Source organism: Canis lupus, chromosome 14, assembly GCF_048164855.1.
Source record: "Canis lupus baileyi chromosome 14, mCanLup2.hap1, whole genome shotgun sequence".
Taxonomy (NCBI): Eukaryota; Metazoa; Chordata; class Mammalia; order Carnivora; family Canidae; genus Canis; species Canis lupus.
The window spans coordinates 45958187-46423727 of NC_132851.1; the positions used below are offsets into that span (position 1 = coordinate 45958187).

At 40.6% G+C, this 465541-nt stretch overlaps 6 protein-coding genes, 4 long non-coding RNA genes and 2 pseudogenes across 17 annotated transcripts; 6 read left to right on the forward strand and 6 right to left on the reverse strand.

Moving 5' to 3' along the window:
* Positions 1 to 2190: 2190 nt before the first annotated feature.
* CNGA1 (cyclic nucleotide gated channel subunit alpha 1) lies at positions 2191 to 14831 on the reverse strand. The gene is made up of 8 exons (XM_072773898.1): positions 14595 to 14831; positions 13162 to 13284; positions 12152 to 12214; positions 7563 to 7604; positions 7363 to 7473; positions 6330 to 6437; positions 5488 to 5594; positions 2191 to 4016 (listed from the first exon to the last, which is right to left on the reverse strand). Exons 1-8 carry the CDS (start codon positions 14735 to 14737, stop codon positions 2602 to 2604), a joined length of 2112 nt encoding a protein of 703 aa, XP_072629999.1. The 5' UTR covers positions 14738 to 14831; the 3' UTR covers positions 2191 to 2601.
* Positions 14832 to 42458: 27627 nt separating this feature from the next.
* Positions 42459 to 44005, reverse strand: LOC140603542 (tubulin alpha-1A chain-like; annotated as a pseudogene).
* A 1179-nt stretch (positions 44006 to 45184) lies between these two features.
* Positions 45185 to 48962, reverse strand: LOC140604057 (uncharacterized). Its single transcript, XR_012007103.1, has 3 exons — positions 48866 to 48962; positions 48503 to 48659; positions 45185 to 47318 (listed from the first exon to the last, which is right to left on the reverse strand). It is a non-coding gene; the product is annotated as an uncharacterized lncRNA (long non-coding RNA).
* Positions 48292 to 69852, forward strand: NIPAL1 (NIPA like domain containing 1). The gene is made up of 6 exons (XM_072774969.1): positions 48292 to 48422; positions 58236 to 58502; positions 63058 to 63114; positions 65289 to 65379; positions 66900 to 67060; positions 67815 to 69852. Exons 1-6 carry the CDS (start codon positions 48377 to 48379, stop codon positions 68432 to 68434), a joined length of 1242 nt encoding a protein of 413 aa, XP_072631070.1. The 5' UTR covers positions 48292 to 48376; the 3' UTR covers positions 68435 to 69852.
* Positions 69853 to 72497: 2645 nt separating this feature from the next.
* Positions 72498 to 78138, forward strand: LOC140604058 (uncharacterized). The gene is made up of 2 exons (XR_012007104.1): positions 72498 to 72890; positions 74093 to 78138. It is a non-coding gene; the product is annotated as an uncharacterized lncRNA (long non-coding RNA).
* Positions 78139 to 83992: 5854 nt separating this feature from the next.
* TXK (TXK tyrosine kinase) lies at positions 83993 to 147897 on the reverse strand. 4 transcript variants are annotated; one of them, XM_072774972.1, is made up of 15 exons: positions 147793 to 147897; positions 129788 to 129842; positions 128633 to 128735; positions 127577 to 127782; positions 124524 to 124589; positions 118229 to 118283; positions 110153 to 110232; positions 109118 to 109245; positions 101474 to 101548; positions 98382 to 98553; positions 95008 to 95224; positions 92759 to 92823; positions 90266 to 90384; positions 88620 to 88777; positions 83993 to 85580 (listed from the first exon to the last, which is right to left on the reverse strand). In XM_072774972.1, the coding sequence occupies exons 1-15, from the start codon at positions 147878 to 147880 to the stop codon at positions 85512 to 85514; spliced, it is 1656 nt and encodes a 551-aa protein (XP_072631073.1). In that variant the 5' UTR covers positions 147881 to 147897; the 3' UTR covers positions 83993 to 85511. The 4 variants fall into 4 exon arrangements, with proteins under 4 accessions (XP_072631073.1, XP_072631071.1, XP_072631072.1 ...); XM_072774970.1 differs by lacking the exon at positions 147793 to 147897 and adding an exon at positions 144884 to 145127; XM_072774971.1 differs by lacking the exons at positions 124524 to 124589; positions 147793 to 147897 and adding an exon at positions 144884 to 145127.
* On the forward strand, positions 140572 to 143516 carry LOC140604329 (uncharacterized). The gene is made up of 3 exons (XM_072775687.1): positions 140572 to 140644; positions 141651 to 141837; positions 142059 to 143516. The coding sequence occupies exons 1-3, from the start codon at positions 140572 to 140574 to the stop codon at positions 142945 to 142947; spliced, it is 1149 nt and encodes a 382-aa protein (XP_072631788.1). The 3' UTR covers positions 142948 to 143516.
* A 2291-nt stretch (positions 147898 to 150188) lies between the features above and the next one.
* Positions 150189 to 282763, reverse strand: TEC (tec protein tyrosine kinase). 4 transcript variants are annotated; one of them, XM_072774977.1, is made up of 19 exons: positions 282674 to 282718; positions 253565 to 253681; positions 233879 to 234064; positions 184512 to 184616; positions 182920 to 183001; positions 182123 to 182251; positions 179999 to 180039; positions 178684 to 178859; positions 175119 to 175184; positions 169833 to 169887; positions 167220 to 167299; positions 165500 to 165633; positions 161440 to 161514; positions 160516 to 160687; positions 160176 to 160392; positions 155067 to 155131; positions 152295 to 152413; positions 152056 to 152213; positions 150189 to 150880 (listed from the first exon to the last, which is right to left on the reverse strand). In XM_072774977.1, exons 3-19 carry the CDS (start codon positions 234014 to 234016, stop codon positions 150797 to 150799), a joined length of 1896 nt encoding a protein of 631 aa, XP_072631078.1. In that variant the 5' UTR covers positions 234017 to 234064; positions 253565 to 253681; positions 282674 to 282718; the 3' UTR covers positions 150189 to 150796. The 4 variants fall into 4 exon arrangements, with proteins under 4 accessions (XP_072631078.1, XP_072631077.1, XP_072631076.1 ...); XM_072774976.1 differs by lacking the exon at positions 253565 to 253681 and having other exon boundaries at positions 282674 to 282763; XM_072774975.1 differs by lacking the exon at positions 253565 to 253681 and having other exon boundaries at positions 282506 to 282763.
* LOC140604330 (eukaryotic translation initiation factor 1 pseudogene) lies at positions 216495 to 216848 on the reverse strand (annotated as a pseudogene).
* Positions 282764 to 283072: 309 nt separating the features above from the next.
* On the forward strand, positions 283073 to 300489 carry LOC140603465 (uncharacterized). Its single transcript, XR_012006445.1, has 3 exons — positions 283073 to 283143; positions 287366 to 287521; positions 300193 to 300489. It is a non-coding gene; the product is annotated as an uncharacterized lncRNA (long non-coding RNA).
* A 44002-nt stretch (positions 300490 to 344491) lies between these two features.
* SLAIN2 (SLAIN motif family member 2) lies at positions 344492 to 421166 on the forward strand. Of its 2 annotated transcripts, XM_072774979.1 has the most exons (9): positions 344492 to 344961; positions 371027 to 371175; positions 375913 to 376077; positions 378282 to 378443; positions 380798 to 381157; positions 381586 to 381723; positions 390866 to 390943; positions 416194 to 416512; positions 418160 to 421166. In XM_072774979.1, the coding sequence occupies exons 1-9, from the start codon at positions 344573 to 344575 to the stop codon at positions 418224 to 418226; spliced, it is 1827 nt and encodes a 608-aa protein (XP_072631080.1). In that variant the 5' UTR covers positions 344492 to 344572; the 3' UTR covers positions 418227 to 421166. The 2 variants fall into 2 exon arrangements, with proteins under 2 accessions (XP_072631080.1, XP_072631081.1); XM_072774980.1 differs by lacking the exon at positions 390866 to 390943 and having other exon boundaries at positions 344496 to 344961.
* A 26065-nt stretch (positions 421167 to 447231) lies between these two features.
* LOC140604062 (uncharacterized) lies at positions 447232 to 462815 on the forward strand. The gene is made up of 5 exons (XR_012007105.1): positions 447232 to 447675; positions 449136 to 449260; positions 461329 to 461472; positions 462061 to 462237; positions 462329 to 462815. It is a non-coding gene; the product is annotated as an uncharacterized lncRNA (long non-coding RNA).
* The last annotated feature ends 2726 nt before the right edge of the window (positions 462816 to 465541 follow it).

Here is a 465541-nt window from a genome sequence, read left to right on the forward strand (position 1 = left end):
GTTTTTGGACTACCAAAAGGTGGGATTCGCCTTTGGCACTCACTTGTACCCAGCTCGGCATCCTTACCATGAGTCTCTCGAAAGCCCCATATTTCCTGTTTGTTTGTTTGTTTGCTTAAAAAAGATTTCGGTATGAAGCCAGAAGCATTGCATTCCAGGGCTCTGAACTGGAACCTCGCCACCTCCTGTCTGAGCCTCCACCTGGAGGAGTCACGGAAAAGGAATTGGCTGAGCCTTCCTGACCCCAAGTCTTTGAATCAAGAATCTGCCACCTGTCCAATATAAGTATCGGAGAGACTCCCAGAGCTCTGGGTCAGAGTTCATCAAGTCGAAACCCTGGGATGTCTCTAGTTGAAATCAGACTCAAAGTACCCACCCTCCTGGATGCTGTGACCAGGGCTGCTTCTCCTTGGGAGCGAGGCCCTGAGCCAAGGGCCATTCCTACCTTACCAAATCAAGCCTCTTTACAGTGTCGTAGAGGTTTTTATAACAGGCAACAAAGAGCACAAAGAATAGTCTGCGTGTGAAGAAGGAATAAAAAGTAAAAACAAAAACAAACAAAAAAAGATAGGAAAAAGAGTACTTGTGTCAGGCAGAAACATTGTTATATATTAATTACGACCCACCCACTCCAGTACTAGTCACTTCCTCTGTAGTGAAGAAATACTTGCCAGCTGATATTGAAGAGATAAAATGTAAAATGTCAACATGAGACTGCAAATACCATGTACGGTTCAATGAATATTCTATTGGTAGAATAGAATATACCATAGACGTGCACTGATCAAGGTCCATATAAATATCTGAAATGTAAAATTAACAGAATGTCACGTTAAGTCATATCATTACAGGAAGAGAGAGAAATTTTCTATCAATTCCAGTGATCTCTGGTAAGAAGACTTTTTTTTTAAACTCATCTGAGTTAACTAGTAGAGAGGTTTATGATGGATTAGCAATGTCTTCCACAACCACACACTTGTCATACAGAGCCCTTTTCTGAAATTCCTAGAACAAATCCCATTAACTCCTTCCTGGTTCTCCAGTTAGGTGCTTCTCAAGCTTTAATGTATGAATCACCCAAGGGTCCTGCTAAAAAGCATTTTCTAATCCAGTAGCTCCACAGTAGGGCCTGAGATTCTGAATTTCTAAGAAGTTGCCTGATGATGCCATGCTGGTCCACAGAACCTACACATCTCCTTTTCTAACATCACAATTTCCTTTATTAATCATTCAGCAATGGAATTATTTTTATACCTTTTTTTGTTGCTGGCCGGTCAGGTAAGGAAGATAATAGCTATTGCTGTCAGGTCTTAAGAATCAGAGACTTTTAAAAATTTATTATAAAAGGGGGATCCCTGGGTGGCGCAGCGGTTTGGCGCCTGCCTTTGGCCCAGGGCGCTATCCGATCCTGGAGACCCGGGATCGAATCCCATGTCGGGCTCCCGGTGCATGGAGTCTGCTTCTCCCTCTGCCTATGTCTCTGCCTCTCTCTCTCTCTCTCTCTCTCTCTCTCTCTCTGTGACTATCATGAATAAATAAACAAAAATTTTTAAAAAATTTATTATAAAAGTATAAACTGAGGGTTGCTGGAGGGGAGGTGGGAGAGGGAATGGGGTAAATGGTGATGGGCATTAAGGAAGGCACTTGATGTAATGAGCACTGGGTGCTGTATGCAACTGATGAGTCACTAAATTTTACCCCAGAAACTAATGTTATACTATGTGTTAACTCACTTGAATTTATTTTTTTAAAAAATATTTTATTTATTTATTCATGAAAGACACAGAGAGGGGCAGAGACACAGGCAGAGGGAGAAACAGGCTGCCTGCAGGGAGCCCGATGTGGGACTCGATCCCAGGATCCCGGGATCACGCCCTGAGCCAAAGGCAGATGCTCAACCGCTGAGCCATCCAGGCTTCCCACTAACTTGAATTTAAATAAAATCTTGAAAGGAAAAAATATATTATAAAATATTCCTACATTTTATGATTTTTAATGTTATGTATTTCTATATTAGTGTAGATATGTGGAGTTTGATTTGTCACACTTTTCTCATAAGAAGTTTCTCTTCACCACCCTTCCTAAGTCCTAGACTACAATGACTAATATCTTTAAAATGACCCTGAAGCTCTAAAAGATCCTAAACTCCCTATTAAGTTATCAAATAAATAATATTCACCATAGTTTTAGGATTTATTTTACTTTATTGCATTCTAATCCTTTTTAAAATGGTATCCTGAACATGACATACATGGTAATTCCCAGCTGCTCCTCCACAATGTAAAATGCCTGAAAGTGAGGGATACTTGTTCGCTTTTATAGAGTATTACATAAAAGGAGCATATATGAAAAAAATCAGGAAATGTAGATACTGACAACTTAATCATTCTATATCTTTGCACATTATCCACTCTGAAAAATCCTAAGGACGATGATTGTTAATCACAGTACCTCCCAAGTGGGTGCGCGGGCCTTGTATACTGCACCAAAGCCCATTTTCCTTATGGAAACACTCCCCCAGCTGAATCTCCCTCTTCTTCCAATTTAGAGTTGCCTAAACCAAAAGGATCATGAGGCACGTCCTTGTTAATGACCAGCTTCTCAGTCCTGTGTGGAGTCCAGGGGCCTACTTTCATCTCCCGTTCCTTCAAGAGCTGAAAATTCTGTGTCAATAATTGGTTTCAGAAATCTCTCAACTTTGGTTAGTCTTTGCTTCAGTTTCTGCTGCATTGACTCATACTCAGCCAGGATCCGAGCAAACCTTGTCTGCAAGAGGTCTACTGATCCCTCCATTCGGGTGACCTTCTCTTCCAGGTCTTTAGGATCACTTCCAGCATTTGCAATATTTATATCCAGTAGACCATCTTTCATCAAGATTTGCTTTCCCTTCTCTTCTAGCATAGTTTTGGCATCTGGGTACTCAGTTAGAGCTTCCATGAGGTCATCTTTTGAGAGACAGAACAGATCTGAGTAGCCAATACTTTTAATATTGGCTGTTCTTCGATTGCCAGCTTTGCTACCTTTAATGTTAAGGATACTGATCTCGCCGAAGTAGCTGCCATCACTCAAGACCACGAACTGAGTGATTCCATCATCTGCCACCACAGCAAGTTTGCCTTCCTTGATGATGTACATCTCTCGTCCGATATCCCCTTTCTTGCAAATGTAATCTCCAGGACTGTAGACTTGGGGTTGTAATTTCAAGACCAATTCCACCAACAGCCCAGCTTCACAGTCCGCAAAAATGCGCACCTTTTTTAAAGTGTCTAAGTGAACGTTGATGGCGATCTCTGCTCTCAGCTTATCAGGTAGATACTTGAGGACTTCTTTCTCATCAACTGTTTTTTTGTTGGTCCACAGATAGTCGAACCATTTGATAACTCTCTTTTCCATATCTTTGCTTACATTTCGGAAATGCATATATTGCTTGATTGCATCAATTCTTGCTTGAAATTCTGCCCTGGCAGCATTCATGTTGGAAATCATAGAACCTATGTTACCAACGATGGTAGCAAAAATTAACACTCCGATTAGGAAATCAACCACCACAAAGACATACTCAGAATCCCTCACGGGAGGTGGTGTTTCACCAATTGTGGTCAAAGTCAGTGTAGACCAGTACAAGCTGTATACATATTTTCTAGCCAAACGGCCAAATTCAGGATCGTTGACGTCAGGATACACCCACGTATCATTTCCAAATCCAATAGCTTTGGAAATAGAGAAGTAAACACATGCATTCCAGTGGATAATGATGACGATATACATAACAAGGTTGGAAATCCTGAAGATATTTGGGTAGTTTGTTCTTGTTTCTGTTCTCTGGAAGAACTCAAACATTCGAGAGATCCTTAATAGTCTGTTTAATCTAATTTCTGGATAGTTCCACCCCAGCTTAAAATACAGCAGATCAGTTGGTATTACTGATAGAAAATCAAGTTTAAATTGCAAGTTTGATTTATATTTCTCTATGAGCTTAGCCTCCTCCCTCACCAGCAGTCCTTGTTCTAAGTAACCTAAAATAGAAAAAAACAAAAAACAAAAAAACAATTTCATGTTTTTGTTTTTATGCCATTATGAATTTTCCTAAAATAACCCTCAAGGAACTTCATCCAGTTCAAAACAAGAGTTCATTTTCAGTAGGGGCCCCTGGGTGACTCATTCTGCTAAGCATCCGACTCTTGGTTTCGGCCCAGGTTGAACCCCGCATCAGGCTCTAGGTGCAGTGAAGAGTCTGCTAGAAGATTCTCTCCCACTGCTCCTTACCCCACTTGCTCTCTCGCTCTAAAATAAATTTTAAAAATTTTAAGAAAAGAGTTCATTTCTAATAAACATGCTTTTAACAATGTTATAAGATATGAATACTGATTAAAATATGGTTTAGAAGATAAGATATTCTTTTGAAGAAATAAAAAACAAAACACTTTAAGTGCAAAAGTGAGAGATTATAGGCAATGAATATATACTTTGTATATATTCAGACCTCTGTAGATCCAGCATCTCTACCCAGGTAAAGCCATTCTTTTTATGAACAACGTTCTTAGAAATTTTTCTAAATGCCCTAGTGTTGTGCCTAATGCCTCATGCTAGTCTATTGTCAGAATCCCAGCCCTACCTCTGAAGCTTGGGTACCAGCCTTATTGTCTGTTATGTGTATTCCTTCCTTGTCCCTTCAATGTGAAGAATAAATGTCCTTTGAAGGTTCATTTTCTCTCTCCTTCTTGTTCCCCAGGCTTCCTTAGACATCTGGGATCCTACTTTCTCCTGCATTTTCAAAGTGGGCTTTGAATTTTAACATTCTGATACATTTCACCAAGGAAAGAATCTGTTCCCCTTCCTAGACTGGCTACCAGAGGTGTGAGTAGAGCATGGCTCCAGCCCACTGATATTTGGAGCATGTCCCTATTTTAAATAATGATTCTTAAGTGCTACTCTCTGTACGGTGGTTACCTTTGCACACAGAGAGCAGTGTAAAAATGATAAGCTTATACCTACTTGTCAAGAATACTTAAGGGGAAGCAATCAGATCCTGCTCCCTGGTCAGTAATGCCTCGCCATGACCACAAAGTTGAATTAAGGATTTGTACCATGTTACAAAATCTCTAGTACAGCTCTGCTGGGTATACTGGTTTTACCCCATGCCTCTTCCTGGCTCTCTGTCTGTTAGGTAGCAATTACCCTTTCTCCACAGAACTAGCAGAATCTTTCTGTTGTCTTTATTCCTCTCACATGGCACTAACCCCATGAGCAAGTTAATGGTAGGAAAGCCACCAATCCACACTCAAAGGTTGCCTAGTAAAGTGAATCAGTTGTAGTGACCTAAGCTTGTGGGGTAGGTATATGGCACTCTTGCTTTCAAACAGCTTTTTCCTCTAAAATAGATTTTTAGGAGTTTATTTTGAGGAACGCTTCAATGACAGAATTTCAAATTATACTGTAGAGGTAAAAGTGCAAAATTACAAAACATCCAAAGTTGAACACATTTACCTGTCCTTGTTCGTACAAACATATCAAGAAGATAGACTATATCTGATAGGTAATCAAAAATGATCCAATATTCTAGGTAATCAGACTGAAGTTCATCAAAACATGCTCTGTAAGAGAAAAACTTGCATAAATAAAATGAAACAGGGGCAAATGCAAATGAAAGTCTTCTCTGCGTAATTTTTAGCACGTTAAGAGATATAACACACTAAGGCTGATCAGGTCCTTAGGGTCAATTTAAACAACCATGGCTTTTCTGAATCTGAGTGGTTGGATGTAGTTTTCTCATGTTTTTGAATTCCAACATTCTTTCCATTACACTAGTTCACTTCATGAAGACATCAAATAAGAATAAATGGTCTCAAGCTAATGTCAAAATACAGATAACCAGGTTCTTTTTGACTATTTGTACCCAAAATGCTTCAAGGAATGTTCTTGGTTCTGGATGGCTGAGATGCTTACTGTCTAAAGGACAGAGAACCAGAGAAATCACTTGGGAAACACATCTTGTTCTAAAACAACCCAGATCTTTTTTTTTTCCCCACTCTTGACATTTTTTTTTCTTATGGACCTAAATAAATAAATAACAAAGTTTCTCCCCAAATTCTAATTAAGTGACTCAGCAATCAAAAGTTAAAAAATATCCTTCTACTCTGCATCTAAGTATATTGGGAACCAAAGCACCCACTCCTGATTTTAGGAAAACACATTGAGAATAATGCAACCTCTCTTTACAGCCTGTGGTATAGAAAAGAGGTATGTCCCAAAGAGCCCTGGACCACACTGTTAAGTCAGGTAACTTAGAAATTAGAATCAGGTCAAGATCCACAAAAATATATAGATACCTTGCAATAACCATAGTCCAGTTGTACATAACAGGTAAAGTGATGCAAAACAGCCAGTTATAGTACATGTTTCCTGCAGGATCAATAACCATGACCTCTTTCTTCTCCCTAACAGCAATTAGAAATAAAGTAGAAGGTTACCAAGGAACTAGGACATTTTATTTCACGTATCCAATATGGTTATGTCCATCACCTGTAATGAACGAAACAGAAGTAAGCTGGAGAAGCTCACTCTACAGGGAGAAGACTAGCTTGGCATGAGTGTGCCAGACATAAGAAATTGCTTAGTGAGCACTGGATAGATAAATTACTAGTCTTACATTAAACCTTACATTAGGCTTTTTTAAAGCCCTTGTTTTATTGTGGTGCTACAGCCATTTCTATCAATCCAGCCACTGAGAAGGAACAGTGCACAGATCATGCTAAACTCTGGATATTCCATAGACCTCTTTGGTAGGTTATGGGTGATGAGAGGATGGAGTGTTGCCACTCCCCGTAGCAGGTAACAAAACAATCAGGAACTACAGGAACTAAACAATCAGGAAAGGGAACTCGTGGCTTCTTTCTCACCTGTATGGAAAGAAGAATGTAACACAACCTAATAAAAAGTATTTGTTCATAAGCATCTATGAAGAATGAAGAGGCAATAGAGAGCAGAGGAAGGAAGGAAGGAAGGAAGGAAGGAAGGAAGGAAGGAAGGAAGGAAGGAAGGAAGGAAGGAAGGAAGGAAATATTTGCTCAAATGGAAAATTTTTTAAATTTTCTAGTATCAAGACTACTTTGGGGGGGTGCTGTTGGTAGTGGGGGAGCTAAAGCTAAAGATTTTATTTTTAAGTAATCTCTACACCCAGCATGGGGCTTGAACTTACAACCCCAAGATCAATAGTCACATGGTCTACCGATTGAGCTAGCCAGATGCCTCAAGCCCATATTATTAAGGATTTTTCCCTTTATAAAAACCTCAACAGGTTTCAGGAAACTCCCTGCATCCAAAATCCATTATAAATTCATTCCTAATTTCAGTGCCACTTACTCTTCTTTCTTATCTTTGCCTTTCTCCTCTTTATTTTTCTTCTCTTTTTCCTTTTCTTTCTTCTTTTTCTTCTCTGAGTCCTTTTTATTTTCATTTTTATCTCCTGATTTGCTGAAAAGAGAGAGCTGTGGTTAGCAATAAAGCACAGAAATATTCTGGGCCAAAAAATCTGGGATCACTCATGCCAAAGTCTAACTTACCTCTTCTTTTCTTTTTTCTTTTTCTTTTTTTCTTTTGGTTCTCTAAAGAAGAAATAATATTTAAGTCACATAATCAAATTACATTCTGACTTCCATTCTTGTTTACTTTCCTCTCTATTGAGCAAGAATTCTGAGCCTTGCACTCAGGGACTTGCCCCCATGCTCAGAGACCAAAAATCTGGTCTACTAATGGAGAGTTCTACAAAAAATGGACCTGTACCCAGATGATAAAACAAATAAACAAAAATTCCTGGGTTAGTGCATGTGGAAAATTGAAGGCAATGGTAGTAGATAAAGGCATAAACTCAAAGAGGGAAATCCAGGAAACAATAGCCCCCCAAGAGTGCACTTTCAGGCTCCATGTATCCCCCAAAAAATCATTTAAGATTTAAGCTTCTTGATATAACTTATATTTATTACTGAGTAAGAGCTTTGAGAATTTCAAGAAAATGCCATCAATTTTCTTTAGGGAGGGTAATCCCAAATGAAGCAATTTTTTATGAGTAGTCAAAAAACTTCACACAGTAGAATCCTAATTCTTAGATTCATTCACTGGATTTGAAATCATCCTTTTCTATATGCAATTTCTTCTGGAGTGGAGATTATGTGATTGGAGGCCTCTTTCTACAGTTGGCTCTCTTTCTATCAGCTGAAGAATGGATTCTAGAATCAGGCAGACCTCAGGTCAAAATAGGCTCAGATGCCTTGGGAAATTTTATTATTCAGACATGAATAAACAGGCAGCTCACTACCAGGAGCATCATCAGAGAGGATATTAAGGGGAGACAGGTCTAGGCCTCAACGTATAGGTAAGAGCTGGAGAATTTTAGAAGAGTGAGGATGTTAACAGGAAGGAAATTTTCAAATGGGAACGTACACATGAATTTAGTCTGTACATGAATAACCCGAGCAGAAGTGGAATGCTGCTATTGAGGAGAAACAGGAAATAGAATGGACGAGGAAGTGGGGCTTGGCACCTAAGGTTGTCACGTACAAAGGGGAACAGAACATAAAACTGGATAAGGGAGAACTGATTGCTCTAAGAGCACATTCTTGTGATACAGGTTTTAACATCGGACCACAGATCCTAGGAAATGGTGCTAACACACTGCTTAGATGTCTCCCAGAAGCTCAGAAAAGGTGATGGCTCATGCTAAGTGGAGTAAATTACAACGTGCTGTGGTGGATAGTGGAGAAAGGTATCAGGAAGACTCAGAGAAGTAATATGCTATAGTGGACATGCCAAGTAAGGAAGAGAGCCCACCAACTGACTACAGTCCCTCACACGGTTTAGAGGACAAAAATGATAAGGAATGTGCTCGTAGGAGGGGCACCAGCATCGCTGAGAAAACCCAGTGGTGCAGCCCTCTGTCAGCCAGGGCTGATAGTGATAGATGCCAAACTGGGTACAGAACTGGGTTCCCTGAGAGCAATAGGGGTAACAGAATCTGGGAATGAGAGGTCAGTGGCAGTGCTTACTCATCAGAAGAGGGATGGGTCCAATAAATATAATTAGCATTAAGGTGAGCATGGGTAGACAGAGGACTTAACCCATGAGAGCTATGGAAGAGGTTAATAGATCACTATATTCTACTACAGGTAGATGCACCTCCTTTCGGCTTGTCAGGACACTGTTTAACATATACATAATCAAAACAGATCAGGAATGGATGATCAGGAGGTTGAGAGCAAGTTAACCCAATAAAAAGTCACAACCTCATGGATAGTTTCTAAACCTGAGCCAATTCTCAGAAATGAAACCACTGACTTAAGCAGAAGCTAAGCCCTCACGAAGGACCCTGCAAGACCTCCACAAGTGTATTCAGTAATGATTTCCCCAGTCTTTCCCCCAAAGAAAACCTGTTGGTGGGTTATTTAGGTGGCTGCACCTGGGGGAAAAGGGAGTCTCTAGATACATTAAAAACTATTTGGCATGAGACCCAAGCTGATATTGAGACCCAGGGATTGAAATATCATGCCTCCCATTAAAGTCGGGCGGGGGGAAGCAGCATATGGTAACCTAGTAATAACATAATCCACGATATATGACTTACGGATCTTCCACTGGGTCTAAAGCCCCCCACTATGACCATTTCTCCAGTTCCTCAATGTAAAAGCAGGAAGTATATATTTGGTCATGAAGCAGAAGCTTCAGCCCTACTAGTTCCTTGGCTTATAGAGTAAGAGCTACATAATGGAGAGGGCCAAGTAAAAGCCCTCACATTGCCTCCTGTCTGCTAGCTGAAAACAACATCCTGGACAGAAAAGAAAATGCAGTCCTTACAGACCTACTGCATGTAGTGGTGGTGGTTCCCTCCCATTGCCATTTAATACAATGTCTGGTCCCTACACAAAGCCCATGGATACTTGTGGGTGACAGTAGACTGCAGAGAGTAAAGAGTAGTCCCAATTGCAGCTACTGTGGCAAATGTGAAAAGCAATGCATTCATGCAGTTCTACATCATATACCTAATGCTCCGGGTCAGTCATGGTGAGTGTGTTATATTTTTTATCACTATCAGGGAAGACGATCAGAAATAGTTATGAGATGCAAAATAGAACACATTTATAGTCTTTTCCAGAGCTATGTTCTCTCTCCTTCTTAATGTCACAACACAGCCTAGAGGGACTTGGACCATCTGGATATTCCTGAGAACATCACATTTCTCCACTATATAGGGCTTTGAAAGAGGATGAACTGACCATGGGACACAGAGTGACTACTGACCATGACCTGAATTCTATCACAATTAACAAGTTATAAGGTTGTACAGCAAGCCACCATATGATGAAATGGTTTATTTGGGATCGAGCAGGTGGCTCGGTACCTTCCCTCCATGTCATCTACCACTGTTGTATCAGCACCCATCCCTCAATTGTCCACCATGGCCATATGTGGGGGTCTTACAGGAGCAGCTGATGGAGCATGGTCTAGGCATGGGTCAGCCTGACATCGAGATGCAAGCCAAAATGGGCTGTGTCTACCCTATGGCCCTACTTTAAAGGTGACTCTAAAAGATCATGATAAAGTTAATCTTCCCAATGGCACAGCTTCAAGCAGTGCACAATCATCCACTTTGTATGGAAAAGGAAATGGCCAGGTATGGATCAAAGAACCAAGGAGTTTAAGTGGGAGCGACTCACATAGGGAGTATGTCCTTCTCATCCTCACAACTTTATGCTCTGTGGATCTAGAGGTTTCCAGGTTTCCAGGTGGATCATGTGCCTTACAGGCAACACAGTGTCCCATTAAACATTAAGCTGTGGCTACTCCCCAGTCACTTTGGGTCCCTCGTGTCAAAAAACCAGTAGGCACGAAAGGAAGTCACCATATTGGCAAAAGTAACTGACTTCTTTCATCACATCTAGATGGTCTTGCTGTTATATGATGGGTTGGGGAGATGGTATATTTGGCACACAGGTGATCCGTTCTGGTGTCTTTGGTGTGCTCCAGCCCAGTTTTAGTGGTAAATGGACAAATAAAGTAGCTATAACTCAAGAATGGCACGTGGCCAGGGGCTCACATCGTTCAGGGATAAGGGTCTGCATCATTCATTCCACCAAGAAAGTCATCTAAACCAGGAGAAGTGCTGGCCAGGGGGTGATAGGAGTCTTGAAAGGAGGAAGGAGAGCAGGAAAGGAGAGCATAAGGAATTTCAGATAAAGCCTCAAGACCAGCTGCAGCTGTCAGGGACCTCAGTTTATCCCATTAACCTTCCTCTTATAAGCTTCCTCATGGAAAATAAGAAGAAGACTACTAGAGGAGGTGTTCCCAAATAGGGTGAATTTTCTGTAAGAAGAAAGCGGAGCTGAACAGCACAAGCAGCATGGGGTATGGATGCAATAGTGCACAGAACTGTGGCACTCATTCCCCCCACCTGCCAAGAGTATTGGTTGCTGACAGGTCACAGTCTCCCTCTCCTTTGGCTGGCTTTGGCTGAAGGAAGCCACCATGCTCCAAGTTATGCCCCCCATCCTAGGCACTGCCCTTGATCAACGACTGCGTGAGGGCAAAGGCCCAGTCCCACTACCCGACTATGACACCACTCTGAAGGGCCATCCCTGCTCTAGAGCTCCCCATATCAACTCTGTTCCTGAAGTTCAGCTTCTCCCTCAGCCTGGTCCTGATCACCTAACTCCCTCCTAGGTATCGTTCCCAAGAGTGCTCCCAATAAACCTTTGTGCACACACCTCCCACTCAGAGATCGTCTCCTAAGAAATTTGACCTAAGACGCGTTGGCTTAGAATAGAAGGGATTACTGATATTTCATTTATTTTTGTACACAAGGAGAGGCAATTGCGTTTACACTATAGACAATGGTTTTCTGTAGGTATTCAAACACATACATACACATACATACATACATACATACATACATACATTCATACATACAGGCTGCTTTCAATCTGGGTAGTCACATTTTTCAGATATAAATAACCAAATGACAAAATAATAGAATACCACTGCCATTGTAGTAGATAGAGTTTTTCTAAAAAAGATCTCCTCTATAGCAGATTCGAATATATTCCTACCTTTTTCCTGGTATTCCTTAAAAGCAAAGCTTTGGTTCTATTGTAAATGTACTTACTGCTCCTTATTGCTGCTATTGTTAACATTGAAAAGCGCGATGGCACCAGGCAGGTACTGCTCCCTGAAAAATGAAGATGTACAGTGAAATCATAATCGTCACCATCTGTATAATGTTCATGGCAAGCAACAGTCTTAAAGAACAAACTCTTTGTTCTAACTACTGCCTAGACAATTTTTGAAAATATAGAGCCTCCATGAGTTGCTGAGTATCAGTGCTATGAACCAAAGTAATTAGTAAAAACCTATTAATCAATGCTAACACCCAAGCTTAGCATCCTCCGTGGCCTCAAGTGAGCCACCTTGGATGCTGCAACTGCCAGCAAGAGACCTAAGACTTAGATTGTCAGGGAAGATGGGAAGAGAAGAAAAGATAAATAAAAACAGTGGGAAAACTGAAGGTGGTCAGTGGGAAAAGGATTAAGAGAGGGGAAAAAGGGAGGGAGCAAAAGCAAAGTAAAAGTAAATATGTTCCACAGGATGGGAGCCCCTGATCCACACCGACAACCATATTCCCCTCACACCCTCAGAGTCACGGGTAGGAAGTTTTCATGAGTGTTTCATTTCCTATGAAGGACTTCTAGCTTTTCTTTTCTAGCTGCTCACACTAGTGCTCGACTTCCCTAAAAGTAGGGTCAAATGGGACACAGCTTTTTAGAGGAGCACAGTCAACCCCTCCCACGTACAATTGCTTCAGGACCCTGAAAGAAGGGTCAGAAAGAAGTCACAGGGGACTGGGGCATGAGGTTCTTCAGGGACAAAGAAAGACAGGCCTCTGAAAATGACCAGCAAGGGTGTTTGTGACTTGAGGCCCCATGGACATGAATAGTCACCAGGCTGTGGCAGTTTTCCAAGAGAGGAAAAGGTGAGTAGCAAGTGACTCCCAAGATCCTCTGAAGTGGGGGTAGCAGGAGCATTTGTCAAGCCCACTAAATAGAGGAGTAGAATACCTATATTTCATCTAAATAAGAGTTTATAAAGAGCTATGGAGGAGTAGCTCATACTGCTCACCTCTGTGATGGATCCCTTCTCTGTGAGTTATTTCTACAGGAATCCCTTGCATGGGGGGTTTCATTCTCTGATTCTTCAAACATGGAGGCACTGTCATCATCACCATCATCATCAGAAAAGGAGCTATGGTCCAAAAGGTGGCAGAGATGAATCAGATCAATTACGAAACCATTACGAACAAATAACATTTCTCATTAGGAGGACCATTGCCTCATCTTTTCTCCTTCCCTCTCAAATTAACATATAGCCTTTTTTAATTAGAGTGAAATGAGAACTTTCAGAATACACGGAATTAGGGTATATGTGTTATTCAGTAAAATTCGTATAATAAGACACTACTTTCTAGGCCCTCCATATTTCTATTATCGGCTGCATTGATTAATGTTAATATTTATCAGATAGAAAGCGTGGTATCTCTGCTTTAGGTCACATTATACATTTGTATGAACTAACCTGTAATAACATTTCTTTCCACAAAAAAATAAATTCAACCACATTTCTACCCATTCAATTCATCTGTGGGGTAACCATTTTATTTATTTTTTAAAATCAATTAATTGGGGATCCCTGGGTGGCGCAGAGGTTTGGCACCTTCCTTTGGCCCAGGGCGCGATCCTGGAAACCCGGGATCGAATCCCACATCGGGCTCCGGGTGTATGGAGCCTGCTTCTCCCTCTGCCTATGTCTCTGCCTCTCTCTCTGCGACTATCATAAATAAATAAAAATTGAAAAAAAATTAAAATCAATTAATTAACATATAGTATATTATCAATTTCAGGGGTAGAATTTAGTAACTCATCAGTTGCATATAATACCCAGTGCTCATTACACCATGTACTCTCCTTAATGCCCACCACCCATTTACTCCATCCCTCCACCCACCTCCCCTCTGGGAACCCTCAGTTTGTTTCCTATAGTTAAGAGTCTCTTAGGATTTGCCTCCCACTCTGATTTTGCCTTATTTTATTTTTCCCTCCCTTCCCCTATGTTCATCTGTTCTGTCTCTTAAATGCTACATATGAGTAAAATCATATAATTGTCTTTCTCTAACTTATTTTGCTTAGCATGATCTAGAGTAAACACTTTAAAAACATTTAGCATTTCATACTTTGTATTATTTCATATTCATCTATGGAGATGCTGTCTCGGTAGATTTGAAACGTCCCATAAGAAAAGGCCTTGCTAATGATTAAGGAAATATATGGCATAAGTGCTTCTAAATAATGACCACAATAAACCTATGTTCATTTGGGAGACAAGTTATGCTGTTCCAAAGTATAAGTAAATTGAGTAAATTAAATTAATTACAAAGATCAAGGCCACAAATTGAAAATGAAACTGAAATTAAACCTAGTTAAATTTAAGAACAGTGAGTGGTATCAAAAATGCAACGAAAAAAAAAATGCAACGAAAAAAAAAATGCAACGATTTACCTGCGTGCCCCATTTTCCATCCTTCTTATTTCCTTTTCAATATCTGGAACAATCACATTGGGAATGTTTACAAAAGAGTACCATGTATTGATAATATTTTTCTTCATGGTGAGTTTAATATCTGGGGAGAGAAAAAGCCCCATTAGAAGGATTTTATATATTTACCCATTTAATCAGAAGCTTCACGCTACCATTCATCCAAGGCTGTCATAACAATTTTATTTCCAGTTATATGTAGGAATTATTCTTTAATAGAATACAGATGTGGCCTAAACTCTTAATTACCACTAGCTCATTTTTAGTGTATTTTTTAAAATTCAAGAATAAACCAGAGGTGTCGAACTTTTTATTTTGGATTTATCCCAGCTTTAAAATATTCAGGCAATGTAGGCCTAGAACAGAACTATGGGGCCCTCACATACACATCAAACAAGTAACGATAAAAAGTAGCACAATAAAATACCAAAATGATGCAAGCATTCAAAAAAAGGAGGGGGTGGGTGGCGGGATTCCTGAGGGGTATTCAAACTTCGGAGTGAAAAGCTTTTGGTGAAAAACCTTAGCTTTTTTTTTTTTTCACTTTTTTTAGCAAGTGTTCTAAATTATTCGGACACGTATAGGGCTCGGCTTGGTGCAGCCCCGCCAGGCGTGCGGAGAAGGCGCGGAGCGACCAGAGGGCTTCACCGACGCCCTCAGGTGAGTCCGAGCCCCCGGAGGGCACGAGCTCACCTGCAGCCCTCGCTGGCGCGCGGCGGACGGCGCGCAGGCGCACTGCTCCTCGCCTGCCCGCTGAGGCCCCGCCCCCGCCCCGCCCCGAGCCACCCGAGCCCCCTCTCTGCTCCGCCCCCGCCCACCTCGCCCCGCCCCCGCCCCGCCCCGAGCCACCCGAGTCCCGCTCTCTGCTCCGCCCCCGCCCACCTCGCCCCGCCCCTAGCCACCAGAGCCCCGCCCCCTCCCACCTCGCCCCGCCCCTAGCCACCAGAGCCCCGCCCCCCGCCCCAGAGCCCCGCCCCCGGCCCCACTCACGACGGTCCCGGGTCCCCGCGGTGCTGCGGCCGCGTCCCGGGGAACCTGGGGCAGTTCCTCGCGGGGCGAGCGCGGGTGCATCCGCGGCTTGGCGACCCGGGCATCCAAGCCCGCCCCCGTCCCCTCCAGACCTGCGTGGGGGAAGGCCTGGGGCCCAGGGGAAGCCCCGCGAGGCCGGCCCAGCCCCCCTCTCCCGGGACCAAGTTCCTCACTCTCCTAAAGCGCCAGGTGTCCGCGGGAGAGAAAGACACGTGGGTATCTAGGTGGTCACGGGCTCCAGGAGCAGTGCTGCTGCTGACAGCTCCCGCGCCCAAGGTGCACGCCCGGTTGCGCTGGGGAGGACCCTAAAGGGCTGGCTCGCAGCACGACTTCCACACCTCCCCCCCCAACACACACACACACCACTCGCCTGGCCTGGCCTCTAGGTTTTTTACTATATGGCTTGGGGGAGTTTTCCTTTGTTATTTTTCTACCATGATTCTGATTTGCGCAGCAGCAAACTTGCCTTTTTTTGAATAAGCAAAAACCAAAAATATTTTAAAAAGAGAGAGAGAGAGAAAAGCAATCATTTGAGGTGGGAAAATGCATAAAACAGTTCATTCTTTATAGTAAAGTACATTAAAGAATGACTTGCTGGGGAGCCTGGGTGGCTGGGGTCATGATCTCAGGATCCTGCGATGGAGGCCACATCGGGCTCCCTGTTCAGGGGGGAGTCTGCTTTCCTCCTTCTTTGCCTGCCCCCTCCTAGTCTCAAATAAATAAAGTCCTTAAAAAAAAAAAAAAAAAAGACTTGCTTTTCATAAAAAGTTAAATATCCAAGGAAACATAGGAATAAATGGTGCTCTATATTTCATCAAACAATGATGCAAATAACTAGCAGCCAGTAGTCAAAAAGTAAATCCAGAATTTTTGTGATGTAAATGAAATGTACACATTTTAAAATATAATTTTGACTAAGAAACAACAGCTTTTAAGAACAAAGTTATTTCATTGACTCCTTTTCAGCATCAGAATGGATGGGACTATTCTGGTTATATTTACAGCTTACTGACTTGCTGCTGTCAGCAGTGAACACTCTGAGAGACCTCATGCCTCATGATGAGGAAAGGGAAAATAAATGCTTATTTCATCCATCGCAAGATAGACAAATTTATGTGAGTTGAAGGTTAAACCAGGACACAAAATATCCAATATGTCAGAACAAACCACGCCTGGACTTTGCTTGGACCTGAAGAAAAAAAGAATCACTTCCCTTGTCCAATAACTTGTTGGCATAAGGCTTCTGCATGGCAAAAACACATTTGTTTTTAATTGCGCACTTACACTTTTAATACATATATCACTCTAGGAGAAAATGTAAATAGAAAAAGATACTTAAAATCCCACTCTGGATCACATAATAATTATTTATCAACATATTTTCTTCAATGCTTTTGGTGTTTCCTTTTTCACATTTAAATATTTTAATCTACTTCCGGCTTACTTAGGTGTAAAGTGTGATGTAGAGATTTAACTTTATATTTCCTAAATGGCTAGCCAATATTCTAAAATATCACTTAATCAAGGCACCTGGGTGGCTCAGTGGGTGTCTGCCTTTGGATCTGGTCATGATTCCAGGGTCCTGGGATGGAGCCCCCATCGGGCTCCTTGCTCAGTGGGGAGTCTGCTTCTCCCCCTGCCTCTGCCTGCCACTTTGCCTGCTTGTGCTCGCTCTTTCTGTCAAATAAGTAAATAAAATCTCTGACAAAATAAAATAGGAATTAATTAACAATCGATAGGGATCCCTGGGTGGCTCAGCGGTTTAGCGCCTGCCTTCTGCCCAGGGCGTGATCCCTGAGTTCTGGGATCGAGTCCTGCAACAGACTCCTCCCTGCGAGCAGCCTCCTTTTCCCTCTGCCTGTGTCTGCCTCTGTCTCTCTCTGTGTCTCTCATGAATAAATAAGTAAAATCTTAAAAAAAAAATCAACAATCAATAATAGTCCATCTTTTCTCTATTGGTTTGAAATGTCATCATTCTACACTTGCCTGTCAACCATCGAGATTTTGATAGAGTTTGCATCAGAATCGTAGAATAAGTTAGAATATTATTTTCCTTTGTGTTTTCAAAAAAGTTTCTACATTTAGGTCCTACATTTTTATTAAGTCTCAGATGCTTTATAATTTTGTTTCTTGGGTCATTAGGATAGTTCTCCCCTGATATATTTTAATTCATTGTTTTTGCTATGTCATAAAATTATTTTTCTTTATTTTGAAACCAGCAACCGTAACTGACCTTTACCAAAATTATTTCTAATAGTTTTTCTGTTAAACAATCTCTGCTTTTAGCAATGTAATCATAGTACTACACAAAATTATTACTTTCTTCCTTCTTTTTTAAGAGGTATGAAGCATTGATGTCTAATTACCTTGACTAAAAATTCCAGAACATAATATGTAAAAGTGTTGATTATCATGATGCCTAGTGTGGTTTTGCCTTTATAAGAATATTTTTAGCATTTTACTCTTTTAAAAAAAATTGATTTATTTATTTGAAAGAGACAGAGAGCACACCCACAAGCAGCGGAAGGGACAGAGAGAGAGGCATAGAATCCTTAAGCAGACTCCTCTGCTGAGCGCAGAGCCTGCCATGGGTCCATCCCAGGACCCTGAGATCAGGCCCTGAACCGAAGTCTAGGGTCAAACACTCAACCTACTGAGCTATGCAGGCACCCTAGTATTTTACTCTTAAGCATGGTGCCAACTGTTGGTTTGATAGAAATATTTGATTCAAGTTAAGGAAGCTTCCGTTTATTCCTATTTTACCAGGTTTTTTTTAAATTAAAAATTGGAATGACTATTTTATGAAAGGCTCTTGTTTTTATAGAAATAATGATATTTTTCCTTTTAATTTTTCCTACTAACATGATGAGCTATATTAATAAGTTACCTTAATGGTTACTGAATAAACTCTTCTTGATTATGGTAATTACCTCCTTTCATATACTATTGGACCCTAGCTAATATTTTATTTAAAATTTTTACATTAAAATTTTTTGCATTGTATTAAGAGGCAAAATTTGTAGTTTGTGAAAGGGTTTTTTTTTTTTTTGATACTAATTGTTGGTGTTTTTCATATACTCCAAGTCTTTTGGTATCACTGGATTGTTAAGAAGGCATCTGAAAAGAACTAAAGATTCTTCTTTTTGAGAATTCATTGCTTTGCTGGTTTTCCCAAACAGGAATCTTGAATCAAAGTTTATGAATCAAAGGGCAACAACTGCTTTTACAAAGTAAGTTCCAGTTTTCATTTTTAGCTAAATCACAAGGTCTCACTTAAGTGAGGCTATAAAAAAAAAAAAAAAACTGCACAAAGATAAAGCAAAGCAAATAATTGGGAAAATCTTATGGACAGTTTAGGCCAAATTAACTTGGAACATGAGCTATGAATGCCCAGGAGGCCGTCCGCTCTACTGCTTGACATCAGGCTCTAATTTGGGCTCAAATCCTGACTCCATCACTTACTAGTTGAATGGACTCAACTGAGTTTTTTTGAACCTTATTGAACCCCAATTTTAACATCTATACAATCAGAATAGTAGTAGTATCTCTTTTATATCAAATAGCAGAAAAGATATGCTGTGCACCCCCAGTTGCAAATTCACACATACAAACATAATGAACTATGCAGTGATGGTTCAGTGAATTTAGTAGGAATGATACCTGTGAAACTTGTTTAAAATGCAGATACCAGGGCCCTGCTCTCAGAGTATAAATGAAGTATGACTGGGCACATGACTCTACAATTTTATCAAGCACTGTAAGTAATTCTGTTTCAAGTGATTCCTGAATCACCTTAAAGAAATATGGGGTGCACTACCCCAGCCGTATTTTGAATACAGTACTGGGAGAGAGAAAGTAACTGTCAGGAGCCTTTGCCCAAGGTTGATGTTACCTCTCTGACATTTCAGATCTACAAATCTGAAACCTTTAGAATCAATTCCCGAAGACAAAATCCACAAACAACTAAGATAACAAAAAGCCAATTTCATAGCTGAAGGAGTACAGACTTTAATTTGAAAAAGTCTGTAAAATTCACTATATTGATAAGGAAAAAGATGAGAAAAGTCATATGATCATTTCAACAAAGAAAAGGTGTTTGACAAAATTCAACACCAATTCATAACACAAAACTTTAGCAAATTAGGAATAGAAAGGAACTTCCTCAGCACAATAAAAAATATGTACAAAAAAACCTGTAGCAAACGACATGCTTAATAATGAAAGACTGAACATGTTCCCCCTAATGTCAAGAACAAGACAAGGATATTTTAGAGGCATTCAAAATTGTCCTAGCTCTCTTGCACTAAGCCCCAGAAGTATTTTAAAACAAAGAGTAAAAGGCATCCATATTGTGAAGAAATAAAAATATTCTTTATTTGCAGATGACATGATAGTGTATTAGACAATCCTAAAGACTCTACAAAAAAAAAAATTAGAATAGGTAAGTTAACTTGGCAAGGTCTCAGGACAAAAATCAATGTAAAAATTTCATTTTCTTTCTTTTCATATGTTAGGAAGTGAATAATTAGAAAATGAAATAAACATGAAAATAAACAGAGCAAGCAATTAATGTCTGTGTCCATTTCAATAAATAAATCCTACAAAGTTCTCTAATAGATGCTATAAGAAGGAAACACCAAGATGAGTATGGTTCTGAAGAGCTTACAATCAGTAGCAGGGAAGAAGACAAGAGCACCACACTACACACATGGTTTAGACCCATGAAGGGAACTCAAGTAAGTATTCATAATTGTCGATCACCTCTTCAATGTCCAAGATTATTTCTTCTTTGTTTCAAAAATAGTAGACATTTTAAAAGCGTTATAAGAAAAAAAATGATAGCTGGAATAACAGATATTTTTTAAACTCGGGGGGAGGGGGTGTTTAAAACAGAAACAACAAGAAAAAACCCTTTCAACTAGAGTATGAAGACGTTCATGAGGAAGATGGCGTGGTACAGGACCACGGCCTACAATCAGTGTCCGGTCAGAAAAATGGTGAAATCGAACGGTTAATAAAGAGAAATAACATCAAGGCATTAGAAAACCTAAACAGGAAACCAAGAAAACCCAGAGATGAGAAGTCACAGGGTCCTGCTACCTGTCCTAGAGCAGGAGACACGCCCGGAAGAGGGAGATACTAGAGCCTAGAGCCAGGGCCACCAAGTTGGAAGACAGACCCAGTGGGAGATGCCTCCAGAGGCAAATAATGAGTGGGAGAAGTGACTTCATCTCTGACTCCTCTACCCTCCATCTTTCACAAGTGCCTCCCAGTGGCTAAATCCAAAACAAAGCAGTGCAGCCTGGGGAACACAGGTTGCAGGGAGGAGGAGGCAAGGATCTAAGCCCCAAACCAGAAATGAGTGCGTGAGTAGGTAGGATTGAACAGGTGCAAGTGGGCTAGTGAAAACACCTTTCTTTCTGGGTAACAGGGAATTCATGAGAAAAGTCATGGGGGTGGGAAAGATGCTGTCAGGAGAGGATAGATTCATCTAGTTTAACTAGAGGACACAGAGAACCTGGGGGAAGTAAGAGGATTTTGGCAAACAGGTGCTCATTCTTCATTCCATGAGAAATAGTCATTGAAGATTTTATTTATTTATTTATTTTCATTGAAGATTTTAAGGCTTGGAATGACACTGTCCCAAAGTACTTTAGCACGATTAATCTGGTCGCAAAGTACAGGATAAATGGGATTAGATGCCATGGAGTTTCAGCTTGGCCCTTGATATGGCCCATCAATCCTCCTCCTATATCCACAGAAGCTATTCAGAGCCTCCGCCATTAGTCTAATGCTCTACTTCCAACTGCACCCCCAACAGACATCCCCTACTTTACTGAACTCTAGCCACGTTGGTCCATTCACTGATAAAAATTTCTAGAGGAATGATCCACATTTTAATTACCAGCAACCCCCCCCCCCCCACACACACACACCTAGTGAAGGTGTCAGCACTGAGCAAGCACACAGAGAACGGTTATGGAGTTGACTCAGAATCTGGGAGAAGAAACTGAGGCTGTCAGAAAACTAAAGGAAGATGAAAAAGCCACTTGGTGTCTACAGTCCTTCCAATGCTCCTTCCATCCCACCAAACATGTTTATTCAGCACCTACCAGCAGCAGGAAATGTGCTATGATACAGAGATGAACGAAGCAGGGGACACGCCTAAAGAAATGCACACAATAGTCAATAAAACAAGTAAGAGGACGCCTGGGTGACTCAGTGGTTGAGCATCTGCCTTCGGCTCAGGGCCTGATCCTGGAGACCCGGGATCGAGTCCCATGTCGGGCTCCCTGCATGGAGCCTGCTTCTCCCTCTGCCTGTCTCTGTGTGTCTCTCATGAATAAATAAAAATAAAAATCTTTTAAAAAATAAAATAAAGCAGATAAGATACCTAAAGCAGGGTAATACCTTAAGAGGTTTATTTCCCAATGGATTGTCCACAAAGGTGTTCATGGAAGAGAAACACAAAGCATAGTGCAGTAACGGGGGTGGGGGGGGGGGTAAGAGGGGCCAGTTACCACCCCTAGGCTCCAAACACAGGCAGAGGGAACACTCCTCAGCCCTGGAAGGAGAGGGAGTTGTGCAGAGTAGTGAGTCATGAGGCACCGCCTTACCACTGAAGGACACAGCCTAAGGCAAGCCCACAGGAAGGATGCCTCCAAGGCAATCAATACTCTGACCTCAGGTCACCCTGCTGCCCCAACCCCACCCCTGCCCCAATGTCCTGCTGGGATTCTACACTGGGTGCCCTTCAACAGCATGTAGACGCTTCCAGAAAGGGCAGTTCTCTCCTCCAGAATATGGAATGGAGAAAGGATGTGCTATGGGTTGAATAGTGTCCTCCAAAAGTCCTAACCCCCAGTACCTTAGAATGTGACCTTATTTGGAGATTGGGTCTGTCTAATTAGGTCAGCCCTAATCCAGTGTTACTGGTGCCTTTATAAAAAGGAGAAATTCAGACACAGACACACACACACAGAGACACACACTCTGTGTATCTGGAGATACATAGAGAAAACATTGAGGGGATGGAGGGTTGGAGTGATGCATCTACAAGCCAAGGAATGCCTGTGGCTACCAGAAAGTGGGAAAGGGGCCTGGAAGCTTCCCTAGTGCCTTTGTGGAGGCCGAGAAAAATTAAGGCCATCCCACCTACAGTTTAGCATTAGCACAAGTACGGCCATCTTAGGCCCCTGTGAATAAGAGCTGAACTTTAAAGGGAAAAACTGCAGAATGTCCTCCATGTCCTCGGCAGGTAATCCCATATCAGAAAGACAACAGAGCTCAGAATTGCCCTCGGCAGAGAATCCCATATCAGAAAGACAACAGAGCCCACGCCCATGGTAGAAAATCTCCTAGACCAGCCTAATTCTTCCATCCCTTCTGGAAATCCCCTAGACCAGCCTATAAAAAACCCAGCTGTAACCCACTTCGGGGTCCAAGTCCCTGCTCCGCTGTGTCGGGTATACTTGGACCCAAGCTCGAGCTTGAAAATAAACCCTCGTGTGTTTGCATCGGTGTCGACTCCTTGGTGGTTTCTCGGATTTGCAATCTTGGGCACAACAGCTTCAGAGGGAGCATGGCCCTAGTAATATCCTGATTGGGTACTTCTGGCTTTAGATACTACATTTCTGCTGTTCTAAGCCACTGCATTTGGGTTAGCTCGTTTCAGCAGTCCTGGGAAACCCATACGGGGTGGAAAGGGATTCGAGGGTCAAACAGCCAATACCCCGCACGTAGAGGTAGGTCAGGGTCAGAGATGCTGTGGCGCCTAACCCTCTGCAGGGGCCTGAGATAAAGCTTCCCCCAAAAGACAAGGCCAGGGCAGTCTTGGACACAGAGCAGACATCTGCCAAGCCTGTGATGACATGGAACAAGCTTCTAGGCAGAACCAGGAGCAAGTACAAAAAAACCAAGCATGTGAGCCAGCACAGTGCCTTCGGGTAACTCCAGCAGGTCAAACGACTTTTTCACACCTTGGTGTGACAGATTGGGGCAGGATGACAACAGGCAGGTGAGAAAGAACTGTGTGTTGTCCGCCCTCCATATCCCTGGACCGCTGTCAGGTGGTAGGGACAGAGAGAGAGAAAGAAGTGTGTACTGGGTGTCTGCTATGGGTCAGGCCTTATGTCGGGTCAGCACAGTTGTTCCACATAAGAATCCGAGGCTTGGCTTTCCCTTCTTCATGTCACAGGGGAGGCTATGAAGCTCACAGAGGTTAAAGGATTTGCTCGAGGTCGATGACTTTAATTGTAGAGGTGTCCACATCTCAGAAAAGATGTGAGGGCACCTGGGTGGCTCAGCGGTTGAGCATCTGCCTTCAGCTCAGGGTGTGATTCTGGGGTCCCGGGATTGAGTCCCACATCGGGCTCCCTGCAGGGAGCCTGCTTCTCCCTCTGCCTGTGTCTCTGCCTCTCTCTCTGTGTGGCTCATGAATAAATAAATAAAATCTTAAAAAAAAAAAAAAGAGGCATGATATGGGTACTCGGTCACCAGTTGCCCCCAAGTGATCCTTGTTTGGCCCGCATCACTCCCATCAGTGTGGTCTCCTCCGTGCGCCCTGTGGATGCAGGGCACCAATTCTTTACGATGGAATTAACATAAATTCAAAAAGCATGTCTTAAAATATCAACTCAAGCAAAGAGGCTGCTTGGAGAGTTTTATCTTCCGATGATATCCCTTAGGAGCCCCAATCCACCCCCAAATAATACCTTTTAAAGAACACTAGGTTGGATAAATAAATGTATCTTTAAAATAAGTGTCTGGCCCCCACTTCTCACCAGATGGTTGCTCCTAAGCCCCTTCTATATAGAACATCTGAATCCTGGGACGCCTGGGTGGCTCAAGTGGTTGAGCCTCTGCCTTCAGCTCAGGGCCTAATCCTGGAGTCCCAGGATCGAGTCCCACATCAGGCTCCCTGCATGGAACCTACTTCCCCCTCTTTGTGTCTCTCATGAATGAATAAATAAAATCTTAAAAAAATAAAATAAAATCTGAATCCACTACTGTCCTTGGGAAAAATACCAGAAAGGAATTTCCTATAACTTCCCTCAACTGAGCTCCTTAAGGGAAGGAATAGTTTTTGTTGTCTGTGTTTCATCTCTATATCCGCAGCACGTAGAGCCATGCTTGGAACCAAGCAAGTACCCCGGGATGTCCGTAGAAAGAAGGGCTGAGTAAATGAATAAATAAAGGCCAGAGGCTGCAGAGTGGAAAATGGTGATGGAATGGATCCGATCATCTTTGCTTTGCCAGGACGCCAAACTCTTTTTATTTTTAAGACTTTATTTATTTATTCATGAAAGACATACAGAGAGAGAGGCAGAGACATAGGCAGAGGGAGAGGCAGGCTCCCTGCTTAGCTGATGCGGGACTCGATCCCAGGACCCTGGGATCAAGCCCTGAGCCAAAGGCAGATGCTCAACCACTGAGCTGCCCAGGCGTCCCCTCCAACTCTTTATTGAGTCCCCTTCTCTGTCTCCTCTCTCTATCTCTCCCTCCTGATGCACACAATCCTGGTGCCATGAGTTGGAGTTAAAAGGACACTCGGGTACAAGGATCCTGTAGCCATTAGAAAGATGCTGGGAGTGTGGATCTCATTTTTTCATCAATCCATAAGTTCTGAGCCCCCAAAGCTCCGGTGTGAACCAGACAAATGCCATCTTGGACAAATTTGCCACGTTGACTGTTCTGTGACCTAAAAGCCTTCTTGTGCAGGCCCCTCAGCCCACATTCCTTCTTTGTGTTTAGCCACACCCTTGGCATAAGGCCCATGATCTGCTCCGGAGATAGGACTATGACACACACTTATTCTTAAACATTCTCTTCCCAGTAGTCCTCCCAGCCTCTGGGGCTGTAAAAGCAGGTCTTAGGGGAGGTGGGGTTGTGGAGATGTGCTCGTCTTGCAACCACCCACGACACACTTCTGTCCCTAAGTCCCTGAAATAAGCCATCTCTTGTCAACCTGGGCTTGCCGGCCTTTTTCTTTTATTGGTTTTATGGCTCCTTCTGCCTTTGGAAGTCATTTCGCAAGCAATTGTTTTCACTGTGTCCTTCCATCTGGGGTAATAGTGCCACATACAATACGTATCGCATATTATATATAGAAATTAGTGTCGTGTGCAGCCTCACACTCAGCACCCTGCACTGCCGAGGGGCAGAGGTGCTCAGACTTTCCTCCGCTGTCTTGCGTAGTTCAACCTCACCTCTAGGTCAGCGTCTCCCGATGCACCCGTCCAGCTCTGACCACCCTCCCTAGTTCCTCTGCTACTCCTCATTCATTAACTCATTCTGAAGCTTTTGAACCCCTCCCCTTCGCCACACTCCTTTCATTTAAATTCGGAAGCATCCACTTCAGAGCCCTGTGTCCAGGGGTACCTCCACATGGATTTTTGCTTCTTTCCCTATCAAACCAGCTCTTCTTCCTGACTTTTCCTAGTTCTCGCAGAATTGCTGTTTGGAATTCCATTCACTCAAATTCACTTAGAACTCAGAGTTAGTTATCTGGGATTCTCTCCTTCCCATCAAGCACTTGATGGAGTCCTACGTACCGTATTTTGCCATTGTCCTTGCCTGCACTCCCACTGCTTCCTTCTAATTGCCACCAGGGTTTGTCAGGTGCTTGTTACCCCTTGTCTCAGACTAGTCTTTTAGCTGGTTTGTTCAACTCCAGCTTCGCCCTCCCTCCAATCCATCCTGCAAAGTACTCCCAAATTAACCCTATCCTATTCCGTTCTAGAACCTTCCAGATTTCACCATTGTCTACTGGATTATTACCCTTTCTTCTGCAACAGCGCCCCCATCTCCTTCTCCCTTCTTCTCCCTTCCTTCCTATCCTTTTATTCTTTCCAAAAATATGTCTTGTAGGATAAAATACTGTGCTGTCATTAAAATAAGAAAGCACTTCTGTACGAACAAGTATTGAAAGTCTTCAATAAAAAAGTCTTTAATATAATATACTGCTAGGTTCAAGAAAAAAAGGATATATGTATTCATGTGCGTGTGTGCAGAGAGAGAGGGAGATGGGCCACAAGAACGTGGTACCAGGGATTACCTGCCTCTAAGAAGGGGAACTATGGATGGGGCTGGGCAATAGGAGTGAAAGAGGGAATATTTTAGACTTTTTGAGTTTTTTGTCATGGAAATTAAATACTTAGTGGGTATGCATAGGGACCCTTATTTCAAAATGCAGAGCTGTGTAAAAATTGCATCATCCCCCTAGTTCTATCACCAGGAGTTAATTGTGACCTTTTATCTTTTGTCAAATTTGCATCCACACTTTCTATGGCATATGAAAAACAATAAAACTTTATATCTAAAGTTAAAACCCTGTAAGAAACCATCACATCCCAGTCCCGTTCTTATTGTCACCTTCCCTCCCTCCCAGAAGCAACAACCACTGTAAATTTGGTGTATATTTTCCAGATCATCCCCCCTCCTTTCACGTGGCTACATAAGCATCCATAATTAGTGTGTAGTTTGGGACGTGGTGTTTGAGCCTATAGAGCAGTGTCTTCATCTGTGCGTAATTTTGCAACTTGCTTTTTCCACTCAAAATTATGTTCTGAAAATTATTTATGTTAACATACATAGAGCCATTTCATCCTATTGTAGTGTTTGTAAATATTGCAACCTATATATATATGTATATATAAATATATTTCGTTCCTTTTTTTCAGATGTATTTCCTCTTTCTATTAATGAAAGATTGGTTCTTTGCAGCTTTTTGCTATTGTGAACAGTGCTGTAATAAAAATCCGTTGCATGTCTCCTTAGACACATGGGCAAGAGTGGTTCTTAGGTTTACATGCAGAAGTGGAATTGCTAATTCTAGTTCCAGGTGAGTGGAGCGGCAGCCAAACTGCCACCCAAAGTTGAACATCATTTTATACATTTTTCCATCTCTAGACAAACATACCATATCCCCAACATCCTGGCCAACCCTTCCAACTGCCAAATTATAAGGCTTAACCCAATTTGATGAGTGAAAACTTATTTGCGCTACGGCTTTTGATTTGCATTTACTAATAAAGTTGCAAAACTCTCATGTGCTTATTGGTCATTGGGATTTCTTTGTAAATTAGATGTTTATATTCTTGGCTAATTTTTATTCAGTTGGGTTCTTTCCTCATTCAACACGTTACATATATTTTAAAAATGCCTGCCAGGCATCAGGCACTATTATGATTCCCAAAGTGAATATGCACCCTGGGTTCTCTGACTATTCGTTGTATTTTATTTTTACCTTGCCAAAATCAAGATAAAATTCTGTTATATACTAATATTATTTATGTGCTTTACTAATTTATTTATAAGTCCCTTAAATCACATGGCAACAAATATGTGTTTACCAGTTTATGGTTTACAAAGCAATCTATCTGACTCCTGTAATTTCATTTAACTACCATCACTACTGTGTTGTGATCTATAATAGGTTGTGTTATGTCACCCAAGCAGGGAACTGCTTCTGAATGAGACTGAAAACTGAATCGAGAAATTCATTTTGCAAGGCTGACATAGTACACAGACTATAAAGCATCATCTTTTTTTTTTTTTAAAGATTTTATTTATTTATTTATTCATGAAAGACAGAGAGAGAGAGAGAGGCAGAGACAAAGGCAGAGGGAGAAGCAGGCTCCATGCAGGGAGCCTGATGCGGGACTCGATTCCTGGACCCCAGGATCACATCCTGGGCCAAAGGCAGGCGCTAAACCGCTGAGCCACCCCGGGATCCCCTAAAGCATCATCTTTAAACAAGGATGGTTACATAATACACAGAGTGGAGCACCCACACCACCTAATTATTCAAAGATGGCCAAAGATTTTGCCATGGTTTTGCATGTATAAAGATTCTTCTATGTTGGTGATTTCTAGGGTGGAATTCTATATGAAGTCTCCAAAAGATTATTATAAATGACGTACTTGGCTTTTATATGTTATTTGTTATATTGACCTTAATGAGTAAAATAGGCACCTTTTTAAATAAATGATGCTCTCTTCTCCACCAGGGCAAAACTTTTCTAAAGAAGGCACGCTAATCTGCCAATGCAACTAGTAAAAATTCAGACTTCATAGAAAAGTGCAGAACTATATGGACTAAACTGTAAACAACAGTTACCTCTACAGTACTCTGTGTTGTTCTCTGTATTGTTCGAGTTTTATACAAGAACATGTATTACTTTTATAATAAAAGGATAAATTTTGATATTTTTTTCTCAACAGAACATTACTTAGCAGCTTGTAGAAATGTTCATGATACAGTCTTAAGCAGAAAAAGCAGATGGTTAAGCAATACTTATAGTATCATCTCATCTTATTAAAAATTGTGTCTATGCATAGAGAGGATAACCTTAATATGAAACATGTTTTTGGTGGAGAGATTATTAGCATTTTTACTTCCTTCTTTGTGTTCTTCTGTATTTTCCTCTAATTTATTTTTTTCCAGGGGAAAAAATGGTAGTATTTTTAAATGGGATTTTGTTCAATAGCAAAAGTAATTGATGTCAGCACTTTCTTTTTAAAATAATGTTTTCCATGGGTGCCTGGGTGGCTCAGTTGGTTAAGCAGCCAACTCTTGATATCAACTCAGGTCAAGATCTCAGGCTCCTGGGATCAAGCCCCACATCAGGCTCCACACTCAGCTGGGAATCTCTCTCTCCTCCCCCTGCCCTTACCTCTGTGTGCTCTCTCTTGCTCTCTCTCTCTCAAATAAATAAATACATCCTTAAAAATAAATAAAGAAAAGAAAATCATGTTTTCCAGCCCTTGCCCAATCTCACTGTTCAGTTGCAGAGCTAAAGTTTCTGTCTTCACACTTAATGATGCTCCCAATCTTGTGTAACCATCCAGAACAGGCTTTGCTGGCTAGGCCACGGCGAGGCAGCCAGTGCCTGGAAACAGCCACCTCCTGCTTGGCAAAGACACAGGTTCTAGCCACAGCTCTTCACTAAATTGCCAATGAGACCCGGGCAGAGATCTTTCTGAGCTTCAACTCCCTCTGCTGTGAAGTGGAGATGATAAAGCCTGCTCTGTTCATTGTAATGATTCTCTACAGGGAGCTGGCGAAAACAACCTATTGATATACATAAAGCAATAAAAATAATAAAATATATACAAAGAAATATTGAAGGGTTGTACAAATGTAAGTTGATGATATTTATTATATAATCACCAAGCTCAGAGAGGCAACCATCAACTGTCTCATGGAGACAAAGAGAATTAAATGATTAAAATAATCTTTCTTTAACCCGTTCCCCCTTTGAACTATAACTTTGAGAAATTAAATTGGTCAGAGCAACTATTTAATAATTATCTTTTAGGATTATAAGCAAACTGTAATTCCCATGAAAATGGAAACAGAGCTGACTCAACATTGTTGCTGTATCTGCCCTTAGCGTATGCGGGGACCTGTCAGGCTTGCTAAGTCACTTGTTATCAACTCATGGAAAGAACACAATCCTTTCTCAGGGAGAAACAGTTTCAACAAGGAGAACATAATTGTCATAATCATCATCACCATATTCACAATCCACAGACAATTTATAAAGTAGCCATCATAAATAAAATGTCAATTGAACAAAACTACTGAATAACCAAATACATCCTCCAATACTTCTTTTCTTTAGCCAAAACATTTTACAAGAAAATAGTGATATAACAGTGGTTTAAATACCAGAAAATGTAAGCATATAAGAGCAAAAAATTCTGTTTTATCCACTACTACATTCCCACTGGCTAGAAATGTTTTTCAAATAAACTTAAAGAATTCATTTTAACTATAAAATCATATATATTATTATGTTGAGGCATTGCAAGACACTAGATCATTGAAGAAAGTTTTCTTTAAAGTCAATACTTTTACGGCACCTGGGTGGCTCAGATGGTTAAGGACCTGACTTGATTTTGGCTCAGGTCATGATCTCAGGGTCATAAGATCAAGCCCCACATCTGGCTTAGGATTCTCTCTCTCCCTCTCCCTCTGCGCCTTCTCTCTCTCACTCTCTCTCCTTCTAAATAAATAGATAAATAGATAAATAAATAAATAAATAAATAAATAAATAAATAAATAAAATCAGCTTTCTACTGATCGAGAGTAAGAACTAAGACTTTCTGTGATGGGTGAGGGCTTTAACGTGTTATCTTTCCACTTTCTTCTTTGAATCAGAAACTATTCAGAATTCTACAAATTGACCTGCCCCAGATTAATAAATTCTGATTAACCAAAGGTTTGCTTGCCTCTTCTGTTAGGATATCTCACCCCAATATCTTTCACAGTGGAATTCCTCAGGAAATGCAAACTGATGAGAGGTGTTGGGGAAAGTCTAACTTAGACTTCCATCTTCCACAAAATATATGTGTGTATATATACACACACTGTATTTTAAGTCATTCCTTTAGTCCTAAGTACCTACTTCTTTGTACATAAATCTATGTTTACATGTGAATCTCCCACTTTCCCAGTGTTCTCTAAACTTCTTAAGGACAGAGAACTTCCTTTTCCTCTGTATATGTCCTGGGACAACACAAATACAAACATTTTATAGAAATCATAAAGGTGAGTAAACATATAAAAAGGTAAATAAATACTTAGAACCCAGCACTTGAGGTCTCCTGGACTCTAATTACATAGAGATTTTGTCAGTAACAATGAGTATTTGAAATTTAGGATGATTTTTTTTCCTGCTTTTCTTACAAATTTACACCTTATACCCAAAAGGAACACATTAAGAGTAGCGAAGTTTTTACTTGCCAACAACTTGCAGATAACAATCTAATCTGTGCTTAATATTTTTGCTTCTCAACATTTGTTGAGCTCGTGCTATGTAAACAACAGCACCATGTAGCTTGCTGAAGGGTAAAGGGGAGAAAGAGAAGAAAAAGGATTGTTGAATAAGACAGGGTTCCAGCCCTGAAGAAGTTAGTAAGAGAATTCTGTAAGTAATAAAAATCCAACAGGACAAGTTTGTGTGTGCACAGGCCAACTCTATACGGTTGGGAGATTTACAAAAAGCTTTCCAAAACAAGGGATATGTAAGGATGGATCTTGAAGGATGACTAGGAGTTTGACAGGCAGTGAAGGAAATGAGCATTCTTGGCAAAGAAAACAGTATGTGAAAAAGGTAAAGAAGAAAAGAGCAAATATTTCTAATGACTGGAATTAGAATGGCTGGGTACTTTTGGTTCCCCTCAGCACTCACACAATATGGAGCACTTAGCATCAGTATACTGACCCAGTCGTTTATTATAATCCACTAATAGATCCAATAATTCTTTTATTTTGATCTTTTATTATGATCCATTTATCTCAAGTCCCACCAGACTTGAGAACAGGTATCAATGAGCCCTGATTTTCATGTCTCCAGCACTTTGTATAATATCTAGCTCATAATAAACAATGCAATATTTTTGTTACTTATTGTACAAACACTAGATCTCCACCAGTGTAGAAGTAATAAACATCTATACTCCATCATCATTTTAATGATATATTTAAATAACTATTTCTATGACAGTACAATGTGTACCTTTATTATTCTCAGATGCCTTTAGAATAATTTTATCATGTGTCCTAGAATACAATGTGCTTAAAAAAATAGATTTCACTAGATGTATGAATTAATCTGGGGAGAGTTAACATGCTTAATATATTAAAACTTTTAAAATCACATGACAAGAGACACTTCATTTATTGATGGCTTTTAAAAATCTACTTTGTAAATCTGTAATTTTCTTTAAATGAGCTATGAACATTTCCTATTAAATACATTCCACATATTTGAATTTTGTATTTGTAAATAAGACCTATTTTTATTGTATTGACTAGTTATTACTGGATTGTAGGAGAATTATTAATTTACATATTTATTTTTATAGCCTATTAGTTACTGAACTTTTTATTAGTTGTAACAGTTTTTCATTAATCCATTGAGGTTTTTTGAGTAGATAATCATCTTATCCACAGGTAATACTAATTTTATCTCAGATGCTACTTTATTATTTCTTTTTCCTGTCTTACTATGTTGAATAGAAATCATAGAAAAATGTTAGGTAATAGATATATCAGGACTCTTTGTCTTGTTTCAGTTTCTATAATTCCTCCTATTTTTGCCCAGTGATTTCAGATAAAAATGTTTTTTTAACTAATTTCCTATATTATCAAAAATAGTTGTTGGATTTTATCAATTACCTTCTCATCCATGAAAGCCATATGAATTAAAGCTAAATTGATTTGTACTTTGGAACATTTGTACAATTAAGAACCATTAGGTATAATTATAATCACTTGTCCTACATATAGAGTGGCCAGAGAACATGGGCTGTGTCCTTTTTTGCCTATATTAGCATAGTTTGTAGCATAAATCAAAATCTTCACACAGAGGTTGTCTGCTGAAGGGGAGTTACGTTATTACTTCTTTAAGGGGATGAAGCACCAGCTGTGGAAAGTTTGGTTAGTGCTACAGCCAAAATTTAAAATATGGCAGCTCAATTCCCATGTGCTCTTACCCAAGGGTAAAGGTCCTGGCGTTATGCAGATTTATTCCCTGGACCTATGGATGGGGACACAATGCAACAATTCCTGGCATACAATAGGTACTAAATAAATATTTGTTGAATAAATAATAAGTAAAAAAAATATTTAAGTTACAAATGTTACTTTTTTGGAAATAGCTCCAGGATCCTCCTTTAAATTTTGCCCATAATTTCTCATCAATTTAATTTTTACTTGTAAAATTAAATTCAGACATTTGTTCTTGTAGAAAATAATCTATTTTATCCAGACTTTTTACACATATTAACTTCACAGCCTAAAATATTACCTCCCTGAAAAAGAGAAAGATATGTAACCTGTTTTGCTATCTTCACTTAAAGATGAATTTGATGATCCTTCCCTCTCAACCCTACCCCTGCTTTTTTTTTTTTTTCCATTTCTAAGGGGGTAGGGTCTTTAATTTAATCTTTACTTAATATTTCTAACTTTGACTGTAGGTAGAGAATGTAGCCAGTATACTTTTTTTGCCTTACTGAGATTATTGTGTGATTAGGGTTTATAAATATTTCAAGTGTAGAGCAAAGTGAGTGTATCCTTTATGGCATATAATCAATAACTATCAGGTCTTTTATTTATGGTTACTCTATGATGCTCCCCCTCCCCTTATCCTCTTGTTTGCCTGCTTGATCTAACAAAGACGTGAGTGAAAGATGTTTATGGAAAGAATACTAAGCAAAGGAATGAATGTAATTGAACAAATTAAGGGGTATATGAACAGAAAGATCAAAAGCTAAAAAGCCAATTGTAAGACATGTGTTTATTGATAGAAACATTTTAAAAATGGTTTAATGATGTCTAACTTTCTAATATGAATGAAATAACAAGTATTTATAATCCTGTAATCCTGGCACAATGAAAAATGATGAAGAGTAGGATTTTTAAAATATTTTATTTATTTATTTGAGAGAGAGAACATGAGCAAGGTGAGGGATAGAGAGAGAAGCAAACTCCCTGAAGAGCAGGGAGCCCCATATGAGGGGTTGGTGGCCTCTACCCCTAGACTCCAGGATCATGACCCAAACCAAAGTAGACGCTTAATGGACTGAGCCACCCATGAGCCCCTGAAGGGTACTTTTAAAATTTGTAAAAATAAAACATGATAGTGATTACAATCTCATTTTTAAAAACCTGCCTGTCATGGAGAATTAAAAGAAGGCAAGTGATTTCAATTCTGGCTCGGTTACGCAGCGGTAATATTTTGTCTTCAGGAACCCATTTACTCTCTTCAGACCACTTTATCTCTAAAAGGGAGTGTGTAAGTTGCGATAATAATGCTTATGAAATACCTAACACTTAAGAAGTTCTCAATAGGCTCATATTTTCAGGAGTTAATTTTTCATTGAGATTTATATAAATGTAATGGTTTTCAATTCTCAAATATTTTAAGGAGAAAAAAACAGTATATGATACTGCCATCTGCCAAGGTTATTATTTCTGACTTCTAAAAATCACCTTGGAAGTTTGCAAAAAGGAGGCAGTATTTATTGTGTTGTGGTATTCAGATTAGTAGAATCATGTTACCAGGCCTTTACTTATTATTATTTTTAACTAAAAACATATTTTATTTTATTTTATTTTATTTTATTTTATTTTTTTCTAAAAACATATTTTAGTAGAATAGTCATTTATCTTTGAAAAATACAAGCAGTCATCGGCTGTAAAGAGAAAGCATGTGTACCATAGAAAACAAAGGCAATGTTGATACTTTAATTAATCAAAACAGAGGTATAAGTATATATGAAAATACAACAGTGATTACTACTGGCTTCTTACCTTTGGTTGCTTAGGCAATATATCTGTGTCTTCTAGGAACGGAAGTCAGTGGTGTATCCAAAATAAACAGGGATATAGTGTAAATCTTGACATTGTCAAAATCCAGTCCTGACTTTTTTAAATAATAAATACGTTGATCTTTTCCCTTTCTTTAGACATGTGCAATGGCTAGTTTTCCGAATCATTCCCAAGGAAAGAAACAGTTCTGTGGCATTGTCAAAGGAGGATTTTCATGTGTCAGTATTGGATTTGCGGATTTAAATATGGATGAAAATAACAGCAACCAAATCACCGTTATCCTTAGTTTGACCCCGGAGCTTATTAATATGCATAAGAGTTAGGGATAAAAGGAGGTTGCTCAGAACTACACCTCTCAACAAATCTGAAAATAAAGCCTGCTGGATTTTATTAAAGTTACACTATCATTCACCCAGGGTTATAATCTTGAAAGAATTTTTACAAAGTATGATTACATTTCTAAATACAGAACCATCATATTAAAAGCTATTAAAGTACAAATAGGGTACATTTGTTTATTCATTGATCTGTTTATTGTGTATTTTGTGAAAGAACTGCATGTGTGAAACATATCTGGTCAAGAGATAAAACAGGATGAATCTGAGCCTCCCTGAAAGAATAATTCATACTTTAGCCATGCAAAAAACATTAAGATATGCTAGTTAGCACCTAAATGTTATTCCGATGGCCTAAAAATAAGTTTCCCTATGAATTTTCAGTGCAATATTTGACAATTTACGTAGTCACAAAACTTTGGCTTATGACTGAACATTCATGAACAGCATGAGATAAATACTGTCTCCATTTAGCAAAACTGCTTTCATTTCAATCTATCAGTTCCAAAAATACATCATTCTTTCTCCAGGACTTGGGGCATTTGTTCTGCTGACTAATTAGCCATTAAACAACCCAAGAATGTTTACTGCTTCAGTTAAATGGCCTCAGCACCCAGTGGGCTCTGAGGCTCTCAAAAGGGGAGAGAGCCTGGCAGTGCCTGGCAGAGAGAATTAGCTGACTACTGAGTACTCTCTTCTTTTGGAAAGTTGGCTTTTGGGTTCTAGAATTTTAAAAGTAATATTTAATTTATAATTATAAAAGAAAACATGTTTCATAAAATTTAGATATTATAGAAAGGAACAAAGCAAAACTGAAACGTGTTTACCTTAACTCATATTCTTATCATAATCAAGATGAACATTTTGGTTTATACTCTCCTATATATAGTTTTTATACATAATCATTCTGATTTTATTTGATACTATATTACTATTTTTATATCACTAAACAGGTACTTAAAATGTCCTTTTGAAGACTGCATCATATTCTATCATATTCCACTATTACATAATTTATGGGTTGATTTCTCTTTCATTGAACATTTTCCTCTGGTCTAAATTTTTCAAAAGGCCTGTTCTTATTTTTAAATTTTTGTGTACACCTGTGAATGAGATTACTAGATTAAAGTATATTACCATTTTTATTACTTCAAATTTGGATAGCCAGTATAATTTCCAGAAAATCTGGTCACCTATTTGACCCCATAACATTACGTAAATGACTATCATTTATAATTTGTTGACTTCTTTCGATTTTTCAATCAGTATGTTACCAAATATACTATTTTAATTTATTTTTCTGCACTTAGCTAGTTAAACATATACCCTCTAAACTATTAGAATGAATGTTTTTGATAAATCCACAGTGTTACAAACTTTCTTCAAACTAACCCATGTAACCACTTGGGTCACAATTGAGTTTCATGCTAAAATGTTATTGTGTCAGTCTCTTTAAGCAGTGTTACATAATCTACTTAGGAAAATCAGCCCCTTGCTTTGCAAGACACTGGAAGTATCTTAAACCCATCTTTATGAAATTAATTATAAATAAAAAGCATGAAATGGTACTAAATGTTAAAATCACCCACATAAAGGACAATAAGTAATGATGAGATGCCCAGAGAGAAATCCTCAAGACAGGAATTCAACTTTTCTCAGCCCTATATAAATGTTTGAAATCCTCACAGTCCTATGAGGTAGAAACTATACCTACTTCATTTTACAGAAGAGGACATGAAGACTTGGAGATGAAGTAATTTCCCTGGGGACACAATGGCTAGCATCTTATCAGAGTTAGCTGGGATTTATACTGATAGGGTTCCCACAGTTAGCAAAACAAAGTATAAGTATATCCCAAATATTGCATGAGACAAACTCACTAAACTAAAAACTATTTGGTGTTCATCAGAAATCCAAATTTAACTAGATGTTCTGTTTGGGGTTTTTTGTTTCTTTTTTAATCTGGCAACCCGGCACCAAGTCCTATCTGACTCCAGAGCACCACACTGCCCTAGTGTCTGGAAGGTAAAAGCATGAAAAATCAGTGTAGATCACCCATTTCATCAATGTGTCTCTAACAGCAACAGCAAAAAGCATTGTATATTGGAAAGAAAACATGCATCTGTAAATCCCTTAGCATATTACCTGCACATCAATAGTTTTTTTAATTATCACTTTTTGTAGTCTTACTATGCTCTTCACATCTAAGAAATTTTCTCCTTGAAACATTTTGGTGGGTTTTTTTTTTTTAAGATTTTTTAAGATTTGTTTTTTTAAAGATTTTATTTATTTATTTATTTATTTGACAGAGAGAGAGAGAGAGAGCACAAGCAGGGGGAGTGGCAGGCAAAGGGAGAGGGAGAAGCAGGCTTCCCGCAGAGCAGGGGACCTCAGGATCATGACCTGAGCCTAACAGCAGATGCTTAACCGCTTAACCAACTGAGCCACCAGGGGTAGGGTGGCGGGGGGGGGGGCCCTCCTTGAAATATTTTAAATGTTTTTAATCATCCAATGTAGAGCTATCATTGAGGAAGTTTCTCAGACCCTCTGTGGACCTTCTTAACATTCTCACTAGATACTTCTTCTTGGGAGTAAGGGTTTTCAGAAAATTGCTACTAACGTGGAAGACTCTTGTTCTTAAATCTAGTGTTCACTTTGCCTCTGCCTTTTTTTATGCCAATTATTGCTGCCCACTTTTGGGGGGAGGCGGTTTCTGTGACACCATGCTAGATTTAAATGCAGAGGTTTCGGATCACTGGCCTGAGTTTGAATCTCAGCTCCACCATTCACTGGCTCCGTGAGTGAAACATCTGAGCTTCAGTTTCAGTTTTCATGGAACAGACATGATAGTATCTTTCAGATTTGTCATGAGCATAAAAATGAGCTCTAGTAATATGTAGAATTTATTTTAATCTTTTTTTTTTTTTTTTTTTTTTTTTTTAATGATAGTCACAGAGAGAGAGAGAGAGAGGCAGAGACATAGGCAGAGGGAGAAGCAGGCTCCATGCACCGGGAGCCCAAAATGGGATTCGATCCCGGGTCTCCAGGATCGCGCCCTGGGCCAAAGGAAGGCGCTAAACCGCTGCGCCACCCAGGGATCCCTAGAATTTATTTTAGACCCAAGGCATAGTAAACACTTGATAAGGGGCTGGTATTATACTTTTTAAAAGACAAGTAGCAGAATTAGGGTTTATTTTATAATAGTTTGTTGTCATGAAGAATTAGGGTTTATTTTATAACACTTAGTTTGTTGTCATGAAGTTGCCTGGTTTCTCTTAAAAGTCAAAAAGACATTTTTCTGGGTAGGAAATATACTTGGTCTAATTAGAGCAATCTTTTTCTAGCCCTATGTCTGACGTGAAAGACAAAACTAAAACAAATACACCTAAAAATAAAACAAGATGACAAGATTAGGAATCTGTTCCCATATAGAGCCATGAAATATTCATTTCCTCATGGGTTGTTTCTTATTTAAAACTTTCTTAAATGATTTAATGAGTTAAATAGTCGGAGCAATAATTCTAATAAACCCTTCTTCCTCTGGCCAACTTGACTTCCCGGTTGACATCATGGAACTTCAAAGAACTTGTAATTATAAAATAGCTCTTGCCCCAGTGAATTTTAATGTGAGGTCGTCGAGCGCAATGGCCAAGCAAGAATTCTTGAGACATTTACGTGCCACTGACTGAGTTTATGAAAGAGGTTGGGGGACAGGACCCTTGGGCGTGTTTTGCTGTGTGAGGCTGGTGGTTATGGACTCAGTAACCATAGGGAAGGTGGCCTGCAGGAGTATCAGATTACAGAAGTTTCTTCGAATTTCTTTGAATTTCTACTCCTAAAACGACTTTTGCAAGATTCCTCTGGTGCTTATCATTCGGTTCAATATTAACTATTGGTGAGATACAGAGGCAGTGGTGAGACCCTTAAAGAATGTAGCAAACAACACATATTTGATCCTCATCCAAATTATGCAGGCCTTGGGTCAGCCCTCTAGGCTGAGATTAAACATCATCCTGCTTCTGTTCCTCATCAAAGCCCTCAGTCTCACCCCCTCTCTTTCTCTATCTCTTTCTCTCTCTATCTCTTTCTCTCTCTATCACACACACACACACACACACACACACACACACTTGCACATGAAATTCTTTACCTCTTTGCAATGACTCATTTGTTTTATTTCAAATGCACCTCTCTTTACTGGCTCTCATGCTTCTTTCTTGTGCCTTTCCCACTCCACAGCCATAATTAAGGGTAACTGAGTTATTTCTGGTTCTTGGGATAATGCCCATTAGCTGTGTTGTCTAGAGAAAATGACTTAATCCCTCTGAGCTTCGGTTTCCTTATCTGTAAAATGAAAACGTAATGCCTACCTCATTAGGTTTTTGTGACGGTGAATGGAGCAAGGCTCTAGCGCATCACACACTTCTGGTGCACATGGTAAATGTGCTCTCACTTTCCTTCACTTTCCTCTAAGCTTTTGGATTGCATCTAAACAGGAGCTTTGCAGCACATGGCTGAGGCTTCCCCTGTCGTCCCTATGCTGTCACAGGGCCCCTGGTAGCCAGGTACATGCAGCCAGTAAACAACTAACTTGTGTAAAGCTGTAGAACCATTATTTACGCCTTGTTTCTAAATAATGTATCATATTATTCCAGGAAAGCATGATCAAGTGAAATAATTCATTGGTTTTATTTTTTAATGAAAATCTGTATTTTATGTATAGAGCTCCTAACACTGTGAAATGATAATCCTTTAAAAAGGCATAGAAATTGTTCGAGTTTTGATTCGTTCATTCAACACATGAACGACCCACACTGTGCTGGGTGCTGTTCGAAGGTCTGGAAGCACACGCAAGGCTTTCCCTTGAAGTCAGTACACAGGAGGGAGGTGGGCCAGAGAAGGGATGTTTACAATACAAGGTGATCAAGATCTGAGGAGGCACTTACAAGGAGCCCTAAGATTTAAGGAGAAAAGGAGCTGGACCAGAAGGCTGCCAGGGGAAATTATCTCTGCTGAAATTGAAGGTATGTGGGAATGTTATTTTTGCACCTAAAACATACATACTAGGATATTTTTCTGATTTATTCAAGCTGGAAAGGGTTAAGAGTGTGTTTTATTTTGTTTGGTTTGGTTTTCTCCTCCAAAGTGTGATTAGCTTGACCTAGTCTATCTATCAATGGATTTCTTTTCCTGGGACCTGCAGTAACCTTGACTGGTGGAAAGAACATAGCCACATTGGATTATCTGTTTAGTAGGCTACTTTTAGTCTGGTTCTGGGAGTTGCTTTGTCAGCTCCCTCTAATCTTTATAATCCTATTTAAACTGCCTCTAACTATAAATGCTCATTTGCATGACATTGACTCCCGTATTTTCATTTCAAAAATCATGTGATTTGAGGGATTCTGAATCTTGACCTTAAATTACTAAAAATTTGATATCTCTCTTCCAAACCACCAAGACTTTTAGCCAGAGTGGTCAGTGATGTCTCGTCAACATTTATAACCATAATAATCAGATGTTATGCAATTAACTGTTTAATGTTCGCCTTCCCTGGAAGAACTGTACACTCCATGGAGGCAGTGACTGTGTCCATGCTGTTCATTTCCTGTATCTCTACTGTCTACCGTCATTCTGTAGTAACTGAAATTATAAGGCCCCCTCATAAATTATTATGCAATTTAAAATAAATAAAATATCTATTATTATGTCCAGATTTAACTGACCTCAAAAACTTATAGAATTTTGATTAATCCTCTTATGTATAAGAAGGTGAGTAAAAGAACTTTAACATCTATTGTTAATAGTTGCTTAGAATATCGGAAATAAGAGACTTTGCAGTCAGACTAATGTAGACTTGGATCCTTGGTCTTGGGCAAATTATTTAACTTCCCTATGCCTCTGTTTTTTCATAGCATAATGGGAAGACTTCTTTTTATTAGGTTATGGTAGTTAGAGATAATCTACATTAAAATTCTTCCTATAGTGTCTGACACAAATCGGGTCCTCAATCATGTAACTATTAAGATTATTACCATTTTACTGAGAAATAGTTCCTGGAGCTTACTATTAATTAATAATTTACTGTTAAAGTATCGAATATCTAGGTAAACATATAATTAGATAAAGAAAGACTCAAAGGGATTCAGAGTAGGAATGAATTTCTCATGGAGAAGTGGATGGTTGTACCAGAAGATTTTAAGTCTTTTAGGTAAATATTAAAGCATTTCAAATATTGTAACTTTGTGCCTTCCATATGCTGGGATTTTTGCAGAGTCTACAGTGGAAATATTGTTTACCACCCTTCCCAAAACTGGCTTTGGATTCAGCTTTCTCTGATAAGCCAAATCATCTATATGATACGTAACTTTTTAAATTTTGTTGCTGTGCCACTTCTTCCACAGGCCTACCCCTAACATCAGGACTGAGGCAAGAGAACAAATAGAGGCCTACATACCACATGCCTAAATACTTAAAATTGAGTTAATAAAGTACTAAATAAAACGTGTTTTGTTTTTACCTTGAAAAATGTAACTTTGGGGACGCCCGGGTGGCTCAGGTGTTGAGCGTCTGCCTTCGGCTCAGGGTCCCAGGGTCCTGGGATCGAGTCCCACATTGGGCTCCCTGCAGGAAGCCTGCTTCTCCCTCTACCTGTGTCTCTGCCTCCCTCTGTGTGTCTCTCATGAATAAATAAAAATCATTTTTTAAAAAAAGAAAATAAAAATGTAGCAATGTAACAAAAAATAATGATCAAATCTGTAAAATGATTGTTTCAATGTGACTGAAACCTGGCAAAATGTTGAAGACAACTAGATTTAATTATTGCACAGGTCTGGGTGGGTCTGTTGATGGGTCAGTTCATATCAGTAATAAAATAGAGATATACATAAATGATAAGTTATTATATATTATATATAATTTTTCTGTCTTTTCAGAAAAATTACTAAATGCCATATAATAATCAATAGTTTACATTATTAGTGTTCTATTGACAGGAGGGCCGAGTTAGATAATACTTCTTTTCTTTCTTTCTTTCTTAAAGCATTTACTTTGAGACATGATGGAAAAATCTTACAAGTACAAATGGAAAAGTAAAACATGATTATAGTTAATAGTGAAGACGATCTAACCAGGAAGCTTTAACGTCTGTCGGCTAATGTTGAAACTAAAATTCTGAGTGACATGCTGCAGGGCTGAAAGGAATGGTAATTCATACTCTTCTCCTTCTTCTTCTCCCTCTCCTTCAACAGAATCCATACAACCTCCTCATAACCTTCTCAAGGGCAGCCATGCCCTCATGGGCCTCAGAAAACTTTCCTTCTTCCATGCTCTCACCCACATACCAGTGAACAAAGACATGCGTGGCACACATCAGGTCAAACTTGTGGTCCAGGCAAGCCCAGGCCTCAGCAATGGCTGTGGTGTTGCTCAGCATGCACACAGCTCACCGTACTTTAGCCAGGTCTCCACCAGACACCACAGTGGGAGGCTGTAATGAATGCCAACTTTGAAGCCCATGGGGCACTGGTCCACAAACTGGATGGTACAGTTGATCTTGATGGTGGCAATGGCAGCATTGACATCTTTGGGAACCACATCACCACAGTGCAACAGGCAACAAGCCATGTGTTTACTGTGGTGAGGGTCACATTTCACCATCTGGTGGGCTCTCTCAAAGCATGCGTCGGCGATCTATACTACTGAAAGCTGTGCAGGGTAGCTTTCTCAGCAGAGATGACAGGTGCATATATGGCCAGAGGGAAGTGGATGTGGGGATAGGGCACCAGGTGGGTCTAGAATGCCATCAGATCAACATCCAGGGTTCCATCACACCTGAGGGAAGCAGTGGTGGAAGAAATATCTGGCTAATAAGGTGGTTAAGGTCAGTGTAGGTTGGGCATTCAACATCAGGGTTTCTATGACAGATGCCATAGATGCCTTCATTGTCTACCAGGAAGGCTCAATCAGTGTTGCAGGGTGGGCAGTAAGGAGTTGCAGGGCTCAACTACAGCTGTGCAAATCTGGGGAGCTGGGTAAATGGATACCTCCAGCTTGGACTACTTGCCATAATCGATAGAGAGATGTTCTATCAGCAGGGAGATGAACCTGGAACCAGTGTCCCCTCCAAAGCTGTGTAAAACCAAGAAGCCTTGAAGACCCACACACTGGTCAGCCAGTTTCTGAATTTGGTCCAAGACAAGGTCAATGATCTCCTTGCCAATGGTACAGTGCCCTCAGACATAGTTATTGGCAGCATCTTCCTTGCCTGTGATGAGATGCTCAGTGTGGAAAAGCTGGGAATCGGTGCTGGTGTGAACTTATCAATGACTATGGGTTCCAGGTCTATAAACACTGAAGAAGGCGTTGATGGTGTGCTTGCCAGCACCCATCTCACTGAAGAAGGTGTTGAAGGAGTCATCTCCTCCTTCAGTGGTCTTGTCACTTGGCATCTGGCCATTGGGTTGGATGTGTTCCAGGTACTAGAGTTCCCATTGGGCACTGCTGATCTGGAAACCAACCTGGCCAATGTAGATGGAGATGTGTTCACGTATAGTAGCTGCTTCATAGCAGGTGTCGTGACAGGAGCAGACACCAATCCCAGTTATCATCCCTGACAAGCTAAGAGTCACAGTAAGTAACACACTCAAGTTAGATCGTACTTCTTGAGTCATTGTAGAGTTTATATCGTGTTATTAATTTCTGTGTGGGCAATCTTGTGCTGTTTGTCAATACAACTCATAAAATGATACTTATATTCAGAAATGAATCATAAATTTTAAATATCATGTTCAAACATTGCATTTGGCTCCTATAAATCACCTATACTATGGACTTAGCTTTGGTTCCTGACAATGTAGCTTGACTCCAGACTGGACAAAAGATATGAAACAACTTCAAAATACTAGACAACAGACAGCACAGGCATGTGATACTTGAGAGAAGGAAAGAAAATGAGTTGAACCCTGTCCAGAGGTAATTTCTGAACTGTGATGGAAGAAAAAGGAAATCAGGCAGAGCCTAATGGTCTTGCTTAGTTGAGGAGGCTGAAATATGGTCTTGGAGACCAAACTGACTAGAATTTGCAGAACAGAGTTCTAGTGAGGAGGAAGCTATGCAGAGAAAGAGCTCCAGAAATCTGCAGAGGGGTCTTCTCAAGTCTTTCATGGAATAAAATAAAACATCTTTATGTCATTTATAAGAAATGGGAAGACTCCTAACTCTGGGAAACGAACTGGGGGTGGTGGAAGGGGAGGAGGGTGGGGGGTGGGGGTGAGTGGGTGACGGGCACTGAGGGGGACACTTGACGGGATGAGCACTGGGTGTTATTCTGTATGTTGGTAAATTGAACACCAATAAAAAATATTTTATTAAAAAAATAAAGAAATGAGGTTTTTTTAAAGATTTTATTTATTTATTAAAGAGAGAGAGTGTGTGAGTTGAAAGGAGAGAGAGAGAGAGAGAGAAACTAAAGCAGACTCTGCACTGAGCACAGGGCCCAATGTAGGGCCCAATCTCATGACGGTGAGATCATGCCCTGAGCCAAAACCCAGTCAGCTGCTCAACCAATTGAGCCACCCAGGAGCCCCATTTATAAGAAAGGTTTTAAATATAAAGATAAGTTAAAGGTAACGGGATAGAAAAAGGCATAACATGTAAACTCTAGTAATAAAAGAGCTGGTTTTGCTATATTAATATCAGAAAAAGTAAATTCAAATAAAAAAGTATTACTAAAAATAAACAAGAACATTTAATAATGATTAAAGTGTCAATTCATGAAGAACATCTAACAATCCTACTTGTTTATGCATCTAATGACAAATCTTCAAAAATTCATTAATCGAAAACTGACATCATTGTATTTACAGACAAAGTCACAATTATAGGTGATTTTAACACTTCTTTCTCAGCAACTGATAGAACAAATGTAAAAAAAAATAATAAAGTAGATTTTGAGCAACAAATTTAACCTGAATTTTATGTAACACTATACCCAACAACTGCAGAATATAAACTCTTTTAAATTTTACTTGGAACAAAAATAAATGAATAATTTAAATAAATAAATAAATAAATAAATAAATAAATAAATAAATAAATTTTACTTGGAACATTCACCAAGATAGGCCATATGCTGCGCCAGAAGCCAAATCTCAATAAATTTCAGAGGTCTATCAGTATAAAGAATATATTCTGTGTTCAAAACAGAATTAAATTAAAAAAAAACAGAATTAAATCATAAATCAAAAGAAGGATATCTGGAAAATATCTCCAAATATTTGGAAATCAAGAAACATACTCCTAAATTGTCCATGATCAAAGAAGAAATCACTAGGAAAGTTTTAAAAATACTTTGAACTAAATGATAAGAACACAACACATCAAAATTTGTTGTATACAGCTAAAACAGTATTTGAAGGCAAATTAGTTTTCAATGTTTGAATTAGAAGGAATAAAGATTTAAAATCAATGATCTATGTTTCCACCCTAGAAACTAGAAGAGTAGCAGTTAAAGTCAGTGTAAAAAGGAAAGAAGTAAAAATAAAATAATAAATATATATATTAAATACAATAAGAATACATCATCATAATAATAGCAGAAGCCAATGAAATTTTTAAAAATCCGTAAAGAAAATTAATAAAAGTAAGAGTTGGTTCTTAGAATAATTAATAAAATTGAAAATCTCCTAGGGGCTGAACTGGCTCAGTAGATAGAACATGTGACTCTTGATCTTAGGGTTTTAAGTTTGAGACTCACACTGGGTACAGAGATTACTTAAAAATAAAATCTTTAAAGAAAATTTAAAAATTATTGAAAATCTTCTAAATAGACTTGGAAGAGTCTCCAAATTGAGAAAAAAATAAGGGATCACAAATTCTCAGCCTTAGACTTGGCCCAGCCCACCAGTGGGCCAGTTGGGGATTTTTCAATGTCTTTTTTTTGGGGGGGGTGGGGGTTACATAAACACCATGCTTTTTCTTGGGAATAAAAATTCCCCAAATTAATGTCACTCAACACAGTCTATGGTGCTGTAATAGCATAATATGCAAAATCATCTAGAAATAGGCCATATAGGGATCCCTGGGTGGCGCAGCGGTTTGGCGCCTGCCTTTGGCCCAGGGCGCGATCCTGGAGATCCGGGATCGAATCCCACATCAGGCTCCCAGTGCATGGAGCCTGCTTCTCTCTCTGCCTCTCTCTCTCGCTCTCTCTCTGTGACTATCATAAATGAATAAAAAATTAAAAAAAAAAAAAAGAAATAGGCCATATAAAGTTCTGCTAGGCAACATTTAAACTGAGAAAACAAGGATCCTAAATCAGTTTAAGTATATTTTCCTGAGTGTTTTTCTCCTTATTTTCAGAAATGAAAAACAAGAATTACAGCAAAGTGCCTCCTACCTAAAATAGACCCAAGTAAGAAACTGGAATTCAATTCTTAGAAGAAATGATCTGGGTGGTACGTTTTTAGTGTTGTTGTTTTTGTTTTGTTTAAAAAAAAATGCAATCAGCAAATGGGTTAAGAGCATTAGTTAGCATCCCAGCTCCACCACTTGCCAGCGAGGTGTCCATAAACAAGTTAATTTTTATGTGCCTCTCTTTCCTTATCTCTAAAGTAGGGATTAATATTCGTATTGTATCAATCCATAATGATGATTCAAAAAGCAAATATTTATAAGTGCTTAGAATAGTGCTTGCTCACATAAATACTCTATCACTGCTAAATCATAAATAATATTTTAGATCACATTTACTATCATCAACAATCATTTTTAATAAAGACAAAACTTTCAAGCTTGATGTTCAAACAAAACGTTTAAATAGAAATCCAAGTTTTAAGGCTTATTATCCAAATTTGGCATAAATCTCCCTCCCTTCCAACTTTCACCCATTCTCCCCATGCTATTTCTTCCCCATCAAGCCATCCACATGCAAAAGTGTGTGCCTTGTTTTGTTGAACTGACTGTTCTTAACTCTTCTTCATCAGCCTAGGAACAAGAAAAGCAAGATTGAGGCCGCTGCTATGAAACCCTTAGGTAATAAAGTTAATAGCACTGTTTATACCTAGAGCAAAGGCAAGGTGAGCCGAGGAGAGACTTTTTTCTCCTTTGTTGAAGTCCCAGAGCACAGAGGCACCTCCTTCCTGCCAGGAAGGTTTTAGCAGGAATGATACCCATTTCGCTTTGCATAAGGACCTACTGCTTAAACTAACTAGTTGGTTAAGTTACTTAACCTTCCCTTTGCCTCTGATCCCTCATCTGCAAAAAGTAGCCATTTATAGACTAGATTGTGAGATTTAGGGTTAATACAAAGTGCCTACGTATGCATGGCAAGGCAAGAATACCAGAAATGTTAGCTATTACTGCTTTGTGGGAATAAGCCGTTTGAACTTGAGCATTGCCTCTGCTTTAGGATTTATTGCAAATGACTGCATGACTTCAAAAAAGGGAGTGCGGGGAGGTGTTGGGGGACGAGTTTGAAGCTGAGGGATCGCGGGGAGAATCTGATTGCAACAGGCGTGCAAAATCTGTTAAAAATAATAATAATCAATATTAGCATGGTACCCAGAGCAGAAAGCCAAAGGCCAGCCACGTACCTAACGTCCGCAGCAGGGCCTCGGCAAAACTTTTTTGGACCGCGGGAGAAGCTAGAAAGGGGCCGGGGCCCAGCCGGGGCCGCCCTAGAGGGCGGGAGAGTTGGCCCCGGGACCTCCGCGGCCCCAGCGCGTCTCCCGCCGGCCCCGCCCCCGCAGCCCTGCAGCCCCGCCCCGGCGCCCGGCCCCACCTCCCAGCCTCGGCCTCGGGGGCGGGGCTAGCGCGTAGGCCACACCCCATTGGCTGAGGCTGCCCGGGGGCGGGGCCAGCGCGCCCCTGTCGGGGCCCCTGCAGCTCCGCCCCCTCGCGGGGCCGCGGGCGGAGCAGCCCCGGGAGGAGGAGGCGGAGGAGGCGGAGGAGGCGGAGGAGGCGGAGGAGGCGGAGGAGGCGGAGGAGGCGGAGGAGGCGCAGGAGGAGGGAGCGTCCGCTGGGAGAAGCCCCGACTGGGGGCCATGGGGGGACAGGTGAGGCTGCCGCCTGGAGAGCCCTGCCGAGAGGGTGAGTGTCTGCCCCGAGCCCGGGGAGCCTGCATCTGGGTGGCGATGAGCCCGCGCGGGGCGGGGGGGGCGTCCCGGTACCTGCAGGGAAGGGAACGACTCCCCCGACTCCCCCGACTCCCCCGACTCGTAGCGCATCACCCGGCGGTGCCCACACGCAGGTGCCCCGCGCCAACCAGACCGACTTCCGCGGCTCCCGCTCTGGCCCAGGGGGTGGACCCTTCTAAGTGACAGCGTGCTGAGTGTCAGACGGGGAGACATCAGGGTGCTGAGGCGGATCCCCGAGACACGCCTGCCAAGGACGCTGGCTCCGGCCCCCCGCCCCCCGCCCCCCGCGGCGAGAAGTCACCGGCCGGCAGAGCGCGAGCCCCGGGGTCGGGGGGGGGGACGGTTCCCGGGGAGGGGCGTGGGACCCGCATCCCTCCTGCGCCTCCAGACGCAAACCTTTGCCGCCCTGCTGGCCTAGCGTCTGACTCGCCGCGGGGTCACTTCTTGGCTCCTTAGGACGAGGGACCAAGCGGCGGGGGGACGGGGGATGGGGACGGGGGAGGAGGACGGGGACGGGGGATGGGCACTGGGGAGGAGGACGGGGGATGGGGACGGGGGACGCGGGAGGAGGACGGGGGATGGGGACGGGGAATGGGGGACGGGGGATGGGGACGGGGGAGGGGTTCGGGGGAGGAGCAGGTCCGTTCCTGCCCGCGCGGCCGCGGCCGGGTCCTGAGAACTCGCTGGGCGAGGCCACCTGCCCTGCGCCAGGTGTTTACAACCCAGGCGGACTTTCTGGAGTCCCAGGGCAGAAGGCGCGCGGGGGCCAGAAGGAGCAGGGGCGGGAACCCCTGGGAGCCAGGAAGGGTGTGTCTCAGCCGAGGTGACAGTTTTCGCCGAGCCCGGGCGGGGGCGGATCTCAGATTTACCTGGTGCAGGACCAGGAGCGGGAGGGGTGAGGGGCGTGGCGAGAATGCCTTTCCCGAGTTGCTGGCAACTTCCCGGGTTTCCTCCCATCTTGGGCTTCTCCAGATTGTTCTTTAAAAAAAAAAAAAAAAAGATTTTATTTATTTGTTCATAAGAGATACATAGAGAGAGAGAGAGGCAGAGACCCAGGCAGAGGAGGGAGAAGCAGGCTCCGCGCAGGGAGCACCACGCGGGACTCGATCCCGCGTCTCCGCGGTCACGCCCTGGGCTGCAGGCGGCGCTAGACCGCTGGGCCACCCGGGCTGCCCCAATTGTTCTTTGATGCCTAAAAAAAAAAGGAGGCCAGAGAGTTGGGGGGCGGGGTGGCAGTGACCTAGTCAAAACTTTGGCAGCAAGGGCGGTGCGGGGGGGTGGTGGGGGACACAGGGAGAAAATGCCTGGACAATTCAGGTGCCGCTCAAAAGCTGAGGTTTGGGAACTGGTTGCTAAAGCGGCTGGATCTGGAATTATTTCCTAGATAGGTTGCATGACCTTTGTCTAAATAATTCCTAAAGCAGCAAGTCAGACTGTGGTAGCCGTCCACCCTGTTTACCCAGGGATCTGTAAGTAAGGAGGCTTTGTGAATTACACTCGCTTATTCCAACTTCAGTGTTTTTCCTGCTTTACTCAATGCATTTAGTTCCAACAAGGTATACTCAGGCTCAGTGCTTAATACCTGTGATTAATTATAATTAATTGTGTGGGAAAGACAGTCCTTATCAACAGTGGGAAGAGATTAGGCTTTGGCATCGATCTCAGCTATGACTTAACCTTGGGCCTTCATCGAGATATGGGAGTAATTTGTACAGTTGTCAAATGACATGAAGCACATAGTTCAGAGCTTGACGTGGAGTAAAGCCTCGATTTTTTCATTTATTTGTTCAGATGACAGGAGTCTATGTGCCAGGCACTGACGTGCTTGCGGCTGTGGAGGGATCCTCAAGATAGTCTAGGCCTAGGCTCTAGTAAGCTTCCCATGCAGAAAGAAAGAGAGAGAAAGCATGAGCGGGGGGTGGAGGGAGCAGAGGGAGAGGTAGAAGCAGATCCTCACTAAGTGAGAAGCCCCACAAGGGGGCTCGATCCCACAACCCCATGATCATGACCTGAGCCAAAGAGAGATGCTTAACCGACTGAGCGCTGCCCCCCCACCCCCCCCACCCCCGCCCAGGCACTCCAAAAGTCTGTTTCTTGGTGTATCTCTCTTCTCTTTTTACCTCCTTTGCTTGTTTGTTTTGTTGCTTAAATTCTACATATGAGTGAAACCATATGCTATTTGCCTTTCTGCAACTGACTTATTTTGCTTAGCATTATGCTCTCTAGATCCATCTATGTCATTGGAAATGGCAAGATTGCATTCTTTGTTACGGCTGAGTAATATCCCATATATATACACACACACATATATGTATACCATATATATATATATATATATATATATATATATATATATATATATATGCTCCATTTCTATCCATTCATCAATCAGTGGTCACTCATGCTGCTTCCATAATTTGGCTATTGTAAATAATGCTGCTATAAATATAGGGGTGTCTGTTTCCCTTTGAATTAGTGTATTTATATACTGGATTGTAGGGTAGCTCTATTTTTTACATTTTGAGGAACTTCCGTACTGTGTTCCACAGTGGCTGCACCAGTTTACATTCCCACCAACAGCGCAAGAGGGTTCCCCTTTCTCCACATCCTGGCCAACACCTGTTGTTTCTTACGTTGTTAATTTTAGCCATTCTGACCGGCGTGTTATCTCGTAGTTTTGATTTGCATTTCCCTGATGATAAGTGATAATGAACGTCTTTTCATGTGTCTGCTGATTATCTCGATGTCCTCTTCAGAGAAATGTCTGTTCATGTCTTCTGCCTGTTTTTAACTGGATTATTTGTTTTGCAGGTGTTGAGTTTTATAAGTTCTTATCTATTTTATCTTTAACAATTGAATAACTTTAGTGATATTCAGGTTGTAAAGTATGAAAAGAGCAGCAGTTTATGTAGGAAGTCTGATGGTCAGCAGTCCTAGAATACTTGGCTTCCAAACATGTTGATAGTGGTAAGACCTTGTTTATTTATTTTTTAAGATTTATTTGTTTGAGAGAGAGACTGCAAGTGCCGGCAGGGAGAGGCAACGGGAGAAGGAGAGAGAGAGAATCCTCAAGCAGACTAGGCTTTGAGTGTGGAGCCTGACAGGGGGCTCAGTACTAGGACCCTGAGATCATGACCTGAGCTAAAATCAACAGTCGGTTGTTTAGCCAACTGAGCCACCCAGGTGCCTCAGGAAGTGACATTTTAAAGTGAGACTCATGGGACACCTGGGTGGCTCAGTATGTTAAGCATCTGCCTTTAGTTCAGGTCATGATCCTAGGGTCCTGGGATCGAGCCCCACTTTGGGTTCCCTGCTCACTGGGGAGCCTCCTTTCCCTCTCCCTCTGCCGTTCCTCCTGCTTGTGCTCTCTGGCTCACGCGCGCACGCTCTCTCTCTCTCTCTCTCTTAAATAAGTAAAATCTTTAAAAATAAATAAATAGAGACTCAATGAGGAGGGGTTAGCTCTGCCTGCAACAACCAAGGCTTTGAGGTGAGAAGGAATTTGGCCTATGAAAGGAACAGGGCAAATTAAAAAAAGAAAAACCCACAATTGTAGGGAATGTGGTTAGAGAGATACTTGGAGGCAGGATTCTGTAGGCCCTTTTTGATTGTAGTGGAGGTTTTAGATTTTTCCTAAATGAGAAGGGAAGCCATTGTAAAATTTTAGAGGGAGAAATGACAAGATTGGACCTACTAATCTAAAGATTCATTTCACCTGATCTTGCCTCCTGCTATACTTTGACCTCATCTCAGGCTATCACCCCAGTCAGCCTCAAGCACATTCTTGCCTCAGGGTTTTTGTTATACATAGCAGTGAGTTTGTCCATTTAATTAAAAAAAATTCTTTTATGCTACTTTTACTGCTTTCCATGGCACTCAACGTTTTATATAGTTATTAGTTCACTTGTTTATTTTGTTCCCCTCATTAGAATAAATATGAGAGCAGGAATTCTATTTTATTTACCATTGTATTCCCAGTTTCTAGAAAATGCCAGACAGTGCATACTCAATAATGGTTGAACTAGTGAGTAAGAAGACAGCTAATGTTATTTCAGAGAATGAGTGAGAAAGAGGTATCAATATGATGTCAGAGGTGAGCAAGCTTCAGCGCATGGAAAGCTTTTATTTATTTATTTATTTTTCATGGAAAGCTTTTAAAGAGGCCAGGATTAGTTTAGATTTTCTTATCATTGCAATGAAAAGAAACTAAGCAGAGGAGTGACATAATCTGATTCACACTGGCTGATGTTTGGAGAATACATTTCAGGAGATGTAAAGAGAGTCATTGATTTTTTTCCCTATGCTAATGGGAATAGGCAGGTGTATCAGTCAGCTATAGCTACGTAATACACAGCCCCCAACTCAGTAGCTGAAAACAATCATATATTCTTGCCTATGAGTCTGTAGGTCAGCTGGTGGTTGAATGATCTAGCCTGGGTTCACCTGGGTGTCTCTGCATCGGGCTCCTTCGTGTGGGGTGAGCTTGGATCTGCTCCATGTGTTTCATTCTGGAGCTCAGGCTGAAGGGGCAGCAGCTCCTTAGGGAAGCTCTATTCCTGAGCTAGACAGAGGCACAAGAGAGTAAATATAAGTACATAAGTGCATGTGAAGCCTGTCCTCCTATCACCTCTGTGGCTGTCCCATTGGCCACCAACTCACTTTCAGCCTTGACATCAGGGGAAAGAATAGTCTGCCCACATCAGGAGGGGTAAGGGAGTAACTATTTGCTGAATAACAAATTAAACAAAAACGTAAAATAGATGATGAGACAATGGTTTCCTCAAACTGGAAATATCTTGCAGTGGTTAAAAATGCAAGTTTATGCCATCATTGACTTCTTAGGAGTCAGCTTTCCTACCGTATGTAATAAACTGAAAAAAAATTATTATTCTCTCTCTATAGGCAAATCGTACTTGAAAAAAATTATTCAAAGTATTTCATCTTTGTATAAACATTAGTAATGACTTTTAACTGACTTTATTTGTACTTTATGTTTTTACCTTTCTGACATAAAAAGAATACTGGCCTGGGAATTGGGTTGCTGCTTGGCTGTGATTTTGACAATTATAGGGCTTTGGCAAGTCACTTAATATCTTGGCATCAGTTTCTTTAAAACGTCTTTCAACTACAAGTGCCCATGAGTTTAAATCTGGTGTATCAGCAACATTTATGAGCCACTGGGATTGTAAGTAAATTACTCTGGGAACAGAGATAGCACATGATCAAATCACAGAATTATAGAAGGCATCAATGGAATCACTGAGTCAAACTCCCTTATTTCAGAGATGAGGAAACTGAAATCAAGAAGAAATATTCAACTTGTCCATGATTATAGATAGTAACAGAGCTCAAGGTGAGGCAAGGCCTTTTATATGGACGATATGTATTAAGTTCAAACGAAGCTACTGTTTTTATGGAGTCAAAAACTGTCAAGTATCATTAGTGCATGTGTTTCATCATAACGAAGAATGTTAGCAGTGCTCCTTGTGAGAATAAGAACATCGTACATTACTCAGATATCCACCAATTATAAAATAGGAAAATCAGTTGTGAGATCATCATCCAGTGGAGCTCTGTAGAACAGTGGGCAAAAACAAATCCTACAGCCACATGCATCAACAGTGATAAATCTCAAAAACAAGCAAGCCCCCCCCCCAAAGAATACATACTGTATAATTTACATTTTATAAAGTGCAGGAGCAAAACTAAACAATTATTTAAAGATATAGCCATAAAAGGGAAATCATTTTTTTTTAAGAAAAGGGATCTTATGCAGGAAATCAGGATAGTTATTACTTCTGAAAGGTAATATTTTATTTCTTAAACTAGGTGGTTGACACATTGGTGTATATTGAATTATGTTTCTTTATAACTGACACATACTTCCTAAATATTAATTACTCAATATTTTTTTAATTACTCAATATTTAGAAAAACTAATAATAACTATACCAAAGAAGTCATACTTGCTCCCTGGTGGCAGGAGTATAAGTTGGGACAGCCACTTGGAGGGCTATTATAGTGTCTATTAAAATAAAATATAGTGAATGTAAAAATATATATATAATGAATGTAATAGTAATAGATTTTCTCTATGTTGAATAAAGTTTAAACTCCCTGGATAATAACTTTGCTTACTAGAATCTTAAGAAGCCAACTCCACTATCTCCCGATTCCTCTGAAACCCTGTGCACACATTCTACTTCACCCATCGGTTTGTATCTGGCCTCCCATTCCACGGCCCCAACCCATCCTTGTCTCCCCCACTCCCTCCTTCAGTCACATCTGCTGTAGCACCACTCCTCAACAGTCACCCAGAACATAAAACAATTTAAGTTCTAAGGTCAAAAACTTGATACAATTTTTATTATTTTTCCTGCCATAAAACTTACAGCATTAATAGCTACTGTTTGCAATAGGAACTTACAAAATCCAACAAAGATTATTTGCTTTCCCTTATCACCCTCTGCCCCCACACCCCCTGAAAGGTTGGAAATAGTTTGCTATGTCAACAGCCTAGAAAGAATATTGTTCCACTGGAATGAGACCTTCCCACACTGTTTTCAGAGATGGAGTTTTGGAATGGTTATGTTAAATACATAATAAGTAACACCAGTGCAGTCATGGAATTCACTAGCAGGTCAAGTCAGATGTTTTCTCAGGAATGAATGTAATGGAAATTCTTACTATGAAAATCCATTCTTGGGTTTAGATGAGCTGGACAGTGACAGGAACACGATTGCTAAGGGCTGGCTTATTTGAAAATTTGCAGCAATTCTTATTAAAACAACCTGCCTGGAGATCCCTCAATGTTACTGAATATCCCTAAAGTCACATAATTCTCCTTGGAATATTTAGAAGTTTTGACTTAGAGTTTCTTCTGTACCTTTGAAACAAAGTTGATTCATTTTCAATTTATCGAAATAAGTGAAATAATAATCATGAAAAGCTTGAATTCAATTATTTTACCTTTTTAGGGACCTGAACTTTATCATTGTTTCTTAACTTTGTAAGTGGTAAATTCAGATAACTGCATAATATTTTGCCAGGGAGGCATAGGTCCAGTTACCAAAACTTTGTCCCTAAGATATCATTTGATCAAACTATCTTTTGTTGATCATATGCCTTCTTAGGATTTTTGAGATGTAAAACTAATTTTTTTCATTGCATTCTAAAATTGGAGTTGATTCATTATTCTTTGCCTTTTTTGTTTAGAATAATTCAGAGTGGGAAAATGTGCTTTTTCAAAGAAAAAATAAAACTAAAAAGAAAAAGAAAAAAATGAATTAATGTAACACGTATGTTAATTATACTTGAAATAAAATAATGGGACACCCAGGTAGTGCAGTTGGTTGAGCATCCAACAATTGATTTTGGCTCAGGTCATGATCTCAGGATCATGAGATTGAGCCTTGTGTTGGGCTTCATGCTGAGCTCGGAGTCTGCTTGAGAGTCTCTCTTCCTCTCTCTCTGCCCCTCCCACTCATGCTTTCTCTCTCTGTAAAATAAGTAAACAAATCTTTAAAAATAGAAAAGTAAAGGAAATGGATATTGGGACTTCATCAAGATAAAAAGCTTTTTGTACATCAAAGGAAACAGTTGATAAAGCCAAAAGAAAACCTACAGAATAGAAGAAGATATTTGCAAATGTTTTATCAGATAAAGGGCTAGTATCCAGATCTATAAAGCACTTATCAAGCTCAACCCCCCCAAAAACAAATAATCCAGTCAAGAAATGGGCAGAAGACATGAATAGACACTTCTCCAAAGAAGACATACAAATGGCCAACAGATACGTGAAAAAATGCTCAGCATCAGGGAAATATAGATCAAAACCAGAATGAGATACCACCTCAGACCAGTGAGAATGGCTAAAATTAGCAAGTCAGGAAGCAACAAATGTTGGAGAGGATGCAAAGAAAGGGGAACCCTCTTACACTATTGGTGGGAATACAAACTGGTGCAGCCACTGTGGAAAACAGTATGGCCATTCCCCAAAGAGTTAAAAATAAATACCCTATGACCTAGCAATTGCACTACAAGGTATTTATCTAAATGATACAAATGTAGTGATCTGAAGGGTCACCTGCACCCCAATGTTCATAGCAGCAATGTCCACAGTAGCCAGACTATGGAAGGAGCCCAGATGTCCATCAACAGATGAATGGGTAAAGAAGATGTGGTGTCTATATATATACAAAAGAATATTACTCAGCCATTAAGAAAAATGAAATCTTACCATTGGCAACAACATTAATAGAACCAGAAAGTATTTGCTAAGTGAAATAAGTCAAACAGAAAGACAATTATCATATGATCTCACTCATATGTGGAGTTTAAGAAACAAAACAAAGGATCATAGGGGAAGGGAGGGAAAAATGAAATAAGACAAAACCAGAGAGAGAGACAATCCATAAGAGACTCTTAGCTATAGGAAACAAACTGGGGGTTGCTGGAGGGGAGGTAGAGGGAGGGATGGAGTAATTGGGTGATGGGCTTTAAGGAGGGCACTCCATGAAATGAGCACTGGGTGTTATATGCAACTGATGCGTCACTAAACTCTATCTCCAGAACCCATGATACACTATATGTTAATTAATTGAATTTAAACAAAACTTTAAAAAATAAAAGGGGAAGAAAAAAGTTGAGAAGAGGGTCAGAAAATCTAGTCACAATATCACCTTGTTGACAGCTACCTTTTCAAGTGGAGAACAGATTTAAAAGTTCCTTATATTGTCTACAGTGGGTTCATTTTGCGTTTTAGGGGTTTAGATGTAAAATTCCAAGGCCTTTATAATAATGGGTCTGGTTCAGTAGATTTATATGTTTATTTGAGTCTTGGTCTAAGAAAAGCCTACCGATGTTTAATTCTTTTTTTTTTTTTTTCTTTTTACTGGATTTTATTTTGTTTAGAAGGCAGATTTGGAAAGCTAAAAAAATCATTCTTTTCAGGGAAAGTGGTACGGAAACCAAACCCACTTTTTTTCCCCAAACCCCCTTTTAAACACATCTTCTGAAATGCACTATCACCCCACCAGATGGGTTAGCTAAATCTTCTGTTACATGCCCACCGGTGGATTGCCATGCCTGGCCCTACACTCAGGCATCACGAACACTACTTTCCTGGAGCTGTGCAGATCATGTGAAGGCCGGAGGTGGGTCTCGGGGGCTGTGATGAATTAGCTGAGCCCACTTCAGGTGTAGACAGCTACATGCTACTCTTGCTACTCTCATACGTTGCTGTTTTGCTGGAACAAAGAGTCAAGCAAGTAAGGCCAGATTCTCCAATTTATAAGAGGAAGGGAGACTTTCAGGTGAAATCTCTCATTTTGAAATGATGACAACTGAACAATTTCTCAAACGCTTTTAAGAACCTGTGTGAGGGGATCCCTGGGTGGCTCAGCGGTTTGGGGCCTGCCTTTGGCCCAGGGCGTGATCCTGGAGTCCCGGGATCAAGTCCCACGTCAGGCTCCCGGCATGGGGCCTGCTTCTCCCTCCTCCTGTGTCTCTGCCTCTTTCTCTCTCTCTCTGTGTCTATCATAAATAAAAATAAATAAATAAATCTTTAAAAAAAAAAAAAAAAGAACCTGTGTGAACCAAACTGGACATGTCCACAGGCGTGTGGACCGCTGGCTGAGAACTTTCCTCCACGTGGTTAAGCGGTGTCAGTACTGTCCACTCAGGTTTCTTTCTTGCAGAAAAGGAGTACATTCAGTGTATCTTTCTTTTGTGTTTGTTGATGTTTCCTTCTTTCCCTTTTTTCCAGGCTACGTGCTGTCTCTGGTCTGCCCCAACTCCTCCCAGGCCTGGTGTGAGATCACCAATGTGTCACAGCCGGTGGCTTCTCCCATCCTCTACGAGGACCTGAACTCCAGCATAAGCAACTTGGGCATTTCTGCAAAAGTAGAAAACAAGTACAGTCTGTATGTAGGCCTGGGGCTGGCAGTAAGTTCCAGTATTTTTATTGGCTCCAGCTTCATACTGAAAAAGAAGGGCCTTTTGCAACTGGCCAAGAAGGGCGTTACCAGAGCCGGTAAGAAACGGATGCAACTAGCCAAGTCAGGCCTCGGCAGCAACTGCACAAATAATCCTGTTGTGAGACCTCAGTGCTACCGTAATAATGCTTTACTGTCTCTCTCTCAGGCCTGTCTCTGTGCTTAGCAAATCTGCCCTGCAGCTTCCAGGATTGAGCCAGCTGGGGCTCCTTTCGGGTGAAACTGAAGTTCCTGTTTCCAGAGGTTTAGAGTGTGGTATGAGTTCTTCTTTCATAGCTTTTGCGTGCAGTTTTCAGTGTTCAAGGTCAGACGCTGCCTTCCTGCTTAAAACGTCGGTGGCTTTTCTTTGCACTCAGAATAAAACCCTAACAGCCTTCAACAGTCTGTGCAGCATGGCCCTTGCAACCTCTCCAGCTGTGTCCTCTGCTACCCTCCCTGTTACCTACTTTTCTGTGGTTCCTGGAGTAGACTGAGTTCTTTGTCGCCTCAAGGTCCTTTCCCTTTGTCTGGAACTCTCTTCTCCCTGCCTTCCTTTGGCTAACTCATCCTTCAGACTTCAGCTTAGGTATCATCACCTTCGCTGGTCTTCCTCTCTGGGGAGGTGCCCCTCACCACCATCCCCGTTACTCTCTATCATGGCTCTAGGGGTTTCCTTCATGGTACCCGAAATAACCTGTCACTGTACATTTATTATTTGTTTATTGATAGTAGATGCACAAGAGCAAGAACCTTTTCCATGGGACCCAATAAATATTTCTTAAATCAATAAATGGATAGCAATAGAATTAGGTTGCTATTTATAGTGACAGTTCACATGCTGCTGAGTAACTCAGTTTGACTCCCTTTCATTAACCATGAATTTCTACTCATTCTTTTTTTTCCATTTTATTAATGTATAGTCATAAATATTTCACATGTTTATCATATACAATTTGAGGAGCTTGGACATAAGGACATACCCATGATACCATCACCATAATCAAGATAATAAACATATATAACCTCTAAAAGTTTCCTTATCTCCCTTTTTTATTTTTTGTTCATCAGAATACTTAACATGAGGGCTACTCTCCTGTATTTTTTTCTCTTTCAGACATTTCTTTTTATTTACAGCTTATGTTCAATGCAAATCAATTGTATAACATGAAACATGAGAAGTTACAATGAATCAAAGCATAAATACACAAACACAATATACAATCCAAGATAGATATCCAGCATCCAGGTGTGAAACAAAACAGAATGTTCATTCACACACACAGTAGCTTGACATCTCTCCATAGGGTTGTTTTGGTGTAGGTTCCTAAGGTGGGAAAAAAATGACTTTGGCTATCAAGACCACTGTGGCCATATTAGATATTAGAACATCTAAGCATCAGTGCATGACCATGTAAACAAAAGTCCTTACTGTGTCTATTTTTTTTTAAAGATTTTATTTATTTATTCATGAAAGACACAGAGAGAGGCAGAGACACCGGCAGAGGGAGAAGCAGTCCCCCTCCCCCCACCCCGCCCCACCGTCCCATGCGGTACTCGATCCCAGGATCCCAGGATCATGACCGGAGCCAAAGGCAGATGCTCAACCACTGAGCCACCCAAGCACCCCCAGTGTCTATTTTTTAAAAAGCTTTCTGTGCATCAAGGCAAACATTCAAGAATAGTTAAGAGATGATTTCTTTAAACGTGGCTTAAGAAGTATGGACGTGTAAAGTTCCACCTTGAAAATGAGAATAGATTTTATCTTACCTAGATATAAAGGATGGGATGTGAACAGATTCATCAGTTTTCATTTGGTTCGTTAAATCCCTAAGGCCATGAAACAGGTAATACAAAAATCTTCCATGATTGTATTTATATGCACATTAGAAGGAACTTCCAGGTGTCACTGTAAATCTTCAGTGCGTTGTTTCCACAGTCCCACCTTAATGCATATGTATTCCAGATAAAGGTTTACTTTGTTAAGCTCTCACTGTTTCTTGGGAACTGAACTCTTTCCTCTGAGATTCTGTTCATTCTTTTCAAGAATATCATAAAAGAGCTAAGTATTATTCAAAGGTTCATATAGAAAAATGACTACAAGTTGCAAACAAATGTATAAAAGTACTATTGGAGGAGATTTGCACTATCAGAAATAAAACATACTATAATGCTATCTTAATTGAAACAGTTTGGTACTGGCACTAAAAAAGATAAACAAAATAGTGAAAGACAATTGCCAAGTATATATAACAATTTAATATGCAATTTTTGAAAGCGGCATTTCAATCCACTGGAGAAAGGATGGATTATTCAATCACAAGTGTTAAGACAATTGGCAAAAATTAGAGGAAAAAAATGTAAAGAGTTCTACTTCTTACCATTCAGGAACTTAAAATGAAATGATTTTTCTCAAAAAAACTAAAAGAAGGTCTTTCTAAGCATTCAGATAAAGGAAGAATCTATTCTGTATAAAGGAAGAGACTATCTGGATTGATAAAAAAAAAAATCCTACATGGAAACACCTTAACTGAAACCAAAAAGCAAATGACATATGATATATATGGGGGGGGGGGGGTGTTTCCAAAATATATGACAAAGGATATTAAGACCCACAGCACAGCATATAAAGAGTGACCATAGTTGATAAGAAAAAGATTAGTACCCTAAGATAAAACAGGCAAATACATAAACAAGAAACCCACAAAATAAGAAATACAAGTGGCCAATAAACATATATAAATAATTGTTATTTTACTAGTACCAAAAAGACATACCGTCATATAACAATGAGCTCCTGGGGTTGTTGTCTACTATTTTTTTCTTTTTTTTCCTTTTTTCTTTTTCTTTTTCTTTTCTTTTTTTTTTTTTTAGGGAAAGTGAGGGCAGGGACAGAGGGAGAGAGAGAGAATCTTAAGCAGGCTTCACACCCAGCACAGAGCCGATCATGATCCTGAGATCGTGACCCCAGCTGAAATCAGGAGTCAGATGCTTGTACGCTTAACCAGCTCAGCCACTCAGGCACCCCTGTAGCCTACCATTTTCATAAAGTTTTGCTTTTTCTTTAAAAGGCCCTATATTGGTAAGGGACTTTGGGAAATAATTCGCCTTCCCAAACATTGCTGAAGGCAGTATAAATGGGTACAAACTTTCCTAAGAGCAATATGGTAAAGCTTAAAAATGTCAATGTCTTATAACCTACTAATTCCACTTCTGGAAATTTATCTTAAGATGTGAACAAGGATGCCACCTATAGTTACACACCAGAATATTTATTTAAGGTTTTTATATAACGAGAACAAATGTAGACAGTGTGCATGTGTGTGTATGTGTGTAGCTGCACACAGGTTAAGTAAATAATGATATACTAGATTTTGAAATAACATTCAACCATTAAGGACATGAGAAACTATTTATGATACATCAAGTTTTTTAAAGACAGATTGTGAAATTGTAATACTCATACTCCATTTTAATCATTTGCACATTCTGTAAGAAGAAAATCCTAAATAAACACTTTGCAAGATAATCTTCACCGCTAATACATCCTGTTTAGTTTAATTATAACAAAATCAGAGAGGTCAAATACATAGGATTGAGTGTATTAAAATTGGTGAGAAAATTCCATTTCCTATGGCAAACATAACAATGACTTTAGGTCACAGATTACAGTCCAGAGAATATAACTCTTTAAATACCTCAGGAAACCTTTTTGCCTTTTTGTCCTTGTCAGTGGATTAGAGAGAAACTCAATTTCATAATGCCAACCAAGGTAAGGAATAAGGAGAGTCCAGCTGGCTAAAGCTGGTTATTCTCTGGTTGACTATCCAAAATCTCAAGAGCTCTTATGTCAACTATCTTCTTCTTCCCTTTGAGGTCCTCATTAGGTACCGATATAATTTACAATTTATGGGTTTCTGTATTTAATTTTAACTGTAGCTGAAATAAAGTATGATATTCTGTGTCCACACCTGTGGCTGGCATAAATATGGTAAGCCTAGTGATTAAATAAAATTTTCTTGCAAATGAAAAAACTTAACTTTCTGTAGAAAGCAGTCCAAGATCTTTAGAAATGGCCAAGTAAGTAAGCTGAAGACTAGCTTTACTGAGTTGGCCTTAATGTGAGGTCTGAATGGCGTGTCTCTTGATCAGATGGGGGCCCCCAGATGTGGGGCAATGATAGGGTGGAAGCCAATGGTGTGGGAGGTGAAAGGATCCACCTGAAGCAGAACAAAGGAGACAGAAGTTTATTAAATACATCTCAAGGGAGCAGCGGGCAGGACAGCAGAGGAGAGGCTGTCTGCCATGAGGTAGTGGGGGGCGGGGAGAGGGCCTGTTTTTAAGGGGGGAAGATGAGAAGATATGGGGACGTGTGGAATTCTCTCGTTTTTGGTTAACTGTGCTTAGTTGTAAGTAGCCCAATGGTCACGTGGGGCCTGTGGATGTCCTGAGGTGGGTCACCTGATGGGCCTTTTCAGGCTCAACACTGCCTGAAAGTGGCTCCACATTTAAGTATTGGCTTCTCCAACCATATTCCAGGCCCTCTCCTAGTGATCAGTTTTGCGAGCATTCTCCCTCCAGTTTAGAATTTAATTGTAATTTTTATTATTTTCTTAGGACAAGGTGGACATTCTTACCTCAAGGAATGGCTCTGGTGGGCAGGATTACTCTCAAGTAAGTCCTTACTGGTGAGAATAGCATGTGCTTGGAAAATTGATACATAAATCACCCTGGATTGTTCAAGATTGATTATCTTCCTAGGAAGGATGGCATGAAAGTCTAGAAATTTTTGTGTGGGTATAATATCTTACATATAAAATAAGTCATATATTTTTAGAATTAATTCCTCCTCTTTTCTCGCTGCACCTCCATGTTCTCGACACTGCCTCGGAATGCAAGGGGAAAAGTTAACATTTAAAATATCTTATCACCCACTTCTCCTTCGGTCTTCCTCCCCAGAGCAATTGAGGAAAATGCCTTCTTCCCACATTTCCCTGCTCCTAATTCGAATCTGTGACTATTCTTGCTGCATGTCTTCTGAGGAGTGGGTACATTTTCCTGGTCAGGACCAAAACATGGGTATATTAAAGTCCCCTCTGGCTGCTTAGCTCCGAACAAATGGAGAGAAGATGAAGGTTGTCAGCGCTCCCTCCTCCCAGACTTGCCCTGAGGACTACATGAGACTGTTGGATGGAGACCACTCTATGAATGCTCAGATGGGGTGCAAAGGGAAGACAGTGTTCTCTCTCTCCCAGGCACTTTTGCAGATTTCTGTCTCCTCCCCTAACTCCCCTGATTTTTCTTAAATCCCAAAGACAGGAGCTCATAAACTATAGTTTAACCTCACCACCCACTACCTGACTCCCTCTGCAGCAAGAAGCCTTCCGACTCTCATTGATTCCCACACCAACTGAAACAGTTCAGGACTTGTGTGGTCCTCTTGTGCAACAGAATTGGATGACTTTAATGTTAGAATCTAAAAAAATGATAAATAAAAATATTTAGATTTAAACCTGTATAGCCCTTTCAGTTGTTTAGGTGTTTTCTGTTTTCTTATTTCATCGGAATAAAAATTGACAGGGAATGTACTGAGAAGATTCCCGATAGATATTTTGGATGATTTCTTTTTTCTCCTTTTCTCTCTCTCCTTCTTGTGTCTCCCCTCCCTCTACCCGCACAATAGGATGAAGATCTAAGGAGAATGTTATGTGGCTACATTTACAGTTTTATTCTCATCATGTACAAAGTTCATGCTAGTATTGAAGCGAGAAATAGCAGAAGTCTACGACATTAGAGATTTTGCCTAGTGACAAACATACAGCACTTCAATCCTGAAATTAATATTTTCCTGGAAAGCTGTCTGTAGAGATAAAAATATAAATAATATCAAGTATTCAAGATAGGTTCATATTTGAAGAAAATTGCCATGACTCGTCTTAGAAGAGCAGTCTCCCAATTGTTCTGTTCTGGAAGCTTCTATCTGTTTCATGATATTTTCCCTAAACCTGAGTACTCCTGCAGATTTGGCCGGGGGAGAGGGAAGGCTGGGGAGCATAGCAACCAGAGGGAAAAAGAAAAAATATTCTGGTGTCTTTTATCTGTCCCAGAAGCTCTCTCTACAATGTTAGTGTCTTCTTGGCATAGGTTGCCCTCATGAAATACTACATTCTGTGGGCAAATGTACAGTTGTGACCCATAAGAATAATTTAGCTCCAAGACAAGAATCCTGTCCTTGGAGTTTCCCTCTAGAAATCATCTCACCAAAGTCTAGAGTTCCTCAGAAAAGACAAAGATCGCAGGAGCTCATCCTTATGACTTTAAAACAGCCCTTTGGATCTCCTTGATACTTCTAAGCACATTAAGGTGCTTCTGGATCATCTACAGTTCAGAGGCGCTCGGCAGCCTGGGCCTGTGGTAGGCATTTCTGGCTATCCCCTGCCAGGTCAGTAGATCTGTGCAAAGCATTCTAATTTGCCAGCAGGTATGCTTGAGCAAATAGAATAGTTCTTTGCTTAGGCCCAAACTACCTCTAATTAGATTCTGTAGAAGTGACCAAATACGATTTTGGTTGTGACATAACTAAATCTCTACTAGAAGTCACTTACAGCGTGTATTCATCTGTCACCCCTTTTTGCATCAGCTGAGTTCCTATCACCAGGTAATCACCGTTTAGCTACATCCCTTAGTGCCAATCCTCCCCTACCCTCCATGACAAACAACGTCAAATGGTTCCTTTTAGTGGCCCCGTCAGTATCTTTGGAACAGAAGTCCACCACTTTGCCTATGTCATTCATTTTTCTTTCCTGACAAGTCCATCTCTCACATGACTACCATGGCTTGCTTTCCAGTGGGAGCCGGAGAAGCGGCGAATTTTGCAGCTTATGCTTTTGCACCTGCCACCTTGGTCACCCCGCTGGGGGCTCTGAGTGTGCTCATAAGGTACGTGAGAAAAGAGCTCGGCTTCTGCAGAGATGTCAGGGCCATGATGAATTTAAACCACAAGAAATACGTTGCTGAGCGTATCTCAAAATATCATGCAACTCATTTGAGAAGACACAAAAAAGAGCGGTAGGAGCGGGGAATAAATTGTGTCATTGTTATTTAGAAAACCTATGAGAGTGGTCCTGGCTTCCTGCTAACATAAAGTAATCATGTGTTATGTTTGTGTTTATTCAACTAAGTCTAGTGGGTTTTTCTCTCTCTCTCATCTGAACACATGACCACAGTCCATTCAGTCCTTTCTGTCGTCATAGTGGTTAACGACCATAGTGATCAGAGGACTTTGAAAAGCATAGTGTTTGGGTTAAATTTCAACTTTCACTTAAAGTCTTTCATTATTTGCTGGATAGTTATGTTTGGAGACCTTTTCGTTTCTTTTAGCCCTGGAAACAGGAATAATTTTCATATTCATAGAGTGCAGATCCCATTTTTTTTAGTTGTCTTTATTATGATCCCAAATGAATGTGTTCAATGGGCACATGAACGCTTAGAACTGAGCAACTGTGTTATTCGTTGTGTTTTTCTATCTCTTTTGTCTTCATTCATTATCCACCTGTAGTAGAAAGCCTATGACCAGGCCAACCGTCTTCACCTTCTTTGTAGGACTCTTGTGAGAAGTAAATGAGTCAGCACACCTAGAGCACTAGGTTCCACTAGCATAGCACTATGCGTGGAACCAGAACTCTTAGTAATAGCAGTGTTTTGGCTGAGGCTAGTGTCCTTACAAGTGGCCACATGAGGATGACTCTAAGAAGGTCCCAGGTAACGGACCACGGTCTCAGGTGCACATTGGCATAGGTAATACCCTGGTGGGAGTGCCAGGGCATCAAGGGAAGGAGGCTGGTGTGCGGGAGCCACAGCAAACCTATTTGGAAGAACAGCAGGATAGCATAGTCTGGAGTCCATGGTGGTGCCAACAGAACTTCCTGGGGCCATGGCACAGTAGTGGGGACTATTGGATAAATGTAGGTATCAGGGCAGTAGCAGCTGGTAAGGAAATACTTCAATATTTTGACAACCTGCATGGTAGTGCCTTACATACTAGCTAAAGATCAGCCCTGAACAGAGTGACTCTTCTTTAGACATGTATCTTCCTTTGAAGCTTTCATGAACACACAGATTCTCAGTCATGCCAGTAAGATGTAAAAGATCTTCCATTTTGCTTGGGTTTATGGGAGAAGATGGGGAAACTGGAAGTTAATTGAGTGGGACCTCTCTTGGGAAGATGCCATGGGTACAGAATGTCTGTTAAAACTCTTTTGATAGAAAAGCAATTAAGCAGATTTAATTGACCATTTCTGAGTATTAAGACTAATTAGGTTTTTCAGCATCCTGGGGCATATTCCGATCAGTTGATTGGCAACTGGGGTAGAGTGGCCAGTACCACAGTGTGACTTCCGAGCTGCTATGGAATCCAATGTTGATTAAATAAGAGTGATTTTATTTTCTTCTCCCAACAGTGCAATATTGTCTTCCTACTTTTTAAATGAGCACTTGAACATTCATGGGAAAATAGGCTGCATACTAAGTATATTGGGGTCAACTGTGATGGTTATCCATGCCCCACAAGAAGAGGAAGTCACTTCTTTGCATGAAATGGAAATGAAATTGAGAGACCCAGGTCTGTGATTCAACCAAAAGAAACACTCTGATTCTATTCCACTTTCTCTCCTCATCAAATGAATTTGTAATAATACTGTAAAAAGCTCTCTTCAGGCCCTGTTGTGGGTTGTGAGATGCAGTAAGGTTTGACTGGATTACAAGTCTTGTGTAAAGGTGACACACAACTTAGCATTCCATCCATGCGCGTCCTCTACACAATAAAAGGAGATGGGACTAGGAGAGGCAAAAGCATGTACTCCAACTCAAACTTTGGCCACTTTCCCCCTCTGAAAATAAAGTCATTCAGGGACACCTGGGTAGCTCAGTGGTTGAGCATCTGCCTTTGGCTCAGGTGGTGATCCCAGGGTCCTGGGATCCACCTGATCGGGTCCACATCAGGTTCCTCATGGGAAGCCTGCTTCTCTCTCTGCCTGTGTCTCTGCCTCTCTCTCTCTCTGGATCTCTCATAAATAAATAAATAAATAAATAAATAAATAAATAAATAAATAAATAAATAAAATCTTAAAAAAAAAGTCATTCGGATGATACCTGCCACGGTGTTATCTGTGAAATTCAAATGATATGTTTGTGAAAGTCCATTGTAAAATACAGAGAGCCATGCAGTAAAATGTTGTTTTGTTTTTGTTGTTCTAATTTAATCTCACTTCCCTTCCTGAAACACCTACGCTTCTAAACTCATGACTAACAAGATTTCTCAAAGATAGGATCCTATTAGCATTTTCTGAAGTCTAATTCTTTTCTCTTCCAAACAGGATTTATTTCCTTTGCTGTGATCATAACTGTGATTTCGTTAGTGCTGATTTTGATCGTGGCTCCCAAGAAGGGACAGACCAATATATTGGTCTACATTTCAATCTGTTCATTGATTGGAGCATTTTCAGTTTCTTCTGTCAAGGGCCTGGGAATTGCCATTAAGGAACTATTGGAATGGAAGCCAATTTACAAGCATCCTCTGGTCTTTGTTTTGCTGGCCGTACTTGTGCTTTCAGTGATGACACAGATTAACTATCTCAACAAGGCACTGGACACCTTTAATACAGCTCTTGTGACTCCCATTTATTACGTATTTTTCACATCCATGGTAGTAACTTGCTCTGTCATCTTATTCCAAGAATGGTACGGCATGAAAGCCGGAGATATCATCGGGACCCTGAGTGGATTCTTCACCATTATCAATGGCATCTTCCTTCTACATGCTTTTAAACACACTGACATTACCTGGAGTGACCTGACATCCACTACTCAGAAAGAAGTCCTTTCTCTGAATGGTAATGAAGACAAATATGTCTTACTAGAGAACACAGAATGTTCTACCCCAGGATTCAGTGATGACATTACCTTGTTTAGTAGGACTGATGATCAAAGTCTCTAGAAACCTTGAATTTGAACCAATATAAGATACTTGGAGAGAACAAGGAATATCTGATTTCTTGAAGAAATATTAGGAGAGCTGGCATTTTTAAAGTTCTAACTAATAATCTAGATGTGAACCCCCACCACCACCCCCAAAAATGCCTTCCTTTTTGGCCATCAAATTTCAAAATCAAGGTTTGGATCCTTCTCCAGAAGACCTCTACTGTTTCGCATGTCTACAAACCGGAAATATTCCCTAAGCACAAAAGAAGTTAAAGAGTTACAGGAGTCTCTGAGTAATCTCTTCTGGTCATAATATTTTAGCCTCTGCCAGGTGGCTCTTCATTTCTTTGGCTGCTATTCTTAGTAATTCATAGATAAACTTAACTGTATGCTGATAAGTAGAGCATCAACCATCATTCTCTGATGAGTCATCGTCTCAAATTATTAAAACTGAGAAGTGAGATTATTGATGCTTCCCCCCCACCTTCTATAATGTCCTTCTTTCTAAACTAGATAGCTAAAGAGTAGATAGAGCATTAAAAAAAAAAATTAGGCCTGCCTTGGAAATCTGCTCCTTGGTGGGCTAGAATGTGCAGGACACACAGCCCATGAAGGACTTATGAATTGTAATTTATTGCCATATGAGAAAAGTTTATTACCAATTCAAAAGAAAAGAGTGGAGGAGGGAGAGAAATAGTTAAATGAAACACAGTGGGGTTTTTTTGTTGTTTTCACAAAAACAAAGGCAAATGGATTACATTCAAGGCTTCTTTTAACTCAGACCTGAGCAATGTAAGACAAAATTGAGTTTCTGGAGAAGTCCAAGTGATTTCATGTTTGGAGTTCCTTATATTCACTTTGTCCCTTTCTCTGTTATACCAAAGGCCATTTTTCCTGTTGACAGAGAGACTTTTGTAAAAATAACTGGCACATTACTTTAAGATTATATTGTACACTTCAATTTTTCTCAAATGTCTAATCCCCAAAGGGTTAAGTTTTTCACAGACTGTTTGGAAACAATTAGAAAAATCTTTGCCAAAACCTGAATGAGTTATCATAATTGTTCTCTTGGAATTTGGCACTTTTCACGTTTATTAAGGAAATTCTAGTTAGTCACTAACCTTTTTAAAATTATACATATCCTACCACAATAAGTGGCAGATTGTCTTTTTCTGTTGAATTTCATCCTGACTATATTCTCCATATGTTTTATTGATAAGCATTTTGGGAGAATAGGAAGGAATGTTTACTTCCTAGAATACAAAATATTGAGGCCTCAGGGAATGCTACAGGAAAATACCTTTCACATATAATTTTACCGTCTCCAAGTGCAGCAGGAATAACGTTGGCGGGCTTTAATGTTTGTGGACACTTACCACTCACTGATTTCATGAGAAAGAAATTACATATTTCCAGGCCAAACTTATTTCTTTTTTTTTTTTTTTTTTTTTTTTTTTAATTTTTTTTTTTATTTATTTATGATAGTCACAGAGAGAGAGAGAGAGAGAGAGGCAGAGGGAGAAGCAGGCTCCATGCACCAGGAGCCCGACGTGGGATTCGATCCTGGGTCTCCAGGATCGCGCCCTGGGCCAAAGGCAGGCGCTAAACCGCTGCGCCACCCAGGGATCCCCCAAACTTATTTCTGTTAAAACAAAAATCCTAGCCAAAAAGTTACAACATTAAGGCAAAAACAAAAACAAAAAACTCTTCAAGTTGATTTAATGTTTCTGTTCCAATATAAGATGTTATTAGTTTTGCTTGTTTGTAATCTAGCTCAAGTCCATTCCAGGTAATAATAGTAAATTCTATTATCAAGAATCCTGTTAAACTGACCTTAGCATTTCCCAGTTCTGTTGAGCTCTGACTGATGTTCCCAGGGATGTCCTGAGATGACCGTGAAGTTGCAAAGGGCTGTCAACGTCTCTTCCAGCACAGCTCGGTGTTGAGTGCACTTCAGTGCGTTCTCATTTTTGAAAATTGATAATCCATGAAAGATACATGGGTTGATACCTCAGGTCAAGTATGTGTTTACTCTGCTGATTGCCGTTTCACTTTAATTGTATATCAGATATATAAGCTATGAACTCAAGTTTGTAGGAAAAGTGTTTTTGGAAAAGGTAGTGTTTAAAAATGATAGGAATTCTTTTAAGTTTTTTTTTTTTTTTTTCTATTGAAAACTTCTACTGATTCCTCCAGGACACTTTCATAGTGAGGAAATTAATGGCATCCAACCTGAGACTGTGGTGGTTCTCCACTCCAGGGAGATCCAGTGTCAGGTATTTCTTAAATGTCACCTATTACAAAGCTTTGCCCTTGGTATATTGAGCCCAGGCTAAAGGTTCGTGGAACACAAGAACTCATGTGTATCCTGGATTGGAAAATGAACCAGTGTTGACATATATGCCCAGGAGAAAGGCTGAGAAAGATTTAACAAGTTGAAACATGTTAGAGAAACAATGAAATATTTTTAAAAATCTAAAAATCCCTACTGGGTATATGCATTGAAAAGCCAAAGTGTTATCGTAAATCTAAAACTCATAATAAAAATAAATAAATAAATAAAACAATAATTTTTCCCAAATAGGAAGATATTATCTAAGGAGGAAGAAAATGCTGGATCCCTGTATTCAGACTATGTTAGTCTTAACTCACATAGATACGTCTTTATCTCACATAGATATCTTAAGATTTATTATGTGAATATCTGCATATGGGCTATTAGGGGTTACAAAGCTGTCTTCACACAGCCAGATTGAAAGCTTTCCCTAATTCTGTGAATATCATGGTTTTATTTTAATTTTCAACATTAGGTCAATGGTCATAATTTTATTCTTAGGTCAATGGTCACTTTTAGTTCAGATTGCAGAGAATGTTCTTAAAAGTCTTTAGATTTAGCAGCATGCAATTAACACCTTTAAGAGTACTAAATGACATACATGGAAGGTATCCTGTATCATGCTTGATGTGTGAGGCACTTAATAGAATTTAGTTCTCTTTGAATCAACATTTTGATTCTTATAGTCTTATTACTAGATAAACACCGTTAGTCGCCAATTTTCATACAGTCTTCATCTTAAGTCGTGTCACATTAGCTTGTTTTAAATAATCCAGGAGAATATGAACTCCATCATTGTAACTGTCTCAACACCAAAACAAAATGAATCCAACAAAAATATTTTTCCTTACAGCCCATAAAACTGAACTGAAAATGCAATTGTCACCTTCTAACAAAACTTTGTGGAAACGTGATTTGTAGGAATACATATGAAGATACGTACTTAAGAACACTTGACTGTTTTGAATAAACTCTATAGTCTTGCAATTTTCTATTTTTCAAATGTTTATACGTACTGTTCATTTTTAAAGGTTTATGAATTTTAAATGTTTCTGTATTTTTTATTTGCAATAAAATGTGGTTTAATTATGCTTGTTGGAGTTCAAGGTTTCATTTATTGAAGTTAAGTATATGTAATGGCAAAAATATCCCCATTCAGATTTGAGATTCTTTTTAAGTTTTGAGGTTAAAAAAATAATCTGCACTTAGGTTAATTTTGCTGTCATTTTCCTTGAAATAGAAATCTGTCTTTTAGAAGGAGATTCTCTACAAAACCATTTCCTGTCTAATTGATTTGGCACCTGAACCAAAGGTAGGAGAAACGGTCTTATCTTTACATGATTATATTGAACAAGACAGGTGTTCAAAGCAGTCAGTATAACGAGATCTCTCAGTTCAGAAATTTAAAAGGAGAAAGCGTTATAAAACTACTTGGCACCATTGCATTCATATTAAAGTCATATTTGCAAACTCAGCAAATTGAAGAAGCAGAGGAAGAGGGAGAAGGCATTATAAAAATATTTGGTAGCATTGCATTACTTTAAAATTTACATTTACAAACCCTCAGTGAATTTCCCTCTAGCCCCACCCTAGGGAACGGACCCCCCCCACCCCCCCCCTGGGGGGTGGTGTGTGGCTGGCTCAGTCCCAAGAACATGAGACTCTTGATCTCTATGCTGTGAGTTTGGACCCTGGGTTGGGGGTAGAGTTTACTCAAAAAAAAAAAAAAAAAAACACCTTCACGTATGGACCACATCACTATGACTTTATCAATTTTCCCTATTTTGATTTGAGCTCATGTTTAAGAACAACTCTCTCAGTTGTTTCTATGGAAATGAATGGTCTGGGGTACAAAAGTCCTCTTTCTTACGGTCTCCCATGCTCCCTCTGTCCCACCATGGTATAAATAAAGAAGTAACACGCAATTCCTTAAATCACACAGTTCCTTAGGGCCAGAATGAGGACCAAAATGCAGGCTTGCCAACACCTCGACCAACTCCATCTACTGAATGTAAGCATCTCTAAGGAGGGCCTGCTGGAGTTGGCTGTGTAGAAACACTGCTCTCAGCAAAGGGTTCATCAAATGTTCATCAAACATTTCAGTACCTGGCTTCGGTGTACAGGAAGCCTCTCAGAGGTAAGCAGAGGTAAAAGAGTCTTAAATGTTATGTATTCCACCGGCCAACGTATTTTTCTCAACTGAAAGCTCTGATTGGTTGCAAAAAACAACAGAAAGCCTTTTGCGAGAGTTGGCGGCCTGAACCACCCTTTTACCCCTTCAGCTACAAATCATGAAAGACCTCGCTTCTGGAGGGAAAAGTGCATCCCTGTAAATGCCACGTGTATGGGAGAAAACCTTTGAGTGGGAAGGCAGTTTAGTTTCCATCTGTAGAACTGCCCCTGTGGCCCAGGGGAGAGTAGGGCCTCTGCAGGCCAAGCTCTCCCAGTCCTTGAAGACAAGTGTCACACCAGCTGTCTGTACTGGGGCACTCGGAAGACCCCGTCCTCCCTGCCACCCAGGCAGGAGTAGATCCCAGCAACTACTTGACTAGGGAGAAGCCGATGCACAGGGTTGGCAGCAGAGGTAACGGAGCCGCGCTCTGACTGCCGTGTCCCTAGAATCCGCTCCCATTTTCTGCTTCTGTGATCCAGCCAGGAACTCCTGAGTGCCAGTAAACAGCACCCACGCACCCTGGCTGGGGAACTCGTGCACTGCTTTGCATGGCTTCTCCAAGGACTCAGGGACCACAGAAAGCATATCTGAGGCCCTAGTCTCTAGGGAGAAAACCTGTGGATCTTCCCTAGAATGGATTCTAGGGGAGTCCTAGAATTGAGGCTACTCCTCATGACTTGAGGCTACTCCTTGAGTTCATTGCACCTAATAAACATCCAGACGGTACAGTCAAGGACATGCATGGTCTAAGCTCAACGAAACAGATTATTTCATAGACCACAAATGGGCAAAAGAGCCCTCTGTCTGGCCCAGGAAGCCCTCCCTGTCTCTCAATGAGCTTCTGTCTTTGTTTTCACCATTCACATCTCATCATATCACTAGAAGAGTTTTAAACAAAATACACTTGGATAAAGGAGATTTCTCTTCTCCTTAACTCACGGAACCAGAAAGCTGGGTTATAATGGGCGAGCCTTGGCGGAAGCAGACACAAAAATCCCTATCAGTAGAATCAGATTTTATTTACCCCGTTACCTGGATTGAACCTAATTCCTTCTGAGTAGTCTTGCGTGCACAGGGGCAAAAGGACAAGGCTTTCTACCAGTTTGGAGTCTAAGTTCAGGATCACAAGGTGCAGGCTTTGTAACGCAGCCGCTCAATCTTTCCAGCAGCGCTGAGGTGCACTGGCAGGACGGGGAACCAGCGTCTCCAGCTCCACGACCTGGTCTTACTGGGAGAACTGGTCCGGCTTAAGGAATCCAGCGCCATTCCAGGCTCACGGAGCAGGTCCCCTGCTGGGCAGGTGCCTGCAGATTGAAGATTAGCCCACGGCCAGAGGACAAATAAAAAGCGTGGAGGAACTGGTCAAACAAGGTCAAGTGGCACAGACGCCACAGGAGTGGCCGGGCCGCCCGTGACCGGCCTGCGGGCAGCCGGCGAGCCCAGGAGCGGAGAGCTCACTCGCCCACCCGTGGGGCCCGCATCTCGGACGGGCCATGACTTAGAAGCGTCGAGAAACACCAAGGATGAGCTCTGATACCTGTAGCTACGCAGAAACACGTTCGATTTTGTCACCGAGCGCACAAGACAGCGAGGCGCCCTTCGGAGTCCCAGGTGAGCTCAGCTCGCTTGCACCTGCACCAGCTGGACCGCACAGCGCATGGTCTCCTGTGAAAAGAGCTGTCCTCAGGTCCCCCGGAGCTCACATGCAGCGGGCTCCCCCGATGGGACAGAGGAGAGCCCACCCCTAACCTGCTTCTTTAAGTTCTCCTGCAGAGCCCCGACAGCAACGGGATCCTGTCCCCAGTGAGGGGACCCTGCAAGCTCCCCGCCTCTGTGTCTCAGGCTCTTTGCAGAAATGCATTGGGTTTCCTGGACCCCCAGCCCTGGTTGCACAGCCGCTCAGTGAGGGGACCCTGCAAGCTCCCCACCTCTGGGTCTCGGGCTCTTTGCAGAAACGCACTGGGTTTCCTGGACCCCCAGCCCCAGTTGCACAGCCGCTCAGTGAAGGGACGCGGGCGCAGGTGAGCGAAGGCCCATGTCACATCGGCAAGGGGACAGCGGCAAGGGGACAGCCTGTGGAACAGCCGTCTGCCAGCAGGCATCAAGGGGACCCCTCTCGTTCATTGTTCCACCCCTCAAAAGCCTTCGTAACAAGGCTTGACTCCGAGGAAACGCGTGCACCCACACATGAAGCATCTTACCAGGTGCGATGATTTTGGGGCCCGGCCTGCATAATTACTGACCCTGAGGAGGCTTTTAAAGATTACCCGGGACCTGGGCCCAGCCCCAGACCAATTAAATAAAACTTCTGGGGGAGGACACAGGCCACAGTGTTTGTTAAATGCTCCCCAGATTGTTTTAAAAAGCAAACAGGACGGGGAACCACTTAGATTGAAATCTAAGACCCCACCTATTATTATTATAAGTCACATCCTGATTTCAAAGTTGTTGGGTTTTTTATTATTTATTTATTCTTCAAAGATTTTATCTATTTATACATGAGAGACACAGAGAGAGAGAGAGGCAGAGACACAGGCAGAGGGAGAAGCAGGCTCCACGCAGAGGCCCGATGCAGGACTCGATCCCAGGACCCCGGGGTCACGCCCTGAGCAGAAGGCAGACGCTCAACCACTGAGCCCCCCAGGTGTCCCCAAAGTTTTTTTTTAAGTGCTGAAATAGACCCCTATTCTATGGTTGTTTTCGATGTCTTGGGCTGATTTCAACAGTCTTTGGAGTCGGTACCTGTAGCAGGTGCGTAATCTGCACGGAGTCGGAGCGCGGAGGAGGAGCTGCCCACGGAGCCAGCTGAGCTGACCTTTCGGAATGGGCTTGGCTTTCGGTAACTGAGCACCAGGCTAGTCGTGGCTTAAAGAAATAAAGGTTCATTCGTGTCATCTAAGAAGTCTGGAGGTGGACAATTCAGAGCTGGAGCAGGGGCTCCTCCAACCCTAGGAGGGACCCAGGCTTTTCTTTCTGCGCCCCGGATGGGATTGCCAGATTTAACACAAACAACAAAAATGCAAAGACAAGCAGTTAAATTCGAATTCCAGACAAACAACAAACAAATTTAAGATGCATATGTCTCACATGAAATATTCGCGAGTACTTGCTGGGATGGCTTTCTGATGTCTGCTGACAGCTCTCGAGCCCCCCTACTCCCCTGGCCTCTTCCCCCCTCCACACCTGAGCAGGCCGACAGGCCAGGCCGGCTGCTCCCCAGCTTGGTACCAGCCGGAGGTTCGACCCACAGCACCTCCAAGCCCTTCAGCTCAGCCGCACCCCCATCACCAGGAAACTCCAAGGAGTTGCCCCATCCTGCGCCCCCAAGCTGGTCTTGGAGCTCCTGGGGATGTCCCAGCAGATGTCCCCGGCAACCTTCATCATGGGAGTCATTCACCTTTCATACCCTCTGGGTACAGGTATGGTGTCAACGGCCTCAACATCTGAACCGAATTTGGGATGGGAGGGGCCCACCCATGTCTGGGGCTGAACGTGACAGGAGAGGTAATCCCAGCATTCAGGGTTCAAAATTATCTGTTGTTGATCTGAAACTTAAGTTGGACCGGACATCCTGTATTTTATCAGGCAACCCCATCCACGGGCCCTCACCTTCACGCCTGTTTCCTCAGAGTCACTGTACCTTCAGGTCTCAAAGCCGTGCTCCAACAGGAAGGGACAAAATCTTTCCTTTCTGATGAGCCTTGGCTTTCTGTTTGGGAAGGGAGGGTCTCCCCGTGCTCCTGGCTGCATTTCATTATGTGAAGCTTGCCCGTGTAGGAACACCTGCTGCCAGAGAGCCTCGGAAGCTGCGTAATGTCCCTAACGGGCACAGTAAAGGGTTGAGGCTGGCTTTTGGAAGATAAGCCCACAGCACTACTGGGAAGTTGTCTGTTGCCATGTGTAATGGGTATATTGTCAAGACATCTTTACTTTTCCATAAGTCAGTGTCCCTCTCCCTGACTCCTGTTAGCCTGCAGGCTATGGGGGTGCAGAAGGATATGATCCAAGGAGCTGCACCTTTGACATTGGCTAGGAGCTTGTAAAAATGCAGGATTCAGGACACCCGGGTGGCTCAGCAGTTGAGCGTCTGCCTTCTGCTCAGGGCGTGACCCCGGGGTCCTGGGATCGAGTCCCGCATCGGGCTCACCGCAGGGAGCCTGCTTCTCCCTCTGCCTGTGTCTCTGCCTCTCTCTGTGTGTCTCTCGTGAATAAATGTCTTTTAAATCTGAGGTCCCACTGAATCAAAACCTGCATTTTAACAAAGTCTCCAGGCGGTTGTCTATAAAGTATAAAAACAGAGACAGAAGAACACTGCAGAAGTGAGGAAGAATGTTTTCTGAGCTATTCTCAGTCCCCCTGAGATGTGGATGGGACCCAGAAGCTTCCATATGTGCTCCAGGTGGGACTTGGAAAGCTCCTGAATTAAGACCCAGAAATGCTGTCGTGGCACCTGCCATACAAGGGAGACGACCTGCAGCCTCTGCTGCGGGCCCAGCAGCCCAGGCCCTGGGACCGTGGAAGCCACGGTGGAGCCCACGAGGGGCCACTGGGGCAGCAAGGCCGGGGGGAGGTCGAGTCAGCCAGGAAGGGCTTCTGGGCCCTGACCGCTCAGGAGAGACCACCCCGCAGGGCCACCAGCTTGGTCGCCAGTGCCAGCAGGGTGAGCAGCCAGCAGGTTGATGAGAAGGATTGTGGAGACCAGAGGGGCCAGGAGGCCCTGCTCCAATCCAAACAGGCCTCGCACCCACAGCACCAGCACAACGTCACCTTCCCGGGCTGAGAGCCCCAGTCTGCACCCAGTGGGCCGGACGGATGACTGGCGGACAGGGACCCTGACCGGCCTGGGCCTGGGCCAAATCAGTCGTTGAGTACTTTGCATATCGCCCCTGGACAAAGCCACCCCTCTGCCTTCTACACCCAGATACCACCTGGGCAGACCCAGAGGGAGGGAAAGGCAAAATCTGAGCCGCTACCCGATTCACTTATGGAGACCATTTCCATTGGCATGCCGGGCTGAAGCTAGGAGATGGAGCTGAATTGAATTTCCCCAGCATAACCCAGCACGCGGGGGAAACTGAGGCAAACCGGAGAGCTGCAGACACAATAAAGTAGCTACAGGTTGTCTGCATTTGGCAGTAGAGGGGGGGAAATTTCCATCGCCGCCAGGGACATGAGGATAATCGACTTCCTCTATTAAATACGTCTCTATCTCTATGAGTTTCTATTTTTCCGTGGACTTATTCACAGGTGTCCTTTTTCTCGAATAATCAGATGTCAATCCCTAACATAATGTATTTTGTGTTTTTCTGTACGTAAGGAGAGGGAAGGGGACGTAGAGAATTATGTGCAAGGTAGATTGTTCTGGAGAAGGACACAAGAAGAACGGGTAACTCCCTGAGGTTACCCGGTACAACCAGAGGGGAGAGCAGTCCCGGGCTGTGCGGAAATGTCCCCGAGCCCCCAGCTGCCCTGCCCGCGCGGGAAGAGCAATACACCAAAGACAGGCTTTGATTAGAAAGGCACTTAGCAAAAAAAATAAATAAAAATTAAAAAAAAAAAAAAAGGCACTTAGCTGTTGGGGAGGCCACCTGGGGGAGAGGTGCAGCGCAGAGGGCGGTGCCGGCCCGGAGGACTTTAAAGGGGTGTAGTCAGTTAGGGGAGGACAGTGGTCCCCGACGCTTCTGGCTGCCGAGTGACTCGATGGCACCAGCCGCGGAGCCTGCTCGGAGCCCCGAGGCCGGGCGAGGAGGCCTGGCCCCCCGGGCCCCGGGGCTGCGCACACCACTCCGTTCTGCGGAGGAGGCAAGGGCTGCCTGGGCAGGGCGCGGTCCGTAAAGTCGTCTGTGTGACCTGCGACAGGACAAGCATGTTGCTGGGGGATGGCCGGGCTCATCAGAAAGCTGCCAAGGTGGCTCGCAGGCCTCCGTGGCCCGGGAACGTTCGGGTCCTTTCCTCCCCAGGGCCAGTGGTGTGCAGATCCCAAAGAAAGCAAACGAGTTCCCTTACAGATCGAGGGCCTTAAGCCATGGAGCAAGGAGGGTGCTAACTTGAAGCGAGTGAGCCCTCCAGACCACGACGGGGCCGGGCTCCCCCAGAAGCCCCGAGGCCAGCGGCTTGTCAGACTCACCTCCATCTCTGGCAGATGAAGCTTCTGGAGAGGCAAGCTACTCTTCCCCCCGCCCCCCCCCCCCGGGTCATTCCATGAATATTTATTTAGCTTAACTCTGTGCTGGGCCCTGTTCTGGGACCCGGGGATGAAGCAGTGAATGAAACAGAAACACCTGACCCAGGCAGCCCCGTGGCTCAGTGGTTTAGTGTCACCTTCGGCCCCAGGCCTGATCCTGGAGACCCGGGATCGAGTCCCACGTCGGGGCCTGCTTCTCCCTCTGCCTGTGTCTCTGCCTCTCTCTCTCTCTCTCTCTCTCTCTCTCTCTGTGTGTCTCATGAATAAATAAATAAAATCTTAAAAAAAAAAAAAAGAAACACCTGACCCCTGTTACCGCTGCCGAGGGTGGCGGGGGGGAGAAGGAACAGACAATAGGCTAATTAAATAAGTAGAAATATATGGTTTGTTATGTAGCGTTCAGAGGAATAGAGAACAATTGTGCAGAAAAGGGGGACAGGGAATGTCCGCAGCAGAGTTATGATGTCAAATGGGGCGATTCGAGAAAGACTTGAAGGGAGGATAACATTTGAGCAACAGCCTGCAGACCTCGAGGACGCGAGGCGGGCGTGCACGTGGAAGGAGCACCCCCAGTAACGGGGCTAGCAGGTGCAAGGCCCGGGGGGAGCCAGGCCGGGCACAGGTCGGGGACCAGGTCGGGGGGCCCCAACCAGGCAGCACCTTTGCCCACACTCTCCACCTTCCGGGCGACTGGTGGGACAGCAGAGGTCCCCGCCCGGCACCTGGCCCCACAGGAAAGCATCTGCGGGGGCTCTCCTGCTTCTTCCCGGGAGCGCCCCGCGTTGCTAAGCTCTGTCTCTAACCGTGAGAAAGCTTACTCGGGATCATTTCTAGAGGTTCAAGGCCTGGGGAAAACTCTTAGCATCAGCAAATTCCCCAGTTTTCTTTTCTTTTAAAGGATGTTATTTATTTATTCATGAGAGACACAGAGAGAGAGAGAGACAGAGACACAGGCAGAGGGAGAAGCAGGCCCCATGCAGGGAGCCCGACGTGGGACTCGATCCCAGGACCCCAGGATCAGGCCCTGGGCTGGAGGCAGGTGCTCAACCGCTGAGCCCCCCCAGGCGTCCCTCCCCAGTTTTCTAACCATGTGGGAGCTGCTCTAGGTCTAAGAAACCCGGATCGTGGCAGGACGGCTCCAGGTGGCGACCAAGGCCAGCGGGCCACGCGGTGCACGGCAGGAAGCGGAGCCTGGGCCATGCGCGACTTTCGTGCCAGCTCTGTCCGCAGCCCCGCCGCCCCGCCTGCTCCAGAGCCCACAACGGCCACCTCCGAGTGGTGGCGGGCGAACAGATCCGTCCCTGGCCCTTGTGGGAGGCTGAGCCAGCCGAAGCATTCTACTCCTCGAGCTGCAGGGATTTGTTCCAGGAGGCGTGTGGCCCTGAGCCGGTGCGAGAGACCATCGGGCTCTGGTACAAATGCTGGACGAGGATGTGTTCTCCCTTTGGACCTTTGGATGCTCTTGGGGGTCAAGGCAAAGCATGTGGGTACAGCCGCCACTTTTCATCCGGGGGTGGAGAGGGGAGGCAGCCTAAGGACCAAGCAGGGGAGCTGGAAGTATGATGATGTGGTGACTTCTGCACCCCTGGACCTCACGTCAGATGGTCCGCTAACCCCCCACTCAACCCAGCACTATTGACCTGGGGCTGCATGATTCTTCTTTGTAAGGGAAGGTGCTGTGTCCTGGTGAATGCTCAGCAGCATCCCTGGTCTCTAGACGCCAGATGCCAGGAGCGCCTCCCTACCAGGGCTGATAGTCAAAAATGCCTATCTCTCTGGGATTGGGCTTTTATTTTCCCACCTCTTGTTTTGGAAGTAGAATGGAGCCACCCTGGCCTCCCGGGAGATGTGAGGCATTCACCTCTCTCCCTCCAGCTAGCGAGGTGTGGGAGCTCTGGAGGGGAAGAGAGCCTGAAATGCTCGCCTGGAGTTGGAGCCCATGGAGGTTGGAGGGGCCCGTTGCTGTCCAGCTTCCCTTTCTGTGGCCAAACGTGGGAGCGGTTGAGACTCCACTCATCGGCCCCCATCACACTCATCATAGAAGTAGAAGGCAGGTGGAAGAGAGGTCGTGCAAACCAGAACTGAGGACCAGCCCTGACAATGCCTGGGGGAGGGGGACAGAGCCGGGTCTGAGGACGGAAGGCGCCCGGGGGGGAGGTGCACACTGGGGAATCAGCCCACAGCACCGGCCAAACTGAATCCTCAAGAGGCTTCTGTTAAAGCAACGATAAGCAGCTGGTCAGTTGTGTGTGGTCCAGCAAAGACCTTTCCAGATTCAGAGACTCAGTTCAATACAGGGGTTCTTAGCTTTTTTATGCTGCAGATCACTGTGGAAGCCTGGTGAAGCCTTTATACTCCTTCTCTGAACAAGGTCTCTAAATGCATAAAATAAAATTACATAAAATTAATAAGGGAACCAATTATATTGGAAACGTTATGAAAATATTTCCAAAACACATTTGTCCCTTAGTAATATGTCTTTTTTATTGTGTTAATTCACCAAAAGACATGTAGAACGATGGTCATAGCAGCACCTACCCTATTAGCCAAAGACTGGAAATAACCCAAATGTCCACCAAGAGTAGAAAAGATAAATGATCCGTGGTGTAATTATACAGTGGAAGACTAAACAGACATGGAATTGGTAAGATATAATCATGCAACATGGATGGATTAAACACATATTAAGTGAAAGAAGCCAGGCACTAAAGCGTGCATACCACAGGATTCCACTCACAGAACGTTCAAAAAAACCCCACACCAATTAATCCGTGGTGTTGGAAATTAGGATATTGATTACTGTTGGATTAATGACTCGAAGAGGAAATGAGAATGGATTCTGAAACTCTGGAATGTACCATTTCCAGATCTGAGTGCTAGTTACGCCCATCTATTCGCTTTATGACAACTACGCCACATCCACGTGATTCGTGTACCTTATTACGAGCAAAGTGTTTGCAGCAGAACTGTATTCTTTTTCTCCCAGACCTAGGTCCACCCGGGAGGGTTTAAGGTTTGTCTTCTCCCAGCATTTGAATAGCACAGTCCCTTGACCATGTCCCAAGGTCAACCGGGAATGTTGGGTCCCAGGGCCAGGCACGTATGTTGAACACCGTGAAGATGTCTGATCTGTGAAACGGCACGTGGGCTGGGAGACCTGTGAATTGCAGGCCTGCACGACGGGTGGGAAAGCATCTTTGGTTAAAGATGAACTGCACACACCATCGCCTCGCACCAGCAGTCGTACACACTCTCTCGCGGGTGAGGAGGGACCCAAGCCTCTAGGCACATGGACAACTGGGTGGCTTCTTTGAATCTGAAGGGTGTGCATGCTCTTTCCTGTCCTGAACCCCTCTAACGAGCTGAGCAAACAGTGCTGGATCAGATGCTATCATGTCATGTGAGTCAAATGTGTTGCCAGTGCGACCCGAGGGACCATGCATTGTACTGATAAAAAGTCTACTAAGGGGAAAAAAAAATCCTATGACTGTTCTTGCCAAGTGGGTATTTACACTGAACATAGTTTATGCTTGGCTCCAAATCCTTTCCATTTTTCTGGGCTTCCCCTCTCTCCTTTGACCCCCCTGTCTTCTCTATTTCATGGCTCTCACTCACAATCAACCCCTAAGCTTCCTGCCCATTTCTTTTTTTTTTTTTCTTTTAAGATTTTATTTATTTATTCATGAGAGACAGAGAGAGAGAGGCAGAGACACAGGCGGAGGGAGAAGCAGGCTCCATGCAGGGAGCCCGACGTGGGACTTGATCCAGGGTCTCCAGGATCACACCCTGGGCTGAAGGCAGCGCTAAACCGCTGAGCCACCCAGGGATCCCTTCCTGCCCATTTCTTATGCAGAGCTGTGTCTTGCACTCTCTCACCCCAAACCACGTAAACTATCCACAGAGAACGCCAGTTGATCAATAACTAATACGAAGATTGGTTGCAAAACGTAGTTCCCTCCCAGGAGAAGCTGTGTGAGTGCTTCTTTAAAAAAATTTTTTTTCTCATTTCCTCTTTAGTCTTTAAGAGATTTTTGTCTTTTGCCAAAGAACGCTGAATGTCTGTCTAGACAAAGACATTCCAAATTCACACATCATCTGGAGCCTCAGTTACGTACATGATGGCTCCAGTTACTCCTGCTTCTCGGTACCTCAAACTTTCTAGAAGTGTTACAACAGAAGGAAGAGAGCTTGACTACCGCCACAAACGTATGTGCGTGGACATGCCAGCGGCTGTCACCGACCTCCAGGAGTGACTCATCTCTGGACTCATTCTTGGCCTGTACTCTGTCTCCCTGCATTGCCTTGAGGGCAGATGCTCTCTAGTTGACCCTAAGTTTCCAGTGTTTGGGTTCTCTGATTGTCATAGCATTTACCCTCCCCCGGCCTTGGCTTTTGCTGTTTGATATTCCCATGCCCTCTTGCACTAAACTTCTGCATATCTTACTCGATCTAAGGTCTCAGTCATAGGAGCCTTGTCTCACCTCCCGTAGTCATGAGAGAAAGCGATATGATAGTCTCAGAAACACCACAGGGTCTCGTACAAATATTTCTGAGACCACTTCTTGCATTATCAAAAAGTTGAACATTCTCGTGCCTGGTGCTCATTATTTCAGTGCACATTGCCCAAGTACCACTGATAGTCAACAATCTCATTTTTGGAGTGGGGAAATATGACTTAAAAGCCACAACTACTACCGGCCAGTGACTTAGACCATGATGCAGGATGGATGGCATACAAACACGAGGCTGCCGTTGTGAAACCCGATGGTGAAAACATTTCTACTTTCTGCCACAACCTTCTTCCTCCAGCAATTCTGAAGCACTCACAACGATAGAGATAAATTTCCAGTCAGTCCTACAAATGATGCATGAGAAGTTAAGATTGAGTTATGACAACTGGGTATTTTATCTTGAATTCAAAACCCTGGACTTCAGAAATAATGGAATGTAGGTAATATTTGGATTTCTCGGTTTTTCCCTCACTCGTGGAAAAAAACAAGTCATCTTCTAGAAATTTACTAGACGTACTTTCTACAAGAAAAATGAGGCTTCTTACAAAATCAGACGCATAATTACAGAGAATGAACTGATGGTTTCCATAGGGAAGGGGAGGGAGGGATGGGCAAAATGGGTGAAGGGGAGTGGGAGATACAGGCTTCCAGTCTGGGAATAAATAAATCATGAGAATAAAAGGCACAGCATAGAGAACACAGACCATGATATTGTAACAGCATTCGTGGTACAGGGACAGCCGGTAGCTGCACTTGTGCTGAGCACAGCATAACATAGAGAGATGTTGAATCACTACATTGTACACCCAAAACTAATATCACATGTGTGTCAACTATACTCAAGAAAGTTTTTTAAGAATTTAACTTAAAAAAAGAGGAAACCTCCAAAATGTAGAACATTTCTTTACCTAACTGTGCAATAAGCATTCTTTTACACCATGAGAAAAACAAAAGATACACGACAGATGTTTTTTAAAAGGCTTCTGAAATTGTTCACCTCCACGGACACAAATTTTAGACTGAAATTCAGGTTCTGAACCAACCCTGACAATGGATATTACTGCAAATAGAAATGTCACCAGGGCCCGTTCAAAGAACTTTGCCTTCGCAACGCTTAAAACTGGAATGTGGTGGGGGCGCCTGGGTGGCTCAGTCCGCTAAGCATCCAACTCTCGATCTCAGCTCAGGCATTGATCTCAGGGTGAGGAGTTCAAGCCCCACGATGGGCTGGCTCCATGCCTACCTAAAACACAAAAACAAAAACAAAAAAACAAAAAACCCTGCAATACAAGAAGCTATCTCCAAAGGAATCCGGTATGGGTAAAACTGATTAGTTAAATAACATAGAGAAGATTATAAAAGACAGTTTAAGAATGTTCACATTCATGTGGTTTGTAAAGGTGCATTTTCCATAAGGATCTGTACAGCTCAAAAGCATTAAATTCTTCAGGGGAGGCTCCTTTATTTCAGGAATTAGCTGAATTTCTTTATTTCAGCAAGTCGCTGAAGTAACGAATATCACTCCTCTTCAAAAAAGAAATGTCCTCAGCCCTGTAATGGGTCAGGTCTTCATTTACCCTCAGGGGCTCTCAGGGCTATTGTCACAAAGAGCACTGAAGACTGTGATGGAGCATTTTTCCCTTTTTCGCCTTTGGGACATGAAGAACATTACAGAAAAACCAGAGTTTAGAAGCCCCTCTCAAACACCTGTGCAGAAAAATTACTGCCAGACTCATCTTAAGCCTTAAAGTTTGAAAAGTCTGTGATCTCTGCACTGTTTCCAAGAGTCAGCAGCTCTAAAGGAAGGTGTTCACCATCAGTGACCCCACACAGGATTTCCTCTTGTGATAATTTTGCAAGATGACCCTCCGGGTGGGCATTCCATTCAGGTCACCAGGTTTCTGCGATCTCCGTGAGAACCTGCAGTAGCTCAGCAAATGTGGGGCGGCTTTTAGGTTTCTGGAAAAGGGAAATAGAGATGGTTAGCTCAGCCTGAAGCTCACTCAGGAATCAGCTCTGGAATTTGCAGGCAGGGACCTGGATCAGGCTGGTTCTCCACAAAGGGAAGAGGAAAAAACCTGGGCTGACCCATGGGGTGTGATTGGTAGTTGAGTGAAAAATTCTAAGAGTAGAGAGTGCTGCCAAAATAAAATAACTTGAGCTGCAAACCCAAGCCGCCTGTGGCCATTTAAATTTAAATTAATGAAAATCACATACATTTTTAAGTTCAGTTCTCAGTCACACTAGGCACTTTTCAAACCTTCAGTAGCCAGGCATGAGCACCATAATGGATGCCACATTTCCATCATCACAGAACATTTCATTGGACCACACTGCCCTAGGGATCTAGGTGGGTGACTTGATATGCATGGGGTAAAAAGGAAGAGCTGGGAGAGAATGGACCCCCAGAGTTGCAGGCTCTCAGGCTCTGCCCACTTATTTGCTGGACTTGATCCCCTGTAGAAAGAAGGATTTCAGTCAGAAAGCAAAAGGTGTGTTTTCATAAGGGACTTTGCAGGTCCTGGAGCACACACTGTGCTGTCTTAAAGGCTCAGTCAACAAAATCCCTGGTCACGGAGACAAGGATTGGAACATTTTTCCTATTTCACCATGGGATGTGGTTTGGCTCCATGAGGAAGAAAAGATGACACTGTTGGCATCTTTAAAATCCATGGGAAATAGGGCACCTGGGTGGCTCAGTGGTCATGATCCCAGAGCCCTGGGATCGAGTCCCACATGGGGCTCCCCACAGGGAGCCTGCTTCTCCCTCTGCCTGTGTCTCTCCCTCTCTCTCTGTGTCTCCATGAATAAATAAAAGAAAATAAATAAATAAATAAAATCCTCAGGAAATAGGACCACTTTCATAGCCACATTCTCACAAAGATTAATGGCAGCAGGGTTTGTGGGGAAACACCACCCCCAGTGGTTTATAAACAGAGGGCATCACAGTGAAACGCCGGGACACCTGCACCCCGATGTTCATAGCAGCAATGTCCACAACAGCCAAACTGTGGAAGGGGCCTCGGTGTCCATCGACAGATGATGGATAAAGAAGCTGTGGTCTATGTGTACGGTGGAATATTCCTCAGCCATTAGAAGCAATACCCACCATTTGCTTCAATGTGGGTGGACCTGGAGGATATTGTGCTGAGTGAAATAAGTCAATCGGAAAAGAACAAACTTATATGGTCTCATTCGTTTGGGGAATAGAAAAATTAGTGAAAGGGAATAAAGGGAAAGGAGAGAAAATGAGTGAAAATAACAGTGAGGGTGACAAAGCATGAGAGACACCTAACTCTGGGAAATGAACAAGGAGTGGTGGAAAGGGAGGTGGGTGGAGGGGTTGGCACTGGGTGACGGGCACTGAGGGGGGCACTTGGTGGGATGAGCACTGGGTGTTATGTTAAATGTTGGCAAATTGAACTCCAATAAAAAAATTAAAAATAAATAAAAATAAAATAAACCAAAAATAAAAATAAAAAATAAGCAGAGGGCATCAATAAAAAGGTCCGAGCAGAAGGGTGTGTAAGCACACATTGGCGTTCTTGAGATCCCAGGAATAATTGCTGGAATTTTTTGAGGAAGCTCATGTTCTGCAGGTAGTAGAGCCTATGAGACACTATGTGTGTATCAGTGTGTGTGTGTGTGTGTGTGTGAGAGAGAGAGAGAGAGAGAGAGAGATAGATAATATAATCACATTTGAATGTAAAGGTGCTTAAGCACCTAGGGTATTTAGATCACCTTCAAAAGTTGTAGCAAATCACCTTTTGCAAACAAATATATCAGCATAACCAAAAACAATGTTTTAATCAATGCTCTGACTACAATTTGAGACTCGACATCATTTACTCTGCCCTCCTGCCAGCCACCCATTTGCTCCCTTTTCTGTTTCCTCTCCACAGATAAATAAAATCTCAAAAAGTATTGTGTTTTGTGCACATGGACATGGATGCTGTTCCACATGCAATATATATTTCTGAGCCACTGCGTTGTTATTGCGGAGAAGCTCTCAGGACAGCCGTTTGCTACTAATGGCTCACTTGACACTTGCCTATGTTTTCAAGGCCCCTTGCAGAGCAGTTCATCACACGTAAGATATTTTCATACATCAAGGATCTTTATAAGATTAATACTTCTCCGGAATGTGAACAACTACATTGCTCCTGAAATATTGAGGTTTTCAGGGTTCATGGGTTGTGGATCAAGTGACTTCTTTTTCAGCCAGGAGGAAACTCCTCACCCAGGTGTGGGTTTTCTGGACAGATACTGTCAGCTAGAAAGAGAAAGCTGTCAGAAATCACAGAGGAGTCCGATACGAAGGGGAGAGGTGTGTTGAGTCTGTGCCCAGAAAAGACAGGATGCATCTGACTTTATTTTTAAGCTTGGCATTTCAAGAGGAAGAAAAACTAAACAGACACCCTTCCCTCCCCAGAGAGAATTTCCTGAGTACAAGCTCCTGGCACACTTTCTGCCTTTATTCCTAATCTATCAGGAGTCTTGAGTGCCAAAAAAAGAGATGAAACCCATTACTGTTAGCCTTGGGAAAGCAAGACAAAATACAGAGGAGTCAAGTAAATAAAAACAACACCTTTCTCTTTCAATGTGGAAGTTTACCAAACCTGATTCTACCCTTAGTGTCCACCCACCAGTTTTCAAGGGGAGTAAAACATCTCATCACTGAGGCTCCACTAACATCAAGAGTTTCCGCAAGAGCCAGTCTCAGAAAAATAAGACTTGAAAAATGTGCTGAAAAAAAAAAGAAAGAAAGAAAGAAAAGAAAGATGTGCTGAATTCCTCAGATGAAAGGAAAACAAAATGGGTTCATGACTTTGTAGTGTGAGTGTCAGATAGAAATAGCACTTCTGACCCTTAGTGGTCACTCTTCAGAAACAGACCCCTTTTCCTGCCATGATGGAGACCTGGGGTCACATTTGACCCTCAGGTCTGTTCTCAGTTGCTGGGACTGCCAACCTACCCAGGAAAGTAGGGGACACTCACCTCATGCCAGCAGCTGTACATGACTTCATATATGGACATTGGCGCCAGTTGAGGACGGTAGAGCCTGAAGCCTTTGGAAATGGCTTCCACAACTTGCAGATTCGACTTATTTTCAAACGGCATTTTTCCTTCTGTAAAAACTTCCCACATCAAAACTCCTACACACGAAATGCATGCAAACAAGAGGTTGCTTGAAAGAACGGTTTCAAACCACAAGGCCTTATTTTCCTCTTCCAGCCTTTGAATTATAATCATCCAGAATGAGAGCAGCTCTATCTAGGAATCAGACCATGTGTGTCTCCATTTGTGAACAGGCCTGACATCTGAAAATACTCCAAGTGAAAACAAGGCCTTTCTTTTCCAGGCCTTAACTGCCTCCCCATCGAAAGAAAATGCTGCCAGTGTTTTCATTTCTAAGTATGTTCGTGTCTTCACACCCTGAGATCAACAAGCCTCTCTTCTATCCCATAGAAAACGATGGAATTGTGCGAGCCTCTGATGCCTGCCCAGGCCAAGAGTTTATCAGCCAGTAGATGGCACTTGTTCCCTTCTTCCCACTGAAAGGTTAGACAGCTGGGTAGAGCAGACTACCTAGCAGGAGCTCCGGACCCACGTAAGTGTTCTAAAATCACTGATAGGTTGATTAGTGAGACTTCCTCAAACTCCCATTTGGACTTCATTTCATTATTCACTTATTCTAAGATGTATTACATATTGATTAGAGGTCAAGCATATGCCAGAGCCAGAAGATTCTAAGAAAGAGGCCAGTCCCTGTGCTCAGGAAGCTCACTGTCCAGAGGGAGATGGAGACAAGTGGTCAGATAAAACTCAGAAATTCTAAATTGTTCTGCAACCACTTGATGAGGTCCCTGTGTTGCTACATGTTAGTCTGATTTAACTGCTCTCCTGTAGAGCTTAAAAATCTCACCTGTCAAAACCACCAAAAGGCAGGGGAGAGCTAAAGGGATCAATAATACACACTTAACCTTATGTGGACAATAAAAAATATTCGCGCCCTTTTGAGGGTGCAGAGCTCTCTCCAAACCAAAGAAGCCATCCAGGGAGGTCTGGGCTAAAGAGAATAGATAGCTTATTGAACATTTACTGCCACCTTTTTGAAAATCAATTCAAAGAATGAACTCCGCTGGACATAGGTCTACAACATCTCTTTCTCAGTGAAGAACATTACACAATATAAACTCCAACTGACAGTTCCCAAGGAGGCCGACAACTAAATTCCACAAAATTTAAAGGTAATGAAGCAAATGCAGTTGGTGCTGCTCAGTAGTTAGAAATGAAGTTTATTAATGACATGTGAAATTCAGTGACACCTTAAGATCTATTTTCCTTGCAAGTCTCTGTGGTGTATAAAAGGTGGCTGCACCTTTTGCTAGATCAGTAGACTCTATGTTATGGCTTTACTGCCATACGTAAGTTCATTGGGAAAGGTAAGATCCAAAAGGCAGACTTATATAAGAAGGTGTCTGACACCAGTTGCCAAAGACAGCCTGGGTATGTTTAGAACACCTTAGACAGTTACATGAAGACCTTTCTAGAATGCCGGATCATGCTAAAAAATCAAAGCTTAAAAAAGATTGTCTTTTTCTTAAATCAATCTCCAACAAATGAACATCAAATTTACTCACCAAATGACCAGACATCAGATTTGCTGCTGTACTTGTTGAAATGGAAAACTTCAGGAGGGGACCACTTGATTGGGAACTTGGCTCCAGAAGAACTGATATATTCATCATCCAAAACGTACCTGAGGTCATGAGATTCAAAGCACATTGTGCTAATTCCCTCCAAATTCTACTTCATTCCAACTTCCTTCATCTACTATAAGTTCTAAAAGAGAAAGCAGGGGATGCCTGGGTGGCATCTGCCTTTGGCTCAGGACGTGATCCTGGAGTTCCAGGATCGACTCCCGCTTCGGGCTCCCACATGGAACCTGCCTCTGCCTCTGCCTATGTCTCTGCCTCTCTCTGTGTCTCTCATGAATAAATAAATAAAATCTTTAAAAATAAAATAAAAGAGAAAGCAGGGTTCCCGGGTGACGCTATTGGTGAAGTGGTCAGCTCTTGACTTTGGCTCAGGTCATGGTCTCCGGGTCATGGGATCAAGCCCCCTGTCGGGCTCCATGCTCAGTGAGGGAGTTAGCTTGAGGATTCTCTCTTCCTCTCCCTCTGTTCTTCCCCAACTCACTCAATTTCTCTCTCTCTCTCTCTCTCTCTCTCTCTCAAATAAACTCTCAAATAAATAAATGAATCTTTAAAACAGAAAGCATTTTTACCCCTGAAAATTTCTCTTCTGTTACCAAAATGGGAAAATATCATATATAGTGATTCCTCCCCAAACCAAGCCTCATTTGGGTTTGAGTCTCAGAAAACTAGAACAATTCTTCAATCCAAATCAATTTGAGTCAAGAACCCACTGATTATGTTAGTTTACAAATTCTTAATTCTGCAAAGGAGCATGCTGAGTAGTCTAACAACCAGTGTCGTAAAAAGTACATAAGAGATAAATATATATGGCAAAGAATAAAGTCAAAGTTGGATGCCTTATTTTTTTCTTCATGCATATGTGTTTTATTAGGCAGAGAAATGAGAGTATTGAACATAATACATTTAATATGAAAAATGTTCAATGCATTACCATGGCCCTATATGAAATCAGGAATAACTACCACCTCCTTTTAAAAACTACAACAATATTAAACCTCTCTCTTTTGAGAATTGTAGGCAGGAACATCAAGTATGAGATCTAGAGAGAAGAGAGCCTGGAGTGTGCAGTCTGGTATTTTTGAATTATTTATTAGTGCTTCCTCACACCCTCTTTTTTTTCCCACATCCCCTACCTCACACCACCTTTAAGTGCTTTCTTGAGCCAGAAGCCATCCTACTAAGGGGGAAAAGTAAGTAATAGAAAACAAAAGGGAAAGAGCTATTTTTCATAGCTTTTGAGTTTCAAAAGTCTAGGCTTTCCAGAGAAGGAGGAGGATGGAGCTGTTAATAAACTATTTGAGAGAATGGCTCATAAAATAAGAGTAATATCACCCCCCCACACACACTCCTGACCACCACCATTCATCCCCCTAGAAAATGACCTCTGGAGCTGGGAGGTGGGAGAGGATAAAGGAAAGGCGGAGGAGTGTTAGACATCTGTGGGTGGCTGAGGCAGGGTCTTATATAGTCTTCACTCTACCAGCACTGCCCGGCTAGCATGGCAGGCAAAGAAGTCCCCACTACAGATTGCTGGGATTTAAGAGCAAAACAGAGCCTATGCCTCTTCCCCAGGTCAAGCCCCTGGAAAAGCAAAAAAGATTCCAGAAAACAAATAGTTGCAGATGTGCCTAAGGCAACAGGGCCTTGGATATCTCCAGGCATTTTCCTAATCATGGAGAATGATGCCAGTGCAACAGCATCTTGCAGACAGAAATTGGAGATGAGTCAGCAGCCACCTATGCAGATGTTCAGCCAAGGACAAAACAGGAAGATGGTGCCCGCAGGCTACCAGTTGTCAATGGGTAACAACAAGGACCAGACATGCCATCTCCAGTACGTGGCCCCATTAGACATACAGAATCTGAATTTGACCCTAAAATGAGTCAGAGAGAAACCCTGGGTTCACGGGCACTGAATTTTTAGCAGCCTGAAGGAAAGGGCATTGCATTGAGTTGCAGAGAATGAGGTTAGATTCTCCACACTTGAGTTGTCATCTTAAAGTCAACTGTTACCCTTGATAATAGAGTATGAAGATGACATAGAACAATCAGAGCTAAACCAATTTATTTTTTTTAATCTTTCAGAAATACACATATGTCAGAAAAGCTTTTCTCCTCAATCTTATGCATATGATGAGTAGATCGAGACATTTCTAAAAATGTTATGACTGAGAATGACCTTTTGAAAAAAGATAAGAGTTGTCTCAAGTGTCCATTTGTCTCACAGCTAACATGGGTTTGTGTCAAATTCAAAGCAGGGCAACACACCAAGCAACCACATCAACATTTTCCTCACAGGATTAAAAAAAAAAAAAGAAAAAAGAAAGAAAGCAATGCTATCAACATCTTAAATCTGTTAGGAAACAGATCTAAGATTCCCTCTTATGAGTAAACAGGAAATATTTATATATTATACCTCGTCATTCCAAAGTCCGATATTTTTACTATACTTGCAGCACTGACCAGACAATTCCTTGCTGCCTATAAAAAAAGAGAGAGAGAGAGAGAGAAGAATCCATATTTGAATATAGTTTTCTTTCAAGAGTTTCTACTCTCCTTTTCCTCAGTTTACCTGGACCCCCACACTACTTCTCTGTGTGAGCAGACATGTTTCCTTGGTAATACCCATCATGCTATATATGATCAATATATCTGCCCTCATGATGGATTGTATTGATTCTTCAAAGAAATAACAAAAAAAGTAAAAAGCAATTTTAATACTTTTCCTTTTAAAAGTTTTTTAAACCCTCTCAAGAAGGATCTTCAATAAATTGGAAGACTACAGCAAAGAGATGTTAAACTATGAATCCTGAAATTTAAAAGTGTGCATTTTTAAATATGCGGAGACCATGTATTTGATGCCAAAATAATCCATTTTCAGAGACCTTCGTCAAAGAAAATCATTGATTTGGTTATTAAGCCCTATGTAAGCCAATAGTTTTATAGATTCTGTTCTCTTCTAAGATGATATGTGCTTCAGTTAGTCCAAAAACAAAAGCAAAGAACTTAAAAATGGTAAGCCAGGAGTCAGTTTAGAAGATTTTGACAAATGCTAGCAAGGGTTTCAAAACCAAACCAAGAGCTAAGCCCTTGACAGGGGAAAGGCTCATGCTTAGCTGATATATTTTAAATGGCATGAAGGTGGATAAAATAGAACACAAAAGAAAGCAATCAAGGAAGAAACCAAGGGTAGGAGGATCTGAGAGAAGCCACTTGGAACAAATAGAATGACCAGAATTATCACTCAACTAGGTTTTGAATTCTAATCCCTGTCAGGAAATACTGACCTGCAGGGACCAGGAAAGTAAGCTAGGTGGGATTGATGCCACATTCATCCATTCAAAAATGTGTTCGATAGCTAAGATTGGGAGATTGGGAAATGTGGAGATTGGAGATTGGGAAATGTGCCTTGACGGATACAGAACAATGGTCTCAACAGCTGTGGAAAGGTCTCAATGGCTGTGGAACGGTCTCAGTGGCTGTGGAATGGTCTCAATGGCTGTGGAACAGTCTCAATGGCTGCGGAATGGTCTCAATGGCTGTGGAGTGGTCTCAACGGCTGTGGAATGGTCTCAATGGTTGTGGAATGGCTATTGCTGTGAAATACAGACTATTACTATTCCATAGCAATAGTTAGCATTGCTGAGCTCTTCTATATGCCAGGTGCAATTGTAAGTACTTACACCTGTTAATTCATGTGATCCTCCCAACAGGCCCACAGGAGGAAGGTGCTGTAATTGGTGCCACTGTACTAGTTAGTGAGCTTGCCCAACATCCCACAGCTAGTAAGAAATAAAGGCAAGATTTCAACCCAGCCAGTCTACTTCTAGAGCAGTGGTTCTGAGTCGTGGCTGCCTATTGAACTCTCCAGGGCATTTGGGCTAAGACAAGCCTTAATTTTTTTTTTCTTAGGATGTAACATCCTGAGCATTTCAGAACACAATGATTTAACATTTCCAGTTCTCCTCAGGAATGCCAGGAATGCCGCTGTGATACTATTGCAACCAAATCACCTCCACATGAAAGTAGTTTCATCCCTGGATGGGAGCCAGTAGAGCTATCCTTTACTCCTGTCATCTCCAGCTCCTGGCAAGAGTGCTTGGCATGTACTGGCATTCAATATGTATTCGATTATTGGTTGAAAGGAAGAAAAGTAGAAGTTAATGAAAGAAGAGAGGGAAGGTGAGAGGAAAGAAAAGTAAATTAGTTTTGGTTAGTTGGTTATCATAGTAGTTAATTAGTTCAAGGCGTATTTCGGGTAATACCTTATTTGGCCACAGCATCAATGGGCAATTAAAAATAAAGCTACATTTCCCAGAGAATCACATGAATAGGAAAGTGGTCAGAAATTAAGCCAAAGAGGGGCGCCTGGATGACTCGTTTGGTTAAGCGTGTGCCTTTGGCTCAGGTCATAGTCCTGGTGTCCTGGTATCCAGAATCGGCATGGATGGAGCCCCCATCAGGTTCCCTGCTCAGTGGAGAGCCTGCTTCTCCCTCTGGTCCTCGTCCCTCCCCTATTGTGTTCTCTCTCTCTTTCTCAAATAAATAAAAATCTTTAAAAAAATTAAGCCAAAGATATTTTATTTTAAACACTGAAAGCCCTCAACTGTCATATTCCTCTGAATATAATGAATAAAATAATCAGTGAATTTGTATCATACTTACTAAATCCCTATGAATAAAGCAGTTCCTCTCCAGATACTCCATCCCTTCACAGATGTCCTGGCACATGCTCAGCAGCATCTCCCTCTTAAGCGCTCCCCTCCTGTCTCTGAGATAGTTCAGCAGGCAGCCGTTCTCCATAAACTCCGTCACAATGTACAGGGGCTTCTGCTGTATGCACACCCCATAGAGCTGGACTAGCCTTGAATGAGATAATTTCCTGTGGAGGAAAAAAACACACCAGTGAGCAGGTTGGCTTTTCTGCACTTTCAAGTGCTCAGACTCAATGGGTGATATTCACAAACTCTATGTAATTTTCGACATCAAGATATGATAAAAATTAACCCAACCACAGAGAAAGTAGGACTGTTTCCTTTCCACTCTAGGCACTGAACAAGCGGGGTCACAGAGTTCAAGCAGTAGTTCCCAAGTCACTGCAGATAAAGAATATTACGTGCTCTGTATTCTATTTTTTCTGTTTGTCATCCTTGTAAGTAAGCCTTTTGCTTCCTTATTGTGCCTTCTTGCTCAGGTCTTAACAGAGCTCCTGATCCTTGAGTTTCAACTTTCCTAACTGCAGCTGCTCAGACCAAAATTCAGGACAGATTGAAGGGAAGAAACCGTGATTGGTGTATAAAGGAAAGGAAAGGAAAGGAAAGGAAAGGAAAGGAAAGGAAAGGAAAGGAAAGGAAAGGAAAGGAAAGGAAAGGAAAGGAAAGGAAAGGAAGAAAGAAAATGAAAATTAAATTCTGGGATCCCTGGGTGGCGCAGCGGTTTAGCGCCTGCCTTTGGCCCAGGGCGCGATCCTGGAGACCCGGGATCGAATCCCACGTCGGGCTCCAGGTGCATGGAGCCTGCTTCTCCCTCTGCCTATGTCTCTGCCTCTCTCTCTCTCTCTCTGTGTGACTATCATAAATAAATAAAAATTTAAAAAAAAATAAAAATAAATAAAATAGAAAATTAAATTCTAAAAAATAAAGGCATTAAAAAAGAAATATTTAGATAAAGTTGGAGACTGAAAAACACTGGCCAACTTGAAACCCTGCTCTGTATTTAGCAATCACACACACACACACACACACACACACACACACGCCCTTGAATATTGTCTATTAAAATACACATGGAACGTTTAGTCATCTAAAATTCCAAAGTTTATTGTTCCTTCTGAAGTATAGCATTCAGTCCCTAAAGGCCTGTTATGCCAACTAGGCATCATGGAAAACAATATTCAAGTTAGTGTTTGTAATTTTTGAAGATGTATAATAAGCCAATTTCTGTTAGTCAAAAGTAACTTGAAATGTCACCTCTTTTCATTCATAGAGGCAAAATAAAATCAATGACTCAGGGAGATTATTTATCTTAAAATAATGTATATGAGTGATCAATTGACATATTACCATATAGTTAGCATGCAAAAACACTACCAGTTTGTGGGAAAGAGGAGTTCAGAGAATCTATACATGATTTTAATCTGTAGACATATATCTTGTGTATTTTATCTGATTTATCTCTCTAGTGTATAAAGATATTTTATAAATTCGAAATTTATAAAGAAAAATTTATTTTCAGTTAAGAGAGACAATTCATATGTATACAGAATGATGGCAGGGAAATCACTCTTAACATAGAATATTGATTTGTCATGAGAAAACCGTAACACTGATACCCACGTATAAACATTTGAGAACTGAAACGTTACACTGTGTTTGCTTAGCAGTATCACCGGAGTAGTGACAAGGACGGCGAAGGAACTAACAAGTACAGTGAAGGTAAGACAGTGTGACCCAATTGGGTATTCTTGGCAGATGGAGCTCAGTGTGTGTCAGCTAGGTAATTTTGTAAAGATGAATGGATTTGCAACAGGGAGTTAGAAGGAAATCCTTCTGCCTCACTTTCAAAAAACAAAAAAAAATCAGCAAAAAATAGACTGTGTTCAAACCCAAGAACACAGTATGTCTATCTGAACTGACTTAAAAATAAGCCATTAGCTTCATTCTCGCCTCTGTAAACATCCAGGAGCCAATGATACTTCCACATTCTGCACGTCTTCCACCATCCTCAAAATATCATCCCTGGAAAACTGTGCCCCCAAATGCCCAATAAGGCTTGATCCTTTCAGGAATCCTCTCACCGTAACATCAGACATCTCCAATTCTTTTTTGTTTCATAGAAATTCCAGTATGGCTTCAACTTTCTCTGAAGCACGTTCTTATAACACCTATCTAATCAACACAGGAATATAATGATTTGTCTCTCCTTTAGATGTAGGAAAACTAGGGTCTGATGCAGGTGGTATCAAGGAATATAGGCCAGGGGCCACCTAGGGGCACGAGATCATCTTTGGGAAGCTGATATCACTGGAAAATTGTGTTTAGCATAACTTCCCTTGAAGCTCATTTTGTTGTAACTGACTGGAAAGGGTATTTAAATAGTACATTTGGGGTACAGGTTGAGAGTCCCAAGAGATAGCATTGCTCTGCTGTTAAAGGAGAATGGGTCCAGTTAATCCCTTCTAGTTTTTTGGTTTGTCTGTTTGTTGGTTTGCTTGTTTAGTTGACATCTGTATTTTTAGAACAGAACTAAATTTCTTTGGATAACAGAATCTAGGTAATGCCATCTGGGGTTCTCAGTTTTCACCACATTGCTGTTCCTTTAAGTGTTGAACAAATACTTAAAGAAATTTGATGGCCTTGATCTGTACCAAATTGTTGACTTGTCCTGATCCAGCCCAGATTATAGACATACACCACAGCCACTTCAGCTGAGTCGAAATGTTGATCTGGGAAATCACAGAAGTGATCCCATAGGAGCGGCGTCCAAAGGGCCACAGAAGTGACTGTTAGAACTCGGGATTCTTAAATTTTCTGAAAGCAAATGCTTTATCCTTATATCACTATTTGGACAGAATCAACATTTTTGCTTCCAGGAAAAGGCAAAGAAGGAGGAGGAGGAGGAGGAGGAGGAGGAGAGGAAGAGGAAGGGAAAGGGGAACAAGAAGGGGAAGAGGGGAAAGGGAAGAGGGGGAAGGAGAAGGGAAAGGGGAGGAAGGAGAAGGACAAGGACAAGGCGAAGGAAGGAAGGAGCCCTGAAAAGAACACGCATGCTTGTCACTTTCGTGAATTATCTCATTTAATTCACACGCTGATGCAGTGACAAGGTTACCATTATCTCCATTTTGCGGGTAAAGAAATCGAGGCTTGGCAAGGTGAAATAACTCACCCAGGTCACGCAGAGGTCAAATAATTTGCCCAGGTCACACCACTAGCTTGGACAGAGTTGTGACAGAAATCCAAGTGTGACTGCCCCAAAATCCATGTTCTTTCCATGACACCCCAATGTTGTCTGCTATTTATCTGGGTATTGCTTATACTTACATCATCACTTTAGCCTCTTCGATGAAATCCTCCTCGGACATGGAGCCTTCGCTGATGGCCTTGATAGCTACCCGGATGTGCGCTCGCCATTCGCCTAAATGGACCACCCCAAACTGACCGCTTCCAATCTCCTTTACAAAAGCCAACTCAGTGGGATCTATCTCCCACTTTTCTAGAAAAGTAAAACATCCATGTTACAAAGTAGGGAAAACTTTCAGAGCTAGAACAGATTCAGGAATTATCTAGACCTACTCTCTTCTTTTATACAGAGGTTAAAATTTTTATAAATGTAAAGGGGGCGGGTAACTAACCATTTTCAATACTCTCATGGTGGAATTCCGTGTGCAATTCCAGAATTCAGGTTTAAAGATACAAACTTGACTTGCTTGGAGAGGAAATTATGGATATCAGAACATTCTTGCTCTTTCCAGAGACCCCACATGAAAGGCTTTTCTAAACTAAACCTACCTACCAGAACTAGACCAGGCCCCTTCCGTCTGTATGTCCCCATCAGTTTTTGTCCTGCCAAGTAAACTTGTGAGGCAGGAACATATGGCCCTGCTTCCCCATTTCACTTCCTTCTATGCTCCTCTGCCCATTCCCACAGCTAAGGGGCTTTTCTTGCCTTAGTAGGGTCTTCTCCTTGGGGAAAAGTCTAACAAATTCATCTAATAACTATGACCAACGCTAGGGTTCTAACTTGCATGTATCTACATGTACGTTTGAAGTGAAATTTGTGTTATGGTATATATTTCCTGGAAACCAAAAGAACTTTTAAAATAACCCTCTTGGAAACACTTGTGAAGGAGCAGATCTTTCCTCTTGTAGTATGTCCTTTTCTACAGCAACATTGCCATCTGCTGGAACTTTAAATAATGCGTTTAAGAGAATTGGGACACCTGGGGGTCTCAGGGGTGGAGTGCCTGCCTTGGGCTCAGGGTGTGACCCCTAGGGTCCAGGGATGGATTCCCGCATCAGGCTCCCCCTGGGGTGCCTGTTTCTCCTTCTGCCTATGTCTCTGCCTCTCTGTGTGTGTCTCTCATGAATAAATAAAATCTCATAAATAAATAAATAAATAAATAAATAAATAAATAAATAAATTGCAAAGGCTAATGACCTTCAAGCCAGCTTTGCAAAGGGCTCCCTCTCCCAATAATAGGTATGTTTTTAAAGGAACATGGGAAAATATATTCATGACTTTGATATTGGCATAAATTTATTCAGCAGAATACAACCATAAAGGAAAATATTGACAAGTGACGCTCCATCAAAATCCTGTTTGTCAAATATGCCCCATTAAGAGAGGGGAAAGGTAAGCTGCAGATTGGGCAAAGATATTTCTGAAACATGTAACCAGTAAAGCATTCCTATTCAAAATATGAAAAAAAAACTAGAAAAGGGCAGATTATATTTTTAAGGGTTACAAAACGTGAATATTTTTTCACAAAAGAGAATATCCAAATAGCCACAAAACCTATAAAAAGTTCATCATAATTATTAGTCACCAGGGATATGCAAATTCCAACCACAGAGAGATACTACTATTACACACATCAGATTGCCTACAGTGAAAACCAAAGAAAAGAACCCATGAGAATACTAAATATTGGCCAAGGCAAAGGCGTGGGGCAGCGGGAACTCCCACATGCTATTGATTGAAGTGTAATTTGGTATAAGCTTTTTTGAAAACTAAATCTGAGTGTGTACGCACTCTGTGACCTAACAATTCTACTCTCAGGTGTGTGTCCAGCATTCCTGGAGCTTAAACGTGTACTGAACTTCATCAAAAGACATGTAGGAATGTCCATAATGATATTAATTATGAGGTAAAAATTGGTTACAACCCAAATGGCCACCTAACGAAGGATGGGTAAACGGTGGCATTGTCAGGCAGTGTCGCACTACACCACAGTGGAGATGAAGCAACCACACCAACAACCATGGGTGAAGCAGAAGAAGCCAGATACAAATGCATGCTGTCTTACTCATTTCTATTAAATAGTCAAAACCAGGCAAAACTAACTGAGTTGCAGGGTTATGAGTTGTATGCCATTCTACATGTTAAAAATTGAGACGTTTATTTTTTAAAAATTTGAACAGGACCACATGTAACTTAAATAAATTGTTAATGGCAGAATTTTATTATCCACATTGTCTTTAGGGACAGAGGAATAACCCAGGACCCATAATATCCTGAATCATTCTCCCATTCCAATTAAAATAGAGCCCCTGGGGTCCTGGCACAACATAACTATGTTATCATTTTCTCAGGATTTTCTGATTCTCATTAATGAAAGAAATTTAAGGGAATCGGGTGTCCTCAAATCACAAAACAGAATTCCTTGGCTCTTATTTGTTCTCACAGTTTGCAGGTATACATCTGCTAGAAGATAGTTCGGATTAAACCTTCTACAAGTTCTATTTTCAAAAGGAGAGGAACGACACTTTTAGCAGCTCTTTAAAGCAGGTTCTCTTGGAGGGCGGTCATTTCCCAGCCACCTTTGTACCGGGAGAGCAACAGCTCAAACACCCAAATAAAAATGAACTAGGGGTGGTGGAAGGGGAGGAGGGTGGGGGGTGGGGGTGAATGGGTGACAGGCACTGAGGGGGGCACTTGACGGTATGACACTGGGTGTATGTTGGCAAATTGAACACCAATAAAAAATAAATTTATTATTTAAAAAAAAGAATCCTAATTTATCAAAAGAGCTCCTGCTAACGAACAAAGGGTAGTGGATGGGGAGGTGGGCGGAGGGATGGGATGACTGGGTGGCAGGCACTGAGGGGGGCACTTGACGGGATGAGCACTATATGTTGGCAAATTGAACTCCAAATAAACATATATATTTAAAAAAAGAGCTCCTGCTAATGTGTAAGGAAATTTGAAGTCAAATTGAAACATTTCTTTCCAAAGTTGAAATTGCTGTTGCGAGATGAATGTACTTAAGTATTTCAGAAAGAGGATTTAAACTTTGAGAGGAAACCTGTCTAGGCATCTCAGAAAAGCGAAGGAGTTAAAGAATGTAGAGGGAAGTTGGGACAGGTTCTTTACGGGATTTGACATTGTACTTGGGTACGTGTGCATACATTACCATAGCTAAAACCAGCTGTGGCTGGCAAACAGCTGCCCATCAGTCCAACTGGGTAGCGGAGACGGGTCATGAGACCTGGGGAGGGAGAGAAATCAGCATTTCAAGTCTACTAATTAACATAAAAGAAAAAAAACAAATATACTAGAAGACAGTGCCAGGCTTCAAATAAATTAGGCAGAAAAATATTCTACAGTATTCTATTTACCTATTTTCCCCACTTTGCATAAAGCAACATTTGCTTATTGGACATACATTTTAAAATCCAAGAAAATTTAAAGACAAAGTAAAGACCTCACAAAATCTCAGCAGCCAGAGATGCACTGTTATCATTTTGGTGAACACCTTTGCAAAAATCTCTATATAAGTGTTTGAAAGCATATACACACCCAATGAGCTTTCACAGAAAAGTAAATGTTTTGCTGTAAACTTTTTATACTCAGTATGTCATTGATATATGTTAGTGACTATCAATAGAGCTTTAAGTTATTTCTAAGATTTCACTACTGTAAAATATGCTGTATGTTCTTGAACATAAATCTTTATGTACCTCTCAAATTACTCTCTCAGAATAAATTAAAATGTGATTTCTTGAGCAGAGCATGTATAGAAAAATTGTACTAATTCATTCAACCACCAACAGTGTTTAAGTGTACTCGTTTCATTACCCTATTTTTTGAGAGTAGTTTTGTTTAGTTTTGCTTTGTTTTATTATTATTTTTTTAATAGCGTGGTAGTGGGAAGCCTGGGTGGCTCAGCATTTGAGCGTCTGCTTTCAGCTCAGGTCATGATCCCGGAGTCCCAGGATCCAGTCCCACATCGGGCTCCCTGCAGGGAGCCTGCTTCTCCCTCTGCCTGTGTCTCTGCCTCTCTCTGTGTGTCTCATGTGAATAAAAATAAAAATAAAATAAAATAGAATGGTAGAGTAAATGAGACTTCTTTTGATTGGATCAACATGTAGTATTTTGTTACATCAATTTCAATTTAGTTCAACAAGCTTTTACTATTTATTTCTTCAACTAATGTTGATTAGGGGCCCGCTTTGTGCCGAGCACTATCTAGATGGTAGGAGACAGCAATGAAGCAGTGAATAGGACAGTGACAGTCCCTGCTCCCATAGAGCTTACATTGTAGCAGGGGAAGAGAAAATAAGTGCACACACACACACGCACACACACACAAGAAGAAGCAGAAGATGATGAGTTGCAAGCAGAGTAGATAAAATATAGCTTCCAGAGAGTGGGTGCTCAGGGAAGGCCTTTCGGACAAGATGACAGCTCTGCAGACATTAACTGACAAGGAGCCATCCTACAGAGGTCAGGAGGAAGAGCATTCTGAGCAGATGGAACAGAAAGTGCAAAGGCTGGAAGACAGAAGCAAACTTGGCCAGTATAAGAACAGAAAGAGGCATCATTAAGTGCCTATTGTGTGCAAGCCACTCTTCTAGGTAGATCTCAAATATTCTGAAGGACTAAAGATGAATAAGGTGAGGACTCTGCACACAGGGGCTCCATCTCAGTGAGAGAAGACAGGCAGAGAAAGGCAACTGCAATATAGAAGGAATAAGTCCTGTGCTGGAGATACACAAGATGCTCCAAGACATAGCACCTTACACACTTTTGGATTCAAAGTAGTCTTCTAGAAGGAAATGATATCTGAGATGAATGTGACAAATGAAGTTAAGCCCTGAAGAGAATCTATGGAAAGCACTCTAGACAGAGGTAACAGATGAGATGATACCTAGAGGTAGGAAGCAGGATGGGCTATTTAAGCAAAAGGTAAGAGATAGAAGAGGCCAGAAATTATCCTTGAGAGGTAGGTTGTATTCTGGTTACGATAGGCCTTCTAAGCCATTTTAGGGAACATTACACCATCCTGCAGGTAAGAAGGAGCCATTGAAAGTCCCCAATATAGAAGTGACATCATCAGGTTTACATTTTTGGTAGATCATTCTGGCATCAGCATAGAGGATGGATTGAAGGGAAGTCAACACTGAAGATAAGACTAGTTAAGAGGCCATTACAATTGTCCGAGTGAACAATGATTAGAACAGCACTAGGAGACAGAGGCAGGAACCTATATGAGGCATACTTGGGATATGAAACTCTTTGCACTTGATAATGAACCAGAAGTTCTAGAACAAATAGTACTAAAATTTGTCTGGAATCACAAAAGGGCCTGAATAACCAAAGCAATCTTGAGAGAGAAAAACAAAGCTGAGGTAGCACACTCCCTGACTTCCAATTATATTACAAAGCTATAGTAATGAAAACAGTATGACATTGGCACAACAACAGATTGATAGATCAATGGAACAGAATAGGAAGTCCAGAAACAAACCCAAGCTTATAGGATCAATTAATCTTTGATAAAGAAGGCAAACACCTACAATGAGGAAAAGATGGTCTCTTCAATAAATGGTGCTGGGAAAACTGGACAACTATACTGCTTTTTTTACACCATGTACACATACACACAAAATGGATTCAAGATTTAAACGTAAGACCAAAAAACATCAAACTCCTAGAATAAAACATAGGTAGTAAGTTCTTGGACATCAGTCTAAGCAATATTTTTTTCATCTGTCTCATCAGGCAAGGTCAACAAAAGCAAAAATAGACAAACGGGACTATATCAAACTAAAATGCTTTTGCACAGTGAAGAAAACTCCCAATAAAACAAAAGGCAACCTACTTGAATGGGAGAAGATATTGGCGAATGCTATAACCAAAAAGGGGTTAATACCCAAAATACATAAATAATTCATACAACTCAATATAAAAAAATTTGAGTTTTTAAAATGGGCAGAGGACCCAAAGAGACATTTCCCCAAAGAAGATATACAGATGGTCAACAGACACATGAAACCTACTCAGCATCACTAATCATCCAATGAGATCTCACCTCACACCTATCAGAATGGCTAATATCAAGCGGACAAAAATTAACAAGTATTGACAAGGATGCATAGCAAAGACAACCCTCCCCACTGTTGGTGGGAATGCAAAATGGTGAGCCACCATGGAAAACAGGGTGGAGGTTCCTCAAAAAAATAAAAATAAAACTACCATACAATCCAAGAATTCCACTTCTGGGTATTTCTCACCAAAAAAAAAAAAGTTTGAAAAAAAACCCCACTAATTTGAAAAGACATATGCACCCCTATGTTCATTGCTGCATTATTTAAGCAGCCAAAACACAGAAGCAAACTAAGTGTCCACTGATAGACGAAGGGATAAAGAAAATGTGGCGGGAATAATAAAATATTCTTCAGCCATAAGAAAGAATAAAGTCTTGCTGTTTACAACAATGTGGGTGGACCTGGAGGGTATTATACTAAGTGAAAAAATCCGGGAAAGAAAGACAAATACTGTATGAATTCACTTATATGTGGAATCTAAAAAAAAAATGAAGCAAGCAACCAAAACAAAACTGAAACTTACTCATAGAAGCAGAACAGTCTGATGGTTGCCAAAGTGAGGCGGTTAGGGGGTGGTAGGATGGGCAAGATAGGGAAAAGGGTTTAAAAGGGACACACCTTTTAGTAGGACATACAATTTTCTTGTAGGAGATAAAACGCATAGCATAGGGAATATAGATAATAATCTGTAACGACTTTGTATGGCAAGAGATGGTAGCTAGAGTTCTCCTGGTGACCCCTCTGTGACGTATATACATGTTCAATCACTATGTTATACACCTGAATGTACTATTGTATGGCAACCACACTTCAATTAAAAAAAAAAAAAGTTTTCAATAACTAAAGAAGGAGGAGAAGGAGGAGGGCAAGGGGAAGAGCAGGAAAGGAAGGGAGGTGAAGGGTGGGGAAGGGCAGGAGAGGAGAGGGGGGCAGAGGAGGGGAAAGACATTATCCTTTAGGAAGAGTGGAATTGTCTCTTGTGACTCCTATGTTTCCAGCCCCTGTAGCCAGCAGGATGGTGACACTCTTATCTGAGATGGGCAACAGGAAGAACAGGGAGCAGGCTGGGAGGGAAGGCAGCGGTAAGATGAAGAATTCCATTTCATCGCTGCGGTTCAGGGCCTGTGGGACTGCAAGTGCCTGGGACTCCCAGATGGAAGAGTCCTGCAAAGGGAAATGTCTAGGGCGAGGAGAGAAGAGATCGGGGACAGATTCCTGCAGCATGCCAACGTCTAAGAGTAGAAGTGAGACCCGTTGGGAAGAACTTCGAGGAATGATCTGAGTTCAAGAACAAGAAAAGGCAGTGTCAAAACATCTGGAAAGCAGGGAGCTTCAAGGGGTGACACTGCAAATAGAGCAGAGAGGGCTGAAAATACAAGAACTCAAAAGCATCACCCTGTAGGTCAATTCGGGGGCCACCCGTAAAACAGTGGGCGATGGAGGCAGAAGCCAGGTGCAGACGTTTAAAAAGCAAATGGAAAGTGAGCAAGTGGAGAAAGGGGATGTGGACACATTTTTCCAAAAGTGTCACTTGGAAGAACAATGTCTAAAGGAAGAAAGGAGGGCTTTGTGGGTTTGTTGGGCTTTGGGTTTGTTGGGGTATTTTGTTGTTGTTGTTTGTTGTTTGTTTTGTTTTGTTTTTTGGCTTTTCTAATAAGAAAGTCTTAAGCATGTTTACAGGGTAAAGGGAGAAGGTAAGAAGAAATGGACAAGCTACAGGAGAGAAAGGGTGTTGGGTGGTCTCAGCAGCAGAGGAGTGGAGGGAGCAGGGGCCTAGGCTCGTCCTGGCTACTACTGGAAGGAGGGAGGTGAGGCTGAGAGCTTGGCAGTGGGAAGACAAGGTTGAGGGAGCTCATGTCAGGTGACTTCAAATTTCTTAATAAGGTGGATGGCAAGGGGTTTGCTGATAGGGACAGTGAACAACACTGGAAGTGGGGTCTTGAGGAGAATGGTGAATGTCTGAAGAGAAAATAGGAAAAGCTACTTCACTAGTGACTCTGAAGACTTAGCTGAGGTTGGAGCCCTCATCGAGTTGGGATCCTATAATGCATGATCCAAACGAAGAACAAAATGAGGAATTTCTTTAAGACCCTGATACTTTCTTCTAATTTTCCAAGTTCTTGTTTGCTCAACATTTTTATTCTGTGATTCTCTACCAGTGGTTTAATGAGAGTCTATCTCTCTGATAGAAGGAAGCCTGTCACCCTCTTGGCATTGTCCTTACTTCCGGGAAAGAGATGGATTGTCATGAGCTAAATAGACCAGAAGTCAAAAAGTAGACAGGATAGTCATGGGCTCTGATTCACAGCCTCCTCTGAAACTGGACCTTCCCAAGTACCATCTAATGATAGGATGTGTCTCTTTCTGGAGGCTACAGCAGCCATTGAGTGCAGACTCTGGCGCCAGTGGGTTCAATGGCTCCAATGGTCTCAAAGAGTCCTTGAGTTCCAATCTCAGCACAAACACTTTTTAACTGTGTAATTGTGAGTACCAATCATGCCTCAGTTTCTTCATCTGTAAGATGGAAATACCAACAGCACCTACTTCATAGGATCGTTCTGAAGATTAAATAAATAAATAGACATAAAAGCACTCAGAACAGGGTCTGGCCCAAAGTAAGTCTTCACTAAGCATCCACTATTTTGGGGTCCCATTCCTTTCCTCTTATCATCTTTCTTTCTCATTTTCTTCTATTTTTTTTTATTTTCTTTTCTCCCTAATAAAGAGCAATTAGAGTTGGAAGGTTTTCTTCTGTTGTTATTTTGTTTTATCCAGCTTTTTCTTTTCTTCTTCTTCTTCTTCTTCTTCTTCTTCTTCTTCTTCTTCTTCTTCTTCTTCTTCTTCTTCTTCTTCTTCTTCTTTTTTTGTATATAATAACCTCACACTGTCTTCTTCTTCTTTTTTTTTTTTTAGATTTTATTTATTTATTGGACAGAGAAAGAGAGAACACCTGCAGAGGGAGGAGAAGCAGCTGAGCAAGGAGCACCAATGCAGGGCTCAATCCCATGACCCTGGGAGATGCTTAACCAACTGAGCCACCCAGATATCCCTGATCCAGTTTTATTTTTTAAGTGATCTATATGGTATTTTATACATTATAAGAATAATCATGTATGCTGTAACAAAAAATATCAAACCCTAAAGCAATCTTATAAGGCAGAATATATAATCTTCCCTTACCCCAGTGTCATTCTCCAGAGGTAAACATTAAGTTTGTAGTATGTTATAATCTTATTAGTTTGAAAATTATTACCTATACTTTAAACAAAATTTCTCTACACACACGTGTGTGTATTTTTGTTTATAAAAGTGGGACTATATTCTGAGATATTGCTTTGCACTTTTTTCTCTTTACTGAACAACTTATCATTACCATCTTCTCATGTCAGCACATCTTGATCTACGTTAGTAATTTTTTTTTAACCACACTAGCATAACCACTCTGTTTCTCAAATTTTTTCTTTGAAGGGAAGGAAAAGAGGACTGTAGAGAAAAAAAATTCAGGACTGATCTGATTCTATTTCTATCTCTAGACACAAATATGTCCTCTCTGGCCCCACTCAGACTCACTGCTACTTCCTCTCTAACCAAACTCCCAGTGACCATCTGGAATATCTATGCAGATTCATCCCATAAATGTAGAAAAACTTCCTTCGATTTACTCTTGATATTTAGAACCTGTGTAGTGTAAAAGTAGCCACTTTCCAAAAGGATTTTTTTGTAAACAACTTTTCATGAGAGAAATCTAAAAAAGTACTGTATGGCAAGAAGTCAAATAATATGAAAAGTTACAGTAGGTTTCAAATTCTATAATGTCGCAGTTAGAAGATTCCCCGATGGCTTCAAAGTGGTCAAGGACAGTTTGAGTGAGGGCTGAAGGCTAAAGCTGTGATGGTCATTGTGGTGAAACTTTCTAGAATCCTAGATCTTTCCATAGATGATACATTTGCAAAATTATTGCTAAAGTATTGCAAACACTTGGGGAAGAGGTCAAATGATGATGCCTCTGCTTTATTTAAGTCAAATTCTGACTGTGAAAGGCTGTGTCCTCTACAGCTTTTTGTGTTCACCAAACAAGAAAGAACAGAGAAGGAGATATTTTTTTAAAAATATTTTTAATTTTTTTTCAATTTATTTATTTATGATAGTCACACACACACAGAGAGAGAGAGAGAGAGAGAGGCAGAGACACAGGCAGAGGGAGAAGCAGGCTCCATGCAACGGGAACCTGATGTGGGATTCGATCCCAGGTCTCCAGGATCGCGCCCTGGGCCAAAGGCAGGCGCCAAACCGCTGTGCCACCCAGGGATCCCCGAGAAGGAGATATGTAAGGGTAATTTTCCTACAATTGAAGTAGAGAGCAAATTTTGGGGAGCAAAGATAAGGAGGCATGATTATTTAGGACACTTGAAATTCCATTACACTTCACCCTACATAAATTTCAAGAACTAATGCATTGATGATTACATTGCCTTTTGCTTTTCTGCCAGCTATCATTTTTCTAACCTGACAGAAATGTAAAAATCAACTTACCTCTTGTCCCCTGACTAGAAAAACAAAGAAGCATCAGTGAGGAGACCTGTTCAGAACACAAGTTGTATTTCAGGCTCTTATGCATTTCTGCAGGGGGTGGGGTATTTGCTCCTGTTCAGTGTTTGACACCAAAGATGCATTGCCTGTCTGGGGCCTGGCTCCCTGCCTCCCTTCACCTGAAGCTCCTGACTTACCTGCTGCATTGTGCTGGTGATACCAGATTAGCTCAGGGATTGATGGAAAGAGGTGTCTTTCAGCCACGTACCACTGTCCCGAGTCATTCTTTTTAATCTGATAATGTTTGATGGTAGCCTCCATATTTCTACAATCAATAAAATGTGAATTAGTAAACAAGCAAAAGATCACTCTGGAACTAAGTCAATTCGTTGAGCAATAGGATTCCACCTTTAAAACTTTTTATTCCAGTGACACTACACACTGCAGAGTGGGTTAGATTCAACTGGTGCCTCACAGCCCCTGGGTAAATTCCTTAGTTATCTTATTGGGTCCATAGATTTGAACATAACTTCAGCCAAAGTTGTCTAGCTGACAATTCCAGTGTCCAAAAATGTAGAGCCCATTAGGGACACGTATAAGCATTTGAGGAATGCCAATATCAGTTCAATGAGTGAATAAATGCACCGCAAGGGGTGTAAGGAGAAATCAAACAAAGAGGAAAACTGATAGAGGGTATATGGATGAGCAGGTTTGCTATGAACTACCAGGGCTCTAGGAAGACACAAGAGACTGTGGAACACATCTGAGAATTGTCCCACTAAAGTGCAAAGGAGCTGAGGGGTAGATCTTCTATTCCTCATTGATGGAGAGCTGCTCCTAGGGTGCTGACTCTCAGGCACTCCCAGTCTACCCAGGGGGACCATGAGTTCCCACAGCCAGAGAACATCCTCCAGCAGAAAGGCACAGAAGCTTCCTGAGTGCAGGAGAACTCTCTGCAGGAAAACCCCAAGGTAAGCCAAGGAACGTGAGGAAAGCACCGCCACTGTCTACAACTAAGCCAACTTCCTCATGGTTAGGAAAAGGAGACGGCAAAGTCACTGCCCACACACAGAGCTGGTTAGGGATACAACTTGAGAGGATCAGATGTACTAACTTCCAGGCCAGCAACCTTCCATGCTAAGATCTCTCTTTCTCTACGTGATGGTGTCTCTGTAAGAAAGACTGTCCCAAGGAGTGTTACCTCTAAAGTGATCAAAATCATAATTGCTTACCTTCTAGCTTTTATAAACACAGAAATTGTGTAGGATCCCAAATGTCTTGAATCTCTGACAATAAATGCACCTTCTTTAGACTGCAAAAAACAATTCATTGTACACATTTATTCCTTATTAGGAAGAAAGACAAATCTACATCTCAGGAATGAAAACCAAACCGTTACTAACTTACTATATGTGAATGAGACTGTTTTCACAAATATAGGCAATCTTATCTCCCTTATACATTAAGAAGTCACACCTCTAAAAATACATAATTGGGACAAGAATTTGTAATATATGAGTATTTTTAAAACCTCGTTCCTGGGAAGCCTGGGTGGTTCAGCAGTTGAGCACCTGACTTTGGCTCAGGGCCTGATCCCGGATTCCCAAGATCAAGTCCCACATTGGGCTCCCTGCGTGGAGCCTGCTTCTCCCTCTGCCTGTGTCTCTACCTCTCTCTCTCTGTGTCTCTCATGAATAAATAAATGAAATCTCAAAAATAAATAAATAAATAAAACCTCGTTCTTGATTTTTCTAAAAATAATCTGCATTTTACAATCGTGTACCCCACCATTTATTTTGGTTATTTTTAATTTTTTAAATATTTTTTTATTTATTCACGAGACACAGAAAGAGAGGCTGAGACACAGGCAGAGGGAGAAGCAGGCTTCCCACAGGGAACCCAATGTGGGACTCGATCCTGGGACCCCAGATCACACCCTGAGCCAAAGGCAGATGCTAAACCACTGAGCCACCCAGGCGTCCTCATTATTTTTGTTATATTGATCAAGATAATAGATAAACATAGCTAATGAATAGGAAGCACTCTGAGACAGATTGGCAGGTTGTATTGTGGAAGAAAAACAACACAGAAGGTAGAGTGAGGGAGGCAAGGAAAAACATATCTGGAAAAGCAGGAAGTGGGGAAAGTGAGCAGAATCCATGCTAGGGATGGAGAGAGAAGCTTTGAGAAAGTTTGGAGAGAAGAGCATTGGGAATCATCTTAGTTTCTCCAGAGTATAGGAGAGACAGGAAGAGAATTGCAGGACAGAAGAATATTATATGTTTGGTGTTAGGTTATGAGTTGGATTCCCATTGACATCCTCTGGGAAATTCCAAGAAAACTGTGGATTGTTTTCAAAGGGCGTTGAATGTTTGGTTTGTGTTAGTTGTTGATACTGTAAGAAGTTTTCATCTTTACTGAGTATGTTTACACTTGTGGAGAGTGAAACACCTCAGAAGCTTGCCGAATGTGTGAAAGTTGACACTTAAGAAGTGCCAAGAAGTTAAGAACTGTCCAAACCAAACACCATGATGTGACCCTTAAAATGAACACCATACATTAAGCAGAGTCTTCTCTTTCTTCTAGATGTTCACCAAGGAACAAACCTCATTTTCCAACCAAACTTTTAAGCCAAAAAACCTCTTATAACCATTTAAAATAATAAAAATCTAGCTTTTATTGAATTCCTACCATGCACAAGGATTGTGTTATATACCATAGAGGACACAAGATGTAAAATACTAAGATATATAAAGCAAAGTTTTATGTACAGTATATAGTATGTAGTGTATATACATAGACACATATGCATCATGCATTTAGTCAAGTTGTATAAGTAGTGACCTTCTCTTCAAAGTGGAAAAAGTACAAATAGTCATGATCACAAAGCAATAAAAATGGAAATTAATAACAATCCCCAAAGGAAAAAGCTACTACTACCTGTATATTTTTAAGTTCTCTTTTATATAATTCAAGGAAATTCAAATAAAAATGAAAACATCTAGAAAATAATAAGGAAATGCCATATATTGGAAACTCTGCTATTCAGTCTTATTACTTGCATCAATAAACAAAGGAGATGCAAAGTAAATGTATCTACCTCAAGAAGTTAGGACAAAAACCAAGTCAAGTAGAAGAAAGAAATGAAAAAAGACAAAAGCAAAATAACAAATTATAAATACAAAAATATAATAGAGCTGGTAATTAAAATCAAAATCTTTTATAAAGGGAAAACAAGGAAATAGGTAAATTGCTGACCAATCTAACCAATAAATAATGTGGCTTCAAAAAGTAAGCGACAAGGATCCAGAGAAAAAATGAAAGCATCACCTTGACTCTACACGTTTGAAAACTTGAACGAAATGAGTGATTAAGTAGCAAAACATAAATTTTATCAAAATTGATTCCAGAAGATCTAGAAATGTTAATGGATCTACTACATGGGAAAATGGATACGGTTTTAAAAGAGCTACAACATTAAAAACACCACAGAGACATACTGTGATGTTGCATAATTCCAGAGCATGTGAAATAAAGAGAAGCTTCTAAATTTTTACATAAAGTGGGTTTACTATCAATACCAACAACACAGCAAAGATTGTGCACAAAACGGAAATCTACTAACAAGTTTCATGTCTGCTCAAAAATCCTAACTAAATATTAACAAACTGAATCCAGTAGCACAGCGGAAAAACAATATACTATGATCAAAAGGGATTGCAAACAAGAATACAAGAGTAATTCAATATTAGGGATTTTATTATTAGAATTCCTTCTATTAATTGATCTGAGGAGAAAAATCCCATGAACATCACATAGACATTGTAAAGGCATTGAAAAATTTCAACTTCTAGAATCAGTTTTCTTTACATTCTCAGTAAAATAGTAATATATACAACAGCCCTAATTTACATTTATTCCCCAAGTCCAGCATTATGCTTTCTGTGGCACCATTCCAACTAAAATCAGGAAAAAGAAATGCCCACTGCCAGCACTGGTATTTAATACTGTTCTGAGATACCAGCTCATGCAATTAAATGAGAGGCAAAAAAATAAAAGAAAGAAAGAAAGAAACACACCAAGAAATATTGTATTAAATTGTAAACAAAAAAAAAAAGCAGTTGAAATCATACTGTTTGCTGTTGATAAAATTCCACCTGAAACCCATGAGAATCAACTGAAAGACTACTAAAAAAAACTGTGAGTTCACCAAAGTCGTCAATTACAAAATTAATTCACAGAACTCAAGAGCTTTCATAAGTAAAAAAAGATATACCCATTTATAATAGCAACAACAACAAAATATGTTAAAATAAACTTACAAATAAATGTGCAAGAGCTATACGAAGAAAGCTATAAAATGCTCCTAACAGGGCACCGGGGTGGCACAATCAGTTGGGTGAACACACACTCTTGGTTTCAGCTCAAGTCATGATCTCAGAGACTTGAGATCGAGCCCTGTGCTGAGCTCCATGCTCCTCCCAGAGTCTGCTTAGAGTTCTTCTCTTCCTCTCCCTCTGCTCCTCCTGCTCCTCACCTACCACATGCTCTCTCTCAAATAAATAAATAAATCTTAATAAATAAAGTGCTCCTAAAAAATACAAAGATATTTGCGTTTCTCATTAGGTTTTCAGTCTATCCAAGATTTATTTTTGCTTGAAGTAGGGACCTAATTTTAATTTTTTCCATATAAATAATTAATATATGGGTTAAATAATTAATATATGGGTTCCAGAACAAATTGGTCCCAAAACCCCACTAATTTTTTAATGTCCAAACAATTTCCCCTAGGTTATTCTGTAAATTTAAAGGACCAGCGAGAAGCTTTTTAAAACTAGGCAAAGTAATTGTGAGATCTGCATGTATAAAATACATCTCCAGAGTATTTCTGAAAAAGAAGAGTGAGGGAGGCTAGCTGTACAAAAGAAGCCTCAGTATTTGAAATATTATAAAGGCATCACCAAAATGCACGAGCTGATTAATGAAACCAAGTAGTGAGGCCGGATGTAGTCCAACACGGGAGCTGCATTTATGATGAAAGTGGCACCTCAAATCAAATATGGAAAACATAGACACTTGGTAACCATCTAGAAAAACAATAAATCAGATCCATACCTCACTCTGCATCATGAATAATTACAAATGAATCAAATATGTATATGTAAAAAATAAAACCACTAAAGTAATAAAAAAAAATAGGAATTTTTTTTCATCAGCTCAGGATGGGTAAGACAATTCTAACCTGACACAAACCCTAAAGCTTTACAAAAATTTGTATGATAAATTCAAACATATAAAACTCAAGCACTATTCACAGCAAAAAAAATAATAAATAATAAAATAAAATAATATATATATGACAGTTGAAAAACTGGGAAGAGTATTGCTACATATCACAAAGAGCTAACATCCTTAATGTCACTACGTAGTCCTACAAATTGTGAGGAAAGCATTTAAACAGAAAATTTGCAAAGGATATGAATAGACAGCTTACAGAAAAAGATAAAAATATATAAACTTTCCTATGCACAGAGATGCTTAGCACTCCTGCGAAAAGAGATGTAAATGAAACCCACACTGAGGCGAGATGTCAGAGAGCAAAGTGCCACACGTTTCATTAAATACTTGCTGGACAGGTTGTGAGGAAATGAGCTCTCTTACACTTTTAGGAGGGATGTAAATTGTACAACTCCTATAGATGGCATTTTAACACCTACCAAAATTAGAAATGTACATTCCCTTCCACCCAAAATTTCTACCTTGGGGAATTTATCCTACATATATACTCACATAAATGGGAAAAGCTGTGTAGATAGGTTACTGATGGCAGCACTGTTTTAATAGCAAAAGAGTATATACCATATAAATTCCCATGAAATTTCTTTTTTTTTTTTTTTGAAATTTCTTTTTTTAAAAAGATTTTATTTATTCTAGAGTGAGAAAGAGAGAGAGCACAAGAGGTGGGAGGGGATGAAGAGGAGGGTGAGAGAATCCCAAGCAGCCTCCGGGCCAAGTGCAGAGTCCCACACAGGCGATCCCAAGACCCCATGATTAAAACTAATTGGAAACCAAGAGTCCAACACTCAATGACTGAGCCACCCAAGCCCCTGTCCATTAAATTTCTTAAATAAACTGTGATATGTCCAAAGTAAGAAATACTATGCAGATGTAGACACTTTCTGTGTACTGACATGAAAAGTTTCCTTTCCAATACATATTGCTAAGTGAAAAAAGTAATGCACACAAGAATATATATAATATGTTACCATTTGTGTAAAAATAATGATATAAGAAAATATATTTCTATTTGTGTGTGTATAAAACATCTCTGAAAGGGCACAAAATAAACTAATAATAGAAGTTTGTCTCTGGGGAAAGGAATTGGTGTCTTGGGGACAAGGATGGAAGAAAGCTCCAAAATTTTTTTATTTCTTTTTTTTAAGATTTTATTTATTTATTCATAGACACAGAGAGAGAGAGAGGCAGAGACACAGGAAGAGGGGGAAGCCGTCTCCATGCAGGGAGCCTGATGTGGGACTGGATCCTGAGTCTCCAGGATCACACCCAAGGCTGCAGGCAGCACCAAAGGCTGCCCAATTTTTTGATTTTTAAACTCTATGAACATACTGTTGAAATATGAATTCAGGGCAGCCTGGGTGGCTCAGCAGTTTAAGTGCCTGCCTTCAGCCAGGGTGTGATCCTGGAATCCTGGGATCAAGTCCCACGTCGGGCTCCCTGCATGGAGCCTGCTTCTCCCTCTGCCTGTGTCTCTGCCTCTCTCTCTCTCCCTGTGTCTATCATGAATAAATAAATAAAATCTTAAAAAAAAGAAATATGAATTGAATTAATTTATAAGATACTTCTATAAAAATTAATGCAATAAATTTGAAAATAACTATAAAGTAGGCAATTCTTCACATAAACTATCAAACATCTCAAGAAGAGAAGAAAATTAAATCAGTAGTCAAATATCTATTTGAAAAAGCAGCATGTCCATACTCTTTTTATGAGAGATATATATTACTTCAAGGAGCAAATAACTTCTATTCAATATAAACTATTTTAAATATTGGAAAAAGAGACAAAACTTCATGTCAAAAACAAAAACAAAAAACAAAAAGCTTCATGTCCCAACTCATTTTACGATGCTAATATAGCCTTTATACTAAAACTAAACAAAGAGTGTAGGAAATTAGAAGCCAGGCCTCCTTGTGAGCATAATAGGACAAATGCTAAATAAAGTATTAGAAAACTCAAACTATCAATATATATGTTTTAAATGCCTCATGAACAAGTAGGGTTCAATCCAGATATTTCTCAAAAAATAGAAAAAAAATAGAAAATACATAAATTACAAAAATATGTGAAGATATATACAGGAAAAATATGCATATTTTTTTAAAAATCCCAACACATAACACACATACACACTTTAGACAGATTAAGACCTAAATATGAAAAGCAAATCTTTAACCATTTAAAAGAAAATACAAACTTCCTTCATTACTTCAGGAGAGAGAAAAATTTATTATACTAAAAGAGGAAAAAAAGAGAGATCACAAAAATTGAGACATTTGACATTAACATATTTCAAAATTTAAAATAAGAGCAGAAAAAAAAATTTAGGGTCAAAACTCAGAAGAATATCCTGGTACATGTAACTGACAAAAGATTCAGGATATACTTTAAAAATACATATTAACCAGTTACAAACGCAAGCACGCTGTAGAAGAATGAGCAAAGGGTGTCAGCAGAGGAAGCCCGACGGCCAACACACATATGCGAGGTCACTCGACTGAATGGTTAATCAAGGAAAGTGCACATTTTTATATATTTTTATAAATATATAAAATATATTTACAGCGTCTCTGAGAATCAAAGAAAAGTATGAAGCTACCAACTGTTGGCAGGAGAGTAGGGGACCAGTCTTCCCTTTCCTTGTATGAGTACAAATTAGCACAAGTACTTTGAATCACGATTTCAAAATATCTAGTAATGTCAGATCTACGTGTAGTTTCCGACCAGGTCGTTTCTGGGCCTAAGCAGAAGAAATCCTGGCCCCTGTGTACAAGAGGACGTGTGCAAGAACGTTCTCGGCAGTGTTGCTCGTAAGGCGAAGCGGTGAGCAACAATCCGAATGTTTATCAACCAGACCTGGTTTACTCCTGTAATCAAACACGGCAGCTAAAGCAATGGGTTGGCTCCAGGTGTATCCATGGCAATTAAATGGAAGTACAATGCTTCAATCAAAATCGACACACCAAAAAAAGAAAAAAGAAAAAAAAATCGACACACCTATGATCGACCTCATGTTAGAGGTTAAAACACACAACCCCGTAGGTGGCTCACGCACCTCTGCATGAGAAAAGTATAAGCACCTGGCCATCTCACCTGTCACTAGCTTGCTCACCAGGCACCTAGTGGAGAACTTCCCTTCTCTAGCTCTGCCTCCTTGGCACAACCTCTTTGTCCGTTCCAGGCCTACTAGCGTCACTTTACAGAAGCCCACCTGCTGGCACCGTGCCAGGCGGGCCCACCTTTCCCCCCAGGCAGGTGAGAGTGGCTCTGGGTCTCCCTGACTCCATGTGACCAACATACTTGCCGCGCACTGACCTCCCCCGGTGTCTTGAGCCATTACTGGCATTGACTTCTTAGCTACAGAAGCGATTCTCACTCATATTTCTAGATTTCCTCAACATCCGACGGCAGTGCAAAACGACACACATACGGCTTACCTAGTTTCTAGGTTTGACTCTACGTTTACCCACAGATCATATTTACCGGCCGTTGGAAACTGTATGCAGTTTTGTTTTGTTCTGACCTAAAAGAGCAGTTTTGATCTGAGTTTGATATGCTGGCTACCCTACTGTTCCTTTGGTTTCCAAAGAACAAAGAAAGCGCAGTCCTGGGCTTGGGTCTGTATCTGTGTCCCTTAGCCCAGGTCATGAAGACAGAGTGCAGACTGTATGGTCTGTGATGCAAGGTGCACGGGCCGGTCCCCCGCTGACTCGACTGCAAAGTGCACTTTGGGGGCACGGGGAGTTTCGGTAGGTTGGATCTGAAACCGGTTCAGGAAAAGCGCGCCTCTGAAGTTACAATGAAAGTCAGTGAAAAACACGATCTGATACTAATACATCTGGTTTACAACTTCTCGGAAAATGTGCGGTACAGAGAAAGTTGTGATCGTATTTTAGGACTGAAAAGAACAGGAAGTAATAAACCTTTTCAGTTTGGTCGTATCTTTACAATGCATATCTCTGGGAAATTTCGAAAATACACGCAGGATATTCGTGAACAAACTGAATTACCTCTTGTCTCAAAACACGTTCTGCTTGATTTCTGGTAATGTTTCTGTGGTACCACCTGCGAAAGCCGTAAAAAGTCATTTTAAAAATTTATATTCCATTTTTTCCCCAAGAAAAAAAAACCCTTGCTTTCATTTCCTTCATTTGTAAGAACTTTACTCCAGAACTGATTTCAGAAAGTTTAGTGTTTTTTAATTCTGATAGACAACAAATGTATTATTCTGTGTCATTAATTCTGCATCATACAGTTTAATTAACTATAAGCCCAATACCTTATTTATTCTATTATATCTGAATTCAACTTTCTGACACATAGTTAGCATATGATTTGGAGTGGTTTGATCCCCTAAAAATTTTCATAAAAGGTATGTGGTTAAGAAGTCATCATCTTCAAAAAAAGAATTCATCATCTTCAATAAACATTTGCCGAGCTTTGGTAGACAAACCAAAAATGGGTGAAAATTGGGTTAAAAAATGGGTAAAAAATACCCATTTCTTTCTTTGCTCTCAGGAATTTCCTATCTGCATGCTTTTATATGTGCTGTGTTACCTTTCCAAAATTAAAACCCACTCCGACCCATCTAACTCCCCCAAGAATGTCACCTTGTAGTAAAGTTAGTGGTTTAATAACTAGCATACACCTTGCTCCCAACACCCTCTTATCCTTCTGCTTGTTCATCCCTCGTTGCTAAGCTCCAGCCACACTGGAGTTTTCCTTCCTCAAATTCACCGAGCCGCTTTCTGCCTCCTCTCTTGCTGTTTCCTCTGCAGGAAACATATCATTAAATGACTTCAGAATATCAGAACCACGTATGGTAAACATAATTAAATGAGTATAATTGAAGCCTATAGTTTGGTCGGACAAGATCTAGTCAGTAAGCAAATATTGTACAGGAAAGAGAGAGGAAATGATAGAACAAAGGGGACAGAAGACAAATGGAAAAGCTTTCATTTCAAAATAAGATTTTAAAAAGGAGTTAATGTAATATTACCAGAAATGCTATTTTTGTGAACAGTGAAAGGAAAAATGCATATATAACCATACGTTGAGGTCACAGTGGGTAGGCCAGAGAGCGGCTACATGAAACTCCTACATCTGCCTCTGAGGATGGAATCTATCATATCTTGTGGATTTCGCCTTCAGTAGTAAAAGGCTGCCACTAAATTAGAATGGTCAGGTATTAAAAACACTAATGGCCTCAAGTTAAAAATGAACTTTTAAAAAGATAAGCATAGAGGATGATTATAGGTGATTCTAGATGAAGTAATTGGACTACCCATCACTGGTGGGAACAGGACTTAATTGTGATGTTGGACTGTGAATATCAGTATTTTTTAATGAATGTTCACATTGAGGGAGGGACTTTCAGAATGAGTCTGAGACCTCTTGTAGAAAGAAGAAATTCTTTCAAAATAAATGAGACAGTTAAAGACATGGGGTACTAGTTTATTTATTTATTTTTAAGATTTTATTTATTTATTCATGAGAGACACAGAGACACAAACAGAGGGAGAAGCAGGCTCCCTGTAGGGAGCCCAATACGGGACTCAATCCTGGGACCCCAGGGTCATGACCTGAGCCAAAGGCAGATGCTCAACCGCTGAGCCACCCAGCTGCCCCCAAAGGGACTAGTTTAAAGATGCTCCCACTCGCCAAGTTGTGAAATGTAGGTGCTAAAAGGAAAATAATGATTACCTCTCACTAAAATATACAACAGGCTGTGAAAAGCTTAGACTGCATAATGATACTCAGAAAGTTCATATATGAGGCACCTGGGTGGCTCGGCCTGTTGAGCGTCCAACTGTTGGTTTCGGGTCAGGTCATGATCTTGTGGATCTGCGAGATTGAGCCCCATGTGGGGCTCCGTGCTCGGCAGGGAACCTGCTTGAGATTCTCTCTATATACCCTTCCCCCTACTCATGCTCTCTCTCTCTCTCTCTCAAATAAATAAATAAAATATTTTTTTAAAAAAGAAGTTCAAAAAAAATAAAAATAAAAAAGAAGTTCACTTAAATTGTTTTTCTCTAAATGTTTCTCACCTGCACTCACACTGGTGTTAATTGTGTTGTTTCGTACTTATTTACTGTCATGATACATAATACAAGCAAATATATTAGTTTTGCCTAAATGTAAGTTAAAAATACATCCATATGTGGATGCCATTAGAACGACTTCAAAGTAGTAAGAGGAGAACCAGAGACAAGTATATGATGAATTTAATATCCTTTAAAATAATGCAGAATTTCAACAGGCAGAAAAAAGAATAGAGGGATATGATATAGGAGAGATGGGAGCATGGTGTTTCAGAATTTCATCCGGATAAATCAGATAGTGAAAGAAGAATTTTGTGGGGTTTTTCAGTAGGTAAGGCTGCAACTCTTAGACCTAGACAACACTGATAGTAAAGCCCATACTGAATGATGTGGACAGAGGGCCTGGGGCAGGGCTGCTACTGGCGTATAAAACCATCCAGTATGTAAGGAGAGTACAAATGTCTTGTATACACGTGGGCCTCAGGTTCCCAGTCTATCTTAGGATCAACAAGTAACAGTACCGTGGCCTTGAGACTTCAACCGAGAAACCCTATTAGATCTAAAACAGTAAATCTGTGTCTCTTTAGTCATTTTCTAATCCTGAGAAGATGGAGTCAGTATAGACATAATACAATAAATCAGGCTCAGACTTCTGTAAAATTCAGCATAAGCAATATGTTTGATATTTAAAGTATTTTTTGGAATGCCTGGGTGGCTCTATCTGTTGAGCATCTGCCTTCAGCTCGGGTCCTGATCCCGGGGTGCTGGGATGGAGGTGTCAGGCTCCCTGTTTAGAGGGGTGTCTGCTTCTCCCTCCCCCTCTGCAACTCCCCCTGCTTGTGCACTCTCTCTCACTCTTTCTCTCAAAAAAAATCTTTAAAAAAATAAAATATTATTTTAAGAGAATCTGACATATTAGGTTTTTGCCTCTGATTTTAAATGCATAATTAATTTTAAACTTATAATTGGAAGTTTAAGGGAATTTGACTTTTAAAATATTTGTATGATTAAGAGAATTTGCTTACCACATTTAAGTTTAATTTATTAGATTTCCGGGATCACATGTGGACTTACAAAAGGCTATTGAAATTGTAAATTTGCCCTGCCAGGCATGTAAAATATTTAAACAGAAAATTGAATTCATTGAGTTTATTGATGCAAGTGAAATGTTTCAGGAAATTTAATTAACTGAGCTTATAAATAGGACTGATTGTTTAAGGACACTGTCAAGTTTGAATTAAAGTGACTGTTCTTATTTTTTTAGGTTTATAAACAGACTATCAAGATTTGAAGACTTACTGAAAACCAGATTTTCATGTCGTAATGTTGATAATTTGGATATTAATTTAAAACCAAAGTAGCTGGGATGCCTGGCTCAGTAGTTGAGCACCTGCCTTCAGCTCAGGGTGTGATTCCGGGGTCTTGGGATCGAGTCTCCTCGGGCTCCCTGCATGGAGCCTGCTTCTCCCTCTGCCTATGTCTCTGCCTCTCTCTCTCTCTCTCTCTCTCTCTTTGTGTGTGTGTGTGTGTCTCTCATGAATAAATAAATAAAATATTTTTTAAAAATATAATAAAACCAAAGTAGCCATAAATATTTCCAAATATAAAGGTTCCCCTGAGTGGTCAGAAGCCTATGCTAGGATACAGCATTCCCTCCCCATTGACCCCCTGACTACCTCCTACTACCTTTAGGCCTCAAGTCACTTCCTCAGGTCTTCCCCATCCCAACATCCTCACCTCTGAGCCTTCCCCATTGATTTCTCCTAGTGTCCCATCCTGTTCCTTTATAACACCACAATTTAAAATTTTACATTTATTTGTGAATTTGAGGTTAATATTTAAAGTCTATTTCCCCATGAAGCAGAAAGTTCCATGAAAACAGGGAGTGCTTCTATGCATTCCATGTTGTATCCCGAGTACCTAGAACAGCTAATACCTGGTACACCATAAGTGGACAAGAAATACAGACTGAACAGATGAAGTGACTTGGGCTGAAGTAACTATGAAATGTGGTACATCTGTAACAGCAGGAAAACTGGAAGTGCCCTTCCTGTTAGCTTCACAGTTCTAGAATGCATCAAATATTTACTACGTCCTATATGAGATGGGTATCATAGTTCCCAGTTTTCATATCATTTACAGGTTTGTAGATATTTGGTAATTTTGCCCAGAGCCCAATACTGGTCAATGGTGATATCAGAATTTGAACCCAGATTTCCCCAATTTCTAAGCCACATTCTAGTATTTCAGTGGAGGGCAGTAATTTCTACACAGTCATTAGAATGGTGCTTGGAACATAGCAGGGGTTGATATATTTTAGTGATTTATATTGATAATTGTTATATCTATATTTTAATGAACCCCTTTAAAAAGAAACAGAAATAAAAATTAATTTTCTCACCATTAGATAATTTTAAAAGATGACTTTTACAAACAGTCAAGAAAATGAGATGATTGTTCTAAATTCAGGGTAGTTTCATTCAAACTACCCAGTATCTACAGTATGAACAAGCTCTTAAGGGCAGACTACAAGCCTCATCTAAACTAAGGAAGCAGCAAGCAAATTAATTGATAATGAAAGGAAAGAAAGTCACATTGTTGATTAGTGAGCAGAGAAAGAGACAGAGACACAGGCAGAGGGAGAAGCAGACTCCCTACAGGGAGCCCGATGCGGGACTTGATCCTAGGACCCCGGGATCATGTCCTGAGCTGAAGGCAGACTCTCAACCACTGAGCCATCCGGGTGCCCCTTAATGGGAGATTTTCAAACCAAACTTCTCCAGACAGGCCTTCAGAGAGACCTATTGTGTTGTGCAGCTTCAGTTGGGGGCAGTGGTGAGCCCTCCAAGGGGTACGCTGAAGTCACAGTAGATAATCGCGAAACTTTTCTCAGGATGGTGTGTTTGGCCACAAGGGCCTTCGTCCTACTGAGCGGAGACTAGAATTTGGGGGCAGCTGAGCTAAATGACTCAGGTCAAGAGAGGGGACATGACAAGCTGAGTGCAGGAGGAAAAAAGGGTACTGAGGAGAGAGCTTTGGGACAAGGTACAGAGTGGCTAATAGAGAGGCCTGGCAAAGTCATGTGGAGGTGTCATAGGTCCTGTAGTCATCCCTTTGCCCTCTTCAATAAAGTCTACATTATTCACCAATGCTTTTAAAGATTTATTTGAGAGAAAGAGAGGGCATGTGTGTGCATGTGAGCCGGGGGCAAAGGGGAGGGAGAGAACCCCAAGCCTACTCCCACTCAGGGCTCCATTGCACAACCTGTTAGATCATGACCTGAGCCAAAACCAAGAGTCAGGTGCTCAATGGCCTGAACCACGCAGGTGCCCCTCACCAACACTTTTAGAATTGGATTTGCTTTAGGGGAGGGATAGGCTGAGTCTGGCCACCAGGTGGGGCTTAAATTAGTGGCAAAGGCAGACAGACACCTCGGGGCTAGGAGGAAAGGGTTGGTTCTCATTCAATTGCTATTTGCAGCCTGGTTCTCTGATGTTTTAATGTTTTAATGTTTTAATGTTTCAACCCGCATCACCTACCTCCTCACGCTGGAAGCCCGTGCTAGTTGCAAAGCAAGGACCTAAATTGGGGGAGGAGGCCCTCAAGTGCTCAAACAGCAAACCTGAATTTATAAGAGACTGGGCCCACTCCCAGCTTTGGCACTCTCTACATGCAAATTATCCTCACAACCTCAGTTTCTGATCAGCAGAATGAGGGGGCTAGAGGAGGCACTGCTAAGATCTCCATCTTCCAGACCTATCATTGTAACCAAAAATAGGTTTCTAAGCAGAACCTAAGCAGGGGATGCTGAAGTGAACACTCCAAAAGCTCCCCCAACTAACTACAATCATTAGCCTACTTCTCATCTTCAGCTATTTCTAAAACATTTCAAAATATGAGCCAAAATACAGTTGTGTGTCTCTATTTGCTACTCGTTAAAAAACTAAGGTCATTTTTGAAATAATTATTTCTCCATTTAGGACATAGAGTCAAACAAAAGCAAATGAGTGTTTTGTTTCCATGTGGCACTGTTAAACCAAAAAAAAAAAAAGTGGTCATACAAAACAAAAACAAAAGGAAGTTTAAGAAAAAGAAGTTTCTGAATCAACCATCCAAAGGATCAAAGATCTCTTGAACTCAAGCAGCCAAATGTGTTACTTTCTTTTCCTTTTGTAGACCCATACCAGCTTCTATATACATCAGCTGCCCAAATGTACCTGATTTTCATAGATTAACCATAGAGCATATTTCGGAGGAGACTTACTCATATATTTCTAAATTGGTTAGTTTGTTTTCAGTGACATAGTTGCTGGGGATTAAGCCTTCATTCCTACAACAAAAGACAAAGCAAAAATCAAAATGCTTGGCACATTTGCGGCATCATCGTGACAACAATCCTTTTAAAACCCCAAGGACATAGGGGGGAAGCAAATTCGTTTCACTGATTTAATTGCTAAAAAAAATAAAAATAAAATAAAATAAAAGAAGCAAAAGGGTTTTTCATTTCCATATTTAACCAGAATCTCTGTATGATAAATACTAAGATTCCAACTTACAATGGAAGTAATCTAGGATGTTTTGTGACGTCAAAATTCTTCAGAGAGGAAAGGTGGCACTTATGAGATCACAGAGGTGTCATAGTAACTGGATGAAAAAGCGCAGCAATTACAAAGACATCAACTTCATTCTTTGTAATTGCTGCAAATAGAATAGATACTTGAGTTTAGCCATGTCCCTATTATAGCAATGCTGTACAGAAATACATGAACATGCTTTCCTGGGCACAGAGAGAAGTATTTCTCTAAGACAGATACCAAGCAGGGAAATTGCTGGGTCACTAAATATGTGCCTCCCCCAGGAGATGCAGCAAATTGCCACTGAAGGGAAATATATCAATTTACACACCTGTCAGTAGGGCAGGGGTTTCTCTTTTTCTATACCTTCACCAATGAAATTTGAAATTATAAAATAACAAAAAGATCTCCATGACATTATTTGAGAAATCCAAGCAAGTTTCGGGACAGTGCATAAATCATGGTAAGAATCAGGTAAGCTAAATCTGCAAACAATAACGTATATATCAATATGTGCATGAAAGCGCACTGAAGATTTTCCAGAAGGGTACTCACTCAGTAAGTGAGTAACGGTGCTTGGGTTTGGAGGCATTATTTATCATGGTTGCATATTATAAAAAATGATACTTACTAATTTTGAAATGAAAATTAATCAGTTTTTTTTTTTTTTTAAGTCTGAGCAATACCAACATCCACCTGCAGGAGGACAAATTACATGGTCCTGAACTACTCATACCTCTTTGCCCACTCAACAGTCTCCATCATGTTAAGTCCAAACTAAAAACTGGTAAAAGAGACAAATCAGCAGGAAAATATAACTAAAGAAAGATATTTAATCTAGATCCTTCTAATACTTAGATACTTCTAATCTCCAAATCATCACAAAGAATAGAAATCAAATGCCAGCGTTCTCTCCCAGGCAGCCCAGATCCCCCTCAGGATTGTCTACCTCGGACTCCAGTCAGGTGCTACAATCTGTTGTCAACAATGACAATCTATTGCCCCTGACATGATGAAGTCTGTTTGCATCCCAAGGTATTCTTTTACCTTTGGCAAGGACTGCAATGTTTACCTCCAAAACTAGTTACTGCAGAAATACAAAAGTTAGCGAGATACTCTTTCTATTCCCATCTTAGAACTTAACCAAAAAAAAAAAAAAAAGAAGAAGAAGAAAAAGAAGAAAAAGCCGAATACTCAAAGAAAGTATCAATCAGAAAAAAGAAAAAAAAAACAAAACCCTATATGGTAGAAATTTTTATCCCCAATTTACAAATAAAGAAGCAAAAACTCATTAAAAATAGAACTACCAGGGATCCCTGGGTGGCTCAGCGGTTTAGTGTCTGCCTTTGGGCATGATCCTGGAGTCCTGGGATCGAGTCCCTTATCGGGCTCCCTGCATGGAGCCTGCTTCTCCCTCTGCCTGTGTCTCTGCCTCTCTCTCTCTCTCTGTGTCTCTCATGAATAAATAAATAAAATCTTTAAAAAAAATAGAACTACCATATGATCCTGCAATTCCACTTCTGCTATTTATCTAAAGAAAATGAAAACACTAACTCAAAAAGATGTGTGCACTCCCCATGCTCATTGCAGCATTATTTATAGTAGCCAAGATATGGAAACAACTTGTGTCCATTGATGGATGAATGAATAAAAGATATATATATATATATTATATATATATATATATATATATATAATCAGAATATTAGTCCTAAAACAGGAGAAAATCTTGCTATTTGCAACAATATGGTGGACCTCAAGGGCATTATGCTAAGGGGAATAAAATCAGACAAGATAAAGGCAAATACTGTATGATCTCATATATGGAATCTTAAAATTTTTTAATTAAAAAAAAATCCCAAGGGATCCCTGGGTGGCACAGCGGTTTGGCGCCTGCCTTTGGCCCAGGGCGTGATCCTGGAGACCCGGGATGGAATCCCACGTCGGGCTCCCGGTGCATGGAGCCTGCTTCTCCCTCTGCCTGTGTCTCTGCCTCTCTCTCTCTCTCTCTCTGTGTGTGTGACTGTCATAAATAAATAAAAAATTTAAAAAAAAAGAAATATAAACATTAAAAAAAAAAAAAATCCCAAGCTCAGAGATACAGAGCGCAGACTGGTGGTTGCCAGAGGCAGGGAGGGGAGGGTGGGTGAAATAGGTGAAGGGGGTCAAAGGTACAAAGTTTCAGATATAAAATAAGTCATGGGGATGTCATGGACCCCAGGGTGACTAGAGTCAATGACACTATATTGCATAATCAAACATTTCTAAGAGAGTAAATTGCAAAAGTTGTCATCACAAGAAAAACTTTTTGTGACTATGGGTAGTGATGGAAGTTGACTACACATATTGCGGTGATCGTTCCCTAATCTATATAAATAGCAAATGATGATGATGCATGCCTGAAACCAACATAATGTTACATGTAGGTTATACCTCAATTTAAAAAAAAAAAAAAAGAAGGAAGGAAGGAAGGAAAACTCAGGGCAAGTGGCTTGCAGAAGGACACACCACAGCAAGTAAGGGCACTGAGATGTGAAGCCAGGTGGGTGCAGCTCTGTGACTGCTGAAATCAGGGTGCTGGGATGCTCTCACACATAGGAGGTGTGGGGACAGCTTCTCCTCTGTGCAGGGGGAGGGATGACAAACTGAGAGAAGTCGGGCCAAAAAAACAGATTTTATGCTTCAGGAGTCCTCAGAGGATAAAAGAAGGGGGATTTGGTGAGGACTGTGGCACCAGGCTTACCCCAAACGGTCTCTCGCCTTCCACCAGTGCGGGTTATACTTCTCCAGTATCAGGTACTCCTCTGCTCTCTTCAAAGCTAAATCACATGGCTCTCTGGGCACAAAATCATAGAGCGCCTTTACTTGGATCTTCTCTTCGGTGACCTCAGAGAGTGGGAGGGGAGGCAGAGGCTTGCGTTTGGATGGCTGCGTGTGGCCTCTGTTGGACTGCAAAAACCAAGGAGTGGTTTGTGGTACTGATGTTCTAGTAATCTGCACGAAAACAGACTAGGGACACAGTACATTTCCCTGCTGCCCCAATTCTCCCCTCACCCCACCCCGCCCCCCAGCTGCACCAAAGCAAAAACCAGAGTAGGATCAACATAGGAAATGACTACAAAACAGCTTTTGAATCCAGCAACACACTCATCATTTTGTATGTTTTCAAGATCGCAAATTGTCTTGCCAACATTGCGTTGCATTCTTTAAAAACATTTTTTTTTTAATTTAAAAAAATTTTTTAAAAAAGCTCTATGCTCAATATGGGGCTTGAACGCATGACCCTGAGATCAAGAGTCTCAGGTTCCACCGACGGAGCTAGCCAGGGGCCTCCTGAATGTTTTTTAAGCCACGATTCTTAAAATTTGATTTCCACTCCAAGAGTTTCACTTTGTTTTATGAGTTTTTCTCTCTTGAGAAAAGAAAAAGAGCCCTTCCCTTTCACAGGCTGCAAACTTGTGTTTGGGTTTATCGCGCTTCTTAAGAGCAATGTTGCCTCCAACACTGAACTGAAAATGAATCCTGGGTTCAAAGTGGCAGTAGCCAGAGTACATTTTCCCCCCATTCACTGTCTAGTTTCAAGTTCTGCCGAAACATCGCCCAGTTGGCTATTGTAACTGGTCTTTTTCTCTTGGGCTTTCCTCTAAGGCATTTATTCACGACGTGTTTATTAAGCACTTGTTACCTGCTGAGCAGGACACTAGATTCTGGGTTTGGCAGCAAACAGTACCCCGAGGAGGGCAGACCCTAAACACACAAGTCTCCTCTGTTCCTTCTCCCCCATCAAGACGATACTCACTCGCTTCTTACTTGGCAATTCCCTGAACCACAGCCTGCGATGCGGAGTGTATTTTTCTGAAAATTCTTCATCTTTGCTCAGGCTTATTTGTGTTCTTACTTGTCTGAGATTGAAAAACAACCATGTTACCAGCAATTATCTGAATTCAGGGTATCCACACGTTCACCACATTGTCATGAATCTAGTCATGAAAGCTCCTGGTGTCTTTCTAACTTTTTTCTTACTCAGGAGACCTTCCATGGGCAACTTACCACCTGGAACTGCGTTTTCCTTATTGAGGAGCTAGAGGTGCTAAGAGCATGTGGAGTTGTTATGGGATAAAATTAGGAAAACATATGTCCCATGCCCACACCAAACCTGGTGCATATTGAAGTCATAAAATGATGATCATGATCATGGAAAACTCACTCGGCAGCATGCACAGCGTTGATCATTTTACATGCATGACCTCAAATGAGATATTTGATGGTATCCATTATTAGAAGGAGACATGGGGTCGCGATTAAGAACATAAGTTTGAATCTCTGTTCTACCATTTCAAAGTGTGGCCTAGGGGAAGCAATTAGAACCTCTCTAGGCCTCTATTCCCTTGTCTGTAAAATGGAGATTATAAAAACCATAGGTGTTTTTGAGACTTTGAGACTTACTTGAGCTCAAAAATGCAAATCTTTGAGCACAGTCTTACACAGAGGACACTCCCATTAAATGCTAGCTGTCCCTATTATCACAGTACATTGCATTTATTCTATACAATGGTTTGCTAGGCGTCGAAGTGCAAGAGACCCTGATCACCTGAGGGAGACAGTCAAATGAATAAGACAGGATTCTCACCCTTAAAGGGTAAAAATTATTGAGCAGAACACAGATAGACAAAGAGCACACACAAAATAATATATTAAATACAGACCCAAGCCACATGCTGGGGGAAGGCAATGGAAGGAGCAACTCATGCCAAAGGGATCCAGGATGGGTAGGGGAAGACTTACAAAATTTGACTTATGCCTTTAGATCAGTGGGCGCTCGGCAGGGAGGACATGGGAGAGGGGTTTTCTGTGCAAAGGGAACAGGAGATCCAAAGAGACACGGAGACTCAATAGGCAATGAAGAAACTGGAGGAGTTGATTTCCAGGAAGTTGCCCTGGGAAGTAGACTTACCGCTTCTGCAAGGAACAACAGCAACAGCAACAGAAAATGGACTGGATGGTGTTATCTGAAAAGCAGATCATTGCGAGAGGCCTGTAAGTCCATGACATTGGCTAGATGAGGCTGGTGGTGCTACCCCAAAGGAGGAAATTCCCAAGGGAAATTCCCAAGGAGTGTTGGGAATTATGAAGCAGAGGCTAGGTCTTGACTCTGCCCTCCTTTACTCCAGTGGCAGATGAGAAACTGTCACAAAAGCAAAAAGAAGTTACTGGTACCCTGGCTGGTGTGGTTTCCCTTCGCAGACTCCTCTAGCCGGGTCTGGTTATGCATTTCCTCTGTCTGTGAATGGCAAGTGACCACTGTATTCGACTCTACCGTGATCACAGCTAATGTCAGCTAATAAATGTGCCAAAATATAGGATTCCGAAAGCAATGTTCTCCCGGGAAATCTGTTAGGGATTTTGAGTTAGGTCCGTCACATTTCTTTTAAAAAATATTTTTAAATATTTTGTGAGTTAATATGTTGTGTTCCTTAGGACCTGGATTTCCCAGTCAGCTCTTTCTCATAAAGACGGCTGACAATGACGCAGTAAGGACGCAGAGTAGGTTAGACACGAGTTCTGAGGTTAGACAGACCTAGCTTTGGATCCTCATGGTGCTGGTTACTATATCTGGGACGAGCCCCTTTACTTCTGTAAGTCTTTCTCTTCCTGCCTGCAAAAATAGGACAATCAGATCTAACCTCTTCTAAGAGAAGCCTGAGGGAGTAGAGGTTAATCTCTAACTTTGTGGGTTTGAGGAAGTTACTGAACTGTTCTGTGTTTAAGTTTCCTTGTCTGTAAAATGGGAATAATTGGATACTTAGCCCAAAAGGCTACTGGGTGGATTAACTGAATCAATTCTTGGAAAGCACCTAGAATGATGCCAGGTATAGGGAGGAAGGTAATCGAGAAGACCTGTTATTCGTCTAGGGTTGATGAGAAGATTAAATTTGACATCATTTCAAATGTCCCAGGAAAATAGAAGAGAGTTGCAAACAGAAGACGCGCAGTACAGTCTACTCCCAAGCATCTACCCTGTGCCCCCAGAACAGGGGACCAACGGAGTTTCATCAGCCGTCATGTCAGCACCCGGTGATGTACTGCCATCTGAAGCTTAGTGCATTAACCATTAGGATACTTTAAGTAAGGTTAAGGGGCCCCGGAGGGGCTCAGTGGTTGAGCGTCTGCTTCGGCTCAGGTCGTGACCCGGGGTCCTGGGGTCAAGTCCCAGGAGCCTGCTTCTCCCTCTGCCTGTGTCTCTGCCTCTCTCTCCATGTCTCTCATGAATAAATAAATAAATAATCTTAAAAAAAAAAAAAAAGGTAAGGTAGGGAAGGAAATAAAGAGAAAAGAAGAGTACATAAAACATAGCTGCTACAATCCCCACATCTACAGCTGTCCCGAGTCCTAAGCTGGTGATCACAGATGCCTCTGTCACTATCCAGCCCATGTTCCCCTTCGCCTTTGCCAACAAAGGTAAAGAAGAAGGTGCTCTATCTGGTAGAATAATGTGCGTTCCTGTGGGATCCTTGTTTTTGGTCTTGTTTTCATGAGGCTTTTATAATTTTCCACTGGCCGGGACTATTTTGAATATTTGGAAATACAGCTGGTAAATTCTTGGAGCTCCAAAGTCCTCTTTGTCCTCTCTGTGAGGAACAAACCCAGTTCCTTCCCGGTAATCAGGATACTCATCCCAGCTGCACTGACCCCTTTCTGGTCCTATCAATTTAATGATACAAGGAATCCCAAAATGGCCAAAGGGCAGTCTCAACTTCCAGTATTCCCTAAGAAAGGGATCCTTCTCCAAACCCACCGAACCCAAGGTCACAGATAAAAAGATCAAGAGTATTCCAGTGGGTTATTAGATGAAGTGGTGAGGGGGCCACTCCTTAGTTCCCCAACTCACACACGCTGGCTACACATGTGCTGCTAGTTTAAGACATTTATTGCATCTGGGGGCACCTGGGTGGCTCAGTGGGTGATCCCAGAGTCCTGGGATCGAGTCCCACATCTGAGTCTCTGTTCAGTGGGAGCCTGCTTCTCCCTCTGCCTATGTCTCTGCCTCTCTCTCTGCCTCTCTCTGTGTGTCTCTCATAAAAAAATGAATAAATGAATGAATAAATAATAAAAATTTTTAAAAAGACATTTATTGCATCCTATAGAATACCACTCCAACAGTGCAAGATGTTACCTCCCAGATGTTATAGTAATAACCGGGCCTTTAGCAGACTCTCTGTCCTCTATCCTATTAAGCCAACTGCTTCTGAATTATGCAACATCATGGTTAAGAGTATTCAGAGAACCACCGAAGAACAAATGAAACTGAGAAAAGGCTAACAGAATGGATCCTTGTGTAGACTTCAGATTTTTATCTTCCCATTCTGTCCCCATTCCAAGGGTTTCAGCCATACCTCTCCCCGGATCTTGTCACAAATCCCCTAACCTTGTACTTTCCATGTTCCCAACTAGCAAACCAGCTTTTGGTTTTTTTGCCATTGCCCATTAGTTGTTATAGATCAGTATCTCAGACTATCTTTTCCTAACGAAGTATAAACAAACTAAGGCATGTTTTGAAGTGCTGGGAAGATTTTATTTCAGCACCGTCTTCCAGGAGACCTATGAATGTGGCCTAGCACAATGGCTGTTTATTTCCCATTCACATGTGCTCAGGATGCAGATCTGTCTACACATCAGGCTTGTTGAGGAACTCCTCTTGCAGCCTCTTGTGTGAGTTGAAGAAGAAGCAGAAAGAACAGGTACTATGTGAAGATAAGTCACCTGCTCAAGAACTATCTTGAGCCCTCTGGATCTCCTGGGGCCCACTTTCAAATATACTGCTTCCCTATTGTAACGGATTACTGCTGTTCGTGGCTAATTTAATGGTTCATTGAATCAGATAACATTCTGTTTATGATAGGTGGTTTGAATTCCATAAATGTTTCATGATCCGTGGTTGACCATTCAGTCTTCACCAGTAGCAAGCCAGCACCTACTTTTCTAATTAAAAATAATTGTCAGCACAGTGTCAAGGCATTACTCCTAATTCCTGGGGATTGTGCTATGATTTTCATCCTGAGACTTTACAGAAGCTCCACACAGCTAGCGTTTTGCCCTTCATTCCAGGCTGCGACCAATGATAATTCCAGTAATTGACAATTGAGTTATCTTCCACAACAATGAGGTTTCCTCTAAATATGACCAAATAAATCTGAGATCCAATTTTGACTCGTTTTCCTGGGGCCACTTCTGATGCCAATTACTGTATCAGTCAGGGTTCCAATATGACACGTGACATATTTAAATTAGAATAATTTTTAAAGGGTTCATACACAGAGGAACTAATAACAAAGGTGTCGATGGGGGTAAGGGAACCACAAAGGATTATAGGAAACTGGGTCTAACAGTAGTGGAATTGTCACCATCCCTCGGTCCAAAAAAGACCAGGAAAGTGAGAGAGAGTGAAGTAGATCCAAGACCTCTTTGATAGGAGCAATGATCTGTTGGTGAGGGACACAGCCAACTCAAGGCAGCCTCACCATAACTTCCTTCCAGGACTCCCCATTAGTGTAATCCAACCAGAAGCCAGGGCTTGGAAGCATATTGATCCAACCTTTCCAAATTAAGTTCTCCAGGTGGAGAAGAAGGAATACCAAGAGACTGGGCTCACTGAGCCATCTTGGAAGCTAGCCACATATTTAATCCCTGTGGATCATCTTTCCAGGGTAATAGGATAGAAAAGAATAAAGATACTTAACACTATAATAAGTGTATGTTAGCTCCATTTCCTTTCACAGAATTTGACCTTCCAAATCTAGATCCATGCATTAGTTACTTGCCTTTCTCTGATTTGGGCTACAGAAACAGTGGTGGTCCAGTGGTAAATGTCTCATTTCACCGTGGAGACATAGTTTCAGTGCAAGCCCAGATAAAGACTCATCTCTCCTCCCACTGCTTGCTTATCACTCACCCCTGACTTCATAACTTTCTCACTTCTTTTGCCTGCACCCAGAAATCACCCATTTTCTAAGGATCATTCCAAGGTTTCTAGACATGAAAATAAAAAAAATGACTGAGCTCCCCAAATCTGCATTATATTGTGTATTATTAGGTTTGGGGATTTCAACTGCTTCTGTCAGTTTTCTGGTAGTGTCTGCCAAATGGCCAAATGGCCAAAACGCTCCAGAAAAAGAGGGTACATTAGCCCTAAGGGGCTCTATTTTGGTGGGACTGGGTCTAATTTACATTCTGGTCAGTTGATTCCAGTATTGTTTTAGAGCCCCGTATAGATCTGTATCTAGCCAGGCCAAGAGTTGCAAAGTCAAATGTAGGTTACACAAATGAGTGAAGTGGGTCAGAGTATGGTTTAGAATGTGGCAAAAATCGCCTCTCGGCCTCTTGTCTAAGATCAAGTGTAGAATATGGCAAAAACACTGTGGCCTCACATAGAGGTATTCACATTCAAAGTTTTAAAAAATACTTCTCCCCTCTCTGGTACCACCATTCCCCTCTCCACTGCATTCTTGCCATCAGCATATGCATATGCTGTGACTTCCCTCATTAAAAAACAAAAGAAACTACTCTTGATCTTATTTCCTTGATCTTGTTTGCTCCCCATTGACAGTAAATTCTAGAAATGAGTAGTCTTTACTTGCTGCTTCCAACTTCCAGTTCTTCTCTCATTTTCTCTTAACCCATTCCAGTCAAGCTTTTGGGCCTCCCACTTCCCCCAAACTGCTGTCGTTAGGGTCACCGGTGACCTATGCACCACTCTATCCCATGGTTAATTCTTTGTCCTCAATCTTACTTGACCTCTCAGCAGCACTCGACACTCTTCTTCTCTTGATTTTCTCTTTTCTTGGTCTCTTTTGCCACTTTCTTCTCTTCCTTCCTACCTTCTCGGCCTGCCTCAAAGCTTTTGATCTCTTCTTTTCTCTGTCATTCACTTCTTTGATTATCTCATCCCTGTCTGTGTCTTAAAAACCATCTGTCTGCTGATGCATCCAAAAGCATACCCAGTTCCACAACATTCCAGCCTTGCGTACTCAAATGCAGTCTCGTTTTCTGCACTTGGATGAGTAGTGGACACCTCCAATTCACACGAAGAAATCTGAGCTCTTTCTCTTCCTTCCTTCCCAGACTGGCTCCACCCATCCTCTCCATTTTGTCAAGAGCAATTCCATTTTTCCAGTTGCTCAGGTCAATAATCTTGGAGTCGTCCTCGACTCTTCTCTTTCTCTCAACCCTAGTCCAATCTGTCAGCAACATGTTGACTCTGCCTTAAAAAAGTATCCAAGAGTTTCTGTTTGGGATGATGAAAATGTTCTGGAGATGGATAGGGGGATGGTTGCATGATAATTCAAACGTACTTAATGCCACAGGACTGTACACTTACAAATAGTTAAAATAGTAAATTCTGTGTTATGTATATTTCACCATGGTTTAAATCTCAATCTCTCTCTCTCTCTCTCTTTCACACACACACACACACACACACACACACACACACACACACACACAGAATTTTACTGCTTCTCCCACCCTTCTGTTCCTACTATGGTCTAAGCCATCATTCATCTGGATGATACCAAGAGCCTCCTGACTTCTTCCTGCTTCTGACCTAAACTCCCTATGGTTTCTTCTCAGCATAGCGGCCAAAGTAATTAATTTAAAATCTAAGCCGGATAGTGTTGCTCCCTGTCTCCAAATCCCACAGTGACGCCTCATTTCACTGACAGTTACAGCCAAATTTCTCACACTAGCCTATAAAACCGTCTGTGATCTAGACTCTGGTTGCCTCTCATTTCTGTCCAATATGCCCTTGCTCACGTCACCCAGCCACACTGCCCTCCTCACTGCTTCTGAGGCACGCCAGGCCTGCTGTCCCCACATTCTTTGCTTTTGACCACTTTCCCTTCCAGGCGTCAACCTTCTTTTTTTAAGATATTTTTTAAATTGAAGTATAGGTGACATAAAATATTGTATTAGTTTCAGGTGTGCACCACACTGATTCAACAATAACATACATTATGTAATGTTCATCACAGTAAGTGTAGTCACCATCTGTCACTATACAGAGTCACTACAATATTATTGACTATATTCCCTATGCTGTACTTTTCATCCTTGTAACTTATAACAGAAGGTTTGTACCTCTTAACCCCTTTCACCTATTTTGCCTATGCCCCCATCTCCCTCTCTTTCTGGCAACTACTAGTTTGTTCTCTGTATTTATGAGTCTTGCTGTTTTTGTTTGTTCATTTGTTATGTTTTTTAGATTCTACATGTACGTGAAATCACATGGTATTTGTCTTTTCTGTTTTGTTTCACTTAGCATAATACTCTCTAGGTCCCCTCATGTTGTCATGTTGCCATGAACAGCAAGATTGCATTCTTTCTCATGGCTGAGTCATATCCCATTATATATATTTACCACATCTGCTCTATCCAGTTACCTATCAATGGACACTTGGGCTGCTTCCATATCTTGGCTGTTATAAATAATTTTACAATAAACATAGGGATGCATATATCTTTTCAAATCAGTGGCTGTTTTCTTCAGGTAAATATCCAGAAGTGGAATTCCTGGATCATATGGTATCAGGAAAGGACCAAAAAAAGAAAAAAAGAAAAAAAGGAAATCACTGGGACTACATCAAACTAAAGAACTTCTGCACACCAAAGGAAACCATCAACAAAATAAAAAGGCAGCCTACCAAATGGGAGAAGATATTTGTAAATGATTCATTGGATAAGGCGTTAATACCCAAAATATATAAAGAACTCATGTAACTCAAATCAAAAAAAACTCACATAATCCGATTTAAAAATTGGCAGAGGATCTGAATAGGTATTTTTCCAGAGACCCATGAAAAGATGCTCTCAACATCACTAACCCCAGGGAAGTGCAGATCAACACTACAATGAAATGTCATGTCACACCCATCAGAAGGGCTATTATCAGAAAGACAAGAAATAATAAGTGTTATAGAGGATGTGGAGAAAAGGGAACCCTGGGCACCATCGGTGGGAATGTGAATTGGTGCAGCTTTCATGGAAAACAGTATGGAGACTCCCCAAAAATTAAAAATAGAAATACCATCCAACTTTCTTAACTCTCTCCACTCCTATCTTCTCAATGAAGAGTAGGTACCTTGACTGATTATGGCTGCCACCTGCACTCCCTGACTTGGCTATTCCTTACTTGGCTCTACTTTTTCTTTTCTTTCTTTCTTTCTTCTTTCTCTTTCTTTCTTTCATGGCATTTCTTACCTTCCAACATACTATGCAATTTATTTATTTATTTATTTATTTATTTATTTATTTATTTATTTAACTATCTGTCTCCTCTACTGGAATGTAAATGGGGATCTTTATCTATTTTGTTCAGTTATGTCTCAGGAGGCTAGAACAGTTGTTGACATATAATATATATCCAGCAAATATTTGTAGAGTAAATGGATACATTTAAAAATTCGTTTGAAGGAGCATAAAATTACACACCTTTTCAGAACCCCCGCCCATCTTGATTCAGTCCCAATGAGAAAATGAAAACTGTATTTGAGGACAGAATAAGCAGGTACAATAGGAAGCAGTGAACAGTTAAGAGGGGTGATGTAGGATTAGATCATGAAAGTCCTTGAAATAAGGGAGGATAAGACCCCAGGTGCCCTGAGTAGGAAGTCTTTTTAGATACTGAAGATGAGAACAATTTAGCCATGGGCCAGAGCAGAATAAACTCTGTACTCCATCTATAAACCTTTGTAAGATGGTCCAGCAAGGCGAGCGATGACCATCTATGGCCTCATGCTCTAATATAAACTAAAACCATTTAGTATTGTCAAGGCCAGGAAGGGTCTATAATGGTCACTTTACTCCTTGAATAGTCACTAGCATGCTATAGTATTCTCTTTATTTGTCCAAATGCTTGAAATATCTCAAAACTAAAATTTATAGATTAAAAAAAATTATAGAAAATCAGATAGGTCTGTGGTTCAATAGTCAAGTGCCTATTTCAGGACTGAGAACTTTTTACATGTACATGATTTTTAATGATAGTTGAAAGTCTTATTTCTCTAATTCAGCCACTGACTCACCATTTGCACAACCCGAATTCTCATCCTCCCCACGAACTCCAATAAGGAATCTATCCTCCCCACTCCCCGTGCCCCCGTCTCTCTTCTCTGCACTGGGAGCTGCTCTCCTGCCACAGCCCCTCATCTCCCGAAGATCCCCTCTTAGATGTTGAGCCGGTCAGTGTCCACAGTGGTGCTAAAACCACCAGAGACGCTGATAAATGAGGGTGTCAGCAGCCTGTCAGCCCCACGTCACCTGGCCTCACTTATTCCCAGCCACAGCTTCTGAACCAGTGCCATTTCAAGGGACACTGATAAAGCAGCCAAGTCCACGGGGGCTGGTGGGGCTGTGGTAGGAGTGACGGGCTCTAGGACTGGTATTGGGCCTGTGTTTGACGGCTTCACATTGGTCATGCCAAGAACCCCCTCTGGAGCAACAACTCTTCTCCTACCCCATTCTGGGCTCTGTCCTCTTGGCGGTCATGGGGCTCCTTTGCTTGATGGTGGCCTTTCTCATCCTCTTTGCCATGTGACAGAGCCGTCTCCACCTCCCCATAGGTCTTTTTCCTGTGTCTCATCTGCCCTATATATCCCATTTCCTATACTTCTCCAGGCAAGCTGGGGAAAGTGGTTGGCTCAGGGTTTGACAGAGAGAAGACAAATAAATACTGTATTAATAGGGAAAGAGAGAAAGAAAGAAGAAAGAAAGAAAGAGAAAGAAAGAAAGAAAGAAAGAAAGAAAGAAAGAAGAAAGAAAGAAAGAAAGAAAACTACACTATTGATTCTCCTTTCTAATCTTCCCAAGTCTGAGTATGATTCCGCCACAGAAATCTTGAATTATTCCTAGCCCCATCCCTTATATCCAATCTGCCACAAATCTCTTCAAATTGTTTGGTTGTTTACTTCTTCTCTCCCCCGCTACCAATCTGGTGCAAGCCCTCATCGACCCACACCTGCATTTCTGTGAGAACTCACTTAATCCTCATTTAACCCTGTGAAGTAGGTGCCACTTAACAGATGAAGAATCTGAACCACAGAGGGGATCCTCCCTGCCGAGAGCCAAAGCGCTTTCACGTTGACAGCCAGGATGGGACCCAGGCAGCCCGACTCCAGAGACTCTGCTCTCAACCTCTGGGCACCGTGTTAGCTCCATGACTGAATGAATGAAAGTCCCTGCCTCTGAGCCCTGCTCTTGAGTGTTCTCTCCTTCACTCCACCCTCTGAGTTCATTTCCCTAAAACTCTGTCTCAGCCAACTGCTCTCCATCCTCAGCTCCTAAAAAGACTCTCAACTACACATGGCATCAAGATTACACCTTCCTCTATGTCCCTTATGTCCATTGCCTGCCATGACCTGGCCAACTTCCCTCTGACTCTCCATGTTCACTGTTCCTCTTGCACCAGCTTCCTCCACTTGCTCTGTTCTCACAAACATCTTGAATAGTTGTGCCTCCAGCCTGAAAAGGACTTCCACTGCAATGCACTCCCATCTCACGGCCCTCTGGGCTCCCAGAGCACAAGCGATCGGTCCTGCCCTGTGGCTTGTAATTGGGCGCCATGTTAGATGGCCATTTAAATGACCGTCTTTGTGTAGGCTCCATCTCTCATTGGGTTTCTCAACCACACCACAATTGACATTTTAGATTGGATGGTTCTTGGGGGGTTGGGGGATGCTGTTAGTTGTAGGATGTTTAGCAGCACCTCTATGCACTAGGTGTCAACAGCAACCCCTCTCACCCTTTTCACACCCACCCACCCCCCTTCTCAGTTGTGAAAACCCAAAAAACTCCTAGGCATTGTCAAATGTCCTCCTGGGGCGAGGGAGGTAGCAAATTCCTTTGATTCTGAGAACCACTGAGCTACGCTGTAAGCAATTTGATTTCAGTGCTTCCCCAGAGCATCCAGCATTGGTGCCTGGCCACACAGCAAGAACTCAAAGAACAGGCCTCACCAATACCTACACCACCACATGACACCTCTACTTTTCAGTAGCTCCTTCTACCACAGGACATCTCATGGCTCGATGCCGGCCACAGAACAGGCTAGGTTGACCACAACCTTTTGACTAAGTAGAACAGCAAAGTTGAAGAAAACAACTTCCGGAGCTCTGGCTAGTACTTGTAGGTCATAAGTCCGACGTGCTGCCCCAGAAACATTAAATTAAAGAAGTAACTTAACCAAAATCAAGCACCCATCCCTGAGATGAGAAATGAAAGAGCGAAAACCCCTCTGGTGTTCAACTGTTTTTTCCATATTAGGACAGCGCATGGGGTGGAGTGGATTTTAGGGTCAGACCACCCTGCAGTCAAATCATGGCTCCATTCTTTTTGTGGCCACAGTGTGATTCCTGGGCCATCACTCAGCAGCCTTATCTGAAAAATATAGGGATGAGACCTATCTCCTAGGAAAGGCAGTTCCCCAACACAGCCCTTACTGTAAGCAGGCGCCCTACTAAGATCTCACCATACTAACTCAGGCCCTGAGGTGAAGGCAGACGCTCAACCACTCAGCCACCCAGGTGCCCAGAAACTTATTCTTGGTAAGGTAAAAATGACATCATAAACAGATATAATAGTAAACAGGTTGTACTACCTTGTGCTTCTTTTAAAGGCATTTTCGTGTTTGTAAGCATAGCACCTGTGTTAGGGGGAACGGAGAGGTTCATTTGCAAGGGATTGGTCCACATGACTGTGGGGACTGGCAAGTGCAAAATGCAACGGGGTGGGCCAGCAGGCTGGAGACTCCACGAAGAACTGGGTTTGGGGCTAAAAAGGCACCGCTGTCAGAGTTCCTTCTGCTCAGGAGAGGTCAAGCTTTGTTCTTCAACTGATGAGATAAAGCCCACCCACACTGTGGAGAGGAATCTGTTTTACTCAAAGACCACTGGTTTAAGCCTCGACTTAACTCTTCATCCCCCAAACACCTTCACAGAAGCATCCAGAATAATGTTGACCCACCATCGGGGCCACATGACTCAGACAAGTTGACCCATAAAATTCCCTGTCTTGATACTTCCCATCTAAATACAGAGAACCTTCCCGGAGGAACTGCGGGTGTCAGTCCACGGGTAGGAAAGCTACCTGGGCACTAGGATAAGGCCTTCCCCTACTCCCTGGAAGGACTACATGCCCGCAGGGTGGATTATGAACCCCACAACATCCCCAGGGTTACTTGTGCTCTCTTCTGCAGTCTGGGATTTTCAAAAATACTTCATTTTCCAGATTCAGTGGCGAAGACAGTTCCCTTCAACTAAAGGTGCAGACCCTCTGCCGCCACTGATTTAAGTATGAGAAGGTTCTTCTTCTCCCCTCATAGACCAAGAGCCGCTGTGGCGGGAAGGCCAGCCCTGCCTGGGTTCCGCTCCAGCCTCCTGCCCAGCTCAGCTGCTGTCCAAGACAATTGTTGAGCAAATGAAAAAACAAATCGTGACCCCTGAGCGGCTCCCCGGTGGCCTCTCGTTTGGCACGACTTTCCAAGCCCCTAGGCATCTTTACTTATAGATTGAAATACCGATGCCCTCCAAAGCAGGCATCCACTGTAGGAGACTCGCGGGCGTCTTCAGTTTGCAACAGCACACAGGTCTTGAGGTCTGTGAACACGCAGGGCCCCCTCGGCCCCCCTGATGACAGAAACCCCAGCGAGCAGGCCGCCTGCAGGGAGAGAACCCCTCGGTGCCCTTGGAAGACGCCCAGGTTAGGCGGGAGCTCCTGATGTCCCAGGCCTCTGCGAGACTAAGATGCCCCAGGGACAGGCTGAGGCCGAGGATTACCTCGGGAGGCAGCGTTGCCGCCTCTCTCCATCTGCGCGGACCTTTCTCACCTGCTCCGTATTCCCCAGCAGGTAGCTCTAATTGCACATCGGTATGGCCAAGGCAGGAAAAGGGCACTGCATCCTGGCCTAATCCCTGTGACCTTTCTGGACGCTGGCTCTGTTTCTCGCGCCCCTGCAAGGTGCGGCTCCCCACCGCACCTGGGGGCTGGGGGGAGGGGGGGTGGGAGGGTTAGGCTGTAGGAGAACGGGCTTCCAGCAGGGGGCAGTGGAAGGGAGCAGCTGAGAGCAGCTCCACCTGTCAGGACAGTTCTGCGGGAGGACGCCTGTCCCTGCCTGGCACCCACACCTGTCCTGCGCACCAGCACCTGTCCTGCTTACCAGTACCTGTCCTGCACACCAGCACCTGTCAGGCACCAGCACCTGTCCTGCACACCAACACCTGTCGGGCACCAGCAACTGTTCTGCTCACCAGCACCTGTCCTGCGCACCAGCACCTGTCCTGCTCACCAGTACCTGTCCTGCACACCAGCACCTGTCAGGCACCAGCACCTGTCCTGTGCACCAGCACCTGTTGGGCACCAGCAACTGTTCTGCCCACCAGAATCTGTTCTGCTCACCAGCACCTATTGGGCACCAGCACCTGTCGGGCACCAACACCTGTTCTGCACACTAGTGCCTGTCGGGCACCAGCACCTGTCCTGCACACCAGCACTTGTCGGGCACCAGCACCTGTCGGGCACCAGCACCTGTCCTGTGCCCCAGCACCTCTTGGGCACCAGTACCTGTTGTGCACCAGCACCTGTCCTGTGCCCCAGCACCTGTCGGGCACCAGCACCTGTTGTGCACCAGCACCTGTCCTGTGCCCCAGCACCTGTCGGGCACCAGCACCTGTTGTGCACCAGCACCTGTCCTGTGCCCCAGCACCTGTCGGGCACCAGCACCTGTTGTGCACCAGCACCTGTCCTGTGCCCCAGCACCTCTTGGGCACCAGCACCTGTTGGGCACCAGCACCTGTTGTGCACCAGCACCTGTCCTGTGCACCAGCACCTGTCGGGCACCAGCACCTGTTGTGTACCAGCACCTGTCCTGTGCACCAGCACCTCTTGGGCACCAGCACCTGTTGTGCACCAGCACCTGTCCTGTGCACCAGCACCTGTTGGGCACCAGCACCTGTTGTGCACCAGCACCTGTCCTGTGCACCAGCACCTGTCAGGCACCAGCACCCATTGGAGGAAAGCTGTGGCCCCGCCGTCTGCGAAGCAGCGCCGGCGCCTTCCCTCCGTTTCTAAGGCTTGAGGTTTACACCAGCGTCACGGCGCCCTCCTCCCCCGGCCTCTCCGACGTCACTGTTGCGTTTTGAGCCAGAGCCTCAAGTGAAATTCAGTCCCCCCGAGTTTGGTCATAACCGGCAGGTGGCTGCCGACCTTTATTCGAGAACGTGACTAAGTGGCTGGGCTTCAAGAGCTGCCTGAACCAGGGACCAGGCTGGCGGCCCGACGCACACGGCCGGCCTTGGTGTTCAGGCAGGAATGCTGGCGCCCGCGGCCCTCCGCTGGGCCGGGAGAGGGAGCCTGTGGCTGTGGGCGTGCACGGGGCCTCCACCTGCCCTTCAGGACGTGCGCCGCCGTTGCCAGAAGGAGAAGGCCAAACTCGGGACGATCACAAATTCCCACCAGGAGATCTGTTTCTTAAGGACCTTTTAAAGTCAGACACATTGTGGGGCTTTTGGGGGGACCCTGCAGTTGAGTGTCTACCTTGGGCCCAGGGTGTGACCCCGGGGTCCCAGGATCGAGTCCCACGTCGGGCTCCTGCATGGAGCCTGTGTCTCCCTCTGCCTGGGTCTCCACCTCTCTCTCTCTCTGTGTGTCTCTCATGAATAAATACATTTAAAAAATAATTTTATCAGACACATTTGAATTGACTGAAGTGACGTCATCTGGGAGGTGTGACACCAGCTAGCTTTTCCTTAGCGTGAAGTTCCACCTCTGATCAGTTACCAGAAAAGGTTTTCCAGATGCCAAACCAAGAACCCACACCAATGAGGGGGGGGGGGAGGGAAGGAAGGAAAGGACAGGGAAAGGACAGACAAACGGACGGGCAGGAGGGAGGGAGGGAAGAAGTAAGACACCGAGAATTTCATAGAGATGATTATTCGATTTAGAAATCGATCCTTTATCCTGGGTGTACACTTAATATACCTGAGGTGTCAGATTATGCCTGTTTTGTGCATACACTTCCTCTTGATATATTTTTTTAAGGTTTTATTTATTTATTCATGAGACACAGAGAGAGAGAGAGGCAGAGACACAGGCAGAGGGAGAAGCGGGCTCCACGCAGGGAGCCTGACGCAGGACTTGATCCTGGGACCCCGGGGTCACGACCTGGGCCCAAGGCAGGCACTAAACCGCGGAGCCCCCAGGTGCCCCTCTTCTTGATATTAAAAAGAGGCCCCTTCTAGGACAAATCCTCTAAGAACACTCCAGTGTGTTGCCTTTGGACATTAAATTGTCCCTGCTCCTAAGAAATGAGGGTCACCAGAGAGATCAGCGCTTTTGAATGTATTGACAAAACAAGTTAACAACCCTACGTGAACCCCCAAACCAGTGGTTTGACATCATCTCGGCCCGACCTTGAAGGAGGACAAGTAACCACTCGAGGGGGTTCATCGGTCACTAATAGTTAGTGGGTTCGGAGCTCATGGGACCCTAAACTGGTCAATCTGGTGGAAGACAGAAGGGGCCCTCGGCCCGGCGGGGGAGGAGGTGCTGGCGCGGGCGAGGCCTGAGGAGACCGTGGAGGCCTGAGACGCTGGGTGGGGGCTGTGAGGGAAGGCAGCGCCCCGAAGGCCGCCCGGCTGCCCCCCAGCCCGGCCTCCCTGCGTCCTCTGTGCAGGAACACCCAGCTCTCCCCGGAACGGGCTGACGTGAGGCCGGCCCTGTGCACAGGGCCCCTCCCGGCCCCCACATCCCAGAGCACTTTCTGGAAGACTCACGTCTGTGACCTCCAAACTCATGGCGAGCTCACAAACCCCGAGCCAGCTTGTGGGGCGCCGTGTCGAGCCCCCAGGCCCCGGCAGGGTGGCCCGGCGCGGGGGGCAGGAAGGGGCAGCAGGGCGGTGGCCGCACGAGGACGACGCGGGGACCCGAGCGAGGCCGTGGGGGCGGCGACGCCCTTGGCACCTGGACCCGCTCTCCGCAGGTGCGGGGCAGGAGCGCGACGACTTACCAGCCCAGAGGCCCCCGGAGTGTCCGTGATGAAGGCGAAGCGGCTCTGTTCCCAGGGGACCGGCCGCCGCCTGAAGCGCTGTCGAAGCGGCCACGTTTGACTGTGGCCCGTGGCCCTCGTCCCTCTGCCTCGGCACCCTGCCCTGGCGGCGGGGACAGACCACTGGTACCCCCGGTCCCCGGGGCCGCAGTGAAGGCGGGAGGTTCCTGAAGGCCGCGGCGCGGCCCATCCACGTCCTCGCTCGCGGGCAGCGCGGCCAGGCCTGGGGGCCGAGGGCCTGGCGGAGTCTCGCAGGCCGCGGGGCCCCAAGGCCCGGAGCTGCCAGCCGAGCCGCGGCCCTGCTCCCCTGCGCTCTCCTCTTGAGAAGGGGGCTCAGCCCAGAGACTCGGGGACACGGGCTGCCCAAGGCAGCAGCGCTGGGGCCTTCTCGGGGGAGGCCAGGCAGCTGCCCCCCGTCTTCATGCTAATAAGAAGGTAAGGACAGAAGACGGCGGCTTGTAGGGTTGGTGTGGAAATCGCATACAAGGAGGAAGGAGAGAGGGCTTTACAAATAGGGGCCCTACATGGGGCACCCGGGGCGCTCAGCGGTGGAGCATCTGCCTTGGGCCCGGGGCGTGACCCCGGAGTCCCGGGATCGAGTCCCACACGTTGGGCTCCCTGCATGGGGCCTGCTCCTCCCTCTGCCTGTGTCTCTGCCTCTCTCATGAATAAATAAGTACAATATTAAAAAAAAAAATAGGGTCCCTAGAAAGGCAATCAGGGGTGCTTACCTCACCCCCAGATCGAACCATGGAGGGGAGTCTGGAAACCGGCGTTTTATTGGGATGCGTGCACCCTCCAGGCACGCTCAGACTTAAGAATCACTGATACACATCATTATCTTTTTTTTTTTCCCCTTCTACTTCATAAACAGAGAAGAAAAGATAGGCAAGGAAATTAGGTGAAGGGGAAGGAAGCCGTGAGTCTTCGAAGCCCCAGTTCTTCTCCCTGGGCTTGGTCTTCCAGATAACTGTGCTGGGCGGGATCTGTCCTCAGGGCCGCCGTCGGGGGGTAGAAACCTTGACCGTACCCCACTATGCTTCACCAACTGAACTTCTCCAGCGCAGGCCCCCGAGGGCTCGCTCGGGCTCTCCCACCACTCAGGAGGGCAGCATCTCACCTTGCCCACAGTCTCCTCCCGCCTACTGCAGCCTGTCAGGCCAGGCTCCTGGGGCCGCTCTTTTTTTAATTTTTTTTATTTTTATTTTTTTTAGGGCCGCTCTTAAAACAGCAAACACGTCCGCCAAATGACCCTGGCCTGGCAAACACACACAGACCTTTGCTGATTAGCAGTAATACACCTGGAAGCATCTCTTGGCTTTCCCTTATCAACGGGAAACACTTAGTGTCTGACCCAGAAGCAAGTAGGGCCACGTCTCTGTGTGGTTCACGGCAGGAATGCAAAAACGATTCTCACATCGAACAACTTACCAGAAGCTGGAAGGAATGGTGAACATTCATCAAACCATGCCCTTCCAGGCCAGCCAGAATGATCCTCAAAACTGTCTCACCCATAGGCAGGCTCCTATTTAATTCCCTGGGCCAAGCAATCCTGTCCCAACCCTCACCATCATTTATTTTACGTATAACCAAATCTTTCCTGTTAAAATTAACAGCCTTTTCTCTAGTTCTGACCTCAGGAGAAATGAAGAACAGATGCTCACATAGCTTTTAATAAAAAGGTTATGAAGTCACTGCTCACCTTTGTTCTACCATTGGAGGCGGTAGGGACACAAACTGTCGCTCCTTAGCTCTGTTTGCTTGGCTGTGGTTCACCGTATTTCTTTTTCTTTCTTTTTTATTTTATAAGATTTTATTTATTTATTCATGAGAGACAGAGAGAGAGAGAGGCAGAGACACAGGCAGAGGGAGAAGCACGCTCTATGCGGGAAGCCCGATGCAGGACTCGATCCTGGGACCCTGGGATCACGCCCTGGGCTGAAGGCAGATGCTCAACTGCTGGACCACCCAGACGTCCCAGGTCACTGCATTTCTGATAACAGGCAGCCCCATTTTGTCTTTGAGTGGATCAAAACTGTAAGTTATACTCAGGTCAGCACAGCTGCAAGAGTCTGCTTTATTTTTTTTACAAATTCTACCAACAAGTGTTGGGTCCCCTGAGGTGATGTGGCTTAAACAGATGACATTTAAAAAACTGCCATCAGTTTCTCCTATTGCCTCTTTAAAGATCAGAAATGTAAAAACTTTGCGAGCTGGTCCCTGATTGCTTTTATCTGGTATGGCCGAGCTTCGTTAAAACTGGGTGCTATAGTCCTTCAGAGCTAAAAGCAAAGACAGTATTTTCCTTCCTTATTTTGTTAAAGGATTTTTTTTTTGCACTTAAGGCCCTCATACAGAGCTAAATTAATAAGCATTTTCAAAATTGCACATGGAACTGAACAGTCTTCCAAAGCAACTCCAAAATTACACTCAGGAAGGATGCGTCATTTTTTAGCTCCTGTTTATGGTACCTTGTTGGGAGGTGGGCAGAAAGAGGGCACCACTTTACAGATAAGGACTCGATAGGAGAAGTTGCCAAAGGTTGACCCAGCAAGGCGGCTGCAAATCCAGAAACTAAAACTTGGTCTCCCAGCCCTCAGCATCTGAGTTCTTTATGCACAATATCCCTCTAAAACCCAGCACTTTTCAAACTGCAGTTCCATGGAGAGATTTAAGAACACGGTTTTGTCTCCCTTTGCATTCTCAACGCTGAACACTATAACTGCCTCGCTGTGATGGTCATCTCGAACACAAAACCCCGTCACTGCATCTGGGAAAATTATCCGCAAGGCTCCACAAGCCTCAGCTCAAGAGTAAGTAACACCCCCAGAACCGGCCCTGAAGGTGCAGGACAAAGTCATCTTACTTACAGGTGGAAAGAATCATGGCTGGGCTTCTGCAGGGAGCAGACCAAACAGCCTTCAGTTCTCGAGCGGCGCTCCAGTCACAAAAACACATCTTTTAACTGAAATCATAGCTCGCCCGAGATGTTTCTCACAAGCAAAGTTAACCCCACCTATTTTCCTGTTCTGAAAACCTCAGAGAAGTGTGTGAATGACAACCCGATGGCCTATATAAGAAAAGCTCAATAATCTACATCCAGATCTCTGAGGGTAGTTGCGATGGGTTCCTCATTCCCAACTGTGTGGGTGACTCCAGCAAACAACATTTTCAAGAAATCACAAAAATATTCATGAAAGGGACCTTAAAAAATAAAAAATAAAAAAATAAATCAAATCCAACTGCCCTCTCTGGACCGAGAAGGAAATGGATACGCCAAGAGGATGAGGGACACAGTGGCAGAAACAGGACGAGATTCTAGGTATTGAAATCTAAAATCTAGAATGTTCTGTCCTCCCACTCAGTACTGACAGTTCAAGGACCGTATTATGAAACTTCTTTGTGTGCGTGTGCGTGTGTGAGGATGGAAAGCCAATGCAACAATACACCTAAAAGGGGAGTGAGCCATGGCTGGGAAATGCAAAAACAACATCGATAAAAATTGCACTTATGGGTTGCACTTCATCCCCTTGGAAAACACAACCAAAAATTGAAACTAAAGGGAACAATTCTAATGAGCGCGTAGCATCTTCGTATTGCTGCCCTTCCTATTTCCTGCTTTATAGATTAAGATCTCTTTAAGCATTCGGGGTGGATTCTTCTATTTTGACTTCGCTGTTTGCCTTTGTTGTGCCTTTATACAAAAACGGTTTTTAAGTCTTGGTGAAAAATGGAGAGAGTTTTGAGGACCACGTGTCCCAAATGTTGCCAGGTATTGTCCATCTCATGTCCACATCAGTAGTGTACGTAACAATTAGTACAAGGACTATCCTTTGGCCCCGCTTTCTCCAGTACCATCCGGCACTCTGAATGCAGCTCCTCCAGCTGAAAAGGGAAGTATGGGACTGGACAGGGATGTGTGGGAGGAGGCAGGATGAAGGAGAAGAGGAGGAGAAAGACATCATAGACGGTACTGAGACTCCAGGCTAACGAGACTGACCAACTCCAACGAGTCAGTTAAAAGGTGCGTATGTTTTTGCGATGGGGGTACAGCTACACAGGAAGGTGAGGAGGAAGGTGGCAAACAGACTGTAAAAAGCCCTAAGATAATTTTTTTTTTCCATTATAGGGAGGTTAAGGAAGGGTAGACGATAGTTCTCGGTGGATGGGCAGGCCAGGAGGGGAAGAGATGGGTCTCCAGGGTCGCAGGGAGACGCTGCTCAGAGCAGCCAGCAACAGCTCTACGTTCACACAACAGCTGTGCTACAGGGGACACCACGGCAGTCTCCAGAACAGTTCAAACTCCAGAAGAAAGGCCCTGCATGTTGTGTGCACCTCGGCTTCCTACCCCCCAAATACCAAGAAAAATGTGTGGGGCCGTGCACGGCCTTGGCTACTGACGGCAGAGGCTGTTTCTTTCTCCTGGGCTCAGGGGGAGAAATGAAGGTTCCAGCTCAGCTGGTGTCTTCGTCAGTGACCGTAAGGGTAAGAAACCCACTCAAACTTGACCACAGGGTCTACCATGAGGCTCTAATAGGCCATCTCACGGATCCAGGAACCTAAGTCCATCCAGATCTCCCTAAAGCCGTCCAGGAGACAGCTCAATAAGCCATGCTCTCCATTTTCCTCTCTGCCACAATGGGAGCTTGCTCCTGGGTCTTGCTGGCAGTGGAGGCGGCTTTGTTGGGAACATCACCTCATCATGCTGCCCCAGAGCCCAGCACCTCCACTGATGGCATCTATGTCCTGGGGCAGATTCTTAAGATGTAGAAAGTCACTACTGGTTGGGATGCTTGGGGGGTCAACGGTTGAGTGTCTACCTTTGGCTCAGGTCATGATCCCGGGGTCCTGGGATCAAGTCCCGCATCGGGCTCCCCACAGGGAGCCTGCTTCTCCCTCTGCCTGTGTCTCTGCTTCTCTCTGTGTCTCTCATGAGTAAATAAATAAAATATTTAAATTAAAAAAAAAAAAGTAAGTCACTGATTGCCCTTCATTCAATTTTTTACCTAACTCCAATTAGTTATGTATACTAGGGGCAGGGTCACTCAGCCCAAACATGGGGCTGGTTGGGGACACCCCCAAACGTGTCTGCCTAAGTGGGGAGGAGGCACTAGTGGTAGAAGGGTCCGGACTTCTTTCTCTTCAGTAAGGCATATTCGATCCCTGGGGGAAGAGAAATTGATAGCTGCAAGGCACAGCCCCTAATCCTAAAAAGGTAAACTCTTATGTTACAGAATTAGAATTTTTAATTAAAAGACAACTCATGTTTCTTATAAATATATATCTTTATATATTATATATATTTACAATATATACAGCATACAAATTTTTTTAACGTAATACTCATGGCAGTCTTGAAAACAGATGTTTTCAAAACAAAGGATGAGTTCTTATCCAAGGTGGGTTCCTGATTCACCCAGAACCCACATTCTAGACAATGCCTCAGGCCCAGATTTCTGTAGAAGTCGAAGGAAAGAGAAAGGCTGGTGGAATAAGATTCTAATTCCCTTTTCCTTCCCAAATAGCCTGACCTTCCAGTGTACCGGTGTACCAGCTAACGTGGCCCTCCATACACCCCTAAAATGGGCAAAGCGTGGGGCCCGGGCATAGTACCTAGCACACGGTGGGCACTCAAGTACTTGTGGGATGGATAAAAGCGAGTGTTCTTAATCACCCTCCCTAGGCAGCATTTCCATAGTTGGAAGGATTCAGTCCCAGAGCTCCCATTTGGGCTAGAAGCAAATGCTTTAGGTGTTTCCACTTTGTAAGTAAAACCATCTACATGTCCAAGTACTAAATAAATTAAAAGTTAGCCACAAAGGGCCATCTCTTCCTCATGCTTCGGAAGCTGGACGCCACGGATCACAACACCACTCATCGTCCAAAAGTTTCTTCGCACTCGACTAGTTCATCTATCGTGCGCAGCAAATCTTCAAAGGAAGGCCTTCCCTCTGGTTTCTACAATTAAAAATCAAAGAGAAGCTGTGGGTTCCAGAATTCATCCCCCAAATAATTTCTCACTGCTCAAACTCACGTCACATAGCACACATTGCTTCGGGTCTAGAGCACTCAGGTGTCTCCAAATGGGTCTACTCTACCCCGCACATACTGTGGCGAGTGGCGAGACGAACCTTTCTATACGCTGCTTGTGGGTCTCCGTTCAAGGTCTGACAGAGCTCCTTACTGCCTGCAACACCAAGACCTGCTGACCTGCAGCGCCCCCTATAACTTGTCCCTCCTGCACCCTCTTGCTGCCCAATTTCATTTCCCACGAGAACCCTCATGTGGGCTCTCTGCTCACTCAGACCAATCTGTACACACCCTGCACTCACTACCACCATCTGACCTTTGCTCCCACCGTCCTCTCCCACCCCCAGCAACACTTCCTGCTCAGGTCTCTCCATCCCAATCAGTGTTCTTTGGAGACATTATAGCAAGAGTTCAAGAGCACGGGCTCTGCTTCTCTATAGCAAAGTGGCCTTGGGCAAGGGTCAGCTTCAGAAGCCCTGGTCTTCTCATCCACAAAGTGGTCACAGTAAAAATCTCTGCACCTCAAAAGGTTCTTCTGAGAACGAAATCTAAAGCACGTAGTACAGTGCCTAGCACACAATACATGTGAGCTGATATTATATAATCTTTCCAAAATCATTTTGGTGTCTCATCTATGAGGAGACGTTTCAAAACACCAGGAAGGAAAACTTCCAAAGGCTGTGAGGAAAGAGACCTGGGGGAAGTCGACGTTTGGTGAAAGAAACCCTCTCTGGTTGAAGAGTTTTATACTTCAAAAATCCAAGCAGTCCGGTGAAAGAAGAGCTACTTCTCCGGACTTATTCCCTGAGTCCCTAACTCGGGCAACTGTGACAGGATTTCCACTTGGGCGTGGGGAATTGTTGACTGAATGTCCACAGTTGACTGAATTTATGATCTTAATTATTATCGTTTTCCACTTCTTCACCACCTTCTTCTCGTTATTCAGAACTGACTTGAGAGGATTGGCTTTCGACCTAGAGTTTGAAACCATATACACCACGTACTAACTCACCAGGCTGCAAAGACTATACACTCTTAATCCACCAAGCCCAGATCCCTAAATGTTTTAGAGATTCAGAAAGAAAGCACAAAAATTTTTCTACCTCCTGCCAACATCTCAGCATCACCTCATATACATATTTGGACGCCAACTTCGGCCTGTAGAGTCGGTGGCCCCGGGTAACCATGGTTACCACTTCATAGTTGGTGTTTTTCTCAAAGGGCATCTTGCCTTCAGTGAATATTTCCCACATTAAAACACCTAGGAAAGGATAAGGATTACAAAGGATGCATCCACTGTCTCATCCGAGGAGAGCTGAGGAAAAATGAACCGTGTTCTTACCAAATGACCAGACGTCCGATTTGCTACTAAAGCGGCTGTAATTAAACACCTCGGGTGGACACCACTTCACTGGAAATTTTGCACCAGAAGAACTTGTGTATTGATCATCCAGGACATACCTAAAGTAAGACAAACCATAGGCTTACGCCTCTGAGTTACGAATTACATGTTGTACACGTTCTTTACATTTTTTTGTTCCTCTTAGAATCAAAAACACAGTTGACTGAAGTCCAAGAAGCATCCGGTTGAAGCTAAATGTTTGCCTCAGTGGCCACGCCTGGTGATTTCCATCTTCCTCTCAACCTCACTTATGTGCTTGAGATGGATGCCCTGTAACATCAGAATCTACACTTTCATTTTTCTGTGCGTTTTTCTTTTTTATAAGGCGATAGGGGCAGAACACATTTAAAGAGTTAGCAAAGTTTTTTGTTGTTTTTTTTGGGGGGGGAGGGGTTAAGCAATTTTGTTCTTTAAACAGAATTTAACCCAAAGGCCCCACATGTAAAACATCTAAAGCGGAGCTGCTCTAAAGGAAGTGGTGCAGGGCGTTTGGAGACACACGTGCTTTGGGCCCCCACGATTCCACAGAGTACAATTTACACCTACTGCAAATGAAAAAAGCAAATTGCAAAATGACATATGTCAATGGTGGCGTATATATTTATATACCATGACATCCCTCCCACACACGCACGCACACTCACACACTCACACTCTCACATACACTTTCAAAACAATACTCTGTGATCTTTGCTATGCAAGCACACTTACATCTTTCTGGAAGGACACACGCCACCTGCAAACTTCAGCTACCTCTGGGCAAGACCCGTGAGCAGGTGGGAGATACGGAGAACTCAGCCCTTCCTGTGATGTGCTCAGTATGTATTCACAAGAGGAATGCGTTTACGTAGGATTGGAATGTGTAAAGCTAATTTCTAAAACCTCCGTGAGAAAACATTCAAATAATGGCACAAACTTCCTTTGCTGCATGGTAACCAAGCTGCCACGAGTTGGCTTAACTTGCCTGTCTGTCGGGGTGGGGGGCGGTTCTGAATTTAATGTCTAACGAGTGTTTTAGAGGGTCTGGTGCAAAAGCACACATTTTCTGAAAGCCAAACACATAAAAAAAAAAAAAAATCAAACGTGAAACTAGAGGACTGTCAGGAGCTAAACGTGGCCTGTGTGTCCTGGGGCCGACGTGCCTGGCCCTGGACCAGCAGCCCTGGCCCTCTCTCGGCTCCTTGAGTAGGCCACGCGGGCCCCAGATTTTAAGCTTTTATACTCGCTGTTTCCTCCACCTGGAAGAGTTTATCCTCAGATCTCCACCTAACTGGCTACTTCTGTCTTTTCGGTCTCTCTTCAAGCATCCCAGTCTCGAAGGGCCTCCCAGAGCTCCAGATCTGAAGCAGCTGCCACTACCCTGCCCTGCACCATCGCTCAGCACTGCACCCCCCCAGCCCCATGTGCCCCCTACCTTAGGGGTGAGAGCATTTTTTCTGTAAAGGACCAGATGATGAATATTTCCTATTTCTCGGGCCATACAGTCTCTGTCACCGCTATCCAACTCTGCCTTTGTCGTGCGAAAGCAGCCACAGACAATACCCAACGAGCGGGGCTGGGTCCCAATAACATCTTATTTATGGACACTGACACCTGAATGTCATATGATTTTCAATGTGTCCAAAAATTCTTTTCATTGTTGCTGACCATTTAAAAATTGGCAAACCACTGTTCGCTCACAAGCTGACAACAACAAAAAAAAAGGTGTTGGGTCACAACCTGGGCCAGAGGCCTTGGTACACTGACCCCTGCACCGGCACATCACTGTGTTTTTCCTCTCTTGGCCATCTCTCAGATCTTCTGTCTCTCTTTCTCCTCCTGAATATGAGCTGCATAGGGGCAGGGGCTCATATGCCTTATTCTCTGCTATGGGTCAGCCTAACACCTGGGTACATGGTAGGCACCTGATGTTCTTACAGAGGGATGTAGGGATGAGTGAATAGAGAGGAGGGAAAGGACAAACAATACTTTCTAAAGGTCTCTTCTAACACTCTTTTAAAAAATGACAAAAATTAAGAGAATGAAAACACAACAGACTTGGGGATTCTAAGGACGTTTACCTCTTAACACATTTCTGTGAAAAAAGACTAGGAACCCAACTCAGGTCAGGGAGAAATGAAAGTAGTATATTTACCAGGCTCTGCTACCACCTAGTGGAGAAAATTACTAACATCGCAATGTATATACGCCTTTTTTTTTTAAACAAATTTATGTATCTCGCAGCAGCTAACAAGATTTCCTTGCTACTTCATCAGTGCAGATTACCCCCCGGGTTTATTAATTCTACAAGCTAATGTGACTATTACCGGACGCCACATAATAAAGCATAAAGCAGTTATTATTTCTCAACAATTTGTTTACCTGAGAAGCAGCCCATGGTAACAGTCAAAACGGATACATTCAGCAAAGAAATTTTTCAAAATACAGATAATCTAATTTATTTTATTGCCCTACATCAAAAACACACGAAGAAGCAGAAAAGTCAATTAGTTTTCCCATGAAAATGACGGATCCTACAAATATTTTGCTAACAGAACAAAAGATGTGGTTTAAAAACAGCTCTTCGGCAGCCCTCAGAGAAAGAAGCTGACACAGTCAAACTCCCAAAAAAAAAAAAAAAAAAAAAAAAAGGTCAGGCTTTCTGTGCCTTCAAAGGTACGTATTAATTTAATCCAAAATTGACAGAAAATATTCACATAGACTCAGCCTTACCTGGCCATTCCAAAATCTGACACTTTCACAACTCCTGCCTCATTTACTAGACAATTTCTGGCAGCCTGGAAAGTAACATTTCAATGGTGTATTAGTTACAAAGCTTTACAGGATAGAAAAATATAAATTCCATTTATATTAAATTTAGTACATCCCAGCCAACATGGACAGAAGGTGGAAATGTCTCTTGATAAATTGGATTTATCGCTATGGAAATGTCTTCAACATATATTTGAAACAATGGGTAGAAAAATCAGAAAGACATAAGTGCGATAAGACTTGATTACATGACTTTACCAACTATCACACCTAAACGAAGACTAACCTGCTTTCCCCCCTCCCATTTCTCTTTTTACTAAATTGTTAGGTTTTCTTATTGATGATGACATCTCTTGAAGTCCTTGATCCAGGTTCTCACTAGGTGAGTTTAATAACACACAACAAAGTGATATGTAACTGATCTTTTACCCAATAGGTTTTGCTCAGTGATTGATCATCCTGATTTCAGTCAAAAAAACAAAAACAAAACAAAACAAAACAAAACAAAAAAACGCCAGCCACATGTAACATAGTTGCCTTGTCATTAAATAATCCAGTATATTGTGATATGACATACGAAATTAGTCAAATGTAATTCTTGATTATTTAATGTATATTTTCTTACCCATTCTTTAAGGGTACAAGACTCAAGAAAACAGTTTGGTAAAAAGACATAGTATTTCTCAGAAGGAAAATAATATCTTTAATGCCATAACCTGTGGACTAAGACGCATTTTTATTCCTGACACTTCTAGCATTTTACTCTCTGTAGGTGGCAGTTCCACTTATATGAGATTATTCCTGCTGAATGTATTTTAAGAGTCTCTTCTCAAGTTCCCCAGATTTGCCCCCCGATCTTCCTATGGAGATACCTTATAATTACTTCACTTCATGGTCAACAGCATTCTTTGCCCAAAAGGAGCATCACAATCCTCCCCTCAAGGGTGATACAAACTTACTATTGTGATGTCAGTATAACGAGCGCAAAATTATCAGAACTGCTTCCACCAAGATATGATCTGTGTGGACAGATGCAGTCTGCCATATGCAGGTAGGCACTGGACTTTCAGTAGTTTTGAAAGTATAAAATAAAAGAGGAAGGTGCTCAGTTCACAACTTCATTATTTTTTTTTAAAGATTTTATTTATGTGACAGAGAGAGGAGAGAAAGAACAAGCAGGGGGAGTGGCAGAGGGAGAGGGAGAAGCAGGCTCCCCACTGAGCAGGACCCTGGGATCATCACCTGAGCGGAAGGCTAACACTTAACCGACTGAACTACCCAGGTGCCCCAGTTCACAACTTTCAATATGACAAAGAGACATTCTTTATCATCACTGAGCATAACAACAATAATGAATGTTATATATATCGCATCTGTTTTACAGACTCTTTGCCCCAATCACATAGTTCGATCTTTAAAACAGTCTTGTACGGGAAAAGCCCAGGGCCAGATAGCTTCACTGTTGAATTCTATGAAACATTTGGAGAAGAATTAATGCAAACCTTCTCAAGCTCTTCCAAAAAATTGAAGAGGAGAGATTATTGTCAATCTCATTTTGTGAGGTAAGCATTACCCTGACACTAGAACTAGATGAGGATACTACCAGAGAAGAAAAGTACAGGTCAATATCCCTGATGAACACAGATAAAAAGAAATCCTCAACAAAATATTTGCAAACGCAATTCAACAGCACATTAAAGGGACCATACATACCTCATGATCAAGTGGGACTCATCCCCAGGACACAAGGATGGTTCAACATATGCAGATCAATAAATGTGATATACATACCACATTAACAAAATGAAAGATAAAAATCATATGATCATCTCAATAGAAGCAGAAGAAGCATTTGAGAAAATTCGACATCCATTTATAGAAACTCTCAACAAGTCAGTATAGAAGGAATATACCTCGACAAACCAAATAAAGGTTATGTATGACAAATCCACACCTAATGTCATACTTAGAAGCTAAAACCCTTCCTCTAAGATCGAGAACAAAACAATGATGCCCACTTAACCACATCTATTCCACATCACTGAAAGACCTAGCCAGAGCTACTAAGCAAGAAATAGGAACGGCATCCAAATTGGAAAGCAAAATTCAAGTTTCTGTTTGCAGTTGACATGATCTTAGGTATTGAAAACTCTAAATACTCCACCAACAACAACAAAAAAAATAGAATAGATGATCTCAGTAAAGTTGCATGATACAAAATGAACACACAAAAATCAGTTGCATTTCTATACACTAACAATGAAATAGCTGAAAGAAATTAAGAAAACAAGTATACTTATGATAGCATCAAAAACAATAACATACTTAGGAATAAATTTAACCACAAAGGCAAAATCCAGACCCTGAAAACTATATGACTTCTGATGAAAAAACCTGAAGACAACACAAATAAATGGAAAGCTCCATGTTCATGGGTTGGGAAAATTGATATTAATTAAAAATCTGTACCACCCAAAGCCATCTACAGACTTGATGTAATCTCTTTCAAAAATCCTTTGGCATAGTTCACAGAAATAGAAAAAACAATCCTAAAATTTATATGTAACTACAAAAGACCTCAAGGAGCCAAAAACAATCTTGGGAAAGACTGAGAACAAAGCTAGAGGCATCACATGGTCTGATTTCAAACTGTATACAAAGGTATAGTAATCAAAACAGTATGGTACTAGCAGAAAAACAAATACAAACCATTGGAAAAGGATACAGAGTCCAGAAATAAATCCATGCATGCAACTAATCTTTGACAAAGAGGCCACAAACACACAGTGGGGAAAAGACAGTCTCTTCAACAGATGGTGCTGGCAAAACTGGATATTCACATGCAAAAGAATGAAATTGGATCTTGATCTTATACCACACAGAGAAATTAACTTGAAGTGGATTATAGACTTAAATGTAAGACCTGAAACTATAAAACTCCTAGAAGAAAACATGGAAAAAACTCCCAGACACGGTCTGGGCAATGAATTTTTGGCATGACACCAAAAGCACAAGCAACAAAAGCAAAAATAAATAAGTGGCCTACATCAAACTAAAAACCTTTGCAAAGCAAAGGAAACCGTCAATGAAATAAAAGGGAAACTATGGAATGGGAAAACATATTTGCAGAACCATATATCTGATAAAGAGTTAATATATAAAATACACAAGGAACTCATACAACTCAAAAAAGTAAATAATCCAAGTTTTACAAGGAGCAAAGAGCCTGAATACACATTTTTCAGAAAAAAACCCACATATACAAATGGCCAAGAGGTACATGAGAAGGTGTTTAACATCATTAATTATCAGAGAAATGCAAATCAAAATCACAATGAGATACTATCTCACACCTGCAGGATGGCTATTATCAAAAAACGCAAGAGATAACAAAAGTTGGCAAGGAAGAAAAAATGGAGAAGGGGGAGCCCTTGCATACTATTTTCAGGAATGTAAACTGGCACAGCCATTATGGAAAACAGTATGGAGTCTATTAAAAAAAAATTGAAAGTATGATCCAGTAACTCCACCTCTGAATATATACCAAAGGAAATGAAATCAGAACCTCAGAGAGATCTCTGAACTCCCGTATTTATAGGAGCATTACTCACAACAGCCAAGCCAGGAAATAATCTAACTGTCCATCAACTGATGAGTGAATAAAGATGTGGTATATCTATACAGTGGAATATTATTCAGCTAAAAAAAAAAAACTTTAGGGCAACATGGATGAACCTGGAGGGCATTTGCTAAATGAAATAAGCCAGATAGAAAGGCAAATATCATATGATACCATTTATATGTGAGATCTTAAAAAAATGTAGAAGTCAATATGTTCTGAGGATCTAATGGATAGCATGATACCTATAATTCATAATACTTTATTGTTTACTTGTAATTTACTGAGAGTAAATCTTAAGCATTCTCACCATAGTGAGGTATGGATACAATAAATATGACTATGATAATCATTTTACAATGCATATATATAAATTGTTATTATGTTGTTTACTTTAAATATAAGCAATTTCATCAATTATATCTCAATAAAGCTGGGTGGGGAAACAGTCTTGTGAGCAAATGAATATTATGACCCACTCACAACTTATAAATACAGAAACAGATTCTAAGAGACATTCGGTAACTACACTACAACACATCAAGAAGTCAGGCCTTCTATTTACAAACTTTCAGCTCTTAATTATGCCCTAAGTTCAGAGAAGAAAAAGAGAGGAAAAAAAAAAAAAAAAAAAGAATGGAGGACATAGGGAGAAAGAGTAGGAGAAAGGAAAGATTGTTTCCATCACCATATTTTAGAACCAATAATATTCCTTTCTCTAGTATTCTCAGGAGTTAACATGAGTTTCCATGTTTACCAAGTGATTTGAGAAATCAGAAAAATAAACCAAGGATTTCTGTTATAGCTTCTGCTTACACTGTGTAAGGTGGAAAAGAGGTCAGGATTTAGTGAAAGGATTTATACTCCCACATTTATCACCTTACACAAGTCATTTCACTTCTCTCAAGCTAATTTTCTTATCTGTGAAACAATGATGATCAGAAAGTCTGTTGCGACTATCACATGGGATTCTTTTGGAGACCAAATAGTTAATATATGTTTAAGTTGCTCAGGAACAGTGACCTATATAATTATGTATTCTTTATAAAACTGCCTATGTAATTATGTATTATATGTATTAGATTTAATCAAGATTTTTCTGTCAAAATTATGAGGCGAGTTAAATTTCCCAAGTTTAAAGATAATGGTAAAACAGTGTTGAAAACAATTGGAGGGGAGCCTGGGGTGGCTCAGCGGTTGAGCATCTGCCTTCAGCTCAGGTCATGATCCCGGGGTCCTGGGATCCAGTCCCACATCGGGCTCCCTGAAGGGAGCCTGCTTCTCCCTCTGCCTGGGTCTCTGCCTCTCTCTCTGTGTCTCTCATAAATAAATAAATAAAATCTTAAAAAAAGAAAACAGAATATTGGATATTAACACGTCATTGCTCATTTGCTGCCCCAGTGTGACGAAGGACTTCGGCCAGGGATGAGAATACAGGTGGTTATGATTACCAGATCTCTGTGGATGAAGCTGTTTCTCTCCAGGTACTCCATCCCTTCACACACATCTTGACACATGCTCAGCAGCATATCTCTACTCAAATGACCTTGTCTCTGTCGGAGGAAATTCAGAAGACAGCCCCTTTCCATGAACTCAGTGACGATGTAAATTGGTTTCTGCTGGGTGCACACACCGTAAAGCTGCACTAGCTTCGGGTGTGTCAGCTTCCTGGGAGGGAAGTCATGCATACATACCATTAACTATAGGAAAAGAAAACCGCAGGCCTATTAGGCTGGTGAGGGGCTACTTTCTGATGCAAAAAGAGGAATCAGAAAGCACGTGGTCACTTACATCATCACTTTAGCTTCTTCTATAAAGTCTTCCTCACACATGGCACCTTCCTTGATAGCTTTGATCGCCACCTTGTACTGGGCTCTCCACTTGCCGAGCCTCACCACTCCGAACAGTCCGCTCCCCAGTTCCCTCATAAAGGTCAGCTCTGAAGGGTTGATCTCCCATTTTTCTGTCAGACAGAGGGGGAAGGTGATAACGTTTAATAAGGAGAACACAGCGTGAATCAGCGGGAAGCAAAGAAACTACAACCAAGGGCCATGTCAAAGTTACAGGATAATGCAATTAGCAGTAAAACATAGACTTGCAACCTGCATCTAAACTACAGAATGTGGCTTTCCACCCCCTGGGGAGGATGCGTCCTTCAAAGCTGTCACAGTGCAAGTAAAACAAACAGGAGAAGGCAAAAGATGCTGAGTAATAGGCTAATAATAATAGAGCTTAAAGGTACTTAGGAATAAACCTAAAATCAAATACTACCTTCTTACCATTCTTCAACCCCCCCCCCCCCCGCCGCCCCCATGACATCAGCTTGGAAAGAATTTAATCTTCTGTTTAAAAGGCTTTTTGCTAGAAGCAGCAAAGACAATCAAGCTGGATGCCTTCTTTATTACCTTGATCCTTACTTTCCTGTGAGTAACCAATCAAGCTGGTGAGAACCACAAAAGGATTTGATTTATTTTAGAAATGACATGGTAATGCTTATTCTTCACCCAGAGGAAGTTTTCTGCTGCATTATGAATAATGATGAAAACAGAAAACCTAGGGTTACCATAGCTACTAGCATAATCCCCTAAAAACCCGTATTATAAAACTATAAAAGCAGTTTCACTTATGTGGAATTCTAAACCTCTAAACTGGTCTTGTGGTAATGTTTTTTTTCCCCCAAGGAAAATTAGCGAATGCAACTAAAAAATGAGTTACCATAGCTGAATCCTGCAGTGGTTGGTGCATTCTTCTCCTTCGTACTAACTGGGTACCGCAGCCTCGTGACAAGTCCTGGAAGTCAGAGAAAGCACTGTGATTGAATTCATTCTAAATCATTCTGCATGGAAATGCACAAACTTAGATGCTCATGTATAAAAGTCGTTCATTTATTCACTTAGTGCTCATCCACTGTGTGTACACGCAGCACTCTGCTATATGCTAACAAAATATGAAAAGAGCAGAAGGCAGGCACGAAGATGATCCTGTTCTTTGAACGGACAATTTCATATTTTTATGGAACATAAAAAACTTTTTAAAATACATTTTTATTCACCCAACAAACATGGCCTTTTCAATACTAAGTGTTTATCGAACACTCTGCTAGCATATTCTCAAACATTTTAAAATTCTTTCATGTTCTTTTCCATTGTGATCTAAACTATGAAAGGGAATTACAGTAGTCTCAAAAATTAACATGAGTCACCGTGAGTAACTCAACACTAGCAATCTTATCATAAATATGGAGCTCTAAGATATCAACAGCAGGGACCCCCAAGTCGCCAAAGTAATGCTGAAAAAGAAAAGCAAAGCTGGAGACATCACGATTCCACGCTTACAAGCTATATTACAAAGCTATAATCATCAAGACAGTATGGTACTGGCACAAAAACCAACACACAGATCAGTGGAACAGAACAGAAAACCCAGAAATGAACCCACAACCATATGGTCAACTCATCTTCAACAAAACAGGGAATAATATCCAGTGGAAAAAAGACAGTCTCTTCAACAAGTGGTGTTGGGAAAACTGGACAGTCACATGCACAAGAATGAAATTGGACCATTTCCTCATACCGTACACAAAAATAAATTCAAAATGGATAAAAGACCTAAATGCAAGACAGGAAACCATTAAAATCCCAGAGGAGAACACAGGCAGCAACCTCTTTGACCTCGGCTGTAGCAACTTCTTATTAGACATGTCTCTGGAGGCAAGGGAAACAAAAGTAAAAGTGAACTACTGGGACTTCATCAAGATAAAAACTTCTGCACAGCACAGGAGACAATCAACAAAACTAAAAAGCAATCTATGGAATGGGAGAAGATATTTGCAAATGACATTATCTGGTAAAGAGTTAGTATGCAAAATTTATGAAGAATTTATCAAACACATAATCTAGCAAAGAAATGGGCAGAAGACATGAATAGACATTTCTCCAAAGAAGACATCCAGACGGCCAACAGACACATGATAAGATGCTCAACATCACTCATCAACAGGGAAATACAAATCAAAACCACAATGAGATCACACCTCACACCAGTCAAAATGGCTAAAATTAACAACTCAGGAAACAACAGATGTTGGCGAAGATGTGGAGAAAGGGGAACCCTCTTGTACTGTTGGGGAGAAAGCAAACTGGTGCAGCCACTCTGGAGAACAGTAGGAAGTTTCCCTGAAAAGTTAAAAATAGAGCTACCCTATGACCCAGCCATTGCACTATTAGGCATTTACACAAAGGACACAAAAATACTGACTCAAAGGGGTACATGCACCCTGATGTTTATAGCAGCATTATTAATAACAGCCAAACTATGGAAAAATCCCAAATGTCCACTGACTGATAAACAGATAAAGAAGATGGGGCGTATATATACAATGGACTATTAGCCATCAAAAAGAATGAAATCTTACCATTGGCAATGACATAGATGGAGCCAGAAGGTATTATGTCAAGCCAAATAAGTCATTTGTCAAGACAAATACCACATGATCTCATTCATATGTGGTATTTAAGAAACAAAACAGATGAACACATGGGAGGGAGGAAAAAGAGAGAAGGAAACAAACCATAAGAGACTTAACAATAGAGAACAAACTGAGGGTTGATGGATGGGGTGAGTGGGGAATGGGCTATATGGGTGATGGGTATTAAGGAGGGCACTTGTTGTGATGAGCACTGGGTGTTGTATGTAAGAGACAAACCACTTAATTCTACTCCTCAAACCAATACTGTATGTTAACTAAGCAGGATCAAATTAAAATTTGGGGAAAAAAAAGGATATAAAATATCAACAACTGGGAACACCAACTACTGGAAATCAGTGAGGTAGGTTAGACACACAGCACTAAACATGAAGAAATGGCAGGTATCTCTCCTATAAACACCCAGAGCACTCTGTATATTTTCGGTTACGACATATCTCACAGTAACTTTAAATTGTTCTATATTTCTGTGTCTCCCTCACCAGATGGTAAGATGAGAGACAGGATCAGTGACTCCACCATAATCTCCCTAGAGCCAGGCAACAGTTCCTGGCATGTAATGGGCACTCGATACATGTTTGCTAAATGAGTGAATTTAGATAATGGTGAAGAATAAAATTTATACAAGAACACAGACACATAAAGAAATAAGGGAATGTGAACAGTAAAAAAAGAAAATAACAGAAAAAGAGATCACAAAAAGTTCTTTGGGGGGATAAATTGATATATAAGTAGCTCCCCACATGTTAAACACAGAATTAACACATAACCCAGCAAAATCACTCGTAGGTAAGCCACCAAGAGAAGTGAATGCAAAAACTTGTACACAAATGTTCACAGCAGCATTATTCAGAACAGCCAAAATGTGGAAACACCCCAGATGTCCACCAACTGATGAATGATGACAAAATGGATAAACGAAATTAACACAGTGGATTCTTATTTTTCAATAAAAAGGAATGGAGCATGTACAGAGGCTACAATATAGACAAGTGTCAGAAACATCACGTGAAGTCACACAAGCCAGTCACAACAGACCACATATTGTATGATTCCATCTATATGAAATGTCCAGAATTGGCAAATCTGCAGAGACGGCAGGTAGATTACCGGTTACCAGGGGCTAGATGAATGAAAGGGGGACAAGGGGTGACAGGTGATGGGTACAAGATTTCTCTTGGGGATGACAAAAATGTTCTTAGATTACGGTGGTAGTTGGCACCACTCTAAATCTACTAATGACCATTGACCTGTATAGTTTAAATGGGTATATTTTATGATATTTAAATTATGCCCCAATGAACTAGTCCTATCATTAGCTAAGGAAATGGGTACCAATGCGGCTTCTGTTTTTGGTGTTTGGTTTTTTCCCGTTCTGGTAGTGAGTATAGCAGAGATTCAAGGAGATGGAAAACTTCATGTCCAGGACATGATGACTCCAGTCTTTGGAAGCCAATAGCATAACCCTAAACCCTGAGCTTGTCTGGCAGCTTCGGTAACAACTCTAACATGGACATACCTTGGGTGTTCATTTCATACCGCTGAAGAAAGGAAACTAGTCAACGACACTTCTATAGGCGGTAAGGCACATTTTATTCAGGACCACTGTGATTGGAATATGGACCACTGCAATGGGGTTTTAGAGCTTGAGAGAGATTGGGCTCAACTCCAAAGCATGGACAAATGGGAATTTATAGCCAAGGAGCAGAGTAGGAGTCAGTGAATGGAAAATTACTAAGAGAAATGTTGGGCAGTAGGGGTTTCTGGGATACACCAATCTAACAGGATCTTGCTGAAGACAAGCCAGGGTGACCAGACATCACCTGGTGGAAAATAAGGAACCTGATCAGATATTGACAATGAGCGGACATCAGATGTCAAGGTGGGAGTTCTGGTTCAACGGACTTAGCAGAGTTATTTTGAAAAACTGGATTTTACAAGAAAGCGCACAAATGGGTCAGGCAAAGAGCCTTTGTCAGCACCAAGGGTATAAATCACAGAAATGTGAACATTTATCATATATAACAAGAATAACTCATGTCATAAGGTCAAGACAGCTTTTTATGGGATTTAATATTACTTCTATTTTTCTTTGTGTGTTTATATATATATATATATATATATATATATATATATATATATATATATCACTTCCTTAATATGCAATGATTTTTAATCACATTCTAAAATTAACTATAAACTGAAACTGCTCAAGGCAGAGTTCATCACAGTGTCTGTTCATTTTAATCACTACCCTCTATTTGAAAAATGTTTTAATAGATCACTTACCTGCTGCGTTGTGCTTATGATATTCAATAATCTCGGGAATTGAACCAAAAGCATGTTTTTCGGCCAGATAATACTTCTTTGGGGATGTTGTTGTTTCCTTTATATGATAATGCCTGAAACCTGATGAGCCCTCCCTGAAACGGAAATCCAAATGTGTTAGCACCAAGCTGGAATCACGTAACTTCATTCTTAAGATATTTTCCACCAGGCAGCCACAGGTCCCTACACAGAGTCCCTTCTATTCTCTGTACGACTTTATTTTTCCCCACATTCTTCTTAGCTTCACCTTTCACATTAACAGGTGGAAGTTTTTAAAGTGGTCACTGATAGTGTACTTGGCCCTTGCGTGAGATTATGAAAGAAAAGATTTACCAATTCCATTTACCAACAGTTAAAAGTCTTAAAGTCGCTATATTAGCTGGCTACTGTTCTTTGCCTTTGCTATTTTTTAAAAGATTTTATTTATTTATTTGAGAGAGAGAGAGTGCACGAGTGGGGAGAAGGGCAGAGAAGCAGAGAGAAGCAGACTCCCCACTGGGCAGGGAGTCCAACCCGGAGCCGGATTTCAGGACCCCGGGATCATCACCTCAGTGGAAGGCAGCCACTTAACCAACTGAGCCACCCAGGTGCCCCTGTCCCTGCTATGGAGGCAAACCTGCAAACATCTAGAAGACCTATACCTCTAAAAGTGAAAAAACAGACTTATAAAAAGTGTACAAATTCTATTTTAGAAAGCTTTCTAGAACACAGATCAAGTCATCCCTGGCCAAAAATCCTTTCAAGAGAACTGCCTCTGCTCTTAAAATAAAGCTTCTTGACATTGACGTGACCTGACCTCTACTTTTATCTCTTAGGGTTCTCTTTCCTCCCTACCCCACCCCTCCCATTCTGGCTATAATATGTTTTTGTCAGTTCCTGGAACTCACCATATTCTCACTCAATTCTGGGTCCAAGCAGTTTCCTAAATCAGAAACACTCTTTCCCCTCCCTCCGACTTCTGCCTGCATCACCCATCAGGTCTGGCTAGATGTCTTCAGACAGCATTGGCGACTGACTGGGATACCTCTGGGCTATGGTACCCCAACCCCCTCCTGCCGCCATATACACACATTCTCTCCAAGCATAGGACTTTATGTACTACCTTAAGTGCCTGTTTGCTTGTCTGAATCCCTCACTAAGCTATTGGAGGGCAGGGTCTTGTGTCTACTTTGTTCACTGTGGTATATTTAGTGCTTAGTGCAGCACACGGTAATTATTTCTTGAATGTTGCTAAAGTTTCTGTAGACATTCTCAACAGATATGAATGGAAAACCATAAGAAAATTACCAGGTATAGGAAATATGGATATAAGGAAATATGAATATAAAAAATAGGGCAGACTTTAGAAACCAAGTTTAGGGGATCCCTGGGTGGCGCAGCGGTTTGGCGCCTGCCTTTGGCCCAGGGCGCGATCCTGGAGACCCAGGATCAAATCCCACATCAGGCTCCCGGTGCATGGAGCCTGCTTCTCCCTCTGCCTGTGTCTCTGCCTCTCTCTCTCTCTCTGTGACTATCATAAATAAAAAAAAAAAAAAAGAAAAAAGAAACCAAGTTTAGATTTCCTTGTTTAATGCTGAAATGCAGCATATTTTTTAAAAATTAGGAATGCATACAAACTATATAGGAACTTCATACAAAAACACTTAGAGAGAGATGATTGATTGATTGATTGATCACTTACCCTCCAAACTTTGTATAAAGGGAGACGGTGTACATGCCTGGTTGACTGGAATCCCTTACCATAAAACCACCTTCTTTATCCTAAAATCCAAGTCAAAAAATTTTTTTCAACCCAATAACAAGTATCAATGCCATAGAGAAGATTCAAGAAACCAATCTTACAATTTCACGATTATTCTTTGCCTAGAAAATCTGCTTTGGAGAAGCACAATTTACAAACAGGGTGCATCTGCATGACTTTCCCCTTCACGTTACTGTGCTACGAGATTAGCTAAAGAATATACTCTCCCAATTCCCCACAATCACAAATCTTCACATATACCAGCATGAGACATTTCATCAATAGATCTCTCAGGGACCTTCCAGAACCAATAGACAAGATTTCGCAATTCCTTTAAGTTGTGGACATGTGGGGAAACATTTACTAAAAAATGCATTTCTTAATAACAGGGTTTCATTTCATATACTTTTCATGTTTGCTATAAGCTTTGAATCCTCACTCAATATCATCTTCTATCCACATAGCATTTTCCCTGTAAATATCTCAGTGCTCTTTATAAGAACATTTTTAAAAAATCCCTAATTCCCCTGGAAATCAATGTTAAATATCACTGTTCGGAAAAGGAGAGATGGAAGCACAAGTAAATCAAGCAGAAAAAGCCAAAAGCCAAAACAACATGGAATGACTAAAAGATAAGTCCTCATCAGGTTTGAAGCCAAAGAACAAGAAGCAGAAGCTAGGAACCTCCCATAGCTCTCCACCAATAACACCACAATCAGTCTCCAGCTCTGCAATTGCTTTAAGATGAGAGTGTGTTTAATAGTTGAAAAACAAAATAAATTTTATCATTCAAAGGAAAGACAATGAATTAAAGCCCCACAAATAAATCTGATGAAAACAATTAGGTGCAATTAATGATCATAATAGTTTACCGATCAGTAAAAAAGCATAATAGCTACCATATATTTATTGAGAGCTTACTATGCTTTGGTGTATGTTCTAATATGTGGATCTATTTAATCCTCATAAATGTCCTATGAGACAGGTATTACTATTAACCCTGCTTTACTTCACAGGTAGGGAAATGGGGCACAGAGAGACTGGATACCTTGCCCCAGATCACACGGCTAGTAGGTAGCAGAGCCAAAATCTGGACCCTAGGCTTTTTGCCACCCACCCACCTACAGCTGCCTCTCATTGCGAGGGGTCACAGGCAGGCATATAAGGGGAGTAGGTATGATAACATATCATTTGAATCAAGTAGTCACCTGCTTTTGCTCTCTCTCTCTCTTTTTTTCTTTAAAGATTTTATTTTTATTTATCCGAGAGACACACAGAGAGAGGCAGAGACACAGGCAGAGGGAGAGGCAGGCTCCCTGCAGGGAGTCCAACCTGGAACTTGATCCCAGGACCCCGGAATCATGACCTGAGTCAAAGGCGGATGCTCAACCACTGAGCCACCCCTGCTTTTGCTTTCTTAACATAAACTACAGATATAAGTGTCTAGCAAAACCCTGACTGGTGGTAATAAGCAGGAGATAAAAAGAGAGCATGGGTTTAAAAAAATTGAGAATTACTAAGTAGAATAACAAGATCATAAATGCAGATAATTATACAGATCATCATCTAATCCAACCTCCTTATCTTACAGATGGGCAAAAGAGACTAGAAAAGTCACAGCTAGACTCAGGTCTCCTGACTTGGTCCACTGTAGCTTCCTCTATACTATATCTTATCCTTTCATTTATTTATTTTTAAAGTGTAAGAATATTAAAACACTTTTTATTATTATTATTAGGCATATTTATCTCTAAAGGTAACTCAATACTTATTAAAACTTTATTTATAAAAGATATCAGGTAATACTGATGTAAATTTTTTTAAAAAAGTAACTTCAAACAAAAGGGAAAAACACATTTAAGTACTAACATCAAGGTAGCAAATAATAAATCAGTGAGAAGGTAAGTAATGAAAATGTTACCAATGTATTAGCTGGTACCTATTTTTCAAATGTTGGTCATTAAGCTTTAATTAATTAGCCCAAATATATTAATTCAATTAACCTACTAGGTATAACGGTATGGGTTCATTTCCCCCTCAAAAGAGGTACACTGGAGCCCTAACCCCTAGTACTTCAGAATGTGACCTAATTTGGAGATTTACAGAGGGAATAGGGCTGAAATGAGATCTTTAGGCTGGGCCCTAATTCAATGGTGGGATCCTTAAATGAAAGGGAAATCTGGACACAGAGACAGACCTGCATGGAGGGATGAAATACAGGGGAAAAGGCAAGAAGCCTAAAACAGATCCCTCCCTCACAGCCCTCAGACGGAGGAACCCTTCTGGCATCCTGATTGCAGACTTCCATCTAACTCTAGAACCATGCAACAATACATGTCTGTTGCTTAAGCCACTCAGTTTGTGGCTCCTTGCTTTGGCGGCCCCAGAAAACTAACACTACACCGATCCTCCATTTTAAATGATTAAAAAGAACCACTTACATCACAGTGTTTTTTAGACTAGAGAAACAGTTGTGTGAAATCATTTCTCAGAGATTTGTCATAATTATTTTGTGCTGAAACCAAACCCACAAAACAAGTACAAAACACTTACTTCACTTCTGAGAAGCTGCTCTGCTTTGCTTCTGTTCGTGTTTCTGCAATACCACCTGAACAGAAAAAGGATGTTGAAAACCTCGGGTTTTTAAAATTATTTTTTATTCTTTGTAGGATTAACAAGGTAATACTGCTCATCAACAACAAATAAAATTAATAAGAACAGAATGTTACTCACAAGCTCAATAATATAAGCAACCGCTAGTAACATTTGGATACATATGCTTTCAGACTTCTTCTACCCACCTCTTTTTATGAGGATACACACACATGCCAACATTTGTAATTTTTTATTAAAGTGGGATCAAATGATACTTGCTATATCATAACCAGAATTTTTTTTAATATAACAGTATATGAGACATTGTTGGAAAGCAATCTAGTTTTCTACATCATGGTATGGATATGCCATAACTTATTTAAGCTATTCTTTATTATTTAAAACAAAAATCATTTCCAATTTTTCACTATGGTAGGGATAACAAGAACAAATTTCACTGCACAAATTCCAACATGTAGGAAACATTACCTTCCTTTCATTATTGTATTTAATTCAAAGTAAATCTTACCCAAGCCCCCATCTCACCAATAGGCTGTAGATTTCATCTCAAGTCTAAACGGAGGCTCCTCCATTGAATTTCACAAAGGTCCCAAGTGCCAAAAGAAGCAGAGCAAAATAGAAGAGTAGGCTTCCTGGGTCTTCTAGACTTACTAGTTGCAACACACCTCCCACCCCTCGGAGGACATCCGAGGCTCTACTGTAGGGATCGTGCCATAGCCACGCAGCAATGCCTGCCCTCTCGCCAGTCCTGCCACCACTCCATGCTACAACCCCAAACCCTTGCAGCTCAAAGCTCCTTCTTAATCCTTGGGAAATCTTTTCCAAGGAAAGGTGGAAACTGCCATGGCCCACCTCATCCTCAGAGACGCTCGGCCCTCTCCCTGCTTCCCCAGCCCAGTCTTTCCATGATATTATAAGTCGGCCAAAGAACATGAACTCAGACCGTCTTCTTTGACTTTCTGTTTTAAACTTTTTATTGTTGTTTGTTTTGGTCGGCTTGCTTTAGATGTCCTTTAGTGAGCAGAGAACCTTCCACCACAGTCCAATTTCTTGAGGCTTCCAATGTTATGAAACCAGAGTGACCCCTCTGGACATTTTTGTTTCCCATCACTGGTTCAGCCTTTTATAAAAGAACCAGCACCTGTCTTTGACCCAGCAAGCACCCTGAGACAAGCGAAAATAAAGGCCTTCCCTGATTGTGGAAGGGAAAATACAAAGAACAAAATATAAGATCTTTTTTTGGCCTAGATTCTTTATGCACTTGTAGCAGTCAAGCTACAATCTCAATACAGTAACTCTTATTTTATTTGGAGCCTGAGGTGATTAACTGGAGTTGTGGGCATTAAGATCTCCTTGCGGTGGACCCCACTTTATGAACTGAGACCGAGTTTAACAAAAGTGCAGCTGTAATCAATCAATTTCTGGATGCAACAGAGATACAGTAAATGAGGAGAATGGAATGGATTCTGTCCCTAAGCTTTTCCACTGATACAAGACACATTTGTCAGAATGTCAAAAAAGTCATAAAAATTAATTAAGGAAAGGCAACTAGAGCTCTCACGGTGTATTGTAAACCAGCAGGACCTGAAAGACTGGGGGGAAAATTATCTTTATAAATAACAAAGACCCAACCCCGTATCTTCACAGCAAGAGTAAGCAATGGAGGTTTAGGGTTTAGTCTCGCATTCAGATGGAAGAAATCAGCAAGGCTATCTCAAGAGGAAATTATATTTAAGATATTCAGAGACAGAAGGAGGTCCTTTCCCATCTAGTACATTCAGCTCTTGGGAAGGACAAGGGAATATAAGAAAGAAAAGGAGAGACACCTGGGTGGCTCAGTCGTTGAGCGATTGCCTTTGGCTCAGGTCGTGATCCTGGGGTCCTGGGATTGAAACCCACATAGGGCTCCCTGATGGGAACTGCTTCTCCCTCTGCCTGTGCCTCTGCCTCTCTCTGTCTCTCATGAGTAAATAAATAAAAATCTTAAAAAAAAAAAATGGGAAGAAAGAAAAGGAATCCATGCCACAAAAGGCAGGTAGGCTTTTTAAAATCCTAAATAGGATCATTCTTTATGGCATTTGCAGATTCCCTGGAAAGGATATTTTTCCCTTCCTAGGATATAAAACCAGACCTTTGAGAATATGTTGAAGGAAGGAAAGGAGGAAGGAGTGATAAACAAAGAGATGAATCAATTCATGGTGTTTCCCAATGGCCTGTTGTGAATTCCCTCCCTCCTCTGTGATACTTCTCACTAGGGGAGAAGGGAGGGACAGTGGTGCCTCTGCAGCACTCATCCTGGCAAGAAGAACTCTACTCAGAGGTAATGGTGAGGGAGCCCACCTGGTGAGCAGGAGCCTTGGCGCAGATGCCAGCCCACCTCCATCTCTCCTTGCCCGTTGCAGAGACGCCTCTTTGAGAGAGAGTGTAGTGAGCTCCCCCTGATGAAGGAACTCACTCTACACCTAGAAAGAATAGCCTAGGATCTGTAAATAACTTGTCAGTGCATCTGTCCCTAGATATCAAAACCCGATGTGAATGAGGTTTTTAGATTGGCTAGTCATTTCAAAAACATTCTAGAGGATCAGGACTTCACAGTGGTGTCCGAATAGAAAAGGAGATGTGGGGACACTCTGTGTTTTCTGGGAAGTTCGGATGCTTGGCAAGCTTCTTGGGGAGGATGTGTTGAATAAATCACAAAAGGAAGACAACCAGTTTAAATGAGGGAAAAACAGAAACCAACAAACCAACCAACCAACCAGCTATAAACCTTTGCTGGTTCTCTAATTTGACCCTTTCCTCCTGAGCCACCCGCTCAAAAGCCTTATCCTAGACTTTGCCCTGTTCTAAGGCCCTTTCCTGTCTGTCACCTCCTGCCTTTAACATCTTTCCATCAAGAACATGTCATGACCATCACCAAGATCCCACTTTGTCTCCTGCAGCAGCTCCTCTGACCCTCTGCTCTTCAAACAGGAGGAGCCTGGGTGTTGCCTCGGTGTGGAGATCAGAACTAGATTCGGATAGCCCTGGGAGCCTCGGGCCTGGCAGTCCTGTGTCCAGCCCTGTGGACAGTCTGTTGCCTGGGACTCCCAGGCCCAAACAAACAGCAGAAGAACTCTTGATTCAATAGCTGGCAAAAGGTTTTTAACCCTGGGGACATTCAAGACGTGTTACAGCAGGGGCTGTAGCAAAGAACAACACAAATCTTGGCATGGGAAGAGAGTGAGAGAAGACGGGGGATCTCCGATGTTCTACTCTGAGAGGAGGTTTCATCTTTCTCATTGAGCGAGGCACGGCACATGCCATGTGGAATTCCTGACCCTGGGTGGAGGGCTGCGGGTATTCCCACGCCAGACCCTACACAGCAAATTCACTTAGTCACACTGAGGAAGAGGGGAGTCCCTTAGAAGAGAGGAAATTTCCAAACTAAGATAAATCCAAAAAACTCATGGCGATGAATCATAACCTCCATAAAATCCTTATTTGTAATCCCATGAGTCCAGGGAGTTCTCAGTTAGATAAGGATTATGTGGCTTCCAAGCACAGCCCAGAAACATTATTTATTTTACATATTTTTGTGCTGTTACCTATTTCTTAAACAACTTCAGGGGAATCACATCACTGCGTGCTATTCATCTTTTTCTAGATTTTAAGGTACACTCACATTACAGAAAGTGCTATGGACGGAAGACACAGCTTTTTAGTGCTGGTGGTGGTGGTGGTATTTTTTTTTTTAAGATTTTATTTATTTATTCATGAGAAACAGAGAGAAAGAGGTAGAGACACAGGCAGAGGGAGGAGCAGGCTCCCTGCATGGAGCCCGACATGGGACTCGATCTGGGGACTCCAGGATCATGCCCTGGGCCAAAGTTGGTGCTAAACTGCTGAGCCACCCGGGCTGCCCGGTGGTAGTATTTTTAAATAAGTGAATGAAGCATCAGAATGACCACAAAAGTCTATTTGGTGTATATTAGCCTCTTCTCATGCACTACTAGTGGGTATAAAAATAGTATGCCCATTGCTTTCTCTGGAAAGTAACTGGACAGCAAGTATTAGGAATCTTTTTTTTTTTTAATATTTTATTTATTTATTCATGAGAGACAAGGAGGCAGAGACATAGCAGAGGGAGAAGTAAGCTCCTTGCGGAGAACCTGATGTGGGACTTGAGCCCAGGACCTTGGGATCACGACCTGAGTCAAAGGCAGACGCTCAACTGCTGAGCCACCCAGGCATCCCAATGCATTAGGAGTCTTAACAAGTTCATAACTAGCCTTTAGCCCAATCCATGTTTTTAGAGATCAATTTAAAACAATAAGCAGAAAGAGGTTATCCTGGTTATTATTACATAGCAAAGATGCCAAACACCACAATACCGTACAAATAAGGAAATGGTTACACAAATTATTGCACATCCATGTGCCATGTGCACATCCATGTGCCATGTTCCTGGTTTTATCTGCTAAGTCCTAGCACAGTGCCTCAGACATCCTAAGACCTCAGTAAATACTTGATGAATTTATGACTGAATGAAATATAATGCAGTTACGAAAATATTTTTGAAGACTATCTAATGGCATGAGGAAAATTCACATTCTATATACTGTGAAGTAGAATAAAGGTGATAGGACACATACACAGCATGATTCCATGCTGTAAAAAAATTGAAATGAAATTCTCATGTTAACAGAGGTCAACTCTAGTTGAGTTAGGGGTAATTTTTCTTATTGACATTTTTCATATTTTGAAACAATTTTAAAAACAGTACTCATATATTGCTATTATAGTTAGAAAAAAAGCAACAAACATTTTTTTTTAAGATTTTTTTAGTAATCTCTATACCTAATGTGGGGCTCAAACTCATAATGCCAAGATCAAGAGTCACATGTTCTACTGACTGATTCAGCCAGATGCCCCCAAAACATGTTTTTTTTAAAGGCTACTCTTGGAAACTGTATTCTGATTTCTTGAATGAACAACAATCTGTATTTCAAAGTCAGCTAAACTTGATTTGTTTACAATCAGTTCAATTGTATTTGCCCGTGTAACTCCATTCATACACAGTTCCTTCAGGTAACATGTATTGCAGGAACTAATTCTCACATCTTTTACCACTCTAGAAAACTGAGTTAATGGAAACTATCCATTAATCTCCCAAATGCCTTAAATAACTAGGAAAATGAAAACATTTTTTGGTTCTCCACATTCACAAAACAACCATTTACTTACTCATATTGGTCTAAGTTGTTTGATTTCTTTCCTGTTACATAATTACTTGGGATATATCCTTCACTCCTGGAAAAAAGGAAAATGCTTTAGGTAAAGTGAAACTATTTTACTGAGAGGTTATTAAAAGAAAAAATATTGCTCTTACGAAACAATTAGAGCATTATATTGCTTAAAGCTTTAAGTAAAACTAGTCAATTCCCAAGAATTCAATATATCTATAGCATTTGATGCTTTACAAAGTATTTCCTCATTTGACCTTCCCTACAATTCTGAGGTAGGCAGGCACTACTGTCCCCACTTCCTGGTGGCCAAATCAAGGCTTAGAAAGATTAAGGGACTTTCTCCAGGTCCCAAAGCTAGCCAGTAATAGGGCCAGAACTTAAAATCTGAACTTGTGACTAGGTACGGAGCTCTTCTGAATATTCCATGATGCTTCTCTGGAATTTACAATCTCTTGGGATGTTTGAAAGAAATCACTATTTTAGAAACATTGAAGTGTCAGAAAAACACCCATTTTGCCAATACTCCAACAAGTGCATGTAGAACACTATTTCATAGAGGGTAGTCCCTGGCCTCTACATCAGCATCATTTGGGACACTTGCTAAAAAGACAATTCTTGAGTCACACCCTAAGAAAATTGAATGAGAAGGTCAAGGAAACTTCAGTTTTACCCCAGATGACTATTACACACGTTAGAGTTGAAGAAGCCCTCATACTTGAAACTTGCTAGAGAAAAATCTCAAATGCTCAAATGAGGGCTCTTTTCACTTGATTGTGCAAATCATTTCGCAATGCATACATACATCAAAATGTCATGTTGTACACCTTAAATACATGTAATTTTTATTTGTCAATCTTACTTCAATAAAACATAACATTTTAAAAAATTAAAAGAGAAGCAATCATAATAGGTAGAATCTTGGTTAGCAGTCAAGATTTGTAGTGTAAAAGACATACATGTATAAAATTTTAAAACTGAGTAAAATCCTTGTAATCTTAAATTTGAATTGGAACTATTAGTAAGAACTCATAATACACACACACACACACACAAGTACATATATGTAGCTCTGTTGTACTGAGAAAGGCCTAGAAACAATGACATTCTAGGAGTAATTAGAATCCTAGCAATCCAATTGTTGTCCAAACACTATCTCACTAAAGAAAAGCCAGGATTCCTTGGGAAAATGGCACATCGAAGGTCTGGCCAGGCAAAATACAAGATGAACTTGAGCTGTTTCATTTTACCCAGAAAGCAAGGAAGCTAAGAAAGATCAAAGGGGTCCCAACTAAAACCAGCTATCACTGACCTAAGATAATAGGTCAATTCAAGCAAAAAAGAATAACGACCACAATGGTTGCAATATGCATCCATAATAATCTTTAAAACAATTATTGGTTACCACTGTTATCACTAGAGGAGGCTCAGTCATCAACCGATTATCATTCTGAAAATTGGTAAAAGGAAAAAAATCAAACATTTTTCTTGCCTTTGTTGTATAAACTAAATAAACTGGTTGATGAGGCAGTTCTTTAGAGAGTCAATAAATGCAGACAGAATGACAGAGTTAGAAAATTACCATTTTACAACCCCTAATGAAATAATGGATCTAAGCACTAATCACTAATGAATGCCAAAATCATTAGATGAAACCCTGATGAAGAACTTTATCATCACCTGGACCACTGAGTCATCTTCACCTCATTAGAAGTGGGACAACCAGATATCAACTTCTAATGATCAAGCCTCTAGATTACAAATTATAGGAAATAGAGGCAGAGACATAGTAAATGACACCATGTGAAAGCAATTAGCTTAATCTAGATTGTGGCTCATTTTGTGGGGTAAATGACCTGGTTTCATCAATAAGTCAAAAATGGGGGGAAAAAAAGGATGACCAGAAGGTCCCCTGCCATGACCTCACACTTTCAAGAGATGCTAAAGTCTGTGTTCTCTCAGCCCTCTTCTAGATCATCATCTGGGTAACGAAGACCCCCAAATTCTCTGTCCATTGCCAAGGCCAAAGCAGACCTTTCCACCTTTCATACTCTGAAAAGCAAATTATGCTGGTTATGTGCAACTCCATCTAGCCCAAGTCCAAGGAGTGATCAAGCTGGGAAGTGGATTCTACAAGAGTTGTGGACAGAGCTTGGACATATGGCTGGGAGATCCACATGGTGCATGTGGGTAGGTGCTGGGGAAGAAGGGAACAGGGAAGGAAAGCACCCCAGAGAGCCAGCCCTCCATGCACAGTCACATTCAGGCATGGGACTCTAATTCAAACCTTGCTTCCTTGTCATTTGGAAGGTATATTTGTCAAGTGAAAGGATAAATATTATTTTATTTACCAGTTTGTTAGCCTGACTTAGGGTTTCAAAATATTTAGATATATGACATGCAGACTTTCATTTGTATTCTTCCCCCAGTCCTGAAAATGTTAGGGGAAAATCCACAGGTGGTATTTATTTGATTATTATTAAGTATGATAATGACATAGCAGTTATTTAAAAACATCTTTAGTAGTTAGACTTAGGGGTGAAATGACAGAATGATTTGAATTTACTTTTAAATACTCTAAAAAAAAATCACCAAAAAACAATTGGGAGCATTGGGAAATAAGTCCAGAAGTGAAGTGAGGAATAGAGAATTATAATTGGGGGATGCAGCAAGGAGGTGAGAAAGCAGATTTGGAGGGAGGGTATGCTCTGGCCAGGACAAAAAAATTCCTCCTTTTTTCATCCATAAGAACTCAGAATTTAAACAGGATTATATTTCAGAGATAGGCACAGGATATTGTTTCTTTAATGAAGCCTAAAAGATACCCCTCTCCTACATTTACCCATATTTACTCATCACTTACCAATGCTAAGGTTGAAACAACTATTCCCTTAAATCCAAAATTATCTTGTACAAATAATGCTTGTTTTTAAGCATTTCTTTCTCTTTTTTAGATTTTTAAATTTATTTTAGAGAGAGCAAGGAGAGGGAAGAGCAGAGGGAGGGGAAAGAAACTCAGACTTCACGCTCAGTACAGATCCTGATGCAGGGCTTGATTCCACCACCCTGAGATCATGACCTGAGCTGAAATCAAAAGTCAGACACTCAACAGACTGAGCCACCCAGAAGGCCCATTTTTAAGTGTCTTGCTTATATGTGTATATATGTATTTTATACAAACACACACATGCACGTGTGTGCACACACATATACACATATACACATTCTCTATCTCAGAAAAATGTAAGATTACTTACCTCAGGTGAGAAAAACCTACACTGTCACTCCTCCAGGATCAAAATAATCGATTAAACATATAATGAATGAGAAAGAGACAAATGTAATACATTCTAATTTCTAGAAAGAAGTGGCTGATCCATTTACATTTATTGAGTCATGACTAAGAATACGTTGTGTTACTGCAAAGTAATAACATGTACTTTCATTTACCTTTGGCTGAACTAGTCTCATTACATAATAGTTACAGATGATCCTTTTCTCACTCAGCACTTAACTTCCAACCCAACCCACCCACTGCGTGTCATACACAGAGAGGAAACCCTTACCCGTATTTATCTCTTGCTCTCCACCAATGAACATCATTCTTTTCTAATATAATATACTCTTGTCCTCTCTCTAATCTGAGATCATGTGCCTCTGTTGCTTGGAAATCGTACATGGCTACAACGATTTCTTCACTATTATCCTCTTCTTCAGGTGGAATTGGTGGGGGAGGCCTTCGCTAAGGAAAGACAACAACATATGAAAATTTAGTCATTCTGTTTGAAACTGGGTGTGAAGTAAAACATTAAATGACTCACACACCACCAGAGAATAAAGCAGAAACTTCAAGTCTACCTAATACAATTTGGGGAACCCTCTCGTGACTTTGATGATATGGGTGCTACTGGGTTTCAGAATACAGGACATGAGTAAAAACCCTCTTTAAACATTAGAAAGCCTTTGTTCGGTGTCAGGGTAGCCCTCCCAGGACAGCAATGCACAGTATGTGAGTAGAAACCAGAGGACTGGGCAGCCCCAGTGGCTCAGTGGTTTAGCATGGCCTTCAGCCCAGGGTGTGATCCTGGAGACCTGGGATCGAGTCCCACATTGAGCTCCCTGCATGGAGCCTGAGCCTGTGTCTCTGCCTCTCTCTCTCTCTCTGTGTCTCTCATGAATAAATAAATAAAATCTTAAAAAAAAAAAAAAAGAAAAAGAAAAGAAAAGAAACCAGAGGACTAAAGGTAGACCCACCATTCAAATGGCCTGCAAAGAGGAAAAGGTACACTGGAAAATGAGTCTTTCATCAGGTCTCCTCTCAATCAGAGCAATCTGCATTTCTTTGTGCCTACTATGTGCAAGACATGCACTTAGTACCTAAGACACTTTTTCTCATTTATTCTTAATATTGATCCTACGAAACAGAGCATATAATTCCCATTTTACAACTGAGGAAATAGTGGTTTAAGTAATCCACCCAGAGTCACTCATACCACATCACATTGGATCAGGTGCTATCTGGGTCCCAAGTACATGTGTTTCTAACCCTCCCCCACTCTTCAAAGGCATATCATTAGATCACTGAAGTCACTTCTTTGTCATAATACTGTGGTCTTAAGACTGAAATATTCCTTTGAAGTCCCACACTTACAATTCCTGAGGCCAAAATACAAGCAAAATGCCAGATGAAGAGAGGGCTCCAATGATAATCTCTGATATAATTAAGTTAATATTATTTGATACCAAAAAAAAAAATCAACAAATCCTTAGTATATCTGTTTCTGATATGATATGTGGGGAAAAAGGGGCAGAATCATGTGAATGAGCATAAACTTAATTTATTCAAGCTGCAAATACTTCCGAAAGGTAAAGACCACCTACCTTCTTTGTTTCTGGTGCTGGAGGTAGTGCTTTTTTTATACCTGAAAATGACAACAACAAAAGTAGGTTAAAATGCCAGCTACCAATGACTGAGAGTTTTAACAAAAAATGAAAATGAACACATAGACAAGAAATCGACTTGGAATCTCTCACTCTGGTGCACGTTGCTTGTATCACTATTTCAGAGAAGAATTTAAAATGCTATAAGCTTGTCTGTTTTTTGCCTTCCTGAATGGGCTAAATGCCAGAGGGATCAGGGCACCATTCTATTCTTGGTAAACAAGTGAGACTGCGACAAACTAAAAAGCTTCTACTCGGCAAAGGAAACCATCAACAAAATGAAAAGGCAGCCTACAGAGGAAGAGAAAATACTTGTAAACCACATATCTGATATGGGGTTAATATCCAAAATATACAAGGAACTCATGTAACTCAAGAGCCAGAAAACTCAAATAACTCAATTAAAAATGTTGCAAAGGGCCTGAATAGCTATTTTTCCAAAGAAGACATTCAGATGGCCAAGAGGTACAGTAAGAGGTGCTCATTGTCATTCATCATCAGGGAAATGCAAATCAAAACCACAATGGAATGTCACCTCAAACCTATCAAAACAACTACTATCAAAAACACAGGAGGTAACAATTGCTAGGAAGGTGTGGAGAAAAGGGAAGCCTCGTGCACTTTTGCTAGAATGCAACCACTATGGAATACAGTATGGTGGCACCTCAAGAAATTAAAAATAGAGTATCATATGACTCAGCAATCCCACTCTGGGTATATACACAAAGCGAAGGAAAGCAGTAACTTGAAAAGATATTTGCATTTCCATATTCATAGTAGCATTATTCACAATAGCCAAGGTATGAAAACAACCTAAATGTCCAACAACAGATGAATGGATAAAGAAAATGTGTGTGTGTGTGTATGTGTGTGTGTGTGTGTGTGTGATGGAATGCTGCCCAGCCTTTAAAAAGAAGGAGCAACAGCACGGAGGGCATATATTAAATGGATAAGCCAAACAGAAAAAAAAAAAAAAAAGACAAATATTATATGGTATCACTTACATGTGGGATTAAAAAAAAAAAGTCAAAGTCATAGTAACAGAGAGTAGAAAAAGTGGTTGCCAGGAGATTGGCAGTGAGGGGAGGGAAATAGAGATGTTGGGAGAGGGCACAAAGTTTCACTTTTAAGTTGAATCAGGTCTGAGGGTCTAATGCATAACTTGGTGACTCGAGTTGACAACACTGTAATGTGTAACTGAAATGTACTAAGAGAGTAGAACTTAAATATTCTCGCACATACACATAAAAAGGTAAAAACATGTAAGGTAATGGATGTCGTAACTCCAAGGAAGAGTTCTTTCATGACACATAAGTATACCAAATCATCACACTGTACACTTTAAATAGCTTGTAATTTTATTTGCCAATTAGACCTTAATAAAGCTGGGGGGGGGGGGGGAAGCTGCTGATGGTGCCACACTAGGTTCACACTTGAATAGGGTCGCTTTGAGCAGGCTTCCATATTGTGATAAAAGCTCTAGGGGCACCTGGGTGGCTCAGTCGATGAAGGGGCTGCCTTCAGCTTAGGTCATGATCCCAGGGTCCTGGAGTCAAGCCCTGCACTGGGGCTCAGCAGGGAGCCTGCTTCTCCCTCTCCCCCTACTTGTGTTCTCGCTCACTCTGCACACTCTCCAATCAATCAATCTCTTGAAAACAGACCTTTTTATTCCATGGAGACAGCCCCACTGCTAAATAAACATAATTATTCATACAAAATACACCCACTGGGGATCCCTAGGTGGCTCAGAGATTTAGCACCTGCCTTTGGCCCAGGGTGTGATCCTGGAGACCCAGGATTGAATCCCACGTCAGGCTCCCCACATGAAGCCAGCTTCTCCTTCTACCTGTCTCTGCTTCTCTCTCTCTCTCTCTGTATCTCTCATGAATAAATAAATAAAATCTTTAAAAAAAAAAAAAACACCCACCCTACACTTACATGGTGCTATAAGGTGTAAAGGTCATAGTTAACCAACATCAAAATCAAAACCAAGCCACTTTCACGCTATACCAATGGTATGTATATCCTGCACACATATAATTACAAAATAAAATAAATACTTACTACTCTCAAAAAGATTATATTTTTCACATCCAGGGGCTAATTTTTCAGTTTGTCTGCAACACTGATAACTTCCGTCTGCCCAGAATTTAGGATGATATTTAATCATGATATTATTGTTGTTCTTTATTTCTGTAATTCACAGACACATTAAATGATTAGTGATGTAAAAACAGAAATGACAGAGTGTTTTGTACATAACACTGTCAATCATTCTCAATTTCTCAGATGCTACATTTATTAGGAAAACAGCTCATAACATTATACAGCCTCGCATGCAGAAAATCTCTATGCTTCTCTTTGACCTTCTTATTTTCACAAAGCCCCCTGTTAGCAGAAGCGACCTCTGCTCTACCATGATGGATAAACACAAAAGTCAGCCTACACCATTCTGTTCAGCAGAAGAAGGGATGGGACCGGCCCGGTGCAAATCACCCATTTAGACACTCTACACGCAAGTCAATTCATCCACACTAAACACTGACTACATAGACAATTTCTTAGAAAATAAAATCCTATTATCTTAAAAGCCCAGGGCTTTCTCATCTTCAAATGTATTAGACATTAAATGAAAGCAGGCATTTTTTGGAAGCGATGTGTATACCCCTAGAAAGAACCAGATTATAAAAAAAGGAGGTGGTCTTCAACATGGATCAAAGTTGCAGGATGTCCTTAAGAGAAACACTTATCATGGATTAAAAGATTATAAATGTAAGATACATTAGCTGTATTTCTCTTTTAGTGGTAACAATGTTATATCCTAAAATTATGTGCAGTTAATATTTCATTATGAGTTTTACCTTCTTTTAACTTCTTCACCCACCGGTCCCTGCTTTGTGCACTAGGTGCAAAAACATAGAGTGTGTTGGCATCGTGAACCACCTAAAATAAAACAAACGATGGGATAGGTGAGAAATACTTCGACACAGCACTACTATCTAGTGCAGAGCCCTTGGAACCAAAGGCATCCATAAATGATTCTGAAGTGATCAAATACAAGTGACTTACCTCGGATCCAGAGAACCTACATTCCTTTCTTACGAAAGCTCTATTCTTCGTGTCTAGATCAAGTGGGAAACACATTTTGCAAGGGACTGTGTTTTTATAGAAAAATAAATACACAGAGGCCAAGAAGCTTCACTAATCTTATTTCTTACAATCTAATTAACTGAAGATCCTTGTTTGATGTAGCCTGGCATTATTCTAATCTTGTATTTTTCTGAATAATATTTTACACGAATGGACTACTCTTTCAGCGTCACTGCTATACCTCCCTTTTGCCACTATAAATAATGGCAGTAGCTAATTTTACTAAACACTATCCCGACTCTATACTATGTGCTTTATAGGCATTAATGCAATTAATCCTACCAGTGAGGCATCAGTATTTACATTTTACAGAGGAGGAGACTAAAGCTGCCCCCCAGACCTTCCACTGCTGTCTAAATCCAGGCACCATTCATGTACAATACACTGCACAGGGTGCTCCCTAATGTTGTGCTACTTAACCTGGTCCATCTCATCTGGCTAGTAATCCAGAAAACCAGGATCCTGACTGCACAGCCCACTCTGTGAACCACAGTACCTCTTTTAGAGGTAACTCCTGATGCGAAAGTCAAGTCTTATTCTTAATATATATTTTTTTAATATTAGTAATAAAATTCAGCCTGGGAAACTAACCCCCACATTTTTCTTTGGTCTGTCACTTTACGCTTGATCACAGTCACAAGGCAGGAGCACCCTGACTGGCTAACAAGAAATACAAGGCTAGAAACCCCCTCCCTTCTGACACAGAAGGACAAATACTACATGATCTCACTCTAGGTGGAATCTAAAATAGTCAAATTCATAGACGCAGAGTAGTGGTTTTTAGGGACGGGGAGGAGGGGTAAACAGGGAGATGTTGGCCAGAGCATACAAAGTTCCAGTTAAGCAACACGAATGAGTTCTAGAAATCTAATGTACAGCATGGTGACTACCGTGAACGGTACTGTATTGCATATCTGGAATCTGCTAAGAGGGTAGGTCTTAAGTGCTCACACAGTAAAGGAAGGAAGGAAGGAACGAAGGAAGGAAGGAAGGAAGGAAGGAAGGAAGGAAGGAAGGAAGGAAGGAAGGAAGGGTAATTATGTAAAGTGATGGATATGTTAATTAGGTCAACTGTGATCATTTCACAATGGATACATATATCAAAACATCAAGTTGTACACCTTAAATATATACAATTCCTATCTGTCAATTGTACCTCACTAAAGGTGAAAAAAAATTTTTTTTAATCAACCAACAAAGCAATGGCAGGAAACTATAATGTCAAATAGTAAGCATGACTAAAAGCCCAGAGTTACACTGTGGCAAAAAAAAAAAATTAAAAAAAAATAACATGTCAGCTCACCTGAAATGGGTATTTATTTTGGCAGGGAATAACAACATCATCATTCTTCACTATTTCCACACACTTGATTTTTGAAACATCAATAAATCCCTTCCTGTATTTTTTCTGTTAAAAGAAAAAAAAAAAGAACTATTGCAATCATAACATCTAAGAAAAAATGTTATTAATAGAAATGTTTGTTAATGAAATCATGGATTCAAAATATTACAATTTTCTCAATAATTATTACCTAAATCATGTCTCCATTTATTGTCAAAACTGTTCAAAATACTAACATTGTCAGAACTGTAATAAAAGAGATTATTTTTTTTAAAAAAAAGCGATTATTTTCATTTATTTCTAAAGATTAAATTTTCCTATCCTTGCCCCCCAAACACTCTAGAACACAGGAATGGACTCCTTTTTGTCACCTTCCCCTCTTAATTCAATGCCTTGATGACAGCACTCCATCCCCACTCCCCCACGCCCAACACTGAAGACCAAACCAAGCAAAACTCCAGGTACTTGCAGGGGCGCCTGGGTGGCTCAGTTGGTTGCTACCTGACTCTCGGTTTTGGCTCAGGTAGAGATCTCATGGGTGTGATCTCAGGACTGTGAGGTCAGGCCCTACCCTTGGGCTCCATGTGCAGTGTGGAGTCTACATGAGAGTCTCTCTCTCTCCCTCTGCCGCTCCCCCCGCAACCCACGTTCTCTCTCTCTCTCTCTCTCTCTCTCTCGCTTGCTCTCTCTCAAATAAATAAATTAAAATAATAGGGATGCCTGGGTGGCTCAGTGGTTGAACATCTGCCTTTGGCTCAGGGTGTGATCCCGGGGTCCTGGGATCGAGTCCCACATCAGACTCCTCGTAGGGAGCCTGCTTCTCCCTCTGCCTGTCTCTCTCTCTCTCTGTCTCTGTGTGTGTGTGTGTGTCTCTCATGAATACATAAAATCTAAATTAATTAATTAATTAACATAATACTAAATCTTAAAGAAAAAAAAAAACTCAGGAGGATGTGAGGTGGACCTGGGGTATTCACATAGAATTTCCATTCAGATTCTATTGTTGGATGTTCTACTTTACTTCTCTATTGCCCTCTTTCTGCTCACTGCAATTCTACCTGCATCAAATAACTAAGGACATATCAAGACCTCCCTCCACCCTTAAGCATAGTAATTTCACACCAGAGAATTTATCAAAGGGAAAAAAATCCATAAGGATACATAGTAGCATGTGCAAACATAAGTTGATAAAATACACCCATTAAAATCCCATTACAAACACAATGTAGAAATAAAAAATGTTTACTGCACAATAGTAACTGATATATTCCACACACACACACACACACACACACACACACACACAAACTGTATAAAGACTAAAGTTACCTTTGGGAAGAGGGCAGTAGATATTCACATGATAAAGAATAGAAGGAAAAGTAGAGAAAGGAAGATCCCTGTAATATTTGGGGTAACCCAGCCACCCCCTGGCACTAGTCATTCAAAATTGCTTCACTGAATATTCTAAAATTGTCCTCTGGTCACAACCTTTGGGCCCCCTATCTGGCTCCCAGGAGCCTGCTCTGGGAGGTCACCCTAAGACTTTCAGAGCTTCCCACTCTCCCAGACCACCAGCTCCCATCTGACTGACTAGACGATTCCAGAGGTCATTTCATCATTTCATCTTTCTCTCTCTTTCCTCCCTCCCCCACTCCCTGCACAAATCCCATATATCCCTTGACTATTTTGTCAGTGCCTAGTTCTACCCACACCATCCTTATTCCTTCACACCTGATTGCAGAAGGTCAATGATAATCCTAATTTTCTTTTCTATGCTTACCCAGGCCCTCAGTGCTGCTCCTCATCTCCTTTGTCTATCTCTAGCGGAGAGAACCTGGTGGCCTCCATGGAGAACACCAGTCTTATCAGAACTACAAACCCTTCCCATTCCCTTTGTCCCAGCAGATGAACTCCCTCACTGCTTTATGGGGAAGAGAGCAGCCATCCCACAAGCACATCCTCCAACTTCTTTCATCTGGAGATCAAAAGCATTCTAAGATTTATCTTTTTTTTTCTCTCTCTCTCTCTTCTCTTTTATCCTGTCTCTTGGAGTAGTTAAGGAAACTGCAGCTCAGACCAACTAAATATATTACCCAAGAACCCCAGCGGACTCCAAAGCCTACTGGACCCTAGCATATCCCAACTGCAAACAAGTAACAGCACGAATGGAGCCAAGTCCCCAGGGAAGGGCAACAAGGATTCTGAGCATGGACCAAGCTTCAGCCAGGGTAGAGAGAGGAACATTCTCCCCAGCTGTGCTTTTCTGAGGAATTTCCTTCTACCTATAGACACATTTGGGCCTCCCATCCATACCAAGAACCCTTCTTCTGGTCCTGCTATCGCCCTCACTTTTCTCTTCCCTTCCTGAAATAGAAGACGACTACACCCTTAGCCTTCATTTCCTTCCTGCCCACTCCTCCTCCTTAGCCACTCACAATCTACCTCCCACATCACCACAGCCTGCTAAGCCGGTCTCAAACACATCACCAGTGATCAAACCCAAAAGCCTTTGCTTGACTGTCACCCACTCACATGAGGTCTTTGAAAGTGCCACCACTCTATTCTCCCTGAGTGGCCTTGACTTTGAGTCATCCTAGGTTTTCCTACTCTCTCTTTCCTTCTGTTTCCCACATGACAATACCTGTCCTGTGTCAGCAACCGTGTCAAGGAATACACAGCCTGAGGGGAGCTCACTTCCTGGGCCTGTAGCTCAAATATTATGCCATTTAGTCCTCACAAACTCTGTGAGGGAACTATTACTAGACGCATTTTACAGAGGGAAGGAACTAAAATGAAGGAACTTGCCCAAGAAAGACAGTATTGAGTATACCATGTTGTAAGTACTATATATAAAAATGATGCACAAAAAAAGAAAAAAAAAAAAAGATGCACATGGACACAGAGGAGCTGGAGCTGAAAGGCCAATTCTGGAAGAGAAATGCTGATACGACAGGGAGGGACTGAACAGCACAAGACAAGGAAGGAGTAAACAGCACCTACGAAGAAAAACATAATCCAGAGTGACCTTGGCTGCCTCATATGGAAAACAGGAATAATAGCAGCTAAGAGAATTAAATGACTTAGTATTTACCAAGTGCATAGAATAGTGTCTGGCTTAGAATATGATGTCTGTAAGTTTGCTACAGGAAATAAGTAAGTAGCAAAAAAAGGACAGCGTGGCTGAAGTACAGGGTGCATGAGGCAGCATGGAAAGGTGAGCAGGCCTGAAATACCTGAGACATGGCGTTAAGAGGTCTGGTCAGACACCTGACCCACCCTGCTCCTGGGGCCTGTGCCGGGCAATGGGGTGGAAGAAATTGCCAGAGCATCATCCTCCTATTAACAAATCACATGTGTTCACTGTAGAAACCTTAGAAAATACTAACAGCGTGAAGAAAATCAAACGGCCTTTAGTCTCCCAACCCTGGAGAAAATCACTGTTGACATCATGGTGTTTTTCCCGACATTGCTCTCAGGGGTCATTTATCACCTGACAGCCTCTTCACCCTTGAGCAGCAGGCTATATATGGTCTGTTTCTGAGATACTCATCTCTACCCACCACCTGCCCTTGCAACTAAACACAGTCGTTAAATGCAGATCAATCTATACCAGAAAATTTAGGATGGCCTGTATATTGGGTTGACTTATGCCCCCTAAATTCATGTTCTGTGATATACAATCTATTCATGTACTGTACTAATATTGGGATTTGCAGATAAAGGTTCAAATGTAAGCTGCTCATCCATGTTTTTTTAACTACCGCTCCAGCAAACCCTGATCACACACCAAGCATGACATTGTGTGCTGGAGCTTCAAAGTTACAGAAGGGGGTTGAGGGTCTCTCTAAGAGGGGTTTACAATAATATACTGGGTGAAAGGAGAAGAGACAAATGATTCATATCAAATAATGACAAACCCATGTGAACTCATGTGTTATGGAGTGGGCCAGTGATTGGGCCAAGAGAAGGTGGAGAAGTTTCAGGGGGGAAGTATCACTTTGATTTGGTTTCTAAAGGATAAGTAGGAATTTTCCTGTAGAGAAAGTAGAGGGGAAAAAACAAAAACAAAAAAAAACTTCAGGCAGAAGCAAAAAAGCACTCATTTAGGGAACAGAAAAAAATTCATCGTGGCTCAGGGTGGTTGAGGGGAAGTGTAGGAAACGACACCAAAAAGATTATTTAAGACCAAATTAGGAAGATGCCGACATGACCAGCCAGATTTAGGAGTTTGGAATGAAGAATGCTGTGCTGAGGTTTGTTTTTGAAATGGCAAACGTTAATGGCAAGGTGACAAATGGATGGAGACAGGGAGGCTAGCCAGGAGCCTGCTGTGGCAGTTCAGGTGACGGATGATGAGGTCACGAACCCAGTCAATGGTAATAAATCGGGTGAGGAAAGCAGGGTCACCCGAGCATTAGAAGAGAGAGTCCACGAAACTCTGGCATCAATTAGGTGTGGAGATTAAGTGAGAGGAAGGAGGCAGGAAACCTCAGGGATTTTGAGCCCGAGTGACCAGTAGACACCAACACCATGAACCACCACAAGGAACACAGAAGAGTCAGATTTGAGACAACGTTGGGACATGTTGTCTGAGTTGACTATTGGACAGCCCACTGGAAATGTTTGGAGGGAATTGAAAATATGAGGCTCGTACTCAGTAATGCTTATCAAAATCTCTACAGTAAAGAGAATTCTCAACACATATGTTGTATATATAGCAGAACCTTTTTCTAGTCATACCTCAGGCAACCCTGGGAAGTTAGGTAAGGTTGAGGAAGAAAAGGTTTGGAAGGATTAGGAGACCTGCCTTAGGGAACCCTAAGAGTTAATGAAAGAGCCATGTGCCTGCCCTCTTAACACCTGGTCTTCACACTCTGGTGAACCAGAGTTTACACTGAGAAGAGACATATAACAGATTTTTTTCTCCATTCAGACTATTTATCACTGCTTCGTGATTACTGAAGTATGCTATACAGTACTGTTACTATTGTGGCCCAAGGAGAAATACCCAAGGTCGTTACAAGTTTCGTGAGAAGTTTCCCTTTTATTTCTATACCCTCATTGCTGCCCAGATTGAAAATCACGATTAAGCCAACACGTCACCTTACTCATGTTTGAATCACGCAAGCTGAAAAATCTATCTGGCACTTAGCAGATGTTCATTAAACGTGTGTGCTGAGCTAGCGTGCAAAGAAGTCTGCGTGACACTGTGTGTGTGTGTGTGTGTGTGTATAACACAGGAGATATATATCTCCTCTCTTGCATGCATATCCTCTATATACTTTACCAAGCTTGAAAACGAGTTATGTAATAGCCATTTTACACATTTCTAAACTAGCACAAGTGGGGAAACTAGATCTAGAGATGAACTATAACTTGCTTCAAACTATGCATCAACTGAATGCCAGAACTAGGAGGTAAATGCAAGAGATCCTGTCCCCCAGCAAGTCTTAAAGGTATTCTGTTTCCCTTTAATTTCCAGAACACTAGTATTTTAAGAATATCAATCCTAACTTAATGAAATGACATTTTTTTTAATGTATGCAAGCATCCAGGGCTGGCTCCAGGTAAATTTGGGAAGTCAGCCATTTATCTTCAGGACACCCTTTGTCCTCCCTACTCCCCAGGCATTCGAGTACCCATTAGGCACAGTGAAATACCCAACCAAAAATGTCCTCCCATCTTACAAATGATCCCTCCTCTTTTCCCATCACAGCTTTTATTCCTAATGGGGCTATTCTCAGCTGCATGCCACAGAAGAAATGTGCTGGATGAATCACTCTTACATTGCCATGGGATCTCAGGAAGAGGGCACGAGCTATGGAAACAGGGAGACCCTGAGAGCGGGCTCTGCTTTGCCACTTAGAAGCCGTATGGCCTAGGGCAAACTCTGTCCCTCTCTCTCAGTTCCCCTGTCTGTAGGAAGAGGACACTACTATTCACTTTGCTAAGCTTTTAGCAGGAATAAAGTTAATGCACATAGGTGCTTAGTACAGAGTATGGCATATGAAGTCATTCCCCTAAATGCAGCATTTACTATTAATTAGTTTTCACAACAACTCTGGGAAGTTGTTATGAAACTATGAGCAGTTACAAGATTGGCTAAGAGGTGAGCCACAACTGAACCTAGAGCTCTCAAAAACAAGAATGCGTTTACTTGACTCCAGGTCTCTCAAGCTAGAATATTTTTCGACTCTTATGATAAAAATTAAAATTATGTCAAAATCTAACAATTGTGGAGCACTCACTATGAATCAGGCACTTGTTAACCTCTTCACAGCGATGATTCAATGAATTTTCACAGCATTATTTGAGAACTGTTGTCACCGCATTTAACAGATGAAGAAATCAAGATTTAAAGGGCGTAATTGCCAAAAGTCACACAATGAACCAGGATTTGAACTCTTGTTTAATTTCTCATCTTGTCACACACACTTGAGTAACTTGATATCACTTTACTAACTACACACATAAAATAAGTGGAAATTTCTTATGCTTATGGCTCTTAATGCCTTTAAGACCAAAGCTAGTTCATAAATTAAATACAAACAAAACTACACAAAAAATAAGATTTAAATTACCATTACTTGAATGTGATGCATGGATGTTTGCTGGAGTTGAATTTCTGTCCCAAAGCCAGTTCTTTTGGCATCTACAAGCTTGTATTACTATAGCCTGTGTGACAACCACCTCCACCCTTTCTCTCAATTTCAATACGGGAACCTCTGCTTATACACACACTGCCATCCTGGCATTAGGCCTCCATTTGGCACTACTAAATTGCTTAGTGTTCAATCAGCCACTGTTTCTTTCTCAATAGACCACAACAATTAAAACATCATAAATACAAACCCAAAGATGGGCTGCTGACATGGCATATTCAGTGACAAGGAACTACCCAAAAAATACAGACAAAAAAATGTAGACAAAATACAGACAAAAAAATTTTTTATACGTGTGTGTGTGTATATATATATATGTATATATATACACACACACACACACACGCACACACACCTATTATATTGCTGGGGGAGTTGTATAAAATATTGCCCTCAAATTAAGAAAACAAAATTTTAAATTCCTAGAACCTGCGGTCCTCAGCAGATAGGTAGCACAAAAGCTGCTGTTAGCACTCACTGCATTCCATCAGGAGGGTGCTTTCATTTAGCCACATTCATCAAAGACAGGTTTGGCTTCCCCCTACCACCCGCAAGGCACAGATACCAAAGAACCATGATGGAGATGAACAAGTACAGAATCTCTTGGTTTTAAGGCATTTACAATCAGACATTTGCTAAAGGTCAAGGAGAAGAACAACAGTCGTTCACAATGAAAGTCCAGATGAGTCAATACGACATAGCTAAACAATTCCTGTCAACTCTTAAAAAGGAAAGGAACAGGGCGCCTGGGTGGCTCAGTCGGTTAAGGGGCTCCCTTTGGCTTGGGTCATGATCCCGGGGTCCTGGGATGGAGCCCCATAGTAGGTGCCCTGCTTAGCAGAGAGTCTGCTTCTCTCTCTACCCCTCCCCACTGCTTGTGCTCTCTCTCTCTCTCTCTCTCTCAAATAAATAAAATCTTTAAGAAAAAAAAAAAAGGAATGAAAATGACGTAGTCTACAAAAAATCTCCAATGAGCAAGGCCCATTTTATTCATGAGGGTAGTTCTTTTCCCTTTCCCCTCAGGACACAGTTCAAAGAATGGGCCTAAGAGCAGCAGGACACATTAATCATGAGAAACAAAGAAAACCTCAGGATAGATTTGACTTTTGTGTGTATGTGTGTGGATACTGAGAACAATTTGAAGTAGATCTCTATGGCATCAGGAGAAGTAAAATAAATAAAATTTATGGCATTTCTGACTTGATGGCTGTATGATAAAATGCCTCCTTCTTTACCAAGGGCTGAATTCTATTGAAAAATGAAAAAAAAAGTAAAAATGAAAACTTGGCATCCTTTTTTCCCCTCCCTTTTAAACAACTTATAATAGCAATTGACCTAAGTGCCTCACATTTTGTAGAGTGCTTTTAAACACACACACAACAAAACAAAACAACAACAACAAAAACCCACAAGGTTTCTGGAGATACTATTTTTACCGTATTTAAAAAGTTTTTTTCTTTTCTTTTCTTTTTTAAGATTTTATTTGTGAGCCTGATGTGAGACTCGATCCCAGGACCCAGGACCCCAGGATCACGACCTGAGACAAAGGCAGACGCTCAACCACTGAGTCACCCAGATGCCCCCCAAAAGTTTTTTTTCTTGAATAGCCATTCCCTCTTAGGACTTTTCTATACTTCTGGCAACCCCCTTCCCAAATAACTTTTGTGACCCAAAAACATTTCTAAAAACTATTACCAGCTAAGTTTATTACAGTTGAAAGCAAAACTTATTAACATGTGTGTTTTGAAATAATTCTAAAAGTGATTTTACTAGTTTAATTTTTTCAATAGGCAAAAATTAGAATGAGTTAGGTAGAAACCAATACATATGGATCCTTTAGTTCATAAATTTCCTCTTAACAGACTTCAGAATTCAAGGAATTCCAGACTTACTAATTCAATCCAAAGATTATAAACCCCTGGGAGCAGAGACGATGCCAATGATCTCAGGTCGCCACATTTTCTTCTTTCTGGGTGCCCAGCTCTACTGCATTTTCTCATCATCATGCATTTAGGTGAGGGCATAGAACTGAACTCTAGCCAGGGGAGTGCACGTGGAAGTGATCACTACCTGTCCTTTAAAACCCTGCATACCATCCTTCATGTTTTATCACCTCCTTTGTGATCCAGTTGGATGAGAAAATCCAGTGGAAGATTCAGGGGACCACAAGACAATGGAGTGCTGACAGGCATAAAACTTCTTTTTAAGAGGCGTGTGCCTGGGTGGCTCAGTCAGGTCAGCATCTGACTCTTGATTTCAGCATAGGTCATGATCTCAGGGTCCTGGAATCCAGCCCTGTGTCTAGCTCCATGTTCAGCCAGCAGTCTGCTTGAGATTCTCTCTCTCTCTCTCCTTCTCCCTGTGCCCCTCACCCTAGGCACACGCACGCTCTCAGCTCTCTCTCTCTCTCTAAAATAAATAAATAAGCCTCAGCTACCTCTCTCCTCAAAGATACACATTCCTACACAATTCCCAATGCCTACTTGTTCCTATTCCACCGAGTTTCAATAGTCCTTACTTATAAGATCCAGAAAATGCAGAAAATAAAGAATAGGTTTTTACAGCAACATTTGAATCGTGGGGCAGTTCTCTTGTTCAGACACATTTACTGCTGAGACTTGTGCACAGGTATATCTTTTAGTGGGAAGTAAGAACTTATCTGAAACTCGGTGTTAGGATTTGGGTTCTGAACCTGACAGCATAGGTGTGAAATGATGAGACGCCCTGGGTGAATAATTGCATAATAAACACAATAATAGGTTATTTGAATAATAAACATATTTGAAAAATGCAATAATAGGTTGACATGCAGAACTATGTGCCAGCGACTGTCCTATGAATTGATAAAGGCAAACTCAGTTAAGCTTTCTAATAACCATTAGAATAACCATTATTATTATTGTTGTTATTGTTGTTATTGTTATTAACCATTATACTACTCCATCTCTCCAAAAATGTCAAGAGCAGAACACTGGAAAATCTGCAACCGGGCCACAGAGGCAGAAAGGGCTCCCACATAGCAGAGTGGTCAGAAAGGACAGCCCAAAAAAAAAAAAAAAAAAAAAAGAAAGGACAGCCCATAGCCAGTACCTAATATATGAAATACCATATGTTTGGCGTGCTGAGCTAGATACCATGGGATTCAGGATGCTTACCACTGCCCAACGCAAGTGATGAGGAGTATAAAAAGTGACTTTAAATATAAAGTCAGAAGTTATGGGGCACCTGAGGAACTCAGCGGGATCAGCATCTGCCTTTGGCTCAGGTCAGGATCCCAGGTTCCCAGGATTGAGTCCAGCATGGGGCACCCTGCTCAGTGGGGAGTCTGCTTCTCCCTCTCCCTCTCCTCCTCCTCCTGCTCATGCACTCACTAGCTCGCTCTCTCTTAGTCCCTCTTCCTCTCTCTCTACCTCTCAAATAAACTTTAAAAAAAAGAAAAGGAAGCATCCAACTCTTGATTTCAGCTCAGGTCATGATCTCAGGGTCATGAGATGGAGCCCTGCTGTGTATCTGGCTCCAGGCTTAGCAAGGAGTTTAAACGTTTAGTTTAAATGCCAGCTCTAAGGCTCCATGCAAATGAATTAACCTCTTTTAGTTTCCATTTCCTCATCTGTCAAATGGGGATATTAAAATGACCCAACCTAAACGAACTAGGGGTGGTAGAAGGGGAGGAGGGCGGGGGGTGGGAGTGAATGGGTGACGGGCACTGGGGGTTATTCTGTATGTTAGTAAATTGAACACCAATAAAAAATAAATTAAAATAAATAAATAAATAAAATGACCCAACCTACATTATCACAAGGACAAACTGTGATATGCTCATAAAGCACTCAGCATAATATCCAGCCTGTCATAATCATTAATAAAGTTTATTTTGGGGCAGCCCCGGTGACCCAGCAGTTTGGCGCCACCTTCGGCCTGGGGTGTGATCCTGGAGACCTGGGATTGAGTCCCACGTCAGGCTCCCTGCATGGAGCCTGCTTCTCTCTCTCCTTCTTCCTGTATCTCTGCCTCTCTCTCTCTCTCTCTCTCTCTCTCTCTGTCTGCCATGAATAAATAAATAAAAAATCTTTTAAAAAAAAGTAAAAAAATTTTCTTAAGTTTATTTTTACATAATTATTTTTTGCCTTTAAAAGTAAGATTTCTAAAAAAAATTTAAAATTCAAAAAAAATAATAAAAATTAGATTTCTAAAAATTTTCAGCATTGAAATTCTTTTTTCCCCCAAAGATAGTCTCTATTTTTGTTACAGATTTCAATAAGAAAAAAAAAGATTTAATGGAGATCTTTTGAATATTTTACTAGCTTTTACATTATTTCTTTGGGTAACATACCAATATTTCTTCACTTTCTCCATTGAGGAATTCAGTGAATTCAAAAAAACTTTGAAAGAACTTCAAAAAAAATTTAGGAGTAGACAATTAAGCTTGACTCTAGTGTATAAAATACCACAGAACATACTAGGGAAACAGGACAATAGCAGAACTACTCTTTCTCTTGAAACAAAGCAATATTTTAGGTAGTAATTTTTAAAAGTGCGTGAGTCTTAACCTATCAATTACCACAGAAAAGTAGGAAAAATCCAGCAAACTCTTAGGACAACATTTGCTGGTATCTACTAGATGCTAGATAATGTGCTAAGCACAAGAGATATGGAGATTAATACAATACAGTCATTGTATTAACTCAAGATAAATGAAGGCATCTGAGCGCACAAAGATATGCACAAGAATATTCATAGCAGCTTATTTCTAATAGCTGAAAACTGGAAACAATCCAAATGCCCATCAATGGATGAATGGATACACAAATAGTGTTACATCCATACCGTGGAATATGACTCAGTAATAAAAAATATAATATTGACATAACAAAATAGATGTATTTCAAATTAATCTGCTGAATGAAAGAAGCTAGATTAAAAAGACTACATGGTAAATGACTTTGCTTATTATAGAATACTTGTACATGCAAACATGCTAATCTATAGTGTCAAAAATCAGATCTGCAATACCTAGGGAAAGTGGGACTACAAGGAGAGGTAATGAATTACAGAGGGGCACGAAGAAGCTTTTGGGGATGATGGATGTGTCCATTATTTTATTACAGTGATGGCTTCACAGGTGTGTACATATATCAAAACTCATCAGATAATACAATTCAGGGATGTGTGGGTGGCTCAAGTCAGTTAAGCTTCTGACTTCGGCTCAGGTCATGATCCTAAGAGTCCTGGGATCGAGCCCCATGTCGGGCTCCCTGCTCCAGAGGGAGTCTGCTTCTCCCTCTCCTTCTGCCGCTTTCCCCTGCTTGTGTTCACTGTCTCGCTTGTCTCTCTCAAACAAAATCTTTTTTCTTTTTTCAAATAAAATCTTTAAAAAATAGATAAAAAAAAAAAAAAGAAAAACCAACAAATTCAACAAGAGAGAAAAAGAGAGGTGTCAAGATGAAGCAAAACAACCTCACTTTGGCATTTATTCCAATTTGCAAACAACTCATCTGCCCGTCTAATTCATCCAGCATTAAATGAATTCCTAATGGAGAAGTAGGATTGATTTTACATCTTCCCCCAAAGTTGGTACCTGGCCCTACCCCTTTTTTTCTTCTTTCTTTCTTTCTTTCTTTCTTTCTTTCTTTCTTTCTTTCTTTCTTCTTTCTTTTTCTTTCTTTCTTTCTTTCTTTCTTTCTTTCTTTCTTTCTTTCTTTTCTTTCTTTCTTTCTTTCTTTCTTTCTTTCTTTCTTTCTTTCTTTTTTTCTTTCTTTTCTCCTTCTTTCCTTCCTTCCTTCCTTCCTTCCTTCCTTCCTTCCTTCCTTCCTTCCTTCCTTCCTCTTTCTCTCTCTCTCTCTCATTACTCCCCTCTTTGAGGCAGGCATGGTGAAGGCTACCAACCGGAAGCTCAGAAGGGACAGGCACCCTGCCCCGCAGCACCTACACGATGCTGGCCTATGAGCCTGGCGCGGGTCAGGTGCTCACTGACCCCGGTCGAGCAAGTCATGAGCCAGTGAGGACACACATGAACAGAAGGGCTGCAGTCCTAAGCAGGACTTCCTTGGATTGAACTTGCATTATTCAGCCAGAACCACTACCGGACTCTCCGAGTTCACAGGACAGTTGGGCTGCCTGTCTTTTTGCCACAGCTCTCTCGGGAGCCGGCCAGGCAGCCGGTCGCAGGTGCCCTGCTCCCTCGGCCCCTTGCCCAGCCCAGCGAACGCTGCACCAGTGAACACCCAGTGCACAGTGAAGGTCCCGTCACCACCGTCAGAGGCACTCGTCTACTGTCAAGGGATCCGTCCTCGACCACGGATGGTGATCACTGGCTACGTCACTGCAAATCTCTCTGCTGTCGGTTCTTGTGTCTTGGGGGTTAACACCGACCAGCAGCACTTGGTGTCAGGACTAGGGATGCTGAGAGCCGTGTGTACGTGCGTGTGTGTGCGTGTGTGCACACGCACGAGGCTCTCCAGCAGACACGTCACATGTGCAGGCTTTTTTTAGTGACACTTTTATCTATCTTTATGACAGCGGAAATACCTAGAATCACACAAACATGATCTCTTGTTAAAAGGCACTTGCGAGAGGGAAGCTTTGGGAGCTTCACGCGGGGGAGGGTCAGGTAGCCGACAGGGCAGGACAGAAAGTGCAATTTCCGGGATAGGTGGCGGGTGGTGGTGGCGACTGGCAGACACGCAGTGGCACCTCTGTGGCCTCTGCCTGCAGCACGAGCGGCACGATGCCCACCCGACCCCGCACCCCCGTCACGGCCCAGTGGGCTGATGAAAGCCAAGAGCGGAGAAGGGCAGCCCTGGACGTGGGAAAGCCCTTGGCGGCCGCCCCACAGCCGCACCCGAGGCCACGCTGGGCCTGAGACACAGCACCGTGTTTCTGCACAGGTGCAAAGTGGGGAGGCCCCCCAGGACGCTCCTTCCTCACTGCCCACACCCGAGCAGTTCCTCCACTAAGAGACCCCCCCCCACATGAGCAGGGAGGGCAGAGCTGCCTGCACACCCGTAGGAAGTGGAAATGCGAATTATTTAAAACTGAACTAAGCTTTGCTAGGATCCCCCCAAAACAGAACATTAACTTGGTCTTTAAATCAACTTCTCTACACTTCTCTAGTTCTCTCAAGTGTTAAGAGGATCACTCTGCAGTTTGTTTTCTAAATCTCTCAAATGTTAAGCTGCACATATTGGCAGCTTCTCTACACAGGGCCAGTCCCATTTCTTCCTTTTTTTTTTTTTTTTTTTTTTTTTAAATCTCAGTGAAGACAATCAGCCACGTTGGGAACAATACCTTCCTTTTGCTTCTACCCAAGCCTGGGGGGGTGGGAATGGGAGAGAGGAGAGGGTGAGGGGAGGAAGGAAGATGGGGAGGGAGGTGTGGAGAAGAAATCACCACAAGAACAAGGGCAAAAAAGACAAAACATCAGTCTTAGTCTGAGGTCTCTAGTAAGAGAAGAACTGTGACTCTCCCCTCTGAGAGATACTCAAAGGAAAATGCAGAATGGCCTCACTATGGGTTTCTGTGGGCCTAATGGGTACTAATCGTTCCTTTACTATGGTTTCTATAGGAATATTCACTTTGTGTTGCAAATAATTTGCAGAAAACTTTTGTAATACAACCTCTCGACTGGGAACCCTCTATAGATAAAATTATTTTTTAAATAATTTCTTCCGATGACTGGGTGCATAACGCCATCAAGGAAGCTCTGTTGATTATGTTTTGGGGTGAGAGTATTATAAGTTTCTATGTAAGATGGATGCTGCCTATCTTCTAGAGATGGGTACTGAAGCATCTGTAGAAGAAATGACATGACTTCTACAAGGTAATGGGAGCGGTGGGATTTGCTACAAGGCAATGAGGGTGGAGTGAAGTGTGAGTCAGGGCTAAGGTGGCTGGGTGCTGGTACATGGGGGTCACTGTGCCACTCTGCCTATTCGAGTACATTTGAAACGTTCTGTGATAAAAGGCAAAAAAATACTTCATTCCATCACATTTTTCTTAAAAGCCTTTTTGAAAAAAAAAAAAAAAAAAAAAAAAAAGGGAAGCTCCACACAGGGCTTAAACTCATGACCTTGAGATTAAGGCCTGAGCTGAAATCAAGAGGCAGATGCTTAACCAGCAAAGCCACCCAGGCACCCCTACATTTTTGAAAATCATGATCAAAGTTGTAGGATCTTCTAGTGAAAAAATTTTTTGTGAGAACACAAGCAGCACCCATTACGAATCGGTAAAAAGGCAGAGATCATCACATCATTTCGTCGCCACTAATAAAGCCTGGGCTACATTTGTGGTAATGGGTACACTGGGATTCAGAAGTGGAAACAATCCCAGATGTTCACACAACTGCTCTCGAGGTCACAGGTACACAGCTTCCTGCATCCATCAATCTGAAAGGGCTCAGCAATTAGTTCTAGAACTGCTGACCCTGCTGCAGTAATGAGTTATTTAGCCATCTGCTTTTTGCAATGGAGTAAATAAGGCACTAAGGTCAAACAACTGACCAAGGGCAAATGGAGACACAGAAGTCCAGGTTGCTCCACCAGGCCCTTCGTGGCTATCACAGCTGGGGGCCATCGTTACACTATTCACCCCTTCCTACTTCGCTATTGCTAATGCAATCAGCTCTCGAATACTCTGGCAAAAGTTCATTCGTGTCGCCGAATGCATTCTAAGAGATTCTCCCAATGCCAAATACAGGATCCCCGTGGCCCAAGTAGCCAGTCCACTCTCTGCGAGTCCACCAGCACCTGCAATGGGGACGATATCTGCTTGGTTTTCTCTTCTTCATTCCCTTATCTCCCTTCTGGAAGGACAGAAGCACATCACACCACCCAGACACCAACCAGCCTAGGGAGGCTTTCCAGGAATGCGTAGGAGTCTAACTACAGTAACTCCAGTGAGTAGATCTGAAACCTCCATATTACCATGCACGGGCTTTTAAGTGGATTCAGAAAGAGAGGTGGCATTTCTCATCAATTCACTAAGGTAATATATCAAACCATAAGAAACTGCCAGTCCAAAACGATCAGAGTGGTGTTTCCTGATTGTTCAACTTAATTACATTTCACATATTTAATACACTTTGGTCCTACTCACACACCTCACACTCTGAAATACAAACTGTTTGTACTGTTCCTAATTTCTACTTAATCATAATGGTAGTTACGATGTGTGGGGCTCTCAGTAGGTACCCGATGCCCATAACAGACCGAGCAATGCATGAGAATGGGAACAGTGCCCCCCTGTAGTGATCACCACCAGCACTCAGCGCAGTCAGAACCCAGTCAATAATTCATACTGACGACCCAGGAAAATGCTGGAATTTGAATTAGGTTTAAGTTAGACAAATTTTAAAAATCAGTTCATCTAGAATAACAGCAGTTCTTCTAAGTCATACACTATTTTGATCACCAACTTGATAGGTCTTTCACCGTTGCGTGTATCATGGCTACCGCGACTATGAACTTTGCAGTTTGCAAACTTTTTATTTGTTTTTTAGATTTTATTTATTTATTCATGAGAGACACAGAGAGAGGCAGAGACACAGGCAGAGGAAGATGCAGGCTCCCCGCAGGGAGCCCAATACAGGATTCGATCCCAGGATCCAAAGATCACAACTTGAGCCAAAGACAGATGCTCCACACTGAGCCACCCAGGTGTCCAATGTGCAAACTTTTTATTCCCAGTTACGGATGGAAGCAGGTCACACTGAATAGTTTATGTCCCCAAATCAAATATCTTATATGGCCCATAGACAAGATAATAAGTAAAGTCAGAAACTAACTGAAATAGTCTCACGCCTTCTATTGTCTCCCTGATGCTGCCACCTTGCCCTTTTCATTCTTCTGGACAACATTTATGTAGCATCTGCTGCTCTCGCCCTAAGGAATTTCCAGTGACTGGGAAGAAATGATTACTCATAAGGAAATGAAGAAGACGTTAATTCCTCCAGAACAAGAGTCAGAGAAGGCTGCATCAGAAGGTGCCTCTTTGAGCAGAGCCTTGAATCACAAATAAGAGTTTTCTCAGCAAAGAAAGGAGAGAAGATTGTACAAAAAAGAGCATCACAAGCAAAGGCCTGTAGTTGCAAAAGAGCGTGGCAGGTTTGAGGACTGCAAGCATGTCAGGGTGTGGTGTGTTGAGATGCACTGAGGGGCAGGCCGGAGAGGCAGGAGAAGAAATCGAGAGGCTGAATCGGGATCATCTTATGAATGGCTCTGCATGTGGTGCTAAGGAGTTGCATTATTAATCTTCCAGGCAATGAGGAACTGTGGCCTCATGTGATTATATTTTAACTACTGCCAAAGAAGGAAAGCTAAGCCTGGCTCTGTTATTTGGGGTGCTGCTATTCTTCAGAGAGAAGAAAAACTGGGTAGCTTGTTGACAAAATTAAAGGATGAACCACTTTACTTTGTCTTACATATCCTATTATTTCCTTAGACTAAGAACCAGCAGGATTCTGCAACAGAGCTCTTAACTGCTTAAGGGCAAAAACTCTGTGGCCAGACAGCTTGAGTTTACATCCTGACTCCTCTGCCACTTATTTACTTGCTGTGTCTCCTCAAACAGGTTACTTCACTTTTTTTTTTTTTTTTTTTTACTTCCCTTCTTTTTGCTTCAGTTTCCTTAGCTACGCAATGGGAAGGAATGATAGCAAATAACTTCATGCATTTGTCATAAGAATTTAAGAAGTCACGTCATGTTCAGCTCTTGGAACAAAATGGACAAATGGTTAAGTGCTCAATAAATTTAGCTATTAGAATATTTTTTAAATTTCTTTTTAAAGATTTTATTTATTTATTCATGAGAGACAGAGAGAGGCAGAGACACAGGCAGGGGGAGAAGCAGGGTCCATGCAGGGAGCCCAATGCAGGACTCGATCCCAGGACTCCAGGATCACGCTCTGGGCTGAAGGCAGGCGCTAAACTGCTGAGCCACCCAGGCTGACCATAGAGTATTTTTTTCAAACCATATTAACCATAGGGAAAATAAAGGCAAAAGCCACTAGTTTTGTTTAAGGCAAGTCCCTCATACCCACCTTCTAGGCTCCAAGAAAGATCTTCTGGGAATGATATCAAATTTGACTTATAAAATAAAATGAGTATGAATGAGATTATTCCTTGGGCTTTGACAAATATCAGTACCCTAAAATGACAGGACACAATAGAACCGACCAGTATCTATCAATATCTACTCTTTCCAACCAGGAAAAAAAAAAAAAAAGAGAGAGAGAGAGAGAGAGAGAGAGAGAGTAACCTTTACGGTTTTACAATTCTGTTTTTAAGAAGGACGGTTGATGCTTCATGTGACTGTGCTATTTTTACTCTTTGAAGCTGTTATTTTAGTTCTGTCTTACAGTATGAAACCAATACTGAATCAGCAAGCGACTTATATTGGCACTTCCTTTTTACGTTAGAAACAGTTAATCTCTGGTAACTCACAGCCTTAACACACAACAGCAGAGAGCACATCTGGTCAAAATTTGGTCAAAGTTTCTCTTCCTACAGAACGTAATAGTAGTTTTATAAAAACACACCTTTCCCAGTCATCAGGTTTCCCTAGAGGCTAATTCATGGTCTAATGACTATAAAGATTAATATGGGTCTGATCCTTACGTAAAATACACATTAAGCTAGCCAGAAAGTCACAGAATTAACCCAGAAGCAGTGCAGTGTAATAGTTCAGAGTCTGAGAATCAGACAGCCTGGGCTGGGCTCATAGTAGCTGCTGTGAAATCTGGAGCAAGGTGTTGGACCTCTCAGGACTTCAGTTTCCTGAGCTATAAAATGGGAATGACAACTGTATCTTCCTGACAAAGTTAAAAGGATCACAGTTAATGACTAGGAGGCCCACAGACCCTGCAGGATACGTGGTAAGCACTATGGAAGATCCTGTAAATTAAAAAAAAAAAAAAAAAAAAACAGTGAAAAAAAATTTAATTTAATTTAATTTAATTTAATTTAATTTAATTTAATTTAATTAAAAAAAAAAGGCTTACAAAAATCTCCAAATCCCTCTCCTCCCAAGACCAAACAGCAATCTTTTATGTTCGCAATGCAAAAGGATGTATGCTCTGGAGGACCAGAAAGTGACAGAAGGAATGTTCTCATTGTCTCTGCTTTTAAAATAGGAATATCTTCCTTCTTAAGGTTGGTGGGTTTTGGTTTTTTTTTTTTTAACCAATCAGACAGAAAAATTTGCAATATTGCCACCTGCCAGATACTCACATACAAATGACCTTGCAGGCCAGGTATTTTCTCCAATGGTAGACAAAGAAAATGAGACTCAGAGGGTTTTATCAACCGTCCCATGTCACAGCTGGTAAAGGACAGATCAGGTTCGGAGATCTGTCTGGCTTCAAAGCCCACTGCACGTCCCATCAGGAAGCTGCCTCCTTGTGGGACAAAGGGCACTAAGCGGACTAGATCTGACGATTTCAGATTTATTTCTCGAATCCCAGCTTCTCACTTGCACCTGATTCTGAGCATCTGACTCCATAGCAGATACCTGTCCTTCGGTCGTTCTCTTCCCTCTCTGTAGCGCGATTCAAAATAAACCTGATATATACATCCTTGAACCTAAATCCCACTCAGTCACTCAACAACCAGTGATTACTCGCCACAGGTTGCTACGCAATGCCCCCCCCCCACCTGCCCTGTGAAGTTTACAGATTACAGAGAGACTGAAAACAATTTTTTTTTATGTAGAAAGAGGTGATAACAAAGTAAAAGTGAAAGATGAAATTCTACAGGGAAAACGGATCTAAACTGGAAGATCAGAAAGACTGTACGGAGGAAGTGATATTTAAGTTGAAACCCGAGGATGTCAGCCAGTGGAGGGAGGGGAAGCGTGCGTTCTCGACGGAGGACACAGCAAATGTACATGCTGTGAGGATGGAAAGGAGCAGGATGCCTTCCAGGAACAGAGGCACTGGTGAGCTGGCAGGCTGCAGCGAGGAGCGGAAGGGACAGCTGATGACCACCGACAGGCGGGCAAGCCGCTGGACCACAGGCCATGTTGAGGACTTTCAAGATTTGACCTGGGGAAATGAGAAGCTCCCAAAGGGCTTTAAAAGCAGGGGAAGGACATGATCATATTTGTGTTTTTTAAAGATTACTATGGCCTCTGGGTACAACAGACCAGAGAGGGCACGCACGAAGAGAGGGGCCTTTTAGGACATGACGGAGATTCCCAGTTGCCTGCCCCCAGTACCCCCTTCTCATCGATAATGGAACCCCGACTTTTTGTTGGGTACGCTGATACTGAGACTAAAAGATACTGACACTGTTTCTCAGCTGCCTTTGCAGCCAGGTACGGGCCATGCGGTTACACCGTGGTCACTGAGCTCTAGGTGGAAGTCCTGTGTGCGGCAAGAAGCTGGTAAAAAGGGACTTCACTCACACTCAGAAGGGAAGAGTCCTTTCTTGCTTTTCCATTCCTCCTTCCTCCAGCCTGCAATACAGTAGAGAAGGCTGGAACTCCGGCAGTCATCTCGAGCCAAAATAAAATCTATAAGCTAGAGATGATGGAAGGGAGAGGCAGGATCCAAGATCCCTGGGTTAGAGCCGCCACAGGAGAGCCTGCTTCCAGCGTTCCCACCAACAGCAACAACAATCCCCCACCCCACCAATATTGAAAAAGAAAAAAAAAAATCTGTTTTGTTTAGGCTACTATAATCTAGGGGTCCTATGTGCTCTCTAACCTCAATCAAAACTAACCGACACAGAGGCTGCTGTGTTCACTCAAGAGGAGGCAGTGGCAGCTTGGATCGCGGTGGTAAAGAGATGAAGAGAAGGGCCAAAGTGAGATATATTTGGGAGATAGAATCGGCAAAGCCTGTCGAGGGTCCAGACATGAGAGAGGCGGAGGGAGAAGGGTCAGTTCAGACCAACTCCCAGGCTTCCGGCACGAGCGACTGGGTGGACAGGGTACAGTCACTGAGCTGGAGACGGCGGGGACAGCTTGAATTTCTTTTCAGATATTTCGAATTATTTGAGATGCGAAGGAAAAAAAAAAACCACCAACCTCTTAGACCACAGAATAGCTATCAGGCTGGGAGATGCGGACTGGAGAAGTCATCAGCACACACTGGCCGTCCCCAAAGCCACCGGAAGGGATGATGCCACCCAAAGCGAGTCCAGAGCGAGAGAAAAGGCCATGGAAATGGACCCTCGAGGGAGGCCAACTCCCGAAGGAGACAAGAACGAGCAGCCAGAAAGGAAGCCCGCATTAGGAAAGAAAGGCCAGCTCCCCGTGGCACGAGCAAGAGGGCTTGGGGCTCTCACAGGGGCAGGGGATCACTTCCACCTGCGGCCCTAAGAGCGCGTCAGCAGGATCTAGGAGACACAGGAAGCCGGAGGAAGGAAAAGGAAAGAGGGGAAAGGAACAGGGGGCACCCGGGTGGCCCAGGGGTTGAGCGTCTGGCTTTGGCTCAGGGCGTGATCCCGGGGTCCTGGGATCGAATCCTGCATCGGGCTCCCCCACGGAGCCTGCTTCTCCCCCTGCTTGTGTCTCTGTCTCTCCTGAATAAATAAATAAATCATCTTGGGAATCCCTGGGTGGCTCAGCGGTTCAGCGCCTGCCTTCGGCCCAGGGCGTGACCCTGGAGTCCCGGGATCGAGTCCCACGTCGGGCTCCCTGCATGGAGCCTGCTTCTCCCTCTGCCTGTGTCTCTGCCTCTCTCTCTCTCTCTCTCTCTCTCTCTATCATGAATAAATAAATAAAATCTTAAAAAAAGTAAAAGTTTAAAAATAAATAAATAAATAAATCATCTTATTTTAAGGAAGGAAGAAAAGGAAGGAAGGAAGGAAGGAAGGAAGGAAGGAAGGAAGGAAGGAAGGAAGGAAGGAAGGAAGGAAGGAAGGAAGGAAGGAAGGAAGGAAGAATGTTCTGAGTCTGGCCTGGCAGGAGGGGGCTCGGAGACTCGAGACTGGGAGGGGGTGGCACCGCTGGGAAAGGGGTGGAGAAGTGGCCTCCTTTCTCCGCCAGAAAACCAGGAGCCCAGTCAGGGGCTGCCCAGCTCCCAGGGCAGAGCCGCAGGCGCCGTCCTGGCCTGGCCGGTTCCAGCACACGGTGGCTGGTTGTCAGGTGAGCGCACGAGAGCTTCTTTCAAACAACAATCTTAGGGTTTCCGTGGTTAATTCCATAAAGTTTTAAAGGAGTGTGGGGCCCAGGGTAAGGGATTCAATGCACTCAAAGCAGCAGAAGCAGTCAAAAAGAGCAGATTTTTACATTCCCTGAGGGTCTAACCCTAACAGCATTTAGTGCAGGTTTTAGATGCATATCTCAACTGAGTCCCCTAACAGCCCTAGGAGGTGGTAACCACTAGGGTCCCCATGTCACAGAGGAAACTGGGGTGCAAAGTACTGAAGGTTCCCTTTAATCTTGACATATACACTAGTGAGTGTCAGAGCCTGGGATTTGGACACCAACGGGCTAACATCAGAACCAATGTTTCTGGTTTTACTCAGAAAACTCACTTCTCATGGGCCCCCCAGGGGGGCTCAGAGGTTGAGTGTCTGCCTTCAGCTCAGGGCGTGACCCTGGGGTCTTGGGATCAGCCTGCTTCACCCTCTGCCTGGGTTTCTGCCTCTCTCTGTGTCTCTCATGAATAAAGAAATAAAATCTTGAAAGAAAGAAAGAAAGAAAGAAAGAAAGAAAGAAAGAAAGAAAGAAAGAAAGAAAGAAAGAAAGAAAGAAAGGAAAGAAAGAAAGAAAGAAAATTTGCTTTTCTTAACTCTTAAAAAAGAACATTTCCAGCCATTATATTAAAGAAGTTAGTGGAAAAATAATTATGCAAAACCATAGGCAAGAAAATAATTTCTACTTCACTTGAAAACTGAGATAACTGGCCAAAGAGAAGGTAAGTTGTTTTTCTTTTCTTTAATCGGTCTGTCTGGTAACCCAGAAAAAAAAAGGGAACCCAGGTCTTAGTCAGCTCATGGTATCCTGGTCTGCTCTTCCCCAGATCTGTTCCTCCAGAGCAAAGCCCCCCCTGGAGGTGCCTGTGACAACCGGGGACCGTGCACACAATTCGGTCACCCCCCGCCCGTGGGAACAGGAACGTGTGAGCCCATCGCGGGACCCAGACGCGGAGGAGGCGGCCAGGTGCAGGAAACCGTTCCACTTTTAGCCAAAGTACACCGATGTAAAAGTGAGTCTGAAGCAGTGTGTCTGGGGCACTGGAACAAAAGAAACGATGTTTCCACCGGAGACCCAAATCGCAAGGCTCGGTGTGTCGAACCAAGGCCTCCATCTCGGGGCAGAAGAGTCGCTGAGAGCTCAGAGTCGGGTCACCAGGCCACAGTGCGATGCCGGGGCTACACGGTCATAACTGGGCATGATCTGGGTCAAGACAGAGAAATTTGCAGGCAGCACCCACACGTGCACACACACACACAGAAGCAGAGTATCAGACTGAGGACGTGCACAGCTCCGTGAGCCATTAGTAGAAACCCACCACACGTCGAGTTGTACGCAGGCGCTGGGAGGGGGAGGCAGAGGCAACAAGACACAAACAGGCCCAGTCTCTGGACTTTTCTCAATCTTCTGTTTTTGCATTTAGTTAGCGTGCTGAGAAGAGTTAACGGTGCAGGCTTGAGCAAGACTGCTACTCTTAGAAAGGCCTCCTTGCGTTGCGACAGCAGGCCCTTGGTTGGCATCGGGGGACGCAGGCCCTGAGAAGCTCCCACCATTCCCAGCACTGGGAGCACAGCTCACTGTGCCTAAATCGATGCTACAGACAATGTGGCTTATGCTGAGCACCTGCTTGGCCTTTGGGACTCTGGAATTTTGGTACACGCTAGACAGGGGGTGCCCCTATCCCCAACCAGTCCCCAGTAAAAAAAAGCCTTGGGCACTGAGGGAGTCTCCAATGAGCTTTCTTGATAGACAATATTTCGCACATTGTCACAGTTCCCTGCTGGAGGTTTTAAGCATGTCCTATGTGACTCCACTGAGGAAGGGCTCTCGCAGGCTTGCATCTGGTCTCCTCTGGACTTGACCCCCTGTGCCTGTTCCCTTTGCTGATTTTGTGTTTGCTGTAATAAATGATAGTAATACAGGGAGTCCTGTGAGTCCCCCCAGCAATGAATGGAACCTGAGAGTGGTCTTGGAGACACCCCCTCCATCCCTCTGAAGCCATTGACGAACTGGTGTAAGTTTTATTTTTATTATTTTTTTTTTTTGGTGTAAGTTTTAGAGTAAGAAAGACCTGATTTAAATCCCAACTTTGGGGGCACCTGGGTGGCTCAGTCGGTTGGGTGTCTGCCTTTGGCTCGAGTCATGATCCCAGGGCCTGTGATGGAGGCCTGCATCGGGCTCTCTGCTCAGTGAGGAGCCTGCTTCTCCCCCTGCCCCCGCCTGCCGCTCCCCCCTGCTTGTGTACTCTCTCCCTCTCTCTCCCCCCCTCTCTCTCTTTCTCTGTCAAATAAATAGATAAAATCTTTACTTAAGGAAACAAGATCCCCCAGGGTGATGGGTGTTAAGGAGGCAAATTGAATTTAAATTAAAAAAATAAATAAATCTTTAAAATAAATAAATCGATCTTTAAAATAAATAAATGAATAAATGAAGAACATCCCAACTTTGATGCTTATTCAGTTGTGAATCATGAGTTAATCAACATGTTCTCTAACCCTTGGATTTCTCTGACAGTAAGATAGTAAAATCTGCTTCAAAAGACTGTGGTGGGGATCCCTGGGTGGCACAGCGGTTTGGCGCCTGCCTTTGGCCCAGGGCGCGATCCTGGAGACCCGGGATCGAATCCCATGTCAGGCTCCAGGTGCATGGAGCCTGCTTCTCCCTCTGCCTGTGTCTCTGCCTCTCTCTCTCTCTCTCTCTGTGACTATCATAAATAAATAAAAATTAAAAAAAACACACTGTGGTGAACATTAAATATGTGGTAGATGGTCTATGTATACAATGGAATATTACTCATCCGTTAGAAACGACAAATACCCACCATTTGCTTCGACATGGATGGAACTGGAGGGTATTATGCTGAGTGAAGTAAGTCAATCAGAGAAGGACAAACATTATATGGTCTCATTCATTTGGGGAATATAAATAATAGTGAAAGAGAATAAAGGGGAAAGGAGAGAAAATGAGTGGGAAATATCAGAAAGGGAGACAGAACATGGAAGACTCCTGACTCTGGGAAACGAACTAGGGGTGGTGGAAAGGGAGGTGGGCGGGGGGTGGGGGTGACTGGGTGACGGGCACTGAGGGGGGCACTCGATGGGATGAGCACTGGGTGTTATGCTATATGTTGGCAAATTGAACTCCAATTTAAAAAAAACATAAAAAATTAAAAAAAATCTACGTGGTAGACACTCAATGATATTATATCCTTTCCTCTTGAGACTAATGTGAATGGCAGCCCTACAGTTGGGCAGTGCCCACCCTGCACAATACCAGGGAGCCCTAAGGAGGCTCACTTTGCTCCACTGATGCACTAGTCAGCTCATGCCAGCTCATGAGAGCCTACTGTGCATACCACTCCCCTGTTCCACTCTCAATGTCCTGTTGGTGGCTGGCAATCTGCCATGGTGGGAGCATAGTCTCTGGACTATACTATTTTCAGCAAACGCTGAAAATCAGAGCTTCTCCCTCAACTATCATTGCTAAACATTTACTAGGACACCACTGTGCCCTTCGTTCCTCTCAGATAGGTGGTTGTGTGTGTGTGTGTGTGTGTGTGTGTGTATGTGTGTGTATTTTTTTGGGGAGGGGGGGCTAACCAAAGATGGCAAGTATATATGCATTTTTAAAAGAAATAGGCTGCATGAAAAGATGTTCAACACAATTAGCCATAAAGGAAATGCAAATCAAAACCACAACAAGCTACCACTTCACACCAAGTAGGATGGCTAGAATCAACAAGACCGATAATAACAAGTATCTCACCGAGGATGTACAGAAATTGGAACCCTGATACATGCCTGGGGGGGAATAGAAAATATTGCAGCCCCTTTGAAAAACAGCCTAGCATTTCCTCAAAATGTCACACATAGTTAGCCAATGGCCCAGCAAAGGAAATGAAAACATAGGTCCACGCAAGAATGTGTACATGGATATGCAGAGCAGCTCTAGTCACAACAGCCGAAAGGTGAAAACAATCTGAATACCCATCAATGGATGAATGAAAACATGACAGAATATTATTTAGTCATAAGAAGGAAAGGGGCACTAATACATGCTACAATATGAATGAACCTTGACAGCATTATGCCAAGTGAAAGGAGCCAGACACAAAAAGTACCATATGAGTCTATTTATATGAAATATTCAGAAGAGGTAAATCCATAAGGACAGGAGGCAGACCAGTGCCAGGGGCCAGGAGGAGGGGGAAATAGGGACTGACGGCTTGACGCATATGATCGAGCTTTCTTTCTTTTTTCTCTTTTCCTTTCCTCTTTTCTTTCTTTTCTTCCTTTCTTCTTCTTAATCCATTGCTTTCCTCTCCTGGCCCTCACTGTATCATCTTTAGGATTCTATAATATTTAGTATATGTGTTTACATGGGCAGCTCTTCCCTTTGAATATTTTAGTCACCTTCTAGATAGCTTCCAGCTGTTTTCTTTCTTTCTTTCTCTTTCTTTCTTTTTCTTTCTTTCTTTCTTTCTTTCTTTCTTTCTCTCTTTCTTCTTTCTTTCTTTCTTTCTTTCTTTCTTTTCTTTCTTCCTTCCTTCCTTCCTTCCTTCCTTCCTTCCTTCCTTCCTTCCTTCCTTTGTTTTGAGGAATGATCAAAGCTATACGTAGTTTTTTTTCAAGTGTTAATTATGTAATTTTGTGCCATCTGGATTTACATGATCTAATATTTTCTGACTTTTCAGATGATTGATAGATAATGGCAATCAAATGAGCATTAATAAAACTTTTTTTTAAGATGCAAAATATTCTCATCAATGTTTTTTTAATACGATTTTCACAACTGTGTGAAATAGGTAAGGCATATGTTACTCCCCCTGCCCCTGCTATTTAGGTACAAATGATTGAGGTTCAGAGTAATCATGTGACTCCCTGGTCCCAAAGACCAAACCAGCATGAGACCTCAAGTTAGCTGACTCCTGATTCTTAAAATTGATAATCATAAAGACTCTCAAAAGCTAGAGGTAAAAGGGCAGAATGTTATAAGTAGAGCTTAATAATTTAAATTGAGGGACTAGAAATAATTAGCAAGAGTCTATACCTCTTTCTAAATAAAAACAAAAAATATTTCTGGTGATGGGCAGGTATCCCGATAAAGGTGAAAGCTACATGTTGACATGCTCAGGAAGCCTCATTTACTCTTGTGCAATGTTTGTGAATCTTAGTGCTGAGAGAATTTTACTGCAATTTAGGAACCAATGGATCATCTCACAGAATGTATGGGAAGCGGCTCGTTTTTACTTTCAAAAGATGCTTTAATGAATTTTTTATGTAAAACAAGAGAAACTATGAATTCTAAGTGTGGGTGTGAATTTTTTTGCTCCCGATCACTTTATTTTTAAATGATTTTAAATATCTCACCTCCTGCTGTCCTTCACCATTTCTCCCACCCCAAACTCCCACCTTGGGCAACCACCAATCTGTCCTCTGTAGCCATAAGCTTGGTTTTCTTGTCACTGTTGGGTTTTGGGTTTTATTTTTAGATTCCACATATAAAAGAACTCATACAGCATTTGTCTTGCTCTATTTCACTTAGCACAAAGCCCTTGAGGTCCATCCATGCTGTCACAAATAAGATTTCATTCTTTTTATGGCTGAAATACTCCACTATATATACATACCACATCCTCTTTAGCCATTCATCCATTGATGACTACTTAGGTTGTTTCTTTACCTTAGCTATTGTAAATAATGCTGCAATGAACATGGGGGTGCCTATGCCTTTTTGAGTTAGTGTTTTTTCCTTCAGGTAAATACCCTGGAATTGCTGGGTTATATGGTAGTTCTATTTTTAATTTTTAAAGGAACTTCCATATTTGTTTCATAGTGTCTGCACCAATTCACATTCCCACCAACAAAGCACAAAAGTTCCCATTTCTCCACATCCTCATTAACACCTGTTACTTCTTGTTTTTGTGATAATAGCCATTCTAACAGGTGTGAAGTGATATCTCATTGTGATTTTGGTTTGCATTTCCCGATGGTGAGCATCTTTTTCATGTACCTGTTGGCCATTTGTATGTTTACTTTGGAAGAATACATTTTCAGATCTTCTGCCTATTTTTTTAAAAATCAGATTGGTTTTTCTGCTACTGACTTGTATTTATATATTTTGGATATTAACCCTTTATTATCTACATGACTTGCAAATATTTTCTCCTATTCAGTAGATTGCCTTTTCATTTTATTGATGGTTTCCTTTGATGTGCAGAAGATTTTTAGTTTGATGTAGTCCCCTTTAGTTTTGATTTTGTTGCCTTTACCTGTGGTGTCATATCCAAAAAATCATTGCCAAGACTATATCAAGGATTACTACCTATGTTTTCTTCTAGGAGTTTTATGGTTTCAGGTTTTATGTTCAAGTCTTTACCTATTTCGAGTTAATTTTTGTGTATAGTATAAGAAAGTGGTCCAATATCATTCTGTTGCATGTGGCTGTCCAATTTTCTAAGCACCATTTATTAAAGAGACTATCCTTTCCCCGCTGTATATTCTTGCTCCTCTTCATAAATTAATTCACCACATATGCTTAGGTATATTTCAGGGATCCTATTCCCTATTAATCTGTATGTCTATTTTTATGCTGTACCATACTGTTTTGATTACTATAGCTTTATAATATAGTTTGGAATCAGAGAGGGTGATGCCTCCAGCTATGTTCCTCTTTCTCAAGATTCCTTTGGCTATTTGGAGTCTTTTGCGTTTCCATACAAATTTTAGGATTGTTCCATTTCTTGAAGAATACCATTGGAATTTTGATAGGAGTTGCACTGAGTCTGTAAATCACTTTGGGTAGTATAGACATTTTAAAAATATCAATTCCTCCAATTCATGAAGATGGAATATCTTTCCATTTATCTGTATCTTCTTCAACTTTCTCCATTAATGACTTATAGTTTTCAGCAAATAGGTCTTTTACCTCCTTAATAAAATTGATTTCTAGGAATTTTATTCTTTTTGCTGTAATTTAAATAGGATTGTTTTCCTAATGTCTCTAATAGTTTGTTATTAGTTTGTAGAAATGCAACAGATATTTTTATTGACCTTATGTCCTCCAACTTTGCTGAATTCATTTATCAGTTCTAACAGTTTTTTCATGTACTCTTAGAGTCTTTTACACATAATGTCATGTCATCTGCAAATACTGATAGTTTTACTTGTTCCTTTCCAATTAGCATGTCTTTTATTTCCTTTTCTTGCTAATTGTTCTGGCCAGGACTTCCAATACTATGTTGAGCAATATTGGTGAAAGTGGACATCCTTGCCTTGTTCCTCATCTTAGACGAAAAGCTTTCAGCTTTTCACTACTGAGTATGATGTTACCTGTAGGTTTGTTATATATGGCCTTTATTATGTTGAGATATGTTCCCCCTATATCTGCTTTATTGAGAGGTGTGGGTTTTTTTAAGATTTTATTTATTTATTTGAGAGAGTGTGTGCATACACACATGACTGGGGGTAGAGGGAGAAGGAGAAGGAGACCCCCCAGTTGAGCTGAGAGCCTGATGTAGGGCATGATCCCAGGACCCCGAGATGGTGATCTGAGCCAAAGGCAGACTCTTCACTGACTGAGCCACCCAGGCACCCTGTTGAGAGTTTTTATCACAAATGGATGTTGAATTTTGTCAATGCTTTTTCTGCATCTACTGAGATGATCAAAGATTTTTATCCATCATTTTGTTAATGTGGCATATCACATTGACTGATTTGAAGATGTTGAACCATCTTTGAGTCCCTGGAATACATTCCACTTGATCATGGCATATAATACTATAAATATACAGCTAAATCAGTGTACTGATATTTGGTTGAGGATTTTTACGTGTATGTGCATAGGGATATTGCTCTGTAATTTTCTTTTCTTGTGACATTCTTGTCCGGTTTCAGTATTAGGGTAATGCAGGCCTCATAAAATGAGTTTGGAAGAGTTCCTTCCTCTTCTACTTCTTGGAAGACTGAGAAGGCAGTTTAGCGCCGCCTTCAGCCCAGGGTGTGATCCTGGAGACCCGGGATCGAGTCCCACGTCGGGCTCCCTGCGAGGAGCCTGCTTCTCCCTCTGCCTGTTTCTCTGCCTCTCTGTGTGTGTGTGTGTGTGTGTCCCTTATGAATAAATAAATAAAATCTTTTAAAAAAATTGATAGTATATAATTGTTCATAGTAGTTTCTTAATATTCTCTGTATTTCTGTTTTTACTTATTAACAGCACTTTTGTTTCTCATTTTATTTCTTTGAGATTTCTTTTTTCCTGATGAGTTTAGCTAAAGCTTTGTTGATTTTATGTTTTCAAAGAACCAGCTCTTCACTGATCTTTTCTATTGCTTTTTGAGTCCTTATTTCCTTTATTTCTGTTCTAATCTTTGTTATTTCCTTCCTCCTAACTTTAGGCTTCATTTGTTCTTCTTTTTTTAGTTCCTTAACGTATAAAGTTAAGTTGTTTGTTTCAAACTTTTCTCATTCTTGAGTTAGACATTTATCACTATGTATTCCCTCTCAGAACTTTTTTGTTGCATTCCATAAATTTTGGTATATTTTTATTTTCATTCATCTCAACATATTTTTTATTTCTCTTCTCATTTCTTCATTGATCCATTAGTAGTTCAGTAGTATTTGTTTAATCTCCTTATATTTGTGCTTTTTCCAGTTTTCTTTACGTAACTGATCACTACTTTCATACCACTCTGGTCAGATGCCTGATACGATTTTAATTCTCTTAAATTTATTTAGACTTGTTTCAGCAGTTTGCAGTTCATAAGAGAGTGACACGATAAAATCAAAGAGCTGAAAGAAAAAAACTTCCAACCAAGAATATTCTACCCAACAAAGTTTCTCAGAATCTTTGGAAAAGCCAAAGGAGTTCATCATCAGTAAACTGGCCTCAAGAAATGTGGGTTTGTTTGTTTGTTTTTTCAAGATTTTTTTTTTTTAGATTTTATTTATTCATAGAGATGCAGAGAGAGACAGAGAGAGAGAGGCAGAGACACAGGCAGAGGGAGAAGCAGGCTCCACACAGAGAGCCTGACGTGGGACTCGATCCAGGGTCTCCAGATCACGCCCTGGGCTGCAGGCGGCGCTAAACCGCTGTGCCACCGGGGCTGCCCTGTTTTTTCAAGATTTAATTATTTATTTGAGAGAGAGTGAAAGTAAGAGCAGAGGAAGAGGGAGAGAAAGAGAAAGAGAAAATTTCAAGCAGATTCCTCCACTAAGTGCACAGCCCAATATGGTACTTGAGCCCAGAACTCTAGATCATGACCTGAGCTGAAATCAAAAGTTGCTGCTCAACTGACTGTGCCACCCAAGCACCACATGGCCTTACAAGAAATGTTAAAGGAACATCTTTGAGCCACAAAGAAAGGGTACTAATGAAGAACAAGAAAACATATGAAAGAATAAATCTCACTGGAAAGGTACATATATATTAAAAGTAATGGGTTAATTATTTACAAAGGTAGTATGAAGGTGAAAAGACAGGAGTATTAAAAATAACTACTTAATTGTAATAATTGATTACAATTACTAGTAAGGGATACATAAGATTAAAAGAGTAAAAGGTGACCTCAAAAACATGAAGCATGGGGGAGAGTAAAAATGTAGAGTTTTAGAATGTGATCAAACTTAAATTGTTATCAACTAAAAATATATAAGTTGTCATATGTAAGCTTTGTGATAATCACAATGCAAAAACCTACAGTAAATACATAAAAGATAGAAAGGAACATAAGTATACCATTAAAGAAAGTCATCAAACAACAGAGAGAAAAGAAAAAAAAAAAAAAGGAACAGAAAAGGAACTACAAAAACAGCCAGAAGACAATTAACAAAATGGCAATAAGTACACACCTATCAATAATTACTTTGAATGTAAATGAACTAAATTCTCCAATCAAAAGACACAGAGTGGCTATTTGGATTTAAAAAAAACAAAAAAAAAAAAAAACAAAAAACAAGACCTATATATATGCTGCCTACAAGAGATTCACATTTTTTTTCTTGGCTCTTGTCTGTTTATTGCATGAAGGAGTTACACCATTCCAAGTTAAAAGCAGATCCCAAATGGTAAGAGTCTAAAAGCTGTGAAGTTTTTAAACTTGTGACAAGAGACAGAAGGGAAATTTGACCCATTTCAAGGAAATCCTCACTTAAGCTTCAGTGAGCCAAAAGCACTCAAAACCATGAAGCTTCAGCTGGTTGTCCTCAGCAAGTCCAATCTCTGTGAATTAGCATATGTTCTTGTGCATTGATCATCTTGGAGCTGAATTACTTCTCCATATTCTGGATGCTCAATTACAGTACCATTACAAGCAAATTTCTTCTTAAACACCTTTTTATGGTAATCATAATGGATCCCTTGGACAGTAGTAAGGGTCTTCCTGCCGTTTCTCTGTTGAATTCGTATATGGATATAGTCCTCAGCGTCAGCAGGAAGCAGATCATCACCCTTAACTTGAATCAGAAAAGAGGTCAAGAGAGTGGAGAGTCCAGATAGCAGACATAAGATATGACTCATTTTTCTGGATAGAAATGGCCTGCAGAAGGTGCTGGCAGGAGAAAGCCAGCATGGGGGAAGAAGCATCAAGAAGCAAGAAAGCTCAAGGGGGAGGCTGCTGAGTCCTTGGAAGTGGCTCAGTGACTGGGGCCAAGAGACTCACTTCAGACGTAAAGAAACAGACTGAAAGTGAAGATATGGGGGACACCTGGGTGGCTCAGTGGTTGAGTGTCTGCCTTCAGCTCAGGGCATGATCCTGGGGTCCTGGGATCAAATTCCTCATCGTGCTCCCCGCAGGGAGTCTGCTTCTCCTTCTGCCTACATCTCTGCCTCTCTCTCTGTGTCTCTCATGAATAAATAAATAAAATCTCAAAAAAAAAAAAAAAAAAAGAAGAAGAAATGGAAAAAGATATCCATGCAAATAGGAACCAAAAGAGTGTTGGGCTAACTATACTTATATCAGAAAAAAGACTTTAAAACAAAGACTGTAATAAGAATCAAAGAAGGCCATTACATAATGATAAAAGGGTCATTCCAACAAGAGGATATGATATTTGTAAATATTCATGCACCCAACATAGGAGCACCAAAATACATAAAGCTCCTACAAAATCCAAATACAAAATACATACTAATCGACTTAAAGGTAGAAATACAGTAATAGTAGGAGTCTTGAATACCCCACTTGCATCAATGGATAGAGCATCTAGACAGAAAATCAATAAGCAAATGTCAGCTGTAAATGACATGTCAGACCAGATGGACTTAAGAGATATTTACAGAACCCTCCACCTAAAAGCACCAGAATACACACTCTTCTCAAGTGCACACAGAACTTTCTCAAGGTTTCTGTTTGGGGTGATGAAAAGCTTTGGAACTAGAGAGTGGTGATTATCACACAACATGATGAATGCACTTGCTGCCACTGAAGTCAAAAACGGTTACAATGGTAAATTTTATCTGTATTGTACCGCAATAAGCCAAAAAAAAAAAAAAAAAGGCAGTAGGAGACTTCAAACACAAGCCACAAAGTGGAAATAAGTATTTGCAAAGCATATATGGGCAAGGAGAAAATAAAGAAGAAAAAGTAGAAAGTCTAATTGACAAAAGGAGGAAAAATACCTAAATGGGCACTTCAAAAGAGAGTACATACCAATGGACACTGAAAATATGCAGACTTGCTCATCCTCTGAAGTAATCAGAGAAATGCAGGTAGAAAAGACAGTGAAACACCACTGTACACACACCCACACATGGCGGCTCAGAGGCAGGGGTGAGGCTCAGGGCTGAGAGCAGGGAAGTTCCAAAGTCTGAGCAGAAAGTAGGTCTTCTATTCCCCATAGCCAATAACTACTGCCAATATGGTGGACACTTAATAGCTATTTAAAGATCTGAATCATATTTGGCCATGAAAAAGATTCTGGTGAACTATTTGCATAATCCAGAATCCTTATTTTAAGGTAGAAACTGGGGCACTGAGTGGATTAATGACCTCCCCCAGGTCAAATTGGCTAGCAGAGCTGAAACTAAGCCTCAAACCTTCTCACTGCCAATTCATCTCCCCCTGTGCCACAGAGTCTTGATGTGCAAGGGCCAAATTTTGTCACTCCCCACTCATAACCCTCTAAAATCTTCCTATCACATTAAAAAAGAAAAAACCCAAAGTTTTTTCCGTGCCCACAAAGCCATTCATGCGTGGGGTGTGGTGACTGGGGGCCTCCTCCCCAACACATCCCACCCCACCCCTGTTCCACTTCAGGCTCTCTGCAGTTCCTTGAGCAAGGAAGCACCTGCTGACCCTCTTGAGGTCTTGCATTCCTGGCTTCCCCTCCCCCAGGGCTTCCATGTGGCCTGCCTTGCTCTTTTTAAGATCTCCATTCCTCCCACCATCACCTACAAAAACAAAAACAAAAAAACAAAAAAACACACATGCATGCAAGGCTCCACCTCTCCTATCCGCTTTGCTTTACATCACGGCAGGAGATATTTATTGGCTTCTTTTGTGCTACCTTTCTCCTCTAAAAATTTAAGTCCAGGAGAACAGGACATATGTTTTATCTACTCCTTTGTGGTCTCACAGCCTAGAGCAGTACCTGTCGCAAAAGAGGCATTTAAAATATTTTTGTTAAATTAATTTTTTCAAGTAAGAAGTTTTGCTGTTGTGGTTGTTGTTTATAGCTAGAAAATTAGGGTAGAGGTGTCTGGGGAAATGGCCCAGGTTTGAATCTTATTACCCCACTAATTGGTAGTGATTATGAATTACAAATCTAGATTTCTCTGCCTTTACATTTTATATTTCAGTCGATTCAGAAAATTTGCAGATATCGGTTATGTACATTCTTCCACCATCCCCCATCAATCTTTCCCTCCAGCATACACCATTTATAGCTTGCTCAGCAAAGAAATATTTAATCCCACCCACCTTTTTGAATATTTGTACTTGGAATTTAAGATGCTTTCATTTTTGTTAACTTTTTAAAAACTGTTTTCTTCTCATTATTTGGATTAAATGTAACAGAAAATAACCCTTTTCTTTTCAAAAGATTTTATTTATTTATTCATGAGAGACACACAGAGAGAGGCAGAGACACAGGCAGAGAGAGAAGCAGGGTCCTTGCAGGGAGCCCGATGTGGAACTCGATCCCAGGACCCCGGGGTCAGGACCTGAGCTGAAGGCAGATGCTCAACCGCTAAGCCACCCAGGTGCCCCAGAAAATAACCCTTTTATAGCAAAATTGGCAATAGAAAATTGTGCCTCTATGTCATATTTAGAAATAGCACAGTATACTGGTTAATTACACAATAGATTTATAAAGATCCAGAGCTTGATTATATGTTCACAATACCTAATTCAAACATTCTATGAAGACCTATAACCATAAACACTCAGGAATTCATTTAACAAGAAAAGTACGGTACTTTATAAAAACAACTCTGAAAATATTAAAGAGAAATAAATGTAAGAGAGGTGGACATATATCACTCTGCTCTTGAAAGGAAGACTTTTAAGAACATAAGCTAATTAGAAATGTGCTTGATTCCTTAGTGATCGTACAGCAGAGACGCCTGCAGGTATTTAACTGACAGAATTTGTAGACACGGTCAGATATTAGAGCAAATAAAGCCTTCTATGCTCTGCAGAAACAGATCCAGGGTTTGTTATTTAAAAAAATTTTTTTTTATTGAAGTTCGATTTAGATCCAGATTTCGAGTGGCCTGATGCTTATACAGGTTAAGTACAAGGCTCTCTTTTTTTCAAGTGCAAAATTATGAGTAGAAAATTGCTAGGAACTTTCCAGGACCCTGAAAAAGGGTTCTGGAATTAAGCCTCTAAGGCTTGCTTTTCTCTAACTTCATAGTAGATCCACCTGCGGTATATGAAAATGTCAGACTGAAGGAACAGTACGTCTCTCACGAGCACTACGCTGTCACGTGCTCCACCAACACACACACCCAGGGGAAAACATTCAGAGCAGACAGTCCCCGATGAGAGTCCTACCAACACAGGCCCCGAGATGCCTGGAACGTGAAGTAGCCCTGCTCTGCGTATGCATTTCCACCAGTTACCCCAGCCCCAAAATGCAACTGAGATCAATGGGAAGAGTGGACCCCCTGCAACACCAGGAGAATGGCACAGCTATACTTATTGCAAAAATGTCTGGATCTGGGAAAAGTCAGATTCAAGAACAAAAACCCTGAAATGCATTCCAAAAAAGGACAAAAGCGAGTGACCGGGCAACCTGCCTTGTGTGTATAGCTATTACAGCAACTGCAGGTGATTATATGGCACTTGCTGTATGCCAGGAGCTGTCCTGACCATTTCACTTGTAGTGACCCATTCACTCATCAAAACCTGGGGTGGGGTACTACTTTCTCCCCAGTTTGAAGATGAGAAAAGTGAGGCATTGACCTTAAGTAACTTGTCCAATTATACAAGCTCAAAAGTAAGAAATTTAGGATTTCAATCCAGGTAATCTGGCTCCAAAGTCCATGGTAATAATCTCTCACTTGCAAACACAAAGAAATTCTTGTTAACTTGGAAATGGGCTGCAGACCACTACTGAAGTTCCCTATTATTAAGAGGGAACAGAAAACTGCTGACAGCAGCTGATTCCAGAACCTCAGGAAATATACTATTTATCCACTGGATGTTGGTTTTGTTTCCTGTAGATATTTCAGTCACAACCTCTATCCTTAGAAAGTGATTAAATGTGACATGTGAAAATAATGACCCTGTTAAAAAGAAATTCTGAATTACATATTTGACCTTTAGCATAAAGCTACTCATTCTTTTTCCAAAAAAATTCAAATCTCTACCATTTATTTTGATGATGTACTATAATCAATCCTAGTCAGGACTGAACTAACCCCAAAATCTGCTTACTCTTGTAAAAAAATGTTAAACTTAATAATCTATTATAGAAGATTTAGAGAAGGTCCTTCTCAGTGGTGACACTGTTCTCTCCTGTTAGGGTTGACTATGAACGTGAATACATTCATACTGAATTGAGTTACTTGAAGAACAGCTTTAAGTATTTCTGCAATGAACTATTTAACCAAATCCACTTTAAAGTTCTTAAGAGTTACCATCTGAGTATAACCCTTTTTTTAAAAAAAATTTCATTTATTTATTCATGAGAGATACAGAGGCAGAGACACAGGCAGAGGGAGAAGCAGGCTCCCCGCGGGGAACCCGATGTGGGACTCGATCCCAGGACCCTGGGATCATGCCCTGAGCCAAAGGCAGATGCTTACCCAGTGAACCACCCAGGTGCCCCTAAGTATAACCCTTTTCAACTTCTTTCATATAACCATTCCCAGAAATATTTTCTTCCTTCTCTTCCACAAACTCCAATTTACTTGCCTGCATAGACTCCCACCACCTCACAGTGGAACAGTGATGAAAGAAGAAACACAAACCAACAATATTAAAGAACTCCCTTTTCAAGGGCTGATACATAAAGCCAAAGCAGGGAAGGAGGAAGGAAACTATGTATACAGGTGGTCAGTGGAGTTATGTTTAAGGAAGTCCCCCTTTGCGGTCAGTAGCACAATGTGGTTTAACAGATAGCACATTAGCCAGAAAGATAAGACATGTTGGTTCACCTACTCAAGTGGGATGTCGATTCAGAGAAGGCGACCTGACTTTGTCCCCCAGTTTCTTCACTTGTAAAATAAGTGGTGGGTAAATGGGTTGGTTATCTACAGATACACTTAATGGGGAGGCTACAGAGAACACAGCATTGCAAGCATGCATGCAAAACCCTTGTACTTTTGTGAAATCTACAGAAAAATGGAAAAACAGAAGGAAACCCTGAAATCCTGTATGTGTAACTACTCCATTTACACCTGGAAACCCAAGGGCAAGTGAAGTGAAAAGTCATAGGCCAAGGCAAACAATAGGTGGAGCAGAAGGATGAGAACTCCAGCTCCAAAGTAGAGCAGATACAGCATAAGAAAGTTGGTCAGGGGGCACCTGGGGGTGCTCAGCGGTTGAGCGCCTGCCTTAGGCTCAGGTCATGATCCTGAGGTCCCGGGATCGAGTCCCGCATCAGGCTCCCCACAGAGCCTGCTTCTCCCTCTGCATATGTCTCTGCCTCTTTCTGTGTCTCTCATAAATAAATAAATAAAATCTTAAAAAACAAAAAAGTCAGTCATTATGAGCCTATAAAAGTAGAGCTATCTCTTACCCAGACTGTAAGCTTAACAAAGCCAGAATCATGCATCTTTTAATTCCCCAGTCCCTAGCATACTATACATAGTAAATCTTTGTTGTACCACTAATGAATAAACTAAAACAAATAAGGTGAGTCCCACATAACAAACAAAAGTGTATGGACTTATGGCCTCTCTTCTGCCACAAAATATACAAATAAAAAACATATTAATATATATTTAAATAAATATATTTAATAAATATATAATTCTTTGATATATAAGTTCTGTAACTTATAAGTACACAATTCTATATATAATTTATAAATATACAATTATATATGTAACTTACATATCCCTCTAAAATAAGAAAAATTCAGGGGATCCCGGGGTGGCTCAGCAGTTGAGCGCCTGCCTTTGACCCAGGGTGTGATCCTAGAGACCCGAGATTGAGTCCCACATCGGGCTCCCAGCGTGGAGCCTGCTTCTCTCTTTGCCTGTGTCTCTGCCTCTCTCTCTCTCTCTTTCATAAATGAATTAAAAAAATCTTTAAAAAAATAAAAAATAAAAATAAAAAATAGATAAACTAAAATAAGAAAAATTCACATTACAATCTCATGAGCCAGGAATTATACCCATTCATGTTCCTTTTTTATGGCAAATAAAATTAAGGCACAGCTGTACCTATGTGGTTATGTGGAATCAAGATAGAATGGAAAAACATTTTCTCATACAACTAGGATAATGAGGGGGAGGGGATAATTTTTAATCTATTAAAAATCTTGAGAGATTTAAGTCTCTTACACATTTAATTTTATTTAGCAAGCAACTACATTCGGTACAATTTTTCATTTTAGGTGTTTAGTAGTGTGGAATCATGTAAGCATTATAGACAATTCTCTATGATTAAAAATTTTTAAAGTAAATGGCTTTAGTAATAAGACAATATCAATGTTTTTAACTATCTCAAGTAGCAATTATCAAACTTCAATATTTTATCTGAGAAGAACACTGTATTCACAAAACCTAAATGCCAACAATGGCAGGAGTTCTCCTATTAGTCAGAATTAATTGCTGAATAACACAGGTGTTTCTAAGCTCCCTTCTGCAGATAATCCTCTACAGGCACCTGACCAGCATCGACCAATGGCTAAGACTTAGCATGTCCTGAACAGCCCAGAAAACAACTCAACAAGCAGTTTCACTTTCTTAAATTGCTGGGTGATTTCTTCTGACAGTTGAGACTCTGGTTGTTTAAAATAATGTCCACATTTCCATTTGGGGGAGAGGATAACACTAATAAATACCAAATTAAGAAAGAAGTTTTGTTTCTACACTTAAATAATGCATCTCCTAACTAAAACAACAACAACAAAATTGCATGAGAAATAACTATCACAACGTCTCTAAAGATCTCTTTGCTCCTCAGAACACTAACGGACCACCACCATCATAATTATTGCCAACAAAGACTTTTTTGAGACCCCAATGGGTACAAGGCATTGTGTGATATGTTTCAATTATGAGGCAACAACCTTTGCCCTTGAGAAGATTATTATGTAGTTCATGAGGGGGGAAAAGGCTATAATAATAAAAATATAAAGAAATTTAACAATAATTTTAAAAGGGCAAGACACTTTCGACTGATGGGGGTGGTACTACAGTTACAGGGAAGAAAACTATTACGTGCAGCAAGAGCCTTTGCTCTTTCTCTGCAAAGGCAGAGAAGCGATCAGTATTTTTAAGCAAAGGTACCTGAAGAATCACTGGATAGTGTCTAGTCTGTGAATGACCATATTTTACCATCTGTGTAAGTGCTCTCACCTACTTGGGCAACCCAAACACATCCCTTCCCGAACTAAGGCAGTACAATCAGAGGCTAACTCAGGAACATTCAGATCCGGGTCTTGGTCCAGGCTTAGCAATCAGCTTACTGGGTGAACTCGAGCAGATCACTTCCTTAACCTCAGTTCTCACAAGTGAAAAATTTGAGGGTCATTCTTTAAAATACCTTCAAGCTCTAAAATTATATAATTATTACTAACAAACCAACTATCCCCTTGTATGGGCAACTGTTACAGAAATCTATATAGTTCTAGAACAGAGCAGTTCCACAAACATACCAAATCCCCTTCTACCCCATGGCCTTTGCACATGCTGCTCCCCCTGCATGGAATAGGCACTCCCTGGCCAACATTGCTCATACTCCAACCCTTGGCCAAGTAGAGGCCTCCAACCCTTCCCCAACCTCCGCCACCCCCTAAAATCTACATTTCTGCCACCTCCACACATATAATTTAATAATTTAATAATATAATTTAATAATCCACCTACAGCTTCCTCCACACATATAATTTATTTGGCCTCTTCTTTGTCCCTCAGGATAAGTGCCATCATACTTATCTTCATCAACAAACACTAGAAACTACTAATTACAGAAGTAGCTTCAAAGACTTCTAAGAATCCCCAGCCCAGTAGTTCATGATGCAACAGGGAAAAAATAAAACTCATATGTTACAAAATTCATGATGTCAAATATAGTTTTGTTTTGTTTTTTGTTTTTTTTCAAAAACTGCAACAAGTTTGACACACTTCCAATGAAGAGAAGTTTCTTTCAAGATAGGCAGGTGGGAAACCAGAGGTGAGAAGAAACACTATGTTTATTTCTTCAACAGTGATGCCATTTTCAAACATTCTGGGACTTGGTCTTTTCCCAACTGCCTTCAGTGCCTATGGCACAAGTCTTTTGAATACATTCAGTGGGAAAGTCGCTAAATAAAACTTTGAGGGAAATCTGATTTTTTGATATCACTAAAAAATGCTGAGAGCTAAGTCTTTCTTGAAAGATTTATTTATTTATTTTAAAGAGAGAGTGAGAGTGTGTGCACACGCGCACATGTCGGAGAGGGACAGGGAGAGACGGAGAGAATCTCCAGTAGACGCCACACTGAGCGCAGAACCAGATGCGGAGCTTGATCCCACGACCCCAAGATCATAACCTGAGACAAAACCAAGAGTTGGACACTTAACCAACTGTGCCCCTCAGGCACTCCGCTGAGAGCTAAGTCTTACGAATAAAATAAACTAGGTAATAGCCTATCTGAACAAAAATACTGATTTTCCTTATACTCTGTCTCAAATAATCAATGAATAAAATACGGTGAGGATAGCCAGATCCAAGAATGTTTTGCAAAATGTGAACTATTTTTATTATTTCTACTTTTAAGTAGCACAAGCACCAAACCTCTGATTAAACTCCTACTTCATTGACTAATAATTATTAATACTATACGGTCCTTCATAATATGCCTTATGTGCCTAACAACTGTTTTAAGATGGTGGAATAAAAACTTAAAACTGAAGGTGGGAGGAACATATGGAAACAAGAATAAGTCATTTTTACTCATCCTAATGGACCAGGCTAAAATAATCTCTTTGTCAGGAGGGGGATCTTCATCTCCTAATGATGACCATGAGAATGAGAGAAGAACAGACTATAACGGTGTTTAGATCTGATTTCATGTTTATGGACGTTCACACACAAAAAACCTGATTTCATGTTTATGGACGCTCACACATAATCACTGAGTATTTGTAAGATAGCTGGCATTCCATAGTATGTAACCAAAAAACAGCATTTCTTCTATACAACTCTTCTTGCACCACGGACATTTAAAAACTTTGTCTTGACCAACAAAATGCAATATGTAAACTGGGATTGGATCTTGAACTTGGCAAGGGGAGGAGGTTGAGAAATAGCTATGAAGTCATTAGTGGCATGATGAAGGAAATTTGACCACAGACTCTGGATTTGATCAAAGTGTTATATCAGTGTTAAAAGTCTTGACTTTGATCATCATACTGTGGTTATAAAAAAGAATGGCTGTGTTCCTAGACAAAACACAAAGACCCTTTCAGTGGTAAAAGGGGCAATGTCTACAACTTTCTCTCAAATGGTTCAGAAAACAACACACAAAGAGAAAGAGACCAAGGGAACGAGAGAGCAAATGGGGCAACTGAGATTCATGAATCTCAGTAAAGGATACTTGAGAATTCCTTGCACTATTCTTCCAATTTTTCTTTAAGTTGAAACTACAGCAAAATAAAAAGTTACCCAAACAATTTCACGAGTGGCATTTTCCCCCTCTTCTGTCTTAAATAAGTTTCAGGATGCGTGGGTGGCTCAGCGGTTGAGCATTTGCCGTCGGCTCAGGGCGTGATCCCGGAGTTATGGGATCGAGTCCTGCGTTGGTCTCCCTGAGAGGAGCCTGCTTCTCCCTCTGCCTGTGTCTCTGCCTCTCTCTCTCTCTCTCTCTCTCTCTCTGTCTCTCATTAATAAATAAATGAAATCTTAAAAAAAAAGTATTATATAAGTTTCCACTTCCTAGAGAAAAAAATAGTAACTTATGACATAAAAATAGATTAATTTGGCAAATTAAGGAGGTAAAGGACTTCAGACCTGCATCTTCCCCCTTTAACATGACTAATGATGAGGAAACTCAGATCCAAGTCAGTAGAATATAAAACAGATACAACCGAGAAGTAGGAGAAGAGACACAAGAAAGGAAACTGAGACACAAGACATGGAACTGCTACAACCTAATTTCAGAAACAAGGAAGCTCAACTGCCAATAAGAAAATGAGTTTTCATGGGATAACATAGCTGAGAATTTCCAAAGCCAAAAAAAAAAAAAAAAAAAAAAAAACCCTAGTACACTATTATATTGTCTGTGGAGTATTTAGAGCTATCCCATTTTTTACAAGCTGGTTGAACTACCTAGTAACCTCTAAGTCTGATGCAAATGCTTCCAATTGACCTGTAAAAGAAATGATTTTCCCCACTCCACACCCACTCCCCAGAATCCTAAAGAAATGCTAGAAGTCATACATGTTCAGATAGTCATTAGAAGGGCCCTGTAATGCTATGCTTCCCACTGGGAGGTCTACCTCGCTTAAGATAATAAATAACTAAAAAGGAAACATCACATCATCTCAGAACCTTAATAGGCTCTTATCTCTATATCACTAAGAGTCTCCAGGTTCCCAGGCTTGGTCAAGAGAACAACCCTATATGACCCAAAAGACAGAAATATGGGCGGTTGACCAGGGTATTCAAGGAACGTGTGTCATTGTAATTATATAACTCATTGCCTCTACCATCCTAACAGTTAACCTGTGTAAAAGATTAAAATTTCAATAATCTCATTACAAAGGGTACGTGAATAAAGCACGGGAAGCACCTGTGCATTATAGGAGAGCCTCAAATCCTGTCTCTTCTACATATGAGCAGTGTGACAACCTTTCTGGTTGATCATGACGTATGTTTAAGATAAACCTGTCCTGCCTGCTTCTAAAGGATGAGGCTTGCCCATTCCTCCTTTGATCCATCCAGCCATCCATCATGTACTTAGTAGTCAGCTCTACAGCTCTACACTAGATTCTCAGAAATACAAAGATGGAAAAGCTACTAGCCCTGCCCTCAAAGAGCTTCAAGTCCAATGGGAGACACAGATATGTAAATAAAGTCAGGTAACCAAGATGCCAACAACAAAAGTATGTACACACAGGGTGCAGAGAGCTGAGGTGGGCAGAAGGGATTCCCCCTTTGGTGAGAGGGATACAGGAAAGGCTTCAGAGAAGATAGGCACTGAGGTGAGTCAGAAAAGATGAGCATTTGCTAGGCACTCAACACATTTCTGATGGATAAAATAGATAATGGGATGGACAGATGGATCCTCACAGGCTGGTACAGAAATACATCACTCCAAGTACACTGAAAAATATTAACAAAGGTATATTGAGAAAGAGAAACTGTAGGTAGAAGACACAATAGGAGGTGGAGAATGGAAAGAGGGAAGACATGGAAAACTGGTATCAAGTACTCTGTTCTCCAAGCTAAGGAGTTTTTACTTGAATCTAGGAGATGAAAAGCTACAGGTTTTAAAAATCCCAATGATGGCTGCATAAATAAAATATTAAGGTCCAAGAGGAGAATCAAATAGGGAAGTAATCCAACAAGAGAATGGAGTTGGGAATGGCTATAAGGTTGTAGCTAAAGGAGGGTGAATTCATGGCAGTAGGTTAAAGATCAGATGTGTGTTGTGTTGAAATAGAAATGACAAAGGAGGAGTTGAGAGTGTAAAGAGATATATGGGTTGAAGAATATTATTTATAAAGTCCAATTAGATAGTGGCAGAGCCAGGACAAAAACCTTGCCTAGCAGTGATTTTCTTCAACCAAAAAGAAGTTTTTTTTTAAATTATAACCAAAAGTAGTAAATAAAAATATTCTCAGGGCACCTGGGTGGCTCAGTCGGTTAAGTATCTGACTCTTGATTTCAGCTCAGGTCATGACCTCAGTCATAAGATCAAGCCTCACATCAGGCTCCGCACTCAGTGTGGAGTCTGTTTGAGATTCTCGCTTTCCCTCTCCCTCTATCCCTCGTCCCACTCGCTCTAAACAAACAAATAAATCTTTTTTAAAAATTCTCAAAAGCTTTAAAATAAAGCTTATCTGTGTTACAGAGAAACCTAATAGATTTTTTTTCTTATTTTCCCCAGAGTATCACGGTTGTTTCAAAGATAGACTTTAAAAACATATCCCTGCAATTCACTAGTGAATGACCTTGTACAAGTTTTTAAATTTTCTAAGCCTTGGTGCATTCATTTTTTTTTAAGTGGGAGCACTGATAAGATGCTTGTTTTGGAGAATAAATGAAATAATGTATATAAAGTACTTAGCAACTGGTCTATATGTGATACTCAATAATTTGTGTCACTATTACTACTAATGTGCAGACAATGATCCTAAGAGACTGCTACCTGAGAAAGGCCTGCTTATCAAGTTGGCCCTTGACTGACATCTGGTAACCTGGACTTTGAGAGGGTCCTACTATTCCCAGCACTGATAAAAAGAGCTCAATGTGCCTATGCTGCTTGTACAAATAATATGGTTTATGCTGAACACCTATTTCCCTTCTGGAGTCTAGAATTTCAGCACATGATAGAGACAGGGTGCCTATGTGACCAGCCTCCAACAAAAACCTTGGATGCGGAGTCTCTAATGTGTCTCCCTGGTAGCCAACATTTTATAATTGTCACAATTCAATGCCAGAAGATCTCTGCACACCCTTTGACAACTCCACTGAGAAAAGACTCTTGCGAGGCTGTGCCTGGTTTCCTATAGATTTGCCCCATGTGCCTTTTTCATTTGCTAATTTAGCTCTATCTCCTCCCATAGTCACAAATTCTAGCCATAGCGACAACTATATGCCAAGTACTGTGAGTTCTGGTGAATTAGGGATCCCCAAGCCTTTCCCTGACAAAACCAGTCTCCCTACTCCTCAACTTTATGAATTATTTGCCAATTTCCATACTGGGGAAGTATTACAGACAACAAACCAATGAAATTAGTAGTACCAAAGTCCAATTATAAAAATTTCCTGGGGCACCTGGGTGGCTCAATGGTTGAGCGTCTGCCTTTGGCTCAGGTCGTGATCCTGGGTCCTGGGATCAAGTCCTGCATTGGACTCCCCTCAAGGAGCCTGTTTCTCCTTCTGCCTGTGTCTCTGCCTCTCTCTCTCTCTCATGAATAAATAAATAAAATCATTAAAAAATAAAATAAATTAAAAGTTCCCGATTTCTTAGCTAATGATAATTGATTTACACACCACTTGAATTTTTTTATTCCAAATCTCAACACCTAGAAATCTCTCCACCCCTTGTTTTCTCACCATTGTTTGTTTATTTTACCATTGTTTAATATACCTTTTTCCTGATTAAGCTCCAGCCCTGCTCTTCCCTGAATTCCATCTCAACTCCACATGGAGGTTCCCCTACCATGTCAGGGGGTCTAACCCATGTGTCATTTAGTTCCCTGGCCAGAGAATAAGATCACTTACAAAACCCCTAAACTTACTCATAATAACAGCTCTGGGTATTATGAGTAAGATCAAACAGCATTAATGCCAAGAAGATCTCTTATCGGTTCATTAAAAAATGCAGAAACACGAGCTAATTGAGGGCAGTAAGGGCAAGGAGAGAAAACCAAGAACAGCCCACAGCAGAAACACAACTTTGCCAATATCTGACTTGGAAGAAACAGCTTGGCTGAATTTCTCATCATTTAGCACAGAATTCCTTAGCATACTTTGAAAAGCACAATAAAATATATTTAATAGGAAGAAAAGCTTGTTGCCATCATGTTGGAGGAGCTGGGTTCAGAGAACCAGGGGAGCATGGATGTCTGAGTCACAGTATGATTAACTGAGAGTTTTCATAAAGCATTAATGGCACTTAATTGCCACGAAGACACTAGGAATCATAGTGACTAGATCAATCAAGAGCCTACCACTATTTTTCTTTTAAAAACAGAACCATGAACAACTAAAACATCTCTAGGGCTATTTATCCTCACCCCTGAATGACACCCAGGGGTTTTTTTTTGGGGGGGGGGAGTTAAGATTTTATTTATTTGACAGAGAGCGCACAAGCAGGGGGAGCAGCAGGCAGAGGGAGAGGGAGAAGCAAACTCCTCGCTGAGCAGAGAGCCTGCTGCAGGGCTCAATCTAGGGACTCCAAGATCATGACCTGAGCCAAAGGTGACACTTAACCGACTGAGCCCCCCAGGTGCCCCTCCCATGGTTTTTCTAATCTACCTCTAGTCTTACATGTTTCAAATACCTATGATTCTTACATGAGTTACCTACATCACAGCCCCTTTTGGGTCAGAGCTTCTAGGGCTGGGAAGATGGAAACCGGAACATTCGTCCATGGAGGATGAATGAGAAAGAAAGAAAGAGAAGACATTAACTGCAACCGGGAAGAAACACGACAATGGAGCACTAGGGGGCTTACCCAGAAGCCAGGCCAAGAGAGTTGTCATGCAGGAACTCAGCCCACTTTTGTCAGACTTTTATCTTTACAAAAATTTGAATACTTATCTTAAAATCCCTTACCTTTTTAATATGGACAATGATGGGCAGCCCAGGTGGCTCAGTGGGTTGGCGCCTGCCTTGGGCCTAGGGCATGATCCTGGAGACCCGGGATCAAGTCCCATGTCAGGCTCCCTGCATGGAGCCTGCTTCTCCCTCTGCCTGTGTCTCTGCCTCTCTCTCTGTCTCTCATGAATAAATAAAATAAAATCTTCTTAAAAAAAAAATATGGACAATGATTTGTTTTTAACTGTGAGAGGCAAACAAATCTGCAACCCCGTTTCAAGCTGAAAGTCCTAAATATATTAGTGACCTGAGAAAAAGTAATTCAGGCGGGATCATGGGATGAGAAAGGGTTAAAACAGGACTAGACTCCCTGGGCTAATCAGGTCAGAAAGGAGGTGGATCCTGATGCTAGGTGTCAGGAGCGGGGTATTGTGACAACTTCCTCCTCCTGTCCTTTCTGATTCTCTTAGTGGCTAAGGTTGCTCCCAGGCAAGACAGTGGGCCAGGTTCTGAAATAAAAAAAAAGGTTCCACTGTTCTCTTTATTCCACTTAATCTAAAACAATTAGGGCACTTTTAATTTCATATATTTACCATTTTCAAAGTGACCTAACAATTGAAACATCTCAAACGTATCAGTCCATATTTCTAAGCAGGTAATATTGGCTTCTGAGGTTTTTTGGTTAAGAAACTATTAGGCTTTACCACTTCCATAGTTATATTTCTATTCTTTTCTTAGACTTGGTACATTAAATTCAAATTATAACAAATAATTGTCATACAGTAAAAACATTATTTTCCCTGAAAATCTAAACTAGATTTTAAAATAATTTTATTTCTGTTCTTATATGAAACCCTTTTGGAACTCTGAATTTTTCAGATTTAATAAATGAAATATAGCACAAAGGGGCACCCGGGTGGCTCAGTGGTTGAGCATCTGCCTTTAGCTCAGGACGTGACCCCAAGGTCCTGGGATCGAGTCCCGCATAGGAATCCCCCTGGGGAGCCTGCTTCTCCCTCTGCCTGTGTCTCTGCCTCTCTCTGTGTCTCTCACAAATAAATAAATAAATAAAATCTTAAAAGAAAAAAAAAAGAAAAGAACTATAGCACATATACAATATACATATACTTCCAGTGGGGACTGGGATAGCCCCACATAAACAAACACATTAATATTTCTGCATACATACGTGCAAAAACACCCAAAAAGTCCCGGTGACTAGGATAAATTAAGACCAAAAATAGTTTTACAACTAAAAGAGTTTTTCCAAGTTTGTGTCTTCAGCATTTCAGGGATTTAGGAAGTTTCATAATTATATGAACCTACAGAATTCCACAAGTTGGAATGACAAGCCGCAGCAGAAATTAATTTCAGGACAACCAGAAAGAAGCAGATGCCATTCTCCCTGAAGTAGGAGAACATAAATACAGAGAAATCAGTGGGAGTTAAAACAAACAAACAAACAAAAAAACAAACAACAAAAAAGCAAATCATTTTCTGAGGAAGGCACTCTTAGGTTTAAAAAAAAAAAAAATCAGAATTAAATAAAACCAAAGAATAGGATCACCAAAAATCCGCTGTAACCAACTAGACAATAGCATGTGGTGAACGAGGACAACACATTCTCAGTCATTCCCTGGAATCCAAGAATATTTGTGGTAGGGAGGAGCATGGCTGGACTTGTGGTCCTAGATGCTGCACTCCCAAGATGTCAGGAGAAAAAAAAAGGTTGGCCAGAGGCAACTATACATTCACATGCCTCCTCTAGTGGTAAAACCAGAGGCTAAAACAACTAAAAAGCAAGGAGCTGAGTGACAACTTGCCCTCTCTATGCCACATGCTCACTGATTAGGCTTTCAGCAAGCCACTTCTCCTTCTCCCATAAAAGGTACTTTGCGGTAGCTGCTTATCACACACAAACACACACACACACACACACACACACACAAAGCAGTTCTGCTTTAGCTCAACCTCAGTAATGTGCTGGATCCACCTAATCACTAACCAGTTTTAAATAATTTCCACTTAATAATGAAGAACCGTTCATATAAAGTAATGGACACAGACACAGTGTATATGTACTAAAGAAGACTTTGATACCAAATACAGTCATTTATGGGAAGGAGCCATGTGTATACAATATATTTAATGAATTCCACGAGGATCTAAAACCAATACGGAAATCTGTATCCTTGAACAGATTAATTCAGTAGGCTGATATAAAATGTAGACCTATAACTACTAAACCGTAAAAAGAGACTTAGGAATAATTTCTCACCACACTCTAAGTTCTAAGCTTTATCATTCAGATCCAAATGATAACAAATTATTACCTTAACTTCTTTTACTTACAGCTTATTCCATAAGATTTGGGGGGAAGGGGGAGATATGATAAAATATTACCCACATAGAAAGCCGCAAAGTAAATTTTTATTGTCTCCTACCTCTGCTCGACCCTCATAGTAGGTTAACATGGACTTTGTTAGCACAAAAAGTCTCTCTTTGTAGTTTAAGGGCGATGTCTTCTTTTTCTGCTGTGACCTTTTAATAAGAATCTCTTCTAGAATAGTGTTAAAATTCATCTCGGTCTTCTGATCACTCTGTCTCCTGCCATTGAAGATCCCAGTATTCTAAAGTGAGAAAATAAACAGTTGAAATAAAATGCAACATCTTAATTTTCCAAAGCTGTTCTCATCCCAAATTACCAAACTAGAATTTACCCTCACCGCAGCTGGAGCTAGTGAATGTTAGTCTACGAACCAGGACTAAAACTGCCCAGGGCACAAAAGCTCAACCTCCTCTTCATCCCCAGGCTTATCCTGTTCTTCCATATCCAAGCATCTCACAAGAAAATCAAATCACGGATTGCCGTGATGATGAGTCACTCCTTTGTACCTTCCCAGCATCCCTTAGGTTTCTGGCACATTCTTCTGCTATCTGACTGCAAGGAAACAAGCATCTCGGATGAAAAAGTACATTTCATCACCTGCTCAGCTGATTTAGGCTGGTATTTAAATTCCCTCAGGATCCTGGTACACAAAACAGATGAGCACACAGACCCAGTGGACGTGTGAACACAGTGAATTTCCACAGTGGTGGATATGAGTCAATCTCCAGCTCTGATAAGAATGTAATCTTGATCAAACATCCTAGTTGCCAGAGCCATGAGAATGTTCTCTAGTGTCTACACCATGCTCCATAGTTCTCCTTCCTATGGCTCCTGTCTCAATCACAAGAGAAAAGGAAATCCACCTGGTCACAGCTAACCTACTCAGAGAAGAACCTATCTGGACAAGGTCCTCAGCCCTATATTTGGATCCCCACACGCCGATGAAGCCTTTTAAATTCAACAAAATTTAGGTATCTGAAAAACCCAAAAATACTCAGAAAAAATACATTAAGATTCTTATTTGGTAGAAATTGAATTGACAACAGCCTTTCTTTTCTTCCTTTCACCACACATTAGAGTCACTGTACATCAAACCATACAGGTAATAGGAGTCACGCGAAGAACACAAACACAGGTTTACCTGGGAGCACAGCCAGAGCCTTGACACCGAGTTAGCCACTAGAAATGCTACCATCTCCACATCCAACCTGATGCCTTGGAAGAACCCTGCAACTCCCTATTCCCAATCTCTCATATCCAGTCAGGACCCCCATTTCTATAAGATTACTTCACAACAGTTTAACCTCTGTAAGAAAGAACTTGATTATAATGAAAACTCTATACAACTGTTTACTATAATTGTTATTTTTTTTAATTCCACTACCTTTTTCCTAGCTCAGAGCATTATAGTCTGGACCACAGTAGCAGCTTTCCAACTGGTCTTTCTTTTCACAAGCTCTTGCCTCATTTTGTTCAAATGATTATACCCCTCATTCCCATTGGATCAATCTTCAAAGACACTGCTTGCACCATGCCAGTTCATTCACCAGAAATCCTCAGTGCCTCCTCAGAAGCCTCCCTACCACCTGTAGGATTAAGTTAAAATTCCCATACTGACACAGACAATCACAATCTGTCTACAACCTATCATCCAATCTTTTCTTCCACTGCTCTTCAAACAGTTCCACACCCAGTCAAAATAGTTGGCATGAAAAGTCCACTAGCTCAAAACTCACTTCCTCGATGAAGGGTTTCCTGATGACTCCAATTAATTAAATGCCTTCCAATTCATGCACCCATGATCTCTGTATCACTTATCATAGAGCTCATTATAGTCTTCCATATTCTACAGCAATTAATGTACAGTTTTTAACTTTCACCTAGATTTAAAGCTCCTAAGAAAATAGTTCTCAACCTTAAGTGCACATTAATATCACCTAGGGAGGGGCATCTGGGTGGCAGAGTCAATTAAGCATCCAACTCTTGGGATTCAGCAATTCGGTTCAGGTCATGATCTCAGGGTTGTGAGATTGAGCCCTGGGGTGGACTACACACTCAACACGGAGTCTGCTTAAGACTCTCTCTCCCTCTCTCTGTGCCCCGCCCTTGACCTCGAGCACACTCTCTCATTCTCTCAAATAAATAAATCTTAAATAAATAAATCACCTAAGGAGATGTTTTGAAATGTTCAGGCCCCACCCCAGATATTTTTATTCAATTGGCCTGGGGTGGGGCCCAGGATATTATGATTTAATGTACAGGTGGATAGGAGAGCCACTATCTTAAAGGAAGAGATTGGGCTCTCGAACTAACTATATATTTATAAAAAGCACTGTTTGTATTTATGGTAGCCTCTCAGTAAGCAGCTGGATAATGGACCAAGGAAGCCATCATTATTCTAAGAAGTCATAGAAAAGCTCTTGCTTCAGAGAAAAGCTGTGTTCTTTTGCATCTCAGTTGATCCTCCTTATTCTAAATTAAAATTTTAGTACTCTTTTTTTTTTTTTTTTCTGAGACACTGGTTGACATGTAAATACCACTTCAGAAATCACCTTTTCATCTTTGTACAACACATTTTTAATGCAGGTTGAAAACGACAATTCAAAGAATGGATTGTAAGCGAAAAGCAGGCTATGCCCTGGAAAACAGGCCATATGCAGACATGTAGTTCCTAGGCCAGCGAGTAATACCAGAGTTACCAAATAGAAGGTAGATTTTTGGAAGGCAGTCATAGGGTGTGGTTCATCTGGAGTTTTAGAAGCAAAAGATCTCAACATCCAGGAGCAGGAGAAAATACATCATGTTAAATGCATTGAAAAAAAAAAAAAAAGCCCCTTATCTGACTTATAGGAGATATTAGTAGTCTTACAAAGAACACAGTTTGAGTTGAAATAAGTGTTAGCCATCATCTAGCTTACTCATTTTGCAAATTAAGAAGCTGAGGTTTAGAAAAGTTTAGCAACTTGCCCAAAGTCACACAAACCAAGACTAAAAGAAAAGTCTGGGCAGCCCGGGTGGCTCAGCAGTTTAGCACCACTTCAGCCCAGGGCCTGATCCTGGAGACCTGGGATCGAGTCCCACGTCGGGCTCCCTGCATGGAGCCTGCTTCTCCCTCTGCTTGTGTCTCTGCCTCTCTCTTTCTGTGTCTCTCATGAATAAAATAAATAAATAAAATCTTTTTTAAAAGAAAGAAAGAAAGAAAGAAAGAAAGAAAGAAAGAAAGAAAGAAAGAAAGAAAGAGAAGAAAGAAAGAAAGAAAGAAAGAAAGAAAGAAAGAAAGAAAGAAAGAAAGAAAGAAAGAAAGAAAGAAAAGTCTCCTGGCTCCAAGTGAAGGGCTCTCTCCACCATTTGATACCATACAATTAAAAGCTCACTGTTGTTTTAATAATTCATTGTTTAATGGTAAATCCTGGCTAAAGGAAATTATTGAGGTCCACAGAGGTAAAAACAAAGGAAAATTCTCCTCATGTAGACTTCCAGCTAAAGACAGAGGGTTGTATGTGCATAGTAGCATTAGCTCCCTTCTGAAATCCCATTAAATCAGTCCTTTGTTGTTGTTGCTGTTGTTGTTCTTGTTGTTGTTGTCATGAAGAAATTAATTCTTGTGGAAATAGAAAACAGGACAGGAGATAACAACAAAGTTTGGGAAACTGATAAGCAAATAAACATGTGGTAGTTCCCAGCTGCAAGGAAGCCTAGAAACAACCCAACTTATGCTGCAAAACCTCCAAATAATTCAAGAATCAGTAGAACTTGGTATGTCTGTAAGTGGTGGTGAAGAAGACTTTAAACAAAAGGATTGTTTTCAGGTCTGTATAAGAAACAGGCTCCCCTCTCCCATGCCACATTACAGCTAGGTGACTAATCCTCCCCAATCCTAGGAGAAAATTGCAGGGTTATTTTCTGAAGGCCATAAAACAGAAGGTCTCTATCCTGGGAGAAACTACAGTTGAGGTGGTACCTCATACTGCAAAGGGGGGCTTAAGGAAACCTGTACAATCATATATAGTCAATGTTGAGACCACTCAGCTCTCTTCTTCCACCTGACTCCACAATACTGGATAAGGACCAGACTAAGAGGAAAGCCCTACCGATACAGACACAGGAGAGCTCCTGTGGCCAGAAATGGCCCAGCCAGATCACCCTATAGGAAGTCAGCAAGTGCCACCCACAGCACAAAGCTTCCAATAGACTTTTGGAGCTCAATTCTTGAATGAGAGAAGGCCAAGAATTACCAAACTAAGGAAAGATTCTAATATGAATTCAAGGTCAAACAATAAAAGGTGGGGGGAGCAACTTGTAGGAAACAAAGACTGCAGAGAAAAGAAAATGATTTAAAAAAGAAAAGTAATAGGGGCAGCCCAGGTGGCTCACCGGTTTAGTGCTACCTTCAGCCCAGGGTGTGATCCTGGAGACCTGGGATTGAGTCCCATGTCAGGTTCCCTGCATGGAGCCTGCTTCTCCCTCTGCCTGTGTCTCTGCCTCTCTCTCTCTCTCTGTCTGTCTCTCATGAATAAATAAATAAGATCTTTTAAAAAAAAAAAGTAATAAGAGTTAAGGGAAGATACTGTGTACATGAAATGAAGCGAGGATACAGCTAGAATAAAGAACAGAGAACCAAAAAAGAGGAGCATTGGCAAAAAATAAAATAAAAAGCTCAATAGAAGGAGAATATAAGCTGAGCAAATCTCCCAAGAAATAAAACTAAAAGCAAAAATATATATATACAAAACTGGAGAGGGGATATAATAAAATTAGAGGACCCATCCAGAAAGTTCAGCAATTGAAAAATAAAATAAAAAGGAGTTCCAGAAAGAGAAAGCAGTGAAAACTAATCAGAGAAGAAATTTAGGAAAATTTCCCCACAGAGAAGGTTATTTTCAAATTAAAATAGAACCAATTCAAGGCACAACTCAAAAAAATTTCAAAATCATGGAGACAAACAGAAGATTCAGCAGGCTTAAATGTAGGTTTCATGGAAAGGCTCACACTTCAGAATGGCAATCATCAGGCAACATTGGAAGCTAGAAGATAACAGAGAAAAATGCCCCTCCAAATTCGATCTCTAACCTAAAATTCTATGCTCAGCTAAACTATCAATGTGGTAATAGGAGAGAAAAGACACTTTACAAATATGCAAGGCTTTACAAAATTTCTCTCTTTTTACCCTTTTTAAAAAGCGACTTGAGGGGTGCCTCTGTGGCTCAGTCGGTTAAGTGTCTGCCTTTGGCTCAGGTCACAGTCCTCGGCTTCCCCTGCTCGTGCCCTCTCTCTGTCAAATAAATAAATACACTCTTAAAAAAAAAAAAAGCTACTTGAGAATGTAGTCTACCAAAATAAAAAGTAAACCACAAAATACCTGGAATCCAGGAAACAAAGGGTTCCAGCACAAAAGAGAGGTTAAGGAGGGGGCACCTGGGTGGTTCAGCCAGTTAAGTGTCTGCCTTCAGGTCAGGTCATGATCTCAGGGTCCTGGGATTCAGCCCTGCATTGGGCTCCCTGTTCAGCTGGGAGTCTGCTTCTATCTCTCTACTCATGCTCTCTCTCTCTCTCTCTCTCTCTCAAATAAATAAATAAATAAAATCTTAAAAATTTTTTTTTTAAAAAGAAGAAAGGTAAGAAGAATCTCCTGGATGATGGTGAAGGGACATCCTAGGATGACATTCAGCTGCAGGCCAACAGAACACTCAGGCCACACTAGATCAAGTTAGAAGGTTCTCGAAAAAAATTCTTCCAGGATATGAACTTGAAAGCACTGGGAGAAGATCTGTAATGAATTAGTAAAACTTAGCCAACTTAGGAACACCTGGGTGGCTCAGTGATTGAGCATCTGCCTTCAGCTCACAGAGTGACCCTAAGGTTCCGGGATCGAGTCCCTCATTGGACTCCCTGCAGGGAGCCTGCTGAGTCTCCCTCTGCCTGTGTCTCTGCCTCTCTCTGTGTGTCTCTCATGAATAAATAAATAAAATCTTAAAAAAAAAAAAAGCTTTGCCAACTTAAAAAAATAAAATCAATGCATCCCAGTGAAAACAAAATACTGTGCAGAAATGGAAAAATAATCATTCTCCAGGGTTCATAATAATATAAATAATAAATAATATTCTTCTTACTGGTATAAATATATTGAGGGTAAGTGAGTGCAGGAAATGTGCTCGTGTGTGGGTGGGAGGGTAACTATGAAAGAGCTGTATTCTCCATGGTACTAGTAGGAAGTCAATAGATCATACCTCAAACAGAAAAAGCAAGAAGTAGCAACTTACATATGTTACTTAGAGATGGACAGTACAAAAATATTATTAAAAAATAAGAGTGATTGCCTCTTAGAATGATTGGAAGATGGCAGTGTAAAGGCATGTGTTCTCTACTCTCTTCCCCTAAAAAAACTCTATTAAAACAATAAAACATGAAAACCAGAGGAAAATAATCCCATCGTCCAATGAACAGAAAGATGGTCTTAACTCCAAACTTCAAACTGTGAATACATATTCCTGAAATACTCTGAAAAGTGGACAAAATTGGGAAGACAGCTATATAAATTTCCCTAAAAATAAACATCACTGTCCTAAAAGGTCAATCTAATGAAATTTTCACAAGATCAGTGAAATCCAGAGAGATAAGCAGATCATGGGAAAATTAGGAAGTATCCCTACAGAATGACTATTTATACAGAAAAATAAATAAAAATTATTATAATCACCATTATCAAGCAAAATAGTATTTTGCCATGTGTTAGTACTATTCCAAGCACTAAGCATTTGTGATGGATTAAGTCACTTAATTCTCTCAACAAACCTTCTCCAGTAGGTACTATTACTATTTCTATTTTACAAGTCACATTGTAAGAATAAGAGCCAGGTTTTAATACAGCCAGTCTAACCACGGAGCCTACTATTAACAGAAGGAGAGGGAGAACCCAAGGAAAGAGCATAGTTAACAAGTCACTTCTAGCCTCCTAGTTTAGAGAGATTGCTAAAAGCAAATTACTTCAACAGAAATAATTTATGACTTCCAAGGCATCACTAAGAGAGAGTGCACCATCCACTCAATTCCAAAAACTGAAGGGAAATGTTCTGAGTGAAGGAAATAATTGGTTTGATAGTCTAAATTAGAAAGCAAAGATGAAACAAAATTTCAGAGTTCCCCAGCTTACTCTCCCAGCTATTCTCCACAAGACAAAGAGCTGACCCACTCAGAAGTAAGAATCACGGGGTGCGTGGGTGGCTCAGTCAGTTAAGTGTCTGCCCTCAGCGCAGGTCATGATCCTAAGGTCCTGGGATTGAGCCCCACGACGCCGCCGCCACCACCACCACCACCACCACCACCACCACCACCACCACCACCACCACCGGGTTTCCTGCTCAGCAGGGAGTCTGCTTCTCCCTGTGCCTCTCCCCCACATTTGTGCATGTGTGTGCACATACTCTCCCCCAAATAAATAAATCTTTTAAGAAAAAAAAAAGAAGAAGAATCACAAAGGAACCAACGCTAGGTTACAAATATCTGCTTAAATACAAGGCAAGGCAGAGCTGCAACATAAGACCCTTGTATCTGTCCCATTGGAGATGAACAGAAGAATGCTATTCTCTTTACCCTGGGTGCTAATGATTAAAAGTTTAGAAGACTTAAAGAACAATTCTAAAATCTCTGTGGAACCATAAAAGACCACACATAGCAGAAGCAATCTTAAGAAGAACAAAACTGGACTCATCACACTCCTTGATTCCAAACTGTATCGCAAAGCTGTAGAAATCCAAACAGCATGGTATTGGCACAGAAATAGACACAAAGATCACTGAAACAGAATAAAGAGCCCAGCAATAAACTTACACAAATATGGTCAATTAATTTACAACAAAGAAGCCAAAAATATACAAAGTGGAAAGGACAGTCTCTTCAACAAATAAATGGTGTTGGGAAAACTGAAAGGCCAGATGCAAAAGAATGAGATTGGACCACTGCCTTATACATACACAAAAACTAACTCAAAATGGATGGAAAACTTCCACATAAGATCTGAAACCATAAAACGCCTCATAGAAAACACAGGCCCTAAGCTCCTTGACACAGGTCTTGGTGATTTTTTGGATCTGACAAAAGCAAAAGCAATAAAAGCAAAAATAAACAACCAAGACCACATTGAACTAAAAAGCTTCTGCACAAAAAAAAAAGGAAACCTTATCAACCAAAGGAAAGGGCAACCTATTGAATGGGAGATAATATTTTGCAAATTGTAATTCCAATAAGGGGTTAACATCAAAAATATATAAGGAACTCCTACAACTCGGTAGGAGAAAATCTGATTAAAAGCATGGGCAGAAGATCTGAATAAACATTTTTACAAAGAATACATACAGATGACCAAGGGGTACATGAAAAGGTGGTGTTCAACACCACCAATCATCAGGAAAATGCAAATCAAAATTGCAATGAAATATCACTTCACACCTGTTAGAATGGCTATTATAAAAAAAATGAAAATAACAAGTACTGGCAAGGACATGGAGAAAAGAAAACTATTGTGTAGAAATGTGAATTGGTTCACCCACTATGGAAAACAGAATGGTGGTTCCTCTAAAAATTAAAAACAGAACTACCACATGATCCAGCAATTCCATTTTTGGGTATTTATCTAAAGAAAACAAAAAACACTAACTCAAGAAGATATATGCACCCCCATGTTCACTTCAGCATTATTTACAATAGCTAAGACACCAAAACACCTAAGTGTTCACCAAATGATGAAGAGATAAAGCTGTGGCGTATGTATATATACAGTGGAATATCACCCAGTCATAAAAAGGAATGAAATCTTGCTACTTGCAACCACACGGATGGACCTCAAGAGCATTATGCTAAGTGAAATCAGGCAGAAAGAGAAAGATAAATATCATATGATCTCATTTATATGTAGAATCTTAAAAAAAAAAAGAAGAAAAGAAAAGAAAGAAAAGAAAAGAAAAGGAAAGGAAAGGAAAGGAAAGGAAAGGAAAGGAAAGGAAAGAAAAGAAAAGAAAAGAAAAGAAAAGAAAAGAAAAGAAAAAAGAAAGAAAAGAAAAGAAAGAAAAGAAAAGAAAAGAAAAGAAAAGAAAAGAAAAGAAAAGAAAAGAAAAGAAACCCATCCCAAGCCCGTAGATACAGAGAACCCACTGGTGGGGGATGAGTGTGGGCAAAATAGGTGAAGCGAATCAAAAGCTACAAAGTTTCAGTTATAAAATAAATTAGTCCTCAGGATATAATGTACAGCATGATGACTATAGTTAATAATGCTCTATTACATATTTAAAAGTTGCTAGAGAATAGATCTTAAAAGTTTCCATCGGGGGGGAAAAAATGTGTAACCATGAATAGTGATGGATGTTAGCTAGACTTATTATGGTGATCATTTTACAATGTGTACAAATACTGAATCATTATGTGGTACAGCTAAAACTAACAAAATGTAATGTACTCATTACACTTCAATTTAAAAATTTTTAGATAAGTATATTTTTAAAGTTTGGAAAACTTAACACATCACTCATTGAAGACCAATATTCCAAAGTAGACAACAGGACCTGTCACTGTTTCACAAATGAGAAACCCAAGCCACCAAGAAGTTATATTTTTTTGTCCAGTGTTGTAAATCTGAGTACCAGACTAATGGCTCTCAATTTCATGGTCTGGTAATTCCAGCCAAAAGATCTTAGAACCTTTTTCCATCATGAAAGATTCTGTCTGAGAAAAAAAGGATTTTTTTTTAATTTAAGTAAGAATGTACTAGGACTGGCCATCCTAATCCATACAACTTTTCATAATATTTTTAATCAAAGAACAGAGCTGCTAACCCAGAAAGGTAGTCAGAGACAGACGAAAACAAAGGTGATTATGAGTTATCAAATGATAGGATGGTAAAGAGCCCAGGAAACAGGAAACAAATAGCCTAGTTACCAGAGGAGGGAAAGGATGCACTCCTTACAGGGAAAAGCAAAGAGTGACTTAAGGTCATTGAAATTCTCATCTTATTAGGTTGAATCATGAAATGGTCAGTATCCAGCAGTATTTCATCTACAAAATCATCAATATGATGCAATTCAATCTAATACTCGCTGATGCCCTAAGGTTAGTAGAGCACTAACCCCCCGGTTTCAGAACTTCATCAGAACACATTGCCTATTACACATCTCCTCGTAGGTTTGTGACAAGGTTTCTATTTGTGATTTTGGGAAAGCAGCATGAATACACATCAGAACGACATCCATCTGAGAAATCAAATACTCTGCGCCTGCCAACAGGATCTGTAGGTTTTATTTCAGTTACAAAGTACCTAAAATAGGTAGCTATTATACAAGAACCGGTGTAACCATGTTCTCTCCTGCAAGGTTTCATCTCAGCATAAGCCCCGATTTCCTTTTGTAAAAGGAGGAATAAGTAGAAGTAATACAAGCAGAAGGAAAAAAAAAAATATTAGGGACGCCTGGTGGTTCAGCAGTTGAGCATCTGCCTTTGGCTCAGGGCATGATCCCAATTCGGGGATCGAGCCCCACTCTGGGCTCCCTGCAGGAAGCCTGCTTCTCCCTCAGTTTCTGTGCCTCTCTCTCTCTGTGTCTCTCATGAATAAATAAATAAAATCTTAAAAAAAAGAAAAACATGTTAGGATGACTTCAATCAGAATAAAGAGTACATTCTCGGCTCCCCATTTAACAAGACAAATTGGATCTATTCCTAGATTAGGCAACACTTGAGCTCTCAGAAGAAAGCAACCCTCTGTCTTCCTAATCTATTAAAAGAAGGCCCCCAGACAACCTGTATGTTCTTAAAATCTTAACTATTCTCCCTTTCAGCCATCTGACATGTAGTAGACTACACAGTTTTGAGTACTTGACCTACTGAAGCTGAACCAGTGAGGAGGAATCCAACCATCAAGACATCTAGCAGGGGTGTCTGGGTGGCTCAGTCTGACTCTTGATTTTGGCTCAGGTCATCGTCTGAATGAAGGTCATGAGATGGAGCCCCCATTGGGCTCCACACCAGGGGTCGTACCTGCTCAAGATTCTAGCTCTCCCTCTCCAACCCCTCCCTTCCTACGTTCACACTCTCTCACTAAAAAAACAAAACAAAACTAGTAAAGCCATAATCACTTAGTATTAACAACATCTAAAAACAAGGTAAGAGGAGACTCGATGGGTGAAAAGGCAAGAGGCCAGCTGACTTGCCTCATCTCTCCTGGCAATCCCACCCCAGCCCACTGCCATGTGGTGGATGATTAAGGCACCAGACTGGGGCAAGGGAACCCAGAAATAGACTAAACAGGGCCACACTAAGGACAGATCTTGCGCTCTGTCCATATCACACTGATATACACATTGATCTAACACACACTCCTTAAGAGAGGTTTGGATCTCACGTTGTAGTTTCCTCTTGTGGTCTTTGGCTGTAATGGGGTGGGGAGCCTCCCCACTGGAAATAAAGAAGGAAAAAAAAAAAGAGATAAAAGGAGTAATGAATAGAGAAAGATGTCTTGAGAAAAGAAACCATGTGTGATACCTCTATGCACTGAGAAATATAATTACTACACAGGAGATTCATAGTTAAGTGGTTCTAGAGAGAAGGAGAAATTGTCGGCACATGAAAATATTCATTAATCAGCTTGCCCATGGGCCTCAATCAAATAGTCCTTCCATGGTACCAGGTTCTGCTTCTTTGCTGGTCATTCTGTCTCACTGAATGAGGAACTGCAACAGTCAATAATATCAAATATTCAAAAGATAGGGGTCAATATGGGAGTGATGGTGGAGAATTGCTTTTTTTTTTAAAGATGTTTTTATTTATTTATTCATGAGAGACACAGAGATATAGGCAGAGGGAGAAAGAGGCTCCCCGCTGAGCAGGGAGCCCAATGTGGGACTTGATCCCACGACCCCAGGATCATGACCTGAGCAGAAGGCAGATGCTCAACTCCTGAGCCACCCAGGTGTCCCAGTGGAAAATTGCTTTAAACATACTCAATGCCACTGGCAAATGAGGACCTTGCAGTTATAGTTAACTTGTAAAAATAATGAAATAATGAAATGAAATGAAATGAAATGAAATGAAATGAAATGAAATGAAATGAAATGAAATGAAATGAAATAAAACAAAACAACAGAAGTACCAAAACATGATTTAAAACTAAAATGCTAAGATACACCATGACAGGCTATCTCTTGCATCCTCTCTGCCCTACTCCCTCGCCCCCTCCATTCCATCCTTCCTGGACAGATGGGCTAGAGGTATTTCCCAGCCTTCTCTGTAGTCAGGTGCGGCCATCTAAGTTACAGCCAAAGGGATGTGTGCAGAAGTGGTAAGTGGGCCATCTTCAATTTAAACACAAGCTACTTTCCCTGGATTTGGAGCATTCTCTACCTTCTCACAAGCTGGCACATGCACTTAACAAACTCAACTCTCCTGAGGCATTCAAGACATTTTGCAGGTCCTTAAATGACTCCATGGAGCAGCGCTGTCCCACCAACCTAGATTCACTAACCTACTTTGGAAAAGAGGAATATACTTCTATTTTATCTTAGAAACTACATATAACGGTTTCTCTGTTATGGTGGCTTAACTTTGATTCTACTCCACAGGTATACCTTTGTAAAAGCCAATAAAGCTTTCTAATGCTTTTTTTTGGGGGGGGGAGGGGACGCCCTCCTTAGAACTGTGCTGATGAATTCAAATATTAAGTGGTCAAATTTTTGGCTGTGCATTTTCATCGGATAAATTATCTCAAGGAAACAACTAATACTTGATTCACACTTTGTTCTAAGAGTTAGCAATTATAATCTAAATGGTGCCACATAATATGCTTTCATTTGTGAAATGAAATGAAGGAAAAAGTCTGAATCATAACAGTTTTTTTTTCTTTTACTACTTACTATGTTATGTAACTAGTAGATTCACTATAAGCGACAATACTCTGGCACTGATTCTCCTCCCATGAGGCATTTGCTGATACCCAACACATGTTTCTCTTTCTGCTTCTTGCTGCTTCAGAGGGAAATAATCACCAGTAGAAACAAGCCATAAAATAGGTAGATGATTTTTAGCACCTTTTACTAGGAGAAAATGTGAGAATTCTTTTAAAAAGTAATTTGGAAGTTATATATAAATACTCAAATACCAATATGTGTTCCCTGGTTGTGGTATCCTAAATTGTTTTTGCTCTGAAGCATTCATCTGTGTCAATTTATTCTTTTCTTATTGCATTCAATGTTTTTACAGAGTGAGAACGTTTCTTAACAGAAAGTTTCATGGGGGCACCTGGGTGGCTCAATGGTTGAGCATCTGCCTTTGGCTCAGGGCGTGATCCCGGGGTCCTGGGATCGAGTCCCACACTGGGCTCCCCACTGAGAGCCTACTTCTCCCTCTGCCTGTGTCTCTCATGAATAAACAAAGTCTTAAAAAAAAAGTTTCATGAACAAAAGCAGAGAGAGATAAAGGAGGACCCAGGAGATTTTAAAAATCTTCGGAGACATCTTAGCCAGCTGAAATGTAAAGGATGACTGTGGCAATGGTGAAATGAAGCTTTGCTGGTAAGATCTGTCTGGTGGCATTAGGAGTTGATAATATTAAGATAGTTAGGTTGTTTTAGAGTTTTCTGAAGTGTGGTAATGGTATTGCAATTGTATTTTTAAGAGTTCTTATCTTTAAGAGACACATACTAAAAAATTTGCAGATAAAATAATGTCTGTGACTTGCTTCATAATCGAAGGGGAATCCCAGGGTGTAGACAAAATAAAATTGCTCATGAGTTGCTAACTATTGAAGCTGAGTGAGACATACGGAGTTCATTATGCTATCCTATTTTTGTTTGTGTTTGAAATTTTCCACCATAAGACGTTTCTAAAATATTCTTAAGGAAATAGCCCGGTTTTCCATGTGCCTGTTATTCAACGCTTTGCAACCGGGTAAGAAAGAGAAGAGAAAAAGGTAAAAAGAGGAAGAGAAGGAAGAGAAGGGAAGGAGGGGGGAGAAAAATAAGAACCGAACAGACAAATAGAAGCAGAAAAAGGTGAGTGGGCTCTTCTTCCTCTAAGATGTTATTACTTCCTATAGGTAGCTCATCACAAAAGCTCTTCCACTGATTCCTTGAGTCAGCAGGGCCCCACGATAGTATAACGTGATACCATTTCTTCTCTGAAAAACAGGAATATGTGGTCTGCAGCAGCCAAACATAAAACCACAGTCCACGCAACATTTGTCTTTGTTATAACTCCTCTCTCTTCTATTTCCATTCCTTTCCCCTGTTCAAATTTTTTTTTTTTTTTTTAGTGGTATCTCGTTATTTTTTCCCCCTGTTCAAATTTCATGGAGGCAGAAGTTAGCTTTCCAAGTCTACTGCATGGTAAGAGGAAAATCCTGTACAAATTAATGAAGTACCAAAGCACAGCGAGCAGTCAGGTGAGTAAACTCAAATTGCAGCCTTTTTGTAAAAGAATCCTCAGAGGGGCACTGGTGTGGCTCAGCCAGTTAAGCGGTTAAGCGACTGCTTTCAGCTCTGGTCCGTGATCCCAGGGTCTGGGATGGGGCTCCACGTAGGGCTCCCTCCTCATCAGGGAGTCTTCTTCTCCCTCTCCCTGCTGCTCCCCCTGCTTATGCTCTCTCTGTCTCTGCCAAATAAATAAATAAAATCTTCAAAAAAATTATTAGAAAGATCACGACAGTATCACAACTGAAACACAGAGCACACTAAAGGAAGAAGACAAATTTGACCAGAGAAATATCTACCCTTGGGGGGTTGGGGTGACTGGGTGATGGGCACTGAGGGGGGCACTTGATGGGATGAGCACTGGGTGTTATGCTATATGTTGGCAAATTGAACTCCAATAAAAAGAAATTTAAAAAAATAAGAAGAAAAAAGAAATATCTACCCTTGCTTCTAAAGCTTGTGGGGCTCAGTTAATGGGGAATTCCCAAAACTGAAATGCCAAGTACTCTACACTTGATCTCTACAAGGAAAATTAGTAAACCGATAAAAATGCTAATTTCAAAGAAAATATTTTCATACATCACTTGTAACAAATAAAAATTATAAACCACATTCAAAAAGTATCGTGAATATAAGTCATGTTCTAATGATTGTTTGAAAAATGTCCAATGACCGTTTTCATATGTCCTATCTCTAATAAATTGATCACTGATAATATACTTTCCTGTTCTTTGCTTTATCCAACGTCATCATCATCTGGCCCATTTGTGATATTGTAATGAGGCAGTTTTAGAAACAGATGCAAATTCATTGACACTCCTCCCATTGAGAGTCAGGGTCTACATCTCTTCCCCTTGAATCTGAGTGGGCCTTTGACTAATATAGGACAGCAGACAGGATACAATACGATCCCTGAGGCTGGGCCAGAAAAGGCCAAGTACCCCGTCTGGCTCTTTTGGACTTCTTACTCTGGACAGTTCATCTTGGAATGTAGCCACCATACTGAGAGAAGCCCCTGCCAAGTGAAGAAGCCACACGTAGGCGTTCTAGTGCTTAATTCCCACTGAGCCCAGTCTTCTAATCATCCTAGCCCAGGAGCCAGGCAAATGAGAGACATAACTCTCAGATGATTCCAGCTCCAAATGGTCCAAATCATCCCCAGCTTTCAAGTTTTCCAAGAAAAGAGATATTATGGGGTAGACCCAAGACATTCCCACTGCACTGTCCAATTCTTAACCTACAGAATCCACCCATGTGATGAAACGGTGGTGGTTGTGTGTCTGTACAGTTCAAGTGGTTTGTTATATAGCAACAGTTAACTGGGACATATATATACCATATCATTCTTGACTAGCCCATTCCCTCATTCCATTCATCTCTAATCTGTCAGCCTTCTTCCTTCCCTTAGCATGTTTCCTCTTCCTCACTCATCCTCTTTTTACCATTCTCGGTTCATGAGCTAATTTGTCCACAGGAACAGTTTTAGACATTCATGTAATCATGCATTCTGATCTGACATTTATAGCACAGTCATAATGTATGAGGAACTATGCATTACAAAGATGAACAAGACATGATCTTTGCTCTAGGGAGGCAGGCATAGGAACAAGTGACTTGAAAACAAAAAGCCACAATATAGTCTGTTAAAGGCTAGAAAAGTGGTATGGGCAAAGAGTTTCAGGACACAGCCCCCAGAAATCGCTAATACATGATCACTGAAGGGGAAACCATTACCCCTCTTCTAAGTATTGTGGATCACTTCAATAAAGAAATGACATACGAACAGGATTTTGACAGTTGGCTAGAGATACATCAAACATATGAATAGAAGTAGATACTAATGTTTGGCCTTTATGATGACTTTCACATATAAAGCATATAAAGATTCTTTCCTAAAAATAGTTTGACGTTAGGGGTGCCTGGCTGGCTGAGTCAGTAGAGCATGAGATTCCTGATCTCGAGGTTTTAAGTTCAAGCCTCATATTGGGTGTAGACATTACTTAAAAAATCTTTTTAAAAAGTTGTTTGATTTTGATAACAACTATTAAGAGGAAATACAAGTTAAAAATGGCGAGTGTATGGGTGGCTCAGTCAGTTAAGCATCTGACTTTTGATCTCAGCTCAGGTCTGCATCTCAGGGTCATGGAGTTCAAGCCCAGTGCTGGGCCCCATACTGCATGTGGAGCCTACTCAAAAAAATTTAAGGGACGCCTGGGTGGCTCAGTGGTTGAGAGTCTGCCTTCCGCTCAGGGCATAATCCCAGGGTCCTGAGATTAAGTCCCACATCGGGCTCCCCTCGGGGAGCCTCCTTCTCCCTCTGTGTCTATGCCTCTCTGGGAAATAAATAAATAAATAAATAAATAAATAAATAAATAAATAAATAAAATCTTTTTAAAAGATGTTTTAAAGTTAAAAATGGCACGTGTTCACTATGTCATACTCAAGTTTTATAGTGGCTCTCCACCATGAGTTTTAATTTGGAGTATTTTGTTAATGTAGAAAAGAAAGAGAAAATAGCCCTAGTTATGGAAGAATGACTTTTTTTGAGTATAGATGGAATGCAATGTTATACTAGTTTTAGGTGTTAAACATAGTGATTTGACAAGTTTATACATTATGCTACGTAAGTACAGCTATCATCTGTCACCCCACATCACTATTACAATATCATTGACTATATTCCTTATTCCTATGACTATTCACTCCATAAGCAGAAGCCTATATCTCCCACTCCTGACTTCACCCATTTTGCCCAAACCTTCATTTCTCTCCCCTCTGGCAACCATCAGTTTGTTCTCTGTATGTTCAGGTCTGATTCACCTTTGGTTTGCTTATTCATTTTTTTAAAAGATTTTATTTTTGTTAAGTAATCTCTATACCTGACGTAGGCCGCAAACTCACAACCCCAAGATCAAGAGTTGAATGCTGTACCAACCGCTCCGGCCAGGTACTCCCATTTTTGGGGGTTTTTTGTTTGTTTATTTGTTTGTTTGTTTTGTTTTGTTTTTTGGTACTCCCATTTTTATTTTAGATTCCACTTATGAAATTATATGGTATTTGTCTCTCTCAGTCTGACTTCTATCACTTAATATAACATCCTCTAGGCCTGTCCATGTTGTTTCAAATGGCACAATCTCATCCTTTTTTATGACTGATAAGGAATGACTCTTAATTATACAGATTCTTCACTTAAGAGACCAGATGCCTTCCAAATACATGGCTGAAAGATTAAAATAAAATTTAACTAGAATAATTTTCCTATTTGGATTCAACTACATTCCCATAGGAAAAAACATTTATTCAGTACACATGATAGAAACCTTCAGAAAGAGTAAATAATGTTGGAATCCAGGCCATCTGCATGTTAGAGAATTGAGGAATGGTTTCAGAGAACTTCCAGGATTTGTCAAAGGCTTAAACTGAAATCTAGTATTTTACAGAACTTTCACTTCATCATCATCTGACTACTTTCTACTACATTCTCCAGAACAAATATTTCTCACTCATAAATATCACGTAACCATACAAAGATTTTCAAGCTAAATACTTTTTTAGGGTGATATCTGAGTATTAAATCTCAATCTTACGTTTTGCCAACAGAGGATCACATATTTCAGTGAGCCTGGAAATTTCGATTATTTGGGAAGCCATCTTCTATTAAAAAAAAATTAATGCCCAATTTTTTCCAGTGTGAGATGAAATTCTGAAAATCAAATTTACCTAAATAAGAAGAAATGTGTGGGAAATATCAGAAAGGGAGACAGAACGTAAAGACTGCTAACTCTAGGAAACGAACTAGGGGTGGTAGAAGGGGAGGAGGGCGGGGGGTGGGAGTGAATGGGTGACGGGCACTGGGGGTTATTCTGTATGTTAGTAAATTGAACACCAATAAAAAATAAAAATAAATAAATAATTAATTAATTAATTAAAAAAAATAAGCAGCACAGATAGCCCCACAACACAACTTATTAACACAGGTTAATACCTGCATATACATATGTGTATACCTGCATTACATACACATATAAATCATTGCTTCACAGAAATTTCTCAAAAACATATTTCCAAATTGTTTTTCCCCTCTGAATACTCTTACACAAATCAAACACAGGAAAATATAATAGTTGGCATGATCTAGCAACCAGTTCACTACCTGAAACACAGCATATATTCAGTAGGTACTGGAGGACTTAATGATGTCGCTTTATTTACGCCTCGATGGTATTTACTTCAGAAGCCAAACCTCAAAGGCAACGGAAGGATCTACTTCAGACCCTTCACTATTTTTAGTTGCTCTTATTGTCACTGGACAGACTTAAAAGAAAAACTTCATATCAAAAGTATATCCATCTGCATTTTAAATCAGCAGGGTCGTAGAATCACAAATGATCAAACAATAAACAGGATCCTTTTCCACTCAGACAGGCTCCTGAGGATGAATTCTGTCCCAGGCAAGAGGTTCTCTTTTCCGAAGGGGCTGACAGCTTCGAGCTCACACGTCACAGAGGCCCAGGCCTGAGTCCCCTCCATCTCCCACGTGTCAAGTGGCAGTGTGTCCATTAAGCTTTTCTGCTCTCATCTCCTGAATGTGACAGGTCTTTGTCCAGCCCTATTCCAAATCCCCTGTTAAAATTTAAGAGTACGCCTCATGGTGTAGAGGAAACTTCTCTGCCCTCAACTGAAAATGCAATCGAGAGCAACCGCACAAACTGGGAGGGCCCTGCGATGTCATCTGGGAGATTAATGCCCTGAAGCTGATATCTCTAACAGAGTTTCTGGGCCCTAGACATTCTAGAAATCCACCTGTTCCCCATACTACTACTACTACTCTCTGAAAAACAGAAAATTCGACCATTTAGAAGACAGGTCTATAACCTTTCAAAATAATGAACTATCCAAATTTTAATTAATTCACCTGATAGAGCTGGAAATACAAAAACAGTGGTTCTATCAACATGACCCTAAAGATGTCTTTCCCTTTGTCACCCTCCATGATCTTATTTCACCAATTACTTATGTTGGAACTCCTGGCTGAACAGCAATGAGTTAGTGGAAGGAACCTGAAGAACCTGACAGCCTGACCGACCTGGCTCTAAATTGTAGCTTTGCCATTTATTAGCTGTTTAACACTATGCAAGTTACTTAACCCCTCTGAGATTATTTCCTTATCTGTAAAATGAGGACAGTGGTACCAACCCTAAAGGAGCATCAAGAGGTGTAAATTAGAAAACTCACTTAAGGCTTCCTACCCAGGGCAAACACTCAGGAAAGCTGCTGGCCAGTTAGTGATTGCCTTACCTTTGTTCTGAACTCGTACACATTTACACATTCAGCAACTATCAACTGAGAATCTGTTGAGTGCCAGACATGTTATCAGGCTCTGGGGCACAGAACGAAGCATGAGATGCCCACAGCCTAGGAGAGGAACAGATATGACAAAGCTAACAATTTGTTACCATGTAATAAATGCTGTATCATAGATGCATAAAGCTTCAACTCTGTCTGGAGATGGGAGATGGTTAAGATCATCAGAGAAGATGATGTCCAAGTTGGGCTAAAAAGCTGAGGTAGCCATCACCCGTGGAAGATGGTGAGGCAAGGGCACATCACAGACTAAGGGCCTAGCGTCACGAAATGCAAGGTGAGTTTAAAGACAAACAGTAAAAACAGCTTCTATTAATTGAAGTTTATCCTATTTCAATAATCCTTCCTCTTTCCCACACCCACCCAAAGACACACAGATACTCTCAAAGGAAAGAATGCTTGTTTCACTATTAAAAAGAAATAAATAAATAAATAGTTGCCCAAAGGTTAACATATAACCCAAAATTATTCATTTCCAGCCTTGTGTTTATCTGTTCATTCATTTTTTTATGTTTATTTATAATCTACTCAGTATCAAGCACTGTGGCGGGGATACAATGGTGTAAAGGAAAACACAGGCCCTGCCTTTGTGGAGCTTATGCTCCAATGGGGTTTCAATCTGATGTCTTAAAGAGCCTTCCCCTGCAACATGCTTCTTCTCAACTCCCACACAGAGGATAGGGGAATGTATCAAATCCAGGTCATTTGATTACAGAAAATGAAGTTGAGGCACTCTAATAACCAGAGATCACTGCTCCAAACCTCTCAATTGAGAGAAAAATTAAAGTCCAGAAAAGGTGATTGGATAAATACTACCTCCCACTCTTTGTTCATTAATACTATTATCAATATCTTACTTTTTAAAGATTAATTGTTCACCATTGCTATTTTTTGAGAACCCTGGGTTAAAATTATGTTTTTTCTCCCAAAGGTCACTCAAAAGGTAAGGTTTCACAGACACACACACACACACACACACACAAACCACATAGTCCTTTAACTTTTAAAACTATACCCACTCAGTATTTAATTTTATTAAATAAGTTAATAAACATAAAGCACTCAGAATAGTACCTGGCACATAAGGCACATCTGCTATCAGCCTTATCGTTTTAATTTCCATATTATCACTACCAATCACTAACAAATTAAAATCTGAAGGAATAGATGATACCTTGGCAGGTACCATTTCATAAATGAATAAATAAAAACAAAGAGATTGTAACTGAAATAATAATAAAACCTTTGAGACCAGAAATCTAGTATCTTTACTCCCAGATTTCTGGAATAAAAGTCTGGCTACATTAAATAGCTGAAGAGTTACACACACACACACACACACACACACACACACGAACATTTTTATTGAAATCTAATTGTACCTTGTATACATCCAGAGATAAATTGAAATACTTTACAATAAAAATACATGAACAAAATTTAACCAAGAAAGTGCAAGACTTGTGCATTGAAAACTATAAAACATTGCTGAAAGAAAATAAAGAAGACCCAAATAAGTGGAAAGATATCCACATTCATGGATTGAAAGATTTAATATTGCTAAAATGGTAATCTTTTCCAAATGGATTTACAGATTGAGTGCAATCTCTATCAAAATTCCAATGCCTTTTTTTCTGCAGAAATGGACAAGCTGATCCCAAAACTCATACAATAATGCTGAACTGTCAAATAAATCTTGAAAAAAAAGAACAAAATCAAAGGACTAACCCCCCCACTTTCAAAACTTAGAACATTACAGTAATTCAAACAGCATGGTCCTACATAAGGATAGATGTAGAGGCCAACAATATAGAACTGAGAGTTCAGAAATAAACCCATGCATCTATGCTCAGTTGATTTTTGACAGGGGTACCAAGACCATTCAATGAGGAAAGAATAGTCTTTTAGACAAATGGTGCCGGGACAAGAAGATGTGAATGACTCTGGACCCCTACTTTATACCATATACAAAAATGATCTCAAAATGGATCAAAGACTTAATATAAGAACTGAAATTATAAAACTCTTAGAAGGAAACATAGCTGTAAATTTTCATGACCTTAGATTAGGGAATGGTTTCTTAAACATGACATCAAGAGCATAAGCAAGAAAAAAAATAGATAAATTGGACTTCATCAACTTAAAAAGCTTTGTATGTCAAAGGACATGATCAAAGAAGTGAAAGACAACCCACAGGATGGGCATCTGTCTTGAGCTCAGGTCATGATCCTGGGGTCCTGGGATTGAGCCCCACACTGGGCTCCCTGCTCAGCATAGAGCCTGCTTCCTCCTCTCCCTCTGCTGCTCCCCCTGTTTCTGCTCTCTCTCTCACTCTCTCTCTCTGTCAAACAAATAAATATAATCTTTTATAAAAAAATAAAAATAAAAATGGGAAAGAACTTAAATAGACATTTCTTCAAAGAAGATGTACAAATGGCCAATAAACACACGAAAAGATGCTCAACATCATTAGTCATTAGGGAAATGTAAATCAAAACCACATGAGATACTACTTCACACACACTAGAAGTTCTGTAATTTTTTTTAAGGGGAAAATAAGAAGTACCGGTAAGAATGTAGAGAAAACTCATACATTGGTGGGAATGTAAAATGGTATAGCCACCGTGAAAAATAGTTTGGTAGTTGCTCAAAGGTTAACATATAACCCAGCATTTCTACTCCTAAGTATAAACTCAAGAGAACCGAAAACCTATTTTCACACAAAAACTCATACATGAATGCTCATAGTGGCATTACTCATAATAGTCAAAAAGTGGAAACAACCCAAATGTCCACCAACTGGTGAAGATATAATATATATATATATATATATATATATCCCTACAGTGTAATGTTACTCTACCATAAAAAGGAATCAGGTTCTGGTACATTATACAATGTGGATGAACTCTGAAAACATGCTAAGTAAAAGGATCCAGACACAAAAGGCCACAGATAGTGTTAATTCCACATGTATGAAATGTCCAGAATAGGCAAATCCACACAGACACAAAGTACATAACTGGATGGGAGGAGGGGAGAACTGGGTATGTAGGGTTTCTTTTTTGGAGTGAGAGAAATCTTCTGGAATTAGTGGTGATGGTTGCACAACATTGTAAATCTAAAAACCACTGTGTTGTACTCTTTAAAAGTGGTTTAAATAGTGATTTTTTATTCTCGATAAAAAAAAAAAAATTTAAGGGGACACCTGGGTGGCTCAGCAGTTGAGTGGCTGCCTTTGGCTCAGGGCGTGATCCTGGATTCCCAGGATCGAGTCCTGCATTAGACTCCTCATAGGGAGCCTGCTTCTCCCTCTACCTATGTCTCTGCCTCTCTCTGTGTGTGTCTCTCATAAATAAAGAAATAAAGTCTTAAAAAAGAAAAAGAAAAAGAAAGAAAGAAATTTAAGAAAAAAAAATGCACTACAACATGTCAACAATATACAGATTAAGAATTAAAAGCAAAAGGACAAACCAGAAACCAAAAGGCAGGAAGACACCAGAGTGGAAGCCAAGCTCATGTGGGAGTTGATTCTCGCATAAACACATATGGCAAAAACTGAATACAGTCAGAATTAGCCTTGACTATTTCCCAGAAGATAGCCACACTGGAGACTGACACGTGGTCTCTGCAGATGTCCAAGAGCATCAGCAGAAATGTCTACTAGGACTGGAAGTTATATCAGCATTGGCTTTTGAGAAGAACAACTGCCCAAAAACCCCATTCCATAATTAGTAGCACAAAAACAATAAAAAGGTCTCATTTCTCATGATCCTATAGGTTGGAGGGGCAATTCTAACCTAGCTGTCTAGAATGGTCTCACTCCCATTTCTGATACTTGCAGGCTATTGGCCAGGGCACTTCAGTTCCCATCTATGTGGCTTTTCAACAGGACAACTTGGGTTGTTTTTCTTATAGTTCTCAGGATCCCGTGAGCAGTAAGAGGGAGCAAGTCCAGTGCATGACAAATTTCACATCTCCGAATGCTTTGCCTTTGCTACTGTCTCTTTGGCTAAGCCCAGGGTCAGTATTAGAGGTGACCACTCAAGATGGAGTAGATATGGGGTGGGGAATTATGGAGGCCTTTTTGCAAACAATCTAGCACAGAGAAAAGTAGATTTGGGGGCTTGGGGTTTGCATTGGAGAAATTAGTTGGCTTGAACTTAGGGAAGAGTTGGCGTGAAAAGGTACTTATGTCTAATTACTGAAATCACGTTCAGCACTGTGAGATGCTCATAGAAAAACCTTTGCAAATTATGACCGAGAAGGGAGAAGTAAGCGTACACATCTTTCAATGCTCGCTGAGTAAAACAGACTCATCCATCCTCTTTCAATTGTTTCTTTGCTCTCTTTCCTTTGTCGACCCACACAAAGTTGAATTCTCTTAAATCAAATGTACATGTGCTAACAATTCTGCTAAACACACTGATATCTGGAAGTCTGAGACATGTAATGCAATTGTGCATTAAATTTGGAGCTTCTCAAAATCCAGGAAGCAAAGGATAATATAGAGCCACAAAGAATTGTAATTTTTTTATAAGAGATACTGTCCAAAAGAAAATTTTTTCCTGTGATTAAATTCTAAGAAGACACAAGTTTGTGGGATCGTAAAATGAAAGATAATACATGCTATATCTTCAATAAGTTTGGGCAGAAATGATAATATTCCTCACCTGGTTATTTCTAATATTAACACTTGATAATAGCTTAATAAATAAATCCTTGTAGGGATCCCTGGGTGGCGCAGCGGTTTGGCGCCTGCCTTTGGCCCAGGGCGTGATCCTGGAGACCCCGGATCGAATCCCACGTCGGGCTTCCGATGCATGAAGCCTGCTTCTCCCTCTGCCTTGTGTCTCTGCCCCCCTCTCTCTCTCTGTGACTATCATGAATAAATAAATAAAATCTTTAAAAAAAAAAAATAAATAAAAAAATAAATCCTTGTAAAAGCATTTCTTTGTGGGCCAAGCTAGCTAGGTTATGCCCTTATTAACTCAAGAAATAGGAATAAAGTATAGAAATAGGTAAATAAGTAATATGATCCTTGGCCTCTATCTGTTATGTATTATCTTGAATGGAATTCAGTTTATTTGTTCTCCAATATGTGACAGAAATTTTAATATTATGTCAAGAATAGATAAAAATAGCATATTTATTGTGAAATGTTTTAAAGACTAATATGTATCTTGCCATGTATTTTCAGATGTGCGCTTCTGAACAACCCGTTATAATAGAAAACGCCAACAGTTCCAAAGATCTATAGCTTCACACGAGAAGCATTTACATTTTAAGATTCTGATTTTATCTGATTTAAGCCCTGCTTCTTGACTCCATGGTATTTCTATGAACACTGAGCCAACACTCGTCAGACTGCTATATATAAGAATTATTAAGACTCTGGCAGGTGTCCTTTTCAGTATTATTTCTGCCAAGTCAGAAAGCTCTAAAAGGCAGAGTGGCAACAGATGTGGTTCTCAGTTCACAATATGAATTGCACAAGTGGATACTAATATTTTAAATGAGTGAAAGAGCAAAGCAGACTCGAAGCAATTGAAACAAAAATCCTCCAAAGCTGTCAAAACAACTCTAAGATAGGGTACTGCATTTTTTCACACCACCATCCTCACCCACTAAACACAGGCCACATACCCCAGGAGGGTTGATGAAAATAGTTCCTTAAATACCACCAAATGTATTCTTGAACTTACACAAAATACATTTTATTTTTTATTTTTTATTTTACAAAATATGTTTTAAATTACCACTTCCTTAACACATTTGCTTTACATGACCCCCTCCCTTTTTTTTTTAGATTTTATTTATTTATTCATGAGGGCCACAGAGAGAGAGAGAGAGGCAGAGACCCAGACAGAGGGAGAAGCAGGCTCCATGCAGGGAGCCTAACGTGGGACTCGATCCTGGGTCTCCAGGATCATGCCCTGGGCTGAAGGCGGCGCTAAACCGCTAGGCCACCCGGGCTGCCCTACATGACCCTTTAAAATTGAGTTTACACAGCTTAAAAAACATAAAAAGCAACATTTCTATCACTCAGCTAGAATTCCAGAAGGCATGCCTTATCTAGGATCTACCGAATGGCATTAGCCAATCACCCTAAAGTCTGCTAGTTTATCCATTAATGGTAATACCTATATTGCTGGGTGTAATTGGTTCTTATACCAGTATTCCTGGACAAGGAAATGGCTTGTTAATTTACATTCCCTTCTGAGCTCTGCCCGGGACCTGCCTAACTTGCTACCCATCTCAAAATCTAAGAAACTGAATTGATGGGTTTCACTATCATTATAAGAAACATTGAGCACCACCTACAGAGACAGAATGATTCCAAGGAGGTCTCTCCTCTACAACGGTACCTGAGTGAGCCTGATACAGAAATATTCAATCTGCCCAGTATGACAATAGAACTCATACTTCCCGACCTTGGCTGATGGCTGGAAGGATTCCAATAGTGGATATACCCTTCCGTCCCAAAATTAGAAATAGAAAATGGAACCCAAATATCCCTTGAAGAAGGTAACACACGGACTCAAGTTCATTATAATTCTCAATCCCATCCTCTCTTGCCATCTCAAACACTTCTGGGCTGCAGTTACCCCATCCCTACAGTGAACAGGATCCCCTCTTGGGTCACCCCCTTTGGCATAGTTGACATCACTTATGTTCCCGAACAGAAGCTAATCTCTTGACCCACATTATCCTCCAACAACCACATCGCTTCTGAGTCTCTATAGCAGAAATTCTTGAAAGACAATATTAGGGTTACTCTCACCCCATGTGCTTTCCTCAAATCACTCCTGTTGGGCTTCTGTCTCCATTATTCTACTAAGACTGCATTTGTCAAGGTCACCAAGGACTTCGTTGTTGCCAAACTCAGGGGTCACCTCTCACTTATCTTACCTCCCAGGAGTGTTGAACATAGCTGACCATTCTCTCCTTGAAATGCTTAGTTTCTCTTGGTTCTCTATGAAACCAATAGAGACTTTGGACTTTTTTTTTTTCCCCAATCTTAAAGGCTGCACCTTCTTAGTCTCTTTTGCCAGCTTCTTTTTTTCCATTTTACTTGTAAACACTGTTAAGTACCAGAGCTCTATCCTGAGCTTGCTCGCCTTCTTCATCCATTCTCCTCAGGGGTGGTTGCATCCAGTTGCATAGCTTGAAAGGCCATCTACATGTTGCTAACTCCAGAATCTACAACTTTAACCCTGTCCCCAGGAACCTCAGATTCATTTATCCAACTGCAAACCTGACATCTTCATTTGAATATCTAACAGGTATCTCAAACACAACACATCTAAAACAGAATTCTAGATACTCCCCTAAAACTTGCTCTTTACCTAGTCTTCAACATCTAAGAAAATGGCTTCCCCATCTCCCCAGCTACTAAGCCAAAAATCTGAGTTATCTTTGATTCATTCCTCTGTCTCACACCTCAAAATTAATTCATGACCATGTTCTTTGGACTGTACCTCCAAAATATCCTAAATCTGAATATTCAAGTCTTTACTTTTCTCCTCATTCATGCACTCTATTGCACTAATGGCCCTGATTATTCATACCTCTTGGTACCTTTTCACACCTCTCGGATCCTTGTCCCTTTGACAACGTCCTCCCACACTAGCTTTGGGTGCACCCACAAAACTTGCCTTGACCAATGGAACAGTAGCAAGCTTGACACAAGCTAAAGTGTTAAAATCTGCTTGCTTGTTTCTACTCCCTTCTGCTTCTTTGTAATCACTATGAGATTATGACTGGGCCAGCCTGAGAATAAGCCCAGGCTACCCTACACAGCTGGCAGTCTGATAGCCCTCACAAACACACCAGAGAACCAAGGCAATATTGCAGAGCTCCCTAGCTGACTCAGCAATCAGCTGAGCCTGACCCTGAGCCATATCAGAACTACCCAGTTATTCCATCACCTCCTTACTCCTGTACCCCATTGAGTTTATGGGATGTTTGTTACATGGGATTACTGTGGCAATACCTGATAGAGCCACCATCATCCCTTGTCGAGACGACTGCGATATCCTAATAGATCCCCTATTTTCTGGTATGCCAGGGTGGTGACATCGGTTAAGTGCTCCGCTCTTGGTTTCGGCTCAGGTCACAATCTCAGGATCATGAGACTGAGAACTGCATCGTGCTCCACGCTCGGAGCAGAGTCTGCTTCAGATTTTCTCTCCCTCTGCCCCTGCCACTCATGCTCTTTCTCTCTCTAAAATAAATAAATAAATCTTTAAAAAGGAAATGGATCCACTACTTCCTTCCATATTTTCTTATAATCCTTTCTCCACATAGCAATCAATGCAAATGTTGAAAAAAATTAAAAGATAAAAAGCATAAATCAGCTCATGTCCCTCAGTACTTTTTTTTTAAGATTTTATTTATTCATGAGAGATACACAGAGAGAGAGAGAGAGATATAGAACCCGCTCCCAGGGAGCCCGATATAGAACTCGCTCCCAGGACCCTGGGATCATGACTTGAGCCAAAGGCAGATGCTCAACCACTGAGCCACTCAGGTGCCCCCTTCAGTCCTACTTAAATCCTCCAATAGTTTCCCCACCCTTAGGCCAAAACCCTGTCTCCTTAACCCAACGTACCACTTACTTGTCCAGCTGTATCTGGTACCACTCTCCCCTGACCCACTATTATTTAACCACATGAGCCTTCTTCTTGCTCTTCAAACACAGCAAAGTCATGGCATGGTGGTATCTTTGTACATGATGCTCCCTCCACCCAGAAAATCATTCCACCTGCCCTCTGTTGCTCTCTCCCTAGTTAACAACTTCCTGTAACTCCCCTATCAGCTTAAATGTCACTTTTTCCAAAAAAGACCTTCCCTTGACAACCCAATCTAAAGTAGATAACCAGTCACTTTCAGGTCTCTATTCTAATGATTTTAACGATACTGATCATGTCAACTGTACTCAAACAAATGAGAGAATAAACAAATGAAACTTATATCTACATGATATTTTTCTTGATTATTTAAAATCGTGTGCTCTCCCCACTGATTGTTAAGTTCCACACAAGCAGAAACCTAGTCAGTGTATTCATCACTGGATCCTCACTATCTAAAATAGTTCCCTCACATAGTAGGTACTCATTAAATATCTGCTGAATGCTACCTGAATTAATGGAATAAATGAATGATCAGATCCTTTCTGAGATTAGGTGTTAATAAGGGAGAAGGAGCGAGGTAAGTTGAAATATAGAAAATGAAGGTAAGAGTTTGGACTCTGGGCATCTGGGTGGCTCAGTTAGTTAAGCATCTGCCTTCAGCTCAGGATATGATTCCAGGGTCCTGATACTGAGCTCTGCATGGGGCAGGCAGGGGGCGAGAGGGGGGGTTGTCTTGCACCACGGGAGTCTGCTTCTCCCTCTCCTGAGTGCTTTCCCAAGTAAATAATTATTTTTTAATCTTTAAAAAAAAAAAAAAAAAGAGTTTGGACTCTGAAAATAGCCTAGTATGGAAGTTTGGCTCTGTTCCTTTGTAGCTGTGTGAACATGGACACCCTACTCCCCAATCTGAGCTTGTGTCTTCATCTATTAAATGGGGTAATAATTGCTACTGGATTGATATAAAAATTAAATAATAAAAAATATATAAAATGCTTAGTATGATACATGGATCATGACAATTACTCAGTATTAGTGATAAAAATGGCGGTAGTAGTGGTAGTGATACTTAAGTCAGCCCTACCATTATTGATTAACTTGGCATCATTGATGGCATCTCACTTAACCTGTTCAGTCTATCGAATTTTTTTTCAATTTTCAGGCATTTCAAATTGTTCCTTTCACCAAGATTGGAAGGAGCATAGAACCTAGAGCCACAGAGCTGGGTCCTGGTCCTTGTTCTGCCGCTTACTAGCTGGATGACCTCGGCAAGTCACCAACTTCTGAGACCTGAAAGTGACTTTGTCATCAGCTCTGTCCATGCCCAAGGCAGGAGATGCAGGAAACATTCTGTGGAGAGGTGAAGGAACTGGTGTAACACAGAGACATGGAGGCAGAGGGACAAGCAGGCAGCCAATCACTCCAGTCCGTTCCACAGCACGAACAGGAATACATAAGCATCTTAACTCCAGGCTTCCCAAACTGTATTTCTCAGAACACTAGGACCTATCAGGTTACACCAGACCATAACCTCACAATAGTAGGGACACTGGCTCATCTTATCCTCTGCCACAGGACAAATGGCAGTGCCCAGAGCATACTACCATATGGCCAAGACACATGAAAGATGTTCAACATCACTAATCATCAGGGAAATGCAAATCAAAATGACAGTGAGATATCACCTCATACCTTGTCAGAATGGCTAAAATCAAAAAGACAAGGAATAACAAGTGTTACTGAGGATGTAGAGAAAAGGGAACCCTCCTGCACTCCTGGTGAGAGTGTAAACTGGCGCAGCTGTTGTAGAACAATATGGAGGGCCCTCAAAAAATTAAAAATAGAACTACCACACAATCCAGTAATTCCACTACTGGGTATTAATCCAAAGAAAGCAAAAATACAAATTTGAAAAGATATCTATACCCCTGTGCTAACTGTAGTATTATTTACAATAGATAAGATATGGAAGCAACCTGACAGATGAACAGATGAAGATAGGGTATATATACATATCAGTGGAACATTACTCAGCCATTAAAAAAAAAGAATGAGGGGATCCTTGGGTGGCTTAGCGGTTTGGCGCCTGTCTTCAGCCCAGGGCGTGATCCTGGAGTCCAGAGATCAAGTCCCACATTGGGCTCCCTGCGTGGAGCCTGCTTCTCGCTCTGCCTGTGTCTCTGCCTGTCTCTCTCAATCTCTGTGTGTTTCTCATGAATAAATAAATAAAATCTTTGAAAAAAAAAAGACTTAAATAAAAATAGAAAAAAAATTTAAAAAGAATGAAATCTTGCCATGTGTGACAACGTGGGTGGACCTAGAGGGTATCATGCTAAGTAAAATAAGTCAGACAGAGAAAGGCAAAGGCCATATGATTTCACACATATAAAAATTTTAAAAAATAAATAAATAAAACAAATGAACAAACAAAAAAAAGCAGAAGAAGACCCCCTCCCCCCATAAAGAGAACAAACTGGCAGCTGCCAGAGGGGAGGGAGATTGGGAGGATGGGGAAAATGGGTGAAAGAGAGATGGACATACAGGCTTCCATTAATTAATTATTAATTAATAATTAATTCCATATTATTATGGAATTAATAAGTCACAGGAATGAAAGGTACAGCATACAACGGTGTTGTAAAAGCGTCGCATGCTGACAGATGGCAGCTATTCCCGTGGCGAGCACAGCCTAACACAGAGATGTCAAACCCCTGGATTACACACCTGAAGCTAATGCGACATTGTGTGTCAACTACACTATAATTAAAAATAAATAAATAAAAATGAGGTTTTTCTTATTTATAAATAAATAAATAAATAAATAAATAAATAAATAAATAAAATATTTAAACCAAATCAAAACACGCTATCATAAGATGTGCTTACCGCAGGCCTGTTGAATGAATGGACAAATATATTCGGGCAAAGCTGTATTACACAATGTCGAACTGGTTTCTTTCTTTCTTTTTCTTTTTTTTTCCGAACTGGTTTCTTAACGTGCGTTCCTCGTGGCCTTTTCTACACCAACAGGCTCCGTGAACCACAGAGAATGCAGCCTTCCCAGCCCTACTTGATCACAGAACTCACTCTCCATCCCTTAAACCTCATTAACAGCTCCCAGAGTTGTAGTATTCCATAAAACAGTTTGAGAAACATGTTAAGCCTACATAATTTCAGTCATTTTCGCCATCGTAAAACATACAAGTTCTCTCACTCTTTACACACAGCAATCAAAGGCCAGCTGATCTGACTCAGATCTGGTCTGAGCTGTTTCCTCGACCTTCCAATCTCGCGCCGCCCCGCAGGGCCTCCACGCCGCTGCCCCTGACGCGGCACGTGGCCTGCCCGGTTTCTCTGCCCTGTTGTAACCAGTCTGCTCTGCAAATCCTTCCACTTTTTTCTTTCACTATCCCTCCTCTCTACATCCCCAGACTTCTTATGAACTTTCTTAAACTGCTTTCAATTTACTCTTCTCTTTTTCCAATCAGCCCAATGTCTCAACCTTGTAATTTAGAGTATCATTCCACCTCTGCAACTTCTCCAAGTACTTCTTCCTTTTAGAATAAAGGCTGTTCCTTCCCTTGCATTCTCTACATTGGACTCTTTTCAGGGCCATTCCTTAATCTTAAGTAAACGTAATCATGTCAGATCCAGCCTGGGTTCCCCCCTTCCTTTCCTACCATTTATTTCCAAGAGTTTGAGAAAGCAAATGCACTAGGCCTTTTCACATCTCCATGCTTCTTTGCTTGAGTTATTTGACCTGCTGAAATGATATTCATTTTTTTAAGGCCCTGATCACAGGTAGTCTCTTTCATGAAGTGTCCCTTATTTTCCACTCATGCCATAATTAGCTATTCCCTCTAACCAGACCAAAGGCAACTGGATAACTCATCACAGACATATTAAGCGAGTTGTGTAGATGAATGCAGAGATGGCAGTTTGGAAAGATCATGAACCAAGAGTCTATCAAGAGGTTGGTGGCAAAAGGAGAGACCACGAGGGTGTCTGCATGAAGGACTCTATCTCTAAAAGGGAAAGCAGCAAAGGGACACCAGAAGGCTACAGCAGAGAGAGCTACAGAGAAGGGAGTGTTCTCATCATGTGAGGAGGCTGGGGTGTGGGAGCGTTGATTCACAATGGAACAATGCCCTCGGAGGCCGGGAGGAAAGATTGGGAAGGAAGCCAGCAGAAGAATAGAAGTTCAGAATCATAGGGAAGTTGAGAGTATTTAGGAGAGAGCTGATCAGAAAGGCTAGGAGCCAAAGAAACTGGGGTTAAGAAGCAGAGCCTAGGCCTAAGCTGGCTGAGATCCCAGATAATGTCAGAGGCCAGATGAGTTAAGCATTCAACAGTCTTTGATCAGCATTCAAAAGTAGGTTGATGAGTAATTTTGTAATGTCTACAAAAAACAGATTTCTCCAATGATATACCCATGGCATAATACTTATCCCTGTGTGTGGGCTCTGTAATGGGGGGGGAAGAGGTGAGGGGAAAGGGGTGAGAAGGGGGTGGGTGTGGTATCTCTCTTCCTTAGGGCAGAGCTCAGAGACCTAAAAGGGAAAAACCAAGATAAATACTCAGAGTCTCCAGGGATCAAAGGACTCCAGGCGAGGTACAGGCTACAGTAGGCACCAAGGCCCAAGAAGCAGGGGGCTCATCCAAAGAGTAGATCAAGAATGACAATGAGGAAAGAATCTATTTATCTTCTGGAGAGTCTGTACATTAGGCAGGGCTTTGTCAATTGTAAATAACTTGATTTAAGTAGACAGCAACTAAAAAGGAATGTACTGGCTCACAAAACCAAGCAGTCTTGGGACACTTCAGGCACATCTGAATTCTGGGTTGGTTTTTTCCTTTTTTCTTTTCTTTTTTTCTTTTCTTTTCTTTTCTTTTGAGAGAGAAAGAGAGCACCAGGCGGTGGGAGAGGGGGCACAGAGGTAGAGAGAATTTTAAGTAGGCTCCATGCTCAGCACTGAGGCCAGTAAGAGGCTCAATCTCACAACCCTGAGATCATGACCTGAGCCAAAAATCAAGAGTCCAACGCTTAACCAACTGAGCCACCCAGGAGCCCCTGAATCCTGGGGTTTAAACAGTGCTTTCCAGCACTACTGGGTATTACTCCAAAGATACATTTGCAGTGAAATTCCGGGACACCTGCACCCCAATGTTCATAGCAGCAATGTCCACAACAGCCAAACTGCGGGAGGAGCCACGATGTCCTTTGACAGATGAATGGATAGAGAAGATGTGGTCTATACAGACAGTGGAACATTACCCAGCCATCAGAAAGAATAAATATCTACCATTTACATTAGCATAGATAGAACTGGAGGGTATTATGCTGAATGAAATAAGTCAATGAGAGAAAGACTACTATCACTTAGTTTCACTCACATGTGGAATCTAAGAAATAGTGAAAGGGACCATAAGGGAAGGGGGGAAACTGAGTAGCAAAAAATTAGAGAGGAAGACAAACCATGAAAAACTCCTAACTCTGGGAAACAAAAGGTTGTAGAAGGGGAGGGGAGGAGGGTGGGAGGATGGAGTAACTGGGTGACAGGTGTTAAGGAGGGCACATGATGAGATGAGCACTGGGTGTTATACTACATGCTGGCAAATCGAATTTTAAAAAAATAAAAAAATAAAAATAAATGGCACTATCTGTGCTCCCACCACTGCTCAGTGCTACGCCTCACTGCATGCCCGCCTCATTCATTCTCTATTACTTCAAACAGCTTTCCCCAAAGAGCAGGCAAAGATGGCCAGCAGGAGCTCCAAGTCAAATCACTCTAGCAGGTGGAAAAAAAAATCCCAGAGGAAAAGAATGTCTCTCTTCCTAGCAGAGCAGAAATGGAGCTTCACTGAGCAAGGCTGGGTCATGTGCTAACCTCTGAACCAATCACTTGGTCAGGTGCAGGCTCTTCTCAGATAGGCCAAAACGAAGTCACATGGCCACCCCTGGGGTCCACCCCACCCAAACCATGTGAACTATGGACGGAGAAGTTCCCCCAAAGGAAGGAAGTCCGGGCAAACAAGTCCACCAAGGTGGAGTCACTTGTGAGTCAGGCCCCAGATAACAAAAGAGATGCACAGTCTTGCTACTTCAAGCATAAAAGGATGCGGGGAACAAAGGCAAAAATAAATGTAGATAAAATTAAATGTCCTTAGAACCTGCAACTCTGACAAATACTGGAGGCTGGCCCAGTACAGCATTCCTCCAGGAACTCCCAATCTTAATGGGAATGCCTTGCTAGAGGCAAAAACAACCTCAGCTGGACAATAGCTAGGCCTCCAAGATCCCATGTCTTCTTCAGCCTGTGAAAGTCATTCTGGAAACTTCCCTTTGTCTTTACCTGCTCTGACTCCATAGTGTAAAATCAATGACATTCCTCACATTCCACGGGCAGCCCTTTCTACCCAAGGGTCCTGTCCCCAGGCTTTAATAACAATCACTTTTTTTGGCACAGAAGACATCTCAAGAATCCTTTCTTGGCCCTCGGCTCTGAACCCTAACATTTCCACATCAGAAGGGCTTTGAAGTCAGACAGAACTGGTTTTACATTTCAGCTTTGACACTTACTAGCTGTGTGACCTCGAGTAAATGACTTAATTTCTCAGTGTCTCAGTTTCCTCCTTATAAAATGGGAATAATGAGAGTACCTACCTCCTAGAGATGTTTGGAAAGAGTAAATGGAACAATGCACATAAACTGCTGGATACAACGCTTGACACAAAGTGATCAATAAATGGTCGCTATTATTAGTAATAATAACAATAATGACAGTTATTGTTTAGAACCAGGGTACCACATGAAGGGTGAGCTGTGACTCGGCGAAGAGAGAGCCATGTCAGCACCTGGAAAATCAGCCCTGGGTCAAGTTTCATTAAGAGCAACTCAGGACACAAGATAGGGGCCTGAGTGACACTGGGAGAACCACTGAAATCACTAAATGTGTTGAGCACCCACTGTGTGCCAGGCACTGTGGACACAATCATAAATAAGACACACAGGGCTCGGAGGTAAACTACCTCGAAGACTGCAACTTGGTGACATTACTGGGGGAAGGCAGGTGGGAGAGGCCCACCTCATTGCTGTGGGCACTGGAAAGTGCTCAGCACACAACGGAGCAATGCCTGGGCCCAACTGTTGGAATGCTAAGAAGGAATGACGTGAGTGACAAACAAAGGCAGAAGAAAAATGATTAAATTAAAATTTCTTTACTACTTACGACCCATTGACAAATCCTTGAAACAAGCAGAGTGACCTTCCTCTGGGATCTCAGCTGCCCCCATGTGAACACTTGCCGAGGGCAAAAGGCAATCATAGGCTGACCTCCAGGATCCTGTAAGTCTACTTAATATATAAAAATTCCTTTGGAAGCTTCCTTTATCTCTACCCCCCAAGGTACATATTGGTGATCATCCCTCAAGCACATGACCCACCGATATACATCTGAAGAGTCTCATGACTGAGTTTTTTACTAAACAGTAATAAATGACCTTTTCCTAACAATAGCTAGCCCCCCTCCAGGTCCTGGAAACCTTGTTTCCAAAATATCTGGGAGGCTCACGCTATCCCTAACTCTCTACCAACTTGAAAGTATATCATGGGCCACTCCTCATGACCCTAACTGCAGCTCTTTCTGTCCGCAGGTCCTGTTCCTGTGGCTTTAATAAAGCCACCTTTACACACCAAAGACATCTCTGGAATTCTTTCTTGGCCATCGGCTTCTAGCCCTAGCATCTTTTCTACATCAGGAAATAAGAACTACAATTACCTCCCCCCAAAAAAATGCCTTTGCATGAATTAGAAAAACTGTCTCTTCCTTTAAAAACTTTACTTCCATCTTCCAATAACCTGTCACAGTAAATAAACAAATCTCCTACATCTGCAATGCGAATGACACCCCAGAGTTTTACAGTGCATAACCTGCACAACTGTACATGATGGCCCTGGGCAGAGGCAAGCAAGTTGAGCTGGGGACTGAGAGGGGTCAGGGCACAGGGGTGGGGATGGAGTATCTGGCAGTCTTGGGGCCTTTGAAAAGAATAGGGGCCTTTGAAAAGAGAATAACTTTGCTGCACCAATCACTAGGGTAGCCACTTGCCACAAACAGCTACTGAGCCCTTGAAATGTGGCTAGTGCAAACGAGGAGCTACATTTTGAATTTTATTTAGCTTTAATTAACTTTAATTTAAAATTTAAAACTGAAGCAGTATGAAATGTTTCTCTCTTAACCGCAGCTTTATTGTTTGGTAGGACAACATTTTACATTATCCACTGCACTGCACAAGACACTGTCTTGCACTGCATTGTACAGCTCATAAGCAAGCCCCCGAGTTGTTTCTGGCATCTCATTAATAATCACTGTATGATTAAACCGTGAAATTAGAATGTTTCTTAGCTATTGAGCTACACAAAATATCCTATTAAAGTGAACTTCACCTAGTGTGTTTGGTTTGTTTCATGTGGCTGGTAGGAGCTTTCAAATCACAGAGTATTTCCATTCAGCAGTGCTGCTATGAAGACATCTCAGAATCTTCAGGGTTAAGGGGCTTGGAGGGATACCCAGAGGACCTGGTTGCTTTTGCTTTGTTTGATGTAGGCTTTTGTATTTTCTTCTAGAAAATTCTGTTTTGTTAATGTTTCCATGGCGGGAAATCACAAGAGGAGAGGAGGGTCGCTCAGTGCAGATCCTCAGTGGAGCTATAAAAGGACCCTCTGGAGTCAGACTGTACTGTTGTCGGGCTCCACCGCTAGGCCACATTTCCCGGAATCTCCAAGCTTCACGCTCTTCATCTGTAGGATGCTGAAAATAATCTTGCCCACTTCGTTGGATTATAGGGTGGGTTAAATGCGCTAATCCATGTAACGAGCCCCAAGTGGAGGCTGGCACATCTTATGTGCTCAGAAACAGTAACTACGGGGGAACCCTGGGTGGCTCAGCGGTTTGGCATCTGCCTTCAGCCCAGGGCGTGACCCTGGGGTCCCAGGATCGAGTCCTGCATGGAGCCTGCTTCTCCCTCTGCCTGTGTCTCTGCCTCTCTCTCTCTGTGTCTCTCATTAGTAAATAAATAAAATCTTTAAAAAAAAAATAACTATGGGTGGCAGGTGGTATATTATTTGGGACTAAAGAAGGTGCAAATGAATGGTCTCCCTGTATCACCGAGCTCTGCTTGCCGTGGTACAAGAAGGCACGCCCTGTCCCTATGTCTCCTACCCATTTATGCTTCTGGACCGAAGAATTCAATGGGAGCATTTTACTCAATCTTCTCTGCCACTGATAGATATGTTTGCTTTTCTCAGAGTCTATTATGACTTTAAGGTACACTGATGAAAAGATCTTAAATGCTGAAACATGAAAATGGGTAGAATGAATTATTTGTAACAACATCCATGATTTAATTAGTGTTTTTTTTTCTTTTTTGCTCCAAGTCATACACTTAGTGAATCTCTTCAGTTAAGAGCTCACAGTCATAGTGAATCTCTTTTCTTGCGTAAAAAACTGGAATGTCCATTTGCATAAATAGATGGATTCATTTGACCTAAATGCATTCTTCACCACTGCAACACCTGAGACCAGCAGTCTGGCTTTTGGGTGCCCCAATATGTCCATGTTGACTGTCAACTTGGGAGTTTACACTGTGTACTCCCCCTTCTACATCTTTTTTTTTTTTTTTAATAATAATGAGACTAGTTTATTCACATTTGTGTTCTAGGAAATGTCCATCTATGCCTACCCTTTGTGATATCCTTGCCCCCCAACCTCCATTCCTGATTTATAAAAACATTTTTCAACTACTCCTACTGACTCAATTTATTTAACAGCCTTTGTGTCCATCGGGTCTTTTCAAAGTTACTTTGAAAATCGCAGTTTATCTCTAGTTTCCAAAATTATCTAATGCCCTTTAAGAACTCCAGTGGATGTGTCAAACAGGATCCCCCCTTACAAAGGAGTAGCCTATGCTTATCCCCGCAGAAGGTTGTACTTGCTTAAAAAGTGCAAAATCCACTTTCCCAACACATACACACGCACTTACGCAGAACTTATTTTAGATTCCACTTGTTCCACAAAGGTCAAGAAAAATTTCATAGACAGTACATGAAAGTTGCCCTCTGGTTCTCAGCAAGCTATTACCCTCTCAGGCTCACTTTTCTCCTCTGTAAAATGGACAGACTATCGATGCCCTCTGCTAAACAGAGCAAGTCATCTCATTATTCATAAATGTATATGAAACACTCTGAGAAACTCAAAGTCCTTTACAAGCATTAGGCCATGAATCTTTCTGAAGTGGACTGTTAATTAGGTGTCATTATGCTTTGTTTAATAGGTGGAAACCCTGAGGCATGGGAACATAATACCAGTTAATAGCCAACTTAGAAATCTAACCCAAGCTTTAAACATTACACAGGAAGATATCAAGGGAAAAATCTGAATAGGAATCTACTCTGCTCTGGTTCTTTATCAAGAAAGGACATTAATGCAAAATTCCCTAAAGTTGCTGGCTGACCTGTTCCTCCTACTTCCTCTTACAGTCCAAGAATGGGGAAATGGGTGGGAGGGCTGACGTTCCTGTAGGCATATAACGCCTTCCCCTGCTTACACAAAGGTTCATGAACCCTAGGCCAGGTACTGAGGTCAAATGCTGTTTCACAGATACCATAACAACCTCTCCACCTTTTGTTACTGATCCCTGGAAACTTTTCCCACCACATCCAACAAAATGAAATGCTATAGACATGACGAATCAGAACACAGCCTCTGCAAAGGGACCTGTTGGGTTACTCCGACTTTTTTATCTGGCCTACAACCTAGTCTATAACACGGCCTGAGTAGCTCCAGCTACACTGTATTTCTTCAACAAAGTAGATACTGTTGATCTAAAAGGCCAAAAAAGAGGATAATGGAACTTTAGATAACTTGACATACCTAGTCAAGGTACCTAGCTTTTTCAAATTATTATTTTGTGTCCTTCTGACAATGATTAATAGAAACTAGAAATCCTTAATCCCAGAGTAGTATTTTGAGAAAAACTCAGCAAGAAAATAACCCCCTAAGGGGAAAAAGGGGTATCAACACTACTCACTTAAAAAAGAGAGAGAAAGAAAGAAAGAAAAAAGCAAAGAACCTCAATTGTCCAACAATTGAGGAATGGTTCAAAATACCATTGTACATTAACAAGACAGTCACCTAGCTATTAAAAATGATCATTATTGCTACAAGAAAATGCCTATATGATATACTGTTAGCCAAAGAACCTTATGCCAGAACTGATTATAATCTCAAAAAGTAACTGCAAAAAAAATTAAAAGTTAAATAAAAAAGTAACTGCATATATAGAAATAAATATATACACAAAGTATAATATATATATTTTTTATATATTGCATATATATAAAGATGATGGAATTCAGTTACATTAACAGCTGCACACAATACTCCTTAAGCTAATTAGTTTCTAGAAAGTTGTGGAAGATTTTTAACAAGTCATATGATGATAGAGATGACTGAGAGGGGTTCACCAAGATTCTCTCTGAAATGGTTTGGGGTTGTTTTAATTTCTTCGTAGGCTTCAGCACTGTTTAAAATTTTTAACATTGAGTATATATAAGACAATATTTTTGGGTGGCACCAGGGTGGCTCAGTCAGCTCAGGTCATGATCACAGGGTCCTGGGATCGAGCCCCACACTGGGCTCCACGCTCCGTGGGGAGTCTGCTTCTCCCTCTCCTTCTCACTCTCCCTCTGTGCGTGCACGCTCTCTCTCTCTCTCTCTCTCTTCTCTCAAATAAATAAATAAAATCTTTATATAACTAAATAAATATTTTTAAGTGATGGAAGAGAGAATCCACAGAGCATGCTGAGAGCTGAGGAATTTCTGAGGCATCCAGGGATTTATCCGTAGTCTAGGTGAGGCAGGAGGGATGTGTCACCAGCTCTGAACCCAAAGCCCTTTCAGCTACGACTCCAGAACCTGTGAACAAGGATTCTTTAAGGCAGTGCTTCTATAACTGGTTTAAATGTCTAACAAATTAAGATGACAATCCTCTAAAAAACAAAATTAAAAAGCATTCATACCTAAATTTACATATCTTTTTCATTCATAACTCAGTTAAGTTGTATTTCTGCTTATCTACATGGCTACAAGATCACGCATTTTTACCAGTCAAGGTGGGAAAATAAGAAAGCTAACCATCTTCTATGAAACAAAATAACCCCAATGGTATAAACCAACTCGATGCACACTTAAATTATGCTCACGGAAAAATAAACTTTCAAATCACTCCTTTGTAAGGAAACAAAAAAAAAAAAAAAGCATGATTTCAGGGACCCTGGGTGGCTCTGTCGGTTGAGTGTCAGACTCTTAATTTCAGCTCAGGTCCTGATCTCAGGGTGGACAGTGTCCCATGTTGGGCTCCTACTCAAAGGGGAGTCTGCTTCTCTCCCCCTCGGCTCCCTCTGCTCCTCCCCCCACTCATGCACCTCTCCCTCCTTCTAAGATAAATAAATAAATCTTTAAACACACACACACACAATTTCATTTTGGGATTTTGGGGGAAGTCCTGTGGAGAGTCTACATGTTCTGGTTGGAATATAATATTGGGGGGGACATGAGGACATGAGAGTTTCTAAGGAAATAGTAACAGAAAGAATTTGTTGGAACTCTATTCAGGACAAAGAGAAGTTAAAATCTTTTCTTATAAAATCAGGCTAGAATGGAGTAGGATATTCGACAGAGAGTTCTACATTAGAAGTATCTTATGTAGTAAAAGACAAATTAAAATCTGTTACTTTGGGGGCACCTGGGTGGCTCAGCAGTTGAGCATCTGCCTTTGGCTCAGGTCATGATCCTGGGTCCTGGGATCTAGTCCCCCATAGAGCTCCCTGCGGGGAGCCTGCTTCTCCCTCTGCCTATGTCTCTGCCTCTCTCTATATATCTCTCATAAATAAATAAGTAAAATCATAAATAAATAAATAAATAAATAAATAAATAATAAATAAATACATCTGTCACTTTGATACTCTGTAGCCAATCATTTCAAAAGCTTTTAACCTTCAAAAATAAATGACATGTGGGATCCCTGGGTGGCGCAGCGGTTTGGCGCCCGCCTTTGGCCCAGGGTGCGATTCTGGAGACCCGGGATCGAATCCCACATCGGGCTCCCAGTGCATGGAGCCTGCTTCTCCCTCTGCCTGTGTCTCTGCCTCTCTCTCTCTCTCTGTGACTATCATAAATAAATAAAAATTAAAAAAATAAAAAAATAAAAATAAATAAATGACATGTAGTTACAAAAGGATATATCTATACACTGCTGAAATCCAAAGAGATCTTCCTCCTTTAAAAATGTTAAAATTCACCAGTCTAAACAAGCTAATCAGCATGTATTCCCTCCCTCCTCCAAAAGCCACTCTTCTTAGCAATAAGAACCAAGACAACCATAATGCTATGCTAAGAGAAAATACACAGGTGAGAAAAAAAGTAGTAGTAGTAGTAGTAGTAGTAGTAGTAGTAGTAATAGTAATCCGTGTTGTCCTTTTAAGAATGTTTTCAATGAGGGGTGCCTGGCTGGTTCAGTCAGTGAAACATGAGACTCGAGATTGTGAGTGCAAGCCCCACACTGGGCATCGACATTACATAAAAAATAAAATCTTAAAAAAAAAAAAAAAGACTGTTATCAGTGAGAACTATTTCTAAGGAATACAAGAAACAATCCACATGAGAAAACCTATACTGAATGTTCTATGTTTCAGTCTATACAGCAAAAATGAAGTGAAAGTCTAATCCAAAATTTAATGAATTTAGGCTATTGGGTCCAACTTCGATCAAGTATCTTTTTTCTCCTAACGGCCAAGTGTCCACAATTATCTGGAAAAGTCATTCAGTGCATTCACTCGGTATTTATTAGGCAGTCTCCTCTCCTAACTGTCTCCTAGGACAGTTTACAATCCTGCTGAGAAGAATTTAGGGGAAGCACTTAGCACAACAGAGAAAAATATACCGCATGGAAAGAGAGGTTGCAATGGTTTCAAAGGTTCTATTAGAAAAGGGAAGGGAGCTCCGAGGGAAGAATGAGCACTTGCAGGTATTTCCCCAGGGGCCAAGTTTCCGTTCATCATGGTACCTAGCGGGCTCCAGCATTTCTAACCATCTTATTATTTGCTGTCACCCCCCAGAGAGCAAGTCACTCCTACACTCACTCTAAGGTAGTGACTGCTAGCCCTGGTGCTCTGTATTCCCAGTGCATACGCATCACCTTGGAGCTAGAGCTTTGCTTTCTCTGCACAGATAAGATGGTTTGAGAACAATGCTCCTCCGACAGTGGAAGGTGACCCTCATCATTCCTCCGCATGTGAGCATCAAGTCAGGTGGATGTTGCCAATCTACCTGCAAGATCACACTGAGTTACAGACGCCTAAGGAGTGATTCACTCAGTAAAATGGGGTTGGGAAAGTTGTGATCATCCACGAGGCACTGGAGAGAACAGTCACCGCTGGTCAGCCCAGCCAGAAACAGGAACTGGGTGCACATTCCAAGAAAGACATGAGCTTTGAAACAGGAAGTGAGGATGCTTCTGCTGGTTAAGGCAGTGGTGTGATAAACTGGCCTCCAGAAGGAAACGATGATAACTTCCACTGAGGCCATGCGGCCACCAACGACACCCACACCCGGCCTGCCTTTCAGATTAACGTATGAGACCTACTGACGACAAGTTTCACCAAAAGGTAAGACAGTCAGAGGTCAAGGTGACAGAAGGAGTCCTCCCAGACTCGGTGGACTGGAGAAATAGGAACAGGGAAGGGCTCGATGGCCAGAGAGCTATAGATGGTCCACCCGAGGTCTAGAGGCTTGCCTCCCATGACGACTGGAATTTGCTGGAAGCGGATGCTTAAAGTGGTAGAAGAAGAAATCTGAGGTCCAACCTGGTCAGAGCGTGCTTACTGCTGGTAAAGGCAGGCAAAGAGCAGCACAGCGCTGAGCCACACACATCTCCCAGCCAAGGCTGGTTAAGGCCCCAATGGCAGATTGAACAAAACCTTTCTCTCCCTCCTGAAAGCCCAATAAAATGACAACAAAGGAATCTTTTTTTCCCCCCTCTAATGTCTAAACCCACAAGGATGGAGGAAATGGAAGAAGAGAAAATAGTAAAACATCTTGGTGGGGAGATAGCCCCCCTGCCTATCCTTGCAAAAACACCTGGAGTTTCTTCCCCACCTGCTCTCCCAGAGAGGGTCCTGGAACCGGGTACAACAGGCACAGCTCAGGGGCTCAACTGGAAACACCGTGGAGGGGTTGCCTGAACATGTGGATGCTGAGACTTCCAGCCTTCTTCTCCACCTAGTTCCCAGATCACTGGCAGCCAGGCTCCCTTGCCACCACCCAGGAAAAAAGAGTGGAAGAGCGTTTTCTGAGGACTCTCACAGTTTCTCCAAATAAAAGCCCCAGCCATATCACCAGACAGTGACGTTCCCAGCCAACAAGCCCATATACACATCTTCAGCTTTTAAACCCCCACTGAAATGTGAGCAGACCCCACAGGGTGTTAGAAATATGAAGCAAACCTCTAACATGAAAGATAGAGACCTAAACAAATAAACAGACAAAAGCAACTTGGGGAAAATGAGTCTGCGAAGGAAGAAAAAAAACTTTCAAAAAAATGAGACTCCTCAGAGAGATAAGACAGATAAGATACTGAAACCATAAAACAAAAGCAAGAAATAGATATTGATGGGGCCAAGGGCAGGCCACCTCAAAATGCATCACTTTGACATGCTGATTATTTTTTCTTTTAATATTTTATTTATTTATTCAGAGAGACATAAAGAGAGAGGCAGAGACACAAGCAGAGGGAGAAGCAGGCTCCATGCAGGGAGCCCGATGCGGGACTCGATCCCAGGACTCCAAGATCACGCCCTGGGCCAAAGGCAGACATTCAACCACTGAGCCACCGAGGTGCCCAGCATGTTGATTATTTCAAATAAAAGTTACTAAGAGACAGCCAATGCAAGAAGAACACTCAGACCCTCCTCTGTCTCCTGAAAGCAGGAAATAAATCTCCCATGTGAAAGGTGCCCTCCCTGTACCAGGAGGTAAAAAGACATCCTTATCGCCAGAGATGGGAAATTTAGGGCTGAGAAGGTTGTATAAAGAACCCTTGTTACTTTTTACTCTTTTACTACCACAGCCCAAATTCTGTTCAGAATTCTTTACTAATTGAAGCTCCCAAATTTTTCTTTGTCCTGTTAATTCCCCAAGATTTCTTGTTTCTTTCTCCAATCTATATAAAAACTGCCTGCTTTAGTTATTTCCTTAGGTCTCAATTTCATAATTGGGCCTCTGTGCCCTTAGAATAAAACTAGGTTTTTCCTCTGTTAATCTGTCTCACTTAAATTTAATTCTTAGTCCAGCTAGAAGATCTTGAGGGTAGAGGAGAATTATTCCTTTCCTTTAGCACACCACACATAAACACACACACACACACACACACACACACTCAAAAAACAAAAAGAGCTTTTAATTTAAAATATTGAAAATGTGATTGTACTTATTAAAAACTCAGTGGGAGGACTGGATAATAAAATTAAGACAATCTTCCCAAAAGCAGAACCAAGATACAGAGAGAGGAAAGAAAATATAAGAAAATTAGAATATAAGAAATATAAGAAATATTACAAAAGAAATACAAGAAAATATAAGAAAATATCTAATACATGAACAAGAAGAGTTTCTGAAAGAAACATCATAGAAAGTGGAAAGGAGGAAATCATCAATGAGTAATTTCAAGAAAATTTCCCAAACTGAAGGATATAGGTTTCAGGATCCAAAGAGCCCAGAGCAGTAAAAGAAAGTAGATCCATACCAAGGTACAGCATCATGAAATTTCAGAATTATGGAGACCAAGAGAAAATTCTATAAACTTCCATAAAAGACTCAGAAGCCTTGTAAACTGTACACAAAACACAGGCAAAATTTGAGGAATCAGGACAGTTCTGAATTTCTCAACAGCAACACAACCTGAAGGCAAGGAAGCAATGCCTCCCAGATTTCCATTCTAAAATTCTAAACTGTACATTGTCTGGTCGAAAGCAACTACTTCCAGGCATATGCTGTCTCAAAAAAATTCATATCCTATGCATCTTTTCTGAAAAGCTCCCTGAAGTTGTGCTCCACCAAACAAGGGAATCCACACCAAGATAGAGGAAGACATGTGCTTAACAAGAGATCCAACACAGGAGAGAAATGATGGGGATCTTCAAGATGATGATGGACGTCTTCAGGGTGACCGCTGGGCCCCACGTGTAGAGGGCAACTGTTCCAGATTAGGGCAAGCCAGGAGACTCACCGACAACCTTTCCAGGACAATGAAATTGATGATACCTGATGCATATGAAGCAAGTTTCAGAAATCTGGCCAAGAGTTTTGGGCCAAATTAATAAGGACATACGAAACTAAATAAATGAACAAACAAAGCAATTATTAACTCCAAAGAAGACAAAAAGTTGTGCTTGGCTTAGCTATGAATATTGATCTAACCAAAATTACTGTTTAACTACTGTAAGGATGGGAAAATAAGGAAGCTGTGGTCAAGATGGGGGCGAGAGGAATAAAGGCAGCCACGTCATCATCTTCCACGGTGGGAAGTCAACAGATAATACTTCAAACTGCAAAACTCAAGAAGTAAGAACTGCAAGCAACAGATACCAAAATAACCAGCTCAAAGAAATATAAGTGGTTGTTTCCAGAGAGAGCAATGTAATTTAGATTAAAAGTTTATAATTTTTTTTAAAAAACTATATTGACTTCTGTGCCCAGGCAGTTTTACATTTATTTGCTTTCACTTTGTCTCCCTAATAGCAATTTGGCAAAATTCCATCCTCGTTTTTCCCAACAAAAGAAAATGTAATTCTCTACATCTAGCCCACAGCAGCTATTGTCATCTGAGCTCTGAGCAGTCAAATGTGGTGGGAAAGGCAATAGTTCTAATCCAACCCAAGGAAGGACTGGTTGAGCTAAGGCAGAAACACAAAGACAAGTCCAGGTCAAGACGACTAAGCCCCTCTCTTCTGGGATTCTTTTCAACAAAGCTATTCTCATGGCATAATCACGTGGTACAGGATAATCTTACAATTGCCAACCACCATGAGCCAATTTCACTCCTATCTAATGGATTCAAATGTCCCCCTTTATGACACTAATCCAACCAAGGCAGCTGGCCCCTAAACCAACTGATCTGAGTTCAACTTCACTCCTCTTTACCTCTGTAGTCTGAATAACAAGAGAGAATAAGGGGCACTTTCCTCAACAGACATTTACTAAAGCATCCACGGGGGACCCAGCACCAGGCTGGATCAACATCCCTGAGTCAACTATGCAGATCTCATCTCTCTGTCCTGAAAAATAAGTTGCTTCTCCCTAAGGGTGGGAATCCAGGGAAGGGTGGAGCCGGGGTGGAAGCCACAAAACTGGAAGAGCTGGGGCAGGGAGAGGAGGTATCAGCTGGCCAACCTGGAGTAACCTGTAAGCAGAGGTGTGCTTGGAGGCCCAGGACTCAGGCTCCTACTACTTTGGATATGCAGAGGAAGGCAGGGAGTCCCACAATTCTTCCCCAAGCATAAAAGTAGACACAACCCTTCCAACCACCCTATCAACGGTCAACTTTCCAGAGTGAAGGTTACCATTCTCTGAGCTTTACCATGCTTTGATAAAATATAGCCCCTGCCCTGAGTATCTAGCTGCTGAGAAAACACGCTTAGTACAGAATAATTAAACAGGTTGAAAGTGCTAGAGCATACATTTATATTCCATATTCTTTTCTATTTGGGAAGATGTGAAATTTTTAGTTCAAGGACCAATGTGAAGCTAAGGTTTTGCCAACTACAGCAGGGCACTGATGTGCATGAGTCTACAACACCTGCCCTGTACAGTTCCAAAAACTGAAACATATTCACACCCTTGTGGGAAGAATCAAACTTAAAAAAAAACAAAACAAAACAAAAAAAAGAATCAAACTCATTAGCATAAATACACTGCAGTCAGCATCATGAATTGGCAGGACGAGTAATATATTGATCAGATTAATTGGAGTACAGGGAAAGTATAGGTCTTTCCTAAACACTGAAAACGAAACTGAACTAAAAAATGCTTTCAGGGACACCTGGGTGGCTCAGTGGTTGAGCATCTGCCTTAGGCTCAGGTCATGACCCCGGGCCCTGGGATCAAGTCCCAATTCAGGCTCCTCACGAGAAGCCTGCTTCTCCCTCTGCCTGCGTCTCTGCCTCTTTGTCTCTCATGAATAAATACATAAAATCTTAAAAAAAATAAATACTTTCCAATACACAATAGGAGGAAAATTTCAACATACTTTCTTTTTCTCCGTGTAAGTCATGATATTCCATACCACATGTGACTCCTGCTGGCTGAGCTACCAATGTCACAAACCCATCTGTTTAAACCTAAACTTAATTGAGAAAACCACTGGTTTGTTAAGGTTGTTTTTTCCTCCTCAGCCTTTTAGGGCAGAACAATCTCAAAGAGAGTAAATTCTCAGAATTTCCTAAGAGGAAAATGGGCACTCATTGGAAAAATACAGGGTATAGCTTAACGATTTTGGATAACCTTCAAACCCACTTAGCCACCAGCCCATCCTGTTGTTCCCAACCCTTCTAATCAAATATTCCAGTTTCCAAAGAATGGCAATAGACGAGGCTGTTTCCGAACCTGGTGCAGAGAAATGTGTTATTATTCTTTCTTGGGGCGGGGTGGGGGGGTGGCGGTGGGAATCAGATCAAAAAGCAAATTTAGGATCCAAAGAAAAGTGCACACTCCGGTCAAGGTCCTAGTGTTTCCAATGCATACATTCACCGACTCCTATTTTCAAGATTCAAACTATTTCCCAGATTTAAAAAAAAAAAAAAAAAAAAAAACCACCTGTGAGGTTGGTGGGGTGAGGCCCTCGGGCACGTACGACTGTGGAATGTCTCTGCGGACTGTGCCAACTTTCAGCGGAGCCTGCGCGGCCGCCCAACCGGAGGGGGGGACCCCACCTGGCCGCGCCGCCGGGAGGTGACCCCAACGCCGAAACCCGCGCCAGGTGGCCTCGGCCCCGGACCCGAAGGAAAAGGAGGCGGGTGCTCCCCGGGAGAGGCCAGCGCCCGAGCCCAGAGGCGGGCGGCGGGGAGGCGGCGGCCGCGGGAGCGCGCACCTGTCCCTTCCTCCGGGACCCGAGGGCCCGGGTGCCTCACCTGGCGTGCCGACCCCGTGCGCGCCGCGCTGGGGAGAAAACCTTCCTCCTCCCGGGAGGGTCGGCTCCGGGCTCGTGGCAGCCGCCTCTCGCCTCGCGTCCGTCCTGCCCGGCCCTGCCCGCATTTCCGCAGTCCCCGGCCGCCCCTGCGGACCCGCCGCATCCTTACCTGGCGGGAGCGCGCGGGCTGCGCCGAGCCGCGGACACTGCGAAGTCCCGAGGGCCCCGCCGCGTCCGCAGCCTGGAGCCCGCAGGCCCCGCCCCCGCCCCGCAGGCCCCGCCCCCGCCCCGCAGGCCCCGCCCCCGCCCCGCCCCGCAGGCCCCGCCCCGCCCCGCAGGCCCCGCCCCGCCCCGCAGGCCCCGCCCCGCAGGCGCCGCTCCGAGTACGTCCCGCCCCCGCAGGCCCCGCCCCCCGCCACGCCCCGCAGGCCCCTCTCCGCCCCCGCCACGCAGGCCCCGCTCCGCCCCCGCCACGCCCCCGCCGCGCAGGCCCCGCCCCCGCCACGCCCCCGCCCCGCAGGCCCTGCTCTGAGCCCGCCCCTCCCGGCAGGCCCCGCCCCCTCAGGCCCCGCCCCCGCCCGCGGCCACAGGTTCCCACGAGCCCTGCCGAGGTTTTGAGCCCGGAGGCGGGAGTGTCGGGTAAGTGGGGAGCGTCCCTGTGCTCCCGAACGCGGCGCTGGGACTCCCTAGGCCTAGGCTTCCTGCCCCAGGAGGACCGCCCCGCGGGCTTTGGGACCACCCCGGCCCGGGAGAGCCCCGAGCAGTGCCACCTGTGGGTGACTGGGGACTCGGTCGGAATCAGGGGCCGCACCTCCCCTTCCGCTAAGGGAAGCGGGCCAGGCGGGTGACACGGTGCAGTGGAGCGAAGCCACTGCACGAAGTTTTACGAAAAGAAAAAGTCTTTTTCTGTCAAGCCTAAGGCATCGGAGCGTATCTGATACACCTATAGGGTCAGGTGCATTCCCTATTAATATATTAATACTTCGTTCACCCACTGAAGAGTGGCAAACAGGACTTGTATAAGACTAGGTGCCCCGCACTATTTCCATACTTTACAGGTATTCACATTTCTGCAAAGTGTACATCAGAATCCCCCATTTTACATGTGAAAGTGAGGCACAGAGAAGCTGAATAACCAACCTCATGACACCCGACTTAGTAACCTTGAAAGCTGGTATTTCAGTCCGGGTCGTCCTCCCCGGGAGTCTGCCCTCTGAACCACTGCTACCCGGACTCACCAAAATCTGAGCGTGCACCAGGCCTGGTGAACAGTTACAGGCCTGGGGGACACAAGGGCTCTGTCCTCCAAGGGCTTTTTATTCTAGTCTGGGGAGAAAGACAGTAAGCAAGTACAAAATGGAACCACTGCACCTACGAGAAGTGTTTCGACTATAATGGATAGTGATGGGGAGAGAGAGGCTACCTTACACCTAGTGTCCTGGAGACTTCCCTGAGAAGGTGACAGCAGCGCTCAGCACTGAAGGAGAGGACAGTCCACCTGAAGATGAAGCTAAGGGAGTGGCAAGTACATTAATAGTTATTATAGCTCATGCTTGTTTGGGACTTTAAAACATATATTATCTCTCCTTTGACCATGCAATCACCTTGAGAAGCAGTCTGACAAGATTCATTTTACAGGGGGAAAAAAAAAAACCATAAACCTAAGGGTTGGGAAGTTTAATGACTTGCCTAAGTTATTAGTTAGGAAAAGGGGGTGGGGGTGGGAAGAGGGCGCATATTTGAACCAAGGCCTGATGCCAAATCTTTTCTCACTCTGGTGGAGTCCTTGAGTATAATGACCTGTACTTGGGATCTACTGTCTCTTGCCAGCCCCATCTCTCCTGCCTCTTATCCCATCCAGAAACTACTGTTGACTCATTGACATAATTTCCCCCAGGGCAGGTGTTCTTTGAGGGAGCAGAGGTGAAACTATAGGCAAAAAAAAAGAAAAAAAAAAGAAAAAAGAAATAAAATTGTGTGTATGTAGAGAGAGAGAGTTATAATTATTTATTATGGTGATAAAGTTGGTTTTCTCCCAAGAAAAATGCTCATAAACATATAAGTGAGAGGACTTAACACTTCCATCAAATTGATCCCAAAAAGGTAGCAGAGCCACTGTCTTAAAGGGTTAGTTGATATTGTGGTGATTAAAAGTTCTCCAGAAAACCAGAGACAACTGATCTGTAAACAAAATATCTAGATAACAGAATTCATTATCAGTGATAGTTGAGGTAGTTTCCATGATGTTATACTGTTTCCTGAAGAAGACATTCATCATATTATCAGCGTAGGTAGGTGGTTGCCACAGGTGTATCATGCCCAAAGCATGCAGTATAGAGTACTGGCAATTGTTTTCAGCAGAAGGTTGATAAGAAGAGAAACAGAGATAAAGACAACAGGAGAAACTTTTACAGAATTTCAGCTACACCAGTGAAAAGGTGTAAAACTGAACTCAGGATGTGGTGGGCTACAAAAACCATTTAATCTTTATTATTTCTTATGTGGCAAGTTCAGTGGCTTTAATAGAAAATGGAATACAGTTTAGGCCCATATAACTCAACTTTTACACTGGGCCCTCATGGAAAGAAGGAATCTGGTCGTGCCAGACTTTAAAAGACTTCTTCTGCCATCAAAGAGAAGATTCCAACAATATCATTACTGTCTTCTTTATTTTAAAATAACATTGAGGAACAGGAAAAAAGGCATTAATGTAGACTTCTTGGAGGCGGGGACTCGCTTCTTACAAGTTATCGCTGTGGCTTCTATAAAATTTGTATGTTAAGATGAGCAGTATCAGGTTGACATCATTTTGAGTGAAGTTCATCATTCTTTGAGTGAAGAAAATGTCTCCTTTTAACTTGCACACGGATTCCACATTGTGCATTAAAAGACACAATCAATGTGGAAGGTTTATAAATAAAATGATGTTTGTATTTGGAGCTCATCACACTTTTTTTGTCTTTCTTTTATAATTTTCTTCCTACCCGAAAAAGACCTGACCCACCCTGCATGAATAATTCATGTTTGTTGAATGAATGAATGATGATGACAATGATGAAAGTAGTATAGACCTTATCAGTCTTTTATCAACAGTCTGTTCCTAGGAGAAAATGATGACTTCACTGTCATGGTATGATATGTCTGCTTCTCTTTCCATCATGTACTGAAAATACTTGTTTCTTTGAAACTACATAGAAGGAAAGAAAGTTTTTTTGGTTGTTTGTTTGCTTTTTTAAAGTAAGCTCCCCACCCAACATGAGGCTTGAACTCACAGCCCTGAGATCAAGAGCTGTACATTCTACCCACTGAGCCAGCCAGGCACCCCCTGTAGGAAGTTATTTTTTAAGATTTTATTTATTTATTTATTTATTTATTCATTCACTCATTCATTCATTTGAGAGAGAGCAAGCACAAGAGCGGGGAGAGGGGCAGAGGGAGAGGAAGAGAGAGAATCTCAAGCAGACTCCCTGCTGAGCATGGAGCCTGATGTGGGGCTTGATCCCAGGATGCTGAGATCATGACCTGGGCCAAAATCAAGAGTCAGGCACTTAACTGACTGCACCATCCAGGTGCCCCAGGAAGGAGTTTTAAATGTTGGGTGCAAAATCAAGAATTATACTCCTGCAAACAGTTGCTAAATAAATCATTCAAAAGAAAGTAAAAGCATCAGATACAAAGTATGTTTATAAGATCATCACTAAAAAAAAAAAAAAAATCATCACTAATAATGAGGCAATAATTAAATGCTCAATAACAAGGCAATATTTAAACAAAACTTATCAATAGTATAGTATGTCAAGCTGTCACTAAAAATAGTATCTAGGTTAATAAAATAGAAATGAAGAGAAAAACATGAACATTAAGTGAAAAAAAAAGTAGAACACAATGCTTTATGTATCCTGTGATTGCAACTGAATAAAAAATCATGTGGGAAGAAAATCGTTGGGTGGAAAATAAGAATAATGATGAATAGTTATTGAGCGGGTTGCAGTGTGCCAGCCTCTGTTTTCAGTACATTAGATTAATTCGTCTAATTTTCACAACAGCTGTGTGAGGAAGGTACAGTTGTTATTTTTGTTTTACTGATGAGGAAACTGAAACAGGAAGATCTGAGTAATTTGACCAAAGTCACACAGTTAGTAAGTGGCAAAGCTAGGATATGAATATAAAGCAATATGACTCTAAAGCTTTCACGCTTATCCAGGCAAATCTGGCAGAGAAAATAATGTTTGAATCATGGATCATGAGTTGTGGGGTGTTTTTTTTTAAAGATGTATTTATTTATTTTAGAAAGCATGTGTGCAATCATGCACCCATAAGGTGGGGATGGGCAGAGGAAAAGGGAAAGAGAATCTTGAACAGACTTCTTGCTGAGTGTGGAGCCTGTTGTGGCCCTGAGATCATGACCTAAGCCCAAATCAACAGACTTAACCAACTAAGCCACCCAGGTGCCCCAGATCATGGTTTTGTTGTTGTTGTTGTTGTTGTTGTTGTTGTTGTTGTTGTTGTTTTAATATTTCCTTGTATAATATTTTTATGTTGATTCAATCGTAAGCAAAAACTTTAAATTGCAGAGTCAGAAAACAAAGCATAGAGGCTAGACCAGATTACACTCAGAAGAGAGATTCAAAGGTAAAGATGAGAAACATACTGAGTGAAACCCTCTGGGTTGGGCCAGTTTATGTTTTGGATTAGGATCTAAATAGTGTTTTCAAATGGGTACAATATATCAATGACTTGATAGTTTATGAGAATTGAGATAAAATGAGCTATGAGACAACAAATGTTATATGCATTATTATTGGTATGAATAAAAAGTATATGCTGGCCTGATGTTGTACTTGCTTTTCTTTCTGCCTAGGATGCTCTACACTCCGGACTTTTTGAAGCTACCTTCTCAACAGTGACAGTCATGAAAATGTGACCATCACTGCATTAGCAGAAAACTGAGAAAACCCTGCTGAACAATCCTGAAAAAAAAATCCCTATTATGGTGGAGTGTACATTCTAGGGAAAGGTCAGTCATTTAAAAATTGATTTACAGAGCACCTGGGTGGCTCAGTTGGTTAAGCATCTGCCTTCAGCTCAGGACATGATCCCGGGATCCTGGGATCGAGCCCCAGATCAGGCTCCCTGCTGAGCGGGGATTTAGTTGCAAGTAAATGATTTCCCCTCTGGTAGGTGAATAATGGCCTCCAAAGATATCCACATCTTAAATCCCTGGAACCTAGGAATATGTTAATTTACATGATAAAATGAACTTTGTAGATGTAAGTAAGTGAATTATCTTCAGATGGGGAGATTATTTGGGGCTATCCAGGTGAGCCTAATGTAACCACAAGAGGGAGGCAGGAGCTTCAGAGCCAGAGAAGGAAATATGATAAGAGAAGCAGAACACAGAGAGCAAGAAAGAGATTTGAAGATGCTACACTGCTTGCTTTGAAGATGAAAGGACCACAAGCCAAGGAATGGGGGCAGCTTCTAGAAGCTGGCGAAGGCAAGAAAATAGATTCTGTCCTAGAGCCTCTGGAGTCAACCAGCCCTGCTGACAACTGGATGCTAGCCCAGTAAAATTGATTTTGGACTTCTGACCTGAAGAACTGTAAAAGAACACATTTGTGTTGTTGTAAGCTAGTAAGTTTGTGGTAATATGTTCCCATAGCAGTAGGAAACTAATAAAACCCTTAGTAGGAGTTTATTTTTCTTTTATCTATAAGAAATCTATGTCAGACTGGCATGATGTCCATAGTGTCAGGGCCCCAGCTCTTTCTGTCTTTTCATGTAGGTGAGAAAACATGGACGGAAATATGAATATCTCCAGAGACTCATGATTTGGGGATCAGACCTTGTAGTTACCCACATCAGTGTTTCTCAAACTGGTATATGGTATAAAGACCTCTAAAAAAAAAGAGAATTATTGACTTTAGAGAGATAGAACATGAGCAGGAGGGGCAGAGGGAAAAGAAGAGAGAGAAACTCCAGCAGACTATGCTGAGCACACAGCCCAACACCAAGCTCCATCTCACAACTCTGAGATCACAACTTGAGCCAAAACCAAAAGTATAAAGCCCTTTTAAATAAAAACATTTTCATTTTTAGTCAGTTAACTATATGTAAATATAAAACTAGTCATGCATTACTTATGTTTATAGCATTTTATACGTACTTAAAACCAAAATAGATTTACACAATAAATTCAAACAAGAATGCAAAACCAATTATTGAGGCCACCCACATTCCCACGCTGTAGTCACTGGAATTCACATAAGGAGCACTAACAAGAAGTTCCTATCCCTCTCAGCCAGGGAGGCATGACTGAAAACCTAAGAAAGAGCTGGAACTCCCAACCCCATTAACAGAAATGGGGAGTACCTCCCTTGATTGTCAATGAAGGAAAAATGAAAGTGGGAAACCTGAACTTCTAATTCCAACTGGCCTCTCACCTTCCTCTGCCAAAGCAGTGTGAGAAGAAGCCGGTTACAACAAAGGCTTAAATCTAATCCAGAATATCATAACACAATTCCCCAAATGTCCTGGTTTCAATTGGAAATAACTTGCTATATTAATAAACAAGATCTCAAACTGAATGAAAAAAAGATAATTAATAGACACCAACACCAAGATCACAGAGAAGTTAGAATCTTGTGACAAAGATTTTAAAGCAGGGGCTCCTGGGTGGCTCAGTGGTTAAGCATCTGCCTTTGGTTCAGGTTGTGATCCTGGGGTCCTGGGATTGAGTCCCACATCAGCTCACTTCAGGGAGCCTGCTTCTCCCTCTGCCTGTGTCTCTGCCTCTTTTTCTGTGTCTTTCATGAATAAATTTTTTTAAAAAATCTTAAAGAAAAAATAAAAAGATTTTAAAGCAGCCATCATTAAACCAATTCAATGAGCAGTTACCAACATGTTTGAGCTAATTTTTTTAAAATAGAAAAATCTCAGCAAGGAAATAGAAAGTCTCAAAAAAGAAATAGAAGACCTAAAAGTTGACCAAATAGAAATTTTAGAACTGAAAATACAAAAACTAAAAATTTGTAATGCCATGGATAGGCTTCAGCAGAATGCATGAGATATAGGAAATTAGTGAACTAGAGGGAGCAATACAAGTTATTCAATCTGAACAAACAGAAACAAAACAAAGCAAATCTGTGAACAGTCCTATGAGACTCTAACAAAGAATTTTGCATTTTTATCTTCAGAGTATAAGAAGAAGAGAAAGAATGGGGCTGAAAAAGTACTCAAAAAATAATAGCTGAAAACTCCATATTTTACCAAATCTATAAACTTACAGATCAAGAAGTTAAGCAAACTTCATGTAGGATAAAGGCAAAGAAATCCATACTAAGCCACATAGATCATTATCAAACTTCTTAAAACTAAAGAAAAAGAAAAAAATCTTTAAAACAGTGGGAGCGTCATAACATCTTACCTATGGAAGGAATATAATTCAAATTCAGAAACCATGCAGAAGGAAGTGGCACAACAGTTTTGAGTGCTAACATAAAATAATGGCCAGTCAGCCCACAGTCCTATACCCAGCAAAAATATCCCTTAAAAATGAAGGAGAAATCAACTCATTCTCAGATAATGGAAAATAAAGCCAACCTACCCTAAAAGAATGGCTAAAGGAAGTTCTCCGAACAGAAAGGAATTGGAAAAAGAAGGAATTTTGGAATATCAATGAAGAGAGAGCACAGTAAGTAAAAATATTTGTAAGTGCAATAGACTTTCCCTATTCTCTTCCTTTTTCTAAATTATAATGGATGGTTGAAGCAAAGATTATAACATTGTTCAAGTGGTTCTAAAAGTATGTGGAAGAAATATTTAGGACAATTGTAAATAAAAGAGGATAAATATATGTAAAGGGAGTTAAAGTTTCTACATTCTCTTCAAACTGGTAACACAATGACATCGGTAGAAGTTGTGTATATATGATGTATAACCTAGAGCACCCACTAAAAAGCTCTACAAAAAGATAAATACTCAATATTTAAATTGAAATGGAATTGTAAAGATTCTACTTTCTTAATAGTTGATAGAACAAACAGACAGAAAACTAGCAAGGATGTAGAAAAACTCCCAATACCACCATCAACTGAGAGATTCTAATTGATACTTGCAGGATGCTCCACTCAATAGTGGAATACACATCCTTTTTAAGGGTCCATGGAACATATACCAAGATAGATTATATCCTGAACCATAAAACAAACTATAACAAATTTAAAATAATTGAATTCATACGGAATATGTTCTCTGATCACAATAAAATTAAACCAGAAATCAGTATCAGAAAGATATCAGGCAAATCTCCAAACAAATGCTTGGGAATTAAACAATGTATTTGTGAATAATTCATGTATCAAAGAGAAAAGTAAAAGGGAAAATAAAAAATAAGTGGAATAAAAATGAACAATGTATCAAAATTTGTAGGATACAGCTAAATAGTGTTGAGAGAAATTTATAGCAATAAATGAATACATTAGAGGAGGATAATTCTCAAATTTAAGCTCCCTTTTTAAGAACCTAGAAAAAGAAGAGTAATATAAATCCAAAGCAAACAGAAGGAAACAAATAAAACTAAAAGCATAAATCAATGCAATTGAAAACCACAAAACAATAGAGAAAATCAATGGCAGAGCTGGTTCTTTAGAAAGATTAATAAAAATGATAAAACACCTAGGAAGACTCAAAGATAAAAAGAAAGAAAATCCAAGTTATCAGGAATGAAATGGAAGTATCATTACAGACCACTCCAACATCAAAAAGATGATAAAGAAATATGACAAAAAACTCTATACATATAATTTTTAAGTGAAATATAATTGATATTTAACATTATATTGGTTTCAGGTATACAACATAATGACTCAGTATTTGTATATATTGTGAAATGATCACCAAAAGTCTAATTAATGTCCATCACCATTACATAATTACAATTTTTTGACAAACATAAATTTGACAATTTAGATGAAATAGACCAGTCATTAAAAAGTACAAATTATGGGATCCCTGGGTGGCGCAGAGGTTTGGTGCCTGCCTTTGGCCCAGGGCGCGATCCTGGAGACCTGGGATCGAATCCCACGTCGGGCTCCTGGTGCATGGAGCCTGCTTCTCCCTCTGCCTGTGTCTCTGCCGTTCTCTCTCCCTCTCTGTGTGACTATCATAAATAAATTTAAAAAAAATTTTTTTAAAAAAAGTACAAATTATGGGATGCCTGGGTGGCTCAGTAGTTGAGCATCTGCCTTTGGCTCAGGTCATGACATCACGGTCCTAGGATCAAGTCTGGTAGCAGGCTCCCTCTGGCTATGTTTCTGCCTCTCTGAGTCTCTCATGAATAAATAAATTAAATCTTTTTTTTTTTAAGTGCAATTTACTACAAATAACCTAAAAGAAAATAAGTGGGGAAACCTATTAGGAAACCTATTAGGGATTGAAGATATCATTTTAAAGCTCCCCAAAAGAAATCTTCAGGCCAAATGGTTTTGCTGGAAAATTCTAACCAATATTTAAAGAATCAACACTAATTCTTCATAATCTCTACCAGAAAATAGAAGAAAGAACAATTCCTTGTTAGTTTTATATAAAGCAAGCATTACCCTAATGCCAAAACTAGAGAAAAACAGTACCAAAAAGAGAAACTGAAGACCAATATCGCTCATAAATATAGGCATAAAAACTTTTAACAAAATAGCAAAGAGAACTCAGTTAAAAAGAGTTATACACGATGACCAAGTGTGATTTGTTCCGGAAATTCAAAATCGCTTTAGTATTTGAAAAACAAAAACAGAAACAAAAACTTTTACGCCCTGGAAAACATTTTGCAGTTTGTCAAAAAGTTAAACAGATAATTATGATAAGACCCAGGAAAAAAAAAAAAAAAAAGACCCAGCAATTTCTTCCTAGATATCTCAGAGAACTGAGAACAGGTTCCCAAGTAAATGCTTATCTGCAAATTTTCATAGCAGCCTTATTCAAAAAAGTGAAGACCACGAAAATGTCCATCAGTTGATGAATGGATGAACAAAATCTCATACATATACCATGGACTATTATTATTCCACCATTAAAAGAAATGAAGTACTGATACGTGCTACAACATAGATGGACCTTGAAAACATGTTAACTGAAAGAAGCCAGACACAAAAGGCCACATGCTGTACTCATTTCATTTATAGGAAATGTCCAGCATAGGAAAATCTATAGAGACAGGAAACAGATTACTGGTTGCCAAGGGATAGAGGTAGGGAGGGAATTTAGGACAAACTGCTAATAGGTATGGGGTTTCTTTTGGGGGTGATGGAAATGTTGAGGAATTAGGTAGCTCTGATGGTTGTACGATAGTGTATAAAATTTAAAAGACAACCTGAAATCTACATTTTAAAATGGTGAATTTTGAGTTATGCAAATTAGATCTCAATTAAATAAAACTTGGGCTTTGTGGAAGTCCCTGTTAAGAGGCTGAAAAGACAAGCTACACACTAGGAGAAACTGTGTGCCAACTGTATATCTGATAAAGACTAGTATCTAGGCTATATACAGAGCTCTAAAGACTCAACAGCAAAAAAAACCCCAAACAACCCAATTAGAAAACTTTCTGGGCAACCAAAGACTTGAAGCGACATTTCACCAAAGAGCACACACAGATAGCAAATCAACACATGAAAAGATTTTCAACATGATTAAATGCTTGGTAAATGCAAATTAAAATTATAATGAGGTATCACTAAACAACTATCAGAATGGCTGAGATAAAACATACGACACCAAATGCAAGCAGGATGTGGGACATTGCTGGTGGGAATGTTCAATGATACGGCTCCTCAGGAAAATGGTTTGGCAGTTTCTTGAAAAACCAAACATCTTAGTATCATACGACCCAGCAATTGCACTTAGGCATTTGTCCCGGAGAAACAAAAGCTTAAGTTCACATAAAAACCTATATTCAAAGTTTATAGTAGTTTCTTTATAATAGTCAAAACTTAGAAAAACCTGCCTGTCCTTCAATGGGTGAATAGTTAAACTGTAAACTGTATATTATACCAACTGGTCAGCAATGAAAAGAAACAAATTATACGCTCGTTTGACACACTCAGCCAATCTGGGAAAATCTCCAGCACTGTTATGCTGAGTGAAAAGAGCCAATAAAAATGATTACATACTATATGATCCCGTTTATATAACATTCTAGAAATAACAAAGTTATAGAAATGGAGAACAGATCAGTGGTTACTAGGTATTATAAGGAAGTGGGGGAGGAACAACACGAGTATGGGTAGAAAAGGGCAATACTAAGGATCTTCCTGGAGATGGGAATGTTACTGTGACTTTATAAATATCAAAATCCTGCTTGTGATATTGTAGAGAAACTGGGAACTGTGAGACCTCTCTATAGTTTTGTCTTATAACTACGTGTGAATCTATAATTAACTCAAAATGAAAAGTTGAATTAAAATCTTAATTAACAGCTGATAATGACAGTAGCCAACAATTACTGAGTATTTAATACTAAGTGTGGTTCTAAGCACTTGATCCTTCCCAGAAACCCAACAATATAAACATTTTGGCTAAACTTGTCTCAAGAAAAGCCAGTAACTCAAGAGGGTCTGGAAAAGAGAAGGGGAGAAATTTATTTAGGGTGCCAGGGAGCCGAGGGAGGTGGCTGATTCAAGCCTTGACAACTGACTTCTCTGCCTGCACGATGGACACCTAGAGTTTTATAGGGGGAGGTTCAAGGGGTACGTGCAAGAGAACACAGGGAAAGCAGGTGCTCATGGGTGGGGAGTCTTAGTGCTCAGCAAGGATCATGGGCAGGGAAGGGCATACGTGCTCTTCTAAGGTGTTCTGTTGCTATCAGGGCCTTTCTGGCCAGGCGGTTGGAATGTTCCAGTCATGGCCAAACACCTTCAGCAAAGTATGATGAGAAATAAGAAAGATGGGCTTAAAAAAAAAGAAAGAAAGAAGAAAGAAAGAAAGAAAGAAAGAAAGAAAAGAAAGAAAGAAAGAAAGAAAGAAAGAAAGAAAGAAAGAAAGAAAGAAAGAAAGAAAGAAAGATGGGCTTTAATTAGAGAGGGGTTTAAGCAGTCTTGTCAATGTCTAGTTTTCGGTGTTGGGTTCTGACACAAGGACAATCCTTAGCCCCACTCACAAGGTGAGAAAACTGAGGGTCAGAGCATAGCTAAGTAACTTGCCCCAGGTCGCATGGTTAAGAACGGGTAGGAATGTGATTCAACTTCAGGCCCCCCTGGCTCCTGAGTCTGTGATCTTAACCACCCCTCTAATAATCAGGCAACTTGGCATTCTCAGGCTTCGCAGCTTTCCTGGAAATCATATCCTCCTTCCTTCCTACTGCGACAGGTGCCTGAGGATCAGTAGCTGCTGCCCCCTTCAGGCAGAACATTGTTGCACATTTGTCACAATGCCCCTACCCTACTCAATAGAGTCCGTTTTGTTACTCTCAGTTCACTTCGCCCATGGGCGTTACCACCAAGTCCTGCAGACATTTAAGTTTTATCCCTGGCATACATTACCTTGCGCCTGCAAAGTGGAAAAATCCACGGAGAGGGGGAAATATATATATATATTTAAATTACACTGATTTAAACCTAACAAAGGAGCACCATTAGAATAATATGAAGTTTGAATTATAGGATATTTTTTAAACAACTGTGATAAAACAGATGCAGATAGGTACTGCTAATATTGGAGCGTAAGTTTGATTTGTTAAAAATAAGGGTTTCCTGGATGGCTCCGTTGGTTAAACTTCCAACTCAGGTTCGCCTCAGGTCACGATCTCAGGGTCGTGAGATCCAGCCCTGCATGGGGCTGCACGCTGAGCATGGAGCCTACCTAAGAGCCTACCTAAGATTCTCTCTCCCTCTTCTGCTGCCCCCTCCCCATCTTAAAAAAATAAATATATATATATGTATATATATATATATATATATATATATATATATATATATATATAAAAATAAAACAAAATCTGAGATCCCTGGGTGACTCAGCAGTTGAGCACCTGCCTTCGCCCCAGGGCGTGATCCTGGAGTCCCGGGATCGAGTCCCACATCGGGCTCCCCGCGTGGTATTTACCCTCTAGTTCTCACCCATCACTGGCTGGTGGCAGCTACCTAAGGATATTCACTGGTCCTGGCATTTCTGGCCTGCTACCTCTAGAGGAGCCAAGAGAAGGTTTTCAGGCAGAAGGTGCTTGAGAATGATCTTGTCCCTCCAGGGGAAAGGTGAATGCCCAGGGGATATATGTGGGACACTGACAACTACTACAGTGGGGTAAGGAAGGGAAGAGAGAGTAACAGACGTTAGTTTGGAAGAGGGACGAACTAAGTAATTAAAAGCATGAGGAGAACAGGCCCAGAGAAAGATTTTGTTTTGTTTTATTTTTTTAAAGATTTTATTTATTTATTCATGAGAGACACAGAGAGAGAGGCAGAGACACAGGCAGAGGGAGAAGCAGGCTCCCTGCAGGGAGCCTGATGTGGGACTCGATCCCAGGACCCCGAGATCACCCCCTGAGCCAAAGGCAGGTTCTCAACCACTGAGCCACCCAGGTGTCCAACCTGGTTGGTTTTAGATGGAGAGATAAGCTTTGACTTAAGGAAGAAGGTGAAACAGAAACATCTGAAATCCTAGTTCATACCCTTTCCTCCTTACCTCTGAATTCATCTAGTCTGAATTTCCAGTCACTTTACACAAACAAGTCTGCCCTGGGGCTCCAGTTACTCCTTTAAGGACAACTGTTACAGGTTGAATTGTGTCTTCTCTCTCCCCCCAAATTCGGAGACTGAAGTCCTAACCCCCAATGTGACTGTATTTGCAGAGAGAGCCTATAAGGAAGTAATAAAGTTTTAGTCATAAAAGTACAGTCTTAATCCAATAGGACTGGTGTCCTTCTAAAGAAGAGGAGGAAACACCAGAAGGATGTGTGCACAGAGAGTAGACCAGTGAAGACACAGCAAGAGGGTGACCGTGTATAAGTCAAGGAGAGCCTGCAGGAGAAACCAAGCTAGCTAGCACCTGGATGTTAGACTTCCAGCTACCAGAGCTGTGAGAAAATATAACTCTATAGTTTAAGCCATTCAGACTGTGGTATTTTTGTGTCATCCCAAGTTGACTAATATAGCAACCTTCAACAAATGGGGGATAATATTTGATGTACATATACATTTTTCTACCTCCAGCCCTTTGAACCAACAATGGGAAGGAAGTCAACGTCTGAGGAGTAAATTTTGGCCCCCTCTCCAAGCCCTTAGGATAGTGTAAACCTGTGGTTCTAGTATGATTCTGTGGAAAGGAGGACAGGGGCTTAAATAATAACTGAGATTTGATTTTCTGCCAGGTAAATGGGTGAGGGCTCAAAGCTGATGACATTTGGTTTAGAAAAATAAGGACTATGAGTCAACAAAACCAAAAGGCAACCAACAGAATGGGAGAAGATATTTGCAAATGTCTTATCAGATAAAGAGCTAGTATCCAAAATCTATAAAGAACTTACCAAACTCAACACCCAAAGAACAAGTAATCCAATCAAGAAATGGGCAGAAGACACGAACAGACATTTCTCCAAAGATGACATACACATGGCCAACAGACACATGAAAAAATGCTCCAAATCACTTGGCATCAGGGAAATACAAATCAGAACCACAATGAGATACCACTTCACACTGGTCAGAATGGCTAAAATGAACAAATCCAGGAACAACATATGTTGGAGAGGATGTAGAGAAAGGGGAGCCCTCTTATACTTTTGGTGGAAATGTAAACTGGTGCAGCCTCTCTGGAGAACAGTATGGAGTTTCCTCAAAAAGTTGAAAATAGAGCTACCCTATGATCCAGCAATGACACTATTTGCATAGTAGGTATTTAACCCAAAGATAAAAGTGTAGTGATCTGAAGGGGCACCTGTCCTCCAATGTTTATAGCAGCAACGTTCACAGGAGCCAAACTATGGAAGGGGCCCAGATGTCCATCGACAGATGAATGAATAAAGAAAATGTGGTCTAGATACACAACGGAATATTACTCAGCCATCAAAAAAATGAAATCTTGCCATTTGCAATGATGTGGATGGAACTAGAGGGTATTATGCTAAGTGAAATAGGTCAAGCAGAGAAAGACAATCATCATATGATCTCACTCACATGTGGAATTTAAGAGACAAAACAGAGGATCGTGGGAGAAGGGAGGGAAGATTAAAACAAGACATAATCAGAGAGGGAGGCAAACAGCAAGAGACTCCTAATCCTAGGAAACAAACTGAGGGTTGCCAGAGGGGAGAGGTGTGGGGAGATAGAATAACTGGGTGGTGGGCATGAAGGAGGGCATGTGATATAATGAGGGCTGGGTGTTATATAAGACTGATGAATCACTGAGCTCTGCCTCTGAAACTAATGATACACTATCTGTTAATTAATTGAATTTAAAACTTTAAAAAGAAGAAAAAGAAGGACTATGATGTCTTATGCCCTTGGTGTCATGGACTCATTAATAGCTATAACTGGTGAGGTGCCTGGGTGGCTCAGTTGGTTAAGTGTCTGCCTTGGGCTCAGATCATGATCCCAAGGTCCTGAGATCAAGCCCCGAATTTGGAGGGGGGGGCAGTCCCTGGTGAGCAGGGAGTCTGCTTCTCCCCTCTCCCTCTGCCCTCCCCCTGCCACTTATGCACGCACTCTCTCTCAAATAAATATATAATATCTTTTAAAAAATAGCTGCAATTGGTTGTATAAGAAACTGAGATCAAGGAGTGCCTGGGTGGCTCAGTCACTTAAGCGTCTGCCATTGGCTCAGGTCATGATCCCAGGATCCTGGGATCGGTTGCTCATCAGGCTCCCTGTTCAGCAGAGAGTCTGCTTCACCCTCTATCCCTCCCCCTACTTGTGCACTTGCTCTCTCTCTCAAATAAATAAATTTTAAAATAATAAGAAGAAAAAGAAAAAAAAAAGAAACTGAGATCAAGGCATGTTCTCCATCTCCCATAGGTTTCCACCCAGAGGTACTCAGCCAAATTAGCTCCAAATTAAGGAGATTTTGTACTACATGTATTCATAAAATAGGAGAAACATGTTTGCCTCTTCTGTTCCCTTTTCCCCAAGGACTAATTTAAATACAGAAGAAATAAAGCAGTTGTGAAGAACCCCCTCTTTCTGTACTTTGTTTTTCTAACATTGTTTGTTATTTCATAACATTGATAACACAATATGATGACCAAAAACAAGCTGGGCTTTTTCAGTTCAACTTCATTCTTGGCTTCTGAACAATAGTGGGAACAAAGCCCATAGAGAAATTTGGCCAGGCAGGCACATTGTTGTCACTTATTAGGGAGTCTGTTAGAATTGATAGCGGACCTCTTGATCTTTTTTAAGAGGTAAAAACAAACGCCTTTCTCTTTTAAAAGAAATTTCTTCTCCTGTTTGCTAATTTTCAGTTTCTCCATTTTTGAAATTTTCAGATACACACTCTAAAAATTGTCCTCTGTGAGATTTCCTCTTCTTTTTTTTTTTCCCCTTAGGGGTTATAATTAACATATAACATTTTACCGAGGTTTCTTCTCAACTGCCTGCAAGATTTCATGAAATTAGCACCTACTGTATACCTTCACCTTGCACCTAGCCGGGGAACTCTTTTCAAATTGCAGAACGAGTGAATAAATAAATTTCTCTTTGTGGAAGAAGAACTCAACTAAATGAACTCAACTCTGTTTTCAAAATTGCCTTCATCCTACGGCTGTTTTTCTGCCCTTTATAATTTTCTGCATTGTGAACTTTAACAGGAAAAAAAATGTTTTCAGTAGAATTCTTGTACCCTATTTAAACAGAAAGTGCTGGAACATCTTTACATAATAATGCAACCGGAGTCCTCAGGGACTGATAGAAACTTTCAAAAGGAGAGCTAAGCAGATTACCAACTCCTCTCACAGGTCCTAAGTGTGGGACCTTTGATTAAGTACCAATAGCAATGCAGTGTGAGAAAATGACTGCTGTATAGACAATGTTAGGGAAGAAAGAGTGTGGGCAGCCTGGTTAGTTTCTCTCCTTCCTTGGATGGCCAAAAAGTTGGCTATCCCCTGATGTGATGGAGAAAATGAACCCCAGGCCCTAAGAAATAGAAAACTTTGATTAAGTACCAATAGCAATGCAGTGTGAGAAAATGACTGCTGTATAGACAATGTTAGGGAAGAAAGAGTGTGGGCAGCCTGGTTAGTTTCTCTCCTTCCTTGGATGGCCAAAAAGTTGGCTATCCCCTGATGTGATGGAGAAAATGAACCCCAGGCCCTAAGAAATAGAAAACTTAAAGGGCAGCCCAGGTGGCTCAGCGGTTTAGCACCGCCTTCAGCCCAGGGCCTGATCCTGGAGTCCCAGGATTGAGTCCCACGTCGGGCTCCCTGCATGGAGCCTGCTTCTCCCTCTGCCTGTGTCTCTGCCTCTCTCTCTGTGTCTCTCATGAATAAATAAATAAAATCTTAAAAAAAATAAAAGAAATAGAAAACTTAAGAATTTGCAGTAAAAACTAGCAAATAATATTATAATACATATTATATATATCAATGGTTTTATTCAAAGAATCTGAAGGAAACAATCACTTTGATGTAGAAATAACAAACCTCAGTTGCCATATACACACATCCACAGACCTAACTGTACTAATATGTTTTTTAATTTGGTCACTTAGATAAATCTACTTAAGAAAACAAAATGCAGAAAACAGTGTGGAGGTTCCTCAAAAAGTTAAAAATAGAGCTGCCCTACGACCCAGCAATTGCACTACTGGATATTTACCCCAAAGATACTGATGTAGTGAAACACGGGGACACCTGCACCCCGATGTTTATAGCAGCAGTGTCCACAACAGCCAAACTATGGAAGGAGCCTCGGTGTCCATCGAAAGATGAATGGATAAAGAAGATGTGGTCTGTATAGACAAGGGAATATTACTCAGCCATCAGAAAGGACAGATACCCACCACTTGCTTCAGGTATGGGGGATCCCTGGGTGGCTCAGCAGTTTAGCACCTGCCTTTGGCCCAGGGCATGATCCTGAGGTCCCAGGATCGAGTCCCATGTCTGGCTCCCTGCGTGGGGCCTGCTTGTGTCTCTGCCTCTGTCTCTCTCTCGCTCTCTCATTAATAAATAAGTAAAATCTTTTAAAAAAACTGGAGGGTATTATGCTGAGTGAAGTAAGTCAATCAGAGAAGGACAATCATCATATGGTTTCACTCATATGGAGAATATAAGAGATAGTGAAAAGGATTATAAGGGAAGGAGGGGAACTGAGTGGGAAAATTAGAGTGAGTGACAAACCATGAGAGACTCCTGACTGGGAAACGAACAAAGGGTTGCAGAAGGGGAAGAGGTTGGGGGGATGGGGTGACTGGGTGACAGGCACTAAGGAGGGCACTTGATGGGATGAGCACTGAGGGTTATACTATATGGTGGCAAATTGAACTTAAATAAAAACAAATTTTTTAAAAAGGAAACAAAATACAAAGATCTGCTCTCTCCTCCTTCTATTTTATCTACTCTCAGCTTCACACTGAACTCCAGCACCCTGCACTGAGCTCCCCACACAGCCCCAGCTATTGGCCATCAGAAAGATCCTCTTCATTTGCCTGGGCCAGAGCCTTCCCTAGTGGTCCCAGGTACAACTCCCAGCATGGTGTGAGAGTGGAGTGTCGGGATGGACAAGAGTTTTTTCAGGTGCCACCTGTCCAGAGCAGCACTGTTGAGTAGAAATACAATGTATCCCGCAAATAAATGCAGTTCATGCATAATGGAAAATGTTCTGGGCAGCCCGGTGGCTCAGCAGTTTAGCGCCACCTTCAGCCCAGGGCATGATCCTGGAGTCCCGGGATCGAGTCCCACGTCAGGCTCCCTGCATGGAGCCTGCTTCTCCCTCTGCCTGTGTCTCTGCCTCTCTCTCTCTCTCTCTGTGTGTCTCTCATGAGTAAATAAAATCTTAAAAAAAAAAAAAGGAAAAAAAATGTTCTAATAGCCACTCTGAAAAAAAAAGGAAAAAGAAACAGGCAAAATTAATGTTAATATATCTTATTTCTTTATTGAAGTGTAATTAATATACACTGTCACCATAAGTTTCAGGTGTACCACATATTGATTTGACATTTCTGTATTTCACTCAGTGCTCACCATGATAAGTGTAGACACCATCTGTCACCATGTGACATTATTACAGTATTATTGATTATATTCCCTATGCTGTACTTTTCATCTTGGTGACTTGTTTATTTTATAACAGGAAGATTGTACCTCTTACTTCCCTTTTTCTATTTTGCCCATCCTCTTCATCTCCCCTTTGACAACCACCAGTTTGTTTTCCGTTCTTAAGAGTCTGTTTTTTGTCTGTTCATTTGTTTTGTTTTTTAGATTCCACATATAAGTGAAATCATATGCTATTTGTCTTTCTCTGCCTAACTCATTTCACTTAGCATAATATCCTCTAGCTCTGTCCATGTTGTCACAAAGGGCAAGATCTCATTTTTTTTTGTGGCTAAGTAATATTCTTGTGTGTGTGTGTGTGTGTGTGTGTGAATCTTATTTAACTCAGTTTGTCCAAAATATGATCTTTTATACACATAATACAAAAATTACTAGTGAGATATGTTATATTTTTTCTCTTTTTATACTAAGCTTTTGAAATTTGGTATCTATTTTACACCTACAGTACACCTCATTTTGCATTAGCCACTTTCAGGTATTCAATAGCCATATGTACCCAATGGCCCTATATTGGAGAGTATGGGCCCAGAGCACACCATGGTCGTACATTCACAGAGGGGTAGGCAGGGAAAATGACATTACCTTAAACACACTAGCCATCACACTTGGGGAAACACTGCCACTGGGTTTTCCACAGTCTGAGTTCATAATATTAAGGGATCTCTCTAGACTGAATAAGATTCTGTAGTTGACCCCTAAAATCACCCACAACCTCCTCAAGGATGTTTCAGGAACTCCAGACTAGGGCTTGATTACCCCATTTTAGAACAGGTACTTCAAACCAGAACAGTCCTGGTGGGATTCACTTTCATCTAAATTGCTACTCCTTTGTGTCATTGCTGAAACTACACAAAATTCTGGGCTAGAGGTTGAAGAGCACTTTGTTAAATGATGGATTTTATATTTTCCTCTCTCTCCAGGCAAATTTTGTGATTTTACAATCCAAGCTTTCAAAGTAGTTGATTGTCAACGAGCTGCCCCTGTAGTATTTCTACCATACTCTAATTCTATTTAATTCAAGCCATGTGCACAGTCAATATGGAGTGTGAAAAGACTGTTTAAAGCATAAAGCCATTTTTTAAAAAAAATGATCCTTACTACATGTAAAAATAGCCCACATTCTGTCATCTTGAGTGAGAAAGCTCTGCTGTCTGAATCTACTCAGCTCTGTTTCCATTGACAATATAGGGCTGGCCTAACTATGCCAGGTTTGTGGGGGTTTTTAAATATTTTTCTTAAAATAAAGGAAACAAAATTTAAATATGAAAAATAACTAGTTTTGAATATTTGGGCATTTGTAGTCATTGAACTACATATGTCATAAAATGTTGGATTACATATTTTCATAGATGGGGAAAAGCCATCCAGGCAAAACCCTTTATATTGTAGATGCAGATAATTTTCCTTAAGATATTTAAAAGTCTTGGGGCACCTGGGTGGCTCAGTGGGTTAAGCATCCCATTCTTGATCTCAGCAATAATTATAATAATGTAGCAAAAGACATTTAATGACAATAGAAGGAAGACTTCTAACCAAGAAGGTTACTAAAACACTACCATGGCTTACCACAGGAGAATGGGATCTTTATGTATACATAGAGGTTATTTCTTTATCCTTCAAGGTCCATTCAAGGAAATGTACCTGTAAGCAATGAAACTTGTTCTAGTAAATTTATTTTCTCCTATTTATGAAAGTAGTTACAAGCATTTTGGACAATGTAGAGATAATATCTCAAGCATAATCCCACAGCTCTAAAAGTACCAAGATTAGCAATTTAGTATTCCTCATCTCTGTCTTATTTCCTACATAGACATTTTCATTTCATATGGCTTTAGTCACGGTATAAATACATTTTCCTATTATTTTCACTTATTACAACATAACTGTTTCCTCCTGTAAAATATAATATTCATGAGCTCTGTAGTGGGATTGTTCTGTGAGGGGTTAGTCCATGTATTTTATTCCCCACACTATTGCCTACAACCTCTCTCTTCTTTGGGCAGCAAGACAAGACTCCACTTTCTGGATAGGGAAGTGGTCAGTGCTGGATGTGAAAATAAAGACACTGAATTATAACTTTCTAAGTTTAAAAGGAATATCCAGATGTAAGCTCACACACACACACACACACACACACACACACACACCAAAAAATTAGAAAGCAAATGTATTCAAAGAAGCCAGTTCCTTCCCTATCACCAAAATCCAAGATAGAAACACTCATCAAACCTGGGGAGAGTGGAGAAGAATTAAGGAGAGCCCATGGGGCTTAGAAGTTGGTCAACCTCCCTCACTCCCCATCCCAGTTCCTGTGCATGTTGAGCAAGGGAACAGATATTGGCAATGGACCTCCCTTCCCAGGGGCTTTTGAAGCCTAGAGTAGAATAGAATGTGCCTCAATGGTCCTGCCTAGAATTCTGGTAGTTCCACCCAGACATGGAGGAGTTTATAAGAAGCTTAAGGGAAAGAGTTTAATCTTTAAAATTTAAGGGAGGGAATGGGGCGGAGGGGACCCTGTTGGATTCAAGACTTTCACAGGTCTTAAGAATGTTTACTTAAATCTAGCCCAGCATTCACACCTCTCTGATGCTCTCCCTTTTAGGCAGGTGAGCCTGAAGTGGCATGGGGACAAAAAGGTGGCTTGTGCAGTCTTAGCTTAATTACCAGCAGTTTTGAGGAGTGCTGACAACACTAGCTGCTCAATATCGGGAAGCTTTGTGGGAAGATGAGTTTGGGTATAGTATTCCCACTGTAGAGAGAGAAAACCTCCAGCTCCAGCTATTGTCATTTCTAGAACTCCAGGATCATTCACCAATCATATATGTCTCCACAAATATCAAAGATTTAGTACTCCTTATATTCTTTTGTAATTTAAGCATCATTAAATTCCAACTCCTTGCTATGTGGAATATGAAATTGCTAATAGAAGATTGTAGAAAAAAAAGACAAAATCTTTAACTGGCACATATAGACACTCAATATTTGTTGAATAAGTGAATGTAAAGACAATATAATATAATAAATTCCATTTGGGATGAGATTACTAGGCTATCTAATATTTATGATGAAAATAGTTCATGGGAAAGTGTTGCTCTATGAAATAATCATATATACTTAATCACAAATTGAAGAGTCAGTCATTGTTGAGTCTTCCATGAATTTATCTAGATAATTGTAATTTCTGTGAAAGTTGCATAGCTTATAGGATTTTTAGGAATAATTTCCAAATGTTTAGATTATACTGTAAAGATATACTTCTGTTCAAAAACTTCCATTTTTACTAGATGTTGGCAAACTGAATTTAAATTTTTTAAAACTACCATTTTTATATCTCTTACTTATACTCCAATAAATATGGTAGTTTGGGCAGGGGGAGCATTTTCCTGGATATGTTCTGAACTAATTCATGGATTAGTTTTTAAATTTATTTTTCATCTTCATGTAATGCTGGAAATGGCTTTCAGATTAAGTGATCATCTAGTATATGAAGGAGACTTCTATTGGATAGCACTAAACTAATTGGATGCTAATGGATCAGTAGTCCATTGGATTATTAAGCATAACATGTATTATCTATAGAGTAGGGCAAACAAATCTAAAATCTTATGTGTAAGGGAGTAAAAAAAATGATTAAAATACTTTTAAGTGCATAAATTAAATAAATTTTAGGAAGGGAAATTTTAAAATCAATATGAAAAGCCTTAAAAATTTGTGAGCAATTTGATTGAGCAATTCCATCCTGGTGTTACAGGATTGCAGGGTTTCTGTCTCATGAAGGTGAAGATCATTCTCATGGACATGAAAGTGAAGTGCAAGTTTTTTAAGTGAAGGTGAGAGCAGAAAGGAAAGGAAAAAAAATCTCTCTAGAGAGAGAAGGTCCCAAATGGGTTGCTACTGAAGGCTTTTAGTGGCAGTCTTATTGAGAACTGACTGGGAAACTTGTGGCCTTGAGATTCTTGTGCCATCTTGATTTGTTCCCTTATCTCTAGCTCCGCTCTGTCTCAGCATCTCCACCACCAGGAATAGTTTCCAAGTCTAGTCAGGGTAGTCAAGGGCCTCCTATCTCTCCTGCCTAAACCTTAACCTCTTCCCTATTCATGGGACAGGACCTGTGAGCAGAAAGAGCTGTACTGGGATTGTGAGGAGTGACTGACTATATACTTTTTAATTAGTGGGGCTTAGGGATAGCACAAGTCTCCAAGGAATCTGGAAGAAAGGCTTTCAGAACCTTGAGGGGCTAGCAGCTGCCAAGATAAGGTTACTTTTAAACAGGAAGGCACTAAGGCAGCCATGAGCTCCTTGAGGAAGATCACACTCTGAATGTTTCAGGTATCTTATCAGTGGCTGCAAGCTGTAAGGAGATTTTAATTTAAGCTACATTATTTTTGGCTTTGTTTCCCACATCACTGTGACTATCTCCTAAAGAAATACTCATGGATATGTGTGAGAAGTTATTAAAAGAATGAGCTTCATCATCTAGAGAACCCAGAAATAGACCCTCAACTCTATTGTTCCATGGAGAAAAGAACACTTCAACAAATGACGTTGGGAAAACTGGACAGGCACATGCAGAAGAATGAAAGTGGATCATTTCCTCACACCATACACAAAAATAGATTCAAAATGGATGAAAGAAGGACACCTGGGTGGCTCAGTGTTTGAGCATCTGCCTTTGGCTCAGGTCATGATCCCGGGATCCTGGGATCAAGTCCCGCATTGGGGCCCCCTCCCCATAGGGAGCCTGCTTCCCCCTCTGCCTGTGTCTCTGCCTCTCTCTGTGTGTATCTCATGAATAAATAAATAAAATAGTTTTAAAAAATGGATGAGATATGAGACAATAATCCATAAAATCCTAGAGGAGAACACAGGCATCAACTGTTGTGACCTTAGCTGCAGCAACTTCTTACTAGACACGGTCTCCAAAGGCAAGGGGAATAAAGGCAAAAATGAACTATTGAGATTTCATCAAGATAAAACGCTTTTGCATAGCAAAGGAAATAGTTGACAAAACTAAAAGATAACTGACAGAATGGGAGAAGATATTAGCAAATGACATATCAGGTAAAGGGCTAGTGTCCAGAATCTATAAAGAATCTACCAAAGTCAACACCCAAAAGACAAATAATCCAACTGAGAAACGAGCAGAAGACATGAACAGACATTTCATTTCAGACTCCAAAGATGACATACACATGGCCAACAGACACGTGAAAGAATGCTCCACATCACTTGCCATCAGGGAAATACAAATCAAAACCACAATGAGATACTACCTCGCACTGGTCAGAATGGCAAAAATTAACAAGCCAGGAAACAACAAATGTTGGTGAGCATGCGGAGAAAGGGGAACTCTCTTATATGGTTGGTGAGAATGCAAACTGGTGCAGCCACTCTGGAGAATAGTATGGAGGTTCCTCAAAAAGTTGAAAAGAGAGCTACCCTACAACCCAGCAATTGCACTACTGGGTTTGTATCTCCCCAAAGATACAGATGTAGTGATCCGAAGGGGCACCTCGGTGGCTCAGGGGTTGAGTGACTGCTTTTGGCTCAGGTCGTGATCCTGGAGTCCTGGGATCGAGTCCCCCATCGGGTTCCTTGGAGGGAGCCTCCCTCTCCCTCTGCCTATGTCTCTGCCTCTGTGTGTGTGTGTGTGTGTGTATTTCATGAATAAATAAATAAAATCTTTAAAAAAAAAAAAACAGTCCTTAGTACAGGCTAGAGAGATTATCATAAAAACTGAGGAAAGCCTCACTTGTAAACATGCAAGAGAACATTAAAAGGCAGCGATTCTCTCGGCCCCACCTCTCTGGAAGTTGAATATCTATGGAATATCAGTAAAGTAAGGGTATAACTGTTAAGTATTAACAGTGATTAGGTAGTTGTTCTTTAATTTTCTTTAAAACAATTTGCATAATGAGGAAAATTCACCAAGGATTTTAAAGCTTGGCTTGATTTACCCAGCTAGTCTTAAGGAGAAAGCAACTTTTCTGCTTCTCATAGTCATTAAAAAGGAAGCTATGCTACCTTTTTCTCCCTTGTGGAAGCAAGATAGGTAGTGTGTCATCGGTGTATATACATCCTACTGTTTAAGCATTCAGCAAGGCAAGTTTGTTATGAGCTGTTTCATTATGGATATGAAAAGTAGTGACTCATCTAATCTTTCCAGGAAAGAAATTTCCTAACAAATGACATAGCACTAGGCATCAGGTGTTATAAAACCCCAGCTGTCATCCACAGAACTAATAGTGATGTGGGAAGCAAAGGTAAAAGAAAATTTAAGTTTCTTTACTACCTACAGCCCACTGAAAGTCCTTGAAACAAGCAGAGTGACATTCCTCTAGGGACTCAGCTGCCTCGGACACTTTAAGAGGGCAAAAGGCAATCTTAGCCCCACCCCAGGATCCTGTAAGTCTCCTTGACATATAACATTTCCTTTGGAAACTTCCTTTGTCTCTACCTGTCAATATACATGTTGGCGATCATCCCCCAAGCACATGACCCACCGATACACATCTGAAGGGTCTCATGACTCAGGTCTTAGTAGACATCGGTAAATGACCTTTTCCCAACCATAGCTAGCCCCCTCCAGATCCTGGAAACCTTGCTTCCAAAATTCCTTAGAGACCTACACTATCCCTAACCCCGTCCCAACTTGAAAGTATATCATGGGCCACTCGTCAAGACCCCAGTGCAACTCTTTCTGCCCTCGGGTCCTATCCTTGTCCTCTAATAAAAACCACCTTTTTTTTGTACCATGGATACCTCAATAATTATTTCTTGGCCATTGACTTCGAACCCTAAAATCTTTCCTACATAAGTAGGATGTTATGAGAGATATCTTGACAACTCCTATTCAGTAATGTGTCTCAAGACCTAATATTAAAAAAAAAAGACCTAATATTTCTTTGTTAAGTTTTTCTTTTTTAAAGAGTAGCATATTCCAGATTATTAGTACTCCCCATTTGCATCAAAAAAATATCTTTTAGAGGCACATGGGTGGCTCTGTTGGTTAGGTGACTGTCTTTGGCTCAGGTCATGATCTTAGGGGACTAGAATCAAGCCCCACAGACTCTCTGCTCAGCGAGGAGCCTGCCTCTCCCTCTCCTTCTGCTTACCACGCTCCCCCTGTTTATTCTCTCTCTCTCTGTCAAAAATAAATAAATCAGATCTTTAAAAATATGTATTTTTTAGAAATAATGTGAATGATTATCATTGTTAAGCAATAAAAGCCCGTCTGTCTAATTCAATTCCTGCCGTCCCCAAAACAAAACAAAAACTGATACTGTCACCAGCTAGACCTTAAGACCTGAACTTTACTGCTCACCCGCTTGTAACCACTGACCTTTGTCCCACATTTTTCCGTAAGCTCTTTTTTCCAGCTTATCTCTTCCTTAGGCAAAAGACCCGACTAGCCTCCTGTGATGGAAACCGAAACCCCTTGAGCAATAACTGCCCAGATGAAGAGCTCCAGCAGCTCAGACCACCCAGACCAGTTTGAGTTTAACTCCTAACTCAACACCTACACAGATGGACCATGGAGAGACCCATGGAGAGACTGACACTACCTCTACCTCATCATAATACTGGAGTCTCCACCCAAAGAGGAGCACAAGCCTCATTTCCATGACTTACAATGTACTTATAGGCATGTGTCCTTAAGGTGCAAACTTGACCGTATGCCTGCCTCTACAACGACAAGGCTCTCTTTCTAAATATTCATCTTAACCCTAAATAAAAGGAATCCATTCACCCTTGCTTGGGGAGTCATGGCTTTGGAAGTTATTCCACATGATCAACTGATTGCTGCAAATAAAGATTCCATTGTGTGATAACTCCACCTGGTTTAGTTTTTATTTGTGACTCACTGAGGAACAAACTCTCATTAGTTCAGTTACGACGTGTACTAAAACTGTGAGTTGGTGAGAACCTCCTCCATTTAGGCCAGGGAAAACATTTGCCCCACGTGCTGCCAGTCTTAAGATTACCCACTGTCTTCAAGCTCTAAGAATCTGTTTCTTCTGCTTCCAGAGACATTTTAGAGATATAGAACCAGGGAATGTATAACACAAATAGGTCTCATCTGGGCAAATTCTCTTAAGTACTTTGCCAATTGTCCAGTCTTTAAAACATAAAATAAGTAAAATGATATGATTAATAATAATTTTAGCTACATTAAACTTAAAATTTCTATTTATCTAGAGCCTTATAAGCAAAGTAACCAATTTAAAGGAGGGAGAAAGTTTTGCAAGGCATAGGAAAAGATTAAAATTCATAATAAAGAACTCATACAAAGAATATGATAACTCAAACAAAAATAAGCAAAGATATAAACAGGTATATCACAGAGAAAGAAAACCCAGTAGCAAAAATATGAAAAAAAGCTCTGCCACTACTAATTAAGAAATTGGTGTGACCACTGTGCAAAGCAGTATAGAGTTTCCTCAAAAAATTAAAAATAGAAATACCATACGATTCAGTAATTCCAATAGCATGTATTTAATTAAAACATTAATTTGAAAAGATATACACACCTCTATGTTTTTTGTAGCATTATTTACAATAGCCAAGATATGGAAGCAACCCAAGTGTCCACTGACTGATGAATGGATATAGAAGATAGGATGCTACTCAGCCATAAAAAAAGAATGAGATCATGACATACACAACAACATGGATGGATCTTGAGATATCGTGCTAAGTGAAATAAGTCAGATGAAGAGCAATAAATACCATATGATTTCACTTATACGTGAAATCTTAAAAATAAAATAATGATAAATAAAAAATAAAAAAGCAGAGACAGAACCATAAATACAGAGAACAAATTGGTGGTTGCTAGAGAGGAGGGGTATAGGGTGATGGGTGGAATAGGTGAAGGAGATTAAAAGGTACAAACTTCCAGTTATAAAGTAAATAAGTCACAGGGATGAAAAGTACAACATAGAGAATATCACCAATATTGTAATAATAACATTGTACAGTGACACGTGGTAACTATATAGTGAGCATCCTGTAACGTATAGAATTATCAGGTCACTATGTTGTAGACCTGAAACTAAGATGACATTGTATGTCAACTATACTTCAATACTTCATTAAAAAAGAGAATGCAAATTTAAGTAATAAAAGATCACTCATATCCTTCTAGTTGGAAACAATGTATAGTCTGACAGCACCAAGTATAGGAGAGGATGTGAATTGCTGATAGGGGTTTAAATTGGTACAACCATTTGGAAACCAATTTGGCAATACCTGGTAAAACTGAAGATGTGGTTATACCATGACTCAGGGCTATTTTTGTTTTTTCTATATAGAAACCCGCCCAACATATACATAAGGAACATACAAGGATATTTATTACACCTTTTGAGCAATAAACAAAAAAATTAAAAGTCTCGTTCTCTATCAACTGGGAAATGAATAAACAATTTGTGATTATTCATACAATGGATTTCCATAAATAGTTAATATGAGTAGATCATATCTACATGTATCAAGGTGGATATATTTCCGAAATATTAAGTAAAAATGAAATTAAATAGTAATAGGATACTTTTGCTATGATACAATCTATATATAATTTTACATACATAAAACAATGTTAGATAAGTGTGTATATTTTTTTATTTAGAGAAAAAAACATTCTTTTTTTTAAAGACTTATTTATTTGTGAGGGAGAGAGAGTGAGAATGAGAGAGCACAAGCAAGGGGAGTGGCAGGGGGAAAGGGAGAAGCAGACTCCCCACTGAGCAGAGAGACCAACATGGGGCTCAATCCAAGACCCTGAGATTATGACCTAAAACCAAAGGCAGACACATAACCTACTGAGCCACCCAGGCACCTCTAGAGAAAAAAACATTCTTAAGCAAAGATGATAAAATGCAAATATTTAAATTCAGAGTGCCAAATAAATGGTTGTTTGTAATGTTATTTCCTGTATGTTTTAAACATTTAATAAATAACTTTGTTTATGTTATTAATAAGGGAAATATTCAAATTTATCTGGAGAAATACAAAAGCAAGACATGGAAGCAGTCTTAGAAGGCTTAAACTCTTTAGTAGAATTCATTTCATTCCTGTGACAAGTTCTTGATGGGAGATTAAGCTCCAGTTAAGCCTATGAACAACTTTTCTCAAGTTTACGTTGGGTGGTGGACACTTTTTATTTATCTCCCCAGGCATGCATGACAAATAAAATTTAAAGGGTTTCTCAAAAACCCTTAACTTACAGTTACTGATTAAAAGGAGGGTTAGGGCAACCCTCTGGGGTCCCCTCCCTCCTTGGGAGCTCTGTACTCCATCATTCAATAAACTTTACTGAAAAAAAAACGGGGGGTGTTAGGCAGTGAGAGACTTGCTCATTCTGACTTCTAATTAGTCTGTTCATTTTGCAAATTATTTGTCATTGCCACTCCGCAGCCTCTTTGGCTTACTGATTTGAGCTGTTTGATTTTCTCTGGCATTGTATACATATTATAAAGATGTAAACAAAATATATTTTAAAGAAATGCAAACTAAAAAATTCCTTTATGCTATCATTTGGTAACCATCACAGTAATCATTAGTTCAGTCAAAAATCATCAATGGATGATTGCGTGAGTGAAAGTTGGATGAGAAACAAGATACAATCTCAAGGGACACTTGGGTGACTCAGTCAGTTGGGTGTCCAACTCTTGATTTTGGCTCAGGTTGTGATCTCAAGATTGTGAGATCGAGCCCCACAGCAGGCTGGCACCGGGCAGGGCTCCTGCTTAGGATTCTCCATCTCCCTCTACCCCCCCTTCCCCTCTCTAAAAAAGAAAAAAAAATCTAAAAACATCTCCCTACAAATTACTTTTTAATTACAAAGAAGAAAGCATAGTAACTTTATGGTGGAGAAACCACTCAGACATTGCTCTAACTCAAGTAACTGCAGTTAGCATCATGACTACTGGGGCACATCAATATATGCAGGACATGATGCACTGAGAACACAGCATTGCTTCTGTGTTACTCCTTTTTTTAAAAGATCTTATTTATTTATTTATTTATTTATTTATTTATTTATTTATTTATTTATTTGAGAGAGAGAGAACATGTGCATGAGCCTGGGAGGGGGGCAACGCAGAGGGAGAAAATCTCAAGCAGACTTTCCCTGAGCATGGAGCCCAATGCGGGGCTTGATCTCATGACCATTAGACCATGACCTGAGCCAAAACCAAGAGTTGGTCACTTAACCGAATGAGCCACCCAGGCATCCCACTTCTATGTTTCTCCTCCACCAAACACATGACCAGAGTCTAAGCACAAGGGACCACCAAACAAATTCAAATTGAGGGACATTCTACGAAGTAACCAGCCTGATGCTTCAAAAATATCAGTCACAAAAAAACCTCAGGAATTATTCAAGATGAAAGAAGAATCAAGCAGCACATCAACTAAATGCAGTTATGAAATCCCAGATTGCGTTGGATCCTGGACCAAAAACTTATTTTTCTTTTTGTTTTGAATGTTGTCATAGAGTAATTGGTTGCATCTTGTTGCTTTTGTTAAGAAGTCTCAGAATGCAAATTTAATCTGTGCCACGTAATGAGAATAAAACTGTGAAGCCGCTGCAATCTCATCTTGCCAGCCTTAAGAATGATCCAATTCAAAAAGGTAGTTCTTCATACTCTGCTCTCAAGAATTACAAAAAAGTCTGTCGTAGCAAGATTGACAGAGAATTTCTAATATTTATAGGCCTTGTCTACAGATTCCATATCATAAACTTTGGGGCTATTGGAGGGAAGCCCATTAGCTGATCTCTCTACTGTAAAGCTGAAAAAGGAGAAAGGTCATTAATAAGACTGTCAGAACCAAAGAACACTGAGTTTCACAGCTGCACTTAGACACGCAGCTGCAGGGGCGCCGGGGGGGCTCAGTCAGCTACACATTGGACTCTTGGTTTGGGCCCTGGTCACCATCCCAGGGGCCTGAAATCAAGCCTCACATGGAGCTTGGTGCTCAGCCCAGAAGTTGCTTGTCCTTCTCCCTCTGCTCCTCTCCTTGCTCGTGCTTTCTCTCTTGCTCTCTCTCTCCATCTGTCTCTAGAGTGAATAAATACAAAAATCTCAAAAAATAAAAAAAGAAACACATCAGCAGTCAGTCCAGTGCCTTGGCTTTGATGCAATGAATTCTACTTCCTGTATCTTTTAAACTTAGTGGAATCGTTATGAAGATGTGTGCTATGCATCCCAGTTTCTCGGATAGTGTTCTTCATAATTTTTATATGTTGACTGCAATATATAAAGTGAGTTTTTAGCTTTAGTTTAAAGTGAGCTTAGGGGCATCTGGCTGGCTCAGTTGATAGAGCTTGCAACTCTTGATCTCAGGATCATGAGTTCAAGCCCCATGTTGAATGCGAAGCCTACTTAAGCAAAAAAAAAAAATTTTTTTTAAACATAAGTTTATTGGGACGCCTGGGGGGCTCAATGGTTGAGCGTCTGCCTTTGGCTCAGGCCGTGATCCTGGGGTCCTGGGATGGAGTCCCGTATTGAGCTCCTCACATGGAGCCTGCTTCTCCCTCTGCCTGTGTCTCTGCCTCTCTCTGTGTGTCTCTTATGAGTAAATAAATAAAATCTTTAAAGAATAAAAATTAAAAAGTAAGCTTATTTTTCATTAATCATGTGACTTGAAATTAATTACTTGATTTTTTGAGTCAAAGAGCTTTCATTTGCTAAATGATAGAATCAGAGATTTCTTGCCTCTGAGATTCTTTCCAGTTCTAGTTGTGGATTATTCCAATTCTTTAGTCAATAGCTAGATTATCAATAAAATTAGTATATTTCTTCTAAAACCAAAATAGAAAACCCATTTTCTTTAAAAGAAATTCCTTGTGGCAGCTTATTTTATGAAATATGTTAGATGCATGAAATGTATCATTAAGAATAGAATCCACCATCCAGCTAAAATATAGAACATTACAGTTTTTCATCTATCATGTTGGCAAAATCCTCAAGTTTGACAAAAAAAAAAATCTTACTGGCAAGTCTGCAGAGAAACAACGATTGTCAAATAGTGCTGGTGGAAGTACAGAAATGGTAAAAGGAGAATTTGACAATATTTAGCAAAATTACATATGCATTTAACCTTGCATAGCATATAAATGGATCTCAAAGACATACAAGCAGAAATATGAAACGATGTATGCACCAGGCTATTCACTGTAGTATGTTTTTTAAGATGTCATTTATTGATTTGACAGAGAAACAGAGAGGGCACAGGTGGGACAGAGGGAGAGGGAGAAGCAGGCTCCCCACTTGGGAGCCCCATGCAGTCCTGGGATCATGACCTCATCTGAAGGCAGATGCATAATCTACTGGGCCATCCAGGTACCCCATTGTAGTATTATTATCATAGCAAAAGTTTGTAAAAAAAAAACTCTATAAAATGCTATGGAATATGTACAGTATGCTACCTTCTATGTAAGACAGAAGGACTATGAATGTGTGTGTATTATTTTTTAAAGTAACAACAGAAGGATGAATCAAAAACCAATATAAAATGGTTACCTATAGTGGAAGGAAAAAAAAAAAACAGGAAGCAGGAGATGTCAAATAAACATGAAAAGATGCTCAACACCATGTGTCATTAGAGAATCGCAAATTTAAACAATAATGGTATACTGCTACATACATATTTGAATGGCTAAAATCCGAAACACTGACAACACCAAATGTTGGCAAGGATGCGGTATAACAGGGACTGTCATTCATTTCTGGTAGAAATACAAAATGCTACAGCACTTTGGAAAATAGTTTGGCAGTTTCTGACAAACCTAAATATACTCTTACCATATGATCCAGGAATCACACCCCTTGGTATTTCTACCCAAATAACTTAAAAACATATCCACCCAAAAACCTACACATGGATGTGTATAGCAGCTTTATTCATAATTGTTAAAACTTAGAAGCAACAAGACATCGTTCAGTAGGTGAATAAACAACTGTGGTACATCCAGACAATGGAATATTACTCAGTTCAATAAAAAGAAATGAATTATCTGGTAACAAAAAGACATGGAAGACTCTTAAATGCACATTGCTGGGGCACCTGGGCAGCTCGTTGGTTAAGCATCTGACTCTTGGTTTAGGCTCAGGTCATGATCTCAGGGTCTTGGGATAGAGTCCTATGTCAGGCTCCCTGCTTGGTGGGGAGTCTGCTTCTCCCTCTTCCTCTGCCCCTCCTCCCCACTTGTGCACTCTCTCTCTCTCAAATAAATAAATAAATAGTCTTTAAAAAAAAAACATTAAAGAAAGAGAAATAGCTAATTTCAGAACTAGAACTGGAAATATCCCTGGTGAATCTGGGGCCTGAAAACCAGGGAGCTGTCAAACACTACAGGGGTTATGTCAAAATGACCAAAGAACCAAACTAAAGAGGCTCTGGTGGCTAAAAATTGGCAACAATATGCGCATCAAAAAGAATAATAAGGCACTTATCATATGATCTAATCAAGTAAAATGATTCAGAGAGATGATTTCAGTTTTAAGAATTTCTAGAAAAAGCAAATGGAATCTATAGTGACAGAGAGCAGATCAGAGGTTGCTTAGGGTCATGGATGGGATAGGACCACCTGACTACAAAAGAGCACAAAGCAACTTTTTTGATGGTGAAAATATTGTTTTGTTTTGTTTTGCTTTGTTTGATGGTGGAAATGTTTTATATCCTGATTGTGGTGCTAGTTACATAGGTATGTACATTTTTCAAGACACATTCAATTGTACTCTTTACATGGATGCACTTTATTGCACATAGATTATTCTCAAAGGTAATATATTATAAAGAAATAATCATTGCCATGGGTATAAATCAATTATATAAAAATCTTGGAGTTCTTAATAATTCTTTTTTTTAAAGATTTATTTATTTATTTTGAGAGGGACAGAGAGTGGGAGGGGGAAGGGCAGAGGAAGAGGGAGAGAGAGAGTCATAAGCAGACTCCATGCTGAGTGTAGAGCCACACCTGGCACTTGGTCTTATGACCCTGAGATAAGGGCCCTGAGATCATGACCTGAGCCAAAACCGAGAATCCAATGCTTAACCAACTGGGCCACCCAGGTGCCCCTTAATAATTCTTCAAAAAAAAAAAACAAAAAACCTTTTTGGTCACCAAATCACTAGGTTACTAGCTCATTATTCTAAAAATTGATATAGGGAAATTATCAAACATATACTTCTTTTCCTACACGAGCTGGACTTTAAGGGAGCTACTCATTGATGAGAGAAAGTTCTTTATAGAAGCACTGCAGTTAATAAATATAGAAGGAATGATAAAATTAGATTACTAGTTTTGAATTTTTTATGAAATGATGGATCTAAGCAATGATTATTAAGGGTTGTTAAAACCATAAAGTGAATGATTGATGAGGGACCTTATCATTACATGCATTTTTGGATGAAGTCGACTACTTTTGAATCTACTGATTGCCAATCAGACCTTATGTGCCTCTTAACGTGATATAACAGATCGTATATAGCATTGTATGTGAAGTAGCCTTGCCTAAATAAATAAACCTGAATCTAAAACAAACCTCTTGGTCTCTTAGTGGGGCATGTGGGTGGCTCAGTCAGTTGATCATCAGACTCTTGATTTTGGCTCAGGTCATGATCTCAGCATTGTGAGATTGAGCCCTGCATTGGGCTCCATGCTCAGCAGAGTCTGCTGGAGATTTTTTTCTCTCCTTTTCTCTCTCTGTCCCTTCCCCTAACTCTCTCTCTCTCTAAAATAAATAAAAACAGAGAGGGAAGCAAACCATAAGAGACTCTTTACTATAGGGGACAAAATGAGGGTCCCTGGAGGGGGGCGGGGAGGCGGGCTGTACGGAGTAACAGGGTGATGGGCATTAAGGAGAGCACTTGATGTGATGAGCACTGGGTCTTATATGCAACTGATAAATCACTAAATTTTACCCCTGAAACTAATAATGCACTGTATGCTAACTAAATTGAATTTAAATTTTTAAAAAATAAGAAAATAAATAAAATCTTTAAAAAAATAAAATAAGCCTCTGGGGGTGCCTGGCTGGCTCGGTTGGTAGAGCATGTGACCCTTGATCACAGGGTTGTAAATTCGAACCCTATGTTGAGTGTAGAGATTACTTAAAAAGTTAAAATCTTAAAAAAAAAAAAAAAAAAGAATTAGCCTGTTAAACTAACTTTGTTAATAGGACATACCATTCTATATTCATTAAAATGATAAAACTTGCTAAGTCTGATCTTAGCAAGCTTGAGGGAGATGTACGACATCAAAAACTGTCACATCCTACTGGTAGGAAGAGTACAATTTGGCTCATGCTCTTTGATTTTTATCCATGGGAAAAATCCTTAACCCATGGGAAAAATCACCTTCTTGCCACTAGATGGTGCCTATTGGCTAATTGGTTTATTGCATTGTCTTCTATTACAACTGCTTCATTTCTCTTATTACTAGTACTGGATCTCTGGAGAAAAGGACCAGCATCTCACCAAGAACTTGTAATCTAGATGCAGGCGGCTGTATCAGCCATATCTGCTTTCTGGTTGTTGCACAATGTTGGCCCTGGGGACACATCGCTGACACTTGCTGTCTCCCCAAGGCACTTACTTTCTTCAGCTCCTTAGCAATATCTATCTTTAACGCTATGTCAAGAGTATTATTCTGAAGAATATGTTCTTCAATATGTTTTTATTATTTTCAGTTAGACCATAATAAGAATAGCTACATTCTCTATGTTGGTTTTGTTTTTGTTTCTTAGTTTGAGATCATTTTATTTTACTTTATTCCTTATTTTTTATTTTTTTACATTTTTAAAATCTAAATTCAATTTGTCAGCATATAGTATAAAACCCAGTGCTCATCCCATCAAGTGCCCTCCTCATTGTCTGTCCCCTAGCTACCCCATCCGCCCCACCCACCTCACCTTGCACCACCCTTTGTTTGTAGGACTCTCATGGTTTGTCTCCCTTTTCTCATTTTTCCCACTTGGTTCCCCTCCTTTCCCTTATAATTCCTTTCACTATTTCTTATATTTGAGATCATTTTGAAGTAACAGTAAAGGATACAAAGAAATCCTGTTTACTCTTTACCCAGGACCCAAGTTCTCCTATTTATTAATATTTCACCATTCTCTTCCTCCCCTCTCTCACTTTCTTCCTCCCATCCCCACCTTCTCATTATTTCTCATACATAAATATACAAGATATGATCATATATAATTTTCTAAGCAATGTGAGAATAAGCTGCAGACATGATGCCCCATTGGCTTTATAAACAAGGGCACTATTCAACACAACTACAGCATACCTCTCAAAATCAGAAAATTAACATTGATACAGTACCATCTAATCCGCAGACTTCGTCCATATTTCATCAATCATCCCAATACTGTCCATGATAGCAAACATGAAACAAAACAAAATAAGCAAAAAAAAAAAAACAAATTTATAATTAAAAAAAAACCTTCCTATTTCCACCTTTCCTTTCTGTTCTAGGACCCAACCCAGAAGCATGCACAGCATTTAGCTGTCATGTATTTTCTTCAATCTGGACAGTTTCTCAGGCTTTTCTTGTCTTTGGATCTTGACATTTTTGAAGGTCGGACATTTTGAAGACTTTCAACTTGAATTTGTCTATTGTTTCCTCATGATTAGATTCAAGTTATGATTTAGGGGGCAGGAATATCACAAATGTGATGCTGTGTTCTTGGTGCATTGTATCAAGAGGGCTATGATGTCAATTTGCCCTGTTACAGGTAATGTTTTTCCACTGCAAAGCTAATTAATTAGTTAATAATCTAAAAATAATTTCTAAAAAAGATAAAAAATAAAAAACATAAAAACAACTTCCAAGTCTTGTATGGTGAGATATTTTAGGACTATGTAAATATTCTTTTTCTCATCAAACTTTCCCCCACTGTTTTGCCTGAATCAATAATTACGAGGGTTGTTATCCCAAGGTGATTTTCTAATTACATTATTCCTTCTACATTAATTAGTATGGCATGCTACCATAAAGTAGAGCTTTCTGTTTATTTATCCATTTCTTTGTATCAGCATAGATTTATAGATTCCTATTTTATTCAGTAGTCTATTATCTATCACTAATATTATTTATTTTGGTGCTTAATTTGTTTCGTATTTGGCCAGCAGAAGCCTCTTCAGATTAAATCCTGTATCTCCCCCAATTTTTTTTTTTTAAGATTTTTATTTATTTGAGAGAGAGAGAGAAAGCATGAGTGCAGGGGAGGGGCAGAGGAAGAGGCAGACTTCCCACTGAGTCCTGAGGGGCTCCATCCCAGGACCCTGGGATCATGACCTAAGCTGAAAGAAGACACTTAACCAATTGAGCCACCACTGGGAGCTACCCCAACATGCTCCCAATATTTTTTGAGAGCTTCCTTATTTTCTGGAGCAAGCAGATGCTTCAGACTCCCTTTGTGTTTTCCTTGGAACAGCCCTGGAATTGGCAACTTATCCAATGAACCCTGGTTCCTTTAAGTAAGGTGTTTAGAAACGACGATCTGCATGCTAAGTTGCTCTTTGCTATAACAGCACCATTGGTTTCAGGCCCCTTAGGAAAAAGAGCTAGGAAAAGTTCTACGCCTACCCAACATCTATATCTATCTATACATTGAAATAAGCATGAGTTCGCAACATTCCCTGTACATCCAACTCAGTTCCACAGAGTTTATTCTAGTCTTCCCCTTTCCGTATTTTTACTCCTTCTCTGATAATGAGATAATTGTCTCCCATCATCATTAATACATTTATTTTCCCTTTAAGTAACCAATGTCCAGATCAAGGGAGCCATATCCTCCATCTCGTTGGTTGACACCACCAAACCAAATCCATAGGCCACCTTCTCAGCGCTGGCCCTGCCATACCTGCCAGTGACACTGTTCAATCCCTATGACCCCAGGCTCCAGTCATTCATGATCCTCTCTCCTCTCTACTATGCTCTTGTGATCAACCACAAAGCCCTGATTATCCTGCCTCCTAAATATTTCCTGAATCTGTCTCCTTCTCTCTACTCTTTCCATGGGTGGTATAACCAGGAAAACTGTACCAACTGCCTAGCAAATCATCGATGTAATTGAGGGAGCTAGTAGATTCTTTCTCCTTCCCCCTCTAATGTTTTTCGGCTGCTGACCAATTATTAAGGACCTTATTAGCCATAGTTAAAGAGCAACATGTTTCCCAGGGCATGCTTGCTCTCTTTCTGATGATTTTTCAGAGCCAGGAATTGGATGGGAGGAGTTGAGCCTTGGCCCTGGCCTGCAAGGTGGACTGCAAGGACTCAGATGGCAGAGCTGTTCTGGTTGAAGGATGGAGGAAGTGGCAGATGAGAGGCAATCTCTCTTAGTTCAGCCCCACTGGTGGCTTGGTATCTTCTAGTTTCCAATCTTAACCTCTGACGGGCAAATTCGAAAGCCTAGCTCTTCTCTGGCTGGCGTTTAATGCAGCATCAATCAGCTACTAACTAATTACTCAGCTTCTGTGGGTAGGTGAGTGCAGCTCAGCTTGATGCTACACCCTCTTTTCTATTAATTTGCTCCAGGAGTTGAGTTAACTTACCTGTCTTTTAACTATTTCCCATTGTCACTAACCTTACCTTATCAGCTCAGAGTTGATCTAAGAAGTGGAGGTGAGGTAAGGTTGGGAAGGTGGCTTTCCTTCTGATTATAAATCATTACTTTCCAAAACTTTGGGGGAAGTGAAAAGAAAACGAGAAGACAAGAGTCATCCGTAATACCACGACTCTCTGATATAATTTCTTCCAGTTTTTTCTATACTCTTACAAAACAACTCGATATTATGATAGGCATTTCCTTTTATGTCTTATTTTTTCTTTATATTATGGTATCGGCATTCTTCCATTTCATTTAAAATTCATTGAAAATGTTATTAGTGAGGGGATCCCTGGGTGGCTCAGCGGTTTAGCACCACCTTCAGCCCAGGGGTGATCCTGGGGTCCCGGTATCGAGTCCCACATCGGGCTCCCTGCATGGAGCCTGCTTCTCCCTCTGCCTGTGCCTCTGCCTCTCTGTCTGTGTCTCTCATGAATAAATAAATAAAATCTTTAAAAAAAAAAAAGAAAATATTATTAATGAAAACATAGATGTGTCCTAATAATATCTGAATTTTTACATTGAGATTGTTGTTCAGTTATTTTATAATCATTGCTGGAATAAACATTTGTGTACATAAATCTTTGTCCGTTGATAATTATTTTCTTATGTTAGATTATCAGATGTAGCATTATCTAGCCAAAGTCCATGAACATAGTTAAGTTCTTAGAGCACATTGCCAAACTGTTTTCCAGAAAGCTTGCTGGAATTTACACTTTCATCGGTCATGTGAGAAAGTGAATACCCTTTTCACTCCAACACACTGCACCATAAAGAATAGGATAAGAAGCAAGATAGGAAAATAAAAAGGAAGACAGATGGAAAAAAGAGATCAAGTAGTCATTTGAGGAAGAACATTCATATCTGACTTCTATCTTTTTATATGAGGATTTAATGGTGGTGTGTAGCTGTTCTGATTTTCTTGGGAGCTTTTAGTTCTGTCCTACATATACATCAAGGGAAAGAGAGAATTCTAAATTGTAAGATGCTCTGGTGGTGCTGGACATTCAGTTTCATTATTTGGTAGGAAGGTAAAAGGTATTGAATTGCCTGAGCTGGACACTTTCGAGCATCTTCTCTCCCCCTTTCTCTTACTCTTCACATTTGATCAATCAACACAACCAGCCACTCTGCTTCCTCTCCATCTGTGTCCATGTCCTCACCCTATTAGCTTCTCTGGTTCAGGCTGTCATCACTCTTCACCTGAACAAACGCAATAGCCTCCTAACAGATCTGTCTCCAATCATCCTTCACATAGAGCAATCTGTCTAAAGCTGTGTCATCTTCCTGTTTAAACACCTGTAAGGACGCCTGATTGCCTACAGAATAAGAATCATGCTCTTGATCCCAAAGACAAGGGTATTGTCTCTTCCTCCTGCCACTACTGCTTCCTTTCTATCACCCTGGGCCTTATACCTCATAAATAGCATGCTATTTACTGCCCAAACATCATTCTATTTCTTGCCTCTAATTTGTTCATTCCCACTACCTAACACACCTTTCCTTCCCCTCTGATAATGATGGGGTTACCCTTATTTTTCCAAAAATAGTAATTGCCCCTCCTTGGGATCCTATCACATATCAGGTTTGGACATATGATTTGTTTTGGCCCATAACATGTGAACAGAAGTTATATTTGTCACTTCCAAGTGGAAATTTTAAGAGTCACAGTGTGGCTTGCTGTGCTTTCCTCCCGCCCCACTCCTGCTACTGTGAGATCAGCAGTGTTCCAGGTAGAGACTGCGTCATCAGCCTGGATGCTAAAGTGAAGACAATATGGACAGTCTGCAATGGACATGAGTGAGGGATAAACTTTTGTTGCTGTAAGCCATGGGGAGTTTGTAGTCATTTGTCACTGCCTCCTACTCTGAATGATGAATCCTACTCTGACAGATACAGTAGCCATCTCCTAATTATCCTTCACCCCAGGTACTACCTCTAATGAGGTTCTATAGTACATGTATGGCTGCTATATTTGATGATGCAAATAGACTTCCTATTTGGGAACCATCATCACATGAGTTTGGGCAGGAGGCAGTGTCGGCCACCAAGGAGGCCGAGAAGAACCAATACTTGTCCCAGATTCCTCACCGCTAGGGAACAGGCTCGTGACCTAAGGTCAACCATCTGGGAACGCCCTATAGGATTTGGAGGCTTGATACAAGGAAGCAAGAATGGCATATTACAGCTTTAATTCTGGTGCTGGTGGCAGCATCCGGTGGAGTGACAGCAGTGAGAGCAGAGTTAAGGGGTGAAGCAGTGAATGTCCAGTAGCCACAAGATAAGCAGACTGTTCCTGTGGTATGAGCCAGCTGTGTTCCAGACTGCCTTGTCCCCTTAGTTCCTACTCATTTTCAAAGCTCATTTTGCCAGTTTTCCTACCAATTTTTTGATGTACCCCAAATGTCCTTCCAATCAATCTATTTTCTTAAATTATTCACTATTTAGTCTATTGTCTTCAAGGATCTTATTCCCCAGGGCTCAAAGTGACCTGGTCTCCACATGGAGTCACATTATAAAAGGCTAGTGTTGCATCCAAAAAGAACTTTAAAAAGAATTCCAATATTTAATTTCTCAGAGGAGTATTAAAAAGGAATCCCATTTCTGATCCATATTCACCCACACTTACTCATGCTTTTTCCTCACCCACCTCCGCCCTGCGAAGGGTTCTCACTCTTGGAGTGTCTCTGGAGTCTCAAACTCACAACCCGCCTACCTCTTCACATCCGGATTGCCCAACTCCAGCATCTCTTTTCCTCTTACCCTCTCTCTCTCCCAGCTCTTTGTTAGCTAGATCATCTTACCTCACTTGCTGAGGTCCTTCTGTATTTTATTTTTACCACCCAGACCTTGTACCTCTCTACTCATTTTCTCAACTCTGCATCGTCAGTTCTGCAAAAAGGTCTGTCGCTGTTGTCTTAATATTTAGAATATTTAGTTGCCAACATTTAACAGTGGGAGAATTTCAACACAAAACCTAGATTTTTCAGAAGACCTGGCAACATTGGGATCCCATTGTTCCACAGTAATAGTCAAACTGAAGTTCAGTAGCAGCTGCCCCTTTGACGGGGCATCACTCCAGGTCTCCATGATCTCTGCCCAGTCTTCTCCACTCAAATTATCCTTCTGGCTCCTACAAGCATTTGGATTTTCAATCCCTACTATATAATTGTCCAGCACCAAGGGCAGGAAGCCTCTGTGAGATGAGCATGTATTTCCTTTAGGGATGGAGGCATAGAGTGAAAAGAAAGACAAAAGAAGGGACTATTTCACATATTGTAAATCCAGTCCTTTTACAATAGGACTGATGGAAAAAGAAATGCTCAGGAGAAAGTAAGGCAGCTGCAGGGGGGCCAGGAGGCAAGACAAATGGATTAAGGTGGCTTGTGGGTGATAACTAAAAAAAGTACCATATTTACAACTTTCCAGGAGCTTATATTTTGTTTTGTTTTAATTTTTTAATTAATTTTTTAATTTTAATTCCAGTATAGTTAGCATACAGTGTTACATTCATTTCAGGTGTACAATACAGTGATTCAACTGTTTCAGGTGTACAACACAGTGATTCAACTGTTCCATATATTAGTGCTCATCAGGGTAATGTACTCTATAATCCTCATCACTTATCCCCTCCCTCCACCGGCCCCCCCCCCACCCCTCTGGTGACCATCAGTTTGTTCTCCATAACTAAGAGTCTATTTCTTTGTTTGTCTCTTTTCTTCCTCTCTCTCCCCTTTTTCCTTTCTTAAGCTTGTATTTGGGAGGCCCTCTCTCTCTCCTCCCACTCTCCACCCCTACCAATCCCACCCCCTTCTCTATACCTGAAAGGCATCATCCTTGATAGTCCTCCAAGCTGCCAAGGAAGACATATAGTGCCTATAATTTAGTAGCAAACTACATTTGATTCCACGTTAAGAGTATACAGGGTTAAGTTTTTGAAAGGAATCAAAATATTCTAAAAGGAATACTTATTTTCCAAAGTTTTCTCGTATTTCTTTAAATCCTAATTTACATATGTTAAAGTGTTAAATTTGTTTAAAGGTAGATGGATCAAAAGTACCAAACAACTAGGACTAAAATTTCTTATACCAAATTTATTGTTTTCTTGTGTTTTTTTTAAAGATTTTATTTATTTATTCATGAGAGACACAGAGAGAGAGAAGGCAGAGACACAAGCAGAGGGAGAAGCAGGCTCCATGCAGGGAGCCCAATGCAGGACTCCATCCCTGGACTCCAGGATCACACCCTGAGCCGAAGGCAGACGCTCAACCGCTAAGCCACCCAGGCGTCCCAAATTTATTGTTTTCTTACAACTGTATCCTAGTTCTTCACTGAGAGAACTTACCTGACATCTATATCTCTATATTGTATCTGTATTTGTATATAAAACAGAGTGTCAACTCTTTAATACTCCATGGTTGAGAGTGAAAATAATAAAGTTTGGGCTAGTAGAGAAAAACCTATGGCAATACTTAAGGAAGAGAAGGTCAATGAAATACTAGATTATTAAGGAACTCCACCTTAGGGGCACCTGGGTGGCTCAGTTGGTTAAGCATCTGCATTCAGCTCAGGATGTGATCTGGACTCCTGGGATCCAGCCCCTGCCCCCTCATCCTACCCCTCACCTCCCCCCACTTCCCCACCCAATGCCACCCTGGGACAGGCTCCAGGCTCAACAGGGAGTCTGCTTCTTCCTCTTCTTCTTAACAGGGAGTCTTGCCCCTCCCTTGCCCATTGCCCCCACCTGCTTAAGTGCACTTTCTTTCTCTCTCTCAAATAAGTTAGGGAAATAAATAAAATCTTAAAAAAAAAAAAAAAGAAAGGAACTCTACCTTAACATGAGTTGCCCTTGTAGAAAGAATTCAAGGATTTTAATATTTATAAATAATATATCACACTCATGTTTTTCGTGGGAGAGCTGAGAGTTCAATATAGCTTAGAAGGAAAGGAGAGCTAAGTTGAGGAGAGGAGAGAATTACTGCTTTATCTCTGTTGCATACACTTAAAAGAGAGAAGTTACAAATGGCAGATTGGGGTTACTTTACTACTCTATTTAGTTTTCATTTCTAGTCACTTTATTCTCTTATAGTATTTGGTTACTTCATACATTGTTAACGTGGACAGCAGAATTTTTTACAAACTGATTTCTTTTTTTTTTTTTAAGATTTTTTATTTATTTATGAGAGACACAGAGAGGGGCAGAGACATAGGCAGAGAGAGAAAGAGGCTTCCTGATGCGGGACACAATCCCAGAACCCTGAGATCACAACCAGAGCTGAAGGCAGACGCTCAATCACTGAGCCACCCAGGCATCGCTACAAATTGATTTCTTTTTTTTTTTTTTTAACATTTTATTTATTTATTCATGAAACACAGAGAGAGAGAGAGAGAGAGAGAGAGAGGCAGAGGGAGCAGCAGGCTCCAAGCTGGGAGCCCAATGAGGGACTAGATCCCAGGACTCCAGGATCGCACCCCAGGCTGAAGGCAGGCACTCAACCGCTGAGCCACCCAGGGATCCCCTACAAACTGATTTCTTAAAAATAAATGACACAACCATTTTGGAGGATGGCTGGGAATATCCAGTTAAATTGAAGATACACATGCCATGTGACCCAGAAATTCCTCCTGTATGTATATACCCCTAGAGGAACCCTTACATATGTGTACAGGGAGACCTGTACAAGAATATATGGTTATTAGAAAATAAAAATAGTTAGTACTAAAGTGCTAAGATAAATACATGGTACCTGGCACCTGGATGGCTCAGTGGTTGAGTGTCTCCATTTGGCTCAGGTCATGGTCCCAGGGTCCTGGGATTGAGTCCCACATTGGGATCCCCACAGGAAGCCTGCTTCTCCCTCTGCCTGTATCTCTGCCTCTCTCTGTGTCTCTCATGAATAAATAAATTTTAAATAATCTAAAAAAAATACATGGTACTACTATTTTTCATAAAGTGTATATTGAATTAAATTCATGCAAAAAAGACTATATATTCTGTAAGACTATATATGTATATTAGTAAAAGCAAATATACATGAATGGAAATGAAAATACAAATTCATAATAGTGATTATCTCCTGGACAGAGAGATATTTCTGGAGCTGTGATGGGTACATGAGTTGTTTTTTTTTGTGTGTGTGTGTGTGTGTATGGTTGAACTATTTCATGATACATTTTAAGTCAAATGAATGAAATCTACTTTTAAAACTATCCACACAGTATAACGAAATTTCTTTTTTTTTTAAGATTTTATTAAAGATTTTATTTATCCATTCATGAGACACACAGAGAGAGGCAGATACACAGGCAGAGGGAGAAGCAGGCTCCCCACAGGGAGTCCGATGCAGGACTCAGACTCAATTCTCAGAGTCAGGATCATGCCTTGAGCCGAAGGCAGACACTCAACTGCTGGACCATCCAGGTGTCCCTATAACCAAATTTCTGAAGATTTGGAAAATAGAGGGAAAAAACACCCCAAATTACACCATCTTAACCCTCAACTTAAAAAATTAAATAAATCTTTGAACATCTGAGTGAGGTTGGTGAATACAAATGTTATTTCTGCAGCTATTCATAACATGCAAAATCAACTCAAATGACCATCAATGAGCAAATGGATAAACAAAAAATGTAGTATATCCATACAATGGAAGGAAATTCAGCAATAAAAAAGGAATGAAATGCTAATATATAATATAGCTTGGATGAAACTCAAAAACATTATGCTCAGTAAAAGGAGCCAGACATAAAAAAACCACATGTGGTATGATTCCATTTATATGAAATGTCTAGAAAAGGCCAAAAAAGTGCCAAAAATAGATTAGTGGTTACCTAGGCCCGCAGGGGAGGGAACAAGGAGTGACTGCAAATGAGCACAAAGGTTGTTCGGGGGATGATGGAAATATTCTACAATTCAATGGTGGTGATGGTTGCACAACTTTGCATATTTACTAAAACTGATTGAATTGTACACCCCAATGGATGAACGTTATGTGGTATGTGACTTATATGTCAAAAAAGCTGTTTTAAAAAACAGTCATTTAGGGCCACCTGGGTGGCTCAATCAGTTAAGCACCTGACTCTTATTTTCAGCTCAGGTCATGATCTCAGGACTGTGACATCAAGCCCTGCTTTGGTCTCTTCACTGAACGTGGAGCCTGCTTAACTCTCCTTCTCCCTCTGCCCCTCCACACACTCTCAATCTCCCTCTCAAAAAAAAAAAGAAAAAAAAAAAGAAGAAGAAAAGAAAAGTCATTAGAGAAGAAACAGTTATGCTTGAGGGAGGAGGAAGGGAATGTTATTTCAGTTTATGGACATGAAAGTGATAGAATATAAACCTGAAAAAGGACCCCGAATCCTAGCCCATTAAACTACGTCGGTTGGAACCTTCCAGGCAGGTGGAGGTGGAGTCTGAAAGCAAAGCTTCCTTTCAGTCAGGGACTCTGGAAAGAGGCCGCCCTTTAGGAAGACCCTTACCAACATGAAACAGTCATGGTAGAAAAAATAGTAATGGTGGCCTCGTTGGGTAGAGAGAGATCTGAAGACCGTGTTCCTGGTTCTCCAAGTTCTGTGGGTGGTTTGCTGGAGATTCAGAAGTTCCTGCATACCTCGAATTGCGGAAGGTGGGCACTGAGGCTTAGAAAGAGAATAAACTGAAAGAAGACTTAAAGATTAGGAATCCTGGAAGCAAATACCATGTACATATCAATGACCTCCCCCCACCCCACTCCCTGCCCAATTTATATGTCTAACTTGGATCTTGCATCTAACTCAAGGCTCCCATCTTTAGTGGCCAACTTGATATCTACCCTTGGGTACTGCCCAGAAATATCAAACTAAACATAGCCCAACATGACAAATTTGATTTCTACAGACCCATACTTCCCTACCCCACCCCCAGTCTTCCGGGTTGTCACTCCCACCCACTTCCACTGTTACAGTCTCCTCAGGACATGGAATCTACTTTCACTATCTCCGCTGCCACCACTTGTTTTTTTTTTTTTTTTTTTTTTTTTTTTTTATGATAGTCACAGAGAGAGAGAGAGAGAGAGACAGAGGCAGAGATACAGGTGGAGGGAGAAGCAGGCTCCATGCAGGGAGCCCGATGTGGGATTCGATCCCAGGTCTCCAGGATCGCACCCTGGGCCAAAGGCAGGCGCCAAACCGCTGTGCCACCCAGGGATCCCGCCACCACTTGTTCTTGGCCACCATCATTTCTCTCCTGAACAAAGCAACCACCTCTGAAGTGGCCTCTCCATTTCCGCTTTTGCTTTCCCCCAACTATCCTCCACACAGCAAAAATCTCTTAAGTGTATTTATTTTTTTAGTAAACTCTACACCCACTGTGGGTCTCAAACCCACAATCCCGAGATCAAGAATCAAAGGCCAGCCAGGTGCCCCGCAAAAATCTTTTTTTGTGTGTGTTAACTTGGGCCCTGTCACTCAAGGGCTTAAAACTCTTCAATAGCTCTTCATTGGGGGCATCTGGGTAGCTCAGTAGTTGAGCCTTCAGCTCAGGGCGTGATCCTGGAGACCCGGGATTGAGTCCCGCATTGGGCTCCCTGCACGGAGCCTGCTTCTCCCTCTGCCTGTGTCTCTGCCTCTGCGTGTGTGTGTCTCATGAATAAATAAATGAAATCTTAAAAAAAAAATAGCTTCTCATCATACACAGAATAAATCCAAACTCCTTTGTTGGATGGTAAGGCCCTGAATAATCTGGCTCTTGCCTTAAGTTGCCTCTGTACCACCTGGCATCGGAAGAATGCCTACACTACACTTACTCACATTTGTTCTTTTCTCAATTTTCACATTTCTTAAGCTTTTCCCATGTCAAGGCTCTTACTTTTCCTTCCATTTGTACCGATCATCTGCCTTCTAATCTGCCTCATTTCAGCTTAAATCTGCCCCTCTCACAGTCACCAGTCACTCTCCGTAAGGTGACCTCCCTTTCTATTCTGTCTTTGGCCCGGTTTTGTTTTCTTCATAGCACTTTGTAGTATTTGCAATTATTATGGTTTACTTATATTCTGGGCTGCTCCTCTTCTGAGAATTGAAACCCTATGAGTCATATATGCTGTTTACTACCGTAGCCCCAGCGTGCAGCATAATACACAGAACGTTGTAGCCGCTCAACAAAGATTTGTTGAATGGAACCACTTAGAAAACCACTTGAATATTTCCTCCTATTGTTCAATTTTCAGAAAGAAACGCGTTTTCTTGGCGGGATCAGACTATTTTTGATTATAAGGAATGGGAGCCCATTTAAGCTTCACTAAAAGGAAGATGTATTGTGCAGACACAGAGTTCTCTCCAGAAGCTGAAGGGGAAAGGTACACATGTGTCTTAAAAAAGAAGTCAAACAAATACCCACCATTTGCTTCAACGTGGATGGAACTGGAGGGTATTATGCTGAGTGAAGTAAGTCAATCGGAAAAGGACAAACATTATATGGTCTCATTCATTTGGGGAATATAAATAATAGTGAAAGGGAATAGAAGGGAAGGGAGAAGAAATGGGTAGGAGATATCAGAAAGGGAGACAGAACATGAAGACTCCTAACTCTGGGAGACGAACTAAGGGTGGTGGAAGGGGAGGAGGACGGGGGGTGGGGGTGAATGGGTGACGGGCACTGAGGGGGGCACTTGACGGGATGAGCACTGGGTGTCATTCTGTATGTTGGCAAATTGAACACCAATAAAAAATAAATGTATTATTAAAAAAAAGATTAAAAAAAAGTCAAAGCAGAAACTAGGGTAGTGTAAGAAACTTAGGGATTTTGCTCTACCAGCAAGCTAACAAGTTAGCCTGCCAAGCTTCATGGACACTAGCAGAAGACACAAGACTCCTGCATTAGAGAGAGAGAACAATATATCATTCAGACCAATAGTAGTAGCCAGAGTCCCAGCGTTTGCACTGGCTCTAAGCTCTGCTTCCCACAGGGTGGGACACTGAAGAGAGCCACGTGGTGTTTGCACATCCAGGGAGCTGTGGTACAGGTGAGAACCCCTGAGTAAGGGGAGCTAAATTTTTTTATAATGGGTAGTATGCACGCCTGACCTTGACTCTAGGAAGACGCGTTGGCTTTATCATGCTGGATAGTAAACAGACCTACTCTTTGTTCCCCAGAGACACACCATCTCTATATTCCAAGACTGTTTGCTGTGTAAACATTCTTGAAAAGATAATACAGAACAAGGGCAACTCACTCACAAGCTATGCAGAAATGCAAAAGATCTAGGGAGAAACATCTCCCACCAAGCAGGCAGGTGGGGCAGCGGGAAGAGGATGAGCTAAGCAGAAAAAACAACAGACATCCTCTATATATACATCCTCTATATATACATCTCTGGAAAATGCTTTCAGAATGGTGAAGGGAAAAAGTGCAGCACTTTTTACAAGTGAATTTATTCAAATTTATTTACTCATTTGTAGCTTGTAAAACCTCTACCTGCTTTTCTCTTCTTTTCTTTTAAGATTTTATTTATTTATTCATGAAACACAGAGAGAGAGGCAGAGACACAGGCAGAGGGAGAAGCAGGCTCCATGCAGGGAGCCCATTGAGGAACTCCATCCTGGGACCCCAGGATCACATCCTGAGCCAAAGGCAGACGCTCAACCACTGAGCCACCCAGGTGTCCATAGACCTGTTTTTCCTAAGAAAAACATTGATACCTCTTTCTAAAAGGTAGGGAATATTTTGAAAACAATATCGTATTTTCATAACAATTGGTATGGAGAACAATTTAAATTCCTGGCAATGATGCATTTGAAATAATTCTTTAAAAATAGTTTCTCTGTTTTTAAATTTTCTGTGTGTGTGTGTTATTTAAAGAGCAGATTGTGGCCAAGGGTCAAGGTGGGTATTGTTTTGTTTTTCCTGCTTCAGGGAATGTGAACTATTTTGATACTGTGTGAATAAAAACAAAACCTGGAACATTTATAACTATCTTTCAAAGAACTCCAAGGCAGTAATGGGTACCTGGGTGGCTCAGTCGGTTAAGCGTCTGCCTTCAGCTCAGGTCATGCTCCCAGGGTCCTGGGATGGAGCCCCTTATAGGGCTTCCTGCTCAGCAAGAAGTCTGCTTCTCACTATCCCTCACCTTTTCCCCTGCTTGTGCTCTCTCCCTCCCTCTCTCTCAAATTAAAAAAAAAAAAAATCTTAGAAAAATAAAATAAAATTAAAAAATAAAAATAAAAGAAAGGTAAGGGAATACTAAGGGAGTTAAATGTTCCCTTCTAATTCCCCACAACCATTTCAGATATTTTTAAACTACATCTATGTATGAATTTAAAATCTGGTTACCCAGAATTCTGTGGATAAAGAAAGTCATACAGTCTTGGGAAATAAACCAATAGTCAAGGCTTGCTGCTACCAGAGTAATCTTATTCTATGATTTCTCTCAGATCGATGATTGTAGAGAGGTAGTTTGTAAAGAACTAAGATTTATTTATTATTCCTTATAGTAGTTGTTACATTTGTCTTAGATGATGAATCTATAAAATATTGGGCTTAAACCAGTTTAATTCTCTGTATAGAGAACTTAGCATTACAATTAAACTTAACTACTTGCTAAACTAAGAAAATAGTCCTCAAAAAAAAAAAAAAAAAGAAAGAAAAAAGAAACGAAGAAAAAGAAAATGGTCCTCAAGTCAACTACAGAATCAGGATTTTAGATCTTTATGAAAGGTGAATGTTTAGAAACAGCCTTCCCTGTAATTCAGTGTGAATGCTTTTTCTTTGTCTTTCTCTGAAATTTAAGAAAGATAATTCCTTTTCCCTTTGTTTCTCCCATTTCTAACCCAAGAGAAAATCAGACCTATTTCGGGTATAGTTAGCGGTAGAGCTAATCTGTAACAGCAAATCTAAATAGAACAAATTACACATTGTTGTTCCTGTGACAAAATATGTCCTTACCTAGGGAACTACTTCAATCAACAAGGGTTCCTTAGAAACTACATGCAGGTCACTAAACCTATCTGCTGGGAAGAGTGAGGAAAGTACAAACAACAACAACCTAACTTCCTTTCTTTAATGTACTCATTCAGAATATGAAATATCATACACCTGCTGCCATGATTGCAAAATGTAGCTACTATTTGGATAAATGAGTGTGCTATTTAAAGTGTGGAACTGCTTGTGACTAGTGCCTAGTAAGTGCACAGAAATGGAGACCACGCATTCAGAGACTTTTTTAGCACTTTGACAGAATAATTTTCTGTGTGTTGAATCTAATTGAAAAAAAAAAGGTTTCAATTGTGTATGTCTTAAATTTAGTTGTTCTCAGAATTCAGTTTCCTTCTATTTTACAAAAGTATTATTCTCCTTACGGTTTGAAAGTAAAAAATAAGAGAACTGGTCCTTACCACAAATAGTTTTAGAAGCTGTTTCAGCACAGGGCATTATAAAGTCATCTATTATTACTACTCCCTGTAAGCGGTCACTGAGCACTACATCAGTATGATGTGATTATAGGTTTGCTTACTAAATAAGCTAGATTTATTGACTGTTAGGTATGGACTAAGAACCCAAAATATTTGGGGTACCTGATGAAGTTGATGCGCCAGCCATTACCTCTCGGTCTATAATCCCTTCTGGGAAATGTTGTGGGATCCCGTTCACATGTGAGAGCTGGCCTCAGCTTGTTCTACCACAGTGGACTAATATTAGTTAGACTAAATAATATGTGAGTCTAACATTATGTCACCCAAGAATCTGGAATTAGGACACTGAGAGACTGAGTGATTAGGTCACAGTCGGGCATATGAGCTGAAATGTCAACGGTTGTTACAACACCAAACCACATGGAAGCTGATGTTATGAAGGGAACACAGAAGCCATGAGTAAGCAGAAGTTTTGCAAGAGAATAAGGGGAATGAGAAGCTGGCAAATGTGCAAGAAGCAGAGAAGAGAGGGATCTTATTCAAATATAAATCAGGTTATATCACTTCTTGGCTCAAAATCTTCCCTCTTTCTTCTCTTTTAGGTAAAAGTCAGTCTTTACAATGGCCTACTCAGCCCAATAGAATCTTTCCTCCATCTCTCTGACTTCATCTCTTCTGATTCCCCCCACTCCCCGCTTTTCATTCACTCCAGTTTAGCCACAAATAACTTATTCTTCCTTAAAGCTTGCACATTATGGCCTCAGGGCCTTTGCACTTGCCATTCGGTTCTATTTCATGTTCTTCCCTAGTTACCTGTGTATCTTGCTCCTTTACCTTCTTCACACTTTTGCTCAAGTGCCATCTTCTCAGTGACAGTTTGCCTGGCCACTCTGTTTAACATTGGAATCCCATCCCCACCCATGCCTCTAATCCTCTTTCCCTGATTCATTTTTCTCCATAGCGCCATCATCATAAGGCATACTCTACATTGTGCTTATGTGTTTATTGTCTGTCACCCGTCACTAAAATGTAAGCTCCATGAGGTCTGGTCTGTTTGGTTCTTTGCTATATGCCCAATTCCTATGCCTGGTTCCTGGTACATGGTAAGTGCTCAATAAATATGGGGATTGAATAACTGAATAAATCACTAATGGAAATGGAGGACATTACATTGATTTCTTGCTTTGTAGGTCTAGGCCTCAAGGGACCTGGTCGCACTCTATTTCCTAACATCAGATGTTAGAATACTACCTTTTAATAACTCTTTCCTCTTTAGGTTTTTTTTTTTTTTTTTTTTTTTTTTTTTTTTTTTTTTATATATTATGATAGTCACAGAGAGAGAGAGAGAGAGAGAGGCAGAGACACAGGCAGAGGGAGAAGCAGGCTCCATGCACCGGGAGCCCGACGTGGGATTCGATCCCGGGTCTCCAGGATCGCGCCCTGGGCCAAAGGCAGGCGCCAATCCGCTGCGCCACCCAGGGATCCCATCTCTTTAGGTTTTTAAGTCATGTAAATATTTACATGGTTCTAACACCAGAACTATGTTACAAGATGAATTCAAGGTAAATTCTATTTCTTTTTCTTTTTTCTTTTCTTTTCTTTTCTTTTCTTTTCTTTTCTTTTCTTTTTCTTTCTTTCTTTCTTTTTTTTTTCCTTTGGTAAATTCTATTTCTATGCCCCCTGCTCTGTTTCCTCCTTCCCCATTTGGTTACCATTTTTATTCATTATTTATTGCACTGTTTCTTTTTACAGGTAAAATATGCATGTCTTACATCCCTCCCTGCTTCTTCTACTAAGCTCGGTTCTGAATCAGGTATTCTGGAGACACATGGAGATCTTCTTTCCCTTTCATCAAAGCACAATCCTCCATCGTGTGGATGTATTATAGTTTTCTCAACTAGTCCCATTCTGATAACATTTGGGTTGCTCTCAATCTTTTGCTGTTACGAATAATGGTATGGTAAATAGCCTTGTGCTGGCTCTTCATATTTCTGCCGGTTTCCTTCTGGTATACATTCTTTGAAGTGAGAGTGGATAACTCCCTCTTTTTGGTACAGGATTTCTTCTCCTTTGGTGCCCACTGTTCTTGGGGTCACACCCCTCCGAAGCATGAAGAGCTAGACCAGACAGAGTGGTAGGCAGCAAAGCAAATTTATTGAGTGATAGGATACAACGTTCCCTGAAGAGGGAAGGGACCCAAAGGGGTTGCCACTGGAGTTTCTACCTCTAGGGGTTTTTATGGGCTTGTTGGCAGGCTGTTTTAATCTGATGAACCTTCCCTGCGTCTCTCATCCAATCAGGTTTTTGTCATCAATCTATCTCGTGGGAAAGGGTGGAGGGCTCCTTCCAGGGTGGGTGTAAAATCCTTTCAAGCGTGGTTTCCTCTTGGTGGTTGTGGGGAGGTGGGGGCAGGGGCTGGTCCCTGCCTGCTTTTCTTCCAACTATCCTTCATCATTTTTATTGAGATGATTCATGTGGTTTTCTGTTCATTACAACCAACTACCTATCCCTGAAGGCTCATCCCAAATCACACCCCTTCTGGGAAAACTCTTATTATCTCAGGCAGAAGGAATAGATTTCTATTCCCCTAATATTTTTTCAGAGGAAAAAAAAAAAAAAAAACATAGGGAAAAAAATCAGAGGAAAAAACACACAAAAAAGCCCTCGTAGTCTCTCTTTTCTATGTTGTTCATATGGCACTTTTCACAGGCTGCTTTATATGTACAGTTAGTTACCTAGGTATGCTCATCTCCTCAAATGGATAATAAGCTGCCGCAGAATAAGGAGCACATTCCTTATGATCTTTATCATCTCTGGCTCCAAACAGTGTACCTTGAACTAGCAACAATGACCAAATGCATAAATGTTGACCCAGCATACAATAGTGCCTTATATGAACATGTCCATTTAGAGGTAGGCCTCACATAACACACCAGAGTAAATCTCAGATGAACTAAAGAGTTGAATGTAGGAACTATAGGAAAATATAAGAAAAAAAAAAAAAAAAGAAGTGGTATTTGCCATTTGTTTGGAGGCTAGAAAAAGGACTGTCTGAACTTTGCATGATTTCAACTGGACTGACCCAATAAAAATGAGCCCGGACCTCATTTTGGATCTTTTTTTTTTTTTTTTTTCTGCTGCCCATATTTTCTGCTCCTGGTACTAATCCTGACTGGTGCCACTGCTAGGCTGACCCTTTAAGGGACAACTGGATGCTCTTGCCTAAATCTAAGGCTCCAGGATCAATCCTATTGCTATTGTTACGTAGAAGAGTTGACAACTACATTATTGTGTTCAGTGAGGACATCAGCTTCTGCGCGAAGGTGGTGACCTTTGTTAGTTTGTTGACTAAGTGTAGCAGGAGTTGTTCTTTTCTGCTTGTCCTCTAACAGGCCACACCCACTCTTGGGGGGCACTTTGTGCAACATTATGATGTAGGTCTGAATGCATCTGAGATGGGGAAGTAAAAAGGCATCTCTTTATTCTGCCTTTTGGGAAAATTCATTGCCATCCATACAGCCTGCAATCCCATCTTGGACAGCAGCATGCACTTCCAGGCTATCGTATTATATACATACCCTCTCCCTGCCAGGATGATTCTGGTAAACACCATGATCTGTCCTGCTGCCAGTGCACAGCAAAATTTGAGCTGTCTATAAATGATACCGCATCATAATTTGGGTCCAAGAGTCAGAGGATACTTATGCAGAACTGCCCATAGCTGCGTGTGACCTTGCCTAAATACCTGGCCACACCACACGATCAAACGACCTGGGCTGGAAAAATAGCAAAGGTGAAAGCTCAAAACAATTTGGGAGAATGGTGTTTGTAGAAAAGAAGAAATAAGTCCTGCAATAACGCTGGTAGACAAACATGCCAGCAGACAGAGCAGCTCTATTTGAACTCTGAGCCACCATGTCGTGTTCAGGTGCCCTATTTGAAGGAAACCGTCCCCGCTGATAACAGAGGAACAGCCTGTACCATGCCCTACTGCTCAGCCCTTCCCTGCTCTGACCAAGAGCCTACCCTCATTTCTCTGGACTAAAGCGCGGATGTGAGATGAAGGGCTATCTGGTTTCCAAGAACTTTGGGGAGATAGAATCTGTTTACAGATCAACACAATGCTGGACTCTTGTGCATCAGGGAGCTTCGCAGATTGGGCCTAGTCCAGCATATCTGGTTTCCAATGTGTCTCAAGGCTAGAAGCTCACAGTCCTGCCAGGCAACAGCATCAATGGCCCTTTAAATGCAACTGTTTCCCCTACACATCCCACTACAAAGGCCGCTACAAAGGCCGTAGAAAGGCAAGTGCCTGCTGTCGCTTAGATTTAGCATTTGCCAAGGATCACCTTCTCATGTGCTGTTGAGAAGGTGCTCTTGCTCTGCTTCCCTGGTTTCTATACTTACTCTTTTGATATCTGTTTTTAGTCTTATGTCAGGACTGGTTCAAATTTTCCTTCTCTCAATTATAGGCCTAGGACTCTTGCCAGTAAATCCCCTTATAAATCTTCACACTTGGTTGATTTAGGTGTACTACTGCCATGGGTAAGAGACTCTCCCTACTAACTCCTTCCCCATTAAACCCCTACAGGATGGATTAATCCACTAGCTTTTCCCAGTGAGAAGTTCAGATGCTGGAGCTTCATCTTAGCAAACTGCTGACTGCAGGAAGAGGGGTTGTTCTTAAGGATTTCTGCATCTATCTCTCAAATACCTGGAATACTGTCCAAGTAAATGGCCTACTAGTAGTCTTTTGAGCAAGAGTTGGAGGAATTGCCTCCCTCTCTAAGGAATGGATTGTTTCAAAATGTTGGGCTGAGACTTCAAAACTGGCAAACATGCTCTTAGAGCAAGAGGATTGAGTCATTGGGTATCATAAAGGCAATAACCCTTGCCCCCAGATTCCACTCTGGATGGTAGCTGACTGATATCGGTACACCTATAAAGAAAACATGGGAGAACTCATTTGGTTGTGGATTGTTGGGGGTTGTGAATGCAGATTCTGAAGTCAGAACACCTGAGTTCAAATCTAGCTCTACTACTTCCTGGCCATGGAACTCAGGAAATTATCTTACCTCTCTATCTCAGTTTCCTCGTTCATAAAATGGAGATGATAATACTAACAGCAGCAACCTCAAAGAACTATTGTGAGTTTTAAATGAATTATTATGTTCTTAAAAGTGGTCAATAATTGTTAGCTACTCTTATTATTGGGCCAATTCAGAAAGACCTGGATATTTACAGAATTAATATTCTAGAGTACGTATAACTGTATTTACATAAGGATGATGATAAATAAGTAACCTTCTAGGCATGCTTGGACAAACTGAATAGTTGATGATGTCTTTCAGTCTGTAATATTTCAGGAATATCTCACAGTCTCAAGAATGGAATTGTCTACAACTTCCGAGATAGAAGAATATGTAAATATCTCAATGACAGCTTCATTTACTTTAGCCTAATATAAATCTCTATCCATAGTCTACTATCTCTATAGTATCTCTAAGTCAATACTCAGAATAATATATTTATTTTATTTTATTTTATTTTATTTAGAATAATATATTTTAGAGCCCAGATTAGATTACTGGGACTTGTATAATCAACCTGGAGATTTGGATGATTCTTAATAAGTTTTCTCCTTTCCCTAAATGGTAGGTTTTCTAGATCATGGATGCTCAGAAGTAGTTCAAATCTCACTTTTCCACCTATACTGTGCTGCTGATGTACTACTTACAGAGGAAATAGTAAATGTTATTTAGCAATTTTATCTCCCTTTTACTACCGCCAAAAGGGTGAGAGATAAGGTATTGTTTCTTTCAGGGCTAAGATAGAAGCCTCTTAAGAGTTTAAGAGAATGTTCACCTCTGCCCTGATCATGAACCTCTTCACCCAATACAATACAGGCCTCCAACAGTGTGATAGGCGGCCACCCTCTGGCCAGAGGACCCTCTGGAAGGAAGTGATGCCTGCCATTATGGTCCCTTTTGAGGTATCCCGTAACAGTAAGACCTGATCAATGCTGAGTAAAAAAATTCTAAGGTCCAAATCCTTGGTCCCTCTTCTTTTTGCCCCCACGATTTCAGTCTAGAATCTCGTCTACAACTAGCCTTTGGAGTTCCTGAGATTCCTTCTTAAAATGGCACGTGCCAAGACAGTGAAGAAGAGGCCCCTTGATAGACCTGAGGAGGTACACGTGGGAGAAGGATGCTGGTGAAGAACAGGTGAGAGAAGACACATAGGAAATGACTAGCCAAGTGGGTGTGTGTGAGGAGAAAATGGATGCGTTGGACAGTAAAGGTTTCTTCAACAAATCTGAGCATGTCTTCAACCAATGCAAATATTTCTCTAAGTGCCTTGTAGTTTCTAAACTACTTTTGGGCATGTGCTCAGTTACACATACACACACATATGCATATACATCTTGATTTAAGATTTTAGGACTGCCGAATACCTTTAAGCCATTGAGTAATAGTTTTTCACTCTAAATACTTACAGTGCTTTGTAATATTTTCCACTTTGTCAGGAGTTTTGGCAGGAGCTACCATGCAAGTGGGAGCAAGTTATGGAAAGGGCCACACCTGCTGAGAAAAGAAGCAACTCCTTCAGCCAGAAACAAAGCAAGCTTATCATAAAAGACAACACCTGAAAAAATCTAGTTGCGATAACTGTGATGCACACTGCAGACACCTACCAGCCTAACTTCTCATATCTCCATGTGAGGGCCGCTTTTAGAGCAACTTTTTAAAAACATGCTCTGACACTTCTGAGTCATCAGAAAAGACAGTATTGGAGTTAACCTGAAAGAGAAGGATCCGTGCAACATTTAGGACAGGATGGAAATATTCTTGTCCTCATACTTTTAAGTGAGAACCCGAGACTTTCTCTCCTCAGCAATTCTGAAGGGCTGTTGGCACTCAGGAAGTGGAAGATGACCTAGTTTTGAGGATGACATATATAATGTGACATGTTGCTCTTGGGAAGAGAAATATATAATTTAAAAAACCCAACCATTCAACATTATTAGGAATTTCCACTTTAATGCCTTGAGACCTAACAGACACACTTATCTGAAGTTCTCTGTTAGAAGGCTTCACTTGACCTAAATCCATCATTTATTCAACATTTATGGAACATCTACCATAGAGTAGCCACTGTTCTAGGCACCAGGGATCCTGCAGTGGACCCTATTTTCACATAGTTCATATTCTACTGGGGAGAGATAGGCAACAAAGAAAAAAGTAGACGATGTGTCAAAGGAAAAATGAAACAAGCTAAAAGCGTGGGGAATAAGGATTCTGTTTTATGAGGGTCATAATCATGGGGATAGTGAACTTAGTTGGTGATATATGAGCTGATGCCTGAATGGAGAGTTAGTAATGTGACAATGTGGAGGAAGAATGGATCCTAGATAGAAGGTATAGCAAGTACAAAGTTCCTACAGTAGAAACATGTTTGGCATGTTTTTTTTATTTTAAGATTTCATTTATTTTTGAGAGTGAGAATAAGCATGAACCGAGGGGAGGGGCAGAGGGAGAAGCAAACTCCTCACTGACCAAAGAGTCCAATGTGGGACTTGATCCCAAAACCCTGGGATTATAACCTGAGCTACAGGCCGATGCTTGACCGACTGAAGCACGCAGGCACCCTGGCATGTTAAAAAAAAAAAAAAAAAACATTAATAAGGCCAGTGTGGCTGCAGTGGGTGATGGTGGGGAAGAGTGATCAGTAGTCAATGAGATACTTGCACAAGTTGCCAAGTATCCAGTCTTAGAGCCAAGAAAAGGACTTGGTATTTTAAGTATGTTGAGAAGCGAGTGGAGGTTCCTAGCAAGGGAGTGACCTGATGCGACTAAGCAAGGGATCATCCGATTGCTGCATGCATCACAGATTATAAGCAGCAAAGTGGCACAGCCCATTAAGAGAGTACTATAGTTATCGAGACAAGAAAAATGGGAACTTGAATGGCAGCAGTACCAGTGGAGGTGCCAGGAAGTATTCAGATATATTTTATTTATTTATTTTTAATTTTTTTTTTTATTTATTTATGATAGTCACAGAGAGAGAGAGAGAGAGGCAGAGACATAGGCAGAGGGAGAAGCAGGCTCCATGCACCGGGAGCCCGACGTGGGATTCGATCCCGGGTCTCCAGGATCGCGCCCTGGGCCAAAGGCAGGCGCCAAACCGCTGCGCCACCCAGGGATCCCGGATATATTTTAATTATACAGCCAGTATGACTTGCTTAAGAATTAGAGATTAAGTTCAAGCATCACATTTGTGGTATAGCTAGTATCTACCATTGGGCCTTCTTGATTTTCCATTCATTGCCCCATGTCACACTGACCTCTTCTTGTTTCCGTGAAATATTAGTGTTTAACTTCATAAAGTCATATGAACTATTCCTTTCAAGGAATATATTTGAGGTGTTCTCATTAGAGAATCTGGGTAGTTGGAATCTATTGCTCAAGCTGTTAAATGCAAGTGCAAAGTGCTATATGTGCAGCAGTCATGATACTGAATTCTCCGGCAGCTAGTTCAGATGTGTCAGGGACAACGATGATATTCAGACGTGCATTATATAGATAATACACAGATAATATAGATATAGATATAGATAATACACAATTATTGTGTAACCAAACAAGACATCTTTTGACCAAGTATACATATCTAGGAAAATATAAGTAGCAAACTTTGAAAATACTCAATGGTTCTTTTGCTATAAATAAGTATCTAGTCCTTGATCTGTCAGAGTTTACATTCCTCTCAACTTTCAACTAACCAGATATTGAATGTCCACTTATGTCAGACACTAGACATGAAAAAACCAAAAATAAATGGTCCCTTTTCATCAAGTATACAAAAACCAAGAAAAAAAAGAAAAAAAACAGTTTTAAATAGAAACACCTGTTGAAAGCTATTGATCAGGTAATGCTAGAGTAAACAGAAGTGCTAAATCCTGTGGAATTGTCAGGAAAAGTTTTCCTGGATATGTGAGGGTGGGTTTTAAGAAAAGGAATCAGATTTGACAGGTGGAATATTCTAGGCAAGGAAAATACAGCACGGAGAGGCTGAAAGGTAGAAGTAAGCCACGGGACATGCGTGCACACCCAGGTGAAACAGGACTGGGTCATTATTAGCTAAGGATGGAGGAGGCAATCAGAGGAAAGCTGCAAATGCAAGCCAAATAGTTCACAGCTGGCATCTGAAAAATAATGAATGCGATTTAAAAAAGCATTTAAATGTTTTTTTTGGGGGGGTTGTCTTGCAGTTAGTAGTACACATCATAAACGGGTGCGGCTGAAGGCAGATTCTTACATTCATACGTCTCTCAGCCTTCATCAGCACATGTCAACCTATTTATTAAGGTCTTTTAATACACTTTTTAAAAAGTCAAGACACACCACGAAAAAGCTTTTCTCAAGAAAACGATCCAGAGAGCAGATTACGCATCCGTTAACAAAGGCGAGAGGAGTGGTTTCCTATGCCCCCGCCTCCAAGCCAGTGTGCAGCAAACTAAGTCGGAAAAACTGTTTTAATCGATGAGACGCGTCTAAGGCGCTTAGCACGGGGCGCCCCGGGGGCTCAGTCGGGTGAGCCGCCCACTCTTGGCCTGGGCTCAGGTTTGACCTCGGGCTTCGGGCTTCACGCTGGGTGTCCAGCCTACTTTTACAAAAAAAAAAAAAAAAAAAAATGCATTGCATAGTGTGGTCCATAGTAAGCACCCAACAACTTCTGGTTATTATTTTGACCTTAGACCTCCCAACCATTTGGGATTCCGTTTTATCATTTGCAGAGGAAGAAACAGGTCACCCAGGGTCCCTGTGGCTCCTGCCAGCCCTGACAATCTATTTTTTTTTTTTAAGATTTTATTTATTTATTCATGAGAAACACAGAGAGAGAGAGACGGAGAGACAGAGACCCAGGCAGAGGGTGAAGCAGGCTCCCTGCGAGGAGCGCGATGCAGGACCCGATCCCGGGACCCCGGGGTCACACCCTGGGGCCCAAGGCAGGTGCTCAACCGCTGAGCCCCCCAGGCGTCCAAACTACTATTTCAAGCAGGCATCGAGTCATATTTGTTGGACAAAAGAGGCAAAATAAGGGGTCCGGCTAGGCGCCCGCCGGAGAACCAGCCCGGAGAGAGGACAGGACCGGGCGCGGGCTCCACCCGCCAGGGTTCGGGGGTGGAGGACACATCACACGCCCCTCCCCCAGAGCAATCGGCGGAGCGGAGGGAGAGCCGGAGCTCGCGATCGCAGCCGCAGCCGCAGCCGCCGCGCAGCCAGGACGTCACCCCCTCCCGCCGCCGCGAGCCCGTCTCCCCGCAGCTGCCCCGCCTGCTGCCCGAATCGCTCCTCCCCGCCAGCGGGGCAGCGCCCCTCCTCCGCGGCGCTCAGGGCACGCCCCTTCCGGTTGAAGCCACGCCCGCCCTCGTGGCTCCGCCCACGCCCGTGACCACGCCCCCCGCGCTCGGCGCTCGGTCCCGTGAGCGCCCGCCGGCGGCCGCGTCCAGCCCCGACGCTCTGAGGTCACGGACGGGGCCGGGCCGCGGGGGGCGGAGGGACGGAGGGAAGATGGCGGCCGCGGCCGGATATTGGCGCCGCCTCCCCCAGCGCTGGAGCCGGCGCAGATGAGGCGGCTCGGCTGGGGCCAGCGGCGCTTGGGAACCGGAGCCGGGGGGACCCTGGCGGCGGGGCCTGGCCCTGCTGCATGCCGGCGCCTCGGCTAGAGTGAGCGGCGACGCCCCCCCCCACCCCCCCGCTCCCTCCGTGTCGCTGTGAGTCCGGGCGGGCGGCCGGCGGCGGCCGGGATGGAGGACGTTAACTCCAACGTGAACGCGGACCAGGAGGTGCGGAAGCTGCAGGAGCTGGTGAAGAAGCTGGAGAAGCAGAACGAGCAGCTGAGGAGCCGCTCGGGCGCCGTGCAGGGCGTCGGCTCCCTGGGGCCCGGCAGTCCCGGCCGCGCCGCCGCGTCCACCCCGTGCTCCGGCGCGGCGTCCCCCCGCGCCTTCCCCTCGGGCCTGCACGCCAAGCCCGGCGGCGGGGTCGGCTCGGGCCCCAGGCGGACGAGCAGCGACGAGCTGCGGGACGCCGCCTCCCTGCTGGCGGCGGGCGAGGGCGGCTTGCTGGACGAGGTGGAGCCGCTGCGGCCCGACGAGCTGGAGCGGCTGTCGGGCTGGGAGGAGGAGGAGGAGAGCTGGTGAGCGCGGGCCGCCGGGCCGGGCCGGGCCGGGCTGGGCTGGGCGGGGACGGGCCCCTGCCTCCCGGGTGCCTGGCTCGGTGCAGCGGGATCGGCCCTCCGACCCGGGCCGGGGTGGGGACGGCCCCCTGCCTCCTGGGCGCCTCGCGCGGTGCAGCCGGATCGGCCCTCCGGCCGGGGCTGGACGGGCACGGGCCCCTGCCCCTGGGCACTCCCTCGGTGCAGCGGGACCGGCCCTCCGACCTGGGCCGGGGCTGGGCGGGAGGGGGGGGTTGCCGAGGGGGGAGCTCCTTCGAGGCGCCCCGTGCCCCCTGGGTGCCCCGCTCGGTGCAGCGGGATCGACCCTCCGACCCGGGCCGGGCTGGGCGGGGACGGACCCCCTGCCTCCTGAGTACCCGGCTTGGTGCAGCGGGATCGGCTCTCCGACCCAGACCGGGGCCGGGGCGGGCTGGGAGGGAGCGCCTTCCGAGGGCCCCCTGCCTCCTGGGCGCCCCGCTCGGTGCAGCGGGACCGGCCCTCCGACCCGAACCGGGGCGTGGGGGGGTGGTTGGGGGGTGGTTCTTGCTTTAGGGCTGCGGGAAGGTCCGCGGGGTTGGAGCTGCGAGGCGTGCAGGAGCAGCCACCCGGGCGCTGGGCCTGCGCGTGTCGGGCCGTGTCCGGGGTCTGCGGTCCGGCGCCGCCCGCGGAGTCGGCGGTGGGAGAGCGCTTTGTAAGGAAGGGGGATCTCGCTTTGTGTGAGATGACTGGCGTGCGTTCGGAGGGTGGCCTGAGCATCCTGGGTGTCGGTGGGGGGGTGCTACCGGGCGTGGGGAGCCGACCAGAGTGGCCCATTGCGGTGGTCGGAGGTTTGGACCAAGTGGGAGGTGGTGCGTCGGGGGCCGCGGCGGGGGACCGTGTGATCAGCGCTCCCCTTGGGGGTGGCGGGGTGAAGCTCGCTTTGTGCGAAGAGGGCAGAGGATGGCACCGCTTTGTGTGGGAAGTCGGGGGTGGAACAAGAGCCTGGCTCTTCTTTTTTAAACAAGAATTGGGTCTGTCTGGTTTTGTTTTGTTTTGTTTTTCTGGAGCTGCGGAGTGACAGTGATCCATCCTATCCATGCTTAATTTCCATGTCATCCTAGGGGCCCGGAGAAAAGGGAGCCCTGTTTAAAAAGAGAAACCAAAGCCTACCGTGGTGAGCTACTTCTTGGTGGAATTGTGACCTGTACCGCAAAACCACCTACATAAAGAGAAAGGTCACAGGAGGGCATGCTCCCTCCTTTTGTCGCAACCCCAGAAAGGTGTATATGAGAAATTGTCTTAATTTGTCCTCTTCTAAAGTACGGATTTGTAGCTAAAACGCGTCAGCTTGTTTGTTGAAATCGGAACTTTTAACCCAGCGGCGTGGGGATTCTTCATGGGCTCTGATATCGCAGAGGTGCGACTTTACGGTCACCGAGATAGTCAAGACTTTTGCCTGAATCCAGGCCCCGGCTCTGCCACACGAGCTGCATGACCTTGGGCAGGTTACTCTGAGCTTCACTTTCTTCCTCGGTTTGATGGAGAAAATAATAGTTCTTACCCGCCTGGAGTCGTGAAGATTACACGAGACAATCTGCCTGTGCTTTTAGCACCGGCTCTGGCACATAGTAAACTCTCCAAAACTAACTGCGGTTACTCTTAAGCCTAGTTATTTAAATCATGAAATATTCAGTAAGCTCTTACAGGCTCTTGTGGGAAAGTCTAAAGATTCGTAACATGTTGATCCCTGTTCATCAAGACAGTTACAGTCTCCAGAGCCAAGTTTTATGCAGTTAAATGGCTAGGACATATACAATGAATTGCCCCCCCCCCCCCAAAAAAAAAAAAAAAAGAAAAAACAAGAAGAACAAAAGTACTGATAATGCTTAGAAATTGGGAAGAAAATAATGGTTCAGAGTAGCTGAGGCAAACTTAGGAGGAGAAGTGGATTAGAAGCCTGGGGATGGGGAAAGAGTGGGAAGGGCCTTTATGCTGTGACAACTGCTAGAGCAGAGTCAGATATGTGTAACTCCCAATTAGGAAGGTTTGAATTACAGAGATACACGAATATATGATATCAAGCTGTTATTTTATTTCCAAGTAATACGAAGTATTATTAGAGCTGTCTATGGTAGTGACAGTTTTTCATATTAGTGTGAGATCACGTCTTCCCAAAGGAATCTTGGGTGTGTGTACACTTTAAAAGAATCCAGAATCACTTAAATATCATCACATGCCTCTTCCAAGTGATGATAATGATGCTCTTAATAATGAGGATTAGCTGCACTCATGAGCCCATTTTAGATTATGTATTATTAGAACACATTGACTCCACTTGGGGAAGCTGAATACGTATTTTTGCTGCTTTGGTTTCTGAGCATAGAGTTCAGGTAAAGCAAGTCTTTTTTTTTTCTTTTTTCTTTCTTTTTTTTTTTTTTTTTTTTTAAGATTTTATTTATTCATGAGACACAGGCAGAGAGAGAAGGCGGCTCCATGCAAGGAGCCCAATGAGGGACTCTGATCCTGGGACTCCAGGATCACGCCCTGGGCGGAAGGGAGGCTCTCAACTACTGAGCCACCCAGGCATCCCAGGGTAAAGCAAGTCTTAAATACTATGCAGGAGTTTACTTTTGACGAGCTGCTTCCTGTTTACTCTTTTGATCCTGGCTCCGTATCTTGATCCTGTCCTTTTTCTAAAAAGATTTGTGTGAATTGAAAATTTTATAAATCATTTAAAGTGCTTCAAAGTATGTTTTTGGAGTACAACTGGGAAGAGGTGGGTGTTAGTGGCAAGGGAGAGGAAGATTTCAAAGAATCAAGAATTTTTTCTTAGCACACAAAAAATCTACTTTCTGTAATTTACACCTATTGTACCTTCTTTTTCATCTAGAGTAATGTTTTCCCCCAAGTATATACTATAAAATAATGGTTCTGAAGATGTTAATAGACACTGTGTGAAAAATAATGGTGGGTCGAGGTTAAATATATGTGAGAAAAACAAGATCTAACAAAAATAAACAGGTTTCTTTAATACTGGATTTGTTTGATATGCAAATTGTATGTTGAATATAGTAAATTACTAAGTGGTTAACGTTTTTGAGCTTCCAAGGAACTAGTACCTATAGAACGCACTTGGAAACACTACTAAGCACTGCAGCCTTTTTGTGGGTTTATTTATTTATTTTGGATCCTCCATGATAAATGCATTTTACATCATAGCATATTAGACATGTATATGTATAATTGAAACAAATGTTTCACAAAGCTAGTTACTTTTGGTATGTGTGGTAAGCTCTAATATTTTCTGTTTCTTTAGGGGGGAAATGCTAGTTACCATTCAGCTGATTTTGTGACCCATTAATGGGTTGTATCTGAGTTTTGGAAATCACTATTCTAGAATAATTTAGAAAAGTCTAGAGAAAGCAACATCATTGTACATCACAGTGTATTGGGCTCTCCCAGGTAGCTTGTAAACATTTTTGCATTTGATTTTCATCCATTTGTGAGTCAAGTATCATTTTCTAGGTAAGGAAACAAGATCTTTCAAGCATCAAATAACACACAGTAAATTATGAAGTCTGGATTTGAATCTAGGACTTTTTGACATCAAAGCCTATGCTGTTCCTCCTGTATTTTGCTTTTTCCAAGTTTAATCCCTTTTCCACGTGAATGGCCCCTCAAAGTATTTGAAGATTACTATCATGATCTTGCTGACCTCTTCTGCCCAACCATACACACTGAGCATTCTCATCTCTTCTGCAGAGTAAAACAGTCCCAATTTATTTCATCTTTCCTAAGATAATATAATTTTCTAATCTTTCAATCAGGATCATTTTTTTCCCTTAATTCTAAGAGTTGTTCATTGTCATTAAACATGGTACTCAGAACTGTACTCAGCGGGTTTTTTGTTTTGTTTTTTTTTAAGATTTTACTTTTTTTAAATCTCTGTACACACTCTGGAGCTTGAATTTACAACTCTGAGATCTAGAGTTGTATGCTGTAGTGCCTGAGCCAGCCAGGTACCCTTGTACTTAGCGTTTTAGAAGTTACTTGACCAAATAGCGTATTGGTGGATACACCTTGCATGAGATAAATGTTGTTATTTTTGAAACCAAATATTTCATTAACAGTTTTGGTTTCTGTTTCTTAAGTTTAATATGATCCAGTAGTATCTGTTACACTCAGTATCTTTTATACATAAGTTGTTAAACTAAGTCTCCCTAAGCCTGTTTTGTGTAATGAATTCTATTCTTTAGGCTTCTCTCTCTCTCTCTCTCTCTCTTTACATATAGTTATGAAATAGGCTTTTATATTTAAATTAGGTTTTTATATTTCATTTGTTAGTCTTGAGTTAGACATTTTTTGTCATTTTCGTATTTCGTATAATGCATCTTCATTTAAGTTGTTGTTAAAAATGTTAAAATGACCAGAGTAAAGGGCTCTGAAATGTGCATTCAGCTAGAATCCCTCCAGATTAACATCAGTCTATTAATCAGTACACATTGTGGTTGTTCAGTAACTGTTCCACTTGTTATTATCAAGCCCATATGCCATTTTGTATGGATATTATGAAAGATTTTGCCAAATCATTTGCTGTAACTAAGCTATACTGTGCCTACAGGGTCTTACCTGCAATGAAGTAAACCTATCAAAATAGAAATTGCATTTTATTTGGTTTGACTTGTTCATAGTGAATCCTCCGGCTTTTTCCTTTTCTAACTTTACAAATATTTTGCTTAGGGGATCCGTGGGTGGCTCAGCAGTTTAGCGCCTGCCTTTGGCCCAGGGTGCGATCCTGGAGTCCCAGGATCGAGTCCCACGTTGGGCTCCCAGCATAGAGCCTGCTTCTCCCTCCTGCGTCTCTGCCTCTCTCTATGTCTCTCATCAATCAATCAATCAATCTTTAAAAAGAAAAAAAACACATATTTTGCTTAATTCAGTTTTGAATTTTGCAAGAAATAAGTTTGGTCTGGAAATTCTAGACCCACTTATTTTTCTCTTTGGAAATTATATTTCCTTTTACCTACACTTTGACTTTGACATGTTATTTTATTATTTTTAAATTTTTTATTTAAATTTTAGTTAACGGACAGTGCACTATTGGTTTCAGGAGTAGAATTCAGTGATTCATCACTTACATAAAACACGACTGTTCATCACAAATGCTGTCCTTAATACCTATTACCCATTTAGCTCATCCCCTACCTGCCTCCTTCCATCAGCCTTCAGTTCTCTATTGTAAGAGCTTCCTGTGGTTTGTTTCCCTCTCTTTTCCCACCTCCCATATATCCATCTGTCTTGTGTCTTAAATTTCACACATAAGTGAAATCATATAGTATTTGTCTTCCTCTGACTTATTTCACGTAGTACAATTACACTCTAGCTCCATCCACATCATTGCAAATGACAAGATTTCATTCTTTTTGATGACTGAGTAATATTCCATTGTGTGTGTGTGTATGTCGCATCTTCTTTACCCATCACTCGATGGATGGGCTCTGTCTATAGTTTGGCTGTTTTTGATAATGCTGCTCTAAACATCAGGGTGCATGTACCCCTTTGAATCTGTTTTTTTTTTTTTAATTTTTATTTGTTTATGATAGTCACAGAGAGAGAGAGAGAGAGAGGCAGAGACACAGGCAGAGGGAGAAGCAGGCTCTATGTACCGGGAGCCTGATGTGGGATTCGATCCCGGGTCTCCAGGATCCCTCCCTGGGCCAAAGGCAGGCACCAAACCACTGTGCCACCCAGGGATCCCTTAATCTGTATTTTTGTATCCTTTGGGTAAATACCTAGTAGTGCAATTGTTGGATCACATGGTAGCTCTAATTTTAACTTTTTGAGGAACCTCCATACTGTTCTTCAGAGTGGCTGACCAGTTTGCATTCCCACCAACAGTGTAAGGGTTCCCCTTTCTCTGCATCCTCTCCAACACCTATCGTTTCCTGTGTTGTTAACTCTAGCCATTCTGACAGGTGTGAGGTGGGATCTCGTTTTGTTTTGATTTGTATTTCCCTGATAATGAGTCATGTTGAGCATCTTTTCATGTATGTTAGCCTCCTGGATGTCTTCTTTGGAAAAATATCTGTTCGACCCGACATGTTATTTTAGATTGACATATTTTGAATCAACAATAATTCAGTGATAACATTTCAATTCTTTTACATTATCTGGAGGGGTAGGGCTAAACCTGTTTCAAGCTATATTCTAGGTTATATTCTGACTTACTGTCTATCACCTTGCCTCATTTGAAATTGTTTCCTTTGGAGAATGTTTATTTGGGCTCTCCATTTGAACAAAGTATTGACAGAAATACAGAAGCTAATGAGTATTTCTGCCCATTCTTTGTCATTTAGTATCTTTGCATGTTTTGCTCCCATATTATGGGCTATCCCTTTTTTGATACTAATGACCTCAGTATACTTTTTTTTCTTCATAAATACTTATTTTCTCCATAAATTATTCTCCATAAAAATTCACATTCAATAAAACTTGCCCTTAAGTGTGCGATTTAGTGGGGTTTTTTTTTAAGTATATTCAGAGTTGTGCCGCTGTCACCACTATCTATATCCAGAACATTTTCATTAGTACCCTTCCCACTCCTCTGCTTAAAAAAAAAAAAAAAAAAAAAAAAACACCAAACTCATTATCAGTCACTTCCCATTTCCCGCTCACTCCAGCTCCACTTATATACTTTTTGTGTGTGTGGAACTGCCTATTCTGATCATTTCATATAAATGAAGTTATGTAATATGTGACATTTTGTGTCTGGCTTCTTTCATTTAGCATAGTGTTTTCCAGGTTCATGTTGTAGCATGTATAAGAACATTTTTTTTTCATTCCTTTTTCTGCCTGAATAATATTACCACATTTTTTTTTCTCCATCCCTCAGTTGATGAGAATTTGGGCTCTTTCCACCTTTTGGTTTCTATGAAAAATGCTGCTATGACTATTTACAGGTTTTTATATGGTCATTTTTTTTTAGTGTATACCAAGGAGTGGAATTACTAGGTCAAATGGTAACTCTGTGTTTAGCTTTTTGAGAAACTGCCAAACTGTTTTCTTTTCCATGGCTGTACCATTTTACATTCCCATCAGCAATAGACAAGGGTTCCAATTTTACCACATTTTCTCCAACACTTGTTATTGTCTGTCTTTTTTGTTATATAGCCACTCTACTTGTATCTCATTGTGATTCTAATTTGCATTTCCCTAATGACTAATGGTGTTGAGCGTGTTTTTAGCTATTTATTGGCCATTTGTCTATCTTTGGAGAAATGTCTATTTAAACCATTTACCCATTTTTAATTGTTACTTGTCTTTATAGCAAGTTGTAAGGGTTCTTTATATATGCTGGATACTAATCCTTTATGAAATACGTGATTTACAGATATTTTCTTTCATTCTCTGTTTTTTCATGGTGGAGTCCTTTGAAACAGTTTTTAATATTATGAAGTCTTACTCTTTTGTTACTTGTGTTTTTTATTTCATGTCTAAGAAACCTGTACCTAATCCAAGATCACAAGATTTATTCCTATCTTTTCTTCTAAAAGGTTTATAATCTTATATTTAGGTCTTTGATCCATTTTTTAAAATCGTGGTAAAATATACATAATATCAAGTTTCAAGGTTCATTCATGTTATAAAATGTCTCAGAATTTCCTTCCTTTTGATGGTGGGGGGGGTGTCTCTAAAGCTTTATCTAGTCTTATAATCCTCAGTGGGCAAGAGAAAGCAATACTTAAATCTTTCTATCCCAAACCTAAGATTGTGTGATGCATATGATTTTCATATTTAAATATAGAATTTATATGTATTTTCTATTTTTTGTGTCAAAAACCCCCCACAAAAGTCAGGCATCAAACAGTTTCCAAGTATATAGTTCATTATCATCAACCATATTCTCACTGTGCAAGAGATTCCCTGAACCCTTCCATCCTGCATGACTGAAACTCTGCACCCACAGAATAGCAACTCGTAGCCTCCCCTTTCCCCAGGTCCTGGCAACCACCATTTTAGATTTTTCTATGAGATTAGATGCCTCATAAGTGGAATCATATAGTATTTATCTTTTTATTGCTAGCCTATTACACTTAGCATATGTCCTTGGGGTTCATTCATGTGTAGCATGTGATGTGGTTCTTTTTTTTATGACTGAATAATATTCTATATATACGCCACGTTTTATTTATCCATTCATCTGTCATTGGACGTTTGGGTTGTCTCCACCTCTTGGCTATTGTGAATAATGCTGCTGTGAGCATGAGTGTGCAAATATCTGCTCAAATCCTTGCTTTCACTTCTTTTGAGTATATACCCAGAAGTGAATTGCTAGATCAAATGGTAATTCTGTAGGGTTTTTTTGCTTTTTATTTTTATTTGTTTTTAAGACTTTATTTATTTATTCATGAGAGAGAGAGAGAGAGGGAGAGACACAGGCAGAGGGAGAAGCAGGCTCCATGCAGGGAGCGTGACGTGGGACTCGATTCCGGGTCTCCAGGATTAGGCCCTGGGCTGAAGGTGGCACTGAGGTAAACTGCTGAGCCACCCAGGCTGCCCCATTTCTGTGTTTAATATTTTGAGGAGCCACCATACTGTTTTCCATAGCAGCTGCACCATGTGGACAAAAGGGGAGTGTATACGTGAAATACTTTTCTAAATGAGTTTTACATTGTTTATTCATCTACTCTGCTGCACTTTTGAGAGAGTTTAATATTGTGTATATATATTCTTAAAGACTGCATTACCTAATCAGTATTTGTTAGTTGACATTAGTTGTTAGTATCTAGAAGTTTGTCATTTTATTTTTTCCTTTTTTTCTTCTAGAGATTATTGTTGAAATAAATCTTACCCTGTATCTGTAGTAGAGAGAACAGATTGAAAATAGAGATGTTAGGAAAAATTGATAATGAATTGTCAGGCTCTTGGCAGGGCCCCTAGGAAGTTTTGCAGAACATGAAATCATAAAAAATGAAATTAAAAATAGACTTTGAGAACAGGTGTTCATACCTCTTGTTTTAAGCAGTTGAATATTCAAACTGGTGAGGTGGTTATTTCTTCTTAAAAATGTTTGAGGGACCCCTGGGAGGCTCAGTGAGTTAAGTGTCCAACTTTTGATTTCAGCTCAGGTCATGATCTCAGGGTTGTGAGATCGAGCCCCATGTGGGGTTCCACGCTGGATGGAGAGCCGGCTTTAGAGTCTTTCTCTCCCTCCGCCATTCCACTCCCCCCTACCCTGCAAAAGTTTGAGATTGGAAATCAAATAAGTTCTTCATATCTTGTTAAATCCATTTTACTTTAAATCCGTTTTCTCTTAAGTTTATGAAGACATGTTAAATTCAATCTGACTTCTTATCAATCAGTTTTATTGATAGACTTCTCTTAGAGGTAGATAGCATGTGGTTTTTACTTTTTTTTTTTCACTCATAGACCTTCACATCTAAGAATGAACTTTATTACATGACCTCTTTGTTTTATGTATGCTTTTCATGGGAGACCATTGGTTGAATTTGCCTGTAATTTTATTTGCTAAGCCTAGATTAATAAAGCAGTTTGATTTGTACAATTATCACTACTTATCTGAATGGTTTGGCAGTTATTTGTTGATTAATATCTTGAAGTTTGTTTTCTAGATTTTTCTGTACGAAGGAGATGTTGACTTTAACATGGCTCGTGTGTGTGTGTGTGTGTGTTGTAAATGAATTAATTATACATCTAGATGAGCATTTTATTCCCTTCTTAGCAGTGGTTTTCCAGTTATAGTAATGTGACTTAAAATTTTTTTTATTAATTGAACAAATACTTGGAACCCTTATGTGTGAACAGTGTAACATCGGGGACACTGAGAAACATGATAATGCAGGTTCTTGCTTTCTTAAAAAATGGAATTTGGCCAAGAAGGACCACATAAATTTTTTTTTTTTTTAGGACCACATAATTGATTGGTAAAATATACTACCATCACTACTGTTTAATTATGTTCTATATACAAAGTATTGTATAAGGCATTATTTGCATGGCAAATCATTTAATCACAATTTTAAGTTATTATCTACATTTTTTATTGTGGTGACATATACAAAAAAATTGCCATTTTAACCATTTTAAATGTACATACAGTACAGTGGCATATATGCTGATTGTTATACAGTCATCACCACCATCCATCCTCTAGAAGTTTTTATCTTTCCATGTTGAAACGCTGTATAAACGCTTCATTCCCCTTGCCCCCGGCCCTTGGGAACTATCATTCTCCTTTCTTTGTCTGTGAATTTGACTACTCTAGGAACCTTATATAAGTAAAATCATAAAGTAGTTGCCCTTTTCTGTCTGCCTTGTTTCATTTAGTATTGTGTCTTCAGAGTTCATCTATATTATAGCATCTGTCATGTTATCCTCAATTCGCAGGTAATGAAGTTAAACTCAAAGTCACATAGCTAATACAGTGAATAGAGATTCATGCTAAGCATGAAAATCCTGTCTCATGAAAAACATTTGATCTTGGTTTATTTAACCTATGGGTATTTAGCTTTCAGAAGAGAATGTTTTTTAAATATTTGAAGGAGAATAATTATTAGACTTATTCTGTATAACTCTGGAGATCATTATTAGATCTAATCATTATTAGATTAGATTAGGTATAAATTAGAGACGGGTAGATTTTTAATTGATATAAGGTAGGATTTTCTAATAGAGTTTCTAGATGGTGTGGACTGTCTTTAAAAAGTGTAAGTAACCTTCAGGGGCACTTGGCTGGCTCAGTTAGTAGAGCATATGACTCTTGATCCTGGGGTCATGAGTTCAAGGCCCACATTGGGAATAGATTACATTAAAAAAGTAAAATCTTAAAAAAAAATGTAATACTTAGCAGTGAAAACTGTTGAATAGTCCTATGACAAAGGATGTTACAAAGAGGTAAAATTTAGTTGAATTAGGTTACCTCTGAGTCTTTTAACTCTCTTTCTGTGATTAGAATATTGCAGTCTATTAAAATATTGCAGAGTATAAAATCCCTTCAAGACAAAGTGCTAAACTTAAATGTGGAAGAGATCTTGAGCAATGGGAGCATCGTAGATTTAAAAAAAAAAAAAAAAAAAGATTTATTCATTTTAGGGTGAGCAAGCTTGGGAAAGGGCAGAAGGAAAGAGAGAGAAACTTTAGCAAACTCAAGCTAAACTCAAACCTAATGCAGGGCTTAACCTCACCACCCCGAGATCACCTGAGCTGAAACCAGGAGTTGGACACCCAACCAACTGTGCCACCCAGGTGCCTCTAGAATTTTATATATGTGTGTGTGTGTGGCACATTTCTTTGGATATCTTCTGTAATGGAAGATTCTTTTCTTCGTGAGGGTGGGTATGAGTTTTGAAAACTAAAGTAATTATTATGCACATGAATAAAAATGATTAGCAGGATATTTAAAGTCTTGAGCAGTCCCAATTCCAATTCTCCTTTTTCTTATTTTTACTTTTGTCAGCACACTTCATAGACATTTATGCCTGGTGGCATGCATGTTCATTCTGCAACAGAGCAACTTTTTGTTGTGTGTGAAATTCTAAATATCCTACTTGGTTTACTTCCTTTGCAATATTACCTATCATTGTTTATACACCATTTTTAAATATATATTAACAGGACAGCCCTGTACTTTGGTCTCTGAGTCTAGATTGTGAGCAGTTTAAGCAGAGAAACCATTTCATATTCCTCTTCATGTGTCTGAACAGGCTCTCAGTATCTTGTGTGTAGTAAGACTTCAGTTACATTAAATCATGTTGAATCAATCTGGTTGTCAGTGATGTTAGGCTGAAATGAGGTGAAGCTGGAAAATTATGAGACCAAATTTCTTGCCTAATTTGATGACCCTTAGGCTAGTTGAGATGAGTTTCCCACACATTCTGAATATTGGCAATACTGAATCTATACTTTCTCATGAAGACTTAAGAAAATACTATATAGATACAGTGCCTTACATTAAAAATCAGCTTTAAGGGACACCTGGGTGGCTCACTGGTTGAGCGTCTGCCTTCAGCTCAAGGCATAATCCCGGGTCCCAGATCGAGTCCTGCATCTGGCTCCCTGCAGAGAGCCTGCTTCTCCCTCTGCCTTTGTCTCGGCCTCTTTCTCTATCTCGCATGAATAAATAAAATCTTTTTTTTTAAAAAAATCAGCTTTAAAATTAAAATACAGTGTCTCTTTGGTAGAATAACAGATGCACTTTGTTTTAAACTTTTGTACTTTTTGTCATTTCTGAATTCCCTATTATGAACACAAATTGCCTTTTTTTTTTTTTTTTTAAGATTTTATTTTTTCATGAGAGACACAGAAAGAGAGAGGCAGGGAGATAGGCAGAAGGGATAAGCAGGCTCCCCTGTAGGGAGCCTGATGTGGGACTTGATCCCAGGACTCTGGGGATCATGACCTGAGCTGAAGGCAGACAGTCAACCATTGAGCCACCCAGGTGCCCCACAAATTGCTTTTATAATTTAAAAAATCCTATTTATGGGGCTCCTGGGTGGCACAGTTGCTTAAAAATCCAACTCTTGGTTTCAGCTTGGGTCTTGAGATTGAGCCCTGTGTTGGGCTCTGCACTCAGCAAGGAGTCGGCTTGAGAGATTCTTTCTCCCTCTCCCTCTGCGCCTCCCACTCGTGTGTGCATGTGCTCTCTCTTTCTCAAATATTTTTTTAAAAAATCCTATTTATAAGATTTAAGTTAGTTTCATTACTTTGTGGTCAAATAGGTAATATAACATGATACATAAAAAAGCTATTGATGTTTTCCTTATTACTTAGTATAGTAAGATTATGTCACAGATGAAAAAATTTGGTTCCAATAAGTTTAGACATGTGGGGTTTTTTTGTTGTTTTTTGGGGGGAGGTTTAGATTTTTATTTGACAGAGTACAAGCACGGGGAGCAGCAGGGAGAGGGAGAAGCTGGCTCCCCACTGAGCAGAGAGCCCAACATGGGGCTCCATCCCAGGACCCTGAGATCATGACCTGAGTGAAGGCACATTTAACTGAGCCTCCCAAGAGCCCCTAGATATGTGTTTTTGGAAGAACTAGAGCCCAAGTCAGCTGATATATATGATTTTATCTATTATTCTTGTTTTTAACTTTGCATTTTAAAAATGAAATTACCCAAGTGTAAATTTTCTTTTTAATTTTTTTAAAGATTTTATTTATTTTTGAGACCTGAGTGAGAGAACATGGGCGGGGTGGATAGGGTGTGCAGAAGGAGGAGGAGAAGCAGGCTTCTCACTGAGCAGGAACGCTGATGGGGGCTCTGTCCTGGGACCCTGAGAGACTTAAGGTAATATAAATTCTTATTTTGCCTGTTGCATTTGCTCAGAATCACATCCTCTGGCATCTTTCATTTGAGAACCCAAATTATGGAGGAAATGGACACCTTTAGGAACAACTTAGCTTATTTAAGAGGAAGGCTTTTAAAAACTAGGTCTTTAAACTGGGTGTGTCTCAAAATGCAAAACCTACAGTTTGCTTTGACTTTGAAAAGGTTCAAAGGCTGGAATAAAAATGGAATTTCTTAAAATTGATAAAGGTCTATAGGGAGAAAAAGGAAAAGGGGCTATATCTTCACGAAATGTGAAAAAAATAATAAAAAGAAGATAATGAAGTTTGTGGAAGTATTTGGAAAGGTAAGGTGAAGAGGGAGATATTGTTTAGTTAAAAATTAGAGGTTTAGAATTCTTGAGGATGAATCAAATTATTTCCCACTGCTACAGTTTTAGAGGGGAACTCCTCCCACACACAGCCCTCCATTCAAGCGCTTTTGCTCATTTTTCTGTGAGAGAGTAAAAAAGTATCAACTATGTGTGGCTGTTAAGAGTTTTGTTTGAAAGATGTGAATAAGAAGCAGGGGTGGGCCAGGCTAAGTTTGTAAGTGATCTCTACATCTGATAACATGAAGGAATGGAATTTAATAGATACTATCAAGTTAGGAGGTTTTAGAAGTATGTATTTAATGCCTAATTAGTATTGTACTTTATAAGTATAATGTAATTAGATTATATGTCTTTATTAACATTAGATACAGAAAGAATAATTTAGTAATTTAGGATGTGAATATCTTTTGAGTGGGCTTGCTAATTTCCTTTCCAGGAGGGAGATAATTGACTTGTGTTGACTTGTCATAGTAAAATTCTTGTTTGCCATTAGTTATTCTTAGCTAGGGCTGTTCTGGAGAGGATTAAAAAATAAAATTTAAAAAACTGATGAATCCTAGAAACCTGAGTCCGGAGGCTTGGAACTTGACAAGCTGGCACTGTAAGATCTCAGTGGTAGTATGGCAAATGAATGAGACAGGCTAACAAATAGCACTATGTATTATCTAGTTTTGTGCTGTTTCATCTTTAAATTCCTCTCTAGCACTATGCCTGGCCAATGGTAGCTGCTATGTTAATATTTGTTTAAACGACCAAGTGGAACTTGATAGTAAGCCTTCAAAGTACTTGCAGTTTAATTTGGAAACAGAATGAACACGAAATTTGGTTTTCTCCAAAACCAACAATAAGAGTTCATAGAAGAAGGGCTTATATGGCCTTGAACATGACAACTGGAACAAAGGGTTTAGGTACAGGTGGAAGGGTATTTCTTGCTGTTCTGTCAGAATCAAAAAGGATAAGGTCTGTGTTTGAGTAGGGTAAAGAGAAAGCCTGTGAAGATACTTTAGTGAAGTATGTTGGGAAACAAGTGAGAAACAAAGTTGAATCATTGGGTTGGGGACCATATTTGTAGGCAGCCTGTGAAATCTAGGAAGAGATTTTTTTGAGTGTTGTAATATTCTTACCAAAATGGTGTTTTGGAAAGATTAGTATGGCAATAGTATTAAGATGGGACTAGAAGGCACAGCTATGCTTAAAGGTTAGAAAACTGAGCCTCTGAGTTTTATCAACTTCTTGCACCCAGAGGCACATGCGGCAACTCGAAATCAAGCCAAAGTATTGAGTGATATTCTTTCCATTTCATCCCAAGTATTCATAATTGATTACATAAAAATCATATCAAACTACTAAATGATCAAAGATCAGATTAGTTTTGTTCCTCTTACAAGACATTTACATTGTTTAATAATAGCATTTTGGTCTTACTAGCTTTCTTATATGAGGATATTGACATTTTGGGCCAGATAATTCTTTGTTATGGAGGCTGTCCTGTGTATTGTAGGATGTTGTAGCAGACAAAAATGCCTCCAGATATTACCAGATGTCCCCTGGAGGCAAAATCCCCACGAGTATTGCCTTACAGCATACTTATGATACAGCCTCAACTTAACCAGAAATATTTAGTGCTATATTGCAGGAATAAGTATTGCATTTTAGTAATTTAGTAATACTTCACATTTCTAAGTCATAAAATGGTAATGTTCTGAAAATTAAGAAAAACTAAAGTAATTTATTGTACAAACCTGGACACTATTTGAAAGTCAAAGAAGTGCTGGGATGCCAAAACAGGCTTAAATTAGGATTCCCCTGGGCAAACTGGATGTGACCAGTCATCCTAGGAGTCACACATACTTTGGGTACTTACTATGAGTAGGGTAGTATGTTAAGGTGATAAGAAGTAGGCATGAGAATTATGGTGTTTGGACAGCCTCATGAAAAAAGATAAGCCTTGAATTGGTCTTGAAGTGAGGCTTGAATTAGACTAGGAAAATGGAAAGGAAGTTCTGTCCCCCGCCCCCATAGTAAAAAGAACTAGGAACAAAGACCTCTATGGTTTAACTGTCCAGGATACATAAAATGAACATTTATTTGGGCGGTTTGGCAGGATAAGTTTTTTACTGGTGTACATGGGAGAGAAGATCAAAGGATGTAGTTTTGGATGAGATAACAGGATCTTAAAAATTAAGCTGTAGGCTGTATCCGATAGGAAAGTTTTTGAGCTGTGAAACAATGTTCTACTGATCTGTACTTTAGCTAAATGGTAGTGGGTAGAGGATAGATTGGAGGAGTAAAAGTCTAGTAGGTATGGGGAAACCACTTGAGATTATCATAATTGCTTATGTTGGGTGAGATGAGAGTCTCGACTTGAGTGAAGTCAGCGGAAATGAAAAGGGATGGATTTTAGGGGCATAAATGAATTGATAGGATGTGTTGATTGAGCACATTGAGTATGTGGAGAGAGAAAACAGTCAAGATTAACATAAAATTTTTCATTCATTGAAAAAAATAGTGGTGCTATTTTATGTTTGTTTGGAGGTACTTGATTTTGGGGGGGGTGTTTGTAGGAAACCCTTGGAGTTCTGTGATACTTAGAAAGATTAGGATTAGAACTATTTGAAAATCACATATGTCCAAAGAATAGTTGATTATGGTGAAACAAAGACTTCTTCAATTTAAGTTTCTGATAAATTATAAAATAGTGGGAACAAATTTATTGTAATATCTTGTGAGTCAGCAGTTGATAGAATAACAAAAATCCTGTGATATAGAAAATGTGTGAAGAAATAAAAAAGCTCAATTTTTACACTTTGTAATGTGTATTTTCAGACCCTTACGTCATCACTTCTAGTTTTGGTAATTAAACTTTAATAAGTGATACGGAGAAAAACTGATGGGGAAAGGAAGAGAGTTAAGGGACTGGAGAATAGGCTAAATTTATCCGCTTGAAGACCCTGGGATAATTTGATTACTGTCATTTGGGGAGATCCTGGTTAGTTTTTTGTTATGAGTATTTTGAAAAGAAATAGAATGGATATGAATTAAAATAGAAAAAAATCAGTTCCCATCTTGCAACTAGAGTTACTAAGTGGAACAATCAAGAATAACTATGGACTTTTTGTATAATTTTTCAAAAGTACAGTGCCCTATTATGGATTCTTTATAGTTATTTCTATCATTCTGCAGTATTGAGTTCCTTTTCTTTGTGTGGGGCAGGTTTCTTTGGGGTTGAGAATAGAGCATAAGAAATTGGAAGAAAAAAAAGAAAGAAATGATGGGGAAGTACTATTCCTGCCTTTGAGATGCTTTGAGTCCCATATGAAAGACAGTTATATAATTATATATAAATTGTATATACGTACACAACTATAAATTCTAACAATTGAGGACTAGATTCAGTTTTCTTTCTAGGACAATGCCAGTTCTAAAAATACTGTCCCTCTCGCGCCTCAAAAGTATTTTATGTGTTTTAACCATTTCAGTATATGGTATATGTCCAGGAATCCTTACATAGCCACTCTTATCTTTCTTCTTATGTAACTCAAAAAGAGAAGAGAATGTCTGAGCTGGTCTTAATATTAACTTTAATTCTATAAACCGAGTACAGTGTATCATTCTCACTTCTCCTCTGGCATGTGACATAAAAATATTGCCAGATCTTTCTTTAACACTTCAGTTACCTGATATTTTAGGCTAACCTATTGTTGGGGATAAACACATATATTTAAATACAAATATTTAAACATATATATATAATATATATAACATACTGATAAATATGAATAAAAATGAAATAAAAATGAACATATATAATGTATATAGTATTTAGATTCCTCCTATTTTGTTCATATTTTCACAAAGCGGATAAAATATTTTAAATTTATAATTCAAGAAACTCATTTTTAAAGATTTTATTTATTCATGAGAGAGATAGGCAGAGACACAGGCAGAGGGAGAAGCAGACTTCCTGCCGGGAGCCTGATGCGGGACTCGATCCCAGGATTGAGGCAGGCGCTCAACTGCTGAGCCACCCAGGCGACCCAAGAAACTAATTTTAGAACCAGTAGGAATACTGCAAATAGAAAATTCTCTGATAGAAGGGTGTTTAATCTTTATTGTATTAATAAACCTTTATTACCAGCATATTGTGGATTCTAAGTTTATGCTCTCATATCTTTTCTCAGATATTTGTGCAGGAACTTTCTTCACAATAAGAGAAATGTATTAATTTGTAAAACGTAACCTTAGTTGACAAACTGTTAAAAGTCATTATAGTATGCATTATGATCTGGAATTTGAAGGACATGTCATTTGCTAAAAGTTATGACTTGTTAGCCTTAAGTACCATGGCTCCTATAGATAAAGTCTTGTTTAAGGCATTTCACCAATAAAGTTAGTTATTAACAAGCAAGGTACTCTAAAAGAATCAGTGTGAATTAACATACACTCTCCATATACATGTAACTTATATATGTAAATATATACACATGTAATTATGTTCTCTTTTGGCTGAAAAGTTCTGCTACCAGTAGTAATTGTTATCTAGGTATGTGGTTGTGGCTGAAATTCTATGTTTAGTCAGTATACTAAGGACTGTCTTGCTTTTGCAGCTATTGTCAAAATTTGCAGTCTAGTATAGTTTGAGACTCTCAGCCTTTCTGATATCTTTTCTCAAACAAAACAATACACCAAAAGAACCTTTAGTTTTTGATTGTTGCACTCTAGGTTGGTCTCACTATAACTATTGTTTCTAAGCAGTACGTGGCTATGCCTCAACAGAAGATTGTGTTTTTGAAGAAGTAATTTCCAACCTCACTTTTGTGAATTCCAGTGAATATCAAAACTGTTTTGAATTTCTTAAAATTAAAAAACTCTTGCCATGCTGGAATGAGAATCAAGAGAGTGGTACTTCCAATGAAAATGGAAGTAAGAGTGTCACTGTCTAAAACTTTAGAATTCACCATTTTAAAGCTTTTTTTCAGTCTTTTTGGCTTGCTTGCGTGCTCTGCTCTGTTTTTTGATTCACTGTGTTGTATTTTGCTGTCATACTTTCTGTTTATATGTGTATCCTCCCTACCCTGTAGCTAGTGTCACTTCAGTGATTGTAAACTGTTGTAAAAATTTATCAGTGAATTTGCTTTGCTAATAATTGCCATTATTAGTAGTAATACCAATGATAATTTTCTAAAAACCAGAAGAGTATTTTATATTTCTTTATATAAATGTAGTATATATGTCTTTAAGTCAGCTAATGGGCCAAGTATAATAGTTAATAGCATGATCAATCTAAAATTTCAAAAAACTGCTATATATATGAACTGAAGATATTTTTCTTCAATTGAGAATGGAGTTGTAATTTTTTTTTAATTGTAATAGTGGGATCGATTACAACTTTATATTTTATGGTTGGTAGGGCTTAGGAAAAGAGAACAGAGAACAGCAGGAGCCATTAGAATGATACTACATTGGAGCCTTTTTTTTTTTTTTTTTTTTCAAGGCAAATTCTACCCCCCAATGCAGGGCTCGAATTCACAACCCTGAGATCAAGAGTCACTTGCTCTGCTGACTGAGCCAGCCAGGAGCCTCATTAGACAGTAAAATATAATAGTTAAGAACACAGGTCCTGGAGTAATCCTGTTTGTCGCTTAATAACTTTGTCACTGTAGACAGGTCATTTATCTCATTGTGCCTCAGTGACCAGATTTATATGTAAAATGGGGATTACAGTAGCGCCTATTCAGGGGTTTATTGTGAAGATTAAAGAGTTAGTATATTTAAAATATTGAAACCGTGCCTAGCATGTAATAAACATTTGATAAAATATGAATAATAACACTTCCTATTGCCACATTGACTAGGAAAGCTTGGTAAATCATTATAAAGTGATGTATTCTAAGAATTTTAGAATTAAATTATATTTAGTTTGGGGTAAAACCAAAGATACTTCTGTTACTGAAAGCTTTTTAAAAAATCATAAAATTATAAAAATAGAAACAAAATTATAATCTCAAAATAGTCACTTTGATGTTTCCTTTACCTTTCTTCATGTGTATTTTTAAATATTGTAATCATGTTTTATTCAGTCTTCATTCAGATGGCAGATACTTAATCATCTCTAAATGTCAATCACTGTACCAGAGATTATGCATTGAATTTTGTGAAGACAGAGCCTCTTTTTTTTTTTTTTTTGCCTCATATATGCTTTAATAAATAGAGAAGGATGATTTTGAGGTGTTAAAATCTGATTATTTTCCTTGGCCTGTAAAAATTTTACACACTAATCTAAAATTCATTCCAATAACAATTTTAATGTAACTTTTATTTTTACCTTTAAGTTAAATCTTTGCTGCTGTTAGCTTCACTAACTTATTTTCAGCCGACTACAATATGAAAAGTGATTACTATGGTTACCATAAATTCAGCAAAGTAACTCCAGTTTCCCTTCCTGTCCATTATTTATTTATTTTTCCATCATTTAATTATATGTCTACTGTTTATCAGAAAATCAGGAGAGACACATTCCAAACTCTAAATAATTTGGGAGGATAGAACTGGTAGGGAGAGGGAGGTTATTACCACTCCTTACATTTGTACATTCCTATATTACTGAAAGGCATTGTTACTTTTTAAAAAGTAATAAACTTATATTCTTAGCTGTTTTTATCACCAATCATATTATATAGGTATGTGTGACATATGGGCCAAAATATGATTTATTACTGTCAGTTTCATAGTACTCTTATATACATTTTTACTAGTTCTCTCAGTCTTTATATATATAAATTATATTTAATGGTGTTCAATTCTTCTGTAATGGTCCTTCTAAGAGAAAAAGTATCTTGAGGGCTGGTTTATTTCTAACAGATTTTTAAAACAACTTTATTGAGATAATTTACATACTATAAAATTTGCCTGTTTAAAGTGTACTGTGGGGTGACTGGGTGGCTCAAAGGGTTAAGGATCTGCCTTCAGCTCAGGTTATCATGCCAGGGTCCTTGGATGAGTCTTGCCTTGGGCTCCCTTTCCCTCTGCCTGCCACTCCGCCTGCTTGTGTTTGTACACTCTTGCTCGAGCTCTCTGTCAAAAAAAAAAAAAAAAAAAAACTTAAAAAAAATAGAAATAAACTGTACTATGGTTTTTAGTATTCATTGATTTTTAGTATATTTACAGATTAGTGCAATTATCACCATACTCTTGTTTCAGAATATTTTCAACATCTCCCAAAGAAACCATGTACCCATTAATAGTCACTTCCTATTTCTCTTCTCCCTGCCCCTCTCCCATCCCTAGGCAAACACTAATCTATTTCTTTGCCTCATAGATTGGCCTATTCTAGACATTCCATATAAATGATATCATATAGTATGTACGTGGTCTTTTGTGGCTGGCTTCTTTTACTTAGTATATACTATGTTTTTGAGGTTCACCCATATTTTAGCATTTTTATTTCCTAATTTTTAAATGTCTCTTTTCAGCTTATAAATACCAACTTAAAAACTTCAAAAGGACAGAAGTGAACAAAGTTGTAAAATAGGTAATTTTGTAATTAGAATGAATATTAGAGGAATTTCCTTTTTGATAGGGCATGTTTAAATGACTGCAAAGATGCTCTTCTGAGAGATGTTGAAGAAAGATTTCCCTGATGAAGTGACATTTAAGCTGAGATGCAGTGAAAAGTAGGAATGGGCGGGCTGAGGTTGGGCAGAGAAGGATGAGATAAGCAAAAAGTAGAATTGAGCTTATTTCAGGCAAAAGAACGACATGCACATGTGACCTAGAAGCAAAAGTATTGGGCTTTCCAGGAATAGAAATTAGTACCATATGGCTGTTATTAAGATTTGGGTGGTGGAGGAGGATGAGAAATGTAGCTTAAAAAAAAAAAAAAAAAAAGGTACCACAACAGATCACTGCTCATGCCTCAGGGGCTGTGGGGGCCATTTTTTGCGGAGGACTCAATCATAAGAGCAAAAGGAATGTGGCACAGAATTTTAGTGCAGAAATATTAAGATACTCAGATTCATATTTTTGAAAAACAGGTTTTCTTGTATAGAAGAGATCAAAAAGAAGTAAGATCAGAGATTTTCAGGGGTTTTTTGTTTTGTTTTAAGGATTTCTCTTTTTCAAAATTGTTTTGGCCATACTTTGCCCTTTACATTTTCATATAACTTTTAGAATTAGCTTGCCATATCTATAAAAATGCCTGCTGAGATTTTTTTTTAAGGATTATGTTCAGTTGTGTAGATCAGTTTGAAAAAACTGACATCTTGACAGTATTGAGTCTTCAGGTCTCCATTTGTTTAAGTCTTCTTTATTTTATCTCAGCAATGTTTGCTTTCAATGCACAACTCTTGTACTTCATTTATTATAACATATTTGAATTGTTCATTGATAAGGTATAGAAATACAATTGATTTTTTTGCCTATTCATCTTATATCAACCTTACTAAGCACATTTATCCTAGTTGGATGTTGTGGGTTTCCGTAGATTCCTATAGAGGTGTTACTAAATACAGGACCATATCACCTACAAAATAAAGACTATTTGACTTCTTTCTTTTCAGTATATCTTTAATTTCTTTTTCTTGACTTATATTTGCTACACACTCCAGGATGGCTTTGTTTAGAAATGATGAGTTTGCATCCTTGACTTTGTTCCAGTCCTAGAGTAACTCAGCCTATTCACCATTAGATCTATTTTTCTGAGTTGTGTAGAATTGGTATTATTTTTTTCCTTAATATTGATAACATTAATAAAGTGAATCTGGGCATGGGTTTTTTCTTTGCAAGATTTGTAATTACTAGTTCCAATTTCTTTTTGTAAACCTCTTCGGATTCTCGGTTTCTTTGTGAGTCCCATTTGGTAACATATCTTTCTATAGAAATTTGTATATCCGAGTTACCTGTTAGCATAAAATTGTTCATAGTATTCCTTTATTATCCTGATCATAGCAGTGTTCATTCTTTATTTCTAATTTTGGTTATTAGTGTTTTCTAACTTTTCTTTGGTAAATGTAAAGATTTACCATTTTTAGATCTTCACAATGCAACACCTTTGGGGTATTTTCCCCCCCTCTATTTTTCTATTTCACTGATTTTTGCTAATATTTGTATTTTCTTTCCTTCTGACTGCCTTGAGTTTAATTTGTTCTTATTTTTTTACGTTTTTTATGTCGATTTGAGATCTCTTTTTCCTAATGTTTAAAATTATAAATTTTCCTCTCCTGTCTTCATTACATAATATTCGTATATTTTTGTTTTTATTCGGTTCAAGATATTTCCTAATTTCCCTTGTGTTATAATCTTTGACTTGTGGTTATTTATAAGTGTGTTGTTTAATTTCCAAATATTTGGGATTTACTAAATTTCTTTGTTGATTACTAATTTAATTGCATTGTAGCCAGAAAACAAACTTTGAAGAATTTCAAGTATTTTAAATTCAGAAACTTTTTCATGATTGAATGGTCTGACCTGAAAAATGTTCCATGTACACTTAAAAAAGAACTTGTATTCTATTATTGATGGGTGGAGTGCCCCCTAATTGTCAGTAAAGTAAAAGTGATTGATAATGTTCAAGATTTCTGTATCCTTACTGATTTCTCCACGTAGCTCTTTTTTCAGTTAGCAAAGGGGAGCTATTGAAAACTCCAAATAAAATTTCTCAATTGTCTCTTTTATTCTACTACTTTTATTAAGTATCTTTATATTTGATTGTTATACCTTCCTGCTGGGGTTTTTTTTTTTTTTATGTTTCTCTTTGTTACTAGTAATATTTCTTAAACTCCAGCTCTCTTATGGTTACTATTCGCATGGTATATATTCTCTTTTAGTTCAACCTACTTGTGACTTTGAATCTAAGATATTTCTTCTGTAGATAACATATAGTTGGGTCTTTTTTTTTTAATCCAGTCTGACCATCTTTGTCTTTTGAGTGGATTATTTATGTCTGTTCACATTTAATGTAATTAATCATGTCTGCCATTTTGCTTTTTGTTTTCAATTTGATTCAAGTATATTCTGTTTTCCTGCTTTAACATTTTTTTGGCATAATGAGTGATTTCTAGTTGCATCCTGGACATTGTGTTATGTTGTGAGACTCATAAACATGTTTCTTCTTTTTTAGACGACAGTGTTGTTTAGATGTAGTGAGTGGGATAGATGTTGAGCTCCCTGCCAGGCCATGTTGGCATCATGTCAGTAAAAGTGGAGCCCTGGCTCACACTCCCTTCTTCCAGATAGATGGGGTGTAAAGTAAGCTCTATACTGGGCTCTACTGACATGTAGAGGACTGGGAAAGGGAAATGAGGTGCTCATTTCCCCTTGCCTCCTACATTGTTGATGCTGGTTAGGGCTGGAGGCCTTATGACTTAATTTTAGCAGAATTAGGGTAATGAAGTTATAGGTTTTGAATTTTCTTGGCAAGTAAAAGCTTGACTAATCTCAACATGTTGTAAATTGCATTAGCCATCGATACCCTAGCAGCGTCCATCAGAACTAAGTCTCTCTTAATTAAACCAAATATTATTCAAAAACTTCAAAAGTGCCAGAATGAGAAAAATGCTTTTAGCAGGCAAAAGTTATTTTGAAGTCTATGTGTTTGCAATAAACAGAAATAATATGTATAGTTACTCAGATGTTTTTTATTTGGGATTTTCTTTAAAATTCAGGGACTAAAACACCTTGGTCTTGATAAAAGAGAATCCAGTTACAAGTTACAACCCAGTTTATGTGTTCTTTGGTAGGCTTAGAAGTACGTCAGTCAAAGATTCCTTGACTGAAGAATAATTTTGTGCCAATACCATTTGGGCCACAACCCTCCGTTTTTAGATTTCAGACACTGAAATAAGAGGAGAGAGTGATAAGAGATAGTTGGCATACTCAGGATTAATTGAATCAGTCTCCCTCTTTTCATCACTCTAGGAATGTACAGGTTGCTACATTAACTTTTATCTGTTAGTGGAAGGAAGGAGCAGTCTCTATTGCCAGTTAGGGAAGTGAATATAGAACAGTGGGTGAAAAGGTAGTTTGTGCATGTAGTATTAGCAAGACTTGGTGACAGATTATTGAAGGTAGGAAATAAAACAGAGGAATCCAAAATTGCTCTTAAGTTTTTAGCCTTTATAACTGAAAGAATTATGATGCCATTGACAAAAATAGGAAAGCTACCCTTCATGGGGTATAGGAGAGATGATGATACTTCATCATCTGTGATTTATTTTGAATTATTGTTTTATTCACTTATAGTAGATTCTGTCTTTTTAAATATTCTAAAAGCACCTTAAAATTTTCTATCATTTCTAGAGAAATGATTATTCACTCTATTAGTCTTAATTATCTTAATCAGAGCTAAATAGTTGATGTGAGTGACACACCTAAGGGGAGATGAGAAAAGGGATAGAAAATGTATATAGTGTCACTAGAAAGTTCATCAAGTCTGGTACAGATATATTTAAATATTTACATCAGAAGATGCTTCATTTTATTGCCCTAACTTGATTAATGTAAAATGTGAAATTGCTAACTCCTGATCTTATTGAGATATTTAACTATGTGGGTAAATCAAAGTATACTTTTGTTTACTTCATTAATTCCACTTAAATATCTTAATTTGAAAACCACTCTGGTTAAAATTCAAGTAACTTCACATTTTTCATATGGCATCATATTTGAAATAAATCACTATCAATTGACATAATCTAGACCAATCTGAGGAAAAAACTATGAAGTAGAAAATTTAAGTGTTTACCTCCCGTGTCTTCTCACTTTTTTTTTTAATACCTTCCACAGGAGCTTATAAAATACTGTCCTATTCTTTCCCAAGACTGAAGTGAATTTTATAGATGGAGTCATACTGTTACCAAGGATTTAAAGTATTATTTTTCTCTGATATATCATGGTTTAAAAAGAGGGCTACAGAGTGGGTACTGCTTAACTAAAAGGAATGAATTACTAGTGGTAGGTTTTTGTGTGGTTTGAGGTAGGAAGAGAACTGGGAAGTGGAAAACTATCTCTTCATTCTGTCTCCTAGATAATATTTAATAATATGGTTGTATTAGGGAGTTGGTCCAATACTACTGAAAACAGAAAAAACTATTGTAAAGACAGATGTTTGTCCATAGTTTTTGTAAGGAGAGTAACAGAAAAATAAGATATTTTAGGATTGGACAGTCGGTTTCATTTGGGTTTATTTAATATTTGAAATTTGGGTTAATTTTGCTTGTTTTAGTATCATTTTCTTTTTATGTATAAAGTAAAATATGGATGATTTTAAAGATACTCCTTGGCACCTACAGTGCTGCCCCTCCCAATTTAAATCTGTCCGAAAGGATCTCTATCTTATAACCTTGTGCTTAATAATGAATGTTACTCTTTTTTTGTTTTTGTTTTCTTCTAGGCTGTATTCATCACCAAAGAAAAAACTAACACCATTGCAGAAATCAGTCAGTCCATTAGTTTGGTGCAGGCAAGTTTTGGATTACCCAAGTCCTGATGTTGAATGTGCTAAAAAGTCTCTTATCCACAAACTTGATCAAACTATGTCAGGTATGTCTGTAATTTTACTTGTAAATTCATCTCTTTTCTTTAATCAAAAACAGGTAAATGGGGATCCCTGGGTGGAGCAGCGGTTTAGCACCTCTCTTTGGCCCAGGGCGCGATCCTGGAGACCAGGGATCGAATCCCACATCGGGCTCCCGGTGCATGGAGCCTGCTCCTCCCTCTGCCTGTGTCTCTGCCTCTCTCTCTCTCTCTGACTATCATAAATTAAAAAAAAAAAAAAAAAAAAAAAAAAAAAAAAAAACCAGGTAAATGATGAGCAGGTATGTTTTTAGGAAGGCGCTTCTTTGGTTGGTAGTGTTTTTTGAGTCTCATTGTGCGAGCATGTCATGTACATAACCCTGTGCTGTTACTTAATAGCTTTTTCCTCCCAATCTTTTCATTTTTATTTTTCTTCATCCTAAAGAATAATATCCATGGGGGCACCTGGGTGGCTCAGTGAGTTATGGCCTACCTTCAGCTCAGGTCATGGTCCCGGGGTCCTGGGATTGAGCCCAGAGACAGGCTCCTTACTCAGCTGAAAGTCTGCTGCTCCCTCTGACCCTCTCCCCTGCTTTTGCATGCATGCTCTCTCACTCTCTCTCTCTCAAATGAATAAATAAAAAATCTTAAGAAAGTAATATCCATGAAATAATGGGTTTTATACAGTAGGTTTTCTTCTCCCAATACAAGCTAAAACAAATAACTATGAAAATACAGGCTTGGTATCATCTAAAATCATCTCACCACCTTTGGGAAATTCTGATGTGATTGGAAGGTACAGGCCGAAAACCTAAGAGACCTCATTCTCGTTCTAGCACTTTGTTACTGAGTGACTCTTAGCACTATTTAACTTGTGTGAACTCAATTTTCTCATAAGAATGATGAACCTTGTAAGGTTATTTTAAGGAGTAGACAATAATGTTTATAAAAGAGCCTAATAAGTTTCTCTGGCTCATAGTAGGTATTTAGTAAATGTATTCATTTTCCTTCCCTGTTCAAATGTTACTGTTTTTTGTTTTTAACTTGGCATTTTAGTTCAGATTGCTTTTATGCTCTTTTGTTTAATAGCATTCACAAAGCTGACAAAATGTGTCTGTCACTATGGTATTTAATATAGCATGCCAGTGTGGGTAGAAATGTAGGAAAAGTATTATTGACTCCTTCTTGGAATTTCTCTCAATCTCTTCAGAATGTTACTATTTTTTTTGGAATACTTATATAGTGAGGAATTGATGTTACTAATCTTAAATAGGTTTTCTGTTTGTTGGTTTTGTTTTGTCTTGTGTCTGCTTGTGTTTACTTGACAGCCATGTACTTAAAAATTGCGTATTTTGTTTATTAAAACACATGTTCTCTGTGTCATTATTTAGACCTTTAGAACACAGTGTGTTCTCTATGTGTCATTATTTAGACCTTTATTAAAAATATCTTTAGGAATAATTTTCCAGTACTCTATCTCATCTTAGAAATAATTTAAGTATATTTTACAGTTAGGAATTTTCATCATTCAGTACTATATATTCATAACCTACTATATGCTAGTTATTGTTCCCTCTGAGGATATTGCAATGAATAAAATAGACCAGAGCTTATATTCTAATGGGGTGGCAGACAATAGATAAATAAACATACAAAAAAAAAACATATTTCAGGGGGCACGTGAATGGCTCAGTGGTTAAGCATCTGCCTTTGGCTCAGGTTGTAATCCTGGGGTCCTAGGATCAAGTCCTGCATCAGGCTTCCTTCAGGCAGCTTGCTTCTCCCTCTGCCTATGTCTCTGCCTCTGTGTGTGTCTCTCATGAATAAATAAAATATTTTTTAAAAACCGTATTTCAGGAAAATATGAGTGATTGAAGGGGAAAGGTGAAAGAGGAAATAAGGTATTCGAGGTAGAGAAGACAGCATGTTTAAAGGCTCTGTGGGAGCATGGGAATGGCCCACACATGAACACCTGGAACAGGCCAGAGTGTTGGCTGGAGAAAACTAAGGAAGGGAGAGATGTGAGATATGACCAGAAAGATAGGTAGGAGCCAGACTTTGCAAGGCCTTATAGGTTATGTTAAAGGTTTTGGACTTTATTCTAAAAGCAATGGAAAGATATTGGAGGGTTTTATTCAGGGGTGTGGTGTATATGGTCAGGAAGACATGACCAGGTTTGCATTTTGGTTAAGGTCCTGCTTAGCTACAGCTATGGAGGGTAAATTGGAGAAAGCCAAAAGTGAATGAACCTAGGGTGCTTTTGTGGGAAGTTGGTAATGACAGCCAGGCAGCATGTGTTGATGGTAGTGAAGATGAAAAGATGTGATAGGAAAAATGAATGAATGAGATTTGAGGAAATGAGGGAGAAGTATCAACAATGATCTAGTTTTTCTAGTTTTTCAGGAAGTATCAACAATGATCTAGTTTTCATTGCTTTGCCAATGGTCAGAAATATTGAATAAGCTAGGGATTTTAGAATAGAATAGAAGAAAGAAATACTATTTTAAGTATTGATTTTTCTTGTGTATAATTACACTCAATATCTTCTACTTTTTATTGTTTCTGTAATTTTGCATGTTGCATGAATGTTATTAATTATTTTCAGGTAAGAAATTCAGGAAGAGAATTCAGTGTTAGTGGGAAAATCATGAGTTCAAATTTGGAAATTTTGGCCCTGAGGTATATTTGCCATACCCATAGGGGAGACATTAAATGGGCAGCACACATGGGACCGAAGCCAGGTAAACTTAGGACTGGAGATATAAATAATAGGCTGTTTTTGGAATAGAGATAATTGATGTCAGGGTTATGAATGAGATTTCTTAGGAGAAGGAATATGACACAGGATCAGAAGATAAAAGGGCTGAGGACCTCAAATGCTACTGATTAAACGAATAACCAAGGAGAACAGAATAAGCTTAAAAGGAGATTAAAGAGTAAAGGGAAAGAAATTAGCACCCCAATTTGTGCTCAGGTTGGTATTGCTGAGATTATGCTACATATTAAATGTGTTTAAGTGTGACATATTGTCTCATGGTGAATATAGACAAAACCATAGTGTCCGACTTACTACACCATCCAACTCAACAGAAAATGTTTCCTCCTCTAAAGCACTGCTTTGCCTAGTAGGCAAACCAGAAACTTTAGTCATCATCTTTTTTTTTCCTTTAGCAATCCTTTTAGTTTTTAATACCCATTTTTTTTAAATATTGTCACCTCTGTTGCCTAGTTCAGTCTCACCTATTCAACATAAAAATGTCCATCAGTTTTCTTCCTAAACTGATTGCATCATATTTCTCTTGCTCAAAATTCACCGATGGTGAATAAAGTTCATTTTCCTGAGCATTGTTTCCAGGACTTCCATGAACCTAGCCCAGCCGTGTTTTCCTATTTCCTATGTGCTTGACCTTTCTGTGTTACTCAGTCTTATTCCCTGAACACACTGTGTATTGTCAAGGCACTGCTTTTGTTCCTGTTATAAACACGGGTGAAAGTCCACACTTGCCTCATTTTCAGTGGTCTGTCAGATTGCTGCTCATCCTCTCAAGATTGCTCCAGCACCTCATTCCAAAAGGCCTTACCTAGTTTCTCTGTTATTATGAATTACTTCTATCTCAAAAGTTCCACAGCCCTTTGCACCTTTATGATTGTACTCATTTCACTTTGTCCCAAAATCATTGTTTTTTTTTTTTTTTTCTGCCTGCACTAGTTGGTTGTAAGCCTTCTGAAAAATAGTGCCATGTCACATTTGTGTAACTGTTCTACATTTTGCTTTGCCAATGGTCAGAAATATTGAATAAGCTAGGGATTTTAGAATAGAAGAAAGAAATACTATTTTAAGTATTGATTTTTCTTGTATATAATTACACTCAATATCTTCTACTTTTTATTGTTTCTGTAATTTTGCATGTATAGCATACTTTTTTTTTTTTTCCTTTTTTGGCAGAAGTATTCTTGAGTCAAACTAGGGTAAAGGGGAAACTTTTTATTTTTGTTTTTTTTTATTTTTATTTTTTTAAATTTTTATTTATTTATGATAGTCACACAGAGAGAGAGAGAGAGGCAGAGACACAGGCAGAGGGAGAAGCAGGCTCCATGCACCGGGAGCCTGACGTGGGATTCGATCCCGGGTCTCCAGGATCGTGCCCTGGGCCAAAGGCAGGCGCTAAACCGCTGCGCCACCCAGGGATCCCACTTTTTATTTTTAAAAAGAGAATTCTCACATGTTTGACGTTAACCTGGACTAAGTAGTCAGTATTGCTTAAGTTTTTCAAAAAATCCAAATTTTGGAAAGACTGTTTTAAATCTTATTATTTCATAGAGGGCTTTCCCCCCTTTTTCTTTGCAATACATGTTTGTTACTGAAAAATGAGAAAACACAAATATACTTTTTTCATTCATTTTATTTTTTAAGGCTATTCGGGGTTGATACAGTTGGAAGAAACTTTCTAACAAGACAGGAGTAAATTAATTTAAAGGCTCATAATTTGTTGAGATGATATCCTTGTGATACTATTTTTGTTTTTTGTGGTGGCTGCTGTTTTGTGTAGTACAATAGAAGATATTGTTGGAATTCTTAATATGATGTATTTTCTCCCACTACAATAAGGTTTCTGTATTTATTTTTTTTATTTTATTTTTTTAGGTTTCTGTATTTAAATTGAGATAATGACTTAATGAATTTCCCATTAAGAAAAGTTTTTAAGTAAAATATTAACTTTTCTCAGTTATTAAATTTGATTTCTCCCCTTCTCATTAACACAGCTCTCAAGAGGCAGAATTTATATAATAATCCTTTCAACTCCATGAGTTACACGAGTCCTTACAGTCCGAATGCAAGTAGCCCATACAGCAGTGGTTTCAATTCTCCATCCTCAACCCCAGTCCGACCTCCAATAGTCAAACAGCTAATACTTCCTGGAAATTCAGGTAAGGAGAAAATGATATGGAATAATTAAAAGAATTTACTGCCCTGCCGCAAAAAATAACTTAATCATCAGTTGTTTAAGTTCTTTTATTTATGAAACTTTTAAGTGGTTAGAGAAAAATATCAGTGAGGAGCATTAGGTACTATTCTAGGCACCAGGGATACAGATAAACTAGATTATGTCCATAAAGTTTTATTTGGCATGTACTTAAGAGTTTTTAGATATTGCTTGATTAGATTAACAAGTTTGATTCTTTAAACAAGTAGATGTTTACTGAATAGTTTGGGTTGTAAAAACTAAAAATAAGAGCTCTTATTTTACTTACTTTGTTAAACAATTTAAGCTTTATTTAATAAGGTTTGATATCAGACTGAAATAATAATGTAAGGCTGTATGTGAATGTGCTGAAAGAGCAAGCCCTAAATTATAGGGGAAGGATAGACTGCTGTAATTGCGGGAAAGAATGTTTGCTGTGGTTCTGTGACCTGAAAGGTTATTCTCTAGCTTACTGTTCTTCCGAAATCACTCACTAGTAACTAACTGCTGCTTTCATTGGGGCTAATTATTACAACTTCTTTAAAAATTAAGGTTATTGTTAGCCACTTCAGATTTTTGACCTGTGTTTTCTCTAGTCTAATGACTTTTTTGAGCCTGCTGTTTGCTTTATATATAAGTTGTTACTCGCTATTATTTCACTTCTGACTGTATACTAAAAATATTTGTTGAACTTAAAGAATTTTATTTGGACACTATTTGAGCCTGGCTTTGTAGTACTTTTCTTTTCATATGTACTATGTTCTTTTTGATAATATAAACATTAACGATTTTGTTCTTCTTATGTTCCTTTCATGTTGGAGCTGACTTTTTCAAGTTTTTATTTAAATTCTTGTTAGTTAACATATTTAAAAAATTGATTTCAAGTGTAGAATTTAGGGGTTCATTAATTACAACACTCAGTGAAAGCTGAGTTTTATGATAAAAAAATTCTGGGAAACAAGCATTTCAAATAAATCTGTATTAGAAATATTAGTGATAGGGCACCTGAATGGCTCAGTCAGTTAAGCATCTGCCTTCGGCTCAGGTCATCATCCCAGGGTCCTAGGATTGAGCCTGAGTCAGGGCTCCCTGCTTGGTGAAGAGCCTGCTTCTCCCTCTCCCTTTGCCTGCCAGTCCCCCTGCTTGTGCTTTCTCTCTCTTTCTCTCTCTCATATAAACAAAATCTAGAAAGAAAGAAAGAGAGATATTAGTGACAGTGCTGGAATTTTATTCTTCATCAGAAATTGATCTGATGAAAGCACTTCGTTACAAATAAGTTAGACTCATAGATATGTATATCCTTTATTCCTCTGACCTGTCTTCTATCCCCTTTTGTTTTGAGTGATTAAATGCTTTTTTTTATCTTGTTATTTTTCCATCTTTGTGCTTCACTACAGAACTTTAGAGGATTCTTTGGATCCTCATTACTAGTTTGACAAAAGAATTTTGTAAACATGGCATAATGTAGGAAAAATAAACCTAGTATTCTTTTTTTTGTTTTGTTCCTAAATCTCTAAAGAATCTTGATTTTCCTCAAATTACAGTTTTCTTGCTTAGGAAAAGTAGATGCTTTTATTCAGGGGAAAAAAGATGATAGTGTTGGCTAATGACAATGAATTTGAGAGGAAAAAACACATCATAAATTCATCTGTTTATGAGCATTTTTATTGGCTTTCTTATAAAAGTTCGAATCCTCTAACATGTTATTGAACACCACCTACTTGCAAGGCACTATGATAAAAATGTAATTGTTTCATAAGAAGACAGATAGTTCATAGTTAAAATGTTTTGTTTTTATACCATGACAAATGCAGGAGTCCCTGCAGCCCTCTTTGCTCTTTTTTTTTTTTAAAGATTTTTTTACTTTTTTGTTTTTTTGTTTTTTTTTTTTTTTTTTTACTTTTTTAAGTAATCTCTTCACCCAACATGGGGCTCGAATTGTACAACCCTGATATCAGGAGTCACACGTTCCACCACTGAGCCAGCCAGGTGCCCCATCCCTCTTCAATCTTAATAAGGTTAATTTTTTATTTCAATATTTGGGAATTATATAAACAGAAACGGCAAAATATGGTGAACTGAATCAAAGATTTAGTATCAAGTTAATTAGAACAGATACTTATTCAGTTTTTGTTTCACCAAAGTTCGAATCTTTTTTTTTTTTTTAAGGTAATTTGAAAAGTTCATCAGACAGAAATCCTCCACTCAGCCCACAATCCTCTATAGACAGTGAGTTAAGTGCTTCAGAATTAGATGAAGATTCTATTGGATCCAATTATAAGCTAAATGATGTAACCGATGTACAGATTCTAGCTCGGATGCAGGAAGAAAGTAAGTATTTTAATTGTTAAAGTTGAGGTCCAGTTGAGGTGTAATTTTGTTGGGGTTATTAAATAGGTCTTACGGTGTTGTGGAATAGTAATAGAAATGTGGAAATTTCAGAGGCTTATTCAACATACAGACTTGCTTGTTCATTAACTTATTTTCAAACTTCATTTTATAGAGAAGAGTTTGTTGGGTGAGGAGCAAAGAAAGGCAGGTAATACTCAGCTTCAATGACTGATAACCATACCCTGCATGTCACTTGCGCAGGAACTCTCTAGAGTAGTTATTACTCTATTACTCTGTGTTTTCTTAGTATAAACCAGTGTTTCTCAACCTTTTTCCATTATTGGCCCCCCAAAGAGCCTTTTCAGACATTTTTTCCTCTTTTTTTTTTGCCTCCCACCCCCCACCATAAAATTTTAATACCACAGATAATACTCTGTATCTTTTTATGTACATGAGGACCATAAATTATTATGATAGCTAAGATTATTTTCATACCCAGGAAACAATTTTTCCCCTTTGTGGGCAAATGTCACCACTCTTAGAATATATGGTATAGACTACAAAAAAAAAAAAAAAAAAAAAAGACCTTTCTGAGAAAACTGGAATTATGATATTAAATGAGGTAAAGCATATGATATTGCTTTGCAGAGTTGTCCTTGCAACTTTTTAGGTCACAGATGCCTTTGAGAATCCAATAAAAATTATATCCCTGTCATCCCCAAAATGTACATATGCACAGAATTTTTCATACTATTTTAAGGGTTATGGATGCCCTGGCTCTCATTGTCAGTTGGTGGTGATAGTATTATTCTTGTATAGTATACATTTCTTTTTTATACGAATGACCATTTATTCTTATTTATATAGTTGCACTTTTCACATTTGTATATAAAAAATTTTTATTTATTTATTTTTTGACCCCAGTATTTTGCTAGAAACTCAACCAGCTATTTGCTGTCACTTTCATACTATGTTTTGGTAATAAGTAAAAGACATTTTAGCCTTATTAATCTTTCTTTTAAGCCATCCACATGCACAAATATTTCTTTTTCCAGCTAATAAAAAACAAGATGCTAAAAATATGTCTGATACTCCTTGAAAATGCTAGGTTTTTTTAAATGAATGATTTTTGTTTTAAAATACTGTTTCCTCAGAGTTGGGGGTTTTTGTTTTGTTTTTAACAGAAATGTAGAACTACAGATTTTGGCTGTTGCTTGGTTAAGCCCTCTTTTTTTAATATGAGAAACATACAATCCTATGGTGATTGTTGCTTCCTTAGGATCTCCCTAGTACTGGAGGGCCTGCTTTGGGATCTGTGTTTTTCTTAGCTAAAACAGTGCTTTTCTTCGGTCTGCTGTCTTTTGTTAGGTGAGTTTATTAATACCATGTTTGTTGTAATGAAACACTAACTTGTCAGTTACTAGTGAAACTTGTAACTTGACTGAAGGGCCAGAAAGGCCCCAGGAATCTGCAGTTTTATAGATACCCTGGTGTGATTCTCAGCCACTACTGTGGGTACCATATTGATAGCACTATCTGAATATGAGTACCCATCATAATAGTTTGAATACTACTCAAATAGTAGAGATATTTTAAACTAGATTGTCCATGGTTAGCAGGACTTGCTCAAAATATTAGCTAAATTCTCTATTTTTCTTGAATAGTAATTTTTTTCTTCACTGAATATATATCAACATTTGTTTCTGTTTTAGAAGTTTTTATACTATTTGAAGGGCCTAAATTTCCCTGGGTGTTTCTGGAGGTGTCAAGATTCATAGGGGACTGCTCTGAAAATTTGTACTTGATGGCTTAGAATTTAAGCTTCGTTTTACAGAAGTCTCTTGAGTCATGAAGCAATTGAAATTCATTTATGCCCAAGTATTGAATTCCTGAGGATGGGATAGAAGTTTCCTTCATCGATAATATCAATTCCAAGAATTCAGTATCCAGGGAGTTTATTTATCCACTGGTGTATTCTTTTCTTTGGTTGGATAGTATTTATTTTCACTCAACATTTCTTAAATGTTGATCTCAAATTTCAATTATTGTCTTTAGGAGTAGAAATATTTTTAAATTTATGATTCTACCTCTAATATAGATTTCAAAATCAAGAAGAAAATGTTGGATTGGGCAAAGGCTTATAGAATTTCATTCATTTAAAAAATAATCTATAAGTGTTTTAGGCATCATTATGTGGGAGAATGTGTAAGATGATTCAAGTGGAAAGGGATTTTCCTTTACACTTTATACTGTTTGGATTTCTCAGGGATACTCTTTTGCTTTTAAACTTCAAAAATATTTAAATGTTTAAAAATATACCTAAAGAAATGAAATAACATATTCATTGTTGTCAGGTCTTCGACAAGAGTATGCAGCCACTACATCTCGGCGCAGTTCTGGTTCATCTTGCAATTCTACAAGACGGGGTACTTTTAGTGATCAGGAACTTGATGCGCAAAGTTTAGATGATGAAGATGACAATATGCATCATGCGGTATACCCTGCTGTTAACAGGTTTTCACCATCACCACGCAATTCACCTCGACCATCACCTAAGCAGTCACCCAGAAATTCACCTCGTTCACGATCTCCTGCTCGAGGAATAGAATATAGTAGAGTGTCCCCACAGCCTATGATTAGCCGCTTACAACAACCTCGCCTTTCACTTCAAGGTCATCCCACAGATTTACAGACAAGCAATGTTAAAAATGAAGGTAATTAGAATGTTTTTGGAAAAACCATTGTCCTTCATATTTCATATGAAAGTAACACAATTTTTATCAAAGTTTTATATTTCAGAAAAGTAAATCAAGAGTTTAATCAGTTTACCATTTTATTACTACTAGTGAATGAATACACAAAGAAGTGAATTTAGTTTTACTTGATTATGTTAGCGTTGCTTTGTCCTACTCGTGAAGTGGTCTGTATATAGATTTTGATTTAATTTATGGTTCTTTTTAAAGGTTCTTCTCATTTATAGAACCTAGGTTGAGTTGTTTATTTTATAAGACATGTACTTCCTGTTAACTGTTCTAAAGTATGCAGAATGCTTAAATAATTTGATTTGTGAATCCCAATTAGTATTTTAACTGTTTTCATCTAAAAGAATAGCTTGATTTTTTTTCATTAAATTCTATTCTAGAAAAACTAAGACGCAGTCTTCCAAACCTGTCCCGAACATCTAGTACACAAGTTGACTCAGTGAAAAGTAGCAGAAGTGACTCAAATTTTCAAGTGCCAAATGGAGGAATACCTCGCATGCAACCTCAGGCTTCAGCCAGTAAGTATCTTTTATGTATCAGTTATTTAAAGGAAAATGAAAATTATAGATAGTAATTTTGTGTTGAATAGCTGTATTAAACCGTATCTGTAGTGAAATGTAACGATTATTTTCTATAATCATAGCTATATTCAAATTTAAAATTTGTTTCTATAAGATACCTACTTGTATGAAACTAGTTTCACCAGAATTTTAAAATAAGCAAAGTCTACCTGTTTTAAAAAAATAATTTTATACATAACGTGTGTGTATGTATATTCCTTAAAAACCTACATGTTAAAAATGATAAAATTTTTGTGGGAAATAGTCTTGGAACAAACAGCTTAAAACCCAGTCAGCTTTATTACTAGAACATTAATAAAAAGCAATAATGATCCTGCAAAAAATACTAGCATAATCAAAACATGTTAAATTTCAATGAATAAAATACTCCAGCAAATACAGAAATTCATTTTTAAAAATGTTGAAGGTTACCTGATGGAAAAGAAGGGTTGATTTGAGTCTATTGAATGAAGGAGACATATGCACCATAAACAAAAATCAGAGAGAATCATGCAGAAATAACTTCTAAGACAAAGTAGCCAGACTGAGCCAAGATGTGATATGGGAATAGATGGATACTGTATACTTTAGTGTACAGGTAATTAAAAAAGAATTGAACACTTTCCAAAGAATGTTACTTGTTAACTCCAGTAGATATGAGCACATAATCAAAGCAGGTTTAAACAAACTATCACAGTTATTTCTCTAATTTTAGAAATGCTCAATATGCACCCCTGGTATCCCAGAACTCATATCAGTGTTGTGGTCTGATTGACACAGCTCCTTTGTCACCATTTGAAATGGTGGCTGTGATGTGTTCCTTCATTTCCTCAAAGCTATAAAGAAGTGGCACAAATACGAGGTTATTGATTGTTCATTTATATAACTTTTTTATGGAGTAATACAACTTTGAAAACATTTATTTTTTTAATTCCCTTACACTCTTCCTTGGCTTTATTGTGTTTAGCTGACTTTGTGTATTTTGTGTTAAACTGCTGTTACTTGGTGACTCAAAAATAAACAGGCCAGGAAAAAGTACATTTGAACACAAATGATTTAAATTTTTCCTTATTTTCTATTGTATATGATATTATTTATATTACAGAAACTCACATTGTGCTGTACCATACATAGTCCTGTTTAATCCTCAGAACAATTCTATGAAGTAGAATTATTAGTAGTACGATTATTAAAACATTTTGTAGTACGATTATTAAAACATTAATTATTAGTAGTACGATTATTAAAACATTTTGCAAATTAGGAAATAGAAGTTTTGAATGATTAACTTATCTATGATCATACAACTTACAGGTGGCAAGTTAGGATTCACACCCCTGTTGATTGTGCTCAAGAATCCAAGTCTACCAAGAGAGATTTGTCACATCCATGATTTAGAACTAAGATTTAAAACTATCTAGAAATTAAAATGAACCCTAAAATTTAAGACACTGTGGAAAATTGTTACCTAGAGATTTTGTGTCCTTCATTTATTCAGATGGATGTGTGCAACATGTTTTTGAACCAAATCAAATTAAATTTTAAACTACTCTAGTATTCCAGGTCTTGCAAACTACTTTAAGTAGGATTGCCATTATGATACTCATATGGTATATTTCATAAATGCTTAAATGGTATAGAAAATAGGGAATCACAAAAACTTTAAAAATAAAATTACAATTTTAACTCTTAAGTTATGTTGAAATGGCGAATGATAACTTCTGTGCCTCTAAGTCTGCAAATTAAGTTAATTTGGCCCTTGAGGATTTTGTGTTTCTGTTTTTTTTTTTTTTTTCCTCCCTTGGTATATTTGCCTGAAACAAAAAGCAATCCACGATGTTAATACAACAGGAAAGAAAATTTTGTCTCATTAAGGAGAGTGAGCAATAAAAATCATGCATATTATAAGCTATACTTTTATAGCCTATGCCCAGAAAATCCAAAACATCATTTGTATTTGTACTTTTATGCTTAGTTTGAATTGTTCTGAATTTTTCAAAACTTTACATGATTATATCTTCAGACAGCTTACCTGCTCTTTGTTAAAGGTAGCTAAATCCATATTCTCTTTACTTTATTCAGTAAATTGTCAGCACCAACTTTTTTTACTCAGGTTTGTTGCCTTATGCTGCCATGTCTGTTCTTTATTTGAACTATTCTAGCACCTCAAAGCTATTTGGAAATTAAAAAAAAATCTTCAGAAAAATAGAAGAAAATAGAAAAGGTTGAGAACCTAGATTAAAAATGTTAGTAGAAAAATATATTGACTGTATCTTAAACTTTGTGATAACTACTATCCTTCTCTAATGGTAGTATTACCATTATATTTACTTGCTGATTCCCTAGAATTTTTTTCTGTAGAGAAACTATTTTATCTTTTTCCCCAGAAATTGATAATTAAGGAAAATATATAGGGAAAAATAATGAGATTCTAATCACTAATTTACTTTAAATAGAAAATATGTATGCAGTTACATAGTGTTGTATTTCAGTATTTGAACAGTGTTTAAGTAAAAGAGAAAGTAAGGTACCATATTTTTTTTTCAGTTACATATATTTATTTTATATTTATAGCTATAATGAGGCTGATTTACAATTAAAATGCCGCAAACACTTAGTGTAAAATCACACTAGTCACAAAAATATTTTTGGAAAATAGTAAACCTAGAACATTATCAAGTTTAAAACTTAGTAAAGTTATTTTATAAAAATATTTTAAAGCCTTTTGTTTAAAATTAACATATTTTACTTTGTAATGTATTATCTGTTTTACTTAAAATTTTACATTTATCTTTGATCCATAGAAATGTGTTTATGTAAGTGTTCTTTTAATTACTATGAGTGTGTGTGTATTATATATTGTTTTCATAATAGCCTTTTTACTTTAATATAGAATTATTTCTAAATATTATAATAGCAAGTCTTACATATTTTATCCATGAATTGGTATTTTTTATTTTTTTGTATAAACTGGTTAGTATAATAGATGTTGCATTTTTGTTTTTCTTTAAGTTTTTATTTTTTCCAGCCCTTAAGTGGTAAAGCTTTGGTTCTTACTTGCTGGTCTGCATGAACCTAACTTTGCAAGGTTGCTGTTATTTCCACCTATGGGACCACTTCTTTTGCCTTGTACTATGCCAATCACTGTTTTTATATGCTTATTTGCTATGGCTGCATTATTGTGGATGCTGACATTCAAGTATAAATATTATGAGAGTTCTAATATATTTTCATTTTTATAACTACTACCAATTTCTTTTATATTTGAAATGTGAGTAACTTAAAAAGTTTAAGAAAACCAGAGCATTGCAGAGGTCATGGATGTATGTCATTTTCTCAGTTTCTCCATTTAAAGGAAGGAATGCTTGTCAGGGACAGTTTTTCAAAAGACTAAGTAATGCCTTGCTTTCTAAGACTACTAGAGTAGAGGTTCAGTGGGAACTTTAGTTTTTAGAAAGATACAGGAATTACTGGTTCAGAAATACAGGGAAAAAACCCAAGACAACTGCTGATTTAAAAAAATTAGTACTCAAACTCTAATTAGTATTTTTAATTGTTTACTTTCACATATATTATCTAATTTGAACCTCACAACAATCCAGTTCTTATAGAGAAGCAGAGATCCATATGTATTATATGTGCAATGGCATATAACTAGAAAAGTGCAAAACCAAACCAAATTACTCCCTCCTTCCCACCCCTCTTTGAGTCCCCTGATTCCCTCCCAATAATTATTTGGATTACATCATGCTGACCTAACTACAAATGAGTAGGCATCTTGGAAAATATTCCTGGATGACTCTATTGGAGCATTATTGAACTATAAATACTTTGATTTGTGAACTACCACAAAAGAGTAATGCAGTGTAATATTTATCCACATACTTAAATTTAGTCAAATGGAAGAATATTTTTTGCTTAGGATACAGAGTATTCCTCCAGAAAAAAGATATATGGTCAGTTTTCTACTCTGGACTACTCTGGACTCCCTCACTGAAGAGGGAGTAGCCAAGGCATGACCAGACTGCCCTGGGGCCCATGAGGAAGGAATTCTCATGCAGATTTCACTTGGAACCAAACATTAAAAGATTACACTTGAATTTTACAGAATTATGAGATATAAATTCAAAAGAAATAAATCATGATAAGTCTGTGTAATATGCTAATCCAAGAACGAATGTAATATTTGTAAAATTTCTTTTTAAGAACAAGCAGTCTATGGTGGGTCAATTATCTAATTATAAAGAGATTTTATAAATGTAGTTTTTCTGGTACTTCTGTAAATTCTGAGTGAATACATCTGGGATGGGTACCCAGAATATATATTTTTTAGAAGTGTCTCACTTAATTCTGGAGTATATTCAAGTTTTAGAACCACTAGATTAGATCTCTACTATGGAGGATCTTGAATGCTTAGTTTCACATCTCTGGATTTTATCCAGTGATCACTCACTCGTGTCCTTAATTATTCAGCAGATATTATTGGTATATACTATGTTCTAGGCAATGGGATTATAAATATAAATGAGACAGCACATGCCCTTCAATAGCAGGGAATGATTGGTAGGAACTTCTGTGGGAACAGAAGAGAAACATTAAACTCAGCAGTGTAAAGAGGTTTTCAGGAAAGAAGATATCCCTCTGCTGGCTCAGGAGGAGCTCATGAGACCACATGAAGAAAAGACAGGTTTACCTAACAGTGGAATTGGTAATGAAGTCTTAAGAGTAGCACCCCGATTGTAGTGGTTTTGTATGACTAGAGTATAGCGTGCAGCAGAATGGTTAGTGGGTACAGTGATGAAGGATGAGAGAGATACATAGGGCACAGATTGGGAGTTTTCTTAATATATTAAGGAATTTGAATTTTATCCTATAAGTGTAGAGAGCCATGGTAGACTTAGTCAAGGTTACTTCTTAGGAAATCCATTCTGGTAACAATATGAAGAATGGATTAAAGTTGAAGACTAGAAACCATTTAAAAGTCTATTGTGTAGTCATGGAAGAAATGAATATCTGAACAAAGGCACTGGTGCAAGAGGTGATGAGATATGGATGAATTTTTTTTTAATGAAGTAAAAGATGTGACTTGGTAACACTGAGAAGTTGGGAAGTGGAGAGGAGGAGAGGACTGAAGGGTGACTCTGAGAATTTATAGGCAATACAAGTTTCAGAACAAAATGTCATTGTAGGGTTAGAGGGAACAGGGGACATTTTACCTGGCAGTGATTAATGTTCTTTTATAGTGGCTTATGCTTGCTTAATATTTGGTATCTGGAGATTATTTTTAACATCTCCCCAGATGACAAAATTATATTCAATAGTAATGAAATAGAATGAATTCTAATAATAATGGCTGGAGAAATGAAAAATATTCTTTTGTAGAACTTTTTTTGTAACTGTCAGTAAAAAATAATAACATTACAGTACAAAAAAGATAGGTTAGTATTTTTAAATCATTTTTATTTTAAAAAGGAAAATGTTTTTTACATATTAGTCTGTCACAGTAATGAATAGTACAGCTTTAGTTTCTAGCAATTTGTCAATAATTCTTCAGAATTGATTTTGCATTTTGAAGCTCAAGACAAGGTATAGCCAGATTTATCAATTTCTCTTCAGTCATATTGACTGTAGAATAGTCTTCAGTTTTTAAATTGGGGAAGTTTTTTTCCCCCACAAAGCAACTGCTGTTCAAATAGGGAAATAATCAACATAATAAGTTTGGCAGAAATTCATAAAATTCCATTTTACAATAAATTTCAGAAATTGCCATCTTGTCCATGTCTCAGTTCCTTTGGGGATCAAATCTATTTTTAAATGTCTTCACAGTTGAAAAAGTTTAATCACGTATGACAGAATTGAAGTGACTCACATTCTGTTTCATTGACTTTATAATCACCATAACATCACTGTTTATTTTTAAGCTGTGTTAATATAGGAATATATTAACAGGGTATTATACCACAGGACTATATTATTGTCGCACATACTGTGCTAAGTGAGCTAGATTTCACGTCTCTATGGACTTACTCTGGAAAGAAACACGTAGCTGAACCCACCCATGTTAGGGGAGACCATATAATTGGGAATTCTCTTTATTATTTTTCATGTGAAATACAATTTACATTAAAAGATAAGTATTAACATTTGTTCACTTAAATCTTACATGTATGCAAAAAAAAAATCTTACATGTATGCTATGAAAAGGCAACGGTATCTGCAGCAGTTGTTTATAACTTAGGCCAACGAACTATTTTCTTCAGGGAGGATATTATCACCAACATTGATTATTAATCCTGGAACATTGATGATGACTTTTTAAAAAGACCAAGCTGGTTTTTTATTCTGAATTCCTTACAGACTGATCACTCACTCACTGTCTGCACTGCAGTGGGGAGTGGGACAGCACTTCTACTACTCCTCCCTTGATGTATATGAAAAGTGGAAGGATTGGATGTAGGGAAACCCAAAAGGACACTGTTCTAATCCAAAAATATGGTGATGCAGATCTGAATTAGGTATTTAGGAGACAATAGGGATGTAAAGGAAGAGATCAACAACTGCAGGGATGACAAAATGGAATTAAAGTAAGAAAACTTTGAGCTAAAATGACTTGGGAAATGGTGGTATATGTTTAACAAAAATACAGAGGCTTTTGGAATTGGTTTGTGGAGGAAGACATTGGCCTAAATAATGGTAGCATGAGAGAATAATATTTTTATTGTACCATCTTTACTTTTCATGATAGGGTCTTGCTAATTTGGAATTATGTAAATATTAGAGAAACCAGGGAAACCATGAGTATTTTTAAACAGCTAACACACTGAATTCTTATTAGTGTACTTTGGAGACTTTCAGTTTACTACACTTTATCATTTAAAAAATGATTTTTGTTTTTAGAAGACTGATCAGATTAAGATAATTCAGATAAAAATTTAGTTTTTTTATTTGGGTAATACACAACTATGTGGTATCGTATGAAAATCACTCATTTCATTTTATCAGGTTTATCAGATATGTTGTATCAGACAAATTTAGAGTATATTGCCTGATTCTTTTTGCAGTCTCATTCTTCAGAGTACCATTGCATAGTTTTCACTTGTTATAGATGCTATTATTGTGACCCATGAAACTTGAGGGAGAAAGTCCATTAGCATAGCTATTAATATAAGTAGGACCTTTCCAAAACAGATTATAGATGATATTTGATGTTAAGCCCTCACTAAAAAAAATGGTTAATAGGTACTGTGGATTGCCAGCGTACATACAGATGGTTACTTTTAACCTTCATTTATTCTATTCCAATCATACTCCACTTCCTGTTCTTCAGATAAACTAGGCACACTCTTACCTCAAGTCCTCCACCATTGCTTTTCCTTTTGTCTGTAGTGCTTTCCCCAGATATCTGTATGGTGTACTTCCTTTCTTCCTTCAGATCTTTGCACAAATATCATCTCAGGAAAGTCTCCTAATAACCCTATTTATAATTGCAACTTAAATCTCCCATTTCCTCTCTCCCTTCCCTACTTGGTTTTTTCCATAGCTGCTATGACTTTCTGACTATTTGACTTTATTTCCCCTTTCCTTTCAGAATGTTCCATGAAAGTAGGAATTTTGTCAATCTGGTTGGCTACAGAATGAATCCTTTGTACCTAAAACAGTACCTGAAATAAAGTAGATAATTAACTATTTGAAAGAATGAAAATAAAGTAGCAGTAAATGAATGACACTATGAATGGTTGAAAGCATGTATGAATATGCAAATAGAGAATATTCAGTGATGATAGGATCCTGTATTTCTGTGGGATAGATATGAGGTAATTATAAAACTGATTTTTTTTCAGGTTTGGAGAAGTTTTTAGTAGTCTTCTGGCAATATTTAAGCTGAATTGCTGTATTATTTAGCTAAGGAATGTGTGGAGTACTATAAAATTTGAAATCAAATAGCATTTATTACTCTTTAAAAATATTTGCTATCAGACAGTGAGAAAACAATAGTTTTTTAAAAGCATTGATAGAGTTAAGCAGTAGAGCAAAAGAGAAATTCTCCTTAATTCTCTTTGATGATATTATCAAGTATTCCTTTGTCAACTCAATGATTGTTTAAATACTGGCCGGGTTATGGTTGTGGGATCTCTCTCTCTCTCTCTCTCTCTCTCTCTCTCTCATAAATCCTAGAGGTATACGGAGTCCAACTTTCAAATCAGTAAAGTGACGTTTTAGAACCTCTTAAATAGGTAACTGTACTGGTAGGTGTGGGAGTTTCAGTTCAATGGATCTAGTGAGCTTTAACTCTGGATGGCTCTGAGCTACAACTTACAGCTCAGTTTTGAGAGTTTCATTGCAGTTAATAGGAGTTTTAAAGAAAGCTTAGAATTCCTCACTGATCACTTTAAGAAGCAGAAGCTCTGACTCCTCCAACACATACTATGCACCACCCCCCGAACACACGCACCCTGTCAGGCCAGATATGTTACATCTGCACAGCCCAGATATGTTACTACCCAAGGTCTCAAGTACCAATTGGTTTTATTCTATAACAAGATGATGAGTATATTAAAGCCACTGGATTTCAATTTCCTTGAGAACCTGCCTAGTTCTGAGTTTTCTTCTCCTTTTTGAGTATGGAGATTACGGTTTTATGTTAGGGCAGTTCATCTAACAATAACTGCTTTGCCAAAGTCTGCTTTTTTGCATTGAACAAGTACTACTTTTATTTTATTCTATATTGTGTGCTTGTGTTCATCACTTTTACTTAATTAGCTTTATATTCTTTGCATCCTGTAGCATGTTTGCTGGTGGTTTGTTTTCTCTTTGATATTTTGATTGGTTTACATTTGTAGATTTTCTCATCTTTAAAAAACTATTTCTGAAAGTATGCACTTTGCACTAAGATTTCCATCCCTTTTCCTTTCCAACTTAATGCACTAAGCATCACTTTCAGATTCCTCTGCTTCTGGGATTCTAACATATTTTCACCGTACGTACGGTTTCTGTTCCTTGATAAATTTTCAAGTATGTATTAAAATATTCAGGTTTACAGAAGCTATAGCCTTTATCTTGTCCTTCCAGGCAAATATTACAGTTCCTTATTTTTCAACAGCTTCGCAAAGGCTGAAAAATTTGCCTCGTACTTCCCTCAAAGCCAAACAGTTGCTTCAAACTTCATCTACAAAAAGAGGTAACTACAGCCTCTTCCTAAGTTTTAAATTTCAGGAAATAATCTAACAATTAAATCTTATGCCTTTTGGCATACTGAGTCATTGATGTCTGTAGGGCATGTTTTAGTCTTTTTCTTTTTTTTTAATAAAGTGGATTCATTCTCTGTTACTTGGATAAACCCAGAAGAAACTAATTTTCTGCAGAGGTATGTATTGGGTTGATCTTCTGAAAGGAATAAATGATAATGTAACATTTTCTATTAGAGAATTTATCATTTTTCTTAACCTAAAACTGAAGGTCATTGTTTTAATGTAGATGAAATAACAAGTGCTTTAAAATGAACCAAATGCCAGACATTTTATATGTGAATTCTTTTCTTCTGACTTTTGAGTTTTAGATTTACTTATCAGTAGGATGAAAGGGGAATGCTTTCTCATTAGAAGTTGATAAACATTAAATCACAAGTTGTTGTGGTTAACTGATAATGTTTGGACTATGTAATAAGGGAGTGGTAGCTTTTTTAAGAACTGAGACTTGACATATATGAAGGTTGGACACCAAAGCCATCATATTATTTTGAAGAGATTGGATGTATGGGCAGCTAGAAAGAAGTAGATTGGGGAAAAGACCTTAGAATTGTTTGGATAGGACCAGCAGTAATAAGAATGATGAACAGAAGCCTCAGAGGAAATGGGATATAACCAGTACAATGAGGAAAAATATTTTCCCTATCCAGGATATGTAGATTTCTTGACAGTTTCAGAACTCAATAAATAACAAAGATCTATGAGGGGGATAAAGTATTAAAGGACAATTATGTGGAAAGAGAAGGTTTGAGATTTGATTGTTGAAGAAAAAGATTTGGTTAATATGGGTCCAAAGGTCCTGAAGTACACATTTTAGGAAGTTTGTTAATGTATAAATGTTTTAGCAATGATTTGGTGGATTAAATATGATTTAAGGAAACAGTTTTAGATAATGGAATCCGAAGGAAAGAGAATAGTCAAATGGAAATGTTGGATGTGTGAATATTTGCGTTTTGAATACTGGAAGTTGATCATAGCCTTCCAATACAAATGTCTTTTGGTGCCACTGTCAGAAATAAGACTGGATGGTGTATGTTCTTTTGATAGAAAAGAAGATGACTTATTTGGAATCACTATAGAAAAAGGTCCTTATAGAAATTATTTGAGGACCATAGGCTTCCTTTTTTTTTTTTTTTTTTTTTTTTAACGTCCAGATATTTTTTGAGTACTTGATGAGAGGTAGGTGAAAACAGGAGCATCAAAGGATTGTGGTGTCTAAAACAGGACAAGAGATTACTGTACCATAATAAAACAGGGTTTAAAAAAAAATGGGATTTTAAGTTCATATAAATCTTATTTGTTGTATCCTCTATAAGCTGCTTCATAATTTTGGGGGAGGATCGGGTAGGTTTAAATAATTTTAATTTTGTTTAAGATTTTATTTATTCATGAGAGAGAGAGAGAGAGACAGGCAGAGGGAAAAGCAGGCTCCATGCAGGGAGCCTGACGTAGGACTTGATCCCAGGTCTCTAGGATCACGCCCAGGGCTGAAGTCGGCGCTAAACCGTGAGCCACCCAGCCTGCCCTAATTTTAAATTTTTACTTAAGGATTTTTTTTGCTATTTATTAGGTTAAGAAGATCTTAACTTCTGGCTGGTTGGTTTTGGGTTTTGGTTTCTTTGTTTTGTTTGCCTGTGTGGAGGTTACATATTTTTGTTAATCTGAGCCACCAAACTCCCACCCTCCATGATAAAATAGCAGAAAAACCCAATCTTATAATTCCTGGTACCTCTGGCTGCCTCACTGACTTATGGTAAAGGGAAAGAAGTTTGTATGTTTCTGTGTTAGGTTTTGTTGTTTTGTTTCTTTTTAATCTGTTAACTTGATCCAGACTCATATTTTTTTGGTTGTTGGTGTGATTTGGAGATGATCATTTTACACTACTAGAAGTTCTGAACCAATTGAAAAATGGACACAGATATACCACAGGATTTAAAATATTAGGTTAGGGGTACTTGGCAGGTTCAGTCGGTAGAACACATAATTTTTTTTTTTAAAGTATTTTATTTATTTACTTGACGGAGAGAGAGAGAACGAGCAGGAATGTGGGAAAGGGAGAAGCAGGCTCCCCACTAAGCAGGAAGCCTGATGTGGGGCTCAATTCTAGGACCCTGGTATCATGACCTGAGCCTACGGCAGACGCTTAACCAACTGAGCCACCAAGGTTCCCGGAGCATGTAATTCTTGATGTTGAGGTTTTGAGTCCTAGCCCTATGTTGGGCGTACAGCCTACTTTAAAAAAATAAAAATATTAGGTTAATTACTGGTAAAATTGAATCAGAGAATAATACATCTTGGATCCAAGGCCAAATGGATTTTCTAATTTCCCCTCATAACTAGACTTTGAAAAAGAGGAGTCTTCACTGAACTGTGGAATTCTCTATTCTTGTTCGGGATGGGAGGCAGATGAGATTCAGACACCATGCGGTAGTAGGTACCTTTGTCACTTTAAATTTGGACAAGAGAAACATGGAACTAGATAGCAAATTGCCGCAAAATCCATTGTCCCATCCTGGGGATGAACCTATAATGTCTTCTAGAAAGTTGATGTACTTATTTTAAGGACTGATAGGATCGTGGAAAGAGGAAGAAGGTGGTTCCCTTGACAATTGGAGATATGGTCACTGTTTTAGAGAGAGAGCCAGCACATTCGAGACTGGGTGGGGAGGAGGAGAGAGGGAGGGAGAGAATCTTACATAGGCTCCATGTTTAGCATGGTGGCTGATGTAGGGCTTGATCTTTTGACCCTGAGATTGTGACCTGATATAGGGCTTGATCTTTTGACCCTGAGATTGTGACCTGAGCCAAAATTAAGAGTCACATGCTTAACCAACTGAGCTACTCAGGGACCCTGGTCACTTTGATTTTAATTGCACTTAGTAGTAGCTGGAGTTTGAAGATGAGAAGGGAAGAAAGAACTGTGTTGCCTGGGACACACAAAGGGACACACCATAAACATTTGTTGAATGAACATAGTCATGCCACTAACTCAAGCAAGGCTGGACACATTCCCCTTTGCATTTTCTTCTTACAAGGTTTATTGTTTCTTCAGCCCATCCCTCTCTTTGAAGAAAAAAAAAATCCATTGTGTATTGTTAAGGCTTCATAGGCATGATTGCTTAAACTGCTGTGACAAAGAGAGATTCATTCCTGTTTGTTGGGAACTCATTGAAGTGGAGGTAAACAAAGTAGAGACCTCACCAAGTCAGAGAGAAAAACTGAAGACTACTTAGAAAAAAATGAATGCATAGATCAGGACAAATTAAAATGTAGAAGCATATGTTAGAAGGAAAGAGGCAACTAAAGATAAGTTAGCTAGGGATGGTAGTTAAATATTCACTGTATTTTGAATATTCAAAGTGAGATAAACATTTATAAAAGGCCATATTTTTTTTTTAATTTATTTATTTATGATAGAGAGAGAGAGGCAGAGACATAGGCAGAGGGAGAAGCAGGCTCCATGCACCGGGAGCCCGATGTGGGATTCGATCCCAGGTCTCCAGGATCGCACCCTGGGCCAAAGGCAGGCGCTAAACCGCTGCGCCACCCAGGGATCCCATATAAAAGGCCATATTGATAGGAGGTTAAAGTGCTATATGATATCAGACTCTCGGAAAATGGAGAACCTAGAGAATTTTGCCATTACCTTGGATCCTAAATTTAAAATTTCTTGTATTCCCTTTTCATTAACAAATATTTATTGAATCTATATCATAAACAAGATACACTCATTATTATATCCTTCTCCTTTTTTCCTGCCTCTATGTCTAGCCCCTCTTTACTTTTTCTTCTATTATAGCTGTGGTCAAAGCCAGCCTCTTGTCTGGTGTTTTTAGATACAGTTAAAATGATCGGAGTTGGTCCCCTTCTCGTGATTTTGTTATGTAAAATTGAGAGTATATGAAAGGAGAGGGTACAGGGCTCTCTCCAAACCTACAAATTCTTATCAGCCATTTTTGGTTTTATTGGAACGATAATTGAATAGATTTTACTTATATTTAGAGTTGGTAAGTCTTTGTGATTTTCCAAGATCTTTTGTTCTTTAGTTACAGCTTGACTACATGTATCAGTTTCTTTTGCTGAGAAAGTCCTAGATCAAAAGTTTCTCCTCTCAAAAAAAAAGGTTTCTCCTCTGAAATTTGTGCCTTTTTAAAGAATAGTTGGAGCTATAATGCCTTCAAAGATCACCTAATTTCAGTTAACCTCATTATATTCTTACTCCTTTCTAATCCCCAAGATTATAGTAAGGCAAAAAATGCTGTTACCATTAGAGGAAACAATTTTTTTAATAGTAAAACTATAGCTTAGTGCACTTTGTTTACTTTCTAGTTTTCCCTCAGTTATACATTGACCTTGTTAAAATATTTCTCTCCATATTCTGAGATTGTAGAACTTTTTGACTTGTCCTTTCATATACTCTAGTGCATTTTTCTAAGAATTTAGAATTAATAAATTTAGGATTTCTAACATGAATCTGTTTATTTAAACTTTGTTATTTAAAATTATAACACAAATTCAGAAAACCACATAGTGCATAGAGAGTTTAATGAATTCTTGTAAGACAACCCCCTTGTGACCATCATTTATATCAGGACACTGTAACTTGCTACTTCAGAAACTACCTGTCTGCTTCCAAACACAATCCTCACTTGACCCACTCCCCCAGAGTATCCATTCATTTGAATTTTTATAGCAATCACTTCCTTCTTATGATTTTATCATCCAGGTAATGGAACTGTAGATCTGCTTCTTTAATATATGTGTTTTTACATTTCTCTTGATTTATAGTTTTCTTCCAACTCTTACCCTTGTTAAGTTTGAAGAAACCACCAGATCATTTGCCCTATAGCTGTGGATATAGATACACAGGCTGGATCTTGCTGATATCTTTTCTATGATGTCATTTAGTAGATTTCTCTGTATTTCCCATAAATTGGTAACTGGACCTAGATGCTTAATTGGATTCAGTTTTGCTGTTTGGGGCAAGACTATCTCAAAGGTGTGGTGCTGCTTTAGCTATACAGATGCACAAGGCAGGATTACCTTTTTTTTGTGATATTAACAGTCATTGATGCTTAAGGCTTATATCCGTATTTTATTAGGTATTGCAGAATTAGTTTATTTCAATTCCAATACTTTTCTTTGGTCAGAATACTTATATAAAGAGAAACTTATTCTTTGCTCACCCAGCAGTATACTTTCATTAGGATATTCCAAATAAATGCTTATTCTTTCTCACAGTTCACTAATTACAAAATAAACTGGCAATCTACCATCCTCCAAAGGTGACCCATATTTTTCTTAAATATATGTCATTATGATTTTATAGATTTAAACTTTTTATTTTATTTTTTTAAAGTATTTTTTTAAATTTTTATTTATTTATGAGAGAGAGAGAGAGAGGCAGAGACATAGGCAGAGGGAGAAGCAGGCTCCATGCACCGGGAGCCCAACGTGGGATTCGATCCCGGGTCTCCAGGATTGCGCCCTGGGCCAAAGGCAGGCGCTAAATTGCTGCGCCACCCAGGGATCCCCTAAACTTTTTTTTTATATATGTTTTGGTTCATTCTCCATATTTTTCCAACTTTGGTGGAAGCTGCTTCAGGTTGGCCTCAAGTCTTTTTGACACAACCCTAGTAGTCTTTGATACTAACTGGTATGACAAGATTGGCACATCTTGTACATTTCCAGCTACAGACCTAGATTTAGTTATTTCTCCAAAAAGTCCAAATTTCCTTTGGTAGGAAATGGTATTTTTAGAACCAAAATCTGTGTTCTAGCTCTACTTATTGCTACTGGGTTGGTCATTGTTTCTAGGTTTTTTAGTTATTAGTTACTAGAGTTAGTAAACATATGTGTAGATTCATGTCTGTGTATTCTTTTAAGATTGAATGCCTTAATGAGTTCGTGGTGATACTACCTATTCAAATTCAAGGTTTAATGGTAATGACTTAATCTCTTAACTTACACCTGTATCTTTTTTATCTTGCTCTGAGAGCCCTATCTCTCAACAGATAGAATATCATCTAACAATTTGTTTTGGGACACCTGGGGTGGCTCAGCAGTTGAGTGTCTCCCTTTGGCTCAGGGTGTGATCCTGGAATCCCAGGATGGAGTCCCACATCGGGCTCCCTGCATGGAGCCTGCTTCTCCCTCTGTCTATGTCTCTGCCTCTCTCTCTGTCTCTCGTAAATATATAAATAATTTTTTAAAAATTGTTTTATCCCATATTACACACAAAATCTGGGGAAAACATTAGCATAACACCATACAATGTGATTACTGAAAATAGTCTATAAAACTTTTTGCCCGGGCATCTAGATGGCTCAGTTGGTTAAACGTCTGCCTTCAGCCCAGGTCATGATCTCAGGGTGTCAGACTCCTTGAGAGGGGAGTCTGCTGCTCTCTCTCTCTCCCTCTGCTCCTCCCCCATTTGTGCGCTCTCCATCGTGCTCTCTGTCTCTGTCTCATAAATAAAATCTTAAAAAAAAAAAAAACTTTTGCATTTGATTGCCTTTTTTTAGTAGATACACTGCATATCCATTATCAAAGAGTTATTTGTATTCTTTTATTTAGTCTTAGTTCTACATTTAAATATATATTTGATGCTTACCTTCAGTCTGTACATTACTGTTTCACCATTTTTCTTGTTTGAAGCTCATTCTCTATAGATTTCATATAAAGGAGTTATAGGAGCAATATCCATTCACTCCAATTTTTGTGTATTGGTGACAGTTTGACCTTTTTATTTTTGAAATTCATTAGCTGGATATGAAATCTTTGGTTGACATTTTCTTGAGTGTCTTAAATACATTTCTCCATTTTTGTCAGGAATAAAAAGTTGTTTCTCTTACATTCATGTGGTTTTTGATCTGGATGTCCAAGGATGTTTTCTTTTTCTTTAAAGTTTAATAATTTATTTTTTTAAGATTTATTTTAAAGACTTTATTTATTTGAGAGAAAGAGCACAAGCAGGGGGAGAAAGGCAGAGGGAGAAGGAGAAGCAAACTCCCTGCTAATCAGGGATCCCAACCTGAGATTCAGTCTAAGGACCCTAGGATCATGACCTGAGCCAAAGGCAGATGCTTAACCTAGGAGCCCCTTGGATTTTAGAGAGAGAGCGAGGAAGGAGGAGGAGGGTAGAGAATCCTGAAGCAGACTTCCTGCTGTGTGCAGAGCCCAATGCGGGGCACAATTCCAGGACCCCAAGATCATGGTCCAAGCCAAAATCAAGAGTCAGCCGCTTAACTAACTGGGCCATTTAGGTGCCTCTAAAGGTCAATAACTTACAAGAATATATCTTTTAAAAAAAATTTTTTTTATTTATTCATGAGAGACACAGAGAGAGAGAGAGAGAGGCAGAGACACAGGCAGAGGGAGAAGCAGGCTCCATGCAGGGAGTCCATTGTGGGACTCGATCCCTGGACTCCAGGACCACGCCTTAGGCTGAAGGCAGGCACCAAACCACTGAGCCACCCAGGGATCCCCCGAGAATATATCTTAATGTTGGTCATTCTGAGTTGATTTCCCCAGATATGTAGTGTGTTCTTTCAGTGTGGAGTTGCACATAATTTAAAATGTCAGATGAATTCTTTTGAATCATGGTTTTTAGTATTCTGTTCTCTTGCTTTCACTTTCTTTTTTGTGGGGGCTCCTATTGCACGTTTGTTGGATATTCCTTACCTGTCTTCTGTATCAATTACCTTCCCTTGAATCCTTTTTTGTATTTCTTCATTTCTTTTTGTTCTGTAAAAGTTTCATTTTCTATTTCTTTTTTTCATTTTCTATTTCTCTTAAAGCATTATCTATTATGTGTGGTAACTCTGGTGTTCTTTCTTAGACTTCATTTTAGAATGATTTAGGTCCAGTTCTTTTCTGTGTTCCATCACCTCATTTTTGAGGTGCTTCCCATTCTAATTTATGATGTTCTTTCATATCTTTTATCATCTTCTTGAATGTTTTTAGGATTTGAAATATTATAAGTTTCATCTTTTGTATGTGTGCGCATAGTGGACATGATTTCTGGCAAGGTTTTACCATTATTAGAAATGTTATTCTGCTCCTTTCTTTTTTTAATAGTAACTTCATGTGGGATTTGGCCTCATTCCTTCTCTATTACTCATTTTTCTTTGGAATTGGTTTTTCTAAACATTTTGTAAGGGAACTTGATTTAAGATCTTCTAATTTTGTGTCTGTAGAGATCCTTCTTCTGTTGTTTTGGGAAGCTTAAAAAATATGACTGCTTATTTTCTGAGATTTCTTACCTTTGCTTTTCTTCCCTACTTATAAAATCATCCTTTTAAAGTGTACAAGTCAGTGTTCCTTAGTATATTTACAGAGCTGAGCAATTATTTTGACGTTAGAGATTTTCATCACTCCCGTAACCCATTTCCCACTCCTTCCACCCCCTGGCAACTACTAATCTTTCTGTCTCTGGTTTTATGCTTCTGGCATTTCATGTAAATGGAATCCTATAATATTGATCTTTGTGACTGGCTTGGCATAGTGTTTCCAAAAGTTCATCCTATTACAGCACATGTTAGTACTTTGTTCCTTTTTGTTGAGATACAGTATTCAGTGTATGGATATACCAAATTTCGTTTATCCATTTCTCAGTCATGAACATTTGCATTGTTAACACTTTTTGCCTATTTTGAAAATGCTGTTAATGCTGCACAATTTGCTGGTAGCTTATTTATTCATATCTACCAATTTTTTTTTATGTAAGGAAGAAAAACTATAGTGAAGACCATTCCCAGGGGGTGTCTTCTGCCTCATATGTTTAATCTCATGATAACTGTGTGCTTACGAAAATAACAGCGAGTCATGTATAGTAATGCAAGAAGAAATCAAAGGCTTCCTTGTCTTTTTAATTTTTTTGTGTGATTACTTGTCAGTCTTCACAAATTTAATAGGCCTTGGTATCATGTATTATGAAACCTGCCTAGGGTAGTAGCCTCACAAACGTTCTAAGTCTAGTTGAAAATAAACTGGTGAAAATAACATTTTAATTTCTACTCCCAAAGGTGTTTCACTTTCCCAGTAAAGAATACCAGTCTGGGAATCAGGAGATGTAGGTTCAGGTTCTGATTTTCTTGTTTGCTCAGTTGGTCTCTGTAATTGTGGCAGTTTTTTTTTTCTCTGCACAGTGAAAAGGTTGGCGTAGATAGTCACTAATAACTCTTGTAGCAAGGTCCTTTGACTCTAATGAGAGAATCATATTTATACCATTCCTGCCATCTTTAATAACAAGGAATTATTTTTAAGTCTTTATTATGTCAGTAACCTATTACTATCCTTGATGTGTGTAGACCTCGCTAAGTAACTGGGATCATGTAACTTACTGTAGTAAAGGAGAGTAGACAAGTATTTTTGTTCTTAATCTTTTTAATAGGGGATCCCTGGGTGGCTCAGCAGTTTAGCGTCTGCCACTGGCCCAGGGCATAATCCTGGAGTCCCGGGATCAAGTCCCACATCAGTCTCCCTACATGGAGCCTGCTTCTCCCTCTGCCTGTGTCTCTGCCTCTCTCTCTGTCTCTCATGAATAAATAAAATCTTTAAAAAAATAATCTTTGCTAAATAATTGAAAGGCATATCTATTTTAATAAATGTTTTCCCTCATTGGCCACAGTGGCCAGTATTTGGCAATGTGTATATTTTTATTGTATACTATATATTTGATATTTACACGTTTTAAACAATTATACAGTTAATGGAATTTATAGTTTGGACATATCACTGTGAAGACCACCATTTGGAGTATCTATTTTTTTCCATACTGCTATGTACATTTGAGATATATTATTTATAAAACATTCTCTGAATATTTATCAGCCTAAAAACAGTATATAGTTTACTCAGTTTTTCTCATTCTAAAGTGCCTATTGTATTTTCTAAATTTCAGTTAGAAAACTTACCATTTTTATTAAATGCTTGTTAAAAGACAAAAATGAATGTTTTAAAAATAGGAATCCTCATATCACCCATCATTTCATTTCAGAGGTGACTTAGACACCAAGGTTAGCATTCTTAGTCATGTCAGTTTTATAATTAGAGTTCTGATTCTTGCTCAGAGTAGATAACACAGCTTCATTTTATGCCTCGATTTAAGTGTAATTCTCAGTATCCAGAATGATAAAGAAAAATTATGACCAAGGTGCCTGCGTGGCTCAGTGGTTGAGCGTCTGCCTTTGGCTCGGGTCGTTAGTCCGGGGTCCTGGGATTGAGTCCCACATTGGGCTCCCCACAAGGAGCCTGCTTCTCCCTCCCTGTGTCTCTGCCTCTCTCTGTCTCTCGTGAATAAATAAAATCTTTAAAACAAGGAAAAGAAAAATTATAACCTACTGTCATAATTAATTTGGTCAGTAAAGCCTAATTAATCCCTATGGTTTAGTTAATTTATAAAGACGGCCTAGGAGATAACTGTCTTGAGTAGCATTGTTGAATATCTCTCCAGAGAACTCAGCTGCAACAGGCTGAAAGACTCCAGTATTCCTTAAATAAGGAAGGCACAGGTGGTAGTATGCCTTATAGTTTGCATAATATTATACATGTACCAACTATTTATACGTTACTCATTTGATTTTCATAGCTAACCTGTGATATTTATTAGATTTACATCTATAGATTTCTCTTTTAGGGGAGCAATACAAATGCTGTTGAATTTTTTGATTTCTGTACATTCATTACTACTATAAAGAAATACAGTCAATTGTTATGTGTTAATCTTCTGTCTTGTGAATTCACTGAACTCAGTATTTCTAGAAGTTGGGTTTTGTGTATGTGTATGTGGCTTCCTTGGGATTTTTGATGTAACAATCAAGAAGACAGTTTCTTTCTAATCTAGATGCCTTTTATTTTTATTTTCTTTCTTGCACTGACTAGAACTTCCAGCACTATAAATAAGTGGTAAGAGCATGTATTTTTGCTTTGTTCCTTTCTTAGAGGGGAAGCATTCTTTCACCATTAGGTATAAGGTTATATTTTTGTAAATGTTATTTATCAAGCTCAGGTTCCCCCATTCCTGTTTTTCTCAAAATTTTTATCGTGAATATGTGTTGAATTTTGATGCTTTTTTGCATCCGTAGGTGTGATCATGTGACTTTCCTTCAGCCTGTTGCTGTGGTGGATGACATTGATTTTCAAATTTTGAACCAATTTTGCATCCTAGAGTAATCTCCATTTGATCATGGTATATGATTTATATATGCATATATATCACTGAGTTCTATTTGCTAATAATTTGTTAAGGAGTTTTATGTCTACATTCATGAGAGAGATTGGTCTATTTGATACCTTTTTTTTTTTTAAGATTTTATTTATTTATTCATGAGAGACACACACAGAGAGAGAGAGGTAGAAACAGGCAGAGGGAGAAGCAGGCTCCATGCAGGGAGTCTCACATGGGACTCGATCCCGGGTCTCCAGGATCACACCCAGGGCGGAAGGCGGCACTAAACCACTGAGCCACCAGGGCTGCCCTTGATACTTTGATACTGTTCTAATTTTGATACTGTTCTAATTTTGTTTTTTTCCGGCTACTTGTGTCTTTCTCTGACCCCACTCAGGCATTTGGTAGATGAGGCTTGGGGGCATTTCATTACTGATATGTGGGAATAGAAGCCCAGGTTTTCTACTCAGTCTCTGTTGGCATCCAAGGGAAAGGGGGGCCAGGTGGTGGAGGTGGGGGTTCTGGCTCCCCACTTGGTCTCCACTCACACTGTGGTGGAGGTGGTCTTGATACCACTAAGTGAGTGATCATCAAAATCATGACTCTCTACTGGACCTTCTCTGGCACCAACCCATGACGAGAGAAAAGAACATCTGATTACTGTCTTCTCTGATACCTTCTCTGATACCTCTGATACCTAGAGAAGATATTAGGGCACCTTGTTAAACATCACAAGAATAGAAGTCTGGACATCCCATCAGCCAGCACTTACTCATGTGGGTGAGAGTAGGACTATAGTTTTTCTGTGGTGTTTGGCTAGAATAGAATAATTATCTGAAAATTTTCTTTCCTAGTTCTTTGGCTAGAGAGAGCAGACTTTTTTTTTTTTTTTTCTCTGTCATACCTGATGGCTTTTTCAGGTTTCCAGTTTCTTCAGCTTTAATTTGGAATATATGTAACAAGAAGAAAAACCTAGCAACTCATTACCATGTCATCCCTTAGGTTGTAACGTCCCTAGGCAGTCTTCCTTTCTCCTCTCCACATCAGAATTTTATGTCTGTTTTGTATATCATGCCCAGGGTTTTAAATTATACTTAAGTGGGTGAAATAGGGAAAAATACATCTGTCCCATTTTCCCAAGTGGAAGACTGAGAGTCACATTTTTTAAAAATTTCAGGAGACAGTCATTTCCCTGGTAGTACTATTAATAGTTTAAAGGGTGGTCAGAAGTCTTTCCAGAGGAAAAGATGCCTTTCATAAAGCCTATTTTCAATATAATATTTGGGTAAGACATTCAAGACATTATAGATATATTCCAATATTTGTAAGGCTATCAAGTAGAAATGAAACACTCTTAGCCTCATTAGTGTAAATGCCTGATTTCACCATGTGCTTTACATAACTCACCATAAGAAGGAAGCCTAGGGGATCCCTGGGTGGCTCAGCGGTTTAGCGCCTGCCTTTGGCCCAGGGCACGATCCTGGAGTACTGGGATCGAGTCCCACATCAGGCTCTCGGCATGGAGCCTGCTTCTCCTTCCTCCTGTGTCTTTGTCTCTCTCTCTCTCTCTCTCTCTCTCTGTCTTGCATAGATAGATAGATAGATAGATAGATAGATAGATAGATAGATAGATAGATAGATAGGAGCCTAGGATTCTTCGGTCATCCCTCATCTAACAGATTGTCATTTACAGTGTCTTAGTGGATCTCTTAATCTGACCTCATTGCCATTTTCCCCCAACTCCCTAGACTTTTCCAGAATACTCTTTGAAGCTTATGATCCTCTGAACTTTACTGTTCTTGCTCCTGTGTGAAACCTGTGTTCCTACCAAAACAAAAGGAAAGACTACCAAATATGGAAAAAGCTAGGACTGAAGATGGCCTTTTTTTGGAGTTAGTACTAGAAGGAGGAGGTCCAGACCCCACCCTCATGAAGAGGCTAGATTAGTGCCATGGACCCTTGATTAACCAGGAAGCCTCCAGGAAGCCACTGAAACAACTTGGGTAGAGACTAGTCTGGCAAGGGAGACAAAGGCTGGGTGTAGTGAATGGAGTTGTGAAGATATATTTGTAGACATCTATAGAAAAGGGAATACAGATTATGTAAGGTAAAAAAAAAAAATCTGTGAAGATCATGGAATTTGCAATTCAGTAGTACTCAGGGCCTGTGGATATCTTCAGTTTTCTACCAGAGGAGACTAACAATTGTTGAGGACCAGGATATGATTGAGTTGAGAGCCATTATTCTCTGCCTTGGCTCTACTATAGAGTCACTTATGGAGGTTTTGTTTTGTTTTGTTTTGTTTTAACATCAACTGTATTCAATTGGAATTTTAAACACAGAGTTTGAATTTCAGCAAAAATTCACACTCATGATGCACCTGGGTAGCACAGTTGGTTGGGTGACCAACTCTTGCTTTTGGCTCGGGTTGTGATCTCAGAGTCTTGAGATCCAACCTCCCATCAGGCTCTGCACTCAACTTGGTGTCTGCTTGGAGTTTTTCTCTGCCTCTGCCTCTCACTGCTGTGTTCACTCTCTCTCTGTCTCTCTAACATAAATAAATCTTTAAACACACACACACGTTCATGTAATCACCAGTATAGTAAAGTCATAGAACATATCCATCATCCCCAAAAGTACTCCTTCCTAGTCTGTCTTTCAACCTCAAGCAAATATGTGACCTGCTTTCTGTTACCATAGAGTTGCCTTTTCTGGAATTTTATATAAATGGAGTCTTTCAATATGTGCTCTTTCATGTCTGGCATTTAATTCACTGAGCATAATTTTTAGAGTCATCCTTATTATATCATCAGTTTACTTTTATTGCTGAGTAATACTTTATTGTCTGGATACACCACAGTTTGTTTACTCACTCACCTTCTGATGAAAGTTTGAACTGTGATCAGTTGAGTGGAGTGTTCTGTAAATGTCCAGCCAATCTGATGGTGGTGTGTGTCTCTGTCCTTTCTGATTTTCTATCTATTTTATCAGTTACGGAGAAGGAATAGTGTTGAAATATCTAATTGTAGACTTGTTTCCCCTCGGCTTTCAGTTATGTCAGTTTGTTTCATGTGTTTTGTACATCTGTTTTTGGATACACACAGTTGGAATTCTTACATTCTTTTCTGAATTGGCTGCTTTAACATATGAACTCTTATCTCGTAATAATTTTTTCTGATTTTATAGACATTTCAGCTTTTTCATGATTGGTTTTGTATGTTGTATCTTTTTCTGTCCTTTTATTTTAAACCTGTGTTTTTCTGACTAAAATGTGTTTTTATTTATTTTTTATTTAAATTCAATTAACATATATTATTAGTTTCAGAGGTAGAGTTCAGTGATTCTTCAGTCTCATATAACACCCAGTGCTCATTATATCACATAACTTCCTTAATGTCCACCACCCAGTTACCCTATCCTCCCACCCCCCTCCCCTCCAGCAACCCTCAGTTTGTTTCCTGTGATTAAGATTCTCTTTGGATTGTCTCCCTCTCTGATTTTGTCATTTTATTTTCCCCTCCCTTCCTTTATGATCCTCTGTTTTGTTTCTTAAATTCCACACGTAAGATCTTATATGATAATTGTCTTTCTCTGTTGACTTATTTCACTTAGCATAATACCCTCTAGTTCCATCCACATCATTGCAAATGGCAAGAATTCTGTTTTTGATGGCTAAGTAGTATTTCATTCTATATATATGGCATATCTTCTTTTTTTTTAATACCATATCTTCTTTATCCATTCATCTGTTGATGGACATCTGGGCTCTTTCCATACTTTGGCTATTGTGGATACTGCTTCCATAAACATTAGGGTGCAGGTGCCCCTTTGGATCACTACATTTGTATCTTTGAGGTAAATACCTACTAGTGCAGTTGCTGGGTCATAGGGTAGCTCTATTTTCAACTTTTTGAGGAACCTCCGTGCTGTTTTCCAGAGTGGCTATACCAGCTTGCATTCCCACCAACAGTGTAAGGGGGCTCCCCATTCTCTGCATCCTTGGCCAACATCTGGCATTTCCTGACTTGTTAATTTTAGCTATTCTGTGTGATGTGAGGTGGTATCTCATTGTGGTTTTTGATTTGTATTTCCCTGATGCCAAGTGATGTTAAGCATTTTTTTCATGTGTCTGTTGGCCATGTGTATGTCATCTTTAGAGAAATGTCTTTTCATGTCTTCTCCCCATTTCTTGATTGGATTATTCTTTGGGTGTTGAGTTTGATAAGGTCTTTATAGATTTTTGGGTCCTATCCCTTTATCTGATAAGACATTTGCAAATATCTTCTCCCATTCTCTTGGTTGTCTTTTGGTTTTGTCAACTATTTCCTTTGCTGTGCAAAAGCTTTTATCTTTATGAAGTCCCAGTAGTTCATTTTTACTTTTGTTTCTCTTACCTTACTTCTTAGACAAGAAGTTGCTCTGGCCAACATCACACAGGTTGCTACCTGTCTTCCCCTGTAGGATTTTGATGGATATCTGTCTCATATTTAGGTTTTTCATCCATTTTGAGTCTATTTTTGTGTATAGTGTAAGAAAATGGACTAGTTTCATTCTTCTGTGGCTGTCCAATTTTCCCAACACCATTTGTTGAAGAGACTATTTTCTATTGGATACTCTTTCCTGCTAAGATCCATTTCTGGGTTCTCTATTCTGTTCCATTAATCTGTATGTCTGTTTTCATGCCAGTACCATACTGTCTTGATGATTACAGCTTTGTAATGCAACTTGAAATCCGGGATTGTGATGCCACCAGCTTTGGTTTTCTTTTTCAACATTCCTTTGGCTACTTGGTGTCTTTTCTGGTTCCATACAAATTTTAGGATTTTTTGTTCAGGTCTATGAAAAAAGTCCATGGTATTTTGATAGGAATTGCCCTGAATGTATAGATTGCTCTTGGTAGCATAGACATTTTATCAATATTTTTTCTTCCAATCCATGAGCGTGGAATGTTTATCCATTTCTTTGTGTTTTATGGTTTTTGGTGATATTGTAAATTGGATCGATTCCTTGGTTTGTCTTTCTTCAGTCTCCTTGTTAGTGTATAGAAACACAACTGATTTCTGTGCATTGACTTTTCTATCCTGCCACTTTGTTGAATTCCTGTATGAGTTTTATCAATTTTAGGATGGAGTCTTTTGGGTTTTCCACACCGAGTATCATGTCATCTGCAAAGAGTGAGAGTTAGTCGTCATCTTTGCCAATTTGGATGCCTTCTTATTTCTTCTTCTTGTCTGATTACTGAGGCTAGGACTTCCAGTACTATGATGAACAATGGTGGTAAGAGTGATATGCCTATCATGTTCCTGGCCTTAGGGGAAAAGCTCTCAATATTTTCCCTATTGAGAATGATGTTTGCTGTGGGCTTTGTCAATATGGCTTTTGTGATATTGAGGTATATATTTCCTGTTCCTACACTTTGAGGAATTTTAACTCAGAAAAAATGCTGTACTTTGTCAAATGCTTTTTCTGCATCTGTTGAGAGGATCATATGGTTCTTGTCCTTTCTTTTATTAATGCAGTGTATCCCATTGATTGATTGATGGATGGATGTTAAACCATCCTTGCAGCCCAGGAATAAATCCCACTTGGTCTTGGTGCATTAATCCTTTTAATGTACTGTAGGATCATATTGGCTAGCATTTATCTATCTATTTATTTATGATTTTATTTGCTTACCTGAGAGAGCGCACAAGCAGGGGGTGGGGCAGAGGGAGAAGCAGGCTCTCCACTGAGCAGAGAGCATGACTCAGGGCTCAGTCCCAAGACCCTGAGATCATGACCCCAGCCAAAGGCACCAGTTAACCTACTTGAGCCACCCAGGAACCCCTGTATTAGCTAGTATGTTGGTGAGAATTTTTGCATCCAAGTTCATCAGGGACACTGGTCTGAAATTCTCCTTTTTGGTGGGGTCTTTGTCTGGTTTGGGGATCAAGGTAATGCTGGCCTCATGGAAAGTGTTTGGAAATGTTCCTTCCATTTCTGTTTTTTGAAACAGCTTCAGAAGAATAGGTATGAATTCTTTAAATGTATGGTGGAAATCCCCTGGAAGGTTATTGGGCCTTGAACTCTTTGGTTGGGAGATATTTGATTACTGCTTCAATTTCCTTGCTGGTTATGGGTCTGTTCAGGTTTTCTATTTCTTCCTGTTTCAGTTTTGGTAGTTTATACGTCTCCAGGAATGTATCCGTTTCTTCCAGTTGCCTAATTTGTTGGCTTATAGTTTCTTATAATATGTTCTTATAATTGTTTGTATTTCTTTGGTGTTGGTTGTGCTCCTCTTTCATTCATGATCTTATTTATTTGGGTCCTTTCTCTTCTTTTAGATAAGCCTAGCCAGGGGCTTCTCCATCTTATTAATTCTTTCAAAGAACCAGCTCCTTGTTTCGTTCATCTATTCTGCTGTTCTTTTGGTTTCTATTTCATTGATTTCTGCTCTAATCTTTATTAATTCTCTTTTCCTGCTGGGTGTAGGCTTTCATTGCTGTTCTTTCTCTAGCTCCTTTAGGTGTTGCGGTTAGGTTGTGTATTTGAGATCTTGTTTTTTGAGAAAGGTTTATATTGCTATATACTTCCCTCTTAGGACTGCCTTTGCTGCATTCCAAAGTTTTGAACAGTTGTATTTTCATTTTCATTTGTTTCCGTGAATGTTTTAAATTCTTCTTTAATTTCCTCATCAATCTATTCATTCTTCAGTGGGATGCTCTTTAACCTCCATGTATCTGAGTTCTTCCCAAATTTCCTTTTGTGATTGAGTTCAAGTTTCAAAGCACGGTGGTCTGAAAATATGCTGGGAATGATCTCAGTCTTTTGGTACCGGTTGAGACCTGATTTGTGAACCAGTATGTGATCAGTTCTGGAAAATGTTCCATGTGCACTCAAGAAGAATGTGTATGCTGTTGATTTCGGGTGGAATAGCTCTGAATATATATGTGAAACCCATTTGGTCCAGTCTGTCATTCAGAGCTCTTGTTTCCTTATTATCTTCTGCTTAGATTATCTGTCCATTGCAGTGAGTGGGGTGTTAAAGTCCCCCTCTCTATTATTATCAATAAGTTTCTTTAATTTTGTTATTAATTGGCTTATATAATTGGTTTATATAATTTATCCCATGTTAGGAGTATAAATATTTATAATTGTTAGATCTTCTTGTTGGATAGACCCTTTTTATGATATAGTGTCTTTTTTCATGTTTTATTAGTGTTTGGTTTACAGTCTGATACAAGGATTGCCACCCCAGCTTTCTTTTGATGTCCATTGGTGATAAAATGGTTTTCCACCTCCTTCTTTGAATCTGGAAGTGTCCTTGTGTCTAAAATGAGTCTCTTGCAGACAACATATTGATGGGTCTTGCTTTTTTATCCAATCTGATACCCTGTGTCTTTTGATGGGGCATTTGGCCCATTTACATTCAAAGCAACTATTGAAAGATATTAATTTAATGCCATTGTATTACCTGTAAAGTCACTGTTTCTGTATATTGTCTCTGTTCCTTTCTGGCCTATGTTACTTTTGAGCTCTCTCTTTGCTTAAAGGATCCCCTTTCTTGCAGGTCTGGCTTAGTGATCCTAAATTTTTTTAGTTTCTGTTTGTCCTGGAAGCTTTTTATCTCTTCTTCTAATTTGAATGACAGCCTTACTGGATAAAGTATTCTTGGCTGCATATTTTTCTCATTTAGTATCCTGAATATATGCCAGTCCTTTCTGGCCTGCCAGGTCTTTGTGGATAGGTCTGCTGCCAGTCTAATGTTTCTATGCTTTTACATTACAGACCTCTTGTTCCAAGCTGCTCTCAGCATTTTCTTTGTCTCTGAGATTTACAAGCTACACTAGTATATGTTGAGGTATTGACCTATTTTTATTGACTTTGCGGGGGATTCTCTGTGCCTCCTAGACTCAAATGCCTGTTTCTTTCCCCAGATTAGGGAAGTTTTCACCTATAATTTGCTCCAGTATGCCTTCTGCTCCTCTCTCTCTCTCTCTCTTTCCTTTTCTTCTGGGATCCCAATTATTCTAATATTGTTTGGTTTTATGTTACCACTTATCTCTCGAATCCTCCCCTTGTGATCTTATAGTTGTTTATCTCTTTTTCTCAGTTTGTTTATTCTCTATCATTTTGTCTTCTATATCAATAATTCTCTTTTGCCTCATTTATCCTAGCAGTTAGAGCCTCCATTTTAGATTGCATATCATTAGTAGCCTTTTTAAATTTCAACTTGATTAGATTTTAGTTATTTCTCCAGAAAGGGATTCTCTAGTATTTTCTATGCTTTTTTGTCAAGCGCACATAGTATCTTTTAATCATTATTCTGAACTCTAGTTCTGTTACCTTACATACATCCATACTGATTAGGTTTCTGGCAGTTAATATGCCTCTAGATCTCTCTCTCTCTCTCTCTCTCTCTCTCTCTCTCTCTCTCTCCCTCCCTCCCTCCCTCCCTCCCTCCCTCTCTCTCCCTCTCTCTAAGATTTTATTTATTCATGAGAGAGAGAGGCAGAGACACAGGCAGAGGGAGCAGTAGGCTCCCTGCAGGGAGCCGGATGTGGAACTCGATTCTGGATCCTGGGATCACACCCTGAACCAAAGGCAGACACCCAACTGCTGAGCCACCCAGGTATCCCTCTAGTTCTCTTTTTTGAGGTGAGTTTTTCCATCCTGTCATTCTTGCAGAAAGTGGTCACTTTTCTATTTGTAGAATTGCAGCAATTCTTAGATCACCAGTTGAGTTTACAGGTGTTCAGAATGATTTGATAGCTATCTGACTAAATTCCTGGGACCTGATGAAGCTGAGGTCTCCTCCTCCTCCACCATCTTGGAAAGTCCTCTCTAAAATGTTTCTTTTAGATGGCATGTTGCTCTGGCTTTTCTGTGGGTACCAACAATCATTACCTTTTCATTTTAGTGATTACTATTCAGAGTTAATGCAGTTATCAATATGGTTGGCTTAAAATCTACCTACCATCTTTCAGTTTGTTTTCTCTCTGTCCTTTCAGATCTTTGTTCCTTTATTCCCTCCTCTTTTATTATTCTGGAATAGCTGAGTACCTTTTAACATTACATTTTATTTTTATTGTTGGCTTATTTTTCATATATCACTTTTTTTTTTTGCAAATTTAGCTTATTAGTTTATTCTCAATAGGCCACTTCATTATCATATAAGAACCACATAACAGTATACTTCCATTCCTTGTGCCACTTGTCATTTATTTTAATTCTACATAGGTATTAAATCCCAGAGTATTTTCTTTTAATTTTATTTATTTATTCATGAGAGACACAGAGAGAGGCAGAGACCTAGGCAGAGGAAGAAGTAGGCTCCCTGTGGAGCACGGAGCCCAATGTGGGACTCAATCCCGGGAGACCAGGATCACGACCTGAGCTGAAGGCAGATGCTTAACCATATTATCACCCAGGTGCCACCAGAGTGTGTTTTTATTTTTATTTTAAACTTATCTTTCAGTGAAACTTTAAAATGATTTAAAACTGTTATTTTTTAATGATCTTTATATTTCCTAATATATTTACCATTCCTGGCACTATTGGTTTATACAGATAGCATTTGGTATCATTTTCCTTGTGCTGAAGAACTTCCTTTAACATTTCTTTTAGTGAAAGACTGCTGGCAATCCCTTTTCTCAGCTTTTGTTTGTCTTTAAAAGTCTATATTTTGACTTTAGGGTTTGGGTTTTTTTTTTTTTATAAGATTTTATTTATTTATTTGACAGAACACAAGTCGGCAGAACAACAGGCAGAGGGAGAGGGAGAAGCAGGCTCCCCGCTGAACAGAGAGCCTGATGGGGGCTCAATCCCAGGACTCTGGGATCATGAGCTGAGCCGAAGGCAGATACTTAACTGACTGAGCCACCCAGGTGCCCCTCAACTTTTGTTTTGAAAAGAAATTTTGAATATATGCTCTCCAGTGTTTATAACAGCATTATCTACAATAGCCAAATTATGGAAACAGCCCCAGTGTCCATTGACTGATGAATGGATAAAGAAGATGTATGTATATTTACAGTAGAATATTAGCCATAAAAAGGAATGAAATCTTCCCATATGCAACATCGTAGATGGAGCTAGAGAGTATTATGCTAAGCGAAATAAGTCCGAGAAAGACAAATACCATATTATTTCACTCATATGTAGAATTTAAGAAACAAACCAAATGAACATAGGGGCAAAAAAAGAGAGACAAACCAAGAAATAGACTCTTAATTATAGAGAATAAACCAATGATACCAGAGGGGAGGTAGGTGGAGGAATGGGTTGAATGAAGATTAAGGAGTGCACTTGTGATGACCACAGGGTGATGTATGGAAGTGTTGAACCACTATATTATACACCTGAAACTAATACAGTGTGTTAACAGAAATTGGAAATAAAAACTTAAGATAATTTTTCTGGATGTAGAACTTTATTTTTTGAATGTAGAACTTTAAAACAGGCTTTTAAGCACTTTAACAATGTTACTCTGTTGTCTTTTGGTTTACCCCATTTCTTTTGAGAAGTCCATGATACTTTATCTTGGTTCCTCTGTTTAAAAAGAAAAGGTCCTTTAAGATTTTAAAATTTATTATTCATCTTAGGAACTTGGCAACAGTGTTCCTTAATACGGTGTTCTCTGTGTTAACTTGTGCTTGGGGTTTTTTGAACTATTTAAATATGTAAGATTATAGTTTTTACCAAATTTGGAAGATTTTCAACCACTCTTCAAATATTTTCTGTCCCTCTCATACCCCTACTCCATCTGGGACCCTGATTGCATATATTAGACTGTATGATCTCAACCTAGGTTACTAAAGTTTTTTTTTTGGTTTTTTTTTAGTTTTTTTATTTTCTGTATGCTTTTATTTAAGTAATTATGTTGTATCTTCAGGTGCTTCTTCTGTAGCATCTAAATTGCTATTAATTTCCATCAAGTAAACTTAGCATTTTGGATATATTTTTCATCTTTAAAAGTTTTGCCCAATTCTTCTAAAAATCTTTATTTCTCTTTACACTTTTCTTTATATCCTTAGAAATATATATATTACTCTTGGTTTGGGCTACTATGTATATTATATATAGTTATTTTCAAAGTCTTTACCTGCTAATTCAGTCAGCCTTATGACTTGTCTGTGTTGACTAATTTTTATCCTGGTTTTGGTTATCATATTTCTTTTTCTTTTAAGATTTTATTTATTTATTCATGAGATACACAGAGACAGGCAGAGACACAGGCACAGGGAGAAGAAGCAGGCTCCCTGCAGGGAGCCCAGTGTGGGACTCAATCCCAGGACCCTGGGATCATGACCTGAGTCAAAGGCAGATAGATACTCAACCGCTGAGCCATCCAGGTGCCCCTTTCTATTTCTTTATGTGTCTATTGTTCTTTTATTGGATAGTAGACATTGTTGTGAAGTTGTATTTTCTGTGCTGGATATTGTTATTTTCTTTTAAATAATTTTGGGCTTTGGAGCACCCGGGTGGCTCAGTTGGTTAAGCATCCAACTCTTGATTTCAGCTCAGGTCATGATCTCAGGGCTGATTGAGCTTTGCATTAGGCTCCACACTGAGGCGTAGAGACTGCTTAAGATTCTCTCCCTCCCTCTGACTCACACACATGCATGTGCACCCTTTCTGAATAAATAAATAGTGTTGAGCCTTATTGTGGCAAGCATTTATTTGTGGGTCAGTTTGGTCCATGATAGCAGGGATCAACAAACATTTTCTTAAAGGGCCGGGTAGTTAATATTTTAGGACTGTGGGTCATATGGTCTGTGTTAAAACTACTCCCCTCTTCTCTTGTAGCTGGAAAACTGCCATAGACAATATATGAATACCATGTTCTGACAAAATTTTATTTACAAAAACAGTTAACTTGCCTATGAGTGATGGTTTGGTAACCTCTGCTTTAGAGGCTTATTTTAAGTTTTATTAGAATAGATTTTGAGTAGCTTTATTCTAGGACTCAGTTATTCCTTTTGGAGTGTCTCCTGATTGCCCTGGATATTCAGCAAGGATTCTTTAACTGGTTGAAACTCAAATGCTTTTTAGTGAGCTTTGTTTATAATGTCTCAGTCTTCCTCTGGTCAGTCTCATGGAGCTTCACTTGGTATATATATATATAGCACAATATTTAGCCAAAGATTCAAGCAGACACTTCAGCTGAGTTATAAAGGTCATCTGGAGCAGCTCCCTCTTCTAAGATACTCTGCTCCTCAAATTCCAACTGTTGTCTTCTCAGCTCAGCAAGATAACTATGATCTGCTCAGGATCTTCCTTCTTGTTCTGTATTCCAAAAAGCATCTCCTTCCCTCCCAAAAAGCCAGTGTGCTCACAGGGCTTACCACATTTACGTTCCTTTTCTAGGGAATTAGAGTTCTGTAACTGCCTGTTGTCCAGTATTCGAAAACTTTTGTATATTTTGTCCAGTTGCATAGGTGTTTACAGCAGGAAGGTAACTCCTTCCCAGTTTTGCCATCATGGCTTAAAGTTCCTGTGATGGCTTTAATATAAATAGCTGAGTTGCATTCTAGACTAGACTTTGTGGAGGTGGTGCCTGGGTTTCTGTATTCTTTTTTAAAAAGCTCCTTGGGATTCTGATGCATAATCAATTATAAGAATCATGGCTCTAGAGTTTTGGATCCAAGCAGAGATCATTTGAGCCCATCAAGTACTGAGGCTTAATATACCTTAAGCACAGAAAAGCTGACATTTGGGACTTAAACAGGAGGCAAGAAAGGTCATTGGGGAAAGAAAGGGGGCTATGTATAAAAAATCTTATCAAAAGGAAGGTGAGAGGAATTTTGCCTATTGGGGAGTTTTGAAGCTGAAATTTATCCTCTCTTCTTTCAGAGAGCAGAAGAAAATAGTGACCAGATTCATCCATTCTTTCCTTTCCTACTAGCTACTGGGTCAGACCTTACCGTTACCCACACCATTTAGACAGATTAGTAGAAGTGAGGAAGATAGAATTGTGTAGAATAATCTATTTCTGTAGTCTTAGAACCAAGGCTTTCCCTTCAGTCATATCCTCCTCAAACTAATGGAGGAGGGTGAGAGAGAATAGAGTGACCTGAGTCTCAGTCTCGTCAGTCCTCCCTTTCATCTTCCCCCTCTCCATTTTCTTCACTTCTCAAATTATTTGTTCAATAAGCAAGTCAAAGTACATTTTTTAATTTACATTGTGTGTGTGTGTAGCCATCCAAAAACACTTGAAAAAAGTAAAATTGATGCCCTTTTAGAGTTGACTAGCTAAACCGAATAAACAGGGAATGATGAATTTGTCCCCTAGGAGATCTGAACTTATAACAAACATTAAGGGACAATTGCAAGAATAAAATTTATTTGAAGTCCTATTTTTGACTTAAAAATTGATGCAAATTTTATATTTTATCCTTTCATATATCAGTATTTAATTTAAAAGTTAAAATTTTAACTTACAGAATTGCCATTCCAGAAGAATGTACCATCTTTATTCTGTACATATCTTGATATGCCCTTAGATTTATAACTTCTCTGCTTGGTGAAGTACAACAATAGAAGCTGTTTTGTTTTGTTTTTAATGTTTTATTTACAAGTCTTAAGTTACTGTAAGTGATACAGGATTTTGAGAGGTATAGTGACCAGATACTTGATACTGTTTACGTGTATTTTTTTTTTTTGAAGAGATTATGTTTCAAATTCTAATCAACCATGTGGTAGTCAACCATTTTTTCATTTCTACAGTATGGGCCAGGTTAGTTGCTACAGCGAAGTACAATCCTACAATGCCTTTTCTAGTGTTGTGGGTTCCTAGACACATTTTGTGAAAGATAGTTGCAGTCCTCTGAATAAAGATTTGGTTATTTAATACTTACCAGTTATCTTGTTTTGTTAGCCCAGAAATACTCTTTATTCCTTGCATTTCTGTAGAGTGAGTTTTCATGAATACAGATGTACTGGTAGCCTAGTCATCAAGTGTAATACAAAGCATTGGTTTCACCTACACTTGGTTCATACTAAAAACATTGATTTTTCTTTGCCATTCTGCAGTACCTTCTCCAGGCAAATTCCGCTCCCCTGCAGCACCATCTCCTTTGGCTCTCCGGCAACCAGTAAAAGCATTTAGTAACCATGGCTCTGGTTCTTCTGGTAGCCAAGAAACAACACAGCTCACACAGACCACCTCCTCACCTGGGCCTCCCCTGGTTCAGAACACAGTCCCAGCAAACCCTCCCAACAATATCAACAGCACTACTCTGACCAGACCTGCAGGGACAACCGCGATGAGAAGTGGCTTGCCCAGACCCAGTGCCCCTTCTGCTGGGGGTATACCAGTGCCTCGCAGCAAACTTGCACAGCCTGTTCGCAGGTAAGTGGCACATGTTCTCTTTCAACAGTCTTGAGCATAGGAAAGTGAGTAGGTTGGAATTATGTTCATCACTGCATGTGGTAGCAAACCCAGAGAGTCCTAATGGGTTCCCATTAGAGTCTTAGTAGAACTGGAATAAAACATTACTTTGTTGTTTTAAAGAAATCGTCACTTAAGACACTAGGGTATCATACCACTTTGTTCAACTAAAATTCGCCTGGGTACCTAATGTCATCAGGCATCTGCAAGAATCCCTAGAAAAAATTGTTAAAACGACTCAATTTGGTTGTGATATTTGTTCATTTTGAAAATGTTATTCAATAAAGATAAGCTTATTAGAACTTAGAGTGAGATTTAAGATAAAACTTCTAGTTATCAAATCTGAGTATTATCTAAGAGGGTGGTTTTCAGACTTTGATATAACACAGAATCTTCTGTAGAATTTATATAAATGTAGAGGCCTAAATTTCACCCCCCAGGAAACAGATCTAGCTAATATGAAGGCCAAAATCTGTGGATAATTTTTTTGTTGTTTGTTGAATCTTCAGGTGATTCTGAGGCCAGCCAGGTTGGGAACCATGCGTCTGTGTAATCGTAGTATCTGCCTTTCAGGATGTGAACCACCATCAGTAAACTTAGTATCTGCCTTTCAGGATGTGAACCACCATCAGTAAAATAATCAAACTTTAAATATTTATTTGTATGGGAAAAAATGGCTTTCTTCTTGTAAACATTTAAACTGAGTTACCCAAATCTTTCATTGTAAGATAAATATATTACAGTTCTGAATTCAGTAGTAATATACAACAGCCTTTTGCTGTGACCTCTGCTGAATAACTGATACGTATCTTATTGAATTTTTACATTAACATTAAACATTACAATAACATAAACATTAAATCCTTATTATCTCTCTTTTTCAGAGAAGAATATTGAAATTTAATGAGGTTAAGTAAATTGTCTGAGACTAGACAACTAATAAGGCTTCAGTTCTAAGTATGCCTGACTTAAAAGTCCACATAAGCCCTATGCCATTTTACCTTTCTAGTGATGGTGACACTGTCTACTCTTACGTTCATAATTCTGCCCCCCTCAAATTAAGTAATTAAAAGGTCGGTGATAAAAAATATAAAAGGTTGGTGATCTGTGCTGTTGGAAGAGACGAGACAGTCTTTTCCTTTCTTTTTTTTTTTCTTAAGACTTTTTATTTATTTATTCATGAGGAACACAGAGAGGAGAGAGAGAGAGAGGCAGAGACACGGGCAGAGGGAGAAGCAGGCTCCATGCAGGGAGCCTGACGTGGGATTCAATCCCGGGTCTCCAGGATCAGGCCCTGGGCTGAAGGTGGCGCTAAATCGCTGAGCCACCTGAGCTGCCCTCATTTCCTTTCTTTTACTATAGTAGCTGTGTTAACAAAAAAGCTGTTAGTGAAGTCACCTGATGCCCAGTAAAACTTGAAGGTTGTGGAAATGCCAAGTGTGGGGAAAATTGTGCTAATAGGCTGTTTAGAGTTTTGACCTTAGTAGTCCCCTGGAACAGCCTTCATTGGATCGGGATGCCACTGCAAAGTAATTAATATATGTGGGAAATTGTATGGTAACACTTCATAAAACCTTGCAAATCACTGTATAAAATTGCTTTTTTCAGATCCTTGCCAGCTCCTAAAACCTATGGTAGCATGAAAGATGACAGTTGGAAAGATGGCTGTTACTGACCAGCAAAGATGAGAATGCAGAGATCCACAGCTTCTTGGATACCCCTTCACCAGGCTAAAAGACAACTTTTATATGCAGACTGTTCAGATAAGACTCTTGGGATTTATAAATCCCAGCCCTCTCTGTCTTAATTAGCACAAACTGACAGAGATGATCAAGCAGCACTTTAATGACATTTAACATCAGATGTGTTTGGTAATCATACAATCACTCTTCATGGAATCACATTTAGTTTTGTTTAATAGAAACTAAGTTGATTTTTTTAATATTTGACAGAGGCCAATATCTGGGCAAAAAACTAACGGATGCCAAAGAGAAATGCCCATTTGTAAATGAGAGAATACCTTTGTGCACAAGAAAATGGTGAATTCAAGCTATCCAAAACTTCACATTCAACCTAATTTACTGTATAAATAGTATCAATAAATATTTGTGTTAATGAGAACTAATATTCTGACTAATTATCTAAAACGTTTCACTAGTGTTTCACTAGTACTCCAAGAAACTAGATTGAGATGGAGGGGAGCATGGGGGTGGGAAGAAATCTAGGCTAGAGATTTCAAACATAATACCTAAATTTGTGAGCATTCTACAAATTATTTTTGCAGATTCAACCGAAAAATTGTCATTTTGTTTAATCTTGAGTTTTGGATGTAGCTCATATATCACCACCACCAGATAATGTTACACCGTGCATCCACCATGTTGCATTGACACATCGGACTTCTGTGTGTTTGTGTTGATTGCCAAAAGGGCTTACTATCAGTTGTACAATCTTTCTAAACTTTATAGCTCCTGGCTCAGGAAAGATAGCCTTTGCTGTTGAAGCCAACTTCTTCACATGCTATTATATCTGTTACAGAACTAAGAGATCGTGTTTTATTAGCAGGTTTCCATGATAGGAAAGAGCAAGTAGTAAGTGTCTTTCTTCTTGATATGAACAACACCGCCTCAGTGCTTACAACCTGGAACAAAACCATGCCATGAGAGAGAGGGGGGAAATCTATGCACTTAACTTATAAAATCTCTGGTAATGACAGTTGTATTGTTACTGTTAATTGACGCAATGGTCTGTTAGGTGGTAGGAAGCTATAGCCTGCTGAATCCTACTTACGTTGATCCGCTCTAACCTAGGTAACTGTAGAAAACCTCCTTTGGAAATACTGTCCCTTTTGACTTTGGATTCTGCCTTACATTAATTTTTACATTTTTGGTAACAAGTGAAACCCACTACATTTGACTCTAACCTGTTAAATGCTTGCTCTCCAGTGGCCCTTAAGTATATCCTGGAAATCACTTATTTCGGTTTTATTAGACAATTACCAGACTAAAACTTTCTTCAGCAGGCTTCTCATTTTTCATGGTGAGGTCTGTTTTAAAATATTTTATTTGAATGGCTCTGAAATATTGGCAATCAGGTTACCCTAAAGGATTGTAGAGATTTGAACATAAGTTCATTTCCTTTTAGTCAAAGACATTCTGTAAGTTGGCAAAAGAAACTGAGAGACTTAATATTCAGGATAGCATTGATAGGTTGAGAGAATGACACAATCTTTGAAGCCACGACCCACATTCTGCTATGACACCGTGGTATTTTTTATCAGCTTGATCAGTAGGGAGTCATTCAGTTAGCACACGCAGCTGGAGATTTAAACTGCCAGTGCTAGTGTATTTTGATGTATAATGCAAGGAAGAAATTTTATCCTTGAATTTGAGGGTGATGGGTGTGGGTCAGGGAAGGGGTGGCACCAGAATTCCACATGATGATGAACATGTTGCTTTTCAGAGGAAGATAAAGAAAGCATCTGCTTCAGGTGGGGGGTATCTCATGTAAAAATCTAAAAGAACTAGCCACTGTCTCTTTTGAAAACCATATATACACAAAACAAAAATAGGTCTCCGTTTCAATGCAACATTGCAATAGAAAAATATGCTGCAATCTAATAATTACAAGGAATTTTTAACTCTATTTGAAACACCCATTATATTAAGTTAGATTTTCTGTTTCAGACGGAGTATTCAGGTTATTTAACTTTGTTTTTAAATGGCTGCATCAGAAAAAAAAAGTATTTTTTTTTTAATTAAAATACTTCATCACTTGTTAAAAACATACTTGGATCTGAGTTGGGTAAAGCATTATTTTACCTGCTGTTGTACTACCACAGACTATTGGCTTTTAGGTTCCTAAAGAGAAAAATTGCCTTTTTACTAGAAAGCCTTTGTGTATTGCCAATTTTTCTGTTTGGGAAAATCTAAGGATTCACTGTGGTTAGTCTTACAGACGAAATGTGGATTTGATAAACTAGTGCCTATGATTTTAACTTATGTTTGATATATAGTAGTAAGGGTTTTATGAATGTTGATTATTTTTCTGTGCCAACAGCCCAGAATTGTCACTTATATGTAAGCAGAAAGCTTTGAGCTCTGCTTCCAAAGTTATTTAATTTTCTCAGTGTTTGAATGTTATTTTTTTGTAAGTGTGTTAATAAAAGTGTAAAAAATTGGAAAAAATATAAATATTCTTAACTCAAGCATTTGCTGGATCATTTTTCTACAGAACTTGTTTGTATAATATAAAACACTCTCTGAAGAGTTGACTTTTTTCAGTTTTCATTCCCTGGAAATCACATTTTGTAAAACTGGGGACCATTCATAATTGTCAGATACTTTTTAAAATTATCTCAATACATCACTTTTATAAAAGAGTTTTTTTGAAAGGAAATTAGATACATATGTGTCCCCAGACATTTGTATAACTCTAGGATGATCTAGACTATGTATGTTTAAATTTTTATTGAATGTACAGACATCCATTTTTGACATTACGCATGGTCCTTTTAGATCACATGAAGTTTGATTTGCAAACATTTCTATAGCTGAACTTGTATGTGTGGTTGCCTCCTTAATAAAACAGCCTGACCATAATGTTTATCATTAAATTTATATTTGTTTTTTCAAGTGTTTATGAATTTCTGGATATGGTAAGATTTCCCACCCCAAGTTGCCTACAATTGGTTTTAATAAATTACTCAGTTGAGTTTTTTAAACACACACACCCAAGTCATACTGCCCTTTCAAACTTGATCTTCAGGATGGATGTATTCTCCTTGTCCTAGTTATTTCATATTTGAATTATTTGGAGTATATAGTTTACTCAAAATTGGTATGGAAACTTGTCACCTGCTGTGAATTGATACCTACTTTTAAAAAGCATTAAAAAAAAAAAGCATATGTAAAACAAGCAAAAAGCCATTATGTAAGAGTTTCCAAAAGGGAAAATTAATACATTGTCAAACCAAATATATTTAATTAATCATGTGCATTTTTCTCTTATGGATAAATGGGAAAAAATCCAGAATTATACTGTTTAATTGGTTCCGACATTCCTTTTGGAAGTTTTTACTGTCCTTACATTACAATTAGTTTCATTATTACAGCATAGAGAAATGATATCATGTTTGAATTTTCCCTCAAGCCAACCCAAAAACTTCTAAGAACTGTTTGGTTTTTTAAAACGATTTTATATATTTATTCATGAGACACAGAGAGGCAGAGACCTAGGCAGAGGGAGAAGCAGGGTCCCTGCGGGGAGCCCGATGCGGGCCTCATCCCAGAATCCCAGCATCACGCCCTGAGTCAAAGACAGAAGCTCAACTGCTGAGCCACCCAGACGTCCCTAAGAACTGTTTAAAATTAAATGTCAGTGTTCTTGTAAGTCAACAAATGAGAAATTTTCTTAAATTCCTTACATACCCAGTACAATGGAAAAACCCACATGAGGGTTCTTGTGAGATATTTGCTATATCAAAGTTTAGCTTTGAGTTACAAAAGCAGAATAAATGATGGAGAAACTAACTTTGAGGTAGGTAGTGAACAGGATGTTCACATGAGCATGAGGCCACAGTTAGCAACCCCTAATGTATTTTTAATGATCCTAAATATAGGATCCTAAATATAAGTCTGAGTGGACTAAGTGGTCCTCTGGTTACTAGTCTGAAAATGGAACAGATTTCACTGTGGACTTTATTTAATACAACTCAGTTTAAAACTGTTAAGTGCATGCCAATTTTAAACCAATTCTTTATCCAAACTGGCTAAACTTAGCATTTTCTCTTTTTAAAGAACACAAAAATCTTTATTTGATTTTGAAAGTAATAGAGACTCATTGCTTCAAAAACTGAAAAAATAAATATAAATGATCCCACTTTTTTCACCTTAGGTCCTGCAATCCCACCATCCAGAAATAAATATTGAAGTGCTGACATGCTTATAAAATGCTAAATGGAAGAGTAAAAAATCTTCTGTTTAGGATGAGAAAATATTTCAACAGGAGTTTGCTTTTGAACAGAGGTGTACATTAACTGATATTGAGAGCTTGACCCACATTTCTCCATTCCTGATTGCAGATATTTCTTGCTGATACTAAAAAATCTGTCATATATATTGCTTGCATCTTTATAATGTTGGTTTTTCTTATGAAAAATTATGCTTACTGTAGAACACCAGAGAAATATAAAAGAAGAAAAAGCACTTAATTCCACAGGTAATCAGCCACTTAAATTTGAGGATATTGTCTTTTGTTTTTTCGTCTTACGAAATTTGGATCATGTTCGTGGTTGACACTGTAAATTTTTCTTAACTCTGAGGTCACTGCCATCATTTAGATGGATTCTGCTGGGGGAAGAGTTCCAGAAAGAATATACAAATACTAGTTCCAAAACTTCAACAAACCAGTATCATAGTTCTTCACATAGTATCTTGTATTGACACTCGAACTCCCCACCCCCCACCCACCGCCAACAGTCTACCAAGCTGAATTGAGAGTATTTATTGAATACAATTCGTTTTAAAACAAAATAGCTTTTAAAAAATAATAGGCACAACCAAATAAAGAATTGAGATAATCTAGATTAGAGTTCTCAATCCAGCGTCACCTGATTGGCCGTTAAAACACAGATTTCTGCACCCCACCCCAAGCGTGCCTATTCAAAAATAGGATTCTAGTCCTGAGAACAAAACTTCTAGGAATAGGATTCCTCAACACAGTCAGGTACCCATTTCTGTGCTAATTGACTGTGGTCAAGTGATCAGGGTTAATTAAAAGCCATGCAGCTCCTATGAGAACATGGATGGAATGAGGGAGGAAGACCATTTTCCATGAAAGTGGTGCGGTCCCCAGTAAGTGGGCTGAGTCTTGGGCAAACAAAACAATAGATGCACCACAAATCTCTGCACTTCATATATGATTCCTGGGTGGCTCAGCCGTTTAGCGCCCCCTTCAGCCCAGGGCCTGATCCTGGAGACCCGGGATCGAGTCCCGCATGGGGCTCCCTGCATGGAGCCTGCTTCTCCCTCTGCCTGTGTCTCTGCCTCTCTCTGTGTCTCTCATGAATAAATAAATAAAATAACTGAAGTCCGTGGTTATATTTTCCTGGAGGAAACATCTGTAGTGACAGAAGGCTCTGACAGTATTTGAGCCCTTGGCTCAGTTGTCCTCAAAGCCCAGAATCCTTTATCATGTGACCCATGAGGTACCACAGTCCTTACCATACGATCCTCTTGGTACATAGGTCAGTCTAAGCTAAGATTCGGCCCATTCCCTTGAGAAGGAAGAGTGCATTTTTCAAATGTTTTTTGAAGTTGGTACACAAAATACAGAAAAGTACAAAATGTTCAGCTCAGAATTACTACATATGTAATGCATGGGCAAGAAATCGACTGTTAGCACCCCAAAAGCTCTCCTAATGCCACCTACCAATCACCACTTCCTTCACCTTGGGGGAACTATCCTGACTTCTAACATTTAGTTTTGCCTATTTTGGGGCTTTATATAAATGGAACCATCTCCCGTATGGTTTTCTTCTGCCTAATTTTAATTAAAGGCAAAAAATAGGGCTTCTGTCAGACTCAAGCACTAAACAAAAGTGACTTGAGATTCACCCATGTTGCCGATGTCACTAGTTCATTCTCGTTGCCATATTATATGCCATTGTATAAATATGTCAGTTTGTCCATTCTAATGTTGAAGGACGGTTGGGTTGTTTCCAGTTTGGGTCTCTTAAAAATAATGCAGCTTTGGACTTAAGGCAGTCAAGATGGAGTAAGCCCTCAAATCCTCTCTCCCACTTACAACTAAAAATTTGGGGGAAAATGCAAAAGGCAACTACCTGAGGACGGTGAAAAATAGACAAAAGCAGATGGAATGGGAGGAGAGTCCAGCCTGGAGAAGAGATCCATACAAGGGTGAGTTTTCACACCTGCCCCCCGCTCTTTTCTCTCTTGGCCCCAAGCCAGAAAAGGGCATCCAGGAGAGCTGTCATAAAGGGTCCTCAGAGGAAACTGAGGAAAAACCCATGAAAGAAAATTCCAAAAGACCAGAAAAAATGAGTTCCTGGAAGTAGAGCATATGGAGGGGTTTTCTTTTCTTTTCTCTCTTGACATGTCACTGGTGAGCTCCTGTAACAAGCAGTGCCAACAGCTAAAACTGATGGAAACTCTCTGGATAAAAGAAATGGATTTTCTGATTATTTTTATTTTTATTTTTTGGTCTTTTATGGTAGAGAGAAGAAGTGGGAAGAGAGCACTTGACTTGCAGTCTGAAGAATGTGAGGGTAATCCTCGTTTTTCTCTGTTTACTCTTTGTCCTGAGGGTGGGTTATGCTCTGGGAACTGCACAATGATGGTGGTAAAACTAACGTTCCAAGAGAACCCCTATATAAGGGCCAAAGGATGGGCAAAGGAGCCCTGTGTGGCAAGGGGGGATACCAGAGAGAAGAGCGCTAGAAAAGGGACTTTTGTAATTGGCACAAGCTCTAAACTTAGCCTTGAGCTGCGCATACCCAGACCCAAAGCACACAGCCAAAGTCTTGGAGAACTGAACTACAGGTTAAAGCGCTGAGTATGACGCACCCTAGCTGCTGAGCAGTGCATGTGTGAGGTCGATCCCATGTAGCCTAACAAAGCCTTTGTAAACTGAGCTCACATTGGAACCACAGCTGCAGAGGATGAAACAGAACTTGCTGTCTGATCCTGTCGTGGTTGGTTATTCAGCAAAAATCAACATCGCCCAGAATAGTTTAACAGGACCTAGAGTCTAACATTAAAAGTGTCCTGCTTATAATCTAAAGTTACTCAACATATAAAGAACCAGGAAGTCATGATCAGTTCTCAAGGAGGACAAGTGTCAATACCAAGATGACCCAGATATTAGAATCATCAGAGAGACTTTAAGGCAGCTGTTATAACATGAGATAAAGGAAAACATGAAATGAACTTTAGAAGTTCTCAAGGGTGAGGGCGGGGGCACCTGGGTGGTTCAGTCGTTGAAGCATCCAACTCTTGATTCGGCTCAGGTCTTTTATTTATTTTTTAATTTTTTTATAATTTATTCATGAGAGACACACGCACACAGAGGCAGAGACACAGGCAGAGGGAGAAGCAGGCTCCATGCAGGGAGCCAGACGTGGGACTCGATCCCGGGGCTCCAGGATCATGCCCTGAGCCCAAGGCAGATGCTCAACCCCTGAGCCACCCAGGCATCCCGGCTCAGGTCTTTTAAAGAACCAAATGGAAAGTTTAGAACTGAAAAGATACCTGAAATTTTAATAATTTACTAAATGGATTCAATAGCCGACTGAAGATGACAAGAGTCAGTGATGTTGAAGAAAAATCAGTAGAATTTGTCCAATTGAGAACAGAATAACAACCCCAAAAGATGAGCAGAGCCTCAGGAACTTGAAAACCAATATCAAAAGGTCTAATATTTGTGTCATTGAGAGTAGTAAACTGACTCTCAAAAAAAAAAAAAAAAGTCGTGATTTGTGATGTTTTCCTATGTCCAGATGTAAATATTCCCACCATAGCCATTTTCAGGCTATCAATATGATGTCACTGAATGTGGAGTTGGGAAGAGATATGCAGAATCAACCAGCTGAATTCATACCAATGTTAATCCCAGAAAAAAGAGGAGAAAGAAATAGCACAGAAAAATTATTTGAAAAAATAATGATTAAAATTCCCAAATTTGATAGGCATAAATGTACAGATTCAAGAATCTCAATGAGGGCAGCCCGGGTGGCTCAGTGGTTTAGCGCCACCTTCAATCCAGGGCCTGATCCTGGAGACCCGGGATCGAGTCCCATGTCGGGCTCCCTGCACAGAGCCTGCTTCTCCCTCTGCCTGTGTCTCTGCCTCTCTGTGTCTCTCATGAATAAATAAATAAAATCTTTAAAAAAAAAAAAAAAAAAAGAATCTCAATGACCCGAACTGATCTGTATTGATAACCAGATAAACTCAAAACCACACCCAGACACATCATAATTAAATTAACTCAGGGGTTCCTGGCTGGCTCAGTCGGTGAAGCGTGTGACTTGATCTTGCAGTTTGTAAGTTTAAGCCTCATGTTGGGTTTAGAAATTACTTAAAATCTTAAAAAAAAAAATAAACTGCAGGGCACCTGGATGGGTCAGTAGGTTAAGCATCTGCCTTTGGCTCAGGTCATGATCCCAGGGTCCTAGGATCGAGCTCCACATTGGGCTCCCACATTGGGCTCCCCACTCAGCGGGAAGCCTGCTTCTCCCTCTCCCTGCCGCTCGCCCTGCTTGTGCTTGCTCACTCTGTTAAATAAATAAAATCTCAAAAACATAAAAATAAACTGCTTACCTCGAGAAAACAGGATAAACTCAAACACATATCCAGTCAGAATCTAATCAAACTGCTGAAAACCAACAATTAAATATTAAAAGCACCAAGATAAAAACACATTATATATAGTGGAGCAACAATTCAGTTGATCAGACTTCTGATCAGAAACTCTGGAGGCAAGAAGAAAGTGAACAGCATTTTTAAAGTGCTGGAAAATAAGAATTATCAACTCAATTTTCTATCTACTGAAAATTTTCTTCAAGAATTGAGGCAAAATACAGACATTTTCAGATAAAGGAAAACTAAAAATTTGCTGTCTATAGACTTGTTTAAAGGAAATGATGCTAGAGTGAAATTTAGAACTGTAAGAATGAAGGGAAAACAATGTTTAATATATGGGTAAATAGAAAAGGCAATTTTTCTAAGTTCTTTGAAATATTGTGACTGTTGGGGCACCTAGAAGGCTGTTGGTTGAGCATTGGACTCTTGGTTTCAGCTCAGGTCATGATCTTGTGATTGTGGGATTGAGCCCACGTCAGTCTCCATGCTCGGCAGGGAGTCTGCTTGGGATTCTTTCCTGCCCTCTCCCTCTGGCCTTCCCCCATTCACATTCTCTCTCTCTCTCTCTTTCTCTCTCTCTCTCTCTCTCTGAATAAATAAATGAAATCTTTAAAAATAATAATAAAATACTATGACTTGAAAGCAAAAATGATAACTTTGTCAAAAGAAGTTCTCAGTGTGTTTAGGAATAATACATATGATTATAAGAATAAAGGGATATATATATAGTTGTGAGGCATCTATACTTTACTTGCAGTGGTAAAATATTAGCTCTAAACAGACTGAAGGGTTAGATACATAGTAATTCCTAGTGTGTGTATACTGAAACTGCAATTTAAAGAAAGAATAGATAAATTATGAATATATTCAAATAATCCAAAAGAGGCAGGAAAGGTGGAATAGAAGAATAAAAACAGAGGACAGAAAATATATTAAAATGGTAGATCTAAATCCAACTATACCACGAATTTCATGAAATGTAAAAAAAATGGCCTAAACACACCAAATTAAAAGAGAAGTTTGCATTTTTAAAAAAATGATATCCAACTATATGCTGTTATAACTCTCTCTATATATATATATAAATATTTATATTTAAGTATAAGTATGAAGATATAAGTTAAAAGAATGAAAAAAGATATACAATGTAAACAGCAATCAAAAGAAAACTAGTGGTTGGAGTGCCTGGGTGGCTGAGTCAGTTAAGCATCAGACTCTTGGTTTTGGCTCAAGTCATGGTGTCAAGCCGTGTTGGGCTCCTCATCAGTGGGGAGTCTTCTTTTCCCTTTCCCTCCCCCTCTGCTCCTCCCCACCGTCTCTCTCAAAGAAATAATCTAAAAAAAAAAAAAAAAACTAGTGACAATATTATCAAAGACTTATGAACAAGGAACATTACTAGGAATAGAAAGGGAAATTACACAATGATAAAAGGTCAATTCACCAAGAAGATGTAGCCGACCTAAAAAATGTATGCACTTAATAACAGATCTTCAAATTCATGAGGCAAAAACTGGTAGAGCTAAAAGGAGAAAGACAAATCCACAAGTGTAATGGATAGAAAAAGTAGACAAAATTAGGATATGGAAGAATTGAACAGCAGTATAAGCCAACTTGACTGAATTGACATTTAAAGAAAACTCAGAGACAGTATAAAACACATTCTTTTTAAGTACACATGGAATATTCACCAAAACATTATATGCCGAGTCAAAAAAACAAAAGGAACACATTTAACAAATTTTATTTGCTGAATGAAAGTTGAAGCAGATTACAGCAAGATAGCTATCTGGAAAACATAACATATTTGGAAATTTTAAAACCTTTATTGGAAATTAGAAAATATTTTCAGTTGTATGAAGGTTAAAAACATTGACATTTGGGGGGAACAGCTAAAGCAGTAGAAGATTTATAGAATCAAATCAGTGCTTATATTAGAAAAAAAATGTGGTTGGTAGAAGAAAAGCCCCCCCAAAGATGTCCACATCCTAATCCCTGGAATCTGTGAATATGTGTTTAGTCACACTGCAAAGGAAATTTAAAGTTGCAGAAGGAATTCAGTTTGCTAATCAACTGACTTTGAGATAGATTATCCAGGTGTGAATGATGAAAAAGCAAGGGTCCTTATTCCTGGAGCAGGGAGGCCAAAGAGGGGGAAGCAGAGAGAGGCAGCATGAGAAGGACTCGGCCTACCCTTGCTGGAGGAAAGTGGCCATGAACCACGGGATGCAGGCCATCTCCAGGAGCTCAGAAAGGCCAGGAAGTGGCTTTTTCCTCAGGCTCCAGAAGGAATAAAACACCGCCAATGTCTTGTCTTGAGCCTGGTGAGAAAACTTCAGACTTCCGGCCTACAGAACGGTGAAATATTTGCATTCGTGTTGTTTTAAGCCACTGCATTTGTGGCCATTTGTTACCGCAGCAGTAGGAAACTAATAAACGAAAGTGTTCAAATCAATGATCTAACCTTCTGCCTTAAGAAACTAGAAAGAGGGACACCTGGGTGGCTCATGGTTGAGCCTCTGCCATCGGCTCAGGACGTGATCCCAGAGTCTTGGGATCAAGTCCCGCGTTGGGCTCTTTGCGGGGAGCCTGCTTCTCCCTCTGCCTGTGTCTCTGCCTTGCGCTCTCTCTGTGTCTCTCATGAATAGATAAAATATTAAAAAAAAAAAAAAAAAAAACAAGAAAAAGGAAAGCAGGATGCAAGAATAAAGAGCAGAAATCAGTACAAATGAAAACAATAACAACTGCAAAATCAGTGAGGTTAAAGTAATGCTACTATGAACTTTCCGGTACACGAGCCTACATTTCTCCTGGGTGTACACGTAAAAGTGGAATTGCCAGGGAAAATGAAGTGCTCATGTTTGACACTTGCAGACATTTTCTTAACTGTTTTCCAAAGTGGTCGTACCAGTTTGCATTCATACTGCAGGGTGTGAATGTCCGGATCGCTCCACCTCCTTGCCGATGTTTGGTATTGACAGTTCTTTCCATTTTAGTCATTCTGAGTATGTTGTAGTATCGTTGTGGGTTTAATTTTCATTTCTTGATAACTTGTGATGGTTGAGTACGTTTTCATATCTCATTGACAATTTGGATATTCTCTTGTTGAAATCTGTTCGAGTAACTTGCCTGGTTTTCTGAGTTGTCTCCTCCTCTTACTGATTTGTAGTTCTGTCTGTATACTGGATAAATAAGTATATATATTTTTTCATGATTCTTATTGTTTTAATGAGTTTTAATCCATTTCACCAGGAGTTTCTCAGTTTTATCCTTGCAGCTATTAGTTTGATGTGTCCCAGGGTCCAATCCTTGGCCTACTTCTCTGTCTACACTCGCTCAGTAGTCATGGCTACTGACATCTATAATATGTCTGGAATTCAGACCCATCTCCTGAACTCCAGATTTGCATATGCAACTGCTGACTGAGCATTTCACTTGGATATCCATGGACATCTCAGCGTATACATGTGCAAAACCAAACTTCTGATCTTGCAAAATTCTTTCATCTATCTGGGCTGATGGCAACAGGCTGAAAACTTTGGGATCATTCTTGATGACTCTCCCTTACCCCCCCCACCACTGCTCTTGTCCCACCTTTCTCTGTCTCTGTCTCTCTCTCTCTCTCACACACACAGTATAAGCTTCATAAGAGCAGAGAGATCTTTGATTTATTTATCATTATGTCCTAAGTGCCTAGAACAGTACCTGACACATCGTAGGTGCTCAAATATTGGATGAAAGCATTGCTGGTGGGAGTCTTTAGAAAGCAATTTCCAACACTTCACAAAATTTAAAACATACCTTTAGATTCAATTATTCCACTTCTAAGAATTTATCTTACAGATATACCTGCACATTTGCTTGTGTAGATATGAATATAAGGATATTCATTATATTATTATTTAGTGGGGGTTTTTTTCAGTTCCCCAAATCTTTATTTTTTTTCATTCAAGTATAATTAACATACAGTGTTATATTAGTTTCAAGTGCACAATATGAGTCAACAATTCTCTACATTTCTCAGTGCCCGTCATGATAAGTGTACCCTTAATCTTTTTTATCTATTTTACTCACTTCCCACCCACCTCTCTTCTGGCAATCATTAGTTTGTTCTCTGTATTAAAGTCTCTCTTTTTTCTTTTTTGTTTCTTTTGTTTCTCATATTCCACATGAGTGAAATCATATGATATTGGTCTTTCTCTAGCTTATTTTACTTAACATTATCCCCTTCAGGTCCGTCCACATTGTTGCACATGGCAAGCTTTTATTCTTGTTTATGGCCAAATAATATTCTGTAGCTTATATATAAGCACGTCTTCTTTATCCATTCATCAGTTGATGGATTTTAGGATTATTCATTCCAGCTCTGTGAAGAATGTTGATGGTATTCTGATGGGGATTGCATTAAATGTTTAGATTGCTTTGGGTAGTATGGAGATTGTAACAATTTTAATTCTTCCAATCCACAAACATAGAATATCTTTTTTTTTTTTTAACATAGAATATCTTTCCATTTGCTTTGTCATCTTCAATTTCTTTCATCAATGTTTTATAGCTTTTGGAGTACAGAGCTTTCTCCTTCTTGGTTAAGTTTATTTCTATGTACTTTATTATTTTTAGTGCATTTATAAATGGGATTGTTTTCTTAACTTCTATCAATGTTACTTCATTATTAGTGTATAAAAATGCAATGGATTTCTGTATATTAATTTTGTATCCTGTGACTTTATTAAACTCATTCATCAGTTATAGTAGCTTTTTGGTGGAATCTTTTAGGATTTTCTATATTTAATTCCATATCTTCTGCAAATAGTGAAAATTTTACTTCTTCCTTACCAATGTAGGTGCTTTTTTAAAAGATTCATTTATTTATTTCAGAGAGAGAGAGTGTGTATGAGAAGGGTGAGGGACAGAGGGAGAGACTCACCAAGCAGACTCCCCACTGAGTGCAGAGCCTGATGCTGGGCTCAATCCCAGGACCTTGAGATCATGACCTGAACTGAAATCAAGAGTTTGATGCTTTATCAACTGAGCCACCCAGGCACTCCTGTGGATGCCTTTTATTTCTTTTTCTTGTCTGATTGCTGTGGCTAGGACTTCTAGAACTATGTGAATAAAGTGGTGAGAGTGGACATCCTTGTGTTGTTTCTGATATTAGAGAAAAAGCTCTCAATTTTTTCACCATTGAGTAGGATGTTAGCTGTGGGTTTTCATATATGGCCTTTATTATGTTGAGCTATGCTTCCTCTAAACATTTTATTGAGAGTTTTTATCATGAATGGAAATTGTACTTTGTCAAATCTTTTTTTCTGTATCTATTGAGGTGATTATACAGTTTTTATCCCTTATCTTGTTGATGTGATGTACCACATTGACTTGTAAATATTGAACCACACTTGTAACCCCAGAATAAATTCCACTTAATTGTGGTGAATTACTTTTTTTCTTAAAGTATTGGACTCTGTTTGCTAATATCTTTTGGAGGATTTTTGCATCTGTATTCATCAGAAATATTGACCTATAGTTTTCTTTTTTGGTAGTGTGTTTATCTGGTTTTGGTTATCATGGTAGTGCTGGCCTCATAGATTGAATTTTGAGGTTTTCCTTCCTCTTGTATTTTTAGGAATAGTTTGAGGAGAATGGATATTAACTCTTTACATTTTTGGTAGAATTATCTGTGAAGCCATCTGGTCCTGGACTTTTGTCTGTTGTGAATTTTTACTACTGATTCAATTTTGCTGCCAGTTATCAGCCTGTTGAAATTTTTTCTATGTCTTCCTGGTTCATTTTTGGAAGGTTATGTTTCCAGGAACTTTTCCATTTCTCCAATTTGTCAACATATAATTTTTAATAAAATTCTCTTACAATCCTTTATATTTCTGTGGCATCAATTGCTATTTCTACCCCTTTTTAAAAATATATTTTATTTATTTATTCGCAAGAGACACACAGAGAGGCAGAGACACAGGCAGAGGGAGAAACAGGCTCCCCATAGGGAGCCTGATGCAGGACTCGATCCCTGGACCCCAGGATCACACCCTGAGCCAAAGGCAGATGCTCAACCACTGAGCCATCCAGGTGTCCCACCATTTGAGTCTTGATAGGGATTGCATTGAATCTGTAGATGGCTTTTAGTAGTAGTGATGTTTTAACAATAGTAATCCATGAACATGGGATAACTTTCCATATTTGCATCTTCTTTGGTTTCTTTGATTTATAGTGTGCATAGCAGAGATGTTTCACCTCCTTAGTTAAACTTATTCCTAATTATTTTGTTATTTTTGATGCTGTTGTAAATGGGATTGTCTTTCTGCTATTTCATTATTAATGTATAGATATGCTACTGATTTTTATGTTAATTTTGTATCCTAAATATTTACTGAGTCCATTTATTATTTCTAACAGTTTTTTGGTGGAGTCTTTAGAGTTTCTCTATATAATGCCCTATCATTTGCAAATAGTGACAGTTTTACTTTTTCCTTTCCAATTTGGATTCCTTTATTTATTTCTCTTGCCTAATTGCTGTTGGCTACAACTTCCAATACTATGCTAGATAAAAGTGGTGAGTGGGACTCCTTGTCTCATTTGTGAACTGAGAGAAAAAGCTTTTGGCTTTTCACCACTGAATATGATGCTTGTCATATATGGCCTTTATTGTTTTGAAGTATGTTCCCCCCGCATACCCACTTTGTTGAGAGTTTTTATTATAAATGGATGTTCATACTTTCTCTTCTAAATACAAGATGTTTCCACCACAATCTGAAGCACAACGCATTTTCATTGAGTTGTAGGTTTCTCTCCCACAAAACTTCAGAAAAAGATGTGTAAGTATCACTGAGGAGATAAAAATTACTAACATTTGAGAGAAAGAAAAAAATATGAAATTTCTAAATCTCAGAGTCAGGAAAGAATTATAAGAGAAATACTTATAAGGGAAACACTCATTCAACAAATTATTCCACATCTTCTATGCACCGAGGCCTGTACTATGTGCAATTTCCATACAGGAAGGAGCTCTTACAATTATTAAGTTCACACCCTAAGTTATTTCAGTTTTTTCCAAACAGTTTCAGATGCTACTGTCTCACTAAGAAATTGATTGCAACTAAGCCTACCATGCCATCTAGCAGCAACTGCCAACTATGCTCACCCTAAACTGAGAGAAATAAGCCACTTTTCAGACATGTTTTCTATAAGGGGATCGCTTCTTAGGGTAACAACATCAAAATTCAAACCATATCCTCAAGCCTTTACAATACAGCATCTCTGAAAATTGACTGACACAGCATCCTTGTTCATAAAATGTTAACCGTCAATATCCTTTGAATAAGTTATCCCATTCTCAGTTGGATAAACTTCCTAATTAAATGCAAAAATAAATAGATTAATCAGAAATCAATACAGTGAGTGTGAAGTCTCAATAAAGTTAATAACAGCATTTTTGCTAACTTATTTTCAATGTTTAGAGCATTCAAAAGCCTGGGATCCCTGGGTGGCGCAGCGGTTTGGCACCTGCCTTTGGCCCAGGGCGCGATCCTGGAGACCCGGGATCGAATCCCACGTCGGGCTCCCGGTGCATGGAGCCTGCTTCTCCCTCTGCCTGTGTCTCTGCGCCTCTCTCTCTCTGTGACTATCATAAATAAATAAAAAAAAAATAAAAAAAAAGAACATTCAAAAGCCTTATAAAGCAGCAATTATTATTATATTATAGGACTGGAAAACCACTTGGTAATAAACAAGAGCAAATCATCAGAAGGGGTAGCGATACACAGAATGCCTGGTTTTTAACAGTTCATTTGTTGAAGCATTTTGCTCTTATATAACTCAGCTATATAGGCTTCCTTGTCCAAAAGAAAGCAAAGCAAAGTTCTTAAAGAGTGTAGAGAGGATGATACTAACGACAGCAACCATGTGTTAAGTGCTTACCATGTGCATGCTGGGCACATATGGGCATCATCTCATTTAATCTCAAATCGTATGAGGTAGATACTATTATTTTTCCCATTTCTATTACAAGAAAACTTTAGCTTCTATAAGTCAAGCTACTTTTCTATTTGTATGTTCCAAGCAGAGAATTGATGACATAAGATGGTGGTTGGCATGGGGGCAACGGGTAGATGCTAAGATAGAATTGAGGGGGGAAAAAAGACAAAAACCATTATGTTTAAGCCATTGATATTCCAACAGAGGGTTGATAAGGTAGTCATTGATGCATTTGTGAGGCCTAAATAAGTTGAGCCTTCACCACACCACTTAGTAGCTGTATGACCTTTAGGAGGCCACTTAACTTCATTAAATCTCAGAATCTTTTTCCACTCCTCCAAAAACGGGCTTGATCATCAGATTTTTACCATGAACTTGGCTGTGCAGATTAAAAGAGACAAAGCGTACAAAGAGCTTCACATAATGCCTGAGCTTCAGTAAACATTACTTTTTAAATTATTAATACTAAAAACAATATTTAGAAGAATATTAATTGGTCAGGACATAATACTGGCTTCAAGTAACAGAAAACTTGATTTTCGGGAACATGTATAAGTATGCACGAAATCCAGATTAGGTTATTCATGGTGTTGGTTCCATATTCAACAACAACTTCAGGGATTTGGATTCTTTCTAACTTTATGCCCCACCATCCTTAGAAGTGAATCTTATCTTCATTCTGGCTTCCCCATGGTTCCACATGACTGCTGCAGATCCAGCCATCACACTATTACTCAAGGGAGGAATATGGGTGGAAGGGGTAGTGCCAGGGATGTTCTTTCCCTTTCATCAAGAAAGCAACAGCTTTCCCAAAAGCCCAACAATTTCTGCTTATATCCCATTGGCCAAAACTGTGTCACAAAGCAACTCCCAGCTAAAGGAAGCTCAGAAAGTGAGCTGAGTCAATGCTGCTTCCTAAATAAATGAATTCCATTACTGGAAAAAGAGGAGGAGTGGATGCTGGATGAGAAACTAACAGGGTTTTGCCAGAAATACATGAATTTCATAAATAGTAGAAATTTTACTAAGTTCCAAAAGTCTTAAAAAAAAAAAAAAGATTGTATTTACTAGAGAGATAGGGGGGTTGGATGCAAGGAGAGGGAGAAGGAGACTCCCTGCTGAGCAGGGAGCCCAGCCCAGGGCTCCAGCCCAGGACCCCGGGATCATGATCTGAGCGGGAGGCAGGCACGTAACCAACTGAGCCACCCGGGCACCCCAAACTTTAGTCATTTGTAATGAAAATCCTTTTCTGATGAGTTTGTAAACAGAAGATGCTGGTTGTGATGTGAATGTTGCTCAGTGATTTAAGCCCAGTGCTAGAGTCCACACTATGCTCTGTGTTTCTTCCCTGGCTACCAGCTGTCAGCCTTGCTGCCAGAGAGCCGGCTTGGAGGCCGTCCTGACCAGCGTGGTCCCTTTTCTCCTGCTCACCTGAATCGTGTCACCCACCGATGAGAGTTACACCTACGGGTAGCCAGTGAGCGGAGTTTATCCGCTGCGTCTATTTTGCTTGACTGTCTTGGGTCAGCTCTTTCGCAGCCCCTTATGCTTTTGGATTTTTCACTATGTTCAAATGTTTGAATATCCCCTTAGGTGGGCGGGGGTGGGGGGTGCAGAAGGGAGCGGGGCAGAGCGCTGCAGAGCACGGGCCTCATCAGGACCGAGATGCTGCGGCATCTGCACCCGGGGCCCAGAGGACCACAGGGACTGCTTCCCGCAGGCAGTTTGCAAGCAAAGTTCCAGAGAAACAAGAGCTGCTTCAGCAGGATCATGGAATTCCGGGGCACCTAAGGGGTGAGTGGCTGAGGCCCTCCTGTGCCAGGATGCTTACTGTTGGGCATGTGCGCGGGCCAGCTCCTGGGCCTTCATTTCCCAAGAAGCAGGCCTGACCTCAGTTCATCTCCGCAGCAGCTGGTTCCGTTTCATCCAGCTCTCCCTGGACCGCTCATCGATGAATTCAGTATTTATAGACTTAGACGACGCCCAATAAAGCAGTCTTTAGGATGGAGGGGAAAAAAGACTCGTGAAGTAGAGAGACAGCCGTTGAGGATGATATGATGCCCACACATTGAACGACTCAGCTTCTAGCTTCACCTGATGGCCACACGCCAACCTCGCAGGCTTTGGACATTGACACCTGTCGTGGCCGAGGCCCTCTCTGTCTTCATGGACGTTTCATGAAAAAAAAAAAAAAGACGTTTTATGGTTGAGGTTGTTTGCCATACTTATCCTCCTTTTCTTTTGATGATATTTATTTATTTATGTATTTATGTATGTATTATGTATGTATTTATTTATTTATTTATCTATTTTAAAGATTTTATTTATTTCAGACAGACCCACAGAGAGAGAGCATGAGCAGAGGAGAAGGGCTTCTGCGGGCTCCGCGCTGAGCAGGGAGGCCGAGGCCGGAGGGGGACCCGAGCCCCAGGCAGCCGCTCACCCGCGGGGCCACCCGGGGGGCCTCTCTTCTGGTGATCTTTAAAGCCTTTCCACAATTCCAACTTTTTTAGGAAGGGGAGTTCTTCCCCATGGGCCCTGCCTTGGGAAGTCAAGATGCTATTTTCTACTCTGAACACTAGGGGGAAATCTTGCTTTCTCGTGGAGAGTCTTAAACCCTCCCTCCCCTCAGCTGGCTCTCCACGCCTTTATTTTCAGTAGAAGTGCATCAGTGTGGGATGCATCAGTGTGGGATGCATCAGTGTGGGATGCATCAGTGTGGGGTTTTCATATCTATCAAAACCAAACGAGGAGACATGAGGACTAAAGGTAATGCGGTATCTTAGAAGGGATCCTGTGACCCTAAAAGGACCCTGGGCAAAAACCTAAGGGAATCTGAATAAAGGATGGGTATTAGTTAATGTGTCAATATTGGTTTGTCGGTTGGGACCAAAGTAGCTACTGACACAAGATGTTAACAGTAGGGGAAACTGGGCACAGGGTACGTGGGAACTCTGTACTCATTGTCTTTGCACGCTTTCTAGAAGTCTACACTGTCATAATAAAAATAAAAAGGTATATTCTCCCTTGAAAACAATAGTTCCTCAGGATGTCAAAGGGATTCCTCAAAGGTCTTCAAATAACTGGGGGTATTTGGTACTGAAAGTCTTATTTTCATTCTATTTGTGTTCTTTTGAACATGGACTTTTCCCACTTCTCTCTTTTAAAAAAAAAAAGTATTTTCTTTGTCCCAAGTATTTTAATATTTTATGCTTTTAAAAAAAATGGGCTAGGGGGCAGCCCTGGTGGCTCAGCGGTTTAGTGCCGCCTTCAGCCCAGGTCGTGATCCTGGAGACCCGGGATGGAGACCCAGGATCGAGTCCCACGTTGGGCTCCCTGCATGGAGCCTGCTTCTCCCTCTGCCTGTGTCTCTGCCTCTCTCTCTCTCTCTCTCTGTGTGTGTGTCTTGTGAATAAATAAATAAAATTATTTAAAAATGGGCTAGGGCCTCAAAAATGTGTTGTTCTGGGCCCAGAGTGGAAACTTCCACCATGGAGATTCATGTTCTTCAATTAAGAATTGCAACTGAGGGCAGCTCCGGTGGTGCAGCGGTTTGGCGCCGCCTGCAGCTTGGGGTGTGATCCTGGAGACCCAGGATCGAGTCCCACATCAGGCTCCCTGCATGGAGCCTGCTTCTCCCTCTGTCTGTGTCTCTGCCTCTCTTTCTCTGTGTCTATGAATAAATAAATAAAATCTTTAAAAAAAAAAAAAAGAATTGCAACTGAGTATTGCAATTGAGTATGTGCAATTGAGTATTGCACAACTTATGCACTTAGGAGTGTACGTTATGCACTTAGGAGCATACTTTGTCGGGCTAGAGGCCCTGTGAAGGCAGGCCCGTGGGTGTCTTCTTCGTGGTCATCTGTGGTGCCTAGTGTAGGAGAGGACCTGGAACCCCAAAACTGCCTGACTGCACAGATGAGAGGGTGAGTGGGCAAGTGGGTGCGTGCAGGAGGACATGGTGCTTTGGGGGGAGATAGTGAGCTGAGTCTTGCACATGGGCATCTGGAGGCATGAGCTGGGGGTGGGAGCCTGGATCCAAGGACAACCTCAGGGCTGTCCGCGAGGCCCAGAGAGTGAGGCGCCCTACTTGGTAAGGGCACCCTCTCGGGTCATGAAGTGGGCTCCTGGAAAAGCATAGGGAGAAAGACAAGAAAACGGAGTGATTCCTTTGAATAAGAAAAAAACTGTGTTTCCTAAATCCTCCAAACACAAGTAAAACTCGAGGAAGATACTCCCCTTTCCCGCAGCTTTGCAGGGGGGCCCCCACGGGAATTCTGCGTGGTCCTGGGGTGCCCTGGTCACTGGGCCAGCCTCGGAGTTCACCCCGTTCTGTACCGAATAAGCCGGGTGGTGGAGACACACGGGGGCGGGAAATGGAAATGGGGGAGAGGGAAAGCTGGGGCCAGTAAGAGTTACAGAAGAGGAATGTAGGCGGATGGTCCTGACCCATCGAGCCCTCAGTCTCCCCTCGGCTACCCAGACCCTTGTCCCCGGGCCCCTGCTCCTGAAAACGTCATGCTCTGCCCCCGCCCCCCAGGCCCAAGTGCCTCCTGCACTCCACCCCTCCCTTAGCAAGTATTTGTACGGCACACGCCCCCCCCCCCCCTTCCCCTTGCCAGGGTCCCCTTCCTAGTCTAAGGCTCATGTCACCTGCGTGGTTAGCCTTCCTTGAGGTGAAAGCCATATCCTTAATTCTGGCTGAAGCTAACTTCTCCAAGCCCTGGGTCCCTAAGCCCCCTCGAACTGCCTGTTTCACCAGCCGAACCACCTGCATTGACCCTCCAGCTGAGGTCCTGTCTCTGCTTCTCCCCCTTCGAATTTTTTGGCAGGCCCCACAACCGGGAGCCCAGCTGTCAGGGCCCCCCGCCCTGTGCGGTACCCTCCTGCCAGAGCGTGCCTGCCGATGAGCTCACAATCGAATTTGTTTTTTTGTTTTTTTTTTTAATGATCAGGGTTTGGGCACCTGCAAGCTAAATTGAGAAGACGCATTGCCCATGGGATGAGAGGACAGTGAAGCCCACAGCCAGCACGCAGGCCCGCGGCTCCACCAGCGGACGGCCTGGCTCGAGTGGTCAAGTGGAGTGGAAAGCTGGAGCGCACACTGCAGCATTTCATGCAGACAGAAATCCGGTTTCCATTAATGATGGCCTAGATAATACGGATCCACCTGTCCTCTAAGATGAAAAACATTGGATAAAGTCACTTTCAAAACAACAAAGAACTGGAAATGCCATGCTGCATTTGGGGGAAAAGCCTAAACCTAGAAGTCAGGGGAAGGTATCTGGGCACCAAAACCACTTTGTGCTAAAGATGTTCGGTGATGGCCAACACTTAGTCTTGAGTTCTCCAGCCCCCTGGCTAAAGGAGACAGTCAAGGCCAAGGACCACCCAAGAAGAGACTGAGTGGGTAGCATTTCCTAGAGCATAGGGACCCCAAAAGGCCGCTGTGAGATTGTGATTTACAATAGGAAGTATATAGGTGGTCTCCCTCCCTGTGTCTAGCACAGTTTTAAAAACCCTTGGAGGGATCCCTGGGTGGCTCAGGGGTTTGGTGCCTGCCTTTGGCCCGGGGTGTGCTCCTGGAGATCCGGGATAGAGGCCCACATCAGGCTCCCTGCATGGAGCCTGCTTCTCCCTCTGCTTGTGTCTCTGCCTCTCCCTCTCTCTCTCTGTCTCTCATGAATAAATAAATAAAGAATCTTAAAAAAAATAAGATCCTTTAAAAAAAAAAAAAACCCTTGGAATTTCCAAGGTGGTGGTGAGAGCATAAAGGTATTGTTTGTGATATCGGATGGCACCTAGCCTGGGGCTGGTTGCCAGGAGACCCAAATAGGAATAGAGAGCTGGAACTTTCGGTGCCATCCCCTGTTATCTGGGGAGGGGAGAGGAGCTGGAGGTTGAAGCAATCACTGATGGCCAGTGACTTCATCAACCATGTCTATGAAAGCCTCCAAAGGGGGGAAAAAAAAAGGTACAAAAAGATGTGATTTGGAGAGTTTCTGGGTTGGTGAACTTAAGATTTGGGGAAAGCGGGAAGCTCAGACGGCATGGGAGCTTCGCACCTTTCCCCAGGCCTTGCCCTGTGCATCTTTTCATTTGGCCGTTGATTCAGATCCTTCTTAGTAGGCCTGTAATCTAGTGGATAAGCGGGTTTCCGGAGTTCGGTGAGCTGCTCTAGCAAATGAATCACCCCGAGGAGGAGGGAGTCCTGGGAATCTCTATGTTTAGCCAGCCAGTCAGAAGCACAGGGAAGGCCCTGGGCTTGGGAATGGCATGTGATGAGGGACCGGTTTTGTGGGACCAAGTGCCTAACCTGTGGACCTGATGCCATCTCTGGCTAGACAGTGTCACACCTGAGGTTAACGGTGCAACACCCAGCTTGCGCAGGTGGATTGCTTGGTGCAAGGGGGTGGAGGGACCCCCCACAATGTAACTGGAAGCAGATTAGCTACACAATAAAAGAAATGGTAAGCCAGTACTAACCATCCCCACCCCACCCCGCCTGTAGTAACACAACAGGAGAAAACAAGCAAACAAAACCAGAAAGTTAAGGGGAGAAAAGTCTCCAAGAAGTCATGGCCATAGATTTGTCCTTAAAACTATTTGCACCCTAGAGAGGCATAGCCTGGGTGAGCCAGGGCATCTCCGGAGGAGATGGTTGATGACTGTTTTGTCCTTGCACTTGGCAGAAACAAATGTAAAACCTCTGTGAAATCGGGCTCCTGTTTCCTAGGCACCAAGGAACCCACCAAACTTCTCCTAAGGGCAATAATCAGTAGGCAAAAATACCCAAGAAGGCGAGGCAGCAAGTCTGAAAACCAGCAGAAAAAAAAAGAAAGAAAGAAAAAGCTAAAACAGACACATCTACATTTCAGATATTAGAATGGCCCAGCACAAAACATATAGATGACAAGCTTGAAAATATCTGTAGAAAACCATGAAAAGTAACACAGCAGGTTTAGGAAAGAACAAAATAGAAATTCTAGAAATGAATAAATACTACAACAACCAACATGAAAACTCAGAAGACGCGTCTGCTAACAGAAGAAGCCGTGAGCTGAAGGATGGAATGACTCAGAACGTGTAACGGGAGAGGATGGGGAATACAGGGGAGAGGCAGGAGCCTGGGAAGACTCTCGGGCCTGGAACCCCACAAGGAGAGGAGAGAGAGGATGGAGCAGACACAATGTCTGCGGAGAGAATGGCGGAGCGTTTTTCAGAAGAAAGTATGAAAGACACCAATCCACAGATGCCAGAGGAATACCTTTGCATTCACGTTGCTTAGGCTCTTCACTCCTAAGACATCGTAGTGAGACTTGGGGAAAATAAAGATAAAGGCAGTGAGAGGGGGAGGGGAAGAGAGCATCTTCAAAGCAAGAGCAGCTACATGCACAGCTGAGCTCTCAGCAGAAATAATGGAAACTAGGAGACAATGCCGGGATGTCTCTTTAAAAAAAATTAAATTAAATTAATTAGCATATAGTATATTATTAGTTTCATAGATAGAGGTCAGTGATTCATCAGTTGTATTCAACACCCAGTGCTCATCACATCACATGTCCTCCTTCATGCCCATCACCCCCCTCCCCTCCAGTGACCCTCAGTTTGTTTCCTAGACTTAAGAGTCTCTGGTGGTTTGTCTCTGTCTCTCATTTCATCTTGTTTAATTTTTCCCTCCCTTTCCCTCTGATCCTCTGTTTTGTTTCTTAAATTCCACGTATGAGTGAGATCATATGATCATCATGGTGCAGGTTGTGATCTACATTCCAAGTTTGTCACGAGTTTCAATCAGGCCAGTGAGCACTCATGTTTATATGATTGAAAAATGAAGAAGACCTTTGAGTAACAATGTTTTAAGTGTGGGAATAAAGATTGTATTTCAGGAGGCAGAGAAGTCATTATGAGAAAAATAAATTATGATTAAAAAGAAAGAAAACCGGGATCCCTGGGTGGCTCAGCAGTTTAGCGCCTGCCTTCGGCCCAGGGTGTGATCCTGGAGTCCCGGGATCGATTCCCACATTAGGCTCCCTGCATGGAGCCCGCTTCTCCCTCTGCCTGTGTCTCTGCCTCTCTCTCTCCCTGTGTGTGTCTATCATAAATAAATAAGTAAATAAATAAATAAATAAATAAATAAATAAATAAAATCTTAAAAAAATATATTACCCTGGCTTTGGTTTTCTGTTATCATGTCTCTATGGCATGTCCAAACTCAGGACAATTGCTTATGAATGGCCTAACTAAAAATATATGGTTACTGTTAGGGGCGTAAGATGCCATCTCGCATGTGGGATTTCCTCCAAGGGAAGCTCCCCTCCCTTTCAAGTGACATTTCTGGTCTTCTCTTTCCTGCTCTAAATACTACATACCTAATACCACCCTTTAAAAATATTTATGGGCACATCTTTCTGGTTTTGTCATAGGTGGAACGGTATGCGATTGCTCTTTTTTGCAGGTAATAAATGATCCGGTATCAGCGATTTCATGCGGCTCCACCGATGGTAAGCGCAGCTGTTTTCTTTCTTTCATGAACCACCAGGGAGTTACTAGCATCTTTTGTTTTATTCGGTAAAGTGAACTGGATCACCCTCCGGGACCACAGACTAGCAATGCGAAGGACCAGAAATTGAGGATGAATCCTGCCTCCTCCACGGTTCAAACTCCTGGAGCTCCTTGACTCTTCCAAGGGGATTGGCTTCTCCGTCTCTGGCCCTCCCTGCAATGATGTACTGCTCGTTTGGGAGAGAGATCGAGCCTTTCTTTTCTTTCTTTCTTTCTTTTTTTTTTTTCTTTTTCTTCTGCCACGAAGGCTTTCTGTTCGCACAGCCGGGCCTGGGCCTGGGCCTGGGCCAGGCCCCTCCCAAGAGAACTGGGACTTTTCGCAAAGCAGTAAGTGATTTATCAAAAGTATCCTTCCCTGTCGAGGTTAGGTACCCCCAAACCAGAAAGGTACAACACCCTGCCGGGAGTCCAGAAGCGCTTCCACTGTCTCCCCGCTGGCTTCGGGCACCCCCTAGGCCTCTGGGGTACACATGTCACGGCCCCTCCTCCAAGACACAGGGGGACATTGTCCTGGTCCTACCCCTGCCCATGAAGACAGCAGGGGCAGGTGGCAGGTCGTCTGCTTGCTCCCTTGGGGTAGTGGCCCTGGGCCCAGGAGGGCAGTCGGGCGGGACCCGGGTGGGACATCTCCCTGACACCTGCTCTGGGGTGGGGTGACCCAAGACCAGACCCAGACTCCCCAGGACTCCTGCTGATGCGGGGCTGCCTCTCCCCACCTTCCGGGTCTCTCATTTCTTTTCCACAACGGACAGGGCTTCCTTTTCACCTTCTTCCACCCTTCACACTGACCGGCCGGAGTCCCTAAGCTCTCCAGGGTTGTGGGGTAGGTAGAAAGGTCCGCGCACACCAAGTGCAAACTTTACCCAGGGCACGATCTTGCTGGTCTGTGAAGAGCTTTCAAATCTACCTTATGTATATCTTGGGGTTTTTTTCAACATACTGCTGAGAATGAGCTCTCGTGTTTGATTTTCGGCATCGGTTGGTCATCTGGACTCGAGACGTGTCTGTGGCCCATTGTGCTATGTAGGTAGAGTCATTGTCACTCAGGGACTTTGTTCGCTAGCACAATTTTGCCAGGTAGATAGAGCAAATAGTATCCTTTGAAAGCGTGTGAAATGGGCAGTCAGAAAATGTAGGTTTGTGCTCCCTCTCTCTCTCAAATAAATAAAATCCCTTAAAAAAAATTTTTTTTTTTTATTTTTTAAAGGATGTGATCCCAGGGTGTGATCCTGGAGACCCAGGATCGAGTCCCACATCGGGCTCCCTGCATGGGGCCTGCTTCTCCCTCTGCCTGTGTCTCTGCCTCTCTGTGTGTCTCTCATGAATAAATAAAATCTAAAAAAAAAAAAAAAAAAAAAGTCATAAGAAGGTTACCTCCAAAGTCAAAAAATTATCTTTTTCTCAATTTGTTTCATGTGACAGAAAGAGGCTCGGAACTCCCCAGACCTGTTCATTCATCGTGGATACACAGCCAACCCCTTTCCCAGCCCTCTGGCCACTATTCTGGAGGGCCATGTGACTCTGTGGTGTCCCCCAGATGGGAAAAGGCTTTGTCTGTAGTATTTGCCTATTTCCGTGGTGTCCGTATCCCCACAGAGGCCTATTTCAAGCCACCAACAGGATGCCATTGAATGCGGAGTTGGGAAAAAATGCACAGAACTCTCAGAGGCAGAGACCAGATGGTGACCGCACACCCTGGGGTGGCGGCGAGGTCCTGCCAATGGAATGGGAGAAGTGACGTGTCACTTAACAGGCAAGGAATGGTGAGCCCAGGGCTGTTTCCACTGTCACTCTCTCACTGTCTCACAACTTGGTGGCCCGCTGAGGAAGATGGGGAAGCCGTAGGATGGAAGGAAGAGAAGCTTCGGAGTCCCTTCCTTGAGGAGCCATTCCTTCGGTGCTTAGGGATGTCTGCCCTGGACCTGACATGAGTGAGCAGTAAACCTCTACTGTGTCAAAACTCTGGGATTTGGGGACAGTTGTTAAAGCAGTCAGCCTCTCCCCACTGACATACGGCCTTTCGAGAAAGCACGACTACACTCTAAAATCTCTGTTTTTTTGTCAACGGCATGTCTTCCTTCAACTCAAACTCTAACCAAGGAGATCATTTAAGTCATGTACCTTATGTGATAATATAAGAAGAAATAGATATCCTGGGCCTCTCCTGTTTCTGGCAAAGAGCTCCTACAATTGTTGGAATTTCCTAAGGGCCGGAGTGATGAGGTGTCCTCTGTTAGGTCAATGAGGTGACTTTTGGAAGCTCCTGGTCACCTATGGTTGAGGGCTTTGAGGGCTGGTTGCCAGGATAACCAACCAACTGATGAGATGGGTGGGACTGAGAGGAGGGAGGCCAGGCCAGAGGAGGGGGGGTGAGAGGGAGGAGGGGCCAGAGATTGAATTCCATCACCAGTGGCCAATGGTTTAATCAATCAGGCCTGTGTAATGAGGCCACCACTGGGGCCCAGGGCTTAGGAGAGCTTCCTGGTTTGTGAACACCCGGAGATCCTGGAGATCCCGGGAGAATGGAGGGGGCTTGGGGACTCCACGTCCTTTCCCAACACCTCCCCCTGCACACCTCTTCCATCTGGCTGCTTCGGAGTTACAGCCACTTATAATAAGCCTGTCAGCTAGTTAGTAAGTAAAATGGGTTGTTCTTGTTTGTTTTCCTTTTTTGAGTTCTGTGAGCTGCTCTAGCAACGTAATCAAACCTGGAGAAGGGGTGGTTGGAACCTCCAATGGGGGGTAGGCAGTTGGCCAGAAGCCCGGGTGACCCCTGGGACTGAAGATCGGACGTGAGGTGGGGAAAGTGCGGGTGCAGCCTCACAGGGCCATCTGGGGAATTTGACCCTATTTGAGGTAGAGGGAGTCAGAAGTGAGTGCAAGTGTGGAACCCCCAGCTGGGGTTGGAGGGTCACTGGGTGATGCGGGGACCCCCACCACCTCAGAATTGGTGATCAGCATCATCAGCCTCCACTTGCTGGCCTTGCCTTAAGAAAACAAGTCTTCCCTTTGAAATAACACATTATTGTGGGGTTTTTATGAAACAGCAAAGTGAACATTTCATAATTTTGATGAAAGACTTGAAGGAAAACATCCAGAAGAGATATTTTATTTCATCTCAACTTAAAACGACTTAAATAGTAGCATAGTCCTTTCTGTTCTTTAAAATAGCGGGGTGTCAATTAGCCAATAATGATCCAATTCGGTTGTGTAATCACTCTAACCCCTGAAAGTATAGATGGAAACAGATTCACCTGGAACTGTTTTCCCTGCAAACTCCCAGCTGAAGCATAATAATGGTGCGCAAATTGCGTGGGTTGGGGCCCCATTAAGTCACTGACGACTGCAGTAGAATTTCTTGGCCGAATGTCTTCCGAGGGCGTGGGCCCCACAGAAGGAGCTGGTGCGTTGGTGCTGGTGCTCGGTCCTCCTGGCTTTGGCACGCTGCTGAGTGCCCTCGGTCACCCGGAGACAACAGAATGCTGTGACAAACGTTAGCACAGGCTGACACATGAGCCTTATTTCCTGGAACTATTTGAATCATCAACTTCTAAGCAGCCAATCAGACAAGAGGGGGAAACCATCCTTTCACAGTAGGGTTTTTTTAAGACTTTATTCATCTGAGACCCAGAGAGAGGCAGAGACACAGGCAGAGGGAGAAGCAGGCTCCCTTCGGGGGAGGGACTTGATCCCAGGACCCCGGGGGCACGCCCTGGGCCGAAGGCAGGCACTCAATCCCAGGTGCCCCTCAGGGTATGTTTTCCAACAACCGATGGAGAGCTTGAATTTTTTTTTTTGAGGGGGGAGCAGCAAGACTGGGTTTATAGAGCGATGACATAGCAAGCTCCCAAAGAGGGAGGGGACCCGAAAGGGTTTCCACCCCTGAATTTTTTATGAAGCACCCCTTCTCTCTCACCGAAGTAGCCCTCAGTTTGATGGCAGATTCCCAGGAACACAGTGACAGTAGGCCTCCTGCGGCGCACTTGGCATTCACTCTCTGGGTGACATCCCAGAGAGTCGGGCTACAGGGCCACTAGCAGACCTCTCTCTGGTGATACCTTCTTGTTAGCAGACACCGCCCCCCCAGCTTCACTCCCCCCACATCACGCGGTGCAGCCTCTCAATACATGTTCCAGCTGGAGTTGATAGAGAAAAATTTGTTTATGGACCCAAATCCAACATTGTAAACAAAGTGATACATAGGTAAGGTCTCAGATCACCTCTAAAACCAATTAGGAGGAGTCAGAAGGACGGAGGGTGGTGGGACAGGCGCCAAGGCTGGCAGGCTTGGATGTCGTTAGATCTCACGAGTCCCCTGTGTGTTGTGTCACTGATTCTAAGGTTCCCGTGAGGGCTGTTTTCTTCATTGTACATTCTCACGTGGGAGCTTGGCACTCACGGGTAGCGCGCAGGTGTTTTACTCAGTTTGATGTTGGGAAACTGATTGGGTTCTGGGAACTTTTAGGAGAAGAGTAAGTTCTGGACAACAGCAGACTGACCACAGTTAGGGCCTCGGGCAGGGGCTGGATGGAACATAGAGATTGTCATAAAAAGTAGTATCAAAGGGAGTTGAAAGTTCTGCATTTCTTCTAAAATCATATGGCCTGGGGCACCTGGGTGGCTCAATCGGTTAAGCTTTCAGCTCAGATCAGGATCCCAGGGTCTGGGATGGAGCCCCACATCTGGCTCCCAGCTCAGTGGGGAGTCTGCTTCTCCTTCTGCCTCTACCCCTCTCCCCATGTGTGTCCACTCACATTCTCTCTCTCTCAAATCAATACATAAAATCTTTAAAATCATGACCTAACTTCAGCTCTTAGGGGTAAGTCAAAATATCTTGGAATAAATGAGCATCTTAGATGATCCAAGGAACCAGACATGGAGGGGAAAACAGGAAGTTTTGCAGCAACACTTAAGAAAGGTCACGTCCATATAAGAATATGAGCAGGCATTTTGTCTTCAGGTAAAAAAAAAGGGGGGGTGGGATGGGGAAGAGTCTAGAATGATGGCAGCAATCTTGATGATGACAGCTCTTCTCAATGTGTCCTCGAATCCTACACTCCCCTATAGACAGCTTTCCCTTCTATTTGTACTGGTACCTCTTTTTCAGTTTCCTCCTTGAAATTCCCTTTGCCTCTCTCCTATGTTGGATTTTTTGTTTTCTGTGTCTTACTGGTTTACTATGTGATTTTAATGGGTCGCTTCCTCCAGTGATTTCATCAGAAAAGGTCCATGGGAGGTAGGGTTTTTCAAAGTTTGCCTATCAAAAACCTCTTTATCCTAACCGCTTTATCCTAATTTATCAATAATAGTTTAGCAAGGTATAGAATTTCAGTTTAGCCATTATTTTCCTCCTGAGCTTTCCTACCTTTTTTCTTTTTTAATTATTATTTCATGTATTTTTCATTTCTGGAAATGATCTTTAATTCTTTTTCAAAACTGCTCTTTCTCACAATTCCTTGTTTCCTAAAGATATTTTTAATTCTTTAGCCCTTTAAACTTGGTAGGCCTACTTGTTTAAAGTTCATAACTGATCATTCCAATATCTGTGGTCATTTAGATTCAGGTTTTCTGGTGCATGTCTGCTGGCTGCCAGATATTACCTTGAGAAAATCCAGGAAGGCTGAGTGTGCCTTCCTAAAGAGCTTTCCATTTGTTTCTTCCAGGTACCTAAGGATATTGTCAGGAAGAAAGAACCACATCACAGTTTGAGAGTTCCTGCCCCACCCAGGTTACTTATGCACTGAACACAATTTCATGAGACTACCCTCTGTGGGCACAACTTCCCCAGGTTAGCTTCTTTCCCTTTTCTTCCCTTCCTACTCCCCACGGCAGCACCAAGGTGGTCCTCCCCACAGTTCTCTGGGGTGCAGGGGAGGGGGAGGGCAAGTCTAGCTCAGGCTTGCCATTACTGCTCTGGTGTTCCCCTTGCCTCTCTGGTTACAAGCTCTAGTCCTGAGAATTCCCAACTGTCAGTGTCTTGAAGGCCTTTGAGGTATTTTTATCTTGAAAAAATGTATTTTATCCAGTGTTTTTCACTGTTTTCAACAGGGAGATAGCAAAGTTTCCTAGCCTGCCTTTACTGGAAACCTAAATGCTTTGTTGATTTCTTGCTTCCAGTATTACTGTTGAGTCCAAAGCCATTTGGATGCCTAATCCTTTATATACGATCAGGGTAGTTATTGTTTTTACTTTCTCTTTCTGTGAAAGCTAATCAACTTTGATGCTAGTTTTGTGAAATTTCATAATAATGTGCTTCAGTGTGGATCTGTTTCATCCATTGGACTGGGCTTCATCAGTGTGACCTTTCAGTCTGCAAATCCCATCCTTAGATTCTGAGAAATGTCCTTGAAAACCTGCACTAATGATTTACTTTGCTCAGTTTTCTCTGTCCTTCCAGGAATGTGTAGTAAATATTGTACCTTGGGGACTGGCCTTCTGTTATGGACTGAATGTTTGTGTGCCCCCCCCCAACACACACACACACACACACACAATTCATAGGCTAACATCCGATCTAATCTAAGGCAATGGTATTAGGAGGTTGGGGCCCTTGGTAGGTCATGAGGGCGGGGCCTTCATGAATGGGATTAGCGCTCTTGTAGGATGAGGCTAGAGACTAGTTTGCTCTCTTTGTGCCATGTGAGGATATAACTATATGTCTGCCACCCTGAAGAGAGCTCTTCAAAGCTGACGGTGCTGGTACCGTGATCTCGGACATCCAGCCTTTTGAGCTATGAGACACATTTCCGTTGTTTCAAAGCCACCCTGTCAGTTTTACCTTTTTATAGTTCCTGAACTAAGATGTCCTTTAATTTTTGTAGTCTTTCCAATGTTCTGCCTCTGTTTTTGCTTTATTTTGTAGAAAATGTTAACTTTATGATCCAATTCCATGATTGTTTCATTTCTGGTGTCATATTTAAAATTTTTGAGGCCTCTTCTTATTGTTGTTTTCTAAATGTTCCTTTTTGTGGCATCCTATTCTTATTTTGCAATTGCAATACCTATGTCTGAAAGGGTCTTTTTTAACTTTAAAAAGTTTCATTTCCCTTGCTGGGTCTCTATTTTTGTAGGTTGCTCGCTTGTGTGCTTTTTAGTTTGTGCGGGTCTTGATCTTCCACAATGGAAGTTTTCCATGGTTGTCTAGTAATTTTGTGCATTCATTCATGCATTCATTTATTCATTCTTTTTTTTTTTTTTTAAGTAGGCTCCATGCCCAATATGGAGCCCAATGCAGGGCTCAAACCCACCACCCTGAGATCAAGACCCAAGCTGAGATCTAGAGTTGGATGCTCAACTGACTGAGCCACCCAAGCACCCTTGGTTGTGTGTTCATTCTTAAGAGAGGGAGACTAACCTCCTGAATAGAAGCTCTGAACAGCCTTCAGGGTGATCTGGGATCTGCCATTTTATTAGGGAGACTCCTGTGTCCTGCTTTCACTCTAGCTGCCAAGTTTTGGGAACCAAATAGGGGACTGAAGGCTAGGGTGGCCAGTCACATGTGTATCTCATGGGCACACATTCACTTATTATTTTTATTTATTGTATTTGTGCCCTCAGGTATGTCTGGTGTTCCTAGTACAGAGAATCTTTTATCCTCTCCAGGGAGGAAACCAGTGGTCGAGGGGAGGTTGTCTAGAGACATAAGTCTGGATATTTAATTCCTCATCCTCCTTCCCTTCATCCTGCTCCCCCCTTTCTTCTTTGGAAAAAAACATATTTATTGAAATATAATTTACATACTGAGCAATGTCCAGACTTTCAGGGCCGACCTAACTGCTCCATGAACAATCCTCATTTTGGGACACCTGGGGGGCTCAGCAGTTGGGTGTCTGCTTTTGGCTCAGGGCATGATCCTGGAGACCCAGGACCAAGTCCCACATTGGGCTCCCTGCATGGAGCCTACTTATCCCTCTGCCTGTGTCTCTGCCTCTCTCTCTCTCTCTCTGTGTCCTCATGAAAAAATAAATAAAATCTTCAAAAAAAAAAAAAAGAATAATCCTCATTTTAGCCCATCCTTTACACTATTGTTCTGAAGCACATGGTGCCACTCGCTCTTGGTGAGCCTTGGGAGATTCTGTGGAGTCAGTGGTGTAATCAGACCCTGACTTGAGTGAGAGAAGGGTCACCTGTGGTAATGAAGTCTCTCAGGAGATATATCTTTTTTTATTCCTGTCCTCAGAACCTAGATGGAAACAGTCAAGTTAGTCTTGACATGCTTTGCCTTTGCTAAGGGGTCAATAGCTTTCTCTCCTGTCCCTCTTAAGAAGATGTGGGTGACCCTTCAGGACCCCAGACTTTTTGTCGGGTGTCTCATGTCCAGTGTCTGAGTCTCTGTCTCTTGTGTCCTGTCCTCTACGTGTCCCCACCCCATCGTCCTCCAGGACTCTGGGTTCCTGGTACTGACAGACACCCTCAAGACAACACAGGGCTTTGGCATTAGTTCATACTTTCCTGGTTTTCAAAGGATATTTATTGTATTTAATTCAGCAGTTCAGTGTTTTGTAACTGGAGGATTTTTCAGAATATCTAGTCCACAGTATTGCTGGGAACAATTCATCTTATTAAATCCTATTCGTCTTGAAGGGCTCAACTCAAAGGTCACCTCTTATGTAAAAGCTTCCCATACTTCTGGAGGAGTGACACCTTCCTCCTCTAAGCCTCCACAGCCCCTCATGACACTCCTACTCCATTGCTGCTTGGAAGGTGGCATTAACTGTGTGCTTATGTATTTGTCTCTACCACCAATTCTTTTCCCCGCCCCCCCCCCACCAGTTCTGAGCTCCATGGGGCAGACACTTGCAGATGCGTCTCTTATCTTCTGCATTTAGCAGCAAGCCTGCCAGCTAGAGGCCGGTGGGGGGAGGAAAGGGAGACATTTAATACTTATTGAGTTAAAAGAAAAGTCATTGAGGGGCACCTGGGTGGCTCAGTCAAGCAGCCAACTCTTTTTTTTTTCTTTAAAGATTTTATTTATTTATTCATGACAGGCACACAGAGAGAGAAAGAGGGGGGCAGAGACACAGGCAGAGGGAGAAGCAGGCTCCATGCAGGGAGCCCAATGTAGGACTCGATCTCGGGACCCCAGGATCACGCCCTGAGCTGAAGGCAGATGCCCAACTGCTGGACCACCCAGGTGTCTCCCAACGCTTGATTTCAGCTCAGGTCCTTATCTCAGGATTGTGAGATGGAACCCCTTGTTGGGCTTTACACTCAGCAGGGAGTCTGCTTGAGATCCTCTTTCTCCCTCTCCAATGGCTCCCCCACCCCCACTCTCTCACTCCCTCTCTCTCTAAAATAAATAAATAGATCTTAAAAAAAAAAAAGGAAAGTAATTGATAATGTGCTAATGCCATAGCTCAAATTCTACTGAGGCTCCCAATCATGTCTGCTAGATATTTGCTGTCTATTTATTTCTTTATTGAAGACTACTTTTTTTTTTAAAGGTTTTATTTATTTAGTTATTTTGGAAGGAGAGAGAGAGTACACACATGAGCACAAGCAGGGGAAGGGGTAGAGGGGGAGGGAGAGGGACAAGCAGACTCTAAGCTGCGTGGGAGCCTGACCTGGGGCTCAATCTCACGACCCTGAGATCATGACCTGAGCTTAAACCAAGAGCCAGATGCTCAACCAACTAAGCCACCCAGACGCCCCACTGATGTTCACATATTTAATGTAAACATGTGTTGGTGCCTTCATTCTGCCCCTGAAAACATGCCAAGTTTTTCTTATCCCAAGGTCTTTGTGCTGCTGTCTTGCTTGGAATGTTGTTCCCCCGGATGTGTACATGACTACCACGTTCCCCTTGTGTACATCTCAACTTGAATGCTACTTCTGGAGAGAAGTCTCCCCTAACTCCCCCTCCCCACGTAGCACGTTATTCTATTTTCTCTTCTTCATAGCATGTATTACAGCATATGGTTCTATAATCACCTAAAATTAACTTATTTATGTGTTTAAAAAATAGATATATAAATGCAGTCTCTGCGGTAGCATCCCCAGAAACTAAATTAAGCCTGCCACGTGACAGATATCTAATGAGTAATTTGTTGACTGCCTAAGAGGTACAGACACAAGAGATTTTAGAAAATGAATAATTGGCCCCCACAGGTTCATTGAAAAGTTCATTTGATCAAAAATGGATATTCTTGTGAACCATTTTTGAGATTTATCTATGACAACTAGTCATATCTGCCTTTTTCTAGGGCTAAAGTTGTCTAAGTTATACTCTGAGGTTCTGGGGACCTCAATGGTAATGCAGTCATGTGTTAGAGCAGATCTGACCTTGCTTCCTAAAGAAAGTCCCGGCTTGGCCTGTAAGTAGTGCTAGCTTTGGTCCCCTTCCAGATGGAACTTGGTTTGGCCCACCATTTTCTTCTAAAGGATGCCCCCCCCCCCACCTATCCCTACACCTTGCCAAAATAGTTTGCAAGGTAGGAAGGAAGGGTGAGATTGTAGATGAGGGAGAGAAGCGCTGCAGCAGGCACGTGAGGAGTAGGTGGCACAGGTGCCAGGGAGTTAGAAGAGAAGGTGGGTCTAAAAAGGATGGGGGGTGGACAGCAAAGAAGACAGGCCTCAAAAATAAACAACTTGGGCCAACTTTGATATTCAGTCCAGGGTCAGCTTTGCCCAGAATTGGTTTGAAAAGCTGCAGTCGCTCTTATTTTGGCCAGAAACCTGCATGACAGCTGGGGAAGGAAGGAGGCTCAAGGTCCTGGGACTGAGCTTCTTACTGGGTAAAGAATACAGTGAAGCAGGACGTAGGTGTCTTCTTTGATTCTAAAAATGTTATAATCTCGGGTGTCTGGGTGGCTCAGCTGGTTAAGCATCTGCCTTTGCCTCAGGTCATGATCTCTGGGTCCTGGGGTCCAGCCCTGAGGTGCGCTCCCTTCTGGGCAGGGCATCTGCTTCTCCCTCTCCCTCTGATATGCTCTCTCTCTCTCTCTCTCAAATAAATAAATTAAAATCTTAAAGAAAAAGTTATAATCTCTGTAGCCCAATGACCACGCTGCCTCTCACCTGCTACAGGAAGCCAGGTCATGGTGTGAGCCAAGGTTTGGCTCTGCACACTAAATAAATGTCCTTCAGAGGTGGCTTGGTCATGCGAGCCATGCATGCACGTAGCTGCCAGCAGTGGTCCTTAGGCTGTGGTGCCCGAGGAGATTGGTTAAAAATGTCCATCCTCCCTCAGAGTTTCAGGTTAAACAGATTTGACGCAGGGTCCAGGTGTCAGCATTTTAAACTAGCACCACGGTGGTTCTGATAAAGGTGATTTGTGGATCACTCTTATAAAATTGGCTTTTGGAAAATAATAATCTAATATTTACTAAGTTGTTGCTATGAGCTGGGCATTGTGCTGATACCTTATATTGTGGTATTTCTTAATCCCCACAACAGCTCACCAGTTAGAAGGTACAATGGTGAGATGAGGAGATGGGCTGAGAGGTCGGGTATGGTGTGTAAGTGGTGAATTCTGGACTTAAATCTAAGGATCTTGGACTTCAGAGCTACTGCTCTTTCATTGGGCTAGGGACATTTTTTGAAATCTTAAAATTATTTGTAGGATTCCGGAGGCACCTAGGTGGCTCCGTGGTTGAGCGTCTGCCTTCAGCTCAGGGTGTGGTCCTGGGATGGAGTCCCGCACCAGGCTCCCTGCTTCTCCCTCTGCCTGGGTCTCAGCCTCTCTCTCTGTGTCTCTCATGAATAAATAAAATCTTGAAAAAAAATATTTAGGATTCTGTGATGCCTTGCTACTCAAAGTGTGGTCCTTGGAGTACACGTCTCCTGGGAACTTGCTAGAAATGTAGAACCTCAGCCCTGCCCCAGACTTTGTGGATCAGAACCTCCATCTTAATAAGATCCCCAAGTGATGACTGTATACATTAAAGTCTGAGAAGCACTGTTACGATATATTTTATTTATTTATTTGTACCCCATCACATGCCACAATAAATTAGTATAGTTTCCTGTTATATATACTATGGAAATACCTTAGATCTTGAGCATTGTGATTCTGTTATGAGCCTTAATTTATCCATCCAACTAGTTATAGTTGAGCTAATTGCAGTATTTTGCACCCAGACTATAACAATTATTTATTTGATTTACCTGCCTCCAATCTCTCTCATCTTCTATCCATTGCAAGCCATCTTTTTCAAGGAGCGGAATATCTTATTGAAATAAGATTTTGGTGAAAGGCCTACACTAATAAGATAAAAATATGCTTCCTCTGGTTGAAATGTGGGCTTTGGGGTTGGGGGGGCAGGTGTCAGAGCTCTGTCCTCTTAGCTTCCCTCCAGTCCCCAAGATATCTCCTGTGAACCCCCAGGTGTCTGTGGAGCACAGATGACCACCTTTGGTCTAGTAGTGCTGAGGCATGGCATCATGCCTCTTTCATGATCAATTATGAGGTGCACTGCACATAATTTAGTAATAACTGAAGTGCCAAAGTTTGTGATAGGTTTAGTTTAAAATAACAGGAGTGGATTCAAGTCACGCTCTTGCTTGCATTTCATTCTGCTTTCTTGAGGTTGGAAACCCCTGTATTAGTTATGCGTGGGAATTCGGAAGACATGAACATGGTTGTCATGGTGGAAAAGGGCCAAGAGTCACGGATTTGGGCTGGCCTCCCTGTCGCTGCCTTAGAAATATCACCCTCTTTGCTTAGCAGCTCATCCCTCCCAGCCTACAGAATGAAGACCAATCCGCTCACCCCTGTTGAACCCTCTTGCCTCTTGTCATTCCTCCCTCAACTCCTCCAGGGCTCCAAGAGCCCAGTCCCCTCCTACCTAAACGTAGCAGGCCTTCCGTGGTTCTGTGTCTGCGCAGGCCCTGTGCCTTTGCCCTGGAAGTAGGAAAAGAAGTGGAGAGAAAAGCAGATTCTTGACATTCAGTGCCTGCCTCTGATCCCTCCTGGGGTCCTGTTGTTCTTCCTGCCTTTGGCTCTTCGGTGCCCTGATGTGGGGCTCTCTCTGATCCTTTACACTTGTCTGTGAGATCTCTTCTTACCTCTGTACCTGGGATCTGGAAGGCAGTGAGACAAGTTAGTCCTTCCTTTTTTATATATAAAAAAATATTTATTCATGAGAGACACAGAGAGAGGCCGAGACCCAGGCAGAGGGAGAAGCAGGCTCCATGCAGGGAGCCAGATGCAGGACTTGACCCTGGGGTCATGCCCTGGGTCAAAGGCAGCCTCTCAGCCCTGAGCCCCTCAGAGGCCCCAATCCTTCCATTCGTAGTGGAGCCAACCCAAGAAAGCTGTCTCACTCACTAGGGTTTTTAGATCCTTCTTTTCCCCTCTTGCTCAAGGTGACACTGGAAATCCTCCTTTGAGTAAATGTAGAGTGCGAGGTGCTCTGCGGGGCTTTAACCTGCCCTGAAGGTTTCCCCGCTTCCAGTTTTCCTGTAGCCCAGAGGATGATTTAGGCTGATTCCCCCAAGAGGCCGCAGGACTTTGTCACTGATCACTTTCCATTCACAGCAGGGTCGCATCAGGAATCTCCCCCTCGGGGAGAGACCGCAGAGCTCCGGCTTTGAAAAAAGTAATTGAGGAAAGTAATTCATGGGTTTGGAAATAGGAAGCGACAAGAGGTCACTGGTCTGGGGCAGCGGCCCTCTGGGGACGTGGCCTGTGTGTAGTTGCCCCACCGCCCCTTTTGATTTACTGTGTATATATTGTCTAGAAAATTTGTATTTTATTTTATTTTCCAATTCAAAGAGGGAGGCAAATTTTAGACCATTTTAAGCCGCAGCTGTGGAGCCCTGGCACCTTCGGCTCCGCTCTCCCGCTGGCACGAAGGCGCAGTGGGGCCCCCGGGTCCCCGCCGCCCTTGCCGCCTGCCCTCCCCCGGCCTCGTGTGTCCTCCCCCCCGGCCTCCCCCACGGAGGTTTTAATTCTGTTAAAAGGCTCCCACGGCGGCCGTGACTCAGGCAGCTCCGCTCGCTGCAGAAACCCAGCGCCACTTAGTATTCCAGCCGTTGCAGCCTGGCTCGGGGTCGCCCCAGGTCACCTGCAGCGGGGACGCACCTGCCGCTGCTGGGAGATGCCCACATCCTGGCCCGGCCACAGTGTGACCCCAGGCCGCCCCCCGGGCCCCCCAGGCACCACAGGCCAGGCCGCCACCCCAGGGCCCGCAGCCCGGCCCCCCCCACTCACACCCCATCGCTCCCCGGGGAGCCCGACTTCAAGAATTATTTGCAGGTGCGAGTGAGTCCCAAATGGTGACCTGGGAAACTGAGGCAGACAGCACCTGGCTCCAGGGGAACAGAAGACAAGCTAAAGGGAAAGAGACACTGGAAGCGAATTTTAAGGGATGGACTGGATGTGTCCCGATGCCGGAAAGGCCTGGATATCCCAGCCCCAGAAGCATGTATGTAGGGGGAGGGATCCCTGATAGCAGCGCCATGAACCAAGGTAAAGGCCAAGAGGCACTGGATTGGGGTGCAAGGAACGAGCTGCTTTAGGTCGTGTGTGCAGTGCCTGGGCCGGCGTAGGCCTCAGATGACATTTGGGGTTGGAAATAGGAACTCGTGAGTCAAGGGCGCCTGGATGGCTCAGTCCGTTAAGCAGGTACCTTGGGCTCAGGTCATGGTCCCAGGGTGCTGGGATCAAGCCCCGCTCAGCGGGGAGTCTGCTTCTCCCTCCCCCTCTCTCTCTGACCCCCAGCCCCCCAGCCCTGCTCATGCTCTCTCACTCTCTCAAATAGGTAAAATCTTAAAAAAGAACAAAAAGAATTTCATGAGTCAGTGTCTGCAGTTCGTGGCTAAAGCCAAGTGAGTTAGTGAAATCACCTAAGAATGTGCAGAGTGAGAAGAAGGAGCCCGTGACTGAATCCTAGGAGCAGCAACATTTAAGGATCTGACCAAAGTAAAGGAACCTAAGGGAGTCTCTAGAAGGACTACAGAGCAGAAGTGCGTGGTGGACAGGAGGCCCTACTCCGCAGAAGCCATCTGTTTCATTTTTGCCTCCCTCATACCTGATGTTCATTCAGATTATCCAGTTTATCTTAGAAATGAATAGTAAAGCCAAAAGTTGATGTGTGTCCAGGTTTAGACTTATTTCTCTTTATCCGTTTTAAGACTCATGACACTGCCTGGATCTGGATTCATGGCTTGCTTCAAGTCTAGGAAATTCTTAACTATTACATTTGAAAATACTATTTCGTGTACATTCTTTCCTTCTGGAATGCCCGCCAGGTGTACATGGACGTTCTTCACTGACTCTCTTGTGGATTTGCCTGTGCCTTTAAAAAGATGCTGGTTATCCTTTATGCAGCCCATCTGGGTATTTTCTGTACAAGAAGGATTTCCGGTTTGCCAAGGCAGACCCATAACCAGCAAGTGGAAGGGTAACAGTCCCCTAGGTGTGACTGCGTAGGTCCCTCCGTTCCCCAGATCTTCAGAAGGAAGGTCATTTGCATACCAGACTCCAACTAGACATTCCAAACATCCGATACCCAGCACATCTGACACCTTTGCTACTTGGGTCTCAAACTTGCTCTTTTGCCTCTGTTCCCCATCTCAGTTAATATCGTGCCCAACCGCCCAGTCTTCCAAGGGAGAGCCTGAGTTTGCTTTGAGTTGTCTCTCTCCTTCACCACGAATGTATCTTCTCCTCTCAATTTCCATGCTAATTCTGAATCATAAGCTGCCACTCTCTTCCTTTGCCCTAGTCAGCCTCCTTCTTAACTGTCTCCTTATTCTGTCTTTTTTAAATATATTTTTTAAGATTTTATTTTATTTATTTATTCATAGAGACACACACACAGAGAGAGAGAGAGAGAGAGGCAGAAACACAGGCAGAGGGAGAAGCAGGCTCCATGCAGGGAGCCTGATGTGGGACTCCATCCCAGGTCTCCAGGATCACACCCCGGGCTGCAGGCGGCGCTAAACCGCTGCACCACCAGGGCTGCCCTGTCTTTTTTTTTTTTTTTTTTTTTAATAAAGACTTTATTTATGAGAGAGGCAGAGACATAGGCAGAGGGAGAAGCAGGCTCCTCAAGGAGAGCCTGATGTGGGACTCGATCCCAGGACCCCGGGATCACGACCTGAGCCAAAGCCAGACGCTCATCCACTGAGCCACCCAGGTGTCCCTGTCTCCTTATTCTTTCTGCTGTTCCTACCCATTTACCCAGAGCTTGTGAAACCATCTTTCTGAGACTTGAATCTGGATATGTCACTTCCCTGCATGGAAAACTTAGCTAAGTCTCTGCTATCACAGAATAAAGCTCAAGCACTTTACACGGCAGTAAAGACCCTAAAACATTTGCCTTCACTGCCCACTTTGCCCCATCTCGTTTCCCGGCCTCATCACTGCTTATGAATGCTCTGTTCCCCCTGTGCTCCCAGGGGAAGCAATGTGCTCCCACGACTTTGTTCAAGCCGTTCTCCTTCTCTACAATATCCTTTGTCTTCCTTTCCATGTTGGAAATCAAGTACTCATTGGTTAATTAGGTTTAGGCGCCACAGCCAAATTCATCTCTCTCATCTGGTGTGGACCTGAGTCTATAGAGTTCATCACAATACGTCTTGCATTTGCACACTCATCTCTACATGTCAGTGGAGCGGCAAGGTCCTTGAGAACGTGAAACACCCTATATTCACCTCTATCCTGTCTAGTAAAACATTGGGAGATTAATAGGCAGGGCTTGAATTGAGTTGTAGGGACCCATGTCTACTAGTTACAGACAACTCTGAAAGGTCTAGAGAAATAGAAGAAATTATATATTTATGCACGTTTTGCATATATACATATATGTGTCATATGTATTCTGAAATACTGGATTTTTAGGAAAAGTATGTAGCCAGGTAAGAGGAAGTCTAGTGCCAACTTTCAATCCCCCCACTTCCAGCCCCCAGGAAGTCCTCTTAGCATGATTTTGCAGAAGTGATGGGGAGGAGAAAGCCGTGACCTTATCCACTCTCTCCCAATCAATATTCAAGACAAAGTAGGGCAATTGACAGCAATGACAGATACTGGTAAGCAGCGGCCATGGGTAATCATTCTCCGATCTGTTGAATGGCAAGACTGATTCAATATTGAAAGTAAGAAAAGAATGAAATATATGAAATAGAAAATATATGAAGTATAAAATTATTAACAGACCCTAGTCTTTCTTAGGATCCTATGAAGCCAGAATTCATTACTATTCTCCAACACATATCGTTACTAAGGATAAATGAGTGAGCAAGGGGTGATTTTTATCTTTTTGCTTCTCGTGTAGTGGGCAAGAAGGTTTCCTTTTAAATTTTAATTCAATTTAGTTAACATATAGTGTATTATTGATTTCAAGGGTAGAATTTAGTGATTCATCGGTTGCATATAACACCCAGTGCTCGTTACATCACCTGCCCGCCTTCATGCCCATCACCCAGTTATCCCCTCCAGCACCCCTCAGTTTGTTTCCTAGAGTTAAGAGTCTCTTATGATTTGTCTCCCTCTCTGTTTGTATCTTACTTTTCCTTCAATGGGCAAGAGGTTTTAAATTATTCCAAGAGAAATCCACCTTTAACGACTCTTTCAAAATAATATTTCTTAAATTAAAAATGTTAATGGTTTGTCTGCTTTGTATGGGGTGTTGTAAATAAAAAAAAAAAAACCACCCAAATCCAAACCAATTAGTGGAATCTAATTTAAAAAAAACAACTCCTTCTTCTTTCTTCTTCTTTTTAAATAGAACTTCTTTAAAAAAAAAAATACCATTGTTCCTATTTATTGTATTGTTTGGTAACTTAACAAGAGGCAATTTTTCAGTTGGGAGACTTGAAAAACATCTGGAGATATTTTTCATGTTTAGATCAAATAAATTCTCAGTTTAATATCCTGCTCGAGCTTTGTAGATATTGTTTCTTCCTTTGCAGGTTATCAGATGACAAATGCCTCCCGATACAAGCCTTATGCCCTACAAAGATCGCTCTGCCATGTCCTCGGGACAGTCTTTCGTGCATCCAGAACACGTTAAAATGTTACAACTTCAAGAAAGCAGCGGACCTCTCACCTTTCAGGTTAGTTGGTAGGGACAGGAAATTTAAAGCAGAGGTAAAAACAAGGATGGGACAGGTTAAAGAAGAGATGATGAGCAGAAAAAAAAAGAAAAGAGGACAATCTATCGGTACAAAGCACATTCTTGTTAAGTCATTGAAGGGATGTGTGGGAAGCTGAGGGCTTCCCTGGTGTAGACTTGGAGATAATGCAAAAAAGGGAGAATCTGGATTAAATCAAATCTCTCCTGATGGCTTTTTGGTGATCACTCCGAAGTGTGCAGTTCAATCATGTGATTCAAGAGCCACGAGATGGTACTTCGACAAAGATGACTGAAATTTGATGTGTTAGAAAACACATGGGGAAGGTCACAGGCCAAATTCATCCCAAGACTGTTCTGGGAATTATTGGAAAGTAGGCATTTTCTCCCCATGGGTGGCTGAGAGTGGTAGGATATATGGGAATCCCTCGCTATTCCAAAGTTTGCATTTGGCCACTTCACTTTTAAGAAAGATCTACATTAGCACTTGTTTCAAAAGACATCTAAAGAGGGTTTTCACTTTTACAATAAAAGGCAAAGGCTAAAATAGCCTTCGGGGTTTGTTTCGCAGTGAGTTGTGCTAGAAGCTGCTCTCCTCCAGCAGTGAGGGGCGCCCTGCCAAGCTCCTTCCCAGAACTAGGCTTGAGCATCTCAGCAAGCAAGCCTCCGTGGCTTTGACCTGCGTCTGTGAGCATCTCTGCTTTGTCTCCATTCACAACGTGCATCTGTCAGCAAGATGTGTCCTAAGGTATCAGGAAAGCCCAGGAGAGAGTACTTGGTTGGGGGGAGATGTCTAGGAAGGCTCAAAATTTTTTCTTCTTCCCTTCATGGCGTTCCAGGTTGCGAAAGATTTCACAGGAACGCTCTAGTTTCAGATACCAGGGGAATGGGCAATTTCCCCTATGCTGAGCCTCCCTATGGAGAAAGTATCCGTGACCATGAAGATAACAATAGAGGAAAGCAGAGCTGAGAAATGGAGAGAAACTGAGTCCTCATTTTAACTTGGCAGGCAGCCACACCTGGACACTTTTCATTTTCATGCGTCAATAAATGTCCTTTTTGGCCTTAAACCCATGTGAGGTAGGGTTGCTGGCATTCACTTGAAATAATTCTAATTTTAAAAAATTTCCAGAAGCAGAATTGCATCATCCAATTGCTTTCCCCAGAAGCTATATCAAATACTTCACCACCATCAAAGGTGTTCCAGTGCTTCTTCCCTTGCATTTCAGCATTAAATGTTGTTACTCTGAGGATCTTTGTCTATTTGATCTTAAGTTTTGTGTTTATGTAACTACTAGTGAAATAAAACTTGTACTATTTAACAAATAGCATATCCTTTTTCTATTGCAAATTATCCCTGTCTTGTTTTTCTTTATCAACCAATGGCCTAGAGGTTGATTAAAATGACTTACCCTTTGACACTTGTGGAATTAATTTTTCCTCTGGATCTGATACTTTAAAAAATAACATTTGTATTTTTCTGATTATAAAATACTATTCTGGCAGAAATTCAGAAACACGGTAAAAATAAAACATAGGAGAAAAAACTAAAAGTAGCTTTTTAAAAAACATTTTATTTGAGAGAATGTGCGCAAGTGTGAGAATGGGGAGGGGCAGAGAGAGAATCTCAAGTGGACTCCCTGCCGAGCATGAGCCCAACTGGGGGAGGGGGGCTGGATCTCACAGCCTTGAGATCATCTGAGCCAAAACCAAGAGTCAGGCACTTACCGAAAAAGTCACCCAGGTGCCCTAAAAATCACTTTTACTGCTACTGCTCCAGTATACTATACATTAGAGAAGCTCCCTCTAAATTTATATATTTATTGTATTTAGTAGAATATAAACGTATGTGTGTGTTTATTGCTTTTCAACTTGTTTTATCACTTAAGATTTTATCACAGGAATTTCTCCCTTATCATTATTCCTTTTTTTTTTTTTTTAAGATTTATTTATTTGAGAGAGCACAAGCATGGGAGGGGCAGAGGGAGAAGCAGACTCCCCGCAGAGCAGGGAGCCCGATGTGGGGCTCCATCCCAGGACCCCGGGATCATGACCTGAGGCAAAGGTGGACACTTAACCCACTGAGCCACCCAGGCGCCCCATCATTATTCCTCTAAATAGGTCTTGGACTCTTATCATTGAAGAACATTAAAGAAAATGTTCGTATTGTTTCCTTATACTAAATACCTAGAAATAGAATTGCTGGATCAAAGGAGCTGCACGTTCTTAGGGCTGTTGTTATCTACCAAGTTTTCTTCTAGAGAAAGTAGAGTGTCTAGTTGATAGTGTCTTTGCCAAAATAGCATTATATTTATTTCAATCTTTTCCAGTAGTGAGAAAGTGGCATCTGTTTTATTTCTTTGGTTACTAGTGAGTGTGAATATTTTTTTAGTAAGTATATTAGTGATTTGCATTCCTTTCTGTGATCTTCTGTGTCTATTCATTTCATTTGCCTTTTTCCCCCCACTGTGTTGTTTTTTTCTCATTAAATTGTAAAACTGGGACACACCTGGGTGGCTCAGTGGTTGAGCGCCTGCCTTTGGCTCAGGATATGACCCCGGGGTCCCAGGATCGAGTCCCGCATCGGGCTCCCTGTGTCTCTGCCTCTCTCCCTCCATGTCTCTCAAGAACAAATAAATAAAATCTTTAAAAAATTTTTGTAAAACTGTTTCATACATTAATATGAGCTCTTGATTTTATGTATGTTTCAAGTTTTTTTTTTTCATTTTATAATTTGCATTTTTTTTCAGTGCTGTTTTTTTTTTTTTTTTTTTTTTTTTGCTATGTTTAAAATGTGTGGCCATATCTAGTGAGATTCCCATTAGGATTTCTTCTGTTGCTTTTTTTGCTTAGGAAGATTTTCCTTATGCAAAGATGAGATAAATACTAGCCAATATTTTTCTCCAGTATTTTGTTGCATCATCATCATTTTGTAAAAGATTTCATTTATTTATTTATTCATGAGAGACACAGAGAAAGAGGCAGAGACACAGGCAGAGGGAGAAGCAGGTTCCATGCAGGGAGCCCAATGTGGGGCTCCATTCCAGGACCCCAGGGTCACACCCTGAGCCGAAGGCAGACGCTCAACCGCTGAGCCCCCCAGGCGCCCCACATCATCATCATCATCATTATAGTTAACCTTTCAATCTATTTGGAATTATTTTTGGTATATGGTGTGCAACAGGTTCTACATTTATTCTCACCCCCATCCCCACCCCCAGGCGGCTCCCACTGCACACTTTCCGGGTGCTATGTTGCTGTCTCTCCGCCCTATGTCTTCTTTCCCCCTTGGTGGCAGCAAGAGTAAAAGGAAGGTAATTGAGGCTAAGTGACCCGTGGCAGTGTCATACTTGGATTATAAGCTCTGTTTTCTGCTCGTGGGTTTTTCTCCTCACTAGTGAAGGAGATGACAAAGAAGAGGGGAGGCAGGGACACCTGGCTTTCTCCACAGTGACAATAACCACAGCAGCAGGGAGAGACACATCCGCGGGCCCCAAGGAGCCCCCAAACTGCAGGTTTACGGGGAGCCTGCTGATTTGAAAAACAGATCATCCCTTCCTGCTCCTTGCTCTTTGCCCATTGTACACAGCAGCGCCCAAACCCTTCCCCAAACCAAGAGAGGAGCTGGTCGGAGGAGTTGGCCTGCCTCTAATTACCGCTTATTGAATTTGATGGTGGATTTTAATATCATTAACACGAGGAGGGGAAAACAGGGGTGGTGCCTGCAGAGTTCAGCTTTGCCATTAGTGTTCTTGGCTTAGTTCATCTGTGGTTTGACGAATGCACAGGCTCAGCAGGCCCCCCCCCCCTTATCTTGTCTGTTTCTGCCGGTCTCTCCCCCCCCCCCCCATATCCTTATCTAATCACACTGTTCGGGCTGCATGTTTCATTGTGTATCTGAGCATCCTTGCTTTGCTTACACAAATGTAAATGAAAACTTAGATTCTTTTTCATCACCTCCCATTTCCTTCAAGGCTTAATAGATGTCACCGCATAGTTTTTCTCGGCTCGACTGTTTTTGGAACGCACACGAGGGCACATTAATTATCCTA

Bases quoted from the DNA above. Each gene is read 5' to 3' on its own strand.
- CNGA1 (XM_072773898.1), bottom strand. From the start codon at position 14,737: ATGGGGCTTTTTCTCTCCCCAGATATTAAACTCACCATGAAGAAAAAT. The intron at 6,438-7,362 runs GTAAGTGGCACT...AATTGCTGTTAG, and splicing joins GGCAAAGATAAGAAAGAAGA to GGAGAAGAAAGAGGTCATGG. The intron at 5,595-6,329 runs GTATCTATATAT...TTTCTCTTACAG, and splicing joins TGGACTATGGTTATTGCAAG to AGCATGTTTTGATGAACTTC.
- NIPAL1 (XM_072774969.1), top strand. From the start codon at position 48,377: ATGGGGGGACAGGTGAGGCTGCCGCCTGGAGAGCCCTGCCGAGAGG. The intron at 65,380-66,899 runs GTACGTGAGAAA...TTCTCCCAACAG, and splicing joins GCTCTGAGTGTGCTCATAAG to TGCAATATTGTCTTCCTACT. The intron at 67,061-67,814 runs GTCTGTGATTCA...TCTTCCAAACAG, and splicing joins AATGAAATTGAGAGACCCAG to GATTTATTTCCTTTGCTGTG.
- LOC140604329 (XM_072775687.1), top strand. From the start codon at position 140,572: ATGACTGTGGGGACTGGCAAGTGCAAAATGCAACGGGGTGGGCCAGCA. The intron at 140,645-141,650 runs GTTTGGGGCTAA...GCTGAGGCCGAG, and splicing joins GAGACTCCACGAAGAACTGG to GATTACCTCGGGAGGCAGCG. The intron at 141,838-142,058 runs GTGCGGCTCCCC...CCTGCACACCAG, and splicing joins GTTTCTCGCGCCCCTGCAAG to CACCTGTCAGGCACCAGCAC.
- TXK (XM_072774970.1), bottom strand. From the start codon at position 145,112: ATGGGCCGCGCCGCGGCCTTCAGGAACCTCCCGCCTTCACTGCGGCCC. The intron at 128,736-129,787 runs GTAAGTCTACTT...TTTCAATCTCAG, and splicing joins TGTTGTTCCTTGCAGAAGCG to ACAAGTAAGAACACAAATAA. The intron at 124,590-127,576 runs GTAAGCCTGGTG...CTTTTGTTGTAG, and splicing joins AAGGCGAGAGACCGTTTGGG to GAATGAAGGCTTAATCCCCA.
- TEC (XM_072774975.1), bottom strand. From the start codon at position 282,667: ATGCGGCGGGTCCGCAGGGGCGGCCGGGGACTGCGGAAATGCGGGCAG. The intron at 175,185-178,683 runs GTAAGGGTTTCC...CCTTTTTTCCAG, and splicing joins AGAGCAAGAGATAAATACGG to GAGTGAAGGATATATCCCAA. The intron at 152,414-155,066 runs GTAAGGCTGAGT...GTCTTACTTTAG, and splicing joins TCAGATTTTGGAATGGCCAG to GTATGTCCTGGATGATCAAT.
- SLAIN2 (XM_072774979.1), top strand. From the start codon at position 344,573: ATGGAGGACGTTAACTCCAACGTGAACGCGGACCAGGAGGTGCGGAAG. The intron at 344,962-371,026 runs GTGAGCGCGGGC...GTTTTCTTCTAG, and splicing joins GAGGAGGAGGAGGAGAGCTG to GCTGTATTCATCACCAAAGA. The intron at 381,724-390,865 runs GTAAGTATCTTT...ATTTTTCAACAG, and splicing joins GCAACCTCAGGCTTCAGCCA to CTTCGCAAAGGCTGAAAAAT.